Source organism: Microtus pennsylvanicus, chromosome 6 (assembly GCF_037038515.1).
Source record: "Microtus pennsylvanicus isolate mMicPen1 chromosome 6, mMicPen1.hap1, whole genome shotgun sequence".
In the NCBI taxonomy this organism is placed as follows: domain Eukaryota; kingdom Metazoa; phylum Chordata; class Mammalia; order Rodentia; family Cricetidae; genus Microtus; species Microtus pennsylvanicus.
Window position 1 is genome coordinate 29,196,611 of NC_134584.1, and position 576,716 is coordinate 29,773,326.

A 576,716-nucleotide genomic window follows, 5' to 3' on the forward strand; every position below is an offset into this window, starting at 1 on the left:
ATGCTGGCCTGACGCCTCATTCTGGAGGAAAGTGGAAACCATTCCAAGCGTGGGGAGTAGAGACATGGTGTAACTTTAAAGACAGAAATCATTTGCAAGGCTGCCACAAAAAATCTTAACCAAGGCAGGAGCAAGGGAAAAGTATGCAGAATTTATGTAGAAAGGAAGAAAGATTGCTGAGCTGGAAGGAAATATTCTTGGCACAAGTCTCGCAGTGAAGGATAGAACCATGATGAGCCCCAGATTCCGGGTTCTTTGCAGTGACTTGAAACATGGTCCTGGTTATCGCTTGGCTGCAGGCACCAATAAATCGATCAAGCTTTTCAGCAGGAATTAGAGTATTCCTCTAATTCTCCATTAATCATGTCTTCTGGAAAGGTAGGAAGTGGTAGGACCCACAGCTGTTTGGTTGTTTGGCACAGAGAATTAGCTCTCCTAGTGTTTATCTAGTGTTTCTTTATTAAAAGTGTTGTAAGTTTGAATCATGATGAAATCAATTTTATTTGGAGAACTGCTTTTGAGAATGGATGGCAAACTGTCCTTTTTTTTTAAAAAAAAAAAAGAGGCCAAGGAAATATTGTTAAGATAACGGTTGGATAGGAACAGAGGAACTAATTTTAGAATTTTTGTTAGGTTGGAACAAAACATTTTTTTGACATTGAAATCAGATATTTTTCTGAGAAGGATGATGGAGAAATAGAGGAAGGGAGGAGAGGGAGAGGGGAGAGAGGGGGGAGGGCGGGGGAGAGAGGAGGAGGGGAAATGTGTGTGTTCATGAATGTACAGTTTTTGTTTAACTGCCGTATACTATTAATTTGACTTTTCTTAATCTCTTTCATGTATAACACCTATGGAGAGCCTCTCATAGTATTTTCAGGTGCCGTAGCCTCTCAGGGTTGCTAAATGACAGATGTTAAGGGGCTGAAAGGGGAAGGCAAACCCAGTTATATTATAGAAGTGAGGGCCACCATGCTGCTTCTTCCCTTCTGAAGTGCTGTGCTTATTCAAGATCTTCTCTGGACAACTCCTCCACCGTTGTCAGGGTGCTTAGGGTAGTATTCCTTCCCTGTTCTCCTCATTTCTTTTCTACGACCAACGCCACTACTTTGTGTCCAAGATGGGGAGATAGTCTAGTCAGTAAAATGAATGCCTTGAAAATGTTAGGACCCAACTTCAGGCCTTTAAATGCCCGTGAGAAAGCTGATGTGGAGCCGTACACTCATAATCCCAGCACTGGGGAAGTGGAGACAAGGGATCCCCAAGATTCCTGGCCAGCCAGTCTAGTTTATCCAGACCAGTGAGCGACTCTGACAAGCAACGACATCCAAAGTTATCTTCTGGCCTTCCCATGTGTGTACACACATGTACCCTCCTGCACACATGTACACCTGAGCACAGCAGCATGAATGCACACATACACAAATGTGGACAAAAGGAATCAGTTCAAACAAAATCGAGTATGGAATAAAAGAGAAGATTCTTCTCCAATATTATTTAGGGAAAGGCAGCACTAAATGTATTTCCTGGAGGGAGGAGTGGTCTTTCCTATTGCAGACCCTCTAGGCCTTTATTTACAAGAAACAAACTTAGGCAGATCTTGAAATCCACTGTCAAACTGAGGTCCTTCCATGGTTAACGACACACCAGTGAGAAGAGTTCACTAAAGAAAGACAACCAGTCCTTCCCACAGTCTCCCAGGACTCAGCACGTGTGGTGGCGTGGAGTGATTCTGTAGGTTGGGCACCATGTTCCATACAGTGCCTCCTTCCGTATGAGGAAACCCGACCCCTCAGCCCTGGCCAGGACTGTGTCATTATTCCGATCATGTTCATGGGGAGGTTGAGGCTCAGAGAGGCTAATAAGCATCATCTGGCGGAGGGACCAGGCAGATTCCAAGGCCAACCCTGATTCACAGAGCTGCCGTCCTCTGCAATGTCCTTCCTGGGACAGTGACATCCAGACACCTAGGTAATCTGGTGGGGTTGGTTAGCTTTAAGGTGAATAACAGCAGTCTGCAGAGAAACCTCATCCAGGACTAGGGTAGAAGGGACAGCCTGAGCCAAGGAAAGGAGTTGGCTGCAATGCATTGCTCGTGCTCTTGGCTTCCGGGAAAGCACAGACCGGTTTTTGTTTAGCATAATTGTCTGGACTGTCTCACCCCATCTTTCCTTTGGTTGGATCTTAAAGATACAAATAAACTATTTCTTTCTTTCCTAATTTCTTGAGTTTTACAACTATTATTCCAAATACATTTCTAAATTTAATACTCAGAGGATGTGTGAGTGCGCCTTGCTTACAGCAGAAATTATCTGGCTTTATTTATGTAGTGTATGTGTGTGTGTGCATGCATGTGTGTGTGTGTATGTGTGTGTGTGTACGTGTGTGCATGTGTATGTGTGTGTATGTGTGTGTGCATGCATGTGTGTGTGTATGTGTGTGCATGTGTATGTGTGTGCATGTGTATGTGTGTGTATGTGTATGTGTGTGTGTGTGTGCATGTGTGTGTGTATGTGTGTGTGCATGCATGTGTGTGTGTGTATGTGTGTGTGCATGCATGTGTGTGTGTGTGTGTATGTGTGTGTATGTGTATTGTGTGTGTGTGTGTGTGTGTGTGTATGTGTGTGATACTTACTGAGGAATGACCCTAGAACCCACACAGTGCCCGCCACAGAGTTAGCTGAAGTCCTTTGAAATGTACTACTATTCCAAACTTTCTTTTTCATAATTAAAGGAGCCCAGCTTAAATTCAAACAGCCAAATGCCAATCAATTGACTGCCAACTGCCCCATCCCTGAAGCAAGCATAAACTAGGTTTATTTTACTTTCACCTTCTTAGCGGGCACTGTCTTCATGCTGTGCTCAGTGTCTTCAGGGGAGACACCTTTAGCTGTGGCACCCAGATCTCAGGGCAATCACACAAAGATGAACAAGCAGGTTACACATTTGTACTGTGAGTTTTTAAATCTGTGAATAAAACTGCCAACTTTCTAAGTCCCTCCTTGAAGAGGAAAATTTGGAAAGGCCCACCATAATATTAAAATATACTGTTCGCAGAACGTCTAGAAATCGGGTAAGTCTTCATTAGCATGGGACGCAGAAAAGGGTTCACGAATGAGGGCAGCTGCTCCGGGGTCTGGGGGGTGGGCGTCTATCTGCATTTTTTTCTATCTGAATTCTTGCTGTTAGAGTAGCTGCGACCTTTTCAGTAATGCTGGTTATACTCTGGAGGATAGCTTTACCGATTTTCTTTATTGTATCTTGCAGATCAATCTCCTACACGGCTGTTCCATTTAACCTGTATTCCCTAGGTTATTTCTTAAAGCGATTTATTGAACATTATCCTAGATTGGACCGCATTTACTGTCCTTTGACCCAATTACTTAAATGGTCCATATCCATTTGATTGTGATCATCTTTTCTCTCGCTGTTTGCTTTCCCTCTCATTTCACACAGGAGTCTCCTCCGTCCTGGAGTCTTTCCCTTCCCAAACGGCTCGGCTTGAGCGGAGCAACCGTTTAAAGGCAAATCTTTGGATTTGAAAAAAAAAAATCCCAGCTCTTCATCTGAACCCAATTTGCACCAACAATTCGATCTTACAAAATTTTCTCTAGTGCCTGCTCTGTGATCAGACTGGGTGAGGATCTGTCTGCCCCCTTTGTTCTTCGGACGGAATTTGCTAGGCGAAAGTTTCTGATCTTTGATGGGGCCTCCCAGCTCTGGATCTTGTCAGTTTGAACCAACAAGTTGTTAGTTGTGTGAACTAACGGCAGTTTCAACTCCTCTGGGCTCCTATCGGCCCTCCTCGAGCAGGACAGCAAACGTCCGGCAGGTTCTCAGGCTGTGGTTCTTCGTGTGCTCATGTGTCTCTAACTTCCCACTCCCGCGTACAATCTATTTCTCCAGGTGTTCTTCTGCTAGAGTCCTTCGAGTGGTGTCTACTCTTTTGTCTCATAATATTTGTACAGTATGCCTGGGCCTGGTTCATATCTTGAATTGTTATAAAAAAGAAACATCAATACAACTTGTCATTTTCTGTGCTTAGGATTTTCTCTTTAAACTTCTGAACCCAGGGAATATTCCCCATCTTCCTTCATTTCTCCTCACCCTTGTAAACCAGCGCTGTGTTTTTATTGGCCTTCAAACTTGTTTAAGTAGAGCTAGTGGTAGGAATGGAAATGGTTTTTTTCCCCTCCTGGGAAACCTGAATATTTATACTGTGTGAGTAAAGCCATCTTTAAACAGGGCCCCCTTTCTGTCTTTTCCAACTGCTACCTTGGTGTGAAAGTGACATTTTGTTAAGCTTTCCCATTATTTGCTAATTCTTGCCTCCGTTTTTTTGTGAGGTCAGGGTTGTGGTCCCCAGGCTGCTGAAATCCCTCCACAACCAGCCCTCCCGTCAACAGCAGAGCCGCAGGTGGACTGTTTCTCCCCAGGGTCTCACCCTGCCTAGTCCCAGTCAGCACAAACAGGATTTGACCTGTTCCCTGGAGGTGGAGTTCTTATATAAAGCCACTTAGCAGTTCCATGGCTAAAACCCCAGAAATTCCAGATTTGGGGATATTTGCCCTGATCACTCAACCATGCTGTAGTTCAAGCGGTGGGTTATATTTTGAGTGACAGTCATTTGATTCAACCATGACATTGGATAGAGATTGAATTACTGGGGTGTCGAGTTTTCTGGAAGGAAAGACAAAACAAAAGCAGGGGAAAGAGTAGTAGGGGAGGGAGGTGGAATCTGGTGGCACATGGAAGGAAATGGAACGAGTCTGCTATCTGAAAGAGCTGAGACAGGGGAATTATGCTCATTAGTCCATGAAGTGTTTTCTAAAGCCTTGAGCAATTCAGGTCCTCTATGAAATGTTTCTTTATGTTACAACCAAAGCAAAGTTTTGACCTGAACGGGGAGGGGGGAGGGGGGGAGAGAGAGAGACAGAGAGAGAGAGAGAGAGAGAGAGAGAGAGAGAGAGAGAGAGAGAAGGGAGAGAGAGAGAGAAAAGAGAAAGAAAGGGGGTAGGAGTAAGAAAATGTTTTAGTAAATAAAATGCTTGCACATCTTCAGAACCCATGTTAAAAACAGCCAGGCCCTTGTCATACCAGCACTGGGGAGGTGGGACCCAAGGTCTTACGGATCAACCAACCAGCTTGGTCTACTTGGCAAGTTCTAGGCTAGGGAAAGACTTCATCTCAAAAAAAAAAAAAGTACAACCTGAAGAATGATCTCAAGGTCTCAAGGTTATGATCTGGCCTCCACACTCGCATATATGCGTGGACACACACACACACAAACACACACACACACAAACACACACACACACACTGCAAATAAGAAGGGGCCCAGGATTGTAGGGCAATTGTTAAATTGCTTGCCTAGTGCACATAAAGTCTTGAGTTGGTTCCCCAGTACTTCATAACCTGGGTGTTATCTACAACACTAGGGACGTGAGACAGGAGAATCAACAGTTCAAGCTCATACTTGAAAGCCTGGGCATATGAAGACCCTGTCTCAAAACAGAAGATTAAAAACAACCCAAACAAAAGAAGACAACAACCATCAGAAACCAGCTACAAGACTGGTGTGGTGATACATGCCTTTCATCTCAGCACTGGGGAGGCAGGGGCAGCGGCGGATCTGTGAATTCCAGAGCAGCCAGGGCTGTTACACAGGGAAACCTTGTATGGGAAAACAATAACAACAACAGAAAACAAAACAAAGCAACAGTTAACAACAACAACAACCCCCAACAACAAAAACAAACATGCATTCCTTTGTATTAGAACACACTAGCTTAGATCTTAGGAACACTTCTCCTTTTCTCTCATGTTGGATTTCCTCTATAGCAAGTAGAGGAGAGGGGTTTGACCCTCTTATTTGATCTGAAGCTTTTTCCTGGAGGTGTCTGGATACTACCGGACTCTCAACACTGTAGCTATATGGCTATTTGGGAAACAATGGACAGAAATGGGACTTTTGTTTGCAGCTGTATTGTATTCCAAAAGAAAGTATGGTACTAACACAAATCTGCTGTAATGAACTCAAAAAGTGGGTTTTTGAGCCTCCAGCACTAAATTTGTGTGTGTGTGTGTGTGTGTGTGTGTGTGTGTGTGTGTGTGAGAGAGAGAGAGAGAGAGAGAGAGAGAGAGAGAAAGAAAGAGAAACAGAGACAGAGACAAAGAGAGACAGAGAGGTGAAGGAAGGGGTGCTGATTCTCTCCACTTAATATTCAAAACTTTGTGGTACAATCTGTCCCCCCTCCCCCGGGACAATAGTTTCTTTCTCTCAAGAACTAAATATCTAATATAAACACATAGTCTAGCTTGAGTAATACAATATCAGCTGGAAGCTTCTAAAACAGGTCCGTGTGAAGATTATGCGTTTTTTTTTGTTTTGTTTTAGTGAAAAACGCATTTCAGAATTTCCCAGCATTCAGTTTGAGTGTGATGTGTTTGGTTTTCTTTATTTGCTCTGTCACTTGTACAGCGCGAGGTCCCCCTTCTATGTTTTTTTTTCCCTTTCAGGAGACTGGCTTCTTCTGGAACGGGACATTTGTTCTGGCAACTTGTATTTTCTCCAGATGACTTCAGTGCATATGTCAGTATTATGAACATAGAGCGCCGTGTTTTTCAAAAATCAGAATTTAGTCTAACCCTTTTTATATAGCAGAAAATAAAGCCATATGGAAAGATTTCATTTTTTTCAAATGTACTTTTAGCAGACAGAACATTTAAATTCTCCTTTGGTAGAAAGGAGGCTGAGTTCATCTGGAGTTGTTCTTGCTGTGGGCTCTGAGTTTGCACCCAGAGCCATATACTATCTCTTGGCTTTGCAGCATACTCAGCATGCCCCCTGCGCTTGTTTAGACAGATGTGAGGAGTAAAGGGGACTTAGACAGATATTCTGGACAGTCAGACGAAGCCATACATTCTTTGAAACTGATGCAATCTAGGTTTCAGAAAAGACCACAAAGCTCATAAGACCTTTATCTGTTCCCTGGCGATGCATTCAGGGGAGCCAAGCCAAGCAATGGCATCTGTGGCCCATGGTGGATGGATACTTTTAATCCCACTAAAATAGAAGATGTTTTCTTTCTGAGCTGGCTAGACCGCCTTCCTTTGGAGATCCTACCACTTGGTAGAATGTGAAGAAAACTCTCATGGAGTCACGGAGAAAAGACGTCAGCCAAGAAATGTGCTGGAAGACATCTGCCTTCTATATAACAATCTGATGCTCAGAAAATGAAACTCAGACAGGAGAAAGCTTAAAAACTTTGGGAGAGATAGCAACAATGAATAGACATGCATCTGACTGTCTTCAAAACCCAAACACCCTACCGATTTATGAATGAGTAAATGTTGGTTGTGGCCAGCTACCCTGGGTAGTACCTTGTCTCGCCTCCAGGGCTTTCTTGTGTGAGTGGGAGATTTTGAGAACACATTGTGCTGAGTGTCACAAAGAGCATGGGGAAGGCCGGTTGGAAGGATCCAGCCAGAAAAAGGTTTGGTTACATGTTCCCCACCAGCTCCTAGCTATTTCAGTAAGAAGGAGCTGTTGCTTGTACACTATGTGAAAAAAAAAATAGGCAAACATATTCAAAACTGCATTTCTTAACAAAACGATTGGCAGCAAAGTATAGATTAATATGGAAGATTCAATAAAAATTTGAATTGAAAGCAGCTGTAAAGTTATTAAAAACCAAGTCAGAACACATAACATATCCTTTTTAGCAGTTCTATTGTTTTCTGGATTCTTTGTATTTTGGTTGTGTCTAAATAGTACATAAATGAGACTTTTGAGCTTTTCACTTTATTGATGTAAATGAAATTTAAATGTTTCAATATGTCATAGTAGGTATCCCCTGAGTGTTTCTCATAGCTGGTGTATTATATTTCAAATGGCAGGTTGTGAGGCCGTTACGACTGGGAATCTAGTTCAGTCATTTGTAAACAGTACTTTTTCTTTCAATCATTTGTAAACAGTACTTTTTCTTTCATAAAAATTTAAAATCTTTATTTAGTGTTAATTGCATGTCTCTCTGTTTGTGTGTGTGTTTGAGAGAGAGAGAGGGAGAGAGAGAGAGGGAGGGAGAGAGAGAGAGGGAGGGAGAGAGAGAGAGAGAGAGAGAGAGAGAGAGAGAGAGAGAGAGAGAGAGAGAGAGAGAGAGTGGAGACCAGAGGACACCACTGTGAGTTTTGGGGATTGAGTTTGGGTTGTCAGCTTGTATGACAACTGTTTTTACCCCTGAGCTATTTTTTTCCAGCCCCACCAACCACATTGAGACAGGTCTCACTCTTTATGGTACTCTCTGTGTAGTTCCAACTGGCCTTGAACTTGCGGTAATCCCCTTGCCTTAGTTTCCTTATTGATGAGATTACAGACAGGAGGCGCCTGTTTCTTTTTTGTTTGTTTGGTTTGTTTTTGATATTATATTGAAATACAGTTGTATGCCATATAAACTGGGGGTCCCAGACTGAGTAAAAATGCATACAAGAAAAAGGAGCTGAGCACAGACATTTTCTCCTCTTTTATTCTCTCTCTGCTTCCTGATTAGCCCAGACAGAAGTGAATTTCTTCCGTTACAGCTGTGAGCCACCTCACTTTCCCACCATGATAGACTTTCTCCCTGAAAACCAGGAGCCAAATAAATCTTTTTTTCTTTTAAGTTGCTTCTTGTCAGGGATTTGGTCACAACAACTAGGAAAGAAACTCTCCTCTATTATCTCACTCCTCCCCCGTCCCTTTCCCCTTCTTCATTTTTTAAGTTGAAAGCTCTGTTTAAAAGCCGTGTTAGGGATGAGTAGATAGGTGCTGGGCAAGAGTGAGGACCTGAGAAGCTGCACAAAGCCAGACACAGTAGCATAGGACAGTAACTCCAGGCTCCCACAGTGATGTGGGAGAGCCACACACAGCCAGGCTCAGCAGCACAGGACAGCAATACCAGTGCTCCTGAACCGAGATGAGAGCATCCCTCGATGGCCATGGACCAGCTCAGCAGGAAAATGTCCTAAACTGTGATGGGAGCATCCCTGGAAGGTCATAACTCAGCTGGAAATTGTCCTAAACCAAGATGGGAGAATCCCTGGTGAGGTCATGGTCCAACTCAGCAGGAAAACGTCCTGAACCAAGATGGGAGCATTTCTGGTGAGGTCCAACTCAGCAGGAAAATGTAGTGGTGACCAAGAAAGAGACCCAGTCTCAGGCACGGTAGATGTTGAGGACTGGCACCTGAGGTTGTCGTTGTCCTCCGACCAATGCTTGTGCCATGGCATACCCATGTTGCATTCCCCCCAACACATTGGGGGGGGAGATATTTTTAAAAAGCAGTGTTCGTGGATTATTGTGGTTCCATCATTAGGCTCATTGGTCTACAAAAAGCGTAGGTCGATCATCCCATTCCTATCCCTTACTTTCCTTTACTGTTCATGTTACCTCTCTGGAAGCGTGGTCACGTGGCTCATAGGCCCAGCGCCTGTCCCCTTCTTCTCTAAGTCTGTTGACTGTCGTCTATAGCTTTCGGTCACACCGAGTCCCTTCATTTCTCTGAATGTGCCCACTTCTCTATCTTTAGCATTGTTGTCTTGTGTCTTTCTGTTTCCCTATTTTGTACTTGGCCAATTCCTACTTGTTTTCCAGGATGTTATTATTCTTTTTCCCCAGGAGACTTTCCAGAAGCACAGATCTTTAGCCTTTGCTCCTACAGACTATTTTCTTATTATGCTACATTGTATTTGTTTATTGAATTTTTTTTTCTTCACCAGGTTTTAGACTCTGTAAGAGCAAGAACAGCACCTTTCTATCTCCTCTTTGAATACTTCAAGTGATGTTTATCATGTCAATCATAAACAGCAATATTCTCTGCGGGGGGGGGGTGAGATTGCAGGAGATCTTTCTGTTTACAGTCCTTTCTACAATAAACACACATTGCCCATCATGTAAGATCATGATAATATAATGAGCTGAAATATCACAAAAGTAAAATAAAAAATTAGGTGGTCATAGGGGAAGGATAAAGGAAGATAACACACTAGTCATTTATGGTTAGTATTTAAGGGGTGATGTAATTCAGAGCCCTGTGTACCCCATCCCTAAACCTACATTTGTTAGCGAAGTTCAGCCTGTGAGGATTGTGAATACAGCCCGTTAGGCAGGTGGAGGTACCAAGGTGATGATTGTAATGAGGAGCCTTAGACAAGAAAGATGGAACCAGCTGTGAACTTTTTTTTTTTTAACTGAAAGGAAACAACAGAGTTCCAAAGGGAAGAAAAACAGGAGCTGCTGGATTGGACCTATGAGAGAAAGGAGGGAGATTAAGAATCACGGAGGAGAGTAGTATGAAAAAAGAAGAGGAAAATGAAGAAAGGATGGAAGAAGCAGAGCTCCGGAGGGAAAAGAGGTAAGTCAGAAAGATCCAGAACTACAGGTCAGAAAGGAAGGAGAGCAAGGACAGCCACATGCACCCTTCTCGTGAGGTATCTGGCCCCTTGGCCCTTGTGGATTTGTCTCTTTTTGGGCCTTCCAGGTGTGGCCCCCAGTGTCCTGCAGGGGTCTCCAAAAAGCCCTCTTTGGATCCATCTCTTTTTCTTTTCTTTGGGAGGTTTTGTCTTCCCAGCTTAAGTGCACCGGGCCTCCTCCGGCCGGAGCCATCTATTTACATTCTGAACTGTGCGCGCTGGATGTGAACTTCCCCTACCCTGCCGCGTCCGTGTGCCTGGGACAAAAGACATGACTAGCTGTCAGAACACCGAAGTATGCAGCCCGCCTGCAGGTCAGGTCACAAAGCAAGGCTGTTTTCAAAAGCTCAGGGCTCCTCTCTGAAGACAGCTGTGGGTTCTGGCACCTTACGTCAGCTGCACTAAGACAGGATTCAGGACAGAAAGGAGCATGCGAGTGCTGGTTGAATGGAAAGACGCCATCAAGTGTTTTAAACCGGTGTGAAGTCAGGCTCGCCTCCTCCTGGAGCCCAAGTCATTTTCTGGCAGGTTTTCAGAAAACCAGTGGTAGGTGGAGACTGTAGACTGGAGTTTGCTGGTTGGTTTTGACAGAAGTACCAACTCCAAATGATGGACAGATGCTCTCTGAGGCACTGTGTGGGGAACAAGCCTAGGCCGGAGTCCAGTTGTGATCATGTTTCACAGGGTTTAGAGGGGGCTAGTAGCCATACTCTAATCCTGCTATAGATTCCACTTTGACCACCAGTAAATGATCTTCAAAATGCAGAATCTTGGCCAGTGCCTAGTGCATGTACCTAATAAAATTGATTTCGAGGTTGAAAGCACTAATGCAGGTGGTTAAATTGCTTCCATTATTCCCGGGGAAGAACTCAACCTTCATGAGATGATGAAATTCAATATATGGAACGGCACAGAACAATGTGAAATTTGCTTGATTTTGTGGACCTGGATTTATGAGGCTATAGAGATTGTTCCTGAGGTTGGCTGTTAAATTGGTGAACGATTACAGAAAGTGGGGCTTGACGGAGCCACGTTGGACCCAAGACTCCAGGGACTCATTTGTTGCTGTCTTTGACATGGACTTCAGGGGACTTTCGACTTTCTAGTGTTGTTTTTCTATTGGAATGATTCACAGTTAGTGTTCTGTCCTCCAGTTTTGCGGTGACCATGCATTAGGACTCATTGTAGAAACTATTCTGCCTGTAGGTCATGTGCTTCTATGAGAGCATTGGAGGGCGTTTGTGGCTCTGCCTTGGGAAGACTGTTACTGTGTTGTAGAAATGGCACGGGCTTGAGGGTGAGACAGTCCCAGCTTCAAACCTGGGCACTGCGCATATTTGGTGGGAAATCATCTCTAAGTTAATCACATAACTTCACTCAGATCACACCCATCCTGTGTGGTTTATCTTTTCAAAGTTAAACATGTAAAACATTTCTCGTAGGCCTAAGATTGATTTTTTTGTAACTATCATATACGTCATGCCACGTGATAGGAACTTCATAGACCAACAAACACCCAAACAAACTTAAGTTGGTTAAGACATGATAGAATTTTTTTTTAACTCCACAATTCCCAGCAGGTCTGTTGACAGAAGTATTTATTTCTCAAATTATTGTGGTTGCTGGACGTGAAGAAACATATGGAGGATAGGTTGGGTATATCTTTTTGATGTTGGATATAATGTCCATTGAAAGGCTTAGGAATAAGGGGACCACATTTTAAAAGTGTTTCCACCCCAACCCTGCACTCACATAAGTGGGGAGCTTTGGCTTGAACCTCTCACTTGAGGTTAGAAAAGATGATTGCCTTTGGGCCTTTCTAAGGCTGTTTCTACAATTATCTGTAAACTTGAATAACTCTCCAGTGTTCTGATGTGAGAGGGGTGTTTCTATTGAATTATTCTGCACTGAAAGCTAAGCCAAGGTGAGACTGCAATGTAGCTTTGGTTTGGGGAATTTCCTTCCCTACAAATACTGCCAGGAGGAGTAAACCAGAGGGGTGATTTTGATGGTTTTTATTGTCTTCATCAATCAGATCCACCAGCTGGATCTAACCTGTTCTGATACTTTAAGGAGGTGAGGCTAGTCCCAGTTGTTTTACTATTACCTATAAAATAGCAACAGCACACACACACACACACACACACACACACACACACACACACACACCTGATCTATAACTACAAAAAGAGAAGAAAACGATAGAACTCATGAATACACACAGCCATTGTAAGAATAAACATCTGATTTCGATGACGATCATAGGTTTGTGGGTTAAAGTCAGGGTCTTCTATTCGATTCCATTGGTCGACTTCTCTGTTTTTATGCCAATACCAAGCTGTTTTCAATACTGTAGCTCTGTAATAGAGTTTGAAGTCAGGGATGGTAATGCCTCCAGATGCTCCTTTATTGTATAAGATTGTTTTGGCTATCCTGGGTTTTTTGTTTTTCCATATAAAGTTGATTATTGTCTTCTCCAGATCTGTGAAGAATTTTGATGGGATTTTGATGGGGATTGCATTGAATCTATAGATTGCTTTTGGTAGAATTGCCATTTTTACTATGTTGATCCTCCCAATCCAAGAGCAAGGGAGATCCTTCCATTTTCTGGTGTCCTCTTCAATTTCTTTCTTCAAAGACTTAAAGTTCTTGTCAAATAGGTCTTTCACTTCCTTGGTCAGAGTTACCCCAAGATATTTTATGCTATTTGTGGCTATTGTGAAAGGTGATGTTTCTCTGATTTCCCTCTCTGCTTCCTTATCCTTAGTGTATAGAAAGGCAACTGATTTTTTGTAGTTGATCTTGTATCCTGCCACATTACCAAAGGTGTTTATCAGCTGTAGGAGTTCTTTGGTAGAGTTTTTGGGGTCGCTTATGTATACTATCATATCATCTGCAAATAACGAAAGCTTAACTTCTTCCTTTCCAATACGAATCCCCTTGATCCCCTTATGTTGTCTTATTGCTATTGCTAGAACTTCAAGCACTATATTGAAGAGGTATGGAGAGAGTGGACATCCTTGTCATGTTCCTGATTTTAGTGGGATGGCTTTGAGTTTTTCTCCATTTAATTTAATGTTAGCTGTTGGCTTGCTGTAAATAGCTTTTATTATATTTAGGTATGACCCTTGTATCCCTAATCTCTCCAAGACCTTTATCATAAAGGGGTGTTGAATTTTGTCGAATGCTTTTTCAGCATCTAATGAAATGATCATATGGTTTTTTTCTTTCAGTTTATTTATATGGTGGATTACATCGATAGATTTGCGTATGTTGAACCAGCCCTGTATCTAAAGGTTTCAGTACCTAAATCCTTTTGTTAGGGTTAGGACACATTTAGGAAACAGTTTTAAAAGTTTGGCTTTCTCAGTCAAAGAGTTCTTGTCTATAATTGTTGTGCAAATTGAAGTTTGGTTTAAGACCCTGATCCACTGGGGAACACTACCTTAATAAGTGCGATTATTTCTTTCAGATGAGATAAAATGTCATCTTGAAATTCTGCAGTTGTAACCTGTCTTGAGACAAGCTCACTCCCTGGTTCTCACACAGTGATGTTTACAGTTCTTCCTGTTTCCCAAAGTCGTTGATTACTGGCAGATAGATCACCCCCGAGCAGCCATCCAGAGTGCACATGCTCCGTGTAAATAGTCTTTCTACCAAATCCAGTCTTCAGAGTCCAACTTTGATCAGCATAGCCCATTGTACTAAAAGATTGCCATTATCCATGGGGGACTTTCCCCTTGTATTTATGCTACCATTGTTTTTAGGATCAATGCTTGGGTCTGGCAACTCTAAGAAGTTAGGGTAGGCCCTCTATCCCCGGTAAACCAATTAAAGAGCCAAGTAACAGTAAAAAACAGAGAAAGGAGAGCTATTCAGTGTGACCCATCAGGAAGAGGAGCAAATAAAGAGGTCCAATGGCTCCCTTAGTCTGTCTTTAGGGTTCTCACATGGGGCTTAGGTTTAAACAGACTGCAGGAAGGATGCACAGATATTTCTGTCAAGGTAGGGTACCACTCAGCATCACCTCAGCTGCAGGCTGCCCTGCAAAGTGAGCTGACAAGTTGTCAGGACTGCATGAAATCTCCTGGGAAACAAGTTCCTCTTCTGGCTGATGCCAGGCTTTCCTTTCTCCTAGTGCGAGAGTCTCAGAAACACCCATACCTGGGGATCATTGGCTCAGTAGTCTAATGAGCAGTGGGAGAGGTACACTAGCTGTTTAAAATGTGTTCATTTCTGCAAGGATGCTTATATTTGTGAGACTCAGTGTTACACAAATCACCCTTTTTTCTTTTTTAAAAAAGTCTTGAAATCTATTCTTTGATAATTTTATACATACATATCTTGAACATATATACTCCCAACTTCCCCCCTCCCATATCCCCAGGATCTCACCTTTCCCAACATATGTCCCTCCTGCCATTATGTCCCCTTTGTTTTCTTTTTGTAAGTCACTGGGTCCCATTAGCGCCGCCTATGCACCTAGGCAACCTACCAGTGACCACAACTTCAAAGAAAAATGACTCCCCTCCGCCAGTAGCCATCAATTGTCAAGAATTCCACAGCTAATGGGAGCCTCATAGACCCCTCTTTGAGCCATGTTGAAATTATTAACTGGCTTGACCTCGTGCAGGATTTGTGCAATTAATTATGGTTGTTGTGAACTCACAAGTACAATGGCCGTGCCGTATTCAAAGCAGCGTTTCCTAAGACTTCTGTCCATCTTCATTCTCTTACATTCTTTCCTCCCTTTCTTCTGTGATGTTTCCTCAACTTTACAGTTGATGTTGTCTTATTTAGGTCTGAGCATTCAACAGTTAACTGTTCTTGGCACTTTGACCGGTTATGAGTCTCCGCATTGACAACTGCCTTCGACAGATAACGTCTCTGATCGAGGTTGAGAGAGGTACCCATCTATGGTTATAAACATAGATATTCAGAAAGTAGTTTAACAACATATCCACTAGCAAAATAGCAACATTAAGTTCTTTGGCTAGGGCCCATGGATTTCTGACAAGGATTATAGAACTAGACATAAATTTCCCTCGTGTGGAGAAGGAAATCCAGCCGGAAAGCAGCTGGTTATCCTCATAGTGGCTATACCATTATTGCACGTCAGTAATCTCGCCTTGAAAATCAGTATTGTAGCATGCAGAGTCCACTGCAGGGTAAATTCATTAATGACTCCCTCCGCAGATTACATAGCACCTCTTTGCATTCTGAAAGCTGGCCAGAAGGGGCCAAGTTTCCAGGTGGGGTCCAACTTGATTTCTCCATGACTTGCAATCAAGATATGTTGCAATAGTCTTACTGTCTGCTTATGGTGGGCAATCAAGATCAATGCCTGTGAGCTGGGTGGTGGTGGTGCACGCCTTTAATCCCAGCACTCGGGAGGCAGAGGCAGGCGGATCTCTGTGAGTTCAAGGCCAGCCTGGACTACAAGAGCTAGTTCCAGGACAGGAACCAAAAAGCTATGGAGAAACCCTGTCTCGAAAATCAAAAAAAAAAAAAAAAAAAAAAGAAGAAGAAGAAGAAGATCAATGCCTGTGTTGTTTTGGGGGTTTCTGAGCCCCCCCCCGTCCTTGGTTCTTAGATTTTCATTTAATAACCTGTGTCTTCTGGAGAAAGCATTAGTCACCTATGTGAGGTACTTCCATTTAAAAAGTTATATGTTTAACCAGGTAGTAGTGGCACATGCATTTAATCCCAATACTTGGGAGGCAGAAGCAGGAGGATCTCTGAGTTCGAAGCCAGGCTGGTCTACAGAGTGAATTTCAGGACAGCTAGAGCTACACACACACACACACACACACACACACACACACACACACATACACACACAAATCAAAACCAAAACCAAAATGCAAAACAAAACAAAAACAAACAAAAGTATATATTTTATTTACCTTACAAAGTAGTGAATTTCCATAAGGCTTCATTTGTAACCCATCTGCTACCTCTTCCCACCCCCATAGTCCTGCTTCCTTCCCCAGCTAAGCCTTTGACCCCCACATTCCCCTTACTTTCATAACCCATGTGTTCTCGTATCCCCACCCCAATGTACCTTAAGGCCTCTTCCTGTCGCCCTCTTTCGTGGGCTTTTTCTATCTTCCTGACCTCTTCAGACTCTGAGTTAAACAACAAATGTAAAAATTCAAAGCTAGGAGCCACATGTGAGAGAGAACATGTGGTTTATCTTGCTAAGCCTGGGTTGTCTCACTTAGTGTGATACTTTCCAGCTCCATCCAGATTTTTCCCTATAAATTTCATTTCATTTTTCTTTACAGTTGAATAAAATTCCATCGGTACATGTATCTCATATTCATTATTTGTCCATCAGTTGACGAACACTTCCTAGCTCTTGTGAACAGAGTCACAGTGAACATGATGTACAACTCTCTCTGGGGTAAGGACAGAAATCACATTATTAAGGTCAGTTGTACATTATCACCTGCCAACATGGCCATTCTTGCATTTGCTGGACACTGTGATAGAGGGTTAGTGTTACTGTATTTCTTTCTTTCTGTGAAGTTAGATGTTAGTAAATCTGCTTCATACATAGAGACTGAGGTTAGGCAACGAAAAATGACTTACCTGGGGTCCTGCATATGCCTTGCATGACTTGAGGCTTAAAGCCTTTTCCCTTTAGGTTCCTGAAAACAAAACAAAACTAAGAAAATACTATCTATGGAAGGCAAATACTTTAGAAGTAAACCAACCTTTCATTTCCTAAAGAATAATTGAGTTTAGAAATATTTTACTTTTCTACCTCTGAATGAATGTTATGAGTCATCCCCTTTTGAAGAACCCAATGTGGTGATTTTAAAAGTAAAACCCCAAGCTGTCTAGCAACAAATCATGCCTGCGTTTGAATCCCTTCTCTGCAACGCACCTGTGATCCCAGGTTAGGGCCTTGGTCTGGTTCCACCAGAGCTCTGCAGATGGCGCTGTGCTGAACATGTCCTGTCTGGCAGCCAACCAGGATGATGGATTCTGACTTAACAGAGTAAACGAATTCCAGGATCTCCGGTGTCTTCAATGATCACTTCCGACACGTGGATCCTTGAGTCCTGGTCCCTCACCTTCTGCTTCCGTGTGCATCCCATGTCCACTTGAACTCTCTTAACCAAAGGCAGAGACATACAACTGTTGCCCCAGTGGAAATTTGCTCAGCTTCTGGCTCTTGAATGCTAATGCCCAGAGAGTGACTACATTGTCTGAGCTCTTCGAAGTACCTTCACATTCCATTCACGTCGGCTTGAGTCTTGTGGAGCAAGATTTTCTTCTACACTAGGATTGACAAACTTCATATGTGTGCCAAATCTAGACATCTGCCTGTGTTTCTGTGGCCTGTGCGCTACTAACATGTATTACACCTTTATGGGAGGGAGGAATACAGAGAATAACATTTTGTGCCATGTGAAAATTACATGAAATTCACATTTCAGAGTCCATGAATAAAGTTTTATTGGAACACAGCCATGCTCATTCGTTTACATGTTGTCTCTGGCTTCAGTGAGAATTGTATTACTACGACAGAGACCATATGGCTTGCAAAGCATAAACTATTTACTATCTGGCTGTTTAGGGAAAGTGTTTGCCAATTCTTGATCTAAACTATTACACTACCTTCTGTTTACGATTTCTTCTTGTTCTAAGAAGTTCTCTCTTGTGCACATTAATCATTTTCCTTTTGACTCTGGTGTCTGCTGAGTGGCAGTGATGGGTTTGTTGATTCAGAAAACAATCTTCTACTAATGGGGTTCTGTGTTGGGGACTGGATGTGGCAGTCAACCAAATGAAGCCAGCCAGTTTTAGGCCCAACTCTCATTAGCTAAGACCCAACACAAGTCATCTAACTTTGGGGGTGGGGAATAAACGATTTAATAGGTTTCCAACTTCTGCTTTGAGGTGTTCTGGCTAGTCCAAGTCTGTTCAGGATAAAATGGGAACGGGGTTTCCATCCTCTGACTACTTGATCTTTTGATCTTCAGCCAGATCATCCTTGGGATTATAGATTTGACACCCTAGACATTTGCATAACATTTTAATGAACAGGAAGGATTGGCTGCTGGACAGTTTTGAAAAGGCACAGAACCAGATCATCCATCCCTGAGGCCTCTCACAGTCCTCTGGGAAGAGGAGGAAGGAAGAACATTGGGATGTGATGCTGCTCAGAGGTTTAAAGCATGACCAGGAGATGCTGACCTTCAGGATCTAAATCTGGCTTGCTGGCACATGATGTAATAGGCCACCTGCTTTAGTTTTCCCATCTGGATAACAGAAGGAGCACAGAGCAGGCTTCTCTGAAACACGGGGCAGTTAAGGCAATGTCATTGTTTGAACAAGAATTGGTGGTCTTGCTCTGCATCCGCTTTCTAACAATTTACAAATGTGGATTCCACCAAAGAAACTGAATCTTGAAGAACATCTTATTTATGACCCAGAGGATGGCAAAATTTCGGTAAACAATTATCTAAAAATTAGCTTGAACTCCATGTTTACTTTGCAATTACCAGAAAAGGAAGACTATTATGGTTTTGATTGGTGGCGTTCACTAGGAAGCCATTTGAAAAAGGATAAACGTCAAACCACAATTTTTCCTTTCTAATGTAGACATGAGTATATATATTTTAGGTGCATTTATCTTTGAACTGATAAACATCTTTAGTTATTATTTTTACAAGGCAAGCTTAGGGGGAAATTTCAGCCACAATCCCTGTATTTTATGCCCATTTGCAAATGATCGCTCATCCGCTCACTTGAAGTGATTAATGACGGAGAGCAGGCCAATTGCTTAAGATACAGATTTGATTTATTTTCCCTAAATGTGGCTTAATGGTGGGTGCATTGGGGAGCCGGTGCTCCTAGCTGTTCTACAGTTGAATGTTGTAAGTATAAGTGAATGAAAAGACATCTAAGGGATTTCATGGGGAAAACAGAGTAGTCCATTACATTTTATTTAGATAAGCACATTCGGCTGAGCCCATAGAAGACTGCTGATTACTGAATGCCAAGCACTGTGGTAGATCTACAGTTCAGAGAAGAGTTCAGAGGCAAAGAAAGGACCCTGTCTGCTTAACTCAGACACCCCCTCCCATTTCTAGCCCTGTGCTCTGGAGCCCAGCTGGCGGGCAGGGCTTAGCAATGGAAACATTGCCCGAACTGGAGAGTGTTCTCTTATCTTGCCCAATGCTCTTCCCCCAACTTACACTTTTCACAGCACTGATTTATGTCTCCAGTCGTCTTTAGAAAGGAGATGCGAAGGGGTGACATGGACTTAGAGTTGCATCCACACTGAACACTGCCCGCATTGTTACATTTGGGAATAGAGTCACGGACGTTCTGATGTTTCCCTGTCAGGGTTCCCCAAGAGAACTGGAATCCCATCCCGGGTCTGGGGTTGGCTCTGTCTTCACACTCATATCTGGCCAATCACTTGATTTTCGCCTCAGGTTCCTGGGGGGAGAGGACTCCCTTGCTAGTCGTTCTCTCTCACCACATTGTTGTGGTGATTCCCTGGAAGACAGCACTTGGCACTTGCTTTACTTTGGGGGACTTCATGTGAATAAGACCAAGAAGGCACAGGACAGTGAAGCACCTTAAAATTTATGGTCATACTGTGGTAACTTGGGGAGGGCACGGTATGTTTCAAAATCTAGTTCAATCTCCTGAAGTTGGAAGCCTTGAAAAAAACTCAAACTTCGGAGGGTTCGAATTTGCTAGTTCTTGGCTAGGGACAAGTTTCCATTCCTAGGGAAGAAGTCTATAAAAAGGCCATTTGGACTTCAAAGAGATGATATGTTGATGCATTGAGTATACGTATGAATCAGAAACATGTGGATTAAATTTCCCATTCGAACACGTGGCCCTGAAAATTTCAGAGGAAAATGTCTGGCAAAGCGGGCCTGGAATTTAGCTAAAGACAGAACTTTTCTCATGTTTAGGAAGTTTTATCATCTTCCACATGCCCCCTGCGATGTGACTGACACGGCCCCAGTATAAACTCAGAGGGTAGTAGGGGGAGGATTATTTTGTGATAAATACAGATTGACTTTAGCTAGGGGGAAGTGGACATGGACCTTCTCTGGAAGGGTGACTGCCGTTTACAGAAACTCCAAACAACCAAATCATTTCCTGGAACAAGGGCATGGGAAAGCAGGACACCAATTACACTGGCGGCAAGTGCTGGCGGGCATTTGGCTCTGTTTAATGACTAGTGTCCTGCCTTTCAGACTAAGGCCACCGTCAATGTGATGTGACCTTTGCTAGGCAGCCCTTAAAGACTTTAAGAGAGAAAGCATCCTGTTGACATTGGCTATCAAGGTACCGGTCTCCCCACCAGCACTGTAGAGTTCATCCAAAGCTACCCATCTATAGCATCCATAGATGCTTTCCTGAGTTCCTCTGGGAGAGACTGCACACAAAGGGAACTGGGAGATCACATCAGCGTCAGCTTTGGTGTTCTTCTCCAAAGCACATGATTCCGACATAAAAGTGTCCTGCCTTCCTCCTTGAGAAGAACATGGAGCTCAAATCATTGTTGGACTCAAGGCTGGAAACAGTATTCTTTCTTCTTGTTCTTCATTGGTATCTTTTTCTGTGCTTACAAATAATTCTTGTTCATTATCAAAATTTGGAAAACACAGATAATTATACAAAAGAAAATAAAAACAACCACCATCCCCCAGTGCAGCCAATCAACATTCACATTTTCTCCATGCTATTATTTTTCAAACATGACTTTTAGCCACCATTTCAAATTCCATGGTACATACATTAGAATCTGTTTGCCAATCTCCCACTATCTATAGCTATTTTGTTCCCTAAGCATGTGCGTGTGTGTGTGTGTATGTGTGTGTGTGTGTGTGTGTGTGTATGATAATGCAGTGATAAACATTCCTGAGCATAAATCTGTATTCCCATCTTTGATTATTTCCTTAAGGTAAGTTACTGATTTAGATTGTGTGAACATTTTTATACATTTCCTAACATTATGCCAAGTAGATTTCCAGGAAGTTTGCATTTATTTATATTTCCACCTGCAGTGTAGATCAGAGTCTCATCCTTTCTTGGGGGCCACTACTGTTCTAAAGGCACCGTTCCCTTCCATATGGGAATGCTTCTGGACCTTTGTCCTGTAATAAGCATGGCAGTAGCCCTAGATGGTAACCACTGAGCAATGTAGACAAAATAGCCCCGCTGAGCTTTAGAAATATCTGACTGGATTAAGTGTCTACATTTTTCTTCTTTCCCAGTCTGTCAGAACTCTGTCTCTTTTCTGAAAGTGGCCGCTCCTCTTGGGATTTTCCCAAAACCAGTTCTATCTAGTTGGGCGCATAGTAGAGGTACTTATTGTAGAATTTATGTTCTAAAGATGTGAGAACGAAACCTTTAATTCTCCAACCCAAAGAGGTCAAAATGGACCTGAGGTCTGGAACAATCAGACAGAGATATGGCCCAAAGTCAGAATGGCATTATTTTTGCATTTACACAGGAGGGCTAGCTGCTGGTTGATGACTAGCCTAGAGTGGGCTGAACTCTATTATCTGAATAGCCAGGGGTTTCAGCATCAGGGGATGACATTCCAGATGTATAGTCTTGTCTCTCGTGTAAATGGGTGATGCCTATCAGCATCCCAAATCCCAGTTCCCTCCCTTATCACCCTCTCTTCCCTCATGGCTCAGGAATTCAAATTGACATTAATATTAGGTTAAGGAATACACATACTCTGGGAAAGTAAATCCTTCTTTAAGCAAGCCATCAATTAGCAAGATTCAAAGTCAAGGACAGAGAGATCCTCTGCAGTTGTTTTGTTGAATTATTCCCGACAAAAATAATTTACTCTCTTCATTAACCAAATACTTAGAATCTCTGGAAACCTAAAAAAAAAAAAACCAAAACAATCTTTTAAAAACAGTTGAAAAACTGAAAGCAAAACAAACAAGAGGAATCAACCCTAAGAATTTTCAATTACTTTGGGCCACATAACATCTTGACAGGCATAATTAATGATATAATTTCCTGAGTGTCCATAAGACCCCTTTCCCCCTAAAACATATAACATACACATATAACAAAACCAACAGGTAATTAAAGCACTTCCCATTTTTAATGGGTAAACCCTTCTGAGACATGGCAGTCAGCATCCGGGCTCCACCTCCCACTCTTTATTAACTGACATGTCAAAGAAAAAAGCCATATCATTTTTATGTTCCCACAGCACAGAAACTCATTTTGGGTATTTTAGGCCAGATAGATTTATAGGGCAGCACCAGAACCTTCGCTCAGGTTCCTGAGAGAGTAGTAACATTCCGGAGTTGGATGGATTTAGTGTCCACCCTGTTTAAAATTACGGGGTCCTGTCAAACCTGTGGGTATCCCCGAGTAACCTTCTATTATGGTCCAGCTGTTCCTTCAAAGAAACCATGGAAAATGTCAGGGTACCGCGGTGGGTCTCCCCTCCCCCGCTGGGCCTCTTTAGGGAGGACTGGATTGAGCACAGAGGTCCATGGCTTCTGGGAACCTCCTGCCGAGTGTGCTGATGGTGGCCTTGAGGTTGAGTATTTAGTGGGATGGGGGACAGAGGTATTGGGGGAAGAAATCTTTTGGAACAACTATCCTCTTTCTTTAAATCAGACTTTAGAGGAAAACTCATTTCATTTAAAATTCATATAAAGCTAAGTTTTAATATTTATTTTAAACTTTTTATCTCTAAAAAGAAAAAAAAATTGTTGTTCATTTGTTGGCCTATGAGAAATAAGGTTGATTCATTTGGCAAGCTTAACTACTTTTCGTAGCTACAAGAGAAAGGCATAAAAACTTTAAACCTACCCACAACAGATTTCTCTTTATTCTAATGAAATTTCTCTTCAAAACTCTAGAGCAATATAACTGGGTCTTCCAGGAACACAGCGAAGATTAATGAAACCTGGATTGGAAGCCTTTCAAGCTGTGTGATTTGAGTACAATTTTAACCTCTCGGCATAATCTCTACACTCCAAATGAGGATCAGCTTTGTGAAGCTAATCTTTGTAAGTCTGGTTCAAGAGTGCAAGGATACCCCACATGTAAGGTGCGAACAGGGTCTGATGCCTGGTCAGCCTACGAAAGTGGAGGCCCTGTGTGGGATGATTGGGAACGCCTGAGGGTGACAACGCACGACTGGCTAAAACCAAAGGCACAATAAATGCCGCCGTGGACTCTGGGAAGAAATTAGGTGAGAGCCAGGTGACGGCATCGTGGCTGTACCTCCTGTGCCCCGTCAAATAGCTGGTGAATGGTGGCACACAGCTGTGACTAGTGGAGGACTAAGTGAATGAGTTAATGAATAAGAAACATTCATGAATGAATGAACAAATGTGAAGACCTAGCCTCAGTACCTATTATTGATGGAGATTTCTCTAACCCATTTTATGTGTGTGTTTGTGTGCGTACCTCTGTGTGTGTGCACACGTGTGCATGTGTGCTTTTCTCTATGTGCTCATGTGTATTCTTGTGTGTGTTTCTTTCTGGGTTTTTGCTTATTCTGTGTGTGTGTGTGTGTGTGTGTGTGTGTATGTGTGTGCTTCTCTTTCTGCTTACATGTATTCTTGTGTGTGTTTCTGTATTTGTGTGTATTCTGGTGTGGGTATTTGTGTATGCATGTATTCAGTGTGTATAAGTCTTTGGGTATTCTGGTGTGAGTGTGTGTATGTGTGTGTGTATTTTAAACTTTGAAAGGCAAGAATTTTGCCTTACCTTTCTCTTGAGTCTTCCCTTCACCATGGTTGACATCGCAAATACTCAGCTTGTGCACACAGAAGTGCCTAAATTGGACTGAACAGAAATTCTGCAGAGACCAGAGAGGAAAAATGGGGGAGTTTCAGCTTTGTGGAAATTCTGGCTGTCCTCAAGTTAGGTTGAATTTCTGTGCTCCCCTAGCCGTGTAAGAAGTCTCAGAGCTTGGCCCATGTACCTTGCTTTCTGTTTCAGAGTATATTCACCAACCTAAAAGAGGTTGCCATGTGATTAAAGTGCCTCCTTGATTTCTATGAAGCCTAGGCTCTGAGAGTCTCTGCTTTAATATTGGTTGACACCAGTTTAAAAATCCATGCCAGCTTTATAGTCACTGGCCTTGGTGAACTGGCAACCTGGGGATATATTCATTTGTTGCTCCATGACTTTGGTTTCAAAGTTGAGCAGGTATGAGGAATATGATTCCCCTCAGATCGGATTTCATGGACACCACAAGTGGCTGCTGAGAGGCTTGCTTCAAGCTGCAGCTGGGGCTCGCTGGGTGCCTGCCAAGAGTGGGTCATGGCGTGTTCGTGTGGTGGATGTGGATGTCTGTTTTCATAGGTGTAATATTTATATCTATTGCTCTGGGGGGGCTGAAGAAAATGTCTAAATACTCTGTTCTCCCCCTATACCCTGCAAACTTGTTCTCCTTTCTTGTCTCCTTGACTTTCAACATCCTAAAGACGACAGGTCCTCAGAAAAGTCCCCTGTTGGGGATGGAGAGATGATGGTGAGAAGACCTGTGGTCCAGTCCTGGCACCCACATGAAACACTGAGCATGGTGGCACATGCTTGCATTCCTTGTGGTGGGGAGGTGGAAACAGGAGTATCCTCGGGCTCAATGGCCACCCAGTGTGACCTGATTGGTGAGCTGCAGGCCAATAAGAAAACCTGATCAGAGGAGATGGACAGTATTTCCTTCTGGCCTTGACACACAGTGTGCACATGTGCATCTATATGTGTGTGTGTGTGTGTGTGTGTGTGCGTGCAGCAAACATAGTTCAAAAGGCTGCTATTTGATGGTCATGCTTTTAGAGAGGAAAAATAATCATCCCATTCATGAAACTGAGGAAGATATTAGACATAGATGTATTCAGATTTGCTGTTCCACAGCTAAGTCACAACGAGCTACGTATGTTCCTCTATGGTCAATGAAGGCTTCAGCTCCCACCCCACCCCTCCCCTCATACTTCAGTCTGAATGTCTACATCCAGGAAATGGATCTTGGAAGATTTCCAACAGATATCCTTTTTATGTAAGGAAGATTCTATCGAGAAAGACAGAATTTCAAGAAATACCTAAATAAAGAAAAATAGGGGTGTCACTTTCCACTCAACTATACTGCCCAATTCTTCAACTTTGAACTCATCTCTAAATCTGAGGAATTATATATACAGAACTCTGGTAAAATATTTTCAAGACTTTGTAGCTTTTAGCAATAAAATATATCCGTATTGCTCATAGGTAAGAACTTTAATTTTTAGGAAACTGGAAGGAGTAAGATGAAAGAAATGTGTGTTTTGTGTGCGAATGTTTGTGTACTTGTATATGTGCATGTGTGTATATGTGTGTCCATTCATGTTTGTGTATGTAACTATGTACTGAGAAAACTCTGTAAAGAAGATAATACTAGTCACAGCACACTGAGCTCTGATTGAGTTCAAAGCACTGTATTGTGCGTGGGTATTTGCAGCATCATCTAGTCTGCTTCTTAAGTCCAATAACCACCAGACAAGCACTATGTTGACTCCTTTTATAGATGGGAAACTAGATGTTTCAAAGAGAGAAATAACCTGTTTAAGGTCAAAGAACAAGGAAGTGACAAAGCCAAGATTCGAACTGAGGTTCTTCTGGCTGTGGAACTTGAGCTTTTCCCTACATTGCTCTGTCACGAGCACCCCGCCCCCCATCATATACATACATACATACATACAGGTAGGTAGGTAGGTAGGTAGGTAGGTAGGTAGGTAGGTAGATAGATAGGTAGATAGATAGATAAACCCTGAGGATTCAAGAACGTTTTCTATGCTGTAGTCATGTTCAATTTCTATGCTGTAGTTCATTGCTAGAGAAAGTCTGCATGAACCTTGGTTGATGACTGGGGTTGGGGGCCCACCTTCATCAGTGGGCTGTAGCCACACATCCCATAGTAACTGGCTGGTGTCCTCTTAGTCTGTTGGATCTGATTTACAAAGATTCTAGTGAACTCTGAGTCATGTGATCTTCAGGAGCTGCCCTGAACTAGTCTACAGAGACCAGTCCTGTGTGAGATTCTTGGACCTGCTCAGTGGGGCATGCAGCAAGTTGGGACTTCCTGAATTTTTCATCTGTGAGGTCATTTGGTTTCTTGGTGACAGAGTTGGCTGTTGGTTACAGAGCAACTGTTAGCAGGGTCTAACTAGCTAACTAGTACTAGCTGTGTCTGTACCCTTTCTCATCTTGTTTCGCTCACTTTCCCTCACAAGTCTACTGACCCGAGTCCCATTTTCAAAGATTCAGTCTGAATCCCTTAGGCAAGTTATGCTCCCCCCCTCTCCTTACACAATGTTATTTGCACAGCAATTCCACCATCTGCAGGGCATTCAGCTAAGGACTTCTACCAGGCCTCTGGCTCAAATCATTTTAGGAATGGATCTGCAATTCCGTTTAGACTGGGGCAGGAAGCCAGCTCAAAGATCTCCAAGGATGGCTAGTTAAATGATTAAAGAAAACACTTTGCAAACAGATCAATATCCTAAGCTCAGCTCACATTGAAAGCTGGACTACCAATACAATCAATTTCAGGAGGCATTATCCAGCTGCATCAAAGAGCCACATTCTCTTCATGTGGGCTGCATGCATGATGCTGAATAGGAATTAAGTGAGGGCGATCTCAGAGAGAAGAGGAATTCCATGAATAGCTCATCCATCAGAGACTACGTGAAAATGTTGACTAGCTAAATGGGCTTGGTCACCTGCTGCTTCCAGGAAGGTGGTTAATTTGATTTGTTAGCTCAAGGCAGACATTAGGGACCCAGGCACACCACAGGACTCTACAGGATCTATGTTGAATTCTGATGCCTTTAGTTTTCTCACTTCCTTTCAGCCGCATGCACAGGAGAATGCATTGACCACTAGTTAGTATCACCAGGAGGCTGCTCTGAGCTGGCCAACAGTGAATGACTTTTGGGGGAATAGGTTGAGCTATGACTTGACATGGTTTACCCCCTCCCCTTGAAGTACCTAGTATTTAGTTACAAGGCTTCTGAGATGTCTATGCACCATAGAGCTACCGAAATGTGACACCAATGCCCACTTTTTTTTAAATAAAATTAAGGATTCATTTTACCCTAAATTAAAACACTGCAGTTTTGTTCACAGCTGCCTTCTTCATGAAACCTCCATTGATCATTTCTCTCTCAGAACTTGTTCATCCTACCCTAGCTCTTCATGTGCCTCTGCAGTATGCTGGAATTATATGAGTATTGCTTGGAGATATCACTAGAAGGCAACGTAGGAAAAAAGAAAAAGAAAAGAAATAGCAATAGAGAGCCAGAACACAACAATATGGCCCAATGTGGCCCCCAGACATATGACTAGAGTATGAGTAGGGTCGCTTTTTAGGGGCAGACACCAATTTACACAGCACGATCTGGCTTTCTGATGAAGAAAGTCAGAGTTCAGGGCAGCAGCAGTATTCAGGAATACACAGGTTATTCAGGAATACCTGTCTCATGAATTGTCACAGTGAGACTTCTTGGGGCTGTATAGCTTTAAGCAATGGTCCAAAAATTGGCAGCTTCAAGCCCTTTCAGCAAGCAGAGTTTATAAGAACTTTCTCTGGGCCCTATAATAGTTAGTTCCATGTTGGGCAGTGTACAGTTACAGAAAGAGTGAACATAGACAGTTTTTGTGTCTTGCCTGCAAGCCCAGCAAGCTGTTTGAGTCAACAACACCTACATTTTACAGGCTTCAAACATGTGGTACCAAGTGCACATTGTAGTGCTATTGCATTGACTGATAGTTTTGAATAAGCAGAATTTCTTATTGCACTCACTAAAATTTCCTTGTCATATGTTTTATATTTTCAAAGCAGTGAACCAGAAGGCCCAGAGCTTCCAGTATTAGAGAACCAAAGCTGAACAACGCCAAAAGCCAAGATCATAGAAAATTAAATAATCTATATAATATGGGTAATGCTTATCACTTCAGAAGGCAGACGTCTTGCTGTGAGAGGCAAGGGCCAAGTTAACTGGATCCAGCTGCTGTCCTCCTCCTGCACTTGACACCACCGTGGTTCTGGTCTCACATCTCACCATCCTGAAGCACAATTATCTTGTTAAAGGAAGCCCTGTCTTGCTGTTATCTTGTCTCCACTTCCATAATTCTCATTCTCGGTTTCAAGAGGGCAATCCCCGGGGCCTTCTCGATTAGCAAGAGGTTTGACTTTATTTAGAGTTGGCGTTTGTCCAATGAGAAGGTAAATCCTAAGGTCCGGAAACCAGGGCAATGACATGTGAATGACTTAGAATTTTTCCACAGCAAATTAAATAATTAACTGTAACAGCTCCCAAAGGCACCTTAGGACAAGCTACAAAGAAGTGACTCGCCAAGTCTTTGCACATGAAGTGCATCCTGACAGAACTGTCGAGTGTCTTTTCCCTCCTCCTTCTCCCCACAGCCAGCTGTTCCATCCCATTTCTGGTCCCAAGGGCACATCTGTAGTGTAGACACCAAGAACCCACACCATCTCTGCCTCACTTTCACACCTTCCTCTTCATCCCAATTATAACCTTGGGACTTTTTGGCTGGAGTGAGGAGGGTGGGCATCTGACTTTACTAAACTCTGTGAAACTCAACAAGGCATAGAACACACTAGAAGCTCAGCGATCAGTGATCACCGAACACGGTAAAATGGGCCTGGAACCCAAAGGAGCAGGAATTCTGGTTCTTCTGCTTTAGTTTTTTCATCACTGAGCTAAGAGAGATGGGTTCGATTCATGTTTTAAAGCATTCATTTCCAAGTGGGGGAGGATTACTTCCTCAAGTGAAGTCTTATTCTATCTACATAGGCAAGCACTGAAGACAAGTCATACTATCTTATGAGTTTGCACTCATCCTGGTTACCTGCAGGTCGACTGACATAGGCAATGAGGCTTTCCTTATAAACAGAAAGTTTGGAAACCAGCAGTTATGGGGGTGGCTGGGGTCTCCCATGATGCCCTGTTTATTGCTGTGTTTTACAACACAGTTACATAATATTGAGGAACCCTGGGTTCACTGTGGGCCATTTGATAGTATAGGATAACAAGTTTTCCTTGTTTTTGTTTTAGGAAAGCCACCACTTAAACTTATTCAGAAGATTAGAAAGAGGATGGGGGGGGCTCTTCTGATCCACATTTTAAGCTTTATTGACTTCTCATGTCAGATAAGGCTTATCAACTCATAAAAGTCAGACGAGAAACCATTCGTATTTCCTGAGGGCCACATTGTAAACTGGTACACCTCATTGAGTTTTCTGCTTATGTCTTATTACACAGTTGGCAGTCAGACCTGGAGAAAGTCACTAATATGATAGGATACAGTTAGACCTGAATATATTTTAAATGTAAATGGAAACTAAAAAAGAAACAAGTTTTGAACCCTGACTGGCAACATGGGTGCTAAAGCGTTTAACAGTGAAGCACATTGATTGATGTCTGCATCTTCCTTTGGAAGATGTTGAAGAAATGGGCTGATGTATGAGTAGATTGGAGTTGTATAGATCTACGAGAAAACAAACATATCAAAATGTTACTTGTTGACTGCATTCTCCCAATTTTCTGTATTTTTGACAGAAATTATAAAATCGTAGAGAAAATGTAAATAAAAAGTAAATCTCTGAAATGGAAGAGTGTATTTCAAACATATGTTACCTTAATTCTCATGCAATTTTCACGCTTTACTGATAAAGTGAACCTTCAAACCTCTGCAACCTTAAGTGACAACCACATGGCTGGTTTTAGGACAACATTTTGTGATCACTGGTATGAAATCCGCCTGTGGAAAAGCCGCCTATCATTGTTGTGTAGCTTTTTCTGGAGATCTGAGAGCAACCACCTGCTCATCCTAGATAGGGCACTGGTGACAGATAAGGAAAAAAATCCCACTCAGGAGCAGTGTTCTGTTTTTGTTTTTATATTTTTACCTTAATATAAAATACCACGAGAAAGCAACTTACAGGGCAAAGGATTTATTTCAGTGCACAGTTCCAGGTTACAGTCCATCCATCGTAACAGTGATGTCTCCCGGCAGGAACATGAAGCACAGTCACAAAGCACACAGGCACATCACATCTGTTGACTGACGTTTCTGTCCCACCAGGTCCCACAGCCATTTAGCTCCAAAGAAATTACACAAAGGACTACATTAGTTATAAACTGATAGGCCTAGTAACTTAGACTTCTTATTAACTCTTATAATGTTTATTAACCAATTATTCTTGTCTATGTTAGCTTTGTGACTCAGTACCTTATCAGGCGAGGCAGTCACATCTTGCTTCTTCTGTGTCTGGTCACTACTGCAGAAAAAGGTTTCCTCTTCCCAGAGTTCTTCTGTTCTCTTCTCCCACCTCTACTTCTTGCCTGGTTGTCCTGCCTATACTTCCTGCCTGGCTACTGGCCAATCAGCATTTTATTAAAATACAAGTGACAGGGTACAAACCATTGTCCCACAGCACACATCCGCAGTCAAGAGCAGAGAAGCAAGCTAACTCCATCTACCCCCTGAGCATCCCTGTCTGTTTTGGGGAGGACCTTTGTCTCGTGTCATAAGCAGCAGATCCATATCCACATTCCTTCTGTTCCCTTGGGAAATGCCAAAATGTCCCCCAGAAGAAACACTCTTTCTCAATGTTAGTTGAATTTTAAGAGAGAAATTTGAAAATTGAAAATCTATGGCAGAAACAGACTTATTTCTTGCACATTCCAAGGCTGGGCTTTGGCTCGATGAGCATGTAAGTGAATCATCTAAGAGAGATAGATAGTCCATTGTTTCTCCTGTTGAGAATCTGATTCCTGTAATCCCAAATACATGTCCTGGAGTAAGCAGGCTAGCTCTCTCAAGCGTCTTCAAATCCTGAAGTAGTTATGTTCACATACAAAGGGTGCAGTTGAACTTGCCAAATATGGCAAAAACAGAGCCAATACTACCAGGTTGTCTCGAATCAGAATGCAATCTCCCTGCTTCCACATACCTGGAAGGCACTGTGCGACCCATACAGGAGGAAATAGTTGGACTAAACTCCAGAGACCATGTGTCTAGGTGAGCCAACTTTAATTCGCAGGTGGCAATGCAAGCTCCTTCCCTCCTCTGCCCTGTGGCAAAAGGCGGGTGTGTCCCATCTGTTTACAATGATTGCAGTTGCTTTCCAGCAGAACCTTAATCTTATTTTACAAATCTTATTCCTGATATGCCTCAAACCATCTGCCCATTCTTCCATGCATAACCTTGGGCCTATTTGGCAAACGTCTCTCATGCCCTGTAAGTGGAATATTTTCACTGAATACTCAGCCCTTCTAAAGACTTGTTGCTGAGGCTGGTAGATATTCCGTAATAGTCTTTGGTTCTTCTTCTAAATCCAATATACCTTTAATAATTTTAATATGTACCAAATAAGGCCAAGGGTGAAGGAGACGTAGATACAGTCACTTGGACTTCGTCTTGGCTGTTTGAGCAGGCTTTCAGTCAAACACAAAGAACGGGCTGAAATCTTAGGGATGTGTGTTAATTGTGGGAAGACAGCCCATTTCAGATTCAGGCTTGTGGAGCTTTGGAAAAAATTGTGATAGGATCTAAGTGATGGAACCACCAATCTCTCGTCTTGGTAGAGTAGAGCCAGGTTCTCAAAAAGTCACTTAATTTACCTTTTCTTTATGACTTCGTGTCTTCCCCTTACTTAAAGCTCTGGGACCCTTAGAATCGCAAGCTGGTGGCAGGCTATGTGATCAGGCAACTCACAGAGCACAGATGGACAGATGTGAGGAATGGTGTCTCCCCTCATTAGTAATAGCACAATACAGAATGAAACCGCAGTGAGCTCATTTCTGGCACAGCTGGCAAAGATGAAGAGCAACGAACATACTCAGTGTGGGCGTGGGGAAGTGGGTATTCTCATGGGTTTCTGGAGATGAGGGTTAGTGCCTTTCTCCTAGAGGGGCTTTGGCAATTTCTAGCAATGTTTGTTTAGTCTATACCTTTGACTTCACTCCAAAAACATGACTACAAAAATATTACATAAACAGAGATTGTAAGAACTTGGTCAATGGGGAAGCAATTAAATTAGCTATTATTTAGCTTACTGATTCATGTAATAAACTTCCATTAAAGAAGAATGAGGTTACACACCATCCTCTAACATGAAAATATTGTAGAGTCATTGATAACTAAGCCCATTTTCGGAACATTACATGTTTCAACTTATGGAAATCATGTGGCTTATAAAAAGATAGCCCAATAATATTCTTTTTTGGCTTTGTCTATGGCCCCAAAAATATATAGAATAAAGAAACTGACAAATCCTACTCTTCTAAAACAATCTAAATTGGACTTGGAACACAGGTATCGATTGCAACTATCTGTGCTTCACCAACTTAAAAGGATTGAAAGACTATAGTAATGTTAGCTTCATCTAACAATGGGCAATTTCAAGGCAATCTCTTGGGATGCTGGAGTTCACACAATACACACTCTATCATCTCAAGTCTGTCTGCTGTCAGGAGGTTGCTCTAAGTCACAGATGGTGGTAGCTCACAGGGATGGCATCATCTCATAGTGACTGCTGTTTCTCTAACAGTGGCAACAACTGTGCACCAGCAATCCCCTTGGGTGTCACATGAGAAGGAGCCAGCCAAGATCTTAAGAGGCCCCACCTGAAGAGACACTATCAGCAAGCCACTCCTGTCTTTCTGATCTCTTGCTCATAGCCATACACCTGATATGGGACAAAGCCTTCGCTTTCCTTGCTGGGACCTGAATCTTCTATCGGAGGATGATCTCAGGTTGCTGGAACCCACTGTGTGTTCAGACAGCCAGAGGGTCTGCAGATGGTGTTGGGGATGCGAAGGCACCGGGAGAACTCAGGTTATTTATGAGTGGCCAAGGAAGTCAGAATGAATCTGCAGAGCATGTTTATAGAGAAAACCAGAGGGAAGCATCTCCTCTAGGTTCTCTGTGGAGTTCAGTTAGACATTCGTGCCAGAATGTGGAAGTTCATACACAAAGCTGTCTAGGTTAAGGGATACATGGAAAGAACTCTCTCATTTTCTTCAATGGACTTCTTTATAGGCTGACTTAAAAAAAAAAGAATATACTCATCTTTCATTGTAAACAAAAATTAAAATATACAGAGACTTGTTGTATAAAATTTCAGAAAGGGAAAGAAAACAAATAGAGCACCAATCCGGTTCCACCTCTCCCAGACTTCACTTTTGTGAGTATTTGGAGAGTTTCCATTCCCAGTGTTTTTATATAATTTGCTTTGAGTAGGCAGGTTCTCACTGGGCTCCACAGACCCACTCACAGTAAACAAGGAACCATATTTACCACCTTCGTTCACATGCTCTGTGGCTCTTTTGGCTACATGGAAACATGGACAGAGATGCCCACAAAAGTGATTTGATTTGTGCGAGTCTCCCTTACTTGGCTCAGAAAGGTGTCAAACTAGAGATCCAAATGAGCAGTTCTTGGGCTGGGGAGATAACTCAAAATACTTGGCATGCAAGCCTGAGAACCTGAGTTCAATCCTAGCACCCGCCACCTTTTTTTTTTTTTAAAAAAAAAAAAGCTTGGTGTAGTAGCAGATGTTTTGCCGAGCTAATCACTGTGCCTCTAGTCTTATGAAAAGACTTTGTCTCAAAAGAACAAGGTAGATAACTCCCAAGAAACAGCAGGTTTTTTTTTAAAAAAAAACACCTGGTCTCCATATTTATGTGCTCAAATGGGCACACTTAGAGGCATGTGTGCACACCCACAAATACACACACATATAAGTAACCCAGAAGTCTGACATTCACCCATTGCCTTCCAGGCAGTAGCAAGGTGGGTAGCTAGAAGATTGGTAAGGTCTAATTCCTCCCATGCAACTGAAAAGACATATTCCTCCTTTGCAAATGAGTACTTAATTCACACCTGCCCAAACCTACCAGTGCACCCAGAAAGTGCACCTGAACTACACATATGTCCACACCAATTTGAAAGGAGACGCGGCTTCTCTCTGTGACACACAAATCTGTGCTGCTATAAACGCATCTCCCAGTAACACAAATAAATACACAACCTCAGCAGGTTTATGACTGCTCCCCATGTGGGAATGACTTTCTCTTTTGCTTTAAGGTTCTCTGGTTTCTAAACTTCACTGCAGCACAGACAATGAGCGATTGTTTGCTTTGAAATAGCAGAGGAAGCCCATCACTAACACAATGGGAAGGAAGCTGCTTTGTCTTGTGTTGCTGTTTACTTTGGGAGGTTGGTGGGTAAGATGATAGGGCAGTAAATAAGGCCGCTGTCTGCTCATAGAAAACCCTGGGAGCCCTCCAAAGTGAGGACAACTCCTTTCTGTTTTCTCTCATGTTGAGAATAGGTTTGGATAATTGCAGGTCGTTCCCCAAGTCTGACTTTGTGAATGAAACTTCTTAGCAATTTCCACCAAAATCCTCCACCAAATCAAATGAAGCTTGGTTCAGCAAAAAGGCATTGCCATGCAAATTTGTAGTAAACGTCTTCACTTTTCATTCAAGTGGCTAACCAGAATTTTGTCAAGGCGATAGTTCACAATCCAGCGAAACAGCACCAGAGCGTGCAAACATCCCCTTGGCTTGTAATTGTTAAAGTTTTTTTTTTCTTCAGGGTTAAATTAAATTGAGCTGAAATTTTAAAAAGAGGAATGGCAAAGTCTATTTTTTACCAATTTCATTGGAAGTCAGTCATGTCCTAAGAATAAATCTACACTCAAACTCGTGCTAAAGTTCAGGTTCCTTTCAGCAAATTAAAGAGAAAGAAGGAAAAGAAAAAAAAAAGCATTCTAGACTTAAAAAAAAAATGCAGCTTTTAACAAAGTTCCTGGGGGTGCAAGGATGCGGGTGGGTGCTTAGGAAACAACGCTAACAAGTTGGGTGTAATCGAATCAAAACCAGACAGATTCCATTGCTCTTAAGTAGGGTATGTGTGTTTGTGGGGAGTGTTTCCCAAATGGGAATTTCAGCAAAGCGGCGGTGCTCCGAATACAAGCTGGAGAACTGTTTTATGAAGCCCACCCCCCTGGAGCAGGGCGGGGGCGGGGTGGGACTCGATTTCAGAGAGATGGCATGTAAGGGAGTGAGGGTCCCTTGGTGCCATGCCTTCAGCTTCAGAAGTCTTCGTTTCTCCATCACTACCATGGCCTGCCGGATGCTCACCCTTACTTCACCGATGAGACAACGGAGCGATGGACGCCCATGCCATCTTGCCTCGGCTTAACTGCTCCACTCACCCAGAATTCATGGACAGGCAGAGTTTAGCATTTGCTCTTACAACTCTGAACTTGCATGGCAGCTCAACTCCCGGTCACTCTTGATGGTTGCTAGGCAGCCAGAGCAAGCAGTTCCCGGGGGCTCTTTGGAACTTACCAGGGGCTAGGACTGGTTGCTTGCTGCAGCTCTTTGCCCTCTGTGGCCATTTACCTTCTGTAGCTTTTACTCCTTAGCCGCTCTCAGGAGTCTTTTGGCTGCTCGGATGCCATCCACTCTTGGTACAACTAACTCAGCCTACCCTACCGGAGAGAAAAGTGTGGATTGTCCGATGAAGCTTTATTGGGACTTGTGCTGTAGCACACTGGGCAGTGCTGGGCGTAGGGGTGTGGTGTGGTAGGGCGGGGCTTAAAGGTTTATATAGGCACCGAAGGTCAGGTGATACATACGTAGTGTATAGTCGTCCGTTCACTAACTGAAGGCCTCTCTGTTTAGTCACAGAGTTCTGTCCAGGTCCACTGAGCCTACCTGCCCTGGCTGCCTGTCATGAGCACAGGGGGCACTTCCCTCTAGACTAGTTTAACATTTATAAGAGAGATATCTGGAGAGCTTGGCATGCCATCTCCGAGAGACATCTGAGCCGTCATGGTTGAGAGAATGACTTCTGAAGTCATCTTGGTCAGGGCCTAAGCTTCAGGAAGATCATGTCATTCAGTTGCCTGCACAGCGGCTTTCCCCGCATATGCATGAGACGTGTAAAAAAAAAAAAAAACCACCTGAGATTATCATAGCGATAGCTTCAAAGGTGGCTACTTGATTGACAAATGTAACTGGGCTGAAGTTGTGACTGCTGCTACCTTTGATAGGACTTCAAAAGTGGCTGCAGTGTCCCCATGGTTCTGCTGGACTCAGAGTCGATGGAACAGTATGAGGAGTCTTTAGTCCTGCCTTGATCCATGCCCAGCTCGGGCCAGTCACCAGTTTGAGGTCTAAGACAGAGGCTGTGAGAGCAGCTGCATCTGGGCAGATTTGAAAACTGTCAGTCAAGCACTGGGACTGAGGATTCTTATTCTTGCCAACCGCAGACGGTTTCAGTCGCTGATGACAGCATCCCTTGCATTCAGGCACTCACTCAAAAAGAACTGATTAGGTAGGTGCCTGTGCCATGTAAGGCTGAAAGGTTACAGAGAAATCAGAGATGGGATAAATTCTCCTTGGTGCACAACATGGCCTCACGTCTTGCGTAGCTGAAATTTCCTTTTAGATTTTTCTTGGCTCTGCTGTTCCTCATCCTTTCTTTTTTTTTTTTTTGTTTTGTTTTTTGTTTTTTTTTCGAGACAGGGTTTCTCTGTGGCTTTGGAGCCTGTCCTGGAACTAGCTCTTGTAGACCAGGCTGGTCTCGAACTCACAGAGATCCGCCTGCCTCTGCCTCCCAAGTGCTGGGATTAAAGGCGTGCACCACCAACGCCCGGCTTTCCTCATCCTTTCAAATCATTCATTAGAATACTCATCTCTTCCTTTTGGATACATAGAGAATTTATAGTTTTGTTAGTTTGCCTTTGAGACGGGTGAAGTTCAGTCAGAAACCAATGAATGGATCAAGCACCTCTTAGCAGTCACAGACTGTCAAAACTTGAAGGGGTGCTAAAGAAGGACCCTCCATCAGCTGGGTTCATTGTAACACACAACTTCAGAAGGTTGCCTTGTTCTTCCAAAACCCAGTGAGTATATTTCCGGTTGGGGGCACTCTTCTTACTTAACTTGGCAATACCAACAGATTACCCAGCCCAGGTTCCTCCCGTGCAATGACTCCCAGACCCATTCTATCAGGATGAATTAGTCACATTAGCTACTGGAACAACTGAACGCAAGGCCTGGGTAGGTACCTGTGTCCGAAGGTTACCGGAAAAAACAGGCCTCTTTAGGGAGCATGTAGCCTGTGTCTGAAGATGGTCCGTCCCCGCTAGTCGGTGAGGAAACTGCTTCAAATATCAGTTATCAGTGTCACACAAGAGAATTCCCCATCGGCCTCGTTAATGCTCTCCACTCAAACCCTGATTCTTTTTAAGAAGACATTTTCCTGGTTTCTATTTAATATCTCACTAGATAGAAATTCTGATAAGTACAGAAAAATCTCAAAGAATAAAATTACAATGGTTTAATTTCTTCCACCAATGGCAGTTGCTTGTATTTTCGTGCCTGATGGTCTCTTCCAAATGTGTATGATTTTCTACATATTGTATGACATTAAATATTCCAAGTGCAGAGAAAATAGTAAAGGGACCCTGTATGCACATCACTTAGATTGGATGAATGTTAACACTTAACCTCATTGGCTTCATTTCTTTATAAACAAAACAGATCCATCTAAAATCTATTGCATTCTTTCTCTTCCAACAAAAAAGCCAAACAATATCATTTGAACTGGTGTAGTTTCCATGCGCCCTTGTTACTGTTTTTCTCTATGTAAGTGTTACATATAACCATATATGTTGCTTCTGAACATTTAAAAGTTTTGTACAAACGATATAGTATACATGACTTACAATGATATCTCAGCTTTGCAATGCTAGAAAAGTAGATTAATTCAACAGGGATTATGTATAAAAACTTAAGGATTTTTTTCCCCCTAGGCTAGCGACATGTAGTGTGATTACCATTTGTAGTGCTAGGCCGTGGCAAAGAGGAACAGCTCTCAGCTAGCCAGGCGACCATGAAGGCACGCTGACAAGACGCTGGTGTATTGTGTTGCTAAGCTGTGATGGTCGGGACTATGGATGCGATACTCATTTAACTTAAAACGCGTTTAATTCACAATGAGTTAGGAGTGTCAACCTGAATGAAAAATAATCAGAGGTTCTCAAAAGAACACTATTTCCTTGGAAATAGCAGAGCATTTGCAGTGGGAATTTGTAAACCACAGTAAACTCTGGGCACATAATGGGAAGTTAAGGCAAGAAAAGTTTTTAAGAAAAAAGCAAGGCTTATATCAGACATTTTGAGATCTGGTCGTCACAGTGATGATTCCTAAGAGTGATGCTAGTCCATGGTGGAACTGGTATTGCCATGCAGTGTGCTTGTAGGAAAGTGCATGTGAATTCATAAGGCTTTCATAGAAATGTCTATGCGCTCTGACAGTTCTGACAGGCATTTTAGTACTTACTATCGAACAATCATGTCTAAATATGCCTTCCTACCTGTATTTTCTTTATCATCCTTCTTTTCTCTTTCCCTCCCTCCTTCCCTCCCTCCCTTTCTCCCTCCTTCCCTTCCCCTCTTTCTTTCTTTCTTTCTTTCTTTCTTTCTTTCTTTCTTTCTTTCTTTCTTTCTTTCTTCCTTTCTTTCTTTTGTCTTAGACCTGGCAAAATGATTCTATTTTGATTTTTTTTTTTTTGAGACAGGGTTTCTCTGTGGTTTTGGAGCCTGTCCTGGAACTAGCTCTTGTAGATCAGGATTTTTGACAGTGTTCCTATTTCTTTCACAGTCCCCTCTTTTTGACAAAGGCACTTCTCTAAGGAATATTTTTGATTGACCACCTTCCTGATGTTTGTTTATTTCCCTTTTAAAACTGTGTACCTGTTACCTGTCAAAATTCTCCAGAGTTCTTCTAACAAATGTGGCCTACTGTATTATATGATACCTATTGTTTACACAGAGATAGCCTTGAACTAAACAACAGAGCGCAGGTAAGCATGGCAAGGGAACCCTTCCTGTTCAATGTGGCTAAAAGTGTTTTGACAGAGATTCCTAGTTATTAATAACTTCTCCATAGACATGAAATCAGACCAGACCAACGCCTGGAACGTGGTCATCTAGACAAGAGACAAGCAAGAACTAACCTCAGTATGGCTGACCAAAGACATTTTTAAAGAGGGAGTTTGACTTAACTCCAGTAAGAATGTGGGAGAGATGAAGGAGAAAGCGCAGTGATGCTGCAGGAGTTGAGAACCGAGTTCATGTACTCATGCACCTTCCTGTTTCCAGCCAGCATTGTTGTCAGAGGTACCTATGTAGACACAGGGAGAATTTTTGCATTTGAAATTAGGTGTGCTATCCCGTTGGATGGCTTAGCCATCAATTCTTTACTCATTCTTCTATACAATGAGAATTAAATTGTCCCTAATACACTTATAATATAGTTGAATAGCCATCACCTGTATGCTTGGGACTTCAGACTTTTTAAAAAGTTTAGAATATTTGCACGTTATATAATGACGTGTCCAGGGACTGGGACTCAAGTCTACACAGGAAATACTCTTGTTTCATATGCGCCTGTTACATACGGCCTGAAAGTGATTGCATCCGACGTTTTTGGTGCGCTTGTGTTTCACCTGTGACATGTCACCTGAGGCTTTCCACAGGTAACTTTGTATCAGTGCTCAGAACATCACAGACTTGAGAGTATTTTGAATTTCAGGTATCATTTACCTGTCTCCCTATTAGTTTTATTCTCTTTGGAACGGAACTTCTTCTCACTGTTGATACTTTTTGTATAGCCTCTCCAGCAAGCCCTCACACATGGTAGGTATACCCTGAGTCACCAGGGTCTATAACTGACATCATAAAATTCCTCCGGGGCTCCCATTATATCCAAGCCAGTGGTTCACCCTGTGCTCTTCAAGTACAACTTCCCACAGACTTGTCTTCTTGTTGTTTTATGAATGGTGTCCCACTTCCCTACACAAACCTCAGGGCAGATGACCCTTGTAAGGAAGCTGAGAGAGACAAAGCACAAGAAAAAGAAGTCCATGTGATTGTTTTAGCTCTTTTTCACACAACTCAATATTTCACTGGCCTTAGGAGATGCCCCCTACTTCAAGTCATTCAAAACAAACATCCTTTCTGTGACAGAAGTCAAAATGTCAGAGCTTAGGGTATGTGGCTTGGGAAACACTTGGCAAACGGAGAGGGCTGGGTGAGTCTGTCGTCTGAGAAGCCAGGCTCATGAGCCGTCAACGTTTCCTATTGGCAATCTCCAACTAAGCATCTGTGTTGGAAACCTTGAATCGATTGATGGTGTCATCCATTTTCCAGATTGAGAGATGAGAATGAAACTTGCCCAAATTATCCACACGTCACCTGTAAGCACTTACAACGGACAGAGCTGGGCTCCTGTCTAGGCTCCTCGTCCTTCGGTACCTCAGAAAGCTACCAGAGTGAAATTCTGCACATGTTTACTTCACTTTCCCCAGACCTTACCACCAGGGGAAAGGAGGTGCTGGGGCTTGGGGGAGGCAGGCTTATTCTGCTCCAAAGCCCTAGAAAGCAGCCAGATAGAAAATTTTAGAGTGCCTTCAGTCTTTCAGGCACAATTGTAACTGTTTCTTCTTACGTAGATATTTGAGGAATTAATCAGCCAGGCAGACTGGGTGGCTGTTGGGCTGGAGAAAGGAGGAACTTTCCTACTTTCTCCTCTTGCCTCCTGAGATGAGAAGAAACAGAGTAACTAATAGAGCCACTTTTCCTTCTGGGCCATCCATCTACCAAACGGATGTGGCTAAGAACCCCCAAACCTTCAATTATGGAGCCTGTCCCTCTCTGAGCCTTGAGCAATAGTGGATTTGAGAAGGAACGGAGAGTGAAGCTTGCTGTTTTTTTTTTTTGTTTGTTTGTTTGAAGTAAATTCTATACTATTTTATATTTGAACAGAATTCTTAGGGGAGAAATGCTAGTGCCTTTGGGAGCCTGGATGGACAGACAACTGTCAACCCAACAGTGAGGTTGGGCTCAGGGGCATACACCCTCCTCTTCTCCTGTTTTCAGCCCCTTGTGGTGGCGTTTCACGTTTTACAAAACATCTTCATGGGAAAAGGGTAGCAGTTGGGCTTGAGCTCTTTCTATAACTTAATGAAGCTTTGGAAAGGGAATCTGATCCTCACATTGGCGCTTGGATGTTATCTGCCTATAAACAGTGTGGCGAGGGTCTTTGCGAGATTTATAGGAACCGGCAATCGGCAGAGCAAATGTTAGCTTCTTCTCTGGCCTCATAAAGCTACTCTGCTGGCTTTGCACAGCTCTCAAATAAGAGTGTTGGACGCACAGACGAAATGAACACTGTACGGTTGACTGCCAGCCAGGGCCTCCAAAGTTTATCAACTGGAGTTCTCTTGCCTCTCAGAAGAGGGTTAGTTTATGTGCTGATTTCCACCTGACCACATGGTTTCACACTTTCTCCCCAAATCCTTCTTCCAAAGTAAACCCTCAAATTACAGGCTTGCAAAATCTCTTACCCATGAGGTAATAAGGAGGCAAGGATTTTCAATTTGGAGTAAAAGATAGGAGAGCAATGGTCCTCCGGGGCGTGTCGCAGCAGTGAATGAGATGCTGTCACTCGCCAGAAGCAGAGATGCTTCTACAAGTAAAGGTAGACTCCCCCAGGAAGTGTCTCTGGTTACTAAGAATCAGCTAACTAATAGGGGGTGGCCAGTCTGGTTATGAGTCTAGGAATGAAAGAAATAATAAGGAGCAGCCTTCCTTGAGAATGGGGTTTTGTGTAACAGAATATAATGTCTTTTTATTACAGGGAAGGCAATGATTGATTACCAAACACAATCTTCCCCATCTTGAAGTAAAAAGTGTGAAATGACAATCTCGCCTTGCTTGTAGAGCCTCCTCTTTGTTATGCCCGGTGTGAAACAGTCTACAGGCTAACAGGCCAATGAATCCTGCAAGGGGCAGCCCCTCTTCCCCCAGCCCACGTTGCCTGCTGGTGGAGTAATGAATGAGAAGCTGAGCTCTGCACAGGTTTTCTCTGAATAAAAGAACTTGCGCTTCTAAAGTCACAACCAGCCCTGCCCTCTCCCCATGAACTCTCTTGGTTTAAAGGTAGTAGCTTGTCTCTTCAGCTTATCTTCTACGACTTAGCTCGTAAAGGCAAGAGGGAAATGTCAGGTTCAACCGCAGAGGGGGCAGAGCTCCTCAATTCGGCATCACATAAAAGAGCCCCATGAGGACAGCTGGACTGTGACTGAAAAAGCATGGGATAAAACCGGACTCTCTGAATATGGCGGACAATGAGGGCTGCTGAGAAGCCAAGGACAATGGCACTGGGTTTTGATCCTACTTCATGTTCTGGCTTTGTGGGAACGTAGCCAGTTTGGATGTTTACCTTCCTAGACCAGGATGGAGGGGGGAGGACTTTGGACTTTCCACAGGGCAGGGAACCCTGACTGCTCTTCAGACTGGAGAGGGAGAGGGAGAGGAGTGGGGGGAGGGGGAGAGAAGTGGGGGGGAGGGGGAGAAGAGTGGGGGGAGGGGGGAGGAGTGGGAAGCTGGGAGGAGGCGGAAACTTTTTTTCTCAATAAAAAAATCAATAAAAATAATATGATGGAAAAGAAAAAAAATCAAAAAAAAAAGAGCCCCATGATGATTTCCCTGTGTGGGCTTTAAGGAGACACTGGCCTTTCCTACGCTGAGCGCAAAAGCAGGCACACAGAAAGCGTTACTCTGGCATGGTTCGGGTCAGGCCGTGTGTTTATGCCAGGAGTGTGGAATTTCTGCTACAGAAAACCATGGCAAGGTCAAGAAGCATATACACTAATGAAGGAGCTGGGGGGGCCCTTGTCTCAGTGTTGTCACTCAATAGCATCATCTGGCAGGTCGCAGTGGAATCTATGTCCTGGCAATGTAACTTCAGCCAGCCAGCGACTCTCCCAGCAGCTCAAGGAAACAATTAATAAGGAGATCTGTACTGAATCCCTACTTTGTGCAAGGTACAGAGGTAAGTACTTGACAGGGATAAAAGAGGGTCTGATCCTAACGGGGGAGTGAGCTCCAGGCATTTGGGATTAACTCTGCATATCAGCATCATGTTCTTTCTAGCCAGAACTGACGCTTCTCGTCCAGGAAGAAAATTTTGATTTTGTTTAAGTATAAGAACTGAGTTTTCCCAAAGCCTGGGTGAGCATCTTCACAGTTGTAATGTGTGAACTGTGGTTGGTCAAGACCAATGACTCTAAACAGCCTGCATTTTAGAATCTCCCGAGGAACAGTTTCAAAGCCGCCACATCTGGGTCCAGTCTCTTGCACTCTGAATTGATTGAGTTTGTATCCTAGTGTTTAGGGTTCCCTGGGGCTAAGAATCAGTAGCATGATAAAAGTATTTTATTTTCTTCTTTGTGATTGGATTAGCGTTAGTCATGTACTTCACGTCCAGACAAATGCAGGGTATATACATCCTGCTTTCCTTTCAAGATTTGGACAGTTTTTGGAAAGGTGGAGTTTGAATAGCAATTTGTGGTGATGAAGGAGGAAAAATTATCAAGGACAGATACCAGAGGAAAGCAGAGAGAGAGAAGCGTGGTCCACATGATGCTGTTTAACTGATGGAGTAACCAAGAAAGTGCAGCCTCCTTACTTTAGACCAACAGATGTAAACTTCGTTATGCTTGTGCTATTCTTGCCTTGGTCTCCTCCCAGAATTTAATTTAAATGTCAAGTTGAAACGTGTGATCATTGGGAATTAAAAAAAATTCTTCCAGTTGTTTCTATTACATAGATAAGTTTGGAATCACTATGACCAATTTCTTGAGTGAGATAACATTTCCAATGACATAAGCCAGCAGTTCTCAAAGCGGGGCTAGCTGTCAACAGCACTTTGAGAAAACTTGTTGAAAATTCAGAGTTTTAGAACCTGTTCTTATGCTACTGATGGACATGTTAGGAGCAACAGTCTGTGTCTCTGATACAAATAAAACCACTGATTGAGCCAGACAGTGGTGGCACACACCTTTAATCCCAGCATTCGGAAGGCAGAGATCTGTATGAGTTCCAGGCCAGCTTGGTCTACAAGAGCTAGTTCCAGGTCAGGCTCCAAAGTCACAGAGAAACCCTGTCTTGATAAACAAAAAAAAAAAAAGAAACAAAACCCCACCACCACCAACAAACCAACCAACCAACAAATCCCAACCACTGAAGATACCCAGCTCCTCAACTATTATAGCTATTATTACAGCCTAAGACCCTTAACCTGATATAGCAACTTAGAGGGAAATACAAGGTTCTCTCACCTGACAGGATGGAGATGGACAAGGTGAGATGGAACAGTACATCCAGAATGGCAAACTTAGGAAGTAGAAGTGGAAGGGATCAGAGGCATTCAATCAAGTGAAAGCTGAAAGGGTTTCTGAAAGCAATAAGATCAAATCTGAGAGTGCAGTTTAGAGGGTTGTGGTTCAGGACAAAGAGTGAGGGGCAAAAGAGATAGTTTTATCATCAGGTAAGGAAGTCATGGGAGAATTTGAAAAGGAGATCAGTTTTAAGGGGGAAAATAAGAGCAAAGGGGACATTTTAGGACAGTGAACTGAGTGTGTACCCTGGGGAGGCTACAGAGGGAAAGAGAAGCCAGCTGTAGAAGACCGGTTCAGAAACCCATAGGGCTACAACTAAATTCTAGTGCCCCTCTTTAGCATCCAAAAAAAGTCACTTTGAATTTTGGGAGGAAGAAACATCACTCCAGTCCCTTGACCTTATCCTGCTTTTGAATGGGAAAGGCTACATGTTAACCTCCATTTTCCTGAAAATCTTAGGGAAATAGCAGGCAAATTTCTAATACTTCACTGAAGCGTTGGTACCCAGCCATCCACAGCCCCTCTTGTTCTTTTATGGCGATGAAGAGGAAGTCATTCATTTCTCAGGAAGTAAAAGCAGGTAAAAGCAGGCAGAATCCAGTTCCTGGTGATGATGGTGGTGGGGGTGAGAGCTTGTTTGTTGTAGATAATTCTTCCAAGTCTGGCCACAGGTAATGGCTGAAACAGACTTACTTCAGGTGTGCTCCGAGGCCGCTAAGTCTGTTTGGGGACTGTCCCCATTTAAGCGACGAGTGCAATTTGGCTAGGAGAATACATTTCCATTTGCCCTGGAGTTTGACATCTGCCTTCCAACGACAGCATGTTGCAAGACATGTGAGGACGCCTAGCTGGCAAGGCTGTTCCCTGACTAATGGAGAAAATGACCTTACATCATTGGTCAGAATTCTTACATTATCCTTCATGTGGGAAGTGGAACGAGACTTCCAGAAGAAGTTGGGCCTAGTTTTAACATGCCTGCTGGTCACCGAGACAGAAAATATTCACCGTGACTCAAGATTCCTTTGGCAAATATTTGACTTGTCTTGGATTTAGGTCCAGGTGACTATATGAAAAAGCACGACTCCAGCTCTTTCATGTAACCCAATAGAACACTCTTCACATCATTCCTGGGTGCGTTCAATTGGCTCTGTTTGACTCTACCTTACTCTTGATTTTTGTACTGTATCTTTTAACTGGTGAAGTGGGGTTCCCTGAATGTTGAACTGAGAGTATTAGCCCTGGACAAGAGTCCCAAAAGAAAAATGTCACTGTCGTGGCTTGAATTGATCCCAGATGGCGCTGGAATATGGGGGATGAGTAGTTACATAAAATGACCTGAATATGCAATATATAGCAGTGACATTTTGCAGGGCAGCTTGACCCACAGCCGCATGTCCTTGATGCTGGAAATCAGGGGCCATTTATTTCAGACATTGGATGGCATGAAGTGGTTGAAATGATTAACACAATTCCATTCAGTGTGCGTCGAAAGATGGTAGACCTTCAGAAGAGACCCAGGGAGGAAACCAGCAAACCGATTTCCTAAGAAATGACGCTGGGAATGAGAACCCAGGACCACAGTCCTTTTTATCTCGGCTGTTTGGATGGTATTGAGAAATCCTTTTGAATGTGCGCTGCAGCGTTTTGGGTAATAATAATAGCTGGGAGGGGAAGATGTGGTCGTGGCTTCCTGACCCCTCTCTAACCGGGATGATAAATATAATGACACTAATGAAAACACTGAGTCCGCTTTATTTATCTCTCCATGGGAAGCTGGACAATGGGATGGGCTTCTCCTTAGTGATTTCTACCAGTGGGAACAGGGCAAACAACAACGGGTCCATCTGGGTTAGGGGCTTTATGTCTAACCCCAGGTATCAGGGTCATTCTGAGTGGACTGTAAGGGTAAGTGAGGTTGATTTTCTTTGCTAGTCTGTCTAACGGTTACCTGGGCTGTATACTTGGATTTTTTTTTCAGGACATAGGTTACAAAATATACCAGTCAAGAAATGAGTATGAACTTAGTCAGACTAGATGTGAAGTGGCTTCTAGGAAAAAGCTCCCCATCCAGCCACTGCCGCTGTAAGGTACAGGAAGCCATTCTGAACCCTTCTGGGACTCTGGAAACAGGAGGAATTGGGAGGACACCCACCATCGCTACCACTGCACAGCACAACACTTTAGCACACTCGTAGCCATTGAGTGAATTGTGATTTCTTAGAGAAAATAGCTCATTTTTTGACCAGTGGTTCATTCACTTAAACTAGGCTTTAGGGTGTGTGTGTATGTAGTAAGCTTTCAGACCCCATTTTTCACAAACAGGGATAATCTTGGGGTTGTGGTGACTTTTCTGAAGCTCTGAAGTGACTTAGTGTGTGGCCGGGGCTGAGCATAGTTTTCTCGGAGAGGAATTTTTTTGAGTTCTTTAGTGTGGCATTCCCTCTTTCCTTCCTGTGACATTCCCTCTTTCTTTCCTTCCTGTGGCATCCCCCCCCCCTTCCTTCCAGGTTTATTACAGTTTTCTGTCAGACTCTAATCTCCCTGAGGGCAGAGGTTGCCTTCCACAGGCTTTGGTTTTACAAAACATCTGGATTTCAACAACTATTGTTTCATAGAAATTTTTGCCCTTTTAGAAAGACCTGAAGCTGCTTGCGGCGTCCCAACCTTTCAGCCAGGATGTGGTATCTTAGAGCTATCTGCTGTCCATTCATGGATGGGGAGGAGGCAGATAAAGTAAGGATGCCCAGCGAAATGTGACTTTTTTTTTCCTCTTCCTTTCTCAGTCCATTTCCCTTTTCCTCTGCTTCAGCTTTTGAGCAATTCTTCTTTCTCTGCATTGAGAGCTTTTGAGCAACGTTTCTTTCTCTGCACTGAGTGTATTTATTTCTACTTCAAAAAACTCTGTCTAGTTATTGGTTTGGCACCAAAATGGGGCCTTTTTGGTTTTCACAGAAATGAGGACTCTGTTGACTTTGAAAAGCACTTCTCACATCAACTGGTGTCATTCCAAGTGCCCAAAGGGGTCTAGACACTTAGAAATAACCCACTTTCACAAGCAAGTGGAGAATTCTGTATCCTTTAGAACTGATCCTATTGCTGTGCGTGCATCTGCGTTTGCATGCCGGTCATCAAATGCTACAACCAGCAGAGCCTTATCACAGTGTGCCCAAGCTTAGACAAAGGGGATGGACTCTGTGTCCTGAGCCATTTTTGCAAATTGAAGAATCATTAAAATTGGAATTTACAAATGAGTCTTTAATGTTTGAAGTTTTGCAGAATAAAATGAGTCAGATGTCCGAGAAGTTCATTAGCAACATTGTTTTAAACCAGTCACACAGCTTTTGCAAGGACAAGACATTCCTAGTTAATCTAATAACATGTGCGATCGGAAAAGCCTCCTAGGCTGATGGGGTTGCCTCTTTATGGTCACCAGAGGGGAATTTTAAGTGTTTCAGACCAAGGTGAATTATACAACCCAGCTATTATTAAGAAGAGAAACACGAGAATGTGAATGTTAGAAAACTGACTGTATAAAAGTTGGGGTGGGGAGATGACTCAACCCATAAGATTTCCGCCACATAAGCCTGAGAACCTGACTTTACATCCCAGCACCCACGTAAAAGCTGGTGACAGCACACATGCTTGTAATTCAGTGTTAGGGAGGCCGAGAAAAAGACTCTAGGGCTTGCTGGCCAGCAATCTAGACATGTTTGTGAGAGACCCTGCCTAGAATGAATGAATGAATGAATACATTTAAAAAGAGAACCATGGAGGAAGACACTGTGGTGATCACTCCTGGGAACTCTTGGGTGGGTCCTATCAGCATCTCCACAGATTCTACTCCCACCTGCTATTTCTGTTTTAACACCAGTACGTCTAGAACATTCTACTCCAGAGCATATTATTATTTAATACTATATGGTAATATATGGAAAATATTTTATATGTATGATCTCATTTATTTTCAACTAACAGATGAGTGTTCTGAGGCCAATAGCAGTTAAATGCCTCCCCAAAGGCCACCCAGGTAGTAAATGGAACCAGTAGAATTTAAACCTAAAACTCTTGAGTTTATTACTATATTAAGATGCTAGTATTGTGTTGAAAATGACAGGACTTGATAAAAGATGATAACTGTGTTATGACAAGAGCAACTAAGCCCCTATCTCGTGCTGTGGTAGGTGCCGCAGTGATCGTTTTATTGGTATAGAGTTAAGAATGAGTATATCACTTATGCAGTTATGGATAATGCTTCAAGTATAATTTTTTCAGTCACCCAGCCGAAGAGCAGATTGAAGAGCCCCAAGCAGAGGGACATATCTCAGGCCTTTGTGCTCTCCACTCTTTGATTTCCTTATTTGAAAATCTCTTTGCTTTCCCCAATTATGGCGCACAGAAGTTGGAATCAAAGGGCTCTTCCTCTTTGTGATGGCTAATCTTCACTGTCAACTTGCCTGGGCTTCAAATCACTGATGAGACAGACTTCAGGGTGTGTATCTTTCTGTAGACAAGAAGGGAGGACCCACTCTGAAAGTAGGCAGCTCCATCCTGTGGGCTAAGGTCCTATACTGAACTCTAAGGGGAAAGGAAGAAGCCAGTGAAGCATCTGCCTTCTTCTCATCCTGCTTGTGAACACACTGTGATGAGCCGCCTCACCCTCTTACCATCATGTCTTCACACCATGAGGGACTGTATCTCTTTAAACTGCAAGCCAAAATAAATCCTCCTTCCTTAATTTGCTTCTTTTCATATATTTGGCCATGACAAGAAGAGAAGTGACTAATATCCCCCTACAAAAAAAAGCTAACCTTCTCTCTGATGTCCCTTCTTTCTAGTCCCAGGCTAGATGGAGCCATGCCAAAGGTACCTGCCTGCCCTGTTAAGTGTGGCATGGACGCTAGCTGTCCTGTAGTGAGATTTGATTGAATATTTAAGTGGTCATTCACTAACTTTGACATGAAGCAGCTTCTTCTTCCAGCTGAAGGCCATTGTTATAACTGATATCATGATTAAGACTATGCTAAGGAAGAATATTCCATTTAAAAAAACTTTGCATATGTTTATGTATATGTGTAGTATGTATGTGTTCATGTGTGTTAGTGCAAACACATACATGCCTCATATATGAATATGAGGATAATCTTAAGTGTTAGTTTTTGCCTTTTTTGTAATTTGAGGCAGGGTCTCTCTTTTTGTTTGCCTCTGCTTACACCAGACAGACAAGCAGGCCCATAAGCTTCTAGGAGGTCTCCTCTCTCACCCTCCTTTTTTGCTCTACAAATACCAGGGACACAGGTGTGCATTGCTGTCTAGCTTCTAAGTAGGTTTGCGGGATTCAATCTCAGGTCCCCACACTTGCTTGGCAAAGGCTTTCCACCCACCAAGCTATCTACTCAGCCCTCCTCTGTCTTCTGGAAGCCAGATGTCATTGGCAGGGTTGAAGCTGTCTTATGCAAACACCAAGGAAAATATTTGATCCAGAGGAGGAACTTCAACAAAAATGTTGTGTATCTGAAGATACTGTGAATCTTGTGAACTTAATTGTTAAAGATGAGAAGGAAAGAGAGACACTATGGATGGTGATCATATGGGCATTGCTTATACATTTTTATCTTAGCATAGCTAATAATTAGTATTTGCATTTATCCTTAAATGTGTCCTGGTTTGGGCAGTAAGTTATAAAGTTTTACCTGGAAGTAAAACTTAAATGTTATGACGTTTCTTCACACCTTCCTTTATTCATTTAACAAGTGTTTGAGTACCGACCCGCTCTGCGACAGGAAGGAGTGGAAGAGTAAAACAAATCAGGTGTCTCCCCTCACTGGAGACAAAAATTCAGTGAGACAGACTAACGAGTAGCAGGTAGACAAAGAATGGTGAATATTATGAAAATTGCAATAGGAGCGCTGGGAATGGAAAATATCTGAGAAAGCAGAAGGTATGGCCGAGAATAATATCTCTGGGGAAATCTTAACATGGAGTCCTGGGAGGATGAAGAGAATCCAGTCATGAGTGTGTGTGTGTGTGTGTGTGTGTGTGTGTGTGTGTGTATGTGTAGGGGGTGGGGTCTGACTGAAGAGCCTGGCCGAGATCTAAGGGAGACAGTGGTAAGTATGTTCCCAGAATCACAAAGTTCAAGGATTAGGTTCCAACTGTGGGAACGGGGAAGGCTCCAGAGAAAAGGAAGTTTATCAACAGTCACCCAAAAGCGATCAAGGGATGACGCTCCCCTGGGAAAAGCAAGGAGCAAAGGAACAAGGACCAGGGTGGGTCTGTTAAAGAGCGCATATTTCCATTCAGACGAGTCCACACAGTCCTGTGACAAAGCAGCCGGAGAACTTGCTGGAAGCTGGGCCAGGGCAGAACTGGGGAGTCTCAACATGCAGTTTCCAGCCTGGCACTTTGTAGAAGAGGGACTGCCTATGCTAACTGAGGGGGCTGTTTGATTTTTCTATCAGTGATCCATCGAGTTGATTAATAACTGAAACAACTAATCTGCTGGTTGGATAATGGAAACTCAGAGTTTTCCCGATGAGAGAAATGTTCTTTATGTTATTTAAGATTTGCGGCCAGAGCTGGAGGCCCTAGGAGGATTTCTGCCAAGGTACAGTTCATTTTAATGACCAGCAGTCTTGTTTGAACATACTTTAAGGTATAAAAACATATTACTTTCTCTGGTTTGACCTCTTTAGCCCTCAGCTCTCATCAAGTTATATTAGGATTTTTTTAAACCAGTTTCTAAACAATAGGCTGTAACTGGGTGTTAGAGCTGCATTTCAGACATATCACAGGTCTATGTACAACCGGGCTCATGCTACACTTCCTGCATTAAAAGACCAAATTATCCCAAGGAGTAGGCAGAGATTGGCTTGCATTCTAAGGTGTGGTGGGTCAGATGCCCATTGCTCTCTCTTTCTCCACATTCATAGGCATGCATGGGACGCCCCTATATGGTGGTTCTGTTGAACTTGTCCATATTGGGTTTCGTGGTCTAAGTTGATGAGGACAACTGACCGGTCTCTTCCTCAAGAGAGCACCAGCTCTCATTAAAGACAGTTGTGAGCCACCATGTGGTTGCTGGGAATTGAACTCAGGACCTTTGGAATAGCAGGCTCTTAACTGCTGAGCCATCTCTCCTACCCCAGTGCCTCTCCCTCCCTATAGAAGCCTTTCTGACCCAAGATGTGCAAGTAGAGCAGAGGAATGAAGGCTGGGACTTGGCCTTTCTCATCCTTGCTAGATGCTTGTGTGCACTGAACAGCCTGTACCACAGTTCTTCACAGAGTCTGTGGCAGCAGCTCTAAACATCCAGAAGATCTTAGCTTCTATGAGAGGGCAGCAATGGATTTGATCTTCCAAGGAAAGCAGAATAGTTTTGAGACCCACAGAAGTTCTTCTCCTGCTTATGAAGCTTCAGGCTTTAAGAGTTTAGTTTTGGGTTTTTGGATCGCAATTTCATTCTTGCTTCCTTTTTTAATTTTGTCTTCCTTGACACCTCTGCCTTATGGGAGGATGATCAGGGTTTTTTCCTTCAAGTTGATATACTCAGAACTTTATAACAAACAGGAAGAGTAAGAAATACTTTTCTCTGCTCAGGCTAATTCTATGTAAGCTTGTGCAGTGTGTATTGAGCTGTTAGACAAAGTACATTCTTGGAAACTCTTTGGAAGCCCAGTTTTTAATTTCTGTTTTGGTGGATAATTCTTGATCAGTCTTCAGTTTGTGTGGAGCAGAAGATAAGAGACCTCAACCATAGGTTCACCCCTGCGGGGCTCCAGACAAAATGTTCAATCTGTCTGGCCCCCAATGGATTATCTGTGTGACACAAGGCACATAAACCCTCACATGGTGTGCGGTGCATAACAGAGGCTGCAAAAGATGTGCAGGTGAAGCCCCGCTCCTCTGACTTCTCCCTAGGCTCTTGAGGGAGCAGAACAGACAGAACTTTAAGCTGTGGAAGCTGGGGCCACAGTGCAGCATTCTAATTGGCTATTGTACTTGGATATGTAGAGACTTGTAAAACAAGAGTTAGTATACTTCTCACCTAATAAGGCTTACACAAATTGTAGCCTACCACCCCAGGTAGGGTGTTTCAGACAATGATTGCTATACTTTTTGTAGAGGTTTTCAGCCACTCTAATTTTGAACACATATCTTACAACATACAGGAGGTATGCTGCAATCAGCACTCAGAAATGCCCTGGCTGACATGTCTCATGGCTTAATTATAGCAAAGCACACGGACAGAAGCAGTGTCTTACATTATTCCCATAGCAATGTCTACATGTTGGTCCTTCCTGGGTTTCCAGGCAGTTCAGCTCAGAGATGCATATAATAAACTGCCAAGTACTTACCATTTGGGTCCTGTTGTGTGACCAGTAGTCTCACTGAAATGCCTCAGGTTCTTAGTAAAGTTATGTATAAGTCTTATGCTTTGACTGTAACTGTGCTCCTTTTCAATCTGCAGATTGAAATTCATTAGTAGATTATAAAAGCAATCCAAAGGACCATGGCCAGGATTTGGGAAAGGACTAACAGAGAATAGAATAGAATAGAATAGAATAGAATAGAATAGAATAGGGTACTAAATACCAAGTGGATTAATATCAAAGTGGCTTCTTCATAATAAAGCTTGGTAGTACTGTTTAAGATTTTATTCCTGGGCTAGATATATGAGCTCAGTAGGTAGAGGGGCTTGACACCAAACCCGATGACCTAATTTCACACAGGGGAGAAAGAAAGAGCCAATTCCCACAAGTTGTCCTATGACCTCTACCTGAGCAACATGGAATATATATATATGTGTGTGTGTATATATATATATATATATGTGTGTATATATATGCACAAAAGTAAATAAATGTAATTGTAAATTTTAAAAAATAAAATTGGTCTGTATTTTATCTACACTAAATAAAAGTTTAAATATGTACAGCATTCTGAAATCAGCACATGTCGACAGAAATTTCTGTCCCGTCAGGTCCTATAGCCGTTTAGTCCCAAAGAAATACACCAAGTGCTACATTAATTATAAACTGATTGGTCCATTAGCTCAGGCTTCTTATCAACTCTTATAACTTATATTAGCCCATTATTTTTGTCTATGTTAGCCACGTGGCTCGGTACCTTATTTGACGAGGAGGCTGTCACACGTCTCATCCCTGAGTTCATTTGCTAGCACTGGGATGGGGGTGGGGGTAGGCTGAAAAAACAAGAATGAAGCTCGACAATATTTTTTTTCTGGTAATCCTCCTGTTCCATGCACCTGGTTATATGTCTTTGGCTCTTGTGGTGTGTTTGGCGTATCTGGATTATGGTGCTTCTCACAGTGAGCTGTGACTCTACAACCCCCATCTTTCTTCTTCTTCTTCCCTGGAATCATGAGATTCCCGAGAGTAAGAAGCGTCTCCTACTTGGTTGTATGTGTCCCGCATCTACTAGGTAGGTGATGGTAACGTGGACTGAGTTCATTTGGGAAGTACATCTCATGTTGTTAATGAGGGAAAGAGAAACTCGGTACATAACAAGGTGGTGTTTGCTGAGGACACCACACCATTGTTTATGTTACTAGGATTTCCAGACTGAACGTTCTGTGTGAAGCTTTCACATTCTAGATATTTTGCAAATAAACACTGGTCCTTTTTCTTCTTTCTGCAAGTTTGTGATTCCTTTTAATGACTGGCAAGTGTGTAAATGCCATGGTAGCATCATTGTTTTGGTTTCCTTTCCGTAAGTCATATCTGAAGTGTGCAAGGCATCTGTCTCTATACAGGAAAGAGGAAGAATAATGCACTCCCACGTGTTGCTTGCATTTTTGTTTTGATTTAATAGAATTTATTTGCCTATGGATAGAAAATATGTTTGTATACATATTCCAGAATCAAAGGCTATAGAGGAATATACTGTGAGAAGATTCTTGCTGAGAGTCTCCTTCTAATGATACCAAATGCTGATGAAGACGTTGAACAATGACTGAAACTCTCACACACAGATTCGGGAGATACATTGGTGCAAACACATGAGAAAACTGCTTGGGAACATCACTAATGTTAAATATAGCTTAACCTTGTGATTTAACAGTTCATTGGCTGTGAACACTTTTAATTCCCCTACTAGATTTATAGAATATTACCAGAACACTTCAACCGGTTTTTATACATAACACCCCAAACTGAAAACAACTTGACATACATCTACAGTTTGTAGATACATACAAAATGTGTTGTAGTCATACAGTGGAATACTGTATAATAGCAAAAAGAAGAGGCATGTGTAATAGCATGAATAGCACTAATAAAAATACTACCCAGAGAAAGAAGCCAGACATGAAGGATTACATGCTGTGCTAACATAGTTTGGAGGTTGGGTATTAACTCAATGAATATACAGAGAATCATTTGAGTTTGAGAAGGCTCTGGATTCTGAGCAGATTCTCTTTTGTCATTTGTGGTCTAGCTTTGTGGTCAAATGAACATGGAAAATTAACTTAAAGCTAATTTAAGATTTGCATTCTTTACCTCGATAGAAAATGATATAGGAAAAAAAAAACACTTACAGAGAACATTTTAAAAAGTGTTTTTCTCGTTTTCTCTTCCATCTCTTAAGTTCTTCTCCCTAAAGAAAACCAATATTGTCTGGCCATTTCCAGATTACTTCATGCTCACATGGGCAAGGCACATCTGAGTAGACACCTGTACATATTTGTGTGTGTATTTTTTCCACCTTTAAAATGGTTTTCCATTGTTGTGACAAACACCTGAGCAAACAACATAAGAGAGGAAAGATTTCCTTCGGCTCATGGCTTCAGAGGTCAGAGTTGGTGAACACATGGCTTCGGCCCTTCTGAGCCAGTGCTTATAAGGAAGAACATCATGGTGGGAAGACACATGGCCAAAGAAAGGTGCTGACCTCACAGTGGCCAGGAAGCAGAGAGAGAAGAAGAGATGGGAGATGATAATGTGTGCATCCTTCTCCTAATGGCCTTCTCCTTCCAGCTGGTCACACTCCCTACTACCCCTTAAGACACTGCAAGTCCATCTGGACTAACCTGCTGGATTAGGTGCATTTCCTCCAAGATCCAACAACTACTCACTGATATCAGCAGCTGGGGACCAAATCTTGAACTCAGGAGGCTTTCATGGGGATGCTTCATATCCAGACTATTGCAAATGATAAAACACATTGATTTTTATCTTTTCTTACTCCCTCTCCCGAGTCTGGGTCAAGGCTGGCACTTCTCAACACATAAATGTTACTATTATAAAGTAAACAATATCCAGAACTATCCTCTTTCTTGACCAAAGGAGAATGTGAAAAAAAAGTAAACTGAATGGTTATAGAAGTTGTAAGCCACTGAGTCCTTTTTTGTTCATCTTTTCCAAATTTTAATGACAATGCCAGCCTAGTGCTAAAGAAAAGAGTTATAATTTATTTTTAATCTATCAAATAACCATTTTCAGAAGCTTGTAATTTTCCATTTTTAGTTGGAAAGTTTACATCTTCTGTTCTTAAAAGCTGAAACATGGGATGACAGCTCATTAAGAAATAAATGTTGAGCTGGGCGGTGCTGGCGTACGCCTTTAATCCCAGCACTCAGGAAGCAGAGTCAGGTGGATCTCTGTGAGTTTGAAGCCAGCCTGGTCTACAAGAGCTAGTTCCAGGACAGGCTCCAAAGCTACAGAGAAACCCTGTCTCGAAAAACCAACCAAATAAATAAATAATTAAATAAATAAAAGGTTAAAATGACCTCCTAACTTATTAAGCCCAGGGATGGAGATTCACATTCATGCTTGAGGTCAAGTCACAGAGTCACCAGTCAAACACACTTGTGGTCGTGTGCTATGATGGTGCAGAGAGCTTTCCTGCTGGGATTTAATGAGGGAAGGTGACAGGGCTCTGAACAGTGGTCCCCTGGTGTTAGAGAAGCCTGCAAGTGTCCAGATGCCAGCGTTGAATGGTCTGAGATAGGAAGGAGTCATGAAAGGAAGAATGTGGATTCTTGTTTGGGTCTTTCTCTATCCATCCCCTAAATATAGTTCACTGGAATTGCCAGAACCAAATTTAAGACCAGGTGTCTTAAATGGACCTCTTGCCTTGTAGTCTGCAGACTGAAAGCCCAAGACTGAGTAAGGTGTTAGCCCATTTGATTCCTCAGGTGACCACTTGTGCTGACTTACAGATGGCTGCACTGTGGCTCATTCCCCAGCATGACCTCTGAGCTCAAGCAGAAAGAGCACGCCTGTTCTCTTTGCACCTCCTATCTCTATTCTTCTCATAAAGACACCATTCATACCATATTAGGACTCTTAAAGCCTCATTTAACCTAAATTACCTCTGAAGACCTTGTCTTCAAATCCACTGGGGATTAGGGAGTCAGCATATGTCTCAGGGCAAAACATAATTCAACTCTCCACAGTTACTAAGACATTCTAAGGTCTTGCTCCCTCACATGTAAAACGAGGACCAGGAAGCTCAGTTTAGCGGGAGAAGAGTCAGAGTATTGCACTGCCATGTCAGAGGTCTGAGCTGATGTCTTTTCTTTCCAATTGTGTTTTGGAAAGAAGATAACAAAAGGAAAGACTGCTAATGTGATGATCTTCCTGATAAGAACCCCAAGACAGGGGCTGGAGAGATGGCTCAGTGGTTAAGAGCACTGACTGCTCTTCCAGAGGTCCTGAGTTCAATTTCCAGCAACCACATGGTGGCTCACAACTATCTGTAATGAGACCCTCGTGCCCCCTTCTGGCTTGCGGGCACACATGGAAGGAATGCTGTACACATAATAAGTAAATAAATGTTTTTTTAAAAAAGAACCCCAAGACAGAAGGTCTCCTAGAATCTGAACAACTAACTCTTCCAAGGTCACCTACAATAGGAGTTATATAAACTGGGCAGAACCCTCTGTTGCAGAACAGCTAGGCCTGAGTTACGCCCTGCAGTACGACTGACTTTGTTCAGAGTTGACAAGAGTGGGCGGACTGTTCAGCAGGCTTAGATTTGTCTTGGGTATTTAGGAGCCCTGCTGCCCTAGACACATGCAGGCATTATGGGTTGAGTGGAATGCTCTGAGTCCTGTGTAAAGCTATCCTTTCATAGCATAAAAGGCTATGTCTGACCTTGCTGTATCTAGTTTCAAAAGAGCATGATTGGCCAGCACACAGGTCAGGGAGAAAAGGTTCTGTGGGGGTCAAGAGTGTCCTTGGGGAGAGGGGATCGTGCTCTTGGCTGGGCAGGAGGCTCTTCACCAACTGCATTACAAAGTGCCCTAGCTCAAGCAGCTGAAATAATCTGCCTTCTAAGGGATTTTGGTTTGGGGAGCAATGGCTTGCTCACACTGACTACCACATGGGTCCAGTTACCACGATGATCCTTGTAGCTTTTGCAAACATTCTTTCTCCAAATATTAGGGGCTGGATACATAACACCGGGTTATCTAGGCGGAGGGTGGAGAACATTGTGTTCCAAGTTAATGATTTAAGGGGCAGCAGAGGGACATTTCCCTCAAAGATTTCTCCCACAGAGTGACTTTATGGCCGGATTCCCACCACGAGCACCGAGTTCTTCTCTGTGTGAAAGGCTATGGGGACACTATATTCCTTCACTAAGACTTTAGAAATGATACTTCGGAAGAAAGGAAGTCCTTTCTAAGTCTTGATCAACAGGTGGCTAGGAAGGAGGCTGTGGGGAGGAGAAAAAGAGCAAATAAAGAAATGGTGAATCCTATCAGGGATCTATCTAACTCCTCAGTTCCCGGTAAAGGAAACCAAAGGATAAAATATATCTGGGGTAACTCAAGGAGTTAGGGTAGAATGAAGTCCGTTACTCAGACTCTTGGCTTTTATATCTGTGCATTTATTTCTCTTAAGCAATTAGGTAAAAGCAATCGAGGGGGGAGGGAACAGGAAAAGGGCTGGTTTGAGGGTTAAGAATGCACGCTGCTCTTGCAGAGGACCTACGTTCAGTTTGCACCCCCATGGGGGTGCCTCACAACCTTTTATAGCCACAGCTCTAGGGCAGCCAATTTTCTCTTCTGGCCTCTTTGGGTACCTGAACACCCATGGAACACAAACAGACCAGCAGGCACATATAAGACAAAATAAATAAATAAATTTTCAAAAGTAAAATAAAGAAGAGCAGCCCCAGAACACAGGGACTGGGAGGACAAGTTCTTACTGTCTCCCAGCTGTGCCCAAAGCCAGCCCTGGTGTCAGCTCTGTCTCACAGGAAATCTTTTATAAACAGAGCCACATTCCGAAAGTTCATGCGCATGTTTACTTCTTGAATTGTGGAGTTTGTTTTTTTTTTCTTAAAAAATAATATTTTAATGGGTGAATTTGGTTCGCCAAGATCCGCTCACAAAAGCCCATGTAACTGACAGGGACTCCAAGGTCAGTGTTCATGGGGATCCTCCAACCAGGCTCCCCCGGTGTTTATCGGGCTATTATTTCTCTGACCTGATAATACACAGAGACTTTCGCATCAGGCTGGGAGAAATGTGTCACCCGCCCAGGAAAGATAATTATACTTGCACAGATTCTGGAAGTGGGGACAGAGTAGCAACAGGGAGGGCCGCGGGAGAGAGGAGGTACCCTCTTTAGTGCTGGGCTCTGACGTAAGAACAGTAGGGATAATATGGCCCCACCTACTTCATGAGATGATAAGGACAAGGTGAGCAACTAGGTGCAAAGGTCTGAACAAAAAGTAGATAAACTATGTATTGACATAAAATAAGCCATGTGTGGCTCAGTTTCTCCCTGGATGTTCTGAGGGACAGCTGAGAAGGGGCTCTGGATGTAGTGTCTCACTGATGTGTTCAGGCCTCACTGGGACGGATGGTGACATTAGTAATACAGTAAACTAATCTCTGCAGAGAGCCTGCTAGCTGCTGGCATGGCCTGGGTGACCTAATAGACCACAGCCACTGTGATATTTGGCTGTGTATGTCAGCTTGGGTCCACCACAGCACTGACAGCTGGGAAAGTATTAGAACAGGCATTATCATAAAGGTATTTTAAAACTCTGCTTAATATTTAAATCAATGAAATTTGAGTAGATAGGTAATGTGACTAGATGGGTCTTGTCCAGTTAGTTAGAAGCCTCAATAGAAGAAAAACTAAATGTCCCCCAAGCAGGATGGAATTCTGCCTCCACACTTAACCTACACCATCAGCCCTTCCCTGGGCCTCTAGTCTTGTCCGCCCCACAGATTTCAGACTTTCTAGTCCCAGCAATGTGTAAGCCAGTTAAAATGAAGTTAAAATAAGCCTTTTCTAAAAATCTGTCTCCTCCCTCCCTCCCTCCCTCTCTCTCTCTCTCTCTCTCTCTCTCTCTCTCTCTCTCTCTCTCTCTCTCTCTCTCCTCCCCCCCTCCCAGTTCCCAACTTTCAGGGAACCACCCTTTGGCTTTATGGTATTATAAAACTGGTACACATTAAATAGAAGCCATACTTCAAATTTTGAAGTTTTTCTTTTCTTAAGCCAGCAACATGAAGCACAGTGTTGATCCACGGTGTGCACTAGGGACAGACTGACGCAGTATTCAGAGTACTTTTCAGGTTGGTGAGATTCAGCTATGCTGGTCAGCAAGTTGTCTGTATTACATGTGTTTGTAACTTAAGATTCCTACTTCCAATACTGCTATAGGGGAATAATCTCACTACAAGTCAACTCAAGGATCATCTGCACACACACACACACACACACACACACACACACACACACACACACAGAGAGAGAGAGAGAGAGAGAGAGAGAGAGAGAGAGAGAGAGAGAGAGAGAGAGAGACGCAGATGGAGAGAATGGGGGGATTTATTGATAGATCATAGTCTTAAAATCTTGGATTTCTGCAGAACCCTGAATAGCACACTCAATTGATTGGGAAGGAAACTCAAACACAGGCTAAGTGACTTTTCCAAGTGAGCAGTCATGGCAGAAGACACAGCTAATTTTCCACAAATCTTGTCCCTTTTGCTTTCTGAGATCACAACTAGAAGACATTCCCCAGCCTCTTTTGCAGAGAGGTGAGACAATAACTGAACACTGACCCCTGAAACAGTGTGTAACAGTCCAGTCAAACCCAAGTGCCCTAAATCCCTGCCAGGGCCACAAGGTGGGAGGAGGCTCAGTCCCTGCATGACTAACTGCACGGAAGCAGAGCGTCTCAGCGTCAGGTGCGGCACAGAAGAAATGAGAAGTGAGCCTGTGATGTGTCTGTCTCTAAGGTTTGGGCTCGAGTGCTTTTAATATAACATAACGATGAAGTCAGATTGAAATACAGGCAGGCTGCAGAATCTGAATGCCTCGTCTCTATACTGCTCAAACATCCCTTGACGACTCATTCATAATTCCCTGCCATCTTGAAAACCCAAGACTCTTCAAGGAAATAGCATCGGACCCTGGAGTTCATGGTTAAACAGTGGTTTCGGAGGATCGGATGCCCAAAGCCTCAGAGCACTTGGAGAACCCTGTACCCTGGGACAGAGGGAGGGGCATTGCTGAAGGGTTAGGAGAAGAGGAAGATGGCTACAAGTGTCCCCTCAACTGTTTCCCTAGATGCTGCCCTTGTCTTCCTCCTGCAGGGAAATTCCTGGCTCTTCACCGAGTAACAAGTGTGGTCTGTTTATGCTGGAGTAGACTGTGGAAATATGTGGCCCGCGCTGCCCAGGGCCAGCCGTTCTGCACTTGGCAGAGCTGTTTCCAGCTAAGTTCAACAAAGGATGGAAGAATTGCCACAAGTGCATTTTTCCACATTAAGGTTGCTGTCAGGGCTCCGGCGGAGGAAGCAGCTTTGTTTTTCCTCCGCTATGCATCTTGGACTGCTTAACCACTCTGTTCGGTCCAACCGCCCTGTGCCGTCTGGGCAGCTACACCCTGGGACCCATCCAGGGGCAGAAGAGTTTAGGCTGGAGGGGACCAGACTGAGCCTTGGGACCAACTCTTCCCACCCCGTAGAATAGAGGCCTTCCTGAGAAGAAACCGGATTAGCTACAGATATGTTGGTACTGGTACACTTATATAGCGGCCTACCTGGGAACCATGTTCAAACCATGTGCATACTCGGAGACAAAACTCAGTACTAGAAGCAAGTGTAGTCTGTCTGACATGGTGGAAAGAATTTGTTTAGTTAGGCAAAACGAAGTTAAATTCAATATAGCAGCACATAGAATCAAAGGATGTTTTTTAAATGATTTTCTACTTTTTAAGCATGTTTTTCTTATGGTGCTGGGATTGAACCCATGAAAGAGCAATGGTGGGCTTTGTAGTGTGTAGGACCTATAATTCTCAGGTGAGCATGTCAAAAGCTGGGGTGCGGGATGTGAGAGAATGAGGCGTGCTGAAGCTCCCCAGGTGTGTCCAATCTTCCCTGTGCTGTGGTGACACTCTTGGAGTTTGGGACTGCAGCAACCGGGGCAAGTGCCAGCCACTGTCAGCCTCCTGGTTAGAGGCCATGTGGCCAAGTTTGGGTATGAGAGGAACAGTGCCAGCCACTGTCAGCCTCCTGGTTAGAGGCCATGTGGCCAAGTTTGGGTATGAGAGGAACAGTGCCAGCCACTGTCAGCCTCCTGGTTAGAGGCTATGTGGCCAAGTTTGGGTATGAGAGGAACAGGGGTGGTACCATAAGCCCAGGAAGTCAGAAGCACAAAGTATGTCAGCTGTGTCTGTTTCTTAGAAGGAACTGAGGTACCGTCATCATGGCGACTTCTGCACTGTCCCTGATCTGAACGAGCCCCTGCCTGTGCCAGGCAGGATTCTACAAAGGCCTAATGTAGGTACCATGACAAAGGTAGCTTGAGGGAGAAAAGCCTTGTTCTGGGTGACAGACCAAGGGTACAGTCCGTCTTGGGTCTTGGTGGGGAAGTCGAGGCAGTGGGAGCTTGAAACATCTGGTCACCCTGTATCTATGATCAGAAGCAGAGAGCAATGAATGGGGCTGTTCAGTTCCCTATTTCTACTTATACAGAATCGCACGCAGGGAAGGGTGACACCCACAGCGGATCTCGATTAAGATAATCATGACAGTCCTCCATGGGCATGCCCAGGGGCTCACCTATGGGATCCTTTCAATCATGACAGTCCTCCATGGTCAGTCTCCTATGGGATTTGGATTCTCTCACACTTGTGAGCAGCACTAACCCTCACACCAACTCTGAGTTAATAAATATATGCTATCAGAGATGCTAAGTGCAATTAATGTGTGTGTATATACACATATGTGTGACTAATGATCTACGATACATAGTTATCAAATACACACTTGTAATTAGTGTATATAATGGGTTTCCTGTGGCTGCCATGGAAGAGTACCACAGAGTTTGTGGTTAGCACAGTAGAACAAGACCACAGTCTGAGGTACAGAGGATTCACCTGTCTGCATCTTCTCTGACATAATTCAACTCACAGCAAGTGATTACATTTTCAACTACTGTAGAGTATCCATATGGTTTCCTCCGTTTTGCCCATTGGTTCATGGAAGCCTGAACTTTTATAAAAGGTTTGTCAAACCTGACCTAGATGTGTGCCTCTGAAACGTTAGGGTACATTTGCCACTTGAGTAGCCTCACTTTCAGAGTTTCCAGAATTTGTGAGTGATGTTGGCACAGTTGATCAAGACAATGATCCCCAAATTGGGTCTGTAAAGATGCAATGTTCCCTGGAGAGCTGGTGAATAGTCTGAGTTTGCAGGAATAAGTTGCAGTGGGGAGGCTGGAGTTCATTCTAATATGTATCTAGGGCTAGGGTCTGCTGGTATCTTAATTGTGATCAGGAGGTCAACTGCCTGGATGATTCCTTGGTGCTTGGATCAATTGCCTGGGTCTCATCTGCCTGTGGGAGACCCTGGTAGATAGGGAACCCTGTTCTGTCAAGACTTGTACCAAAGAAATGTATGTTCTGGATTTTTCCAAGGCCAAGAAGCCTTTGTTTAAAATGTTTCTTAACTATTATTATAATTAAGTGGCTTGTCAGCAGCTCATGGAGAAAAGAAGACATATTGACTGCAGATTCCCTGGGGTCCAGCAACAATTTGAGACATCTGCTGAGAGGCCTCAGGCCCTGCAGGCTGCCGGGAGAGTCATTTGACCACAGAAGGTAGCAAGCATCCCTTATATGTGGGGCTCCTTAGACTATGACTTCTGGCCAACCAAGGAAACCTTAAGAGAGACACTGACAAACTGAATATTTCCAGGGGTAGATGGGGGACCTGAAACTATGTTCAAGGAAGCATGCCTAAGGAGGACTTGGAAAACCATGGCCTGCAGGCCCAGTCAGCCTCAGACATGCTGGACTGGACAGGCCTGTGGTTAAAATCATTTTGGATTTGAGTGCTTTCAGGCAAAGTCAGCATTCTCTCCAGACTGATGAACTTTCTGCTTCCTGCTACTTTGTTCCAATTTAGGTCACAGAGATGTGATATCTGCTTGGTTGCTGGCATTTTTGGATGTGAGAACTCTGAAGTAATAGAGATAATGAAGGTCACTATTGTAGTGAGGCCTCTTGCTCATTTCCCAGCTGCCCAGAATCCTGAAATAATCACACAGAAACTATATTATTTAAATCACTGCTTGGCCCATTAGCTCTTGCTTCTTATTGACTAACTCTTACATCTTAATTTAACCCATCTTCATTAATCTGTGCATCACCATGAGGTTGTGGCCTATCACCATACCTATTTCTGGCAGCAGCTCCATGGCTTCTCCCTGTCTCCGCCCTTCTTTCTCCCAGCACTCTATTTATTTATTTATTTCTCCCGCATTCTATTTAGTTTTCCCTGCCTAGCTCTGTTCTGCCCTGCTATGGGTCCAAAACAGTTTCTTTATTCATTAATGGTATCACCACATGGCTGTGGCTTACTGGCTAAAGTTCCTGTGTCATGTTTGGCTCCGACTGAGCTACAAGGCTTCTCTCTGACTCCTCCCTTCTTTCTCCCAGCACTCAGTTCCGTCTTCCCCTCCTACCTCTGCCCTTTAAAGATAACCAAACATTTACAAACAATATTTGGGAATATGTTTAAGAATAGACATTTGTGGTTACTTTCCTCTTATGACTTGGCCAAGTTATTTATCACACAAGACTTAAACTCATTAGGAGAGAATAATTATTGAAATATTTATTATATGTTTCTTGCTTGATATTGTTTATGTTGGTTATAATTCTAATTTTTATACCTGATATTTGTTCTTATTGTATATAACTTTGTATTAGGCTTAGAACTTTATTATTTAAACAAAAAGGGGAGGCTCTATAGGAATTCCTACTGCCAGTAGCCTTTAAGTTACCCACCCACTTGGGCGTGGCTTCTTATACTATATATGCGGATGTAAAGCGCGCATTTGGCCTCTTCTTACTTTTTTTTTTTTACTTTTTTTATTTTTTGGTTTTTCGAGACAGGGTTTCTCTGTAGCTTTGGAGCCTGTCCTGGAATTCCCTTGGTAGACCAGGCTGGCCTCGAACTCACAGAGATCCGCCTGTCTCTGCCTCCCAAGTGCTGGGATTACAGGAGTGCACCACCACCGCCCGGCTGCATTTGGCCTCTTCTGATTGCGGGATTCGTTTGCTGTTTCCAGTTCCAGCAGAGGATTGTGCTCTATGAGTCTACTTCTAAATAAATAACCCTCTATTATATTCAATTCTAATCTAGGGTGGGATTTAGAACCCTTAAGCGTCCTTCTTCAGGTCACCGAGAGTTAAGAAGAAAAGAACACTTGCTATTTTTAAACATCTAAATCCATGCATTTTTTTTACATTAATTGGTTGTATTTTGATCAACTGGAATGTTCAAACTTGAAAAAATAAAACAGACAGATGTGTATGCATGTGTGTGTGTGTTTGTGTGTATGTGTGTGCATTTTCACTTATGTCTTTGTGTGTATGTGTGTGTGCATTGTGTGTGTGTGTGTATGTATGTATGTATGTATAGCTCTTCTAGACAGAAGTGATAGGAAAATCTTTTGTTCTACTATTTTATCTTTGACTCTCTGTTTTTGACACAGAGATGCTAGGACACTGGAACTTTTGAGCAATAGGATCCTCTGATATAGGGCTGCTGGATTCCTAGGAATTACTTCCATGAGGGGAGCATTTTTTCTTCTAAAGAGGCCCCCATTCGAGCCTAGGCAGTTTGGATGCTCACCTTACTAGACCTGGATAGAGGTGGGCGGTCCTTGGGCTTCCCACAGGTCAGGGAACCCTGATTGCTCTTTGAGCAGATGAGGGAGGGGGACTTGATTGGGGGAGGGGAAGGGAAATGGGAGGCGGTGGCGGGAAGGAGGCAGAAATCCTTAATAAATAAATAAATTAAAAAAAGAGGCCCCCATTCTTCATGGGCTTCAAGATGGGAACTGGTCATCTAAAACACCAAGTGTGAATGAAAGCCTGGAGCTTGGGCTCCACCCCCTCTTCCTCCAGCATGGAGAATGGGATGGCTTCAGAGTTAATAATCCATTCCGCTGTGTGATAATGGGAAGAGAGCAGGGGTCTCAGCAAGACAGGGGTCTAGGCTGATCTTATGGAATGGAAATGAAATCCTGGGGTGGGAGGGGTAGTTAAAATAGAAATTTCAAATCAGCATAAGAAAACAAAAACCTTCTAATTTGAATTCTCCAAATATAGATGCAAGAGGTCTGGCAAGGTTCGTTAGTGTGGAAGAGACAGAGGTCAGCCCAGAGGCCCAGTGGATAGAGCTTTTCTGATGCTGGTATGAGACGTTCCTTCATCTCAGGAAATGAAAACCCACTTACAATTCTGAGTTTCATTGAAGATTTATGAGAACTACAGTATAAAGCAAAAGAACATTCCTATTTGGGGCTCATATTATACATACTTCATATACATAACTAGAGTTTCTTTGGATTTCACAAGCCATTCAAACATGAGAGATATACGCCCCTTTGATACAGAGAAGAAGTCATATATAAAACCATAGCGTGAAAAACACTCTGATTAGAGAAGGGATCAGAAATGCTAATTTTTTGTAAGTGTGATCTTCTAAAGAAGACAATGCTTCATCCAGTGTGGTTCAGAGAAGCCAAAATGTTGGACACCCCTCTTTTAGCCATTCCTTCATCCCTAGAAAGAAACCTCTCTTTTAATTCCCATAACCCTGTTGTGGTTCTTGCTGAATGTCAACAGTGTGTTCTATTTTCTGGCTGGGTTCATCAGTCAGTACCCTGTCCCATTGTTGCCTATATCTTTACCATCTTTATGGGTGACTAGACATTAATCTGAAACTATTTCACAACTGATGTGTTCTTTTGATGCATAGCTTCTTTTTAAAAGTAGCCTTGGGCTGTTTTACAGAAAGTGGTTATGAGTGTTTATACACAGAGCCTTTTACAGCTGAAGCACTGTTCCTAGGTGTGAGTCGTCACACAGTAGAATTCATATAAAAACTTGCAAAGGCTTTTCCAAAGTGGTGTTATCTTTCTTCCTTCTTATCAAGATAATATCTGACAGTTCCAGTTGATCCTTGACATCATGTGATATGACAAGTTCTTAATTTTAGCCAGACGATGAAATACCACTATGGTTTTAATCTACATTTCTCCAATAACTTAAAATGTTAATCATCTTTTTGTGTGTTTATTGGGAATTCCTAACTCTTTTCTTGGGAAGTCCATGTTCAAAACATTTCCCCCTTTGTAGCTGGGTTAATATTTTAAATGTATTGATTTTTAGAGCTTTATATATTCTGGAAATACATCTCTTTTCATGAGCAGCTCCCAAACATTTGTTCACACTCACATCTGGCCTTTCTCTCACCTTCGCAATGGGGTCTTGGATTTGTAGAAGCTTTTAATCGTGACAAAGCTGAGTGTCACTTTTTGCTCTCGGTGCTCTCTGCACTCTGACAAAAATTCTTCACTATCCCAGTCATGAAGATAGTTTTCTTCTCCTTGGTAAAGCTTCAGAATTAGACCCATAACCATGCTCAAGTAATTTTTGCATGCTGTAGTGTAGGGATTAACAGTTTTCTTTGGTTCCTGTACTGATGTTCGTTTTTATAAGAACATTTGATATCACCTCACTACTGTTATCTCTCCATTAAATTCTGTTGAAAATCTATTGGTTTTAGGTTTACTGGTATTTTATGGACTGTTTTCTTTTCTTAATTGGTCTATTTGTTTTTCCTCATGTTTACAAGCCTTAAAATTTCCAAAAAAAAAAAAAAAAAGAGGCTAGGATTCTGATGAGACTCTGTTTAATCTCTATACTAATTTAGGTAGACTAGATACCTCAATCATAATGAATCCTCCCGTCCTGACACATAACCTAGTTCTCCATCTGGGTATCTCTCCATTTGTCTCCGCATTTTAAATCTCTCCTCTGCACTGTTTGTGTATTGCAGGAATAGTGAATAGTGCATCGATTAAAGTTTTGCCCTTAGGTATTTGATACATTTTGGTGTTATTATGGATGTTACTTAAAAGTTTCTTCTCTCTGGCTTTGTCTCTGTCTTTCTGTCTGTCTCTATCTCTCTCCTCTGTCTCTTATCTGTCAGTTGTTGATAGAAGGTAGAAGCACACGTTGATTTCTCGTAAATTCCCATTGTATTTCATTGTGTTTTCATGGTTCAAATACATTCACACATTTTTATACATTCTGGTTTCATTGCTACTTAGAACAAAATATTTTATTAAGTTTACAGTCACTTCTTGCTCTTTTTCATGGCACTTCCTAGGCAGTTTCCTGGGCCAAGATTCAGCTAAATGTCTCTTTCCCAGCCACCGGCTGTCAAAAACTCTCTGAAATGGAAATGGATGATGAATGCAGATTTCATACTTCTGTGAGAAGTACGTGGCTACAGGAGTAGCTGCTGATGCTCTGAGCGACGAGTGAAAGGGTGGTGTGGTCCCAGTCAGGGGTGGGAATGACAAACGAGGTTTTCCCACGAAGCAAAGTATCTTGACCTGTGGCAGAGTTCACCTGCTCTTGAATAAGGAGCACTCTTGTTATAGAACAAGAAGAACTGGGGGGAGAAAGTGCAGTTCTGTTTATTGGATGCATTGCACTTGCCAATCTGAGTGTTCTCAACTTGGCTGTTGTTTAAAAAAGATTTTCAATCTCTCTAAAGAAGATGACGTCCACTATGTTGTCAGAAAGCCCTTAAACAAAGAAGGTAAGAAGCCCAGGACCGAATCAGCCAAGAATCAGCTTCTTGTTATTCCGTGTGTCCTGCAACACAAATGCCAACACATTGCTCTAAAGAAATAACCCCCTAAGAAAACCAAGGAAAATGCTACAGAATATGCTAAGCTTTGGGCCAAGGGAGTGAAGGAAGTCAGAAAAACACCAGGAACAGACTGCCAAGAGACGCAGACTCTCCTCGCTGAGAGCCTCTACTTCTGAGTCCAATCAAAAACAAGTCATTAACAAATAAATGGTCAGACCTTTTTTTAAAAAAAGTTTGTCATTTCTTCCTTAACTTACATCTATTTAGAAGTGTGAGATTTACTGCCTAAATATCAGATGTCTTTGAAGTAATCACTTTAATATCAACTTCTAATAGATTAGAGTTTGAAGAAAATACACTGGTGGTTTCAATTACACATATATATGGGGCATCATTTTCTGTTAACTCAGTTGTCCCTGATAGTATATTTTGCATTTTGAGCTCTTTTTTTTTGTGAAGACATTGGCTATTTCTATTGATCTCTCCTTGCATTTTTGCTCTCTCTTTTGTTTCTTGTTGTTTGTTCCATATTTTTGTTGTTTCAGGCATCGTGTTTTTCTGTTCCAGAATATCTCTCTAGATTTTCCTTAGAGCTTTATTTATTTTTTTTGATGAAATTCTTTTCTGTTCCTCTGTTCATTGCTATTTCTAAACCTCTAAACATATTTAAAATGGTTACTTCGGAAACGGCTTCTAGATTCCAAGCGCTGTCATCGAGGGGTCTGTCTCTATTGACTGTTTACTTTTTGATTATAGGTTACATTTCCATTCTTCTTTGTGCGTCTCATAGTTTTCATTTTCATAATATTTTAGACATTTCTACCAAGTTGCCAGTAGAGAGAGTAAACCAGATATTTTATAACAAGAGATACAAATACAATTATAGTTTTGTTGTGTTTTTCCCAGAAAAGAATTTTCTATTTTCCTTTTCCAAAAACTTGGGAAGCAGACTTTTGTTTGTTTGGTTGGTTTTGGTTTTTGAGACAGGGTTTCTCTATGTAGCCCTGGCTATCTTGGAACTAGCTGGCCTGGAACCCATAGAGATCTGCCTGCCTCTGGCACCTGAGTACTGGGATTAAAGACGTGTGCCACCAAAGCCCATCTGGGAAGCAGATTTTTCCTGAGAGCCTACTTGGACCATCTAGCTGAGCTGGGAACAAGATGCAACTTTAGTTAGTCTCAGCTTCCTCCTTGCCAGCGGGATGATGGTGACTGTCTTTGCCTGGAAGGAACTTATTCCAAACTTCTTGTTGGGGGTCTGGAGCTCGGAACTTTTTTGTCTTTTCAAGTTTTGAGCTAGAGGGCATTCAGTGGCAGCTTCCTCACTTATATTTGTCTTCAGATAGCACAGCAAAGGGCTCTGGGAGTTGATGAGTGTGAGGGATAAGGAGCGACAGAGAACTCCCCACTTTCTCACTCTGCCCCAACTGCTGCTGAGCTGGCAAATTTCCCAGGGTGGAGAATTGTTCTGAGAAATTTATTTTTGTGTTTGGGATTCTTCCAGATTCCAGTATTTCGTGGAGCCCACACTGCTGTTAAAAGGTCAGCTGACTTTTCTGCATCCCAACAAAGTTTTATCCACGCTTATGGGCTGATTGACTACCTGACCCATGCTCGGTAAGTTGTCCCAAGTATGAAAAGAGCTTTCATTTTACCCTCTTCCTTGATGTGTTTATCTCCATAGTTGGGTTATTTAAGTGTGCGTGTATGTATGGCGTGGGTTTTGTGGCTTTAAAGAAAAATGTAATTTTCAACTTCTCTATTATTTTCTCTTGTTATATTGAAGGCGACCATCTTTATGCTTATGTCTTAAAGGAAAAAGAGAGCTTCATAGTTTTCTATTTTCTAGTTTCCAAGAGTTTTGTTGTAGATTAATTCTGAAAGTCCAGTGTGAGGCCTCCGAGCAGCAAGCATAAGCTCTTCAGAATTTTGGATTCAGGCTTCGAATGCCACTTGCCTGAGTCATGAGCAGTGCTTGGCATTGGAAGTGTTGTTGTTTGGCCCCTTCCATGCCACAATCCAAAGCAGTTGCTTTTCGTGCACAGGCCTGGTCTATAGAGGCCCCTTTCGTTCTTCAAATCTAGTTCAGTTCCTACTGGTTTTCCTGTGATCCGTACCTATTGACTTCATCTTGATCCAAAGTTTCATCTGCAGCAGAGAAGGACATTTTGATTTCCCTCCTGTCCCTTGGGTGGTCTTTCTAGTTGAGCCCCACACTCATCCAGGCTGATGGTGACGAAACCATAATTCTGACCTTGTCAGACTCCTCTTTCAACACTCCTGGTCGCTTCCTGTTGCGCAACCGTTAAGAAGGTGCAGACAAGATAGAGCGGGTCCATGCTCTCCAGCTCTGTCTTGCATACTCGGCCCTGCTCTTCGGTGTTTTGCTAGTGTTCTTTGGCTTCATACTCTCTCTGCTTTCTTCTGCCATGTCTTCTTCATGTAGGCTCCTCTCTCTACTGAGCGTCTCGCTCCTTCTCCTCACCTAGTTAGTGCCTTTCAAGCTGTACTTCTCAGAGAAGCCTTTCCTGACCCCTCTGGCTTTTCTCATATGCTCCCTTATATTTTGCCTCTTAGTTTTAGGCATTTGACTTAGTGATCAATTTTGTATTATTTGTAAGATTATCTTCTTATTGTCAGTCTCTTTCATTAGAGTAGAAGCTTCAGTGAGGGAAAGAAAAATAAATTGTTTCCTGTATCATTTTACCTCCCATGTCTAAACTTTAGAAGATCCCTATGTGTATCATCTGTCTATCTCCATCCATCCATCTATCCATCCATCCATTATAGATCTGTCTATGTATAATCCCCACAAACATCTACTTATTTAGTTTTCTAAGGCCCTTAAAAAAGGCTTTTGGACTTTGTAGCCTTGTCTTAAATCAGCTTGAAAACTTAAAACCATACGCCAAGCAGGAAATAAACTTACTTTTGAGCTCCAAGTTGACCATGGTAAGTGTGTCATTTGGTACACCGCAGCAAAGAAATACGCTCCGCAAAGCCGTAGAGGATGTCTCTGGTTCTTCCTATGCTGACTGCATTGACGTGTTTACTTTTCCTGACCTAGATAACTGAACTGGATGGGGACTGAACATTTGCCAATTAATTAGTGGCTTAAATCACTTGTGAAAATGGCTGTAAAAATCACTTCAAGCTGACTCCCCAGATGCCATGTAAACATAAATTGTGTTTTCTTTTTCTGTGGTGGTGTCCAAGGAGTTGTGGTCAAGACTCGAGATCATTTGAGACCTCCCCTAGAGAGTTTGTCTTCAAAGACTGGGTCCAGTTACCTAAGCTATTCTTAAATTATCTTCAGGTTTCCAATTCCATTCTTCATCAGTCTTCTGATTCAGTGTGCAATTATTGGTATTGAAAATGGTGGGATTATAAGGGACTCCTCCCTCCTTCAAAAGTCAAGACGATCGAGTTTCACACTCACATGGGAGTAATTTCGATGTTTTGGTTTTTGATAATTCTTTGGCACAACATCCCAAATGCTACTGACATCCCCAAGATGACTCAGGGTTGAGAGAGTCACAAGTGTCTAAATGACCTAAAATGTACCAGCTCGGGGAAACGATTATACACAGTCATCCGTTTTACCCTCCAAGTTCAATTCCCTGCTATCTCATTTCATAACTTTTACTTTTGCTTTCTTATGCTTTATTTATTTACTTATTTTTGCGCAAATGATGAGCAATGTTGCCTGAGTCTAAGCAAGAAGACACAATCAGACTGCCTGGTGGAGAGAAGGGAGCTCTCCACTGCTCCTTGTCCCATCTTTATAAAAGAATAAGTAACTAAGTTCCAAAAGACCAGATTGGGTCTTTAATACTTAATCTATTGACATTTCAATATGATTAGTTGGGACTGAGCCTATTTGGGATAGTTTGAAATGTCAGGAAATGTCTGTTTGTGGTTTGCATGTATGAACATGTACCTGCATGCTTGTATGTGAATGGGTGTTACGTATGTTTTTAAAGAGAATAATTGTGCTGTGGTAGATTGTATTATTGTTTGAATGGACTGCCAATTCCAAAGCATTTCTCACTTTTCTAACATGTATGTAAATCTGCAATTATTGCAAGAAAAAGAAATACCAAAAAACTTGCATGAGAAACTCAAAACCTCTTCCTTAACTCAGAGTGAAGCCTTTATTCCAATATTTGCTTTGAGTGAAATCCTCAGTGATACACAGACCGAAAGACAGTCTGTGTTCTTTATTCCTGTAGTTTAACTTTGTTTGAGAAGCCTGTTAGCCTGGTGTGGTGTGCCTGCCTTCCATTCCAGTACATGAGAGGCAAAGGAAAAAGGATCTTTGTGAGTTCAAGACCATCCTGGGTTACATAGTGAGACACTGTTTCCAGAACAAGCAAACCCTTAAGTGATGTTGTATTACGTACTATTAATTATCTATTAACATGGAAATATTTATAACTTTACTAGAAAAATACCTTTATCCTCTTTTTCCTTGTTTCCTAAAATCAATATATATAGTTGTTTGTTCAGCCCATCAATGATGGACTTATGGACTTATGGCATTATAAAGGTAACAATAACATCTAAAGGTAATAATAAACATCATGACCAATAGCCAGTTGAGGACTATGTTTGCCATGTGCTCTGATTTGAACGTGCAGCATCTCCCACAGACTCATGTATTGAGTGTTCAGCTTCTCTTGGTAACTCTATTGTGGGAGATGCTGAAATTTAGGCGATGGGGTCTGTTGATGGTACAGATCATAGGAGTAGGTTCTTAGAGTGATCCCTGTCTCTGGGCCCCTTTCTGTTTCATTCTTTGCTTCCTGTCCTTTCTCAAGTGCAGAAGCTGCTCTGTCACTTGCTCTCACTGGTGTGATAATTTGCTCAGGTGCATGGGGTCAAGCAACCACTGGCTGAATTCTCTGTATCCAGGCTCGAAGACTAATCCTTCCTTCTGGGGTCTGTTGACGTCTGCTGTTTAGTTAATGTGATATAAAAGTAACTCATATACAATGCTAAGTGCTTTACATACATTATTTTAGGTATTCCTCACAGCAGCCCTGTGAAGTCATAACTATAGGCACCCCACTTTGCAAAGAGAGTGACTAAGGCAGAGAGTTCAGAAAACTGGCCCAAGGTTACAGTTAATAAGAAGGAGGGCTTGAGACTGGACAAACTGGAGAATCTTCCATCCATAGGGCTGGGGGAAGAGACCCAATTTTTACAAAACAGACATGAAGCACACAGAAGAGAAATGAATTTTAAATACTTTCGAGGATAAGAAATCATGGCATTATAAGAAGTCACTTGCTCATTTATACAAACTTTTAAAAAATAAACAGAAAGATAAAAAGTAAACAGACTGAGAAGAAGAAGACAAAAAAAATCCAGAAATAGATACACATATAGATAAATATCTAGGAGCCATAAAGGTAGTACCTCAAGAAGTGAAAGGTTAATAAATAGTAGAAGCAATGCCTAAATTGTGCTATGCTTCGGGCAATATTCTAAGTCTCTTTTCCTTAGTGCACTTCACCTCTGGGCTCCCCTACAAAGTAAGCACCTTTATTTTCTTCTTTGTTTTGTAGTCATGGAAACGATGCCCCAACTGTCAAAGGTACAAACTCACCAGCATGTTCCAGAGCTTTAGCTGTCAGGGTTATTGTAAAACCCACAGCTCTTGTCTCAAAGGGAGAGAAGACAGTTTATTCTGGGGCCAAATATAAACGGCCATGGGCTGGCATCCCAGGCTTGTTACCCCAAATTCCATATTCCAACATGGTAATGGTTTCACGAAGTTTTCACAGGAACAGAACAAAGAAAAGCTTAAATCAAAAGCGCTTCTTCAATAGCGTCTTGGGAACATTAGATAAGTTGGTACAGGTTAATCTTGGTTGTCAGGTTGACTGGATCTGGAATCAGCTGACAAGCCATTGGGCACACCCAGTTCTTCTCAGTTTTGAGAGTACCCTGAGTTTGTCAGAATCAGGTATTATGCCCTGTCTTAGACTTTTCAGAGCATGAGTCAACTAATTCCCCTTTGCTCTGATTCCCACTTACCAACCTCCATACTGGGGAACGAACCCGAGGCCTCCGGAATACTTGGTAAATGCACTTAGCTACATTCCCAGCTCCTCTAGACGTTGTTAAAGCCAGCTTAGGTTGAAGTATCTTTCCCATATAGTTGAAAGCACAAATAAACATTTCTCAGTTTAAAACATAATGAATATACATCCAGGACTTCATAGAGTTCTGAATTAAAATGTAAATAGCTAAAGGTTAAAATATATATTGTGCTGAATAAGAGGCTATAGTAAAATATCATAATCATTGAAAGAACTCCTGGAGCAAAGGATAAACAGGAAATTTTATGCAAATGTTCAAATAGTTAGAGTTCATTGTTAATATTTTAAAGGGAAAATCAGGGCCTGGAAAGGTAGCCCAGCGCTTAAGGGAACTGGCTGTTCTTCAAGAGGACCTGGGTTTGAGTCCCAGACCTGGCCTCTGTTCACACTGCATCATATGCTACATAGACATACAAGCAGGCAAACACTCATCCATATAAGATAAAATAAATTTGAAAATAATAATTAGGGGAGCTGGAGAGATGGCTCAGAGGTTAAGAGCATTGCCTGCTCTTCCAAAGGTCCTGAGTTCAATTCCCAGCAACCATATGGTGGCTCACAACCATCTGTAATGAGGTCTGGTGCCCTCTTCTGTCCTGCAGGCATACACACAGACAGAATATTGTATACATAATAAATAAATAAATAATTTTAAAAAAAGAAAAAGAAAATAATAATTAGGCGAAAATCAAATACTCTTTTTTATTGTAAAGGAGCAGCTCGGTAGCTTCTGTTAACTGCTCGGCAGTCCTTGCTGACACTGTTCTACACATTTCCATAGAAAGAGGTAGAGTGACTTTAGGGGACATTCATTCATCCCTGCAATCATTTGTCTACAACAGAATGTCAAAGGGTTCTTAAAAATATGCTTTCCAAAAGAAAGTCCAAACTCCAGCTTCACAGCTTTAGCAAATTTCAAAATCATTTGTCTTCAACTGGCAGAAGTGACAAGCTTCAATGGAGATAACTGTAATTTCATTTTATTTTTTTTATAAAAGTATGACTTTATTTTTATAAAAAGGTAATTGTATTTTTTTTTAATTTTAAATGATAGCCTCTGTAACGTCAAAGGCTGTTGAACCTTGTCATTGTCAAGAGTTCTCTTGACGCTGGTAACTTTAAAATTAGGGCGGTGCAAAAGTATGTATGCCTTTTTTGCTAGCGTGTGCTCTGATTTATACTCTATATTTCTTATTATTTCTGGCTAAAATGTAGTGACTATGGATAAGATGGTTAAGATTTATTAACTATTTTTCTCTTTGCAAGAGTTTAATGTGATAGAGTTTGCATAATTATTTAATTTCACTTTTGAGAAAGGGAAAAATTTAAAAACACCTTTTTCTTTAGTAATTCATAGCCAAGTAGAATAAGATAGGTGAATAAAAGTCTGCCTTATCATTTAAACTTTTATAAATATACTTTGGTTTGAAAAGGATATGATGATCATAAATTATCTACTACTTTTATTATTTATTAATATCTTAATAGTTTGATATTGGCAGACTGTTCTTAATTTAATCTTTTTAAGGTTATAAAACATTTTAATACATAAAACTAATGATTAAAATACAATTCCTAGTTGTAGCATTTTGCTCTCATATATATATGTATATATATATATATATATACTTACAATATTTATATGTTAGACTTTTAATATATAAAGAAGTCAAGGTAAATTTTACTCCAAATTCTATATACAATGCTTACATATAGTTGTATGCCTTTATTCAGAAATCTCCACTTATACAATTGCTAAGCAAGTTCAAGGTGACCAAACAGAGATGAAGCTACCATTCAATGCCTCTTGCCAAGGCCAGCGTTAGAGATGGAACCCAAGAGCAGACTTGGAGCAAACACCCAAGTCAAGACCAGTGCTGGTCCATCAAGGTGCTATCATCCTTAGTAGCTACATTTTATGACTGGAGAAGACCAGGCCACACATACCCAGTCTCCCAGAGGTGAATGTCTGAAAGCCCAGCCCCATGAGATAAGCAGTAACTAACTTCAGGGGCTACAGCTACCAATCATTGCTTTTCCTTATTGTTTACCATTAGTTTCCATTTTCTGAGATACATTATTTGGGTAACAAAGAAAAGACACAAAACTCTAGAAGTTCTATAATCTAAGTGACAGCACAGCAACAAAACCCCACATTTACAAAAGCAAAAGCACATCAAACAAAGTTTTTAGAGGAGCATGCTGGGCGATTCCATCTGGCAAACCAGCAAACCCCTCCCGGAACGGGCTCTCAATTCCGTGTGCAGTTAGTTAAGCCCTTTCATCAAAGGAGTCAGGCTCCTGCTAATCCTGTCTTCGACCAGACTGCAACTTTATTTTCTTCCCTCAGACTGCTCATGGGAGGTAAACAAGCTTTCCTTGTGTTCATCCCCCATGCCCCTTATCTGAACACTTGGGAAACTGGATGTGAGAGAGGAAGTTCCTCTTTCAAGGCTGAACTTGCAAGCTGCTTTGTGGCTTCAAACGTCATTGGCAGGATAAGATGTGGGAGGTCCTTCTGTGTACGTGCTGCTCTTATTAGTTAATGAATAAAGCTGCTTTGGCCTATGGCAGGGCAGAATATAGGCCAGCTGGAAGAAATAGAGAGAGAGAGTAGACAGAGGCAAGGAGACGCCATGTAGTTGCCAAAGGAGAAAGACATCTGAATGCCAGAACCTTATCGGTAGGCCACCTCCTCATGGTGAAACACAGATGAATAGAAATGGGTTAATTTAAGAGGTAAGAGTTAATAGATAAGAAGCATGAGCTAATAGGTCAAGCAGTGTTATAATAAAAAAAGTTTCTGTGTGATTATTCGAGTCTGGGCGGCCGGGAACAAATGTGCAGTCACTGTTTACAAATGACCCCTGATAAATAAATCTTTGTTATACTTCATTCTGGGCTATTTTGGAACTGTTTCATATGCCAACAGATTTTTTTCCCCCAAATTTGTTAGAGACATGGCTTGGAACTCTAATTTGTAGAAGAATTCTAGGACCAAGTACATAAACGGAGAGCCAGGTTGATTTGTATTCTCCTATTCCAATGTATTTTGGAAAGCTTAAAGATAGAAAAATCATTCGAGTGGAAAGGGGGGAATATCTCTCTCTCTCTCTCTCTCTCTCTCTCTCTCTCTCTCTCTGTTTGTCTGTCTCTTTCTCTCTCTCTCTCACACACACACACACACGATTTCCACATATATCATGTTCCATATTTCCCTCCAAAAATGCACGAAAAGTCATTGCCAAATCAATTGGGCTGCTCCCCACCTCCCTCTCTGGGTGGTGGCAGATAGGGAATGAGGATTTGGGGTCTGGCATATACTTTGCAGTTAAAACAGTTAGTTCCTCTTGGTCTACTCTACACAATGTGGGTTCAACTTCTGGCCACATTTGTATAATCTGGGGGGGGGGGGGAAGCCAAGCAAACTGCAAACAAATTTCCCCAAGAAAATGACCGCCTCCTCATTTGTCAGTGTTGTCCCCTTTGGCATGTGGTTGAATATCAGGGGAGTTCTGCCAATCCCTGACCTGGTTTGGCCTGTCAGACCACTGCTGTGGGGAGTGTCTATCATGACTTCTGAATACATAAAGCCTACGAGGAACTTGAACCATCGCCTGTGTGTTTACCTCAGTGCTGGGAAAGGAGGCTGGGGTTGACCAAGGCATGTCAGTACACTCAGCCTAATTAACCAGTGGACAGGACGATGTAGAAAGTGCCTATAGAAAAGAGCTGACTCACTCACTCTACAACTGCGAGAGGACATTGAACGATGACGAAACGCGGGCCTCCACAGAGGGTGTTTGGGAAGTTTGCAGATTGAAATAAAACTTGAAACTGTGTTTGGTACATTAGAAGAAATGATTCTAATTGGGAGGATCCAAGGCACAAATACAACTCAGAATCCAGTGTGTTTGCTTGGCATAGACTGTTGTATGAGATTCCTGCCTTCTCCAAAATTAGACCCAAGAACCTTTGGGCACAATATAAAAAAACTCCAAAACCGCCTTTCCAGTTCTTCAATGCATTGTTGTTTCTCTTAATTTATGGGGCAAATATAAAATGTATTAATTTAAAGCTGCAGTTTCATAGATCTAAGCCAGCTGTTCCATCATGGAAAATATCATGTCCCAAGCTTTCTTCCCTTCGGTGCAGAAGCATGTGGGGTGGGAAGAAAGATTTTTCATCCAATTCGTCAAGACGTGATTATCATCTTGCTCAGAACCCCCCAGCCAAATGGCTGCATCAGGTTGTCATCAGCCAATGGGTTTGGTCCCAGGATGGACCATGCCCATAGATGGAACTGTGCCATGAAGGGCTTCAGTCCAAGAAAACAGTGGGACTGTGGCCAGAAGCTGAGCTCCCAGTGCCCCGTGAGCTGGCACTGAGACAGTTATGTGGTGATTGTTGCTGTCTAGGACCCTTGGCTTCTTCTTACAACAGGGGCAGAGAACAGCAAAGTGTTTGTGCTTGTGCCAAGCGCAAGGCGGGGGCTGTGGGAGAGGTAGTCTGAGCGGGGCTCCTGGGGCGGGCTTCTGCAGAATCTTGAGCAGGGAGGCTGATTAGAGCTGACATACCATTGTCCTCTAGAAAACTAATAGAACACACATTTTTTTCCAGTAAGTGAGACAACTGAAAAATCCATATTTCTTAAATGCTCAAAAAGGGGATCTCATACACATCAGAGAGTAAGCTCATAACTACATCCCTTTGGGGGGCGAAATCCTATTTTCAATCACTATACTCACATGCTCTTTCACTTAGTCTTGAACAGTTGTCGGAACTGGGATGGAAGCCAGTTCTCAAAATAGCATAAATGGGAAATATTTAGGCAAGCCCTGTGATATACACTAGGTATGTTTGGTTATTGTAACACATTTCCTTTTAGTGCTTTTGAAGGATGTGTGATGGATTACGCGGATTGAGGTTATTATAGTAGGTGTCACTTCCCTTACGTGACACTGCCAGGCTAGAGGTCATAGGGTCAGAACTTAATAGGAGAAAATCAGGCTAAACTTGCTTTATACGGAAACTGGGCTCAGAAACCGGCAAAACTTCGGAGTAGGGGAAGGACACAGAAAGGTAGTTACTACATCTGTGACCTGGAGAACTGTGGAGTTTGAAGGCGGTTTGCAGCCCTAACACTGCAGGACAAATACATTTCTAGCTCACTAACTTCAGATTGACTGTGAAATAGGGCAGACAACCATTACTTCCTTGGGCCTCAACCTCAGTTCTGACATGGAGATTAAATGAGTTGATGCATGAAAATCACCTACACGGTGCCTGGCCTGTGGGAAGAGTTTAGGAGGAGCCAGGGGCTGTGGCTGCTGTTTTTGCTTCTGCTTTGAGAATTTCTTGAAGCAGTCCAGAGCTTCTGCTCCAAAGCCCTGTGCTCAACCTCACAGAAAGTATATGTCCCCTGCTGCAATGTTGCCATTGCTCACAAAACCCCAAGTTTTGAGTCTAAAATTAAGATAAGTCACCAGTAGGATGAAAATTCCTGAGAGGAGTCGTGAGAGATGGCTTACTGGTTAAGAGCCAATGTCGCTCTTGCAGAGGACCAGAATTTGGTTCTTAGCACCTTCGTTAGGTGGTTCACGACCCACGGTAATTGTAGCTCCAGGAATCAAATATCCCCTTCCTCCATGGGCATCTGTACACTGTACACACACACACACTTTTAAAAATCTTTAAAACAATTAAGAAAATGTTTGTATATAAGCGTAAACACATGAAGTTTGGAACTGGCTATCGTTAGTGTAGATGTCCCTACATAGAAGTCTCTGCAATATCCATTTGATTTTATTATTCTGCTATGGTAAGCCCGACAGTCCAAATGACAGCTTCTATTAATGATTTGTTACAATTCCCGAGAAGTGAGGGCATATCATGCCACATCAGGGTGAGTCTAGCAGCAGAAAGGATGAGGGTCAAGCACAGACAAGAGCTTCTGTGATGCCATTGTCTGTATGTATGTCTTACAGTCTCTGGGAAGAAGTGGTCAAGACAGAGTAAGTTAGTCTGGGCTGATTTGGGTTGGTCATTGGAGATGGTCCCTAGTTCCCTAGTGCCTGGCCCTGGGTGGTTGGGACAATAGGATGGAGCCTTACCCATAAAGCCTTGCCAAGGAGGCAATTAGTCGATACATGCTCTGTATTGTTGCCCGCAGTGTACTTATTTACAGAGGAGTTATTACTATCTAGGGGAACTGGCTATGGGGCAGGCAGCTTCTCCAGGACTGGAAAGGCCTCAGCTCCACAGTAGCAGAGATGCAGACAACAAAGAAACCCAGGAATGAACAGCAAAACTTAGAATTTGTGAAAAGCAAAACTTAAAAAAATGCAGTGAGCGTGACCTTCCATATTCTTTAGGCTTTTTTGGCTGCAGAGGCCCCAGAGAGTTTGCAAGAGGATGAAAATAGAAAAGCTTAACTGGGGGCAAAAGGCAGCTGTCTCTAGCAGTCCCCTGGGTCTGTTCTGAGCGCCATGTGAATCCCAGGACTGACTGGCACTCTGACGACGCTTCCCAAGAGGTGACTCCAGACAGGGCAAGTCAACGTGGTTTAATGGAGTGGAGAGGAACCCAGCTTCACCTCCTCTACCTCCCAAGACTTTGGCCTGCTCGGCAGGTATCAGAGGACAGGGAGTAGCTTGGAGTGCATCTGTGCCACACTGTGGGGCACTGGTGTCCCTGGGATGCGTGATGATGCAATGACAGTCATGGGCTTTCTCCCTTGACTACACCAGTAGGTGTGAAGAAGAGGAAGACATGCTCACGAGCATCTGGGCAACACGAATTGGATACAGTAAGAAACTGTAGATAATAGAAGAAGATGCGAATCTGAGGGGGTGTCTAGAGGGGCTGTAGTGAGGGAGAAAGTAATGGATATGACCAAAATGCACTGTACTCACCTATGAAATTCTACAAAGCAGATAAAGAAGACAAAGTAGTGGGAGGCATAGGATGAGAACAAAACAGACACCGGTAGGAGCTTGATTCACTCCTAGGGATAACTAGCCTTCCATAAGTTCCTCACTTTCCCCCTGAGCCTAGGCATTTAAGCTATTTACGAAGCATCATTTTATTTCAGGACAGAATTCACTCATGCAGTACTTAGCCCATATTTAATAAGCACTTTTTATCAATTGCAGAAGAAAGCACATCTTGCTTTTTTGTTTTGTTTTGAGACAGGGTTTCTCTGTGTAGCTTTGGAGCCTGTCCTGGCACTTGCTCTGTAGCCAGGCTGACCTCGAACTTACAAAGATCTGCCTACCTCTGCCTTCTGCCTCTTGAGTGCTGGGATTAAAGGTGTGAGCTACCACCATCTGGTTGCTTTTTTTTTTCCTGCTTCTGGGTTCTTTCCTAAGTTGAATTGAACAAACAGGCCAGCCTTCTCTTCGGCAGACCTAGCTCTGTACTCTGGATCCGATGAGATGACCCCAAGATAGGATGCGATATTCAAGGTGAAGGGGGAAGCAAAAAAAGCAGGAAGTCTTTAGACTGTTTCCTAGATCTGCACCTGAGGCAGGAAAGAGAAAGACCAGAGACAGCACAGTTCCAGTAACTTCTATCTAGGCCAATAAAAATCCCTTCAGTTACGTGTTTTCTAAATGGGACCTGCCTTCACATTATGAGCAGTCATGGGCTGGAGGGTTCATGGTGGAAGTAGAATCTCAGTAACCTCAGTAGAAGTGGTTTCTGTAGGAGAGCCGTCTTCAGAGAAAGCTAGGGTGGACATCTTCTGCGCATACTATCAGTTCCCACACATGGACTAGAGGAGGCTCTGCTCCTCTCTGTGAACCTCACTCCAGGGTGGGGGGTGTCTTTTTCCGTGGGTCTGAGCCTAGGTTTCCTTTACATTGCCAGCTCAGGTCAACAACATGTCTTCAGTCAGGACTTCGTTCACTCCGAGCTTTCTCTGCTCCCTGCAGGTTTTGTTCTTGTTGCTTGTTTATTTGAATATCAGCCTGATAGACACTTTACCTAGATATAGAACTAGATTTGGTCAGATCATACCATCTAGTCCAGTAGCCGGGGAGCAATTTGACCACCAATGTGATGCTGTGCATTTCTATTCTGATCTAATGTGTATTGAGTTCAAAGTTCAAACTGCCACGGACACTTTGACTTCCCACGTTTTCGAGTTATTTGGGAGACCTTGCAGTAGTACTATTGAATACTTCCAGTGGATTGTCACCTGTCTGGTGTTGGAGATATTAGCCTCATTTTCTACCAGTTCTGACATGTTTCTGATGAATGGGGACAGGGTCTCACTATATAACCCTGGCTGCCCTGGAACTCATTATATAGACAAGACTGACCTTAAGTTCACAGAGATCCTCCTGCTTCTGCCTTCCTAGTGCTGACCTTAAAGATGTACCCCACCACACCTGACACCTGGCTCTATCGTTTGATAGTCTATGTGGTTCTCTTTGCTCTTTGGTCATTCTGTGAGCTCTGTGGCCTCTTGGAAAGACCAGTGTCCCTAATATTTACGTGGGTGTTGATGATTTTCTACACTGCCTACATCTACATGTAGCCAGGAAGTGCTTGTTGAGTTTACTGGAGTTTCATTCGTATGCTTTCTGTGGCTCCATTTATGGACTTTTACTCAACTCTCTACTCTGAATAGTTCCTAAGCACGCCTATTTTCTCATAACCCTCAGACGAACTTCTCTCCCTTCCTGTCTTGTTGGAATATAGAGGGGATTTAAGAATGAGCTGTCCTGTCCATGCACGTCTGCCATCTGCTCTTTCTCTTCATTTACAAGTAAAGCAGTGTCCCTTATCCCTCAAATGTTGGCTTTGCACTTTGTGTTCTCTATCCCGTATCTTCTTAGTTTCTCCAAGATTTCGTTGGATGACTTTCTGTCTCTGGACTCTTCCAATTTTTCTCAATGGGTTTCTACTTCTCATCTTCCACACAAACGCATGAACTCCCCAACCGAAAGAGTATTTCCTTTGAATCATTTCCCTTGCGAGTTGCTATCTTACCTTTCTGTCCTGTCACCCCTATCCCCAGCCTTTAGAAGTGCAAGCTACAAACTGTCTCCTACACGTTTATGTTTATTCTCTTAGACAAGTGCTGCTGTCCTTGGACAGAGGAGCTTCTTTTTGAAGTGGGCAAAGAAGACTCATAACTGGTCAAAACGCTAAGAATCAATGGCCGTTGAGTACTTGGCTGTAAATCGGACATATATAGTGTCCATACCTGGGGAACTGGTGAGCATCATGGAAAAGGAAAGTAGAAAGACAATCAAAGCTGAGGATGGGAAAGAGTCTCAGAAAATGCTGTCTTCTAGAAACAATCAACCTGCACCCACCCACCCCACACATACAAAGAAAGAAATAAAGGAAGTAGAAAGGGGTGTAGTTGGAAAGAAAGGGGTGTGTGTGAAGGGGAGGAGGAAAGGTCGACAGTACAGAAGTTCCCAATATATTGTACAAATGTATAAAATCATCAAAAATTAACTTAAGAAAGAAGTATCTATTTCTTGTCTGCTTTCTTCTTTCCAATCCCCTTTGGTTGGTCTCTCATCCCATTGTTCTTCCAGGCTTGAGCAGAGAAAAGAGAGGAGAGGAAGGAACTAATCTTCATGGTGTGCTTAGGAAAGGCTCTGTAGGAACCACAAATTCCAGTACATAAACAGATTTGCAAAGAGCAGGGACCAAAAGATCTGCTGAGCAGTTAGTAGCAAGCGAGGGAGAGAATATGGTTAGCAAAGTTTACAGCCATCCTCAGCACCGACTTGAGGTACACATTGCAGTTTACAAGAGGAGAGGCTTCATTTGCTACGAGAAACACATACTAGTGAGAATTACTCTCATAATAAACATCATGTGGCCTGATACAGTTTTCACAGCAGCCGCGGTGAGGAAGCCCTGCAGTTATCGTGGCTTTGTAGGTAAGGTTTACATTCCAGGGGAGATAACTATAAAACTTAACGTGGTTAGAAACAGAAAATCACAGGAGAGCTTCTTGCTTTATTCAATAAACAATTCAGTTTTATGATGACAAGGTACAGGGTATGTATGGATTTAACTTAAACAGGAACTTTCCGACACCTGCCTAATACTTCTTATTCTTTACGCCTGGCGGTAACTGACATGTAAAACGCTCTGACTGCCTTCCTCATTTTTACAGCCAAAGATGATTCCAAGCCGGGACCTTAAGCTCTTTAAAGCACTTGTATCAACAGCCTTTCTCTGTTCAGATCCTTCCTTCTTTCGTAGTTCCTACTAGTTATCTTACGAACAGGCTCGAGGGGGTCCAACTCTCAAACAGGGAAAGGCTTGTATATTAACCCCTGCTTCCTCTGGAGTTAGCACCTAGGCCTGCTTCCCTTAAAATCCTTGAGGTCAAGGCTACACTGTTTGCCTTCACTGCAGAGTTTCTCATTAACAATACTGCCCATGACACAGAGATTTAAACAATTTTAAATGAGCCCGAGTCAACGTCTCAGGGGCTTGTGTAACTTTTCATTTCCCTTGACCTGACTTCTTTAGCACCCGCTACCCAACAGACACTGTGTGCAGAGTAGAGGGTCTTATAAATAATCAGAATGACGCTGAGGCAGGGACCAGTTTTTAAAATCTAATTTGGTGAAAGTTGAGGGGAAAGATGTTTTATTTTACTTAAATATTGTTTGGGAATTTCATACACAGAGGCCATGTGTTTTATCAGATCTGTTTTCCCACACCCCCTCTTCCAATGCCTCTCATATTCCTTCAGTCACTTTTTCCTCAATAGCAACATTATTGTCATAGACCATGTGAAAATGGCTATCAGTTCTGAGAGACTGTGAGGACCAGGTAGAGTGCTGGGGATTAGCCAGATGAGCAGTGAGGGTTTCTATTGCTGTGACAAACACAATGATCAAACGCAACTTAAGGAGGAAAGGGAGCACTACATTTTACATCTTATAGTCTGCCATCCAGAAAAATCAGGTCAGGAACTCAAGACAGGAACCTGGAGGCGGGGACTGAAGCAGAGACCCTGGAGGAGGGGTACTTCCTCGCCCAGCCTGCTTTCTTATATAACGTATATAATAACTTGGGTACCACCAAAAATGGGCTGGGACCTCCTACGTCAATCACTAATTAAGTAAATGCCCCCAGAGACTTGTACACACAATCTGGATAGAGGCATTTCCCCTGTTGAGGTTCCCTCTTCCCAAATGATTCTAGCTTGGATAAAGGTGACAAAGAAGTTTTCTTCTTAGACTCCTAGTTTTCAGGGAGGTTATTTGTTTGTTTGTTTTACATCATTAGCAGATATTACATTTTAAATTCAAATTCTTATTCTTTATCCATTAATACAAGCTCAGGATTACTCCCCATATTTTAAAGTATAGTGAAATGCTGATAGATATTTGAGTAGTGTACAGGAGTTTTTCCAGGGCTCCCTTGGTCATATTGTTTAGTGAATTACTATTTGATTGTCTTTCTTTAGAACTTTTTCACTGATGTTTATGAGAGATTAGATTCTATTATTTCTTCTTTTATGTTTTTGGAAATGTTTTTAACTTACATTAGGATATCTCATTTGACTTCTTTAACAAACATGAGAAGAGTCATATTTTCTATTTTTCCTTCTCCTGACTTCAGAAAATTGTCTTCAAGAAAGCTATACATTACTCTAAGTTATCAAAGATATTGGCATAAAATAGATTATAATATATTTATTATCATACTGTTAATGTTGTAAGAACTATACTCATGCTGCCTAATTTGTATTTCTCCATGTTACTTCTTTAGATGGAGAGATTATAGACAGATACATGAGAGATAAACAATAGATGGTAGATAGTTAGATGAGATAGATAGATAGAGACAGACAGACAGATACATGAGAGATAGATAATAGATGGTAGATAGTTAGATGATAGAGCTAGATAGATAGATAGATATATGAGAGAGATAGATAGATAGATACATGAGAGATAGATAATAGATGGTAGATAGATGATAGAGAGATAGGTAGATAGATTAAATATAGTAGATACATAGAAGATAGATAGATAGATAGATAGATAGATAGATAGATAGATAGATAGATAAACTATAACTATATATGACTTATTTTGTGGGGCTGGGAAATGAACGTATGGCCTTGTACTGTTAGGGAAAAGTTCTACCACTGAGCTACATCTAAATACCACTTTCTCTTTTTAAAATCAGTCTCCTGTGGGTTTGTTAATTTTATTACAACTCAAAATATTCATTTAATGCCTTATATTGTGTGGTATGATATATGTATGGCGTGTGTGTGGTGAGTGTGGATGATTTCCATGGTATTAATTTTTGCGTTGCTCATCAATCCTCTTGGTCCAGATCCACCTAAATAGTCTTTTGAGGTTGATTTAGTGATGTTAAATAGAATGCTCATTTCCTCTATGTCCCAACACTGTATATGACTTTCCATTTGTACAGTTAGTGTCTCAGTAAACTATGCTCTCAATTAGAGATGTTTATATAGTATCTCTAGATCTGGCTAGTGTACCTCCTGTAGCTTCTGGACGAGGAGATAGAGTAAGGAGCTTTTCCATGATGAACTGTGTCACTTCTGTGGAATTTTCTTTATCTTCCACCAGGCAACAGGTTTTTTTTTTGAAAACTATGGCATAAGGCCTTGTCCTTGATTGTAAAAATTGGTAGCATGTTTTCTTAATACATTTCAAGATGTACTGGGGATGGTTGCATTCTACTAGGCAACCTGGAAGTCCTGTCTCTTTCTTCTCTTGGATTCCTTAAAAGCTGATTTCCTGGTCCACTGCTCTGCCCCACTGCCCTCCTCTTTACCCTCCCTCACTGCCCTCCTCTTTACCCTCCCTCACTGCCCTCCCTCACTACCCTCCCTCATGGCCCTCTTTTTACCCTCCCTCACTGCCCTCTCTCACCACCCTCCCTCACTGCCCTCCCCCACCACCCTCCCTCACTGCCCCCACTGCTATGCTTCCTTGGTCATATCCCTCTAAGTGAAACATTTTCAAAGAGTGTGTCAAACCCCTCCCTCTCTTTCTCATCCCTTCATGTTCCTTTCCTCCCATCTACTCTCATTGAGTAGGTCTAAACCTCCAGTTCAGTCGCAGGTACCATTAGTATTTTCCAAACTGATGCCCCGCCTGTCTTATGAGCAGGCCTCATTTTTAGCTCTCTGCTGTCTGTCATCCTGTGTGACAGCATTTCTAAAACTTAAGCACTCCAAGGCACGGTGGGAACATTCTCTTCTGGACTGGTGACCCTGCAGTCTTGTTCCTTTCGTTCTCCCAGGCACCGGTGCTTGGAGTCATCCTTGGTACTTTTCTTTTTTGGCCTGTCTCTATTTAATCAGGTACTGAATGCCTCTCCCCCTTGTTTCCACTGCCATTGTCCTAGAATGTCTGGATCTGTAACATACCCTTATCTGGTTCCTTGTCCTCGGCCCCATTTCTTCATCAAATTTGGTTCCACGTGGCTTTGGCTCCAATAATGCTTTGCTCTAAAACCCTCTAGGGGAGCCTGACACCTGTACTGTATTCGCCGAACATTATGATTAGAGCTCACTGTATTATATGATGCTCATTTGCCAGTCTATTTACAGACTCTAAACACCAGCAAAACCTCATTACAAAGCATGATCTGTTCTTTACAGTGTTGGAGACTCTTCGTGGAGCACCTGTATTCCGTCTTCATCTCTCAAATCCACGTTAAGTGTAGGTTTCCCTATACATGTGTGTGTCCACTGAAATAAACTTTACAATAACCTGTTTAAATATCCCATGGCATCGAGCCTGTCTGTTTGCATGTGGGATTTCAATACACGTTCCTATGCAGCTGAATTTCCGTATGCGTACAGAACACAGAGGCAATGCTAATCAGTAGGAATAAACATGGTGGAAGCTGATGACTTGTGTGGTTATGCCAGACGTTTGTCAAGTCGCGGAGCTGTGTAAGGGCCCCATCTAGGATTTCATGTGTGGTGACTAGGACCTGCCTAAATGGAAGCCAGTGAATTAGACGGTTTGTCCTGGACTCTTCAGACCCTTGATGTCTAGACTTCCACAGAAGAAAGCATAATAGATTTCATATGTAAAATCAAGCATTTGTTTATCGGTAGCTAGTCTAGATACAGGCACATATATACATTTCACATGTGAGTTCATGCTAAATATAGCTCGTGTAAATACAGGCATTTATCTTCTCCTTGAATGCTTCCTTATATAGTCTGTGATGCCCTTCAATCACCACCATTGAGCTTTTCCAGTCTCCCAGTTTTCCAGTAGGTCTCTGATTATAATCAGAAGCACCAAACTGGTGTCTGCATGTCCGAGTTTAGTAAAGTGACAAGGCAGGTACCAGAGAGTGGTCACTTAGCAATTCCCTTGATAGCTGAGATCATCTGGAACAAATCCTGTGTTTGTGCAGATTTTCTATGCTGGCTTCTTCTCCTTTGGAGCCACACGCTCAATGACTTTTCAATATTCTACTCTGGAGGTTTTTTATTTTAAAGAAAATTGTAGTTTAGATTAAACTGTCCTTTTGGCAAGGTCCTCATAAAAGCCATATATATTTCAAGGCTGCTTTGGGATGTGGCAAGTTTGAGTTTGTGTTTGCAGTGTCAAGATGAATGGCCCCATCTACAATTCACTGGGTCAGACGAAATGTATGTAGCATTTCTTGTCCAGGCTTCATGTTTTGGACAGTGATTCTTATGGCACATTTGCAGGCTCCCGTGTGCATGGGGAAGGGAAATGACACTGGGGAAGATTTTTTTAGGGAGAAACATGGACCACAAATATGGCCATTAAGAAAATACAGCCCTTCTAAGGCTAGGGAGATAGTCAATGGAGTGCTTATGGTATAAATGTGAAAAGCCAAGTTTTATCTCCAGGACCCAAGTTGTGTGCCAGGTGTGATTGACACACATCTGTTAACACTGGGGAGAGAAAAGCAGAAAGATCCCTAAGGCTTGGTGGTCAGACAATCTAGCTGAATCTGAGAGTTCCAGGTTCAAAGAAAGAACCCTGTCTCCAAAAGTAATTACTGAACAGAGTGATTGAAGAATCCCATACAATGTTGACTTGTACTAGACAGACAGACACACAACATACAGGGAAAGAGAGAAAGGAGGGAGAGAGGGAGGGAGGGAGGGAGAGAGAGAGAGAGAGAGAGAGAGAGAGAGAGAGAGAGAGAGAGAGAGAGAGAAGCCTGGTCCTTTTATGGAGTGGCAGCTATCAGGCAACTCTCCCATGAAATCATACCTCAGTCTGAGCCCAGAGAAGAGTGGGAGTCAAAACTCTGGGGACACGGAACAAAGGGAACAAGGATCCTTGCTGGCCAGGGCTGTGTTTTCTACTGCCTAGGGAGTGGCAGAAACACCCAGAGTGGGAAGAGCTTCTATGGGAGCCATCTGGATGTCGTGGCTCCCACAGCCAGCATACATCGTTTCTTCAATGTCAGGGGCCTGTTTTAGGTGCTGGAGGTAGAGACAAGGTCCTTCACGTAGTTCAGTGGCCTAGGCAGGGATGGGGATGGTGAAGTCTGAGCAGTGAGAAAAACATGTTTTTAAAATATTCATGCTTTTGAAAAGTACCCGCAACGTGTAACATGTTTATAAACATTTATTCATGAACAGATGGAGAAAGCCATTACCAATCTTTAAAGAAGTTTATCAAAGGCTTAACAATTTCCATTCTGTGAACTCTTCCAAAAAGTACTTTCTGAAAGTAGTGAGTGTCAAGGCACAGAGTGAATCTTTTTGTTATGGTTACCCAGTACATCCCAGTCTGTTGAGTAGTTTCAAGGGAAATGTCAAACCAGGACGACAAATCAACATCCTGACTTTCAACCTTACAAGTAAAAAGAAAATTTTGTTTACCAAGTTGCCATTAAAGATATCTTAAATGATACTAAGTTGTAAAGGAAAAAATCCTACTGTTCATATAAATGATCAGGTTTTAGTGGGAGCATCCTACCAGAAGTGAGGACGGGGGCAGAACTTAGGAGGCAAACAGAAGAGAACGTAAAAACGAAGCAGGACAAATGTTGCCAAGAGCAGGGCGGGGATGATGAAGAGGAGGGATACTACCCAGAGTTCCTCAGTGCAGCCTTCGGCCAACTGTTTTCTGCCTAGGATCTCCTATCTGAGTCACCATGAATGATAGAGAACCCCTGGTCACAGCTGCTACATTAATCAGCTCTAGATCACTAAGGGGAGAGGCTTAATCACCTGCAGTCTGGTTCATAGCACAGAGGGTATAGACAAGCTATGTGAGTGAGATGTGCCAGGGACAGGGTGACTGAGGAAGACACAGGATAATGATATTGTTGGAGCTGAGAGGGCAGCAAGTGTCTGAAGACAGCCTGACTGCTACAGAGTAAATGATCTCTAGCTAGGAAAAGAGGTACTCTAACTAGGAGTGGCAAGGCACCCTGTGTTGGTCAAGCATGAGTGTAGGCAGAGACTGCTTGCTTATTCCCGGCTGCCTAGACCACAAAATAATCACTCAGAAACTTTATTATTTGCAATACAGTTTGGCAAATAGCTTAAGCATATTTCTGGCTTACTCTTATATCTTAAATTAACCCATTTCTATTATTTTATATTTTACCACGAGGCTCATGGCTTACCAGCCGCATTCCAGCTGGTAGCTCATGTCTTTCTCTTCTGGCGGCTCCATGGCTTCTCTCTGACTCTTCCTACTCTCCCTTCCTCTATCTGCTTGCAGCTCCCACCTCACCCTATTCTGCTAAGCCACTGGCTGAAACAGATTTATTCATTGGCCAATAAAAGCAACATGTAGACAGGAGGACTTCCCATATCATTTCTTCTCTTCTGTTGAAATAAAAAAAGAAGGTTTTGACTTTAACATAGTAAAATTACATATACAAAACAGGTATCAAGCAAGAATTACAGTTATAATATTGATATCTACTTTATCCTTTATAATAACTAAGGAAAACGACTATAACTATCTATTCTTCAACTCCATCAAAGACACAAAAAGGATATAATATTACCTAAGTAAACAGAAGTGCATTGTAAGAAGCTTCCAAAACTCTAGAATGGATAGACATCTCACTGCCTGGACAGTCACCCAAAGTTCTTCTGTAATGTTGCAGGCACCCATCTTCAGCCTACTGGCCCATTGTATCCAACAGACTCTTCCATAAAGCAGGAAATTTCAAAGACAGTCCTACCTATATTGGCAGTTTGTCAGTCACTTTCTTCTGTGTCTTGCAAAACATATGGCAGACTTGTTCATGAAGCAGGAATCTTCTTTAAGCAGCTTCAGCAGTCATTTTTATGTGGGTCCTGCAAGTCCAGTCAAACAGTTCAGGCAAGAGCAGTTTCTTGCTGAAATGGCTAACAAATTCCATGAGGAGCCTCTTCAATGCCCATCATCCTCTTGAAGTATATTGGTGCTGCCAGGAGCAAACATGTCTCATGTCATGAAACGTCCTTAGTTCTTAAAACATTTTAAATTCCATATTCTGAAGGTCTCTGAAAGATTTGAAGAATACCTATCTAACCGAAATATATCTCTATATATCTAGAAAACATAACTAACATGACTACAAGCTTGGCTATTATAGATGATTACCTATTAACCTTTATTTCTTAATTGTACATTACATTTTGAAATGCGCTGTACAAACACAATACCTTGATCAAGAGCAGAAATATATATATATAATATACATATAACAAAATTGTTCTTAAATTTATATCAATAGACCAAGATCTATACCAATGCAAAGTATTGATCTCTATATCATATCTCCCTTTAAATATAAACAAACATTTATAAACAATATTTGGGAATTTGTGTATAGTTCTCTACAAACTGCTTTCTGCTTTTTGTTGGGTGAATTGTTTTTTTTTCCAGAGGTTCAAAGAGACCTTTTGGTGGTGGTGGGGGGGGTTGGTCCATTAAACCACATTATTCTGGAAGGAATACATAGGTTCTCATCTTCTGTGGAAACAAAAACAGAACCTCTTTTCCAACGCAACATATCTTTAGACCCAAATTTTGAAATCAAGGTACCTTTAATATATATATTAGTTTAGCTTAACAGCCCATACAATGAAATGTCTCTCTGTACTTAGCTCCTTCACAGTCAAAAAATTAAAAAAAACCACAATAAAATATATAATGCAGACTCTGTTTATTTTCTATCTTTATGTGACTTATTTTTCTTTACTCCTTAATCTATGGCTGTCTGTATTCTGTCTCTTTAAAGACTTTGTTTTTTTAAATGATTTTCTTCTTTTTATAACTCTCTATACTCTTTCTTCTCTCTCCCAAGCCTACGTACATTTATCTAACACTGTGACCCACATAAAAGTCTTTTTAAAATCTGATTCTGTCTTTATTGTGCATCTGTAATTATTTTCTGACCAGAAGTGCCTTTTTAAAAACTGCTAAGTGGTGTGGATAGGGCCAAGATGGACCTGTCTGTTGGCTCTGCCCAGTCCAACATGGTAGAGGCATGTTTGCTGCTTCTGAGAGCCATGTACATTGCCCCATTTTTAGGCACATAGTAGGTCTATGTTGCCATTAAGCAAGCTGTAGAACTCTACTCACAGACCCGATTTAAACATATGAGTAAGCCAGAAATATGCTTAAGCTATTGGCCAAACATTATTGCAAATAATATAGTTTCTGTGTGATTATTTTGAGTCTGAGCGGCCAGGAATGAATGAGCAGCCCTCACAAACAGATTGGTGCACCAGTGTGGGGCAAGAATTTCTACGTAAAGTCTAAGAAATCTTGGGAAAAAAAAGAATTCTAGACCCACACATACAGGAGCCAAGAGCAGCTTCTTGGTAATACAGTATTTTTTTTTTTCCAGATAGACTCTGTTTGCAAGTGAGGTGCAGTAAAAACTGCATGGCTTCTTTAAAATGGTGGCATCATGGTGCCAGCACAAACAACTCTGACTCTTGCAGGAGGTCTAGCTAGGAGCATTTAAATGGGGTCTGTGTCCGCTGCAGTGTGGTTTACCAAAGGACAAAGCAAAACCACATTTACTTTATGTAGCAAAGTGACATGGCTCTGTAAGAGCTACCAAATAAAATAAGTTAACAAATAAAGGAAACACCACTTTCTGAATACTTTTGGACCATATATGTGGTGGGGAGAGGTGAGACTGAATCAGGAAATTAAATTAAAAAGTAAATAATAGCGGTCCCTGAACCCATCATCATTTCTCACCAGACCCAATATGACTTTGAAAGGAGACTCTGTGGAATTCATTTTAGTTTTGGAGAAACAATACGCAATTTAAATATGTGCACATAAAAATGCTAGGAGTTAGACAGGTGGGTCAGGACATGTCAGACAGCACTGGGATCATGGCCTCACTTTTAGACCTTTCTACACTAAATACAATTATATGTGGTCAACCATGATGGTGACAAAACTGTGATTGGCTGTTCCTGGAACTACCTTATTGAGGGGAGATTTTTTTTTTCTCATGGAAGTGGCAGACCAGGCTTGTCAGTATTTTTCAAAATTTATTTACTAACCAAAGGAAATCATATAGAATTTCACTTTGACTACAAGTTTAGAGAACTTCCAATTAAGAGTTCTCTTGTTTGAGAATCAGCTGTGTGTGTGTGTGTGTGTGTGTGTGTGTGTGTGTGTGTGTGTGTGCAAGTACCCCACTAATTAATCCACCAATAAGGAACAAGTGAAAGAAGATGAAAATGCTGGGTCTAACTGGTTCATTTGTTCTTTCTCTCTCTCTTGCTACCTTTCTCTTTCTTTCTTTCTTTCTTTCTTTCTTTCTTTCTTTCTTTCTTTCTTTCTTTCTTTCTTTCTTCCCTCCCTCCCTCTCTGTCTCTATCTTTGCCTTTCTGTCTCTCTCTGTCTTTTTTTTCTCTAGCTCCTATAAATATTTATCCAGCTCCTGTATTATGGAAGGCACTTTACAAACCCTGTGGGGAAACAGAGCTAAAAATAAGGCTCTTCAAGATGCCTCCAATAAAGATAAGTATATAAGTAAACTATCCAAGGCAGAATGGGATTAGTTCCCTCCCTTTGAGCCAAATAACTTATTGTAGAGCCTAACAGAAAGAAAGACAACAGGCCAGTGAGTGGGAAGGCTTTGAGGAGAACCTAGAAAGAAGTCAGAGATTTAAAAGGTAAATAGAGGAGGGTGGGAGCTGAGCAATGGTACAGAAGTGTGGAAGCCATGAGTCTTCTCAGGTCGGCCAGGGAGTAGTGAAGAATGAGGCCTGCTGTGATGGATTCATGCCAGGTAGTCATGTTTGCTTACCAATCAGTGGCTAATGAGAAACTACTGAAACCTTTGAAATACTTGAACGACTTCAAGATTGGATGGAAAAGAGAACAGGTTGAAGTCTACACAGAGACAATGAAGAAATGGACTGGGCCTTGGCAATGGGCACTGAACCTGAAAAGAAAAATTATCATGAAAATAAATGAATGGATATGGGAACTAGTTAAGTCAATTAGTAGAGGGAGACCGTAGAAGAAGTCTTCTGAACATTCTTGTAGATTGCGATGACAACGGAGTTCCTGGGCAGAAGCATTTGTATGGATTTGATTTTCTACAGTGAGACTTGACAGTTCAGGAAGAGGAATGAAAAATGGAGACTCTCAGGGAGACCAAATGTCAGGAATTACAACAAATCTATGGAAGATTCTAGAGAGCGGGCAAGATACTGCAGAAATAAATTAGTTGGGGGTGCAGACCTGGTCGGGATGGAAAAGAAAATCGAGGAGCTGAAGGACAAGAATAAGAGAATAGGAAAGGGCATACGTGAGAGAGACTAGATTCAAGTTTTTTCCCTTCCCTAATTTAGGTTTGGTCCATTCCAACAAGGACAGGATGGCCTGTGCCCCACAACTGTCGTGCAAGCGTATTCTGATCCTGGCCGGCCATGGACTCTGCTAGTCCAAGATGAGGTGGGGTGGAGGTGCCCTGATGGTAGGAGCACAAAAGCTCACCAGGCTTTGTTATAAGCTGCAGCCTTTTCAGATAAGGGGGGGTAAGAGGAAGCCAGCCATCTTAGAAGCCACCTATCTGGAAAGTTTGCCATCTTTATTACCTAGTCATGGCTCCTCTCCCTCTTTCATCTTCCTAGGTCAGTCTAACTTCTAGTCCCTTGGTTCCTTTTATGGGGAAGATGGTGGTGTCATGGGTCAAGTCCTGGGAAATGAGAAACCTGCACAGAGCCTCTTCTCTTGCGCATGGCCCTTTGTGCACACAATATGCCTTCTTGGGGTTTTCTGCTTAGGGGAACTGACCACTTACGTGGTCCCCGACCAGGGGTCCAGCTGAGCAAGCACAACTAACAGAGTAGTTAGATGTGGTCCAGACCAAGAAGGAAAGTACCAGGAACTACTCAGCTGCCACATTTTCCGTGAAAAGGAAATTAGAATGACCCTTTGATCCTGTTCACTTATTCCAGGCCCTGGAAAGATGAAAACAATCTCTCTCTCTCTCTCTCTCTCTCTCTCTCTCTCTCTCTCTCTCTCTCTCTCTCTCTCTCTTCTGGTGCCTTTCTCTCTCTCTTCTCTCTTCTCTTCCCCCTTCTCTTCCCCCCTCTCTCCTCTCTCCTCTCTCTCTCCCTCTCTTTCTCTCCTCTCCTCTCCTCTCCTCTCCTCTCCTCTCCTCTCCTCTCCTCTCCTCTCCTCTCCTCTCCTCTCCTCTCCTCTCCTCTCCTCATGCCTGACACTGAAGGCTCCCCTCCCAGAGTACTGGGGAAACGCTGCCCTGCCTGGAGCTGCTGGCTGGACACAGCTGTCATCAAGTGGGTGAACCATGGGCTGAAAGCAGAAAGACAAATTAACGGGAGATAGAAGTTTCTAACAGAGACACTGGCAGAGGAAGGTCTCAAACTCTGGGTCGTGGCTCTTACTCTTGAAGGGTATTTGCTAGCTTTCCAACTAAAATTCTTGGCTTTGAATTCACATCCACAGTACCAACTTTGCTTTCTTTGTACTGTATCTTTTTAGCCGGGAGAGGTACAAAGAGCTTCCAAAGCGTGTGAGAGTGCCCTTATTTTACTTTTCATTGTCGAAATTCTTGCAGCAGAGTTTCCTCCCTCCTGAAGCCAGGAGTAGCAGATTTTTCTATGTATCTCTCATCAGTGTCTCATCACTTATAAAGAGGATTTGCTTTGGTCGGATGAATTTGTGTAAGTAGCTAACCCTTGAGAGGCAAAGGAAGGGAGACTTTTGACGCCAAGTGGGAAACCTATCCTTACACACACTCCACTTTCTTTTCACCTGGAGACCACCAAGATCGTGCGGATGACAAAGGGCTGCTCTGGTTTTTGTTTGGATTGGATATTTTTTATATTTAATATTTGTCTTTTGAGTCAGAGTGGTTATCTCTTAAAAGAAAAATTTGAGGGCTTGAGAGCTGGGTGTTTGTGCTTTCCCCTCCGAAATGTTAACAGTTAAGCAGCCTTCAGTGTGCTTCAAAGTTAGCAAACCCCCAAGATGAATTAGTGACCTGCCCTCGCCCCACCCCCACGCTAGCTGTTCCATCCTGGTGGCAGGCTCTAAGCCCCCGTGGGCTGAAACAGGCAGTTCTGGAGGAGACTTGGTCAAGCTGGGTGGCAGGAATGCCTGGCTGGGACAATGGTGGCTTGTCAAGCAGATACAGTCATCCAAAGAATGTGGCGGCCTGTCCTTGAGAGGAACCTGCTTCTGTGGCTGGTGTTTGTGCGGTTTCTGCAAGCCCAGGGAGCAGAAGGTCAAGGCTGAGAGTGGAGGGTGATGTGTGAATTGCCTCGAAATTTACAAGTCAGTTGAAACCTGATTTATTGAAACTTTATGAAAAGTTAAAAAAAAATAAAAGTCACCTATCCAGTTTCCTGACACATTAAGTTAAAGATTGATGAAAACGGGCTTTTCCCTTGCAAACACTGACCCTGAAATAAAGACCCTGCTGCTCTCACAGAGTGTGTTTCCTGGTATGTAAAGCATCTTGGAAAACTCTCTCCCCTTTGTCTTAGCTGTCACAGCTTAGACACCCTGATGATAAACATCTTGTCCTTTTGGTGCTGGTGGCTTGTGCAGACAGTCTTTGCAGTCATCTCGCATGGCTAGGACTGAGCGTCTATGAAGCTGCTCTCTCCACCACCATGGGGGTAGTGCTGTCTTGCCAGTGCTCTGGGTTCTGGGAACAGCTACCCCGGCTGCCTGAGGTCACATTCAGATCACCTGTTATAGGTGACCATGGTGGGTGGCATCTCTCTACATATGTGACAACCCTTGCCTGAAATTCTGGAACAGAACAATGCGGTCAGTCCTTTGCCCCAGCTACCAGCAGGTAACACTGCAGGAGAGAGTTGTAGGTCTTGCCACAAAACTCTGGTACACACACACACACACACACACACACACACACACACACACGGGGCCCAAGAGAGCTGGACTCGGGTATCAGTTCAGCTAGTTACTCTGAACCTCAGTAACTAGGCAGGTGGTTCACACTGCCATCCAAGTGTTACGAGTGGCAACTGGTTATCAGTGGGCGTCTCTGGAGGGCATCCAGGCTCCTCTGTCCCACAGCAAGGAATTCGAGGGGATCAGATGGACAACAGAAGCAGAGACAAATTTATTAAGTAAGAGACTTTCAAGCAGGTGAGTTTAGTACCCCAGACAGTCACTGTTAAGAGATGGAGACTTAATGTTACCTTTTTCATGGGCTGTCTGGCACTTTTTTTTTTTAAATAGGAAAGCTTTCTCAAATGCCTTTTGTTGCATGTAGTTCTACATACAACTCCACTCATGCCTCCTCAGCAGCTAATTCTCCATCTGAGGCAGAAGGTCTGTTTTAATATTATAACAAGTCACAAGTCACCTTCAAATCCCAGAATGCCTTTGAGCTGTGACAGTAATTCTAGCTGGCAGAGGTTACTAGGCTTCTTCTTTGCCAACAGTTTGGGTTAGTTTTTGTTCTGAGTTGTTTTTTTTTTGTTGTTGTTGTTTTTTTTTTTTTTTTTTTTGCTTGGTTTAATTTAGTTTTCTGCTAAGTTTGCACTTTTTGTGTATGGCTTTCCAGACCTCATTCTCTGTACTATTACTCTACTATTGCCTCGGCAAGTTCAAGGCCAGCCTGGTCTATAAGGGGTTCCCAGCCAACTAACACCTTAGTATAAACTGAGGCAGAAAATTTTCCCATCTCACATACATACACCGGCCATAATTTACTGTCAGGGAAACGTTAGCCGATGGCAGTGATGTACCAATATGACACATTAGCAGTGACATTTGCTATTTCTAAATAACATTGTCATAGTTTAAAAAAAACAAGTGCAAACAAACAAATAAACAAACCTTTTGATTACAGTAATAAAGTCTCTGGGTTGGGTAGAAACCTGACATTCCAGTTGGGCTGGCTCAATCACCAGACCTAAAGCCTACCCTAGGAAGTCACGCTAAAGGATTAGGCAGGATATCTAGTCCTGTAATGAGATACTATGCTTTTCCTTCCTATCCCCAGATCAGTAGGACTGACAAGCATGTAGCCACTCACTTTTTTGAATTACAAAATGACAATGATGATGATGATGATAATAATAATTACCAATAATAATAATCCCAACTTTTCCTTTCTTCTCTCTCTTTCTAAACATGCTTTGCTTAACACTTTGGGCTTTTCCTCCCCCTACATTTTGGGCTTCCTTAGTCTTTCTCTAAAGCCTCCTCCCCACCATGTGACTGTTTTTTTTTTCTCCCTGAGTCTGACCTCCGCGTCAGCTTTAAGGGCACAGCTTTTCCTCTTCTAGACTCCGTTCTCCTCTAGGCCACTGTGGAGGTGGAACAGCTCCCTTACCCTGGGACCCTGGAGCTTTTCCTCTACACTTGAGATTTATCTGAGTTCACTCATTATTTCATTAATGAGATTGCGAACCCAAGAAGGGGAACCTGGTTTCCCCTGCAGCAACATCAGACGACAGCGATGGAAAAGAGAGCATTGCTAGGCTTCCCTTCGTTTGTCTGGCTTTACTTTTACATCGACTAAAACATCTTAAATCCTTTTGGGTTCTGAGTGCCTGAGAAAGTTCTAGATGTCAGGGGCCTTCTTGAGTACGTTGGACTTTAACAGGAGTTGGCTGCGGGATGGCCAGACCCCGTTCTGGACACCAGCCCTCCTGGTTGTTCCCTCCCTCTGTCCTTCATCTGGCCAGCTGGCCACCAAGCAGAAGACGTCTGTTGTGTGTGAAGACAGTGCTGTGCCCCCATGAGTCACATCCTTGCTGGTCCCTGTGATGCCTTAGGTGCACACCTGGGCGTCCTGGAAGAGTAACCAGGGTTCTTAACCACTGAGCAATCTCTCTAGCCCCTTAACTGTGATTTTCACACTGCTTCTCATTTATGACTATTTAACATTTAATTACTCAAAATCTAACTATGATAATTTTCTATACTTGATCTCAGCCGAAAGGTATCAGTCATTACAATTCTATAATTTTGGGTTGTCCACAGAGGTTTGGTTTTTCTGTGTGATGGTTATTAACCTTCATTGTCAACTTGACTTGATTTGGAGTCCGTTTGCCATCAGCAAGGGCGCAGCACTTTCTTCTCTAGGCTCTGACTTACGGAGCACAGCTCAGGCCTAGCAGTGGCAAGGCAAGGTTTAGAGGCACAAGTGGCGTGGTTCTTGGTTGGACCCCACAGCATGACTGTGCACGTACTACCTCTGTTTCCTCATCTCTAAACTGGGGAAGTGCACACAGAGTGCCACCCAAGCACAGAGAGTTTGTGTGAGCATGCAGCAAGGGGAGGCATATTCAGCAATTGGCTCAGCGCTTGGCTCTTATATAAGGACACACTGAACCATCAGTAGCTGTTATCTCAGGATGCGCTGGAAGGGTAGCACCTCCCACAGGACACTGGGTTCTGGAACCTTTCTTTCATAACTTTTCCCAAATGACTCACCTGGTAAAGTCGCTCGCTTGAAAGTTCTGTGTACAATTTTTCCTTTGACTTTCCAAAGCTGCCTTCATCTTCTGTAACACACGTCATCTGCAACTCCCTTAGGTAACTGAGGCAGCTGGAGTACAAACATCTAATGTCAAACCCTGGCACTGCCTGAACCAATAGTGTTTACCTGAAGAGGTTATTTACATCTCTGTGCACCTAGTGGCTCATTTGTAAAGTGGGGATAATAGTGTTGCCTCACAGGATGCTGGATGAGTTAGTATATGCAAGAGTGTAAAACAGCTAGCTCCCAGCTCATGATAGATACTAGAGCTCCTTGTTTGAAGGAAAGGTATACTCTAAGGAGATCTTGTAACTGCTAACAAAAAAAGTTAAGTTGTTGAAACAATTATCTTTATAGCTAGTAATTTCTTAAGTAGCATTTGGGGTTAGTTGCTTTTCTCATGGTGTTTCAGCTCCTCATGCAGGAGGATAATGGTTCATTATGGCGAGCAAGGAAGGCAGGAGTAGGAGGCAGCCATATGCATTGCACCTGCAGGCAGAAAGCAGAGGAGACAGTGTGCTGCTCCCCAGCTTCTCTCCTCCACCTGTCACTGAGTCCAGAACCCATCCCTTGTCTAGCGGGCCAAGCCTTTTGGGAAACACCTTTCAGAAATGGTTGGTCTCCTAAGTGACTCCAAATTGACTCAATTTGACAATGAAGATTATCAACTGTCACACAGATAAACCAAATCTCTGTGAGCAATCCAAAATTTTAGAATTATAATAGCTGATAACATTTGTATGAGATCAAATATAGAAAATTTTAATAGTTAAATATTGGCTAATTAAATGTTAAATGATAATAACTGGTAAGCAGTGCAAAAATCACAGTTAAGAGGCTGGAGAGATGACTCAGTGATTAAGAGCACTGGTTCCTCTTCCAAAACACCCAGGTTTAATTCTCAGAACTCACATTAATGCTCACAACCATCTATCTGTAACTAAGTTCTAGGGCATCCAATGCCCTATTCTGGTCTCTGTGGGCACTTACATACTTGTGGTACACAGACATACATGCAGGCAGACACACACACACACTTATATATGCTCACATACACATGTGCACACACGCATGCACACATTCACATATGCACATATACGCAAACATACAGCATACACATTCACACATATATATGTACATTCACACATATACACACATTCATAAACACAAGCATACACATACACACACACACAGGAATCACAGTTGAGACAGGAAGCCCTGCTACTTACAGCTATCTGGTTCTAAGTTTTCTGGTTGAAAGCTTTCATGTCTTCAATAAAAGTTTATTTCTTCTTTCTTCAGATCAATTGCATCAGAAGCTCTTCTTAAAACTCTTCCAATTTTTTATTTCAATGTTACTTTTCAAATCACTAATATTTTATGTAGAATTCCCTTCTGTATGCTGTGAATATGTTTTATTACCATTGGTTAATAAAGAAGCTGCTTTGGCCTATGGCAGAGCAGAATAACTCTAGGTGGAAAAACTAAACTGAATTCTGAGAGAAAGAAGGCAGAGTCATGCAGATGCCATGTAGCTGCCAAAGGAGAAAGACATTGGAACTGTACCAGCAGGCCACAGCCTCATGGTGATACATAGATTAATAGAAATGTGTTAATTCAACATGCAAGAGTGAGCTATAAATATGCCTGAGCCATCAGCCAGTGTTGTAATTAATATAGTTTTGTGTGATTATTCAGGCTTTGGCAGCCAGGAAATGAATGTGCAGACTCTGATTACAAATATTTTGAATTTGGAGGTGATGGATAATTTCAACATCATGTGGTTGTACTGCCCTACAAAATGGGGTTATAGAGGTCATCAAAGATTTCCACTTTAAAACAAAACTAAACAGCCGAAAACTGTAATGTTTTGCCTGGTTAGGCTTCTTCTCTGTGTGAAGCCTTAGTCCACACAGTTCTAATAGGCCCAGAGTTAAGTCAATTAAATTTGCAATTAAGTTTGTGCGTACTTGGTCTCTGCAGCCTGAGTTTGCAGTGGTGCGTAGCTAACAGTGGTAAATGTGATGGGATGGATCCCCTCCAACCTCATATGCCCATGAGCTACAAACGAATGTATTCCCATCCCTCTCCACAACAGTCATTGATAGGATTTGGATAACGATGGATAGGATATTAATAAGCTTAAATGTACCTTTTTTTTTTGCACAAGATTAAACATTTTGAATCAAGTCTTTGACCATTTAGTTTTCCTGCCATAGAATTTATAGTTTCGTGGTCTTTGGTCATTTTAACTTTTCAGTTTTTCTCATTGATTTATAAAGCTCTTTAGAGACTAAAGAATTAAAGATTCTCAAACATGTTGAAAATAGTATTCCTAGACTTTATCTTTAAAATTTCTTTACTTTTATTTCTGTTCATATGCATATGACTTGGAAGTGTATGTCACATTAGCACAGGGACCCTCAGAAGCCAGGAGAGAGCATCAGATCCCCGGAACTGAGGTTATACGTGATTGTGGGCTTTCTGAAACAGGAGCTGGGAATTGAAGCCAGTTCTCTGCTAGAGCAGCGAGCACTCTTAACTGGTAAGTCATCTCTCCAGCCCCTTTATCTTTTAAAATATTCTTTATGTAGCAAATATCTTCTGAAGTATTAGATTTAGTTTTGGAAATTTAAAAACAGATTTTTTTTTTTTTAGCTAACACTTTCCTTTAGGGTTTTTCCTTTCTTTTATCATAAACTTAGTAATTTCAAGTTTTCACAAATATCATTTTAAATTTTACTTTGCTTTTTCAAGTAGTTGAGCTTGGGGCCAGGTACAAATCATCCTAAGCATTTTTTGTAGAAATTTGTAGAAATTTTAAAATCATGAATAATTATATACTTCGTCTGAGATTCTTGTGTGGGAAATATTTTGAGTTGAATTATCATTTCCTTATATTTAGCAAATGAAGGATATACAGAAATAATCGTGTCCAATGCATAAGGCACAAACTTTGCAGAAATTGGAGATACACAAAGGAGACACTCTAAGTGGATACATGGATATTAGAGACCTCTTTTTTTATGTGACCAGTTCCCTCTGCGTCCTCATGTCTAAAATAAGCTTGTACACGGATGGCAGTGTCTGTTGCCTGCCTACCCCATGGCTACTCCTATGTTCTTTCTTAGTAACAGGAACTCTGTGTTGACCTAGATGGGCATCAGCAACATGCTTGGGGAAGTGGTTCAGGACAACAGAATGTGTGCATCATTCACCTATATAATGATAAACATTGTTTTCTCCTGGCATTTAGTTTATAAATGGACATGTGACCAATGACGACCAATGGGAAGAGGATAGCTACGAAAGCATCTCTCTTCTTTCCCATTCAAACTCTCCCTTCCTATGGAGCACCTCTATAAGGAAGGGGAACTCTGGGCTATGAGGAGCCAACATCCTAACATGAAGGAGGGAGGGCTCTCTATCTTAACAACACTGACTTTTAAAAATAATCTATACACTATACTTCTTATTTGAGATGATTAACCTTTATTTTCATATGTGATTTTTTTATGATTTTGAGTTTTACTCTTTTTTTAATTATGCATCTGGCACTGTTCTCCTGGGTTAGTTCCTTAGCCTTGTACATCTTATGTGCCTATCAAACAGTGAACTAGATGTTATCGTGTGTGGGGCGCCCTCCAGTTTGAAACAACTTCAGTTAATGCCTGCTTACCTTTTGGGGGTCCTGTTTTGCTTTATTTTAAGAAAAGAAAGCGTTAAGCTGGGCGATGATGGCGCACGCCTTTAATCCCAGCACTCGGGAGGCAGAGGCAGGCGGATCTCTATGAGTTCGAGACCAGCCTGGTCTACAGAGCTAGTTCCAGGACAGGCTCCAAAACCACAGAGAAACCCTGTCTCGAAAAACCAAAAAAAAAAAAAAAAAAAAAGAAAGTGTTAAAAATCTTGACATTTAGAATGTTCACATCTATAGATCATGTTTTTTTATCTTGTTAATGACTCTGAGAAGGGGTACCCATCTTCCAGATAAGGAAGCCGAGTCTCGGAGGGGCTGGCGGCGTACCACAGTCCCTCTGGTACATTGGCTAAGCTAACAGTTTGACGCTGCTTCTCTGGCTGTAAACCCATTCCGACTTCCCCTGTGTGTTCCTGCCGTTATCTGCCTTTGGTTTATAGCAGCAGACAGAGCCACCAGTGTGGTTAGCTTCCCCCCTGCTGTCTAAATGACCACCGATCACTCCAAGAACAACTCCAGGAACAGCCAGAATCCGAAAGGAATTTACCACCCACCACTGGCTTATTTTTCTGTAATGAACCTACGGGGTCAGGCTCTGATGTTTATATGGACGGAGACAGGGAGCACCTGTTCTTCTGGGTATATACTTTAAGGGAAGGGGAATATATGACTTATTTTGGATAAGATATTTATAACCTACTAATCTATAAACTAAATGATGAATTACTTGAAGCCGGAGGTCTGTAGGTCCTAGACTGTGCAGCCCCGGTGACGGGGTGGAAGAGGAGAGTGATGCTCTTGATGAGGCCCAGCTCTGAGCTCATCTTAACCTGTTGGTGACAAGTAACTGCTGCAGAGGCTTGAGGACTGCATTTATCTGCTGCCCTCAACTCTGCAAGGCAGGTTCATCCCACCTAGGCCTTCAGTTCACCTTACTGGCCAGGAACTTACTTACCGTCATGGTCCTAGCCTGAGCATCTTTCAGAGACTCTGCCCCGTAACACACATATACTAAGAAGTGCCAGCACCCCGCTGCTGATTAATGGAGTCAGACACTGAGGAGGTAAAGGGACTTACTCGTTCAAATTAAAATAACCAATAAATGACGGAGCCCAGACATTGGCGCGCATTAGTCTCCTCTGACATTTTTAACTCTGGTAGAGCTGGAAGTATGGACTCTGTTGGGAGGTCAAAGATGTCATTACACACAGGAAAATCACTTTAAATTTTACTCAGGCTACAACATAAATACATGATTCATTTATAAAGAGGTTAAATATGTCTTCCTGGATAAGTAGGGCTGGAGCAACTGGGGCAGCTCTGGGAGGGTTCAGTTTTTAAAATGTGCCTGTCCCTAGCACCATTCAGAGGGCCCATGCCAGTCTGTGATCAAACTCTGGCATCCTTTCTGAGTAACTGGTGTGACCTGGACCAGTTAGAAAGATGCCCTCGAAACATGGGTGTAACCTCCTTCCCAGCACTTTGGTCTGCACACGTGTGTTGATGACTTAAATATGATCTGATAAACAAATGTTAGTAGGAGCAAAGATGTTTTCTGGGAACACATGTTCTTAACAGCTATGGTGAAGAAGAGTTTGGCCACTTCAGTAATGAACAGGGAAGTAAGAAAGAAAAGGGACTCTTGGATCCTGTTGAGCAGAGACTAAATAATGTCCACTGTGATGTAGCAGGCAAATTAGCCTTATACGTTACAGCCTTGGGCGTGTGTTTATATATGAATTTGCATGTGTGTGCATACTGTCAGTCCACAGAGCACACGCCACCTTCTGAACATTGAGCATGTAAGTCACTCTGCTCTACACAGTAATTCAGGGTCTTCCAAACATGAAGCCCCCCGTGTTTGGTTCAGTTGACTGTGCTCAGTCAACATAGAGAGGCTACCATATGCACATAAAATAAGATTTTTTTTGAGGAACAACTGATGAAAATAGTTCCTATTTCTTCTGTGGGCCTCACTCAGGGAGATTCTGCCTATCTGGGAGAAAGAGCCATGTCCTTGCCGACAGCCATGGGCCACTATTTGAGTTGGGTGTAACTCAGTTTGATGAATGGTGTGTCCTGGAGAGCTGCACTGTGGTAGGCTTGCTGGACAGTGTCAATACAGAATTACACATTTTATCAGAAGCTTCTGGCAGCAATCATAGGGCCAACAGGGATGTCTACCTTAGGCTTCAACCCAGCATGTGGACCACAGTGAGGTCCGGGATGCGACTGTACCTTCAGTGGCATTGTTGCGCCCAAGGAAAAACTTGTTGAAGGTTTCTCAGCCATTGACAGTTGGCACAGCGTTTCCTCCATTGTCCAAATCTCTTGGCAGCAGGTTTTATAGAACTTGTAACCGAAAAGTTCTGAGTGGGTACACACAGAGCAGCGGGTGTCTTAGATCAACGCCATTAGTCTCTGCAGGTCAGACCACTTGGATCTCAAAGAGTCTGTTTGGTCCCAAGTGTCCAATTTCACACCCTATTTATAGTTCCCAGATAATTACCCCGAGTCTGTTTCAGCCTGGAATAGACAAGAGAGCATCTATCCATGTTTCACAGTTGCTTCTCTTCAATAAACTCTGACCAAACTTCCTTGATTTCAGGCATTTTGTTAATGAATCAGGGTCATAAAATAAAACAAAATAAAAAGGTCCGATTTGAAAAACATGAACAAAGATCCCACCCTTTACAAACAGAGCTACTTGAAGCATCTGGAGCTCTAAGGGATGGTAGAGCAAAGAAGGCTAGCAATGCTTCCTGGGATATACGGTTCAATTGTCCAATGTTGAAAGTAAAGGCCAAATAACTCCCATGGGAAGGAAGCCGTAGTACAAGTTGGGACATCGGGAAAACGGTTAATAAATTTGTCTTTGAGCTGGAAGAGTCAGAGAGTTCCCACAACCAGCCATGCGGGTGAGCAGATCCTACACAACAAAGAGTGAGCAAAGGCCAGGAGACAGGAAGTTACAGAGGAGCAATCCAGAGAGGCCAAAGGTTAGCTAAGGTGCTTGGCCTGGAGGACCTTCTGAAGGGGCTGGACTTTATTTAATTATAGAAAGATGTCAACACAAATTTTATATATATTGCCTCAAACTGCTCTGAGAAATTCCTGCCTATTAACTTGCTCATCTTTACCACCACATGATAAAGTAAATACCATAATTGTTGTTTCCATCTGCAAATGAGGAAAATCAAAGCATAACAGAGTGAGGTGTCCAGGGTCATGCAGCTAGAAAGTAAGGGAAGGGGGAGTCAAAGCCAGATTGGTTGGTACAAGGTCTGTGTACACAAAGGTGTCAGCATAGCTGCCACGTGGTTCGTGATGATTTGGCACCATTGTCAGGAGCAAATGGTGGACAGCCATGCCACAGGTCAGGGGAGAAACAACAGTGACAGAAAGAACAAAGCAGAGAAGATGGGGTTAAGAGACAGAAGCAAAGCTACACGTCACACACAGGGACAAACCAGAGCCTTGGCTGGTGGAGTTTGCCCTGCACTATTTGAAAATTTCACCTTTAAAAATGATTTTCCTACATTTACTTATTGTAGTAAAAGGAGCGGCGGGACTGCGTCCCCGGTACCCCGGCCGCCTGCTAACTTATGCCCCGAAATAATTACACGGACACTGTATTTTTTAAAACACTGCTTGGCCCATTAGCTCTATCTCTTACTGGCTAATTCTGATATCCCAATCAACCCATGTCTAATAAACTGTGTAGCTCCGGTCTTACCGGGAAAGATTCAGCATGTCTGACCTGGCGGCTTGCTTCTTTGCGTGCGTCTGCCCGGGAGAAGGGAGCATGGCGTCTCTGAGCTCACTTCCTCTTCCTCCCAGCATTCTGTTCTGTTTACTCCACCCACCTATGTTCTAACCTATCAGAGCAAGCAGTTTCTTTATTTAATTAACCAATGACCTTCCTCCATCAACTTATCTTATGTTTCAATGTTTATTGTGTGCATCCATGTGTATGCATGTGAGCATGCACTTAAAACACAGGTGTAGTGGTCAGATGACAACTTGCAGGAGACGCTTCATCCTTCCATCATGTGGGGGCTGGGGACCAAACTCAGATCAATCCTCTCCCCACTGGTCCATCTCACTGACCCCTATTCTGCTTTTGATTCTCCAGCCCAGAAATGTCTGCATGTCCCTTGCAAGCCTGACTTATGACAGCTTGCAAATTTATCACCCCTGATGGAAAGTCTCAGATATGAGGGATAACTAGAATGAGTTATCAGTATCAATGTGCAGCTGGGATTTAGCACGGACATAGACTGTTGTTATGCCACAAAGTGTAGGGAAGGACAAGAAGAGAGAGTCAGACTGACTTGGAGACGGCCTTCAGAAATACAAGACGGAGCTTGGTGTAAACCTCCCAGAAATTATAATTAAGGGGTAGGGTGCTTGAAATGGCTGAGCCTCTGCCACAGATGGCAAGCCATTTTTTCATCAGTTTATTCATTCTGTCACAGTCCCCACAGGCCACAGGCGTCCATCACATAGATTTAATCCGTGGAAATCCTAGATACTGGTTGGGACCTGGGCTGTACTTTAAATCACCCAGGGATTTTTAAAAATGCCCAATCTAGGTTTCCTCCTCCCTGCCCTTGAGCTAAATTAGACTCACCTGTCATTTTAAAGTTCCCAAGAGCCTGACTAGCAATCTGACAGGTACGCCGCACCTGGAAAACTTATCAAACTCATAAGCTTGCCACAGGTCAGGAGAGAGGAAAGGAAATAGAGGAGGCAAACCAAGGAGAGAGGGTCTGGTACCTTGGATCAGGCCACACAGAGTATGAGGTTTGATAAAGCAGAACAAAGCATATTCCGAAGGCTTTATGATAGTGGTGTCTGAGATAATGGGAGACAACGGATTATTGCCCAGACCCTAAACTGAATGGAGCAGAGTTCAGCCCATTGCTCTGAAGCTAAGACTAACCCCAGTACTAAAACAGAACTGAGCTTGCAGGCTGCAGACTAAGTCCCTTGTGAGAGGAGATGGATTGGAATGCAAAAATATATTGGAACATAAAAGTTAATTTTGCCAGTATAGTATTCAATCTGCTGTTGAATAAGAGGACCTGAGAACTAAGAACTCAGAAATTTCCCTTCTGGAGGAAAGGGACTTGTTGAAGCAATAGAACACTATTATGGAGGCAATGTCTGACTGAAGCCCCTCTTCACATCATGAGGAGCAATAACATAAAAGTTTTTGCTGCTATTCAGAGACTGGAACGGTTCAAACATATCTTTGAAGGTTAGAAACAGCAATGAAATTGAATTATAGCTCATTCATCAAAGAAACATTTTCATGTTTTTGATTAGAACGAAGTTATGAAAATTATAATTTGACCAACTGTGTATTTATTGTTAATTTTCATACTAGGATTATGACATTGGCTTGTTAATGTTTGTATTTACTTTGGTTCTCTATGAAGATGGTACTGGTTAGGAAAAGGTTAGAGCTTATCTGAGAAAAATTTGACATCATGCCAATGAGTCCTTAGATTTGATAGGTCTCATAAGACAAATTTGGATTTTGATACAGTTGAGAACTCTTAAAGACATCCCATCTTGGTTTCCTCAACTCCTCTATTAGGGGATATTGTGGATAGGAGCATGTGTATCGCAAACCATTATCTGCTTGCTTATGATTATCTAGTTAATTGTTAATTCTCTCAATGGAAAGTGGGCTCAGAAGTGCATGGCATCTAACTCTGCGCTCTCCCATAACCCTTTATAAACAGAGGTTGGTAGTCAATGATGGATTGATTCTAGAGCCAATCAAAATGATAAACATCACTGGCAAGGAGTTATGATTTTTTTTAAAACAGTTGATAGAAATGATCAAATTTCTTGATAGAATGTTCCAATTTAGACTTCCATAGGTCTGTTTGTCTGGTGTTTGTTATTTTATAATTATTTATAATATGAAATCAGGTAATATGGATCTATAAAATGTATATATATACATATTTTAACATATACACATACATGTACTCATTTCCTCAGTAATTGGTAGATAAAAATATATCTCATGTTGTTATCCTAATTTCCTTTTAAAAGAAAAATTCAAGAGTTCACAGATATAATATGATGAGACACTTAGCATTTGCCCTGTAGGAACTGAGCCTTTGATTCTGTCTCATTGATGGGGAAGGATCATGGCACATAAGTGCACCCTTTCTACTTAGGGACACACACTAGCCTCACAGTAGGGGATGAACAGCCACCTGCTGCAGTGCTAGCATTTGCTTCTGTTACTTCATGCACCTTAGCCACTCCATGCACCAAGGATTTGAATCTTATTCCATAAGAATGCTTAGGGGGAAAAAAAGAAGAACAACAACCCTCGGAGCTCTATGTACTCACCCTAACCCTTCCCACCAAACCATATTTAAAAGACTGTGATTTGTGAAGTACTAAAAAGTCTCTTTGGCTGGTGTGGGAGTTGGGACACCATCTTTCACTAGCTGTTGGTTGTTTATTACTTCGGAAAGAAAAATATTTCCTTCCTGTAGGCAAAGAAATAAACCTATCACAGAGAGACTCCCTATCAGAGTCCAAGACCAAGGGAGATAAAACATTATGAGGGTTTTTAATTATGATTAAATAACTCTTGAAGTGCCAAGTCAGGAGGTCTTTAGTTTTATGTTTCTGGAAAAAAAATAAAAATAAACCTAATTTGAGGCAAAAAACAGTTTTTAGATCCTTAAAATTTGATGCGATCACTTTAATCAGGGAAAGATATATGAGATACAGACCAAGCTATTAATAAGTATTTTATTATGGTTGCAAACAAAGTAAATAGGGCATTAAGGACTAAATGACAATAACACCAGGACCAGGGTACCCCATTCCACTCTAGCACCATGCTTACTATCTTGTATGTGTACATGGCCAGATTCTTCCAATTCTTGGTAGTTGTCACAAATGTCTGTCCAGTAAGTCCAGAAAAGGACTCCAGTTTGTTCATCCTGAGGTTTTGAAACATTGCCAGTGCTGTACCATGTTCTTAGAACCATGGCAAGCTTAGAAACGGGCCAACCTCGGGAGTATCATGGAGACAGGCTCTGAAGTCTTATAGTCGGCTGGCGGGAGAGACAACTTTCCTTTGATGCCTGACCTACCTGGGCTGCTCCAGAAGATCTGGCGGGCCCAGAGTTGTTAAATTAGTGCACCTCTTGGCCCATGCAATAATCCCAATCAGACTGAATCAGACCTAATTAAAAGACGCCTATGTTTAATAAAGTGCTCCCAGGTTGCCCCAGAAAAACATGGAGAGAGGAAGAGAGAGAGAAGGAAAGACCACGCGAAACCACGAGTTCATTCTCTTGGGGGGGGGGGCAGTTTAGCAGTTTAAATAGCCTGTGGGAGTGGTCTTGACCTTCCCTGGGGAGGGGGTCACCGTTTGGCATGCTTTCAAGGAGGTGGAGTTTGGACTGAGGCAACTCTCAGGGGAGGGAGCTTATGCCAGGAGCTGGGGTGAAGCCCCTAACCAAACAATCCAGATTTTTTGTATAAAGGTGTGTTAGGGAGCTGAGGTCATGCTTTCAGACAAACAAGGGTGAAGGCAGCATTGTGAACGTTTACAATGAACTAAACTATTTTGTCACATCATAGAACGCTGAAACAGAAAGCAAAAACAAACAAGCAAAAAAAAAAAAAAACCCAGGTAAATTTGAGGACTGGGGATGGGGGTGGGGAGGGGCTGCCTCCTGCTGGGGACAAAATATTGCATAACAACTCGGTGTAGTCTGACTTCCCTGAAGCTGTTCTATGAGGCACTGTAGTCAGAGCTGTGAAGCAGAGCCCTCCCTCCTTGGAGAAAGACACTGGTTATTAGAACTGTCCTCAGGGTCCTGCCCACCTCCCTCTCTCCCTTCACCCACCAGTTGTGGATAGGAATATACTGCTTGCCCCTCAACACGGTATTATGAGACCGTTTTGATTTTTCTCTTGACGCTAGGTATTATTTGGTGGCATGTCACTCTTTGCTTTCCAGATATAGAGATTTTTGTTTGTTTTCTGAAAGCGTGTCATCTTATAGATTTCTAGCTTTATTGTGCTATGGTCAGAGAACTTACTGTAAATAATGTTGATGTCTTGAAATATTTTGGATTATGTTTTTTTTTCCTTTTGCGGTCAAGAATGTGTCCAGTTTTTTCCCCCTTAAAGATCTATTTATTTTCCCCTATATGTGTGTTTTGCATGCATGCATGTGTACCATGTTCATGCCTGATGCCTTTGGAAGCCAGAAGAAGATGTCAGATGCCCTGGAATCAGAATGCAGGTGATGGTAAGAGTCCAGATAGTGCTGGGAACTGAACTGTGGTCCTCTGCCATAACAGAAGTGCTTCTAACCACAGAGTCCTCCATCCTCCAGAGTCATATATAGGATTCTGGTGAGGTTTGAAGTCTTATGTTTTTAATAATGAGTACGTGCTCTGAAAATAGGCCCAGAAGAGGCCATTGAATCACCTGGAGCTAGAGTTACAGGTGATGGTGAGCCATCCATTGTGGGGGGTGGGGTGCTTGATAACCATTATTGTCAAGTTACCAGGATTGAGAATCAGCTAAGAGACACCCCTAGGTGTATCTTTGAAGGCATTTCCAGAGAAGGGAGACTGAAGGGAGAGATGCACAGAGGTGGGTGTCACCCCTCCTGGGTTGGGGCGGACAGAGTGGGGGAAGAGCAGAAGCCAGCTCAGTGCTTCTGGGTCATCGCCATGTTAAGCTGCTCTGCAGCCTTCCCTTCCACACCACGATAAACTACAGTCTGAAGTGTGAGCCAGAACGGACCCTTCTTCCCTTAGGTGGCTTCTTGTCATATTGATTACCGCAGTAACAAGAAAGTTAGCATAAAACGATAACATCTCTCATGTCATTTTAATACATATTAGCAATCACTAATCATATCATTCAACTCTTCTGCATGTGTGGCCATCTGTGGCCTCAGAGGCCACTGTGTTCTTCCCTCTAGTTCCTCTTTTTTTCTTCTAGGATCTTATTGGGAAGATGCTGATATTCCTATTTCTTTCATATTTCCTAAATTTTCTACTTTCCCCCTCCTCTATTTCTCTGCTTACCTTCTTCCCCTCCCCCTTTCTCTCTCTACCTCTATCTCAACCAGCCCTCCTTACTATCTACCCCAGGCTAGCCTTGAACAGTGCTGCAACCCACACAGCCTTGAACTTAAGCTTCTGCCTCAGCCTTCTAAATGCTGGGATTACAGGCGTGCGCTACCGTGGTGACATTTCTCCCTCATTTTTTTGATGCCTTCTAGGATAATTTTTTAACCCAAACAAGTAGCTTGAAAATTCAAACTTGTATCCTCTAAGCCCCTTTTAAGACACAGATACTTTGTTGTCTCTTGGTCTACTGTGAAGATGGGTTAGGAAAGAGGCCAAGAGATGTGAGCAGGAGAAAATGAGGAAACGCTCAGCTCTCCTCTGGAGGCTGGCTCTGGCTTCAGCTGCACCCAGGCCCTTTATAATACTAGGTTATCATTGAATTCCCTTCCTACCCACCCTTCCAGCCAACTGGGTCCAAATCCAGACATCCCTGAAGGTTTCTCACAATGTTTGTGTTACTTGGCGGGACACATCCGCTGCATTAACCTCACCATCTTTCCTATAGCATCCACAGCCTGGACTCCATGTGGGAGCCAGCAACCTATGAACAGTCATCTCACGTCCCTCCTGGCTTATCTGTGGGCCCCAGTTCTCTGTTTTTATAGCCACTGCTTGTCTTAATTTTATTCTTTTCAAAACAATGCAAGGAAGAAAACACGAAGGAGCTTGGGATCGTTTTATTAGCAACAAATGTGTGTCAATATTAATTTGCCCCATATGTGATCTATAAGCGAGACAAACACCAAACTATTAAATCCAACCTAAATAGTGGGAACAGCAGAGAAGGAACTAAAATTCTTGGCTAATAGAGGAGCTCTATTTCCCCCAACAGATTTGACCTGCTCAAGTTCAGAGGTCTGGGCTGAAAAAAAGTTAGCAGAGATTGAGATAAGGATTGAATCTGAGAGAACAAGTTTCTCAGGGTAAGTCCCCCAGGGTTTTAGCCGAGTGGTTTCTCCATGGGGTTGCTAAATCTAGGAACTAAAACTGCAGGACACCTACTTAAATTTGAAAACTAGTTTCAACTGCCCTTTGTAATTTATTTTAAAATATTAAATAGTATCATCATTAAATATTAAAAACATACAAATGGGGTGCTGGGAGTGTAGATCACTTGATGGAAGGCTTGCACAAAGTCCTCGGTTCAAGTCCTTTTACCTTATAAACTGTGAATGCTGTGTTATAATCCCAGAAATCCAGGGGTAGAGACAGGAGGATCAGAAGTTGAAGGTTATTTTTGGCTACCTAGCAAGTTTAAGGCCAGCCTGGGCTACATCATGAGACACTCTCTAAAAGAAATATTAACAAAATACACTTGGGGAGACTTGGAAAAATGCATCCATGACACAGAACAAAAAGAAAACGTGGGGCATATCTTGTCTCTATAGATCACCTGGCAGATGTATGTCTGGCTTTGCTAGACATTTTAGAGGTTAAATAAGGTCATGATGGGAAGCATGAATCATATTTAGATCCAAATTATCATGTAGGTTCCGAATAGTCTCTTCTCTGAGGAAAGGATATGATGGGACACAATGGAAACCTAATATGTGCATTGCTTGTCTGTGCGCATTATTTTTGGCTACCTACGTGCCTGTACGTTATGTGTGTGTGTTCCTGTGTGTATGTGTGCATGTGTGTGCGTACGTGTGTGAGCACATTTGTGTATTGTGTCCCTGTGTATATGTGCATGTATACGTGGGCACGCGCATGTGTGTATGTGTGTGTTCCTGTGTGTGTGTGTGTGTGCATACATGTGTGAGCACATTTGTGTATGTGTGTTCCTGTGTGTATGTGCATGTATATGTGGGCACGTGCATGTGTGTATGTGTGTGTGTTCCTGTGTGTGTGTGCATGCGCACATGCACATGTGTGTGTATGTGTGCGTGTTCCTCTGTGTGTGTGTGTGTATTGGGGTTGGAGACAGTTGATATAGTCCCACCCACGAGTTATACCTTTTCCCTCCTTGATCTTTAGAAGACCACCCAAGAGCTACTCACATGCCAATGTTGTTTAAATGTGAATACTTAGAAATACCATGCTGACCGCTGCCAGGATTCTACCATGCCTCAGAGCCATCCTCAGAACACTGAAGAGCAATGGCTCCTATTCCTGCCCCCTCCACCCCTAGGATGTGGGCAACTTAGTTAGAAGAGTCTGATGCTTGAAGAATGAGGGGGTCTGCTTCACAATTCAGTTGTGATACCCAATGGCCTAATTATGGTGTTGACGTCAAGAAAGATGCTTGAATGGTCTCACCGCATTCCGTTATATCAGGTTAGTGATACTCAAAGCGCTCTTGGGAGAGGGTTAACAAAAAAAGATGTGTGGCCACACTGGTACTGCCCACACGTGCAGTGGCCTGCCTCCTGGGAGAGATGCTGTTTCCCTCGCAACTCTGTGACCTTCTCTATAGTATTTATTCCAGACACTTGCTCTGGAGCAACGAAGGCAGCAGCAAGAGACAAAACTGCAGTTCAAAGTGCTCTGCAGAGCCATGTATCAGCTGCCCAGCTCGTGTTTATAAAGAATGGCATTTACAGCTGAGCACTTTCCAGGGCAGCATATTTCAATAGCACAAAACAAATCAGGCCCAAATACCAGCACACACACACGCGCGCGCGCACACACACACCCCACACACACCACACACACGCACACACCACATGCACACACACACACACACACGTACATGCATACACACACCACACGCACGCACACACACACACACACACACCACAAAGAAAGTATTTACTATTAATTTTATGAGAAGTTGAGTGAACTGTTGAAAGAACGTTGACATGAAAAGCCACTTCTGAAACACCCCATCACGCTTTGGAACATTTTGGCATGCTACTGGAGTATTATTCTTTCCAATCAGAAGGCTCTTGGCCACTGCCACCAGTGTCACTGAGGAAATGTGTCGTGATGGGAGGGAATATCGCTGGTTAGGTCCTTTGTGAGCCTCTGTGGGTTCCAAAGGAATCAGCTGGTGTGACTATCAGAAGATGCCTTACCTGGCAGGCCTTCAGGCTGAAGCTAAGTTACCACCAGGACTTTGGAAATGAAGCAGCAATTATTTACAACTCAGTTGTTTCAGAGGCTGGGTTCAGTTCAACTTTGGGTTTCCTTTTGTTTTATTTGTTTTCTGATTTTTTTCTTTTCTTCTCTTTTTCTTTTCTTCTTTTTTTTTTTTCAACAGTTTCTCACTGTGTAGTTCAGGTTGGGCAAGAACTGAGAACTTTCCTATCTCAGCCTCCTGAGGGCTGAAATTCAACCTCATTCTTTAAAAGGTTCTGAAAGGAATTGAGGATGTAGACCCTGGGTTGGCACTAACACTGCATGAGCCAGGCAGGAAGATGCAGGCCTAATCCCAGCATTAGGAAAATAGGCACAAGACAAAAATTAGAGGTCATCCTTAGCTACATATCAGTTTGAGACCAGCCTGGGCTACATTAGACCCTGTCTCCCCATTCTCTCTTTGAAGTAACAAACAGAGGAGAGAATTTTGTTTTCAGTTTGGTCACTGTGGTCAGCACTAGAGTGTGGTGTTTTTGTGAATAATGATAAAAATATATATACTACACCTTGTATATATTTCATTCTTTCTCTATATATACATATATATTATACCTGAAAATACAGTATAAATTGCATGTATATATTAAACGCATTGAGAATATATAATTGGATTATATATGTTTGCTCATATGAGTGTATGTGTATTTTTGTAATAATGACCTCCAAAATGGAAGCAATTAAAGATTGTTGCTAAACAAAGGAAAGTATTAAAATTTTAAATTGAAAAAAATGGCATAAAGCAATAATATAGGATGATCCTATTTGGGGAGATGTATAAGTATATACATAAAACACATGCAGAAAGAAGAATATGTAATGATGCTACCACTGGCTACACCTGAGTGGTTGGCTTACTAGTCATATGTGTTTCTGTACTTTTTGTATTTCTTCGATAAACTAGTATTATTTTTATAATCTGAAAGGATCCCACAAGAAACGCTGTTTTTAGGAGGTGAAATCTAAGTATCCTGCTTCTGAGTTGGAAGTATATCTTAGGACAAAGAGCCTGCCTAGCACCTGAGAGACTCTGGGTTTGGCTCTCAATACTGTAAAACAAACAAATGGATAAAAACAAAAGCCTTGAAGAACAAAGAACTAATTTCTAGGCTCAGGAGCAAAGAAAAATATGTGCACTTGTAATCCCAAAGCTGGGGAGATAGTGACTAGCCAGCCTGGTCAACTTGTTAAGCACTAAGTCACCGAGAGAGTGGGCAGAGCCTGAGGAGTGACATTCATGGCCGTCCTCTGGCCTCCACATAGAGACAGCCATTGGTTACCAACAAGATATGAGTGCCACGATTGCACCCTTATGGTTATCGTGCCAGGCTGGCCATTGCTATCATTCATAGGCATGAAAGCTGGGTAGGATCATTGCTTACTTCCCTCCCTTGGAAGTTTGCGTAGCCTCTTCTGGTATTATGAGGGCTAGTGCTCAGTGAAGAGACTTTCAGGTCAAGTTCAACTCAGATCCTCCATCCACATCCTATGTATGAAATGCATGGTGTCTACAGTAATGGGGACTTACCTTCAATCACTGGGAGGTAACCAAGGGCAACAGCAATAGCCTATATTTTATTGGGTGTCCCGGATTCCCTTGACCCACAACTCAAGAGTAAATTTCTTATTACTTGGGAGTTGTTAGATAGTCTATGGATTTGGGGGAAGCCCATGTGGAATAACTTCATTTCAACTATATATGTATCTATAAATGCACAGATTTATAGGCATTATATGTACTTTTAGGTAAATAAAAAAATACAGCATTCTTTATGTCTTTTCAGACATTTTTGGTGTTATCTTTCTTTCTGCCATAGCCTCAGTTTCTTACGTTCATCAGGGCCTGGCCTGATTCTTGAGCTCCTCCAGTTTTGTCATTACAGAGTACCATCCCAGCTCAGCTGTTGAACCCATGTCATTTCACAGCTGCCTTAGTGAATCCTGGGTTCCTTGTATATCCACGAGCACCTTTCTTCATGCAATCATCCTGTCACTGCTCATGTGCAGACTTCTCAGCAGCCTTGGGAGAAGGCCATTCTGAGAGCCTCTACTTCCATTGAGATTACCGATTATTGATTTTAATTCTGTCTGAACACTTGAGAGGAATGTCCTGGGTAGACACTCAAACAAGGTCTGCAGCCCATCCTGTTGTTCTTACCTGTGCCATTTATATTCCTAAGGATTTTTAAAAACTACCACTATGTAATGGAAATACCAAAATGCTAGGAGCTCCAGGGCACTTGTGGCCTGATAGGATAGATTACACCCAGAAGTCCTTCAGGTTTGGCAAGGGAAACTGACCCCTAGAGGTCACCAGCCCATACCAGATAGCTTTAGAGTCTGAACCTTTCCCAGCACAACTGAGGACCACGCTGCTTTCATCCCTTTGTCTCTTACTGAAGACATCCTTTCCCAGGTTTGATTCTGGGTTAGGGAAGCATTGAACCTGATGTGGTCTAAAGTTACTGATTGTGCCTGTGTGAGTGCATGCATGTGTGTGTTTATGTGTGTATGTCTGTCTGTCTGCCTGTCTGTTCGGTTTGAGAGTATGAGAAAATGTAAGAATCTTCTACATAATAAACCCTGTCGCTTGACTCTTGTCCCTCTAGCAGGAAATTCAGAAGGTAAACAGTAACACAACCCCATGCTTCTATTGGCCCACAACCCACCTCTTGAAAGCTGGCAGAATGCCTTTCCTGCCTCTCACATGCTGTTTTCAGCTGTGAGGTCCAGGACAGCCATGGCTACACAGAGAAACCCTATCTCAAAACAACAACAACAACAACAAAAACAAAAACGAAGTGTTGTCTGTGTAGAACATACCAAGCCTGGGAAAATTTCAGTCCGGAACATCTCCTTGTCTTCCCTGTAAGGCCTGTCCTGGGAGTAAGGTTTGCCAGTCCAGAATGTTACACAGACACACACAGCATACACAGGCACACACACATACACACACACACACACACACACACACACACACACACACACACACACACACGTGTTCTTGCCTTCCAGTCAGTGGTGGTCTCCATCTCTGTAGGGCAGAGCGTCCACAGGGATCTGCACGGTTGTTCTGTTTGGTATCCCAAGTTTCCCTCTAGCTCTGCCTCTTGGCTCTGCCCATTCAGTGTCTTCTGCTCTTGGAGGAGTTGCCCTTCAGAGTTTCCACAGGTCCCCTGTAGGGTTTACCCAATTGCCTCCATCATGGGACTTCCTGGGATACTTCAGCAGGAGGAGCCAAGAAATGTCACCAGAATCCATGGGCAAGGAAGAATACCGTGGAACTATAGTGATGGACTCCAATGGCTGTAATTCTCTTCTGTTCTTTGCTGCTGATACTATTCCTGAAGTCTTCTTCCTACTGGGAGGCCTGACTTGAATCTTCAAAAAACTTTTGGGTTTGTAAGTCCTGGGACTTTGCAAAGAAGACACCAGGGGAAAGTTTTAGATAGTTAAGACCTGGCTGCATCAATGAAATGAAATATTTACTCAGTACACAAAAATGATTGAGAATATTTTTCGAGTATATTTGGGGTTGTCTGACTGGGGGCATATAAAATGGACACTTTAGAAGTCTCCAAAGAGGGACTGTCAAGGAGAAGCATGATCATCTTCCAGATATGAGAAAACTACATGGAAGTGCTAGCAATTGGGAGAGACATGTCATTGTGTTTACATGCCATGGACAGTGTGGACAAGGACAAGCATTGACTCAGGATACAAAGAAACTGAAATTGTCTCGTATCTGATGTGAAAACAAAGTGTGTTTGGATGTTGTGGAAACAGCTTGATAAGTTCTGAAAATGATAATTAGAATCACCAGGCAACTCTAAGCTGATGGTTCTACTCCTAGCTAGCCATCCAAGAAAATAAAAGGAGAACATTGATTAAAAAATGTGAATATTCTTAGAATATTATTCACAACAGTCCCAAAGTAGAAACAACCTAAATGCTCTTTAACTAATGAATGGGAAAACAAGATGTGGTATATTTCCACCATGGAACATTATTTGACAATCAAAAGGAATGAAGTATGATACATGCTGTAATATGGGTGAGCCTTGAAAACATTGTGCTAATTAAAGAAGCCATCCACAAAAGACCTTATTTATGTTGTCTGATCTCATTGGGATGAAATGTCCAGATCAGGCAAGAGAATAAAAAGCAGAAAGACTAGTGGTTGCTTAGGGCTAAGGTTAGGGTGGGTGGAGGATGGAGGGTGATGCTGTTAGGGAAGGGTTTCTGTGTGTGCACTTGCGTGCGTGTGTGTGTGTGTGCGTGTGTGTTTTGCTGGTTATTGAACTTAGCCTTCCAGTCAAGCATTTCCACCACCAAACTACATCCTCGGCCCATTACCAAGTTTCTTCTGGAGATAATAAAATCTAATCCTACAATTAGATTATAATCTAGATTTCACAACTCTGGACTTTATCACAATTATTGAATTGTGTATCTTGAATGGGCACATCTTCTAATATGTAAATGATAGAGCAATGAAGCTCTTTTCATTGTTATTAACACAGTAGGAGTTGAGTGAGGTGTGCTTCTATGATCCTAGCACTGGGGAGGCTTAGGCTAAAAGGTGGTAAGTTTGATGTTGACCTGAGCTTCATAGCAAATTCCAGATCAGCTAGAGCTAAGAAGACGTCTCAAAAACAAAAGATGAAATAAAGAACAGCCAACTTTGTACAGAAGCACAGTTTAACCACCTTCAGTCTGTGGTTTTAGAGATTTTTGGTTTGCCAAGCATGAACCTGAGGCACGGCTGCTTCAGCCCAGCTCTGTGAAGTTTATTCTGTGGTTTTCATTTAAGGATGATTAAGGATTAAGTTCACAGCTGGTCCAGGGGAATAAGTAACCTAGTGATGGACACCCTTGTTCCTTAGTGCTTGGCCACCACTGCAGGCCAGGCACAAGCTTCGGCAGGCAGTGTGCGTCTCTGGTGTAGGCAACAAGCCATGACCCAAAGAGCCTTGGGAAAACATGTCTCTAGTAAAAGCCTTTCTTTCCATTTTGAGAACCTGTCCCAGTTCCACCTGCAGCTGTAACTCTATTTGGGTCCTTTGGCTGGGAAACGGATGGAATTTTTCAACATGACCATTTTACAGCTTGAAAGATAAACTTTTTTTTTGTTCTGCTTCAAATATTCCACTTGTTGCTAAGATTCTGCCAGTGGAAGTCGAGTTTCACCTTCAGAATATTTACATTGTCTTCTGAGGCTCACTCTGGAGACTGTCAGGAACCGGGAAAGCGAAGTTCTAATTCTGCAGCTTAGGGCGCTCTGGGCTTTGTGACGTCTTACTTTTGTTCTTTTTCATGAAGTTGCCACTGCCTCGTCAAAGAATCTGGAGAAGTTGCCTGAGTTCTTGGCTTCTGCCTTATCAGTATGCTTTGCCTTCCATTAAGGAAATGCCATTAATTAAGCTAAACCCATTAGTTAAAAAGTGAAATATCTGTGCTGGATGCGATGTTAGGGAACTCATGAGTCAACACCTTTTTTTAGTTTTTAGTTCTTAATTTAACATTTTTAAGTGCTGGAGTTTGTGAAGAAAGGCCTTGTGAGTTCCAGAAAAGCATTCCATGGTCAAGCCACACCCACAACCTTCTCAATATCTTCATTTACTCTATAGACCAGAGCAAATTTCTTTAGAGGGTTGTGACCATATTCCAAAGCTAATTCTTCTAAGCGTAGTTGCTCATCTTTCGGGTGGGATGGCTAATCTTTCCCAGCAAGCTAATAATTATTGGTAATTGTATTTTATTATAAGCATAGTATTTCTATTGTTTCCTCTCTCTCTTAGAATTGTTGCCAGGGTAAAGGAAGAGTTTGTGTGTGTGTATGCATGTGTGTGTTAAAAAGAAAAACCTTATAAGAGCTAGATAATTAACATTTTAATACAAACTCCAATGAAGTGTTAGTTTGAGAAAGTTACTGTTCACTGAGAAACTCTGAGACCTGAAGGAAGGTTATGTCACTAAAGAAGCCATAGAAACACTGACGAGAACCCAAGCATGAAGTCAATTTCCTGCATAAGGGAGGGAGGCTCTATGCAATGAACTATATATACACATATCTTTTAAATATTCAATATATATATGTATATATATATACATATACTGAGATTACTTAGTAAAAATTGGAGCAATGAAGCACAGGTTTGACATCATCTCCTAAACAAGAAGTCTGAGGGTGAAACTGAGTTACATTTGCCAGGTCGTTGTTTGCCTCAGACAAGGAAAAGAGTGGCTCCAGGAAACAATACTGGAAAACTAGAAATAGATGCAAATCACTGATCTGAAGATAGGAAGGTGGGGTGGTTGGATGGCGGGGGCTTTGAATTGAACCTACAGGATGTTCCTGTGGATGGAACAAGGCAGCAGCAAGGACAGGGGAGGAGTCAGGCTGAAGAACTCAGGTGAAAAGAACTTAGGGATGAAGTTGACTGAGGAAATGCACACCTCATGATACAACCCTTAAAGAGAACATGTTGGCTGTTCCTGCTTTGTCATTCACATTATTACATACAAATATCAGTCTAGCCAAAGACGGCATGCTTATATTATAGCATTGTAGTCATTGAATGAATATTTCTTTAGTGTATATTTACTAAACACAACGCTAGTATTGCAATAAGAAACATACAAAGTCTGCATTTCCTAAATTAATGATTAATGTTCTTGGAAGATTATTGTTCCTTTCATCAAACCATAAATTAAACATTTTTATGGAGTTGCTAAAACACATGGCCTACATATGCCATGCAGTTATATCTGTATTATTTCCATATAAGAGATTTATTGCCTTATAATAGCAATTAGGAGAGGAAAAAATTGGTGTCAGACCTTTGAAGACATACTGTACGGAAAGAGCCAGTGGTTGAGATTCCTACATGAGAAAATTTTGCTGTAGAATGTGCTCATCTTCTCTGCTGAGATGATCTGTAGACACGTCAGACAGAACCTCTACTGCTTCTTTTAGTCAAACCTGGAATCACACCCTCTTCAGAGTCTGGGGACAATTTAATGCTCCTTGGAATTTCACGGCATGTTCTCAGAACTGCCTTGGAATTATCTGTGAGCTTTGCTGGGAAGAGCGACCTTGTCTGCCCATGAGGAAGAAGAATGTTGATCTCTACCGGAGAGGGGGAGGGTTGTTAATTAAGAGTCCATGTGAGGTTGACTTATAGGGCCGGGCTTCATCAACCACAGCTGACTATCCAGATTGCTAGAAGTAAATCACGAGTTGGGTTAAATGAAGTATGGCTCGACATAACTGCTACACACAGCCTTTGAGCTTGGGAACTTGGTAAGAGTTAAATGGCAAGAAATTTCCCCTGAAATAAGTGTAGCAACCCAACTGGAATCTTAAATTGATAAGAAAATAATCATTATTCTACGTGCAATATAAAATTATAAATGCCTATTATATATTTTATAAGGATGCATGCCATGTATATAAAGCATGTGTCATTTAATTTATTTATTTATTACTTTGTTTTTATATCTCCTCCCTCCTCTCCTCCCAGCCTCCCCTCCCCATCCACTCCTCCTCTTCTGTTTCTCTTCAGAAATAGGAAGAACTCCTATGGATATCAGCCAACTATGCTATATCAAGCTGCAGTGAAACTAGGCATCTCCTCTCCTAGTAAGACTAAACAAGGCAACTGGGTAGAAGGATGGGATCCCAAAAGCAGGCAAAAGAGTCAGAGATAGCTCCTGCCCCCACTATTAGGAATCCCACAAGAAGACCAAGTTACACAATTGTAATATGTATGCAGAGGGCCTAGGTCAGTCCCATGCAGGCTCCCCGGTTGTCGGTTCAGATTCTGTGAGCCTCTACGAGCCCAAGTTAGTTGAGTCGGTGGGTTTTGTTGTGTCCTTGACCCCTCTGGCTTCTCTAATCCTTCTTGTCCTTCTTCTACAGGATTTCTTAAGCTCCACCTAATGTTTGGTTGTGGGTCTCTGTATCTTCTCCCATCAGTTGCTGGATGAAACATCTCTAATGATGATGATGCTAGACTTTGGTCTATAAGTGTAACAGAATCTCATTAGGAATCAGTCTGTTGACTTTATTCCCTCAGATGGTTTGTTTGGGTCTCTCCTAGGTCTCTGAATTATATAGCTTCTGGAAAGTAGCTGTTTTGGGCTCCCTCTCGTGTCATGGATCTCAAGCTGAACTAGTGATTGGTTGGCCACCCTCACAATTTCTGCACCATCTTTGCCCCAGCACATGTAGTAGGCAGAACAAATTGTAGGCTGAAGGTTTTGTGTCTCTATCCCTCCACTGAAAGCCTTGCCTGGTTACAGGAGATGATTGGTTCAGACTGAGTATCCCCCAATGCATGGAGTCTTAGCTAGGGTCACTCTTATGGATTCTTGGGAGTTTCCATTGTAGGCTTGTAGCTCTTTCCAGAGATGGACCCCTGATTCCAGTTGTTTCTCCCAGTACTCATCCTCCACCACACACACCTGATCCCTCCTGTTCATTTAATTAATGGGAGAATTTATATAAGAAATTATGTGATTTTTTAATTAGCAATTTTATTTCTGGCAACAAATGTTTTTTTTAAATAATCAAAATAACACTACAATAACAAGTCACCTCATGGATGTGCAGGAATTTCACAGACAAAGATAGCTTATTTTGCTTTTTCTTGAACATGCAAACCAACCTCTCATCTGATCCAGCCAATTCATGGGAAAATTTATTTCTGTCTTATTGTTAGCTGTGGCACCAAAGATGTTTATGGGAAAACATGGTAAACCACCTTGAAAACTACAGCAGGAAATATTTTGCCACAAGTAAAAAAATTCTAGTGTCTTGCTTGAGGGGCAACTGGTCCAGGCCCCTGATGTCTCTTGAGACCCATCAAAGGAACTTTTGCTCATATTCCATAGGACAAATTATGTCTGCAGGAAGTGTTGTCAAGTGTAGTAAACTTCAACTGGACATGCTGGATTTCCTCACAAAGTTAATGTTATTAAAACACATGGCCCGGGTGACCAAGAAGTCCTTGTCACCTAAAGGTGAGGACTGGGTCCTCTGTGACCGTCATGATGAAGGTTGTGTTACACTGAGCATATTTTAAATCTCTTTGAATCCACTCTCACTTTTGGTCAGCTTGCTTTTTGAAAAAACAGGCAGAGCAAGTGTTTCCAACTTAGCCTTTTCAATGAGCTTTAGGAGAATACAGCTGTCAATAGTGCTAAACCCTCGCTGACCATGCACCTTCTCCTCTTTCCAGAGAGCTAGGGGATTGTAGGTGCTGTGAGGGATTTCTTCCTACCCCCAGTCCTCATCCCAGCACAGACACTCCACTTACAGAAAGCGTGTTTCCATCAAGCCAGCCTATGCACCATGGATTGCATGAGGCGAGGATGGAAGTGTAACTAGATTTGATGAATGCATGCATGGATGTATCACAGGGATATTCATTTGTATAATGAATGTTACATAATAATCAGTTTAATAATTAGAATGATGACTTTAAAAGAGAAGCATTTTTGGCTAGGAAGAGACTGCTAGCCTCTGGGTAGTTGAGTCTTAGTGCCCACAAAGGACTGCTTGGGGCTTCCCTCTGCATAATCTATACTGTATCCAGACCTCCTCTCTAGCCATGGAGGTAAAGCTCTTCCCTCTGCCTTAATAATGCGGGGGGCCTAGTAGCAGGTGACCAGAGACTTCCTGAACAGCTCAATGCCTGAGACTTTTTCTTCTTCACTGTGATTGCGCTGGTATCTGCCTGTGTGACTTTGCCTGGCCTGTTGTGGCCTTTGGACCTAGGGCCATGAGGGAAGCTTTGCTTTCTGAAGCCCCTGAGTCTCGATTGGCATCATGTGAATAATAAGAATCTGCTCTTTGGTCTGTTGGTGCTACATTAAAAAAATTCCCTCTTTGGAACCTTCTCCAAGATGCTCAAGGAGCAATAATTTGTGACGGAACTTTACATCCTACCCTTGCAGGTACAAATTACTGTTCAGTAATTTTCAAAGTTTGATTCTATAACCACCTGCATCAAATTACTCAGAGTGCGTGATGTTTAATTTTCATTATCAACTGGCCTCCGTGTCTCTTCACCTTGGACACAAACCTCTGTATAAGTCTATGAGAGTTAGCAGAGGAAAGAAGAGCCACCCTGAATGTTGACCGTCTCAATGTCTGAGGTCCCAGAATAAACAGGACGGGGGGGGGGTGAGAAGTGAGCCGAGCACCAGCATTTGTCTCCCTCTTCCTACTGTGGACACAACATGAACAGCCACCTCGTGCTTCTATGGGAATTTCCAAGGTAATGTTTATTCCCTTTTTGTTAATCTGTACCATTGTCCTCTTCTCTACCCATATTGTGCCAGGCAGTTAGCACTCAACTATATCTGTTAAATACGTTTGAACACTTATAGTACTTCTTATATATTATAAGTTCTAAGGACTTTATATATATGAACTCTTCTCATTCACATAACACTATGAGATAAGTATAGTCGCCCCCCCCCCATGCCTAGATGCGTAAATTTAGACACAGAGAAGTTAAGTGGTTTATTCAAGATGTCAGTCTCTTATGGGTGGCTACAACAAAATACTGGGGGCTGAGTCATTTGGAAAGAGGCCCAATCTAGCCCACAAGTATGATGGTTGGTGGTGCCAATGTCTTGATGAGAGTCTAAACATATCTAATGATATAGAGATGAAGAAAGAACATGTTGACACAAGGAACTAGAGATAGGAGAGGACTCAAGCTCACTATGTTCTAATAATCTGCTGTCTTGGGGACTAGTCTACCCCTATGGACTGGAGATGCTCCTATGCATCAACATTAGCATATTAATGGGTGTGGGATCCACAAGATCACCAGTCACGTAAGCAATCAGTAGGACCATTTATTAAAATTTCCAACATGTTGGGGTGACAAGCAGCCACAATGACAAGAGAAGCTTGCAGACTCCTTTTAAGCAAGATTCAGAGAATTTCAGGGAGGGAGGTCAGACTGGGGGCTGATTGGTTGATTTACACACAAGGTTTATGGGTTGCTATAGGATTGGTTGGTGGCTCAGTGGTTAGGGGCTTTCCAGCTGCAGGGTGGAAGAAGTTATCTCTAGTTCTCTTCAGTTTGCACAAACCTATGGGGTGCACTCTGATTGGCTGCTTCTGGGTTGTGGCTTTCCCAAGAAGTGCTTGCCCAGCTACAGCCAGTTACAGTAAACTAAAGCTAAGGCTTGGTCCCTGGCAGGAACCTGTCATGGCTCTGGTCTGGCTCACTGGCCCTCTCAGAGTCTCTTGACTTAATTATCTTTCATGATACTCCATTTCTAAAGGCTCCACCATCCCAACAGACTAAACTCAAATCACACTGGCAGCCCATGAAACTTTAGAGACAAGCCATATCTAAACATACACCTCCCAATTGGGAGGTGGCATTGATATGATTTATACCAAAGCAATCTCAGTCAAATTAGTGATTAACACTGAATCTGGAAATAGGAGAAAGAGGAGATATGCGTTACTACATCACCTAGAGATAAGTGACAGTTTCAAGATGCATCTTTCGAGACTTTCAGGGGACAGCCTAGATTGCAAGACAAAGAAAAGAGAGACAGATAAGCTGAAAGGATGGTTGCAGAACCAGGTGATGCTTACCGGGAAAGATACTGACACACTGTCCTGAGAACTTGTGGGAGCCCCAGGAAAGTTCGGTAAAAGCTAGGATGAGTAATTGGAGAAAGGCGAGGTTGCAAGTTTCTAAGGGTCTCAGGACAAAGTGGCTTGCCCTGACTGAAAGAGACATCAAGCACCAGAACACAGCTGGCTTTCCCAGTGCTTCTGAAAGGTGTGAAAATCAACCCAGAAGATGGATGCACACGATGGATGTCACTGTGCTAAATACTGAGAAGAGTCAGGGCCAATGATCACTATTGGTCGAGCCAACTGGTCATACCTGTTCTTCTCCAACAGTAGCCTGCTCTAGCCCTTCTGTTTTGAAGGCTCTGACTACCAGTCCAAACTTTTGATGCCGTGACACTATATCATCTACAAATATAACCCTCTATAAATGATAAGAGGTAACCAAATACAGTGAGCTTTAAATGGCTTCAGCGAGGCACAAATAGATATGAATTTTTAAGTGAAAAATGTAATTAAATTCATAATATAGGAATTACTAAGCTGAGGAATGTCTAGAAACACACTAGCCTTGAGACTTTACCTAGAACTCTGTTCACATATATCAACTAGAATTAAATTGGATGAAATTAAGTTGCTCATGGTGCCACATGCTTGTCCTAGAACTAGGGAGCAGAGGTAGGAGAGTTTCAAGTTTAAGGTCAAGCTAGCCCACATAGTAAAATCTTGTCTGAAAAACAAAAACTACGATGAAACAAACAAAAACATCATTTGGATATTTTATAAGAAAAAAATTAAAATGATAATAGCTAAAGACAGAAGAGTATTCTCTTTTGGGGAAGAGATAGGACATGGGAGTTCATGTTTACCAGATCATTGATGTTTCTGGCTCCTTCTATCTTTTTTTCTTGATCAGCTTTAGGGCTGCCTTCCGGTTTCAAGCTTCCCACTCCTACTGTTGGCCATGGCCTAAGATGTTTGTCAAAACTCTAGATAGCACTTCTAGATGAAGGAAGAGAAACCAAGCAACTCATGTTTCAGCTTGCTGCCCATTTATAGTTTTCCTTGAAGTTTGATTTTGATTTACATATTATTGTTGTTTTATGTGTATGGGTGTTTTGTCTGCACGTCTGTGTGTGTACCTTGTACATGCCTGGGACCTTCGGGTGTCAGAAGAGGGTGTTGAGGCACCCCTGGAAATAGAGTTTCAGATGGTTGTGAGCTACCACACAGGTGCCAGGAATCAAATCTGGGTTTTCTGCAATAGCAACAAGTGCTCTTCACTGCTAAGTGTTCCTCTAGTTCCCCGAGTCTGATGTTTCAATCATCACTTGCGTCTTGGAGTGCATTCCTAACTACAGACCAGTTAAAGTGAATCTCTCAGCTGAGGTGCGTTTGGTAAGACAGAGATAACGGGTAGATAGGCTTAGCTATGTGACTGTGGCATTCCTGATTCATTTCCAGAGATGCCCAAATTTTAAGTAAGGAGACACAGTGTCACTCTCTGGGTTTTTTACAAAGACGACAAGCCCTATGTCACTGAATTAAAAGCAGAAAAAAACCCAGAAGGCAACCACAAGTGTAACGCTGGAAAAGCCTTTTAACATGGGGCAAGTTGTTCTGGGGTTTGGTGTGAAAAACTGGCTCAGAGGTCCCACTGGCCTTTCTATGGACATCAGCTGAGACTCTGTCACCCAAGACTAAGTGACATGGTAATAGATGACAAGAGAAATGGCATTTGTAAACCTCACGGGAACAGCCCTGGGAAGATGTGCACTGGTTCCACATGGCCTTGCTGAGGGAAACTCAGGGGTGTCGTGCCTATGGTTTGATGAAGACAAGCGTGTTAAAAGCTGCAGCAGAGACTACTATGAGTGGCTGCGCTGTGGATGAGGGGTGCTTTATCAAAGCTCCCCCTACTCCAGGGAGGGAGCACCATAAAGGGACTCAGTACCCTGAGAGGCAGAGCCCTTCCGGAGGACATCGCACTGTGCCTCTACCTGAGTGAGGCACACAACTGGTACCCCTTCTCCAGTAGCTGTGGTTTGATTCCAACACTCACATTCACTGAATCAAAGCTCTCGGTCTCTGTTGTGACTGGCATTCTAAAAGCCAGCCGTTTCTAGTAGGGACAGTGCCCTGAACACCGTGGCAAATAACTTCATGTAGATAGAATGTATAGAATACATTTTGGTCATTTATGGGGCTTGTCTACCTTTTTCTCAGGGCTTTCTGTTTGTATCTTCTCTGATATACCTACCTCCTCTCTTCCTTTTCTCTCCTGAGACTATCCGTTAGTTATTCTGATCTTCACTCCAAGGTGCTCTGTTGCCTAGACCATGATGCAGCTTTTCTCCGATGGATCGTGTTCCCTGACTTGTAAATGATTTTCATAGCTTGCCCCAAATAATGCTAAGCAGTCTTTCAATTAAGAAAAGCCTATTCTCACAAAGGTAACTGGAGGGGGGCAGTACAAAGGGGTTGTGTGGGAGAATGTGCTCCTACAGAGGTAGGGTCCTTGGTGCTGGAGTAGAGGGAGACAGAGGGAGGTCTGGGCTAAGGAGCCTGGGTGGTCTCTCAGTCAGAAGCTTAAATGTTTGAGTAGGAACTGCCTTTCCCAATGGTTCCTGCAGGGCCACCTGGATTCCCAGCCGTCCAAGTTTGGGGACCTGCTCTTCTGATGGTTCCTACAGGGTCACCTGGATTCCCAGCAGTCTCAGCTGCCTACGAAAGGACCTACAGGCCCTGTCACTGCTGTTGGAAGATCCACACTGATCTTGTTTCTTTAGAACTGGAAGTTGGGGTGGGTGGGTGGTATAAACAGTGGGAAGAGTAAAACGCAGCCCCACCACTTCTTACTGAGCTGGCAAACAGTGGAAGACTGTGTAATAGAAATAACATGTGACCCACATCTGTAATTCTAATTTTTTCTTGTACCCGTCTTAAGAAAGACACAGGTGTAACTAATTTTTACAGTGAATTTTATTTAACCTTACATAGCCAAGAGATGATCATTTCAGCATGTAATGAATATATAACCATGAAAGAGATATTTGCAGTTTTTTTTCCTGGTGCATCTGCTGTGTGTTTTGTACTTACCGGATGTCCAGGTTCAACCTGGTACCTTGCAAGTATCCTTAGCCACAGGTGGCTGGCACGTACTGATCTGCATTGCCCTGGGAAAGGCTCTTGCCTCCATCACCACTGTTGCTAGTTTCTGCCTTCTCTGACCCTTCTGACGTCTCGCTCTTCCTTTCTTCTTTCCACTTCCCTCACTTCTCTGACTCCTTTCTTGTGCTCCTTCTTCTAGCAATGTCTTTCTCATTAGAAGTGATAATGCAAGATTCAGAAGTAAGGGGCCAAAAGCCGAGTGCCGTGGCAGACAGAAAGGGACATAAAAACAAGGGACATACAATTCTTGCTCAAACCAAATCAAGCTCCGGGAAGAAGAAAGAGAAGAAGTAATATGAATTTAGGGGGAAAATGCGAGTTTTGGATGGAAAGGAGGCTATTACATTAATTTCATTCATAATAAGAAAAGGACTCCTAACCCTTCTCTATGATTTAATTACTCTCTGACCATGTGCGTCAGATTTCCCAACAGTAACCATGTTTCTTTCAGTGGATAGAATCTGTTTAATTGCTCCATTTTCATGAATTAGCATCCCGGCTCATGCCGGTGTGTGGGAAGCATTTCTCAGACTGTGTGCCCCTTGACCACCCGAAATCACCAGCGCTCATGGGCCTGCGTTTAAAGAAACTGAATATTCAATTGCTTCTTTCTTACTCTTTCCTCTTTGATGCTGAAGAGCAGCTGGGCAGAATCTGGAGGTCATGCAAGGGAGAGGTTGACTCAGACCCTGCGCTGTGGCTTCCGTGGGACCGACAGCTCATCTTCCAGGCCTTCAACACGTAGTCATCCAGGTTGGTTCCAAGTGGCCTTGTGGTTTGCCACCTCCCCCGTCCTTACTTTCTCTTTCCCCTCTGGTTGCACGACATTCACAGTGTTGTTGCTGAGTTTTGATTGGTGTTGGCCATCCTTCCGGATCCTGCCCGTGTGCCTGTCTGATAGGAATGAGATAGAGAGAAGTAGAATGTCTGTGTTCCGGAAGTCTTGCTTTGCTGCCCTGTCACTACTCCCTGAAACAGACGACCCATTGTGCTGGAATATGACAAGTCCAAGTCCACCTTCTGAAATGGAATTCCTCAGTTGGTCGAATAGTTTGACTGCTCCTTCCTGCCTCTTTGCTATGGCTTTAATTAGTGTGCCTTTTCCCACCATGGACTAGTTCCACACGGAAATACTTCATTCATTAACTCTCGTCTCTCTGGCTAAACTAAGCCAAAGCTTTTGTTGTTTTCTGTCTGGCATACCCACCACCCACTTTATCTGACCTTATAAACATGTTTAAATAGATTTCCCGGATAATGACCGTTTCAGTTGGCAACTTCCCGTTTAGATATTACAGAAGGCACGGCGCAAATTAGAGGGCAGAGCAAACGCAGTAAGAATCATGAGACCCCAGATAAATATAGGAGAACGGCTTGCTCCCGTGAGGACAAGGCTGAGTTCTAAGCCCAGTTCACCCACTGACTCAGTGGATGACTCTGGGAAACGAGAGGGAAACAATGATTGACTTCATCCACTGCTGACTCAGTCAATTGATTTTGATAAATGGGGGCCAAAGAAGGAGTCTGCTGTCCCAGAGACACCTCATTTCCAGCCCGGGTGTTTCACTGTTCCGTGGGCTTGGGCTGAGTTCTCTCGGAGGGAAACAAAGCTGCCCTTTATGTATGGCAGAAGGAAAAAAAAGGGTGCTCACAGGGCAAGTGGCCTTATCAACAATGACAAGAATCTAAAGGTTAGCAGATGGCAAACAGAAAGGACTGTCTAACCTGATGTCAAAAGGTAGCCTTTCAAAGATGGCTTTGTTCCGTTCGATCCTTTCCAGCTTGAATGTGTTTTATGCCCTGCGATGTCAGCAGTAGTCCATCTAGCAATGATGGGGCGTGCTGCAGGAGCCAGAGCTGCACTGGGCACATTCTCGTGAGCGCTGAGTACGTGAATGCGGGGAGCTGAGAGCATTGTCAATATCTTCTCTGCCTTTATTGGCAACATGATTTGTTCCCTTGCTTCCCCAAGTATTAAAACTGACAAATATTCAAGACCTCTTTCTTTTCTTGGTTTTTAGAGTAAGGTTTGATTTAGTAAGCAGTTACTCTAGCTGTCTGATATGTCTTTAGAATCAGCATTTTGCAGGATGGCACACTATTGCGACCTAGAGGGGAAGTATTTCAGAAAGCTTTTCACTAGTCCTTATGAAATAAGCTGAGCCCATGCCCCTCCTTATTTCATGGAAGTATGTATCCATGTTTGCTAAGTCCAATACATAAAAAGTATGGTTTATAAATCTATACAGCAATTTGCTGTACAAGTACCTTGATTATCTCTTCAAGATTCAGAACATAAGCTTGCATACTACAGGGGAAAAAATCCATTTGACAACTTGGAAAAAAGTTAACGAATTCATATATTTCTTTCTGAGGGTGAAGAAACTTCAAGACCATGAGCGTTGTTATTACCAAGTTGTTAACAAACCATCACAGTACGATACAGTTTCATGTGCCCCCTCCCCTTTCTTATTTTTGAGACACAGTCTCATACAATGAGGTTGGACTGCAGTTCAGAGTGTGGTTGAGAATGACCTTGCCTTCTGGCTGCTCGGTCAGCACGTACTCCATGTGTAGATTACAGGTGTGTTCCACCATGCGTGATCATCATGCCACGGTCACCATGGTTATGTGCAGTGTTGGAGATCGAAACCAGGGTTTCATGTGTGCTAGTCAAGCCCTCTGCTGGCTGAGCTACATGCCTACCATGTCATGTATGTATTTTTGCCCTCGCCCCGAGGATATTAATGTCCTCATAAACATTGGAAGCAGGGCAACGCTCTGAGTAGAGGTGGCAGCTTTGTCTCTTGGCTGTGTTATTTAAGATCATACAGTTTATAACTGAGCCAAAACTGAGTGTCATGAAGGCTTCACTGAGTACAATGCTTTCTCTCGGAAAAGAACAACAAAAAGACAAGCTGGCTTCTCAGACGAAGGATGGGAAAAATCTGACGATCATGAGACGTTTAGAGTAGGGTCTACTTTACTGAAAATCAAAGTCACCCCCAGTGTTTTTCCCTTGACTGCCTATAATGCTGCTCTAAGGAATCTCTGACCTCTATAACATGAAGGATTCTGCCTCCCCAGATGTCCTGGCCAGGTTCTCACACGTAGTCATTCCTTGTTACATCCTCAGTGAACGAATGGACCATTTTTCATGATCTCCGTCATTATCCTTCCTCTCATCTGTTAACTCTTCCATACATTTGTTTTCTCCCTCTGCCTGAGACATAAGCCAGTTTGGGCTTACATGTAGAGAACGAAACTAGTGTGAATATCTGTTGGTCAAGCATGGTGAAGAAGCACAGGTTCCGTTCATCCTCTTGGATTCTAGCCCTTCCCAAAGGATGAAAACAATTAATAGAAGTTTTGGAGTTGATGGGACTTTAGCATCTAGTGTCCCTTTTTCAGCTGGAGTACAAACCTGTCATGGCGAGGTGGGGACAGACCTGATATGGAGACTGGCATCTATCTCTTGACATCCTCCAGTGTTTTCTTCACCTCTGTCATGCCTGGTGTACATGTATATGTAAATACATTGTTTATGTGCGTATGTCTCTGAAGATGGAGTTATATCCATGCCCAGAGTCACATCCATCCTTTGTTCAAATGGGCTTGTCGTCCTTATCAAATTTTAGTAGTGTCAAGGTCCCTTGAAACTCAACAAGAAGGGGTGACGTCATTTTCAAATGGTCTTTTATCCGTGAAATATGTTTCTGATTATATATGATCAAAAATCATCATAGGGAGCATAAGAAAAATAATTGAGATTATTGTGAAGTGATAGGTGGACATTCAACTTGACCATAAGCCAATAAGTGATTATGAATGCCCTACAGTAGGTTATGAAAAGTCCACTCAGTGCTAGAGGATGACAACTCAAAAATTGAGATTATATTGCCGCCTTCAGGACCTTGAACTTTAAAAGTGAGTAGTACGGGATAGAGCCGAGTTCCTATTAATTGGTAAAAATTCAAGCCATGCTGCTGCCAGCACGTGACGTCAAGAAAAGCTGTATCAGAATGCATAATGGCTGATACTTAAAGGATGGACGAGGATAAAGTAAGATGCTGCCTTTAATGACCAAGGGATACAAGGAAAGGAGCAAAATCAACTACTAGTGATTGCAATGGTTTTAAGATTCCTTAATATGCCATGCCAGATCTGATTTGAAGTACACAATACAATTGCTCTATGCTTAGACTGATTCTATGGAGTTTCTGTATGATGCTCACAGAACCACATTCTGAAAGGTTCTAGACAGGCACTGACAGCTACAGATCCCCCTGAAGGAACAGCTTCTCTGCCCAGGAGTGTCACAGCCACCATGCTGCTCAGATCCTTTCTGATCCCTGTGACCATTTTCATCTACCATCCCTTGCTTTTATGTGCTTTTGCTGCTAAGATCACCACTGAAAGCCTTTTTCCCCAGAAGCCTGAAGATCAGGCGTGAGGGTTGGCATCTCCCTAGGAGGCAAAAGAGCTGAAAGTTCAGACCTATCAGTCAATGTCTCATAATGAAATTCATAGAGTTCTGCAGGCTTGAGGAGCATTTGGGAAACATCCCCTCAGTCTCTCTCCCTTGTCACTTCCCTTTCTCTACCCATCACCCATTTTCTGCTACTCCTTTATGCAACCGATCTTCATTTCATAACGCATATTTGGAAAAACTGTCTCCTAACATAAAGCACTACATCTGTCTTCTAAATTGAGCTAAATTCTGCAAAGAAAAGGCAGGAGAGAGAGGTGAGGGTACAACTGGGCCAGAATCCAGACTTTTATTTTCCAGTCAGAGAAGGCTCCAGGCCACATCTTTTTCTCTCTCCCATTTCCAAGGTAAAAATGTAGCGGTCCAGAGGTAGCAAGCCCAGATCAACTCTTCCCCGAATAGAAATAATAAGTGTCCCAATTCAGTATGCAATTTGAGACAGCGATGAGCAAAAGCACAATCATAATCACAGTCCTCTATCGGTGATCTGTACCCACACATCCTCTTGCTCACTCTGGCGATGTTTACCAGAGGCAGCTGGCCAGAGAGGAAGTCAGCCGTGGGGGCTGCGCAGTGCCAGGAGCCAGCCCATCAAGAAGGCATTTGTGACTTTTCAGGGCGTGGGGGGTGAAATGGAACAAAAGTAGTGTCTGTCTGCTGGCGTCATGGAAGCAGCGTTGGGAGAAATTGCTCCTGACCAACGCATCCCAGTTGGTGGAACCCAGCTTTTTCAAACAAACTAGCTGCAGGCCAGAGGGCTATCTGAGGGTGTATCCCATGCCTGGGGCTCTCTGCCTTGGCTTGACTCCTCCAGGAGTGCTGGTCTGGGATAGGCTGTGCTCCTATGATGGCTGCTGTACCACGCATCTGCTGGCTAACGATGTGCAGGCTTTCCAGAGGGCGACCGTTTTATAATGTTCCAAATGAATACCAAGAGTGTTTCTGGGAAGAGGGAGTGAACTACTGTGACATGTGGACCAAATCTGAAGATTTGTCTGAGACTGATCTGTTGACTCTGTGCCTCCTGTATACCCTCTAACCCCTTAGGAAATAAAAATCCATCATTGCCACATTGTCTAGTTACTTTGCTTTGCTTATACTATAAGATGGGTTTATGTTTCATGAATTTTGGCTTTTTTGAGAACAAAGTGAATCTCAGTTCTCGTGAGTTAACCACGATTGAGTGTTTTATACATAAATCATAGCAAAAGGAATGTCACCCTAAAATACGGGTCAAAAGCATTAATAAAATCAAAATACACTATGTAGCTCTGCCCTCGCCCACCATTCCAGGTAAGAATATATTAAGCAGTTATTTTGACATGATTTCTTTTTAGCGTTCCTCATAGTTCCTTGAGGACAAGTAGAGAGGAACTTGTGGTTACAGCAGACAGTAGCATCAGATGGAAGAATGAACAAGGCAGGATGTCGTCTATCCATCACCATACTTAGATGCTTAGAACCTGTCTTTTGAACAATGCCCCTTAAAGCGCTACTTACATTGTAAATTTGTTTTATTAGATTCTCTTCAAACAAAGATGGAATTCAGGTTGTCCACTAGCTATTCACCCATTTGTCCTTGTGCCGTACCTATCTGTTGGAAAACTCGAAGGCTTTAACTTAAATAATTTCTTGTTGGTATATCCAGTGCTAGCCGTGTACCATCATGGTGATTTCATGTGTACACTAAATTGAAGAACAAAGAGGAAATGGACCGAAATCTAAGAGTGTGTTCAGAGGCTTTTTTCCCTTTCATGCACTTCATTCCTTTTAACAAGACAGCTTGGTACAACCAGGTAAGTTTTAGGAAGAAGAGTCACACTGAGGTGCTGTAACGAATTTACATAAATTTGATGATGTTAAACCAATTTATCAACCCTTGGCCCTACAAATCAGACATCTGTGTCAGGACAAAGGCAGGCTGTATTTCTTTTAGGGATTCTACTATAGAATATGCTTCCTTCCCTTCTCTGTTTTTAACATTGCTTATTTTTCTGTTCTCATACCCTAGTTCAGTAGTTCACACCAGGAATGGTCAGCCGAATTGCTGCCTCAGACAACTCTGACAGTACCCGGTCTTGTTTTCCGAGATGCTATCTTGTCTGTCTTCTACACTTAAAATATATCACACTGTGCTTGGGAGTGGAGGAAGTCATGAGTGAATAAAGTCTTGTGTGAATGTGTCCTGTTAACATGGCCATGTCAAGGGTCCCAGAGCTTCAGACCCACAGAGAAAATGGCAAAGCCTTTTCCCCGAGCATGAGGCTAAAAGGGAAATGGCAAAACTTCCTTTGGTCCATGGGCTGATGTTGATAGTGTGTGCAAAAAAATGTCTACCCTAGCTTTCTTCCTCTAATAGTTAATGTGTAAAGATGGCTGAATCACAGAAACTGGTCTTACTGAGGTCAGCTAAGCCTGCCTCCTTGTTGAGCCCGGCCTCCGTGGTGACCTGTCTGTAATAGCTCTGCCTCACCGTCCATCTGCAAACAACAATCCCGCTTCTCTGTTCAACTCTATATAACAAACACTCTGAGATTCTGGAGTGCGGCAGTTTCTCCAGCAGAGAGCCCAGACCCCCCGACATCCCTGCTTTGTCCATATGTCTGTCTTTTCTTCATTCCCTCGCCGCCCAAATCAGGTTCAAGTCCCTGGATTCATGCATGGACACGGCACTTGGGGTTACATTGGAATCATCTAAACAATCCTGGGTGGTACCCCCCCATTTCAAGGTCTCTAACTTAATCACACTTACAATTTTCTTCTTGCTGTATTAGACAACATATTCCTGGGTTCTTGGAGTTGGGATGCAGACCTCAAAGGGCCCTATTCTGACTAGCACCTCAGGGTTCTAAACCCCATGTCACCACAATCATCCTTTGTGTTTGATTCTAGATCACATAGGGCATCGTCTCAAACTTTGCTTTCTCTGTGAAGTTAGAGACTAAAATATTAGCTTGTTGTGTCAACAGGAATGTAGAAGATGGAAATAAATTGGAAGATGAAATGAATATGAAAAATGGGAAAGATGGAATAACGGAAAGAAGAAAAATATGAAATATGGAACTGAATAAACCAGAATGCAAACCAGAAAAGTTTGTGTGGGCCCAGAATGAATATTTATTACTGACTTAATTTTAGAAGACCTTTTCCTGGTACTGGGGTTCCAATCCAGGGCCTTACGCATGCTAAACGCGTGCTCTACCCCTTGGCTGCATGTCCCATTCTTTAAGAACTAGTTTTCAAATAAGCTTTATGTTAAGGTTTATGGGCAATAAAACTTGAGGGAAACATGAGGCTTACTAGATCTAAGGAGCTTCTTAGAGGCAAAACACATGTATAGATGACTGAAGTTCCCAACTCATCCATCACTGGCCTGGAGAGATGGGTTTCCTCGTGGCCCCAGACAAAGCATTTTACTGATAGTCTAGTCTAGAGCGTATCTTGGAATCTTTTTGGGGATTTGTTCACAGTGTGCTCTGAAGCCACAGGCATGCCCCCCCCCAAACAATGAGTAAGCCGGTTTGGTTGGAGCCCAGGAAGCATACCTTCCTTCAAACGAGCCTGGTGGAGGCCCCATATGTTTGCTGTTATCAGGAACAACTGGCGTCGTGATAGTTTACTTAGAAATCTCTTGAGTTGAAGCACACAGGAGCTGTAGCAATTAAGTATGACTGTGAAATTTCATGGCTACCGTGGAAGAATATCAGAGTTTTATAAGCTGCCTTTTAAAGTCAATATTTTATTAACTGGAGGAAAAATTTTATCACAGGAGAAGGCCTTTCCTGCAGGTATCATCTCAATGCCATACACATGATTCCTTTTGGAGATGCTTCTGCTCCAGCCTGTGGACTCCATCTTGGAGAAACAATGCCATCTGCCAGTCTCATTGATGGTATCCTTATTGCCCTTTGATGTAAAAAAAAAAAAAGCCAAGTTATTCCAATTTCTTGTCCTCAGTCTTCAAGCAAGTCCTTCAAGTATGCCATGCTATAAGATGCAAACGAAGTGGTCCATGGTCAGTAAGACCATGATCAGCGAGTAGGCGTGGCTAGGACCCCGCTGCCTCTGTGTGCCTGAGCACTTCTTGCCACTTCCTGGTCCCAGCGATTTAAGACTAGAAAGTTACTCCAAATCTCTCTATTCCACTCCTAGTTGAAATACACAACTGTTTTGACTAGCCTTGCTCAGCGTATGAATAAGTGAGCTCATATCAGACCACGCACAAACTGTAGACCAAATAAAATTGCAACCCCTCCAAGCCCTGGAAATGCAGATTCTGGACTGACATTTAGAAGAAAGAAACAATGGGGGGCGAGCTCCCTTCCTTGCTGCTCTGAGGGCAAGTTTTGTTCTATCCCATATAGGGTAGCAAAAGCTCCAAGAGAAAGCCTTGAATGCACTGGTTACAGAACAGGAGAATTCAGAGCAGTCACAGAACTGAGAGAAGAAGGACTCCTTTGAGAGAGCCAATAATCTCATATATAAACTTCTCAAGTCTCCGGCTGACCCATGGAACTATGCATACAAAGTACAAACTCTGAGTGTCCGTCCCATCTAAGCTTGAAGAATGAATCTGAGATCTGAGATGCTCCTCAAGATTAGAGTTTGCAGTTGGGATTCAGTGAAAATAGCTGCTACACCAAACACACGAACAGCTTTGGGGGTTATATAATGGCATATAGGGTGTCCATAGGACTTAACATTGCATTCACTACATAAGCCAAATTGCTTGGCATTTAATAAAACAGAAAAATATGAGACAAAACTTTAAAGTCATGGCTATTAATATGTCTAGTGACAAAATTGTTTAAAATTAAAGCAAATATAGGGCATAAGGGTAGAGAAGCAAAAACCATTAGAATTTAAAACCACGGTGTTTCAAATTTAAGAAGAGCACAGACTAGGTTATATTCAGAATTGAATGTTGATAGCAAAGCAAATTTCAGTAAACCTAAGGGCAGATCAATAGAAATGATACAATCTTAAGAGCAAAAAGAAAAAAAATTACAGAAGAAAATAAAAAATGTCAAGAGTGTTGGGAAAACAGTAAATGGTTAATTAATCTGAATAAGAATTTCAGAAACGTTGAAGGAAGAGGATATGACTACAAAAAACTGTTTGAGGAAATGATGCCGACAGTGTTTCCAGATTTGTCCAAAAAAAAGTCTACAATTTTAAGAAAAACAAAACAAAAAACAAACAAAATATCCACAGTTAATCCCATGTAGAGTGACTCAAAGGAAAGTCATGCCAAGATTCACCAAGTTTCTAAAACTGGTGGCACAGAGAAAATATTAGCCACAGCTAAAGGAAAATGACATATTATAAACTGGGGATAATGTTTCAGATGGCATCGGCCATCAGTCCTGAAGTCATGGAGACAAGAAACCAATGAAGCCATGTCTAAAAATTCTGGGTGAACAACAGTGAGACTCTCAGGTCAGAAACCCACATTTGGTGAACAGAGCCTTCAAGAATGAGGGACGAGCTCAAAATCAAGAAGGAAGCAAACTAATTAGTCATTAGCCAGTTTGGGCTTCAGAGGTGAATTGAGCAAGGGTGTTTAGGATAAAATGATCTGGGAGATGAATCAGGTAATGGATGACTAAGATAAGATACAATGCCTATCTACAAAAATAGTTATTTTTTTACTCTAATTTCTGTAAAAGATGTGGCTATCTCAAATAAAATTTATATTTTCGTTTTGAATTTTTGGGGTACAAAACATGTGGATAAAATAGGCCTGTTGACTATAGAATATGTGGAGAATGAGGAAAAACTGACCTAGATAGTTACAATTCTCTAATAAGTTCTCTAAGAAGATTGTGAAGTGTTAACAACATGTATCTTGCTCCATAGAACTACCTTTCAAAGCTGTTATGATTCCAAGAGGTGTAGCTAAAAGCCCATAAACAGAATGAAATAGAATCCCAGGAAGACACAAAGTATCTAAAAAAATTCAAGACTATATCAAAACCTGGATAAAAAGTTTACTCCAAGGACAGAAGAAAGAGAATACATTCTCCACTGATATGCTACCAGAACTAAATGGTTTCACAGATTTCCAGCAAACTTTTGAAAAAAAAGAAAAGAGGTAAGGCCAATGTTATTTCCATTCTTCCAGAACAACCACGCATTGACCTCCAGGCTTGTCCACCCGCCTTCCTAGCCAACTTGTGGTAGGTCCAACCTTTTCCTTCACTTCCTTCACGCTATTTTGAGGACACATGCATTCACCTAGCTTCTCCCCAATAGTCCTAGTGGGGCTAGTTTTCTGAAACACAGAAGCCACTACCCCGATTTTACACTTTTGAAACCTTGTTGATCTCCAGAGAAAGGGACACAGCTGGAGGGAGGACAGCAGCTAGGCAGCAATCGCCTACTACATGGTAGCAAATTCTCTAACTCTTCTTGGAGGGTGATGCTGTTCTGCCCACTTTCCTAGGCAGAAAACTGAAGATCATAGAGGCCTTCCGTAAAGGATGGAGAAGGGTCCCACCTCCTATGACATCCTCAGTTAACGAGCTATGGTGTGAGAGCTGGAGCCCCAGCTCAAAACCAGCTTCAGAGAATACATACGGAGATTTTCAACACTGACTGTCAGGAAGGTTTTCTTAAAAAAAAAATATTTAATTGAAACTTTTACCCTTTGCATTGTGTTGCTTCCAGAGAACTAAAGGAGCACGTTTTTAAAAGCCTGGGTCTGGCCTCCGCCTGCCTTCGGAGAGACCCACCTGTCTTTGCAGAAACACCATTAGTCACAGCACTGGAGTGGTCCAGGAGGGATAATTTCCCGCTCTGCACTCCTTAGCTTTGTGTCCTTCACCTCACACCCCCTCTTAGCTGCTGGTCCCTCACCTCGCTGTATCTTCCCTCACTTCTTAGCCACTGACCACTCACCTCACCTCAACTCAGCCTCTGGCCCCTCGCCTCACTTCTGACTCTCACTAAAGCAGAATATACGCCATGTTGTCCTTTCAAAAACAACAGCAGCAACTGTTCTGTAGGTTAAATATTATTGCACCAAATTCAGAGTGATCTTGGGACCTCTGTGTTATGTTTCTTGCCTTCCCCTGGTATCCAACATTTGTAAGATAGGCTAGTGTGGGGGTTCTCGGCCATGGCTACTGTAGAACCACTTTTAAAAATTGTCTTTATTGTCTAGGCTTCCCTTCTGGATTCTAAATTGTTGGCTGGGGGTGGGGTGAGCTCTAAGCAGCAATGTGTCCCCAAAAACATTTAAAAAAACCCTGCACCTGTGTAATGTGTGTACTAATTTTGATTGTTAACCTAACGGGTTTGAGAATGACTGAGGAGACGGTTCTGGGCCTGTCTGCAAGGGTGTTTAACTAAGGAGGCAAGATCCTACCTGAATGTGGTCAGCACCATTCCATGGATTACAAAGCAGTCCTAACCCCACCAAGCACCTCTCTCTGCTCCCTGACCGTGGATGTGAGGGGACTAGCTGCCTCATGCTCCTGCTGCCATGACTTTGCCATCATCTTGTACTGTGTCCTCACACTGAGCCAAGATGAGCCTCTCTTCCTTCCAATGGCTTTTGTCAGGCATCTTGCCACAGCAGTGAGAAAAGTGATCAATGTATCTCCCCAAGGAGCTGATAGAAGGCTGCTTGAGCGGCTAATGCAGGAGTGTATCCTGAACACAGAAGAGTGAAATAGTATCGCCTTAGGGCGGAGAGAGATGTAGGAGCTGAGAATTCTTTAGGACCCCTCATTTTACACTGTGGGACAGCTGAGGGCTCTATTGATGGCCTAGAGCCTCCTGATCAAATGTTTTGCGACAGCAGTACATGGTACATTAGGTGTCCTTTACAGGAGCTAACTGCACAGTGTCCTGTGGAATTCCTCCAAGGATCCAGGGAGGCGGGCTTGTGGGTTTGATCTTACAAACTGAGCACCTGAGGAGATGAACGGCACACTGGAAGAGACACAGCTGCTAGTGCGAGGGCCCACGAGAGAACTCTTCTCTGACCATACAGACACATTCCAAGAGTGTCGTACCCAGCAAAAGGATTTCAGGACTGGTTCCATTTACTCAGCCCACGGCCTCTGCATACTCAGGATCAGTGTTCAGCCTGACCCAAGTCAACTGCTCTTATATCCTGAACTGTGTTAGACACATGAAAAGTAACATTTCCTCCCCCTTTCAGCCTGATCTTAGAACCCAGTAGTGTTTCCTTTCTATTCTGTCTTTTCAGAAGTTACACACACACACACACACACACACACACACACACACACACACACACACACACCCTACACTTTATTTGCTCTAAAACTGCTCAAAAATACTCAGGGACCTGAATAAAATTGAGGCATGACTGACACACGTCTTTGCTGTCACTCCTGTCTCTTTTGCACACTTTCTTCTTTGAAAATGTTAATCTTCAGGCATTTTAACCAAAAATCTTGGAAAGAACAGGATCAAGTCACTGTACTGCCGTGGGAATGACTAACTGGGCTTGCTATACCACTTTTCTCAGGATAGTCAAATAGGGCACAAGGAGTTCGGCTTGGGAGTCCAACCCCCATGGATTTGAGTCTTAGGCTGTCTACTGCTTATGTAAGGCTTGGCAGGTAACCCAACCTCCCTTAGCTTCAATTTCCTCATCTCTAAAAAGAGACTAATACTTCAGAGGGTTGTGACGAGGATTAAAGAGGATGGAGACCATGTTGAGCACAGCCCTGGGCACACACAGGTGCCTGTTTAAACTTCATCACTTTTCCTCTCTCTTCCATCTCGGAACCCATGCATCAGACACCAATAAAGTTCCTTTGGGACACGTTATGTTGGAAATCTGCCAACACCATGGTTTAATCTTTCCTGCATTACACAGGATTATTGAGGAACACACTAAAAATTTCTCACATGAGCAATGTTACACACACACATATACAAACACATCTGCACCCCATTGTTGAAAACAGTTGTTTCATGTAGAAATACCTTAACTGTATCCCTCTCCATCTGGGTCTCATCAGCCGAGACTGGTCTAAACCACTATGCACTGGAGGATGACCTTAACATATTATTGTATTGCCTCTATTTCCATAGTGCTAATATCACAGACCTAAGCCACCTACCTGGTTTAGGTGGTGCTGGAACTCAAACCCAGGACCTCATGAACGCTAAACAAGCCGTCTGCCTGCTGAGCTACATCTCCATTTCTTATAACTTTCTCTCATACTTAGCCTTCTTATCTGCTTTTCCTTACAACACCGAAGCCACCTTTGAAACACAGAGGTGAGGGTTAATCTCTCATCTCCGATGCTCTGAGCAACAGCTGCCTCTGGGCTTGCTCACTGCAGTCTTGAAACGCTGCTCCCCTGAACGGAGAACGCGGGGCTGTGCTCACACGAAGCATGGTTGGAATGCAATTATATTCCAGAGTTTGTGCCTTTCTTCTAGTGCATTAAAAAGGTGGCTGTTATTAGAGAACAATGCCAAACCATTAATTATGAAGCTTTCAAGGAAGCTTTGTGCACAACTTTAACTTTCATTATCTGTCTTTGTCATCCTTGTAAAACATCCCATCAGACATCCCTAGTAAAAGCAGGGAAATGAGGCCGACAATGGAAACTAAGTTGTTTAATTGCTATTACCTTTGAAAGTTTCAAGTGTTTTTTTCATAATTGTATAAGAAAAAAAAAGTTGGATTTGAGCACTAGGGAGGGTGAACTCAGGATTGAGACAGTCTGTCCCTGAATCAGATATTCTGATACATCAGCTCCGGCCCAGGGATGGCAACATTTGCACATGACCTTGACTGGGTCCTCAGGCCCAAGGGTAAAGCCACAGAATTCCTATCCAAAGCTCAGCAAGGCCACTTATGAGAGGAGAGTCCTTGAAAATCCTTGCAAATCGCTCTGATTCTGAACTGTCTTATCAGCAGAATGGCAGCCACTCCGAGAACCTCTGAGCAAGCAGACAGTGTAACTCCCAGTCACAATAACCAGAGAAGAGAAGCACACCCAACTTCTGCTGGCCTCTCCACCCAACCAAAAGCATCTGGTCTGAGGCAGCAGCAGTGAATCACACCACAGGGGCAACACTAGAAGGAAAGAGAAGCCACGGAGAGAAAAATATTCTCCCTCCTCCCTCCCCCTTCTTCTTCTCTCCCCCGTCCCTGTAGGCTTGAAGCTCCAGTCTTTGAAATTCAATTTTAAAGTGTAAAAAAAAAATGCCTTAAAATTTGGAGCTGAGCTTTTATGGCGAGTGAGGCAAATGTGAGGCCCAATAGCAGCAGAGAAAATGGCGCCGATTACCTGCTCGGATGCTACTGGCTGCCATCAGACTCCACGTTCACGGCAGAGGCTCTTATGGGTTCATTCAAACCTAGTCAAGGCATTAAATATCTTGTGGAATAAATAACAATGGGTCATGCGTTTCTGAGACATCTCCCCCCATCTCCTTAAACTAGTCTTCCCTGGCTCCTGAGCTCGAGCCATCCTCCTCTGCTTCCTAAGATAATCCATTATAAATTATGACAGGCTCTCTGGCCTGGCGGGTGGCACAGCCCGATGCCTTGCCCTGTCTCACTTTTCTGTCCTGTTCATCACCAAGTTCAGTACGTGACCAGTCAGGAGACGGCTAATGCCAGTCCACGCACTTTTCACATGAGATTGATTTTATTTTTAATTTCCCCGCACACGCATGCCAGGCGCAGACCTTGTCAGTTACGGGCACAGCTCTCATCTGTACCACCCTTCTGTAGCTCGATCTACCAGATGAAGAAATGTCCAGTCACACATAAAAGTGGCTACAATCCATGAGACATCTGCTCAGTGTGACCTCCCAAAAGAGGACAAAGATTTAAGGCTCTGGCACTCTCTTTTTGGCCACCTTAGGGTCATTAACTGTACAACGAAAAACACAGTGACCCATAAGAACTTTCTAGAACCTCTATTGCCTTCAGGATCTTTGTATGTACTGAGTTCCATGCTATCACACGACAGGGAAACAAACAGCTTTCTCAATTTGGGGCAAATCATTTGTTTTCTGTCTCTACTGGACAAGATTTCCTTTTGAAGGGCCTGACTTCACCCTTTGAAAATGTCCCATGTCACCTCTACAGTCGTCTTGGCTTTCACGTAGAGGCACATGACTTCCAAATCCTGACATCTGAGGGGCAGAACTCCATCTTTGGGAGTCAGGTTAGGCTCATCCGGGCATTTCGTAGGCCAGCTCAACTCTGCGTGGACTGTGTTTGCCCCCAAGTTGACACGGTCCACAAGTGCACGGAGTAGGTACTATGTAGAGACTCGGAAAGTTAAATCAGGTCAGAGAGCACGGGAATCAAGAGTTGTCTCTTTTGCTGACAAAGGAGTTCATAATCTAACTCGACCTGGAAGAAACGCGCCCAAGGACACATTCTACTGTAAACCATCATCTCCGTAAAACAATCCGGTGTGGACAGGATGGAGAGAGCAAGGAATAAGGGAGCAGAAGGAATCCTAGGGACTAAGGGTCTATGCTTGCCATCAAACGTGTGATACTCTCTACTTAAGTGCTTACCTCTAGGCCTTAGATGCCCACACTTATATGACGAATAGCAGGAGAACTAGGGGAACCCAACAAGTATTTCTTTTGAGTTAGGGTTCAGAGAACTACACTCATCCTGAACAGTTTGTCTCCGTAGCCTCTGACCAGGCCTCTTAATGTGAGTTCTTTCTAACTTCCTGAACAGGTCCTCATCCAGACCAGGAAAATTCTGTTTAAACCCTCCGGTACTGTTTTCTTTGGAGAGGACGCCACTTCACACAACCCCAACAAACTTTCCCAGACTTGGGCTCTGAGCAGAGCCCAAGGGGAGTGGCAAAGGTGGGGTGATGCTGCCCCCACTGGTGGGAGTCAGCCTTGTGCCTGCTCCTCCACCACCCACCAGGCTGAGACCCAACTGCCCTCTGGGACAAGCCAACCTTGGTAGTCACCCAACTTGAGAATCTCTTGAGCTCTTCCTGTCGCCATGCCCCACCCCTTCCCATTCCACCCTCTCCTCTTCTTTCTCCTCCCTGGCAGCCTCTCTGTTTTCAGATGTTTACCCAGAAGGGAACAGCCACACAGGAGGCTGGGGGAGGGAGAATACCCTGAAGGAGACATTCCTCTAGAGCTTTCGAGGGCATGTGGAATGTGTGCCCACCCTTCCCCTAGTGTGCGCTTGCACTACTGTGTGTGCATACGTGCATGGGTTTTTGCTGGTTGACTGTGGTCTGTGTCCCTGGCTTGCAAAGTCATTAATCCCAGATTAACCCAAGTCCAGTGCCATTTTTGGGAACAGGGGTATCATCTGTGCTCTAAATGCTCCATCTCAGTGGTCTCAATTTGATCAGCACTTCCGGATTTTGTAACATCATTTTATAACTGTTCCCCAGACCCCGATTCCATCCTTCAGAGCTCTGAGGACATGTAACTGGAAGCCACTCCAGTTACTCTCCCCCTCTGCGGGTGGACCCGTGTCACCTGCCGCCCTGGCATCACCACCCAGGCATGCACTGTCACACTCCCAACCGGAATGTCAGCTTGCTGTTTGAGATTCACACCGACACTTGGTCCCCAGAGAGCTCCTCCGGGAGCCAGGGCGGCCTGTGCTTGGGAACACATGAAAGCGTAGGAGTCCCTCACATCTTGGCAGCACTTCAAGCGCCAGCCCAATGAAGAGATCTTGACAGCATACTTGTAAACTCCACAGGCCCCAAGGGCTCAAACACCACGATATTTATGCTAGCGGGTAGAGAGCCAAAACAGTTGGGTTGTTATGTAGACAGAGGTCAGGACCAGCGCTTCTGACACCTGTTAATTGGCATTTGAAAGAACTGAGCCCAGGAAGGTGGGGGGCTTTGGAGCTGCTGCCAACCTGTACCTGAACAGCGGGGAGTCCAGCAGGGTTCTGGTCCTCTCTGTTGGCCAGAGATTCCCCAGGACTCTGAGTAAAGGTCTCTAAGGGTTGCCAGAAAGGATCCTCCGAGAAGGAAGAACACGGGGAGCATGGTGAGAAGAAAAGTAAGAGATCAGGATGTAAAGTAAAAAATAGAGGGAGGGGGTATTTTTAGATTTGCTAGCACAGCTATGTGCATGTGGCACCCTGGCCAGTTCCTGCAGGTCCAGCATGACTGTTACAGGTCGGAATAGCTGCTCTGTCCGCTTCCCTCCTGGGGCTCTGAGCCTCACCTGTCTTTAAAGGCCAGCCTCAGGACCACCTCCTCCAAAGATCCTCTACTCTGAACGCCCTAGCCCACTGGGCCGGCTTCAACACGCTCACCTGCAATATTTAACTTCTTGGGATGCTATTGGAAATATTTTCTGATCCACTAGGACTTGGACTCAAAGTAAGTCCTCAAGGGTCCATAATCAGGGGGTGGGTTTCCTCCCCTCTTCCTGCTCTGGATCTCCCCATCTCAACTCATCTCAGCAAAGCTCCCATCTGTCTTCCCGTAGCCTCATATAGCCCCCATGAGCTGCCAGCACGCAAAGCAGCTATCTATCCGCATCTCCCTCAAGCGTTGGATCTCTCCCCTTGCAACACACATATCCCTTTGATCTTAGGTAACTCTACGCTGTAATAACTTAAAAAAATGGTTTCTGAATTTCACTTTTAGCATGCCACATTCAGAAGGTCCAGCCTTAGGTACTTGCCTGTGGGCCAAAAATGGCTTGCATACTGCCTGAATCTGGAGGGCTCTAGAAATGCCGTTCATGAAAGCATTCATTCCTTCATTTATTCATCAAAAGCATCATCTTGGGCTTTGTAAGACAAGCACCAATTTCTGGAGAACCTGAAGCAAGTCAAGTGTATAAATCCTAAGGAAGGGGAGAGGGAACGGCTCAGTCAGTAAACATCTTGTCTTAGAAGCACAAGAACCTGACTTCTATCCTAGAACCCATTCAAAAATGCTGGGGGTGGTGGCTTAGATTTGTGGTCCAAGGCTGGAGAGGCAGAGACAGGGGACTCCCTGGGGCTTGCTGCCCAGCCAATCCAGCATAACTGGTAAACTCCATGCTGATGAGACACAGTGTGTCAAAGTATGTAGGGGTGTTCCTATGGGTGATATCTGAGGTTTTCTTCCATCCTCTGTATCCACACACATATATGTGCACTTACCTGCACATATACAAACATGCACACACACACTCACTCATGAAAATCTAGATATAATATGGCCTAATGAAGGAGATAGACAGCTCACAAGGAAGAAATTGAAATATCTGATGTTCAGATGATCCTAAGCACCATCGAAAGGAACAGTGCAGAGGACATCAGTGGAGGACCAAGAGGGCTAGAATTTAAAATGGAGTCATCTAGCCAGACCTCAGCCGCAGGAGACTTGATGGAGCCAAAGAGTAGACAAGCAGAGTTCGTTTCTCTCATCAAGATGGAACTTGGAATGGTAAGGACGGCAGGAAGGTCAGAGGAGCTTGAGCCGGGGGAGGAGTGGGGAGGGAGAAGTACTGACTGCCTGCTTTTACCCTGCAGCACACTGTCAGTCAGTTTAGCCCACACAAAGGCAAGACTGATTCTTATTTGGCAGTCAACATGTGATTCTTGTTTAATCAATGCCAGTGATCAGCACTAGGTGCCCATTCTTCACTTTAGCCACAGTTGCATGGAATATCCCTTTGAAGATTATCTGGGGAATTCTAAAAAGATGTGTGTTGCTCTAAACCCCTCAGAGTAACACAGAAGGTCAGGCAGGTGAAACACAGAGCCGGTAGGTCAGCTCACCTCCTAGAGGTTACTTGGAATAGTAAAACAGGCCCGTGAGCTGGAGTTGAGGATAATTTTGTCTTTGGGCAACTTATGTAAACTTGATCCCTAATTTCCTAGAGATGATACTAACTTAAGTTTTGGAGACTGTTAAAGGAAGGTGGTATACATGAAAGAACTAGGCAAAACCTGAAATATTCTATCAGTCTAGGCTGTGGTTTTATGTGAGTTGCTTTGCCCTCTATGGCAGGGGAAGCGGGGGTCAGGGCTCAGAAATCCATGTCTCCAAGGAACCCTTTAGGTATGGACTCTGCTAGGTTTTATGCTAGGTGTCCAGGTCCTTTTGGAAGAGGCTGTATAGTTTTGAGAACAGTGAACGGCTGAGCTGAAAGTTAGATTAGAAGGACAAGCAGATGAAAGAAAGACCTGCCCACTCCAGAAAGCTGTAGAGCAGGATCAGAAGAAAGGTGTATGACTTATTTTAAAAGTGACAAGCACAGGGACAGTCCCAAACAAGCCACTGTAGGTAAAACCACATTTCCTTTCTTTTTTTTTTCACATTTCCTTTTAGACATAATTCCCCTCTGAAATTTCCTGAACTGCTCAGAGCCCATTTTTCAACACCTGAGCTTGCAAATGGCCAAGGTCATCCCCGTGACCCAAGCCAGTCAGTCTTTCCTCATTTTATCTCTCTTCTCCTCAGAGTCCTTCAGAATCTTCTAGTGACAGAGAATGAGGCAGGCTGGAGATCTCTTGTATTGGAAAGTTCTTAAAATCACCCAAAATTTGTGACTCCCACTCCCAAGCTCTGTTTCACCTTTGAGGTCCTCAGAATTGTTTTAAACCTACTCTTTAAAGATGCAGATTTTTATGTATTTTAAGGTGGCCCCTGTTCTGATGCCCCAATGACTACATGATCAGTTGAAGATTATTGTTATCATCTGTAGTGTTCTTCAGTTTCACCATGAAACACCTGGGTTCTTGTTGATGTTTAAATCCTGTTTTAAATATAATATGTGCTTTATTTTCAAATTCAGGGTACAGAAAATCTTCAGCTGTTAAAATCTCCTATTTTTTTTTTTTTGTTGTTGAGCTGAGTAGATATAGATTAGAAGGTTTCAACTTGCCTTTTTCGTCTCTTCCTTTTATCTCTGTCTATTTCACCACACTTGAGGACATACTACAACCAGAACTATATGAACGGGACGTTCTAACAATAGAATTAGTACCCACATCCTTCACCAAGACTGTAATAAGGTTTGGTTAGGTTTCTATTGCTGTAAAGAGACACCATGATCATGGCAACTGTTATTTAAAAAAAATTAATTGGGGTTGTTTACAGTTTCAGAGCTTTAGTCCATTCTCATCATGGTGTGACATGGTGGCGTGCAGGCAGACATGGTGCTGGAGAAGTAGCCAAGTGTCCTACATCTTGATTTGTAGGCAACAGAGAGTGAACTGTCTCACTGGGTATGCCTTGAGAATTATATGAGACCTCAAAGCCACCTCCACAGTGACACATTTCCTCCAACAAGAGTACACCTATTCCAACAAGGCCACACTTTCTAATAGTTCCACTCCCTTTGGGGGCCATTTTCTTTCACAGACCATAATGCATTTTCAGGCCTATAGTACCTCTTAAAGGTGGCAGATTTCTGGGTCCTACAAAAGGCTATGCCCCTTTTATGATGGGCAGAGATACAGATTCTCTAGCCATTATCATAAATAGTTTATTTCCACCAAAAGAAAGACTGTTGCTCTCCTTTAGGCTGCTTATCCAACCCCAAGGACAAGGTTTAGATCTAGAGAGACGTATCCAGGCTGAGTGTTTGAGGGAATCACCTCTAGCCCAATTCATGACTCTCAAGTAGGTTGCATAAACAGGGCAGCGGTAGGATCTAATGGTAGATGGAACAGGCTTTACTCTGTAAATTATAAAGATGTTCTATGGATACAGAAAAGTGTTTGTATCAGATATGTACACACATTCACTAATCTTGTGAACAAACCTTATCTTTCCAAGTAGACATCAGAGTCTAGAAAGGGAAGGGTACACACTAGAAGTCTTCGTGATAGCTAACAGTGCCTCACGTCTCTGAGCACAGATGTGGAAATGAAAGAAGAATCCTTACTAGGAGCAGCTGTTTGGGAACTGGCCTGATGCTGCATCATATGCCTTGAAAGTAGTCAACATCACTTGTCCAACAAAAAGCTATTGAAGACTGTGTTAGAAAGCTTTGTACGGGAGTGAACAACGGTCTCCATCCTCTCTGAGCAAACTAAGGAATAAAATTCTGGAAGAAAAGTGGAAACCCAAAGTAGGAGTTGCCGTTTTCTGTCCAGTATAACACCAAGGGGGTATATAAGGAGAGGGAAAAGAGATTTGTGCAGAAGTAATGAATGGCTCCACCCTCGGAGAACGAATGGGTGTTATTGTTTGAAGGTTTGCTTCCTCTCTGTCTTTGCAGGCAGAGACCTAATCGCCGATGTGGTCAAATCAAGAGATGGGCCTCTATGAAAAGGCTGGGAGGTGAGCAGGACCCCCACGCACAGACTTCGGTTTCCTGTCCTGCTGCTGTGACAAAGGGTTGTTTGTGGCTCATGTTTCCAGGTTACAGAGCATCACTGCAGGGAATTAAGGTGGCGGGAATGTCAATTGCTTAGTCACATGACATCCAAATAGTGACAGATTAGCTAATACATGCTCACCTTGCTTTCTCCTTTTCATTCGGTCCAGGGCCCATGAAATGGAGCCACCCATGTTCAGGGTGGGTCTTCCCACCGCAGTGAACACAAGAGAATCCCTCACAAGCATGCCTGCAGGCCAACCTAATCTAGATGACTCCTGTGTGAGAACCCTTTCCAGGTGTTTCTATGTTGTGTCAAGTTGACCATCACTGTGGCCTATTCTAAAAGGCCCGAGGGGAGCTGGAGTGACCCTTTAGTGGGTAAGGTGTTAGACACACAGGCATGAGGTGTGGATCCCCAGAACCCACATAAAAATCCAGGTATGGCTGCACACACCTGTTATTCCAGTGATGGGGGGCAGGGACAGAAGGATTCCAGGCACTCACTGCTAGCTAGTCTAGCTAATCAGTGAGCTCCAGGCTCAGTGAAAGACTCTGTCTCAAGAGAAAAGGAATGAGGAGGAGGAGGAAGAAAAGGAGGAGGAGAAAAAGGAGGAGGGACATGGGAGGAAGAGGAGAAGGAAGATAAAGAGTGATGGAGGAAGGCATCTGGCATCAACCTCTGGCCGCCACAGTATGTAGGCAAGTCTGCATACACACACCCATGCAAACTTGTTTTAAAAATAGATAAAGGTCTGAGGGACCTGGGCCGGTTCCTTAGTGTGAGGATCTAGTAGGAGGGTGTCCTCTCTGGGAAGGTGTGTCCTTACCAGAGAACTCCCTTGTGACTTGTTCTCACATGAAGTGAAACCGGGAAATCTTTTCCCACTCTTGGCTCCCATGAAAGGAGAGTCCCGGTACATACCTCCAGCTCCTTACCCTGGCAGGGATACAGTGGCCTCTCCACCCATCAACTAGAAGAGAGTAGTGGACACAAATTTCCTCAAAGGAGAAGAATTTGAACATCAAGACAGACAAAGAGTCATAATTTCTACTTTTATCCTAGGCTCTGACAGTGAGAAATTCATTTCTGTAGTGGGGATTCACCTACATTGAACATGCCAGTCAAAACCATCCCAACATGGCCATATTAGTGGCATAAAGCAATGATGACCTGTAGCAAGCCACACAAATCAGGGTAGCAGATTTGCACACAGAGGCAATGTGTTTATCCCAGACATACTCAGTTGGACTGACTTAGCTGCCCATAAATAGTAGGATCTTTCTTTCTTCATTGTGGAGACTTCTGTAGCAAACAGAAGGCACCAGCTCCAAGTTGCAGAAATCAAGAAATCTCAAATTCACCCTTGGTCGTGTTTCCTTTGATCTTACTTGTGACTCATATCTAATAAATGTCAGAGCCTTGTAACTTTAAAAACACCAGGGATTCGCACTTCTCTCTAAAGCTCAGGAAATTCTACACACTAGAAATGAGCCTCGAGTCCCTAGCCCATATGTGGAGGATTAGCGTGCAAGACCCCCATTCAGTTTGTGTGTGTGTGTCTCCCCATCAGGGTGGTGCACACGGTCAGCTGGATAGAAGAATCGGCTCCCAACAGCTGCCCTGAGCACACTAGGTTTCAATTTTCTAAGGGGGGGGGGGGACTCACAATGTAACTCAAACTGTCTACTATCCCACAATATACAGTCATGCCATTGGCACAGGCAGACAGGAAAAAAACTATGGATACATTACAACAGGAACGGTCTTCCTGGATAGGAGTCCATTGTGGTTATTAAGACCAACAATTAATAAATGGGACCTCAAAATACTGAAAAGCTTCAGTGCACAAAGGACAGTGTCATTAAGGAATGAGGCAGCCTAGAGGCTGGTACACTGTCTTTATCAGCTATACACCTGACAGAGGGTTAGGACCCAGAATATACAAAGAACTCAAAAGACTAAAAACAAAGACCCCAATCATTTGTTAACAAAGAGGCGTGTCTAGAGCAAATTCTACAAAGATGAAATGCAAATGGCTAAGAAACATTAAAGAAAAAAATAACTCAACATCCTTAACCCTCAGGGAAACGTAAATTAAAACTACTTTGAAAATGTCCCTTATCGAATCAGAATGGCCAAAATAAAAACAAATGGTAGTAGATGCTAGCGAGAATTAGCGAGAATATGGAGAGAATCCTCACGCACTGCTGGTGGGATGCCGACCGGTCCAGCTACTGTGAAGGCAGTGTGGAGTTCTGCTGAAGACTGGGAATAGATCCACCATGCAGTTTGTTTCTTACTACAGAGAGCTGCTGGCCAACGGAGTCCCGTAGTCTCCCCAAACATCATTACTGCTGCTCTGGCTTACCCTCCAGAACTTGACAGTAAGAGCCAATTGCTGAAGGCATTACATCCTTGAGTCCTACAACATGGAGGGATTAGGGCCTGGAGAGGCGGATCAGTGTTTAAGAGTACTCACTACTCTTACAGAGGGCTCAGGTTCAGTTCCCTGCACCAATGTGGAGGTTCACCGTCATCAGTATCTCCAGCTCCAGGGGATCTGACAATGTCTTCTTACCTCCACAGGTACTAGGCATACTTGTGGTATACATACACACATGTAGACAAAACACTCATACACGTATAATAAAATAATCTAAAAATTTGGAATGGCTTTACAAAACCAAACCAAACAAACAGAAAACAAGGAGAAATCGAGTTGCTACTCAGTCAGAAGCTTCATCACTACTGGATGGCTTTTTAGAGTTTTGGAAGGTTCTATGCAGGCTACCAGAAGACAAAATTAATAATCAGTATCACCTAGCTGTGAACCCAGAAAGTGACAGTAATGATCTTCCTGGCAAGATATGCCCTCTGCTGCAATGGTGACCGTAAGGCTGTGGGAGTAACAAACTGCACTTGGCTTGAACTGAAGGCCCACCCCGTGGACTGGAAACCACACCTGGTGCTGTCAATGAGACCAAGCACCTGTAGGTAGAGAGGTCAGAGGCCTTCAGGGATAACCCAATGTGATCACACTAATGGATATAGCATTACACCGACTCCTAGTGACTTCATTGTTATACCCTTAGATTAGTACATTTCTCAACCCTCATTAGAGAAGCTTCTTTCTGTAGTCTATAACAATTAGCACAGAGACCCACAAACTGGTCAGAAGGCAGAAAATAAGAGACCATGGAGTACCTAGCACTAAAGGAAATCTATATCCCAACCTTCCCCCTCAAGGCTCATGGAGCTTCTCAGAAGTGGGGATACAAAGACTATAAGAGGCTAAGATGGTAGATATCACCAAGTTAACTGTCTTTCTGACACAAAGGTACAGTTACACACATGAAATCACAGCATTGCAATAGCATGAACAAGACCAGCAAAAATTCAAGTCAAAGAAAATTTCAGTATGAAGAGAGGGGCTATAAGCATTTGGTAGCTGCTGTGAGAGGAAAAGTCCGTTTTCTTTAGTGCTGTGGCCTCCAGTGTATTGCCCACACTCTAGGTCAGGCTCCAGAGCCCAACACAATCTGAACTCAATGGTGGGGGGGTGGAGAGAGAGACAGACAGACAGAGACAGAGGCAGAGAGAAACGGAGACAGGGAGAGACCGAGACAGACAGGGAGAGAAGAAGAGGACATGGTTGGCTAGGAAGAAAGATGGGGGTAGATCTGAGAGACAGAGAAAGGAATGAGTATGTAATAAAAAAAAACTATATGAAATTCCTAAGAACTAATAAAAACATTATTTTTAAAAGAAGAATTAAAAATACATCTACACAGGAACAGGATTAGTAAAGTTAAAGTTATCTTCAGTTGCATAAAACAAGATGATCTCATGTGTAGAGAACACTGAGGATTATGTACACTAACAACTATTTGAACTAGCACAAATTCAAAGTCACCGAACACAAAAGTCAATACTAAAAAGTTACCTGAACTTTATACACTACCAATGAACAACCTAAGATGAGAGCTAAGAAAACAAATCCCACTGACTGTAGTGCCAGGAGGACATCGATGCAGAACATTTTCAGTCAAATGGGATTAAAGACTTGTGCATCGAAAATCACAAAACACTGATAACAAACATTTTTTAAAAGACACAAATAGGATCAGTAAGATGTTTCGCCGCGTAAAGGTACTTGACATCAAGCCTAGGATCCACGCGATAGAAAAGGGAAAGTTTTGCTCTAGCTTCCATTTGTATTCTCTCTCTCTCCTCTCTCTTGCCTTCCTCCTTTCTTCCCTCCCTCCTTCCCTTCGTGTCTCTTTCTCTTTCCCTTCAAATAAAAGTGTAAATAAATAAAGACAGAACATCATATGCCATCTTGTATTTATGGACTGGGAGACTTAATATTGTTAAACTCTTTGTAGAAGCTAAAGTAATTTCTAAATTTAAAGCAATTCCTACTAAAATTCCAATGGCATTTTTTTTACAGAAGTAGAAAAAAATCAGGTTCATATGGACCTTAAACTAAAACAGTTTTGAGAAAATAGTAAAGCTGCAGCCCCCACACTAGCTGATTTAAAAATATAACACTAAGCTCCAGTAATTAAAACAGTATGGCACAGTCATAAAGATAGACATGGACCAATGGAGCTAAGCTGTTGGGAAAACTGGATAGCTTCATGAAAAAGAATGAAGATTTTTTTTTTTAGTTTACCATATGCAAACACAAACTGAGAACAAATTCAAAGTCTGACCATTGGACTTGAACTACAAAACTCCTAGAAGGGAAGAGCTGAAAAAAATTGGAACAGGCAATGATCACTTAGCTGTGATATCAAAAGCACATATAACAAAGGCAAAGACAGATAACTGAACAATGCTCAATCTAAGAACTGCACAGAGAAGGAATAGTCAAAGGAGTCAAAAATATGAACTGTATTTATAAAGGGTTAGCATCCAGACCTTATAGAGTTATAATTATCTAAAGTCACTAACACAAAGTCAGCAGCCTAATTAATATGAAAAAGAGTTTGAATAGACATTGAACCCCCCAAAGATTCCCAAGTCACCTAAAAGGCATGTGAAAATATGTTTAGCAGAATTGAAGATCCAGGAAATGCAAACCGGGCAACAGTGAGGTATGCCACTTATATTCAGTAATAGAACCACTATCAAAACCTAGAACCAAAGTACCAATGAGTGTGTGCAGTCACTGAGACTCCTGACAAGATCTGTGGGCTGTCACAACCATGCGTCGTGATGAGAAACGATTGAGGGTTCTCAAAGAAATTGCAAACAGGACTTCCACACAGTCGAGCATCCCATCTGGGTGTACATCCAGAAGAAAAGAAAACACAGTCTCTGTTGTGTTTTCTGTTGTGATGTGCTGCAAGGTGACCCCTACTATCCCCGATGGATGATGAAGAAGATGTACAATATCCACATAGTATAGTACTATCCAGCCTTTAAAAAGAAGGCCCTCGGGGGCTGGAGAGATGGCTCAGTGGTTAAGAGTGCTGGCTGCTCTTCCAGAGCACCTGGGTTCTGTTCCCAGGACCATATGACAGCTCTCAACTGTCTGTAACTTTAGTTCAGAGAATCTGATACCCTCACACAGACATACATATAAGCAGGCAAAACGCCAATACATAAAAATAATAAAATAAAATAAAGAGAAGGCACTCAACATACACGAAAACATGGATGAATCTTGAGGATGTTAAGTAAAATAAGCCATCACAAAATGACAAGTATTGCCTTATTTAACTGAGGAGAAATGTGTAATGGAAATAAATTCATAGAAAGAGAGGTAGAGAGGGGCTGCCAGGAGCTAAGTAGAAGGACAAGTGGGTGTTTGCCATCCACGGCCAGAGTATCAAGAGTGCTAGATGAAAATGTTCTACGACCCTTTATGCAATGTATTTAGTGTTGTGCTAACAATGCCATACACTTTAAAGTATTGGGGGACATTCATATTGTGTTGCAGTTTTGTTTGCTTGTTTTTTTTGTTTTCTCCACCAGTTAAACAAGAACACAATGAAAGCCGGAGCCTCGTGGTGGGTGCCTTGCCCAAGGTCCCGGAATTCATGTGGGTTGACCCAAAGTGGTATCCACCTGGCCCAGGTCTGTTTCACTTGCTGTAGCGGGTGGGCCATCATGGGTCCCACTAGGCATTCTGCTTCCACTAGGGTCCTCACAAACCACGAGTTCTTTGTACTGTCTTCTCTCATGATTTGTAACCTCTTTAGGTTAACTTGTCTCAGCTGGTTTCCAGAGAGAGTGGCACTTTGCAGGAAAGCAGACAGTTGGCCCAGGAGCCTGGGTTGAATGCTTCTCCAGCCCCCTGTGTGTAGGTGACACAAATACCCCACCCCTGGGCCCTGAGGATCTGCTGTGTGCCTGTTGGCTCCCAGGGCCTCACAGTGAGGGAAGCTGATGGCCAGGGACCTGTATCTTGCCTTCCCCTGCCTTGAATGTGCTGACTCCCCTCTGGCCTCTGGCCTGACCTCTAGGTCCTGGGTGCTGGCCCAGATTTATGGCCCTGGGCTTCTTTTTATCTCTTCGGGAAGTCAACGTTTTGGTTGGGAAGTTTTTCAATTTCCTCCTGGCCTAGACTAAACCGCTCAGATTTCCAAGGGCGGGAGAGTCCCTTCTCCTCCCATCTCCTCTGGGCACTGAAACATCAGGAGGAGCCTCGCTCTGCCTGCAGACAGGCCTCAGGAAGTGCTCTGGTGGCGGCTTGCACAAAGGCAGCCAAAGAGTCAGGTCCTCCAGGTGCTGTGCCCATGGGCTGCTCTTCCTGGACCCAGACCATTGATTCTGCACAAGAAAGGGCCTTTCTGTAGTGTGCTTGGGGACAGGCACAGAAATTCTGGACACCACTCATCACCTCCCCTGTTTGGGCTTCACATGTCAATCATTGTTTGTCCTGGGCCCCAGCCTCCTCGAAGAAGGCTGGGGATCATTGCTTTCACCATGTATGCCAGATAGTTCTGTGCACCCCGGAGTTTCTGAGCCACAGTCATAGTAACTAAGCAATAGATGGACTAGGAGGAAGATAATCTTTTCCCTCTGTTCTACAAGTGTTGCTAGAACTCTACAGCCCCTTCATAAGGAAGAAATCTCAACCTAGGCCACCAATGCCACACCTCGGGCCCATACTACTAATATTGTCCTCCACTGTCCTTTTTTTTAACCAAAGAGTTTTTATCCAAATGGCAAGCTCATCTTCCCTTTCCCCCCTCCACATGTTCCCTCCCCTCAACTCATACTCACCCTCCCAAGCTGTTCTCCCTCTGAGCCTTGTCTTCGTCATGGTCATGATGTCATTTGCAAGTCAGGAAAAACAGTACAGTTAGGCCTTCTCTTTCCTACCTTCCGGGTCGATGGCCCCTTTATCCTGAAAGTCTTCGCCCACTTTCTATCCCAGCATAGCTTCACCCACCACTGAAGTAAAGCCAGCCGGCTCGGGAGGGCAAGTGGCAGCTGTTGCTGTGTTTCGGGCAGGAAGCGAAGAAGAACCTGATATTCAATTAAAAGTGCAGGGGGGGAGTCCAGCAGGACAGCAGGGTCTAATGGAGGCCGAGGGCCTGGGAGGGCAGCGCCTGAGTTCCATTCCCTTCTCTGCCACCAGCCGGGTGGGGGTGACCTTGGGTCTGTCACTAAAAGTGTCTGGGCCTTCGTTTCATCTGAAAAATGGCAGTGATGATACCTGTGTCCTCGCTGGAATAGTGACGAGGATTAGGGAGATTAGAAAAACACACGGGGCTCTTTGATCCCTTCAAAGTGGGCAGTGGAGGATGGGTAGATGAAGAAAGCCATCCTTGGCTGGTGGAACCTGCTGCCAGTCGCAGGGTATGATGGGAAATGTAACAAAGTAACCAGCACTGAGATCCCTGTCCTCCAGGCCATGAGTCCCACTGAAGTCTCCCTGCCCCACACAACCTGGAGAAAGCTAGGTCAGAATCCAGGCGTGACATACAGAGTCAACAGCAGACTCCAAACTTGCCACGGGCTAGTGGTATCCTTCGCTGACTTAGGAATACCCAGCCCCAAGTGACGGAGGCTTGAGGCCAGGAAAATGTGACAGGAGGAGAGCTGGGGTGCAGAGATGGGGAGAACTCCTCAAGGTCAGGATGGGTGTGGTTAGACACCTGGTAGATAGGGCGTGACCGACAGGTGAAGTCAATGACTGAACACCGGGCTAAAACATGATGTGCTTGGTGTTTGCTCCTGAATTATTGCAAGAGAGCATCACAGGCAGTGGCGGGCTGTGAGACGCCAAGTGCATCATCTTTCACTGACCTTGGTGCCTATGAAATCAGCCACCTTTGCCCGCGTGTCCATCATTCCAAGGACAAACATGGCGCTGCCTCTGGCCACGGCTGGGTATGCCAGGTTCAGGGTATCATTACAGTGCGGGTGGGTGTTGGGTGTTATTCCAGGCTAGGGAAAGGAAGTGGGAAGCATGGGATGTGAAGTCCTGGGGCTTGAAGTGGAGACCCAGTTTTGTCACTTATTTGTCACTTTGATTCGGGGCCTAGAACAGTTAAGCTTTTGGGAATCCCGGTTTCACCGTCTGGAAACTGAGATGCTACATCCCTGTCCTAGTACTTGCCAGAGTACCTTGAGAGATGTGGCAAGGAAAACTGAGTGTAAGAAAGGGCTACCCGGAGGTGAGACAGTATGGGTTGAGTTCTGCTGCAGTAACAACACAGCCCTAACATGCCCTGTATTAAAGCAGAGCTTCTTCCTCATGCTAACTATCTGCTACAGGCCAGGCTGGTCGGGGGAAGGTGGGCAGAACTGCAGTCTTTGTAACCATGTGGGAGCCCAAGAATATGGTTAGCCATCAACTACCAGGTCAGAGAGAAAAACAACATGAAGTGTTCACTGACTGGTATTTCACTAGCCAGGCAGGGTCTGCTGGAAGTCAGGTATGCAAGGATGTGCCATACTACCAAGAAAAGTTAGATAAGATATGATTCCTAAGTTGGGTGGTGTTGGCACATGCCTTCAATCCTAGCACTTGGGAGGCAGAGGCAGGTGGATCTTTGGGCATTCGAGGCCAGCCTGGTCTACAAGAGCTAGTTCCAGGACAGGCACCAAAGCTACACAGAGAAACCCTGTCTTGAAAAACCAAAAACCATCCAACCAACCAACCAAATAAACAAACAAACAAAAGATATGACTCCTGCTCATAAGCAACTTGCTTGAGCTTATCTCAGAGTTCTGGTTAGAGGTCTCTGAAGCATCTCTAGAGGAGAGTGTCTCTTCCTGTTTGAACCCTACCCTAGCCCATCCGTTGGACATCACTCTCTCCTACCACATCTACGTCTTTGCTCTGGAGTCAGAATACAAACTTCTGCCTCAGCCACTGCTATGCAGACTCTGTGATAACCAAGAATCCATGTCCTCTTTCTGTCCTTGACCCAGACTGAGGAGAGGATCCCAGCGGCATGGTCAGGATGCTTCCTCCACTACAGCTAATCACATTGTGCTTGAACGCAAGAGGGATATCTGCTGACCCCCTCAGTGGTCCAAGCTCAGGTCTATCTGACTATGTCCAGGAAGAAATGAACTAACTAGAGCAGCTTCTACTTCTTCTTGGCGACCCTTCCCTGTCCTCCTTCCTCCTTACGGTATCTATCTCCATCTTAGGAGATTCTTGGTCTGGCTTGAGATCCATCCAGGCCTTAGTGTCTTCTTTCTTGAGTCATGATGCTTCCTTCTTGAGCACTTCATCTGGGACTCTGAGACTAAACAAAGAGAACTAATGTAATACTATAGCAACAACTGCTCGCGTGTGTATGTGCGCGCACACGCGCGCACACACACACACACACACACACACACACACATCAGTTTGTTGGGCTCTGTTCCCAAGGTACAATGTATACTAATTTGTTACGCGTTCACAATAAACCTATATATAAAGTAGATGTTATTAACATCTCTGTCTGAGGTTACCCAAGTGCAGCCAGGCCATTGCTAGGTCACTGCAGAGCTAAGCTTCAACCAGGTCATCCGACTACAGCACGCAAGCTGAGCTATTCACATGGTGCAGTGACTTATTCCCTGTTAGAAACTGCTGAAGCTACAGATGCAAGCAAGACTGCATTTTTCTCTGGTGCTTATTGCGGGCACAGCAGGAAGAGCCTTTCTAGTGTATTAAGAGGTCGTGGCTGGCCTCTGCTGGTCTTTAGTGAGTATTGCCACTCAGGGCACAATTCAGAGAAACCCACAAGCTGCGGGCAGTTTACACGTGAGGGCACGTTGTCTATTTCTCTCCCCCCAGTTTGCTGTGGTTTGCATTTGGTTGTTTTCCCCTCACCCCCTTTTGGTGAGATGGGGAACAAAAGGCATGAAGACAGCTCTTCACCTCCAGGACCAAGCAGAAGAAAACCACAGTTACGCAACTATCAAATAGGAACTCTATGTGTTTATTGTCACGGAATTTGCTAGATTCCCAAGAAATATCATTTCAAACAGATGTAAAAATCACATTTTGGTCATTTATAACTAAGTTAGGATAAAAATGCTTTCTAAATTAATCAGGGTATGTTCTTCCACTGTTGAACATTGCATGCTAAAAGATATTTAAAATTCAGCCGTTTTGAATTATCTATAAGAGCTATGCCGTTTTCTCCTTTGCTTTGATGCAGAAAGATGAAGGTAATGGTCTCTGATTTAGTTATAACATAGCTTAGCCTAAGGAATCAGGAGCCTAGGGTGCTTGGATTTGGAGTAGTAAGCACTAGATGGAAGGATCCCTCAGACATGTTGGATGTTACCTCTTCCTGTGGTGTGGGACAGGAAGGGAGAAGGGAACAGAGCTCCAGATCCAACTCTGGAAGCTATCCTCACAAGGGTTCCCCAGCCAAAACTTCATGTAGAGATTTGGGCTCTGGAGTTTGGGGGACTTATATCTCCCTGACAGACTCCCTAGCCTTTGCGGACCTTAGCTTGTTGTTTAGAATCTTCTTCCTGAAGTAGAGGAGATTTGTGCATCCGGGACATAAATCACACCGCCAGCAAATCGTTGGCCACCAGAGCATGTGTGCAGTGTTTCACACCAGGCCAGCACGTTCTCCTTCTACAAATGTGGGAATTATGAGAACTGCTGACGCGCAGGCTTGGAAATGCAGATCCAGTTCCAGGACCGTTCGATGATCTATCCCTGCGCTTCCTTCTGTCTGACAAGCCTACGTGTTCATCGTCACGGGAATCGCTACGCAGAGCTAGATCTACGAGAAGTATCATCTTCAACAGATGCACAAGCACCTTCGGGGTCGTTTATAACGAAAACGAGGCAGAAATGCTTTCTAAGTTCATCAGGGTTTGGTCACATCCAGTGCTAGAGTGACTTTATCATCCACGCTCCCTGTTCTTATGTGTGATGGAACACGGTGGGCTCAGCCCCTGGTGAGGACAAAGCCAAGGATCGCAGACAAAAGATAAAGGAGCCAAGAGTTAATTCCTTGCTTGCCCAGGCTGGGAACGCACCAGGGCTGATTTACAAAGCAGTATCTCGCTCAAGGAAACAGTTGCTTTTTTAAATTTGGGAAATATATATTAAATGCATCACATTGATAGTCCACATCATATATTTGGTCCTTTCGTATAGGAAAGGTACCTCATCACATAGAGAGGTGGCTCACTCCTGAGCATGCTCAGTTCACGTTCTGAGAAACTCCTCTCAGCAGATAAGCTAGGGTTCTTATGAATCAAGTTTAGTCCAGGTCACCTAAAAGACTGAATGAAGAGACACTGAAGATGTATCTGTTTCCTTGTGAGTGTCTCTGGAAGAGCTTCTCTGAAATGATGATAATAAAAAGTGAAAGTGTCCTCAGTCATTTTAGGATGAGAAGCTCCCCCTGCGCCCCCCCCCCCCCCCCCGCCCCAGCGGGGTGCCTGCCTCTAAACACACTTGCCTATCTGCTAGCAAATTGGATGCCTTAATATGACCCTCTTGCTAATCCACCTCTTTGCTGCTGCCCCTGCTCTGGGACTCAGGTTGTAGTCTCCAGGACCTAATGTAGCTAATTATATATCTGGTTATCCCCCAGGATCCCAGACAGCAAGTGCAGAGGTTTGTGTGATTCCAGCTAAAAACCTCAGAATCTTCAAGGCTGCCGCATGCCTCCCGTCTGTCCCCAGACCTGTCAATCACTAGCAACACTCACATCCATCCTTTTCTTACCCTACCCATCTTCACCCTGGCATCACAGTGCAGTGGAAAAAGACCAGTGAGACATGAGTTCAAATCCCAGCTCCATTATTCATTACCTTGACAAATATGGACAGTTTACTTAATGCCTTCAAGTCTTCGCTTTACTATTAATTAATTAATAGTAATCATTAATAGTTAATTGTCAATCACAGGTATAGATCATATGCTTGCCATTTGTCAGGCTTTGGATGACCCAGTATTTATATTAAACAAGTTCAAAAGGCCTTACTTTCATAAAGCTACAAAACGACAGAGAGTTAGCATCTCCTGGTGGTCGATTTCACTCTTCTCTCTGAAATACACTCACATCACATATCATTTCCCTACTTAAGACTGTCAATGGCTGCTCATGTTCAGATTCATGAGACAGATAATCTTTTTTTCTGCCTGTTTCTCTGACTTGAAACATTCCCTCTGTCTTAGGATACCATTTCTGCAACAAAACACAACAACCAAAAGCAAGTTGGGGAGGAAAGGGTTTATTCAGCTTACAATTCCACATTGGTGTTTGTTAATGGAAGAGGTCATGACAGGAACTCAAACAGGGCAGGATGCTGGAGGTAGGAGCTGTTCCAGGGGTCATGGAGGAATGTTGCATGCTGGGTTCCTTCCTTAGGCTTTCTCAGTTCTATCTCGTTGACTATGAAGATATATCATCACAGAGAGCATAGCCGTCATGGAGGCTATGCGTGTCAACCCTGAAGGTATCAACCCCACACCTGTCCAGGTTGGTCATCCTGACCCAGTTCTGTGATGGAAAGGCGAGTGATTTGTCTTCCCTGGAATATATGCTTCGCTGAATTTGCATTCGCTTCTCTTGGTAGCTTCTGAACCACTGGCTTCTGCAACTGATTATCACAAATGGACACACTTCGTGAGTCATGAGATCCCACAGTGTAGTGCTTTTGGCTAAAAGGAATTCATTTCACAGTGGAAAAAAAGTAATGGCAGTTGTTCACGAGACTCTCTACTTGTGCATGAGAATATTCTTCATTCATTTTCAGAAATAAATATATATTTTTCTAACAAAGAATTATGTATGTGTGTATATGTATAAATATATATTGCATACCTCTCTCTTACACACACACACACACACACACACACACACACACCATGTTAAGCCCATATAAGGCAAAAATTAAGCTGTGTTAGTGGAGGTAGGTGTCACTCTCCGGCAGTAGCTTTTCATTCAGTGAATGGTTTCCATGTTGTACTTTTCCTGTCTTGTAACCAACAATGTCTGGATAGAGGCAAATCTGTCTGCCTGTGTCCTGGAGTGAAGGCACCGTGAAGCAGAGTTGTAACAGTCCCATGCAGAGTGAGTTGCAGAGAAACCGCTCTCGCTTGTTACTGCACCTTGCTCAGACTTTTTTCTTATTAACTTACCCTCAAGCAAGAGGCATGATGCTGCAATTAGTATGATGGTCTGTGTAACACTCAGTTATGGCACAAAAGCACTGATGGTCTTTAGAGAATGTTCTCACATCTAATGGCCAGGAAGCACACCGTGCTTCTGCCCCCACAGCACAAAAACAAAGGTGAAGAGTGGGTTTCAAGGGGACAGTTAAACTGTAAAGCTTACTTCCCATCTCTACAGATTGTCCTTAATAATCGCAGAGGGTCTTAATGAACACTGGAAAAGTACGGCTTGTATTAACAGTAGCCACCTGGCATTGCAAGCTGATGTGCACCTGGAAATGTGTCTTCACACTCGCTCAAGTAGGCAAAAGAATTATAATTAGTCATGGGATAAGCCTAGCTATCAAATATGTAGGTTTGTTCTATGCAGAAGAAATAGACAGTTTAGGGGATTTTGTCCCTGATTTCTCCCTTCTGGTCTCTTCCAAGACCTTCCATTTTTCAAGTTTCAATTCCCCTGACCAGAAGACTCTAATATATTCTTTCTTAAGCCCCATGCACCCCACCATAGCTAGCTCCACCTGGTAGCCAAGAAAGTGGATAATTCATATTCATAAAGCATAATTTCATATTTCTTTCTCCTCTTCACAGACTACCTCCCACCAGACTGTCTGCGTCTACTGCTGGTCCAGTGTCTTCAGGCAGATGCCCCTTTCTTGTTGTTGTGTGTAGAGTCGATGGCTGCTTTGTATGGAAGAATTATCCAGTGGTCTTACTCTATTCCTACTGGAGTCAAGGCGAAATTCTGGCAGAACTGAAAAGCTTGGGTAAACTAGCTGTTCAGATGAAGGATGCTTGCTTGCTCCTAGGTACTGACAATATCTATGGTAGATGGTAATAGGCATGCGCTGACATCCCTCAGCAGGCAGAGCATAGAGGATCTCTCATTGTCCCAACCCTAGATTTCAACGTACCCTCAGTAGTCCCAGCATTAGCCACACAGTCCTTAACCCCTAAGCAAAATAGTAACGTCATGCAGAACTTCTCACCAGAGTGCCTCAGTGCTGTGGTTCCAGGATGGTTTCAAACAACTCTTTAGCAGTTTCAGATAACTCGATGGCACCCTCGTGTTAGTATTTAGGCCTGCCCTTGAGGTCCTGGCAAGCTTCGTCCTCAGCTGTAGCTACCAAGAGCACCTTCTGTGCACGTTCGCTATGTTCCCTTTAAAAGGTGGGCCTTACCCAGCTCCCATCTCTTCCTTGCTCTCTCTTTTTACTTCTCTGCCTGTCTCTGTCTCTCTGTCTCCCCTCTCTTTCTCTGCCTCTCTCTTCTCTACTGCCACTCATGCCTCCATGTCTCCCCTCTCCCCTTTTCCATTCACTTTCCCCTAATAAGAACCCCTCCATCCAAGCTCTGTCCCACGGCATCTTTCTCTCGCGCGTGGCTCTTTTAATTTACAACACTTAGTGTGGTAGTGCCACAGAATGAATTCCTGCCTTCGGGCAAAACCACTTTCTTCTCTTCATTTCTCTGTTTATGGGGAAGCTCTCTCTGCAACAAGCAGAATGATTTGTTTGACTTCCTGCGCTTCCTTTCTTGAACTATTTAGTTTTGATGTAACTACTTTCCTGAATTAAATCTTCTCTGCTAGAAATATTTAGGTTGTTATCTACCTTCTCCATTTCCCGAACACTGGTGGCCCCTTTTCCAATGCTGCTTTTGAATGCCTTCTCCCACCTGCAGCCTTATCTTCCGCCCAGATGTAATCTCTCCGCTATTTGCAATTACTTAACAAACTTAAACTCACTTTCCATAAAGTCACTTAGTGTAGCCCAACCTCCATTAGTTTGTAAGTATATTGATAACAATCTCTGAATCTTAGCCCCATAACCAGTAGGTCAGCACTATAAGCTTCTAAGCAAATGGTTGATTTGAATGAATGATCCAAATAATAGTGGCCAATGGGCTCACGGTGATTTGAGTTTCCAGTAGTTCTGCAGCTTCTGTTAGGCTGCAGAATAGAGATGATTAAACTTGTTTGGCAAAAGAATTTTTGGCAAATGAATATTTGTTAAACTAATATGGAACGTTCACACGCTCCTTTTCCTACCGTGTTAATTTGTGCTTTCCAGTTTATTAAAGTGTGTTCACACATATTACCCCGTTTGAAGCTCGCATTCACAATGGAGTACTGTCAGGCAGAGCTTCAGGCTCCCAACCTTGACCCTCTCAAGCTCCCACGTCTTGTATTCTTGCTTTTCTCTCACCTGAGCTGGGATTCTGGCCAGCCAAGCATCGTGGCTCCCTGTCTTTTGTCAGCCCTAATGCATGGCGTGAGAACGGCAGACATTTCCATGTCTTTTGCAAAGGTATAAAATAACAGATGGTCCGCGGTCTCCTTTTCATATGAAATTAAGGGAGAAATGGCCATTCTATCCCTTTGGCTTTGAGGATGCAGACAGTCATGTTCTCAATTTCACAGTTCATTGCATGTACACGGATTAGATTAGCACTGTTTTAGAAACGCACCACGGGACCTCCCAATAACCTGGCGGTCACTTTTTGATTGCTTCTCGGAATTGTACTGTCTTGTTCTCCTGAGATTCTGACCAAGGTTTAGTGGATTAAAACTGAAATGCTGCCGACATAAATTGAACGCAACCCAGGCAAGGCTAGGGTTATTGCTTTTCTCCATCTGATTGCTAGTTGGATTTTCACTGGTGTGGCAGGGATTGCTGTTAAGGAAGCAGCCTGCCCCCACACACACTCAAGCTGAGAGACTAAAGGTAACACATGTGCCCTGATTTAGAGGGAGATTCATTCCCTCACTCTTCAGTATTTGTCTCCAAACACACACACACACACACACACACACACACACACACACACACACAACCCCAGTTAGCCCATCTTACATTTGGTAAAAAGTAATTGTTCCATGGGTATCTATATGTGGTGTTATTTGAAGACCTTTGGAAAGGTCCAGACATAAATGTTGCTCCCTGAACCACATTGCTATTGCTAAATTCTGTCAGTAGGAAGTCATTTTTTTTCCTTACTAGTTTTAAAAATCACATGTTCATACAAGGTTTCTCACATAAAGTCTATTTATTGGGTCTTATCCACACATCCCATTTGATATTTTTGACTCTGGAAACTTGGTTTGTCTTAGTCTTCACCTTGTCCTGCTTCCCTAAATATGGGCAAAGTACTTTTATCAAGCCCTCAATCAAAGGTAGTTATTACTGTTAATGGTATCATTGCTGGCTTTGTTTTTCTAGCCCCATAAATCTACAGTAGTCAACAATCACGAGACAACACTTACTGGGAATTGGTTCATACATTTAGTTTGTCACTTATTTATTGAAGTCACCTTTGAAGTAGGCAAAGTATCTTCTGCCTTGTTTCAAGGCTATGGAGACAGAGAGACAAGTGCAGTTTCCCGATACTGGAGAGCTAGACAGTGGCAAACAAACCTATATTCAGTGCTCAGCATCCACACTGGTAGAGCAGCCAAAGGAAGTTCCAGAAGGGGAGCCTAACAAAGCAAACCATCTACCTTAGAAAAAAAAAGCTGACAGCCAGGACTGCCCTCAAAAGCATGCAACAGACATGGCATTCGAATGCTGTCAGACAGGAGAAAAGGTTGAAGGTTTGTGCTATCAAATGATAGCATGGGCCTCCTTTATCTCAAGAGCGATAGCAAGGACCCCCAAGAGCTTTCAGAGTAGGGCACATGGTATCTGGAAGGTACTTTGAATGAAGCACGTCTAGAAACAGAAGACATATTGTTCTCAACCATTTGGGGTTGCATTAGATTTATTTGAGACAATGCCCATGTGCGCTTACATTTGCCTGTAGAGAACACCTCGCTGTGACATGAACACCTCTTCTTCACTCTCCACACTAGAAATGGAGTGAGTGAAGAAGACACCATCTCAGAGCTGTACTACATTGGAGAACACTGGCCTAATGACCTCAGTGGGCGGTCTTAAAGAGGAAGCTCCTAGAGAAGGCTTCAAAGCAACTTTTGACCTCTGCCTTTCTCTCACTCTCTGTTGTCAGCTGTGGGCATTGTCCTGCCTATGGCTCTACCTCCGGATTTGGGACAAATCTTGACAGAAAAATGAAAGAAAAAGACAGTGGGGTGATTGATTGGCAGGACCAGCCAAAATCAGGTACACACAGATCGGACACACAGGGAAACAAACTGTCACCAGTCAGTTCTGCAGCTCTACGAACCCCGAGTTGAGAGCTCAGCCTCAGCTTTAGATGCCACTCCCAGTTATTGAGCTGGGGAGGCTGGGGGTCGGGGTGGGGGTGTCAGGAGGACTCAGAAGGACAATGGCAGACCCTGTCTCTGGTGATTATTCTGGCGTGTAGCTCTCCTAACTTTTTCTCTTTCCCTGCCTCCCATTCTAGGAGTTCTACCTCGCTTCCTTCCATCTGAGCAACCACAGTCCCAGCCATGTTAGTGGTGAGAAAACTATTAACAGCTCCCACATAATAACTTACCAAGTTCCATCATAATATCCCAGAGGGCAAGGACTATAACAGAGGGAACTGTATAAAACCCAGAATCTCTATGAAAATCCTGGATCTGTGCGGTATAAATTAAGAAACAACCCATGATAATTAGCTGTTATGCAATATCAGACGCTTGTCTCAAAGCAGGTAAAGAGGTCTGGAGAGAGAGGAGAAGGGGTAGAGGAGAGATAGAGAAACAGAGAGAAAAAAAGAGGGAGAGGGGAGAGAGAGGAGAGAGAGAGAGAGAGAGAGAGAGAGAGAGAGAGAGAGAGAGAGAGAGAGAGAGAGAGAGGAGACAGAGACCTATGACTTCTATGGGTAGAGACTGGTCTCTCCATTACAACTCACTAGTTATAATATCTTAGTGAGACTTCTCCCTTTCCTTGCTGGCAGAGACTCATTTTCCAGGCCCTCACTGCAGTCTCTCAACACCCGCTCCTCTTCCTTGTCTCCCTTCTCCTCTTCCCTCCTGCCTTTCTTTCTCCCTCCTCATCCTCTCTCAGTTTCCTGCTTCTTCTCACCTCAGCTTGCTTTCCTGTGTGGTAGAAAACAATTAGATAAACCTCTAGATAAGAATGAATTTCTCCCTCTTCCATGCATGGAGCTAGGCTGTATCTGCATGAGAAGTCTTCTGTTCTCATCACCCAGCACGGTGTGGGTTGAAGAGGGAGACAAGCCTCGGCAGAGCCTTCGTAGGAAGCTGCTGACGGAGTGCATCAATTACCCACACATCCTACAATGCTCTAGCTTAAAAAATTAAATGACAGTATTATAAGTTTTGAAAGGATACCCCTGTGTAGCAAGTGATTTGCCACTGAATAACAAAAAAACCACAGACTGGGTCGCATAGCCATTTATTTTAGTTACAGAGTTTCTGAGTCAGTTCTGGTTGGTTGAAGCTGGACTGGGCTCGACCAAAGAAAGCTGATTTTAGTTCTAATCTGTGGAGTCTTTTTCTTTGGATCCTTTCATAAGTAGGAGGCATTCTGGGAGCCCATTTGTCTTAGTTAGGGTTGCTATTGCTGTGGGGGGACAACATGACCAAAGAAACTTGGGGAGGAAAGGTTTATTCGACTTACACTTCCGTATCAAAGAAAGTTGAGACAGGAACTCAAACGGTAGGGAGGCAGGAGCTGATGCAGAGGCCATGGAGGGATGCTCTTACTGGTTTGCTCCCCCTGGCTTGCTCAACCTTCTTTCTTATAGAACCCAGGACCGCCAGTCCAGGGATGGCACCACTCACAGTGGGCTTGGCTCCTCCCTGTCAATCACTAATCAAGAAATTGTCTTACAGGCTTGCCTACAGCCCAATCTTACAGAGGTATTTTCTTAATTGATGTTCCCTCATCTCTGCTGACTCTGGCTTGTATCAAGTTGATGTACGTCATTCTTTTCTGGAAGAAGACAAAAGGCACAGCCCAAGGCTCTGGTCATGTCTTCTATGGTCATTGGGCAAGGAAGTTGCATGGCCAAGCCAAAGAAAAGGATCAGAAAAAAAATATTTCGAGTGGGAGACGAAAAGTCACATAATAAAGGACGTGACTATAGGGTGGGGTGAAGAACTGGCTGGATATCTTGCATAGCCTGAGCTCCTGAGCCTGGACTTAATTGGAAGCCCTGTCTCACGGCATTCTTGCATAAACACTTCCACGTGGGGAAACAGGCTGCACAGGCGCCCTCTTGGGGCTGAGGCCGGGAATGAGAAAAAGCAGCCATAGGGAAAGCAGGCCTGGGTGTCCAGATAACAGGGCCAACACTCCTAGCTTCTCATAGCAGGTTCACCTCCAGGACACTGTCTCCTTATCTTGAGGCCACTTCTCTATACTTTGAGTCTCTGTTTCTCTGTAAAATAGTGGAGAAGAAGGCTGGGGTGAGCAGTCTGACTTCACCCCCTCCCCTAGACTGGGGAGGGGTTAGGGGTTCTTATTTGTTTACTCCTTTTGTTTGTTGATACAGAACTCCTATGCAGCCTATGTTGACCAAAAAGTTGCTATGTATCTGAGAGCGACCTGAAACTCATGATCCTTCTGCCCCGATCTGTAAAGTGCTGGGATTATAACCCTGTGTCACCACATCCAGTTCTGAAGGGGTTAAGCTTTGATCAAAACAATTAAGAACACTCATTTCCTTTTTTGCCCTTATTCCATCCTCCAAAGGTTATTTTTGCCTAGCAAGACCTTAAGCCAAATTCTCCCTGACTTCACACCTGAACCCGTGCAGGCTCAGTATTCCTGAAGGGAACCACATTATAGATTAAGCCAAGTCCACTTTAGACAACAGCTAAGGAATTCAAGGGGGCTCTGGGCCTGAACAGTCCACTTGCATTCTCCTAGGAAGCTACTCTGTTAGTTTGTCTCTCACATTTGCAAAGCTTTCCCTTTCCCTTCACTCATAACTTCCTAGACAGCAAAGAAGCAACTGATTCCACCACCGACGTGTAATTCCTTCAGCTGCTCTGCCATGACTGATGGGACTATCCACAGCTCAGACAACCTACAGAGGCCAAGTCACAGGGGCAAGAAACAAGGCTTTGTGTTGAGCACCACACTGAGACTCTGGGGATTGTTGGGGACTGCAGACCCTCAGACCCTGAATTTTCTATGACCCCTTGCCTGCTGGAGCTTGTTTTCCTGTGCTTGCAGCTGCTCTGAGCACGAGACTCTCATGTGTTCCTGCTGGCAGGGGAGTGGTTTCTGGTGGGCTTGCAGCTGAAAAATCCCTAGAGCTAGGGCATGACCATTAAGCTGCCCTGGAATGCAATAAATTAGCATTCTTGTTTCAAGAGCAACCCATGGCTCTCTGTTTTTTAATCTCCAAATCCTTGCCCAATCACGGTTCCAGGTAGTGTAGACACCACAGGGGATGCTTGTTATTGCATCTGATATAATGACAACTGGCTGCTAATGTATTTTTCTTTGGTTTATTGGGCTAATAAGTAGAGTGAAGACAGCTGGGGGTTATAAAACTTATCTAGACCTAACCTTAGATTTGTTACTTTCACTTCTGGACCTCATCTTTGTGATTCTTAACTTGAAACTAATCAAATGTCATGGGTGTGTCTGATAGTTATTATTTTCATACTACAGCTAACAACATTGCTACCATGTTTCCTTCTCTTGCTCTTGCGCTCCCATCATTCTAATGATAGTTGATATTAAATGTCATCTTGTCACAACTAGTGACATAAAAGGCAAAAGCAGGGAGCCTCAGTTGAGGAGTTGTCTATATCCGGTTGACCTGTGGGAGCACCAGTGGGGGACTTCTTTAATTGTCTTATAGATGTGGGAGCCCCCACAATGTGGGTGGCACCTTCCAAAAGAGAAATGTTTTTCCTCCTCTGCTGGCTTGGTTTCCCTCTGGCTGCTGAGTCAATCCATCCTTTGCTGATGTTGATTCCTTTGTTAATATTAGAACCAGCTTTTCTGGGTTTCTATGTGGACTGAGTCAGCAGTGTCCAGGAACCCTGCAGGCCAGTGGCAGCACACAGGGAGTGCTGAGGCATCCAGCCTCATCAGCTGAGAGATCGTGGCTTCCCACCGTCTATGGTGTGAGGCAGTAAGTTGGGCTATTTTGACCACATTGCGTATGCTGATTTAAGATTTCTATGGGTTTTGTTTCTCTAAAGAATCCTGACGAATACACAGAATACATTTGAGCACCGTCTACTCCTGCAGATCGAAGCAGCTAATTATTGTTGTAAACACTCAGAAGTTCAAGGTCTTCTGAGATCAAGTGACCTATCCAGGGAAGGAGTGACAAGGAATTGAGACCATCCTAGGCCCTACAGCGAGGTCTGGAGTAACCTGGCTTACACAGCAAGACCCTCACTCAGAAACTAAGGACTGAAGATGTAGATAGGGTTAAAGTGCTTTCTAGCAAGTAGAAAATCCTGCATTCGCCATCTACAGTGCCATTAACGCCACCACCAGTGATGACGGACAGGATATTTGCTAAAACAAGAACATTGAATTAAGCTGGAATTTTTGGGATCTATTGCTATCATCTATATCTAATCTGCAGTTAGAAAAAAAACAGTGGGAACTGAGTTTATGTTAAATTCCAGGGGAGGGAGCAGCCCGTATATGGTGGTTCTGTTGAACTTGTTCATATTGGGTTTCGTGGTCTAAGTTGATGAGGACCAGGTCTCTTCCTCACCAGGTCTCACCTTATATGAAAGTCTCACATTATATGAAGGAATACTTTAACATGATCATTCTTAATTAGAATTACACAATAGCATCAGGTGTAGGTGAAAGCTATACTTGTTTGTTTGTTTTTTATTGAGAAAAAGAAGAACTTGGGGATAGCTCCATAGCCAGAGTATCGTTCTGCAAGCATGAAGACCTGAGGACCTGGATTCTCAAACCTAGCATCCACGTAAAGTGCTGCGCATGTCTGCGTGCTTCGGCAGCTTCGGTGTAGTGGGACAGAGATAGGCAGAGCCAGGGAGATGGCTGGCCAGCCAGTCTAACTGAAATGGCAAGCTTCCAGGTCAGTGAGATCCGCTCTTACGACAGCGACGGGGAGAACAGTAGAAGATACCCAATGTCCTGTTTTGGCCTCTGCAAAGGCATATGTGAACACACACCCACACACTTACATGTATACAAAACACACACACGAGAGACAGAGACAGACACAGAGACAGAAACAGTTCTGCTTTTTGCCACCAGATGGCGCTCAAAGCCAAGGAACTCTAACAAGCTCCTGCATTCAGTCCTGACTCGGCCCAAATAGTGTGATAAACAGGCCGGCTGGCTCAGAACAGGGGTCCGAGTTAGAACTGAGCTAAAAGATGAATGTCCACATGGGTGCCAGGCACTGGTACCCCATAAGTCAACGTCAGATTTTCTTACGCTTTTCCAAATAAATTTAGATTAGTTTAGCCAGAAAACTTAATTCTCTTCCGTTTTTAGACTAAATTTCTCTTATGTGTTTAGAGATCTCCAAATCGTTCCCACCTTTTGTCAGGAGCATGGGTTAGGGGTGTGGCTCAGTGGGTAGAGATCTTACCTAGTGTGAGGAGCAAGCCCTGAGTTCGATTCCCAGCACCACAGACTAAAGTAGATAGGGTGGTACACAGCTGCACTCTCAGCATCCAAGAGGACCAGACGTTCAAGGGCATCTTCAGTCACACAGGGAGCGTGAACTCAGCCCAAGCGACATAAAATCTTGCTTTGAAAGTTAAAATTTTATTATAAATTTTGCCATCTAGTGTAAAAAAAAAATAAAATCGCTAAAGCTTCTGGGTTTACTTTAGAAGTGCAGACTTTCAGGACCTGCCCCTGACCCCACGGGGTCAGAATCTGCATTTGAGTTATATTCCCGGGTGATTGGTACCCTATTGGAATCTGAGAGGCAAAGAGAGCCACTGCTGGGAAACCGTTGAAAACGCGTCTTCCACTGATAGCCACGTCCACAGAATCAAGGGGTGGATGGTGGTTTCCCGCTGTAGGAAAGGCAGCCTGGGTGGCGACTCACTTGAGTAAGCCGTGTAGACTTGCTGGACAGCCTCCACCCAGTTAAAGGCATTTTTAGGGGTGTTTTGTGTGGTTTTCTTCTGAGCAGAGTAGAATGTCAGCCCTGTAGCATCTGGGACTAAAAAGCTGTGTTAATCTGTACTTTGCACGGGGACCCTGAGTGTTGATGGCCACACTGCGCATGCTTGCACATTTGCACACTCTTTCTTCCTCTCTCTAACTCATTTCTCGTCTCTCATTCTCTCTTCTCTAGACGATATGTGCACTCACAGACCCGCCATCATCCTCATGCATAATATATGTTTAATCGGGACAACAAGGCACCTTAAGAATGTGTCTGCAGAAATTCCTCTTGGATTTTCCAGCTGCTTGGAATCTTTATGACCATCCACTAGGCCTGGTAAACAGGACTTGGTTTAATTTCCAGTCCTGGGATAAACACACAGCCACTCGTAAGCTCAGGCTATGGAAAGCGTAGAAGAAAGTGATTGCCCATCCACCGCAATACAGAGCAGCTGGGGTATGTCTCACAATGCCTCAGCATCCTGTTTATTAAATAACAGCAAAATGCGCTTGACGGTCTCGGCTTTCATTCTCATCTTGTTCTCACTAAGCCCTTTCTGTCTGATGTTCCATGTCGAGGAATTAGGTTAAGTCCTACTAGAAGGCTAAGCTGGGCTAACTACCCCTTGGATCTGAGAATAACCTGGGATTTGGGGGCCTCCAACAGAGCCGAGTGTCAGCCAAAAGAAGACTCACAGAAGACTGGGGGATTCTATTGGGGCAGAGTAGAGAGGACCATAGGTAGGAGGAGGAAGATCGGAGAGAAGGAAGGAAGAAGAGTGAAGAAGAAAAGGTAAGCAAAAACAAATAAATGGGGGGTGAGGAGAGAGAGGGGGAGGGAGGGAAGGAGAGAGAGAGAGAGAGAGAGAGAGAGAGAGAGAGAGAGAGAGAGAGAATGAATGAATATACCGGTTGCTCAGAACAATCCTAAGGGCTCTAAATAGTGGTGATGCTTTAGAGCTCAGAGGGAAGGATATTTGCCACCAAACCAGATATCCTGGGCTTCATCTCCAGAAGTCACATTGGTGGAAGGAGAGGGCAAGCACCCACAAGTTCTCCTCTGACCTCCGCATAGGCACAGTGGTATGTGCATAAGTACACACATGATACGTAAATACAAACTAATTAAAATTCCAGATTTTTCCTTCTCACACAGATTTAGGTGCAGACTTCTCTCAGGAATCCCTAACCTGCCTTTCACGCCTGCGCAGACTCCCCGCTTATCTCCCACTAGTCCTAACAATCCAGCCTTCCTCCTCTGCATCTGAGACTTTGCCCTGAGCTTCCTTTGTCTGCAAGGCTTGCTTCCCCCTCCACCTCCTTCTTCCTGCTTGTCTTCCCTGTATAGTACTTATCACTTCGTGATACTTGTTCCTTTCTTTGGCTCACTGCAATCAGAAAACCAGTGGCAAGAGAATAGGGATGGTGGTTGATCCTGAGGGAAGGCAATAAACCCCTGTGGAGGGAATGCAGGATCAGCTGTGGGCTGGGAACTCTTGTAACAATCTGATCAGTCCTCACCAGAACACTATGGAGCAGGTTTTTTACAGAGGAAACCGAGTCACAGTGGACTAGATTGCTTGCTGAGTTCTTCTCAGACTGTTCATTGATCCATCTTTCTCCAACATCTGCTGTTGAACAGGTGTCAGCTCCCTTGTCAAACTCCTGCCAACGATTGTTTCTGTAAAGGAAGTTGTAATGGGTCCAGCTGTACCCAGTCCTTAAGTTTTGTTTGCAGCTGCTTTGGTGCTAGAGTTGAGTGGCTGTGACAGGAACCCTATGGTCTAGAAAACCTAAAACATTTACTAACTGGCCCTTCACAACAACGTTTTTGCTGGTTACTCATCTCATGGTTATGAGAAAATATCAGACAGAAGGCACTTGAGGGGAAAAAGTCATTAAGGCTCACATTCTAAGAAAGGATGCCGGCAGGAAGGTGTAGTGGTGGAAGTGTGAGGGGCCGGTCCCAGGGCATCTGTATTCAGGAAGCAGAGAGAAGAAAGCCAGGGTTCAGCCCACGTTTTCTTATTTTTGCCTTTTTGTTCAATCTGAGGCTCCAGTTCAAAGGATGAGCTTGCTCACGTTCAGAGGGGGTGTTCCCTCCTTATCTAAACCTCCCTGGAAATGCACTTTCAGGCACATCCCGAGGTGTATCCTGGGTTGGTTTGAAGGAAAGTCATCAGAGGAACCCAGCAGGAAAACAAAACTCCCTGGGGTCATCGAGTTGAAGGCAGAGGTTCAATAGCTAGGGTCACTCATGTCTTTCCTGTGCAGTAGAAGGAGTACTGAGAAGAGTTCCAATTCCAGATGCGATAAATACCACGCTCTTGTCTGATGCCTATCAGCTGTGAGATTTCAGGTTATCACTTCCTGGTGATAATGATAGTAACATAAATAGCAATAATTGCTTTTGATAAATGCCGGGCTCCATGCTTGGGATTTATAGTGTTGGATGTTCTTCATTACTCTTTTGGATTTTTCATAAGTATTGCCATTTTGCCTTTGCAGGAGCATGATAGAATTGTAGGTAGGTAAGGCCATAGGACTTACTCTAGTCAGACCACTGCCTGTGGTGTGAGTGGCAGCTGGCTCTACTTTAAGAGACCATGCACACATCCCACATTCTCCTAATGCATTTTTTCCCTCAACTATAATAACCAGAAATGTTCTAGAAAGAAGTGGGTGGCCCCTCTCCTGGACCTCAGAGAATGAACAATGCGCAAACCCTGGGCTGATTCATTTCAAACGTTGACTCGCCATAACCTACAATCCCCTGGGGAAAGAGGTCAAATGAGGAATTCTCTAGACTGAGGTGGCCTGTGGGCCTGTCAGAGGACTGTCTTGATTGGTTAATTGTTGTAGGAAGACCCAGCCCATTGTGGAGCAATGTGATTTCATGGGTTGGGCCCCAGGAACTCTGTAAGAGTAGAGAAAGATAGCTGACTAGGAAGCAAGTAGTGATACCTTTGTCTTTGTTCTTGACCTTGGGTGTGCTGTGATTACCTGCTGGACCTCCTGCCTTGACTGCCCAACAGTGATGGACTGTAACCCAAACCGTAGGCCATTTCTTCCCTAAGTCGTCAGAGCAACTGCAATGAAAATAGAATAAGCATCACAGTTCATGGAACGAGACTACTAAACACACTTATTTAAAAGTCACTGAATTGTAGGCTACTTGCTACTGAACATCACCTACTCCATCTTGTTGAATGAAAGATTCCCCAAGATGAAAATTCTAGAATCTTAAGAATATTTTAAGCAAACCACATAGCTAACACGCAGCAGGACTTCAGAAAGATGGGAGGGTTTCATGGGTTAAATGATGCTATTCCTTCCAATGTACCTCCTACTTCCTGCTGCCTTTGCTATCATCATCTTGGTGAGTTCAGGCTACTTTAACAAATTACCACCAACTAAATGGCTTAAGTAATAGAAAAACATTTTTTATCACAAGTCTAGGACTGGAATAACAGTAAAATGAGCTTCTTTGTGAGGCCTTTTTCTTGCTTCTAGAATCCATTTTTGTATTTCCTAACAGGGTGGAGGGCAGAGAACGAAAGCCAGCTTCCCCTTCCCTTTTCTCATGAGGACACAGATCCCACTCATGAGATCTTCATTCTCATAACCCACTTACCTTTCAATGGATTCACCTCTGATCCTGTCTGCCAGTGGTTAGGACTTCATTGGAACACGCAGCTCAAGATAACCAAAGAAGGTAACATGTTTCCTGTAGTGATGAGGTGAGCAGACCTGCTTTTCGTCCTGCCCGGCTCCTGCATGGCTAGCTTAGCCCCAGAATAATTACACGGAAACTGTATTCATTTAAACACTGCCTGGCCCATTAGTTCTAGCCTCTTATTGGCTAACTCTCACATTTTGATTAACCCATTTCTAATAATCTGTGTACCACCATGAAGTGGTGGCTTACTGGGAAGATTCTAACCACCCTCCACCTTGTGTAGGAGAAGCATGGCGTCTGCTTGACTCTGCTTTCTTCCTCCCAGAATTCTGTTCTGTCTACTCCACCCACCTAAGGGCTGGCCTATCAAAAGGCCAAGGCAGTTTTTTTAATAACCAATGAAAGTAACACATAGACTGATGACCCTCCTACACCCGTTTCCTTTTGGCAATGAGGGCTCAGTGTGTTGTCAAAGGAGATGGCAACACAAGTATATACTGTGAACACACCATCAACTGTTTTAAATTGTTCTAAAGATGACAGTTTCATATAATTGCATTACAACTTAAAGGAAATCCCTCCATCAGTGAAATGCTCACCATGGTGACAGCAAAAGAACCTGAGTTTAGCCTCTAAAACTAATGTGAGAAATCTTAGTAGGGCGGTACACACTTGAAATCCCAGCAGTGGGGAAGGCAGAGACAGGAGGATACCTGTGGGTGGCGGGCCAGCCAGTCTCGCCTAATCAGGAAGCTCCAGACAAGTGGGAGACCCTGTATCAAAGAGAAAGCCTGTAGACAGTGTCTGAGAAATGATACCCAGGGTTGACTTCTAGCCTCCACACACGCATGCACAAACGTGTGCACATCAGTTGTACACACATGTATACTACTAGCTTGTATCCCCCCCCACACACACCAAACTCAACAATGTATTTATGAATGGTCTGATGAGATTTAATGAGATCAAGTCTTAGGATGAGGTGCTGTCATCTTCTGTAGATGCGTGTCTAGGGGTAGAAGGAATCCAGAGAATCCCAGGTAAGCCTTGTGTTCTAGAGTTTGCCATGTTTTCTTAACATCTGTTCGCTCTGCAGCCAACCCTGTCATTATTACTAACCAAACTAAGAGGCAGGGTTTTCATAGCTGGTGCTCCTCTGGTGTAAGGCAAGACTTTTTCCTGACCTACCAGCTTTACTCTGAACCATTCCGGTTGAATATTTAGAGACTTAAATGCTACCCAGGTTTTCAAGCTTAAACTCTTTGTGATGCTCAGGGCAACCATCTCAAAACACAGAACTTCAAACTCTGGTTTTGCTTTAGTTGTTTAAAGTCATAAGGCATCAGAGAGCAAAGAAAAGAAGTTTTTGTAACATCCACAGCATGGGCAGGTGGGGCTTTCCGCCCAGAGTATTCTCCAGTGGAGAGCAAGCTTCAATTATATCAGCAGAAACATGAAAAGTGTTGGCGGAGAATCCCCATTTCGTATCTGTGGCTTCTTGGGTGTGCCCTAACCTCATTTCTCCTGTGCCTGAAATTCTGCAATTCAATTCCTTCTATTAATGCTGTAGAGTGCTTGAAGATGTGGCATATGGGGAAGAGGCCAATCAAAGGAAGCCACCAGACATGTAGTTAAACCATCTCCCTACGAAGCAGCAGCAGGAAGAGCACAGACTTAACAGCAAGTGAAATTGAAATGAGAAAACGTTTTCCAATTCATTAGAAAATGATTTCCTATAGTACCCATGAGGTAGGAAAACACATTTAGTCTCCTCTACAAGTTGAATTGGAAATGAAAACGATATATTAGATATAGAAAGGTAGTAAATCTGACTTTAGTCCCAAATGGGCACTTGAATCTAACTTATTTAGCGATGAAAAAAAAAGATATTTAGATGATGAATTAAAAGGCTGGCTGAAGATCCTTTAGGCTGTGGAAGAACCAAGCTCAGAGCTATGATCTCCTAGCTCTCAGACAAGTATTTATTTCGGAAGACTATATTTCCTCATCCTCCCTCCAGCAAGGACCGAGCTCGTATGACCTCTCTCTCCTGCTAGAATGAGCTTTACCGACACACCCGCACTTAGCTGTTATCTTCACCCCAACTGCCATAGGCACACGCTTCTTTCTCTGTTCATATAACGAACATTGGGAAAGAGAAGCACCTTGTCCCGGGGGAACCTCCATGAAGAGAACCATAGAGAACCTTTACAAAGAGAAGATGCTGCAACTTGATGAAGCCCGCAATGGCGGCTTTCACTCAGGCCCATGAGTATTTCCAAGAGAGCTTTCCTTCCCCCCTCCTCCTCTTTAGAAGCAGAAGTGTTTACTGGTTGGATTCCATTTCAAAGTTAAAATTCCAATGTGATGAAGCTGAGATGGAGATCTGAGCTGAGTCTCACTTTAGAATGACCCAAGCTCCCTATCCATGCCAGTTTTTGCCGCTGTGTGTACGTGTGCGCATGTGCCTTACCAAGGCTTTCTAGTGGCCTTTGAATTTTCAACTCCATAAAACATCGTGTTTAACTATTCTACTCCCCAAAGTCTCAATGGTTCTCCAATCAAACAGTCCAGCCTAGCACAATACCCCCTCTCAGACAGCCAAAGACATAGATATGGGCCAAACAAAGTGCGACTGTGTAAAAGCTGCTTAACAGCCTGCCAGTGTGCAGTCCACCAAAATGGGTAGAGCAGAGGAGAGGGAATGGGGTGAGAGAGCTGGCAGACACCCCCCTCCCCAAAATTGCAAAACGTTTACATGCATAAACAAAGCTAAAGAGGGCCTTTGTTTAACATACTTTGGATAAGAGCACAGTGTGACCTAATAATATAGACTCCAGTGTCAGTGCTCCCCTGGGAAAGAAGACAGATATCTGAACGTGATTGGCAGATGGATGGCTGTTACCATGGAGACTGTTAGCTGTCAGCAGTAAGCTCTAGGCGTCTCTAACATTTTGGGGACTGTGAGGCAGGTGAGGGTGTATTACCGGTCTCTCAAGATTCCAGGAGTTTCGTTGGTGTAGCTGGGATTCCCTGAAGTGGCTGCCCAGCATCAGGAAGTTAAATCCTCCGTGGTCTGGCAAAAGACAAGGGTGTTGGCTGGGAGTAGGAGAATATAGAATTGTCTGGCAAAAATGGCCTGAAGCTGAGGAAGAGAGTTCTTAACAATGATCCATTGATGATGAAGAATCTCAGAATCGAGGCAAAGAAGATATTAATGGAGACCATAGATCGGGTGTGTGATCAAAGGGCCCCACCACAAACAGTGGCCTGACTTCTCATCTTTAAGGTTTCTGTGGAAACCTGCGCTTCTGACTCTGTCTCACATGTGCAAATCAGCTGAATTTCACAGACAGACATACGTGTTCCCTTCCCCTTACATTCTAGGAAGGACTCAGTGGAGGGAATTTTTTTGAAGTGAAACAGCAACCTTTTGTTTGGTAGGAGTCGCATACTTAAGATTGTGACACTGGGCTCTAAGATATTGCCTAAGGGGGAAAAAAAACCAAAGCCTTGGAAATATAGTTAGTCTCTGTCAAATCGTGCTCTCACTTTAAGAAAAACTTATACCCTCATTTGCCATTAATAGTTAGACTGCCTTTCCTTCGATCTGATGAGTCCCATCTAAGTTTTGTAAAACACAGATAACTGGGACCCTTCTTCTGTAAATGTTTTATTTTTTATTTCCAAATTTTATAAACCAGAATTTTATTGTGTTACTAGATAATCTTTAAATATTAGAGGGCATGGGGACCCACTGGAAGCCTGATAAACTATGGGACTCCAACCCCAGAGATTATGATTCTGAAGGGATGGGACCGACGCTGCAGGAGGAATTCTGAAGACAGCTGCTCCATCGGTGGCACCGTGAGAGGCTCCGCCCCGTCTCTCCTTCTCCATCTTCTGCATCCTTCTTGCTCATCCCCACTCTCTCTGGTTCCCACCTTCTGCCATAACTCTTCACAAGTGCACGAAGCTTCCTCGCAGCCCATGTCACGTGTTCACACGGCCAACAAAGCCACCTCTTCCACCCATCAGAAATAGTCTCAAATTCCACCTGGTTTAGAACATCTTCTAGATAAACCAATGCCATTGCTTAGTGATAGCAACTATTTCACTCTTTTTTCTTTTTTGTCCTATCAGGATCATTACTCCTGTGTTTTGATTCATCAACTTCAAAATGAGACAGGTGAGATCAATGATTCTCAGACCTGCTTGGGAGGTACCTACTTAGGAATCTTTGTGGAATGACACAGAACATGGAATTTTCTACCTACCTCTAGGAAATGATCGATGAACAACTTTATTAGAACAAAACTTGAGTTTGCGATGTAGAAACCACTGCAGGAATGGCTGACTGTTCCGTAAGTGCTCATACTACTGTGTCCAATTGCATATATATTTTTTGTTGGTGGTGGTATTATTGCAATACTAGGGATTAGATATGAGGTCTCACACATGCTGGGCAGGTACTCCATTATTAAGCTATGGTCCCAGCCATCATTTTACTTTTTATTTTGAGACAGTTTATATAGGGTTTCACTAAGTTGCCCAGGCTGACTCTGAACTCACTCAGTAGCCTAGACTGGTCCTTAACTTGAGATCTTCCTGCTTCTGCCTTCCAAGTAGCAGGTATTATAGGTCTGAACCACACAGAACTGGCCTTACATGTTCTAATAATGTGACTCTGTATTAGCGACTTTTCTGTTGTGATAAAATACTATGAACTTTGGGCTCAAAGTTCCAGGGGGTTAGAGTGCATGATGGCGGAGCAGAGGGATGGAAGCTGGACCGGAAGGTGAGAAGTCGCATCTTGAACTGCAAGCAGGAAGTAAAGACAGCAAAAAAGAAATGGTACATATCTTTAAAACCCCTAAGCTTGCTCACAGTGACACACTTCCTCCAACAAGGCCACACCTCTTAAGCCTCCCCAGCACCACCAACAGCCAGAGTCTGTGAGGAACATTCTCATTCAAACCACCATGTGATCAGAATCTCAAGGGAAAGTGGAGCTGCTCTGGTTCACAGAGTCTGGTGAGAATGGTAGGTTGATGTTGGGACCGTTTGGAGTCCTGGCCTCCAGCTGCTCTTCCCTGCTAGTGACCTTCCATTGGCCTTCCGATCTGAGCTACCGAAAGCTGTGTCCAGCTCTGCTTCCTGAGCATGTGTTGCCTTGGCCTTGATTGAGGATCAGGTGATGAGGTTTTCACCTGCTGCTCCACCTGACCTCCGTGGTGCTATGCAATAAAGGGCTTCTTTACCAGTGACTAAGAGGTGTGTGTCTCTGTCTGTGCTGTCTCTGTGTGTCTTTGTGTGTTTCAATCTCCAGCCCCTTGCCCGAGGCTCACAAATGGTCCTAGAGTGCAGGTGCTGCAATACAGGAGATGTACCGTACTGTCACGTAGTACAGGCAGATGGTACATGCTGCAATGTCCAAGGCTAAGTCATAAAAGGTTATGGTTTCTGCCTCACCTGCTCTTCTGCCTCCCAGCATGTTCACAGCAGCCACCATGTCCGTAGAAAGCACAGCTGTGCAGAGAAGCAGCCATTCCACCTCAGGAATCTGTAGAAAGCTGGGCCACCCAGGTGTGATGGCTTGGCTCTAAGATGAAGTCTTGCCTTGTCATCCTGGAGACATCGCTTATTTTTTTTGAGACATTATTTGTTACCTGCACGAACATAGGAGTTTTCCATTTATATCCATTTAGTGGTTTTCCACAATAGATTAGATTAGGCTTTAATCTAAGTGTACCAACAAACCTTTTGGGTTTTTGTTCTTATTGAACGTCACGTTGTTGTTGTTGAGCCATTTTGGAGACAGAGTTTGGCTAAATAGCAGAGCCTATCATCCAACTCCTCGTCTTCCTGCCATAGAGGTCTGAGCGCTGGGATTGCAGGCACGAGGTGTACATATCTGATTTGTTGAGGGGTTTTAAGAAGAAGAAGAAAGGCATGATCCACTCATGCTTTCACTCTTTGGTGTTTATTTTTTTTTTTTTTTGGTTTGTTGGGTCTCTCCACATAGTCCTGGTTGGCCTGGCAGTTGTCGTGTAGGAGTGGCCCCGCACTCATAGAGATCCACTTGCTCCTGCTCCCTGCGCCCTGGGATTAGGAAGATGGAGCCACTACACCCAGATCAACTACTCACACAGGTGTATGAAGAAGGGTTTGAATCTGGGAGACCCTGCAGGAACATTTTTAGGAAATAAATTATGATTATTTGGACAAAAGAAATAATGTTACAAGTAAAGAAAAATACATAGATTTAGGCTAGGAGCTGACTTTTAGGAATGTGTTGGCAGGATTTACCTGTGGGATTGCTGTAGGAAGCTGTGAGGGAAAAGGATGCTCTTAATCTTTTGACTTGTTTGGATGGAAACAGAACCATTAACTAAGATAATTGCAGTCTAGAGTGTGGTGGAGTGTATGGGCATGGCCCCCATACGCTCACATGTTTGAACACTTGATCCCCATTGGTAGAACTGTTTGAAAGGATTAGAAGGTGTAGTCTTGTTGGAGATGTGTCGCGGAGGGAAGGCTCTGAGGTGTCAAGAGCCCACTCCACTCCCGGTTAGTGTTTTCTTTTTTTCTCTCTGCCTGGTGCCGTGGATTGGGTTTGCCTTTCTGCCTCTGTTCCCCACTCCTAAGTCTTCTCTGGAGTCTCCACTGAATAGGATTACTACAGAATGGAAGTCCTATGCCAGCCAAGCTGCTTTTAGGGCAGAAAACTCTCACTAAACACAAGCCTCAGCTGGCCTCTCACCATTGGCTAGCAGCTAACACTGAGGAATAGTCCATTTCAGGTGCAGCAACTCTGATGCATTGAAAATGTCAATCTAGGTTAGAAATCTGCGCTTGAACATTTTTTCAGCCTGCTATTTATTAGGTAGGCGCATGTCCTTGAACGTATGCCTTACCTCAGCGGTTCTCATCCTCCCTAATGCTGCTACCCTTTAATACAGTTCCTTATATGTTGTAGTGATCAAAAAATTATTTTGTTGCTACATCAGACTTGTAACTTTGTTATGCATTACAATATAGATATCTGATATGCAGGATAGTTGATGTGTGCTGCCCCAAATGCGTAGAGACCCATAGGTTGAGAACCACTATCTTAGCTCCTCTGACGCATAATTTCCTTACTAATTGAGGTTCTGACCTCCCTGTGAAGATTGTCTCAGAGAATGCATATGAGCATCCATACTATCTCAGTTCCAAAGAAAAGACATGGACTTGGTTGATGCCAGTATTTCTCTGTTTTGTAAGTAAAGAAACACATTTTGATAAACAGAGAAAGGAAAAGGAGGGGGGAGAAGAAGGAAACACAGAAAGGATAAAAAAAAAACTGTTTTGAAAACTGGAGTTGGGATTGCTTGATACTTTGGGGAATCATTTGATTGCTTGTTATAAGATGAATCCATTTTTAATTAAAAAGAATCACAATATACAGTAAACTAATTTTTTGTTTGTTTGTTTTTTTCTTTCCTTGCCCTTCTATCCCCAGGAGTTACCAATGCCTGCTCTACGAAACTTTCAGAACAAGCTAACATTGACTTTTACAACCTCACCTTCTTGCGGGGATATCCTAATGAGAGGGAAAAAAAAAAACAATCCAAGGAGGTTTTGGATAATTCAAAAGCTGGGCAGCCAACTACTGAATAACTGAGTTTGCTGGTCAGGCTTCATGCTAGTTAGTGAGCCCAGCAGTGCCCCAAATACCATAGTTATTAAGTAGATACACAGCTAGGCTTTAAAAATCCTCATAACCCCAAATAACTCTCCCCACTCCTGCTCTCCAAACTCAGGTTCCTGCATTTGGCAGATGACATCTGAAATCCAAACACACGGTACCCAGGCCAGTCTTCTCTGTGTGTAGTGCAGTCTCTGCTGTGTATACGTTCTGTTTTTGCTTCATCCATGTTTAAAGAAAAGCCTGCCATGCTTCCTAACCAGAGGTGGGAAAAATGAGGCTGCCTGCCTGCAATATCACTCACTGGAAGCAGAATTAAGAAATTATTTTCGCTACAGTTCCTGGGAAAAGTGTTGGTGGGATGATTTTTAGGATCTGAGTTGAGAAATAAACAATAGCGTGATAATTAGGTGAAATCTATTTAAGTTTTAATGAAGTTTGTTTGCTTTGCCGCTTTGAATGCTGAATAAGCAAGCATTTGAACTCCCATAAGAATCACCGAAGGAAGTAAAAAGGCTTCCATTTTTGCATTATTACTGGATGCTATTGTGGTAGAATAAACAGCTCCATCAATCAATGCTGGTGGTATAAAATCTGCGATTTCTTTTACTCTTTCTTCAGCTCAACCTCCTGCCAGGGGGGCTCATTAACACAAGGTAGATAGCGATGTCCTTCGAGGAGGGCAAGTCAAAGAGGAGAAGTAAACGCTTTCTGAGTGGGGTCAGCAGCCACCACACACTTGGCCTTTTCCTCCATCTGCTATGAGAAGGAGGTTTTCCCAAGGACCACACACACCATCTCCTTCTGTGTTGGATAGTTTTATGTCAACCTGACACAAGCCAAAGTCACCCGAGAGGAGGGAGCTTCAATTGAGAAAATGCCACCATGAGATCACACTGTAGACAAGCCTTGAGGGCATTTTCTTAGTTAGTGATTGATGGAGGAGGGCCCAACTCATTGTAGGTGGCAAATCCTTGAGCTGGTTGGTAATTCTGGGATCTATAAGAAAGCAGGTTGAGCAAGTCATGATGAGCAAGTCAGTAAGCAGTACCCCTCCATGGCCTCTGCATCAACTCCTGTGTTTAGGTTCCTTTCCTGTTTGAATTCCTGTCTTGAATTTCACAGTGATGTGGAAATGTAAGTCAAATAAACCCTTTTCTCCCCAAGTTGATTTGGTCATGGTGTTTCATCACAGCAAGATTAGCCCCAACTAGAACACCTTTGCCAGTGCCCAGGATGCCACGACCCAGCCTTCAGGGAGCATACAGCTTGGAGCACATTTCTTGAAGCATTCACAGTACCAAAATGAGGCTTAGGACTAAAGATCCCATGTGAACTCAGCCTGCTTCTCTTACAATGCTCTTTACTGAACTGCACCAAGGTAATTCTTTTCATTCACAATTTATCAGGGTATGAGAGAGGTGCCATCTTTGAAAAGAGAAAAAAAAAACAGGTGGTGGGGACCCCCTGTTAACGGTAGTTTTTGCTCTTCCAGATGGCTTGAGTTTGGTTGCCAGCATTTAAGTCTGTCAGCTCTCAACTGCCTGTAACTTTAGCCCCAAAAGTCACTTAGCCTTCATGAGCATGCTCACTCATGTGCACATAAACACACGCACACACGTATGTGCACACACACACAATTTAAAATAAAGTGGATCTAAAAAGTGAAGACAACAAAGGCTCAGATGGTTCAGATGGCTCCAGGAATTCTGTCTTCAAAGACTTGTGTAGTAGGAGGACAGTGAAGATAAGAACAGAAGAAGGGACTGGAGAAATGACCCTGTGCTTAAGAGTACTGGGCATTCCACCAGAGGACCTGAGTTCAATCAATAGTGGCAAACTCATGGAATTTATTTTGTGCTGTCCGTGTGGACATGGGACCTGCCCTGGAGTGTGGCATTCCAGTGGAGAAAACAGATTTCCCCTGCCCAGTGGATATCAATTGCAAATAGCTTCTTGGTTAGAATTTTGTGTCTTCTTCCCATTCTCTGTGCTAGGATTTTGTCTCATTGGAACATGTGTAGGTCTTGTGCCTGTTGTTATAATCTCTGGAAGTTCCTGTGTCTATCAGCTTTGTTGTGTCTGGAAGACAGTGTCTCCTTCGAGTCGTCTACTACCTCTGGCCCTTACATCCCTTCTGTCTCCTCTTCTGACTAGATCTCTGAGCCTTGGGAGTTGGGGGTGGCAAAGACATCCTATTTAGGATTGAGTGTTCCAGAGTCTCTCATTCTCTACACTGTTCTCTTGGGGATCTTGGAGTTAATTACTATCTGCTACAAAAAGAAACTTCCCTGATATGGATTGAGTGAGACACTGATATGCAGGCTTAGCAATACATGATTCAGAGTCATTTCCTTGCTATATTTCTTTAGCCTAATGATAGTGACAGATTTCCCCCTAAGGTCCATGAACTACCTAGTCTCAGTTTCTTGGCCACCTTACAGGGTCAGGTATGGGTTCTGTCTCATGGAGTGCGTCCTAAATATAACCAAATTGTGGTTGGTTACTCCCAAAACATTTGTGCCACTGGTGTATCAGTACATCTTGCAGAAAGGTTGCTGTTGTAGGGCACAGGGTTTGTAACTGTGTGATGTTGATGGTTACTTTTCTACTTCCATGGTCTGCAAAGACAATTCCAACACCACCAATGCTAGTCAGTAAGAGGGAAGCATCTAATTGGACACCCGCTCAATTTCTCTATGTTCATTGATATAAGTAAGTTACCACTCTTATCATAAGATTGGGAAAGGTAACCAATAGTCTGTAATGTTTAGGCAGAGGAGTCTATGGAAAACTTTAGGCAAATGACTAACAAGATGTAGCTTATTTTTGGAATTTTGCAACTATATTCATGAGGGATATTGATCTATGATTTTCTTTTATTGTTGTGTCATTATGCGGTTTTGGTATCAGGGTAATAGTAGCTCGACAAAAATAATTTGTAAATGATCCTTCAATTTCTTTTTTGCAGACTAATTTGAAGGATATTTACATCAGTTCTTTTCGAAGGTCTGCTAGAATTCTGCATTAAGTCCACTGAGCTTTTATAGTTGGGAGACTTAGTTAATGCTTATATTTCACTAGGGGTTATCTCATTTTGACTTAACCTTTGTAGATTGTATATATCAAGAAATTTGTCCATTTCTTTTAGTTTTTGCCAGTTTTGTGAAATATAGATTTCTAAAGTATGTTCTTGAGATTCTCTGAAATTCCTCAGTATCGGTTGTAACATCTTCCCTTTCACCTCCAATCTGATTAATTTGAGCTTATGTTTTGTTTTATTTAGCTAAAGGTTTGTGACTCATTGATTTTTCTCAACTCTTCATTTCATTGATTCTTGGTATCATTATTATTTTTTTTCTAGTTCAGTGATTTCAACAGATTTTTACTTCTTCCCATCTACTCTTCTTGAGTATTATTTCTTCTTCCTTTTTGAGAGCTTTCAAATGTGTCATTAAGTTATCAATATGAGAGAGATCTTGGTATTTGATGGAGTACTCAGTGTTATGAACTTACCTCTTGGAACTGCCTTCATTGTGTCCTGTAGGTCTGAGTGTGTTGTGTTTTCATTTTCATTAAATTCTAAAAGGTTTTTTAATTTCCTTCTTGACCCAGTTTTCATTCAATAGTGAGTTATTTGGCTTTTATGAGCTATATAATTTCTGTCATTTCTATTGTTGATATTCAGCTTTAATCCATTGTGGTCAGATAGGATTCAGGGTGTTATTTCAATTTTCTTATACCTGTGGGGACTTGCTTTGTGTCCAAGTATGTAGTCAATTGTGGAGGGAGTTCCTTGAGCTGCTGAGAAGAAAGCGTACTCTTTTGTGCTTTGGTGAAATGTTCTGTAAATATCTGCTGGGTCCATTTGACTTATGACATTATTAACTCCAGCATTTCTGTTTAGTTTTTGTCTGCATTGCCTGTCTCTTGGCAAGAGTATATCTGCCATCACTACATAAGGGTCACTATGTGATATTTAACTATAGTATTGTTTCTTTTATGAATTCTGGTGCCCTTTTGTGTTTGGTGCATAATTGTTTAGAATTGCAGTAACCTCTTGGTGGATTTTTCCTTTGATGAGTGTGTCATTTTCTTAACCATCTATTCTGATTAGTTGTAATTTGAAGTCTATTTTGACAGCTATTAAGATATCTGAAACTAAACCTGCTTGCTTCTTGGGTCCATTTACTTAAAATATCTTTTCCATTGCTTTGCCTTAAGATGATGTCTGTCCTAGGTGGTGAGGTGTTTTCTGGGGTGTTATAAAAAGATGGATCCTATTTTTTAAATTCAGTCTATTAGTCTATGTCTTTTTATTGGGGAGATTGAGACTATCATTATTGAGTAGTGTTAATTAATTTCTATTATTTTGCTGCTTCTGTTATGGTGGTGGTGGTGGTGGTAGTGTGTGTGTGTGTGTGTGTGTGTGTGTGTGTGTGTGTGTGTGTGTTTTCCTTTTTTGACTGTTTTGGGATTATTTATTCTTTGTCTCCTCTTGGGAATAGTTAACCTTCTCATCAGATTGAAGTTTTCCTTCTAGTGCCTTCTCTAGTGCTAAATTGCTGCACAGAAATTGGCTAAATTTGTTTTTGTCATGAAATGTTTTTCTTTCTCCATTGATAATGAACATCAGTTGCTGGGTAGAGTAGTTTGAGATGGCAATGTCGTCTTCCAGAACTTGTAGGACATCTATCCAGGCTCTTCTGGCTTCTAAAAAGTCAGGTGCCATCAAAGAACCTGGCTGTGTGACTCAGCCATTTCTCCCTTCCAGTTTCTAATACCTTTTGTTGTTGTTCTATTCATTTAATGTGTTAATTATTATGTGTCACAGGAAGCTTTGTTTTCTGTTCCTGTCTATTTGTTCTGTGCACCTCTTACATCTCAATAGGCATCTATATGTCATTCTGTCTTCCCTTTGCTATGGAACAATGGTCTGTATCCTGTCACTTGTATTTTAAATGAATGCTGATTGGCCAGTAGCCAGACAGGAAGTGTAGGCAGGGCAACCAGGTAGGAAGTAGAGGCAGGGCAACAAGAATTCTGAGAAGAGGGAAGTTTCAGTCTTCAATCATCACCCAAACAGAGAGAAAGCCAGACACAAAGCAAGAAAGATGTGACTGCCTCTCCAAAAAAGGTACCAAGCCAAGTCTGTGGCTAACACAGACAAGAATTATGGGCTAATATAAGTTGTAAGAGTTAATAAGAAGCCTGAGCTAATAAGCCAATCAGTTTATGATTAATGTAGGCCACTGTGTATTTCTTTGGGACTGAACAACTGCAGGACCAGGTAGGACAGAAACCTTGGTCAACTTCCTTTCTTCCCTCCCCCTCTCTTCCTTCCCTCCTACCTTTCTTTTTTCTCCCCTTCCCTCACCTTTTCTCCCTCCATATCTCCCTTCTTCTTTCTCTCTCTGTCTCTCTCTCTTTCTTCCTTCCTTTCTTTCTTTCTTTCTTTCTTTCTTTCTTTCTTTTTTCGTTCTTTCTTCCTTCCTTCCTTCCTTCCTTCCTTCCTTCCTTCCTTCCTTCTTTTCTTCCCTCCTTCTTTTCCTTTCTTTCTTTATCCCCCCCCCCTCCAGAGGTTCTCTCTATATAGTCCTGGTTGTCACGGTAGACAAAGCAGGCTTCCAACTCACAGAGATCCTCCTGCCTCTGCCTCCTGAATGCCTGAGTTAACAAGATGTGCCTACTATGCCTGGCTTTCTCTTTCTTTAAATTGGGGAAATTTTTCTCTGTGATTTAGTTAAGAATATTTTCTGTGTCTTTGACGTGGGTTTCTTTTCCTTTTTCTATTCCTATTATTTGAAAATTGGTCTTTTCATAGTGTTTTAGATTTCTCTGGATATTATGTGACTGTTTGTTTTATGTTTAACTTTTTCTTTAATTGAGCTATTTATTTCTTCTGCTTTGTCTTCAGGACCTGAAATCCTCTCTTCCACATCTTTTAATTTGTTGACCCAAACTTTTTGTTTAACTTCAAATTTTATTTCAGTTTAGGTTTTCTTAAGTGATTTTATTACTTTACTAAATTCTACTTTCAAATCGTTAATTGTTTTCATTATTTCATCCAACAGTTTGTGTTTTCAGTCTTCATTAAGGCATTTATTCATATCTTCTTTAAGGTCTTTGAACAACATATATTCATAATTGTTATTTTGAAGTTCTTCTCTTGTGCTTTAATCAAATTGCTTTTCTTGGGCCTATTACAATAGAGTTGCTGGCCTTTGGAGGAGATATATGGTCTTGTTTGCTCATGTTTATATTGTCGTGCTAGGATCTGAGTATTTGGAGTACTGATATGTGTGCTATTTCTTGGTGTAGATATCTGGTCTCAACTTTATTGCATAGTTCTGTTCTTTAGTTGTTGTTGCCTCGGCCTGGTTCCTAGCCAAGTGGGGCAACTCTGGAGTCGTTGCTACAGAGTCACCAAGGAAGGGTTAGGGCTAGAAGGAATGGCTAGATCCTAGCCAAGTGGGATGGCTGTGGGGGCCTGGCAGAAAGTGGTTCTCAGTCCCACCCAAGTGTGTCAGTTGTGGGAACCCTGGTAGAGAGTGATCCTGGATGCTAGCGAGATGTAGAGGCTATAGGCCTCTGGAGGTAGCAGTCCTGCAGATCAGCAGGGAGACACAGGCTAGAAACACAGTGGGAGGAATGACAGAAGAGGAGAGAGGGGAACACTAGGGGTGTCCTAGGTCTGTACCACAGAAGATAGAGCGGAACACTAGGGTGCCCTAGGTCTGTACCACAGAAGATAGAGGGGACACTAGGGGTGTCCTAGGTCTGTACCACAGAAGAGGCTAGAGGGGAACCCTAGGGGTGCCCTAGGCCTGTACCACAGAAGAGGATAGAGGGGACACACTAGGGGTGCCCTAGGTCTGTACCACAGAAGAGGATAGAGGGGAACACTAGGGGTGCCCTAGGTCTGTACCACAGAAGATAGAGGGGAACACTAGGGGTGCCCTAGGTCTGTACCACAGAAGATAGAGGGGAACACTAGGGGTGCCCTAGGTCTGTACCACAGAAGATAGAGGGGAACACTAGGGGTGCCCTAGGTCGGTACCACAGAAGATAGAGGGGAACACTAGGGGTGCCCTAGGTCTGTACCACAGAAGAGGATAGAGGGGAACACTAGGGGTGCCCTAGGTCTGTACCACAGAAGATAGAGGGGAACACTAGGGGTGCCCTAGGTCTGTACCACAGAAGAGGATAGAGGGGAACACTAGGGGTGCCCTAGGTCTGTACCACAGAAGATAGAGGGGAACACTAGGGGTGCCCTAGGTCTGTACCACAGAAGATAGAGGGGAACACTAGGGGTGCCCTAGGTCTGTACCACAGAAGAAGATAGAGGGAAACACTAGGAGTGCCCTAGGTCTGTACCACAGAAGAAGATAGAGGGGAGACACTAGGGTGCCCTAGGTCTGTACCACAGAAGAGGATAGAGGGAAACACTAGGGGTGCCCTAGGTCTGTACCACAGAAGATAGAGGGGAACACTAGGGGTGCCCTAGGTCTGTACCACAGAAGATAGAGGGGAACACTAGGGGTGCCCTAGGTCTGTACCACAGAAGATAGAGGGGAGACACTAGGGGTGCCCTAGGTCTGTACCACAGAAGAGGATAGAGGGGAACACTAGGGGTGCCCTAGGTCTGTACCACAGAAGATAGAGGGGAGACACTAGGGGTGCCCTAGGTCTGTACCACAGAAGAGGATAGAGGGGACACACTAGGGGTGCCCTAGGTCTGTACCACAGAAGAGGATAGAGGGGAACACTAGGGGTGCCCTAGGTCTGTACCACAGAAGATAGAGGGAAACACTAGGGGTGCCCTAGGTCTGTACCACAGAAGAGGATAGAGGGGACACACTAGGGGTGCCCTAGGTCTGTACCACAGAAGATAGAGGGGAACACTAGGGTGCCCTAGGTCTGTACCACAGAAGAGGATAGAGGGAAACACTAGGGGTGCCCTAGGTCTGTACCACAGAAGAGGATAGAGGGGAGACACTAGAGGTGCCCTAGGTCTGTACCACAGAAGAGGATAGAGGGGACACACTAGGGGTGCCCTAGGTCTGTACCACAGAAGAAGATAGAGGGGAGACACTAGGGGTGCCCTAGGTCTGTACCACAGAAGAGGATAGAGGGGAACACTAGGGGTGCCCTAGGTCTGTACCACAGAAGATAGAGGGAAACACTAGGGGTGCCCTAGGTCTGTACCACAGAAGATAGAGGGAAACACTAGGGGTGCCCTAGGTCTGTACCACAGAAGAAGATAGAGGGGAGACACTAGGAGTGCCCTAGGTCTGTACCACAGAAGAGGATAGAGCGAAACACTAGGGGTACCACAAGTCCTAGGGACATGGAAGTAGAGTGAAAACTAAAATAATATTTTTTTTAAATAAAAAAAAAGAGCAAATGTAACAGGACTGGGGTTTTATACTAGTGGGACTAAGAGGTTTTTGTTTTGTTTTTTTTGTTTTGTTTTTTGCCACAAGGCTAAAGGAGACTGGCATCTGAATTCATGAGGCAAGTTTCTGGTCTGAGCTCTTGGCCCTGCTCTGCTCCCATACACGTTCTGAGACAGACTCATACCTTGTCCATAATTAGCTTATGGGAAATGCCAAGCACACAAAACGTAAAGAGGCCATGACCCAAAGCACACACTTCTCACCTTCGTGAGTGTGAGAAGGGAAAACTTGTCTTCAAAGAAGTCAGGTTTCAATCAGAAGCTTTCCTGTCACCAGCAGGTCCAGTCAACAGAGCAGTGGACAAGAAAACCAAAGGAAAGCTTGCTCAGGCGAGCCAAGGATGACCAGAACCAGGCGGAGGACCTCCCCTCCAGGACTCAGGATTTCAAGAAAAGGGTTAAGATACCAGGAAACCATTTCCTTGGTGCTAAATTACCACATCGAGATTAAATTACTTTTTGGATGAGGTTCATTTATTGTGAAATAATTTCTCATACAAATAAAAACACTTACAAAGGAAACATAATTTATAAAAGAATATTTGTTTTGAATGTACAGTAAGCGCCATTTCGGGACTGTCTTCCCTCGTCTTTAACATGAGGTGTCCCGGGATACAGACGATGTAAACATTAACCAAACTGTTTCCCTTCCTCCCCCACCCCCACCCCACACATGGTTAGGCTGAATTTCCCATCTGCCCTTGAAGCAAGCAGGGCCTTGAGAATGAACTCTGGTCTGTGGAATGTGAGCAGCAGAAACCTACCCTGCTGCTGTTGCCTGTGAGAACTCCCGGACAGTACTCCTGGGTTTCTCCTTCCTTTGTAGGTGGCTGGAAGCAGAGGAGTGAGGGAATGGTGGGGAGCAAAGCGGGCAGAGCAGGGAGGTTTTAATCCAAGGCCCTCAAATCCAAGAAAAGTGCATGGGTAGAATCCAGGGAATTTGACACCGCCAATGGGGGAAAATGTTATGTACTTATGCTTTCTAGAAAAGTGGAATTTACTTCAGTCATGAACAAAAACAACAACAACAACAAAAACACATCAGAATTCATAATAGCTATGGTTCCGTCGCCGTTAGAAGTCAGCTATTTTTCACACCCTGTTCTGAGAATTGAGAGCATTGAACAGTCCGTGGGCATCGCTACTCTGACATTTTGCCGGATGTTTTGCCACTTCTGGATGGTGTTCTAATAGAGAAGCGTGTGTGTCACAATTTCTTAAATACTAAGAAGACTGCGCTGCGACCTTTGCGTTTCTCACCGACAGCTCTCTGCTGGCTCAGCAGAGTGAACGGCCCGTATTCCCCAACATCCTTCAGCTGCGCACTCCCACAGTTGGTCAAAGTTCAGCCTGTGAAGGGACACAGACAACAAAGCCAGTGTGATCCAAGGACAAGATGTGTAATTGTTCTGAAAACTGGCACGGAGTAGTACCTGCCTACATACCCCACAGCCATGGGTGAGACAGTTAACCCTCTCTGCCAGAGAGCGCTAAACAGCCCCCATCCAGTCCCTTCAAACGACTATTCCCTTCAACACATAATCCGGTCTTCAGAAATAAACCCTTAGCTTTTCAAAAATAGTTTTAAGGCAAGAAAATTATTTCCATGTGGTCATCAAAATCAGCAATTAGATAAGTTACAGAGAGAGCATACTGGGGGCCACCCATGTGCTTCCTATTAAGTTTAGCTATGACGGCCTTTTCTTTTTCTTTCCTGATTTGTTTAACAGAACATTTCCTATGATTCTGTCTTAATGGTCTCACGATGGTGTCGTATGTATTCACATGTACATTTTTGAAGAACAATGAATTTGAAAGCTTAGGTTGAGGATTGTAGAAATCCAAACCAATGTCTCACAGGCAAGTCTTCACCCCCTCCACCTTCATCTATATTTCAGTGGCTAATGACGTAACAACATCTATGGCCTTCTAGGCCCCCAACACTTAAACTGCAAGGATCCGTCTGACATACTTCCAGTTGGCTTTGCCAGTGAGTAGCCTGAATATCTTTAAGACATCTTATCACTTAATTAAAAATTTGATCTATTGTACAAATAGATGACAGTGTGATGTAAGATCTAAACATGAAAGGGCACCACTGAGGTGTGAAGTTTGATTTTCTCCCTTGTTCTAGAAACCTACTTTCCTCCTGTGAAGGCTGTCACCATTATCAATTTATTATAAACCGTTTCAAAGTATATATTCCTTTCTTATATGTGTGCTTATTTCTGCATACAAATAATTGAATGCCCTTTAGTGACTTTTAAAAACTTAACAATAACATCCACAAGGCCTCCCACATAAGTACACTAAACACCTTCCTTTGTCTTCTGTATAATATTCCATTTTATGAACACACCATGCCCTGTTTAACCAGTTTCTTGCTAATGGATATTTAGATTGATTCTTATCTCTTACGATCACAGTGTCCTTACCCAATAAGGTTGTTTTACACACATAAGAGTGTGTGTCTATTAATCAAATACCAAAGACGAGAAGGCATGAGCATTTTAATATGATACCAGAAAGTATTATAATTCTATAATTATGTTCTTTGCAATGACTAATACATACACTTCTCTGCTGGAAAGGAATATCCCCCCAAGAATTCTAGTGATGAGAGGACTCAGCAGCTTACTTTGCTTTTTTGGTCTTAGTTGAAGGATTAAACAGATACAATAGCTTCTACCAAAAGATCAAAAAGAAGAGCTTGCAAGATGCAAAGGACTGGGGGGGCTAGTGTAGGCAGCAGAGGAATGGGAATGTCTGGGAAGGATGGGCTAATGGTATTTAGAGTCAAGGATACCCTGGCATCAGGGTACAACATCATCAAGGCTACTCTATCTGAAGATTCCAGGAAGCAAAAAAAGAGAGAAGCAGACTCTGGAGAATCCCCTGTGTGGTTGGAGAGAAGGGGAGAGCAGTGATGAAGTCTGGGCCGAGAAGACTCCAGCTTGCTCTCTCCCTCTTCCACTTCCTAGGACAGTGTGGTACTGGATAAATTAGGAGGACAACACCTTGCAGCTTGTTGTATTAGATACTATTTTGTACCCAGCAGGAAGAATTTTAAGGGGGGGGGGAGATTTTATTATGAGTTCTTCATTTAAGGGTTGCAAGGAACTGTATGGTGGTGGGAGCTCGAGGCAGCTGGTCACCTCATGTTGTTGGGAATCAGGAAGCAGCAAGTTGGTGAATGTGCTCATGCATACCTTCCCCCTTTCCCCTATTGTAATCTACTTGAGACATTATCCCGGGAGTTGGGGCTCTCCAGGCCATGTCTGACCTGCTCACTGCTGTGTGCGCCACAACTCAAATTACGCCCCTTGTGGAATACAAGCCAAGTGAATTCTGTCAAACGCTCAAATGATGTTGCGTCAACTCCCTTAATTTGGGCAGGGAAGCAGAAATGCAAAGAGAGGGGCTTGTTGGTGAGTGTGGTCTGATGTATGTATGTATATGTATAAATGTATATATATATATATATGTGTGTGTGTGTGTGTGTGTATGTATATATTTAAAATGTGTATATAATAGTGATACAAATTGTGGACATTTTGTCTTCTCTTATTGTCTTGCAGTTTTCAACTATTTTTTTTCCCAATATGTTTGTTTGAGCAGATAAAAGCCTTCAGGCGGCCTGTTGTTGACTGCTGACGCTAAAGCCCACCATGGCACATTCTGTCTCCGTGCAGAGATGAGCAGCTAAAAAATAATTGCTCAAATGTGGCCAAGCACCAGGTTTTCAAAAGTAAAACCAGAGAATAGGGGTTAAATGAACTTAAATGTTCTTTCCAGGCATCAAATAGTTGACTTTTGCCAGTGAAGGCACAATGGGAAGAAGGGGGGTTTAAAAGATTAAAAATAATAATAAATGAAAGGAAGCCAAGTTCCCCATGGACTATGTTACAGTGGGGGGGGGGTAATAAGAAGTACCCCACATTTATTTGTCTCCCTATAACAGAGGTGTAGGCGAGTCTGCCCAGAGCCCAGCAGCTAGAAGTGAGGAGATTTCTCTGAGCACATACCATGACTCCAAGCAGCAAACTGGCCGAAAATCGGGGGCTTTGTACAAGTGATTGCTGTCCCAAATTAAAAAACAGTCTTCTACTGAGTTGAAAGGGCTGTTAGATCGGGGTGGTCTGCCAGCCACAAAGACATGCCGAGATAATGTCAGCTGTGACTGAAGGCCAAAGTCTGTGACATGCAGCCTTCATGGTCATGACTCCACGGTGTAGGCCTCTTGCCTGGCTGCATCCTCTTCTGGGAGCAAGTTATTATTTTCTCAGTTGGTGACATTATTTCTCCTTTCTATTTCCCACGTTTTTTCTGAGCTAGCCTGAGCAATCTGACAATATTGTCTCTGGTTTCTTGGTATTAATATCAGGTCATTATTTCTCCTTTCTATTTCCCACGTTTTTTCTGAGCTAGCCTGAGCAATCTGACAATATTGTCTCTGGTTTCTTGGTATTAATATCAGGTCTATCCCAATAGTCAGAAGAGGTGGGGTAAAGAATACAAAACTACAAGCCCATGGTCATATGACAGACGGTGTAAGCAGCCCAAGAAAACCCCTACACCACACATTGCTGACAAGCAGACGTAAGATAGCATGTAATCCAGGGACCCTGGATCTCTGTTCCCTTTGCTTGGCCAATCACTCCCTGTTTGGAGAGTACAAAGGTAACCATATCACAGTGGCATGGCTCAGGTAACCTATAGCTATTACACGACTAAAATTTTCCAAACTAGCAGTTGATTTCATACCATCTTACTACATAAAGAGTAAGATTCTAGAACCCTGTTCATTCAAGGACAAGTGGCATTTTCACATGTACAAAGCCAAGCGTTGGCAAGCTGTGGCACACAGGCTAAATACAGCCTGTGCCTGTTTCAGCAAATAAAGTTTTATTGAAACACAAGTTTGTCTACCCATTTACCTTCTGTCATGGCTGTAAGCAGTGGGGCTTTCTCTCAAAGCAGAAAGCCTACCCAGCCACGGGGGGAAAGTCCCATTACAAAGGAGATGGAAAGTGGACTTGATCTTCCAGGCCTGTGTGGACGGAGGGTGAACTGACTAATCTTAAATGAAAAGAATGTATTACCTAAGGCTATTCAGATAAAAATAAATTTTAAAAAGCCATTTCCCTCAATTCTTCTTGCTGAAAATGAAAAAGCTAAAGGTTTCACAATTTCTTCTCCATGTAATTCTATCTCAGGACTGTCAGCGTCTTAATAGTGTATTGATTGGCCCACACTTCAGCTATCTCTAAAGAAGCATTATTACTGTTGGGCCAAACATGAAAAACTACTTTTAAAGGCCTTTTTAAGGGCTTTTTGATTTTTCAAAAGCTTCTTGGGGACTTATTGAGCTTCTCTGAGAGCAGAATTAACTCTACAGAGCTTTCTCTGTTCCTGAGACCATGAATTCATCCACAGCCAGGAAAGTATCAATGACTCATGACAGGGAAATGAGGGACCCTCGAGATGAATCAATGTGGTCATTAGTTACATGGACACTTGGATTCCCAGTCCTTTTCTAAGTAAGAAGATTTTTGCCACCATCGCGTTGGAAGCTCATGATAATTACCAATAGCCTTTAAAACACACGGAATGGGTTCCGGTGTGAAAGGGTAGGGAGTAAAGAGAAAGGAAGACGGATTGTAAAAGTTAAATCTGTTAGTGCATAACACTGTTTTTTCAATTGTATAAATGCCTGGCCAGCAGAAATAAGACGTCTTCATTTATAGCCTTCACTGAATTTATTGATTGTTCATATCTTTCCCTTCACCATAAAAAAAAAAATAGCACGAGAATAACTTTCATTGAATGCTTAGGAAAAGATTTGGTGACTGTACGCTAAATGTTATCACTTGGGGCTCATGTTGTGCTCTGGCCTCTCCTGCAGCTCTGGCTATCTCTGTGCTCCTGTTTTCTCCATTGATCAGATAATCCCGTTGGACTGGCCTCTGCCTCACTGTGTTCTTGGGAAACCACCTGACCACCTACAGCCTTATTCTGCCATCTTAAAAAACTATAGAATTGGGCCAGTGAGATAGCTCCACAGACAACGGTGCTGGCCGCCAAGTCCAGCAGTCTGCGTTTGACCCCTAAGACCCACATGGTGGAAGGGAAGAACTGACTCCTGCATGCTTTTCTGTAACGTGGGCATCATTGTACCAGTGTGCTGCCACTCACACACGCAGCCTAGGCACATGCGATAATTTTTGTTAATTTATTAATTATCTATTAAAATAGTAAAAATAAAGTCCAAAGGATACACTGTACAATTTTCAAAAGTTGGATTTGTTAAGGTATAATTAACATATAACTTACAGTTCTCAGAGTTCTATACATTTTGACAAATACATACAATTGAACAACAACAATCCAGAACAGTTGAGGGTGAGCTAACCCTAACCTCACCAATCCATTCCTCTGTTGTAATGACTCCTTCTTCTAGTCACAGCTTCTGCAACCACTAATTGGTTTCTTCTTCTCTTGTCTTCCTCTTAATAATGATGTTTCCTTTTACTCCAGTTATCCAAATGTCTCAACTTGTGTGTTTGACTTTGTAGAGTCATTTCTCTCCTGTCTTCATGTGTATTCTGGGGATCAAACCCAGTCATCAGGCTTGCTCAGAAAACACGAACCTATTGAACTCTCTCCCTCGCTCTTGCCCATCTTAATCTTCCGAGTAAATTTCCAGCTTCCACCAATGTAAGCATCCACAACCCAGGAGAACCTTAGGATAGGCTCATGGGTACCTTGAGCTGAGCTTTCCTTTGAGACTGGGAATATTTTCCCTCCTTTAATCTCCTTCCATTCATCTCCTGCCTTCCCATCTCTCTTCTCCTCTCCCTTCCCCTTTAACTTCTCCCTCTCCTCTGTCTCTTTTCTATCTCCCTCTCTAGTTCAACAGTGTCTCCTTGTACAGGCTGTCCTGAAACTCATTGTGTAGACCAGGCTGGCTTTGAACTTGCTCTGCCTGTACAGTGGTGAAATTACAGGTCTGAACAACCATAGTGATTTTTGAAGAACATTTGTTCGTTTACAGGTTTATTTATTTATTTATTTTTTGGTTTTTCGAGACAGGGTTTCTCTGTGGTTTTGGAGCCTGTCCTGGAACTAGCTCTTGTAGACCAGGCTGTTCTTGAACTCACAGAGATCCGCCGGCCTCTGCCTCCCAAGTGCTGGGATTAAAGGCGTGCGCCACCACCGCCCGGCCGTTTACAGGTTTATTGTCTACCAGACTCCCCCAATAGTTTGATCACAGGAGTTTTGTTCTCTGACACATTTATTCACCCTTACATGCAGTGGAGTTACAGGAACCCACCCTGTTAGTTCAAACACATATGCTCCCTGTGGGGGAGAATACTTTCTCAGCTGTGAGGCTCTCAACTCAGAGAACCACAGAATCTTCAGTCTTGGCAGGACCCTTGATGTCATCTCTGTCTTCACCACTCAAATGTAGTTTTCAGAAGGACAGAACTGGTAACTGCTGGGAGTCTGTGAGAAAAGCAGAGTCCCAGGAGCCACCCAGAGCTACTGAGTCAGAACTTCAGTTTTAATAAGATCCCAAGAGATGAGAGCTTGCACGAAAGCCGGAGAAGTGCTGCTGCTCAAGAGCCTCCTCTAAGATGCAGGGGTCTAACATGTCGGTAGCTTTCAGGGTCCAGCTCCAGCATGCCACGTGCTTCTGTGCCGGAATAGTGGGTTCAGACTTGGGTTGCATATTGAAACCACAGAGTGAGGTAAAGAAAAAGGAGGAGAAGGAGGGGGAAAAAAGAGGAGAAGAAGATGGAGGAGGAGGAGGAGGAGGAGGAGGAGGAGGAGGAGGAGGAGGAGGAGGAGGAGGAGGAGGAAAGAAAGAGGGAGAGAAAGAGAGAAAGAGAAAGATAAAAGAAAGGAAGCAAGGAAGGAAGAAAGGAAGGAAGGAAGGAAGGAAGGAAGAAAGAAAGAAAGAAAGAAAGAAAGAAAGAAAGAAAGAAAGAAAGAAAGAAAGAAAAGACAGAAGGCCCTCTGATGCTGCGACCTTGCCCCTAAATGACAAGATTGGAATCTCTGCTGTGTGAAGTCTCCTGATGGCTTTGAACTCCTGATCTGGAGCCATCTATTTGCATCTTACATTATCTCCTTCTTTCTTGGCTTTGATTTCCTGTGAAAATGCAAATCTGCCCTTAGAAAGGCAAAACTGTTATCTCTCATTTACACTTTGCTTGAAAATAGTGGTTTTTTTTAATCCGCATAAATAATTTATCACACGCTCTCTAATATGCGGTCGTGGGTATGGCAATTCGCGCAGGAGCATTCTGAAGTGGAAAGGCCAAGAGTCTAGGGAGGAGATAAAAGCGCACGGTAGGAAGGTGGCATTGAAGGGCAAAGGTCATGCCTGACCTCAGTCCACTAAACTGCTTTGGGGAAGGAACTGGGTCAGGGCCAGAACCTAAAGCTCTTATTTGGCTGGTCCACTGAGGCCTTCTTCCCTTCTTCCTGCTCCCTCATGCTCAGGGTGGGCTGAGGAAAGTGGGCTGAGGCACTGAAGTAGAAGTTGCCTGAAACATTTTAAGAATGTTTATCTTAAAATGAAAAATAAAATCACTACCCGTAATTACATTGATGTACTATTAATAAAATTATAACACAAAATAATCCTGTGATAATGAATAAGTTTGGAGGCACAAACAATTTAGGTTCCGATAACGAATATAATTTATGTATCAAATTTTAGAAAATATTCAGATCTTAAATTCTGCTTTAAAGGTATTCATTTCTCAAACCAAATTATTTTTGCCAAGTTAGTCAATTTAATCTAGATGCTTGAGGATAAAATCTCATCACAGTCTCTCCCCTTTGTTCCCGATAGGCTAACTTTTAAGTCTGAGCAAATATACTGAGTTCTGGTAATAGTGACTTTGGCATGCAAGCCAGATTCATAGATAGATACCTTGGAGGTTTAAAAACTTGCTTCTTGGGTCTTTAAATGTCCCCGTAGGTGATCTTTAGAAACAGTTGTCTATTACAGTTCACTCTTTACATCAAACAAATATTATGGGAAGAAGGGATTTTCTTTGGAATTTCTGGTGAGATAGAAATATTGGTGGTCGCTATCTGAACCAGGTGTTTCCAGGTTATTGACATCTTGCTGAAAGAATTGAAGAAGCACACACACATATAACAAAGCAGCAAGGGATTTTCTTCAAAGGCTGCAAAAGTGCAGAGTAAACACGCAGCAAGAAAGCAGTAGGCTCCAGGAAAGAGTATTCAAGAGCCTCAGCCATGCTGAAGAAGGAGTAAGTGTTTGGGAGTGGGGTATAGGTGGTTTTCTGTTTTTATTGGCAGGCTTAGGTTATTACATGCCTTTGCTCCCTATGTGTGTCCTTTCCCGTGATGCATATAACTTCAACCCTACACATAATGAATCATGCATGGGCACATGATGGTACATAGGTCATCATATGCCTGTGTGCTCATTATGAGAATGTAGCTTGTATTACTGTACATGCACCAAAAGCCAGTGCAGGATGGGCCAGTGCATTTTGCCTCCAGTTCTAAGCTATGTCCCAGGGTAAGTTTAACCACAAAGGGGAGCTACTGGAAGGTTAATAGGGAACTACTTGGTAGTGTTAGGGCTGAGATATTAGTTGCTTTGCTTGGATAGAGGTATATGTGTAGCTCAGCGCAGTTGGAGCTCCAAGGTCATTAAAGCTATTCCTGCAAACTACCCGCTTCAATCGCACAGTGCAGTGTTGTTATCTGCAGGTACAAGGCTACACAGTACGACTCTAGACCAGTGGTTATGAACCCTCCTCATGCTGCAGCCTTTAATACAGTTCCTCATATTCTGGTGACTCCTGGCCATGAAATTATTTCATTGCTGCTTCATAACTGTCATTGTGCTACTGTTATGAATTGTAATGTAAATACCTGATGTGAAGGATGTCTGATATGTGATTCCTGCAGGGGTCACAGCCCACAAACTGTGAACCACTGTTTTAGAGCATATTCATGTTATAACTAAATACTTGTTACCTACACATTAGTAACTTCTCTCTGTCCTTAGTTACTACCGCCATTGTGTTTTCTGTTTCTCTGAGTTTGATTTTTTTCTTTTTAAGTACTGGACAAAATTGTAATCTTACAGTATTCCTTCTGTGACTGGGTTTCTTTACTTAACAAAATGTCCCATAAGTTCATCCATGATGCTGTATATTACAAGATTTCTTTTTATTGGGGGGGAAGATATTCACATTACACACACCACACACACACTCATGCACATGCACACACACACATGCACGCACACACATGATCACACACATGCACGCACACACATGCTCACACACATGCATGCACACACATGCACGCACACACATGCACACACATGCACAGTACACACATGCACACACGCACATGCATGCACGCACATGCACGCACACACACATGCACACATGTATACACACATGCACACGTACACACACGCACATGCACACACGCACATGCACACATTCAGATGCACGCACACATACTTTCCTTACCCATCCATCTACTGAAGGAATTAAGATTGGTCCACAGCTTGACCCCAGTGAACGCTGCTGCAGAAGCAAAGGCGTACTGAGGTCAGCATTGCTGTTTTCCATTATGACCATGCAGTCTGCTTTCTTAGGAAACTGTGGGTGGAAGACGGAGGACGTTTTTAATAGCATGTTTTCTGGTGAGCATAATTATTTTTCCCATTAATCTGATATTTGGATTTTACTTGGATACCAGTTTTAGTATATAGAGTCTACATTTTCCCACTGGCTTATATTTTCAGTTCAGAGTTTGTATTTATTTTTGAACATGTACAGACTGGAATGACTAGCTTGAATATTCTTCACAAGTTTCTATTTTTAAACTAAAATACTTGGGGAAGTTACGGCAGATTTTTTTTTAAGCATGAAAAGAATCCCAGTCATTTTCCAAATGAATCTTCAGTATCAATTCAGATTTCTTAAAGAAGGATACTCCTAAGAGAATTCAGTGATGATCGTTACTCATACCTCTTGAACACTTGACATCAGACAAACACTATTCTTTTTAAACGATGTTCTTAAAAATTAATTATCTTTTCTTTTGTGTGACTCAAATACGAATTATTCCGGTGTTTTAAAGAAGGGAACACCTGTAAAGATTCATCCTCTTGGGCTGAGCGTTTCATGTAGCTACTTATTTTGTCATGAAAATGTGGCCACATGCGAACTTGAAACCATGCAGTCAAATGTGCAAGAACTGTACGCACATATGTGACAGTATTCTACGCTGTCCACGTCTGCTCCTTTTTCCAATTTTAATATGTTTCCCTGCTTTCAGCATCTCGTCTTTGCCCTAAGGTTCCTTCCATATATGTTCTTGTTCTCTGTGGTTAGGGGAAGCTGAGGAATGCACAAGTACATCTACATGCCCACACAGGTCCACAGGGAACAATAGCACATAAACATACACGAGGCACACATACATATACACACATACACAGGGGACATATACCCACACATATGCCTTCTTACTCCTTATTAAGTACAACTTTTCTATTGCCACAGTCTGCTTCTTACTCCAGTGAAGGAAGATAGCTTGGATGGTCTGGTTTTCTGCACATGTATAATTAAGTTCACCGCTACAAAAGAGCTTGGATCCAGAGAATCATTAAGGCCGTTCCCCTAATTCACCAAATGAACACTTTCAGGGCACTTACCACACATAGGACACCATCAGCATGTTCTAAACGTCTTCACGGAAAATTTGTCTCTGATCAGTGCACTCAGCAAACACTCTGACCTATTGCTGCAACTCAGACCCAAGGGCCTTAGTAGTGTCTCCTGGGATACATTGTTGCAGTCTAGACACAGACGAGGAGGATGTGCTGGGACAACCCTGCCCTAACAGAGACACAAGAATGTGCCAATTGGGAAGGATACTGTGCCTCACCAATTTAATCCAGGAGAACTAAGTCAGAGGAGTAACGTGACTCACCCAGGGCCCTTTAATAAGTAACAAACAGCGCAGAAGGACAGAGAACATGAGGATCAGACATACTGGATGAATTAAGCTCCGCAGCTGTTGGAAAAGATGAATGGGCCAAGTGCTCTGGGCAGCAGCTGGAACTAGATAGTGTCTCCTGCCAGTCGTAGGTGTATTCTGGGTGTGGGCACCCCCATTTGAATGGATCAGTCACTATTCCTACCCAGGAGAACCCTTACCTATTATCACATTCCTCTTTTGGAAGATCCTTCGTCTCAAGATTCGAACTTTGGTTCACCATTATTCCAGGTCCATGTAGGAAATGCATGATTTGGTTCTTTGTCTTGTTTGCCAGCTCAGTGCTTGTGGGCTTTCAGTCTGGGGTGGACTCAGCTTTCTCTCTGGGAAATGTGATATCTATTGGATGAAATGAAGTACACATTTAGTCCACATCCACTGTGAAGTGTGCAGAGTCCATCCGTTTGTCCTGTGAGTACATCTTTGAAAATATAACTGATGCCCCATTGTTCAAGGCAAGAAACTGAAGCTAACTCTCTCATTCTTGACTATTGCTTTTCTTCATACTGTCATTTCAATTTTATCTATTATTCTATTTTTTTTTCATTTTACATACTAACCCTGCTTCCCCTTCCCTCCCCTTCTCCTATCCCCTCCTCCTTTCTTCTATCCCACCCTCTATCCACTCCTCAGAGGGGGTAAGGCCACCCTAGGGGAGTCAATAAAGTTTGGAATACCACATTGAGGCAGGACCAAGCCCCTCCCCTTTGTATCAAGGCTAAGCAAGGTATCCCGCCATAGGGAATGGGCTCCAAAAAACAACTTGATGAACCTGGGATAAGTTCTGGTCCATCTGCCAAGGGTCCCCCCAACAGATCAAGTCACCCACATTCAGAGGTCCTAGTTTGGTCCCATGCAGGTTCCCCAGCTATTGGTCTAGAGTCCATGAGTTCCCACTAGCTCAGGCCAACTATCTCTGTGGGTTTCCCAATCATGATCGTGAACACACACACACCCTTTTGCCCCTTACATTTAAGACCAAGAGCCTAAGGCATTCTCTACTGCTTCTTTGGCTAAGTATGTTTCTTGAGACGACACCATGGTTGCTCTTTCTAACAAGGCCACCATTTGGACATGAGGACATGCCACACAACATCTTTCTCTTGAACCTTTCTGCCCCCAAGCCCATTTCCCCGTGTGGCTGGGTACAATGCAAGTTTCCCAGAAACTGGCTGTTTTCTCCCCCCACTTGACTCCTTCTGCTTACTTGGTAACACTTCTCAGACTAAGTAATCATCCCGTATCTCTCAGTATCTGTGAAGGATGAGTTCCAGGATACCCCGTGGCTATTCAGGTCCCTTGTATAAAATGACACAGTAAATAATAATAAATAGTAAATACTCCAGTGCACATTCTTCAATATTCTTTAAATCATCTCTTGATTACTTATAAAAACCTAATACAATATAAATCCCATGTTAGTAGTTGTTATAAGGTATTGTTTAGACAATAATGACAACAAAGAAGTCTGTAGAATTTTTAAAAGGGCAGTTTTTGAAGGATGAGGGAAGTGTTTTCCAACCGTGGATGGATGAATCGCAAGGATATTGAAGCAGTGGATATGAAAAGCTGGCCATAACTTCCAATCCTTTTAGTCTGCCACCTAGTCCTTATTGTCCTCCTTTTAGGAAGTCCACAAATAAAAATAAAATCAATCTCAGATTGCAAAACTGTGCTTTTAATTCTTTTCACAGGTTTTCTCTGGGCATCAGAAAATCCATATTTATTAGCATCGTTGCTGGATAAGTCAAAAATAAAGTCTGCATTCCCTTGCATCCTAGGCTCACCTCCAACACTGAAGATCTGCCCTCCCCACCTTCTCTTCTCACCCCTCCCAGCCTTGCATTTCCACTGTGTGGGAGGACTGGATATGGGCTGCCTGGAAATTATGATTTGCCTTCCCAGAGCCTTTACAGAGATAGGAGATGGCCTTGGTCCTGTGATCAATATGTGGTGTGTGTGTGTGTGTGTGTGTGTGTGTGTGTGTGTGTGTGTGTTGTTAAATGCTGCATTACATTTTGCTTTTATTTCATTTTACTTTTGGCAAGTGAATGGCTTCCCAAACCTCAGGGCCTTTCTGAAAATAAACCTCATACAGGACTTCCTTTGCTTTTAACAAGTGACATCTGACTGAGCCGGCGGTGGGGGGTGGATGTCTTTTGTGGAAGCTGAGACGGCAATGTCTAGGTCGAACTGAGACATCATTTTTCTGATGTCTTCACTTTATAGAAGAGAAAAATAAGGTCTTGAGAGGTCAGTGGAATCACTAAACTCCCTCTGACAATTAGTGACAGGACTGGGAGGAGAGTACCGATCTCCTGACCCCACGTCTGTGGAGACTTCCAAGATGTGGCGGCTTTCACAAATGAACCCTGTATTTTGCGATTGCGAGCCAGCTCTCCACATAGACGCCTTCAGGAAGAGACACAGTGTTGTATGACAACTCTGGGCCCCCTGGCTTTGCTAGGCCACATGTGGCTAGCAGCTATGGGAGGCCAGATGTCCTTGAAGCATCCCCGGCATCTACAGCCCATTCTTGCAGCAGCAGATCTCTGTGCTGTCAGGAAGATGGCAGCTTGTGTCTCTTTCTTGCATGTTTAATTTGGCAGCTCTGGACAGAATGACATCGTCTGTGAGGGCAACTCTTCCTGCCCACCTCCCCCTTGGGAGTGCTCATCTTGTGTGCTTCACTTCCTCCCACTGAGATGCTCAGGTCTGAATCTTTCTCTAGGCATTTCCATCGGCGCTGTTCCTCCTATCCTACCAAGGCCATGACCTGAGTTGCCCTCTGTCCTTTTAGAAGGCATTCATATTTTCTCTTAGACCCAAACAAAGATATTCCACTGATTAAATCACTAGCATTAAAAAAAATAACACCTACCTCCTCTCTTGACTGTAGACTCGTGAACACACATCTGCTAACATCTGACTTTTCCTATGATTCTGTTTTGTCCACTTTTGTCCACTTGTTTGTTTATGTTTCAAATAGCTTCACTGGTTCCATTGCTTTCCACAATGCCAGCTCTCTGTCTCTCAGTCTAGGATGGGCTGTGTGTTGTTTCCAGGGTTTTGCTATCACCAAGAATCCAGATCTCGCATTCTGAACTTTATCCACTACATATTTTCCCTTTCTAGATCACACTGAACACGAGCATCTGACCTGCTGTAGATTCTGCAGTTGCTGTCTTAGGAGACAGCTAAATTACGGCTGAATTAGTCATTCTGATTATGCTAATGGTGCTGTAGTAATGCGACTTTTCCTCCTTTGCAGGAAGAATGGCGCCCAATTTTGTGAAGAAACATGCAGATAAAAGTTCTTAAAACAGCTTCCTCTACCTTGCTCTATTTTATGTTCTTTAAAGAAGACATTCATTTAACTCGAGGTGTATACTTCAAAGAGTGGAAGTTTCCAGAGCACCTGGAGTCTGATCAGTAAAGGCATTTGAGAGTGGTTGGTCCTGTATCCTCCAATGCATCATGCAGGATGCCCATTGGCTGGTCTCGGGTGAGAAGAAGGGCAGTCCCAGTTTTAGCCTTGTGAATGAGCTCAAGACACTACCTGGAGATGGACCTTCCCACACTTCAGTCAGAAGGGAGCATCCTGCTGAAAAAGCCTCAACCATTGCCTTGCTTCCTGCTCCATCTATGCAGGTCTATATGTGGAAAAAAGTTTAAAACATTCAGAGGAAAGCCCAGAATGAAGCGTCCATGAACTTGGGTAAAGGTTCTTATATAAGACATACTAGCCACAAATGATAGTTCACCAGGAGTAAGTCCAGGACTGTTCCTGGGAAATCCCACGATTGACATAATCATGGTTTAGACTTTAATGAGGCTGGTGATTATTAGTCTTCTTGTCCTGTCGTAACAGAGTGCTATATGCTGAGTGGCTTAAATGGTAGTAGTGTATTGGGGCCAGCTTTGTTGGGTTCTGGGGGCAGCTCTGTTTTGCAGATGACCACATTCCTATTGAGTTCTAACAAGCAAGGAGTGAAGCGGAGCAGAGAAGGGAGAGGAGAGGAAAGAGGGTGACTGTTTTTGTACCATGTAGCTGTAGCTGGCCTAAAACTTGCTGTGTAGACTTACCTGCCTCAAACATGCCTCCGACTCCTGAGTGCTGAGATTACAGTCACAGTTTTATTGGATTAAGCACCTAGCTTTGTGCCCTCCTTAACCTTAACTGCCTTATAAAACCCTCTTCTCCATGGTCACATGGGAATTTGGTACACTGGCATATTAATTTTGGAGGGATGCAATTCAATCCATAGAGATGGCCATGCATTTTCTAGTAGTATGTGTTGTTGCCTACCATGCTTCTTGCTCTGTTATGCCTCCAGTATCCAGTTTTAAGGAACAATTGGCTGCACAACTGTTTTCTTCTCCCAATAAAAAAGTCTTCCCAAGCCCATTTGTATTGTGCTCTTGCTATACTTTGTATTTTTTTGTGCTATGTTGTTTACATTCTTATCACAGAGGCTGTCACATAATGGAGCCCATTCTCAATGGATGTTGGAGATGGGAGAGGTGATTCTGTTGTTTGATGATCTAGTTTTATCTGTGAATGGGAGGTCTGAATTCTGTCTCAGGAATGTAGACTAGGGAAGTGGGAGCAGGGTTTGATGGGTACTAGATGCATCTATTTTTTGATCTTGGTGGCATTACAATGTGCTCATCTTCCTATATGTAATTCTTCAGACTGGATACCTGTCCTACATACCTACATACATTACATGTTAATAAAACATGTGCCCTGTGTATTCCACACATATAATATATGTCTAGGTTGGTAAGACATTATGTTAGTGTGAGTTTGTAGGAATAGTTATGCTTATATATTATTTAGCAAAGTACAGTTTTATCTGGCCAAGTTTTCAAAATGGAAATCATTTACCTTTGGCTGAGCAAGGGCGCATCTAGAAATGACCCCTGCAGTCTATGATAACGTGAGCAAATGGTCCTACTCTCAAGGTCACTCACTGCAATGTTGTTTATCACGATACAATGGAAAACAACAGAAAAGAGAACAGATAAATCAAACATCACACGATAGAGTATTATTCAGATGTTAGCGAGGAAGCAGAATATCTGCTGACTTGGAGATGTCTGTGGCTTAATACATATGCAGAAGGTGCTCTTGTTTGCGATTAGCACAAGTGTACGTGACATTCTCGGTGTTTCTAGATACATGTGGAAAGCCACCCAGAACACCTGGTGGCTTTCCAGGAAGGGAAAGGTAAAACAACACTTTGCTATGTCCAATCTACTCAATAAACATTGCAAGTTTTATTTCATTTAAGTCCATGAAACCAAAACATGATTTTTCCCCTTTCTGTGTTTCTCTCACCTTCATTTAGGGTAGCATCGAGCATTCCACAGTTAATGTTTCCCCTTATTTCCTTCACTTCTATCCATGGGGTAGAAGGCAGACTCCTCACCTAATGATGTTGAGAAGAGTAGGGAAGGCCATTCGCCTGCCGGCAACATCATTAATTGAGTTTAAATCACCAGAGAATTCTAGTGCATTTTTTAAAAACAAAACATTCAAAGTAATTTTTATCACTGTTAGTTCCATCCCCCACCCCCGAAGGCAGGAAGCCGGTGAATGTCATGAGTCTCATTTGTCTCTAGCTAGATTCACATGATCCAGTTATCATACTGGAAGGAGAGGGAACCTTCAGGGAATGTGACTTCAATTGCAGAGGAAAGGGATGGGCTCCTTCTAAAGCCAACCTTACATTTGCCACGAAGACAGCTTTATGTCTGCGGCCCCAGGACACACAGTACGCAGAGGCTCTCAGAAGTAAAACAGGTTTCAAAAGTGGGGCCTGCAAGAAAGAAACAAGAGGTGCATTTGAAGAAAGAAATCTGTCTCCTCAGTCAGCTATGACCATCCAGAACAGGCAGGGACAGCATGGATAAGAAAAGAAGTCAGGTCCTCTCTAGCAGAGCAGTCAGTATGCTAAAAACCCATGTTTGCAAAATTGACACTAGGCAAGTTATGTAACGGGTTTCAAATGTGGAGACAATGTGGCGGAAGGGGGCAGTGGGGGCTGGGATTGCCGGGTACACAAAACTGAAAGTGGAGCTAGGCCTGCGGCACTAACTGTCATTCTTCCAGCACTTGGAAAGACTGAAGAAGGAAGATTTTCATTTCATGCCGTGGTCTATGCAGTGAGTTCCAGGTGAACCCAGGCTACTCGCTTAAGCTCTGCCTGGAAAAGTAAAACAAAACAAATTGCAAACAACAGCAACAAACCCTCTGAGGATGCAGTTATGGTTACTGTCCATTCATTGGGGGAAGACACACTACAAGCAGAGCCTGGGGAGAAACTGTGAGTCTCCTATTGGATCTGTCCTCCACCTGATCTCCTTGAGAGCCTGGCTCTGCTCTGGCCGCAGAAGGTGGTGACTTAGTTTCAGTTCTGTGCATTTGAGGATAGTCGGTGCATGAGTGTGGGCAGCTGACTCAGCCTTTCCCTGCCTCCATTGCTATGGCTATGAAATGGGTAGGTAGTGCAAATAGTCACACCTTCTTGTTATGGTTGCTATGGGGTTTTTAAAAGCACTTCAAAGGGGCTGGAGAGATGGCTCAGTGGTTAAGAGCATTGCCTGCTCTTCTAAAGGTCCTGAGTTCAATTCCCGGCAACAACATGGTAGCTCACAACCATCTGTAATGAGCTCTGGTGCCCTCTTCTGGCCTGTAGACATTCACACAAACCGAATATTGTATGCATAATAAATAAAAAGCACTTCAAAGAGGGCCCTGTACCCAGAAGATGACATACATATAATACACACACATCATACATATAAACATATTAATATGTTAGTCTTTTTTTGCCTTATGAACACTTTATTTTTTAATTGATTTTTATTGAGCTCTACATTTTTCTCTGCTCCCCTCCCTGCTTCTCCCCTCCCCCTTCAACCCTCTCTCAAGGTCCCCATGCTCCCAACTTACTCAGGAGATAAGATATTAGTCTTAATACTCATGAATATTATTTATTCAAATTTATGAACCAGGGGGTCATTTTAAGTGAGAAAGAGAAAGAGCTGAACAACAAGGGAGGCGTCTACATTAGGACACTGGATTGATCAGGGATACCCCAAGAACTCCTCTGATGTCAAAAGTCACTGTTGATAAGAACTCAAACAGAAAGATTCAAACAGTGGTGGCTCGCCAGGCCAAGAACGCTGAAAGCAGATTCCAGTGTGGCATGGAGGTGGGGGATATGACCTCTAGTAGCCTCGATGATCTATGGTGGCAGAAAGTATTTCTGCAGAGTCACCTTGCTTGGGTTCCCTGCCAGGCTTCACCTCAGAAGTGTAGTTCAGTCTGGATGTAGTTCAGTGTAAAAGAAGAAGCTGCGGTCTCCAGACTTGCACGTCCAGGTACTCGAGTTGAGGGGAACTTTGGGTTTATTAATGGGACCATTGCACACCTGCAAATGCCAAAGGGCAAGGAAATATATTCTCACATTGCTAACAGGATTAGGTTCAATTGGGATGAAGGGTAGGAATCAGGGGCGGGGACGTCAGTCAACACTCCTCCAGGAAGGTTAACTGGAAGGGGCAGGGTGCGGTTCTGTCAGGTGGGGCGTGACGATCACCCGCAGACCTCAGTTAGTGGCCACAGTATCAATCTGTGGGGCGCTTCCTAAGGCCTTTGATCTTTCCCCGGGATCTGGCGAGGGCCCGTTTTCCTTTCGAGTGCATTCCTCTTGGTTTATTTATTGTATCTGCTTTCATCAGGGCCTGGAGGTCAGAACGCAGTTTGCGCTGGAGCTAGCACTCTTTGGGGGCAGTACTGGAAACTCCAGCCAGCCGCCTACTGCTGGAGGGGAGGGGTTCTGTTCTCAGCTGGGGAGCTAAGTGCTGGTCCCCTCCTTGTTCCTGTTCCGCAATCCCAGCCTGGCCGGCAAATGTCCCTGTCAGAAACGGGCTTGAAGTTACCAGGATTACATGGGAGTTTGATCTCTTTCTCTGGAGGGTCTAAAGTTGTCATCCGCCACTATGAGGGGGCCTGTTCCCTCAGGCTCTAGACCCTAATCTCCATTCAGCTTTTGCTTCTGAGTGGCCTAGCCTCAGCTCTCCATCTGTGCGCCTTAAGTCCCATTTATCTTCTTAGCACCCCAGACTTGGCCAGCCCCGCCCCCTTGTCCCCACTTGCAAATTACAGCCCCTCCCTTGCTCTTCCTCTGGAGCGCCAGACAGAGTAGAGTAACCTTTGAGGTGTTAGGAAAAGTGACTTAAACTGGGTGAAACGACACAGAGGGGGCGTGGGGAGAAGAAGGGTCCCACCAGAGAAACCCAGACACTCCAAGATTCCAGAGTCAGGACCCAGTCTAGGACCCTGAACCCGCAGTCTGAGTCAACGAACTCACGCGGAGTGTTGAAGTCGGTCCCACCCAGGCCCCCAATCTAGGTCACCCGCGGGGAAGGGCTGGCCTGGGGGCTGCCTGCTCCGGGGGTGGGCGAGGAGTGAATTGATTCAGACCCTGCCCCTCGCTCTTCCAGTAGACTGTAATTCCATCTCTGGTGGGTCGAGCCGCCCTCCCTCCGGCGGCCAGTGCGTCCCTCCCCTCGGCCTCCAACGTCCACTCCCCAGCCCTGAAAAGCCCTGCAGCCGCGAGCCCGCTCCACTCCTGCACGCCGGGCTCCTAGCTGCTGCCTTGCCTCCTCGGACTCCCCAGTGGCTCCTGGTCCAGCTCTCTCGGCCCCCCACCTCCTCACCCACGCGCCACTGGCGTCCCCGCGTCCCTCAGGAGACGCCCTTTCCCTGCGCGCCCGGGACTTGGTGAAACTTTGCAGACACCGTCGGTGAGATGGATTTAATCCCAACCTCCTTGCTCTGTTTCTTACTCCTGGCCTGCAGCCTCCCACCCGGCGCCGTGACACTCCAGACCGCTCTGCGAAAATCAGGTAAGGCTCTCAGAGTGCGCCACGAGCCACGGTGCCCGGAGCACCCTAGTCCCGGGCTTTGGTGGGGTCGCAGAGCAGGCTGCTCCATGCTGCTCTCTCCGCTGACCGGCATGGGTTTATCCCGCGTAGGCTGTGCGCAGACCTCAACCGAAGGGTGAGCCTCGCCCTCCCCCAGCTCAGGCGGTTCCAGGGAGATTGTTTAAAAAAACGATCTGCTTTCCAGAGCTAGCAGAGGTGGTGGGCTCTGTATTGGGACCACAGACTGCTAAAAGTTGGGGGCAGCTACCGCTCGGTCTTGGTTACTGAGGGCTGAGAGAGCGCAGACGACTTCAACAGCTCCTCCTGCTTCTTTGAACATCTTATTGGATTCATATTGCCTAGAGCCCAGCCATTTCCTGTTGAGTGTCTGAAGGAGCCCCCCCCCCTTCCTGGCTCTGGTCCTGTCCAAGCACTGGGTAGGGACCTGTGCTTTCTCTGGTGTTGGGGTACTCTTGTACCCCGAGGCCATTTGTGCAGAAAGGAGCCCTTAGTGGGTTAACCTGATCTTGTTTAGAACTCCTGTCTTTGCTCTGCTGTTCAAACAAAGATGCATGCGCTGTAGGGCTAGTACAAAGGACCTGTGAGAACGTGAAGCCACAAAAACTCGCATTTCTTCTAGGTAAAAGTATGGGGTTTTTTTTTTTCTCAAATCTACATTGATTTAACTTATGTCATGAGGGAAAGTAGAACATTCTAAACAATAAAAGTTCCAAGCATTGCTTCCACATAACGATTTTTAGTCATTGTTGGCCAGGACCATATTTAGAATTGGGGGGAAAATCTGCTTTTTCTTAGCTTACTTTGCAAGTGGGGGTTGTCTTATGGGATTAATTATGTCTTCTGAACAATGGAAAGCAATTTACTATTTGGATTCAGCCTGCAAAACCTCACAGCAAGTGGAGCCCCCGTTCACAATGTTTCTACAAGAAAGAGGCAACCCAGGAAAAATTATCGGAGTGCAAACAAAATAATCTTGGCAGGTTCCCACTTGGCTGCTTAAGTATTTCTTATTGCTTAAGGATCTATGGGGAGTAGCGGGACTGTCGCCTTTCATGCTAGGAGATGCTTCCGTCTTCAGGACGCATCGGGGGTCACCTGTATCCCCGTACCTGACTTGAAATTTAGGAGCATTCTTAGCTTCTGCCTGACACTCGGATTGGAAACAAATCTATCTGCACACTGCCCAGTTCATTTGGGAGGCAAGAGCAGCCACCTGAGGTAGTTTCATATTAAATTGTCTTCTCACATCTTCTTATAGCTTCCAGCACTTCAATATAGGGCGCCTTTGAACTTTCTTCCTTAAGAAAACTGCGCTATGATCACTTGCATCCTGCAGGTTTCTGCACATGAAACCACCATCGAGCTGCATGGTTGAATAGCTCATGCATACATCCATTCATGGCCCTCAGCCTGAGACACACACACAAGGTTCTCTAAGGATAAACTTCGAGCCATGCAAGCAGAGTGTAAAATTATTGTGCAAAAGCCTGCTGTATAAAATTGTACACGTTTTGCCCCATTTGCCCCTTTACTTCCTAATTTTCGGTCGTTCCTCTCCTCAAAATATCTTCCACCCAGTTCACCCAGCATCTTGCTCAGATATTCATGTCACCAATGTATTGTGTTGACTTCTTTGGTTTTATTTGAAGTAGTGATGGGGATGATTTTGGGAAAAAAAAAAAACAAAACAAAACTTCCTTTTAAATTTTCTTGGGCCCCACCAAGGTGGAAGGGATATTTAAACTAAGCTGCAGCCGAGAAGAAGCTTTTTATTAAAAAAAAAATAACTTCATATTTTATCCAGACAATGACTTTCAGGTTGAAAAGCTGCTTGGGTGAAAATGACAGGTACTTCATAAACTTCAGGGGAAATTTTCCTTGTGGGCTCATTTACATCCCATGGAAAGACTAGTTTTTGATCCGTAAAATTGGTCCAGATTAAAAACTGAGTGTGCCCCAGTTGGCTTAGAAGTGAGCAGCACGGAGCTCATTTGTAATCTCCCCCAGACACCCCAAATCCTGCTCCAATTCATATGGGGTGACCTTGTGCCTTGCCACCCCCGCCCCATAGAAATTGGCTTGCGTGCAGCACTTTGAAGGTGGTGTGGCCGTCCTGCAGGCATCGCAAAGCAGTCTGTTTTGTTTAGCCCTTCTTCTTGGCTCAATCGACTTCTGATAACTACAGTTTAGTTGAGAAGTCTTGGATCCCAATTAACCTGAAGGCTGCCTCTCTTTTAGAAAGAGATGGGTAGAAAAGAGCACCTTGCCCCTTCCCCCCACGGTGTAGCACCTTCTGGTATTGAGCATTAGGAAAGAAAGCTCCACCTATGCTAACACACAGGAGTTGCCACTGCAGTGCTCAAATTAAGTCAAATTAAATAATAATAACGGACACTAATTAAGGGCTCATTGCACTGTTGTGAGAACTGATTTCTTTAATCAAGCCAGCAGCCTTGTTTCTTTGTTTTACTGAGGGGGAAACAGCAGCTTAGAGAGAAGCTCGATATCTTACCTGAGGCCTTACTGAGGCTAAGTGCTGGAATGAGAATTTAGGTTCTGATGTTTGACACCAAATCCCAGTCCTCAGCTGTCTTGTTTGCAGAGCGGTGTAGCCTTGGGTGTTTTCAAGGCTGAGTTCTTCTGGGACAGAGCCCTGCAACCTGGCCTTACTGTTTGGTGTGGGAGACCTGTGTCACCTATGAAATATGACATAGGCCCCAAATAAAACAGTACGTAGACTACTGGTGTGGTTTGTAGGGTGATACTGTCCCCTGACCTCCTATGTAAACAGTGAGGAGTTATTTGCTGTTTTTTTGTTAGACTTTTGGGCATTAATGCTTGTGGGGGCCAGAAAGACACTGAAGACCCTTGAGGGTAGAACAGTGAGGATGTGGAGGGTCCTATGACCATAGAGCTTTAACACGCCGCCCCTGCAGGCCTCCATGGATGTGTAAGCACAGTGAGCTGGAAAGGCTTCCCTCCTGTTCTGCTGTAGGTCAGAGGCAAGTGAAAACCCATCATTTGATGAGAGGTCCTGAAGGATTTGTCCGAGTCGACATCAAAAGCTGAACTGGGGTGGTGTGAAGACCCCCAACATGCGAGGCCTATAGCCTGCTGCTTCTGCTCCTCAGCAAGAATTTCAGGGGGAGGGAGGAAAGAGTCACCCAAACCTGGGGACAAGCAGGGAAGAAACCACCCGTAGTCGGCAGGCAGATCTGTACCCCTGGCCTTCGTTATGAAGGTCATTTCTAGGCAGCTCTGTTGAGAGGAAAAAATTCTCTTTTCAGGGGAGCTAGCTCATAGGCAGGTGCCCTTTGGTGACCAGAGAGAATACAGGCTCTCTAGGTGGTTAACGTCGGGTGAGGCTGAAGGCCAGAGGGGTTCATTACTGGATTTGTTTATTGATAGTTGTCCTTTGCATAGGTCTTAAATGACCACACTTTGTTTAACTGTCCACTAGGGGATGGCTTTTGAGGTGTTTTTAGCTTTGGGCCGTGATGAATGAAGTTGCTACAGGCAGCTATCTATGTGTCCTTGGGTGGATATGCTTTTATTTCGCTTGGTAAGGTGCTGAGTGGGATCCCTGCTTCCCGTAAGATGGACTTTGCAAGAAAACACTGAACCACTTTTCAGAGTAGTTTTACTCTTCCGCATTCGTAGGAGCTATGTATGGGAGGTCCACTCATCCTGGATTCCCTACAACATCTGGGACATGTTCTAGTTTCGTTTCTGCAGCTGTGAGGAAAAAAACAAAACCTGACAAAAAGAAAATTAGGGGAGGAAGGGTTTCGTTCAAAATTCCAGGTTGGTCCATCACTGGAAGTGACAGGAACTGGAAGCAGCCTGTTGTATCGGGTTCAGTCAGGAGCAAAGACAAATGAATGCATGGGTATTCACTTGCTTCTTTGTCTACGTTCAGGGACTTTCCTGATCTTCTATGGTCAGGATCCCCCTGACTAGAGAATGGTGCTGCCCACAGAGGGCTGGGCCTTCCTTCATCAACCCATAATCCCCACAGGCCAATTCAATGTTGACAATCCCTTACCAATATTTTCTTCCCAGGTCATTCTAGGTTGTGCCAAGTTGAAAGTTGAAGCTAACAATAAGGCATAATTGCTTCTTTGTCATTTCTCTGGTTTTGTTTGGTTTTGCTTTGTTTCTAATAGGTGAACAATGATATATCTCATTATAGTTTTAATCTTTGTTAATGTTCCTTCATGACTAATGATATTGAACCCTTTTTTTATGAGTCATCTGCCTCTCAAGTTTCTTTGAGTCTTTTGACTTTTTATGAAAAAAGAAATTGAGATGTGTGCTTTCTTACTGATTTTTTTTTTTTAGTATTCTTTGTACATTTTGAGCACAGTCCTTTACATAATTCAGACATTTGCTTTGAAAACACTTGCTTCTCAGGTGCTATTTGCCAGTTTTTATGCACATATGAGGAGAGAGTGGGTGGGTACATTGTGTGTCCAGGAGTGGGTGGGTGGGTATGCGTGTGTGTGTGTGTCCAGGAGTGCGTGGATGGATTACATGTGTGTGTCCAGGAGTATGTGGGTGAGTATATGTGTGTGTGTCCAGGAGTGTGTGAGTGAGTATATGTGTGTGTGTCCAGGAGTGTGTGAGTGGGTATATGTGTGTGTGTCCAGGACTGTGTAGGTGGCTTTTGTGTGTGGATCCAGGAGTGTGTAGTTGGGTACATGTGTGTGTGTCCAGGAGTGTGTGAGTGGGTATATATGTGTGTGTGTGTGCCCAGGAATATCTGGGTGGGTAGCATGTAGAGGCCAGAGGACAACTTTGGACCTCATGCTTCTAAACCTTATCCACCTCTTTTGGCAAAGGTCCTTGGCCTGGAGCTAACCAATTAGGCTGGACTTGCTGGCCAATGGACCTCCAGGGTCCCCCTGCCTTTTTCTCAGCAGCATTGAGATCACAAGTACATGTTACCATGCCCAGAAGTGCTAGCTGGATTCTAGAGATTGGATTAGGATCTTCACGTGTGTGAGGCAAACGCTTTGCTGACCTAGCTGTCTCTTCAGCCCTTTCCTTTTTTCCCCCTTAATAGTATCCTTCAAAAAGAAGAAAATTTGTACTTGGATCAGTCCAACTTATCACTTTTTACTATTCTTTTTAGTACAACTTAACCCATGATTACAAAAATGCCTTCCTTAACTAGAAGATTTTAAGTTTCCATTTAGTTCTACAAGTTATTTCGAGCTACCTTTTTTCATGGGGTGTGATTTTATTTATTTTATTTTAGATAGGGTCTCTCTATATAGCCTTGGCTATCCTGGAACTTACTCTGTAGACCAGGCTGGCTTATCACCCATAAAGACCTGCCTGTCTTTTCCTCCTGAGTGCTGGGATTGAAGTGTGTGCCACCATGCCAGGCCATGAAGTATAATATTTAAATCAAAGTTTCTTTTCTGATTTGTGGATGTACTGGCTTTATTATACGAGCATTGTGCCTGGTGGTCGTGGTGGTGGTGTATGTGGGTCTTTGGCTTGACAGATTGCTATGCCTCTGCTCACAGTGTCAGGTGGCATTCAGGCCTGCTCACATCCTCCTGCAGAAGATAAGGGGTAGGTCTGCTGTCTCTCTGCAGCATCTGACAGTGTGGCTCTTAGGGATGTCTTTGTCATGGCATCTCTGTGGCCTGGTGCCAAGTGTAAGGATGGGTATACTGGGGACATGACGATTTATGGATTTAAAGATTTAAAGGCCAGTACTTCCAATCCTAGGGTGTTTAGTTCTTCTTTATTGATACAAAACACATGACATTATTAAATCTGGCCCAAGTACACAGGAAGGAGGAGCACATGGGTCCTGCTTTCCCTCTTGACATGTCTTTTTTGCCTGAGGTTCCAAAGCCAGTGGGAGAAGGTAAAGCTGGGGTTCAGAATTCAAGGTTTCCCTGGAGGAGATGGCATTCTCCACAGTCATCCTTAATGCAGCACAAACCCATAATCTTTTCCTTTCCACTTTTTCAGTATGTCTCCATCCATATAATTAGATTAAAATGAATATCTAGGAGATTTAAAAAAGGAAAAAAAAAACCAAAATCCTGGAAGAGGAGAATTAGCTCACAGGCAGGTACCTCGTTGGAGGATGGGAAGAATACAGGTCCCTCTAGGTGGTTTCTACAGCTGCTGGATAACACCGAAAGGCTAAGGCATCAGGGATCATCCTGGCCTACATCCCAAGCGCCACCCTAATCAAGCCCTCAAGAGACTGGCAGTACTCTTACTTAAAACTCATATTCTAGACCTTTCCCAGAGTATCTAATTTGGAGGTTTCATCTCTTCTGGATGCCCCCCCCCCATTTCCTTTAACTAGCCAACTCTAACCCATTACAATGAGGTTGTATTGGTTCTCAAGGAAAACCGAACCCATAAATCCCCCTCTCTATGTTTGGGTAGATGGTAGGTAGATGTTAGATAGATAGATGGATAGATAGATGAATGGATGGATGGATGGATGGATGGATGGATGGATGGGTGGATGGATAGAGAGATGGCAATATACAGGGATGTATCCTATGCACACATGCGTGTGCTCTCTTGCGTGTGTGGTGTCTAGTAGTTCCTAGCTAATGTGCTCTATGAACTTAGTCGTCTAGTCCCCTCCCTCTTCATGGATTTCTCAAACAACTACAAAGAAACATTTCCTTCTACTTGCTTTTCTCTGTCTTCCTTCATGACTGGATCAAAGCAAGGGGGAGAGAAATCAAGGTCAGGCAGAGAAGGGATTTAAGTCAAGGCAGTACTTCCCCTTGAGTGCAAGAGCTATGAGTTTAATAACCTTCAAATTCCTTAGGGAGTAGTAGTCTACAGAGTTTCTTCTGTTCCCTAACCCCCAGGGGTTAATAGGACCTGAAAGCATCCAGCAATTCCAGGTTGGATTTATGAAAGTAGAGTCCCATTTGTCTGAGGGTTATTGTGGGCCTTAGCATCCACACGGCTTGTCCTGTGGATGTCTTGTTTTCCCACCTCCATTTTGAAGAAGGACCCAAAGTGTGGTTTCTATCTCCTGACATAAACCAGCAGATAGAGGGGAGTCCCAGGTGCAAAGCATTACATGAACAACCAGCAGAGGGCAGACTTCCAGAGTTGGCTGGACCAGGTCTCAGGGCTGCAGGAGCCTATAGAAGTCCTCAACTATGCAGTAAGAGTTTTTAGGGTACATCCCAGGCATTCGTCTTTGAAACAAGAACTTCAGAAGAGTTGACAACATACTGATTCACAGTCTACACATGGAGAATTTGGGCTCCCGTGTTTCCCTTTCTTCATATCCCCACGCCGCTATTATCTCTTCAGCATCAAACTGTGGCAGCTAGCAGCAGCATTTGGGCAGGTATAACTAAATTAAGCAGCTCAGTGGGGTTTCTGGAGATTGGTCTGGGGACTGACTATCTTCTTTCTTCTTTGGCTGACGCTGTCACTATTGCCCTTTAGAGACGGGGGTGGGGAGGTGGGGGGAGAGGTCTACCTTGATAGACAGCCCAGGGTAACTCTGAAGAGGTAATCCTCCAGCTTCAGGCTCCAGAGTGCCTTGTGAACTTAAGGTGCTGAGGTCTTTCCGAAGTCAACCCATTCACACCCCCCTTCTCTACTTGCCCGTATGATGTATGATGTACGGGATGGTTGCCCGTAGAAGGGAAACTCTGCAGAAAGCCACACCTCATTCCACATAGATAAGCTCCGCCCTCCCTTCTTCTGTCTCTCACCACTGTGAGGCTGGGTCGTGATCTTGCAAGGGTAGCTCCTGACTGAGCAGGCATGCGCACACTTCAGTCTTTCCGCAAGTTTGGGGCCAAGGTCTGAGCTTTCTTATTGGTTATTTGGTGATTTGAAAAGTTACGTAAGCTATGCAACCTTTCTCTAATTTCCTTTTCTGCAATTAACAAATGAATAGATAATAATAATATTATTATTATTATTATTAATACCTACCTTATAGGCTTGCTCAGAGGATTATTGAGGCAAGGCATGTATCAAAGCATTGGATAGGACTGACTGATGCTTAAAGGCAAAAGGAAAAAACTTTTAATCTGAATTGGAAGGAAAAGCCTGAAGGAATATGTGTACATATGTGTTTATGGGTATCCTAACAAACTTGAACATTGTGTTATCATTTCTTTTTATCTTTCCCCATACATGTCATATATCATTGCATGTGATCTAACTTGTAGTGACTTATAAACATTTCAGGTGTTTTATAAATTAATTAATTTATGAATCAAAACTCATTCAGCCATACACCTTGATTTTCTGTTTGGAAAATTAGGGCTGCCAAGAGCACGTGTTTCCTCCGAATGAATGACCTCTGTAAAACAGTAGAACCCTTGGGGCAATGCCTGAATTTTACCTGGTAACTCTTTTGGGTGAAGCTTTATAGGATAAGGGGAAGGGAAGCTGTTTCTGAAAGAAAATCTTGTGCTTGATCCGTGGCAGGGTGTCAGCCTAAGTCTGAATGAAGCCAGGTGCTCAGAGATGGCTCAGATCTTTTTTTTTTATTTCGTTTTTTAAATTGTTTCCATTGTGCTATGCACTTTCTCCGCTCCCCTCCTTCCCTTCCCTCTCCCATTCTCTCCTCTCCTGTGACTCCCACGCTCCCAATTAGTGGTGACACAGACAGACAGGCCGGGCCTGTGAACTTCCTGCAATGATTCTTCCATTTCCTTGGCTATAAGAAACCCTCACTTCTCCCAAGTAACCCCACTGCTACCTTACTTCAAAAGAATCAAAAGAAGTAAAGAGGGCCATGGCTTTGAAAGAGCTGAAGTCCTGTGTCGGGATAAGATGTTCCAGGTTGAGTATCCATAATCCAAACTCTGAAACGCCAAATCCAAAGCTTTTGGAGTACCAAGATGGCACCTCAAGTGGAAAAAACTCATAGACGACTTGATCTGTAAAATTGAGTTTCATGCACAAGATTACTTAGAATATTTCATAAATTACCCTTAGGCTGTATGTATAAAGCATTGGTAAAACATAAATGCTTTGTGTTTTGACTTGGATCTCATTCCCAGCAAGAATCATTAGATGTATGCAAAGAATCTGAAAAAAAAAACCAACAAAAAACCTCTTGTTCCAAATCAATTTGTATAAAGGAAATCTGCCTGCTTCAGCGAAGAGTAATTGCAGTAACTATTGGTACTTCACCAGCCAGGCCCCGCAAGGCTGCCCTTCCCATGGCTCTGCTCTCAGCTGTTTGTATTTCTAAATCTCCCCCTTCTCATTCCCCTAATGACACTTGAGATGCATTTCTTATCTGACTCTGCAAATACTGAGCAATTGAAATTTTAACACTCGTATTTGCTGACGGGGCACCTCCCCTCCAAAATCCTGAATCCGTTTTTTAATACAATGTTAATGCTATTTATTTTTCTTGCTGCAATAAGTTTATATTAGCCTTTTAACAGTTTACACTGTGCAGAAGGAGCCGTATCAGCAGCCCCTTTCCTGTAACATCTGGGCAGTTGGGAACATAATACTTAAATATAACCTGCATTTAAAGCCTTCCTTGGACAGATGGCTAATTTTATTGATCTAATCTTACACTTAGGAATAGGTCCCATGATCCTTTGCTCGTAATTCTTGGAGCGAGCAGAGAAATAAATAAGATAGCCGATGGTTGTGAATTAGGAGGCTGCTACATGCCTGTGATTTATCTTTTAAATACTTCTGTATAAACGGTGGTGGTATGAATTGCCTGCATCTCTGCCCTAAGGGAGTTATGATAATGCTTGCAGGAACACAGGTAGGAAGGCAGCACTCAAGGATAAGCGTTTGCATCCATTTCCACCTCTTGATGACAGTGACATAACATGGTTCAATGTGGACCATCACCTCTGTCCTGGGCAGGCATCCATGCCCCTGGCCTGGTTACTTATCATTGGAGCAATTTCACTGTGAAGTTCACTCTCAAAGACAGCTGCAGAAGTAAATTCACACAAGAAACTGTGTGTGGTTGAGATGTGTGCGTGTATCCTAGGACGTGGGCAGTGAAAGCGGGAGGCTTGTAAGTTCGGGGCCATCGTGGGCTGTCACATAGTGAGACCATCTCAAGAACAAAATCAATCAATTAAACAAACAAACAAACAAAAAAACCTCACAACAACAAACCAAAAGTCACACTAAAGGGTTTGTTAATCGGTGTTAGTTAAGCTTTCATTAGTGAAACACATGATTGGCTAAGGAGTTTGTATATGTCTCTCTAATTTAATTCAGCAATCCTGGTTCAGTTTTCTTCATGTGACAGCAAACACATGAGTTTTGTTTGTCCTGTTTCAGAATAGTGATGTGTCTGTTGCGGCACGTGCAAGTAGCTGCTTGAATTAATTGGGCCAGTTAACATCCGCTGCTGGACGAGCAACTCTAAAGTTTGGTTTATTTTCCATTTATTCAAAGTCCAATGTGTGTGTTTCTGGTTGGCTGTTTCCTCCGGATGACTCTCTTGCACGCAGTGACCTGGAGATCTTACCATCCTTTCTTTAGTATCTCTATCCTGTAAAGCCACTATCTTCAAGACAGGCCTCTAAAAGGGAAGTGAAGAGCATGAAGATTTGTGGGAGAGGCTTGATGTGTCAGAGCAGACCACAGTAGCATAGCTCCAGCTGACTTGCAAGGGTTCCAGGAACTGCATTTCAGGCCAACTGCGTGGGAAGAACCTGAACCCAGGGCAGTAGTTAGCTCTGATGCACTATTCTGAAGTTTCTTAGAAGGACCAAGAAAAATGTCACCAAGTTTGTAGAAACAGGTCATCTACAGTTTTTGTGTCTTTTGAACCTGGATGAATTTGGCCTGGAGTGTACTTTCATTGTAATGTACAATCTTGCTTGAAAAGCAAGTGTTTACTGTTTTAGGTTATGTGCTGTTGCTATATCAGAGTGAACAAAGAAAAGAGTAGCCAAGAATGGGCACTTATGAAGCAAAGGGTAGCTAAGGTGGGTACTTATGAAGGAAGAGTTCCATTTGGGCTCACGGTCATGATCCAAGATCGTAAGGCTGCACCCAGTGCTATCCTTGCTGGTGAGAACCCTGGGGTGGTGCAGAGAGGACATGCAATATAAAGAAGGGAGAGAGTGTGGGTATGTACCCTTTCTCTGTCTCCTTTTATCAAGGCACCAGGACGTAAGTATGAACCCTCCACCTTAGTGATCTCATCCAACCCTAATCACCTCCCAAAGGCCCCAGCTCGAAGCACTGTACTCAGATTAAATTTCCACCCTCTTAATGCCTTACAACGGGGATTAAATTTCCACACATGTTACCTAAGGGGATGCAGCCAGACCATGTCCGAACTATGTCAGTTGCCATCTGTCTTATTTGTCACAAGCCAATATAAGGAAAGACCCTAAAAGCCAGGCAATCCAGATGACTTTGATCAGCTTGGAACAGTGCCCCCAATATGTAGAGAACTGCGTTAACCAGGGCATACTATCGCTCCTCCACGGTGGTTGAACTCTGACAATTCCGGAAACTCCGGTGATTTGATTTCCAGAATGGAAATATTCTGTTCATATAGGTTCCTTTTCACCCTCATGGCTGGTGCAGAGGAAGTCCGACTCCTGCATGCTATGGGCTTCCCATCAATCACGTGGCATAGAACCTACTGCCTTTCTCTGGAATCCCCAAACTTTTCAAGACAAGTGAATATGCGCTGTATCTTACTCCATGGTCTTACATTTTACAGGAAGTAATAATAATCCCTTTGTAGCGAATCAGTTCAGTGGTTCTCAGCCTTCCTGATGCTGCGACCCTTTAATATGGTTCCTTATGTTGTGGGGACCCCCGGTCAAAAAATTATTTTCGTTGCTACTTTATAACTGTAATTTTGTTAGTAGGACGAATCATAATGTAAATATCTGTGCTTTCCGACTGTCTTTGTGAGTTGCGACCCACAGGTTGAGAAACTCTGAATTTCAGCGTGGATTCCTGGGGCTGGGGAGATGCTCTATAGGGTGTCTTAGGGTTTCTATTGTTGTGAAGAGACGCCATGACCACAGCAACTCTTAAAGCGGAAAACGTCTAATTGCAGTGGCAACAGTTTCAGAGGTTTAGACCATTATCATGGCAGCATGTGGGCAGACATGGTGCTTTGAAGACGGACGCTAAAAAGAAATCCCACACTAGCTCAGAACTGAGTATAATAAAGGGTTATTTATTTATGGGTAGACTCACAGATCACAGTCCTTTGCTTGAATGGGGAACAGCAACAGAATCCCGCAGCCGGAAGAGAGGCCGGACATACACGCTTTACATCGGCATTTATTGTATATGAGGCTATGCCCAAGCGGGTGGGTAACTTAAAGACTACTGGCTGTAGGAATTCCCAGAGCAGTGCTTGAGAAGGAGCTGAGAGTTCTTTGTTTTGATACACAGGCCACAGCTAGTGAACTATGTCACTAGGTGTAGCTTGAGCATATATGAGACCTCAGAGCCCACCCCCACAATGACACACCTCCTCCAACAATGCCGCATCTATTCCAACACAGTCACACCTCATCATAGGGCCACCCACTTTGGGGTCATTTTCTTTCAATCCACCACAGAGGGGTAAAATGCTTGCCACAAAAGCATGAGCGATTACCCAGAACTCATGTTTAAAAAGCTGTATGTGGCACACCCTTACAATCCGAGCCCTGGGGAGATAAAGACAGGAGGGTCTGTGGGACTTGCTAACCAGCTAGTGTAGCCTAATTGGTGAGCTTGGGGTTCCTGGTGTCCACCTCTGACAACCACACATTTGCACAGATTCATTTATGCGTGTGTCTGTACATACATAGAAGATAAATAAAATAATAAATAAAACCAAATAAACATATACGTTGTACTAGAATGTGTGAATAAAAATAAAAATACATGAAATAAAAATTAATAAATAACTAAATAAAAATAAATAGCAAATAAATGGTACTCAAATGTACAAAGTAGAATTTTAGCCATTCCACCCTCTAGTTTTCGAGAAACGCCTCTATTTGTGCTCCATGACAGAAAGAACTCTTCGTAGTAGATAATTTATTCAGTAAGAAGCTTCTTAAAATATAACAATCATCTTTTAGCTATAACACCCTGCTCTGACAAGGATGGAGATAGTGTGGATAGATCCTACGGAACAGAAATTCACAGGTTTTGTTTAATGATTTTCCTAACCACATTCAGAAAGATGATTTCATTATGACTTTGTCATCTTTGTCCCATTAGGAAGTCAGGGCAGGTGACTTAGAAAGAGGAAGATGATATAGCCAAAACATGAGTCTGGACCGACCAGCAGTCTAGCCCTGTTGCTTCTGGTCAGCCCAGAGGTATCTCTGATGGCGACAGACAAAATAACAGTGGAACTCCTGGCAGCAGACTTGATTTTTGCTCTGTTGGATGGCTTGCTATCTCGTAGACTTATTTGCTTTCCCGGTATTGAACGTTATCCTAACATTGATCAGACCTTGGAACATTTCTCCCTTATCTCTGCCTGGGGAAAATGTAAGACCAGACTACATTGCCCATGGAAGGGTCTCAATGATGAGATTTTCTCTTCATCCAGCCTTCTTTTAAGAGGCCGTGTGCAAGCCATGGACACTCTGGAATGACTGAGGGCTGTCTTGCCCTCGGTTGACTGGTGTGCAGATGACAAACCCTGAGTCCCCTGGTGTCTCTGATAGGAGGAATTCTTCGTGTCTCAGGGACCAGCCAGATAACTGCCTAGCTTTGAAGTTTCTCATTCCTCAAATATTCAGCCACCTTCTTTGGTAGTAAGAAATATTTTTGTTAGTCTTCCAATATGTCAAGGCTTATCATTGTAGTGCCAAGGTTTTCTCTGATGCTTTGATAGTTTCTAATTGGTGTCATGAAATGAATGAACCACTACGTTGTTTAATGGCTATCCAAAAGTAATGATTGAGTCCCAGTTACAACCCATATGCAGAACACAGAGGAATGACAGAGAGATTCCAATCAGATAAGTCTGCATTTGAATTCTAGCTTCAACCTTTACTGTTGTCTGATTCCAGATGAGTACTTCATTTTTTTTCATTCTTTATGTTTCTCATTTAAAATTTAAGCTTCATATTACCTAGAAAAAAAAGTTATTTAGGTATGCCTATAAAATCCCTACACATTTGGTATTCATTAATTAGGTTGATTATGCTTTATAGAGTTTATATAGTAGCAGAGATGGTAGTTTTTCCATATTGACACAATCTCAGACTTAGATGACATTGACATAATTATATAAATGAGCCCATGAAAATGCAAATGAAAGAATTCTATTGCCTTAAATTCATATTGCAGATTTTTAGGTTATATGCCCTCAAATGATGAGTTTTGATATTTATATTAGTTATGAAGTTCATGTCCTTGTCAAAGACCTGAAGTCAAATTTAATAAAAATAGTCAATGTTCATTATAAGATCAGGAAGAAAGGGTTTAGCCACCACAGTAGCAATAGATTTTCATGTGTTAACTATCAAAAGGGAGGCTGTTTGTAGTTGGAATATTTTCTTGAATGTCCTTAGCAACCTTTTTCATTATTCAATTAACAAAATAAACTTGCTGTTTATTTTTAAGAATTAATTTTTGTCTTTATTTATGTGTATCGGTGCACACTTATGTGCCGGTGTCTGCAGAAGCTAAAAGGTGTCGGATTCCCTGGAGCTATAGTTATAGGTGGTTTTGAGCTTCTCAGCATGGAATCTCAAACTCAGATTCTGGTCTTCTGGAGGAAAAGCATGCACTCTTAATGACTTGAATCTGCAGCTCAAAAGTGCTAAGTCTACAGTAAATGCTGTCTCTAGGCTGTCCTGAAACTTACTAGGGCGCTAAGAACGACCTTGAACTTCTGCTCCCTCTGCCCCTTCTTAGTCCTGAGGTTAGTAGTGTGCAACCCCAGACCCAGATTTGTTTTTCTCACTCTGTCTTTGATTTCACAATATTTTGTCAAAATGACTTTCTCCAAATCCAGTTCCCTCAGCCTTCTAGACTCTAACATTGGGCACTCCAAGCTTGTGATAATATGGCCTTTAGTCTCCTGTCTCCTCACTGAATTCAGTTCACGGCCTGTTCTGCAGCCAAGCTAGATTGCTTGTTATTTTATAGACCCTCTCTTCATTTTCCAGCGCTGAATGCTGTCCACATGTTAGCCCGACTCTTAAAATATCGTTCCCTCGTCTCTGCCCAAGGAAACACCTTTGAAGTATGACTCTACAGCTCCTGGTCTGAGAGTTTTCATATGATATGCCCCCTAGGCAGAAACCAGCCCTCCGCTCTCCCGCTCTGCCTGGTGTCTTGGCTGTGGTGGTCTTTTGCTTTGGATTCACTTGACTCATCTCTCCTATTCTTAACTTGGCCAAGAAAAGCATCCTAATTTCTGTGCTTTTGCCCCTCCGCCATTGCCTGATGGAGTGTCTTGTGTGAGACTGGCCCTTCAGCCGACAGCTGGGAGATGGGAAACAACAGCCTCATTCTGGGCAAATGCGTTTTCACATCGTGTGATTAATTCGGTCCCTCTCGCAGCTCCCAAACTCATTTCCTTCCTCAAGTGCAATACAAAAAAAGGTGTCACCTCCATGTGCTAACGTTGTTGCTCAACCTGGGCAGACGTTTGGAAACCCACACAGCAGTATGATTTAGAGAAGGAAATGCCCCGGGGAGTCTGTCTGCAGCAGCAGGTAATTTAAACCCCACCTCAGCCTGCTGCCGGGCTGTTGGCGTTGTCAGAGTTTTAAGGAGACGCTGATTGAGTCTAAACTGTGAACGGCATCTCTGTGGCTACCCAGAGACAGTCTGGTCTGAAATAACCTGTGGGGCTCAGACTCACCTTGCATGCCTTTCAGAGGTTAAGAAGCCAAGGCAGGACTATGTACTTAAACACGTTAGGAGGGACTCAAACAGTCTCATCTGCCTTTAAAGCCGGAGCAAATGAGGCTTTCATGGGAATGGGATGATGGAGAAGGTCACATTACTGGAGATGGGCTAAAACCAGTCAGTCTACCGTAATGAGGTCTGGCTGCAAGGTCGGGAGGAAAACAGCACCCCAGTTCCTCCAACATTCATCTTCGGCTTTATTGTGCTGACCCTGGCTCGCTTCCAAAGATCAATTCTGCAAACCCTGGAAAGTGAAGCGGTCCAAAGACGGGATTTTTGCAAAGGTGTTTTTCATCGTCCGTCTTCTGAGGACCGGTGAGCCTTCTGAAATGAATGCTTCCGGACAGCCCGATTGGAAGCACCCAATCGATGGACCAATTAGCTGACTCCTTGATCTAGCTGTATATCAAGATGTATACGATGATGTACACACACACACGTGCACAGTGGAGAGTTAAAAGTGAGTCCCGTTACAATTGAAGTTAACAATGAAGCACACAAATGGTTTGGTGGTAAGAGAACATGTGTGGATGTCTGGAACTGACTTTGAAGTGCACTAGATTTCCTGACAGACGACTGTTGGACAGACTGTTGGACAGACTGTTGGACAGACTGTTGGACAGATGGTAGACGCTGGTGTGGAGTCCTAGGGGTGAGCATGCACGCGCTCCCTCTAACATTCTTTCACTTTTCCTTGGGTTTCAATATTTTCAGGATAAACTGATGGAAAGGATGAAATAAGGAAGCAAGTAAGGTGTACATTTTTACCCATAAAAGTGAGGTTCTAACATGGTTGGCTCCTCACACAATGGTGAGGTTTTTTTTTCCCCTTTGTGAGTATATGGCGTATCCCTATGTATGTCTGCATACATGTTGGATATCTTCCTCAACTGCTCTCCACCTTAGATTTGAGACAAGGTCTCTCAATGAGCCTGGAGCTCACTGGTCTGGCCAGACTGACTGGCCAGCAAGCTCTAGGGACTCTCCAGTCTCTGCTTCTTCAGTGCTAGGATTATAGGATTGTGGCACCAGACTTAACTTTTTTTGTTTGTTTGTTTTCAGTTTTTGAAGACAGGGTTTCTCGGTAGCTTTGGAGCCTGTCCTAGAACTAGCTCCTGTAGACCAGGCTGGCCTTGAACTCGCAGAGATCCACCTGTCTTTGCCTCTTCAGTGCTGGCAGGCAGGCCTGACTTTTTTACATGAGTCCTAGAGACTCAGGTCCTCTGGCTTTCGTTGCGAGCACTGTTGCCACTAATTCATCCCCCAGCCTCAGACTTTGCGCTTTTGCCCTGTGCCTCTGTTCTTCATCGGAATACCCCCAGCTCTTCACTGTCCTGCCCTATGCTTCAGAGAGCTGACTCCCTGGACTGCGCCTGAGGAGAGGGGAGGAGAGCCTGGTGGAACCCCTCCCCGATTCCTCACTGATTTTGCACTGCTAAACTGGCAGCAGCTGGGTTTTCCTAAAACTGGCGCTCTTGCCATTCCATGGCTCAACTGCACTGGGCTCCAGGAACAGCATTGTCTGTATTAGTGTGCTCAGCCCTGCGAGTAGTAACTGCATCAGACCGGTGTGATCTCTGGTTGAGCAGGCATCCTAGACTCCCTTAAAGCTGTTCATGCTGCTATATTTTCATTGAATAGTCTCTTAATTAAACTCTTTTAAAATGTTAAGTAAATTCTTCTTCCTGCTGGGACCTTAATTGATACCGTTGGTACCCCTGTTTTTGTAATAAATGCCTTCTTTCTCCTATGTTCCTCCCAGGGTACACACACAGGGCCCTGGTTTGTGTGTAGCTAACATTTACAACTCTCCGAGGAGCAGGTCTGATTTAGTTGAGGGCTGCCTGCCTTAAATCCATGCAGGGACTATTGGTTAAACAGAAACTTTCATCTCTGGAGAGTGAGCTTGTCTGCCAGGTGAGGATTGGATAGCCACTTGGACACGAGCTGGATATGGCACACCTGTGGCTGTGAGGGGCCAAGAACTAATATCAGTGTCCCCGCAAAGACTCTCCACAGAAATTCTACTGGTGAGTTCTAGAGCTCTCTGTACAACGTTGGGCCTATAGGATTCAATATGCATCTCACAGATGACTCAAAGAGTGGGTTTTATGTTAGGAATTCTTCTCATGAGAAAATAAAAACAAAAAATTAAGAAATTGCTCTTGACAGATATACTATGCTAAGTTTTGCTGAACATAGAATTAAATTAAAAGATAAATGAAGCCTTTTTTTTCTGATACTGCCAGATAAATTACAGGGCTGAATTTGAATTTCAGACAGACCACACATGAACTGAATCAAATAAATCATTTTTAGTGTGGATGTTCCCAAATATTTCATGGGGCATACTTCAACCATAAAAGGTAACTGTTTATCTGGTGCTGAGATTTAACTTGACATTCCTTGTTTCCGTGTGTTAAATATGGCACTGCAGCTATCAAGTCATCATGGTAGTGTGTCACGTTGCTCTGGCTCAGTCTTGGTGCCCCTGGTTCCTGGTGGCTGTATCTTACGTCCTCTAGTAGACGTGGCAGAGGGAGAAATCGGAACTGTACACCTAGAAGATGGCCTAGAGGAACTGAATCTGAGTCTCATCACTTACCAACTAAGAGAAATGGGACCAGGAAAAGGGGTTCACTACAAAAGAATTAGGGATTTCCCCTGAAGAGGGACCAGAAATATGGCATCTGATACATTACACCTGCTCAAAAAGCTAAGGTCATTTATTGTTGTCTTTATTCCAGTAAAAAGAACTGGAATTTTTTTCGAAGAACTCAGAAGCACCTGGCCACATGTGAAATGAAAGGAAGATAATTTTTTATCTCTTAGGAAGTCTCCAAAGTAACCTGGGTGCCAGGAGGACAGCAAGCTTTGGGTTCTTGTTGCTGTTGTTGCTTTTAGTTTTTGTTTTTGTTTTCCCACTTCTGGTTAGATTAAGCTTTTCACTGATTCCCATTTTTTGCATATATTAAAATTTTCTGATCTGATTTTTTTTGGCTATAGTGTTTAATAGGATTAATAGAACTGAACACGCTTGTTTAGAAGACTGCATTAGTTCACACCGTTGTCTTTGAATAGATTAGCAGAGACAGATCTCAGAGGAAGAGTTGAATGAGAACAGCTTGTTTGAAAGGTGCAAAGAAAATAAACAAAGAGGCCAGGAGAGGGGTAGAGTGAGTAAGGCTTTCAAGGAGGATGGGGAGGGACAGGGAGTGGGTGGGGCTTTCAAGGAGGATGGGGAGGGACAGGGAGTGGGTGGGGCTTTCAAGGAGGATGGGGGGAACAGGGAATAGGTGGGGCTTTCAAGGAGGATGGGGAGGGACAGGGAATAGGTGGGGCTTTCAAGGAGGATGGGGAGGGACAGGGAATAGGTGGGGCTTTCAAGGAGGATGGGGAGGGACAGGGAATAGGTGGGGCTTTCAAGGAGGATGGGGAGGGACAGGGAGTGGGTGGGGCTTTCAAGGAGGATGGAGAGGAACAGGGAGTGGGTGGGGCTTTCAAGGAAGATGGGGAGGAACAGGGAGTGGGTGGGAATCTCTTATCAAATGTAGTACAGGGGGATGACTGAGTTAAAATTCATGGAAAAAAATCTAGACCATGACCCAGTTTTGACCCGAGAGGCAGGGAGCAGGGGTTTTTAGAGCGGTCCTGCCAGGCACTGAAGGAGGCTGCTGGGGCAGGGGCCCTAGTTCTGCAGCATGTCCCTTCTGTTTGGCATATGTGCAGAAAAGATATTTTCTCAGCGTCTTTTGAGAAAGCCTCAGGCGAATGCTACAGATCCTGGTAGTTAGAAATGGGCCAAAAAGCTATAGCCAGAGGCTTCTGACAAGGGTAACAGTTCTGCCACACCACTAACCGACTAGTTTGGCTTGGATATGCAGGACTGAATACCATTTACCATTTGGATAGAAATCGCCGGCTCTCTCCTGCATCACATGAAAGCTTCATACATTGTAGTTCCCTGGTATCAGTGGCTTTACCTTCCAAGAGTTCTAGGCCCCAGAGTCTGTGTCCATACAAACACAGTATATGGAAAATCCCAGGCATGAACAATTTGTTATGTTAAGTGAGTGCTTGCTTCTCGGGGAAATGAATCATCCCCCATCCAGTATTTCCATGCTGTGTAAGCTACCTGCCCATTAGCCATTTAATATTTCCTCTCATATTATTAGATGAGCTATCTCAAGACCACAGTGTTCAGGCAATCCCTGTTTCATTTAATAATGTCTCCCAAATTCAGGAGCAGTTATGCTGGCAGCTTTTAAGCAGAAGATTATTAAAAATTATTCTATTTTGTTATGATTACTGTTATTACTCTTGTATCATTCATAATTTGTAAATTAAGCTTTATCATATATATATATATAAGTATATATATGACAAACAAAACTGATTACATACTTTGAAATGTCTACAATTTAGGCATCCACCACCAGAGTCTTTGATGTTTGGGAACTCCAATTTCTGAATTCTGAGTTCTAATTCTCACCGTGATTTTTCAGGGCAGAAAGATGTCTGCATCATGGTACTAAACACAGTTATTTTATTGACCCACCAGTTCCCTAGGTGAACTACTGGGGTTTTTGATCTGAGAACTACCATCGAAATCTACTAAAACAAATAAACAAAACATTTTCTTCATTTGTTCTTAGGTCAGTAGATCTCAGTTTTCATTACTTAAGTCATGTCCTGTTGAGAGGTTGGTTCATATATTCTTGATTGGTATAATGGGTAAGAATTCACCTTTGGATTGAAAGGTACGCCTTCACTAAACAATAATGACTAATGTTTATATAGTGCTTGCTGTGTGCCAGGGAATGATAATAACAGTATAGCCTCAAAAGGCTGGAATTATAGAACCCTAGGATTCTAGCAGGAAGAAGGAATTTAGGGTGACTGCATTCTATAAAAGATATTATCATTTGCTTAAGGTCTTCATGCTAGCATGGGTAGACCCTACTCCAGGGTCCCAGTTGTCTGACCCCTGGTCTGCTGCTCTGTCTACAGCTAAATCTATCTGCAGGACTTACAATGGAGAAGGGACATGAAGATTTTACTTTTATTGACTCCTTCTTCACTTTGGAATTTAGTCTTTGCTTATGTATATAGAAGTAACAAACCATTAACCCAGGCTTGTACAGTTGTAGTGACACTTCATTTGTATTTTAATAAATAAAGCTTCCCTGAAGATCAGAAAGTAAAACAGCCACACTGGTCAGTCTTACAGACCAGACAGTGGTAACACACACCTTTAATCCCTATAGCCACACTAGTTGCCATAGAAACCAGGTGGTGCATGACTTTAATCCCAGTGATACGTGCCTTTAATCCTAGCCCTAGGGAGGATTGTGAAACAGAAGGAGACAGCTCTCAAACACAGTCTCATTCTGTGGTTTCCTGGAGGCAGGATCACCATTTTAGGAATGAGGTTGAGGTTAAGAGCCAGTGACTGGCTGCTTTGCTTTTCGGATCTTCAGGTTGAACCCCAATATCTTTCTCTGAGCTTTTATTCATCGTGCATCATGCAATAGCTTGACAACCGGAGAAACAACCTGTGTAAAGGTTGTTACTCCTTTCAGTTCTATCAGACTGCCTTCAGGGCCACCTCTTGTAAGCTCTGAGCCCCAGGTTTGTGAAAGACAACAAACTTCTAAGCCATGGAGGTCTACAGTTGGAGAGGCAAGTATGCCAGGCACAAATGAGAAGTGGGTTCTCCTTGGCGTTATCTGTATGTACTCTCAAATGAGGCACTCGTCAGAGGGACATTTGTGTCACAGGACGGTGGAAGTGGCTTAGTTAATCACTTGGCTTGCTTTTCATTGTTGGGGGTAACCTTGAGGAGGAACTAATTCATCATGACAAGGTTCCAGACCTGTGTTTTAAAACACAATTGCAGTTATCTTTCTCAGAGAATCACCTTGTGTAACACAAGTCCTTTAGAACCAAGGTTAGCAACATTTTTGTTCAGGAGTCAGACAATAAATATTTATTGATTACTATTTCTATCTATTGGATCTATAGTCCAACTACTCAACTCTGTCCATTGTAGACCAGAAGCAGTCATAGATCACATGTAAATAGGTGTGTGCTACAGCTGTTTCAATAATACTTTATTTACAAAGAGAGGGCAAGGACCATATCTGACCTATAAGCTGTAGTTTGTAGACCCCTGCTACAGAAGGCAGAGAACCTATCAGAGCTGTATGTGTTCAGGTGGCAGTTCAGAAAGCCTGCTACCTTTGTTTGCTCCTTTGACAGTCTGTTAATTTATCAGTAATCTAATTAACACCCTTTTTCCTGCTAAAAGACTCATTTCCTGACAAATAGTTTAATTTAGTTCTCAAATATCAATAAACAAAGACTAATTTCTTACATTGGTTAGTGTATGTGCTAGATATTAGAGCAAGTCCAGGAAATTAGCCTTAGATACTTGTGGATGGTCTACCCTAACTACAAATAATCTTTAGAAGTTTAAGATATCCATCCATCAAAAAAAAGTATACTATTAGATAGAGCTTTCAGGCAATAAATGACTAAATCCAACATATACATAGATAGGCTTATAGGCCTAGTCTATATTCTAGAGTACTTACTTTTATGTTTATACATTTTAAAAAATAGATTTATATATTGCATTTTATGTAAGGGTTTATGTATACCACTTGAATTCTTGGTGCTCCTGGCAGTGAGAAGAGGGCACTGGATGCCCTGGAACTTGAGTTAAAGATGGTTGTAAACTATCATATGGGTTCTGGAAACCAAACCTGGGTCCTTTGTAAGAGCAACAAATGTTCTAAGTCACTGTTCTAGCTCTCCAGTTCATATTGTCATATTTTAAAGGAATAAAAGGAACTCCATTACAAAGGAAAAAAATCAGATTCAATTTTCTCAAGAGCAATTATTTTCATATAATTAAAACAGAAACTCATCCAGTCCAATTTTCATCGGTTAGTTAATTGAAAAAGGGGTGATTTTCATATAGATCTAATTGCATTTTATGATCAGTTAAAAAAACGGTAATGGGAGATCCACTTGGTGGGATGTGGGTGCAGAGCCAAGCTTCTTTTTCTTCTTTGTTTTCTGTAGATCAGAGCCCGCCAGTTGGTCACCTTTCCGAGGTCATCTGTAATCATAGTGCATTATCTGAATCCAGGATGTTTTTAGACTTTTCCGTCTATAAGAGTTATGGCGGTTGATTTTAGGGGTCACCTTCATGGACTTGTTCTAAAGCAGTCGACTTAGCTTGTACAGAGAACAAGTCCAGCTGTTTGGCTGTATTTCAGGTCATACTTGGATTTCTTCTGCTTACAAAAGAGGAGGTCGTGTGGTCACAACAGCAACCAGGGCGGTCAGGAGTAACTCCCACACGACTGGAGTAACACGTGCCTAGAGGTGGGTCCAGAAGAGGCTGCAGCACAGGGATGAGAGGTGGTGGGGACATGCAGCCAGACCAGGTCTTCAGAGGACCTTGGCCCAGGTTGGCGTCAGCACCAGTATGCTTGACATAGGAATGGGTGCAGTTTGCCTATTCAGAGAATAACTTAGAAGACTTTTTTTTTTCTGCCCCTCATGGTAGAAAAAGCTGTGTGACTTTGCTTTGGTCTCCCCAAAATCAATTTCCCTGCTCTTGTTCACACTCGTACTGTAATGGGGTAATCTGTACAGTCCTTTGCCAAACTCTAATGAAATTGTCCCTTATTTCACCTTGGTGGAGTTTCAACCAATGAAACCCTTCTCTCTCCAGAGAGGAACCCTCCAGCCACCCCTAAAACTTACGTTTTCTGTCATGAAACACAGTGTACAAATTATAGGGATCAATAGACTCGAGATTTAATAAAAAGCAAACATTTATGCTGTTTTATTACATGCAGAACACGTTTTGCTAGGTTCCTATTAACATCAGGTTGAAGCAGATATTCTCTTGTGACCGCCATGAAGAGACGATGGCGGAGAGAGGTTAAGTAACAAAGCCAGGGCCTGACCCCAGGGAAGCTGCATCAGCACTTTCTCCTCAGCCTCCTCTCCTTTCCACCTCTTCAGGACTGCAGGTGCATCACATGGGAAGTGTGAAGACATCACCCACAGGAGCGTTTTAATATTCATATCTTTTGCATCTTGCAGTTCAGCCAACACACACAAATGGCAGGTTCTCAGCAAAGTGTACTAGTCTGTGAGAGGCAGTGTGAATCAACTTCCCGGCCATCCAGTTCCTCAAGGAAGGAATGGTTGCACTGGTGGCTAGAGTAGAATTTCAGTCCTGAATGAGGGTACAGGAAGCCGTGAGTCAGTGCTCACCAATCCTTTGAAATCCTCAACATGTCATCCTAAAGATCGAGCATACCTTCCTTTCAGTGACTGTTGACGGTTGGAAAGCAACCTCATCGGACTGAATGGGAGCCGTTGACTATTAGCAATAGCCTAGTGTACTTCACAAAATAGTGAGCAGCCATCCCTTCTGTACAGAGACTCTGTATCGATGAAACAAAGAGCAGTGAGTCCCTGCTCAGACAGTGACATTTAATCAGAAGACACAGGATTTGAACAGAGCAGATCTGGAAGAGCCTGAAATGCCTACCACAGTGGTCTGGCAAGGCAGGGACTCGACGGTCATGTGCTATGGTGCTCATCAACTTTAGAGAAGAGATGTTCATAGGACAATTTCCATAACATTGGCTATCGGAGCATTATGATAGTGATGACAGTGTGTATTTGTGGAACGCTTCCGAGTTTAAAAAACTCTTATCTACCCTGCCACTGCTTGTATAAATCATCGTAATGGTAGGCTTGGACTGAGACCTATTTCGCAATCATCCCTTCTGCACTTCTGACGTTGGCTATGTTTCTCAGTCTTTCCGAGTGTCAGTTTTCTTTTTCATTGATAAACGGGGGCTAAATTATTTGTCTTGTGGAGTTGTATGAGTTGCTGTGCACCACCTGTGCCGTGAGTGAATAAAATTTGGCTGGCAGTAGGTTCCGTGCAAACCTCCTTTACATATGAGCATGGAGAAAGGCTAGCAGGCATGGCCTAACTGAGCTCTCCGTCTCCTGCCTCTGTGACTAGTGGTCTTTGTCACGCGTTACCTGGAGGTGTGCATGTTCTGCTCAGTGATGGATGAGGCAGGGGAGCCACCCAGATGCAATGGAGAAGGAAGTGGATCTCCGCCCTGAGAAGACAGGGACATGAGTATCATTCAGGGAGCAATAGTAAATCAATACGATTTATTAATCTCTCATTCAAGTTTACATAATCATTGATTTGTCTGGGAGTTGTTTACTTAGCAAGTAGCACATGCCAGGCATTGTGCTACTAATGAGAACAAAGTGAACAAGATATACAATAATTTCTCTAAAACTCATTAGGGCTTCGAAAAATTCCAAAGATATAGCGATTCTTATTGGAAATAGAAATTACTTACTTGGTAATTTAACTCTATTAGACTTAAATCATCTGATTACAGATTATAGAACTAATTATAAATCCGAAAGGTACATTATGAACTGCTTTTGAGTCTAATTTCTCATTATAGATCTTTATTAATGCAGTTTCGTGTAAATGAAAATTCGCTGCACAGGTTAGATGGTCTACAGATTTCACAAAACTATGAAAGAAGAAAGGGCTTAAATACACGGTAAGGCTATTTGATTGCACCATCCCATTCTCCTGACATCATCCAGCACTCCCAGTATCCTTAGTACAATAGCTGTAACTTTGGTCATTTTCAAAACTGGAAAATGGAAAAAGGCACATTGATGAGAAATAAAGGCCCTCCCCTTTGATACGATCTATTATGAATATTCTATTCTCACCTCTTTCTGTTCTCACCGTATACAATCCTCATCCCCTGGCCAGGCAGAAACCTTCGTTTCACAATTGTACTTAGGAAAACCCAACTACTATTTAATGGGACTTTATAATATCAAATAATCTGGTCGAATAGCTCCATTCTGAGTGCTGAAAGTAGAGTTTTGAGTTCCTGAAGCCATGGTTCTCAGGTCGAGAAGAGACAGGAATTGCCTCAGTCTTACAGAGAAGACTTTTAGTTCCAGAGCAAAGCTCGGGGAAAATGTTGATTTCTTTATGACAAAACCCTCTCAAACAATAAGAAAGCGGAAGATGGTAGTAAACATTCGCTTTTCCCTCCCTTACAAGTTACGCAATTCAACTGTCTAGACAGTATTAAACTGACCAAACTGTTGAATTCTGTTCCGCTTAGAGGTCCCTCTTCCACACAGCTTCTGTATTCCTCAGGAATGGGGCCTCTGCCCTTGACCTACTTAGGTTTCTACAGCTGTGATAAACACTGTGACCTAAAGCAACTTAGGGAGACTAGGTTTACTTCATCTTCTACCTCTTATCTGAAGGAAAGGCAAGACAGGAACCCAGGACAGGAAGCTGAAGGCAGGAGCTGCAGCAGAGGTCATGGAGGAGTGATGCTTACTGGTTTGCTTGCCAGGGTCTCCTCACCATGACTTGCACACTATGGCTGGCTCAGCCTGCTTTCTTTTTATCCCACCCAGGGCCGCCTGCCCAGGCAATGTGCTAGAGGCATTTTCTTAATGGATGTCTCTTCTGGATAACTAGATTGTGTGAAGTTGATAGGAAGCTAACTCGGACAGTCCTCTATAAGCTTTCATAGTCAACTTTGCTCCTACCCTAGTTTCTTGGGCAGGGGAGCATTTGTTGATCTTTGTGGCTTTGACTTTGAACCTCTTGTAGGCATGGACCATGTTTTCTTAATAACTTCCAATAAAAAATATAGAATAAGTCTAGCAACTGTGACTGTAAATGTGTATACACGCATGCGCATGCACGTGCATGTACACACACACACACACACACACATTCATTTTGATTTCAATCCCTGTTAGGTAACGTGACCCAAGGTCATAGAACAGCCTGGGTGTAAGGACCAGGCAGTTTTCCGTTTTCTCCGCTTCCTGAGCTGTCAGCAGCTTCTCTGCTCAGAAGGCTTCTGCCACCCGTAATGCCTCCTACAGTTTCCACTCCTAAGTAGGGACAGGACGAGAGGGCAGCAGTCTCCAGAGCGTGGGACAGGCTTTTGTCCTGCATGGTGTAGCTGGAAGTGTATGCCACTGTTCCCACCAGAAGTATAGGTAGAAAGAAGATGGTTTGGTTAATGCAGGGGTCACAACAAGACAAATGTCATTTAATAATCTTCAGGCGCTTTGCCCAGGAACTTGACACTTTGCCCTATTTACCAAGGATCATTGATAATTGGGAAGTGACACCTTTGGCTTCGCTTGGCTAGAACTGGAGATAGGAACTGTCTTGTAGGTGCTCTCAGTTGATATTCAGTGTTGCCGTTCATTAATCTAGAAAAATCGGAATAGACTAATAAGAAACTCCATTGCGTTCTTTGGCTTCCAAAGCCATAGTCTCGTGGAGTTTTTCAGATTTCTGTCACACACTGGAGTTCCACAATGAGAAGCAACAATGTAACACTCGACTCTGGCCTCATCCATAGAATCTGAGTTGTGCATGCCCCAAGGTTTTTTCTAGTTTTTAGAGAGGGTCTGTGTCTCCCTGGCCAGCCTGGAATTCATTATGTTGACAAGGCTGGTCTCCAGTTCACAGAGATCCACCTGTCTCTGCCTCCCAAGTGAGTGCTAGGATTAAAGGCATGCACTACTACCATGCCCAGCTGCCAAGAAGTTTTCTGATTCAACCTCTTCTTATTATTAAGATTCTGGTCTAATGGTGTTGCAAGCCTTTAATCCTGGCACTCAGAAGGCAGAAGCAGGCAGATCTCTGTGAGTTCAAGGCCAGCATGGTTTATGTAGTGAGTTGGGTTCCTGTACAACCAGAGATACACAAGAAATCCTGTCTTGAAAAACCAAAAAAGGAAAAAAAAAATCTGAACACATAGTGATTCTTTCAAAACAAAGATAAGTGACCCTTCTTCCCTCCCTCCTGCAAGGGCAGACACAGATCACATTCTTAGTAAATCCTTTCTTTAAAAATTTTTTATCAAATTACTTGCCTTAACAATTTCATGCACAGTCAGTTTGTAGTTAATTATGTACTGGCTTTAAGAATGCCTTTTCTTTTATCTGCTTTAAATGACTTGCTGTTTGCTGGATTTCATTGAGTGTCTCTTTGTTCTTCCATGGCTGAATCAGGGTTTGTTTGAAGAACGGCTTTGTTGAGTTTTCTGTGTTTGTTGCCACTGCTTAAACAGAAAGTCTGGAAGGAAAACATTGAGCAACAGCTGCCCAGTTGTGGGGCTCTTGCAAGTACAGGCAACCTCAGAGTTTTCTTTCATCTTCTAAGTGCTGAAATCCTTCCCATTTGTAAAGTTTATTGATGTTACTATTTGCTGCAGTGTGCTAACTGGGTACTCCGAGTTAGTTCATTGATGATTACTTCCATGCTAAACTCATACAAAGGTCGCAGGTGCATTAAAAAATTGCGACACATGCATGTGTAGACAGTTTAAGTACCTTATGCAAAGATTCTTGTTCAGAGCCTCTCGTGCATATGCATGTGTAGGCAGAGTGGCTAGGACTGAGTTGGGGGTTGGGAGGATTCATCAAGAACTTTCCGAAGGAATCAAATTCTGTTTCAACTGTCTATGGTGTGTGTGAGGAATTAATCTTTACTGTAATATCTAGATGCCATATTAAAAATAGATAGAATAAATAAAGGTCATGCTATCTGTATCTCACGATGGAGCCCACAGCACGGCTACCCGTTTTTCTGTCTTCCCGTGGAGCCCACGACAGACATAGCTGCCCTTCTCTCTGTCTTGCTATGGGGTACATAGCATGGCTGCCTTTCTATGTCTCACTATGGAGCACACAGCATGGCTGCCCCGTAGAGCTGCACATTTGACTCCCCTTTCCTATTTCCTGTCTGTCTGTTTTTATGTTGAAGCTTCTGTTTCTGCCTCTGTACCTCATACTCCATATGTTTTTCATTTCTACTTGAAAGAGTTTGAATGACTCTTGACTAAGAGCTTGACAAATTTTTAGTCTAATAAAGTTTATTTTTAATTTTTAACTCTTATTTCATCTGATGGTTTGAACTATAAAGATACTTTTTTTTCCTAATCTGGTGTGTATGAGAGTTATCTTCAATTATGAAGACCATGGGATCTGAATCAGGAGAGCTAGGTTTGAGTATTAGCTCTGATCTGAATGGCCTGACTTTAGACAAATCTTCCTACCTTCCTGGACTTCAATAAAGATAACAGCATCACCAACCCACAGAATTACAATAAAGATTAAGTTCAGTCACATGCATCCAAATTGAAGAGGTTTTCACACTCTGACCATCGCTCATATTGTGCTGGCCCCGTACTGACTGCCAGGAATTCCTCTTGTTGGTTGTCTTTCATTTCTGAAATACTTTAGTGAGAATCACTTATCCACACTGGAAACAAGTACAAACATATTTTTCCCTCAGTAGTTGCCCTTTACCAGCTCCTAAAAGTGTCTTCAAATGCAGTTCTTCAGATCCAAGGTGGAGCTGTAAGTTTTATTGAGTTATTTCCTAAGCGTGGTGGTTATATAAGAATTGCACAAAAAGCCAACGTTACTTTTGAAAACCTTTTTTTATTTTGATGTTTCATAAAGTAGAATATAGATGTGTGGGGTGCCACATGAGAGTTTCATTTAGTGAGTCATTGGTGGCAGCATGTCTCCCCTTCTACAGGAAAGAGAATTGGACTAGGGGTTTGTTCCCGACACCAGGAGACACCTGTGGGAACTGAGACCGTTAAGAAGCAGTGGGTCCCAGACTCCCTTGCGGCACTCACTAAGGGCTTTTTCTCACTCTGCAACTTTTATATTCAGCTTTCTTCCTTTTAAAAGTTACTCTGTCAGGCAACTATCACCCCCAACTCAATGATCATCCCAAACTCAATAGCCCATGAGAGGCATCATCCCGTCTCACTAATATTTCATCATTTTGGTTGGGACCAGGCTGAACGAGGCTAGATTTCTTCTCGAATTAACTTCTTGTAACAGTTTATACACAGATATAGTTCACCTTCTGGGACTCAGGCTCAGAGAACAGCAGCTTCTTATGGCTACAAGGCAAGAAGCCCAGGAAGCGAGCTCAAATGGCTGAGAATATTTCAAACCTCTCGCCGCATCATATAGGCTAATGTCTCATTGCTCAAAGCAAGAAGTGATGGAACGTATACATCTCTCTTATCATGACTCCAAACAAATTATATAGACAAACAAAATGCCAGCGGGGAGGAGAAGTGCATTTCCATGCTGGGAGGGGAGGATTAAGCATTGTGATCAATAGCTTCATCTGCTTCCAAGTGCACGTGGCTGAGGTGCTGTTAGTAAGCACAATGTATGGTGAATTCTGCAGTAGACAGTCATGCTGAAGTGACATAGAAGAGGATGCTCACAGGTGATGCTGTCCCATAGGATGCTTCTACTGTGGAAAGACATAAGGAAGGGCCTAAGTTTCATGGTTTGTCTTAGTTCTACCCATAATCCCTCCTCTCCCTTTGCAAGAATGGTAGCATTCCTCAACATTTCTCCATGCATTTCTCCATGTGAGGGGTAAGCCCTAGAGAGTCTGATTTTAGCGTTTAAAGAAAAAGGTCTTACAAATGAAAATCTTGAGTTGAAATGATATTAGCGGTGCTTTAATTTAAAATCTAACCTTGACTTGTTATAAAAAGCAGGGGCCGTCTAGACAGGCAGCTTCAGAAGGAAGTAGTGGTCAGGGCTTCTCAATTCACTTTTTGTCACTTTCAAGTCAGAAAGGGAAGCCGGTCTGCAGCGGTAATCAAGGCAGAGAGAGAGAGAGACGGTGGGATGAATGGCCATTTGACATAATGCAGCTGTCGAAAGGTTTTTAAAATGCAGCCGAAGAATGAAAGTGTAGAGAGACAAGCTGCTGGGTAGGGAAGCGGCTAGACTGGCTACTCTCTCTTATTCTCCTAGATGCATGTTAAAAGAGCCCCATTATTTCATTAAATGAAAAGGAAGAGAGAATAATTGGTTAAAAATAGAAAATTGACTGGAGTTTCTCATTTAAAACTGGAGCAGAAAAGTGGAACTTAATGTGAACTTTATTCCTCTGTTCTTTCCTCTCCCCCTCAAAATGCATCAAATAGCAAACATGATTATGGTAATAGTTATCAGGCAACTAGTAAAATGTGTCTTCCACATTTCTGGCTCAAAAATAGTGCTTGTGTAAAGCAAAATGTATTCCATTACTAAGCAAGCCTCATTTATCAATTGGTAGCGGGTTGAAAGGGCACAGTTTTATACAAAGCACATTGTGAAAGCAAATATAGCCATGCAAGCCTGAAATGTAGAGGTGTGTGAGTGTGTGTGAGTGTGTGTGTGTGTGTGTATGTGTGTGTGCTGTGTGCAATTTGCTGGTTATCAATTCTCTTGGCCGTGAAATGCTTTAGAAAGAATGTACAAAAAAATGAGAAAAATATTGATGGCTTGGTAGGAAAAAAGAACATCTCTTGACACACTGCTTTAACCTTTCTAAACTAAAGTAAAAAATGATCTACAGAAGATGAGCATTAATTTTTGATGAGTATATGATGATGATGATGACAGAATTGACTTACTAAATAATTTAGATTTCAAGAAGCCAGTTGTATAGGTTAATTTTGTTATCTTGATTGAATTAAGAAACCACTCAGAGATTAGTGCAGCATCTCCCCCTCCCGTGTGTCTGTGTGTGAGAGAGAGATAAAAAGAGAGAGAGAGATGGTGTTTTCAGAGACAGTTAGATCATGAGGGCTCAGAGGTAGTGAATGGATTAATTCCTTGATAGATTCATAATATCACAGCCTTACTGAGATGGTGAACAGTTACAAATGGGGCCTTGAGAAAACATGTATCTTGCCATGACCCCCTTCTGTCCTCTTCTGTTTCATGTATGTCGTGATGTAGACAGTTTCTGACATGTGCCTCTGCAACCATGGTCTTTTCCCTCACCATTGGCCTAGAAATACAGAACCATGGGCCGCAATTTTAGAAATCACAAGTCAAAACAAACCCTCCTCCCTTACATTGCACGTGTCATGTGTTTGGTCACCATGATGCAAAAGTAATCGATATACCGGTTTAACACCAAAGTCCTTTGTCTGCACTCAGGGAGAATGGTACCTTCTCCGCAGTAGAATTTCAATTAGAAAATGTTTAGGAAATGTGGAAAATAGAAAAATCACCACACGGCAAATACTGCAATAGTAGTCGAGATAGGCAATGTCCGTCAGTGGATGCTAAAATTAATGGACCAAGAGCAAGAGAATGACCCACAGCGTCAAAGAAGCCTCCACCTGAGGGTATTTTTTATGGACATAGGAAATACATAGTGAATATTTGTCAGATGAATTATGTCTAAGTAGGTAAGATTTAATAGGATCAATAATAAGACATTGATACGATGCCAGACCCTAAGAGAAGCACAGTGCTTCTCCGGTATTCTTTCCAACATATCAACCTTAATCTACAATGAAAACACATAAAAAAGAAACATTCTACAAAGTGATTGACCAGGGCTCTTCAAAGGTGTCTGAGTCATGAGACACAAGGAAAGACTGGGGAGCTTGTACGGATTGGAGGAGGTTAAAGAGAAAGAACTAAATGGAACCTGAGCTCTGGGCTGAGTCCGGAAACAAAGACAAACAAACAACACCCCCTCCGAGGAATTAGCAGAAAACTGGCAGATCTGAAACAACGTTATTTTTTTAAGAATTTATTATTACGCTGTGGTAAGATTTAATAGTAGAGGCATATTGGAACAAAGAGCACATAGGAACCATATTGTTATTGTCATTGCAACTTTTCTGTAGGTCTAAAATTGTCCGTGTAAAGAAAGATAATGGCATAAGTTAAATTGATAAAGTCTGGATTCTTATTTTACAATCAGAAAATTATCCTGTCAGTAAATGAAGATGCTACTTGTCCAGAAACAGTATTTCCCAGAATTTTAAAAATATTCACAATTTATTTGACAATAAATTTCAAGCTGCATAGTTTTGTTTAGTATGGAACTCTGCATGTGATGTTTTATTTCTTTTTATTCTTCTGGTGGATTTGTAATTTATATAAAGTCAAAACTATTTGAACAATAAGTCTAATCAAGAACAGAAAGAAACCTTTCCTCCTTTTATTGAAAATAGATTCTTTTCTCATCCAGTATGTCCTGATAATAGTTTCCCCTCCCAGTTCCACTCCACTTCCCCTCCCATCCAGATCCACTCTCTGTCTCTCATTAGAGAAGAACAACCTTCTAAGAGATAACAACAAAACATAACAAAATAAAATATAATATAAAACAAAAACTGACACATCAGAATAAGACAAAGCAAACAAATGGAAGGAAAAGAGCCCAAGGGTCAGCACAAGAACCAGAGACATGCTCATTCATACACGCTCATATAGAGTCCCATAATGAAACTGAACTAAAAGATATAATATACAGGCAGAGGTCCTGGTGCAGACCGTGCATATCCTGTGCTTGCTGTTACATACTCTATGAGTTCATATTACTTTTCTCAGTTGATTTAGAGGGTCTTTTCTCCTGGTATCCTCCATCCCCTCTGGCTCCTTCATTCTGTCTGCCTCCTCTTCCTCAGGATTCCCTGAACTCTGAGGGGAGGGATTTGATTGAGACATTCCATATAGAGCTGTGTGTTCCAAACTCTCTCTTCCTGTGTAGTGTCTGGCTGTGAGTCTCTGGATTTGTTCCCATCTGCTGTAGGAGGAAGCCTTTCTGACTGTTTCAGGAGGCTGCTTGTTGGTTCCTGGCTGCTCAGCTCTGAAACACACACACACACACACAGACACACATACACACAGAAGCTATATTATTTAAATCACTGCTTGGCCCATTAGCTCTAGCTTCTTATTGGCTAACACTTATATCTTAATTTAACCCATTTCTAGTAATCTGTGTATCACCACGTGACTGTGGCTTACTGACTAAAGTTTCAGCATCTGTCTCCAGTGGCAGCGCCATGGCTTCTCTCCAACTTCGCCCTTCTTTCTCCCAGCATTCACTTTAGTTTTCCCCGCCTAGCTCTGTTCCCCTATAGCTCTGCTATAGCCCAAAGCAGTTCCTTTATTAACCAATGATATTCACAGCATACAGAGGGAAATCCCACATCATCTGACAATGACTGAATAAGGCCCTGATCCGTGAGTACAGCAGAATATTATTAGGAGTCATTTATATCACTACATTTTTTTATTTTTTTAGATCAGTATTATCTGAATTTACCTTAGAACTCTGAGCTATCTAGTCTCTGGTCCTTAGTTACCCAAGCAGTGTTAAGTAGGGTTCCATTGCATGGAGTCGGCCTTAAGTTAACTCAAACATCGATTGGCTACTCTGACAAGCTTTGTGCCATCATTGCCTTAGCATATTTTGCAGGAAGGACAACACTGTTTTTGGCTGGGGTGTGTTTACATTTCTCTTTTAGTACAGGAGTATCTTCCTGTACCAAAGACACTAGGACCCAGGAGTGAAGGTTCTATGTAGGCACCAGCTTCACCCCTCCATGTTTGCTGAGTTGTTTGGGTGTTGTCTTCAGCAATGGGACCTTGTCAGTTGCAGAGAACAACCTGTTGTCTTGTCAATAGACCGGATTGTTTGGGGATTTCCATGGGACCCCTCTGGCCAACAACTTGATTGGATGTAACCCAGTCTCAAACCTGGAAGATTTGTTTGGTGACAAGAGATGTCCATGTGGGACTCTGTCTTCCCCATTATCTGCATACCTCATTAGGTTGCCTTAGTACCTTTTAGGAGGAGAAAGAAACCTCTTAAGAACGCCATATTCCTAACCAAACTTGCTCTGCCTCTTTCTCTGTTTTTTTGTAGTAATTATCTGGCCTTTAAACTCACACTTCTCAGGCAAAGAGCCAACCAGAGACATCCATTAGTAAGTGTGAATAGCACTGTCTTTCCAGGCACACTGTGGAATAACAGCTCCAAGGTTGAGCTGCCGTCACTCTGGGCTCTGAGAACCTCCCACCAAAAATCCCAAACTATTTCTGGGTACTCTCAGCCCTAGGTCCTAAATCATAAGATAAAGAAAAGTGACCAAGGGGGAGAGACTACAGCTGGGATTTGCTACCTCTGCATGTTCCAGAGACAATGTCTCTCCAGGGCATTCCAGACAGGATCCAGTGTGTGTGGAGTGGCCACATAGGAAGCGAGGCTTTGAGAAAAATCAGTCTTCAAGGACTTGAAAAGAGCCAGATGGACAGAGTCCCAGAGCTAAGAATTGTTATCTGCTTAGAAAAGAAGGGAAATGGCTTTCTCACATGCTTGGCCTGTGAATCTTTCTTGGGTGTTTGCTTCTATTTCCATCCGGGCAGCAGTCTGCACTATTAACTGCCTATGACCACAGCTCTATCTGAACAATGTCAAAGTAAGCTGTGGAGTTCATTTCCCAAGGACCCCATTCCAGGACTCTGGCGTTAGGAGAGACTCACAACATCACAGCTTATGGTGCCTTCCCTCTCACTTCTTGTTCGCGTTGGGCTTTCCCCCCCCAACTCGTTTGTTCAGTCACAGTGAGGTCACACCATCACACTCCCTTCTCTCTGGACCATCTCTAGGCTTCAAGTCACCCATGGAAGCTCCTGTGTTGGAGTTTGAGATGACACTAAGACCTTTGTCATATGTTAAGTTCTCTGTTACCCAGCTCCTTTGGTACCTGCGGGCATAAAAGCTAAAGCCTGTATTAAATTACAAGAAATGAATTACAATATAAATGTGCTTTTATCATTATTTATTTATTATTTATGTGTATATACTTTAAAACAAACTTTCATTAAGTATTTATTTATTTGTTTGTTTTTGAGACATGACCACATGGAGCCAAGGCTGGCTCTAATTTTTCTATGTAGCTGAAGTTGACCTTGAACTTCCGATCTCCCTGCCTTTACCTCCCAAGTGCTGGGATTATATGCATGTGCCACCAAGACTCATATATGGGATGTGGCACCTGAGCTTCAGGTATGTTAGACACTCTATTGATTGAACTACATTTCCAGCCCATTAAAAAAATTACCTATTATCCAAAATTATTTAATTTTTTAAAAAAAGATTTTTACTTTAATTTTAATTGTGTGTGTGCGTGTGTGTGTGTGTGTGTGTGTGTGTGTGTAGATATGTGCACATGGGTCCACATGCCATGCAGACCAGAAGCCTCAGATTCCCTCGGGCTGGAGCTATAGCTGATTGAGAGCCACTTGAATTGAAAACTGAACTTAGGTCCTCCCTAAAAGCAATATGTGCTCTGAACTGCCAAGCCATCTCTCCGGTCCTTGAATACTATATAGCAAGCATTTTGAAAAACTCCTTCCCCATCCCTGCATTATCTAATTCAATCCTAAATGGCAAATCTTTGAAATGATGACAGAGGTAAGCTCAATGAAGATGCACATTTAACAGCTAAGGAAACAGGCACCTGAAGGAGGGAGATTGCCTTTAGGAATTGTAGCTTGTGAGTGGCAGAGGCAGGTCCTTGGCAGATGAGGAGACCTTGTGCTCCGGTCATCTGTGTGCTGCTCTGGGATGTGGTATGCATTCTGCAACATAGAAAAGATGGATTTGGACAAGACTGATGCCTCGGGTGTCCACTCCCATGCAAAACCCACGCTTCTACTATAGGATCCCTGTGCTTGTTTGTTATAGTATCCCTATGCAAAGCATCTTCAGTTATTTGTATGTACTATGTGGTTTAGGGAAAACAGGAAGAGTTTGAATTCAGAATCTAGGATATCGTGTATACTGGCTAGTTTTGTGTGCCAACTTGACACAAGCTAGAGTCATCAGAGAGGAAGGAGCCTCAGTTGAAGAAACGTCTCCATGAGATTCAGCTGTAAGGAGTTTTCTCAATTAGTGATCCATCGGGGAGGGCCCAGTCCATGGTGGGTGGTGCCATTCCCTGACCTGAATTCTTTAAGAAAACAGGCTGAAGAATCCATTGAAAGTAAGCCAGTGAGCAGCTCCCCTCCATGGCCTCTGCACCGGCTCCTGCTTCCAGGTTCCTGCTCTGCTTGAGTTCTTGTCCTGGGTTCCTCTGGTGACGGACTGTGATTGGAAAGACAAATAAACCCTTTTCTCTCCAACTTGCTTTTTGGCCTTCGTGATTTGTCACAGCAATAGAAACCCTAAGACACCATGGCAGGCCAGGTAACGAAAAGTTTGTCTGTGGCATGAAAATCTATCCAGTGTCCTAAAAGAGTGTTCGTTAGGACGAATCTGCCGTGCATTTAGTTAGCACCTGTGATGTCCTGCGCACCGATGCAGGTGCTTCGTACCTCAGAACAAAACCAAATAGTTATATTCTAAAGAAAAGGGAGACATTAAACGAGCTGAAAGAAAGTGTGTGTGTGTGTGTGTGTGTGTGTGTGTGTGTGTGTGTGTGTACTGTAGCACACAAGTAACCCTGACTCAACTGACGGAGAGCAGCTGAAGGTACAGGGCAGGAACAGATATTCATAACAATATCACAGTGGTCAGGTTGGTCTCAGTAGGGTGAAGTGGGTGAGGAGATTACAGATGAAAAGAATGGGTGGCCAGCAAACTCCAGGATGGAGGGTGGCTGGCAGGCTAGGAGAGCCTCAGGGAGTACTGAGGAGTCTTCTGAAGGGGCTGGAACAAGGCTAAGTGAGCTGGGGTGGAGGGTAAAAGAGATAAGAAGCTCAGCTGGAATCAAGGTCGCGTGGGCCTACAGAGCAGGGTTTTGAGCAGAGGGCTGACTTGTGAGACTTACTGGATGTCTGTCTGTCTGTCTGTCTGTCTGTTGTAGTGCTGGCGACTGAACACAAAGACCGAGGAAGTGCTCTACCTCCTAGCCACACCTCAGCCCCATAGGCTTTCTTTTTCACAGCACTGAGTATTTTCCACTGAGACTAGGAGTTAGGAGGTTGGAAGCAGGAAGAGGGAACCCTTTCAGGGGGTAATAGCAATAACACTGGAGAGGCCAAGAGCCAAGGCTGGACTGCAGAGGTGATGAGACTTGCTTGGCTTGGGGTTATATTTTGAAACTAAAGCCAACAGGATTTCCTGAGTCACTAGGGGTTAGTGTGTGAGCAAGAGAAGAAAGAACCAAGGCTGACACTAAGATTTTAGCCTGAGCAACTCAGTGGAGACTTTGTGTTGATTCAAATGAAGGAGGCTGTAGGTAAAGCTGACCTGATTGTCAGAACATGAGGAGTCCCATCTTAGAGGCCCCTGTCAGGGTGGGAGCCTGCAGTTCAGGGACGAAACTGTGAGCAAAACAATGGTCTGGAGAGCTTGGCTAGTTATTATCAACGCAACAGAATCTAGAATCACCTGGGAAAAGAGCATCACAGAGAGACGCTCTAGATTAGGTTGTCCTGTGGCATGCCCGTGGGGAATTGTCTTGATTGTATTAATTGATGTAGTAAGACCCAGCCCACTGTGCCTGGCACCATTCCCTGGGTTTGAGTCCTGGCTTGTATAAAAAAAGAGAACCCGAAAATAGTACCTGCAGTCATTCTTTCTCTGCTTTTGGCTACGGATGTGAACAGCTGCTTTAGGTTCCGCCATCATGGCTTCCCCATATGATGGACTGTAAGCTGGAATTGTGAGCTAAAGTAAATCCTTTCTATGCTGGATTGTCTTTTTATCAGGTTGCTTTATCACAGAATGGGGTGTGAAACTAGAATAAACCTTTTTAAGTGTGGACAAGGTGAGCAAGGAAGAGAATACAGGATGGAAGCCCTAGGAAGCCAGAGAGTTAGATAGAACCAACCACAGCTTCCCAGAGGAAGTGAGGTAAATTTAGGGGGGATGTTGGGAGCCTGAAACCAAGTAGAGGATGCAGTTCAGAGGAACAAGGGGTCAGCTTGGTAATGCTGTTACTAGGCCAAGTAAGGTAAAGACAAGCACTACCCAGTGGAGTGGCAAAGCAGAGCCACTGGGGCTTTTGTGGCAGGCACCTCAGTCACACCTAAGGGTGATGCTTGCTCGAGGGGTGCTTGAGAGAAAGTGGGGGAAGGGGTGGAGTGATATGGGGACTGACAATGTGGTGTTTAGATGATGATTTGGGGAACTGATTCTAGAAAGCAGGGGTGGTTTGGATAGTAGTGGTTCAAGGGATTGCTTTTCTTTATTGGTAGAAATAGCAGTAGGTTGAAATAATTCATAGTAAGATCTTTAAGTACCAGTATGTCATCTTTCGATGCTAGGGCTAACAGAGAACTCCAGAACACTCCAGCTTGGGAGATGGGACTCTGAAAGTGGGGTCGGGTGTATGACGTGAGTGGGTAATACAAGAGAGGTGTTTCAGCATGCACATTAATTAAAATATGTGTGATTGGAGAGACCTAGTGACCAGAGGGGTGTAGATTAACCAAGTGACTTATATTAGGTACCTTACTGTCCAGCCCCGATGCATGTATGACGTCCATCTCATCCCTTTGTCAGTAACAGAAGTCCAGCTTAATCTTGGGACAGATGAGATTCTGCTACCAAGGCAGGTGGAAAGAAATCCTTTTTGCGGTGCCATAATGTCCTTGAGCAAACTGTTATTTCTAATAGCACCAGAGTATTGGTCAGCCTACACATCTACACTGCACATTTGCTCACCTGCTCACACCTATGAGAAGTGGGCCCAGCAGGGCTCACAATCTTGACCATGTGCCTGCTTAGGTCAGGGCAGTGCACTGGCTGGTGATGTGCTAGGCTGGCCTTCTGGTTCATAGGAAAGGTAAGGTCCTAAGTATCTCTTATTCAAAGTCATTTTCATAAAGTGGAGTTGTTTTTGCTATTGTTTCCCTGGTATAATTCATATTCCTTTTGCTTCCATGTAGCACAAGTTTTATTTATTATGTTTACGCGTGCCTTGTTGTGCTGCTGAGCAAGCTATTTCTCCCACGGGGGAGAAAAATGACCCGTGTGGAAGTCTACTGTACCAGTGATCCCCAATGAAGGGACCATTCCTCTGGTAGTCACACCCTTCCCAGACTCCTTCCTAGAGTTGGCTGCTGTGTGGAAAGGCCACATGCAGGAGAATCCAAAAGTTTACTGATAGCAGGAATAGGTCCTGCTGACATCCCAGCCAACAGCAGGCATGGCTCTCCACCCATGGGAGGGAGATCACCTTACAGGTGGGTCCTCCAGCCCCAGCTGGGCCATTCCTGCAGACAACAGGTAGGTGTGGAGCATGATGCCTAATTATAGGCTGGTCCCAGTTAAAGAAGGATGATGGATAAATAAGCCGTGAGGTTGTTTTCAGACATTAAATTCTGGGGTTATGCGCTAGAGCATAACAGATAACTAGATGGCTCTTTCTGCTTGCTTGTCCATTGGGTCTACAGTCTACAGCCCCATGTAGCCAGGGATTCACTTTGAGTTATAGTTTTAATGTAGCCCTGGAAAATACATGTCTTTTCATAGTTTGTTCTGTTGATTTTTGTAGGTACTTTTCTTAGCAGTGAAATTTGTGGTTTTTCCCAGTTGAGAAAAAAAAATGTTTTAAACAACTTAAACATTCGAAAGATTATGCACCCATGAGTGGATGAATTCAGTGGTAAAGGCATTGTTTTAGACAGGGTTCTAAATGCTGACCTGGAACTCAGCATTCTCACGTCTCAGACTCTTGAATGATGGCCTTACAGTCATGCACCACACACCTGCCTGGGGTTTTCTAATAGTCAGCAGTTACACTGACCTCTGATCTTGTTGTCCTGTAATATTTAGAGTGGGGTGTGACCTCCCTGGACCATGACTGCTATCTTGATGCTTCTCTGGATTGCTGTGGTTTCTGGTTCTGAGTTGCTTTTAGCTTTTTGGGAGGCATGGTTATTCCATCCCTAGAGTTCTGTGTGGGAAAAAATAGTTTCCCAGAAAAAATGTCCTTGGAAAGCCATCCCTTAGGAATAAACAGATTTTTTTTCCTTCTGTACTGAAGCAGCCCCTTGCAAAACCTCTTCCTCTCACAGCTGCTAACTGGGAGATTTAGTCATTACCCCATAAAAAATGTACAACCACAAAGCTCTTATTAACATTTTCCATGCTAGCCAGCCTACCTTTCCCTATTTCTCTGTCCTTCGCAGACCTGGAACGTCCTGCGCATCAATAGGATAGCCCACATCTGGTGAGGTTCTTAAGGGATATCATCTGCCCATGAGATTTTCTCTATCCTGAAGGCTGGGTTGTAGCATGAGCAACAAGGCTCAACACTGTGGTCTTGAGTACTGTTTTGAAACTAGATATCTCTGGCTTCTTCTAGCCTGGACCCCTAAGCCAATTTCTTAGACTTCCTTGAGTTTCTTCATCCAGTATCCAAGATATTCAATGTTTGGATTGTAGGCTTGGTCCAAAGTGTAAAATTAAAATTTTTTAAGGACTCAGAACATAAACTGAAGTTTTAGTAAATGAGTAGCTAGTGACTAGAAAGGTGTAGTTCAGTAGTATAGGCCTTGCCTAGTATATGAGACCCTGGATTTAACACTCAACACTATTGAAATAATAAAGTAAAAGCAGCCATACAAAAGGTGATGGTGATGATGATGAGGATGATAATGACGGACTTCAAGGAAACAAGTACACTTCAGAGGGTTCTTAAATGTTTCTTCTATGAGGTCTCCCTATCCCAAGATGGACAGAAAGAGAAGGCGGGTCCTATTTTATGCTGCAGCTCCCAGCTTCTTTGGCTTTTGTTTGTCAAGACAATCCATGACATTTTTATTGAGGCTCTTAGTTTATAATATGAGGTAAAAGAAGAACCAGTTCTCTCTAAAATTTAACACAGCTATAGTGAAATATTTGAGACTTAAAGGGACTTCCAGGGGATGTTACAGCTCTCAAAAATTGAGATACAGTAACGAGTTTTAACACTTGGAATTTTCCAGTTGACTTTTTCCTTACAATAGCTCTACTTAGTCACATTAAGTTTCAAAGCCAAGTCTTTATTGCCGCTGATGTCTTTAGATTGGGAGCACTGGTCTCAGTCAATATCTACTAATTCCATTGCAAAATTGAGTTTGGCATTTGGTGGAATTTTGACATTGACTGTCCTTTCTTTCAATCAGGCACATTGCGGTTCAATCTCCAGCCGATCCTTTCCCTCCATTACTTAGAGTCAGGAGTATCCCATCCTCTGATAACCTTGTCTACTCTGACCTTTAAACTTAAAGGCTTAGCGTTTTTCTTCTTCTTTGAACTTGTTTGAATACCAGTATCAAAACCAATCCCATCTGGGAATGTCCCTGTGTGCCAGCAGCGAGCAACATCTCCCTTTTTGGGAAAGTTGCTTTATCTCTGTTTTTAGACCCGATTTTGTTTATTTCGGTGGACCCTCATCAAGACTCTCTTCAGACTTGGTTTCTTTGGGTTTCTCGTCATTAAGCTCCACATTTTTCACTTGCTCAGAGGCTTCAAGTACAGTTTCAGTACCCTTGAAATGCTAACTTTCAAAGAGATGGTTATAGGCTAAAACCAAATGGTCCTTTTTAGCAGGCTTAGGTACATTTTTAATGTTTCCCAGTAATTTATGCTCTGCAAGAAATGAATCTGAACCATGATCCTGTAGAAACTAGGTAATGTCCTTCTTGGGCAGCCGCAGCACACAGCAGAACAGCTGCCATCATTTCTGTGTCCTTCCCCTCCTTCTCTCCCTCCCTCTCCCTGTCCCTCTCTCCCTCTCCCCTCCCCTCCTGCTGTTCTACAATACCTATTTCCAAGTATACAATGCTGTTAACTCACCACTGCACCTGAGAGCTCTTGAATTTATCCCCCCCCCACACACACACCCGTAACTAAAGTGCTGTAGCTTTTGGCTAACATCTTCCCTTTATTTCCAGCCTCCATCCTGGATCACCAGAACTCTGCTCTCCACTTCCACAAGGTCATCACGTTTAGATGGCACATGAGTGAGAGCATACGCTCTCACTCGGTCTGCCTGGTTTATTTTGCTCTCCACAATGTCTTCCAGGTTCATCTCTGCTGTTTCCAATGGCAAGATTCCCTTTGCCTTTGAAGGCTGAGTGCTAGCCTCGTGTCCATGGGCTACATTGTCTTTATTCATTCATCCGTTGATGGACAGACTTTTCTAGAGTTGGGAGGTTCCTCTCTGTTTAGCCAGTAAAGGCAGTGAAAATGGAAACGGCAGAATTTATAAAACACTGAAAGTCTCTTACAGCCCTCTCACTACCAAGATCTTTATCAAAGCACAAACTTGGAGCAAAGTTGGCAATATTAGAATTTCTACAACTAAGGAAGGGACACACAAAAGGCAGAGAAACAGAATGAAGAGGATGTTGCCACCTATCATATAATTTTAAGTAAGGAAAAGGGAACCAGGGCAATAAAATGTGTGGTGTTTATGTACCAAGGCAGTTGTATCCAGTGGTTCGGGTTGGGGTTGTTGGGGCTGGGGTTGGGCATCAGAGTCAGATGCCTGAGTTCACTGTAGCTCCGTTCCTGCTAGTCCTGTTGCCATGGTCACTAAAAATATCAAAGTCTCAGTTTCTTTCATGTGTAAGATGATAATAATGGTAACTTTATCAGGGCGGTTGTATGGAATAAATGCAATGATATCTTTATAGTGTGTTTGTAAGCACTGGCTTTGGAATCTGTCTTGATTCACCAGCTGAGTGACTTCAGAAAAGTCACTCAACTGCTGTGTCTTGGGTCATCTGTGAAACAGGAATGTCAACACTGACTGAGAAGCTAGACATGTGGGTTCTTTCAGAATATTCTGGCACTCAGTATGTGTTGGCTCCTACCCTCTGCTTTATTGATAAATACTAATGGCATTATTGTGGGAAGTGCCCGTTGAGAGGGACACCTTCAACACTCCATTACTAACATCTGTTAAGATGCTTGTCTAGCTCTCAAAACAACACATGCTTTTAAGATGAAAATTAAAATATATAAAATGTACCCACTTTGGGGAAACTCACAATAAACTTTTTGTTGATTATTTTCTCAGAAGAATATTATTTCCCCAGAAAAATTATTCTGACTTACAAAATCATTGTATGTATACTTTTACATTATATGTACAGTTCTGTGTTGTGTATCTGTGTATATGTATTGTATGTACACTCATGTGTTATATATACCACTCTATGCTGTTTGTACAGTTGTGTGCTGTGTGTATAGCTATGAGTTGCATGTATAACCTTATATTTCTTGCAGTAATGTGTTGTATGTACCCTCATGGGACATATGTACAGTCATGTGTTCTATGTATCATGTGGCATTTGTACCTTCTTGTGTTGTGTGTATACTTATGTGTTATATGTACATTCATATGGCATATGTATAGTCGTGTACTATATGTAGACATGTGGCATTTGTACATTTATATGTTGTGTGTACAATCATGTGTTGTATATATACTCATGTGGCATTTGTACAGCCATCTGTTGTTTACAGTCATGTGTTGTACGCTTTCTATACTCACCTGGAATGTATACAGCATGTGCTCTATGTAGACTCATGTGGCATTTATACAGTCAGATGTTTTATGTATAGTCATGTGGCATATGTACAGTCATGGGTTGTGTGTACATTCACTTCAGAGACAGACTGTTTTGCTCACATACTTCAGAAAATAATAATTTCTACTTTCTTATTACAAACTTCTGATAAGCATTGTTTAAGTGACAGACCATTATGCACATATGTGACCGGAATCCACTTTCACATTCTTGCCTGGGAATCTTGCCATTTGAATTTTTGTTTATTATGACTATGTTGAGATGAACATGTTTATACAACAAACTTTATTTTTCCACATAAGAGTATTTCTTCAGTACAGAGTGTGAGGATTGTGAGTATTTGGGCATACTGGTCTATACTTAAGACCTGACACCGTCTGTCGACTTTTTAAGAGTAATACCAAACTATGCACGGTGGTGCTTTCCTGTGCTCTCAGCCCTGGGTACCAAAGAGCTGGGGAGAGCAAGTGTGAGGTCAGCCTAAGCTACACTGAGACCTTGTGACAGAAAACCAAATGCTGGGGATGTAGCCCAGGGAAGAAGGCTTGCCTCGCATGTACAAAACTCTGTCTCCCCTACCACAAACACAAAATAACTGTACCAAATTAAACCAAAATATACAAAAATGCTCCTATAGAAATTATCATTATTAGAAACTTGTTTCAGCCAGGCATGGTGGCTCATGCTTTAATCCCAGCCTTCAGGAGAGATAGGCACAAGGAGGATCTCTGTGAGTTCAAGGCTAGCCTGATCTACATAACAAGTTTTATGCCAGGCAGAATTACATAGTGAGATTTTGTACATAAAAGCAAAACAATACAAAACCCAACTAGTTTTATTTCATTTATATGTGTGTGCATACACACGTGGGTACATGTATGAGCATGTGCTAAGGCTCACATGTTCACATATGCATGTGGAAGTTGGAGGGCAGCTTTGTGCAGTTCGTTCTCTCCTTCCACCGTGTAGGTGCTGAGAATTGAACTCAGTCAACAGCCTGGTAGAAAGTGCCTTTACCTGTTAAACCAACTGACCAGAACCTTGTTTCAGTTACAGGAACCAGTGGCCTCCAGGGATTCAGTAAAAAATTGTACTTCATTAATTACTCATGTCTTCTTAATATTTTGTGTGTTTAAATTCTGTTGTTTCTGGTAATTTGTCTGTTTAAGTCCTTTGCCCATTCTCCCTCTGTGGACCTGAACGTATTTCTACTGTGTTTTGCATGAGCTCTTTGCATATTAAAGAACATTAATCTTCTACTGGTTTGTAAATATTTGTCTGTAGATAGTATTTTATCTTATTCACATAAGAAATGTTTTAGGAAACAGTTGTATGATCTGCTTATTTTGTGTATGATTTTGTTGAAGACTGAAAACCAAATGCAATACTGCTGGGGTGGCTGAGGGTGGCTGGGGAGAATGTCCCTGGTTTATGACTTTACAAATGTTTATTTCTCAAATTCTTTAATCCATCTGGAGTTAAAGTTATGTCAGTGCAGAGTATGAATTAAGACTGGAGATTGATTTTCTCTTCTAATTTGCTAACCAACTGTCCTAATGCCATCTGTGGCATAATTCTTCCACTCTCCATTGATCCAAGATGCCTTTCTTATCATAAATTAAATTTTTATATGTTCTAGGGCTATCCGTCCTGTTCTATTGATCTTCCTGTCCATTCCTGTGCCAGTTCTGTGGTGTTTTAATTATAGGTGAAGGATCTTTTAAGTCCACTATTTCAAGAATGCCCAGCAGAGCTAGCACATTGTATGAACATGATGCCTAGGGATTTCATTCTTCCTGCTCAGAGTGGAGCCTGAGAAGGCCACAGAATGATTGCTGTTTATTGGAAGCAGGTACTTAGGAGCATAGATGCGTCTTTGAAGGGTCACCTGCACAGAACCTAAGTGACTCCTAAACACAAGGTCATCTGTATAGGATCTAAGTGTCTTCCAAACATAGGGTCATCTGTATAAGATCTAAGTGGCTTCCACTATTGTTTAATTTTCTGACTGATTTTCTTGTGTTTTGTGGTCTTCAAACATCGATAGACTGTTATTGTTAATGCTCAACGGTGATCAACCAAATTCAGGTGAATCCCATGACTAGCGTTGTTCAATCTGAGGTGAGCTAATAGTCACTTTTGTCACTACTTGGAAACAGCTTGAATAGAAAGTGAGTTTCACCTTGCTCCAAATACTGGTCTGGGCTCCCTGGTGGGGACAGAATGGGAAGAGAGCCAGAGCCAACCCTCAGTGGTTTGTAAAATGTCACGAATCCCTCTTGTTTTAAGCCATGGTGCTTGGGACTCATTTGTTAGAGCAGCACCACTTAGCCTATCCTGACTGGTAACAGATGAGTCAACATACTTAGTTGGTATATCATGAATCATCAGATACTTAAATTAAATTAGATAATTAAGATAGATACTCGCTAGGACACCAGGGCACATGCAGGATGCTTTAACCTTGTAAATTACTCAAGCATATCTCTTTAAAGTAGCAGGGCAGATCTCACATCTCATTGACTGGGTATCGATTTTCCAGCTCGGGAGTTATCATCACAGTGATTTCAATCTTAATGGCTCCTCTCTTCTCTGACACCCTGACATGATTTGCTTGTGTCAGAAAATAGATCCTCTCGTCTCATCATTTCAGTTACGCTGATTTCATTTCATTTTTCATTGAAACCTTAATCCTGATGGACAACCCAATATTCTGCCACCTCTGCCAATCACAGATGATAACACCATTCATCTCACAAATGTATATTATTCTGTTCACATTGTCTTAAAAAAGTTATTTCGTGAGATAGTCCTATTATACTTTCTTAGTTAATTGTGAGAACAACCTTGCCCTTGATGGGGCAAACATGACACAGATAGCATGAAACCAGATGTCAGAAGTCAGTGCCCCCTTCAACCAAAGAGGAGATATGGTTAGTTTCTTAGTACAACCTGCCTCAATCCTACCTGTCACCCGTAGCTAGAGAACAGGCCGTGTCTTCCAGTGGGGAAACTGTTGTTATCTCTGCCAACCTCATTTTCCCTGTGTGTAAAACAGGCTTCTTGTGAAGACTGGTGGAGAAAACACATACAAATCACTTAAGCACAGACTCCGGTCCTTCAAGTGTCTATTGACTTTTATTACTCTATAGACTATAGGTTTTCCCGTTTTCTGGGCAACTACGTTCATCTTGAACTCTGACTTCGGGCAGAGAGCCACACTAAGTCTTCTCTAGGATTTCTACAATGTTGCCATTGCCGTAGGTGTTTGTGTGGTTCACTGGCCCCTGTGTCTATCTGGTCTCCATCCCTTGTTAGACAACAAAAGACAAACAAGCAAACAAACAGATCCCACAAAAGCCCAGTACCTCTCTCCCTGGTGCCCGTCTCTAGAAGGCCTCTGTTTGTATTAGTTATTTTTCTGTTGCCGCAATAAAATATCATATCCAAGACAACTTATAGCCCAAAGGGATTATCTTAGCTTGCAATTGCAGTGGGATAAGGCTCCATTCTGGCAGTGAGGAACGGCAGCAAATGGCAGACATGATGGCAGGAGCAGAAAGCCCAGGAACCACATCTTCTGCTACAAACAGGAAGCAGAGAGAGAGAGAGCAAATTTAAGTAGGACGAGGCTATAAATCCCCCAAATCCACCTCTAGTGATGTAATTCTTCCAGCAAGGTTGCAACACCTCCCCAGACAATGCCACCGTCTAAAACCAAGTGTTCATACACCTGAACCAACGGGGGACATCTGTCAGCAAACCACCACACTGCTTGTCTGTCTTCACGACTTGAGGCAGTGTCCTGCCTTCTCTGCTCCTTACCTTCCTCACACCTAAAGTAAGACAGTGCCTGCCTACGAGCTGTTAGAGGATTGTCAAGTGAACATATCTAAATCTCTGAAAACTGTAGTTGAAAGGCTTGCGTCTGTCTCAGTGCTAAGTGCTCGGCGCACCTTTACTGTTCTTCACGTCGATGCTTTTGTGACGTAGGCCGTTTTATAAAAACGTAGCATCTCTTTTTGCATCCATATTGCAAGCTAGTTTTTATGACATTCTGTGACCTTCTGGAACCCACGTTCTCTCTTCATGACTCCACCCACCCTGATTACCATTACTTCATTGGCATGAAGTCCAATTAAACTGCCCCCTACTTGTTACTCTCTGGGAAGAAAAGTCTTGCACTTGAACCCCAAAACTGTTTTATCTGGGGATAAAACACCAAAGTGTTCTTTGGTCCATGGGCCAAGTGAATAAGTTATATATTTAATATGACTTCTGCTGGCAGCCGCTACCCATGCAGTAAATCTGTTCTTTGCAACAGCTGTGATGTCATTTTATCACATGAACCTGGAAGTAATTGCAGATATCTGTTTTGGAGTGAGAGAGTCTGTGGTAAAATCTTGGCTTCATCTTCTACGATCTTGAACTTGTCGTGTGTGTGTGTGTGTGTGTTTTTGATTTCCTCATTTGGAAAGCAGGTATACTGATGCCTGCATTTCAAATGCAGAGAGTTGAAAAGGGACATGTGCATTATATTTGTGTGCAGCCGCGCAGGTAGAGGAGAGCAGCAGCCCAGCTATGTGTCATCTCCTGAAGCTCCCAGTTGCTGAACTGCTTGGGAGAAAGCAGGCTACAGTAGGCGTGGAGGCCTCTTACCGTGCAGCATCTCTTGTCTAGCAGTTTGTGTTTACTAGGAGGAAGAATCTATTTTCTACTTTCCCAAGTGCATCTTGTGGGCTTGAGTGCTCACTTCATAAAATGTCAAGACGACATCAGTGGAGGTGGTTGCCAGGAGATCATTCTAAACAATTTTGTGGGCCAGACTTGTAAACTTACTGGGAATTTTTAAAGCCAGCAGCTTTCGGGGTTAAAGGAGGTGGGTGCTTTCCTTTCCACATCATAATCTTTATTCTCTAAAAACAACGAGTCCTGAGCCCTTTGCAATTGTGTGATAAGCCATGCTGTGTGGTTTACCGATGGTTGGGCTCTATGCTCTCGACGACCCTGGCTTTGCCAAGAAGGGGCCACAAGAGAAGGCTGGGGGTTGGTCATGGTGGCTCACACCTTTAATCCTAGCACTCAGCAGAGACTGGTGGATCTCAATGAGCTTGAGGCCAGTCTGGTCTATAGAGTGAGTTCCAGGCCAGTCAAGACTACATAGTGAGACCTCTCTCTCTGTCTGTCTCTGTCTCTTCTCTCTGTCTCTGTCTCTGTCTCTGTCTCTGTCTCTGTCTCTGTCTCTCTCTCTCTCTCTCTCTCTCTCACACACACACACACACACACACACACACACACACACACACACACACACGAGTTGGGAAAAAAGCAAGGGTGGGTAGATGTTCTTTAGGTTAGGTTCCCAGCATTCTTCCAGTGCTACATGTCTTACCAGGAGCCAGTATTGGATGTAAAAAACAGGGGAGGGGGATTATCCTCAATTTTAGATAGGAAAAAGAAGGAAAACTGCTTACCAAAGACTTGGTGTGGCCGTCTACTGTTGTGAGTGGCACTTGGAGAATGCATCAGTTTTGTGTTCTTGTAAATATTTTCTAAATTTTTGAAATTTTTACCCATGTATATAGTGTATCATCATCATGGTGAGCCCTCACCAGCTCCAGCTCCTCCCAGAATTAGCCGTCACATCTCACGTCTCCCTTCTTTAGCTTTTATAATTTTTGAGGCCACTGAGTCTAATTAGTGCTGTCCATGTGTGCATGCCTGTAGGGCCATTCCCGGGGCCATGAGGAATGCACCAGCGGGCATACACCTAAGGAAAAGTAGCCCCTCCCACCCCTGACCATCAATTGCTAGCAGCTGCCTAGCCAAGGGTGGTGCCTCGGGAGCTCCATCTGTCCTCTGTGCTGGATGACTTTGTGGTTTTGTTTTTTTCAGCTTGAACATTCTGCTCCAGGTAGCCAGATAAGAAGGCTTCTGCCTGGGCAACCAGAGTCGCTTCCTGGGGTCGTGATGTCAAAAAGAATGATACTTATTTCCTCTTTGCTCATTTTTCTTTTCAAGCCATTTCCCATTTACACAAGTGTGTATTTCAGGTAGATTTCAGACTTAACACAGTAATGTTTCCATAGAGCCTTCATTCAGCATCTTCTGATGTAGATGTCTTACATTACCATGGTGATCAGTTATCAGCTCTAAGAAATTAGCATCGATGCAGCACTATTATCCACAGTGAGTTATTATTCAAATGCTACCTATTTTCCCAGTACCTTTTTTTCTACCCCAGAATCCAATGAGGATCCCACTCTGCCTTTTGATGTTACAATCTCTTTAATGCTGTCAGTGGCAGGTGCTCAGTTTGTTTTTGTCTTTCGGGACATTGATGCTTTTCAAATGGGTTATTCTTTTCATAGTGACATGTAATTTAGGTTTGTCAAATGTGGCATTCTCTTCTCATCTCATTTCATTGTATGCAATAGATGGCTAGCCTGGCTCAGCCCTGATGAGAGAATTAGCCTTACTGTACAGTGAATTCTTGACTCCCCCAGATTTATATGTTGAAACTAAGTTCCCAAAATGACACCATGCCTGCCATGACTTAACCACGGACTCCACAGTGTATAGTTATGAGAAACACATTTCTGTTGTTTTTAAGTTACCCAGTTTATGGTATTTTGTTATGGCTGCCTTCATGGACTATGACAGCCTCTGTGTTGTAGAAGGAAGACTATGAGAAAACTTGTATATGTGAAAAACTCTGATGTTGTATGAGGTTGCTTGTTTGTTTCCTGGCCACCCGGCAGCTCAGACCTGAAATAACCACACAGAAACTGTATTAATTAAATCACTGCTTGGCCTATTAGCTCTAGTTTCTTATTGGCTACCTCTTACATATTATTTTAGCCCATTTCTATTAATCAGTGTATCGCCACATGGCTGTGGCTTACCATCAAGGTTCCATCTGGTGTCTGTCTCCAGCAGGGCTACATGGCTTCTCTCTGTCTCTGCCTTCTTTCTCCCAGCATTCAGTTTAGTTTTCCCTGTCTACCTCTACTCTGCCCTATCAGGCCAAGCCAGTTTCTTTATTCATTAACCAATAAAAGCAACACATAGATAGAAGGACCTCCCACATCATTTCCCCCTTTTCTGTTTAAATACAAAGAAAAGTTTTAACTTTGACACAGAAAAATTACATATAACAAAACAGGTATCAAGTAAAAATTATAGTTACAATATTTATATCTACTTTATCTTCTACATAACTAAGGAAAACAATAATTGTATCTATTCTTCAACTCCATCAAAGACTCCAGAAGGATATAATATTACCTAAGTTAACAGGAAGTACATTCAAAAACTCTAGAATTGACAGAGACATATCACTGCCTGGATACTCACCCCAAATTTTTCTGTACCATTGGGGCATCCATCTTCAGCCTACAGGACCATAGTATTTTACAGACTTTCCATGAAGCAGGAAATGTCAAAGACAGTTTTGCCTATATTGGTAGTTTGTCAGTCACATTTTTCTGTGTCCTGCAGAATGTCTAGCAGACTCTTTCATGAAGCAGGAACTCCGAAGGACAGTCTCACATTAAGGCAAGTTCATCAGTCATTTCTTTGTGGGTCCTACATGTCCAGTTTTTACAGAATATTATCAAGCAATCCAGGCAAGAGCAGTTTCTTACCCAAATGGCTAATCAACATCATAAGGAGCCTCTTTGATGCCCATCTTCATCTTGAAGTAATTGGTGCTGCCAGGAGCAGATGTGTCTCATTGTCATGAAAAGTTCTAAATTTTTAAAACACTTTAAATGCCATATTCTAAAGGTATTTTAAATATTTAAAGAATCTCTATCTAACAAAAATGTATCTATATATACCTAAAAAACCCTAACCATGACTATAAACTTTACTACTACAGATGATTATCTATTAGCATATATTTATTAATTCTACATTACATTTTTAAATGAGCTGCACAAACACAATACCTAATCAAGAGCAGAAATATGCATATAACAAAACTGACCTTAAATTTGTATCAATAGACCAAGATCCATACCAATGCAAAGTATTCATATCTATATCATACTCTGCTTTAAATGTAAGCAAACATTTATTTACAATATTTGGAAATATGGGCATAGTTCTCTCCAAATTGTTTCCTGCTGTTTATTGGGAAAAGTATTTTTAAGGGTGTTCATAGTGACCTTTCTGGAGTCTTGGTCCATCAAACCACATTAGTCTGGAAGCAATCCACAGGTTCTCAACCTCTGTGGAAACAAAAAATAAAAAAGAACCTTTTTCCAAAGCAACATATCCATAGACCCAAATTTTGAGGAAAAGACACCTTTAAAGTATATATATTAGTTACTTAGCTCTTTCACAGTCAAAAAGTTCAAAGAAAACACAATAATACAGTCTCTCTGTGTATATTCTATCTTTACATGGCTTATTTTTTTTATTCCTTTTAATCTATAACTGTCTGTACTCTGTCTCTTTAAAGACTTTTTTAATAAACCATTTACTTCCTTTTATAAATGTCTATATTCTTTTTCTTCTCTCTCAAGCCTACGTACATTTGTTCAACACTGGGACTCATTTAGAGGTCTTTTTCATCTGAATTTGTCTTTATTGCATATCTGTGATCCTTTTCTGACCAGGAGCACTTCTTAAAAAGCTAAGTGACATTACTATGACTAAGGATGTTTCACCTTTTGTCTCTGCCCAGCCCCACATGTTGGAGGAAGTCCGTTCAATGCCTCTGAGAGCCATTCTCTCTGCCCCAGATCCAGGGTTGGGTTACAGCAGGTCTGTGTTGCCATTAAGCAAGTTGTAACACTCTGCTCACCAACCCCACTTAATGCTCCATAGCCGGACCTCCAGAAAGAGTCAGAAAGCCACTGTTTCAAAACCTCATGGCTTTTTTCTGCTACCACTAAATCAGGAATGCTTCTCTTAAAGGAGTCTACTTTGTGCTAGAACCCAGTAGGAAGCACACAGGCTTGAAGAAGGCTAGAGGGAGTCCCAAATGTCCCTGACCTCATGAAGCTTACAATAGAGAGTCCATCTGGAATAGAAGAGAGAAGGGGACTTGACAGTGTGCCCTGGTGTTCCGGCTATGTGGTAAATGGGAGGAAATATAAAAGGTGTAAGTGAGGGCTCTAGCCTGCAATGTTGGACATTTGGTGCATTTGTGAGCCACTGAGGCAAATAATCTCCAAGTTTTAAGTAAGTTTGTAATTTTGTGTTGGGACACAGTCACAATTATCCTTGGGTGAGTTTGGTCCACTGGCCATAGGTTGAAATTAACAGCCAGCAAAGCGTCTATGCTGCGATCTTGTCCAAATGTCATTGGCAGGGTTCATAGTCTGTACTTCTCTGCCCTCCCCAGTTGGTACATGAATTTAGAATTGTAGGGAAGGATGGGCATGCTGCTTATAAGCATTTATGTATCTCTGTGTAATGTGTGTGTAATTTGGTGTATGTGTGTGCTTGTGGGCATGTGTGTGTGTGTGTGTGTGCACGTGCACCTGTATGTGTGTGTGCATGCATGTGTGCATGCATGTGTATGGTGATAGGTATGCATGGTAGAGATGTCCAACCTTCTTGTTTGCTTTCTTAGACAGTGTGAGAGTCTAGCTAGAGCCCCACTCCCATTCCTGTTTGGAGGGCATGCACGTGCACACTTACCCATGGATGCTTCAGTCCATATCCTAACCTGTCAACCCACACTCCAGAACAATGACCGGAATCTTGGTGTTAGACTTTGTAATGGTGGACTTCAAGGGGAAGCCTGGATTTGGCAGGAATGGACTGCCTCACAAACAGGCCCATAGGGTTCTGCCAGACAAGACCTCTTGCCCAAATCCTGGCATGAGTAGAGCAACCATGGTTCTATACATTAAAGCCATATACTTCTGCTTCCTTGCAGGCATTAGCTTGGAAACATCGTCTGTGGGGGGATTTCATCACATCCTTACGATGCTACTGTAGTAAGGGAGTAACAACAATAGAGCATGCTTCAAAAGACACAAATGCAGGTTTTGTTTTCTTTTTTAGAATTTGTTATTTTTAGTTAGCCAGGCACTTTTCACTGCATCCGTGGCTATTAGCATGGTTCGCTTCATGAAAATCAAATAACTGGAGAGCTGGCCATGCATTTCTGTCACAGACTATATTTTGGTTTGCATTTTGAAATGTTTTTATGAATTGTATTGCAAAACTAATTGAATCAGAGATGAATTTTGTTTAGTAAGTTAAAGTACTTTACAAAATAAAATTACCAAAAGAAATTGATCTAATTATTTGGAAGTTTCCAATGCAAAAAAAAAAAAGAAATCCTAATACAGTGTGTGTGCGTGTGTTTGTGTGTGTGTGTGTGTGTGTGTGTGTGTGTGCTTACCTTCCAGAGAAGGAGTCTCAGAAATACAGCTCCTCCCGGCAAAGAAGAGGCTTTTATTTCGTTATCTCTTTGGAGATGCAGCTCTCAGCTTACAAGAACACAGCTTTAGGGCTGTGTTCATGGCACGCTTGATTAGTGGATGGTGCTCGTTTATACCAGTTCCTCAGCACTACTTTTCTATACATGACAATTTCATCATCCATAACCATTATTGTTGAAATGGAAAATATTTTTTGTTTAACTGCTTGGATCTTGTTTGTCCCACATGTGAGTGGCTCATCGTGGGAGGGCTTTTAATGTGGCGGGAGTACTCGTGTTATGTCCTCACCATAACAGACAAGCTCTCAGCCTAATTGAGATCAAACTCTTGCTGCTTCTCGGAGAGCTCTCGGAGAGCCAACCCTGGCTTTTGGATGCCTTACATAAAGTCTGTCTTCGGCTTTGATGACACAGAGAATGCAGAGATGGGAACAGGGTCTCAGTTGTAGCCGGAGGAGCTCTAGAGAAGGGATACTGTGCCCTGCTGTTGCTGTGAAGACCTTACTCTAGACACCTTCTTGCCTCTGAAGCTATACAGGCCCGTGTCTTCCCTTTGCCTGGAGCTTTCTCCGGGCCTTCCAGATCCTATGCTTTCCTGACTGGAGTTTATCTCTATCTCAGGACTGACACCATGGGCTGCCTCACCCCTTCCTGTAGCCTGCCCTTCCATACCCCAGGAGTCACCAAATCTCCCTGTCAGCAATGCTCTTGAGCAGCAAATACAGCTTCAAAGAACACAGCTGAAGTCTGCCCTGCCCTCTTGAACATGTCAAACAAACTCAGAGAGAGGTCATGCTCAGTGCTCAGACATGGCTTGGGATGTCTCTAATTCTTCTAGCAGCTGTTTGTATGTCCTGTATACAAGCCCCAAAATCCTATCCTTTTTCCCAAACACATGTAGTCAACTGCTTCTTGAACTAAAAGAAGGGGGGAAAGACTGTCATCACTTAACCTATTCCATAGGGGTGAAAATCCTTACGATGGGGATAGCAAAGAGGTGGCTGGCCAAAATTGCTAGCCCTGAATACTTGGCAGTGCTGCTCCCATCACAGGGTTGAAGGGAGCTTGTATAAAAAGAGGTTGATGGGGATAATGCAACTGTGTTCTGGAAGTCATGGCAAGTGGTGATGGAAAGTCCCAGGGGCATAGGTGGTACTCTAGCTGAAAAGAAACATGGCAAAGCCAGGCACCCCACTTGACATCTGGTCCTACTTTACTGGGGCACAGAGGACTGTTTCTGGGGCACAAGGGGCTGGGCTAGAGGAGGCCAATAGAAAGCCACAGAATATACATAGAAGAGATGGGTGGAGAAAAGTGGGAGCTGAATGGGGGGGGTGGGCAAAAGAATCATAAATCGCATGGAATCACACAGAGTGAGGCAGGAGAGATGGGGTGGGAAGAATACTCAGACTTTATTTCTCACGGTACCTCTTTCTGTCTCTTTGGTAAGATCTTACATCCCTAGACCATACAACTCTCTTTCTTGACCCAAAAAAAGTAGAATAATGCCCACCTCAACCCAGGAAAGGTGCGAGATGAATTAACTTCCAGCAGACATGGTGGGTTGTGCAGAGGTCTGAGCTACAAGTCTCTTTGATGCTCGAGCAAATGCTTGCAGGCTGAGGGGAAGAACACTAGCCAGAAGGGTAAAGGGAGCTGAATATAGCAACAAAGAGTCTTTGGAAACCACACACATGGGCAAGCGGCATTAGATCTAGAAAACATGGTTTCTGGCCAGCCATGAGGGGCAAATAGGAGTTGACTATGTTTTCAGTACTTTAATTTTTCCCAAAGATTTTAAATCTCTTTTTCTCACTCTTGTCTCTCCCTTTCTTTCAACCTCTCTCCTTTTAAATGAATGTTTGCATGGCATGGTACCGGGTCATTGCCTGGGTAGCCATATCTGTCCCTTTACTGATGGACAATTTAGCTGTTTCCAATAAAAAGTAGATTAAAGAAATAATCAACAATTGTGTGAAACACAGACTTGCAGGAGAAGAGCAGAATAGTCGCTGTCTCTGGGAGGGAGAATGGAAGGGGGCAGCAATGGAACATGGAGTTTTATCTGTATTTGTTTAGCCTTTATTTTTAGAGAAATCTGAAAAATAAAATTGTAATACGTAACAAAAATTTCAGTGTTCTATGGATGCTAGTTGTGTGGTGAAAGAGAAAAATATCTTCCATTTTTATCCATTTATTTTTATTTTATATGTGGGCCTGTGTGTGTATCTGTGTACCATGTGTATGGAGGTGCCCACGGAGGCCAGAAGAAGGCATCAGACTTCCTACAACTGGAGTTATGGGTTGTTGTGAGATGTCCCATGTGGATGTTGGGAACCAAACCTTGGTCTTCTGCAAGGACAACAAGCGCTCTTAACTACAGAGCTGTCTTCCCAGTCTCAGAGAAAATATGTTATAGTCAGATGTATGGACAGGTTGCTGGAAGCATTGACCCACCAATTCCTAGTTCATAACTTTCATGGGGATGTGAAACCACCGCCCTGTGGGTGAGACCTGCTGCTCTACCCCTGAACCCAGTGACACCTAACCAAGTTATCCTCCGTGCCTTCACCTCTTGTCACCTTCTGTGAACCCCGATGTTGACAACCCTCCCTTGGGATTAGGAGTCCAAGGAGACAGGCACATCTGTGAGACCTCACTCCTGAGAACTTCCTTAGTGAAGGTAGGACAGAGTAGGAAAGATCATGCAAACTTCTGTTTACTTATAGCCCGCCACTGGATAACAAGAAGCAAGGACAGCAGGTATCATGTCCTTTGCAGCCAGCCACTCCCCGACAGAGGATCAGTCACAGTCGGTAGGCAATTTCCTGTGACATTTTTATGTCCCTGGAAGCCTCCTTCCTGGTTATCTTGAGCTGGCTGTGATGGCTGACATGAGGCATGAGAATGTAAGATGATGTAGGTCTACTTTCTTTTGTTGTTGAGAGCTAATCTGCATTATTAACTGCAAACTATATGTAGCCTTGCTGTTAAGTCGAAGCAGGTAGACTGCAGGCAAACGGCAGCTCTATGTGCTCTAACTGGCCAGTGCACACTTAGCGCTACCTCAGAGATTTCCTCCATAACCCAGGGTCTCGGCTTGACTCCTAACCCCACAGTTCTGACCTTTGAATACAAAAATGAATTTCTTTTGAAATGAATTTCTCTACAATGTGAGAAACCAATATGACGACATTGTGTAAAGCTTGTCAAACAGAAGAAAATAGGGAAATAAATAGTTTTTAATCTCATCTGCTTTAAATGTCACAATCAATCTTTTTCTCTTGCAGTCAAATTATTTTTCAAACAAATTCATCATAAGTACTATGGTCATCTGGGCACATTTCTTAAGTTTTACACTATATTATTTTAAAACACAGTGTAAAAATATATAGTCTAAAATTTACACTATATATTACAGGCATGAACAAGGCCGAACCCCTGCCTTGTTCTCTCCATATGCTTTCAGATGAACATAAATTCAGGTTTATAGAGGCGTTCCCAAGGTAATAGAGAGAATCCCTTCATAACTTGACCCTGTTTCCCCTCAAGCTAACTCCTCCATAGCTGTGGTACACTTTTATCAAATCTCATTTAGCAAAAGCATAATTCCATCAAGGAAGCCACAGACTTTATCTGGATTTACGAGTTTCTCACTAACGTCTTTTTTTCTGTTTGAAAAGCCAGTCCAAGGTGGCACATGTGTTGATGCAATCCCATGCGCATGTTTGTCCACAGTCCATTTGGATGATGTCATCTAGTTGTGTCCTGTTTCTGCCATTTAGATCCTTACTTACGGGGTCTCTGTACCCTGAGAGGTGCTATGTAAAGTATTTTGCTGAAGAGGCCTTCTCTTGTTTTAAGACTGTCCCCCTCAGACGGGCTCATTACACTTCGAGGAACCAAAAGACAGGACAGAGTCATGGCTGTGGGACCACTGGTGTTGCCAAACGGTCTCCCACCATGCCTGTGTGTTCATTTGCACTGCCATACCTGATTACTAGGAGGAAGCAATGCTCACACTGTCGTCGGTCGTCCTTGCTCTCACTTAAACACCTCAGCTCATTTTAATAGACAGAGCCAACATTTCAGTTCTTAAAAATCGTTTCTTTCATAACTCACAAATTTGAATATTTCCCTGTGAGTGTTTACTGGCTATACTTCTTGTTTGAGTTTTTTCTTCATATCTTATTTATTAAGGTTTCAGTATGTTTTTTCATCAATATTTATGAGTTTTCATAATAAAGATATCCCATGGCCTGCCATTTAGCAGCAATTACTTACCCCTCAATCTCCTGGTCTGAACTTTCCTTTTGTAATGTTTGAAATGCATCGTGAAAGTTTCATGATTGAGAATCAACTAGTTTTCTTTTGATTTATTTTTTTTAGCTTCTTTGAAGCTTAGAAATTTCCTCTACCAAAAATTAAATAGGATTTGGAAATCCAAGTACGTTCTATAGTTTGATTTCCCAGGTGTCACAGGTTCTTCAGGAATATTTTCGGTATTTGGTCTGGGTGTCTGACCTGGTTGCCTTTCACGCACATTCCTACCTCGTAAGCAGCACGAAAAGGTCATTTTGGGAGACATACATTGTGTTTTCTCTGTGGCCCTAGGCAGGTTCCCCGTAGCTAGTCTGATTCCTTCCTCCCCTCACTCCCGTGCGTGCTCAGCTGTTGATCCCAGACTGGCGGGTATGTGCTGGAGACATTCTTCCTGTGACTGTAGGAGAAAGTAAATGTTGCTTTTTCTGTCTAGGACACCTTCCTTCACTCCCATTTTGTCTGCCTAATTCTTACAAACCAGGCAGAACCTGGCATGTGTTTGCTGTGTGCAACAAAATTGCTACATGTTCCCCAACAGTAAAGGTCCCTAAACCCAACTGCAGTGTTTTGTTAACTTGTTTGTGGGCTCACATCTTTTTATCCTTCCTGTGACCTCACTGGCTACCAGTCCCTTGTACGTTTAAAAGGCTCAACTTTGTTAGATCTGTATAAAGAACAGAGAAATGAGTGAAAAGGACAATGAAATATGAGTCATACCAATGCCCAGCAATATTTGATGTAAATTCTATCCAGAGTATACGACAGTGAAAAGGACATATTGCTGGAATTTCTGTTTCTGATACCAAGATGGGTCCTGTAGGTTGACATTTTCCCTATCCGTTTCACTTTCTGTATAGGACTGTTACTGTAACACAAAGGCTTGGAAACAAACAAATGACATCACACACACACACACACACACACACACACACACACACACACACACCTCCTCTGAAGTCGGCATTCTGGGTATAAACTAAGTTCTACCAATCAAAGATGCTCTCTGAAGACATAGAGAACAAGAAACGGCCAGAGGCCACTTTCCTGCTGCTGTTTTGCAGCCAGGCCAGGTCACTAGAATATGTGAACTCGTCATTCTAGGGTCCTTTACTCTCTTGGATGGAGAAGCAGCTACGGTACCAGTACTGGCAGTGGGAGAGTAGCGGCTTCTTGGTTCTGAATCTCTGCTGCAGAGTAGAATTCTGGCCTCATTCCTTTCCCCTCTCTTTCTTTCTACTATCTATCTGTCTATCTATCTGTCTGTCTGTCTCTCTGTCTGTCTGTCTGAATCTCTATCTATCTATCTGTCTGTCTGTCTGTCTGAATCTCTATCTATCTATCTATCTATCTATCTATCTATCTATCTATCTATCTATCATCTACCTATCTATCTATCTATCATCTACCTATCTATCTGTCTATCTTGCCCATCTATCTTCATCATTCTCTACCTGTCGTAACAGTTGATGGAAAACTACTATACTCCAATTCTCTGGCCTTCCATCAATTTCTATAGCTATCTTTTATTCTTGAAAATTTTAGGGTGTTTTCTAATTTAGGAACTGAACCATTACAGACATACAAGAAATATGACGACTGACTCCCTTTTCCTAACTAAGCAAGCTTGCTGCCTCAGTCAGTTTTAACTTTTCTCAGTGCATAGCAAGAAGTCCTATTCCTATGAATACAGATGTAACTATCCTGTTGGTTATCTTAATATTTCCTGAAGGAACTGTTAAACCATTTCTGCTATCATTGTCCTCATTTCCGGCCACCTTTTAGGTTGTTAAGCATAGATCTTTTAACGCAGCAGTGAATCTGTAGTGGCAATTATACAGTCAGACCCAATAATAAAATTATAGTAAGAAAATATAGTTGATTTAATGGCTAAGATCTTATCAAAATTTCTTATAAGACAATGAGAAAAATAATTCAATTTAAAAAATTAAATACACAAAGAAAAATCTCCAAAAAGTATAAAATATTTAACTTAAAAATTAATTTTACAAGGGTTTGTTTTGTTTTGTTTTTTTGTTGTTATTTTTTGAGACAGGGCCTCACTATGGAATTCCAGCTGGCCTAGAACTCATTCCGTTGACTCGTCTGTCTTTGAACTCACAGATTGGCCTGCTTCTCTCTCCCTAGTGCTGGGATTAAGGTCGTGGGCCATCGTGCCCAGTCCATCACTCGGGTTTTAGAACCTGAGCTGCCACTTTGTGATCTTGCATTTCCCTTGCATATTCAAGACTCTAGGTTTGATCCCCAAAACTGCCAAAGTGGTGAAGGAAGCCTCAAGATTTCCATAGAAGTGTAAGATTCTCAGCAATATTGAGAAGATTAAGTTCCTGAATGTAGGTACCTCTGGGAAAGTGGGAGCTGCCTCCTGGCCTCCTAGTTCCTGCTAAGTGAAACAAGGTTCGATTAATTAGCCAAGCAATTAATTGCTTAAGAAAGAATGAGAATAACAAGGTGACAAATGTCTAGAGACATTTTAAAAACCTGTATGTAATATTGAATTAACAGTACTATACATGAGATCAACTGAGCAATTTCCTCAGTTTTTCAAAACCATTAATATAACTCAAGTTAAAAAAAAATCTTAGTTATGAGGGGGGGATAAGAAATTGGTGAACAGCCCAAGAAGTAAGAAATTGGCCCATTTAAATGGACACATTAGATTTCTGTAAGTTGCAAATGTCTAACTGATAAAGCTACAGAATTCTAAGCAGTAGTTAAAAAAAATAGCATCTGGACACACTCGAAAAATAAAATTAAAAAAAAAAATTAAGACGGGGTCTCGCTCTGTAGCCTTGACTGGTCTGGAACTAGCTCTGCAGACCAGGCTGGTCTCAAACTCACAGAGATCCACCTGCCTCTCCTTTCTGAGTGCTGGCATTAAAGGTGTGCCCCACCATAGTCAACAAGGAGAGTCAGACTTTAGAGCATTCGTTCACTCGAGGGATGTTGGAGGAGCTCTGATTATTTCCTACTCTGTGTGCTGAATAGGAAAGAACTGGTTTCTGCCCTCATAGAATGTTATTTAAAATGCTCAATTATGGGAAATAAAGTGCCTAATGGTAATGGAATGAAAAATACTGCTTATTATGGAACAAGTATGGTATGGGAGTATTTACAGTTATTAAAAATAATGATTTTAATGACAGTAAATTAAGTAAAATGTAATATAAAATTATGAATGTATAAATACATAATCACTAAATTATAAACAAAATGATACATAGCTAAAATTATATGTATCATGCACATATAAAATAATTTTTTTCAATTGCTTATGACCAATAGAGGTCTACTAAAATGCTAGCCAGACTTATTTCTGAATGATGGAATTGTTTACATGTGTGTGTTCTCTAAATTTTGACAACTTTTATATGTAGTTTTAGAAGTATAAAATATCTTATTTATGGTCATAAAATTGCTTAAGAAAAATAGCACCCTAGATTCTTTTTCTGTTGCTGTGGTAAACACCATGGCAAATGCAACTTAAAGGAGAAAGGGTTTATTTAGGTTATAGTTCCAGGTTACATTCCATTATTGCAGGTAAGTCAGGGCAAGGGTAAGTCCATTATTGCAGGCAAGTCATATCACATTCACAGTCCAAAAACAGAGGGTTTTAATGTATGCATGATTTTGCTCACTTACTCTCTCTACTCTTCAACATTTATCTATCTGTCTGTCTGTCTGTCTCTCCATCTGTCCATCTATCTATCTATCTATTTAGATGTATTTGAGTGTTTGCCTGCGTGAATATATGTGCACCACATGCTTGCAGTATTCCTTGAAGCCAGAGAGGGTGTTGAATCCCCATTAACTGGAGTTACAGGTAATTGTGAACTGCTATTTGGGTGCCAATAACTGAACCCAGGTCCTCTGTCCGAGCAGAGTGCTCCTGACACTCTTGCCCAATCTCTCTAGCCATCTTTTTCTCTACTCCTACATGGTTCAGGATCCAAACTCAGGGAGTAGTGCTACTCATAGAGAATGAACCTTCACACTTCAATTAACATCATTAAGATAATGAATGATAAACATGCAGACAGGTCAACCTGGTCTAGACAATCCTTCATTGAGACTCTCAGGTGATTCTAGATTGTGTTAAGATGATTATTAAAACTGACCTTTACAGAACATATTTTCAAAACAACCCATAAGTGTAGACAGAAGTTTCTGTCCTGCCCAGTCCTGCAGCTGTTCAGTCCCAAAGAAACACACAGAGGCTTATATTGACTATAAACTGCTTGGCTCATTAACTCAGACTTACTATTAACTACCTCTTACAACTTAAATCAACCCATACTTCATATCTGTGTTTAACCACATGGTTTGTTATCTTTTCTCAGTAAGGCATTCTCATCTTGCTTCTTCTCCATCTAGCTGATGACTGCCTCTCTGCCTTTCTTCTTCCTAGAATTTGCTTAGTCTAGTCTCCCTGCCTGGCTATTGGCCAATCAGCATTTTATTAAACTAATATGAATGACAAACCTTTACAGTTTACAAGAGTATTATCCCACAGCACATAAGACTATATCAGCTATATAAGCAGATACATGTATGCAACATGCACACACAACAAATTGTTATAAGTAGATTAAAAACTGACCGTCTTATTAAACACTTTTCAGATTCTCAAGGGAAAGCCATAGAGTTTGGCCCATCCCACTAAGAACTATAAATATCACTTTGCTGATCTCTAATGACCTCAAGTTATAGGATGGATCAAAGTTATCAGGCCACTTTATCAGCAGTGGGTTGGGAGTCAGGAGTCTAATTCTAGTGAGATTGTCTGAGACAGATGTGGTATATCGGACCGTGTTTCATTTTCCTGAACTGTGATCTTTGTCTGTCAGTACACACTCAAATCTTGTATAAACAACACTGAAGATGGGCTACAGGGAGCTTCTAACACCATCTCTTTCGTCTGGGGCAGGCAAGTTGGAGCCTCCTGCTGAGATCAAGATGGGAATCTTGAACTGCACAGCTTTCACCCTCCAGTGGAGAAAACCAAAGTATTCTGGCAGGGACATCATTGGGTACACGGTGAGTACAGGGGCAAGGTGGATTCTGCTGTGTGTGTTGTGTGTGTGTGTGTGTGTGTGTGTATGTGTATGTGTGTGTGTGTGCGTGTGTGTGTATGTGTGGAGAGAGAGAGAGAGCCCATTTTCACTATGTTTGTACCTTCTGAACAGGTTGCATATCCCTTGTCTGCTTGGGACCAGAAATATTTTACACTGGTGACTTTTTTTCAGACAGATTTCAGAGGATCTGCTTAATATATACTTAGATACCTTGAGGCTAGGATCCAAAGCTAAAGCCCCAATCTAATGATAGTTTATGTGTACCTTATACACATATAGCAGAAGACAATTTTATATAATTTTAGTGCATCTAACTTTTCACTCATCGCATGAAGTCAGGTGTGAAATTTTACTTTGTTATGTTTTGGTGTCACGTCAGCACTCCAAATGCTTCAGGTTTTGAAGCAATCCAGAGTTTGGTTTCTGTATGATAAATATTCACCCTGTTTGTGGCCCCTTACATAGACCCTCTTGTGTTAATAGCTGTGTCACTCCCCTCTGTGAGCTGGTACCACCATTCATACACTGGGACCTTTCCAGTCTTTGCTATTTAGCAAAGGAAAACAAAGCAAGTAGAACGCAAAGTTTCTGCTGCCAATCGCATGCCATCAAATTTCGATAGTAATGCAGACGCAGAGGACATCATAGGGAGTCAGGGTGAGGCTCTGAGTTAAAGGGGCACACAGGTGAAGCTGGGGAGTGATCAGCCACTGTGGCTTTTCCACCAAAGATTACAAACTAGGTTGGACTACTACAGGCCCCCAAACGTTTTCTCTGAAGAGTGATTTTAGAGATGGGGTGGCTCTAGAAATCAGGACATTTCAGGCTTCTGAAATCTTTGTGACACCAGGAGAGCTGGCCATCTCAAGCCCATGAAGCCCTGCCCCTGGGGTTGATTATTTCCTCTGGGATGGAGAGAAAGCGGCTAATTTCACTTGAGTTCCACCACCCCCTACTGTCTTTGTTGCACTGAAGAAGAGAGACTGTTGTTCATGGTCCATGCCTTCTGGTCTTCTTAAAGTGGCAATCTCTTCTTGAGACTGTCTGAGCAATAAAACACCGTGACCAAATGCAACTTGAGAAGGAAAGGGTTTATTCCAATTTGCAACTTTCAGGTCACTCTCCATCACTGAGGGAAATCAGGGTGGGGACTCAGCAGGGCAGAACCTGGAGATGGAAACTGAAGTAGGGACCATGGACGAGTGCTACTTACTGGCTTGCTCAACCTGCTTTCTTCCAGTACCCATAACCACCACCCTGAGTGAACCGGGCCCAACCACAGCAATTGTCAAAAAAGAAAATGCACAGGCTTGCCCGGGGTCAATCTTGCAGGGGTATTTTCTCAATGGAGGTTCACTTTGCTGAAATTACTGCTGTCTTTTGTCAAGTTGACATAAAATGAGCAAAGACAAGGACTCATCTACAAGCATGGGAAATGAGTGCCGCATGAAGGTTATATTTTGGGGGAAGAGGGATGAGCTGAGCCCAACTCTACCCATCCTTCCTCACTGTAGGAGTCTTTCTCCATGCCTGAGCAAGCTTATGACCCTTCCAGAAACTACCCTTTATTCCCAGAAACTTAGTACTTATGGGGCAAGGGGACATACCTCAATACCCCCACATTTCTGTTTATGAACCTTTGATCTTAGGGAAATGTTATCTCTGTTCTCACCAGGGTTTCTCCTTCTTTTCAAGGTGTTTGTCTCCGAGGTTGGTTCAGACAAGTCCCTCCAAGAGCGGTCACATAATGTATCTGTTAGCCAGGATACCGTAATCATTGTGAGTATTCCATGTAGTCACTGGGGTGTTTGGGGCTTTGGGGAAATGCAAATCGATTTCTGGCTTGCTGTATATACTTCCAAATATAATAACAAAGGTTTCTGTTGGCATTCTCGAGTGTTTTCTGTGTGCACTGCTTCAGTAGCATGGTATCTCCTTTCCAGAAAGGCAGGCATTTGAGGAAAGGGTCCATCCCAGACACATTCCACTTCTTCCCTCAGTGAAATCAGCCACCTGACCGCCCCCCCCCAACCCTCCACTATTCTTTTCTTCATAGCATTCAAGGGTGACATTTTTGTAATCTCAATAAAACTTTACAAATAAACATGGCACATCTGTGTGTTCCCAACTGGCTGGAGACAAGATGCAGAAGAAAATGAGATGTAATTTGAAATGTATATTCACATGGTGGGTTGTTTATTTTATTTTTCCCAGCCCCGCACCATATGTTGGCTCCTCCTGTTTCCTGTCAGGGTCTTTCAGGGTGAACTTTTTTGCTTTTGACTTTTTCTGGTTCGTTTCCTGTTTGCCCCTTAATCTGAAGGCTGGCGCTTCGGAACAGCTCCATAAAGCAGGACACCGGCTCCGACAAAACAACACTGTCATGATGGTGGTGGTGGCACTGTCTGTCACTGCCATTTAATAAGTGCCTGCTGAGTTCAGCACAGCCCGGAACCTATTTGTCATCTTCGATAAGCCGCTATTGCTTATTAAGTGTCTGTCACCGCCGAGCACCGTCCCTCCTGCTTTATGTTTGTTTTTCTGTTTAATCTTCACAACTCTTCCGTGACCTCATTCTGCTGACAGGAATGCTGAAACAGAAAGATGAAGTAACTTCCCCGAATCATATGTTAGGAAGAACCAGCATCTCCGCACACCTTGGGCGGAGGTCTAAGCCACAGACCTGACTTGTCTTTACACAAGCTCTCACGGCCTCTATGGACTAGCTACGCATTTCACCTTGCTTGTGTCTTCCTGTCAGCCTCCAACCTTCAGCTCGTCAGCCTCTGAGGCCCTCGGCCTCAGTCTACAGTTCTCTCTGTCCTAAGTTGAAAGATTCTAAAGTTCTGCCTAATTCTGTCAGTTTCTAGTTCCAGCATCTTGCTGGTGTAACAACTGACATAGTGGCTTCTGTATGTCCACCACAAGGTAACATGCAGTCCCTGTTTTGGGACAGCATTCATTTGGGTTAGCTTCATTTAGGAAATCATCTGGAACTTTCCATAAGCCCATTGATCCAGCCAAAGAGTAGGCTTTTTACCCAGCTGTATCTCCACATTCTCCTATCACGCAAGGCTCACAGTTCTGCCTAAAAACAAGGTACTGACCACATGGAGCTTTGAAACCAAGAGTCTGCTCAGCACAGGGGACCTGGGCTGTGCCTGCGACTCAGTGAAACCAACTTAAGGCAGGTGTAAACAAGAAGACCAAGAGGTGAGGCACAGGGCTTCTGGGCCTGCCCCTCCCATTTGCAGGTAGACTGTTGGCCAAAGCGACTTTGTCTATGTTTTGTGTCACATGGAAGGAATACAATAATTGGACTGTAGTGAGAGCAACCAGAACTCTGTCTTAAAATCTCATAACGATATTAGATGCCATGCCCGATGCTCTGATGTTGACTATACACCCCCTGTTATTTACATCCAGGCATTAGGGTGTCCTGTCAATTTCTAATATTCCAGTAATAACTGGTATAATGGCTTTGGTATGTCCACTGCAAAATACATGCAGTTGCTGTTTGGGGATGGCATTCAGTCTTAGAAAAATTCAGTCCATCCGGATGGCATGTAATTCCAGCTACATAGGAGGCTGAGGCAGGAGAATGTCGGTTTAAGGACTATTGGGCTACAGAGTGAGTTCAAGGATACACTGTAAGTTACTTATTAAGGCCATCTCTCAAAAAGAAAGAAGAAAGAACAAGAATGGAAAACATAAAAGGAAAAAAAAGGTGGAGGTAAAAACTCAATGATAAAGTACTTTACTTGCATGGGAGAGGCCCAGCATTCAAACCCCAATATGCAAAACAAAACAAAAAGAAACAAAACTTATATTTACCCTGATAAATCAGTAAGAGAACAGTATAAAACCAAATGCCATTGACCTGATATTTAAAAGACAGGATTTAAAAGGAAAAGATAAATATTGACACAAGAAGTCAAGAGATAAAACTTAGGGTTGAAATTCGAAACAGAACTTTCTAAAAAGTTGGATTCAAATGAATACCCTTTCAGTGGGAGAACTGGTTTGGACCTTACAAATGGGCATGTGTGTGTGTGCACATATGGCCAGGTGCCTGTATGTTTGGGTGTGGGTGAGGACGCTTGTCCAGTACACGGTACTCGAGTGGAATTAGAGACTATGTGGAAGCGCAGAGTAGGAAGGCTTGCAGGATGGCTCTCCACGAGCTCAGATTCCTGGGCTGCCGCAAACCAACTGGGCAATCTTTCTGAGTCTCAGTCTCCTGCCGATAAAATAAGGATTCTAATTCTCCTCTTGGCCTCAGATGGTATGTGTGGTTCCCAAGCGGTGTGTCAGACAGCCCCAGAGGTCTTCAGCAAAGTTGTGATGTTTTAAAACTTTAGGGCTGGCAAGAAGGCCTGATGGATGAAAAGAAGTTCCTGCACAACCTGGTGGCCCAAGTTTGTTTCCCCAAACACGTGAAGGCGGAAAGAGAGAACTGACCTCACAAAGCTGCCTTCCGTCCTTCATGCATGTACCATGGCATGCCTGCCACCGCATATATATCATCTACACACACACACACACACACACACACACACACTCTCATAGACTTTTAAGGAAAACAGCAACATCTCTGCGAATCAATGTTAAGAAGGAGTTTGGATATAATTCCTTAGTAAATGGGCTGTGGTGTGTTTCTTTTGTTCCAGAGATGCTACAAAATGTTTCTGAGAAATTATGTGTGCCTGAACGGAGAGAATTTGGGACCTCTGTGCTTTATCAGCCTATAGCATACAGATGTGGAGAGAACTAAATGAGGCGATGGCTGAAGCACTCTCAGCACTGCCGCACAGAATGAGACCTAGGAAGGGTTTAATATAGTTCACGTGGCAAAGAAAGGAGCGTATTTGCCTCTGCCACACCTGTGGGACGAGGCCAGCGCCCTGTGGGTTGCATTTAGCCCTGCAAATTTTTCTTCCTTTTTAGTTCTCTTTTGCTTTCCCTTCTTTCTCTCTCTTCAGGGACCTTGATCATCAGGCAATTTTTATGTCTTCAGGAGACTGAAGCACAATAACAGTCCAGGATCAGGGAAAGGGAGTTCTCTTTACCAACTTGTTGAATTCTCTACACCCCGTCATCTTACATAAGGCCCACCGTAGATAACTAATCCCAGGGTTAGCAAGTGGAGTTGTGACCATCTAAGAAGGACATTGGCATCTTTATTCCTGGTGTGTTATCTCACATGGCAAAGAAAGGCTAAAGGGCTGAAGTCATTTGAACTCTGCTCTAAGATTACGGGAAGCTGATTGAAAAGGAGAAAATATTTAAACCCCGTGAACAGCATACTGGGGAAGCCCCCCAGCCCCAAACCTCTTTCATCCTTACTTTAACTTCCCCAGAGTATCCTTAGAGTAACATAGGTCCCATGGCCAAAAAGAAAATTGACTTGATTTTCCAGCTTGAATTTTAGGTAGGGAACTAGGTTGACACATGGTTAGTCGGATTTAAATGATGCATTTAAAGGGAAGAAACAAAGCAACAGATAATTTGACCAATGTAACCTGGATGGCAATGTGGAATCCCTAGAGATTGCTTGATAGAAGCTTCTATAAGCTTCTGATTTGGTTAGCCTTTTGTGTCCACTCTAGAAAGATGACTTGCAGCTCCACTTGGGAAAGCAAAATAATGAAATCAAGCGATGAAAACTTGACAATATTTTTGAGAATTAGAGCCAGAAAATAATGGTTAGACTGGTGAATTTTTTACATTCTGATCATGCATCATCAGTTAAGTGTTTGAGCACACACCACTATATGTATATTTATGTATTTATAAATTATACATGTAGGACTATACTAATATATTATGTACATTATAAAATCCCACAGAATCTTAACAGAAGAGATAAAACAGAAATAGGAAGGTCTGGTTTCTTCTGCTATCTTAGTAGTTTGTGTTGCTTACCTAGAGGCTCGGGGCAGTTCTTTGGACTCCACTGGTCTGCCTGAGAGAGAACATTGGTTTTTTTCAGGTCATATATAAAGTTAGAGAGAGAACACTTAGGCATTATAGGGGTTGTTTCTAGTTCCCACTCTCCCAGGTGAGCAGATGTGACCTTCAGCAAGGTCGCCAAGCTCATCAAAATCTCTTTGACAGCACATGGATAGATGAACCATGTTTCCTGACTGCAGCTACATTGGCCAATAGAGGGCATGTCGAAAAATGCCTGTGCATCTTAGAGGGAAAACACCAAGAGTATAAACTCTCTTACAGTGCTCAGGAGAGATTCCACACCAGGGGGATTGTAGCCCCAGGTTCTCTTCCATCCCATTGATCATTTCCTGTTTTAAGATTGTTTTTATCTACACGTGGTCTCTCTGTCTCTCTTTCTCTCTTCCTCACTCTCTATCTCTGTCTCACTGTGTGTGCAGGCATTAGATCCCTGGAGACTCATGATTGTGCAGGTGGCATCGATGAGCTCTCTCTATCCTGCCTTCGACCCCACTGCCCTCCCAGCCTTTTGTTCCCGCGTCCCCATGGTCTGAAGTTGCTAACTGCAACAATAAGGGATTCTTTTATGAATGAGGAGTGAATGATATGAAGAGAGAGAGTCCTAAGATCAAATTGTAAATAGAGGGAGTCTTAGGACACTGAAGGGCATTGGACTTTGGATAACCAGAGCCTAACCTTAGATATTAGCATGCTATGTCTGGCGAAGGAGATTGGAAAGACTAAGTGATAGGATGTTTTATAATGGAAGTTAGAGTCACTGTTGCTTGGGATAGTGGTGTGGTTATTGATCTAGCTTCAGAATCTATAACATGTGGATCATAGCACTCACCTCTCAAAGCTATTGGATGGGTTGAAGAATACAGTAGTGTGCCCAGATCTTACAAATTCCAAAATACTGCATAAAAATATTTGGCTAACCCAGTCATGAGATGCAAGGGTGATGCCATGGCAGTCCACGAAGAGGACAAGAGTCTCAGGGAAGAGATATCTTAGTTCAGTTACTCGAACTTTCTCTGTGAGCTCAGTGAAATTAATGACCTGCCTTTTAAAATCTCCTACACATGTGTGGTGAACACATATTCATTGACAGATGGTCTTGGTGTTGTATAGACAAAGGATGCAACTTTAGGAAGTGATTTTTTTTTTGCATTCCAGAAAAGAATAGACAAATAAGAACCAGGGTTGTTTTGCAGCACCCAACTTTGCCAAAAATCACACAAAGAAGAAGTGGAGAGGGAGGTAGGGAGGCTGCTGGGTTCACTCTGGCTTCTCCCAGAAAGCATCTTCAGTGCAAATGAAGTGTAAGAGAGAGGAACAACTCGGCTTGTTTTCAGACTTTGACGAAGCAACAGAACAGAGAAAAACCTTTTTTATTTAAAGAACAACATATTCAACATTTTCTCCAGTTCCATGAAAGGCTAGAGTAGCAATTACAGGATATCCAAGGATAGGCCTAGAAAGATTTGTAGAATTGTCTGGTATTTTACTAATGATGCAACAAAATTCTGAGAAATTCTGTTTGGGAGAAGAGGTGTCAGCAGAAGAAATGACAGTAAATCACCGCCTCCAGTTCTTTCTTCATGGCCCCAACTTCTCAGCACTCGACCTCTACCAATGAGGCCACCTGGTTAGCATGAAACAGTTGCTCTCTGTCTCTTCCCTACCGTGTCTAATGGGCAGTTTGAGTCCTTGCTAATGCATATATGCCACTTCGACAGATAGAATTTTTCTTGGTTTTTATTTCTGATACACTCACATTTCTGATCTATGAACATTCATGTTCATAGTTAAATTAGTAATCTAGATTTCAGTGTTTGTAAGTATTTATTATTGAAATAATAATAAGTGAATAAATAATAAGCATCACAAAATATCTTCAGTATGGATATGATTCCATTAGAACTCGGGTTTTAGAGTCATAGTGAGGCGGGCTTGGATCAGTACTTGGTCACTTACTAGTATATGTTCCGAGAAAATTGAATTAAATAAGGGTACATGCTCAAAGACAAACACAAAGAACAGATAAAACATCCACCAATGGTAATTAATGTTAGTAAGATTTGGTATCAACTCCTAGCAAAATCAAGAACAATCTATGAAACGATATAATTTTACTCCATTTTCATATATTTTGGGGACTTCCAGGAGAAAAGTTTCCTACAGCAAAAGCCTGTGAACATTCACTTGGTGTGAAAGTATTTCCTCTCAGTGGAACAAGCCGGGAGTGTCAGTTGGGAGAAGAGCAAAACCTAGGTTTTGGACCCACACACTCACTCTAGACTCCGCACCTTTCAACTTGACCTAAACCCTGGGATAGAAGGTAGGGGTAGGGTTCTGGGAAGACGAGCAGGAGGGGTACCATGGACACAGACCTCGTGTGCAGCAGAAATCCTCTGTGAAGGCGTGTATAGGACAGAGAGAGAAGGAGCAAAGGAAAGACTAGAAACAGACATCTTCTGGACTGCCGTAGCAGTGGCCCGGACAAGAAGCCAAGGGACTGTGAGATAGAAATGGAAGAATGGGGTCAGATCTGAGGATATACATGGTTGAGGGAAAAGGACACTCAGCCGTGACTTTGGAGTTGTTGACTGCAGAGCCCAGAACATGGTTGCTCTCTTAATTTGTTTTGTGCTGCTAGAACAGAGCATCGTGGTAAATTTATAAAGAGGAGGAATTTATTTGGCTCATGTTTCTGAGTGCTGGATGTCCAAGAGCACCACAGCCACACTGCTCAGCATCCGGTGAGGGCCTCCTTGATGCCTCGTCCCGTTGTGGAAGGTGAAGGAGCCCGAGAACGTGAAAGAGTGAGAGGGGCCAGCTCACCTCAATTTATACTTTCCAATATTTATGTATTTATTTTTGTTTGTTTGTTTGAGACAGAGTAGCTATAGCCCAGGTTGACCTCAAACAAACTACTTATGTACCTTGACTTTCTGAGCTTCCTGCTCTCACTATCAAGAGCCAGTTCCTTCAATAACCAGCCTCTTTCTGTAATCACTAGCCAATTCCCACAGTACGTAATGGAATTAATCCATTCCTGAGGGCTCTGTCCTCATGATCTAATCACATGGGACGTGGCTCAATCTCTAGCACTGCTGTATTGAGGATTCAGGTCTATATTAGTTGATGAACGTGAACTTGAGGAGGATGCATTCAAGCCATGGAAGGTGCTATTGATCATGATGGAGGGGTCAGTAGTTGAGGCTCTTGCCTTGATAAGGTAATCTGCTATGCTGGGACATCCTGGCTCTTGATTTCTTTCTTTCATTTCCCCCAAATTGACTTATTCATTCATCAGAAACCCCACATGAGCACGAGGATTGTGTCTGGCAATCGTGTGCTAAGCCCTGTGATACCAGGGGAATAGGACGTTCCATCCCGTCCTTAACCGGGTTGGGAGAAGGTGACAAATGACAGGCAATTGCAATACAAGGTGAGCAGTGATAAAATTGAGGCTCACCAAGGACACCAAAGATGCCTAGAGGAGGGGCATCTAACCAGACTGACGGACGGGGTAGAGAAATGAGGTAATGTCTCAGTTGAGTCATGAAAGATGGGCAGGGTGAGCCAGGCAAGAGTAGCGAGAAGGACATTTCATGGAGAGGAGCAGCAGGTTCAAAGGCCCAGAGGCAAGGAATTGAATGGCATAAGTGTGATCGCTGCCAAGTTGTTAGGTATGACCGGAATGTAGAATGCCAGAGGGGGCGATGGCATGGAGGATGTTAGGTGGATGAATCGGGGGAACACACATAGGCTGTGCTAAGAGGATTTTAAAGTGCAAAGTGATAGGATCCGATTTGAGGTTTAGGAAGGTAACTTTAGCATAGCAGTATGGGTGTACGGTCAGTGCTTGTGGTAGACAGCATCAGACTATTGTCTTCATTGTGAGGGCTTAGATCTAAACGACTATTGGCATAAAAATAACATAGACAGAGTCCAGTGGAATGAAGAAGGTGTCGTCAGCTACCCTGATCACTTACTGGGTGATGGAGAGGGAGGAGGGCGGAGATGTCAGTGTCAAGCTGAAGCTTCTAATGATATTGTGAATACAAATAGGATGTGTGTGGCCCCAGCTCTCAAGCAGTTCAACGGTTTACATCCTGGAAAAGCAGTAACAGTTCTCAGGGCAAGTTGGTTGTCCCTTGTTCAAATGCTTCGGATCAGAGCTTCAGATTTAAAATATTTTTTGGACTCTCTCTCTCTCTCTCTCTCTCTCTCTCTCTCTCTCTCTCTCTCTCTCTCTCTCTGTGTGTGTGTGTGTGTGTGTGAGAGAGAGAGAGAGAGAGAGAGAGAGAGAGAGAGAGAGAGAAAGAGAGAGAGAAGAGAGAGAGAGAGAGAGAGAGAGAGAGAGAGAGAGAGATGAGATAAGATTGAGATAGGACCCAATTATAAACACAAATCACTGATGTCTCATCTATTCCTAATCTCACAGTTTGAAGATAATTTCAGGCAATTTTCTTAGTTCACAAGCAGTTTTGTCTGACTTGTCCCATGAAGTCAAATATATAACTTTTGACTTTTGATGCCATGTTAGTGTTAGAAAAAAATCTTTGGTTTTTGTCATTTTGGATGAGAAATGTTCAAGCTATGTGTATGTAAGGACCAAATTAGTGGCAAAATATTTAGTAGGTGTGATCACCAGGTTTAGGTGGTCCAGAAAGGTGTGAAGGAAAGAACTGGAACCCTGAAGTGAATGATGAACCTAAGTAAGCAGAGGAGAGTCATTGCAGATCCCGGACAGTGGGTACCACAACCTGCTTCTTGAACATGACCTCTGTCCCAACTACAGTGTGTACAGTACTGTACACATGCGATCCTAATGCTATGACAATACAATGCAGCTATAAGTCCATTGCTGAAGAAGCTGGGACTCAGGAAGTTGAGTGTGAATAGCACAGATAGAGAAGGGTGGGGAAATCAGGGTTCAGCCAGAACAGGTTGGCTCCCAGCTGGCGCCTTCCCACAGCACTAACTATAGCTGCACCTCCCACTTAGCACTGTGGAGACATGCCTCGTTCTGGAGCCGAGGGAGCAAATCTTCAGTGGGCTTTCCACTCAGTGTTTCTGTGAGGAAGTTCACATGTGCATCCATCATTAGTTCCAGCAGTTCTCAGGGAGCAGGCAGCATCAGCATCACTATCAGCATCATCTAGGAACTTGTCAGAACTGAAACAAATTCTTAGCCATTCCTCATGCAGGACTCCAGAATCAGGCACTCTGGGAATCAAGACCACAATTTACCTTTAGAAAGCTTTCTGGGTGATTCCATCCATTTAAAATTTGAGAACCAAGATTCCCATCCTTTATTCTATGGGCACAAATAAAAACTCAAGTTTGCCATGTGGCTGCTCCCTCAACATGGCAACGTGCAAACGGAAAGAAAAACCAAGGCATCCCTGAGAAGTCCCTTTGTGAGCCGCAGCAGCCTGAGGGCAGCAGGTTCGGATAAGCTCCGGTTCTGGATGCCTGTGGATTCTGGTGAAGATTAACCCTCCACCGGTTCTGGATGCCTGTGGATTCTGGTGAAGATTAACCCTCCAGACTTGAGAAATACGTTGTGATGTTTGTCTTTGTGCAAATATTGTAACTGGGTCAAAACCTAGATAGAGCAAACCGTCTTTGTCCCAAGCAAGTACCCAGAGATCCCAAGATAGAAACCTTACAGAAACGGTACAGATCGGTGGTTCTGAGCCTTCCTACTACTGCGACCCTTCAGTACAATTCCTCATGTAGTGGTGACCCCAACCATAAAACTATTCTGTCGCTACTTCATAACTATAATGTTGATATTGTTACAAATAATAATGTAAATATCTGATATGCAGGGTATTTGATTTGTGACTCTGGGGAGGAGGAGGATGCGTCCGACCCCAGAGGTTTAAAACCGCTGGTCTAGAGTGTCCAAGTAGAACTCCTAATTTTTTGGCACTTTTCTTGTTTGATTATTGACAGGAGAAAGTGATTGGAGATTTGAAGCCAGGCACCACGTATCGAATGAGCATAGCTGCTTACAGCCAGACTGGCAAAGGGAAGGTTAGCTATCCTCGGATTGTGACCACTTTGTCTCAAGGTAAAATTCGGCTCAAATCAACTAATGATGGGAAAGGACCTCCATTTATTTATGCATTCACTCAGCCAACATCACGTGCCAGAGACTATCTTGGGCTCTGCGAGGCCAGTGGTGGCCACAGTAAGCATGTCTCTGCTCTCTCAGAACTCCGCAGGGTAAGGCAAGACACCGACTGATAAGCATATAGTAACAGACTGTTAAATAGCCCCACAGGCTGCAGGGACTTAGCACGTAGGAATGCAGGAAGAACTCACTGAGACAATCAAAACGGAGACTAGCGGGTGGGTCGGAATCAAGACAGTGAGGAAGGCGAGAGAGGGAGGGGAAAATCCAGCAACTGTTCATTCATGCGACGCAGAGGTGGACACTGGGTTACAGTGCTGGGTCCTCTGCAGCTACTGTGCACTCTGTGCTCTCTGGCGAGATGTGACGTTAATCAGTCTCCACTGTACGTCAGGAAGTGCTTAGAATGGTGGAAAAGCCCTCCGGGCCTAAACAGTAGTGTATATAAAACCTGAAGGTGTGGAGGTCTGGACGTGTGGACAGTAGCACGTACCAGGTGACGGGATCCTTTTCCCAGGTGAGGACACACGCCACCTGTCCTACCACTGATCATCAGTACATACACAAAGCACACAGACAGAAGTGTTGGAAAATAAGCGGTAGTAACGATGGGTATTCAGTTTCCTTGGGGTTAAGTACCAATTACGACATGGAAGCAGATGAGCCATTGATAGGAGATGGGGCGTGGCAAATGATTCTCAGGGGTACACATCGTGGGTCACAGAGACATCAGAGCCAACTGAGCTGTTTGCCAGCCAGAGGTTCTGGGAGGAGAGAGGCAATAGTAAAAGAAATCGTAAAAGTATCAGTGCTTTTTATTGTTTGGCTTGTGCTTTGATGCCATACCAAGTAAATATGTTTCAGTAGTAGAATGGGCGCCTCTTTTTGATGTATCCAACCTCTCCATCACCGGCCAAGTCTAGCTGTGTCTGTCATCCTGTCTAGATTTCTGCCTGCCTCCTGAAGCACCCTTTAAGCCACACGTCCTTGTGGTTTCTGATTCCGAGGTGGCTCTCTCTTGGAAACCCAGAGAAGATGAAGAAACTGCCCCAATTCAGTCCTACTCTGTGGAGTACATCAGGTAAGTCATAGGGCGAGTCACAGACCACAGCTGCACCACAGTTACTCCCTATGTGGTGTTAATCAGAGTATGGGATCTTCACTGGACTTCAGCCAACGTGTGTTTAAGGTGGTCCAAAGTCGTCGTGGACCAGGATAGCCATTAGGCCAGCATTTATGCCTGAATATCTTTGATGAGTCGTCATTGGTGACACCATCTCCTCTACTTCTTCTCTAGCCACGGTTCTGAAAGTTCTTTCTGTACTGTTACCAATAAGCTGGTCAGCATTTCAGGCTTGAAACTTGCCCTTCTGACTCTAAAGTACTGTATTTATATTAAATATTTGATGGCTTTTCTCAGAAGGAGAGGGAAGAACTCTTTATATACAAACACCATGCACTGTGCCTCCCAGATTCATATTTCCTTGGGGCAAGTTTCTGAGTTGGACTTCAGCTCTCTTCCCTTCTACCTACATCTTAAGTTCTTGTTCCTCAGTTTGATAAACTGTAGAAATTTATGTAGAATTCATGATTGTCCATGCCTTTGTGCAGCTTGCTTTCTTTCTTTAAAGAAGAAAAGTTGAACAAAAGGAATCCCCAATGCAAGGTCTTCAGCCTGAATTTGGGTCTCCATCTGACTCTGGGTAGAAGCTGAGTGAATGAAGTCGGTCTGCCCTACATTAAAAATTAGGGGCTCCTCTGAGGCCTCGATGTTGTGGATTCATAAAGAGCCTAGGCAGGACCTTGTTCCTCAGGCTTTCTGAACCCAAGCCAAAAGGTTCTGTCAAGATTTGATGAGTTGTTTTTCTGTCTTGACCTCCCGGTTTATTCCTGGGCTGTGGGAAACAGACATTTATGTCTTCGGATCTTGTTTTCAGGCAGGACTTGCTGAATGAATTCCAAGTGGCAGAAGCAATAACATATCAGCTTCTGTGACTAGAAAGTCCAGTGGCAAGGCTGAAGTCAGGGAGCACTAGATCCATGCCAGCTCAGCAGTCTGTGCCCATACATTGCTCTCCTCCATTGATTGATTTTCCAACAGACTTTCCCATACCCTTAAGTTTTGTGGTCTTCAAGCTTAACAAGAGAGTATGGATTTCTTTTTGGATCCAGAAGAATTTTGATATGTATTCTGACTAGCCAAGTCTCGGTCCTTTTCCATTTTCCTAGCTCATCACAGTAGCCAGAGTAGAGAGAATTTATGAACTAATCAAGCCCCAGTCATATTGTAGGCTCTGAAAGAACCATAGGTGTGTGTGGGGGGGGGGCAGTCAGACATGGAGTTTGTGGGCTGAATGTTCAAAAGGTGGTCATCTTCAAAGGGAAACAGTTCTTGGGAAGTGACAAATGGATGATAGGAAAACCTGGAAGGAAAAAAGAGGAAGGAAATAAAGACAAGAAGAAGTGAGTAAGGAATGAAAGGAAGAAGAAAGAAACGAGGGAAAAGGGAATGAAGGTGGAGAAGAAAGAAGGGAGGAAGAAAGGGAGGAGGAGGGACACTGTGGCAAAGATCAGACCCAGGCTCCTCCCTGAAGGTAGCACATAATCCTTTCAGCATACCTGGTAGGCAAAGGCTGGTGTGTGCCTAGACTAGAGATGATTCTAATCCTGGTTCTAATGCGAGTTAAATGAGCAATACTTGAGGTTCTCAGGCGCCAGTTTTCTCATTTCAAAAGCCTGGGGGTCTTTAACACATGTTTTAGTCCCACAAATAAATTAGACAACACCAACAGAACAAAATGTAGTACTTTAAATTTTGAGAAAGGCAATTTTTTTATCATCGGCTTGCAGATCATCTGTTCAATCCCCTGAAGGAGGGTGGATCTCATTGATGATTAGTTTTGTGCTCAAATATACATTTTCTTCAGCTCAGTCTATGTCTGATATGTTGATTTAAAAAAAATGAAGTAACAGTGTCCTAGCCTTGCATGCACACTGGAAGTGGAAGATGAAAGTATGTGTCTTCAGAGCTAGAAGCCCCAGGAGCGAATGCTGCTCCCTCAACTCTCCTGTGTGCATGTGGCCCTAGACATGCCCCTTCCATCCAACACCTCTCATAGCTTTCAGTGCTCACAAAGCACAGTTTGAGACAAGGATCTGGGTACAAGAAATTGGCTCTGAAGCCAGAATGAGAGCAGAGACTGTGATGCAGGGAGAGGAGAACTATAAGAGTGTGTCACTGAAGGTAAGGGCGCCTTTCTTGGAACCTTGACTGTTCCACAATATTGCATGTCATAGAGGTGCTGGAGTAGATTTGAACACTGGTAGCCATTGGGTTAAGTCACTAGCTGTAACCTCAACCAAGCTGGGTAACCCTGAGAGTCTGGCTGTCTTTAGCCAGAAAATACAGATGTTCAGAGAAGGAAAAGGCAGAAGATGTCTCTCCGCACTTAGAAGAGGGCCCCACCAAGGACTTTTTATGTTTTTACCCTGAGCCACTTAGAAATGATCGCAATACCAGCCATCTGTGTTTAAGGAGATAATGCAAAAACCCTTAGAGAAATGTGGTTAAAGGAATCTTGTGTCTCTAGTGTCAGATGCCACTATGGCAGCCAACATACTCCCTCACCAGCTGCAGATATAAAAGCCAGAAAGGCCCAACTTGGATCTGCATATACTCATCCTACCCATGGCCTGGCCCCTCAGGCTACTGTCACTGTCTGGCCACCACTGGAAAGTCTTTGCTGCTGTTGTTCTCTAACCACACAGTGCTGAGAAGGAGCCTGTGAAATGGCTCGGCTGGCAAAGGAGCTTGGTGCCAACCCTGAGTCCAAAACCCTCGTGGTGGAAGGGACAAACTGACTCTAGAATATTATCTTCTGACTTCCACATGTGCATGCTCAGGTGCACACATACAAGCCTTCGTGGGTGCACACTACACACATACACACATAAGCTCACTCTAAAGATGTAAAAATAAACAAATTAAGGCTATCAATGCAGTATGCATGGTGAACCTTCGAGTAATCTCAGTATTTGTGATTCACTTGAAGGCTCTGACTGCAACTTCATCCCAGACCCCAGATGGAGTGAACCCTGAGATTTAACAGTCTTCTGAAATAGGTGACCCCGCAGTTTTCTTCCCGGAACTTTACTCATGACAAGAATTCACAGCAATGACCGGATGAATGACTGTAATATTTAAGAGGAATGTGGCCTGTGTTGGTTTTTCTGGCCCTCAAATGTTAGCATTGAAGACATTTGAGATTTCTTTTATTCTCTCTTGCTTTGTTGCTCTTGTCAGCTGAGAAAGTCCCCCTGTTTCTGAACTACAGCACTAAAGAGCTATGCTAATGCCACCAATTTAGAGAGAATGGGAAAGAATAAAACACCACCACCACCACCACCACCACCACCTCACAAAGTATTTAGGAAGTTAAGGTGCTCTAGTATCAGATGCCTCGAGAAAAGAACCAAATGAGCAGAAAGAAGCCTGACTGGTTTGGATGTCAGGTGAGGCTCAAGTTAACAAATGATGCAGGGACTCCTTTTATTACTTTACTTTTAAAACTGAAAATCTCAGAAGCACCTTGCAGACTAGCACAAGGTCCCAGAAATTCTGCTAGCCATTAAGGCCTCAGACTTAGACAGAAGGGCTAAATATTTTTGCAGAATTAAGACCCTGGGTTCTACAGGTCCATCCCTTCAGACTTCAGTTCTTCCTTCTGTGATGGTTCCTAGTGAAATCCTGGTCGGGGTGGTGGGAGTTGATATAAATTGAATTGGCTAGTCTGTGGGGTCACTGGCAGTGGAACCAGGATTTATCCCTAGTGCTTGAACTGGCATCTAAAAGCACATTCTCTTTGGAGTGATACCTTGCTCAGCCTAGATATAGGGGGGAGGACCTTGAGCTCATCTTGAAGTGAAGTGTCAGACTTATTGACTCCTCATGAGAAAGAAGCCTTACCCTTTCTGAGGAGTGGATGGGAAGTGGGGGGAAAGTGGGAGAAGCAGGGAGAGGGGAGGGAGGGAGTATGGGGATAGCCTTGTAAAATGAGCAAAGATTGTATTAAAAAATTCTTAATAAAAAGGAAAAATAAATTAAATTCTGATGTAGCAGCTTTGGGAGACATTTGTTAGCTGCAAATACAAAAGCCTGCTCTCCTCTGGCCCACCTAGGACAAATCGCCAGTCAGGTGTATCATTGCCCCATTCCATCCGCCTGTCATTTGATTAGTTGAGACCAATATGTAAACAAAGAGCAACTGAGAGAACTGAAGGTCAAGCAGATTTTTTTTAATGTGATGACTTAATGGTTTGGACTTCACACCACAGTTCATTTTCATGGGGAGCAAAATTTGCATAAAGCTCCCTGCAAGATTGACGGTGGAAGCTCCATGGGGTATGTGGGGCTTTCTCTCACTCCTGGTCTATGGGATTGTGTGTCTTCCCTTAGAACCAACTGCTTATCTTGCAATCTTCAGGTCTCCAAACGGCCCTTTAGATAGAATTCAAGGGTCTCTGTTCTTGGCTGGAAGATAACTATGTTCTTCCTTTTGACTTATGGAACTCATCACTGTCTTCATAAATCAGTGATGATTCAAACCACAGAGGCACAAACAGTTCCCGGGACTTCCGTCAGCATCAGATTGGTCTTTTGTTATCCCGTTACAATTGTTGCACATATCTCAAAATAGCATCTGTGTTTATCATTACACTAAAATTATTACAGTGACTGATGTTCATTGCTGGGTTCTCTTATTTAACATTTAATAATATAGTACATATGAAAATACTATGCTTATTACTTAGATTATTGCTGTCATCCTATTGGTTGCAGTCTTATGTTTAAAACTTTGCACATGAAACCATTCTAAGAAGGGGTCCATGGGCTTTGTCAGGCAGTCACAGTGGCATTAGAAGGTTAAAGACTGCAATTATAGGCCAGGGGTTGGCAGGCCTTTTCTTGAGGGGTCAGATAGCATTTTTGCTCCACCAGCAGTATGAGGTCTGTCTCCGCTACTCTGCTATTCCACTGTCCTAAGAAAGCACCTGTGGGCTTTAGGACTCAGTGATGTGTTCCCATAAAGGTTGACATCTGGGTTTCCTTGAGCATTGTTAGGGTATCCTGTTATTCCTAATATTTAATTCCCTCAAACACCCCTATGAAAAGAGTCAAGTGAATGTCTATTCATACAAGCCCATGTTATTAACATGTGTACAGATCACGGGCAAGAGATTTAGAGGTGAATAAGCTGTGACTGAAGATTTTGGACAGTGTCATGAGGGATATAGATGAGCATAGTCCAGAGTGGTGAGTGACACACCAGGGGGAGGGACACCGGCTTCGGGGAATGTGCGCTTGGCATCCAAACTTATTTTTTAATCTTGAAAGTTTTAATCAACGCATCAAAGTTGCACATATTAGTGGGCGACCCAGTTTTGAAGATGTCTGGACTGGCTTCTTACAGTAGCTAGGAAGGAGACATCAGAGATAGCTGCGGAAAAGGAGGAGGGAGCAGTCTGAAAGGCTTAAGCTAGAGGAAGCCACTTAAGCAATGGCTTAGAGGCAAGAAGAAAATGTTCTCGGAATTGCTTAGAAAGCCTGGAGCTATGTGTGGTAAGAGAAGAGTAAGCCGGGGTCAGACCAAGAAAGGCATTAAGAAAGAGTTTGCTTTCTATCCTGAAGGGAAAAGGGAACCACAGAAAGTTTTAAGAGGGAGAGTGATTTCAGTATTTGCATTTTGAAAGACTATGCAGACTTCTAAAGGAACCTAGAGACCAACGGGACAAAGTCCCAATGATCTAGCTTGCAGTCTAGAAGGGAAGACAGAGAAGTTAAAGAAACTGTATCTGAAGGTGGTAATCAGTGTGGTAACCAGCAGAGTTGGGGTCCAGGCACCGGGAGATTTTGGACACCTACAACACTGGCACGTGAGTTGAGGCTCACGAAGAATAAAATGGGGGAGCTGGAGATCATCTTAATTCATCAGTGAATCCAATGTCCTTCAGCAAATGTTAAATAGGGGACTCATCGGAGCTTTGAAATAGGCCAGATGTATCTGGTGGTACTGTAGGCTTGGTCCACTCTACCTCCTCTGCCCTCCCGACCATTGTGTGTGTGTTACTATGTCCCCTGGAGTGTGGCTTTCTGCTCCAACAAAGTCTGCTCTCTAAAACAGTTCCCTGGTGTGAAGTAAGCACTTTGAGCCCAGTTTCCTAGTTCATGTGTGTAAGATGTTTAAGTTTCACTTTCACCTCAGCTTCAAGGGCACCGGTTCTCAAATTGTGAAAGATGATGGATTTGAAGGTACTTGAACTAATTGGGGAGATCCTGACCACCCATTTTCCAAAAGGAGGTTGCGATATAATAAAAAAAAAAGGGGAAATATGAGAGAAAGTCACACAGGGCATAAACAGGGGTTGTGAAACTTGTTTCAGTTGTGTATGTGTGTAAGAGAGAGAGAGAGAGAGAGAGAGAGAGAGAGAGAGAGAGAGAGAGAGAGAGAGAGAGAGAGATGTTTATAGGGTTCCTGTACCCAGTGCATTTTTCTGTGGGTCATAGAGAAAGCATTGCTCTGAATCATTGAATAGAATCATTGAATAGATTGAGGTCAGAGGCAGTAAAGTCAGTCCAGCTGCCTACCCTGTTCTGGAAGTCACTTATTACTTAAGCTTCCGTGACTGATGGCCACCTGCCTTTGCCCCTACAGCTGTTACTGCCGGGGTCATTCCTCCCAAGGCATGCAGCTTTATTCCGAACCATTCCTCTTTGACACCAAAAGGCTTTCCTTCTAATGAGCTGCCATTGGCGTCTCTGTAAGAAGCCATTGGACACCCGATCCCCAAGTGGAAAACCCAGAAGTGTTCACATCATCACGGCAGAATACAGTCCCTTGTCTCCTAGGCTCACTACATCCTGTGCGTTTAAGCCCAGCAGCACTCATCCTTTGAACTCTGGCTCTAGTGGTCAAGGGCCTGCAGAGTGAACAACATAGAAAACCACTTCCTGCTCGGAGCTGTGTGCCTTTCCAATAGCACATGACCCTCAGAGTTCATAGGGAGCATGTGACCACTCCGAAAGTCCAGATTAGTGTCTTTTCTGTGGTAGGTTTTTACTCTATGGTTCCCCCATAAGTCTACTGAGTTGACTTGCTTAAAAAAAAAACTAACATGAGTTAGTTTTTGTTAGTGTCCTGTTAAATTCCATTTGACTTGGCCTTGCCCTTGCACTTACGCTGAGATAATTTCAAATTCTGTCACACATTTAATGGAGAGTGTCTTAGGGTTACTATTGTTATGATGAAACACCTTGACCAAAGCAACTTGGGGAGGAAAGGGTTTATTTTGCTCACAGTTCCATATAACAGTCAAAGGAAGTCAGGACAGGAACTCAAGTAGGGCAGGAACCTGGAGGCAGGAGCTGACGCAGAGGCCATGGAGGGGTGCTTCGCAATAGTTTGCTCCTCATGGCTTGCTCAGCCTGCTTTCTTATAGAACCCAGGACCACTCAGCCTAGAAATGGCACTGCTCACAATGAACTGGGCCCTCCTCTGTCAATCACTACATTTTAGAAATTTTAGAAAATTTCCTAAAGGCTTACCTACAGCCTGATCTCAACTGGGGCTCCCTCCTCAATTGAGTCCCTGATGATGTCACTTGTGTCAAGTTGACATAAAACTAGCCAGTACAGAGAGTTCATGTACCAAACAAATATCTGTATTTCTTAACATCCTTTGGATTGTTTTAAATAAGACTCTTCTTCTTTTGAATTCAAGCTACTAAGATCTTTATTAATGCTTTTTTAACTTGGTCATGTAAAGCTATTTTTTTTTCTTTATTCCCTTGAGAATTCCACCCACCACCATCGACTTTTTCTTCTTCTTAACCACTTACACTGTTGTTAGGAACCCATCACCCACGTCCTCTTTTGCTGATTTACCCATTTGAACTTCTCTGAGATGCGTGAATAGTCCAGGCAGGCTAATAATTTAGAAACTCATTAAAACAATAATCATTAAATACTTTGATATATTTATTTAGGGGCAGACCATCTAAAAATAAATTATCTTTTCTTTCTCATTTTCTCACAAGATCTTCAGTAAAGTGTTTCAAGGTGTTTGCAGTCCAGTTTTATGATGTGCTGGTATGATTCCATCCTGCAAAGGTCCTGGCAGAATTGCGTGTGTGTGTTTCTGTTGGGGGGGGGTTCACACACTCGTGTGCATGTATATGTGTGTGGGTGCTTGGGCTAACACACAAGCACCCACATATCTTGGGCATATGTTGGTTTATATGTCCACACGCATCCTATTAGTTCTCGTTGCTGTGAAAAAACAATGCCCGATAGAAACTTCACAGTTTGAGGGGATTGTCCACCATGGGGTGGAAGGCATGGTGGTGACAGGCGTTAAGCTGTGGTGGCAGGAGCTTGAGGCAGGCGGTCACATGGTATCCACAGTCAACAAGCACAGGGAGATGGAAATCGTTGTTCTGTTTACTTCCTTTTTCTTCCACCTGGGGCTCTAGCTAGGGAACGGTGCCATCCCCATGAAGAGAGGCTCTTTTCACCTCGGCTGGACCTCTCTAGAAACACGCTCATAGCCAACCCCTCTTGGGCAATTCAAAATTCTGCCAGGTCCATCATAGGAATTAGCTATGGTGTTCACCCACTTACTTTCTTAGAAGTCTTCTCTGAGTAACATTGAGATTGCTGGTGAGGGGTTGATTTTGAAAAGTCAGTTAAAATTAGAGCTCATATTTTAAAGTGATACTAATACCGTAAACATTCTATTTAAAGATAAATTCTGTAAATGTACATGAATTAACCACATTGTTAAGGTAAGGCTATGAGAGGTCCTTTGAATGTTGTCCCACTGACTGGGCTGCCACCTTGAAATTTTTATGTATTTCAAAGATCTCATCTGTGCTAATAGTTTCTTCAAGAGAACCAGAAATTTAAAGTCATTTGCAGTGCTGAGAGCAGAATCCTTGGAGAATTTTACAATTTCCCAAATCTTCATTCTTCTTGTTTCAAAAATAATTATTTAAGGTTCAGCTTTATCAAAACAATATAACTAACACTCATTTTTATACTTCGTGTTTCTCTACTTTCTGTAGTATTAGCAATTATAATAAATACAAAAGTCCCAAATGAAGCCAGCTGTGGTGGTGGGTGCCTGTAGCTCCTGCACTCTGGAGGCTGAGGCAGGAAGATGAACATTCAAGGGGATTCTGGGCCCCAGAGTGGGGCCTTTTCTCAAGCATGCATGGAGAAATCACAAGTTATTTCTGGGATAAACCCAATTGGCTTTTGATAAGTCAGGTGCTCGGTTGGAGGAACAAGTGCAGGGCAGTGGTTAGACAGAAGTTGAGACAGAAAAGCTTGACTGTGTATGGAGAAAGATGCCATAGGCTTGCTTACCTAGCCATCGTTAATGTTTTCCTGTTGTATAGATTAAACAGACATGCATATCAGGGATGTAGTTATTCTTTGGGCTATCCACTTACCCACACGTACTTGGTGCCTAACAGCTTACATGGCACATATGATGCTATTTGAATCTCTCTTCCACCCAAGGATTCTCCACTGCCCTGAATTTGTTCAAATCCAAACACTTTTGTAATTTAATTTAAGTTCATCGCTGTCCCCATGGACTTCCCTCAAGAGTTCAGCTAATGTTGAACAATTTAGATGCAGTTCTTGGGGCCTGGGGAGATGGCACAGCCGTTGAAAAAGCTTGCTGTTTAGTTCCCAGCTGTTTAGTTCCCAAGTAAACTTGCTGTTCAGTTAGGCGGCTCATGGTCACCTGTAACTCCAAACCCAGGAGATCTGATGCCCTCGGCTAGCTTCCCTGACACTTATTTGTAGGTGGAACGTACACACACACACACACACACACACACACACACACACACACATAAATAAAACTTCAAGTACAATTCTTAAACTATGCCCTTTTTCTCCAACTTCCTCCAGATTCTTTGAGGTTCTGTTCCTGCACTGACTCCCATATGTGCTGTTCCCCCAGTGACATTATTAGCTCCCCGAGGTAGGCTGCCTTTATACTCCCCTAGGAGCCTCCCAGACTATAACTCCTGTTATGGACCCTGCCAAGGCAGCCACCTGCAGAATTTCATGGCATCAAGAAAATGATCGTTCACCAAAATTTTGATTGGCAATGGGCAAGGTGGTCAAAATATTACTAGGAAAGAAATAACAGAAAATAAGGTTCTGCATCTTCAGATTAATTATCCTCTTTCCATGTTTGCAAAGGGAGAGCAGTAGATCTGCCTATAAGCTCCGAGAATCATAATTATCTGTGAGAATAGCATTGAAGCGAAGGGACTTTACTTAGAAAACTAAAATAAGGCCTCAAAGAAAAATCTTGCTTATACTTTCTGGAAGCTCTCAAACACTTAACAGGCTAGACTAGATCATAGCGTTGCTAGTGGTAAGAAATTTTTCCCACTAAAGTGAACCACTGAGTGAGTATGCCCTGATTACTTCAATCGACTCCTTGAATTTTGAATAGTCATTGCTGACTCTTGTGTGCTCTACCCATATGCCTTTGCCCAATCCCTCCAAATGCAAGCCATGGATCTCATGGCCTAACCCCTCTGGACCTTGCACGCGCAGTGTCTTGGGAAGTGCCGCAGGTGTGAGCCCCTCTGATGGCTGGCTCTCTGTACCCACAGCACATCCTCAGTCACCTTCTCTTACCTTGGCCTTTTCATCCTTAGGGAAAGTGTCAGCAGAGTGTTGCTATGGTGACTTGACTGCCAACATTGTGGTTAGGATAAAATTCCCCCTAGTGGAAGAAGATAAAGCTATTGTTGAGGATGGTTTAAGACAATGCCCCTGTCAGGCTATCTCTCTCCACCTCACCTTTGTACTTTGTGCTTCACGAGACTCTGGAAGCAGTGAGATGGAAAACCCGCTACAAAACCAGAGGCAAAGTGTTAAAGGTTTTGAACTGCTATTCAATCACCGTGAGCTATATATTATGAAATTAAATGGTAATGATTTCCATCATTTTGTTGGAAATAGGTTTTTGTGTGCATGAACTGAAGAGCGAATATAAAATCCTCCCTCCCTCCCCCACCCCCACTTTTGCATGAAGATGAAGATGGCTAGAGATATTTGCAGGTAGCCCTGGGTAAACAACCGCACACCCAGAGAAGAGATTAGAGTTCTTTCCTCTGGAAACAGCACAGGGGAGCTTAGCAAATAATGGGAGAGTTTTATCGAAAGCCCACATCTCTCCTGACTTCACTTTTTAGTATCTCCAGTGGCTTTCCTCTGTGAGGTGATTCTGTGCTAACGCGAATTTGTAAATGAGTTTCTTTCACTCACTCAGCTTTTCTCTTTGATGATAAAATCGTTTTAGAGAAGAATTCCACCTTTAGGACAAGACAGAGAAGAACTGAACCCTGCTTCCTCCCGTAGGTGCCCTGTGATTGTTTTTTCTTTGTCTCCAGATCAGACAGACACTGTTGGGTGGTGCAATGCTTAGCCACTTGGTGTGGTAAACCTGAGGAATATCCGTTTCTTGACTCTTTAGTAAATCTCTCTAGTGAAAACCTAGGCAAGCACATTTAAGAAATGGAGACCATCCAGGCTTCTTTTATTTCTTTTTCTGACAAGTTCTACACAAAAGGCAAATACCAATGTGTTTTGTTTTCCTACTCTTTATAGACCTGTGGTAAGGGGTGTTGAGCACCAGAGAGGGCCAGAGAGTTACCTGAAGGTCTAATAATTGCTCTCTGTCCACCATCACCACAGTTCTTAACCCAGCATCAAGTGTTTAAATTTAACCTCATCTCTTCAACCCAAGGTGTCCTCAACAGTTCTCAGCTGTGACTTTGTTAAAGTTCCTGCCCTTTCAAAGATTTAGTTTCTCTTTTATATAAAAACAGAAGCAAAAGGTTGAGATGTTTGCTATTAGTGCCTACTACAGAAGCTGGTTGGAGACTGTAAATGGGTTAAGGCAACAGGGCAATGTTTGTTACTTTGAAACACTTGGTAAGTACTGACAATTAGCATCCACCAAGACCCTCCAGTTAGGCCCCCAGCTGTGCACTGCTTTTTTTTTTCTTCCCCCAACTTTCACTTTGCCTTTCTCACTACCTACAATGTTTTTCCTTCTTCCCTATTAGCTAAAACATTCAGATAGAGCTACACTGTCCAAAAGAGATGTAGAGCAGCCCTATATGACGTTTATGTTTTAATTGTGGCATTATGAAGGTAAAAAGAGACAAAATAAATTTTAAAAGTGTTCAGGATGTATTAATTTATATGTATGAGTGCTTTGCCTGCACGCGTGTATGTGAATCATTCATGTGCCTGACATCCCCTGGGACTAGAATTACATACAAGTGGTTTTGAACTATGGCATGAATCTGGAAATTGAACCCAGGCCCTCTGCAATAATAAGTGTTCCTAACCACCAAACTAGCTCTCTGATCTATGTAAAACAAATTTTAGTAAAAACATTTTATTTCTCTATATCCAAAATATTATGTCAACATGAATTCAATATGAAGATAAAATAAATGTTATATATATTTACAAAGGAGATAATTTTCATTTCTTCTTTCAAAGCCTGTGTGCATTTTGTACTTACAATACCTCTTCATTCTTGCTGGCTATGTCTCAAGGGCTCACTGGTCATGTGGGTTAGCAGTACATGGGAACTGGGGATGTGCAGTAAACAGCAACTATGAGTTCTTTTTTTTTTTTTTTTTTTGGTTTTTTCGAGACAGGGTTTCTCTGTAGCGTTGGAGCCTGTCCTGGAACTAGCTCTTGTAGCCCAGGCTGGTCTCGAACTCACAGAGATCCGCCTGCCTCTGTCTCCCAAGTGCTGGGATTAAAGGCGTGCGCCACCACCGCCCGGCTCAACTATGAGTTCTTAACTCCAGAAGTAAATAAGTCCTGCCGATAATGGATGGCATATATTTATAGCATGATGCCAGAGAGGATGCTAAGAATGTATATTTCATGTCATCTTCATGGCAGTACCTTTATCTAGGTCCCTGTATTTTTCCTTTTACAAACAGGAAAACTGAGACATAAATACATTAAGGGACCAGCTAGTAAATAGCAGAGCTCCGATGTGAACTTGGCTCTATCTATCTCCAGAGATTATACTGGCTTTGTGCATGCTGCCTCATTGATTGAAAGACTAAATGACGACCAGCCTTCTCCACAAGGCCCTCAAAAGGACATGTGAAAATTCAGCGCATTGACACAGACATATTTTATAAAGACTATGAATGTCTGTGAACAGAGTCATCATGGGCGTTCCCTTGGCGATTCACGCCGTCAGTCACCCTGTAAAACCTGTATTTGTTTACTCGTGAACAGATTGCCAAGAGATAGAATCTCTGCTCTCCTGACCACTGGGGATGAGACTGCCAAGTGGGAGGATTGTTTAGGGAACATCTGGAAAAATGAAGTTTCTGCAGATGAACTCTCCCATGTGGGGTCTTTTCATCCTAGTCAAGGTCAAATAGGCAGAAGTAGACGGTCTCTAAGCAGCGCTTATAGCTGGCCCTAAAGATGATCTACTTGCTTTTATTGGCAGACACTTACAGTTGGTGACGTCATGGTTTAAAAGCAGGACCACTTTCAGATAGGAAATGTTAACTCACTTTTTATGAGCACTGCTCGCAGAGTGAAAACGGTGTTAGCTACCGGTAGCCAGCAAGCCTCTTTTCCCTATGGTATTTCTGAACTGTTGCTTTTTTTTATTTTTAATCATTAAAGGCCAGATTTTGACAAGAGTTGGACCACCATCCAAGAGCAGCTGCAGATGGACTCCATGGTTATCAAAGGCCTTAATCCAGACACCAACTACCGGTTTGCTGTGAGAGCCATGAATGCCCATGGCTTCAGCCCACGCAGCCGTCCCAGCAAGACCATCCGAACCCTGGGTGAGTTCTGTGTCTGTCCTGAAGACCATGAACAACCATGCCACCGTGGTTGCCTCTCAAAGCCTCACTTGCCTGGGGTTTCTTAGTGCCCAACAGAGGAATAGCCTGGGACAGGGCTGCCCTCGGGTTTCCTCCTGCAGCTTTCCCCAGACCTTTCAAGGTTCGACTCACCACAGGGACGCAGACTATTTCTGTTCCTAGGCAGCCAGGAAAGGTTTATTTTTGCATCGTCCTTGGGGAATATGTAGTTGGTTTTCGTTCACAATCACAGGGCAGTGGTATAGCAAATGAGATGTGTCCCCTGTCTCTCCCTGTCTCTCATCTTTTAAGAAGGTGAGCTCATCTTGGAATCCAAGGAGGGGGAGTAAGATTCCCCCGACCCTAGATTGTTCAGGGTCAGTGGTTAAGGACTTTCAGCAGAGTGGGGTGGACCCCTCTCATCTCATGACTTGGGAGGCTGAAGCGGGAGGATTAGTCTTAGTTCAAAGCCAGCCCGGGCTACTTACTAAGAGTCTGTCTTAAAAACAAACAAACAACACAAACAAAACAAGAGGACCTTCAGGTCACATCGGTCCTTAACGTGGTGGTCAACAAGTCTCAGAAAATATGTTAGCAGGCTATCACGTGACTTGGGGGACTAAGTTGACTGTTTAAGTTCTCATGGTACCTCTGGGGATGGGGAGGAAGCTTAGGGCAAAGGGGAGCAAATAAACTGAGGATTTTCTTAATGTCTCTGGTTTGGGGGTTCAACAATGATGTCACGTGATGTCAAAAGTCGTACTCCCATTAGAAGGGTTCAAGGAAGCTAGCCAGGCCAGCTTGAAAGTCTTTGGGCTTTGAAACTGGAGTCACATTTACATAAACCTAGAACCCTGGGTAGTGTGGTCTCAGAAGTGAGGCCCGAGCACATTTTCCTTTGAAAGCTCTGTCTTTTCAACTGAGCCTGTGAATTCTTCGGGAAGAACCCTGCAGCTGCTGCAGGCCCTGTTTACCCAAGAGAGGGGCTCTGAAAGGGAAGTCTACCCTGGGTAGCTAGTTTCCCACTGACTCGCACAAAGCCCTACTTTTGTTGTTAGGAACTGAACAAGCCACACACACACACACACACACACACACACACACCCATCTCCTCATAAAATACCCACATAGCTGCCTTCCAAGGCTATTGTTATTTCCAGGAAGAGATCCACTAGGTCCCACAAGTCCTGGGGATTCCCACTCTTCTAAACATCCTGTAACCTTTGATGGTGAAGTTCCCTTCTTCAAGTTGAATTTTTGGGGTGTGCAGAGAGGCCTCACCTCCAAAATGACTCCCTTTCTTCCTATTTCCCCACCACGCAACAACAACAATGGGACAGTCATTGTTTCCCCTTCTTCAGAATGGAAAAGCTGCCCAAACAGACTCTTAAAATGAAGCCCCTCCTTCCACAAACCACGCTAGCAATTCTACTTCACGGGCAGGCTGCCTTCCATTCTTGCTAAATAAGTTGTCTTCTGCCATCTTGAATAACCAAAAAGAGGGGATAAGGGGAGCTAGGGGCTCACTGTACTTCCTGTTAGGCTGTCTTTGTGTATGTTCTCTCTCTCTCTCTCTCTCTCTCTCTCTCTCTCTCTCCCTCTCTCTCTCTCTCTGTGTGTGTGTGTGTGTGTGTGTGTGTGTTTTCTTCTCCTTCCCAGCCTTAACTTGAAGCTTTTCTGCTCTACACCGTTCATCTGTCCACAGTGTTCTCTACCTCAGAGTGAAGATAGGTGCTGTGCTTGGCTCAGGCTGACCTTGGTCTTGACCTTGGATGTGGGAGTGTGCCTTAGCTTAAGGAACAGATGGGTGGGTGGGTAGGGCACTCTTTCAAGATTTTCTTTTTTTAAGATGACTTGCTGATGTGGTCTTTGAGGTTCTGATCATTCTTTTCCCTCCATTTCTTGATCCTATTTTTCATGGAAAAGGTGGGAAATGCAAACAAACAAAGAAACAAGGTGAGGGATGCAAGAGTTCCTTACAAATATGAAACATTTCATTCAATTTTTGTCTTCCAGGGAAAATGAAACCTTGTAATTTCATAGTAATTGTGTGCACAGAAGGATGGAAAACCCAAGCAAGATAAACAAACAAACAAATGATAAAACTAAAACTCCCATGAGCTCTCCTTATGAGAGCTTCTATTGTTGTTTGGGATATTTGTTTTGGTTTAGTGTTAAGACCTGATTTCAAATTGTTTAGGCTAGTCTCCAATTCCCTACATAGTGAAGGATGACCTTGAAATTCTGATGCCCTTCCTGAGTGCTAGAATTGCAGACATGTACCACTTACCCAGTTTGGGCCATGGTGGGTACTAAACCCAAGGCTTCATTAGTGCAAAGCAAGCAGTGGAGCAACTGAGGTATATTCTCATCCCATTATATTAGCAAATAATCTCAAATACTTAGAGATCTCCTGCTCCCACGTAAGTATGATTGCTCAAATGAGGAGAACGGGAATAGACTATTAGAGGAGCCACTGCATGAAGGCATATGAGGATGGCTGTAATGTTTCCAAAGTAAGGCTTTGGTTGTTCTCTTTCTGGCTACACTACTGTCCTAAAACCCCCTCTATTCTCCCACATTCTTTTTCTTAATTTAGTATCAGTTTTAAACTTTACTGCTTTCAAAGTGTGTTTTTCTTTTCTATACAAAAGTTAGCAAACATGCCAACTAGCATTACCTGAGTCTCAGGGAATTTGAAGGGTTAGGGCTGACGCTGGAAAGCCTGCTGCACGCCAGGCCTTGTGCTGACCATTCAACTGTGTAAAATTCACTTATTCCTCCCAGAGACCCAGGGTGAGAGGGATGGCACCCACTGATTATAGATGGAGAAAAACAGCATCTCAGAAAGAGTAAACGTTTTCTCGAGTCTGATACTTACGGAGGCAGGAGTGAAGCTGGGCTTGCTGACTGCATAGCTACTACCCTGAGTATGATTCAGATTCATGGAATCTTTCTGCTATCATGAAGTAGCACAGGAGAGGTTAAGTAAGGTGGGTGATTCAGTTCCAGGTGTTGGGTGATGGTCTGTGTAGAATCTAAGTTCTAGGAGGTGCAGCGGCATGGAATCCAGCTTCCAACATGTGTATTTCTTTCTTTTTTCCTTTCTTTATAAAACAGGTTTATAAAGAAATATTCCTTTATTGCAAGTCTTCTTTGTGTCCCTGTAGTCATATTTACAGTCTGTGTTCCAGTCCTGATCCCCGATAGCAGTGTCCATTACCTTGAGAATGTTGTAGAAGTACAGTTGTACAGTATAGACTTGGGATGTCTTTGCTGCTCTTGGATCCAGCAGAGGCTAGGCCAAAGTGAAGAGAGCATGATTTGGGTAGAGCCTTGATAGGTGTGTGCCTCATCTGCTTCAGCCTCACTCAAAAACAAGATGGAATGGAAGGAAAAAATAATAATTAAGACTCTAAGTATCTGGAACTCTTCTGAGAAACAGGGTTCTTTTGATCATTCTAAATGATCAAACTATTCTGAATTTACCTCAGGCCTCTCATGGGAGGCTTCTCACCATTCTGTTCCCATGTTGTGTCCATGAGAAAATAGAAAATTGAAAAATAAATGAATAAATAAATTTTTAAAAGACTAAAATTCTTATCCCCATCCTGCTGTATTTTTTTTTTAATTCCAGGCGAGAAACACCAACAGCATTATAATCTGCCTTTGATCTCATAAATGACTAGTTGATAGGCAAAGCTGGGGACCTTGTAGGACGTGCACCCAGCCCATCTGTTGGTGACTTACCAACCGAGCTCCATTCTTAGCTCAGTCAGGAAGCACGGGGCAGGCAATAGAGGACACAAATAACAGAAGCAGAAGTAAAATGTGTGGATTCATTCTTTTTTTTTACAGACCAAGATTTAAGCAAAACTAATACATGTATAATCAATCCCGAGGTTATGTAACTTCCCCTGAGGGATGGACTATGGCCTCCCTACCCCAAATCATTTTATTTCTAATGTTCCATCCTTGTAATTACAGTCAAAGAAGGAATCAATATATTCTGTACTGAAGTGGATCTGGGGTCCTCAGGGCAGTCCCCATAGATGTATCTTTTTGTTCCTGCCAATAGTCATTGCGCTCCTGCTGCCTCAGGCCTTTGGCACCTCTGTGCGAGCTCAGATCTTTCTGTGACTGTGGCGGCCTCTCCATTCTGCTTTTTAGGTCTTTGCTCACTTCCTTAGGCTTTGTTATCCTCAGGCCCCTGCTTCATGTCCTCCCTAGCAATGTCACCGTCTGGAACTATTGTATCATTTCATTATGTATATCTCCCCTGACAGTAAGATCCTTGCTGGGGTTGATAGCCTTGGTCAGTATACTGACCACCCTTCCCCTTCCGCCATGTCACCTATGACATGTCACTGTTGAGCTCATGTGTGAGTGTGATTTAGCCAGCCAAGAGGCTGTTTTGGAGGTTGAGTAGCTGCAAGCTGATGTGAAGGCAGAGGCAGGCGAGGGTGATCTAGAAGACCACGCATGTCCAAAATGGGTACCCAGTAGTAAAGTCTTTAGGCAAAAGTATCCAGACCTCCAAGACTGCAATGTGGCATGAGTAAAGGGAAAGTAAATAGGACAAAAGAAAGGAGGAGAGAGGGACTGGATGGAGGAAGAAGCCCCAGGAAATTTAAATTCAAGGCACTAGGGATGGAAAAGAAGCTTTGCTGATGGGGTGGCAGGAGGAGTATTTGCATCCTATTCCAAAACAAGCCCTCAGTGCTCCCCTGTGCTCTTTCCTAAACATCGGAATAAGCTCTACTGTTTCTTCTTCACCTTTGCCTCTGGTCCTAAGTCTCAGATCTTCAAAGGCTTCGGAGAAATGTTTTGGTTGGGTTTTTGCCATCTCCTAAAACCAAGATTTTCTACAGTTTTCAACCTTCCTCTTTTAGCAATCTGAGGCAGACCCACAAGGTTCCAATTAGTCATATTTCTGCAGGAAATGCTTCCCATGTCCTCCCAACCTTCCTGGTACCTAGTGATGATGTCTGTTTCTGTCTTCGATGGCTTGGTGTCGGTGTGCGACTCGGCTTTTGCTCACTTTTGTTCTGACATTGGGGCCTGTACTTTTACAGTTCTCACCACAGAGACCGGCTTTAGTACACTAAGGTTCCCAGGTACATGTTACAAATATAGCCACAGAGCAGATTCGGTCTATCCCCAGTCTCAAGTAAAGCTCTCTGGTAACAGTGCCTCAAATTGACTGTAGCTAGAGCGTAGCGGATTCCTTCTGGAAAAGGCATTCAGAGAAAGCCGCCTTTCTGCTTGGATGTTCCTCAAGAGTCTTCAGGTGGAAGAGAAGTGATTGATAGGCACATGTAGGTAGTCATTCCCTGGAAGTCTTCTAGTGGACTGGTTAGGTCTAAGAAACTTCAATTAGGGACATCAGACAGCTAAAACTACATGAGTACAAGGCACTGTGCATGCTGAAAATATTAAAATCCCATGCCCCTACCATTCTGTAGCTTTAGTCTCCTGGTGATATTGGTGCAAATGCCAGACACGTGGAAGCGGGAGGGTCTTGAGTTCAAGGCCTGCATAGGCTTCAGCTGGAAACATAGTTTAGTTGGAAGAAGGCTTGAGTAGCATGCACAAAGTCCCGAGTGGGTTCCCCAGAACCACAGCGATGGTGTGATGGCACATTCTTGCAATCCCAGCACTCAGGAGGCAGAGGCATAAGGTTTAGAAGTTGAAAGTCATCCTTCCAATGTAAGGGTTTCTAGGCCAACTAACCTAGAGATCCTGTCTCAAAAACAAAAACAAAACAAAAAACCCCCAGGAGAATTAAAACCTAACAGAGCACAGAATTATACTTTTGTGACTCTAGTTTCTGTGGCTGTTTTTTTTAATCTCCTCTAAATCAATCAGGAACTCAAACAAGGATTAGTAAATTTTGCTAAAAAGATCAAGTTAGTAAATATTTTAGGATTTAGACCCAGTTATTGCTGAAGAAAGAAGTATATATACATATATATGATAAATAATATTTATCAGTGTATACAAATAAAAGCTAATTTATAGACACTAAAATCTAAATTTCTTATGATGTTTGTGTATCATCAAAAATTTATTATTTTTTTTAAAAAAATCCCTTCTATCTAAAAATGCCGAAACTATTGTCAGTCCATAAACAAGAGAGGTGATGTGTCCTCGTTCTGTGGACTCCTTTGTTGAGCTCTACTGTAGTTCTGGGATTTATCCCCCTAAGTTTAATATTTCCTGGGAAATTTGGGGAGTCCATTTTTTAAAAGTAGCAATTTTGTCGAGCTTGGAAGGAGCCCGTTAGCACATGCAAATGAAATCGTGCCCCCGAAAGAGCTCTGCGATTTAATCTTTGAAGAATATTCCTAAATATGAGACCTGAGACCCAAGACCCTCAACCCAACAGCAGAGGAAAGGGCTTGCACTGCCTGGTTTGAAAAAGAAAAAGAAACAGAGGGAGGGGAGAGTGGCTCTGCTGGGTTTCTTCCAGGATGCAGGGCAGGCCTGTAAATTAGAGCTCCGTGCATTTGTAAATCTTTAGAATGGAAGATGGAAGCGGAGGCTGAAGAAGGAACAAATCACTGGTTTCGCTCCTAGCGCAGACGAAGCTGCATTTTAAGTGTGTATCTTCGCATAAACATAACTGCAAACGTGATTTTTACATTCAGGGTGCTTGCTGCAGTAATCTCCCTATTGATTTGCTAATGCCTGGATTCATGGATATCTGAATTACACCCATTCACACGACTTTATTGGCTTTGAAGGGAATGATTCACTTTGCTGTTTAAATACCTGATACCTATTAATTGCTCTTTGGAGGCCTTTGTGCATGCTATCATACATTTATTTATAATCAGCACACCAATATTTCACCCTCTAGCTAGAAGGAGAAGACAAACTAAAGCAAATGATAAGAAAATATGATTTCCCAAAGCCAAGGCGTACTCGGTGCTCTGGCTTTAACCACAACATGGTTTCCTATTGAAATCATTTCGATATGGGAAATATGGGATGTCTTGATGTTCCAGGGGGGCATTCCTCTCACCTTGGGCAGACTTCAGCTTTGGAGTTAAAGAGCTGAATGTTCATTGTCACACAGCTTCCCATTAGTCCATAGCCTCCTAGTTCTTGTCTTGAAAACTAAAAGGGTGAAATTTGTGAACCACAGAGGATGAGGTTTAGAAATAAATTTATTAGATTCATAGGCAAGAGCTTTGAGAAAGAAGGAAGTCAGAGCTCCCATCTAGCAGGGGCAGGGAGTGTGGTTCACAGATGCTATGGGTATCCCTATCAGACTGCTAGTCTAGAGGCTTCTTAAAGGGCTTCTGGCAGAGCTGGCAATGGAATAGGGAAGTGTCTGGGTGTCTTAGTTAATGTTCTATTGCTGTGAAGAGATACTATGACTACAGCAATATTTCTAAAGGAAAACATGTAACTGGGGCTTGCTTGTGTTGCAGAGGGTTAGTCTGTTATCAACACGGCAGGGAGCATGGTGGCCCAGACATGGTGCTCAAAAGGTAGCTGGGAGTTTTACATCTGGATCTACAGGAAGCAGGAAGAGAGAGTGACAATGGGCCTGGCTTGAGCTTCTGAAACCTCAAAGCCCACCTCCAGTGACACACTTCCTCTAATGAGGCCACACCTCCTACTAGTGCCACTCCTTAGTGACCAGGCATTCAAATGTATGAGTCTGTGGGAGCCATTCCTATAGAAACCATGACACTGGGTGCCTCCTCTCAGGGTCAGTCACTTGGTCACATCTTGAGTGTAGGCAGAGGTTGCGTTTAGGAGAAGAGCCAACAGGGAACAGGAAGCAGAACTCTCTTTCTGCATTTCAGGCACAAATCAAGGTCCTCCTCAGAGCTGCTACCCTGGGGTCCCTGAGCAGTATCTATCTCATATTCTTATTAATCACTTGTTAGCGTCTGAGTTCCAGTTCTGCTTAGGTTCCTTGATGAGCAACCAAGGCCACAAATATGGTTCCATCAGCAGATATCAGAGTCTGGTGAGCACCTGCCAGGATCTAAAGATCCTTGTGCAGACCAGGCAGGGTCGTGTGGAGAATGGTAGAAGCAGGCACGGTTTATGAATGAAGAGTACATTTCTAATGTAGAAAATAGGCCAGAACTGAGCGAGAAAGCTCAACGGAACCCACAGCATCCACAATCGGGACTCTTACAGGACATTTGTACATAGTGAGCTCTTTTTAATGCATTCTTTATCTGCTGTGTGGCAGCCATAGTAAGAGTCGGCTTCTAGTCTCCTAGCTGGATTGTTTCTTTGGCATTATTGATTTGGGGTTCCAGCTCTCCAGTCGCAGTTTAACACAACCTAGAAGTAAATAGAAGGAGCTTATAAATAGTGGCAGACATGTGGGAGGGGCACATATGTCTGATGGACCTTATCTGATGATCTAATTGAATCCTAAACAAGTAGTTACACACACCTTAGGTGTTGCCAGTCTCCTAAGCAGGAGTAAAGAGATAAGCAATTGAGCGATTTGAAGAAGAGCTTTGTTTGCGAAAGCTCATGCAGCAGTAAGGAAGCCAAGAGGGGGGACATTCGCTGGCATCTGGACAGTCAGGGAGCGACATGTTGCCAGAGCCCTGCCTTCTATATGCAACATGTGAGACGGGCACAAGTGGACCACAGGTAAAAATTAAAGAAAATAAATATCCTTTTCCTCTTTCCTTCTTCTGCTGGTGCTCCCTCATAGCAGAATACACCAGAAAGCCAGCCATGCTAGCCTCCCAGAGCACAAGGCACAGTGGAATAGGCCAGTGCTTAGGACTGGAGAGAGAGAGAGAGAGAGAGAGAGAGAGAGAGAGAGAGAGAGAGAGAGAGAGAGAGGAACCAACCACCAGAAGGAATAGTATAATCAAATAGAACAACAGAATGGTGCCTATTTCATGGGTTATACACAGTGTGCATGCATGCACGTGCACATGTGTTTCTTTCTTTTAAATTTAGGGCACAGGTGTGTCATCTATCCATGTATTTAGCATGTTGCTCTGAACATAGGTGGTGATGAACAGTCAGGCCTCTGGGTACTGAGATTTTATCCTCACAGAGCTGGAAAGGGACTGTCTCTGCCTTCTCCAGAAGGAAGTAGGCCTGCAAAGGAAGCAACCCTCTCAAGGTCACTCACAAGCAGATCTACGTGGAAACCAGTCAGTGATTGCTTTCCAAACTAGATCCCTTAGCTGGCGGGATTCTTTTCCTCTTTAGAATCGGCCACAGAGTGTTCAAGGAAGAAGACCCATCATGCCTCTGAAAGGGGTTGGATGGAGGGAGACCAAGAGCAGTTGGAAAGACCTGACTAGGGGCTCGAGGCCACTGGAAGGCACTGAACTTGCCTGTTTCTTAGGGAGACATGAAGATTCTGGGAGGCGCTGGCCCAACAGCGTGCAAAGTCTTCACTTAGATCTTAGCAAAATCATTTGAATGAGGCTAAGAAAACCAACACATTAATCCCCAAACAGAAATAGCTTACATGTTTCTAAATATAAATAAAGGGTTTATTAAGCTTTGTGGTGCTTAATAGAAAACAGCAACATAAAATATTTGTTAAAAGCAAACTACAAATCCTCTTTAACCTTAGTATCTAAAGAACACTATTAACATTTTAATATAGAATGTCTGCTAGAATTTTTAATTGAATGATGAAGTCATAGAACATACACCTTTTCTTTGCTACAAAAATACTGAAATATAAATAAATACAGTCCTGCCTCATTAAGTTAAGAATAATTCCAGGTGGTAGTGGTATACACCTTTAATCCCAGCACTCTGGAGGCAGAGGCAGGCTGATCTCTGTGGGTTCAAGGCCAGCCTGGTCTACAAAATGAGATCCAGGATAGTCAGAGCTGTAACACAGAGAAGCCCTCTTGAAAAAACAGAAAGAAAAGAAGGAAGAAAGGAAGGAAGGAAGGAGGGAGGAAGGGAGGGAGGGAAGGAAGGAGGGAGGGAGGGGGGAGGGATGGAGGGAGGGGGGAGGGAGGGAGGAAGGAAGGATAGATATCCCATTGTGAGGCTGCTCTGTATTTATTTACAGTTCACATGTGTGTGGACATACAATGTGTTTGCCTACACAAGTCCAAAGGTGGTGCTGAGGATCATCTCCAAGTGTCCACAATCTTATTCTTTGGGGCAGACTCTCTCAAGGAGACCCAGGTCTTGCCAATATGACTAGTCTTGTTAGCCAGTTTGCTCTAGGATTCCCTTGTCACTTCCTTCCCGGGCCAGAATTCTAAACAGGCTGCCTCACCCATTCATCATTTTACCTGGCCTCTGGAAGACCAATCTTGGGCTCCTGGATTACATGAGAAGTGTTTTAACTGCTGAGGCTTCTCCCTGAAACCATTTTTACCACAAAAAGAAAATGAAGCCATCTGCTTAAGAAGGTGCCATTAAGTTCAGGTCTACTGTTGGCATTCTTTAGGGTGACCCTGCCAACTGTGACGTCATGCTAAAGCACCCACGGGAGAGGAGATACTATAAAGGGTCTTCCATCATCTGTCTATCACTTTTTCTCAATTGCAAGGTTAGCATGTTTAACAGTCACATAAGAATCTGAGCTTGAAGCAAAGATACAAAAAGCTTGCCCTGCACACCCATCAAAGGAATGGATGTACAGAGGAAGTACACCTCCAGGCAAGGGATGGCTGGTGATCTCAACATCCCACAAGGCCCCCGAGGCTCTCTTATAAAATGAGTATATCATCCCTTCCAGATAATATGGAGGATTAAAAGCCACCTTTGCACAACTTGGTAAAAGATGAGAGTCAAGATGAAGAAAGGAAGACCCTAGTCCTGCAAGAGAAAAAGTCAAAGAGAAGAGAGAGATGTCCACATACAGATGTTCTCTGCAAATAGGCCAAGCCACACTACTTCCTTTGTTAGGGTCAGAAGTGGCCAGGAGGTTCTGTTCTTTCCTCGGTATGGGTACCACAAGAATGACGAGCAAGAGGCAAACTGGCCAGGAGGCAGCAGTGTTCCCTGAGCCTTACTACGCTGTGGCCAGAGAGATGGCTATAGCAGGACAGGCTGCATACATGGAAGTAGAAGGGTGCCGCAGGAGCCTGAAGATGAGATTCAGAATACGTACGCCAGTTTGTTTTGTTTCCATTTGCTTGATAGATTGATTTTCATGTTGACTCTCCATTTGTGGGCATCTCTGCCAGTGAGGTGTGATTTGGGGGGAGACCAGATAGTTGAATCTTGGGTGCTTTCTTTTCTGATTTTATAATGTGTTTGCAACGTTTCTCCCTTTCCTTTCCTCTCATCAAACCTTCCCATATACCTTTCCCCACTCTCCTCCAAATCCATGGCCTCATTTTGCATTGTTATTGTATACATAGATGTATACATATATACATACATATTCCTACCAAAGGACTGGGGAGTTTGCCATGAGATTGTGTCTCCTATAATATCAGTAGCTACACTCAAAAAGTCTCATCAGCATGATTTTAATGTTTAACAGTCAGGCAAGAATATGAGCAATTTTAATTTTAATGGTGAATTGAAAATATTTACATTTTAGGCTGTTTGTTGAGAAAGGTTTACTGCTTCCTATGGTGTTGTTACTGTTGTTCTGGCTGATGGGATTATTGGCAATTACGGTAGTTATTTTCTTCTTCCATTAGGGGTTGCTGAGATGTAACTAAGGTCATTCTAAGACGAATGTGTATGGATATAATGTTTACATTACAAAGAATTAGAACAATCTAAAATAAATAACCTAATAATTCATGCCAAATTTCTATAAAAATTAGAAACCAGACCCGAACGTAGTACAAAACAAGCAATAACAAAGACTAAAGCATAATTTCATAGAGATTGAAAGAAAAAGATACATAGTCTATCAAAACTTTGGTTCTTTGAAAGCTAAATTGGGAAACCCCTCATACACATAACTGCCAGAAATACGTCAAGAAGAAGCAAACAACTAAAAACCCATAGCAAGGAACAATACTGAGGCAACAATTAAACATCTCCCCTGAAGAGAATCCCAGACCCAACAGATCCACTACTGATTTCCCACAAACTTTCAAGGAAATGCTAAGGAGCCAACACTAACACTTCTCAAACTGTTCTCCAAAAAAGAAAGGAAAGGAGTACAAACTCTTTCTATGATGCTGAAACTTGATGTGTCTACCCATGAAATAGTGGCACAATTATCATGGGAGTAACCAACTACTTGATGCTCAAATTTAAGGCCCACTGAAGAGGAGGGAACCCATATCTGGTACCATTAACCTAGTCAAAAACATTCATAGACCTTAGAGAGAAGCTTGTTATGTTGTTTACTTTAATCAAGACAGCATCAAACTTCCTTCTAAATTTCTATGTTTATACTCAGAGTCAAGTGCTGCTCTCAACCTTAGCCTGAGAAACTCCTCTTTGTGGTAAGTGGTGTTGACTGCAGAGATACACAGCTGTTCACAATGCTGAGAATAAGTGACTGGTGAGCATTCAGCCCTAACTATAAATTTCTATCACCTCCTGCCAAGCTCAGGAGACATCATGAGAGGCAGTGGAATGGATATAAGAGCTGGCAGAGAGGGGGAAAAAAAACAACAAAATGCTGTTTTCTTGGGATGACAGCCATTGCGATCAACAATGCACAGCCTTGTGGTTACCTATACTAGTGCCACTCAAAACTGGCCCTGTCAACAACCACGGATGGGGAAGGAATTCATGAGGTCAGCCTCCTTCAATGCTCAGTTATTGGCTAAGGGTGTGTGTGTGGGAGGGGTCATTGTCTTCAGTTGTGTACTCACTGGTGAATCCACCAAGCTCCAAATCTACAACCACAAGAAGAGATAGTAAATGTTAATTTATTTACGTGAGGTCATATATATGAGGTGTGTGTGTGTGTGTGTGTAAAACTAGAAGGAGACCATGAAGAGGTAGAAGAGATCTTGTGGGGAGGGGGAAGATAAGTGAATGCATGGGTGATGATTAATATCATGTACTTAACAGGATCCAGAGTCACCGAAGAGATAAACCTCTGGATATGTCTGTGAAATATTTTCTAATTTGGGCTAACTGACATGGGTGAGGGTCCTGGACTGAATCTAAAGAAGAAAACAGGGCCAGGAGAGATGGCTTGGTGGTTAAGACCACTGGCTGCTCTTTCAGTCCAGGTTCGAGTCCCAGTACCCACAACTGTCTGCCATTCCAGTTCCAGGGAATCTGATATCCTCTCCTGGCCCCCTTCCAGCACCAGACATGCATTCATTGCACTTACATACAGAATGCAAAGCACTCATACGCATAAAGTTTAAATAAACAGAGAGAGAGAGAGAGCAACTTGGCACCAGCATTTTATTGCTCTCTGGTTTCTGTCTGTAGGTGCAGTGTGACGGGCTATTCCTGCCCCCATAGCTTCTCCACTATGATGCTAAAATAGGAAGAAAAATATCTTTCCTTCTTTAAGTGCCCTTTGCTAAATATTTTGTCACATGTCAACACAGGGCATGCGGCATGTCACATGTCAACCTGTAACATAAAAGCAGAGAATTACCGGCAGGAAGGAGAAGGAGTGGAGAAAGGAACCAGTAAGAGCAAAGAAAATGCATAATGAGGCCCTCGGCGTGGTACATACTTAAGAAAAACTGAGGAGAAGGGCTGGGGGAGGTTAGGACATTTTCTTCCTTCTGAACTTGAAAAGAAAATTGACGCTGTGTCAAAGAAGAGAGATAATGTTCTGCCCACTCCCAACTTCCAGGTGAAGTCCCACTGACGTCTCTCATAGCTAAATTCACACAAGTTCTGCCCTTCGTCTCATGGCTTTCTGTGAATTATAATATAGATGAGCAGAGTCCTGGCGAGGAGAAAATTAGATCACCACCCACTCTGCTCAGTATGACAAACTGTAAACTAATCCATGTTCCTTTACTAAATTCTTTTCCCCAAATCTTTGGGAAACTGAGACAGCAGGTTTGTGGACCTAAGTGCTGGTTATGTATGCTTGTCGTAAGCGTGGGCTAGTGCCACACTGAGCTTCAACTCCAGCACAGAACACAGTTCAAAAATCTGACTGTATCTCCATTTTGACCCAGCGAACTGCTTCTCCCATTAAAGTTTTGACCACTTGATTGCCACTGCATTGCAGAGGTCGGTAGGGGACTATGAGACTCCCCAAATTTAGGATAGGCATCCTAAATTTAGGATAGGACCACCAACAGTTCCGGAGGGCATCCTCCAGCAGGTGGCGGTAGTTTGCAAGTTATCCAGCAGGTGGCGATAGCTCACGGACTTCCAGAACAGGATAAGCCAGGAGCGTCTGAGTAGCCTGAATTGAATAAGGACTAATAGGGGCGTTCCATTAGCTTGCCCTGGTGATGAGATTCTTCTAGGCTTAGCTAGTCCCAGCCACAGCAGAAAAGAGCAACAAATCTATAGTTTAGCTTTTATTTTAAAAGAAAAGTTCACAAGGTTGCAATCAAGTATGTCTTAATGATACAAAGAAATCAGCGTTTTTTCCTTCTTACGGTAAATATACTAAAGGTTGTCATGTTTAGCAAGTGTTGAAACAGTGGAAATAATGCATTAGAACAGCTGTAAGCAGGATAAAATCTAATAATCACAGACCATCGTCACCCCATTCTTCATGCATCACCACCAGTTAAAGCCACCCTAAAACTCCTTTTACTCAAGAAAGTATAGCATTAGCCGGGCGGTGGTGGCGCACGCCTTTAATCCCAGCACTTGGGAGGCAGAGGCAGGCGGATCTCTGTGAGTTCGAGACCAGCCTGGTCTACAAGAGCTAGTTCCAGGACAGGAACCAAAAAGCTACGGAGAAACCCTGTCTCGAAAAACCAAAAAAAAAAAAAAAAGAAAGAAAGAAAGAAAGAAAGAAAGAAAGAAAGAAAGAAAGAAAGTATAGCATTTAGTCCATAATAATTATTTTGCCTGTTTGACCTCTCCTTCATGTAATTCTAAAGCTGTGTATTTAATGCCTGCTTAATGTCGGGCAATGTCTGGGTGCCGGGGTATTGACAGTAGGCAATATAATCCAAGTTCCTGCAGGTGTGGAGTTTACACGTGGGAGACTCTGCTTTCGCCAGGAAATGAAAAATAAAATCAATAATACACTGTTATAGTCCATAAGTAATGTGTCTGCAATGATACGTGTTGGGGGAAAGATTTGAGATAAAGTACCTCGACAGTACCAGGTTGTACGTCCGGCTCCAAATCTACCGGTCACTAATACACTCCCAACGTGTCCTGACAGCTCCTGCTGCAGAACACAACTGGTATGCACAAGTTTTTTCTCATCAACTGATCCTGAGTTTCCCATCCGTCATCCACTGGCTCCTTTCGGAGCTATGGGGCTGTCTGTCACATCTATAGTCCTAAGCGCAGACTCTCCTTACCAGTTTTCTGGGTTGCTTCTTTAGTTACTTCCTTTAGGCAGGAGTGCTGGGATTCCATTTCCACCTCAGCGTGTGCAGGAACACTTCCTGACTCAAGTGCACACAGTGTTCCTCTGCAAACTTCACCCGCCCCAGCAGTATTCTTATGGGAAGGTGGAAGACACTGTGCAGTCTTATACTGGACTCTAAGTGTGAGTTATGAATCTGAGAGAGGTTAATAAACACCTGCTTCTGGCCTCTGCACATGCACACACACGCATGCACGTGCATGCACACACAAAGTCACACATGCACATACACACATCTCTCACACATACACACACACACACACAAATATATGTATACACACACATAATTAAAAATAAAATTAAAGAAGTGTGTGTGGGCGTGTTTAGTGGTGCTAAACTCCCCCTTGCTGAACCCAAAACTTTATATTCTTATATCGTTTAACTCAATTTTTAAAAATATTGCTTATGGCCCACTGAACTATTTTTATAACCCTCTAAGGTACTGTAATCTGTAGCTTGAATATTATTGGATCAAGTATACCAGGGAATTGAGTAGAATTTGGGGAAACTATATATTAGTATCTAAAGGCTTAAAGGGAGGGGGCATTAGCTTTGCCTGTGAATGTCACGCACACTTATTTTTGACAAATGACGTTTGGAGGAGGCTGAGGCAGCCTTTGAGCCAAGAGTATATGGTCAAGTCCAGTGATTAGATGTATCTAGAACGCCTTAAATGCCTGTGTTTTTCGGTCAACATACCCTGGAGCACAGAGCAGGGCAGTGGAGTTGGATTTTCCCAAGAGGGCAGGCATGAAGAGCGTGGGACCCTGCTGGAGAGGGTTCTTTGGTCCATCATTGAGGAGAGAGTATACTTGGACATTGTTAGGAGGCAAGAGGGTCTAGGAACCCCAAGGGTGAGCATAGAGACCAGCCCCAGACCGGCTAATGTAAACCCGTGCCCCTCGCTACCATGAAGGTCCCTTCAACCTCATCTTTAAGTCACCCATGTTCCAGCCACATCAGACTCTGCTGCGTAGATTGTTTCCACATCCTCTTTCCTCATATTTTCTCAGGAAGAACATCTCAAAACAACGCAGAAACTCTTCCACCAGAGAGCAACTTGGGATGGATTCTGTTTGTTATTCAGACAATGAGTTCTCTGTCTTGGCGGTTCATGATTTTCTTTCTGGTGGCGGTGATTGTGCGATGGTCCAGACTCAGAAACCCTCAGCCGCACCTTGAGTTCCTCTCTGGCTCAGTCTTGCTCTAATCAATATGCCAATACTTATCTGAACATGAGAGCAGATTACTCTTGTTTCTATTTTCTTTTTCTTTCTTTCTTATTTTTTTTTTGAAAAGTTTCCTTGGGTGCAGATTAATCTCATGACCCAGAGAGAGGCTGGTCACGGACTATCTGGAGTCTTCAATTACTGTTGAGTACAATTATGGATCAGAGAGAGGCTTTGAGCCAGACCTCTTCCCTAGTGTAAAACTAACTTCGCTGGCACACACAGAGAAGTGTGCCCCTGCCAGTGAAGGCTGCAGCCAGGGCTCTCCCAGCTTAGCGGCCACCCCCCTGTTCCACCAAGATGACAGCTTCTTCTTGTTTATTGTCAGATAAACTTGGGTTTATTCAAGAAATTTGAATGCACAGGCGGCCCTTAGAATCTGTAACTGTAGACTCAATCAGCAGTACATGGGAAATATTTGGGGGAAATTGTGTCTATGCTTAAACGCGTAAAGACTTGGTTTTCTTGCCACAGTTGTGTAGTCTTCCTCGTAAACGTGTAGTCTTCCTTGTGAGAGGATGAGAAGGGAACAATTGTTTACTCACCTGAGTGGGGCAGATAGACAGACTCCCCCCACCCCCCGCCCCGCAAAAGAAAAGATTTCGTCCAAGGCTGATTTAGTGAACCAGTGAGCTGTAGAGGAGTGTGCATGAAGGGTTCTTTACAGAAGCGTGGCCAATTCAAAGGCAGATACCTGGGTGACCACTCCCAAAGCTTTGGCCCTGGACTTCCACGCACAACTTGCGGGAAGCTCCCCTGAAGAATCGCTCTCCCTCCACCATCCCCCTGCTTAGACAGCCTCGGAGGGAGGCCCTGTGGACACTGGAATTTTCGGGGCTTCCTGGGTGCTTTAACCTTTGGCTACTTCCTGAATCTTATTTGTTACTCTCTGCTTTCCCCCTTCCAGGAGGGGAAAGAGCAACACAGCAACATTTCTGCAACATTTCCACCAAATTAGGCACTATACAGAATCCGACTTTGGTTTAAAACATACAAGACTGCGTTCGTAAAGAGTGTATGCATACTGCACCATTTTATAGAAGGGACTTGAGCACCCATAGATTGACTGTTAGTGGACACCAAGGGTTAATTCACTGATACTTAACCACTGTATGAAATGTTTTGAGGAAATATACACATTTTTTTAAATATAAGGCTGAGGTTTCATGGGCTCCTCTGTCCCCTATACATGTACAGAAAGGATTATGGGCAACTAAGGAATGCTGAAAATGGAAGAAACAATTTTCTCCAAGGAAGAACACACCAATTAGTTATCTACTACCAAATGGTTAGCCCTGAAAACATACATTAAAGTAACATTATACAGACAGAGAAGGATATATTTAAAAATATATATATATATGTATATATTGCATGCATTATATTACAATTAATGAAAGAAGAAGTCGTGAATTTGAAAGAGAGAAAGGAGGGATCTAAGAGAGACTTTGGAGGGAGAAGAAAGGGAAAATGATGTGATTTTATAATCTCAAAGATAAAAGGAGTAATTCTTTTTAGTGTAAGGGCTGGGATTATGGCCCATTGTGCAAAGTACTTCCTGTACAACAAGAGGACCTGAGTTCAGACATTTAGCATCGATTGGGAAAGCCAGCTGCAACTACACAGAACTAGGGCCATAGCATTGGGAGACAGACAGGTGGCTGCCAGGACCTTGCTGGCCAAATAGTCTACCAAAATGGCTAACTACAGCTCCAGTGAGAGGACCTGGCTCAAAAAATAAGGTGGAGAACAAACAAAGAAGATACCCAAAATGAGTCTTTGCCTCCACACATGCAAGTGCAAGCAAATGCAAATGCACATACAGCAAATCTAAAGTGTGATACAATGATAATAAACCAAATCGCTACAGCAAGTAAAGGCCGCACCAAGATGAGGTGTGCAACCAGGCAGTTTGGCTCTCCCTGTAATTCCCGCACTTGGGAGGCTAACGCAGGAGGATTGCCATGAGTTTGAGGCCATATTGAGCTACAGCCTGGCTTCTGAGTGAGACTAAATTTGAAGTTTTCTATTCGACCCAGAGAATAAATTGAGAAGAATTTGCAAAATTTTGCGTATATCAATGAATAGCAAGTTTCAAAGTAGTTTTATTGTACATGAAAAAATTATAGTTTGCATGGCTAGATTCCCTTTTAATGGTTCTTGTTAAAAATTAAAGGTGTCAATTTGCAGTGTAGCTGACTGCAAGCAGATCTGTTCAACTCAAAAGAAAGAAAACCCTTAAAAATCAGAAGCATTGAGATGAAGCTGCTCCTTAGATCACTCCGCCGGGTCCCTTGGGTGGGTCTCAGAGAACACCACCAAATCCACTGTGCTGTTAAAGACCAGGCTTGTGTCCTTAACCACAGTTCAAGTTGATGGTTCTAACAACTCTCTCTGTGTGTATAATAGAATGATAATAAATCAAACAGATACAGGGGATAAAATCATGCCAAGATGAGGCATGCAGTCGGGTGTTTTGCATCTCTCCGGTAAGCCCAGCACTCGGGAGGCTAACCCGGAGGATTGCCATCAGTTTAAAGACACCTTAGGCTGCATAGTGAGAGTGTGTATTGGTGCATGCTCACACATGAGTGTATTTGTGTATCTCTGTGTTTGCATTTGTGGGCAAACATAGTTGCAAGTATGTGTGAAGGCCAGATGGCAGCCCCGGGTGTCATCCTCAGGTGTTCGCTAAGGTCTTTCACTGATCTCGGTGCTCGCCCAGCAGGTTGGTCAGCAAGCTCTGCCTCCCCAGCACTAGCTTTACAAGCTTGTACCGCCAGATACAGCATTATTTTTTAATGTGACTTCTAGGAATGGGTCTTAGGTTCTAGGTTTGTTCAGCAAGTACCTTATGGACTGAGCCATCTCCCAGCCCCCCAAGGTACCTTAATTTCTTTTCATCTAGTCTTTCAGAAGGTAGAGGCTCCATTTACTACATTATGTATTACTCAGATCATCCTTTCCGGGCCTACCTGCTTCTTCACTTACACTACTTCTTACCTGCACAGAAACCATCCTCTCAATTCCTAGACTTGTTTATAGACAGAAAATCTGTTGCCCACTTGCGTCTGGATGAAAGGCTCATTTCTAGCTGAAATGTTACTTTATTCAACCCATCTTTGGGTTTATTTTCTTTCCCTTGGTCATCAAGTGTTTTTAAAATTGATTTATTTTTGTTATGTATCTTTTCATAGGTTGATGTATAATCATTGCATACAGTTAAGGAGTACAATGTCATGATTTGATCTATGTATACACCAAGTCCCAGCCCTGACTGTGGGGACAAGACTACACATGCCAGCATTGTAGGCTTACCCTTTCCCATGCCATACAGACCCCCTTGCTCTGCTTACCCCCTGGATCCTTCCTGTTGTTGCACAAACATGTATTTCCTAATCAGAAAGGTCACACAAAATCTGAAAGAAGAACCAGTTTGGATGGTTCAAGGGGAAGATGAATAAATTGGAACGTGGTCAAGGTTCTGACTAGCGAAACCAAACTACGAAAGGTCTTGGGGAGACTTTGAAGGGATTCAGGCTGTAGCTCTAATCTGTCATTGTCCACCTAACTAGACTCCCCTTCTGTGTTTGTATTGGAATGCCCCAGCTTCTTTCCATAACCTATTGTCTCTCATTTGTAGTAATATGGGGGCGCGGCGGGGCTATCCCCAAAACCCCAGCCGCCTGCCCAGCCCGGCTAGCTTATGCCCCGAAATAATTACACAGACACTGTATTCTTTTAAACACTGCTCTGGCCCATTTCTAATCATCTGTGTAGCGCCCCTAGGTGCGCTTACCGGGAAGATTCTAGCCTAAGTCCATCCTGGGTCGGAGCTGGGGCATGGCGTGCGTCTTCCCTGGAGCGGGTAGCATGGCGTATCCTCTGCGTCTGCTCCCGAGAGGAGAGCTGTCGGGTCTGACCTCACTTCCTCTTCCTCCCAGCCTTCCCTTCTGTTTACTCCACCCACCTAAGGGTGGGCCTATCAAATGGGCCTAGCAGTTTCTTTATTGCTTAAACAATGAAATCAACAGATTGATATATGACACTCCCACATCACTTCCCCTTTTTCTGTTTAAACAAAAAAAGGAAGGCTTTAACCTTAACATAGCAAAATTACATATAACAAAACAGTTATCAAGTAAAAGTTACATCAGAAACATTTATACATATAACAAAATTGACCTTAAATCTCTATAAATAAAGCAAAATCTATACTAATGCAAATTATTCATACCTATATCATATCCCCCTTTAAATGTAAAAGAACGTTTATAAACCATATTTGGGAACATGGGCGCAGTTTTTTCTCTCCAAACTGCTTCCTGCTGAATGGGGGCGTCGTTAATTAGGTCTTTCTTGGTATAACCTGTGTGCTAGTTTCATCTCAGTTGGCAGTTGTCTCATTGTCTCTGGAACTTTCAGAGCTTCCTGGTTGCTTTAATCTTTGGCTACTTCCTGAATCTTATTTGTTACTCTCTGCTTTCCCCCTTCCAGGAGGGGAAAGAGCAACACAGCAACATTTCTGCAACATTTCCACCAAATTAGGCACTATACAGAATCCGACTGTGGTTTAAAACATACAAGACTGCGTTCGTAAAGAGTGTATGCATACTGCACCATTTTATAGAAGGGACTTGAGCACCCGTAGATTGACTGTCAGTGGACGCCAAGGGTTAATTTACTGATAAGCCTTTTCTCTCAAGTCATTCTTGTTCCAGTGGCAGCAGGTTTTTAGGCGTCAGTTAACAGCCCCTTTTCTCTTTGCCCACTTTTAGAATCTATTAGAGGTAAGTCAATGCCATTAGCAGAGAGGCATCCTTATGTCTGATAAGGATGCTAAGTTAAAAGGCTAGGTTTTTCTGAGAGTCAAGGTGGGTTTGCTAGGACCTCCTGCCTGGTGTGGAATGTGTGATAGCCTGCTTGGGAAGCTTGGCCATTTGTGGCAGTTCTACCTACCGTGGCTAATATTTTCTTCTAGACCTAGTGAAGAAAGGGTAATGAGGGGCCAAGTTTACCCCAGTTCCTCCTCCCTCCCAGCATCTCCCAGTTGTGAAGTGTGGGCCAAATGCAGCTTGATCCCAACCTCCACTCTGTAGAAACGGAAAACTTGGACAAGAACCCTATGCTTCTTAGTTTTGATTTCATCTTCCCAAAGGAACCTTCAAGGGTGGAGAGCAAGCATCCCCACTGGAGCTTCCTTGAGCTGAGCTGTTATGACAGGTTCTCCTGAGGCCCCTGTACCAGGTGATTCTGGTAGTGATAAGACAGGGATTCATGTGAGGTCTTACCAGACGCTTTTCATCCTTGTAAGTAAAACCTTCTAGTTGTTTCTTTCCCAAACTTTGGCCTATGTGCAGACGTCTGTAGCATGTCTGCACCAGCAGTGTGAATTCTAGTGTCAAAGCAACTGAGGACCTCAGCGGTCATGAAATCTAATCTCATCCCTCATTTTGTGTGGGGGAGGTGTGCATGCGTGCATGCGCACGTGTGTGTGTGTGTGTGTGTGTGTGTGTGTGTGTGTGTGTGTGTGTGTCTGCCTGTCTGTCTGTCTGTGTGCCTGCCAGAGGACAGCCTCAGGTTCATCCCATTTGTTGAGATAGGGTCTCTCTCTCTAGAGCCTCTAGTTCACCGAGTTGGCTTGATTGACTGCCCAGTGAGACCCAGGGATCTGTCTCCCCAGTACCTGAACTACAAGGGGTCACCACCATTTCTGACCTTTCCTATATAGGTTTTAGAAACTAAACTCAGGCCCTCACACTCATATAGTAAGCACTTCGTGACTGAGCTATCTCTCAAACCCTCATTTTGTTCAGAATCACAAGATCTAACAAGATTAAGTGACTTGCCCAGCAACAGATTCTTGTGCCTATCTCACAAGACCGAGAGACATTTCCAACTCAATATCATTGATCATAAGAGAAACAATGTACAGAAAAACCATGTCTTTCTAAACACAAATATATATGGACTTCATAAAATAAAGGGCATCCTCTGATTGACCAAGAAACATTTGTATTGTATCATTTCTTTTTTCCTTAATGTGGAATAACCTAGAATTTGTTTTGCATTTAGTTTGTGGTTAGACTATTATGGCCCTAATAAATGTCTGCTATTTAATGTTCTCTTTCCTTAATTAACCAAGTGCCAAGCAGAAAGAGATAAGTTACGCGCTTTAATTATAGCAACCCGGGGCTACTTGGAGAATTCTTATCAGTAGCATAGCATGTACATCATCCTACACTCAACGGAAGACAAAATTGGTGGAAGCTTCGAGAGTATGAGATGGAGGAAAGAATCCCATCCCCCACCACGGTCAGGAGAGAAGAGCAGTAGGATCCCATCCCAGGCTTCTTGGAGTTAGGCAGGGTCTGGTTCTGTTTGTGTTTATTTATTTTCTTCTCAGTTAGCATGAGCTGGGGAGTAATCTGGAGCCTGTGAGAGGCAGGGTGTTTGGAACACGGCAGAGAGTCTCTGAGTCTCAACCAATTGCTTAGTAAATGTTTTGCGGTCTGGGTAGAAGGTGAGGGCGGTCAGGAGGGCGTGAGGAGGGAAATAAGTGCAAAGTCTAAGGCCAGACATGTAAGAAAGTGGCAGATTTCATAAAGTAATTTGAAAGTTTAATAATTAAAGAAGAAGGGGTTAGAGAAACGGCTCAGCAGTTAAGGGCACTCACTACTCTTCCAGAGGACCCTGGTTTGAGTCCCAGCACCCACACCTGGCAACTCACACCTGTATGTAACTGCAGTTCCAGGGACTCTGACATCCTCACTCCAGTCGCATAAAATAAAATTAATTATTTAAGAAAATAATGAAAGAAGAAAGTTGGGACACAGAAGGCATAAGGTGACAGGACACATGCTTTTCTTTGCGAAGGCCCTGAGGAGACGGGAAGTGGCCGCTATGGACCTCGATTTATCACCAGCATGGGAGCTACTGAAGATGATGACGAATCTGAAGACGATCTGAATCTGGATGTGTCCATGGAGGAGGTACCCACTCCTCTGCTCTCACCTCCAATGTGTTTTGCTTCCCTGCTGACTGCAGCAGCTTAGCCACAGGGCGTGGACATGAAACTTCAGATTGAATTGGGCCCGTGTGCTCTCTGCAAGGATTTTTTTTCCTCTGACTATGAGCTGGGGGTGGCGGGTATGGCACATACATTAGCACTAGGGAGTTTCCTAGCAGGCTGATATCCTATGAGAAACCTCTGTCTACAACCAGCTTCATAAACTACCAAAAAATGTAGATTTACCACCCACAGAATTTTGTAAAATGAGACAGTATAAGAAAATGAATGAGCCGGGCGGTGGTGGCACACGCCTTTATTCCCAGCATTCGGGAGGCAGAGGCAGGCAGATCTCTGTGAGTTTGAGGCCAGCCTGGTCTAGAAGAGCTAGTTCCAGGACAGGAACCAAAAAAGAAACCCTGTCTCGAAAATCCAAAAAAAAAAAAAAAAAGGAAAAAGAAAAGAAAAGAAAATGAATGATTCCTTAACAAAGCCATGTAATTTGTGATAGTTTAGTAAGAATAGGTTGTAGAATATCAGCTTTACCACAGCAGGATTTTTGACTAGTACAGGACAAGATGCTTAAACTCTCTGAGTTTCAAAGTCTTTTTCTATAAAACTGGGGTCATGCTTCTGTCTCACTGATCTCCTGGGGATTTTGGACGTTAACAATAAGCCTGTGATTCAATAACTGCATTTATCCAATATAAAGACGACTTCCCGTTTATGCTAAGTCCTTTACTCTCTAACTTAGGTTAAACCACTTTCTGCTACCAAAACTGGGAATAGGATGGAATCTGAGAAGACGTTTCTCTCCAACCCAGAGATGGGTTCCAGGCTTGCACAACCTACCTCAGCGTCTCTCCCTGAAACTACAGTGGCCATCCCACACACCGCTGCCCAGCGGAAGGGGAAGAATAATGTGGCCGTTACGTCAAGGCACTTTGACACGTTCTGTGATGAGACACCCTGCCCAGGTGACAGCTTCTGTGTCAATGACTACATCTGGGGGGGATCACGATGTCACTGCAGCCTGGGCAAAAAAGGCGAGGGCTGCTCAGAAGGTAAGCCCTGGGAAGGGGATAAACAGTATGGCTAAACCTGTAGAGTCCTGTAGACGGTTGTACGATACAAACACAGCACCTTCTAGTCCTCTTTGTGACATAAGCCTTTTCTCTATGTAAATAATAATTAATTTATTCCCTGGCAACGCTGAAGCAGGCAGCCCGTATATGACGGTCCTGTTGAACTTGTCCATATTGGGTTTCATGGTCTCTTCCTTAAGAGGACACCAGATCTCATTACAGATAGTTGTGAGCTACCATGTGTTTGTTGGGACTTGAACTCAGGACCTGTGGAGGAGCAGGCAGTGCTCTTAACTGCTGAGCCTTCTATTTAGCTCCCCCAGGCAAAGTAAGAAACATCTTTTATTGCCTCTCTGATGCGGTAGCCTGTTTCTGTGTGTGTCCAGTGTGAGGTCCTTTGGAGCAGTTATTGTAAAATTATCTGTAGAACCAGGGATGTGGACTCTGCCCTGGTCACATTTCTATCAAAACAGCCAGGACACCCAGGAGGGCAGAGAGAGCTGATGCTTGAGGACTGCAGAAGCTCAGAGTGGAAATGAGTGGCGTTGGACCTCAAGCCGTTCCTTTCTTTTCCGGGAAGCAGATACCGATCTCCCAAACCCAGTTTCTTCTGAAGAATTTCAGAAACTCCTTGATCCCAAGAGCAGTCGGTGTGAAAGGCAGAGAAACGGAGATGGGAAGGAAGCTGACTGTAGCTGATTGGACGAGGGTTTTGCTGGGTGATGAGCAGACAATGGTGCCTGTTGATTTCTGCTTCAGAAAGAATGACATCGCCTTGTCACATTGTGTTTTTTTCTCTCAGATATCTTTATTCAGTATCCTCAGTTTTTTGGTCACTCCTACTTAACCTTTGAGCCTCTGAAGAACTCTTACCAGACGTTTCAGATCACTCTGGAATTCAGGGTAAGTGGAGCTGTCTGTGATGAGTATCTGTTGAACTCATCTGATTGCACATCAGAGGAAGAGAGGGAAGAGGGGACAACACACAAAAACATGGCATGCCAAGTCCGACCTGCAATCAGCCACAAAATCCAGCAAGGGTTAGGTACAGTCACAATTTTCAAGTATACTGCTGGGGTGGGGAGGGGACGGTGCTTGTCATGAACTTTGGAAGACTAGGTTCCCAGTGAGAATGTTACTTCCAGGATGACGCAGTGGGCAGGATTTCAGGACTAACTAAGTGTTCCGTTCCCCAAGCCCCTTAAGAGCCGTCTCTCCAGTTCCAATCATCTAAAGATCGGTGTCTGACTAGCATCTTGAACTTGATGTGATTCTTTGAGTATCTTTGATGATGCGAAAGGGCCAGGGGTCTGGAAACCTGTACCCCTTGTTATGGTCTTATGACGCATACTGCGGCCCCCGTCTGCACTCTATGCGCTAGAACCCAGTTCGCGAGCTTCGGGCAAAGGGCTGGAGGTTGAGAATACACACGCAGAGACAGACCGACACACAGACCCTTCTAACACTCGTACCAAAAAGCCCCCTTTAATAGTACCACGGAGGCTTAAATACCCCGCAGTCAATGGCCAACAGGTGAAAATCCCAACCTCTGATCCTCTAGGCTAGGCACAGCTTCTAGTAACTTCAATTAGAAGGCTCTAGACAGGGAAGAGCAGCAGAAAACCAGGACTCAATTAGTCCCAACAGTCTTAACTGTCTGGGAGGTAGCCTGTCCCTCAGCTAACACACCCAGTATGACTACCCAGTGGATTGTTCGTACTCTTTAGATAGAAGAAAAGGAGCAAACATATGTGCTTCCTGGGTCGAAAGGAAGAGTAGAAAGGGCACATTAGAAACAGAATACTCATCAGTGAGAGCAGAAATTGATGAACACAGAAGAGTCTGTGGCCAGGGCTTTAGGACACAGACTTTTCTGGAAGTTTTGCAGGTAGACCCACAAAGTCAAGCAAAGTGCAGGTCAGATATGGGCCTTCCTCACCTCAGAGCTTCTCCTCATACACTAACACCACTGCTATTTTTAAATGTAAAACCAACCTGGGTACGTAGGAACTCCCCAGAGTCCAAGGGCTTGCGTTAGTAGGATGGCAGAGGGGACCATTCATGGTTTGTCTTCGTAAGTGTTTACAGATGAGGGAGAAGGGGCGGTCACGGCTCACGTGGCTTTTACTCGTGTGCCCACAGGCAGAGGCAGAGGATGGCTTACTGCTCTACTGTGGGGAGAACGAAAATGGCAGAGGCGACTTCATGTCCCTGGCTCTCATCCAGCGCTCCCTCCACTTCAGGTAACTCTTGCACTAACTCCTGTAGGCTTAAAAATTCTACCACATGTGTTGTACACAATCCAGCTCATACAAGTAGATTCCAGTCACTATAGGAATGGTGTGCAGGAGATGAGCCGGGGTCAGTTTCTCAAGTCCTAGACAGCTGGGATGGCGGGCTAACCTTGGAAGTTGGAGTTTTGGAATGTCGTTGCCTCATTCACTTATTCTGATGCCAGTTAGGCTTGCCACTATGGGATCGTGGCAGTTTGGCAAAGGCCAAGTCCTCTCTTCCCTGAAGTTGAAGTAGAAGGCAGAATCTTCTCAGAGTCTCCTTGAGACAAGATGGCTGACAGCTATGGGGGACAGGGAGGGGCCACAGACTCCCAAGGATTGATGGAGGCCTAAACCTCTCATGACTTCTCTGGGTTTGAGCTGAACCCTGCCTTGCCTCATGTACCCTGGTCATTACCTGTCCCCCTACCAGATACTTTGGAAACTGCTTTTAGTTAACTTTTTATTTTCAGGAAGCAAAGTGAGGTCACGTAATGTCTGTGAATAAATGACAGGCATCAGCCTTGACCCTTCCCATGCTCAGATTCATGGTGCTCACATTGACTTTAGGCATCTGGCTGTCTCTGGAGAAGAGACAATGGTTCTGTACCCCATCTACTCCTGAGTGGCTGAGAGATGAGGCCACAGTTAATAAGGCCCCATACACAAAGCCTCTTAGGCCTTAGATCAGCAGTAAGGAGACCAGGGCCATTAGAGAGAAGAAAGACCCAGCTCTTCTTGTAGAGTTATGTGGCTCTCAATAGTCATAGAAAGAACTCTGGACGATTGACTCCTAACTGTTATCCAGATGAAGTACCTCATGCTTGCAATCCCAGCACTCTGGAGGCTGGAGACACAGGGTCATTGCCAGGATGACACAGTGAGTTCCAGGCGCTTGGAGCACAGAGTAAGACTCTGTCTCGAAACCAATGGAGGGGCTGGGGGGAGATGGCTCAGTCAGCAAAGTGCCTACTCTAGAAGCATGGAGACCTGAGTTTGCATCCCTAGCACCCATAGAAAAATGTCATTGTGACCACAGCACCTGTCACTATAGGGATGTGACAGGGGCAGACATGGCTAGCATGTCTAGAAAAATGATGAGGTCCCAAATGATGAAGACCCTGTATCAAAAGATCAGGTGGAAAGCAATTGAGGAAAATACCCAGTGTCAACCTACACATATGCACACATACATACACACACACACACACACACACACACACACACACACTCATCCTAAAACCAAAAAGAGGAGTCTTTATCCTGGGCGTGATGATGTGGAGTCTGAAAACATAAACTGGTTTATTCTAGTCTCTTCCTTTCCACCCCCTGCCCTCTGCCAGGTTTAATTGTGGAACTGGGATGGCTGTCATCATAAGTGAGACCAAAATCAAACTTGGGGCCTGGTACACGGTGCTATTGTACAGAGATGGGGTGAACGGGATACTGAAGTTGAATAATGGCACCGTGGTGATAGGCCAATCCCAGGTGAGTGTGGGTTTGTACTCTCGTCTGGTCCTCAAGATGAGACTGCTACAGAGAGCGAGGCTCTGGACAACTCTGGGAGGCTGACTGTGCATGGGGCACACAGTGAGCTGCGGTGGGGTCCCCACTGCTGTGCTTGTCTGAGCTTCCATGCACACCTTTCACATACCCCTACTGGGAAGACGCCTTGAACTTGTGAGTGGCAATGTTCTACATGCACAACGCAGCACACACCCCATGTGCAGGGATGAATTATCTTTGCACAAGGTTGTCCAATCCAGAGGTCCAGGAAAGCCCATATGGGAAGCAAAGAGCCCATCATTACCGTCAGATACAAAAGTAGGCATGAGTGCTGTGATCTTGTGGCTTTAGCAAACAGCCTCGAAAGGGTTGGCTGGTCTGGGTCCATATACAGGGATAATCCGTTTATCCGTGTTGGGATGCATCCTTGTAGGAGGAGGTAAGTTAGTTACCTCTTAGGTCACTCTGCAGGTCACTGAGGTACTCACATACCTGTGATGCTCACAGTAATTTGAAAATTATCTTTTAGAACAAACAGTTTGAATTAGTGTCTGGCAAGGAGCCAGGCCTAGAGTTACATCAGCAAGATCTCTCTGTTTTCCAAAGGAAAGGGAGACGTTGTGCCTATGTCTGAGCATCCTCCCCACTGCCAGGTCCTTGCTGTGCCACAAACAAGACATGATGAATGAAGGTTCATGCCTGAAAGTCTTTGAGCCTAAGAGTAAGGGTCCAACTCTAGTACCCAGAGTTTGCTTATACCCATTGCTAGAAAAGAAGAAAGGCAGGTTGCACAATCTAATACAATAACATGAAATGATCAACTTAATTTTGATAAGAATAAAGAAACCCCAATCTGAGTGCAAAATACGACCATGAAAACAGCATGGTTGAAAGCAAAGAGGTTTTATAAAGATTGGCAATCAGAGTCACGTGGTAGCCCCAGTAAGCTAAAGAAGCATATGTCTACATGAGTGGCTATGCGGCACCCAGAGAACAAGTAGCCATCTTTTGTTTCAGTGGTTCTGAAGTACTCTAACCTGTGGAAAGAACACGAGAACATTCTAAGAGATAAGATAAGGAGCTGCCACCCAAGCAGGAAGTTAGGAAGTTGACCAGAACCACCTGAAATGTCTTCAGTGATATATATCCTAGATGAAAGAAAGAGGCTTTGGGAAGAAGGGTCAGCTCTTCTGGGAGAACCTTGGGGAGCCTGCCAGGTATGACAGACTGTCTCAGCAATGAGTCTCTGTCACAGTGGGTATTCCAAGAGAAGCGTGTGTAAGCTGTTTATGCATAGAATCCAGCAACCTGAAAGGGGGGGAAACCATATGTAAAATAAATAAATTTTTTTAAATCAAGAATTGAAAAGAAAAAAAGAATCCAGCAACCAGTGGGAACCTGCATTATATGAGGTGTTATATTTTTCCAATCCCAATATTCTGTGACTTTATTGAATATAGAAATTAACCGCAGAGAGCTTGTGATGTCAAGGCTGGTCAGGATGAAGTTCATCCTGGGGACTTGGCGCGCACAGCAAGTGTGAGCGGGCCCTCACCTGGGGAGCATTTAGTAACTGTCAGGAGACAGTAAATCTATTTTAAGCTGGTTCCCCAGAAACAAGCCCAAGGGGAAGCCCTGTGCATAGGATGTGCACAGAAGGTGTCCCCAGGGGAGAGACTGGTTTTAGAGAAGTTGAACAGGGTAGAAGGAGTCAGCAAGACTGAGAATCCAGCACAGTTCTTCCTGGTATGGTTTCCTCTTGATGGCATGAGAGTTAGGGAGCAACATCATGCCTGAGAGCTACCCCAAACTGTCAAAGGCTGCCATGGGGACCCAGGCACTCACCTGCACAGTCAAAGCATACTCCAGGGAGCCACAGGCCAAGGTCCAGAGAACAGAACAATGTGGGTGGGGTGTGGAACTGACTGCTGAGAAGCTGGATGGAAGAGGCCAAGAGAGCATTTGATTTGTGTGCTGGAAGCAGCTTGTATGTTGGCAATGAATGCTTAGAACCTTCTGAGTACTGAGCCACTCAGTCTCCTGTTTACACGCACTTCCCACCTGTGCATAGGAAAAGATTCACGGTGATTAGATCTCCACTTGCTGGAAGGAAGCAACCCCCTTAAGATACACATTATAGTTGGGGACTGAGTTGGGATGTTTTATAAGTTCTAGGGCTGCACCTTCGCCCAGCTCCCATGTTTATCATCTAATCTAGATGAGTGAGATAGTCGCGTGCTAAAAAGAGAACAACCAAGGGTGTCTTCATTTCCTCCCACTTCACGTGCAGCCCTGTGCTGTGTAACCTCCAAATTTATAATTCAGACCGTTGGTTTGGCCCTGGGTTAGAAACTTCCCTGACTCTTGGTAAGACTTAAAATTTAAAAAAAAAAAGAAAAGAAATAAAGAAGAAAAGAAATCATACCTATGAGTAAATTTCAAAATATTCTGTAACACAACTTGTTGGATATCTCCCAGCAACGGTACTTAATGTGAAGATGGCCAGGATCATGGAAGGGCAGATGTGCAGACAGCTGCTCCCCCACATTCCCTGCCACCTTTGCATACACAGAATAGCCCCATGACCCATCCAAAGTACACAGTAGATTGGTCTCTATGAGGACTGGAAAGGGCACTGTTGTTTTTGGGTGCCAGCCTGCTTCAGAGTCGGCTAGATTGGCTTGGATCTGACCTCCTTCCTTCCTTTGCAGACATTCCAAAACCGCTGCTCCTGGAAGCGCAGCCCTCTAAGGAGTCAGCGGGTCAACGACAGTAGTCAATAACAGTAGACTTCATTACCTAAGAGTCCCATGTCCTATAGACAAACCCAGATACAGGAATCCCTAAGGCTTTAACCTATATCTTAGCCATCCCATCCCCCGCAACACAATCCGTTGTGTTTTGGATTTTCTTTTTCTTTCTTTCTTTCTTTCTTTCTTTCTTTCTTTCTTTCTTTCTTTCTTTTTCTATTTTTAAAGTGAGATAAAATTTTCATTTTTCTTAAAGGGCCAGTACAGTAAAATTACCTTCCGGACACCTTTGTACCTTGGTGGCACTTCCAGCGCTCACTTGCTGCTGAGAGCCACGGGGATAAACTATGGCTTCCAAGGCTGTGTGCAGTCACTTGCTGTTAATGGAAAGAGGATTGACATGAGACCCTGGCCACTGGGAGAAACCCTCAGTGGGGCTGATGTAGGTGAGTGTCCCGGGGCTAGACTGGACCTGGCCGCTTCCTTTCTGGTTGGAGTGAGGAGTGGTACAACTGGTTTACACAAGGCTTCGGTAGTGATGATCCCCAGGTGTGTTCTATGAACATATCCATCCTGAGACCAAGCGTGCTGTGCCTTGCGACCAGGATAGCCTGAGCTCACTGGACAGAGAAGCATGTACTTTGTTTGACCTTTCACCTAGATGCATCCATGTCTGCCGGCATGTATGTATGTGTTATTTGTGTGCCTGGTGCCCACTGAAGCCAGAGGAGGGTCTTAATCCCCTGGAACTGGAGCTACATATAGTTGTGAGCCACCGTGTGGACACTGGCAATGGAACCTAGGTCCTCTGCAAGAACAGCAAGTGCTCTTCGCCACCGAGCCATCTCTCCAGCCCCAGAACAATCTAATTCTTGACCATACTACCCAATGCGTTCTTGTCTACCCCCTCATTTACCCTAAGTAGAGAGGGGAGAGAATATTATTATGGCCGATATATAGATGAATGATGGAGGCTTTGCAAAGTGAGGTGTGTGTCCAGTGTGGCAGCAGAGCCGGGGTTGTTTCCCAGCAACAAGAACATCTGGTCAACCTTGGAAAGCAGCAGGGTAGGGGCCATTTCCTCCAGGGACTGCCTGAGTCTTAGACACATCACAGTGAAACACCATGGCCTATGTGGGTTAAACAGAAATCTGTTCCTTGTAGTTGAAGGAGCTGCGGGGTCGAGGTCCATGTTCATGGGAGTCCCTTTACCCCAGGTCTTTCTCCTTGGCCAGCTATGACCTTTTCCACACGGGGTCAGCCTTGCCTCTGTGGGCCACACCCCTGTGTCTCAGGCATTCAGATTTCCTCTCCTAAAGACATCAGTCAGACCAGATTAGTGCTTCACTCTGGTGACCTCATGTGGTATTAGGTCTTCAGCCCGTGTGTTCAGGAGATAGAGTTTTGTCTAGAGCACCATATTCCCGTACCAGTAGCTCCTGTTCATGTTAACCAGGGCATTCATGGAGCTCCTGGACTTCCACTTCCTGTTCGTGTCTTCTGCCATCTGGGCACAGACCCACCATTAATGGCTGTGGGAACTCGGGGAAGCTCTCCCTCTAAGGACCTCTAACTCCAGCAATGACATGCCCACAGTGTCTTAAGTTTAAATGGTGCTAGAGGGGACTTCTGTTCTGCTCTTCACCTCCCGGTCCTTCACTTCTTCTCCAAGAGTAAGCTGGACACTCCATACCCCCAACCCTCAGCCTCTATAACGAAGCCCTTCAATCTCTGTTTCTGCTACTGCCACCCTGTCTGGTCCCCATTACCTTCCCATAGGATGTCTTCGCCTCTCCTCTGCCTCCCATCAGAGACCTTGAATGCCATTAGCAAAGCAGCTTCACGGAAGTCTTCAAGGAAGCGCCTACCAGGGTTCCATGCCCCACTTCCATTCCCTCCTCTTAAAAGGGCCACATTGAAGGAAAAGGCTCCTCCCCTCGTGGGTACCTCTCCTCATCCTGCCCTGGAGAGAAGCTCCATGATCGAGTTCTGCTTTTCTGAGGCTTGCCTTGCATGGCTTAGCTTTGAACCAGTGAGGCAGCAGCATTTAAGCTGATTGGGGTCACACAGTCAGGATGCTTTTAATGTAAACACTCAGGTGATGGGGGAGGGGCTGGTTGTTGTCCATCCCTCTTTCAGGAACCCCAGAGAGATGGATTAAAAGCAGGAACGGATCCATCATCCCCCCGGTGGTTATAAAATGTGTCCTTTGATTTATTGTGTCCACCACGTTTGAAAAGTCCGTGGCTCTTCCAGGGGATAAGCCAACATGAGACAAAAGTGAAGAAGAGTGGGTTCCTCTTTGATGATTGAGGGTCTGTTATTCAGGGGTGAACTGCAGGAATGGGGCCCTACATGATGCTGTGGTCAGCTGCATCTCTGGGAGGGCACCTGGTGACCTGGCTCTGTAACCCTCCCTCTGTTTAGGGGAATGCAGCAGCGGGGTCTGTGACGCCGCCTCCTGCATCAATGGAGGAACCTGTGCAGCCAGCAAAGCCGACTCTTACATCTGCCTCTGTCCGCTGGGGTTCAGAGGTCGACACTGTGAAGATGGTGAGATGGGGGCGGGGCTGGCTGTGTTGACGCAAGTGGATGTAACTTTCCATCAGTGCCCAGTCAGCAAAGTCCTACATATTCTTAAGGGATCCAGGTTGCTTTGCTGGGAGGGATGGGAGACTCTCAGAGGGCCAGAGATTTAAACCAGCCACAGATATGCTCCTTTTAATAAGCTAAGCATGAGCTGGCTCCTCTGGCCTTTCTGCCTTTCTGTGGCACCTGGGAAGCCTGCCCTGGTGTGCTTTGTGTAAGACTGACCTAAGTGTGCTAAAATCTCATGTTCTTTATAATATCTGCCAATTTCCAAGAAAATATTGGCAAAGTATATGCACAAATCAATAACAGGATAAGACAACTGTTTTTACTTCTCTTCTCTGAGCTGATGATGTAGCCCATCTTTCTATACCGTACCATGTATACACACATGTATGCAGACGTGTCTGTACGTATACATGTGATGCACAACCACATACAATATGGACGTACAAACATTCAGAAATAATAACTGGAAGTTTTAAAGGTTTCGATGAAGAAAAGACATGAAGGATTGAACTTGCATTAATTTTTCCAGAAATCAAAAGTTAAAAACAAAAGGGAATAAAATTGGAGCTAAGATTACAAAAGTAGTCAAATTTATCTATGAACAACTCAGATTTGAAACTAAGATACTACATAGTGGGAAGTATTTTCACCTTCTCCTCAAATCTCAAGTCTGAGGATGAGTGTAGCTGAGCCAGGACTGGTCAGGGACATCTCTGGTTTCTTTAACCTCGCGTCAGAGGGGCTGATTCTTGCTCTCCTGCTGTCACCTCAGGTCATTAGTGCTAGAGGTTGTTCTGCTCCATGACGTCATAGGGAGCAGAGTCTCCACCCCCTCGGAATCTTTTATCTAGAAGAGATAAGCACAGGGAAGGAAGGAAGTTTTAGGGACCAGACTACACCCCCACCATACTCCACTGTCATAACTCAGCCACACCACCTACTACCCACAGGGCAACTGGGAGATGGAGGCAAGTTTTTGCCCAGGAAGAAAACAGTGCAGCCCCATGAAGTTTACTACCTGGTCTCAGCCACACTGCCATCTCTTAACACTTTGCTTGTCTCTTCAGCATTTTCCCTGAGCATCCCTCAGTTCAGAGAGTCGCTGAGGTCCTACGCCGCCACACCCTGGCCCCTGGGGCCCCAGCATTACCTTTCTTTCACGGAGTTCGAGATCACATTTCGTCCCGACTCAGCTGATGGTGTCCTCCTGTACAGCTACGATTCCAGCAGCAGGGACTTTCTGTCCATCAATATGGCTGGGGGCCACGTGGAATTCCGCTTCGACTGCGGGTCGGGGACTGGAGTTCTCAGGTGAGGGCCAAAGTCTTGTGCAACTTCCTCCTCTCCAGAGCCACAGCCACCACCACTAATGACCACTAAATTGCTACCCACCCACCCTCTTCCTGTTTTCTCTTTGCCAGCATCTGTGGTCCATGGAAGCCTGCCCTGCTTATGACTATGCCAGACCACCTGTAGACTGTATACTCATTCTCTCTCTTTCTTTCTCTCTCTCTCCCTTGCCTTCTCCCTCTCCCTCTCCCTGTCCCTTTCATACCCCCCTTCCTCCCTTTTTCCCTCCCTCCTTCCTTTCTTTCACCAAGTACCTATCAAACACGTATTGATTCCCAACTTCAGATTGTGGAAAATGGGCTTGCTTTCTGTGAGAGCAGTTTGCCTCCATTTCCCCCCAAGGACATGCAGAATCATCCGTAGCCAGCCACTCAGGGAACTATAACCAATCCCCACCTTACACAGAGCAGCGTATGCTGGGCACTCAGCGAATAAATGCTGACTCTGAAAAAGTCTTCATAGGGGCTGGAGAGAGATGATACGGTCATTAAAGTGCTTGTGGCAACAGAATGGGAACCTGAGGTCAGATCCCCGGCACTCATGTCAAAAGCCAGGGGCAATGGCGCACATCTGAAGTTCAACACTCGGGAGCAAACAGGGGACCCTCAGAGCTCACTGGCCAGCCGCTCTAGCTGAATCAGTGGATTCTGTGTGTCTCCAAAATCAAGGTAGACAGCACTTGAGAAGCACACCTGACATCAACCCTGGCCTCAGTGTACACATGTGTGGGCACACACACACACACACACACACGTGCACACACACACGTGCACACACACACGTGCACACACACACGTGCACACACACACACGTGCACACACACACACACACGTGCACACACACACGTGCACACACACATGTGCACACACACACACACACACACGTGCACACACACACGTGCACACACACACGTGCACACACACACGTGCACACACACACACGTGCACACACACACACGTGCACACACACACGTGCACACACACACGTGCACACACACACACACGTGCACACACACACGTGCACACACACACACACGTGCACACACACACACGTGCACACACACACGTGCACACACACGTGCACACACACGTGCACACACACGTGCACACACACACGTGCACACACACACACGTGCACACACACACACACGTGCACACACACACGTGCACACACACACATGTGCACACACACACGTGCACACACACATGTGCACACACACATGTGCACACACACATACACACACACGCGCGCACACACACATGTGCACACACACATGTGTGGGCATACACACACGTGCACACACACATGTGTGGGCATACACACACACGTGCACACACACACGTGCACACACACGTGCACACACACACATGTGCACACACACATGTGTGGGCATACACACACGTGCACACACACACATGTGTGGGCATACACACACACGTGCACACACACGTGCACACACACACGTGCACACACACACACATGTGCACACACACACGTGCGCACACACATGTGTGGGCATACACACACACGTGTGGGCATACATACACACACACATACACACACATGTGTGGGTATACACACACACGTGTGGGCATACACACACACACGTGCACACAACACGTGCACACACACATGTGCACACACATACACACACATGTGCACACACACATACACACATGTGCACACACACACGTGCACACACACACATGTGCACACACACGTGTACACACACACGTGCACACACACACACGTGCACACACACACACATGTGTGGGCACACACACACACATGTGCACACACGATGCACATCACACACGCACGTACACCAGAAAGATCAAATTACAGCTTTCCTCTTGAGTTATTTCCCTGACGGTGACTCACAACTTGTCTTATACGCCCATTTCCTAAGCAGGAACCTAACTGCGGCTCCCCCGCAAATGCTGGCGCAGGACATAGATTGAGGGTTTCAGCAGTGTGGCAGTGGAGGGGACTTTGGAGCAGCCGGAACTTTCATCTTGCTGTCTAGTCTGAACTACTCAATCCCTTCAAAGATCCCTTGTTCCTCTAAAGCAGTTCCATGGCCTTTGGAGACCGTTGGAGACCTGTTTGGAAGATGGAAATGTTTTTCTCGTTCGTGTCTCCCTATTTGAGAAAAAATAATTATTTGTGCTTTATTTATTTTAAAAATATGAGTTTATTTTTCTTTATTCTTGAGAATTCTATGCATATAATTAATCATTGAAATATAACCATATCTATTTTTCTATTTACACTTTCAGTTCTTCCTAACACCTTTCCTTCTCAACATCCTATCTTTTTTTTTTTAAATAACTCACTAAGTCCAGTTAGAGCTACGTATATATTTGTGGGTGTGGGACCATCTTCTGGTCCTGGGAATCCTATCAGTGGCCACACCCTACAAAAGGAATGATTCTCCCTCTCCCAGCAACTGCCAACTGCCAAGAGCCCCTCGATAAGGCTTGAGAGTTGGAGCTAAGCCTCCACATCTTGCCCAGATTTTGCTGGCATGATCTTGTGCAGGTAACAACAGCTTCTGTGAGCTGACACTTGTCACGGCCCCATGAAGTCTAGAGACAACGTACTGTAGCAGTCTTCCCCAGCCTCTGGCTCTTCCATTCTTTCTGCCTCTTCTTCTTCACTGACCCCTGAGCCTTGGTGGCAGGGGTGGATGAGAGGGGGTGGGAATAATGGAGTTGTCCTGCCTAGGCTAATCACTTAGTATCTTAGTCTCGGCCCTTTGTCCAGGTGTGCGTCTTTCCCTTGACATCTGCACACAGCACAAAGAAGTCTTCCTGACTCATGTCGAGAGTAGTTCAGGTGTGAACGTAAATATTTAGATGTCAGTTTGACAGCAAGACCTCTTACTATGCGTCTCGTAACAGTACTTTTAACCTTCAAGCTCCAGGGCCCCTACTCCAATACAGAGGTCACCAGTGCTATGTTTGTCTAATTCTTTTTTTTGAGAGAGCCTGGGACTTTGCTTAAACCCTGGCACAGGCCTTCAGGCTGCTGTTACTTCCAAGGAAATTGCGGCTGTCCTCTGTGGTTGTTCATGCTGCTGGCCTGGCATTTTTAGAAGTGTGTGGGGGAGATATTAGCACTACTCATTGCCCTCAACTGATGACCACTTTTTACGGCTGACGGGAAATGCTGTCTCTATTAAGTTTCAACTGTTAGTCAAAGGAATATTTTTTTTTGTCCTTGTGGCTGAGTTTCTGCATCAGTTGACACCTCCCACCCTGGGGAAGGGACAAACATTTTTTCCCCTCTGGTTATGTAAAGCATCCTATATCTCAAGACAACTTTTGTGGTTATTTAATTGATTCAATTTACATATGATTATGCAAAACAGCATAAGCAATTCACTTAGAAGTATATGTCAAGTTTAGAGGGGAAGACACCTTGATAATCACCTTGCACATTGAATCACCCCTTCAGGGTAAAGAGTGACCTCAAGATCTGGAGACACAGGCATGCCTCACACTCGCTCAGAACACGTGCCCCTCCCACCTGCCCCCTGTAGTAGCAGATCCCAGTTTGGGGTCACTAGCAGCTAGATCTTAAGATGTCCAACATTTCATTTTCATATGTCTATACCAATTTTTAATAAGAAGTATTTTAGTTTTTGTTTTGTTTTTTTTTTTTTACATGTGAGTTATCCTTTTCCTACCTGTCAGGGAAGGTGATTAGAGGAAAAAATTTCTTGGCTCCTGAGTGATAATAAGACAAGACTTACCAGAAATTAAACCACCATTGGCCTCCCATCCCACCTCCATTCCATGCAACTTGACGGCCAGGCTCACTATTAGTATTTCAGATGCCTCATGGGGAGTTATTTATTTTGAAAACTATTTCAAAGAATCCCCCACTTAATTAAGGAAATTTGGTGAGAGCCTGAAGCGCAGGAAATTATGGAATTGGCCAAGTCATTTTCATTTTAAGAAAAGGGTATTGTGGTCAAAATCATTATGATTTTGATTCGAACATCAAGACAATCGGAATGAGCTCTCGATGACTGGGATCAATATAACCGTGCAGAAGACGGTGTCGGATTGACAGCCAGTGACCTCTGCAGGACAGGAACATGACAAGTGTGTGGTTAGTCATTATGGAAATAGACCACTTTAAAAGGCCTGCTTGTTTCTTTATTGCATATTGATTTGGGCAAGGTGATTAAATTCTAATTGCTAAGGACAAATCACAAAAGCATTTGCCTGAGCAGAGGAATCAAATTAGGGGGTGCTGACCCTTTAATAATCATGCCATTGGTATTCTCTGTCATTTTCTAAAGATGATACAGGAGCAAAAAGTAATTGGGAGGTTCAGTAAAGGCCAGGAGCTAGACATAGTTAGAAATAGAAATGCATTGATTATATTCCTTCTGCGCACCTCACTCTCAAAAGCAACTTGTGAAACTCCTGCAGGAACATTTCGGCATCAAGGGCTCTCACCTTGACTTAGGAACTGAACTTTCAAGGTCATCTGAATCCCAGTCAGAGCACCAGTGAACACAGACCCTGCTTTTCCTTGTCCTGAACTTTTGTGTGTTGCTCTAATAGACCATGGGGAACAGGAAGAGCTTGTGAAGAGCAGAAACTTATGGCTCCCATTGATGGGGCCTAGGCAGTCCAAGGCCAATAATGTACATCCTGGAAAGGCCTTTTGGTGTCACCCTAAGGGAGAAGAGAGGTGAATATGAGGACACATCTGGATGAGTATTCAGGAAGGAAGGGACTGAAATCTTTTATGAGAAATACCAAGTGATCGTGACGTTAATCTGCTCGTGAGGCAAAGACCATATTACCTCAGTAGTCTTCTCTCAAAGTTTAAAACTCTCCGTGTTGTATTGGGGATTAAGATTTTGGATACACAATCTTTGGGGACATTTTCAAACCAGAGTGTTTTTTTCACCGATATTCTATCATGAAAAATTTCAAATGAGCCAAGTGTGATGGTGCACAGCTGTAATCCTAGCACACAAGAGGCAGAGGCAGGTGGAACTCTGTGAGTAGGAGGCGAGCCTGGTCTACACAGCCACGTTCCAGGCCAGTCAGATTTACAGAGTGAGACCTTGTCTCAAAACCAGACAGGGGGACTCACAGGGTGGATCAGCTGGCAAACATGCTTGCTGCGTGCCCTAGTTTGCTTTCTATGGCTGTGACACAACCCCACGGTCCAAAACAACCTGTGGAGGAAAAGACTGATCTGGCTTACTCTGCCACGTCACAGTCATTCGCTGAGGGAAGTCAGATGATACTTTTCTGTAACTGTAAGCCAAAATGAGCCCTCCCTCTGGCAAGTTACTTCTTGAACTTGAACACGGCAGCCTGAAAAGTAACTAATACAGGTGGGTGCCTACGGGTGGCATCTGTCCCATCACAGCTGCACTGATGGAATGGTGGCTCACACCCATGACACGCTGACTCACGTGCCGATTCCATCTCTATTCGTTAGGAGTCTCCAGAGAGACAGAACTGATGTGGGATGTCCTTCTGTACATTGAGAATTGTGTTGCTTTTATTGGTTGATGAATAAGGCTACTTTGGCCTATGGCAGGGCAGAATATAACTAGGTGGGAAAGTCCAACCGAATACAGGGAGAAAGAAGGTGGGGTCAGGAGAGATACCAGCAGCTGCCTGAGGATTAAGAGGTCAGAGCATTATCAGTAAGCCATGGACCATGTGGTGATACTCAAATTAATAGAATGGGTTAATTTAAATGCAAGAGATAGCCAGTAATAAGCTTGAACTATTGGCCAAACAATTATAATTAATATTAAACCTTTGGAGTGATTATTTAGAAACAACTACACGAACTGGCAGGCAGGACAGAAACCAGCTACACAGAACCAATGGGGAAACAGATAGAAACACAGGGAAACGTTTGTCTGGTGAGATTATCTCTTATGATTATGGGACTGAGGCAATCCACAGTTTTCTTCAGGGAGGCTAGAAGCCAAGAAAAATGTCTATGATGTAGTTCTGCCCAGGCCTACAGGTGAATCCATGGCACAAGTCGCAGTCTGAGTCCAAAGGGCCAGGAGCCAGGACACTGGTGATACAAGTTCTGAGCCACATCTCACGAACCAGGAGCGGTGCTATGGTCCAAGGGCAGGATGAGGTGGATGAGGTGGATGCCCAAGCTCCAGCAAAGGGAGAGAGTCCCACTTTTCCTGTCTCTTCATTCTGTTCAAACCCACCACAGATTAGATAATGTCCCCGTGCATTGGTGAAGGCTGTCTCTTTGCTCAGGTCATCAATTCAAAGGCTTATCTCTTATAAAGCCCTCATAGAAACATCCCAAACAATACTGTACCAATCAGCCGGGTTTCCTCATTTCGTCAAGTGCACACAGAATGTCAGCGTCACATCTTTCTTTGACAGGAGCGAGAAGGCCCTCACCCTCGGCCAATGGCATGAGCTACGTGTGTCTCGCACAGCGAAGAATGGTATCTTACAGGTGGACAAGCAGAAGGTAGTGGAGGGAATGGCAGAGGTAAGGACACACTTGTCTCTCTCAGTGGTTGACCTGGGCCAGACCATTGTTTTCCATTGACATTGGTAAAAAAAAAAAAAAAGTAGCATGAAAGGGGCTGCTAAGTGGCTCAGTGGGTTAAGGTACTTGTCACCAAGGCTGGTGGCCTGTTTGATTCCCAGAATCCACAGAGCAGAAGGAGAGAATTAGCTCCCGCAAGTTGTCCTCTGACCTTGACCCATGTGCTGTAGTATATCTTGTAGGTAAACACACACATACACACAAACATGAACAGATGTTTTTCTTAAAGCAACATCTTGTAGCATCTGAGTATACAGATTCTAGTCTGAGGCTGAAATCCCAGCTCTCCATTAGATAGTTACAGTTCTATTCTGCCACCATAAACGGGAATGACAATAGTGCTGGCCCCACAGGGCTGTTACAAACCTGTGAGTTATACTTTGTTAGTAATTAGCAACCAGGGCACTTTTAAGAACGCTCCTTTCACACATACCCCGCTCCGCCTCTGCCACTGTCCTCGCCATCATCTATATGGTGTGGTGACTGAGATCACAGACCCAGCAGTGCAGACAAGAGCATGCTACAGATAAAGACTCCTGAGCTTCCAAATCCAGCTCCACTGCTCACCAGTAGGGTGAGCTCAGGCTGGTCCTGTGACTGCTGAGCTTATGTTTTTCTCATTGGCGCCGTTATCCTCATATCAATGGAGACAATCCTGACGATGATAGCACACATCAGAGAGTCATTAGGAGAGTTAGGAGAATCACAGAAGCAAATCACAGCTGTGTCCCGCACACAGTCAGGTTTATGACGCTTCCCTTGCCCCTCTCATTATTTAATACTGTGCTACCATAGACTCAAGGGCACAGAATTTCCAGCATAGTTGATGTTATTTCCAAGTTCACATTCAAAGAAAAACATTTTTAAAGCGGGCAATTTGCATAAAACGATAGGCTACCTTCTCCCTTCCTTGGACGTGAGAGTTGAGCCTTGCCTCTCCAGCAGGAGGGATGGTTGTTCCAAAGCCAAAAGGAAGCCAATCTCACCCCATTCATTGGATACAGTGGGACTCAGAGTCCTTTCAGAGCCTTGAGTTTGATTTGAAGAACAGTCTGGTGTTGACTCCACAGCCTTCTTTCTTTCCTCTCATAACTCATTTCAACTCTGGGGTCAAAGACAAGGGAGAAATGCTCATTTATGACGCCAGCGTCGGCTGTAACAAATTTTCTCTCAGACCACAAGGATTCCCAAGGGTCTCGGTGCTTCCTTCGTGACCTTGCATTGAATTAAAAACTGTAAGGGGCTGGGGCTTAGCTCACTGGTAATGCCAAGTGGGGCAGGAACAAACAGAATGTTTTAGCTGGCTGACCAGAAACTGTCCTCAAGATGAACCCCAGGAACAGGGGTAGACCCAGGCAGGCCCTACACTGATACTGTATTTAACTCTGCACAAAGTCTAACTAAAGAGAATCCTCAGCTTCAGAATAGGCTAGACCATTACCCACAACTCCAGAACATCATCTTTTAATAACAAACAGTTAGTTTTCATCCATGCATAGTACAGCTACAAATTAGGAGCCAAACTGAAGGAAGGAGAGAGAAGAAAGGGTATAGAGACCCAATGCCAAGTTCTGAAATCTTCTGTCCAGAGAAAGTCATTACTTCTCTGCTCCATGGACCCAATCTGAGCTCTACCAATTGGAGGCAGTTTTCCTGAGGGTGCAGTACTGCTCCTCAAAGTAGCACTGCTCATCCGTGGACCGTGATGTGGTCTATGCATGCATTGTGATGCTCCTGGAATTCAGATATTATATTATGATCCTATCTGCACACAGTGAACCTGAGCCCCAAGGCGTCTAGGAAACTTCCTGACGTCCAAGCACCACACCAAACAACATGCAGCCAGGTGGCCACGATGGCTCTTGACGCTGCCGTCATCACCCGTCCTACAGTTAGTCTCTGACTCGCTGTCTTTTGTGCCTTGGCAGGGAGGCTTCACCCAGATTAATTGCAATACGGATATTTTTATCGGCGGAGTCCCAAACTACGACGATGTCAAGAAGAACTCGGGCATCCTTCATCCATTCAGTGGCAGCATCCAGAAGGTACAGCTTCACTTCCTCGTCGCTCTTATTGTACACAGAGTTAAGGCCTGAAATCAGCGTTATCTGCTACGCCTCAGAAAGACGGTTTGAGAAAATGCCAAAATGGTTACAGTTTTATTGTTTAATACGTACCATCTAGTTTTCCACATACCTGTTCCTGGGTTCTGTTCAGTACAAAGAGATTCTAGGAAGTCAGGGTGACTCTTTTTTTAGCAGAATTTCCCCAAATTTTCTAGGGCTATAGGGACGAATTCGGCTTAGGCTGTTCTCTGAGTTACTGTGTAGTTTGTCCCATGCGAGTTCCCACCCACCCATGAGCAGTTGCTGCTTGTCAGTCATACAGTGGAGCTCTGAGATTCCAGGGACATTCTCCAGAACCGTGACAACAAAAGAATAGTTTGGTAGTGGAAGATGCTGACCCAATTCCCATATATCCTCCTATTCCTTCTCTTGGGGATGCCCAAGACCCCTCAGGTCATGAGGATGTATTCTTTTGACTACAGAAATGCGGACTGACTCAGAGTCCAGACTTGCAGGGTGGCCAGCACTGAAAAAAAAATGAGTTTTGACCCTTGGTTAAGCCTCATCATGTTTCCCTTTCGTGATGAGGGGTGGCCTGGTGGACCTAGTCAGGACCCATGACAACGCGTGAGAGTAAAAGATAAGAAAGTCCTACCGTAATCTGAAGATTGTGGTCGGGGAAGGTGTGTGTCCTTACCTCTCAGCGCTGGTTCAGGGAAAGCCCAGCCATCGTCTGCCTGCGCTCACACGCCCTTTTGGTGCTGACCTACAATATCACTGGCATCTTGAATCAGGCTTTGGTTCCCCACAGGAGGCATTGGTCACATTTGCACAGTTTTGAGATAAGAAAAAAGCTCACCCACACACCCCGCCCCCCTCTCCAGCTTTGCCCCTGGATCACCGGGCACACAGCCCTTCTCCCCTGCCCTCTAGGAGACCGCCTTTCCTTCCCTGTGAGTGAGGCTCTGGTTGTGCCACAGCCAGCGGGAGACAAGCGCCGGGCTTGTATTGGCTGGAGCACATAGGGCTAGATTTTCACCTGCAGCATGAAAGGGAGAGATTAGGGAAGGGTCAGGGTCCTCACTAGTGGCTTCTCAGATTCAGAACCTGGAGAGGTTTCCTTCCAACCTTGCAACGCTCTTCAAGAGTGAGGTACGTCTTTGGGAAAGGAGGCAGATTTCTAGTACGAAACATCTCTGCTAGGCAGCACCCCAGGCAACGGGGGTCCCCAGGTACTTCTGTCTCTTAGTGTTGCAAAGCTAGCAGCAGCAGCTCCATGGACATGGGCATTCTGCAAGTTAAGGGCTCAAGAGTTAGGAGGAGGTAAGTCACGCAGTAGCATTCCCCAGCGTTCTCCAGGAATATGTTATTACTTTGCCTAGAGCTATCTGCCAGGAAAGACGGAGCAGGGCTCCCCACCTCGGGAAGTGTATGCACAGTGGAGAAACCTGGGCTTTGCTGCATTCTGTAGAGGTGTGGAGAGGGAGGGAACTCAGAAATGTTGAAGAAGACAGACAAGGGCAGTGGGAGAGTCGGAGAGGCCTGGGTTCTGACGTAGGTGACATCGCACAGCATATGGAGAAGTATACGAGGAAGCTGGCTTACAGGAATATGGGTGAGAGGTCACTTACAGCCGCAGAAGTCATTCAAAAACAACTGCATCACCAAAGCCCACCACCATGGGTGACAACTCACAAATGTTAGAAGAAACCTGCAGTACATAGCACCACCTACAGGTGGCGCAACAGGCTGGAATTTCCTTTCCCAGAGACTCTCAGTCAGATCTTCTAGGTAGTCTGTCTGGTCTCTGTCTTTTTTCAGGCTGCTAGGCCTACACATCTCCCAGGAAGATCTGCCTGAGAATCTTCTTTGTAGCTTGGCTTGTCTGTCCCTCAGCAGGCTTCACTGTTTATATACTCTCCCAAGGAAGAGCCCTAGTAAATCTGGTCAGTTTCAGGAATTTCCTGAAGCTGCCTTAAGAAGTGTCCCTGCAGAGTGAAATGCTGCCATTTCTGAGGTCACTGATCACCAGAGAGGGCTCCTGTCTGTGGCTTCCCCCAGGTGCAGAACTCAACCCTTCTGTTCCCCTTCATCTGAAGGACCGCCGGATTAGCATGGAGATTTTCTTCCTTTGGCTAACCTCTGTCATTGTGTGTAGCTCGGGCTGGTAAGCAGCAGGTTTGTTTTCCCAAGTCTTGATGTCTCTCTGTTTCTGTATCCTAAGATCATCCTGAATGACCGGCCCATCCACGTGAAGCACGACTTCACATCTGGAGTGAACGTGGAGAATGCAGCCCACCCCTGTGTGAGAAACCCCTGTGCCAACGAGGGCAGCTGTCGGCCCAGGAAGGAGGGCTATGAATGTGACTGCCCCTTGGGCTTCGAGGGCATGAACTGCCAGAAAGGTACATTTGGGGTCTTAATGTGGCATGGAGGCCACAAACTGAATTATGGGGATCGCTCTAGTTTCTTTTCTCCCCACAATACTGAGCCATTAAGCCAGAACCTCAACACACAGTCGGCAAGCGCTCTGTCACTGAAATGTATGTCCAGCCCTTTCTGTAGTTTTTGATTTTGAAAGAATGTCTCACTAACTTGCCCAGGCTAGTCTTAAGCTCATCTAGAGTCCAGATAGGCCTTGAATTTACAATCTACTGCCTCAACCTCCCAAGATGCTGGCAATACAGTCCCGTGCCACCAGGTATGGGGAGAGCGGTACTCTCGAAGGGAGAATTGACAATACGGGTTCCTGGTCATTTTGATCAGCAACTTCAGCAACGTATCAGGTAACTATTACATCATATAAGCTACTATAATTGCTTAAGAAGATTTCAGTCCTAAAGGAACTGTAAGAGTAGCTAAAGGGCCTGTCCAATGCCTACCCTGACCCTTCCCTAAGAGTCCCCTCGTAGGTTCTTTTCCGAAAGTTTAACCTGAACACAGCAAAGACTTAAGGATTTATGCTTTTGAGCTACTCCAAGAGCATCCTGGCCAAGGAGTGCCTTTGCTTATGTCCTGAGAAACATTTGGATGCTGTAAAGAGAAACGCTGCCCAAATGTAGAAAAATATGAACAATGCATTAGTTCTCCAAGCCACAGTATGCACAACCTTCTGTCCAGTGCTCTATCCCATGCTATTGAACCCGTCTGGGTCCCAAATGTACTCAGACTGCAGTAGTGACTATATGAGGCAATGTGCAGAAACATCGCGAAGGCTTCCTGCTGATTGTCACCCTGATACTAGCCACTGTTATCACTGATGAGAGAAATCAGCTCCCTAGCAGGTGCTGTGAGTTCCCATCACAGGCTCTGTCTGAAAGGTTGGAAGGGTCACAAACTACAGACCCTGCTTGACCCTGCCTCTACCTACTCAAAGGAAACAGAAGCCTTGGTCTTGGCATCTGGAAGTGGTCTGTACCTGTCCATAGGTGCCCGTATTCTAGGTCACACAGACCATCTCATTTCTAGTCAGAATGGCCCACCTGCCCTAGAGCTGTTATTGACTGAAGCAAACAGGCCTGAAAGAAGTAAGTCAATGAACCTGTGAAAGTCCTCTGCGTGCTTTCTCATGATTCTCCGCCACAGGTGCCTGATTTCCACCAAAAGGAGAAAACTCTAAATTTTACAGGTAGATATTTTGTACATGGGGACGTCAAGGAATTATTTACAGCAGCTGTGGAGAATATAAAAGGTGCCAATTTGCCAGTTAAACAGCTTAGTATCATTTCTCACCTTTAAGTGACTTCAGGAGTCTGTCTGACAGGGCACGCCGTCAAACTTTTTTTTAAAAGCAAATAAGAGTAACTTTCTGAATCTCGGATTCTAATTCTGAAGAAGTGTCTACTTCAGGAGTGGCCTGTTCCTTTAGAAAACTGGGTTTGGAGTCAGGGCAAATGGCTCAGTTGGTAATGGATTTGCTTTGTAAACATAAAGACCTGAGTTCAGCTCCCTAGCACCCATGGAAAAAGCCTGGTATGACACCACGTGCCTTAAAATTCTAGGACTTAGAACGTGAGGACAGGAAACTATTGAGGCGTAATAGCCGGCTAGTCTTGTGGAATTGATGAGTTCCAGCTTCAGGGAGAGATCCTGCCTCAAAAATATTAAATAAATAAATGTTGCGAGTGACTGAGAAAGACACCTAATGTCAACTGCTGTCTTCCACATACAAACACAGACATGTGTGCACACATCAGCAAGAACTCTTAGGGATGTATGTACTATGTGTGCATAAACACACACACACACCCCACACACAGAAGAACACAACTTGAATTGGGGGCTTATTTTTCAGTGTTGACCCTAGGTCTGGAGGATCACAATAGACTTGTCAAGCCTGCTTCTGACACTAATAGTCTGACTATAAGGTCTGGGCTTATGTGAGCACTCAGCTTTGGGGTGATAACAAGGAAAGGGCCGGTTATGCTCTTGTTAGCCTGTGTCCTGATACGTTGTCTGGATCAGGTATAATGTGTTCACATAGTGGCTCTGAGACTCCAGGCTCATGGCCAGTGAGAAACAGATCTCACCAGCACAGCTGACCCTCCTGTCTCAGCTCCCCAAGCACTGTGGTTGCATGTATGCCCTCTGGTTTCACTATTTTCGTTGTTAGTTTAAGCAAGGAGCAGCCTATAGCATGAATATCCAGAACCAGATCTCACGTAAGCCATTCAAAGAGCACTTCCTCCAAGAGGAAGATGATTTTCCAGATCATTCCTCTGCTTCCTCTATACCCCTCAGGGCTGTAGTCAGACATCTGACACTTCTCCTCACCTTTCGATGTCATAGGAAGATGGGGCGAGAAAAAGATTCCAAACTTGTGCAGGTCTGCAGACTACCATGGGGAGAGCGTGCGTGCGTGCGCACGCGCACACACACAGAGACAGAGATGTACACACATGTACACACTCATGCTCACACACACATGCACGCAGACATAACTTTTTGTCCTCCCTGTGAGGTGGGAGAGGGCAGCATTACTGCCCACATAGCCTCTGAGAGGATCCAAGGGCCCAGCTTCCTCATAACATCTGGAGTTACACAGAATCAAGACCCCTAGTGTCAACCTCAGACTCCATGAAGCTACAGGAACTAGAGGGCCCTGCTCTGCTCCAGACATCGCTTCTGGCATCAACAAAAGCACAGGGCTAGACTTCATGGGTCTCCTCACCACGGATCCGAAGACTCTCTGTTTCAGTAATCTTTCCCCACCAAACTGTAGCACCTCATGCAATACGTCATAGTGAGGACCTTTCTCATCTCAAGAGGGATGTCAGCAAGGCTAACCCCCAGGACACTGTTTCCATCGTGGGCCTTTCTTTCCTCTTTTCTGAATTCTCATCAATCTTTACCACCGAGGTTCTCAGTCCCTCCACGTCCCTGTGTCTAAGCAAGCTGTCAGAATTTTAGAGTTCAGCTGTTCAAACTGCGTGAAAACGGTTTCCAGGTCTATCAGTGACTGGTTTGTTCATGCCGTTTCCCCTCCACAACCTCCCAACACTCACAAACACATGCTTTCACACGAACCAGATGGGAGCTGGGATCTGTGGTCAGATAAACTTGGATAAATCTGAGTTAAACAGTTAACCGCTGTTAATTCAACACAGTTCTTGTCTCAAAAGGAATGAGAAATAGTTTATGCTGGAGCCAAATCTGAGTGGCATTACTCATGAATTCAGATTGCCTGGAATACAAATTCAGATCGCCTCCAATACCCCCATTCCAACGTAATTGGTTTCTTGGGTGTGTTTATAGTGATAGAAAGCAAAAGGTGATTCATCGAGGCGTTGTGAATTCATTGGTGGGGACATCAGATAGGTGGGTGGGTTACGGGAAAGCAGGAAAATTCATGGTATAGGTCTCAGATGTGGTCTGGTGACGTTCTGAGCTTCTGGCTTGCTGGAAGCTAGCACTTTGTTAATGAATCCCAAGATTTCATGCGACAGTCCCACGAAGACTTTGGGTCAGGCAGAGGGTAGACAATGGGTGGCAATTAAGGAGGCTAAAGATAGCACAAGACAATTTGGCTCTGAATTTTCAACATTTCAGTTGCCCACAGTCAAAAGTTGTGATCTGTCGTTAGCCTTGTAGAGTCTTTTATGGAGGTGTTTGGGGACGGGTGCTGTTTGTTCTTTTAGGGGAACCTCACCTCACACAGCCCTCTCTTCCCCGTAACTTCTCAGAGCCTTTACTATATCTGAAGTGCCTTGGGGTGCCTCAGGGGTGAACATAGGACACAGTTGTTTTTCTTGGGGTTCTCCTAACACACACATGTGCGTGCGCGCGCGCGCCCACACACACACACACACACACACACACACACCTGCAAAATAACTTGTTAGCTGTGATCCCTGTCTTACATTCCTGAAAACGGCTGGGACACAGGTGGTGCAGAATCAGGCAGGCCACTAGATGGGGCCATTTCTCCATAGCAAGTGGGCTGTTCGCCACACCTCAAAGCCAACAACCTCGGAGGCAGGGCCAGAGCCTGAGGCATAACATTCCTGAGCAAGGCTAGGCTCTTTGGATGGTCTCTCTTGTCTACTGATCTAGCACGAGTTTGGCATTTGGATGTTTTATGCCGATCTTAGCAACTTTGCATATTGCTAGAGCTGATTTGGGTGATTAAACAAATCTTTTTGTTTATTTGTGTCATTGTGGAAGAAAAACTGCTTCAGTAGAGTAAACCCACTTTTTAAAGACCATTCACAAACACTTGTTACTAAAACAGGCAAGTCATGCATATTGCTGGAAATTTGTTTTTATAGGATGGTACCTCATTAAACACTGAGAAAATGGGAGTGTCTGAGGTACACTGATCTTTAGTTAGTTGCAGGCCTAGTTGGATAGATAAATAAAAATTAAGGTTTTATTTGTTTCTATATATTGTAGCTACTAAATTAGGTTGCATAGACCTATCCAAAGTGCTTGGGATCAAAAAACACTTCCAATTAGAGACTTTTTAGTGTCTGGAATACATCTATATACATGAAGAGATATCTTCACAATGGCACTCAAATCTAAATATGAGGTTTATTTGTGTTTCTGGTAAGTATCTTTTCTGTAGAACCCAGAAGCAATCTTCTGGAGCATTTTTCGCATGCCCACCTTTTGAATGACACGACGTTGAGTGTGGAATTTTCCAGGTGTCGGCATTCAAAAAGCTTCAGAGTTTGCTGGGATTGAATTGCTCAGCCTGTACACCAAAGAATTATGGACCAAGCGGTGTATTCTGGAAGGGTGTATTCTGCCCTGATGGTTGACTAGTTGACCAGTCTGATTGTTCCCTGGCCCTGAGGTACCTAGAAATAGTGCTGCCTACTAGCCTCCTGGATGTTGAGACAGCGGGACTATGGCACCCTCGCGGTCCTCCCTGCCTACCTGCATATGAGTGTGTTTGCAAAAGAGAATTGTTCTGCCAGGTGGTGGTAGCACATGCCTTTAATCCCAGCACTCGGGAAGCAGAGGCAGGCGGATCTCTGTGAGTTCGAGGCCAGCCTGGTCTACACTAGTTCCAGGACAGGAACCAAAAAGCTACGAAGAAACCCTGTCTCGAAAAAATCAAAAAAAAAAAAGAGAGAGAGAGAGAGAATTGTTCTTTCAACTCTTTTTAAAAAACTCTAAATATCTCAGGTGGGAGATTCTCTTGGGTGAGGGGGGGTGAAACTTGCTCGTGGAACGCTACCCTTTGTTGGCAGTTTTGGCACCACCTGATGGCACGTGCTTTAGCACACAGGTGTGAGGGAATGCCAGGACATTTTCATTAATGCACGAGCCAGGCCATTGCCACAAAAGAAAGGACACAGGAAAGGCCGGGTCTAAAGGTTAGGTTAAAATATAAACTTTTATTAAAACTTAAACCACGAAGGTTGGAAAACATGCTCAATGGTCACTTCAAGAGCTGGTGTTTTTGAATGGAACAGCTTTTTACCTGCATGCCCGCATGCGCTGAGTAAATGAGGGCATTGTCCTGGTACGAGATGGTGTGGTTTCTGGAGAATGCCTGGCCCGTCGTTAATCACGAGAAAGCTTGGTCACAGGCTCCTGCAAAGGCCAGTGGGCAAACGTGTGGCTGGTTGGCTTATTGTTCCTTGATTACATGCAGCCTGAAACTAGAAACCAGCATCAAGCAGCGAGCCATTTTTCCAGGGGTAGTAGGAGGGTGGGTTGACAGTGGAATCTTGGGAGCTTATGATAAATGTATCCTTAGTTCTCTGCAACCCTCAATTGCAATAAGCTCGGCGTGATGGGGAGGGGGACAACACTGATCATGCCCTGAAGAAACTTCCAGGGGCTCTTAGAGCAGCCTAGCCTCCATTCTATTCTGGATCCACAAAAGATCTTTGTGAAATGGGCAGATCTGGTTCCCAGTGATCCCTGCAGAGTGAAATGTCTCGGAGTGCTGACTCTCCCTTTCTTTTGCACGCTGGCACCTGGCAGAGTGTGGGAACTACTGCCTCAATAGTAAGTACAGTAAGTCCTGGGAGAGACTGAACCGCCTGGGCCCCTGCCACAGCCTGCCAGCTTGGGCCAGGCCAAGAGCTCAGCGCAGCCAACTGCAGGCAGAAGGGAGAGGGGGCGGGCATCAGACACACCAGCCAAGCTACCAGGGATCTGCCTTCCAGAGTGGACCCCCATGCTGGCTTTCTCCTAGTTTCCTGGAGAGTGCTAAACTGAGGGGGGGGACGGAGGGGTTAGCTGGCCGCCAGCTGGACTTAGCTTCCAGAGACAGGCACCTTCTGAGGCTCTGTTTGCAGAGCTGACTTGTGACAAACACGTTATAACCATTTGAAGGAGCCCAAAGGGAAGGATGGCTGTTGGACATTGGCCCACAAGTGGGGCCAACAACAGCAATGATGGGGCCGAGCTGTGCCTCTCACCCTGGAGTATGCAGAGCCCACTGGGGCCTTCTTGGTTATGTTTAGGCCAGGGCCAGGCTCTTATGCCAGTCAGCTGGGCCCTGGTCCAATGCCAGTCAGCTGGGTGCTTTCCTTCCACTTCCTTTTCAGCACACAGTTCAAGAAACCACGGTCTGGTCCCTCTACCAAGAGCTCCCTGCCCCTCCTCTTCTTCCTCCTCTTCCTCCTCTTCCCCTTCCTCCACCTTGTACTCTCCCTTTACCCCATCACCTCTGCTCCCCTTTTTGCTTCCCTTCTTCAGCTTTCACGGTTCCTGTGTCCCCTCCTCCCTCTGTTTCCTGGCCCAGAGGCTGTCTATCCACTAACCTTTCTCTCTCATTCTCTTTTCTATGTTTAAAAGTCAAATTTAAACGCTCCCCTTGTCCACAGCATCAAATGATACATTTTCTTCCCTGGGTTTGGAGTCCTTACACCATGTCTTCTTCATATCAGCCATGTCTTCTTGAAACTGTCGTTGTTTCAATGGCTAGTCATTCTCTCGTTTTACACACATTGGGGGGTGGGGAGTTGGTTTGTTTTTGTTGTTGTTTTTTTTTAATTTGAGATGTGTTCTACCTTGGTTTTGTTACTTCTGTATCTTTCCAAAGAGGAAGAAGGTGGTGGGGTTATTTCTCCCAGAAATCCCCTCCACATATCCCAGCCTGTGACACCACATACCACACACGCCTGTCCTTTTGATGTGTACGAAAGGGTGATTCCTCAGGGAAACCAAGTGATGAGAAATCGGAAGGAAGGAAACTCACTTCTAAAATACTGGAAAGTAAGGGGTGGGCAGAAGCCAGAATGAAGTGGCTGTTCTGGTTCAGGGTCTGCTATAGTCTTAGCTGGGGAGCGTGGGCCAGCCCTGGGCCCTTTCTGTCTCTCTGGGACTAACCAGGCCTGTCCTCTCTTTGTGATTCTCCATGAATTCGAGGTGAGAGCTTTGTACAATTGCATGTGTCTGAGCGAAGACTCAAAGCTCAAACACTGCACTCCCTATTCTTTCACCAGAGCTGTAGGAGTTCCGTAGATGATCCCTAAATAAAGAACCCCACTGGACTTTGTTTGGGAATGACTTTCTCTGCCTCCCTTGGCAAAGCTCTGGGGTTATCCCCAGCTGCTCTCCACATGGCTCAGGCTCTCCTCCAGCTTCCAAGAAGCGCTGGGGACAGTTCAAGTTTCAGCACATTGCAATGCCTTAGCAGCAGTGCCAAGGCCAGTGACAGTGACCGCCAGCCCCCAGGGAAGGGAAAGAGGGGAGAAACCACTGCCAGGCCACTGGGCCAGGCTGCCATGAGCCTGGCCAGTGCATGCTCAGTTCAGAGGAAGGGGCTGACAAGTTGTCAAATGCCACATTCCATGGCTCGCTTTCCGGCCATGTTACTGACACGGTTATGAGCGGAGAGGTCAAGAGGGCCACATGCCTCATAACTTCCATTTTCTGTTCTGTCTCAGCGATTACGGAAGCCATTGAGATCCCACAGTTCATCGGCCGCAGTTACCTGACCTATGACAACACAGATATCCTCAAGAGGTAATGGACCAGCGCCGCAGCTTGCTCCTTCCCTGGATGTCAGTCTCTCAACATCACTCCCAGAGCTTATCCTTATCTTCCATGCCAGGCAATAATTCTCCCCGCGGACAGAGGGTGGGGGTGGGGCAGATGAAATAAACATAGAAACAAGAACAAAACAAAACAAACAAACTAAACTCGAAGGCATTAGTTTTCCAAAACAACCCCATTTGTTTTATAAGCACTCCAAAGCTTTCTGGTCAAAGGGCCTGGAAGAATGTGACTTGCTTGCCCCTGGGGTTTCCAGTGTTCCAGTTTGAGAGGCAGAAGGAATTGGACGCTCCTGCGGCCGGAGTGTGATGACATACCCCCCACCCATGACCTTAGTGGGGCTCTTACCTCTGTGCTACTCTGTGTCATAGCCTGCAGATCTGCCTGGAGCCAGTTGTAGGACTCAGCTGCTCCCAACCAGACACATAGCTCACAGCCCCTGCATCCCAGACCGGTACCCATGTCTCCAGGAGCAAAGGTTGACTGTGCAGTGGAGATTGCTCAGATTTCCTCCTGTTGAGAGAAGAGCATGACATAAGGACAGGAGGCATCATACAAATGCCCAAGTTACAGCTTCTGGTCCCTGGAGGCAGGGATGGGCTAGAATTTCAAGCAGCCTATATATGTGGCAAGGAGTGAAGCTGGCTCTTAGGGAACCCTCTATCCAGCCAAGCTTGCTGTTGGCAACTTCAATTTGTCCCTTGGTCATTGATAATGTGATAATGTTCATCTACCTTTCAACCATTAGCAAAGTTGTTCTAGAATTTTCCTTTGCCTTTAGATTGGGTTCATAGTACCAGATGACAAATCTTTAGTCTAAAGCCACCCTGCTTTAGGTCAGAATTTAGGGTTTGGGGAAGCAAAATTGATTGAAAGATCATTTTTCTGGATCATTTGGGTTGACTGTAGGCATATCAGACTATTACAGTGATTTCAATTAGGATGGCCACATAGTCTCATATATTTTTTTGGTTCCCAGTTGATGGACTGTTTAGGAAGAATTGAGAGAGATGGGTTTGTGGGAGGAAGTAGTCCCTGCTTTACTTTCCAAATCACAGCTTCTGCTTATTGCCTTGGTATGAGGATTTCAGTGAGATGCATTTCCAGCCAAGGTATACTTTCTTCCTTCTTTGGTCCTTTTCCTCCCTACCATAGAAGGTCATTCAGTCCCCCAAGGCAGTGCGTTCTGTAAGGAGCCCAAGTGGTCAGCCTCCAGTGCTTACAGAGGCCACCCACAGTTCAGGGGAGCTAGTGCCATGGTGGTAGCAGGAGATGGTCAGAAGCCTGTACTAGAGCACATGTGTTGGTGTGTGCAGCTAGACGTGTGTGAATCCATGTGAAGCTATGCAAATAGAAGTGTTCATGATCTATTTCAGTTTGATGCCTTCAGAGGGTCAAGTAGCATAAAACAATTGAAAATGTCCTAAACAGGAAGAGGACTTACTCTAGTAAGTACAGTCTTTAGCTGGGCTGATCAATCCAGAGAATCTGCTCTTTCCACAAAGACCCCAAATCTCATTTATATGTCTGTCATGTTACCCTCAGCAAATTCCCTAGCTGTTCATAGGACACTTATAAGATGATTATCAAATTAGGCAATGTCCTATGGAAGTGTAATAAAGACTTCCCCCAGAGTCCTCTAGGTAAATTGGATAGTAAGTTATATGTCTGCTCTTAATTCAAGCATTGATAAGAGAAGCGAAATTGGCTTGACTGGTTCATGCCAATCCATATTGCCAAGTGGGGCAAAGAAGATGGGATCAGAGTCAGAAACTAGAAGGTTCCCTCGGAGACTTTTCAGGGTTGAATTGCCTGTAGCTGGGCTGTTGGGCTTCCTGCATGAGGAAGACAAGCTTGGTGCCTTCCTGTCTAGACCAGGCCACGGCAAGCCTAGACAGGAAGCCCGCCAGTATTCACTACTGACTGCATCATAGAACCCTGGAACTAGGTGTGAGGGAGACAGGGTGATGGTACCACTGATGGGAAAATGGAAAGAAAAACGCTTTCTCTCCACTCTTCTTACCAGAATGGGTAAGGAAAAAATGGACCTCATCTGTGTCCCTTGATGCTCCTGTATATGCCCCGCCATGGAAGGGCAGTGTAAAGGCCATGGAAGCGGCACGGCCAGCTTAGGAAGATCTGACCATCTAAACTCCAAGAGCCTTGGCTTTAGGTTCTCATAGTGTCTTGTTAATGGCAACATTAACTTACATTTCCTTCTGCCTCACCTTTGGTTGGAGCCTCTCAGGCCCCATCAGAGGAATGTTGATCATTTTAGCCAGATGAGTTTCTAAACTAGCCTTCGGAAATGAGAGGCACATAGGAGCCCGGGAGCCTCTTCCCGGGGATGCTTACAGCCTGAAAGCTGTTCTGCTCAGACACCCACTATCCTCATAGCTTCCTGTGATTTCCTCTAGGAATCTGTTATGTCACCCTTCCAAGACCAACAGCCACTCCATCAAGTCACCTCCTTTGAGAACCCCGACCTTGTCCATCTCTGCCTCCCCTCCAGAAAGGCCCAAGGACGGTCACTGCTGCCCATGCTGGCCTTTCACTGCCATGATTAGACCCCAAAGAAACTACTGATTTGAGCCTTGTAGAAATTGCGAAGCCCACTTTCTGCTGGGAAATGAGGAGCAGCTTCCCAAGAGACATTGAATAATGGGGCAGGAAAGGAGAAAGTCTGGTGCATAAGGCCATCTGCCTGGGACTGTGACGCCGGCCAAAGTCTTCCTCTGAAAGTGTTCCCTTGCAGGGTCAGATACTGCTGCTCACTGAGCGTCCGGGATGTTTTATGAGCTCCGTGACTAGAAGGGGTAGAGCTCCTTCTATTCGCCTGGAGTGCATAGATGCAGGGAGGGAAGTTTATCTCCACATCTGGTTACTTAGGGAAGTCCGGGATGACTCCAAACAGATGCTGGTGCTTGATTTCACGGACTCCCTTGTGCATTTCCTCCAGGGTGTCGGGAGCCAGATCAAATGCCTTCATGAGGTTTAAGACGACCGCCAAGGATGGCCTGTTGCTATGGAGGGGGGAGAGTCCCTTGAGACCTAACAGTGACTTCATTTCCCTGGGCCTTCAGGATGGAGCCCTGGTGTTCAGGTAACTTCCTCCCAAGCTCTGCCCTCAGCGGCATCTTCAAGTTTCTTCTCAGACAGTACAGACGGTGTGGAAGAGTGGTGCAAGAGTAACCCAAGCACACTCCGCTGGAGTTGGCAGTAGCCAAAGTCTCCAGCCTCATCTCTGTCTCTTTTTTTCCCCATCAGTGACGTCTATGCCTGTGAGGCAAATCCACACCACTTCCCAATTTTGCCAATTTTCTCCAAGTTTTATTGGACTACTGTCATACTCATCCATATATTCTGTCTCTTATATATTGTCTATATATTGTCTCTTATATATTGTCTATATATTGTCTCTTATATATTGTCTATATATTGTCTCTTATATATTGTCTATATATTGTCTCTTATATATTGTCTATATATTGTCTATATATTGTCTCTTATATATTGTCTATATTCTGTCTCTTATATATTGTCTATATATTGTCTCTTATATATTGTCTCTTATATATTTTCTATATATTGTCTCTTATATATTGTCTATATATTGTCTCTTACTGCGTTCCGGCGGCTGTGGCACACCAAAGTAGCTTCCAAGGGAACTGTTTGGCAAAGTCTCAATATTTACTATCTGGCTCTCTGCAGAGCAAGTCTATCCCCATTGTTTCAGTGCGTCCCTACTGCGAGCTCCCCACTTGTGGACTGGAAGATGTGAAAGTGATACTGGTCAGCTTGGGAAGATCAGAAAATCTGACTCAGGGAACCTTGTCTTTAAATTCCTTCTGCCCGACTTAGTTCTGTAGGCATAGGGAGCCTGCTGCAAACTTTGTGTTGTTCTGTGAGGAGAAAGATGTGCAGAGTCCTCTCTGCACAGAGCAACCCGACACCTGGATCTTCGTAAATACTTTAGCGGAACTAGTAAGGCTGTCCAAGAAGCTCTGCCTTCCCTTTTTAAAGATTAATTTCTTAAATTATTTTTATTTGTGTGTGCCTGTCTGTGTGAATGCATTTTATTTTATTTTATTTTTTAGAAACAGGGTTTTACTACCTGGTCTTGACTGACCTGGAAATTTTCTATGAACATCAGGTTGGCCTTAAATTCACTAAGCTCTCCATGCCTCTACCTGCGTCCCTAGTGCTGGGATTAAAAGCATTTACCATGCCTGTCTGGCAGCTGCTACTCCTTTTAAGTTCGTTTCTATTGCTCCTCAATTTATCAACAGGATGGCTATGCAGCCGATAAAGAATCACCTGAACACTTTCTCCCTGTTCTTCTCTTTTCTAGAATGTGTAAGAGTTCAGTTTCTAAAGGGAGGGCCCTGTCTTGTTAAATATGAAAAACCAGGGCATCAAGATTGTGAAAGGAGGTTTCCCCCAAGTAGCCACATTCTTGGGGAACTTGTTAGAAATGTCAGTCCCAGGCCCTGACCTGATAGCATTGTGACCATTTCACCAAGACATTCAGTTACCCACTGAGAGCCTCTGCTCTGGTTCTGGGGATATTTTCCCCCATGGTGGGGGCTGTTTGTTAAGCTTTAACTCCGTTAGTACTCCCCCTCTCTGATGAGGACCCCCAAGTGTTCAATAAATAATAAGAAATTAATCAGCTACAGACATAATGAAGACTGAATTCCAGGGCTTTGTTCTGTCGTGTGTGCTGAGCCTAGAGGGGTTACTGCCAGCCAGGTAGGATGACATGAAGCCATTGAATTTGAAGAAAAGACATTTTGAGAGGGAACGTGACTCTCACGTCACAGTGGCTCTGTGATTCAGCCTTGTGACAGGGGACCTTGTAGAGATATGTAGTTGAGGAGCAGACACTGCCAAGTGAGGGGCAGCTCTTCTCCAACAGTGCCTCCTCCCCTGACCTATGACCCTACCACTGCCCCCCATTCCTCATTGGCCCCAGGGTCAGATGAGGAGGAACCCTCCCCACCCTGTCGGCTTGCTGCTTCAAAGCCATTTCTTTGTGGTTTTCCTGTGGTTAACCTCACCCAGGCCTCAAGTACTTGGCTGTACCCAGAAAAGGGAACTGAAATGGTAGCTAAGTGGAGGGTGGGGGTGGCCCAACTCCTCCTCAGCTGCCAACTAAATTCAATGCATGGAGACCCGAGAAAACTGGCCAGGGGCTGCCGCCAGCTCAGCTCTCGCCCCAGGCCCTGGAATAGCCACTGTCCACCTCCTCCCATCCCCTCCCACCTTTCTAATATCTTGATCCACCTTAGACTCATACCCTGGGTTACCGTCTCTTTCTTGAGCTGCTGAAGTTGTCCCTGGGCTTTCTCGTGCTCTGTGGACACCTCTGGAGCCCAAGCAGGGCCAGGATTGGCACCAACATCTGAAGTCACCCATTGCTGCTCACTGGGCTCTTTCATCTGGGTAGTTCTACTTTATCCATCCATTCAACACACATGTGAGGGAAGTCGAGGCGGGGCTGGGAACAAGCAAGATTATGATACAGGCAGGTGGTCTACAAAACCCCCACATACAGTGAGTCACTCTCACCGGGGAGCTTGTTCCTGGGCTTGCCCGCCCCCAGGCTCTGATGGAGTTAGTGTGGGTGTGCACTGGAATCTTATTGGTATCTAACACCCCAAATGGTCTAGAAAGCATGCCCTGAGAAATAGGGTCTGAAATGTCCTTGGGGATCCATGCACTTGAGCCCCATGGCCGTGTGATCTCAGGGAAACTACATCGTATCTCCCAGCCTCTGGCTCTGCTTCTGTGAGGAAAAGTCTGCTTGGAAGGATTTTGTGAGGATGAACTGAATTAATTTTTGGAGAAGGGCCATGTACAGGGTCAAACATAATCAGTCTTTAGTGGTAACAGGAATACAAAGTCTCACCTCCATTGAGTGTTTCCTGGGCTCGGCAAGCTGCAGCCTCCATGAGCTAACAGAGCAATGAAGCCCTATAGGACAGTTCAGCAAAATGCAGTCATTGCTGCTGCTGTTACTATGGTAAGATTGGTACCTTACCTGGGAAGATATGGCTGAATTCAACTATCATCCCAGCTTTTCGGAGGTTGGTGGCAAGAAGATCAGGAATTCAAGGCCATTTTCAAATTGATAATGAGTTCTGGATTGTGTAAACTACATAAGCCCTTGTTCAAAAAAAAAAAAAAAAAGAAAAGAAAAAAGAAAAAGAAAAGAAAAGCAATCAGAACAAAACGTTCTGGCCTTGAGGAACTTGCATCTCTGAGGCCTAGCTAGAGTGTACACTATTCTCTTGGGTGCACAGACACACACTCAAGGTTGCAGTGTTTCTAACACAAATGGGAGAGAAATCCTGAGATAATCAAGTCTACCCTAACTTTTACCCTCACCAGAATTCAGACCCTTTGCCCTAACTCACCATGGACATTCCTGCCGGAGAGCAGGAACGAGCAAAGAAATGGCGCCCTCGAGCTGGGAAGCATTAGTTTAGAAGCCAAGCTGAACACACAGAGAGAAATTCAAATGCTTATCTGAAATGAGTGTGGCTTCAGTTTTATTGTAGGTTTTCGCATTCTAGTCTGTCACATGCGGGTCACCGAAACCAGCCGGGGAAACTCTAAATGTCATATGATGACCTTTCCCACTTATTGTGACCCCATAGCCCTTTCAGATACCAGAGGAAAAAGAAGAGGTCTGACATAGTAAAGTACCCTGTACCATGGTTCAAAAGGAACCTCATTAAGGCCTGAAGATGGCCAAGTAGTTTCCAAAGGCCAGACCCGGAGCCCATCTAGGCTGCCTATCTTGTTAGTTAATCTGTCAGCCACTGGTAGACATCAAGCTAGGTGGCTTAGAATAACCTATGCAAAGCGGCAAGAGTCGGGTATCATTGGTAAAGCAGCCAGACCAGCATTCATTCATTGCTTCCATGGCTTGAAAGCAAGGCATAACCCTAAGGTAGCGCCTATCTGCTCAGGGGACAGCCTGGTGCAATTTAAAATATGTAGAGCCAGATGTGTTGGTGCGTGGCTAGGGTCTCAACACTCGGGAAGGAGAAACAGGAAGATGGAGGAGTTGCGGGCCAGCCTCAGCTACATAGGAAGTTTGAGGACAACGCTGTTTCAGACAAAGCATATATTATATATATTCTATATTGTTTCATTATGCAGCAAGTGTTTCTATGCATATACATATGCTGCATATTAAACAAACGATCCAGGGAGAGTAGGAACAGGTGGTTCTTTTCAGGGCCTGAAATGATGGAGTCGGGGTTGGAGCGGGATGTCATAAAGAAACCAACTGAGTTGTCCTATCTACATGATGGTAGAATTCTTGTCTGCCAAACTCTATTTCAGTTCCCATGAGCATGCTCTGTTCCTTCCAGTGAGTAAGAGAGCTATTGACTTCGGAAAAGAATGAAGCCCATGCTTGTCCTGCCTGGTTCTAATACAGTGGAAATGTTTTAGTCACACCAACACTGACTGGCACATTCCAGCGGGGTTCCCTGCAGTTACACACAGGTCACCTGGGCATTCTTGACGTGTTAGTTACATGTTTACCACTTTGGGTTCGCTCCTCCACAGGGCTCCCCTCTCCTCAGGGTGTGTTGTCAAGCCCCTGAATAAGCATCGCCAAGCCGCACAATTTTGGTATGGGGATATTATTTCTTTAGTTCCTACTCTGTGTTGTGTTAGTGAACCTTCCCTATAGTCCTCCAGGGAAAGTGTCTTTACCTGTACTTGATAGAACTAGGTGAATCGCCTGTGGTGATAGAGCTGTAAGTTGGCAAGACAGAAGATCCAGACAGGTGTGTAGAATTGGAGTGTCTGTGACGTCACCCATGCTACTGCTCACAAAACCACACGCAGTCACTTAGCCAACCTCCTGACTCTGCTTTATACTCGTTCCTCTCTAAGAATTGTTACGTCTTTACTTCCCACACTGTGTGTGTGTGCGCATGTGCATGTGCGTGTGTGTGTGTGTGCGCATGTGCGTGTGCGTGTGTGTGTGTGTGTGTGTGTGTGTGCGCATGCGCGTGTGCGTGTGCGTGTGTGTGTGTGTGCGCATGTGCGTGTGCGTGTGCGCGTGTGCGCGTGTGCGCGTGTGCGTGTGCGTGTTTGTGTGTGTGTGTGTGTGTGTTTGTGTGTGTGCGCATGTGCGTGTGTGTGTGTGTGTGTGTGTGTGCCAGGGTGAACCATAGTGTACACATGGAGATTCGAGGACAGCCTGTGGGAACCAGTTCTCCCCTTCCACCATGTGGGTCTTGGGACTTGAGCGCGGCTGCCAGGCTTTACAGAAAGCACATTTCCCCTCTAAGCTACCCTACAGGCCCACAGCCACTCTCCTTCAAGACCCATTTGGCTTCCCCATAAGGAATCATCACAAGCCTCACCTGCTGGCTATTTTATAAGAGACATTTGATGCGGGAAAAGCGGGCTAGAAAGTGGTGCAGACTTTAGGTCTGGGTGGCAGCTGTGTCCATGGTTTGTTAAGTCTCCACAGCTTCTCTTCTTGATCGAACGCTGTGGCTGTGCTGTTTCCTTGAGACTCTGTAATGAAATGAATGAGCTATAGAACTTTCTCTGGGAAATCCAAGTGCTTTCTATTCTCACTCTGTTCTCAGAGCAAGGGTCGCGAGTGATCTGGAAGGAGCCAGCGTCTCATTGGAGCCTTTTTCTTCCCCCTACCGTGTTTAGACAGCTCCCTTCCCAAGTGAGGGCAAAGCTGCCCCTGTGGACCCCACTCAGATCAGCAGGTGATCGGATGGTGTCACTCAGGGGAAGTCTAGGCAGCTGGCTCCCTGCCCAGGCTAGAGTAGTCGCTCACTGAATTTTTTCTGGATTGAATTAAATTAGTATAACTGCGTGCTCAGTGGGTCAAGAGGGCTGTCTCTTGGTCAGCACACCCATGTCTTCTGATTCCTGGAGGGTTTCAACGTATCAGGGAGTTAAAATGCTACAATAGCTGACATCAAAGATAGCAGGGCAGAGGATGCGAGAAATCCCATTTTATATCTAACCTCTGTGATTTCAAAGTCTCTTCAACTCTTTAGAGTTCAGCTTACTCTTCAATAACGTTTTTTTCTTTCTTAAAGTGAAAATGTTTCATAGCTTCCCAGGACTTCTGTAATAAATTATGATGAATTTTATCACATTAAAAAAGAAATCAATGCTTGTACACTTCTGGAGACTAGGAACCCAAAATTCAGCATGTTGCCAGCACCGCTTCCTTGGTAGGATCAAGGGAGGTTCTTTTGGTGGTTCCGGCTGAGGTCCTAGTGCTGGCTGGCAAACCTTGGTGTTTCTAGCTCTGCCTTTACCCCACATACCCTTTCATGTGTCCCTGTGTTCAAATTTCTTCGAATAATTATACGTAAGTCATATTGATTGATGGCCCCTCCTACCCAGTGTGGCTTCATTGATTCAATTGCATCAGACCCTCTTTCCAAACAAAGCCACATTCCGAGGTTCAGAGTGGACAGGAACTTCAGAGAAACACTGTGTAAACCATGCGGATGTTTATCCCACCACAGTTGAAAATGTAAAAATTCCGTCATTCATATACGAACCTGGAGAGTGCCAGCCTTTTTTAACTTTGAGTTAAGGACATCGCTCTCTGGGCGAACTTTGACAGTGAGAGCCTTTGTGAACATTTGTGTCTCATCGTTCCTTTCCTTGTTCTTCCTTAGCTACAACCTAGGCAGTGGTGTGACTTCCATCGTGGTGAACGGCTCCTTCAGCGATGGCCGGTGGCACCGGGTCAAGGCTGTCAGGTGAGCACCTGCCAAAGCGAGACAGAGCCAGGCTACAAGAGGGTGGATGTGTGCCCAGCTTCCTTTCTGTCCTTCTGCCCTCTAACCCAGCTTCACCTGGCATCCTCATGTTACTGCCAGTATCCACCCATGTCCCCTACTGACACCAATGGGCAGAAACTGAACCCCAGTACCTACTCCAAATGGAAGGAGATAGCCTGGAGAAAAAAATTGTATTGGGTGGATATTTACTTAACACCGCATTGCACTACATAAGAACATTTTCATATAAGCATCTAATGTATGTCACGTTCATCCCTGTCATACATCAATCTCCTCCACCCCTTCCATTGGCCCTCTCTTTGGGCCAATGGGACAATTTCATCTCTACTTCCATGTCACATGTACACATGTGATTTTATCTATCTACAAATAAAGAGACCACAAGAGAGAAAAGACATGACATTTGTCTTTTTGAGACAAGTTTGATTTGATTAATATGATAATCTCCAGGAGCATATATTTTCCTGAGCAATGTCACTTTTTCTTTCTGACTGAAAAAAAAAATCACATATTTGCTAACCATTCTTTGGTTACTGGGCACCGAGGTTGCTTCTGTAGCTTAGCTCTTATGAATAGCACTACAGCAGACATTAGTGTGTGAGCATCCCTGTGATGTGTAGGGTTGAAGTCCTTGGGGTTTTCCCAAGGACTTGTACAGTTGGATCCTTAGATTTATTAAGAAATCTCCTTATTAATTTCCGTAGTGGTTGAACTAGTTCACATTCTAACAAGCAAGCTCTAAGAGTTCCTTGTGGTCCATATCCTTGCTAGCATCTGTTGTTATATGTGGAACACACTTTTTAGGGGCTAAGTTGGAGTGGGGCCTTAAAACCCCATGAGATGGAAATTAGGGGGCATGAAGACCTTAAAGGATGCTCTGAGTGTCCTTGCATAAGCAATCCTCCCCCTTTGAAAAAATGTTATCTGAGCTTTAGAAATCATGAATGTTCACCTAGCCCTCGTAACGTAACCACGCCCTCCCAATGCTAATTGCCAAGCTGACTTTTGATTAACTTCAGGCAGATTGTTCCTGAGCCTTTACAGCCTTGCCGCGTGTGTCCTTATTCCTAACCATATGTTTTTAGAAATCAGAGAGCAAGTCCAAATCAGCAATGTTAGTAGCATGTGTTAAATCAGTCCAAAGAGAAAAGAAGCTGGATAGAGATTCTGATTGCAGTTCCCTGAAAAAAGGACCATAACTCTTGCTGTGGAATCAGCAGGCGATGGCCAGTGTGAGGCCTGGGGACCATGGGGGCTCAGCATTGTCAAATTCCTCTTCTGCTTCCATGTAGGCTGTGTTGAGCTCATCCTTCTCGAGCCTCCTGCCCTCACCATGGGGCTTGCCTTAGAACCTCAGAAGGTGCTGAGGACACAAAAGCAGACTTAGGTTTATCCGCTGCCAGGCAGCCCAAAAGACCAGATGCATGGGTAGGGATTTTAACAAGTCCCCAATTCCATTTGTTGAAAAAAAAATGGTTTCCTGTATTGCATATTTACAGATTTGGATCTCATTTTTTCTTTCTAGAAAACAAGTCAAAATGCAGAGTCCAACCTAACCTGAAAACATTCTGAAGTGAATGGCTAATTCCCTCTCTCTCGTTTACAAAGGACATTGCACACAGGCATGTCCAAAGGAATGTGCAATGCTTTCTTTGGTTCTCAGCACCAACCACATTAGTCTCAACTGTTGTCCCAGTAGCATCGGGGAATAGACCCTGCTTATAACCTTGGGTCAGAATGGTTGGTATACTAGTCACACACTGTAGGAGAATTTAAACCTTCATAGTCACTGTGGTTTGATTACGTACATGAAGATACACAATGGTAGGGTCATCAGTCCCTTCCTAGACATCTAAGGAAACATGTTAAATGTGTTTCCCCAAACTGTATAAATTGCTGTGGGCAGAACCTAGATCAAAAACATTTCTGTTCCACCCCAGGCTGCAGCCCACACACAGGGATTTCAGACATTTGGGAGAAATAAGGCAGAGGAATGTTCCCTCAGAATAATGTCGTATGCCAGAACATCGAGCTTGGCATGCGCGGAAAGCTCAGGAGACACAGCCCCTCCTGTTGACATCACTGATTTCATTTTTATCATGTCGTGCGGTACAGTGAAGGCTGGGTAGGAAATGGGGCCAGCATGATGGGTTGGAGTATCTGTGAACTGTGAGCCGACAGGCCTCATGGAGTGGGGTCAAGGCTATAGCTATCATATATGGCAAGAAGGACTGGGTTGATGTCTTAATTCTCTATGGAAGGGCAGAGACAACAGAATAAACAAAGAGGAAGTTGCTAAGGGAGGGGGCTGCTTTGCGCACTGTCTTGCTTTGGATGACTTTGGTCTTGTAAGCATAACACCTAACAGAGTAGAAGAAATGTCTCATTTATCCAACCACTTATTCCAGATAATTGAGACACAGTGCTTTACACCAGTTCATATTCACAGAAGTTTAAGATCTGTATTTTTCATTTTTGTGGATTAAAAACAATCATATGATAATATGTGCGTTAGCATAGCAGCAGGCCCCTTAGAGCAAGATGTGTGTAAGGTACTCTCTGCTTTGCATGCAAAATAGATGGGTTCCACAATAACTCTGTTATGATTTCATATAAGGGTTGCTCATGGATCTGTTAGTATGAGCCATACGCTATTCCAGACACCTGAGACATATCATTGAGGAAAACCAAGACCTTGCCTTGGTGGTCTTGCATTCCTCTGGGAGGAAAAAGACAAGTAGTGAGCAATAAGCATAATGAATTGTGTATCACGGAGCTCAGAAGGTGACTATACTTTTTTCCAATCTAAGATAAAAGTGATTAGAAGGTATATCTTTTAACTCGTTAGTCTAAAAGGAAGGAAAAATGTCATAACTGATGAAATCAAGTAGGTAGGAATAGTTTAAAGCAATGGAGTGGGTGGCAGTTCAAGCAAGACGAACTATGAAGGTCATTGGCCATCATAGCATCCAGGTAGGAAGGCCTAAAATTCATTTTTGAGGGAGGGTGACTTGATCGGGGGAGGGGGAGGGAAATGGGAGGCGGTTGCGGGGAGGAGGCAGAAATCCTTAATAAATAAATAAATTAAAATAAATAAATAAAATACAGAGGACCCAACAGGAAGTAATTCTTGAAAACTCAGGGAATGAATAGATGGTATCAGGGAGTGATCCAGGGCTGGTTCTACTTCCCATGGGGGCTATAAAAGCCGGCATTTTGTGTGTGCGTGTGCGTGTGTGTGTGTGTGTGTGCACGTGTGTGTGTTTGTATGTGTGTGTATGCACGCTTTACAACATCATCACTTAGCACATGGTATATACTTTTATATCTCTAAGTCCAAATGACTGAATTAACTCCGACGAAGATTGTTTACTTCGTTTGGTTTCCGTTTACTTTGCTTTGCAGGGATGGCCAATCTGGGAAGATGACGGTGGATGACTACGGAGCCAGAACAGGCAAGTCACCTGGCATGATGAGGCAACTCAACATCAATGGGCCTCTGTATGTGGGTAAGTGACCTTGACCAAAGCTCAATCTGTCAGGGATTTTCCTCGTTAGACCTTTATTTGCTGTCCCTGGGCTGTGTACTCAACAGGGTCAATCAAATACCTGGAAATCAGGAAGCTGTCCAGAGAGTCCATTCTCCCATGTTCTGAACTTCTGACTCATGGCTGAGGAGGCAGGAAGGGACTCGCTCACTTTGCCTCTGTGCTCTGAAGTCATCCACCAGGAAAACCATGCTTTTCTTGTTTATAGAATAGGAACTTTCTAAATATAGCCCACATGAGTTCTCTCTAAGGAAGGAGGATCCGGCTCTGTGTCCCCTCTCAGAATAGAATGAGTAGAATTCCTATAAATGGCTAATAATCCACTACACTGACGAAAATAAACATTAATTAATACCCTTTGTGGTTTTTAAGTGAGCATAGTTGAAAGCTGCCAAGACAGTACCTATGGACATTATATAATATTTCAAAATCTATTGGAGAGCTACTCGGTTTTAAGATTGTCAGTTGAGGCAGAAATCACATCTGAAATCAGCCTTTTTAAGTGTTCATAGGTGTATCCAATTGGTCAAAATCAAACTAATACTTGCGATGTTCTAGGCAGTTAGAGCTTGACCAGGGGACACTAAATGGACCATACAGAATCTCCAGCTGGTAACCCCTCATCTTGCCTCACTCTCTCCTCCATCTTGGCCCCCTGCAGGTGGAATGAAGGAAATTGCTCTGCACACGAACAGACAGTACAAGCAAGGCCTCGTGGGCTGCATCTCTCACTTCACACTGTCCACCGATTACCACATTTCCCTTGTGGAGGACGCTGTGGACGGGAAAAACATCAACACTTGTGGGGCTAAGTAACACCCGCTGGCCTTGTCCAAGGGACACAGCCTCTATCCTAAACATCCCAGGGGCCCGGAGACCCTGCCTGATGCTGCACAGAGGTCTGGGGATCGGGTGTGCTTCCTGTCACCAAGGACAAAGTACGCCCTGGTGGGAACCGAGGCTGGAGGCCCTGGGTGGCCTTCTCTGCAAATGCTCTGTGGGCCAAACCCAATGGACTATTGTGGATAAGAAGCACTGGACTTTGTTGTTCGACATATAGAGCCTGTGAGAGATCATACATCAAACCAAGTTCCAGAGACTGTCTGCTGTAGCTCAATAACTATGCTGTGTTAAAGAGAGTGAGAGCAAGACTGAGAGAGAGAGAGAGAGAGAGAGAGAGAGAGAGAGAGAGAGAGAGAGAGAGAGAGAGAGAAACCCCACAGAACAGTATTAAAATACTTTTGTCCTTCCCTCACTTACGACACTAGCAGAATAACTGTGTGACCCTGAACTTCATACTTCCAGTCTTGGCCTGTGGATTGTGTAGATTAACCCCTTCCATTCCTCACTGGCTGACTCAGTGTGCTCTCACTAGTCCATAAGATTAAAGGTTTGGGGGGGGGAATTAAACAGAGAATCATAATCATACCGTGGACCTATTCCCCAAGCTTACCTCTAATACAAACATCCATTTTTTTTATGATGCAAACTGAAGAAAATGGGCCCCCAGATTTTGTAGCTGTACTTTTGTAGGTGTCTATTTTTATAGCCGCAGACTGTCCACACTTCCGGGGTGCTTTTGCAAGTTGACGTGGGTGACCTTAATGACAGCACACTTTCCTAATAGCTTTCTTGGAAATGAGATACGATTGGGCCGTTTGTAGTATGAATGAAGTGGTAGAGAGTGATGAGGGTGGGCCGCTGGGGGAGGCGACTATTCTCTCTCAGTGATGGTCCAAGGGTATGAAGAAGATGCTGTCCAAAGTGAACAGAGTAAGAGGAATGTATCGCTGAGGTGGGGCGCTGCCACGCTGCCTTTAAGAGAGGGAAAGTACCTGTAATCAACGTGAATAAATGGGATGAGGAAGCACTCATTTGTGGAGGTGTGACTGGTTTTGCAGAGGCCACACCTACAAAGAAACTCTACACTAGAGTCCGACGTTGTGTGGGGTTTGGGATATGCCCGCAGCAGGATCAGAGGATCTGGGCTAGGACGGAGAAGGGTGCTTCCTTTTCTGTATCATCAGCTGTGCCCTGTGCTATGTGTGCACATGACTGCGGACAGCTGGCTCCCTGGCGGGTCCCCACAACGGGACTCACTAAGAGAAAGGTGAGATGAACGCTGCCCCCATAAGTGGAAAGCAATACGATCTCACTCCTGAAAGGGCCTATAATTAGTCTCGGGCATGACTCTAGTCTTGTTTATGCAGCATCCACTCAGCAAAGGCTTGAGTTTGGTGCAAAGCACAGTTTTGGGCATATTAAGACTCCAAAAAGATGGCGAAATAAACCAGAGAGGGTTGCCTTGAGTCACAACCTTTTGCCTCTTGTGTTTAGGAGGCTTTCACGGCAAGGATTAATATTAATCACAACAGTTATAGTGATCTTGGCCTCTTGCCCATGTCACCTGGTCACCTGGTGAATGTAGTCTGAAAGAAAAAAAGGTATATAGTAGACTATGAGGCTCACTGCCTCCCAGTCACCCCAACACTTTTTCTGGGAGGCTCCCAAGGCCATTCCTTCCTAAGGTAAAATAGAGCTGTTTTTACAGCACAGTGTGAACGGGTGTCCTCTGGGAAAGAGATAATCATTGTGATTTTAACAAAATATCCAGCTGTCTGGAGGCCAAGGAATTGTCCTGCAGATAAGTTGTTGTTCTACAAGCGTTATCCTAGGAAAAGGCAATGACCCAGGACCGAGGGCCTGGGAGTGTGTGCTGATTCTGAAGGCCTTTCTGGGTGGGAAGCCTGTGGGGTTAAGGGGAGGTGGCAAGGGGGGCGAGGGTGCGAGGGTGATGGAATGCAGGCAGGAAGGGTCCTATAAGGGCAAGAAGAAGTGAAGGAGAAGAACTCCAAAGGGTAAAGAGTCTCAGGTCTGAGTACAGGGCAAGAAACAAGACCATGGCTCTCCCGCCCTCTCTGTGGATAAAACCCAGGCCTTGCGGAATGAGTTTCTAGCAGAAATAATCATGAGGCTCATGTCTTCAACCCCTAGTTGAGAGCTTAGCCTTGCTGGTGGCTAGGCTGCTTTTATCTTAAGTGTAGCCATTATCTCTGGCCACAGTAAGGCTTCCTAACTGACCTCCATGCCCCACCCCAACCCATGGTTCACAGAAGTAACTTGCTCCTGTGTCTTGAATGGCCAGCCTGGAGCCTCTAGCAGCTTTGGTCATCTTGACAAGGTGGTTCTTCAAGTCTTTGCTGGAGTTCCTCATGGGCAGAATATCTGGGATGGTAAGGTGACTTGGATCTGCTTTGTGGACCCCACATCTTGCTGGGACCAATTGGCTAGCGTAGACGTGCCTGTCTCATTGACAGCAGAAGAGAGTAGGGATGCTAGAGAGCCGGGCCAGGTGTCTTACTGCCCAGGCTCAGAACTGTGATGTATGGTTCCACCTGCACCCAGTTAACAACAACATATCCAATAAACAGTTTCCCACGCACAGTGGAAAAGGAACTCCTCTTCGTAGTGAGAGGACCTGTGACTGATACAAGAACATCCACCATGGATACAAGAAGGGGTACACACATCAGGACCATTAATGTGCCCATCCACCCTAGCAAATCATGTCATTGAAAGACACACTGTGAAGGGAAGAGGGCCCCTGATAACTGCTTTTCTACGGAAGCTTTGGGATTGATGACAGCTGAGCTAAGTGAAGTTCTCCGTGACTGGACAGGCTCAATTCAAGCAGCACTGGCCTCTCTCTTCCCTGGTCTTCTGTGTCTGTCTTGCTCGACTCTCTACCCTTACTGTTGCCTGATACACGGTAGCTTTGTTTTTCTGAGGAGGGATGTGCAGGGCCAGAGCTTTGGCTTTTGTGTGGTGGCTGTGGTGAGAGAAAGGTTGAGAAGTCTGGCTGGGAGAGAGGTTCAGGGAGGGGTCAGGGAACTGGGGGTCAGTGTCCTCTCAGCAAAGGAGGAAGGGCACTGTGAAGCATCAGTTCCTGAAAAGCTCCCTCAATCAGAATCTGAAAAAACTCCCCAGAACCTTCCACAGGTTCTAAGCAGGGATAACAGAAGCAGAGTGCTGGCCGATAATATTGTTTTTCTACTAAACTGGACTTTAACAACCTTGTATGTTTTCTCTAGACCCACCTCCAAGATCGCCCTCGGGCAAGTCTGCTGGACTGTCTTTGTCCCTGCACTGCCCTCAGAATCCTGTCAGGCGCGTCTGTCACCACTCTGACTGGCTTCCTGCTCGCTGCTACTTTCTTATTTGCCTTTCACTTCCTGATCAGCCCCATTCGGGTCTTGAGCTGCTCCAACACAAACAGGCCCACTTGTTTCCACACACCCAACTGCCCCAGGTCCACAGTAACTGGCCTTTCCTTCAGACTTCCCTCCTCTGCTTTCCCGCCACCTCTCCCCTCCTCCCTTCCCCGCCCCTTTGGCCTCTCCAAGTGGGAGGAAGGATCTAGGAGATGTGCCCGGAGCTGGCAGGCGGAGCGCTTCCCACTTGGAGGAAATGTTGCATTTTTCACCTTTAACCCAGAAAAAATATGGTTCTCAGAAAGCTTGTTTTTAGCACTGAGAGCTCCCAAAGGAAGAAGAGGGAGGAGGGGCCTGTAGCCCCTCACAGTGGCTCACCCTGGGAGGGAACTGCCCAGGGGCAGTCTGCAGAACTCCAGCAGCTGTGGTGGCACACTGTCCGAGAATCACACTCACAAGTGTAAAGAGGTGGACACGTGGACCTGGACAAAGCATTAGCCACTTCCCCTTCCCTCTTCCATCCCTGCCTCATCCATACAGTAGCTGGCCGTGAGATGGACGTCTGTGAACGCCTGGCCCACCCGTGCCAGGGCACTTTCGCTGCCAACAGGAATGGAGTAAGGTTCTACAGTTCTCTGGACCGTTCACACTCTAAGGGAGCCCAGCAGGGAAAGAAGAGACACCAGCAGGAATCTAAACCACAATGACAAGTGAAAGACGTGTGGCCGCAGCGCAGCTGAGTCCCGCAGTGGGGGTCTCAACCTAGGGATTGTCTTCCAACTGCGCTGTAATTAGGCATGCACATAAAACAGACCAAACCAGGAAGGGCCTGACGGAAGCTTCTGCCCCGCTCACTGGGAGGTCACAAAAGGCCAAGCTTGGAGGACCCGGAGATGGCAAGGCCTTGGTGGGGGTGCCAGGCTGTCCTCTAGAAGCTCTAGATTACAGGTGCCTGCATGGGGGCCAGCATATGCAGCCTGACATTGTGCACCAGCTTCTGGCGAAGCACTTTGTGTGATCAGCTTCAACCACGTGACCAACCAATGCTCTTGCATTTCATCTTACCAGCTGTGCTCCTCGGATGGCCAGAGCAGGCAGGCTTATTTGACTTAGGAAGATGAAAGCTATGTTAAAAGATAGGTGATGGGGCTGGAGAGATGGCTCAGAGGTTAAGAACACTGATTGTTCTTCCAGAGGTCCTGAGTTCAAGTCCCAGCAACCACATGGTGGCTCACAACCATCTGTAATGAAATCTGGTGCCCTCTTCTGGCCTGCAGGCATACATGCAGACAGAACACTGTAAACAAAAATAAATAAATAAATCTTTAAAAAAAGACTTAAAAAAAAGATAGGTGATGTACTGGCCAGTTTCATGTCAACTTGAAACACGCTAGAGTCATTTGGAAAAGGGGAACCTCAGTTGAGAAAATTACCATGCCATATTGGCCTGTGGTACATTTTTTGGGGGGGAAGGGGTCGATGGTTGATGTAGGAGGGCACAGCTTCACTGTAGATGGTGTCAATCCTGGCCTGCTGGTCCTGTGCTCTAAGAAAGCAGGCTAGGTGAGCCATGCAGATCAAGGCCATAAGCGGCTCCCTTTCGCGGCTTCTCCCTTAGTTTCTGCTGCCAGTTTCTGCCCTGAGTTCCTACGCTGACTTCCCTGGATGCAGAACCACCAGTTCTAACAAAGCTTTTCTTTCCCAAGTTGCTTTAGGTCACGGTGTCTGACCGCAGCCATAGGTGAGTCACTATCATAGGTGACTTGTCAGATTTCAGCGATAGGGCACAACCCTGATACTGATACCTTAAGAAAAGAAATCAAAGTGCTTCCCCATGGTGTCACTTCACCGAGAGCACGTCCTGGGTCAGATTCTCTGCTTCCGGATGCTCCCTGAATCTTTCCTCATTCCTGCCTGCCTGCTGTGTGTTCAGTATGAACCTGTCTGCAGACTGTTTTGTCAATCTGCCCCTGTATCTGTGTCTGTTCTCTTATCTGTACACAACTGGAGCTTTTTTGAGAACAGGTTACAAAGGAGCATTCTGGGACCTCTTGGGGTTCACGGTTCTGGCAGTATAGAGAGGTTTGAGCAAATGTCCGTTCCCGAGGGTCTCCCAGTCTGTCTGCTGAGAGTGAATTCTTTCAGGGCTCTCCTACTGCAGGTGTGGAAACAGCTACTCAGCTGGTGGGGATTCAGGCTCCTCTCCATGCAGTTAGGTCTGCACTCAATTCTTTTCCCTCTTCTCCCTTTCCTTCACATCTAGAAATAGTCTCCAGAACTCAGGGGAGTTGTTGAAACTATTTCTGGTTAAGCAGTGTGATCCCTGGGCCTCTGCCTGGCCCCGGCTTCAAGTGCAAGGCATGACAGCAGGCGACGCCCCTCTGCCTCACCTCTTTTTGCTGCTTTCCCTTGCTGAAACCCCTTTGTCCTAGAAAGTGTGTGGCTCCCAGGAGTGCTAGCTCTTTCCTGGAAAGACAGGGAGGAACATTATGTCTTAGCATTTGGAAGAAGTCTTTGCTATTTGTCTATCTTCTTCCTCTGCTTTGTTTTAAGTCCAAAGGGTTGTCTAAAGGCACAGAAGTTTCCCAAAATGTAGCGTGCCCCCGCCCCGTTGTCCCAGCTGCCCACTTCTAAGTAGGGGGCCCAGCCTGGGGCTGCAGGCTCCTTGGACAGTCTGATACTACAGGGCTGCAGCTCTGACTTGGCCGTGCACGAGAGGACTTGGATAGGATAGGAACGCCTCTGAGGAGGAAGGCCAGGGAGGCTCAAGGAATTTGCCATTTATACTCATTTAATAACAAAAGTTAGGGGCACCGGGCCAGAGGATTAGCTGAGGAAAGCCCTGCTAGGAAGTTGGCTGAAGGAAAGCCGAGTCAGAGAAAACGAAGCATCGGATAGAACCGTGGAAGGAGAGCCAGAGGGGATCACAGGGCCCCTGCATGATGACCTTGGTGCCCGTGACAGGCATTCCACATTCTAGCTGAACTTGGGGCCGGGGTGGGGGGGCTGTCAGAGGAAACTATGGGAAAGGGGTGTAAAATGGGGGCACTGCATAGTAGACAATGTGCCCATTCGTTATTCAGGTCATATTCACACGACCTCAGACGTGAAAGAAGTCTGTGTGACAGTTGGCTGCAGCCTGCTGACCAGGCCAGCGGGGTAAATCCACTCGCCAAGGACGGAAGGCTCACCTGTTGATCTCATCCTCTCTAGCCTGGAAACCAGAGCTCCTGGGAGTTCGTTGGGAAGTCCTAGGTTGTTGAGGGTCAGCGGTCTGCTGGGCCCTCAGTGGCCTTGCTATCGACCACTCTGGAGATCCTCACCAAAGCAAACTTGTTTTATAAACATTTGCAGAAAGCATCTTCACAAGAAGCTGGCGAGACGATGAAACAGAACACAAGGCAGCTTCAGGGCAGCAGTTGGTATAGGAGGTCCTTCTGTATTTGTATTGATTTCATTGGTTGAATAAAGAAAACTGCCTTGGCCTAATTGATAGGGCAAACTCAGGTAGGCGGGGAAGACATAACAGAATTCTGGGAGGAAGAAAGCAGAGTCAGAGAGAGCCACCTGCCATGAAGCTGCCAGGTCAGACATGCCGAATCCTTCCCAGTAAGCCACGGCCTCATGGTGACATACAGATCATTAGAAATGGGTTGAATCAAGATGTGAGAGTTAGCCAATAAGAGGCTAGAGCTAATGGGCCAGGCAGCAATTTAATTAAAACAGATCTCTGTGTGATTATTTCGGGCATAAGCTAGCTGGGCGGCGGGATGCAGCCCGCCACTCCACTTTACAACAAGCAGTTTTCCGAGGCCCAGCAGACCCTCTGTGCTCACTGGCCACTTCATCCTTTCGAGGCCAGCAGAGGCCATCTCTTACGGAAGGGTCTCATCTTTTCTGTAGTATCTCCTTATTTAGCTAGGCACTCGGGATACCGACATTTTGTTAGCTTTAAGGCCACTGATTATTAACCTCACCACAGGAATAATGTTTCATCTTACTCATTTTGGGACAAGAATCCTTCAGGCCAGGTCACAAGAATCCCGGGGGCTTCGTGGAGTCATACCTGCAGATAATTATGTACTTTTACAGACTAAGAATATCCCACTTACTTGCTCACTTCCCTAAACAATGAGTCAAACGCTCATAGGATAGGGAAGTTTTATATTCAGAGAGAAAAATCTATTTTAGGACTCCTACTTATAGCTGACAAATCTATTTTCTTTGAGTATAAGTGTGTTTCCAATGACTGCATCTCAGGGCGGAACACAGTGGCTGTGTGCTGGGACCCCGGAGACCAAGGAAACTGAGTCATTAAGTTGCCCTTTCCAGATGTCGCTCAGCTTTAGCCCTTGGATAAGTCTGGTCCCTGGGTCTGTTGGCCACATCTTGGAGGAAGTGGCAAAGGAGCAGAACTCTGAATTAGATCCAAATCTTCATGAACTGGTTGGTTGGAAAAGACCATGTTTTATGGCACAGAGGCTCTGAGAGTTCTCACGTGTGCGAGTGGCCACCAGTAGGAAAGTCAAGTGTTATTTCTGACTCTGACCAAACTTAGGTCAAGTATGTTTGCCATTCGAGGTCCTTCACCATTTGGTAAGACGATGGGCAATGTGGAGAAATCTGTTATATCTAACTAGATAATCCACCTATCCTCTCTCTGTTGCCATTTTACACATCCACCAAAGAACAGAGTCTTAAAAATATACTGTTGATAGCCGGGCGGTAGCGGCGCACGCCTTTAATCCCAGCACTGGGGAGGCAGAGGCAGGAGGATCTCTGTGAGTTCGAGGCCACTACAGAGTGAGTTCCAGGACAGTCTCCAAAGCTACAGAGAAACCCTGCCTCAAATAAATAAATAAATAATAAATAAAATACTATTAATATGCTTTTCAAGACATATTAAATAAATGAACACAGTTTCCAAATAGAACATACAGCATGTTTAAAATGTCAAAATGTTAAATGTTAAAAGGGTCAATGATGCGCAAGGTTACACAAACATCTTTTATCTTTCTAATTTTTCTTTAGTATTGGTTTATCCAGTCAAGATTTCCCCATAGGTACCACAGGGTACTTCTGGTCCAAGCACAGAAGTTTAATGAGGGTTCTTCCTCTTTCCATGGCTGGAGACTGCACCAAAGAAAGCACCCTGTATAAAATAACCAGGGACCGCACCTGTCCTTTCTCTCCCCTCAAGGCACATTCAAAGATTTGCCAAGCCCCTAAATGTGGCCTGTATTGCACCAAGCTGTGGCTGTTACACATGCCAGGCCTCCCCCACCCCATCTGAATTCCAAACTAAGGTGCATGGTACCAGGGGAAACTGCAGGGGCTGCAGCAAACCAAGGACCGAGGACCTAAGAACAGTGGCAGAAGCTTGCATGACCCGAGAACATGCAACCAACACTTGAGGGTGGAAGAAATGACCTGAGCAAAGTGGGGGCTCCAGCAGAACTCCACTGAAACAGATGTTAGGGGTCTCCTTCTAAGGCTTTGTTGTATGCTGTCAACCTCCGCACTGCGCAGGGGATGTCTAATTACGCAAGCATTTACGCCTTTACAGTGATAGCCAGAAAGGGGGTCATGTCAAAAGCGAGCATCTCTCCTGCAGGGAATGCTTGGCTCATAACAGCCTTAGCATTCTTGTAATCTGCATCGAGGCCCAGGTTTCAAGATGCCTGGGATGGGAGGGAGTCTGAGCATCCTCCAGTATGGTCCAGGTGACCAGTGGTGAGCTCAGGAACCTAGGTAGGACTGCACAGACAGCTTCACACAAACATGGCAAAGCCTTCAGCACTTGAAAACTGAGAAACCAGGCCCAGCCAATAGCATCTGTTGGTTCTGGGCGAGTGAGAACTCTTGGTTCGCTTCTGATGGCGTGTGTGAGCTGTCTGCAGTGCGACTGGGCAAGCCAGCAAGCCATCTACTCTCGATACTGCTTCCTCGGCCTCCACCAGCTCTCTGAGGGGGAGGAAGAGAGAGACAGAGTCCAGCTCTGCCTTCCTCTCAAGCTGCCTGGCACACTGACATATGTCTGCAGTGGTGACAGGCTGGCTGGGGCCGAAAGGGGACAGATGATTTAAATCTGAGCTGGAACGTAAAATGATTTCTCCCTTTCAAGCATTTAGCCACCAGAAAGATGAATGCACTGGGCTTCGTTCATTCCCGCATTACTTCCATCTGACAGCTTATCGAAACCATCTTCCAGTGCTTTTCTTATTCCCACAACCTGAGACTGATCTTCTAAGAATAAAAATCATCTTCAATTTAATTTTGGATCAGTTCAAGTCATCTCTCATTATCTCAATTTCCCTGGGTTATAAAGACTAAATGTCTTGAAATCAGTTTTACTGCTGGCCATTCGTGGGGATGGGAACTGGGTCAAATGTATAGATCATTTAAAATGAATTCTATCATCCTTTTGTAAAGGACCAAGGTTTGCTAGCCAACGTTGTACTGCGACAGTGGATATCATGCATTACCATTTATTCGCCCATCTCTTGTGTTTCTTTTTCCTAATAAGCACATCATTCTTCTCTTTAGCCTTTTCAGTTCCTCAAGGTAACGGCGGTAACACATTTTGGCTGCAGAACTCACCTTCTGGGAACAAGTTCTGCATTGAGAATTCCCCAAAGTACGGACCATATGTGGGAGCTTTTCTAGCACTTAAATATTAACATGTGTTTCACAACTAATTTACAACGGACTTGCACTTTTACAGGCTAAAATCAGGCCCATTCATGCTGCCTGTTGCTCGGGGTAAGTCTGAACTAGCTATAGCGGACAAAGACCTCCATTTCTCGCTATATAAGCCTCTAATGGCACCGCATACTTCAAAATGACTAGAGTTTTGCTATGTCGCTGGCTATATTTCAAGATTCAGTAAGCTGAAATTTTAATGCCTTCCCAGAAACTCCTGAAATATTTGGCTATCTTGGGAGATAAATTAAAATCCTTGCTTTAAGGATCAGCACTTTTCTCTCTCTCCTTTCTCCTTTGCTAACGCTGGGCTCCCATTTTCTAAACATTAATTTTATTTATTAAAATTTAAGGTTCTCATTTATTAAATCTGTTTTTTTCTCTAAAAATATAAGCCTTATTTAACAGAGCAATCAGAAAGTGCAATCATCAGAATGATGACGTCATCATCAAATACCAAAAACACAGCTAGAGTTTCTGTGACTATTTTAGCACCGCTGTGATTTTTATGAGATCAAAACAAAACAAAAAACAAAGTGAAAACCACTTTTCCTAGGTGTTTGAGCACGAGAGAAAAGACACCAAATCAATAACGTCCACATTTACCAGGGTAAGATGTAAGAAAATATATTTATTTCTTTCCATGACAATACTATGATAAAACTGTTAAATACATGCATCTTGTAAAAACAGACATAGGTAACATCTTCATAGAATTAACAGCCAAGCAATACTAGTATTATATTTATAGTGTCTTAGTAATAGGTTATTTACATATTCTATGTTCTTGTGATAATCATGTTTCCCAAAACACGTGGAAGCTAAATTCTGAAATTAGGATATAAAATGTTCAAATTTCTCATTCTAACAGCAACATCATATCCAAAATTTCACAAGGCTGGAAATACTTTGGTTAGCAATCTCTGTGAGTGTTGTTTTATTCCATATGCAAGTCAGGATTCTGCGAGTCACGGAGACACACATCAATCTGGTTTGCTTCCCATATACGCATTTTTAAAAGATTCCTTAGAGGATGAAACATGACTTTAAGTATTGCACGTCATAACTGATCACTTGTGTGAACACAAAAACGTCTGTAGTGGTGGCTCGACAGGAAACGGAAAGGGGAAACTGAGGAAACTGTAAAGTCTATCTTCTCCCAGCTACACAGACACACCTGACCAAACGAAAGTTAGTAAACAACTACTATTTACAAAAACCTAAAACTATTCAACATAACACCATCTTGAAAAAAAAAACATTCACTCTACAAACCTTATAAAAGACAAAAACTTCTATCTGTTCACAGTATGTGTATTTTGTAAACAGTAACGCACTGTAATGCAACTCTGAAAGGAAAAAATGGCAATTTCTTTAGTGTTACAGGGATAATGGCTTATGATCAACTAATGAAAGGTTTGGTTTAAAAAAATTGAAAAAAACCTCTTACTAAGAACACTGAGGACTTGTAGATGACTTACTTTGCCTTTGAAGATGTCTGTACGTTGGAACCATCTCAGACTCTGCATATCTGCTTCCATCCAGAACAATCTTTTTGGAACGACTCTGAACAGGATGTAGTTCAGCAGTTGCTCCGTCTCAGGGTACCCCACCATACCTCCCCCACCATAAGGAGCTGAACAGGGTTTTCTCTTCAATGCTTCACCGCGGTATTCCATACTTTCTTACATAACACATTGGAAGGAAAATTAAACAGAAGGAACAGTGGCTAATAATTGGCCTACCAGGAGAGGACAGGTGACAGCCTGCGAGCCGACAGGAAGACTCATCTGAAAGCTGTTATTTTGTTCTGTGAGCACCTGCCAAAGTACTACGTTGTCCCTGACTTAAGGAAGACTAGATGATCACCTAAAAATATTTCGATATTTGAGGATATGCTACTGGAATATCTGGAAGCAGGTTCAGAAGTTGAAACTGCCCATTTGAAATGGAATAATTAACAATAAAAGTGCATATAAGGAAACAGAATAACTTTAAGTAGTCGCCCAATTAGACACACCCAATATCTTAGGCATAAGTACAGCAAAAAGTCTGCAATAGTTTGATTTCTTCTAAAGTTCTGATTGACTAGCACAAGGGTGATCTTGAAGACACATATGAATGTAATAAACATTCATTTCCTCATCAATTTTTCTCAGCATTTTTTTTTCATTTTTAAGGGATTCAGTTCCAGCTACCAGAAAGTAATATAAATTATTATGGGTTTATATCTAGTTAATGTGCAATCAGTTATGGTTTATTTATAATAAAAGCATACCACAGTTAAAATTTAACTTTGGCAAATTCTATTTACACCTTGGACAAAAATTATCATTCATGATGCAAGGAGAACAGGCACTACTCTAGTTAAAATCAAGGGGATCCAGTCATAATCTAATATCATAATTAGAAACATGTGGCTAACTAGACCAAATAACAACCCCAGAAGCTCTAACAAGATGAAAGAAAACTTGATATTGCTCAGCTGAATGCCATTCTCCATCCTTTATGCCTGCATTTAGAAATAATTCATCTGTATTATAATCAGCATGAACATGATCATGCAATTTACCAAGATAAAAGCAGCAATTGAAAAGGAGTAAAAAAAAAATGTAGCGACTCTAGTTTAACTGAGAGGCTTTAGCAGTATAAATAGCACTGGGGCAGAATCATGATTCAGGCTAAATGAATTTGAAGGCAATTCTAGGGTTATATCTAAAAGATTAGTGTCCTGTAAGTTTGGCCACACTTCCCCCCCAGCCCCCGGCCTTTGGGTACAAGAGAGAGACAGGTATGGCAGCATGAAGCTGTCTCAGCAGAAATGTCAGTTCAAAGGAAATGTCTGGAGATATCTCACAAAGAGAACGAGTTCTTCTGTTAATCAATTAAGCTCACACACATGGCTCGCCGTAACATATGCTAGGTTGGTACAAACGCGTCTCCAGATGGAAAACTCGTTGGATAAAAGCAAACTCCACATGGTTCCAAGTATGCTGACAGTGTCTAAAGAAATACCTGCTGCTTTTCCTCCAACTGTGGGGCTGCTTCTACCGTATACTCAAAGCGCTCAGCTATATGTGAGCTACATCTTAATCTTTAGCATCCTTCCAGACAGTTCTGCTGAGTTTGTAACACTCGGGAGGGACTCCATGCACACAGCCACTGGGCTGCCGCTGTGTGCCTGGCATTAGCAGCTAAGGACCCTTTCCCCATGCTTCTTCACTTGGGAAGCCAAGGATCACACTTCCAGAATCCTTTGAGAAAGCATTTCGCTAATTCTAACACACTTTGAAAGAGGAAACAGCAAAAGTTGCCTTAGTGCAAACAAAGAAGTTTCACCAGATTAAATGCCTAAGCAGTAAGAAACTTGGAGATAATACTTTCTGCATATTGACATATTAAGGGGTACTTTATAATTGAAAAAAAATACCACAACATTGATTTCTAATTCCCATTGAGAAGAGAAATTTTCTAGCCTTTCACTAAATTACATTCATTAATTAACACAGAAAGGACTGTGATATTTGATAAATTACTGGGGCAGGGGAAATTTCTAACAAGACTTCAGCTCGCAAGGTCTGAGAATGTGACTTTCTGCCATTGCTGAGTACGACAGTGCTCGGTGTTCTGAATGCAAGCCTTCAAGTTCCGTGAACCATGAGAGCAATGCTAATATGGAAAACGAGCCTGACACTTCCTCCCTCCAGCTTCCCAATGAATGGCTGCTTCTGTTGCCAGCAGCGGGAACAAAAGCACCTCTATCACACAGCATAGGCACACACTCAACTTTCTAGATACGCAGTACAACCATCTCAAATCCAGGACACTGCCAGTTCAACAACTGGGGGATTCGGAAGCTACAGAAGTGCTAATTAACGTGGCACACAGCTCACAGCTCTCATGCCAAAAGCCGAGTTAAGTATTGAAGACTAAATTAAAGATTGAAAATGGCCACTCCCAAGTATTATGATACCCACCCCCCCATCTCCACTGCTCACTGGGGAATCGGAGTGAAACAGGCTTACAGAAACATGCCCTGCATGTCCCTTTCTCCCCTGTCCTCTCCCTGCCAGGCTTCTTCTGTGTGCACAACTCAGCAGGAACTGCAGAGATAACAACACTGCCTGGGGATGTGGCTATCTTCAATCCAATGGGAAAAGACAAGGGACATCTGCCTCAGCCTCAGTCCCCAGCCATGTTTTCCTAAAATGATCTGCGGGTACCCCCGGCTTCTCAGTGGCCCAGCGGTCCTGGAGACTGGAATTCAAAGGCAGGGTCGGATGAGCAGTGTTCTAAGTGTCCCTCACGTGAAAGAGGCCTGTTTTGATGATAAGTCCATTTCCTTGTGTTCTCAGGGTGATGTAGTTCAGAAGGATGAGCCACTACCTTCCCTGACACGCACCCCCATTAGATGGAAGATGAAACTGATGAGCTTCAGTGGGGAATGAGGCATAGGCTGAAGGCGAGCAGAGCAGAGCATTAACAAGATGTGGCACAGGAGGAGGCAGCGTGGCAGGGGAGGCAACAGCCAGGGCTCAGAGCGGCTGGGTGGAGCATCAAGAAAGGACCCAGAGAGGGAAGGCACAAGGAACAAATTAAACTGTTTAGAGATGACTCTAGCTTGGAATATTTTTCATTACTGAAAATTTCTAAGAGTTATTATCTACCTTTTATTTATTATATAAATGCATAACTAATTGATTTCACTCCAAAAACCATCATATCACGAAGCTCCAAAATGTAGCTGCAACCTGGGGTTAAAAACAGGATCATGCACTCATTATCTGATTTTATCCCTTGTCATTCTGCATTTTTTTTCCACATGACTTTTTAAAAGAGAAAATATGAGACCAGGCATGGTGGCGCATGCCTTTAATCCCAGCGCTCAGGAAGCAGAGGCAGGTGGATCTCTGTGAGTTTGGGGCCAGCCTGGTCTACACAGTGAGTTCTTGGACAGCTGGAGCTACATAATGAGACCCTGTCTCAAAAAAGGAAGGAAGGAAGGAAGGAAGGAAGGAAGGAAGGAAGGAAGGAAGGAAGGAAGGAAGGAGTAAAAGTAAAAAGAGATTAAGAACTAAAAAAACCAATACACTATCTGCACAGTTTGGGGGACTTCAGATGATACAGAACAAACGTCTACTCAGGTGTTTCAAACTCACATACTTACATACTTGACAATAAAGGGCAGAGCAAACACAAACACACAGCATACACTTAGGTTTTTACTCTGCTTTTCTGAGACCCTCATTCACTGTACACATTGCTGATGAGAAACCAGGATAGATGGAGGGTGCTGTGCTCGGACCCGGCTCTTCATGGCTCACAGGGCAACCACAGCCACTACCCAGCAATTCCGTAAGCGTTACGACTTCTATTAAAGTCACCATTTACTAGCTGCTCTGGGGAGAAATGATCTCCCTTTAGGTTTAAGCTTACGGATGTGAAGATGGGGTCTAAGAGGCTGGACCACTAATTGCCTGAAGGAGGAGGGGCTGGGGCTCGTGAGCAGGAGAAAGCTACCGAGAGACCCAAAGATCATCATTCGCTACTGGTCAGGTGGATGGCAAACCTTCTCAGGGGAGCGGAGCCGTATCAGAGCTTGGGGTCAGCACACACCAGTAGTTAGCTCTTAGTAGTCATCTTACATAGTAACTCATCACAACTACGTACTGGTGAATAACGCTGACTTTGTTCTTACAAAGCAGACACCATAACACAAAACAAAAATGCAGAGAAAATCTGGAGCTAGTTCTAGAAATTTCCAACATGAGGACAACGGGCTGCCCAACGGAAGCCAGCGTGCCAGCCACGTGACAGGAAAAAGGTTTTCACACCCTGCTAAAGCAGGACAGTGTGATTCTGATTCTGGCTGGTCAGCGTCACACTTGTTTTTCCAAGTTTGTACCCCTGAGACAACTGTTTGGTAACCGTTATACAGTAGGCAGAGAAATCAGCACGCCCCGTCACCTGGAATACCCGACAGGCACAGACATCGGTACACTCTACCAAGCAGAACACACCAGATAGCGGTTGCTACATGAAAAACTAGACTCGCTTTTGTAAATGCTGAGGATAGAGGCATCGTAAAAGTTTTAAAATCTGTGTTTGGTTTTCCTCTAGACCGCAGTAAATGTCAGGCGAAGTAGTGTTATTTTGACTTGTCCATTTTTCTTCCTGGCCTGTAAATCCACTTGGAACCCCATAACATACAAAGACGAGAAAACCAGTAACAACAGACAGTTGTTGAGATTTGTTTTGCATATACGAACTAGGCAGAGTTAGTCGTGAAATCCTTCTGGAGGATTCTTTGGCTCAATCAAAAACAGCTTCAAATCTTGAGTTTCTGTGGCTGAGGTTTCCGAGTCACTGGACTTGGGCTTTTAGGGTTCATTAAAAGCACATTCCCGCTTCTAGTGTCACCTGCCCGGAGGGAAGGTCTCTGGCTCTCCACCTTCGCTGAGTCCCTCCAGGAATGAATGCCCCAGCTACTGCTGGGATGTTGAGATGGCAGACTGCACGGGCAAAGGGTGCCGGGTTAGTCGTTTGGTTTGTTCTGGAAAAAGTTTGTGAAGGACCACCCGCCTCCGTTAGATTTAGGGGAGTCATCATCTTTAGGAGGAATCAAAAACTGCCTGGAATTGATGGAGCATGGACTTCCAAAAGAGACAATTTCACTGTTGCTGTCTGTGGACCTTGGGGAATCCGGAGAGACCAAATTCCAAGTATTCACATTGGCCTGAGGTCTGTAGCCCGCAGCCTTATCGGCTTCGTCTTCCGCGGCTGTGTCCTCCACAGCAGAGTTAATGGGGAGGCGCATCTGTGGCTTATAGCCGGCCACCACCGCGGGGTCACTGTCCTGCTCTTCCTCTGGCTTGGCCTGAGGCTGGTACATGGACTGAACATCGATGTACACGACCTGGGAAGTCCCTCCTGCTTCGTCTGCTGTGGGGTTCGCTATTTCCTCCTCGATGATGGGTGGGCAGTAAGACACAACCACGTGGTTCTCGGGGTCCGGCTCAGAGCTCTCGGCAGGACGCTCGGCCACGGGGGAGATTATTTCTGTATCTTCTATTTTAGGAACGATTGATCGAGATTCCAGAACTTCAACGTTATTTGGCGTACAGGGGTTCATTTCCAATGTTTTGAGAGCACTGCTTCCCTGGAAATAAGTTAGGAACAGTGGTTAAGACAGTACTACATGCTTCAGAGGGGCTCCTCTGACAGAAAGACTTGTATTTTACTTTTTCCCCCTTCACATCTGTTTATAAACACTGGCCTCAGCAGTTCTGGAGTTCACATCCAGAGCAAAACTACTTCTCCCCCCCCCCCCCCACGTCAATATTTTCCTTACTTTTCATAGTGGTTAAAAAAAAAGCGTGGTATAAACACTGAACGAACTTTGGACATTCAACAGATGCTGAAGCATGCTACCTTCCTCATACTTCTTTCTCGGGCTGACATCACAAGCTTCTCACAAAAGACAGAAAGAAGGAGCCCTCAGGTCCCCAAACACAAACACATGGAACGAAGGGTTACCTCGCAGAGGCTCTTCTGAAACTGTAAGGCTTTACAGTTCTCTGGGTTGGGAATATCAGGGTAGAACGTCTCCTTAATCCTTCAAAGAAAGAACGAATCAGGTTTAGTAACTATCATGCGGCAACCGTGTAACAGAATGAAGAAGTCATTTGGCTTGGCTGGAGACTGTTTTGGTGACCACGCCAAAGGGCACCCGAGACACCAATGGAGGCTCTCGACCATGGGCCACTCGCAAGCGATCCGACACAGGGCTCCGGTGTGCACGCTGCGGACCACAAGACGGACCATGTTCGAGCTACAAGACCTTATTGGGTCAAGGAAGTAAAAGTAAATAATTTACAGCGATGGCTGCGATCATGTCTCACTGCCAAGTTTTCACCGTAAACTGGATGAAGCAGGGCCTGTGACTCAAGGGACCTGTCGGCTAAGCAGGCCTCAGCACAGGGCCTAAACTGGCAGGGAAGCGCTCAGCTAACGTGGGGAAGCGCAGTGAGCACTTGCATTTTTAAAGCATTAATTCTATTTTCAGTTTTTGTTTTGTTTTTATTCGTTTGTTTGTTTGTTTTTGGAGGGAGAGCCTTAGGGAGCCCAAGCTGGCCTGGAACTTGAGGTACTCCCCCTGCCTCAGCACTCTTAGCCCTGGGATTACAGCCATGAGTCACCTATACCAGATTAAAAAAGATAACAGAAAGTATTAAAGGTGACGGGCATGAGAGACTGGGACACTGCCTGCTGAGCTAAAGAAAAATAAAAAAGCTAAAAACTTCAGATAAAAATTCGACATCAGGGAAAACGAGGTTTGCTCAACATCCTTTATTCTCACACTTAGAACTACAAAGAACGCCATCATTTGGAGTTCCTGAAGACCGGAGACTATGCGGACCAGTTCCTTGCTTGCCTGGTCTTCTCTCACCGCACTATGAAACTCTGAAGCCCAGGCTGGCTTTCTCATGGCAGGGGCATTCACACGTGATACGTAAGGGAACAAAAGAACAATTCTAACGGGTCATCAGGACCTGTGCCGTCTTAATCATTAGGGTCCATCGAATCCTGCAGACAGCCACTGCCGATTTCTGTGTGGAAATATCTTTAAAGCCAATCTGCCATTACTATAAATTATTAGTAAAGACAGCGGGCGGGGGAGGAATGTGCCTTCTTACTCTGTGAGTTCTTAAATATTTTCAATCAAATGTCATATTCTTACTTGATATTGAAATTGACGCTCTGACTCAAAAGAGCATATGTGACCAATCTGCGCAACATGACGGATAATGAATCTGGCAAACGAACAAATGGGTGAATGCAGACGTTCCATTACCATTCTCGCTTCCGATAGCACAGGATGCTTGTCACCACGCCAACAATGACAGCCACGGCCACTGGGATGAGGATGGCGATAATTAATCCCACAGCTGAAAGGAAGCAGTTATAAATATTGAAAATCACCTCTGGAAGAATAAACTTAAATTAGGATTAAGTGTTATTTGAAGAGACAGAAAAAAAAAAATCTAACCAATCCAGGGACACTGAGAAACAGCAGAATTGCTCAACCCTGTCATTGATGACACAGGGCCAGATGTTTCTGGTGTGAGGAGGGGAGGGAAGGGCTGTCCTGGTCGCGGTGGGAGGCTTAGCCACATCCTGGTCTCTACCCAGGAGATGCCAGCAGCACTCCAGTTACCGTCAAGAACACCCCCAGGCATTGCCAAGGTGTCTTCGAGGGGGCAAAACCACCTCCCACCGAAACACAGCTTGAGTACACCACAGTGTCATGGCGCTGTACTTCAGACCTGGATGTGAACTTCATCCTGGCTGAGGGGAACACTCAAGTTGAACCAAAAGCTCTCATGACAGCAAGGGCTACTTGTTGAGTGCCATTTCAGACGTACAAAGTGTGGTGTTTTACTAACCTTTAATGAATGTTACTTACACACTTCCCTAGACATATTAAAATCAAATTAGCTGGGGAAAATATTTAAACTGGATTTAGAAAAAAAATCCACTATGCATTTATACTTCTAGATTTTGAGTGCTTCCCTAGATTAATTGATTTCTTATATACTCATTGGGAAATAGTTTGTTCAAACTGACAGGAAAACAAAACAAAAAGTCCTCTCGTGACTTTTAACACTCTCCCCATTCTGACATAAAAATACGAAGCCTCAGAGCAATGGTTCTCAACCTGAGGGTCGTGACCCCTCTGGCAAACTTCAATCTCCAAACCATATTTACATTATGATTCACAACAGTAGCAAAGTTATAGTTATGAGGTAGTAATGAAAATAATTTTATGGTTGGGGGGGTCACAGCACCAGGAAGGCTGAGAACCACTGCCTTAGGGCTTGGAACAAAGATGCCTGGGCAGCCCTCAGATGCTAGAGACAGTATCACTTCAATGGGGAAGGCATTTCTAGGGCATTGTGGAACTTACAGTTTTCCTTGGTCACCACAAACATGCTCTTCTCTGGACCCAGCCCGCCATGCGTGTAGGCTCGCAGGACCAGGTGGTAGCTGGTTTTCCCTTGAAGATCAGCAATCCTCAGCGTCTTCTGGGATATGTCAGTGATATTCTTCAGCTTGATGTCAGAATGACCTAAAGCGAAGAATAGTCTCACTCAATTCTAAGGTCACTTTAAACACTCGGACATGCAACCAAGCACCCTTTGGAAAACAAGTCTGACTTCTGGCCACACCCAGACAAGGATCTGGGGCCACCTTCAGTTCTATTCCTGCCAGCCACACCATCTAAACTCTTTAAACTCTGCAAGGGAACAGCATGGCTTGGCTCCCAGCGACAGTCAATTTTCCAGGCGTCTTCTTTAGAACAATGCCTGGCATAGGGCGGACAACCCATGAAACTCACTTCAGAGAAAGCCCTGAAACTCACAGGCACTCAACACAGGCCCTTAGGAAGCAGTGGCAGAGACTGGGCAGGGCAAAGGTGAAGGGCAGTAGACATGACCTCAGTCCTTAGCCCGCACATGGTGGGAATTCTCAACAATAGGATGCTATGAGGATGCTTTGGGATCACGTCAAAGGGAAGGGTGAAGATTGGTTAACTGTTTCATTCATGAAAGTCGCGACCAAAATAATGTAAGGCGAGAGCTGAAACAGCCAAGCAGTAATAAACAGTGACTGATGAAACGAACCAGGTCCTTCTGGCCCCGCGCCTCCACGGCCACCTAGAAATCAGGGAGCCTTTCTGTAAGAGTTTACCTGGATTTCACAACAGCAAGCTTAGGTAACCAGCTCTTAGCCTATGTTTGTTCAGAAAGGATGGAGGAGGTTTAGCTCCTTTAGACTCACTATCCTTGCCTGTCCCCTACCACATTCACAGAGAAGCATCACCACATTGGGTGAGGGAATTCAATGCTCACATTGCTATAATCACAGAAGATTGGTCATTGATTTTTTTTTTTTTAAAAAGTTACTTGGTATATTTGCATTTTTCTTTCCTATTGTAATTGCTTTCTGCCCTTCTTTTGCTTAATTGTTTTAAAATTTCTATGTGCTAATTTCTCAGTTCTTCCCATATGCTTCGGCGAATCCTCAGTACATTTTCCATGTATGGAAGTAACCAACCCTCAGGCTTCCACTTCCTCCCGATAGGGGCTGCTCCTCTAGCCCGTGGCATATGCTGCCCTCTCCACTGACCCTACCCCACTCCCCAGCTCCTTTCTGCGAGTTCCTCCTTCTCTTCCAGTCAGTGAGGCAGTCTTCCTTCTAGCAGATTCCAGAGAAAGACAGTACAGGGGAAGGAAACACTCGCAGCCTTGTATGCCTAGAGAACCTTTGTCCTACCCTGCTACTGTCTGACAGAGAGGCTGGCTGCAGAATTTTAGGCTGAGAATAGCAGTCACCCAGCGTTTTGAAGACATTTCTGCAGTATCTTCCAGTAACCATTGACAGGCAAGTCTGCCACCATTTTGATTCCTGATTATAACTGGGGCTCGGAACCCCTTCTTTGTATTCATGGTTTTTCTTTTCTGCCTCTTTTGTTATTAAATACAAAACCACATTTTAAAAAATGAATAATATCCTATGGTATAGAATATGCCACACTAGCAAGAAGTGGACACCCTTCTGTGGGACTCACAAGGAAAGGATTCACAGTAAGTGATTCTGACTTTTGAAGAATTTACATGCTATTTATTGTACACCTTCCCAGACAGCCTTGGGAACGGTTATTTAGCGATGCATTAGACTTTTCTCTTTATGTGTATTTTAGCACTGTAACCAATGCCGCCTTAACTCACCCGTCTCGAAACTCCTCGTCTTAGGTGTATCTCGCTCTCCTTTCTGAAAGTAAAATAAATACCCTCTTAAAAAGCCGCGGAGCTCTTCCACAGGGATGTCTTCCCATTTTACTAAGATCGAATCTGCAGACGTATCTTCCACAGTAAAATTCGGTGCCACAATTGGAGCTGTCAAAACAAGAAACCACTTGCTGAAGGGTGGGGCACCAGCAGCTTTTGAGGGGGCTGACTTCAGAGACGGCTAACCATGGCACTAAACTGTATTCTCTACTCCGTCATGAACCCCGCAGGCAATGGGCCAACACTTCCACACTGATGACCAGCAGAGCTCAGGAAGGAATCATAGCCTTGACACACATCCAGGGATAACCTGTGCCACATCTTTAAGTGACCACTCGAACAGACTTCATGCTTAGCCCCCCTTTTTATTTAGTCCTGCATACATTCCCAAGTTTAAGTGTCTATAAACACAAAGCAAGTATTTTTGACAGCCTTGATTTAGCTTTCTCAATGCCAATACTGAAACTGTGAAATAAACAAGTATATTTTTATTGGAGAATACGTGATTAAAAAATTTAAATTTGTGACAGACATTATTTTATCTTCCTTGACCTAAACAACTAAATCAATATATTTTGGAGACTAACTCTTGCTGTTTTCCTATTCATAATTTCTCATGTTATCCAAACTTTAAAAAAAATTAACTCATTGATTTAACTTACCTAATTCTTCTATGTATCCAATTATAGAACGCAACAATTGATATCCCTGATGAGTGCACCCATAGAGGTAAAAATTATATCTCACTCCTGGCTGAAATTGATCTGTAGGATGAACAAAATCAGTGAACACTCATAAGTCTATGTAGGTAAGCAAGAATATTTATTCTAGAAGCATTAAAATGGACAACATGATAAAATTTCCCAATCTAATTGCAAACAGGTTTACTGTGAAAACATACTGGTACTCTTTAAATAAAACTGGCAAACATTTAGGAGCATTAAGCAAAACTTGAACACCTTCACTATAGTAATGAAAATCTTCGAGATCGTGAGATGACATTTCTTAGAAAAACTATGACTGAGGTTGACATCTTGTTCTCGCCTCCCCGATGCCACCCAGTCTGCTCACCACACAACTTCGTGGTCACAATGTACTAATGAATGATTCTGCTTTCCTCTGTGCAAGAAACAACATCTCTCCCCTAGTCCCAGAGCACTGAAAACTCCACTCCAGCTCAGAGCCTCAGGGACAAAGGAACCAGGCAGGCCTTGGAAGTTTGTTTCTCCTCCTAACACTCACTGAGCAGGACTCGCAAGGAAGTATCTTTGGCTTTTTATTATTATTAATTTTTAGGTTAGCACACAGAGTAAGCCATCATGGCATCTTCACACGTTCATACTTACACCTGGGTCTCTTGCCCCGCCTTCCCTTGTGTGCACCCCACCCCACCCCTGCTAGTTGAGTCTCTTTCTTCAACCCATGAAGCACCTTTTAATGTCTCATCAGTTACACAACCCAACAGAGCATGCAAGACGTGAGAAACGCAGACATTCACAGAGCTACATGCCCAACATGGAGAAGCTGGCAAGCATGGGGAAGAAACACGGGTAGGCGCAACCATGACTCTCATGGGAGATGTATGGGATCTTAAGTGAAGTACCAATCAAGCCCACGAAGATCAGAACAAGCCCTCTAAGCGACCTTTGAAGAGGATGGTGAAAAACCATAAAGCAGCTCATCTTGAAAGAGGATAATGCTTTCATAACGTTCTAACAGTGCAGGAGCTATCAGCTCCTGTGTGGAGCAACCATTCCAGTGTGGTTAACGCAATGGCTCCTTAAACCTCATGCCCAAAGAACACCTGAATTCCACAGGTTACAGCGAGACGGTCAACCTCAAAATAACATGCTCTAAAGGCAAACTGGTTTTTGTCTCTTTTTAACTTTTCTCCCATCACGATTTTTTCTCAAGCGTTTGCTCTGTGCTTCCAAGTACTAAGCAAATACTGATGGAAAGTCAACTCGGCCCAAGTGCATTGTATTGGGGGCCCTTCTTCATTGCAGCAAAGGTATACTTTAGGCTATGGTTTTATACTGCCTGTAAACCCATGCCTTGTTTTATGTTAAAATTACATGCTATCGATATGGAATAGAGTATGTCACTTAAAAGGGACTGGAGGGTGGCACAGATGTCATGATAGAGAGTGGAGAGCTGAAGGAGAGGAAGCTGCATTAAGAGAAGAACCAGGGAAGGGCCTGGCCCAGAAGCTCAGTAGGGAATAAAAGCCGAGAGCCCCAGCCTTTTGAAGCGTTGAGTAGTCCTGCATTTGAATTCGGGTACCACTGCACTTGTTCGAGTACTCTGTGCCTTTGTGTGCTCAGCCACTGCAGAGACCCTGCTCACACACAGCAGCACTTATTACAGTGGCTTCTCCCCATCCCGAGGGACCTCAATCACACCTTGCTCTCCCAGAAACACTGACCACGATGCCCCGTCCCAGGGCATCCCACTTATTCTGAAATCCCAGGAGGGAGAGGAGAGAGCAGAGGCTCAGTGTGAGGCTCAGTCAAGTCAGCCCCACATGAGAGGAATCGGGAACAGGTGCCAGGACGAGGAGGATGGAAGAACGGAGGGCGGCCAGAGGAGAAAGGAAGCACCTCGAAAGACAACCATGACTTCAGTCAACTGCAGAAGTGCCCAAGCAGAAGGGAAAATATCTGAACTCACATGTGGTTAATCAGTGAGGGAATCCCCACCATTTGACAGAGTTTCCAAACAATAAACAAGAAGAACCTGTCTTAGGGAGAGAAGCAACTGGGGACCCCTCACTCTCCGGCTTGCTTCCCCAACACATGAGGAAGGACCAGGAGCTGGTGACTCAAGAAGGATCATGACCTAAAGACCCAATACCGGCCCAAGAGAACCCCAAAGGTGTAGGCACACACTGGTTCAGCAGAAGGCATGGCAGTACCAAGGAGGGAGGCCTCTGCTTCCAAAGGAGAGCGGGTTAGTCTGTGGGGTCCAAGCCTCCGTGGGTGCCACACTTCTCATGAAGGGTTGATTGTGGCAGCAAGGCCGCAGTGACCGTGGGCCTTGAAAATATAAGGCAAAAAAGGGCACTGACTATGTCGTCTCCTTTCTTTGGTGGTGTTTTCTGTGCTGCTTCATACTTGACCTAACTGTTCTTCCTACTAAAGTCTATTTTATCAATACACGGCCATTTATTCCCTTATCTGCTACTTAGCTATAATTTTCAGATTACAAACAATGCTATCAAGAGCACTTTCGGAGCCGGGTGTGGTGGAGCACACTTTAAATTTCAGCAGCGGGTGAATCTCCGAATTTGAGGCCCTACCTCAAAACACAAAAGCCATTACCCAAATGCAGATATATACTCCTCTTTGATGACCTCTCTGAGTAAATCCCTGGACAAGGAAAACCCACCTCCAAGGGTTAGTCTTTCCCAGAGACACGCCACAAGCCACACTGAATTAGGATAAATGAGGTCATGCCTGCCGACAGTATCCAGTCACATCTGTGTGGCTTTTAAACCTCCCCTCCCCCCGAAGGCCTGGGAGAGCCATGAGTTCTTCTTACCAGATTCTATTACAGCCTCGGTTCTGTTTGAAGGAACTTTTATCCAGTCCATGAGGCAGGGCTCAGAACGAGATGAGTTGCACCATTTAATGACGTAGTCACAGGTCATGTTGGGGTCAGGATGCCAGGTGAGGAAGATCCTCTTTCCCATTCCAACAGCTTGTTCTACTATGACGTCATCTTCAGCAAGGTAAGAAAGACATTTTATCGGCAGTCAGAGAAATACCAAAGGGCAAGTCTTAAGAAAATGGACAGTAGTTATAAAAATTATTTCACTGTAGATAATTCTAAAATAGTAGTTGAACTAGGTATCAATATTTAGCAAAGAAGTGTTGTAGTATTAACCTTATTGGAATAACTATAGCATTTACCTTTATCCAGAAAATTAGTGACACAGAAGTTGAGGAGAGAAACTGAAAAGCTTCTAGAATCAGGTAGACGCACACTGGGGGCTAGGCTAGCACCGGGAGGAGGACCACAGCATGACCATGTGGGGTGAGAGAAGGAGGCAGGGGGCTGGGAAAGGGCCAGGGGACAATTAACTCTTGCTTTCACCGTCCACAGTGAGCAGAGCTCTATGGGGAAAGGAGCCGCACAGAGGAGGCAGACGGAGCACCCAGAAATGAAGAGTTGGCCATCTGCTTTCCAGGACTCATGCACCCCAACCCAAACGCGGGGCTGAGGGACCATCTAGGGGCAGCACAGAGGGTGGAGAATGGCTGAAGCAGCAGAGTTTGAGGTGGGGTGACTAGTGTGGGCAGAAGCATTCCCAGAGACCATGAGATGCTGGGGTGTGGAGTGTGTGTGCACACACTGGGGAGCGAGGGTAGATCTGTGGTTGTGGGAGGATTACCTTACTTTCTGCTAGACCTGGGCCTATGGGATAAGTGAGGAGGGAGGTGAGGTGTGAGGGACCAGAGTAGAGGGCAGCATAGTTAGGGCCAAGAAAGGGGAATGGGTTCTCACAGGGACACAAAAGAGAATGACCTCTCCAACTCATTTATATGTAAGGGTTTGGTTAAAGAACAAACAAACAAAACAACCCCATATATAGAAAGGATTTCAAATAAATTTGCGCTCATACAGCAGCTACTCGTCTGGACGTCAGACTGCTTTTGGGCTCAATGTGCCTACAAAGCCACGGTGCAAATGTGAGCTGAGGCTGTGTAGCCTCTGACTCTGGGAGTGAGAACTGCGGGCTGCTGATGTCAGTGTGTGAGCTGTGACACAGTTAGATCTGAAACCACCTTCTCAAAGACACACAGAATAGGCAGGGTCAGAGAGCTCCAGTTAGAGACAACACAGTAATTAAAGAGATACAACTGCCGTCTTTAAAATGCCCAGGTCCAAGTGAGGGCTCGCTGGACGCCTTGCTGAGCGCTGCTCCTGCACGTGCCATGCCGTCTGCCACGCCCTCCACTGCCTAGGTTTAGGGCTGTGCTGTGGCCTGGGTGTGGCCAAGTCTTTGAAACGACCCTGCTAAACCTTCCTGCTTCATAATTCTCTGTGATCACCGCCTGGGACAAGTCAATGAACCAGGCCAGTGCCAAGAAACCACCACAAGCGAGTGCTGAGAGACACGCGGGGGAAACCCAACCAGACTGTTTTTCTTTCTCTTAAGAGTGGGCTCATAAAAAGCTGTTCCCATACTGGGGAAGGACAGCAAATGAACTCAGGAAGTAGCTGGAAGAAGAGGTGGAAGTGGCCATTTAAAACTCATGACTCAGAAAGCCGTCTAGCTTTGGGGGAAGAGGAAAGGCTAGCAGGTGGTGGGGGTGGGGAATTAGTGAAGGGCACCAGAGGTAAAGATGGTTCAAGTAAGTTATGTACGGATGTGTGGAAATAGCAAGTTCGAGCACACTGCTTTGTGCTCTTAGTATATTCTATTTTTTTTAATTTTTTTATTTTTATTTATTTATTTATTTTTTTAAAATTTTCTCTATTATTCTCTCTGACGTAAAAATACATGCAGTTTCCCAGCGGAGACAGTGGCATTATGGAGAAGCCTGTTCTGTATTTTATTTTATTTTTTTTCTTTCAGTTTATTTATATGATGGTATATTCTATTAAAAAAAAAAAAGTGCATGTGAAAACCGAGAGGGATTGTGGCGAGTCGCTGGCAATCTGTGGCAATTTAGAGGCAAACACTGACATTTTAAAATTACATCTGGGTGGATTTTTTGGTTTTCAAAACCCTTACTAATGAAGCTTTCTTATCAATATGGAGAATTTCTATGTTGGGTTTGGAGCTGGACAATCAGGAGTTCAAGGTCATCCTTTGCTTCACAGCAAGTTCCAGGCCAGCCTGGACTATACAAGACCTTAGCTAAAAAGACAATTATAAACAATGACAACAAAAAAACACACTCAAGGGGAAAAAATTATCAATGACCACAAAGCTGCCAATTAAAACAAGTGCCTTTTTCTGCACAATGGGCTGCAAAAAAGGTCGGACAACAGAAACCCTTAGACTCGGAAAGAGAGTTTTTAAAAGGTCTTTGACCAGACAGTTTGAAGTATTGCCTCCCAAGATTGCTGCCCACGACCAGAACTCTTCATACTCTGTGACAAGCTAACTAGATACAGTAATTATTATCTTTCACACGTTTACTGAGGATACCCAGGAGGCTGAGGCAGGAGACTCAAGTCTGGCCTGGTTACCTAGTGTTTTCGAAGCTAGCCTGGACCACATAGCAAAATCTTGTCTCAAAACAAAACAAAAAACTACTACCGACTGCAGCCCTCAGTGAGCAGCAGCGGACACTCCTGTACTTGGTCCTCTGCGTGCATAGACAGACATGCTGTCGTACGGGAGGAGCAGGCTCATGAGGGGAGCTGGCAGCACCCACGGTTTCTACTTCCATCCGCTCCGGTAGGTTCTCGCGAGCACTCACCGTTCGGGATTTCCATACTGGCTATTTTAGAAGGTGGCGATGGGCCAGCAGAATTCTTTGCCACCACACTGATGATGTAGTCGTTTTTATCCAGCTGCATCTCTGCTCTGTGTTGAGGATCGAAGATCTCAGAAAGGGACTGGGTCTCCTCATTTGATGAGCACGATACATTATAGGAAAGAATCTTTCCATTAGCTTCACTAATGGGCAGGGGCTACAGCAAACGGAAGAACAAATTCTCTCATTAGAGCTTGCAAAAGGGTACAAGGCTTGGGCAAGGTCATCAGGCCTAAACTGGGCTAAGTTCCCAATAAAAAGTGAAAATAGACTATGAAGCTATCAGGAGTGTGAAACTTGAATTTTAAAATTCACTGAAGCCATGTTTTTTTTTTTAAGGCATGAAAAGGTAAAAAAGAAGCATACTTTTTAAGTACCGAAAATCCACAGAAATGTAAACATTAATATAAAACTGTTCAATTTTTATAATTTCCAGAAGCAAAAATGAAAGACATGGCCCGAAGGACTGAGCCACTAGGGGAAACACAGCAGTCTGGCATGGTGTTCTAGCACATGTATTCTTTCCTCCTTTTATATATTACATGACCGCTACAAAATCACTAGAAAAAATACAAAAATTGAAGGAAAGGGTGGCAAGATGGCTTAGCAGCTAAGGATGACTGCCGCCCAGCCTGAAGATCTAAGCTTAATCCCTAGGACCCACACAGTAGAAGAAAGAATCCCCACAAGTTTTCCTATGAGCTCTTCACATGCGTGGTGTTATGGGCCTCACAACTATGGGCTGGAGACTGAGGCAAGAGACCCTCTCAACGCTTGGGGAATCAGGAGTGATGGGAAATGCGGGCTTGGAAGACGGCAAACTTAACCAGTCTGGGAAGCCTGGGCTCCTTGTATAGATTTCAGTGACTTTGTATTTCATGGACCACTTACCAGTACAGTTGAATACTACGTAAGCAAGTACAATTGAAAGTATCCACAAAAACCGAGTTACCATTTGTACATTAAGCATTTAAATAAAAAAAAAATTAAGCATCCAAGGAAACCATAAATATTTACCTTCCAATAAATAATTAAGTTTTTTCCATCGGAGCTCCACTCTCTCCAAGTATCTGGTCCCCTTAAAGGAGCTAAGAAAGAGATTTTCGCATGAGAATTTGAAGACACTGACTGCAAGGCAGTGGACAGAATCAGCGACTAAAATGGGGTGCTTGGACTTCACTCTAGGGTATCTAGAATTATCCATAAAATGTGGCTTCTGTTTCTAAAGCAAAGCAACCGAGAAGCACTAGATGAAGCTAAGCTCTCAACTTCTACAGAACACAAGGGCTCAGAGAATGGGATGAAAGCATCCTCATAGTCATGTGACTGCCGCCGGGTACCTCTCTTGTATCCTCCCTGCTCCCCGTTAGTGATCAGCCGCACCATCGCGTTAACTTACTGGCTTCTGAGGTCAAATGTCTCTTTTCATTGCTCCACTTGCTCCACTTCCAGAAGGTTTCAGTAGAACAACGAACCCGAAAAGTGTACACAGTGTATGGATTTAATCTGTCCACAGCCAAAAGGTAACTTGAATCCTCGGCTCCTTTGATTGTGGCACTCCGCTATTTGAAAAGAAGTAAATATATTTGGGTGCTAATGTGTATATGCCATGTGTGTATGGATATATAATATGTCCATATGCGTTATACTGTTGATATTAAATCAGTCTACATTTGTGATATAAACCAACTAAACATCATGCCTGTTTGTAGTTAGAACAGAGTTCATAGTGTTTTAATTCTCACGAAATACTACAACAATAGAATTATGTTCCATAGTGAATGAAAATGAGGACATGACCGACCGCTCCTAGGTATGGTTGAAGAGAAGGTTTTTATATTGGAGATTTGAGGGGAGCACAGTCAGACTGAATAGACCAGCCATGGGGTTGGGAGATGAGAGAGAAAGAGAAGAGAGAGGGGAACAAATCACACAGGAGCTCAGAGAGCATGGAGCCAAAATAGCTGGGTTGCATAGGAACAAGAGAAGCTTATGGCTGGGTCATAAGGAATAAGAGAAGGTGGGGAAGCTCAGGGGCTGGAGAGACTTGGGGTAGCGGGTGGGGTATGCCCACCAGAGTGACTCTGTAACAGACACTTGTGAGTGAGGCCTGAGTGAGCCTAGAGGCTAGTATAGACCTGGATATGCTAATGGCTTCACAGACATACGTTAATGGGGGAGCCGTATGTCCGTTTCTCCAGAGACAAAGAGAATGACTCTCTTTTAGCAAGCAGAAACTATCTTCTTAAATGCCAGTCTTTGCAGAAAGGAATTTCTTGGGACCTAACCAACACATAGCAGCCAATAAAATACTGGGATGCATATTTAATTATTGAATCTAAATAATAATTGTCAGTTAAATTATATAGCTATTATTGTGATAATCAGTTACAGTTAGTAGCTAGTGATTATTAACTTTAACACAATTTGGCAATAAGAGACGAGCTTGGGGATGAAGACATTATTCCACGGATACTGGAAATCACCCTGGCGGCAAATGGTACAGTTTATGCGTGAGTCTATGTCACCTAGGGCCTCTAGTATGGCACTGAATATTTATAAAAAGACAAAAAAATGAAAATAAATAACATTAAAGTGAAGCAATTTTACACAAATTTGAGGATGAATGTGCCAGGAAAATATCTGAATCCTCAGCTGCCTTTTCCAAAGTGGCTTTGCAGGTCACGCTGTGCACTTCTGAATGCTTTTACCGAAACTAGTGAATTTCCAAAGTAATGTTCAACGACTGTACCATTTATTTCACAGTTACCACAAATTACAAAAGGGTACAGTGTAAGTCAATCTAATTATTTCAATGTATTAAAAAGTCCTCTTCTGACTTATAATTACCAATTAAAACTTGCTTCCACTGATACACTTAATAATTTAAAATTCTCTTCTACTCTCCTGTGCCACTCAGTCAAAGGCGACATACAGTCAAAGTTAATTCTTAATCACCCAGTTACACGCGAGTATTACAGACTAAGCCTGAGGGAATTCTGAACAGCTAAAGTTGAAGTTCTATTCTTTACTGTCCAGTTTTATAATTGTTTCGCCGGGCGATGGTGGCGCACGCCTTTAATCCCAGCACTCGGGAGGCAGAGGCAGGTGGATCTCTGTGAGTTCGAGACCAGCCTGGTCTACAGAGCTAGTTCCAGGACAGGCTCCAAAGCCACAGAGAAACCCTGTCTCGAAAAACCAAAAAAAAAAAAAAAAAAAAAAAAAAAAACATGTATAATTGTTTCAAGTGCAAATTACAATGCTGCCATTACATTTGTATATAAAGTCTTTCTTGGTTTATGAATCCCTGTAATACAGTTGGCTTAGCTGTTTTTGAATAATCTTATTCATAATAACCAAAAGAAAAAGTTTATAGGAGAATCTTACTTACCACTTCTTGTTCTGAATTAGCTTTGCAAATTTCAACTTGACACAAGAGATTAATCGTTGCAAAATTTCCTGGCAAATGCCAGGAAAGGGTAACAACTGTTGAATTGATGTCCTTCACTTTCAACGAAACAGGCACATGAGGAGCAACTGGAAACAGGATTATAAAGATTAATACCTGTAAATGTTCAGGGTGAAACGGTCTGCCCTAGTCAGACAAACTAGAACCAAAGGATGAGTCTATGCGGTAGGGGAGGAACAGCAGAGAGGTACTATTAATGCCTAAACCAATACAGTCTGTCGACCCAGAGACCTTATTTTTACTGTTGCTATGCAACCAGTGCTCTCAGAGAACCAACCGCGCTCAAGGTTGTTCATCCAGTGCTGGGAACGTTAGGCAGTAGAAGAGCCAAGTTTAAGAGGCTCGTAGTGTCCACAGAGGGTGACAAATACCAAGAGGTACTGACAGCCGTCTGTCCGGGGTATGTGTGCGGTGATGATGTGACTGACACAGGAACTCAGTGTGGTTCAGGATGGGGGGAGTCTTACAACGGCTGTGAACTCTGAGGTCAAAGGAAGAACCATACACAGGGTAAACCAGAAAACCAAACCAAACAAAACAAAACCACCACCACCAAAAACAAAAACGAAGGTGGACCAATGCAAGCAATACCGTCAGCTACAAAATGTAGCCTTTTAACTCTGGGATGAAACAGGAAATGATGACAAGATGGAATACTAGATAAAAAAGCAGGGACTGGAGGTGGCTCCGTGGGTAAGAGCACTTCACACTCTTCCCAAGGCCCTGATTTCTGTTTCCAGCACCACACCGCTGCCCACCATGGGCAGCTCACAACTGCCTATAACTCCAGCTACAGGGGATCTGAGTCCCTCTTCCGGCCTCTGCAGGTACCTGCACATAGGCGGCACACACAGCATATACCTACCCCCATAAACAATACAAAATAAACATGCATTTGGAAAAATGCTACAAAAGTAGCAATGAGGCGCTGGGCCCTCCACCATCCACTCGTGGATGCAGCTCTTGTTCATAGCCCTTTCTTCTGCTAGTCTCTGTGAGCTTTCAGGATGTGGATGAGCCTGGCAAGGGATGGCTCATTTGGGCTGACAATGGGACAAACCACAAAAAGACTACACACATCTTATTTCTGTTCTGAGCTGTGTATCTTTATTGTCCCCCAAAATTAAAAAAAATCATTGATATAGGAAGAAATTAGTAACTAAAAAACAATTTGGATGTCTCTTGGGGCTATTATGCTAAGAAATGCCAGCATCAAATGGTTATACACGATGCGTTTTTATTTAAAATACACTCACAATGACAAAATGGGGGATAAAGGACAGACAGTTGTTGCAATCTGACAAAGACAAAAAGACAGAGCGAGAGGGTGTATCTGTGTAAAGACACCGGTAACCACCATCACACTGAGATCCACACTGCCCACACAATGCAAAGGAACTCCTCATGGAAGTACTTCAGCACGTCTGAACACTCTCTAGTGAACGCACACAAAACTGAGCAAAAAGAATCATCTAGGTTAGCGGCCTAGAGAACGGTATGCACCGGTCACCTTCCTGTTCTTGTTGTCACCTCTGGGGAAAGACAGGAGGGTTCACAGAGTTGTAATTCATTATTTTTACAATAACTTTCTGCATCAAAAAAATATTTTAAAGTAAATGTTCTTAAGAACTGTCCAAGAAAATGTTCAGAAATCAAGAATGAGTAGACAAAGCTATGTATAATTTCGCTCTAAATGACTCAAATTTTTGTTTCAATTCAAAATAATCAGCAAATTTAAAGTTATTCATTTAAATGCTTTAAATTAAGATTCTTAAATAAATAATTATAAAATTGAAAAAAACGCTAAAGAAAATAACCAATAAACACTCATCCTTACAAGTCACCTTTCATGAGTCCCAAGGCTTGTCACGTGTTATTTTTATTGTAGTGATTTTAGACCCTGGCTGGCAATAGCGGCTCACCTCTTTCAGTTACGTTGATAAGTATTACTGATTCTGCTCGTCCTAGTGGGTTGTGACCGGTCAGGGTGAAGTTATAGATTTCTTGGTTGGGAAGCATTTGGAAGGTTAAACGACAGCTTTCATTTGTAAGTGTTTCAAATCTTTTCAGTACGACGGATTTTCCCGAAATGCTGTCAGTCACAAAGAAAAATAATTTCAGGACAGTAAGATGTAAATATGGTGGAGGGAAAAACATGGGCAGATTTTGACTAATTTTTATAAAAAGTTCAGTTCTAGACTAATCACAAACTCAAGGAAATGGTGTGTGATACAGAAAATAACCAGGCATAAGCCACTGCCTAGACTATCTGGGGCCCTTCTGTTTGCCTTCAGACAGAAGAGGCACGGCACTGCAACCACACAGGAGCCAGCTGCAGTCGGTCCAGTCACATGACCCCAATGCAGCATGCTCGCTTGCATGGCAGCAATATGCCAGACTCCTGTGTCACTCACCGGGTTCTTGCGAGGTTCCTGCCACCAGCACTCTTTCCCGGGGACCATTACCTTTCAGATAAAATGTAGTCTGTATTTCGTGGGCCCACCAGCCCTGTTGGCCTCCCCGGATTCCAGCTGCAAATAATCTCTTTGAAATCATGCGTCTCACAATTCAGTTTCTGAGGAACATCGGGTGGATCTGGAAGGAAAAGGAGAACAAAGTAGCTCCGTATCTTCTCCCCCAAACTGCAGTTTTACAGGCCGTTAAGTGAGATTTTGCATAACTCTCTTCAACTAATTTGCTGTTTACACGTTTCCTCCTTAGATGGTGCGGCAATTTTCTTATCACTGCTTCTGCAAGCTGTGTTGTAACAGCTCGCACTGCATCAGAAATAGGGGATTAAAACACTCTAGAGAGTGACTTGCAACTCAGCAAATTCCCAGCAGCAAGGTGAGAAATGAACTAAATTTCTTTTTCTTTAGACTCTACTTCAAAGTCTTCCCAGCTAAGTCACCAGAACCTACAGTTTGGAACCACTATCACGTCCCATCTATTTACACACTGGGATTGAGAAAGTTCTGTACATGCGTAAGATTCCTGGCAGATGCTCACAGAAACTATCTGCTCTGCCTTTACTTTGGGGCCGAGGAAAAAGAAAAAGGTCAGGTCTGGAGGAAGATGCAAAAGCCATAGAGTAAAATCTAAAATCGCTATGGTCCAGCACCTTATTAAAGAAACAGATCGCTATAATCATGGGTAACCAAACACAAAGAGACGCTGGCCTATCCTAATGCTGTATTTATATAAATACTTTCACTTTCTGTGAAAGTTAAAAACCATTAATCTGCCTGTTGAAATACTCTGCAAAAGTAATTTTGTTTTTGAAGGAAGTGAAGTTTTCAAATGGTACCCAGTTGTCAACCAAAATACATTTTTTTCTATACTCCTCCTAGAGATCTCAGTAATGCTTCAATTTTTATTTATTAATATTGCATGTGGGCCATGGAGCATGTGTAGAGGTCAGAGGACAGCTGGGTGGAACTGCCTCTCCCCTTTCATCTTTATACGGTTCCAGGGATCCCAGTCAAGTCCCAGGACTGTGAGACGAGTGTCCTTGCTTGCTGAGATTTCAGAGGCTCCTCCCATGACATTTTAGCTAATACTGAAGTTGACTAGTGAACTAGACAATTAGATAAACAATGGTGTGCTTATTTTGAAAACTGTTTTAAACCTAAGCCAAATTACCCACCATTTTATTAAAATTACATGCTGAAAATCTGGACTACACTTATAGTGATGATTATATTAGGATGTGAAGTATGCTTATTAATCTACTTAAAGTCCAAATAATAAGAATAAATAAAAAAGAAACAGGAATATGATAGGAAGTAAAAAAATGAGAAGACAATCTTTGAAATGTACTTATCTTCTTATCAAACAAATTAACCTTTAAAAGAATTAAATTGAAATTAGGTAAATCTAAATACAAATCCCCTATTTTTAATATACCAGCAAATATAAAATACAATTTTGAAAATATTATTAAGTGGGGCCACGGTGGGACACACCTTTAATCCTACCCTCTAGTGGATGCAAGCTTATCTCTGTGAGTTCGAGGCCAGCCTGGACTACCTAGGAATTCCAGGGCAACTAGGGATACAGAATGAGACAATGTCTAAAAACAAATTAACATAAGAAAACACCAAGTAGCAAGGAATAAATGCAAGATATCCGAGAGCCTGTATTGCTAGAATAGTTCACTGATGGAGAATAAAATCCACTCAAACTGTCTCACACACCTTTAATCATGAGACCCAGAGACAAAACTCAGAACTTACAAACTCACAGTAGCAAAAACAACGGCATCGTGGCCACAGGTGGTGCCCGCCATAGGGGAGGAAGTAGAAAGTTCAACATCAAAACTAAAAGTCCTAAGCACCTAATAATCTGAGGTCATGCCACAGAAGCTGCATGGCAGGCCTGCCGGCCACCGCAACATCGAGGCACATTTTAGGCTGCAGGAGCCGTCAATCGCCTTAACAGAGGTCTCCCCGAGCAAGGGCACCCACGCTGTAACAGAGGTCTCCCCGAGCAAGGGCACCCACGCTGTAACAGAGGTCTCCCTGAGCAAGGGCACCCACGCTGTAACAGAGGTCTCCCTGAGCAAGGGCACCCACGCTAACAGAGGTCTCCCCGAGCAAGGGCACCCACGCTGTAACAGAGGTCTCCCCGAGCAAGGGCACCCACACTGTAACAGAGGTCTCCCCGAGCAAGGGCACCCACGCTGTAACAGAGGTCTCCCCGAGCAAGGGCACCCACGCTATAGGCAGACAACATGAAGAATAAGACTTCTCAGCCTTCGTCGTACTGCTGCCCTCAACTTTCTTTTTTCCTTCCTTCCTTCCTTCCTTCCTTCCTTCCTTCCTTCCTTCCTTCCTTCCTTCCTTTCGTTTGTTTCTCGAGGCAAGGTTTCTCTGTAGCTTTGGAGCCTGTCCTGGAACTAGCTCTTGTAGACCAGGCTGGTCTCGAACTCACAGAGATCCGCCTGCCTCTGCCTCCCAAGTTCTGGGATTAAAGGCGTGTGCCACTGCCGCCCGGCAACTATGCTACTTTAAATGCTGCGAAAGATACAGTGTGCTATTAAAATCACTATAACATTTAAACCTGGGTACTTAAGAGTTTACATTAGTTAAGCGGGAAATTAATATGTATGAAATTATTAGGTGTATACTAAGGACTTTGAATCAACTATGACGTTAGGAATTTAAAATAACCTTAGCTGCTAGATGTCTTAACCTTACTGTGAAACTCAGAACTGACAGCGGAATAGGTAATGCAGGAAATGAGTTACAGGCTCCCATCCAAGCGTTCTAGAGCCTCTGTATAGTATCTGCTATAATGACAAGGAAATAAGGAAAAAACAGAACCAGCTGCAGAAAAGAAATTAAGGTTGGAAAGAGCATCACAGGCTAAGAGGAGCGAGTTAGCACGATATACTTACAGCCTGCAAAGACAACCGTCCCATACACATTATCTTCTGTTGTGAAAACCACATTTGTTCCACTGTTTTCAGAAACGGAAATGTTCTGGATATGGATCGCAACGTTTTCCCCATAAAGATGGATAAGGGGACGGAATGTCTTGCCAATCTGTCCTGACAGCACTTTTGTTGGACTGACACAACAAAATGTTATGTCTGAGCCTGCAAGAATCACTTTGTCTTGAGGAAAAACATTGGTCTCGGAATCAGGAGTCCCTAGAAAGAAACAAGAGGAATCGCAAACATGTCAGACGTCTTTTACACAAAACCACCTCCTTAGGACATCAGCTCCTAGGATGATTTTTATTTTCATTTACTTATTTACTTACTTATTTTTGTCTCTATTTTTATATGAATGTGATCTGTTTATGTGATCATGGTATGTAGGTGTGTGCATACGTGGAGACTATGAGCTGACATAGGGCATCTTTCTCAATGTTTCTCCACTTTAGTTTCTGAGATAGGGCTCTCACTGAACCTGGACCTTACCAACCAGCTAAGCTAGACAGAAGAAAAAGCTCCGGTGATCTGCCAACACCCACCCTTGGAGAGCCAGGGCTGCAAATGTCACCATGCCCAGCTTTAAGGTAGGTACGGGGGCTTGGGGGTCACAGAACCGCTTGAGTGGCAGGCACTTTACCAACAGAGCCCCTTATTTTTTATTATTTTGAAACAAGGTATTATTCTGTAGCCCGCATTGGCTTGGAATTCACCAGGAAGCCAAGGCTGACCCAAAGATTGCAGCAATCCTCCTGTCTCTGCTGAATGCCACCACACTTGACTCTTAAAATGAGCTTAAACTGGGCTGGAGAGATGGCTCAGAGGTTAAGAGCACTGGCTGCTCTTCCAGAGGTCCTGAGTTCAATTCCCAGCAACCACATGGTGGCTCATAACCATCTGTACTGAGACCTGGCGCCCTCCTCTGGCGTGTGGGCATACATGGAGGCAGAATGTTGTATACATAATAAATAAAGAAAGATGAGCTTAAACTAGTTCAGTATCTACAACACATAATGTGAAATACATGAAGATGTGAGATAATGCAGGTCTCTTGGGTTTCAAAGAAGTAAGAGACAGGCAAGAATTGAAACCATGGCCTTATTTACTTATCCAGGGACAGATCACAGGTCAATGTCAATGGTCATAGGTTAATGTTATATGCACAAAGAAAAAACCTAGCAAGTTTATTTCTTGGAAACTAATCTGTGTTTTTGGAGTGGATTTACATCTCATGCGCCAACAGGTGGGAGGCACCCCACAGCCTAACTAGCAGCTGGTTCTTTAATCACAGCTCTGCAGGTTAAGGTCAGGGACCCCAGCTCCACACCTAACAGCTGATCTTTATACAATGGCCTCCGGTCACCTTTCTACCCCCCACTCTTTTCTGCCATCTGGCTTCTACCTCTACTGATCTACGGAAGTGGATCACTGGCTCCGTGTTCGATCCAGGAACCACTCCTCATTTATCGTCCAAACTCATCCAAACTCCCTGTCTCTTGGGTTCCACCACACTGAACTCTCTGGACCACTCACAGCCCTTAGGCTACCTGTCTTCCTTCAGTATTGCTGCAGACAGGAGAGCTCCTAAGTGTAATCTTGGCCTTCAGAACGTAAGCACTTCAGATCATAAACACATCTGCGATCCCCAAAGGGGCATCTACAGCGCCACCCATGTCTCTGGATGCCAGTCTGGCATTCCCACCTCACCACTCGGTGAGACTGCACTTTCCCAGACAACCGGTTCTGATAGTTTGCTTCTGTGCCAACAGTCTCTCCAGCTATCTAAGGTAACAGACGCTGTTGGCACCCACTCCCCAAATCAGATTCTGCTTCTCGCATCCCGTCCCCCTTACTTCTGAACTCAGCTGTCCTGAGTTATATTTACAGTCTCTTGCTCAACTGCCACAGAGTCTCCTTATTTACCCAGCTGCTTCCGCTCCTTCCTTATCTGATGTTGCTCCATGGAGTGTCCGCCTGCAGCGAACACCAAACATTTTCTAGACCTCATTTATGGTCACTGACGGCCCCGGCCCCCACTCGCTCTGCCAGCACTGTTCATCCACCTGTTGGAAGAGGTCTGTCTAACTGACAAACGGTTTTCAGCGCGGCTTTCTGCAGCCCGCTTCAGAGTTTAATCCCCAGTCTGGGGTGGCCGCTTTAGAAGACAGCTGCTGGGATTCGGAAAACCAAGAACAAACGCTAACACTTACTCTTAAGTAATCTACCTCACGAGGAACAAGGGTCTGTAATAGTAAGCTTACAAGAAATGTTCTTCAGGAAGCTCCAGGCACTCCACTTTTTAGAGCCGGAGAAACGGTGATGGTTGATGTACCGTCTGATCCCCACAGAGTGAGGAGCGCATTCCAGGGGCAGGTCGGAGGTCCAGCTCCACTGGTGAACTGTATCTCTACCGTTCAGTGTCGTGTTGAAGGACGCCTAAAAATAAACACAAAGTTATGCTTCCAAATAGCGGTCCGTTCTGTGTGTCTCCAGGATAAACAGCCAGGAAGAACCCCACAGAATATGCGCAGTCAGCCACAGAGCCATCTTATAAAGGCAAAGGGGCCGCACTTTTGTACAGTGGCTTGCTTTCTCTAGAACAGTGGGTTCTCAACCTTCCTAATGCGGTGACCCTTTAATACAGTTCCTCGTGTTGTGGTGACCCTCGCCATAAAATTGTTCTTGTGGCTACTTTATAATTATAATTGGCAACTGCAGTGAATTGCAATGTAAACATATGATAAGCAGGATATCTGGTAGGTGATCCCCGTGATAGCAAAGGGGTCACGACCCACAGGTTGAGAACCACTATTATAAAGTATTAACAAGAAAGTTAGGCCAACACAAACATTACTCAATTATGTTCCCTGATCGACATTAGGTCCTACTGAATTACCATACAGGTGTTGAGACTCATCAAGGCCTTCAATAAAGCAACTTAGGAAATATGTTGCTATAGAAATGATTTCCATATTTTCATAGAGGAGAACCTGTATCTTGAAGAAACAAAGCCAAAGAGAGGGACCACACACACGCGCACACGCACGCGCACACACACACACACACACACACACACACACGAGACCAAAAGGCAGGTGAGAAATAGGAAATGTAAGGCACCAGAAGACTAGTCTGAAGATCCATTTTCTCAAGAAGAAAGATTCCAAGAAAAAAGGAAAAAACTAGAATGGGAAACCAAAGAAATGAAACAAGTTCCTAGGGAAACAGACGAGACTGAGACTGTAGTGCTCAGTGCTCAGCAATGCAGACAAAGCTATAGACACACGAGAAAAGAGGGGAGCAGAAAGACAAAGCAGAAAGGGGCAGTTGAAAACCACTGCTGGAAACCATAAAGAAATAGCTATGTAAGCACGTTATTTGCAAAAATGGAGCTAATTAACGGAAAGAATCGGCTAACGGAGTTAAACAACGCAGACGTAATCCTAGAACTAGGAAGACAGAGGAAAGCGTACTGCAAGCTACAGCAAAGCCCTGTCTCAATAGACAAATAGAGGCAGGCCTGTTCCTAAGGAGAGACAAGTGGGAAATGGGAGGGTGGGCTGTATGGACTGCTGGGGCCTTCTTCTACCCATCCTCAGGCATGTGGGACATCTTCTGGGGCTGTGTACAGCATGTGCCTTAACTGAAACACTACTGCCTAGCATTCCTCTTGCCCTAGCATCCGCGTGACACCTGGCCAACTTATCACACCTGTTCTTCTGTCTTAGAATAAGAATAAAGTGAGTGTAAGTCATACAAAACCACTGAAATATTGAGTCGGGGGAGAAAGAAAAAGTAGTGTATATAATGGTATTTCAGGCTGGTAACCTAAAGCTTACTAATTTCTCAATTATTTTATTCTTATTATGGTTAAATGTTTTAAATATTTATTTTAGGTATAATAATAGACAAAGATAAAATAACAGATTGAGTAAAATAAACTGAAAAGAAGCTTTTATTTCATTTATGCAAGGACATGTGCATTTAAAAGGCTGGGCATTTACTGGATCCAACAGGTAGAATTGGGAAATAGTTCTCCCTTAATTTCTCAACTTTCTATTACAGAAGTGATTTTTTTAAAACATTATTTTTATCGTTTATGTTGCCGTTGTTGTGATCTGTGTGTACAGGTAAGCGTGGCCATGCACTTGCCACGGTGTACAGGGTGTACATGTGGAGGTCAAAGGACAACTTCCAGAGCTCGGTTCTCTCCTCCCACCATAGGTTCCGGGACCAGATTCAGGCAGTTGGACTTGTGCGGCTCACACTTTTACCCCCAAACCATCCCGCCATCCCGTTAATGTGGATGCCACCTTGAAACCTTTAAAGGCTGTGTGGTTTCTTGAGCATCATAGGGAAATGGATTTTTGCCCCAACTTACTAATTTTACGGGTTCCATACGCGGATGCTGTAGAACCTTAACTTCCCAGGTGACCTTCAAGGGGTACGGAAAGGCAGAGCCTTTGTCGGTCCATTTCAGGTATAGCGTGGAGGTGGCGAAGTCAGCAGACAAACTCAAAACCTCGGGAGCATCTGGAATGAAAGCTAAGAATAGGAAAGAAAAGTGAAAACGTTTAGTCAAATAAGCACTATATTTTTCATACTGTACTTCAATTTCTCACTGACTGCTAAACCGGAGTTGGGGGCAGGTTTTTATTTGTATAGCCAGCTCCCAGTGATTAAAGGGACAAAACGTCAGCTGCTTGTTTCAAAGACATATGACACATTTCCTACAGCAGAGAGCTGCAGGGTTCCCACAATGCTCTAGCATCACCTGGTTGGGGACCTGCGAGGAAGCGGTGAAAGGGCTGAACCTTTAAAAACAAGCAAGCAAACAAAGGCCAGCTGGGAAAGGGCCTCTGTGCTCCTGCAGCTTCTCACTTGTCCCCCAGCAGCCGAGCCCCTCATGTGAGGGGCCACTACCCATTTAAAGAACTAAGAGCTGCTCCACGCTGTGAGTGTCATCAAACGACAGAGCCTATGCAGGTGATTTGGGCACTGAGTGCAGAAGCCAAAGGCTGACTGTGAAGGAGGATGGGAGAGACGGGGCAGCGTCCAGCACAGAGCGCGGAGTCCGCGTCCAGCACGGAGTCCGGGGGCCTGACACAGACACAAGCCAGTCAGCTGGGGCAGTGATGGAGAAATCTTGGCTAGCACAAGAGGCTAAGGGTTATGAGGTCAAACAGGGGAAAAAGACACTCTGCTCTGAAGAAATGACTGGATCAGAGGAATGAAGGATTCACCAGGAGGAGAAAGAAATAATCAAGATTTCTCCCAAGGGCCCCCACAAGCTCCCAGGAAGCAGCAGAGAGGAAACGGCATGAGAAGCCATGGGAAGACGCCAGCTGCTGGCTCCGGATACCAGCACTAGGAAGAGAGAGATGGGGAGAGCACCCTGCAGCCTGCCCTGTGAGAACAGCCAGCTGAATCATGTGGAGCCCAGAGGAGCTTGTGCCACGGGGCTGAAAAAGGACTGGGGACACAGCTATAAAGACTGCGTGCGACACAAAAATGCACCTTCAAGGAGCTGGTCACAACAGCAAGCATCCATAGGACAGAGCTCAAAGTCGAAGGAAAAGAGACAAAATGCAGGACCACTGGGCTGAGAAGGGGCAGGTGTCAAATAGTCCACATAAGACAGAGCTTAGGGACAAGGGATGTCAGGGGCGAGGGGATGGTTCTTTCGTATCAGTTGCTTTCGATTGCTGTGTTAAAGCACCACGGCCAAGGCAACCCAAAGAAGGTAGGGTTTGTGGGGCTTTCTGCAGGAAGCTTGGGAAGGCTGGGCCTCTGAAACTGAACTATGGAAAGTCAGCGATAAAGGCTGCTCAAGAACTCGGGCACTTGTGGAGGGAAGCTGTGTACTGGAAGGAGGTAGCAGGAAGAGTAACGTGTATGTCTCCAAAACTCCCTACCCACGGGGCATGACCAAAAGCCTCAGATCAGTGAGAAATGAGGGACATGTGTGGCTTTATCTGTGAAGCATAGGTTTGCCAGTGGCAGAAGCAGAGCTACAGATGTTCTTGCAAGCTTCTTCCTCAAACGTTAGGCACGCGAGGATAAGTTAGAGAAAGTCCAGGACGAGTCCTTTCTTTTCTCACTTCTAGTCATTTCTGGTGAAACTCAAGGGCCCCTAAATGAAGTCATGGTAAGTGAGAAACCACAGCAGTAAATAAATGTTCAGGGTAAGCTGGCTGGCTGTCAAATACAGGAAAATGGCAGAATAAACCATTATTCAATGTCAGTCTTGGAACCTAAAGATAAGTTTATAAACTTTGATTTTACCAAAATTTGCTGAATACTGTGTTTTACACCAGACTTAATATTTGGAGCTGCAATTGATCTGGAAAGCGTGGATTTAAAGTCTGCGCTATATAACAAAGTCAGCTGCATGTCAGCTATACAGGGGCATGGAGCACGCTCCATGGAGAACCCGGAAGTGGAAGCTGCATGAGAAAGCAAGCACATGGGTAATGAGAGGCACGAAGTGAATCTGGTGCCAAGAGAGGGCTGGTCCAGGTGCCAGCAATACCAGGACTGAGCTAGCAGCAACCGAGGGTGACTGAAAACACCATAGTGGAGTAACTTAAACACGATGAAATGGGCACCCTGAAATGCAGCCATGCTAACCCATGAAAGATGTTTCTTTCCTACAACTAACTCTAGGAGCCTTTTGAAAAGCCATATAAAAACCTACTCCTGTATACGCTTCCTAAACTATATACATATATGAACAGAATTTAAATGGAGTCACCATTTAGTGGGAAAGAGAGAATGCCCCAACTAGACACACTGGGTCAACAAGTAAAACCTCCGATGCCAGAAATGGGTTATATCTTATTGAGTCATTGGTCAAAGAAATCCCACACCACCACCCCAAACATCACAGACTACTGTCAACACTATTGGCTACTCTCCATGACCAGATGGTAAGGCCCTATCACTGAAGGCACAACCTCTTTAGGTCAGTGAGCATGGGGAAACTGAGCTGTACCCACCTAGAAGCATCACCACCACTGAAGTATGTATGGTACCAGAAGATACTTTTGCATACTACTGGAGGAGAAAAGTAATCATAAATTTCCAAATACAAGGCCCGTGACCTATAACAGCAAGCTACCTGCAAGATATGCTGGCACAACAGCGGCACAGATGTTATTGGAATAACCAAGCACATCTTGATTGGAATTTTTAAGGCCTATTCCATGAGATGGAGCCCATGCAGGGCACTCTAAACTGGGAGGCAAAGAATCTGAGACTAGCGAAGTCATAGGCCCTAGGGCAAAACCTACTACTATTGTTCTACTAAGGATCACAGCAATAAAACGACATTGCTATACCCATAGATCTGCGCACTGCTTGATAGTCATCAGAAAAGCTTCTTCTTGCCACTGAGAGTAATTAACACAGAGACGCACAGCTGGACAATGTTCAGAGAGTGAGAGACTTTGGAGCACTCAATTCTAAATGGGATGCCTTTATCAAAGCCCTCCCAACAAGAATCAGGGATCTATGCAAAAGAAGAGGGAGAAAGGGGCTGGAGAGATGGCTCAGTGGTTAAGAGCACTGACTGCTCTTCCAGAGGACCCGGGTTCAATTCCCAGCACCCACATGGCAGCTCATAACTGTCAGAAGATCCAGTTCCAGGGGATCTGACACTTTCTCACCAATGCACATAAAGTTAAATAAACCATAAAAATATTTAAAAAAAAAAGAAGAAGAGGGAGAAAGACTGTAAGAAGAGAGGGCGGGCTGACTTGAGGAAAACACCATCTTCCAGACAAGACAGAATTGCAGCGTGTATGAACGCAAAGAGACTGTGAAAAGCACGCAAGAGATCTGCCCAGGTTCAAACCAGACAGAATCCGGGTGGCAGGGGAAGAGAACACCAAGCCCCACTCCTAATCCAGAAGCTATTTGCAATTGATACTGAATGGGAAGGAGGTGGCCCTGGGTACATCAACCACATCCCAGAGTAGGCTCCAGGTCCAGGAATGGTTGTTTGAAATAGAATGGCCTCTGTGTCTTTAGGGTTTTTTGTTTTGATTTCTTTTTTCTTCTATTTGTTTGATTTTTGCTTGAGACAGACATGCAGACAGACAGAGAGAGAACAAATAAGCATGAATTAGGATGAGTAGTAGGAATCTGGAAGAACTTGGGGAAGAGGAAAGACGACCAAAATACATTGTATAAAAAAGTATTTTTAAATAAAACATTTAATTATGTATAGCAAAAAGAAAGGAGGAAAAAAGAAAGAAAGAAGAAAAGAAAAAAAGAAAGAAAGAAAGAAAGAAAGAAAGAAAGAAAGAAAGAAAGAAGAAAAGATCCTTCCTTTCTTCAGAAACCCATGTAATTTACTCTTTAGCAGTTGGGTGACTGCAAAACACAGGTCACCATCCCTGTTCCACTGAAAGATGGTGAAGGCCATGATTACAAATGAAAGGATTTAAGAGACAAAAACCCACTGTAACTTCCCTTCTCTGCATAATAGCAGAGCGAGCTGCTCAGGGGCCCCATGGGCTGCAATCTGCCTGTCTTTTGAACTAAAACAGACATCTGAGGACAATTTTAACTTGAGCTCAAAGACTCAGAAATATCCATACAGAAAGGAATTTAAATTGACAAAATGACCCAGCTAGAGACCACACCCACCCAACCGCTCCCCCCCCCCTCACACACACACACACACACACAGATCAGCAAGCATGTGCAGGTCAGGAGACAGCTTGTGGAATCTACTCCCTCCTTCCACCATGAAATTGTCAGGTCTGCATGGCCAGTGCTTTACCTCCTTCATCCAGCCATCGGGTAAGACTGTGTCTGGACAGTCTCTTCGTTATTATTCTTTCAAACACCTAGGCTGACATAGATCTTCCCCAAGACATATAACCACTCCATGGAACTGAACAAATCACAGTTAACTTCCTTTTCTTTCCCTTGCCTCTAAGTCAGTAACCTTATAAGGTTCGTCACGTTATTATGACGCCACTCTGTCACAGGTCACACACTAACAAACCTCTTAGCCACCCATGTGAGACACCCATGAACGCCAAGTTCCATCTCTGTCTCCCTGGGTTGCCTCTGTCCTTCCTGTAGACTGGTGGCCAAGGTCCTAGATGTTCACTTAGGAGACTCTGGCCAAATGCCTGTGCACAGGGCAGAACACAAAGTCCCTGCCCCTTCCTTCAAAGAACACACTTCCTGTGGAGAAGACACGAGGTAAACATCTAACTACACACTGGGCCGTGAATTCAATTGAGGGAAATTGCCACAAAGAACCGCAGCATGCCCAAGTGTGGGTGAACAGTGGGAGGGGGTCACCTCTGGGGCAGTCAGGCTACAGTCCGAGAACAAAGCACACCCGAGAAATGTCGGGACACAGGAAGGAATGGAGGCGAAGGGCGCTAGGCTAGTAACCACGTGAGGGGGGGAACCTCAGCTTCATCTACTTTGACTGGAAGACACATTTGCCTCCTTCCTCAGCAAGGACGCTAAGTGAATGAAAGTGGCAACATAAATGAAATTCAAATAATCATAGGTTCGTGCCAGTTCCCCAGCACCACGGAACTAACGGTGATTTCACTCCATTCACAATTAACTTCCACGCGGCTTGGGGACGCACACCTCTAACCTGAATCCTCTGAGCCTAAGGCTGGAAATCACAAGCTCAAGGCCAGCCTGAGCTACATGGCAAGTTCTTGTCTCGAAAACAAAAATCAACTGCCAAGGTTAACAATGAATAAAGCAAAAATTTCTTTTAAATACTTACAAACATCTTTTTCATTCAGGGTGAAATTACTTTGGAAGCCATTCAGGTAATTTACTGTTACTTCATGATCACCAGGTGAAAGGGCTGCAATTTTGATGTTTGTTGTCTCTAATCGATGACAAGAACGGAGCCTGTAATGAAAGAAACAGAACTTTAAATAGCATATAAAAAGACCGCCATGCTCATAAAAGCCTGATTCAGCACAATAAGCAGTAGACAACGCCATACGCCTCTGTGTAACATTGGGTTGTTGTACTATATGCTAAGACCGAACAAAGAGGAGCTAATGGTAATGGTGGGGTTTGGGGAGTAACCAGACTGCCAGAAAGTACAGAGCGAGCAGAGGTCTTAGCACTGCTCCGATCCCTCCTCAACCTGGCCAGAGCAGCCTCAGCTCCACAGGCTGCTCCCTTCAGCACAGAACATCAACACCCAGCGCCTCATGCTAGAGGCAGGCTCAGCAGAGGCCGGTGGAAGATGTCAAACTAGACACAGTGGTCCCTCTGCACATACCTTCTCTCCTTCCCCACAGCTCTGCCTCGACTTAGGGTTTTCTGTAACAAAATTTCATCATTTGGCTTTGGAAGGGCTTCCAGTCCCTTCTGGACCAAAGAGTCTTGCACACCACCGTGATTCTCCGCTCTGATTTCACAGCCCTTTGCTTCCCTGTGGGCCATATTCCCATTCTTATTTTCACTACTAAGAACTTGGCCTCTTGCACCGTAGCCCTCACCCAGGCCTGAGCAGGACTCGCGCTCAACATTTGCTTAGGACTTTGGGCTTGACCCTCCAGGCTCGCTTCTTTAACTTACACCCTAAACCATCGGAATTCTCCAAACCACACCATCTCATTGATTCATCTTGGCTACAAAGTCTTGCTCTCTGGTCGCAAAGGAGATGGCGCTTGTGTCTTCTGTCACACTCCGCGGTCTCTGCTCCCTTGTAAGTTACCTGACACTTCAGTCAGCCAGCCGCCCACAGTTACTGCGGGGACTCGTTGTGAGGCCCTGGTGAGCAGGACTTAAGTTTCTTCCCAGTGTACCACACCGCAGCTATCCGCCATCCATTACCCACCCAGAGTTCCAGGATCCCCTCCCAGGACTAGAGCTAAGACTATCCTCTGCCCCTCTGAGAACAAAGAAAAACCTGAAGCAGTCAACGGTTACACACTTCAGGAAGAAAGTCCCAAAAGCCAGCACAGGCCACGCCCCTTCTTTTCCCTTCTAAGGACCTCCAAACACAAAGGGGTTTGGGGTGGAAATCCCAGCTAAGCCCGAACGTAAGCAGAAAACAGTCCTTCATTTTCATGAGCAAAACATAGGGGTTTGAAGACTGTTTCTGCGACACCCTCCAACTCCTCTTAAGTGATAAATCATCCCAGTGCTTACAATAATACTTGGAAAATGTACCCTGAAGGGGCATAGCGGACTGTGTTTAAACACATTATGTCTGTTTATATCAGGACCACTTGTTAGCAAACTGGGACTTGTGGAGAACCTTCCTTTGATTAGCAATGCATTGTCCTGCTGGGATTAGGGGAAAGGGAGAGACACTGTGTAGGCCTCCACTTTCGGAAGATTTGCGTCATGCCCACCCAAGATTTACTCGAGCTATGAGGTGATGCTGAGAGCTCTCCCCATCCTCCCAAGGCCCATTTCAGTCTCCTCCTTAATAACATGGACCCGTTGTTTACAGGACCTTGCCTCCTGGCTAGGCGAATTTATCTCCAAGACTCTTGAGGAGCCGGACTTATTAACATCTGAGACAATCTAGCCAGTGTCTGCCTAGGGGTTCTGTTGGACTTCTTAGGAGTCTTCTAAATAGAAAATCATTCCTTCTTGCCCTGCTCGCTTCTTCAAATGCAGGGCTACTCCTCATGAATCACCTTGAACCATGAGATTCCAGGCAAAAGATGCCAAAGGAACCAGATGGCAAAGACAGGCTCATCAATGGCTGTGCCGGCCCTGAGCTGCAGCATCCAGACCACTTCCCTGAGAGTCAACACCTGTGTGTGGAATCGCTGTCACTGTCGCGGGCATTTTCTGTGAGACACAGACTTCAATCTGACAGAGGCAGACACTGGTTTGGCTAGACCCGCAAGGCCCCCTGACCAGATCAGTACACTGTGGGCGGTATTCCACTTTTATACTGTGTACAACCGAAGAAACAAACCTGTGGCTAGAAGACGTTGTTTCCATCCAGGCTAATGTAAAACAGAATTTTTAAGAAAGAGAAGACCGAGTGAAAACCTCCTTTGGACGCCCCGGAACAAAACCACAAAACCGTCACACTCTACAGTAACCAAGAAGGATGCTCTGGATTATGGCTTCGGGCAAACTCCAGGGTTTCATTACCTGTCTCTAATGCAAACTTCTTTCACGGCTCCAGAGCTGAGCCCCGGGGGCTCTGTCCACGTGCAGTCCCACACCTGCATGTTGCTGGTCGTGCATTTCAGACTCTGAATTGCTCCTAAAGGAGGAAAAGCAGCACAGAGCACACATGAAGACCTCTCTGCAGCATCTGAGGGTCAGTGTCTCGGCGGCGAGACAAGTACTGGGGCCACAGAGGACCACCCTCTTCCACGAAGAAAGGACCCCACTCATAGGATGCTACTTTCTAGCTGTTTTTCTAACTCTGTTTTCGGTGGGTTTTAAAAATGAATATACTTCCCTGTCCTGTGGGAAGTCCAAGGAACCCCCACCTCCATCCAGGTCTAGTAAGTTGAGCATCCAACCTGCCTAGGCTCCCACAAAGCCAGTGCGTGCAGTAGGATCAGAAACCCATTGCCATTGTTCTTGAGTTCTCAGTAGTCCTCATTGTCCGCTATGTTCAGAGAGTCTGGTTTTATCCCAGGCTTTCCCACAGGACAGGGAACCCTGATTGCTTTTCGGGCTGGGGGGAGACTTAATTGGGGGAGGGGGAGGGAAATGGGAGGCGGCGGCGGGGAAGAGACAGAAATCTTTAATAAATAAATAAATAAAAATAAAATAAAATAAATGCCACACTCTCTGGTGGAGAGGAGCCCATGCAAAAAAAAAAATAAAAAAAATGGAAAAAAAATGAATATACTTTTAAATTTCTTAAGATTATAATTCGACTACATCACTAACCCTTTTCCTATCCACCCTCTAAACCTTCCCATGTATACTCCCCTTGTTCTTTCAAATTTATGTCCCTTATCTCTTCAATTCTTGCTAGTTGCTGTTACATATATTTGTATGCTACATATGTATGTTACATATATTTATATATATGTATGCATATATGTATGTGTGTGTGTGTGTGTATGTGTATGGTTTATTAAGACAGGGTTTCTCTGTCCTGGAAATTTCTCTCTAGACCAGGCTGTTCTCGATCCTCGATCTCACAGAGATCCACCTGCCTCTGCCTCCGAAGTGCTGGGATTAAAGGCGTGCGCCACCACCATCTGGCTATATATTCCTAAGTAATAAGTACAACCAGCTCAGTCCATGTAATGTTACCTTTACGTACGTTTTCAGGGCTGACCATTTGCTCTGGTTAGTCTCTTGGCACGCTCTTCCCCGGGTAAAGCTATTTCTCCCACTCTCATATGTCGGCAGGAACCAACAGCTCTCTAGTTGGACTTCAAACCCACTCAACAAAAGGAAAATCATGCCTGGAACTCTAGCCAACTACCTGGGGCTACTGAACCATGGATCATGTAGGACGACTGACAACAGCCACTTCACTAAACCAGCACAATCCTTAACTACACTCTAAACATGTGTCCTTAGGCTCACAGAGAAGCATAGTTAGTCCTTATCCCTCATCAGGGAAACCTCTCTTTCTAATAGTTGGAGACCATTACAGAAAACCGCAAATGATCACAATGAAGAGCGCTGTGAAACCCAGTGTTAATAGATACATTTACAAAGCAACTCCTACACCTAAGGCTCAGGGATTACTGCAGAAAAAGGGGTGGAAAGACTTTAAAATCAGAGGAACAGGGGTTCGCTGTGAGACTGTTTCTCCTAGAAATGTCAGAAGCTACAGCCATGAGTTCTCATCAACATAGCTGCTTAATCATGACACCAATAGGCATGCTAACATGGAAAAGCGACAGCCGTGAGGTTTCAGCCCTGGACAAAGAACTGCAGTCAACTAAGAAACTGTGTGTGCGTGCGCGTGCGTGTGCGTGTGTGTGTGTGTGTGAGGAGGGGTTGGGATGTGCTTTGTTTCTGAAATTAAAAGGTAACTAATAAAAGCCAAGTAGTAGAGCAGTAGTAGTGGGGTTAGATTACAAGCAAACTCTTCACTTCCAGAGAAAAGAATTATTCCAGAAAAGCTCTAGGTGTATACCACATCTACAAACCTGCCTAGCTGGGGCTGCTTCCCTGTTCGCACCAGACTGCCCCTCCACGGGAACCAACAATCAATCACTATTGTAAATTACATTCAAACACCACGAACTCACACAAGCCTATAGAAAATATTCCCTCATGTGTGGGCTTAACCAGTGCGAAAGAAACAGCTCAGAAGATGACAGTCCTAAGAGTCTGTATCCACAACCATACAATGACACTGTGTGATGGAATATATGGGCACGGGCATAGGAACCACAACAGTGAAAAGCCACCCTGGAATGGAGGCTGAAAAGAAAGGAAAGGGGCATAGAAGATGGGAAAGGGTAGGAAAAAAGGAGAAGTGGGGGAAAGGGAAGGATAGAAGGTGAGGGGGTAGATGGAAAGAGAAACACGAGAAAGGGGAGAGGAAAGCAAGGAAGAAGGAAAAACAGTATGAAAACTTATCTCATACGCTATAATGTCATGAAAATTACATTATCTTATATGTTACAGGCATGATACTCACTGCTGTCTCACATTATAAATTAACATAAAAATCAGAAACACCTTAGAAATGTGCACAGTAGTAACCAGCAGTTACCACAGTCACATTATTTACTTCGTAATCTTGGGGAAGAGATCTTTTTAATTATGTAAACATTATAAAAATAAAGTTGATGGGCAGAATAGTAGCATCCTTCACAGAAATGAGCCAAGCAGTATCTGCATAAACATTCCTAAAAAACGTTTTAAATAAGACACGAGAAACACACGAAAAGAGTTTCGACTCCGTTTAGAAAACTTCCTTCAGTGACAACACTTGGGATGACAGAGAGCTGCACTGCTGGCTGGGCGGGGCGGGAAGGGCTGGCTACCGGGACACAGTGGGCATTTTCTGTGCTCTGGATCGCAGCCAGATCTTGATGGTGCCTGGCTTAGCAACTGCACATTGTCAAAACTCAGAGAACTGTATCCTAAAGGAATGCATATCATTGTCTGAAAATTATGCATTATTATTTGTATAGGGTAAAAGAATATTTTGATCTGCCTTTGGTAAAGAGGCTTTTAAAAAGAAACTAAAAACACAGAGGAAAAAGACTGCAGAGAAACAGGACTAGTTTAGAGTGGAAAGTAAACCAGCTTGCTCATTTGCTGCAAGGCTTCCGTACTTACCCCTCTTCAGACTACTTGCTTGCACGGTCAGATGCAGAAGCGTGAGTGCCGACAGGAGCCACAGCAAGTTTGGAGTCATTCTCCTTCTCTGACTACCCACCATCCAGGATGGCTGCTTCCACCAGGAGTAAACACCCATGGTCTGTGCTGTGCCGTCAGTCCTAGGATGAGAGAGGAACACAGGGGCTGTCCAAATGGCTCAGATGACACACCTCCCTCAGGGTGCACAACACCAGAAGCTGTCAGGACATACAGTGAAGGGTACTGCGCTCTCCTGGGTGGAGAAGCCAAGCTGGGCTGCTCTGGCTCTCAGACATCAAAAGCAAGTACCTCAAAGCAGCATCTGCAAGCAGCTTTTGATGCAGCCCCACAACAGGGTAGGCTTCCCGTTCAAGATTACCTTGAACACACATGCATCTCCACACTTCACCCCAGCACTGCTAACAGAGGAAAGCTAACCAATGCACGGACTGATGTAAACACAGCTTAGGTTTGAGCTCTAGGTATCCCACTTTCTGTGCGGCCCCAAATATACTCAAAGGGACCCCAACCAACCTGTGCCTAGGCACCCCTCTGCAAAGCTGAGGTGCAAATGCATTTTCCTACTAAGTTCATTATGAGAAGCAAGGAATTATAAGCACATGCAAAGCAGCTGAAATGTGCAAAACTCATGGTCAAGCTATCTGTTTATTGTATTGTGTGGGGGGTGGGGGAGAGAGAAAACAAGAATGACTCCTAGTCTTAGTGGCTACCCAACGCATCCCTGGGTGCACGAAGAAGCAGGCAACCAGAGCAGAGGTACAAACTAAAGGACTCAAAGATCTGTTTTAGCAGAGCACTAGCGCTTCCACACCACGTGACAAACAGAAGCCTCCTCCCACAAAACAGAACCCTGTCCAGGGAGAGCCAGGGCGGCTCGCACAAACCTGGCTGATTCTACTGCTGGTTCACTGGAGCAGCTACGCTCCTTCCCATTTTCCGCTGGTTCACTGGAGCAGCTACGCTCCTTCCCATTTTCCAACAGACATATCTGACAGCCGACAAGACCCTCCACTGCACCGTCTGGTCAGACATAACAGTGCCCACCCAGCTTTACACTGCACAAAAAAACCAAGGACCTAAAACATATGAACAATGTCTAAAACGTTAAAGAGGCTCAGGAGAATGGGAGAACAAAAATTATTCCAGAAGAAACAAGGCCAACATGGAAAGCAGCAAAATTCTAAAGATTACCTTTTTCTTTACGACAAAATGGTATTCCATTACAAACACACACACACGCACACACACACACACACACACACACACACACACACACACACGCATTCAGGCACCCCAAGTTTTCATCACCAATTTATCTGTTGATGGACAACTAGGATGACTGCAATTTTTTGCTGCAGTGAATAAAAAAAACAGCAATATGATGCTACAAGTTCCTCTAAACTAGGGTACGGAGTTCCCTAACTGTGCAGAAGTTCACTGAGACTTCTGTAAGTTCTATAGACCTTGGTTCATTTCAGTGTGCGGTGCTTCTTATTTGCAACGTTTCTTCTTTTTTATTGGAAAGTTAACACAAAAGGAAAACCAAAAACGTCACAAAGTTTTCTGTGAGCAAAGGGGACAGCCATAAGAACAAGGAGGGCATGCCACGAATGCAGCAATCGGAAGCAAAAAAACAGTGCTAAAAAGGTATTAGACTGCCGGGCGGTGGTGGCGCACGCCTTTAATCCTAGCACTTGGGAGGCAGAGGCAGGCGGATCTCTGTGAGTTCGAGACCAGCCTGGTCTACAAGAGCTAGTTCCAGGACAGGCTCCAAAGCCACAGAGAAACCCTGTCTCGAAAAACAAAAACAAACAAACAAACAAACAAAAACAACAAAAGGTATTAGACTGACGCTATATTTTAAAAGATTTATTTTATTATTATCATTATTATTATTGTGCATGTGAGTGTGAGTGTGTGTGTGTTCCCACAGGCATGTGGCTGCCTGAGGATACCAGGAGAGGGTGTCAGTCCTCCAGGACCTACAACTGCACGACAGTTTTAAGCTACATGATAGTGGGTGCTGAGACAGGAACTCTGATCTTCCGCAAGAGCCATCAACACTCTTACCCCCACCCATATTAAAATAGCTAAAACACTGAGTAATCACGAAACAAAAATAGAAAATGCATGAGAGATGGAGACCTGCTAGAGAAAAGAGATTTAGCTTCTCGGTGACCAAAGCCCGCAAGAGAACACTTTTGTCACTGACAGCAAAAGAAACACTCTCTCCTTGGCTATAGCTAAACACTGTGAAAAACACACAGATCAATCTCAGACACCTTACATAATTATAACCCAAGCACATTCAAGGTACAAGCACAGGCTTCTAACCTGTTTGGCTATTTTCTAGGTGAGTGAACAAGTTGCCTGTCAACTCCAATGTCACCGAGCTCGCTTATTAGCATGAAAATGTATTCATGGAATGTCCACAACACCCGCTGCTGAGGTTACAGAATCACATAGCTGTGCCGGAATGGCTCAAATCAGCACAAACTATACCCGCCAAATGGCTCAACATATGTTAGGAGAATGCCTCACTACCAGCTTAGGGTTATTCTAGAAGGGAAACTCAGGTTGCACTGCCATGCCAGGAAGAAGGGATGAGAGGGGCTGGGAGGGGGTGGCCAAGGAAGGGCTCAGGACCAGGTGCTGCCAGACAGGGACTCTAATCTTGGCTCCATTACTAATTAGCAGTGTGACTGAGGGCAAATCACTTAATCCCTCTGGCTTCAGCTTCCACCTATATAGCCCAGAGGCAAGTGCTGTTTACCGGCCCCAGCAGACTCTGAAGGCTCAGCGGCAATGCTCCTTTCCCGCCAACAGGAGCAAGCAGTGCTGAAGGGTGGGTAGCTGGCTGGCACAGACCTAGCCCAGGGGAAGCCACCTCCTGTGGACTCCTGTGCCTCAGGACGAGGTGATCCAGCAGAGAGGAACCAGCGTGGCATCAACAAGGCCTGCCCAACTTAAAACAGGCAGGGTGATAAAGAAGGCTTCCTTCGTCTTCACACTCACTTAGAACACTGGGATCAAGTTGTGTGGACACCATCACAAGATGCTAACAACACACTCAACTTCCCTTCCAACCCAGACTTACAAGGATCAGAATTATAGCATGCCTAGAACCTTCCAGTGCTTTCCCAGATAAAAATGATGTGAAGAAACATCTCTCTCCTCACTTCTGCCAGAAGCAACCACTATTAGAATTTACTTTGTGACCTGTGTGGTACCCCACCCCCATCCCACCCCCACCCCTATTAAGAGAAGAACAAATTCTTACAGTATTTCAGGAGCTAATTTGCAAAGTTCAGAGTGCTAGTTCTGACAGCTACCTCTTGAAGCAGCCATAGGGTTACTGCAAGTATTTGCTGGTCAAAGCAGACGGCATATGGGCAGGCAGGTGGGAACTGCAGTCTCCAGGTAGCTTAAAGGAAGCAGCTGGGAGGCATGGTGTGCTAAATTCATTAGATTTTCAAGATAGGATAGGAATCTGGGATTTCTTATGAAATACTAGAAGTTTTGAAGATAGGCAACTGATTCCTATTTCTGGAGAATTCTAGATACCTATGAATAATATAATTATCTTAAAAGATTTTAAAATGTTCTTACACCCTTCTGTTTAAGACAAGTCATTGTATCGACATGGAAAGAAGAAAGTCTGTATTGCCCTTACTGCACAGTCCTTAAAGTGACCCAAGCCTCAAGCTCCCTCCCAGGAATATAGTGGGTCTGTATGCACATCTAGTCTGCCTTGCTTTGCCCTTCACACTGCGGATTCTGGCTCCAGGTTCGTGAGGTTTTGGACTCACTGCTGAGGCTAATGAGAAAAACGAACAGAGAAAAGGAAAGCGTAAGCCAGCAGCTATGGTCCTAATAGACTTGGTTTAGTTGGTTTGTTTCTCCTGTTTTTATCTGGGAGGCGGCGGGGGGGGGAGGGGGAGAGGAAGCAGTGTGCCTGGAGTGCATGCCCATACCTTGCTGGCATCGTGTGTGCAGTGGGCCTGTAGGCCCTTGACCCTGGTACTGCGGGAAGCATTTAGAACACCTGCTCAGTCCCAGCCAGGGAGTCTCCTGCCCAGAAGCATCTTCTACCTCCACCACAGTGAGATACTCCCTTGTGGATGACAGGAGAAAGTACCCTGAGCTTGGACTCACAGGAAGGCAGAAAGGAGCACTAGCCAGTCACAGCGGTCACAAGGCACCCAAGCGGGGGTGAGGGGGTGTGGGGTGGGGGTGGGGGTGGCTGCCCTCCTGCTCTAGTACTCTCTATGCAGAGACTCGGCTCTGTGGAGCTCATGGAGTGAGTCTGTACATACACCCTGCCCTGTTACCACAGGGACAGGACAGGACAGCCTCCAGGTGTATGCTCAGGTGACAGCGTGCAGGAGACACCTGGACATGTTTCCAGAAAGACTGGTGGCAACACACATCGAACTTCTCAGCACTGAAAATTAAAAGAACACTTTTTAAAATACAAATGATTGCTTTCAGACTTCATTTAGAAAGACTGAACTATTGACTGTGGATATAGAAAGCACCGTCACTGGGCGGTGATGGCTCACGCCTTTAATCCCAGCACTCAGGAGGCAGAGGCAGGCAGATCTCTGGGAGTTCGAGGCCAGCCTGGTCTACAAGAGCTAGTTCCGGGACGGGCACCAAAGCTACAGAGAAACCCTGTCTCGAAAAACCAAAAAAAAAAAAAAAAAAAAAAAAAAAAAAAGCACCGTCAATAGCCTCCAAAGGTCCATCTTCCATGACGTGTTCTTTGGAGGGTTCTGAAGAACAAAGTTTGCAAAAATGGGGCAGGGAGAGTGAGCGAGGGGAAACGGAGAAGTAGAGATGAGGAGAAGGGTGCTGAGGAAAACATGACTCAAAACTACACTCCATGCCCAGCGTGGATCTCATGCTAGGCTTCACCAGAACTAAACTCTCGAGCCAATGGACCTCTTGTTCTTCGCTGAATTCCCTCTGCATTCTCCTCGTGCCATTTTTACAAAACTCCTGGCAGGAAGAGTGACGTATTCATTGTCACGACTGAGTCCCTGCAAAAAGGGTAGCCCCTGTGTTTCCATAGTCACACCCCTGTCAAAGAGGTACAATGTCCGGCCCATAAGCATAATGACAGGCCCACAGGCTGTTCTTATCCTTAGGCCATATTATATCCCAAGTGTTGCCCACACACAGGGAGCGACATTAGAGGCGTGGTTCCCACACCTTACACCAGGACACCCCAGGCACCAAAGTCAACTAACAGGGCTATCGGTGCCTGCCTACCAACTCTAAGAATCTCAGCCTGACACTATTCCGTTTCCACATTCTTTTTCCTTTTGAATTGACACGCATGACTTCTCCAATCTGTTACTGAAGTTCTAGGTCATAAATACCTACTAAGTGGGTTTTGACCTAGCAATTTTGAATTGTAAGGTAACTTCTGACTAGGTCATTGTGAAAACATTAATAAAATACTCCAGGCATGAGAGTACTTAGGGAGTCCATTGTATCAGACTTTAATCAGCATCCTGCAGGCAGGACAACAATATTGAAATTTAACTTTTGCTATGTTATAAAAAACATCCACCATGGTGAATGAATGTAGAATATTCCCCCCCAAGAACATGCTAGCCTATGATTTAAACAGAATATTTTTTTATTTCTTGTCTTACTTTATCTCAGTTGCCTAAGAACAATTTTTAGTACATGTCTTCAAGATTTTTATTTCTCAAGATCTTCCATGCCAAGTTGGCCATTTTTCATTCCACTGAGGCCCTTCTGTTAATTCAAAAGCGTCAACTCCAGAATACCAAAACAAGAATGCGCTCAAAACTCCTTTGAAGGCTTCTCAGGACCTCCACACACAGCTGGGTTCATGTGATGAACAAGACCCTTCTAGATGCTTGGCTATAGGCCTCTCCCACACCACAGTAGCTCCCTAAATATCCAACGGCTCAGTGCCTCCCCACAACCATGGCCCCTATGGGCATCCCTTGCAGTATCTTCTATGATGTTCCCTATTCTTCCTGCCTTTCAGGGATGGATGCTCTCTCCCCCTCAAGAGCAATGTCTGTTCACTCATCACTCATGTCGGCAAGGCTCTAGGAGTGACTCAATAAGTAATAATTAACTAGTAAACAATGAACTTTCGTTTATTACAGGAGTGAGATGTTCTATTACTAAACTCCCAGGGCTGGGAAGACAGCTCAGTCAGTAAAGTACATGTCAGGCAAGCACGAGGACCTGAGTTCAACTCCTGACATCCCCTTAAAAGCTGAGCACGACGAGGCATTCTTATGCTCTCATTGCTGGGGGTGGAGGGTGGCAAATACACTAAGGCGCCTGGGGCTTGCTGCCTGGCCAGTCAGCTTAGCCTCATCTGTGAGCCTCAGGTCCCAGTGAGAGACAGACACTGTTTCAAAAAGCAAGGAGGCCAGGATGGCCCTAGAGGAGTAAAACCAGAGGTTGACCTCTGGCCTCCATATGCATACCCATGTGTGTGCACCTACACACATTAACAAACAATTAAAGAAACAAGCGAATAAATAACCCAAAGAACATCCTACCTACAAGTGATGTGACTGTGTAAGAAAGCTTGAGAAAGGCTCACATTCAAAACAACCAAGAGCAGAGCAGTTCCTTAGAACAGGTCCAGTCCTCCTCATCCAACCTGCTAGAACCTGCTAGGACCAGAAGTGCTTGAGAGTCTGGACTGTTCTTTCTTTTGCACCTTGGTACTTGCATAAGTACAATGAATTACCTCAAAGAAGGGAGCCCAAACCCAAACCTCCTTTACACTTTATACAGTCCACGCACTGGATAGTCTCAAAGTCATTTTGTACAATGGTTTTGGTAACCTGTGTTTTGACTGTGGACTGTCAGGTGCAGAATCCCCCACAGGCGACATCAAGGTGACATTTTCAGCTACCCCATCAGTACCACAAATGCCAAGAGCAGGTGTTAAATCCGCCCCTTCCCTTGCTGGCTCCTGACACCAGCAGGGAGCGCTCCTCCTCAGCTTGCTTGGTGATGCTGGCTCTTCGCACTCTTTTTCCCTCACTGGGTATTATCCACTCTTGTGGCTTCAACCACCACTCATACGCTAATGACTTCCAAATCTGTTTCACAGAATTGGCCCCTGCCCAGCTACAGACTAACCATTTACCAGACAAGTGTGCGCTTATCTACACAAAATCCACTCAAGTAGGCTCCCAAGAAATGTGAAAAAAATACTTGGATGCTTCATATGCACTTGGATGCCTTGGAGTCCTCAAAACTCCAAAGGAAACACAAGGAAACTCACTTTCCCCCCAGGCATGTTCCCTCAGGCCACGGGCCAATTCAGGATCGCTCAAGACAGTCACTCTTGACTTCTTCTTCGTCCTTCCCATCTAATCACCAATTTTACTCCCCAACACCCCTTATTTTCCCCATCCTCAATTCCTCGAATTTCCTTGGCCACGACCCCCACCACTTCTAGCATAGGTGACTTAATTCATCTTTTAATTCATTTCATGTCTCCAACTAGGACCTTTCTCGTGAGATGAAGGGCTTTGCCCAGAAGCTGCAGCTCCCACTCTCCCCTCCATCCCCTTCCCTCCTCCATCTCCTTCTCTCCATTCCATCCCCCCTCCTCCCCCTTCTCTCCAGCCCTTTCTTTCCAGCTCCAGAGAAAACAGCAGGAGGTTGGCCCACCCACAGGACTGATACTATAGCCAAAGTTACAATGTAATGTCCACACCACAATCTCCTCCACCCTCTCTTTTGTAGGGTCATGGATGCTTCTTGGTTCTGAAGCTAACCCCACAATCTCCTCCACCCTCTCTTTTGTAGGGTCATGGATGCTTCTTGGTTCTGAAGCTAACCCTCTTATCTCAAGCAAAGCACTACCTGTAATTTAATATTCATTTTTCATGTTTTTCACAAAATATAGAGATAATATTCTCCCTCTTTCTACTTTCTTTCCTATTGATTTTTAAACTCCTTGAACAGACCATTGCCTTATGACCCTTTTACATCTAAGAGCACTTTCTATTCAAGACTTATTTAACAACTGGACCAAATGTATTCAAACGAAGTTCTTAGTAAGGACTTAGGTATCTCAACTGTTCCCCCACGGCTCCTTTACATGCCAGAGAGTGAGGTAAACACATACATTTAGAAACAAAATGACAACCTTAGCTCAAATTGCTGTTAGTTTCTTTTCTAAATACAGAGATTAAACCCACTCATAAAGGGCTGCAGGAATTCTGGGAGGAAAATGCTATTACGCAATCATTCTGTGCATTTCCGATGCTGATTCTGGCTATCTCTGCCAGGCAAAGAGGAACTCTGAGTTTGCAGACAGCATGAACTGTATGTACATTATTCAGGGGCAGGCACTTTTCTAAGTTCTTTAAATTCCCTATTGGGTTTAATTCTCATGACAGCTCTATGAAGTGTCACTTTCCTCCCTAGTTAGAGTAAGACACCCAGGTACAGGGAGGCCCCACAGCTAAGAGGCAGGGCTGGGAAATCTCAGCTCGGGAACACCACACCAAACTGTGAAATCCACAAGGGCCGAAGTCCAGGGCTCCAGCACCTACTGTCACTAAAATGGTGGCAGCAGGGACAAGACCAAAGACAAAGCTGGACGGTTAGGTCTTAGCTCTCGAATGGCGGGCCTCTGACTCAAGGTTGTCCTTACTTTACGTGCCCCCGGAACAAAGAACAAAGGAAGCAAACACAACCCTACAGGGGCTGTCCTCTTATGGCACCTTGTCAGTTACCTCGAGCACCCAGCAGCGGCAGACCGTGCTCTCCTTCCACCTTGTTGAGTTAATGCTATACAAGGGGACTCGTCACCTGCTGCTGCGAGCACGTGATAATCACACCCTGATTCGAAAGTCTGTGCCAAGGGGATGAAATGGAAAAATCTGTCTTAGCGGTCCCCTTCCGACTCTGAGCATACTTTTGATTAGTTGAGCTCCTCTCTGAGCAGGTGCAAAGGCGAACACACCCAGAAACCAGACAGCCAAAGTGGCTGTGAGTAGCCAATGTAGTGCGGCAGGGGTGAGCTGCAGCCCGCAGCCTGCACCTCGGTCTGCTTCCCACCAGAGATGCACGGGGCGTCCTATAGCTATGGAGCTTCCAGTGTTTCAAAATCTGAACCTCTGCCTTGTCTCACACAGACTCAGAAGGAAGAGGGATGAAGAGCTGCTGTCCACAGCATAGGCACCTTCACCTACGGACACTGGAGGCCTATCCAGGCTTTCCCCATTCTTGATTAGAGGAAGGGCTTTGCTACTTAAAAGAAAAAAAAGTGAAATCTCCTTATTTCTAAATGCCATTTAGGGGGAAAATACCGCAACACAATTCGAGCCAAACAAAACACACTTCCAGGCCAAAACACTTCGTAGGGAGACAGCTAAAAGCCTGCCTGAAAATGAAATGGCAAAAAAAAAAAAAAACCTCTCATCTTAAAATGTAATTGTTCTAATATTTGTATTTCAAATGCACAGATACTGTCCTAAATGTGTCTTAATGTTTTAGTACTTTTCTAGTCAAGAATCTGAAATCTTTTACCCCCAAAGAACTCTGTTTTCCTTTTATTCTCAGACCTCAAAATCCTAGGCATCAGCTTAAACTACGAATGCTTTTCAAAAGAACAAGAGGGCAGGGAAGGGGAGAAGAAGGAAGGGGAAGAGGAAAAGGAGGAGGAAGGGAGAAGGGGAGGAGGGCTTGCTCCACCTTAAATGTAAGAGTGGAATAGAAAAAAAAAACCCAAAGATTTAGAAGCAATTGGTATTTGGCAGAAATCCTTCAATGAGGGTCATTTTGTCAAGAAGCAGATTGCATAACTGTTTGTGACCAAAGAGGTGACGGTGACAAGAAGCCTGAAGGCAGGGCCGGTTTATTCTGGCTCCTGGTTTGAGTGTCAGACCAGCAAGGTGGGGAACTCATGATGGCAGGAACAGGAGGCTGCTGGTCACATTCTGTCGCTAATCAACATAAAGCTGAAATTCTCCTATTCTCCTTTTGCTTCATCCAACTTGAACGAAAACCAGTGCATAGTGCTGCATCACTCCCTTCACAGCGAGTCTGCCCTGTCACTTAAACTTCTCTGGAAACAGACACAGGCACGCGCGCGTGCGCGCACACACACACACACAGAGGCGTGCACGCACGCACCCCTGAGGTTTGCTTTCTAGGTGATTGTACAGTCCATCGAGTTGAGGATCTGGATTAAGCACTGGAGTGGCAGGGATCTACACCCCAGGCATCCATAGGCCTGATATTGATCATGAGTTTGACTACATGCACAAAGTATTGAGAAAGTATTGATCTGGAAGAGAGACTGGGTCACAGTGGCCAGCTGTACCCCTGACCTGACAAACTCTTGAACTAGGAGACCAAGAGGCAGGAAAAGACATAAGGTCTCTTAGGTGAATGAGATCTTCCCTAAGGTCCCAAGGGTGTTTGAGAACCAGACAACTACTCTCAATAAACAGAGCTAAAGACTCCCTTTACCAGCTGACCAGCTTACTTGGAGGGCTAGTTAATGATGCCAAGCAGGACAGAAGGGATAAACAACTGTGACAGATTTCTGTGTGTGTGTGTGACATCTTTCATGAATGTGCTGGATAAAAGAAGCCCGCCATTAAGGCTATGGAAGGAAAACAATGTGTAGAAGAGCAAATCCAGCACATGTGGTAAGGAAGATGCCAAAAAAACCCAGTAAGTTAACTCAACAGAACACATGTAACACCGGCAATTTCAGGGTACAAATGAACACGACAACGGTGGTAACGCATGGGACACGAACAGATACAGGTTAGGGAGGAAACTGTAACAGTCCTGTCCTCCAGGGGTATTAAAATTGGAAGATTCTCTTTTAGTCTAAAGAATAATTACAGATAAAATGCACAAATTATTACCCAAATTATTACACTGTTACTTTGGCAGCCATATTACAATGTGGGCCTGTGTCCTTTATATGAAGCTCCTTGAGACCAGACATAGGGAATAGCCTGTCCCTGTGGAGTTCAACAAAAACCTTACTCTTAAATGTTCTAATTCATCTCTTCACTCCCTATGTAATCCATCCTAAGGATCGTGGGTAAGTAAGCCCCGAGAATCTCCAATCACATGCCGAATGGTTCCCCACTACTCCAGTCTCATTTTAAGGACAACATAATTACTGTCTCCTTTGCTGTCACACTGGTACTGGAGAAATAAGAAATGCCCAGGCTCAGGCTTGCTGAGGCCCTCTCAGCCCTCATTTGCTGCAAGATCCCAGGCAAGTCCCCCAGGACACACAGTCAGTCTTCCCTGGCCCTGAGGAAGTCCCAGTCGGAGCATGGCACAAGTTCTTTGCCATTTCCTACCAGCTTCACTCCCTGAACCCCAGGTTTCTTCCACCCCTTCCTCTATGGCCCATGACTCAAGTCCAACAAACACACAGGACTCTGCCTTCCTCTGTCACTGCTCCACCGGGGACATCCTTCCCAGATCTCCTTTTCTATCACTTGTCCATCAGATCCCAGCTCATGTTCCCTGAATCCAACCCTCCGGTGCTCCTGCAGCTTAGTACATACGCCTGCTACAGTCGACAGAAATAGCTCACGAAACCATCTTACTCAGCAAACTGGATACGTTGATGTTTCCCTTAAGGAAAATGTCACGCAACAAATATGACAGTTTTGATATACAAGAACACAGAAATGGGCAAAACATAAAAAGATACTAAATCAGAAGTAAGAACGCACAATTTAAACACTAAGAGACGTTAATGGACAATAACTTGTGCATATGATGTGCGATGCAGCCCCATGATGGTTTAGACAGTGTTAGTGAGAATGAGGCCGGCCACCACGGGGCGAATGAGGAGAGGCTGAAACCCAGCTCCATTTCTGACAGCCTCTCTTTCCCCCACAGAGCTTGGGGGCAGGGGGATGTCTCTCATGTGTTACTCAATGAGGAAACAAAAGGGTCAAGAGTCTCATGATCTGTAAAGAGCAAAGTCAGAAATGGAACCAGGCTTGTGACCGTGACTCCAAGGTCTGAATTCTGAGTCACGTTATGATGCAACTTTACTTGAAAGCCTTTGACTTGACGATGATGATGGCGGTGATGGTGGTTGTGGTAAGAATGACAAATCATTCTGATAAATCTGATAGGCATTTATTGATCGTTCACTATTTGCTCAGTTCAGTGCCAGGTGTGGTGGCACACGCCTTTAGTTCTAGCAGTTGGGAGGCAAAGGAAGGAGGCAGGAGAATCTCTGTGACTTTGAGGCCAGTTTTGCCTATATGGTGAATTCTAGGATATTCAGGACTACACAGACAAACACTGTCTCGAAACACAAAAATAACAACAAAACAACAGCAACAGCAAATCTAGCCATTTCTAGAAACTTTTCTGCAAGGGATATTGGACAAAATGGCAAAGATGTTCCCTGTGCACCTGCACTGTCTATGAGAAGACCAGAGTGCCCATCACGTGGAGACACGGAAGGTCCCACCCCTGTCAGCATTCTGGCCACCTCTTGCAGCACTCTTACCAGTTTTTTAAGAACGCATGCTAGTTTAAGTAAAACCTGAAAGCATTGCTTTTTAAATTGTTCTGACTTTTCTCTAGATGTCTGCAGAGCTCCCGCCTGCCCTCTCTCCAGAAACACAACTTGTTTCTTGCCAGTCTCAGTTTGAGCTCACGCCCCACACAGATGCTTGAGTCACAGTCCCCCAACTTGTTCTCCCCTAGTCTTACCACTATCAAAAAAATGGTACAGACACTTTCGAAAAGCGACTTGCAGAAACCACAGGCCAGGCGTGGTGGTCCCTGCCTATCATCTCAGCCCCTGGGAGACTGAGGCAGGAGGCAGTTCAGCCAAGACTATACAACAAGATCCTGCCTCAGCCTTCCCCAAAACAAAGCAAAGGAAAGTGCCCTAGCACTTCTTGATCCACCCCTTCCTGCATGGGAGCCTCCACCTCCTCTGCCCACCAGCCTGGTAGCTACAGCCTCATTCATTTTGCAACCAAACACTGCCCACTCTGCTCACTGCTAGTCCCGGTTTCAGCCATGCAAGCCTCTTGCTTGCACTGTTATCCGTCTCGGAGGCAGCCATCTCGCACACTCCATCCTTGCTCCTCACACACTCATTCTGCACAGAGCAGCCATGGTCACCATCCAAAAATAGCCATCAGAACTGTCACTGTGGATTTAAAACTGGGGCCAAGTCTTATAAACACACTCCACTTTCTCTCCCATGACCCTGGCAGGCTCCGTTCCCCTTCCACACACGCCTCTTTCCTTTCAGTCACCATGGCCTCCCTCCTTCTGTTCCTCATGTGCAACCAGGCCCAGTCCCCCTCAAGAACATGCATATGTTACTCCTGCTGCACGGAACCTCTTTCCATGGACCTATAGAGTATAGGTTCTATGTATTGCTCAGGTCTGACTTGGCATTCACTTGCTCAGCAAGCCCTCTGGCATAGTCTAGGGAAAGAAATGGCCCCTAGTGACCTCCCACAAGTCCTGCCGCCCACCCACACAGTCCTCACCTTTCACCATTGAGCCCTTAGAGTACCCATTGGTATCTCGGCATGTTCTGGTTCTCCCCAAGCGACAGGCACATGTCACCGAGTGAGAGAGGCCCAGCTCACTTCCTTAGTGCTAAAACCCCCAGGAGTTATAAAAACTCTCCAACACACAAAAAGGTATGGAGGAAATATGTCAAATAAGCCGAACAAATGACTTTGTAAATGTAACATTATGTATAATTATGCATCATGGAAGACGATTAATTTAATCTACATTTTAAGTCATATTACAAAAGAACGTGGGGAGGAAAGGGTTTACATCACTCACAGTTCCATATAATGGTTTTATCATCAAAAGCATTCAGGACAGGAACTCACCCAAGGCAGGAAGCTGGAGGCAGGAGCTGATGCAGAGGCCATGGAGAGGTGCTGCTTACTGGCTTGCTACCCTTGCTTACTCAGGCTGCTTTCTTATAGAACCCAGAACTGCCCAGCCCCCAGGGGTGGCACCACCCAGAATGGGCTGAGCCCTCCCCCAATTGGTCACTGGTTAATAAAATGCCTTACAGCTAGATCTTATGAAGACAATTTCTCAACTAAAGCTCCTTCCTCTCTAATAACTCTAGCTTGTGTCAAGTTGACATAAAATTAGTCAGTACAATGTCTAAATATGCACAGAAATCAATCTATCATCTATAATATCATATGGAGTTACCTCTGAAGGCTGAGACTGAAACCTTAAAAGAATCGGTCTCCAAGTTTCCTCAATTTTTATTAAGTAAGTATATTACCTGTGTCATTTTTGAAGCTTTTTCCACTTTTTTTTCCCTTGAGACAGACGCTCCTTGAGACAGACGCTCACTATGTGGCGCTGACTGACCTGGAGCTCACGATGCAAACCAAACTCACAGAGATCCACTGATCTGCCTGCCTCCGCCTCCCAAGTCCAACTGGGATTAATGGTGTGTCTCCCACACTCTAAAGACAGGTCAATTTCTAAAAACACACAGATGCAGAATAACAACAAACAACTCCCAGTAGAGAAACAGCAGCTAATAAAATGAGCAAGTATTTTTTCTGAATTCTCAATTATGGAACAAAATGATACAAGCTACATTAAAAGTCTTTCATTTCTGACCCAGGAAAGAATTTGCAAGTTCCTGGTAGCTGTGGTTTGACGGCTTATGTCCCCCAGGGGTCCATTGTGCCGAGTTCTAAGGTCCTTGGGGCTGGGGATTAGAGAAGAACTTTGAGAGGTGGAACTCAGTGGAGGGTCTTTGGGTCATTTTAGGCGTGTGCTCAGAAGGAACTGTGGGATCCCAACCCCCAGGGGACCAAGCTTATCACGCAGATGACAACGGAAGGACATTAATGTCTAAATCACATTTCAGGGGCCATTTACTTCCCAGAGCACCCTGCTGTCTTTCCTCTTGGAGAGTTAAGAGGCTCATGCAAAGCTGGGTGAGGTGGCTGAAACCTGCAATCCCAGCACTTGGGGATAAGCCAGCCTGGGCTACAGAGTGAGGCCCTGTCTCAAAAGAAAACCAAGCAAGCAAACAACAGCAGCAACAACAACAAAATCTAAAAAAAAAAAAAAAAAACTCATAAAAAGCGCTTTTGATGACCTCTGTCAAAAGCACAAAACAAAAGGCAGACCTAGCTCTGTAGCTTCTTCCACATCACTGTCCTGTAAGCATTTAAGTCTGACCCCAACAACACAGCCTGTGGCACACGGTAAGACAGTGTGCACGGTGTCTCGAAAAACAAAGAAAGACAGGGTTCAGGGCTTTGACTGCTGTGAGCTGGAAATGTCCAGAACAGAGTCCTCTCTAGCTTCATTGAGCCTGGCCTTCAGGAAACAGTTGGCTACGTCCTGAACTTAGTCCCGAGTCGGAGTCTTCATGCCAACACAACACAGCTGGCTGCCTACCTGCCATAACTAACTCCTTGCTTCTCACAAGGAGAAATTGTGGAAAGTGACCCCACCCCCAAGGGAAGCAAGCTAACTCCTCTGCTTCCAGAGGAGGAGCAGGGAGTGATATCAGCTGTGGGAAACGGGCATGGATAGAAATATGATATATGATAACATGTTGACCTTGCAGGAGGCCCCTGGATATGTCTATAACCCCCATGAGGACTACAGAATTCACGATTCATGAAATGATCTTCTTTTATTTAGCTATAAGAGGAAATGAAATGTAAGGCCAGCATTTGCCATGAAGGTGACTTCTGTGACTGCTGAGGCTCTGTGCCATCCCAGAACCTATGTAGGTGCGTACTGCGGACCCACAAATTGCACGTTGGTCACAACTGCTACCAACGTTCAAAACTGTCACAGTTCATGAGAGGCAGTGCAGTTTCACGTACTGTCGTGAGAGGCACAACTGCCCTTGTCTCGTGGGAAGATGGCACGCTGGAATTTCTCACTCAGAATACACATACATCCCATGCATCCTAGATTTACGAGGAAACTTATTACCCAAGATAATCTCACAAAAGCATGCACTCTCCCTCACAGTCACAGAAGGTATGCCCTTCCCAGAAGATGTAGAAGCAGTTTTCAGCCTAGAAGCCCAAGAAATTGTCACCTAAGTTTAATATAAGTCATCTGTAAATGTCAACAAGGTGACGTAATGGCGCGGCTGCTCATCCAGCAGGTTGAACAAGCAGACGACAGTGTTTGTGTTCACTCAAAAGTAACATCACGCGCTTCCTTTGGAAAGCACAGGATGGGAGGCCAAGATTTGCGGCTTGCTACCTTCCTCCAGTGACAACCAATGACGGAGTGGACCTCCTGGCTCCACGGTGCAGTGGTTGCTCCTGTGTGTCACTCAAGGGGCAAGGGCACCTGAGTCCGGGGGCACTGGGGCCTATCCAGTGCCTGGCAAAAACAGACACACCCACCACTGAATGAGTCAGCTCTAATCTTGAAGAATGTATCATAGGACTGTTCAATACAACTAGAGACGGAAAAAACTCATCTTCAATTTAAAAAAAAAACCGACACCAATAACAAAGACCCAAGGCTGATGGCCTGAATTAGATCCCTGGAACCTTCTGGGCGGAAGGAGAAAATGGTCCCTTGGCAGTTGGCCTCTCCTCCACACATGCACTGTGGCATGCGCCACCACACATGCGTACTCACACGCAAATACATAAATGCTTTACTTTTAAAAACTCAACAGCCAGGCGGTGGTGGCGCATGCCTTTAATCCCAGCACTCAGGAGGCAGAGGCAGGCGGATCTCTGTGAGTTCGAGACCAGCCTGGTCTACAAGAGCTAGTTCCAGGACAGGCCAAAACCACAGAAAAACCCTGTCTCGAAAAACCAAAAAAAAAAAAAAAAAAAACCCTCAACATATTTCCCAGTGACCAGGAACAATATTGTGTCAGGGTGCCCTGAAATGGCCTTCGTGACCTGGGTAATTTATACAACAACACATTCTACCTAGAAATTCTCTGGTATTAAGAACACTCAGTCGTCATCACCCTATCAGGTTGGGGTATATTTGGCAAACCTTCTCTACTGGTAAGCACCAAGAGCCGGCAGCATTACCGGGACCCAAACAGACACAGAACGTACTCAAGTTCACACCACGTTGGGAAAGGGAATGGGATTTTCTCCCACCCTATAACTGTACCACATGCTCTCAGATACTGGGAATTCAGGGGACTTAAAAGAGCAATGGCGCTTCAGTTGCTCCACACAGAAATAATCCACCTAGCGTCTTTCTATGAAGTGCCATGAGACTGACCACACACATAAGCATGCACACACATACTCCAACGCCAAAACTCAGACTGTCCTACACATGCCACCTTGTCCTCTGGCTCGTAGATGATGAGTTCTCAGCATCTGTCCCCACTACGTCACTGTTCCTCCGTTACATGTGAATATCACAATCCATCCGATCAGTGAGCATGGAAGCTGTTTCCAGTGTGTAACTTGTATAAACAATGTAACAAAATAGTCCGGGCAAATCACGGGGATGTTCTAGGGTGTATATTGTGGGGGAGCAGCCCCTCAGCATCTGTAGGCAACCCCCCCTTCTGATACATGCCACTAACTTCTTCCCGCCAAGTTGGTGATCCCTGTGGGAAAGACTGGGCTCCCAGCCGGAGCACCCACACACTGGCGGGGTGAGGCCAGACTATGGCTGAAGCTGGTTTCTAGATACATGCTTTTTTTTCCCTTCATCCCCTCATGGTTTAAATTCCTAGGGGTAGAAATGCCTGACTAAGGGACAGGGCACATTTTTGAGGCTTTTGATGAGTAATACAAAATTGCCCTCCTGGAAAGTTACAACAACTTAAACATCCGCCAGGAGCATCATGAAATGACAATTTCCACAGCCTGCAGGGTTTGCTAGATTTGATTTCAAATAGCCGAGTTCTGCCTGGGCCATAAGGTTCTAAACAGCAAAATTGCTGATAAGATACATTTAGAAGAAAGGTAAACAATTCAAGACACAGCTGCTCAACCTCGAAAGTACCTATGTTTTCAAACAGTGGAGACAAAATGCTGAGGGTACCAGACACCAGCAGACTGACAGGTGACTCCAGGAACATCCAGTGTACAGCCAGGAAGAGGCATGGTGCAGTTACACATGCCGATTTGGACACTGTTAGGGTTGGGAGTTTGGGCTTTAAAACACTCTATTGTTTTTTAAAATATCCTATGTAATAGAGTAAAAAAATTAAATGAGAAAGTACATATTCTTTCATATTGTATAATTGCTCTCACAGCTAATGTACCAATCTGACAGGTTCAAAATTCTTTTATACATTTATTTAGCAAATACGGGGTGCCTGCAATGGACACTGCGCCAGTGCCGAGGACACATGGAAATGGACAGTGGTGAGCCCCTCAGGGTGATGCTACTTTAGAATCCTAGGGTTGAGTGAGAGTTAGTTCAAGCAGGTTGAGATGAGAGCCGCCAGTGACTGTTCCCAGGCAAACCGTGGCACCTTTAGGGCTCAGTTTCTTTACCTATCAAACTCCAGACACCATCTGAGGGCCCTCTGCTCTTCTCAAGGTGCACTAGGTTGTTTGAACCCTGAATTTATATTTTCCCAAGAGCGTGCATTTTCCTCTCTATCTAGATCTTACACAGGTTCTGCCCTAAAACCATCTGTTAAAACTGCAGTAAAACTGGGTGACCCAGGTACCCTATTGTAAACACGGAGTAAAGTTCCCTTCAGACGGTTTTGCTCTCAACTTTGTTTCTTTGGAGAAGCTTCTCGACTGTTCTCACCTTATTCACGGCAATGCTACAAACACAAAGGCATAAAGAATGGCAAAGCGGTGGGTCTCCAGAACCGCTGGGTGGAAACAGCTGGCATCTTGTCATCTGCCTCAGTGTTTACGGTGGCACTCCAGTTGGCCACAGGGGTTAAAGCATGTAGCTCCTGGCAATAGATTCTCATCTCCTTCCTACCCCCACTGGAGCTCAACCAACCCACATAATTCTGTCGACAAAATGATTGCAACTCAACTGCCCCGTTAGCATTTTCTAATATTAGACGTGGGAAACACTACATCTGTCACCACTTGTCATTTTCCACCAGATGTTCCTGCTACCACCCTTTCAACTGTCCTCCGACCTAGGGACTCCTTGCCGAAGTCTGCTCTGGGGAGCCGACACGGCACCAAGCCACACACACACCTTCAGGAAGTAACACCGCCTCCTAGTGGCCCTTCGAGGCACTACCACTTTGCAAGATCAGTCTCAACTCTAGCTGCGTGTGCTGATTCCAGCGAGTTCAGCCTCATAAAACCAAAAGAATAAATAATAGCCAAGATTTTCCCCACGATTCAAAAGTATACTGGGAAATGAAACAAAACAATCCACCAGATAGTTTCCCTCACCTTCCAACGCTAAGTCGCAGGCTTTTGAGCACCAACTTGAGTTTCCTTTGGCTGCAGCCAGAAGGAGCATATGTGGCCATATGTGGTGTCACTGGAAACAATGTAAGACAACTGGAATTCCTGTCCTTCTGCAACCCGTGGGGGACTGCAAGGCAACTGCTTGAAAGTGCTTTGAATTTCTCGGCCTCTACACTCTCCATCTCTCCACCCCCAGCATCGGCTATTTGCCTGCAGTGCAAGCACGAAAATGACCAGAGCTGCTCGGCTCAAGACTGAGGCATTTCAGAGTCCATTCTTTTCTTACTGTCTGCACAGCTTGAACCCCAGCAAGTAGGGAAATACAGTTATCTTATGTGGAAGCAAGCTGCTATCATCAGGAATCAGTCAGTCCGGAGGGGGCATTTAAAAAGAAAAATCAAACTCTCCTTCTGCAAGGGTGAGAGAACTCCTAATACCGAACAGGAGCCCAATCGTCAATCTGCAGAGAGACAAGACTCTAGCAGAGAGACACGACACTTATTCCACGGCTACAGCCATTGCTTGGCATCAAACCCACTTCCCAAGCTTTCAATTAATATAAAGGAACATATATTTAGACTGACAAACAGATTAGGAGTTGGGAAGAGGAAATACCACAAGTTCCTGCTATTTCCCAAAATAGAGCAGGCACACACACATTCCTCCGGTGAGAATAAAGTACCTGAGTGAAACACACACTTCTGAACAGCTCATTAGCGATCCGCACACCCGGAGAACCTAAACAGCCACACACGAACAGGCGCCAGAAACTCTTACTCCCGTGCAAATGGCATTTCACTGGGGTCAACAGTGAAAATTCGGGCTAAATCTCTCTCGGAAATCACTACGGTTTACTAAAAAGGGCCTTGTTTTGTTTTGTTTTTAGTATTTCCGACTTGGATTTCGTGGCAGAAGAATGAGAAGCAACTGGCTTAAGGCAACAGTTTCAGAGTGTGTGAACTATAACAGACGTGGTAGGTCAAGGGTCAGAACCAAGGTGGAGAGCTCAGATAAAAACTCCTTCCTGACTAAGAATTCTGACCAGTGCTGGATGGTGGTGGCGCATGCCTTTAATCCCAGCACCTGAGAGGCAGAGGCAAGTAGATCTCTGTGAGTTTAAGGCCAGCCTCGAACCTCGAACACAGAGAAACCCTGTCTCAAACCCCACAATAATAATAATAATAATAATAATAATAATAATAATAAAATATAATTTTGACCAAAAACCAGGCAAGATTATTTTTTAATATCTTTATCACTTGTTCAGTTATTCAACAAATAAAGCCCAGAGTAGGTGGTGTCTTGGCTGCACATGCAACAGGAATCAGCAAGACCTAGCCCTGAACTCCTGACGCCACCAGCCCATGGAGGACTCTCCCACAGTCTGCTTCTGCCACACAGCTCTAAAGAGAGGCAGCACACCAACCCCAGCAACATTATAGAAAACTCCCCTCCTCCCTGACCCCCAGCACAGCACCATGGTGGCCCTAGGTCGCCTAGGTGCCCCCTGCCTGAGCTACACCTCCCCATTCACCAAAATCCTGCTTCTCCTGAGAATTCAGTGCTCAGCTCCAACCTTCCTACGCCAATGAGGATCCTCTGGCCATCGCCCCTCAGGCTGCATCCTCACCCAGCTCAGCCATGCTAGTCCATCAGTCCTCGCCACTACCTGGTATCGTCTTCACTGGTCCCCGATTTTAACTCATCTCCACAATCCAGATGGAAACTCATGACAGCCAGGTGTTTAACCTGCACACAACTGAATCTCAGTTCCCTGAAAACTGCCCGGAATATTAACAGAAGGCATATGAACACCCGTTTACGAAGAACAAATATGGACAGTAGTAACACTTTTGTATTGGCACCACAATGTTAGCTCCCAAATAACAAAGGGAAAAAAGCCACGCCCTAAATACTAACAGAGCCAATTGGGTTTCAATTAAATTTTGAAAGGATCCTCACAGCTTCTGGAAGAAAAAAACAAAACAACAACAACAAACAAAAAAACCCACGGCCTCCACCTATGATCACATCAGGCTACTCAATGTGGTAGGCTCCAGTGCCAGCATTAGCACCACCTAAGCTCGACAGTTCATTATGCTTCAAAAAAATCACCCAAGAGATGCCAAGGACAAATATTTTCAAAAACATCCTTCCCCTAAGAGTTGGCAGTAATCCTTTCCCAGCCTATAAAGGTGTGAAAGCAGTTTATTCACACTGAAGTAGAAGACGGCGTGATCTACCACAGAAAGCACAGGTTTTAACTTAGCGGCGAGCAAACTTTCTGAAACATAAAACCATTCTGTCGATTTAATAAAAGGCATGAGCATTCAATTCATATTCTAAATCATTTAAACTCTTAAGATTGAAGAGAAAAAAAAAAACAGGGTCTCATTATATAGCCCTGACTTGGAACTCTGTGGCCTAGGCTAGCCTAGAACTCGCAGAGATCCATCTGAATCTGCTGAATGCTGGGATTAAAGGTCCCACACCTGCCTTGGTGGATTATTCTTATAATTACACATTTGTTCCTTTTCTGTTGTTGAAACAAGGCCCAAGCTGTCATTAAGGGAATGACTTTAGGTCCTACCCATCAAAGCTCTCCTTTCACAGCGAAGATGCCACAAATCCCTGTGGGTCACTCTGGAGTCATAAAAGCAAAGGATATGCACTGGGCAGAGCAGGCATCCACTTCCTGCAAAGGGAAGAAGCAACTCACTGCTGTCTTTGGGCCCTGGGAATAACTAAAATCCACTTAAAAGCCTCAAAAAAAAGTACTTTACAATAATTTCACAGCAAGATATCAGAAAGAATGTATATACCTATCACGCATGAGAAACGGAAGTGAATTACGGTTTGTCCTTAATGGAGTTCTCAGCTGCTGTGAGAGAGTGAGGCGGCTTTTCTTCCGGGACTGATGGCAAGGGTCAGGATGTTGGACTCTGCAGGGCTCGGAGGCTAAGAAGCTGGCACAGAACAGGGCATACAATGTATCCCAGTCAGTCAGAAGACAAAGGAGCAAAATGTTTGCAGAGCATTGGGCTATATTCGGAGAGAGAAAGCCAAGGGTCTGGAAGCCTGGTTCTTACTGATGCTGTGGGGGCGTGGCGGGGTAGAGGTGCACTTTTTACTCTGAACTTTCTGTAACTACTGAGTCTTGTCAATATGAAGAGACATCCCCCAATGAATATGACATCTTCACGTGATCGTCTATACTACTACTAACAATGCCCCCAAGAATGAGTCTTCAGAACCAAAAGTTTCTTTAAAAAAAAACTCAGCAAAGTTTCACCTGGTTTAATAGCACAGTGCCCGGTTCTCATTTCCCAGAAGAGAATCCAAGAATCCACTTAATTAGCGCCGAGAGCCTTGTGAGCTCACCTAGTACAAAGCAAATACACCTCTGTTCAACTCTGGTAGAGCCAGCAGCTGCCCAGGCCTCCTTGAAAATATACCTCCTACTTAAACTGAGCTTAAAGCTCTTCAGAGAAGCCTTCAAAGGGACACAATTTCCACCTGGATGTAAGACAGAAAGGAACAAAGAGAACAATGTGGTGTTTTTAAAAGCATGGGCTATGCTGAGTCGGCTTTCCTTGGAAAGGCTTAAACTAGAAGCCTCTGCTCCTAGTGCAGTAAAAAGACTTCAGGTCCGCATCAAAATAATCGTGTAAGGGGAGGGGAGAGCATCAGCTGCAAAAAAAAAATGCTTTAGTTTTTCATGGTGGAGGAAGGTTGTTTTAAATATAATGTGGGCGCCACTTTTGCTGGGGGGATTTTTTTTTGAGACAGGGTTTCTCTGTGTAACAATCCTGGCTGTCCTGGACCTCTCTTTGTAGACAGGCTGGTCTCAAACTCACTGAGATCCACCTGCCTCTGCCTCCCAAGTGCTGGGATTAAAGACTGTGCACAGTCGCAGCCACCGCACGACCTGGGTACCACTTTTGAACCCCTGACTAAATAGTCACATCAACTTGCCTCTGAGTAATTTTGTTGAATTAAATATGCAACTGAAGACAAATTGAATGACAAACTTTAAAAAGAAAGTTTTGCTGGGAAAAAAAACCACCGTATTTAAGGAAACACAAAGTAAATGCAAAGAATGTATTTCTATGTAAATGTCAGTCAATAAAGGCACACATGTCCTGTCAATATCTCACTGCTTTAAGCACACATACAAAAATGGTCACAAAGATAACCCAAGTGTAAATGACAGACTTGTGGCAGTTGAAGACGGAGCTGGAATCACATTACTCAGGCTCTCATGTTAAGTTCACAACACATTCTGTGCAGTTTTCTACGCGTCTGAATTCACGATCTGTGCTTTTAGAGAACACATCAGGAATGCCACCAATCACGAAGCCTAACGTTGCTCGCCTACACTTTAACTAGGGGTTTAGGAAGTTTAGCGCCTTCGGACACAAGCACCTAGAAATAGAGACAGATCAGTCAAATGCACCATAAAAACAGAAAGGACGAGGAACTACTTTGCGGAGGCACAGAGGCAAGAAATCATCTGGCAGGTCCCAGTTCCAGATGGGGAATTAAAGGTCCTTCCCGTCCCCCACCAGGTCACCTCTGGCCTTGGAACTCACCGCCCTTCGCGCAGCACAAGTTCGGCGCGGTGCAGTCCGCGCCCACGCGGGCAGCACGGTTGACCCTAGGCTGGCACGGACGGCGCGAGCCCGAGCAGGGCTGCCCCAGAGCCGGGGACGCGCCCCCCCCCCGCACGCGCTCCAGGCTGCCGCGCCGCGCCCCCGCACTCACCCGCCGCTCCCGCGCCGCTATCTCGCCATCCCAGCCGGCCGCCGCCCCGGGGCAGCACGGACCCTGCAACCCGGGACTGCAATCGCGAAGGAGCCGGCCGACGACAGCCACCTTTCCGGCCTCCCTGTCCCCTCGCAGGCCAGCTCCAGAGGCCACAGACGACGGGCCGCCGCTGCCCTCCCAGAACCCCGAGAGCCACCGCAGCGCCAGGCGACGGTAACGGCCGCGGCCACAGCCGAGACGCTCCGGCGCGGACTGCGCGCCCGGGGGCGGCGCCAGCAAAAAGCTTGGCGGGGGGCGCAGCACCCAGGCCCCGCCCAGGCCCCGCCCCGCGCGCCCGTACCCCCTCCTCCCCTCGCCTGCCCTGCCGCGCGCACCGGGCGCGGGCCCGAGAGGGCGCGCGTGAGTCGGAGCCGCTCGGTCGCGCGCGGGCCCAGCGCCCAGGGTGGTGCCTCTGCTGAGACTCGGGTCGCGCCGCAAGCCTTGCAAGGTCACTGAGCCACGGGTGAGAGCGCGGCGGCCCTGCCGGTGCAAAGCCTCAGGAAAGGCCCGTGGAAACCAGGCGGCCCTGCGGGAACCAGCGCAGCTCCCGTACGGCTGTCACTGCGCTTTGCAAACCTTGCATGGAGGAGGAAACCGGGGTCGCCCCGAAAATGTACACGGACACCAGCCTCTGTCTTAGGCACGTCTGTTGGCTAGATTTCTTTTTATAATTTTGTGTATTACCTAAACTGCCCCGAGGGCCAAGGGGCTGCCGTTCAGGTCCCCTTCCTTCTTGGTGCGGGATCTCTCAGCTCCTGAGGGCCCGCGGGGGCATTCTGAGAACATCCTGGAGCCATCTAGTCTTGCCTCCGAGGCGTGGTGGGCTTATTTGTGCAGAGAAGAAACGGATCCCTTAATGGGGTGAGATTTTTCCTCCGTGCATTGTTCCTATTTCCGCAGTTTCACTTGGCCTCAGCGTTCCTCCTGAGTAAAGCACTAAATGAAATTAGTTGGAGAGGGTTTTGTAGCGCAGAATTGTGGTTTGAAGATGTTTACGCTCTGTGCCGGACGCGTTTGATGGTGTTCTCTTGAGCACAATTAATTTTTGCAAAGTTCCGAAATGTGCCGGACAGGAGCCACTGGCACGCTGTCACAAGGCTCTGCAGACACACCTTTCAAGGGGAGTTTGTTTTCCTCCGTGACTTATCTGATGCACCAAGGCCAAGGACTTTGTGAGAGACCTTTGCCTGAAATTCTAGACTCTAGAATCTAGAGCAATTTGCAAATTGGCAGGATGAAGTTTATTTTCTAAAGTAAATATTCCCTGTTTATAATTTAACTATCAAATGGGCAAGAAAACCCCTGAAAAATACACTGCGTAGGAAAATAAATTCCTTAAACAATACTGTCTTCCAGAAGATGATCACTAAGAGTGTCCGAGTGGGCACCTCCATTAAATTGTGTAATCTGAACACAAACTGCCTCCTGCTGTCCATATGCCTATTTCTAGTCTGTACTACTCCCGCCCCACCCCCCACATTTAAGTTGCACCACAGTTGCTTTTCTTTATCCTTATTCTTTCCCACGGCTTGAGAAACTTAGTACTCATATTGGCAAATCCTGTCTTTTCTATTAGACACAGCTCACAGAACTTCTAGGGCCCAGCAAAGGTATTTTCATTTGTTTTGAAGTCAGAAGAGAAAATAGATTTAAGGGTTTTAATATACATTGATGTATATTCTCTCTTTGTATTTAAGGCACACAAAATACAAGCATCTCAATCTGGAATAATTAAGGAGACTCAAAGATAGCTAGAGCCCACGAAAATCATGGCAAATCCTTTGTTGCCCAGGACTGCGGAATCCTTTTCCATGGAAAAAAAAAATTAAAATCCAGACAACATGACAGCCTTATGCTCTTCACCTTATGTAAAATGCTGACCCCTGTGGCCTCGCTTTCTCTACATGTATTCGCTATTTAACCTTCACAATACACCTGTGAACTGGGTTCTGTTCCCACTTGTAGGGGCGGATGCAGCTTTTCACGGGGCCTGAAATGTGTGCAGTTTGGGTGGTCCTCTTAAGAGAGAAAACCAAACAAATCAGCACATCCAACCTGCTCCAGCAGCCCTTAGCACCCGGTGGACATCCAGCTGGAAAGAGACCTCTGTTCAGCCCATAGTGGTTAAACTATCTTACTCTTAACAAATTGTACAAAAATAAAAAAAAATTAAAAAACCCACATGATCACATAAACACATTGCCAAAGTTTTCTTGTGTAGGTGTAAGAGCTACCCAGAAGCTCGTGCACCACAGAAAAACCTGCCTTGTGTGCCCATTTCACGGGTAAGAACTTGGGAATTTGTCGCAGCTTGGCAGGAATACCAAGTACCTGCATTGTACTGAGGAATGGTTGGGAGAGCTGCAGTGTGCACACTTCTCCGTGAGAGATCACGGGTTTTATGTTTACATAAAGTAGTAGATAATATTTGCTGTAAAGCAACTGCTTTAGAAATGCGTTAACAATTTTAGATATGGCCAATCCATTACTCATTTGGGGGCATTTGATAAGATTCTGCAATCAGCAATGGTCGGAGTAAATTCTTTTCTATGTGTTGCATAAAAATGTGAATTAGCCAGTATGGATTCTTAAAGGAATCACAACTCAGTCGCAAGTGCCGTAGACGGGCACCATTTTTATAGACCTTTCCAGGAGCCAGTTGGTTTATAAATACCACTCCGTATAATATCTATCATTTGCACTTTCGTGAGATGCTATATGTTTGCTCTTTAAATTGTATGCTACAAAGGGCCTGATGCATCTCCATAAATGTCCGTCAAGTAAATAGTGAAACAGAGATAAATCACATAATTAGAAGTAAAAGCGCAGGTTATAAGGCAAGCTGAGATTGGATAGGAATGCGGTAGTGAGATACTGAAGTGTAAAGACTCGCTGAAATCCCTCTTATTTAATGACTTTGTTTGAGACTCATACTCTTCTGCCCAGCAGTTGTCTTCTCTGCCCATTCCTCTTCTTCCCTTTACCCTCCCCGCTCTCCACTCCTCCTCTCTTCTCTATAGGAATTTCCTTAAAAGCATTACGTCCCCCTAATGACCATCCTGGGTCTGGAAGGCTTTGTTCTTTGCAGCGTCGAAAGAGCAGCAAAATTGAGACGCTGGGGGGTTTGTTATTGAATCACAGCATCTTGGCCCTTCAGAAGGCGTCTCTTGATGAATGACCTAATGTGGATAGTGTTTGTCAATCCGCAAGATAAAAGATGCTGTATTCCTGGAAGAAATGTTGGAACCAGATAAGAATCTACAAATTAAGCCCAGTTCTTCACTGGTGAATGAGCAAAATGGGTGAAACCATTCCCCATTGTAAGCCTGGCTGATAAATGTGGATTTAAATTGGTTTATTTTAGAGCACAGTTTTGGACAAGATTCAAAACTTTAATTAGATCCCAGTAAGAAGACATATGAGAGTAATCAGCTCATTCGCTCCAGATTTGATATTCTGTCCCCAAAGTGGTTTGGAATGCTATTTAAGGGACATGAAAAAAAAAAGTGATAAACACCATGTAAGAGAGGCTCTTCCCAGAACCCTGTTTCTAATATATTCCCTTTCAGATAAAGGGTTCCAGGGGTGCCACAGAACACACTGTGGTGGGTCATCACCTCTCTAGCATGGCCCTGATGGCAACCCATTTTGTTTTCCTTTTACTGTTTAGACTGTGCTTTCTTCCAGAAAGGACTTAAAGTGGCTTACATAGAAAAAAAATTAAGAAGTGTAATATTAGTAATAAGTACCTGGTTCAGGCAAAATAATAGCATATGAGCATGAAACTAAACCCCAAGTTTCCCCATAACCGTGAAGTAGGGGAAGTGGGAATTTTCATAATTCTTATATCATAACTCTCCTTGTTGAGTGGAAGAAATCATAATGTCATTTAAGAGAAAGTTATTCCTGGGCCAAATCTGTAAGGAACCCTGTCAAAGGGATTCTGTATACATAATACATAAAAATCTAAGTTAAGAGGTACTCAGTAGCATGAATAATAAAAACCTAGAGACAGATATTGGAGTCCAACCCCCAAACCAGAAAAGCAAAGCAGCCAAGCCACTAGAGAAGTCTTACCTCTACCAAGGCTGGGCGACTGCAGACTAAGCAGACTAAGCCTCTCTTCTCGTTTTATATTCCCTCTCGTGCTGGGATTAAAGGTGTATGACTCCCTAGTACCAGGATAAAAAATGTAAACAAATCCACCTGGATTTATTTTTGCGTTGATCTTGTAGCCCAGGGTGGCCTTGAACTCAGAGATCAACCTGCCTCTGTCTCCCAAATCCTGGGACTAAAGGTTTTTGCCACCTCTGCCTGACCTCTAGTGGCTTCTCTTTGTCCTTCTGATTTTTAGGCAAGTTTTATTCACTAAAACACAAATAAAATATCACTATAGTACTCAATCCAGCATTTTGAGCCAATATTTTATACAAGCAGAATAAATGCATGCACACGCACGCACTCACAGACTCGCCACACACACTTCTGGTGAAAGGCTTAAAATTGGTCTCCTACAGTTTTGTTTTGTTCTCACACTGAAACCAGACAGAAGATATAAATCAAATCTCAGTTTGTCCTATTTCCTTTTCTAAAATGAGAGTAACTAAAAGCAACAATGTCAGAGCGTTGTGAAAAAAAAAATCAAGTGACTTAATTTCTGTAAAACCGTACATGGCTGTGTCAGCTTTGCTACAGTTTCCTTGGCTAGGTATCCTCCTCTACCTCCCCCATGCATGGCTCCCACTGTGCACCGCCTCAAACTCCTTCTATAAAATCTACACGGCATCTGTGCCTCGCACAGGCAGTGATGTAGGCTGTGAATGCCACTGTTACTTTCATCTGAGATAAATCCACAAAGGTGATAGAATGCTCTGTTGTCCAGAGAGGGCAAAGTTTGAGGAGTTGGGAGGACTGAGTATGGCTGAACTATCTACACTCTCCCCACTTCCTTGTGCTGTTACCCAGCACTGGGAGGCACCTAGAGACCAGTCTCTATCAAGTGTCCTACAGCTCAGCTGGGGAAAGTTGACTGCCTCGGGTTATTAAAGCCGACTTCCTGAGCCTAGGATTGAGATTCATGGGGGTGGGGGAACACGACAGACTGAAAAAGCCACTGAAAGAATGACAGGGATAACTTGGGAAATAAACCCTGCCTGTCTGTCCCCATCCACTCTTTCTTCCCTCAGGGTTCCAGTGAGCCCTGGTCTGATTGGAGTCTTCCTTTCACATCCCCCCCACCCCAGTTCTCTCACTTAGCAACCTCGATTTCGGGGTTGCCTCTACACTCACCCCCACATCTGTGTCCTCTTTCTCCTCCTCTGCCTTCCTATTCCTGCTCTCTCCACACCTGACTCCTTCTTGGCCAATACCTTCCCTCCCTTTCCCAGTTCTCCCCACCTCATATTCTTTATCTGTTACCCTGAGTCATTTCAGGGCAAAGCCCAGAATGAAAATGGATGCTATCTTACTCCTAACATCAATCATACACTCAGAATCCTGTGCTAATATTCTCAGTCAAGCTAATGGATCCCACAAAAGAGCAATTTGCTCCATTCTCGGTGGCGATATTAAGTCCATTATTTAATTTATTCCTACGGCTACTGCACTCAGAGCCTTGCCAGAGGCGTCTCTCTTACAGACAGAGCAAGAAGCAAGGAGATTAAAGGATTGAACGGAGGTCCAGCGAGAGGTAGTAGGGTAGGTATAAAACCTGACCCAAATTCCCTAAATCCCTGACGATAGTATTCTAACTAATACAGTTAATTCACAGACTTCACTATTCTGCGTAAAACCAGACACAGCCGTGAAAGGGTAAGCTTTTGTCTGCAGTGTCTGACCGTGGAGACTCTTCAGTGGTTCCGCGTGTGCCAGCAGGCGTGACTCAAGGTCACTGAGACACGGGGTAGGTGGAAAATAGGCATGAGTTAAATAATTAATTTAAACAACAGGAATGTCCCTTGGGATTTCTTCAGGTACCTAATGGAGTACACGGCCTGGTCCCCTATCGGAAAACAGAAGTGGCCGTCACTATGACAGCTCTGGTAAACAGGGACATTTGTGTTGTTGGTTTCCCCCACTAGACCGTAAGGTAACTGAGGTCACTGTTCTCAAGGGACAAGGCTGCAGCTTAGAGTCTCTTTTCTCTCACATGCCCATGATACTTTGTTTAGTCGCTAAACCTTATGCTCAAACTGTGGACCACACTTGACTGTGCGCAGAACTCCGTTCAGATCCACCAGTCTAGCCTTACTGGCTTTAACTGAGGAGAGAAACACTGCTGCAGGGCTGACCTCAGGGTGAGAGGTCACTGTTCCCTTATTAACCTGGCATTCTCTTTCTGTGATAGATTTGTCAGAGGTACCAGGCTCTTCCCTTACATGAACAGTCAGTCACGAGCTCCCAGAAATAGACGGACAGAGATTTATACACAACAATCAAATTCTAGTACCATTATTATCTACAGTAATTTAAAGGACGTTGGCTAACAGCAGGTCTCAGGCCCTAAGTCGCTGGATAATAATAACGAGCATTTAATAACAATAATGAACATTTATGGGGCACTTTGGCCCTGTTAGGTACCAATTCATCCCACCCTCTAGCCCTGGAGTGAATTGTAAAAAAAGTTATCATCTCTTTTGGTTTTGTTTGTTTGTTTGGGGCTTCGTGGGGCAGGGTGTTGTGGCTTTTTTCTATATTTATTTCATCACAAAGGTGAAGATGCTCAGTAACTTGCCTGAAGCCACACAACTGCTCAAACCACTGTATTTGTCCCCCAAACTCCCCCTCCTAAAGCCTCCCGAACTCTACCCCAGGAGGTAGAGTGATGGCTGTTATGGCTGGCCACTTGCTTCTCCTGACACTTCTAGCTTCTTCTGGCTCTCCCAAGCAGCTACCTGTACAGGTAAGGCTTTGATGAAGTTGGATTCTGCCTTTGCTGTCCCCCTAAAAATACGCTCAGAATTCCTTTCAGTTTATCCCCTAGTCCGTGTGTTAATTCCTAGTCTCATTGTGTGACAGAGCAGCCCTAGGAAGGAAAGGTTTAACTCATAGTTTGGGGGTGCAGTTCATCATGGTGGGGAATTTATGGCAGCAGAATGCCCAGGCGCTTGTCACACTTCATCTGCGGAGAGTAATGAATGTTCCTGCCCAGCCCATCTTCTTATCTTTGTGCAATCCCAAGACCCAAGCCCAGAGACTCAGAGCCTACATTCAGGCTGGGTCTTCTGGGTCATCCCACTCCAGCTGACCAATCAGCAAACTCCCTCACAGACATGCCCAGATTGTGTCTCTTAAGGTGGTTCTAGATTCTGTGAAGTTGACAATACCAACAGTCCACAGCCCATTTTCTTCTTTCCCTTGGCCTCTCTTGGTACTGCTTTCTCTTGTGCATCCCTGCTTCAGGTGCAGGTGAGTACATGTGATTACATGTTTGTGCAGTGCATGCATGTTGTGTGAGAGACAGAGGTCAACCCTAGGTGTCATTCTGTCTACCTTACTTTCTGAAGCCAGGTCTCTCACTGTGATCTGGAGCCTGTCAATTAGGCTGTACTGGCTGCCTGTTGAGCCCCAGGGATCCTTCTGCCTCAGCCTCCTCAGTGATGAGATTACATGTACACACCACCATACTTTTTTTTCCCCCACAATTTGGAGTTTTTTGTTATTGTGGCTGTTGCTACATGAGTACTAGCAATCTGACTGAGGTCAGGTGAGGTCCCCTCTTGTACATGGCAAGAACTTTACAGACTGGGCTCTCTCCCCACTCTGGGTCAAAGAGTCTTAAACATCAACGTAGGTGGGCTGCTATTTCTTTGAGTTCAGCACTGTTTCTCTGTAGGACCTCCCGGCTTCCCGCATCCATGATTGGGATTTGCCTGTAGTGTGTTCCTCCCTTCTTCAACTTGAAAGTGTCTTTATACTTTGCCCTCAAAATCTGCTCAAGCTGGGGGCATCTCCTTGATGGCTCATCACCTTTAGTGAACTAGTTTGTTCTTCCTTTATGGAGTTTTAATATTGTTATTCAAGTAAGAAGAAACATGAAGGATCAATCTCCAAAATTAACCTAGCATCAATCCCCCCAACTGAGCTAACACAGCAGTATATATATATATATATATATATATATATATATATATATTAATAACTTGCCCTTTCTCCTTTTCTATTGGTGTATCCTGGTTCACTCCTTATCAAAGGCAGTGGGAAGTTACACAAAGTTTTACAAAAAAGTAGCTTTAATCAAAGATCAGGTAACACTGAGAAAACAAACAAAAAAACAATTCATAAGCTCTTCCTGTAAGCGGCCTGAGGTGACCTTTGAAGATGGTTTGCTACCATCTTGACCCAGAAAACCGCACAAAATCATGCAAATCAAGAGGCTCAAACCTTCGGGTTCGTGTTAAGAACACCAGTGAAACTGCCCAGGCCATCAAGGGTATGCATATTAAAATCCACCAAGTATCTGAAAGTTGTCAATTTAAAGAAACAATGTGTGTCATTCCGTTGGTACATAGGTGGAGTCGGTAGGTGCGCCCAGGCCAAACAGTGCGGCGGGACACAGGGTCGTGACCAAAAGAGTGCTGAAATTTTGCTGCACATGCTAAAGACGCACAGAGTGATGATGAACTGAAGCGTTTATCTAGTCATTGAGCACATCTGGTGAACAAAGCACTCAAGATGCGCTGACAAACTTACAGAGCTCACAGCCAGGTGAACCCATACCTGAGCTCCTGCAGCCACACTGAGATGATCCTCGCTGAAAAGGAATAGATTGTTCCAAAGCCAGAAGAGGGTACACAGAAGAAAAAGATAACCCAGAAGAAATTGAAGTAACAAAAACTTATGGCACGGGAATAAATTCAGCAAAAGATAAATGCAGACAAAGTAAAGGCCTTCTGGTTGTCTCTATAAGCATGGTCTCAGATGGCTTGCAAATTGACTCTGGCAGGGGTGTGTTTAACATGATGGAAGGGTTTATTACAGTGAACAAGCAGAGAAACAGACTGTTGGACAACAGCTAAGCCATAGGAAAATGACTCTAGTTTTATTGAATTAGCGTTTACTGGACAGCTGCCGTGTAGAAGACTATAGATACAACATCTTAGGTATATGATAAATCTGCCTTTAGGGATAAGGAAATCTTTACAATTGATCCTAATTAAGCCATAATATTATGCTTAGAATGGTTAAGTGAGTGGCTAGGAAGGACAATACCCAAATGTTAAGCTATAGAAGTATGTAATTTTAAAAAAATATTTAAGTTGTGTGTATTACTGCCCATTTTAGACATGTTTAAAATCCTACTGATTTGGGAGGGAGAGACATATCACTAAGTGGTTTTCCATCACGTACATAGAGATAAGCTGTTTTCAGTGTCCTTGACTGGCCTCTGAGGACTGCCCAAACAGGCATGCATATTTTTTTAAAAGCCATATGTTTTGAAGACTGGAGAGAAGGGTCAGCAGTTAAGACTGAATACTGTTCCTGCCGAGGACCCTGATGACCTCTGACTTAAACTCCAGGGCCTCTGACACCCCCTCTTATTGCCTCCTTGGGTAGGCCATACAATATAGACACATGGGAGCATAAACAAGCATGTGGTGGGCATTTTCTAGACCTGTCAGAAGAGGCTAGCTGGAGCCTAGGAGACATCAGGGGTTAAGGGACATCTGGGTACCAGATTAGCTAAAACATTGTTAGCATGAGAATAATTTTTCTTTTCTTTGTATGCCAGGAGTGTTTGAAAGATGAATCCCTCTGGTCCATCTATAAAGAATGGACTATAAGGGTGTGTAAAAGAAACCATTGAGTTCCTGTCACAGTTGTCTGAGGGAGAGTTCATGCTGGTTATAATGAACATATTTCTAGGTCCCTTGGAACAACATCATAATGACTTAACCCCACTCTTCTCTTGCTGCGCCCCAGTCTAGATGTCTGTCTACCTGTGGGTTTTGTTCCTGTGGTATATATTATAACTCTTCACAGGCAAGTGGAATTTCCTAGGACATAGTTTCTGAGACAGAAGCTTGGGTAGAGGGTTCCTAGAGAATGTTCCCAGTGGAGACTGTCCTGGAGAAGGGAATGGGGCAGGACGGGGCTGAAAAGGTTCATCAGCAATATGTAGAGTCTTGAGTTTTACAGCTGAGATGACCCTTAGAGCTGTCCTGGGTCGTGATGAAAGGCAGAGTCCTTCATGCCCCAAACAGTGATCAATCATCCAGCAAAACCCTTGGAGGAAGAAGGCATGGCCTTGGGTGAGGGGAGTTGACAGCTGAGGGATCTTTGTTGGCAGCCTTCCCAGTGACTTGAATAGTAAGACCATTATTCTTGAAGGGGAAGTCTTGGCATCCATATCATGGCATCTACCACACTGCCACTTTTTGGATTTGTCACTGTAGCTATCCTGGTTTAATTTCTCATTCCTCTCACTTAGCCTGCAGCCTGAGATTCTATTATCAGAGTCACACCCTGTGGTCAAAACCAAGTGGTTCTTTATTGCCCACAGAATAGCAGCAAAGTTTATGCTGTATAATAGCGTAGCACTCAGAACCTTCTAGTAACCACACACCATCCACCTAATGCCTGTTTTACAATCTGAACAGGCAAGCTCATTAGCACATCCTAAATTCCCGTGTCCAACCCGAGATTCTTTCCTCCTATTTTATTTAGCAAAATCCAATTCTTTAAGTTTAGCTCAAACACTGCCTTCCTCTTTTGACTGAGCTTCTATTGGATTCCTTATTGCATTTTATCCAGTGTGGCTTGTTAGTTGAGTAAGAGCAGCAACATGTCCGTGTTATTTAATCTTCCTTAGTCCCTAATCTCACAGCACAAAGCAGCCTCTCAGTACAGCAGCTTGTCCTGGACGATAGCATTTTATTTCAGTGTCTACAAGATACCCTAGGAGCGTTGGGAGGGAAGAATTCTAGACACAAACAATTTAGATTCAAATTTGGCTTCATCATTTAATGGGTCTAGAACTCTAAGCAAATTAAACATGTTTCATCCTCCCACCTCAAAAACAATGGTAATAACAAGAGTTGGGATCGAATGAGTTAGTCTAAGTCAAATAGTAAGAGCAATGGTTGCCCTTAATGAACATATAGACAAACACCAGAGCAGGGCTATACCTAGAGAGTACTAAGGGTAGAACCCTCAGTTATATAAAGGGCTCGCCTGTGTCACCAACAGCTGTAGTCACCCACGGTCTCACCCCGAGTGCTGTTGTTGCTGAGATTCATGACCTCAGTGAAGGGCCCTTTCACAGCTGCTCTGTGGGGAAATGTGCTCACAGGGTTCTTGTTTTCTCTCAGGAACATTCCTTAATGAGCGAAGATATTCTTGCAAAACACTCTGGAATTCTGTGCTTTCCTGGGGCCCTTTCAATCTGGACAGAGACCTGGTTTTATAATGAAGATTATGCAGTTTTCCAATGTGGAAATTTTTTGAAAAGCACAAAGCATCATATTTATAAGCGAATAGACCCACAGACCCTTGCAAACTGAAAACAACCCTAGAGATTTCTTAGTCCAGGGGACAAGAAAACAAGGAGATTAAGTGACTTGCCTAACTCAGACTAACTTGTCCAAGTTCTTGAAGGACAAAATTACTCAATAACATCCATTTCAGCCAAAAGATGCTATTTCCTTCAGTATGTATAATTCGGACCAAAATAGATCTAACTTGTTAAATCTTGTCAGAACAAAAAAAGGAATTTTGTTTATGCCTAAGACTTATTGTTTCATTTAAAATCTGTCCTAATTTGGCATAACATCTTCTTATCACATGAGGAAAAATAATTACCACAATTAGTTATCCAGTTATACCTTTAGTAATTTACCCAAAAGAAATTTGAGCAGATTGTCTTTTATGCACCACACAGTAAGCAAGGAAATGGAAACTTTTTGAATGAATGAACCCCAGCGCTCTTGGAGCAGAGCACATCTGTAGACTCTCTGTGTCTACTGAGTTGTTCAAGTTCAAGGGACGTTAGAACATGGGTTCAGGCTAGGACGTGATCTTCAAAAGGTAAGCATTAACTATTATTAGTCACAAAATCAGTGATCAGGTTCGGAGCCTGCGTCCCATCTCCATAGCCAGTTACCATAACACAGAAAACGTTCTCAAGAAACAAATAAATATGGGTTGGAGAGATTGCTCAGAGGTTAAGAGCACTGACTGTTCTTTCAAAGGTCCTGAGTTCAATTCCCAGCAACCACATGGTGGCTCACAACCATCTGTAATGGGGTCTGGTGCCCTCTTCTGGCCTGCAGGCATACACACAGACAGAATATTGTGTACATAATAAATAAATAAATATTTAAAAAAAGAAACAAATAAATAGTTAGCTCTAGTCTCCTTCTTCTCTCCTTCGCCCTTGGGGTTGAGTTATACACAGTCCAGGTCAAATACGAAGCACCACAATTTTGTAGCACAGTGTTGTGTTAGGATGTAATTCTAATGAATATGTGGAGATGTCACAATGGTGTATTAATTTGTGTTTGTGGGGGATGTCATGATAGAACATGGAAAGTTTAGGGGTGACGCAATGTTAAGAGTTCTTCTAACCTACTTTCCCTGAAACCTTAAATGCTTGCAGGGCTTTGCCCATGATTTCTTCAGACCAAGTTTAATTTTGTGCCTGTAGTCTATCATAAACAAAGCACTGTTTTGTTTGCTAACGCATTATTTTATTGCTAGAGGTTGTCTCCCTATCTTTTATATTATTAAAGGGAATAAATTATTCAGTCCATCTATGTATGACTCTTATCTGTCCTTGATAACATCTATTAAAGTACCCCTCAACATCACTTTCCCAAGCAGATCTGAAGGGAGCTCAGATTCTTCCCTTCTGCGTTAGGAAACAATTCAGTGCATTTGCCTGCCACCGAGACCTGCACATTTTAGCTCCTGCTTACTCCTCATCTCTGCTCCCACCATTCCTCTGTAGTCTAGCCCTTGCTCCACAGCTGGGTTTGCAGTTTGCAACCTTAGCCTTATTAGTTCACTGGAAGAAAATGGAACCCTAGAGACTAGAGTCATACAGATCAACCCACGAGAGATTAATGTGCAATACACAACTGATTTATTCATTCAAACTAACCAGATGTTTGTGTTGCTTGTCTGTGACCTCTTTTTGGAAAGGCAGTCATTCAGAACTTGTGAGTTAGAATCTGTGCCCAAGCTTGCTAACAGGGCCAGGAGACCTGTAGACTTTCTAGTGTCTATTCCCCATCAGAAAATTGGGGCTAATGATAAACTTTACCCCCCTGGGTCATTGTGATGACCGTTAAATGAGAGAATATGCCTCTTGAATATTACTTAGACCAGAACTCAGCACACAGTAACACAGCAGCCACTATTAACTATTGTTTCTAGAATGGAAATCTTCCAAAAGAAGTATAAAGGGAATTAGTGTCACACATTTAATTTTCAAGATGTACTAATCTTGTAAGTTTACACTAAAAGCTTCATCCATTCAATAGTTACTCACTGAAGTAAGTTTGAACATTACCAGAGTTCCTTGGGTAATCCCACATCCTATCGTGTGGATATGCAAATGAATACATGGACGGACATGGAGATGCAAAATCTCAAATCCACCTATATTTTCACACGTACCCAATTTTCTCATCACTCCAGTCTCCAGTCCTTCCCCTGCCTTCAACTTAAAGTACTTCACAAGTAATCAAGACAAAGTTCATTGCTTCAAAGCTCTGCCCACCCGTGCTGTCTAGTCTCCCCCTACATGCAGTTTCAACCATATGTCTTCCTCACTGCTACGGGATTAGAGGTTCACGCCACCCCACATGGCTATTACAGCTCTCTTTCCTCACGCATACTAAACTCTTCATCTTCCACAGGATTCCCTCAGCCTGTTTCAGTTCCTAGAATCTCTCCCACCGCCTCACTCCTGAACTCAGAAATTCCTCCCAGAACCCCAGGCCTTTATTGTATTTACAATCAAGCGATCCAATGTTACTGTGTTTTTCTTTGGTCAAATCATGCTGAACGAGCAAGAGGACACGGGCCTTTCTCTTTAGTTCACCCAAGGGCCCTACACTTAGGCAGTTATTCAATCTATACTCGAATGGGTAGATTTAACCTACTTAACAGTTTGTGCTTTCTGTAATGTGAGGTGCAAACTGTGAATTGGCAGGTGACACACCCCGGTGCACAGTCACATGTGGCAGAGTGAGATTCAAACTCTTGACTTCTTCTACCACTATGTTCTAGGCCTTCTACCACCACCTCCCCAACAGGCATAGACGTTTCTACAACTGGCACGTCTACCCCCTGCATTCTCCTTAGCGTGAACAACTATACCTATCTCTACCCTCAGCCACAGACATTTCTACCTGGAGCTCTTGATTTTTCTTTATTCTTGAACCTATTCTAACCTTCATTTTATCATATCTATACACATTATTTTATTGTTAGCTTTAATAACTTATTTTTCATCTTATCAAGACATTCCTTATCTTTCTGTCTTAGATATATATGTCCAATAAAAATGCAGAACTTCATCTCTTGGTATCTGATAGGAAATTCTTCCCAGATCTCCTATAGAGCCCCAAGTCCTTTATAAAAAATGGCTTAGAACTAGAGTGTACTCTCTGTGTGTGTGTGTGTGTGTGTGTGTGTGTGTGTGTGTGTGTGTGTGTGTATCCTTCTGGGCACTTTATATCTCTAGATTGCTTATAATATCTAAGGCAATGTAAATTTTATGTAGATAGTTATTATGTTATTGTTGTTTAAGAAATAATCATCAGAGAAAAGATAATATATTTTCACTACTTCAAAAAATTTTCATGCTTGTCAGATGAGTCAGTATATTAAACTAGGAAATGCATTGTACCCCATGCCTCTGGATGCCATCTTACTTATGCATGCTCTCCAACTACAGGCTCATTCTGCCCCAGGTTCTGAGACCAAATGCTGTCCTTGGGAGAAGATTAAAGCCTCATCTTCTGGATGACTGAGTGGTCCAGTCCCATCACTTTCCCCGCTGCATCTGGATGACTGAGTGGTCCAGTCCCATCACTTTCCCCGCTGGATCTGAATGACTGAGTGGTCCAGTCCCATCACTTTCCCCGCTGCATCTGGATGACTGAGTGGTCCAGTCCCATCACTTTCCCCGCTGCATCTGGATGACTGAGTGGTCCAGTCCCATCACTTTCCCCGCTGGATCTGGATGACTGAGTGGTCCAGTCCCATCACTTTCCCCGCTGCATCTGGATGACTGAGTGGTCCAGTCCCATCACTTTCCCCGCTGGATCTGAATGACTGAGTGGTCCAGTCCCATCACTTTCCCCGCTGCATCTGGGTGACTGAGTGGTCCAGTCCCATCACTTTCCCCGCTGCATCTGGATGACTGAGTGGTCCAGTCCCATCACTTTCCCTGCTGCATCTGGATGACTGAGTGGTCCAGTCCCATCACTTTCCCCGCTGCATCTGAATGACTAAGTGGTCCAGTCCCATCACTTTCCCTGCTGCATCTGGATGACTGAGTGGTCCAGTCCCATCACTTTCCCCGCTGCATCTGAACGACTGAGTGGTCCAGTCCCATCACTTTCCCTGCTGCATCTGAATGACTAAGTGGTCCAGTCCCATCACTTTTGCCCGGGCATTCAGAGGAGTAGACCTGGAGGGGAACTTGCTAAGTCCACTTTCCCTTCTCTGGCCTGAACTTATCTCTGTGTTACTTGAGTTCACTTCAGTGAACACAGGAGTTCAGAGGAACATGAAAGGGGAAGAGATGCGGAGCACACACCCTAACCCTGGTCTCTCAGTTCTACTACCTGGTGAACTTCCTCTCTGAGCCTGCCTCCCCATCTCTACTTCAGGGATAATACACCAGGTTTAAGGTTGTGAACATCCAAAGAGCCCCCTTCTGGTCTTGGTCACCACTACTATCCACCCTGACCATCCCCATAATGACTTATGACTTATTCTGTCTGTTCTCAACCGTCTAGGGCACTCAATAAAAACCTGTTGAACAAACGAATGGATGAGTTCTATATAATAGCTCAGGCCTGATAGGCTCACAGGAGACAGTGGAGGAGCACAGGGCCTTCTCCTCCTGCTTCCAGAACAAACACAGTTGTAACCACATTACCTCAGTATTTAATCACTATACTTTCATTTTGCAGCTCTTTTTCCAAGTTCAGCGCCCATGGTAAGGCCTTCCCTTCCTATCAGATGATGTCATGACTTCCATTGGCTATACTTTTGTATTTTTTAAAATGTCTTTTTATTATGAAATATTTAGTGTGTGTGTGCGTGCGTGTGTGTGTGTGTGTGTGTACGTGTGTGCATGTGTGTGTTCATGCTTTACTGGCTATTGAACCCAGGGCCTTGTGGAAGCTAGACAAGTGTTCTACTACTGAGCTCTGTCACTTCTTTAAAAAAATAGAAAATTTGTAGAGTACGAAACAATGGGTTTGATTATGACGTTGAAACTTTTTTTTTAACATCCATTTACTTGTGGGGGACAATACCTGTGTGCTAGAGCAAACATGTGGAGGTCAGAGGACAGCTTGCAGCAGCCACTTTTCTCCATCTGTCCGTGGGTTCTGGAGGCCAAACTCAGCTCATCTGGCTTGGCAGTGAGTGCCTTCACCTGCCTCCCAGTCTCTTTAGCCCTCATTATGACATTTTAGTACAGAGGTGCCATTGTATTTTGCTTTTGAGTCTGACTACCCTACTCCTTCCCACCACTCCACAGCCACCGTCAGTCTATCTATCAGTCCCGAGTTGTCTAAACTTCCTGGTGCTGACTTCTTGTGTGAAACACCATTTACCTGTCTCAGACTTGCAGTCATTATTACCATCCGCTATCTCCCCCCAATCCCACTGGGTCTGGATGCTACCGGCGAGCCTCTTCTTCTAACAGCAGTGCCTCCGTACAGCTTCTCCCCAATGCAAGGGTCAGCACGACCACTTGTTCTAACGCGATGGGGCCGACATCCCAAGCTCCACCACTGCTTTCCATCAAAGCCTTGGAGAGAGCCAGAGAACTTGTCCCTCCCTGTGCTCTGTTCATCTACCAAGAGACCTGAAATTGCGACAGGCATATGTTTCCATGCAGGGCTTGCTTGAATTTTCTTGCTTCCACTTGACTGTAATATGAGCCAGCACTTGGAGCCATAGAAACAGGAGACCATTCAATAAGCAAACAACGGTAAGTGCCAAGAGTCAACACACAGCGCAGCCTCCAGAGGAGGAGGCTGGGCGTCCAGGTTGGCCATCATTTTTAACACACTGTCGTGACATCAGACAGCTTCTTTGGCATGTACTACGGTACCGTCGTGTCGGCAGAGACTTATCGGATACAATAGTTGTCTACGATAAGAAAAGATCAGTAACCACTATTTCTATCTGACATTTCCCTGCATGCCTCAATGGGGAAGTGACCTGAAGTAAAATCCAGATGTAGCCCAAGGCTCAAACTTGTGAAACGTAATAAAGCAGAACTCTGAACACTCAGTTTTTAACTAGAAATGGATCTCTGGATAGAGTCCCAAAATGCTTCCATAAGCAAAACAATAGTTGAACCACAATGCATTTGTCTGGGATAAAATTGAAGCTCACTCATCAGGCTGTCAGGGGAATCAATGATTTGAGCTGACACTGATGATATAAACAGATACTCAAGGCTAGGAGAGTTTTGCAAGAAGCTCAAAGCACTTGAAAACACCAGTTGAAAAGACGATTGTGATTTTTGTTTTTTGGACAGTTGGCTATGGTATCCTGCCAATTCTATCACCTTCCTCTTTTTTTCTTCTAACTCTGGTTTCTAGATCTTTTTTACATGGCAAAGCAAGGGAGAAACAAATCATAGGAAGAGTTAATCACGGATGAGCCTCTCATAGCTCCGAACATTTCCAACTGTATGATGGTTGTCTTTTCTTCCTTTCACAGAGCCAGTAGGCTGCTGAGGGCAAGGCCGAATTATCTGGTTTCCTGGTTGCTTCTGTGTGCTGGATAGTTTTATGTCATCTTGACACAAACTGGAGTTACATGAGAGGAGGGGACCTCAGTTAAGAAAATACCTCTCAAGACTGGGCTGCAGGAAAGCCTGTAGGGCATTTTCTTAATTAGTGATGGATGGGGAATGGTCCAGCCCGTTGTGGATGGTGCCATCCCTGGGCTGCTGGTCCTGGATTCTATGAGAAAGAAGGTTGAGCAAGCCAGGGGGGCAGGCCAGTAAGCAGCACCACCACGACCACGGCCTCTGCATCAGCTCCTGCCTCCAGGTTCCTATTCTGGCTTCCTTCAATGATGGACCATGATGCAGAAGTTTAAGCTAACTTCTTAACTTTTCATTCCCAACTTGCTTTTTGGTCATGGCATTTCACTGCAGCAATAGAAACCCTGACCCAATCAGTCCATAATCCTTTCTTCATTGACTTGGATGTGAGCCGAATGCATGAGACCATATCTACCTTGCAAAGGAAGAAACGAGAAAGGGCAAAGAATGCTGATATGCATGGCCACACAAGTTGTGTGTGCATTGTATCCACCGGAGTTATTTTTCTGGACATTCATATGTTGACACTTAAGCTCCAACAACAACTGTGGAGAGTTCAGCATCTTAAACAGATAAATAAACCTCATTTGTGTCCTACTTTATCTTTTGAACACTAACAAAGGCAGCTATTATATTTAGATTCAAAAAGAAGAAATCACATTTTCTTTTTCCAAAAGAGAGGTACTAATTTACATTCCGATCAATGGTGTGCAAGAGTTCCTCTTTCTCTGAGCCTTAGGCAGGGTCTCACATGACTCTGGCTGTCATTAAACTCACGACATAGCCGCAGTGGTTTGAGTAAGAACGACTCCCAATCAGTTCATACATACATTTGAATGCCCGGTTCTCAGTGGAACTGTTCTGGTAGGATTAGGAGGTGTGGCCTTGTTGGAGAAGGTGTCCATGCTGTTCCCAGTTAGTTCTCTTTCTCTGCCTCGTGCTTGTGCGTAGGATGTAAGCTCTCAGCTACTGCTCCAGTGCCATGGTTGCCTGCCTGCTGCCATGCTCTCAGCATGGTTCTCATGGGCTCACCCTCTGCCACTGCAAGCTACTAAGCTAAAAGCTTTCCTTTATAATTTACCTTGGTCATGGCAACTGGTCAAAGCAGTAGGAAAATAAATAAGACAGTAGCTAAGACTGTCCTGGAACTTCTCAGTCTCCACCTCCCAAATGCTGGAATGAGATGCTATATCATTGTGGGTTTAATTTGCATTTTTTTCTGTTTGTTTATAGAAAAATATTATTACCCTTTAAAAATGTACTGTATTTTAGGTGTGTGTGTGTGCGCGCACGTGTGTGTGTGCACACGTGTGTGTGTGTGAAGTGTGCTTGTGTGTCTCAGCAGAGGTTTGGAGGTCAGAAAACAACTTTCTAGAGTCAGTTCTCTCCTCCTTCTGCCTTGTTTCTACACCATACACTCTAGGGTAGCTGGGCCTCAGGCATCTGGGCAATTCTCCCATCTCCACCTGCCTCTCTCTTCTCTTAAAAGTGCTGGGGACACTCATGAGAACCGCCACATCCAGCTGTTTGCATAGGTTCGGGAGCTTGAACTCCAGTTGTCAGGCTGTGTCTGAAGCTCGGCGAGCCGTCTCTCGGGGCCCACAATCTACAGTTCTTTGGTGGCTAGTGATGTTGAAAATTCATTTTCATATACTTGGACATCTGTCAGTATGTTTTCTTTACTCAAATCATTCGCCCATTAATTTTTTAAAGGGACACACTATGCACGTATATAGAATTACCACTGTTTTGATTAAAGTTTTGAAACTATTTTTAGAAAACAAATGCTTTAAAAAGAAAACCACCTCATTTTATGAGACTTCCCAAGTTGCTGATAAAATACCTCAAATATCTAGATCTTCACAGAGCCCCAAAGCTGCCTCATGAATGGCTCCAAGGAGTTCCTGTGAAAGCACAAGACACAGCAGGTCGCTCCTGCACCAAGTCACAAATTAATGAGCTACTTCCCTTGTCCCCACCTCACCTGAAGTTCATTTCACTGTGACAGGTAAGAGGAGCATGGGCTACAGATAGAAAGGCTGGGCAAAGTTAAAAGTGCTTTCCTAGGAAGAGACCTGCTACAGAGGATCTTGGTTTAAAGCACCAAAGTCAACACAAATCACAACGAGGTCTGCCTTTCTTGGTGGTATTTTTAGAAGTCTTGGTGGCAAACTAAAGGTTCTGACCTTTAGTAATTGACTCCAAGGGACAAGAAGTTGCCAGCGTTTTTCTCCTTAACATTTATACATCCGAGAGGGGAATCTGGCTTCCATACAAACCAAATCATTGTGAATCTAAAACAAGGTTAATATGTATACAATTCAGCATATCTGCTGGAAAAAAGTCATTAGCCACCCTGAAGTAGAAAATGCAGCTTCCCATGGCTGCAATTAGCTCTAATTGCAGTCTTTAACAATAAGTTTTCTCCGGTATTTTCCCCAGAAGGGGATCATTTTTCTGTTTTAATTTTTGAGATTATAATATAATTATATATATTATAAAAATATAATTATATCATTTCTACCTTCTTTTTTCTTCTAAACCCTCTCATATACTCCTCCTTTTTCTTTTTCAAATTCATGGCTTTCTTTATTTATTGCTGTTACACATATATGTTACATATATATACACTACATATATATTCTTAATACATATATATTTCTAGATATAACTTGCTCAGTCTATATATTATTACTTGTATATATTGCCAAAGCAGATTAGGGGAAGCCCACAAGGCCTCAGCCCTACACAAAACGACAATAAAGTAAGGAATGTTGAGAGCAGGGAAATGGTCTTTCTGGGAAAGACCACATGGACTGATTTTCCATTACCAAATGGTCAACCCTGAACACATGCATGTGGGATCATTTTCTTACTTCGGGTAATTTAGAATAGCTTTTTAAAATTCATCTTACGGAGAATCCTTCTTGGAAAGAGAGCATTCATATGCTTTCCTGCCACATTGCTGATCCAGATAGGCGTGCCGCAACCCTATCTTAGCCCATTTCTCTGTTGCTGTAACAAAATACTTAAGATTGGGGAATAGAAAGAAATGAAAAACTAGAGGAATAAGAGTTTATTTGGCTCGTGATTTTGGAGGCTGGAATGGCTAAGACAATGGTACCAGCACCCTCTTAGACTCAGAAGGCAGCTTGGTTCTCTCTTCCTCTTACAGAATCACTAGACCCTCATGGGAAGGTGTTGTCACGGCCTCCTCTTATCCTGATTACCTCCCGAACTACTGTGTGAATTTGGAGAGCACATTTCTGATCATTTGGGGGTTTACATCTGAGCTAGAGGAGTCATTTCTACATAAAAGAGCACCACAATACACCGTAGCTCCGTTCTTCACATTTCTGTAGCCACACTTCTGAGTCTATAGGGCACAATTGGCCCCATTCTGGTCAATATATATAACATTGCTGGCCTCAGTGATTTGGTGAAGATTGCTTTCGGTCTGAGCCTAAACAGTGAGACCTTGTAAAGGATCACTAACCGCCGTGACTACCACACTTGCTCCCGTGGGAAAGTCTACAAGAGGAAGACACTAGTGGACGACCACAGGACTAGAGATAGAAGGAGATGCTTGAAGCCACCTTTTGGCTGCTTAAATTCAGCTGTGATTGAAGATCTGGTTTCAGCTGGTGACTTAATTCAGCCCTACCTCCCTGCTCCCTATACCCCTGGGTCATTTCCTGCACAGCTTCCCAGACTTCCCTTGACCACACTTAGCACTTCCTAGTACAAATCACTTACCTGGATCATCTCTTGACCACCCGCAGACCATCCGGGTAGTGCACTGTCTGCCTGGTCTCTCTCATATGAGGACCTACTTGCCTTCTCACTTACCGATGGCATCCCCCTGCATAGTAGTTGGACCCTACTACATCCGGCAGGTCTTCCAAAGGTCTTTTATTTTATTTTGTTTATTTAGTTATTTATTTTTTGTTTTGTTTTTCCAGACAGGGTTTCTCTGTAACTTTGGAGCCTGTCCTGGAACTAATTCTTGTAGACCAGGCTGGCTTCGAACTCACAGAGATCTGCCTGCCTCTGCCTCCCGCGTGCTGGGATTAAAGGTGTGTGCCACCTGGCTCCAAAGGGAGGTCTTATCTGTCCTGCCCATTCATATTAGGATTTTCCCAAACTGCATGTTTAATTTTTCTCACCACATAGTGGCTTTTTAAGGCAGTCTAAATTGAGTTCCTGTCACTTGTAACGAGCCACTGATCAGACTGAGCAAGGCATATTTAGGAATATATGTGTGTATACATAGACATGTGTGAATATAACAGCAAATAATAAAAAAGGCCATGGATTTGAAAGAGAGAAGTATAAGGGAGGTTTTGAGAGGGAAAAACGATGTAATTACATTATAATCTTAAAAAATAAAGAAATGATAAAAAAAAGCAGACTGATTTTTTTTTTTGGGAATGAGTGAAGGACTGCTTTTAAAAATTTCACAGGCATATGTGTGTTGTTTAAAAATATAAAAAATATTTTATTTAAAATGTTTTGCACCAAAATGTATTGACTATAAACCAAAATGCTATTAAAGTGAATTCATATGCATATGTCGAAGAAAACCCTTCCTAATGCCTCCTTACATCCAAATGGCACCTATTCAAATGCTCGCCTCCTTGTGCTTGTCAAGCAAATGAGTGGCTTTAGAACAGATTGCTCTTCGAGCAGATGAGGGAGGGTGACTTGATGGGGGAGGGGGAGGGAAATGGGAGGCGGATGAGGGGGGAAGGCAGAAATCCTTAATAAATAAATAAATAAATAAATAAATAAATAAAAGAACAGCATTCCCACAGTGTACTCAGCTAACAATCTGAAGTGGTAGTGGCTCTACAGGTGAAAAATATTTAGTTTAAAATTTGCATTCCTTGGCCTTGACTGCAGCTCCACTGGAAGAATGCTTTTCCAGCTATCATAAGCCTGGGTTCAATGCCTAGCCCTGCATGCACTGGGGCTGGTGCAAACCTCTAATGCCAGCACACTGGAGGTGGAAGCAGTATGATCAGAAATTCAAGGTTATCCTTAGCTACCCAGCAAGTTTCGGATCGACAGCCAGTGATACATGAGAGCCTATCTCAAAATAACATTCATATTCTTTGGACTCATTCCAGGACCACTGAATCATCATGACTATAAATTGGGCCTTGGAATATCCACTTTTGACAAAATTCCAAGTACCTTCAAGGCATGTAAGACTTTAAGCAGCATTTGTGTGTGTGCGCGCATATTCTTTATGTATAGTATACTTATTCTTTTTCTTCTAGTTTACTTTAAAGTGTCTGATTTAGTTTAATTCTGTTGCTATAAATACTAAAAGCAATTTAGGGAGGAAAGGGTTTATTTAAGCTTATAGACTACAGCAAATCATTGAGGAAAATCAGGGCCAAAACTAAATCAGGACTTAGAGGCAGGCCTGTTTTCTATTCTACATCACATCCCCTCCATCCAGGGATCTCACTTAACAACTAAGAGGTACAGCAAGAATAATGGAGAAAAACATTTCTTGGTTGGCTTAAGGCTAGCATATACTCAGCTGGCCTCCTTATACAGATCAGGACCACCTGCTTAGCGATGATGCTGCCCATAGTGGGTTGGAGCCTCCTACATCTATCATTAACAAAGATGATCCCCAACAGACGTGTCTACTTTGATGTAAGCAACTTCTCAATGGAGTCTTTTCCTCCCAGATGACTCTGGCTATGCCAAGTTGACAGGTAGACTAATCAGGATGCTGTCCTAACATAAAGAATGGACGTTTCATCATTTAGAGACAGAGTGTAAACAGCTCAGGTTGTTTAGAGGTTATTTGCATTAGCCAGTGTTGGCTAATATACCTATGATGACAACTAACTCAAAATATTAGTGGCCAAAAACTTCAAATGTTTCTTTCTTAGGCATGCTTATATTTCCCTTGTTAGATGGTCTAGGATGAAAACAAAACAAAAAATTAGAACACAGCCAATTTGGGAGCAAAAGAGACAAAGAATAGGTGATCAGTGGCTGGCTCTTGAGGTGTCTACTCGGAAATGGCAGCGGTTTCCTACAGGCACCTTACATTGATCAAATTGGGTCAGCTGACTCTTGTGTTCAATGGAACAGGAACCATAGATAACACTATACACAGAAAAGGGTATACCAGGGAGGAAGAGAAAATATTGTGAAGAGAAATGTAATTGATATCACAAGACTTATCATAAAGTAAGGGGGGGGAATCAACGGTCAGGTAAGCGTAGGACCAGTTACACAATATATTATCGCCAGAGTTGTTGTATGTAAACAAACACAAAAGGCCATAGTCCTGCATTGGAGAAAAGGAAAAATAAGCTTGTTAAACCCTGGGTGTCCTGTTTGTTTCCACTGGATACTTCCAGGGAACACCTCATTATACCCCAACAATGTGAGCTGCTCCACCCTCGGTGTTAGACACAATGCTGCCTTCTACGAGTAAGTGTGTTATTGGAAGTCTCCAGCAGTATATCTCATCATAAAGTGTAGCTTTGAGTCCCTCACATCTTAAAAGAAATGTAGCATTCTGATAGGTCTTCTAAAAAGCCTGGGGAATTCTATGCAAATATCTTGAGTATGATACTAACTAGTTAGAGGCTGTTGAAATTTAATAGCGTTAACGGGGAGCTCAGATGAGATGAATCTTAAAAAGCCGGTTCTTCCGGGTAGGTGAGAGTTCCAGAAAAGATTTTACTTTTAAATCCCTTTTATTACTCTGTTTGGAATTAGGCGATTCCTGTAAATTAAAGCAGTGCACCTTTGTTTTCCCCATTTATGGGAAACTTGACTTTAAAATGCGCAAGCAGCTCGTAGTTATAAATAGGCACAGAACAGCAGTGTGCCACTGACTTCCTGGGTGCTCGTCCTCTGCTTTTGTTTTTCTCCACCCAAGTACCTCCTTACAGCTCTTCTTCCGAAGGTCCATGATGCTTAGTGTTGCTGCTGCTGTCTCTTGGTCTTGTTCTAAATTTTCGGCCTCTCAGACAAAACTTCCCTGGGTTTTCCTCCCTGATTTACTCTTCAGTAATGAGTTCCTCTAGCATCTGCCCCTGATGCTCTGATGTCACTCTTTGCCTCGGCCATAGTGAAGAAATTGGGTCTGTCTCTTACGACTTGTGGCTCCTGAGCAGCTCTCAGACCTCGTCAGAGAAGTCTCTTGGTGCAGCAGGCAGGGCTTATGGGGGGAGACTTAGAACTGGTTGGAGTGCTGAGAGTAAGCGTCGGTGGAGCACTCTGCCCTGAGTGGAGCATCTCCATCACATCTCTTTCTCAAGGCTCAGGGCCACGGAGGAAGAGGAGGGAGAAAGATGACATGAGCCAGAGATCTGAGAAGACCAGAGCAAGGCAGTGCCCCCTGCACATGGCAGGACCACTGTACTCATGAGCTCAGCAGCTGTGGGTGTGTCTGCACATGATCAAGACAGTCAATATTGTAGCATGGAGGAGGAAGGGGTTTATGACCCCCCCGATCCTGAGGCGCTGTGGGCAGCTGATAACATCCCAGGGAAGAAGTCCGTTTTCTTTGAGGGTATGGCTCTGGATAGGTTGACCGTGCTCCAGTGGGTGACCCTATACCCAGGAGCTTGTGCGCAGCCCAAAATAGAGTTGGTGAAGTAGATGGGTTATTTAAAAGAAAACCATGAAGTTATGAAGTTGTGGGGTTGCTAGGGAGGCAGAGTGGATCTGAAGGGAATTAGGGGGCAGAGTGTAGGATGAACGTGATCTAAATATGGTCTATTAAACTCTCAATGAATTAATAAAAACATTGAGAAAGAAAAAGGAAGCATTACACCATCTACCTCATGGACTGTTGGGGGGATTGCCTTGGTAAACACATTTGAAATACCTGACTACAAGGTACGTGTGCAGTGCACAGTACTTATTACTGTTGTAGCAATGTTTCAGCTGATTCTACCATCCTGGTTTATTTTTACTCCTGTTAGAGTTGTCTTCCCAAGACACAAACCCTGCAATATCACTCCTTGGCTTCTGCTACTTTCCTATCATTTAAAGAAGAAAGTTCAAGGTTTTCAGCAGGCTCTTTGGACTATTTAACATTCTATTCCCCAACTACCTCTGGTTTATATGTGACTGCGTACTCATTGTACACCAAATTTATTCTCTGGCCCTCAATCAAATTTCTCACTGTCTTCAGACCCTCTTTGCCCTGCCCTAGCTTTGGGTCTTTGCACTTACTGCATCTATTTCAGTCAGCTTTCTTAAGGCATACTGCTATAATAACCATCCCTATTTCTCTTCTCATGGGGCTTCAACAGAAGAGGTCTAGTTCCTACTGTATCAATCACACTTCTCCTGCAGGCTTGCCTTAGCTCTGTTTCACAGTCTTTATTCTGGGAGAAAAAAAAAAAGGAGCCACCCCTTTCTGAAATGGGTTTCTCCTATAGCAGAATGTTCCTAACAGTAACATTGGGATGTCTTGGTAGACTTTGACGTTTTGTTTGGGAATGCACACAACTCTTTTAACTGATATTTTATTTGTCCTAAGCAAGTCACAGGACTAACCCTGGCCTTGGCCTTGATCAGGGGTGGGAAATCTAAACCTATCGCAGAGAGATGGAAGAAATAATTAGGAACAATGATATAATAAGCCTCCCAAGCTCCTGTGCTTGAAAGGCCACTGCGCGTCCCTCCTCTGTTAACACTAAGGTTCACTCTTGCCAGGAGGTGCAGTTATCTCACTTGCCTGCATTTGCTTAGGGTTCTGGCCCCACTTCTAATAAAGTGCTTATCACACTCCACTAAGAATATCTGTTTACATCTCTCTTGTGGGCAAGGATCACTCCTTGGTTTCCCTCTTCTCAGTTCCAAGCATCTCAGAACATGTTGACAGAATGAATGAATAGGGCGGCTTGTTACTTTATCAGGCGAAGCAAAAACACACTTCTCTGTGTAAGCAGATGTTTGTGAGTCTGCCCGTCTTTATTCAGGCAGAGCAAAGATATGGAGACTGGAGAGGAAGGCAGTTTGCTTCTTTCTCTCCACACCACCAAATATAGGTGTCATTTTCTTGTTTTCCCTCAAGTCTGTTGCTATGTACCAAGAGCAAACACCTTGGAAAGGTACTGTTTATGCAGATAGCCCCGGGGTAGAAGTATACACTATTCAAATGAGGACAGATGTTGATTCAAACCTGGCTATAAATCAGAGGATTTATGAGACAGATAAGAGCATAAAAAATTATCTCAATGAATCATCAGTATCTTGTTTGGAGAACTGGGTTTTTGTTTTCCTTGAAAATACTGCTGCTAAAGTGCTTTGCCTCAAATCTACTGCAAAGTCATCTCCAGCAGGTCCTCCATCCAGTGACTGTCACTCTTCCCAGAACTGTCCCTGAGCCCTCTGCTGAGTTTCCCCTGAATGTCCTCCTGATCTGCTCTGAAGCTCCCTTTAATATAGAAAAATTTTTCTATCATGCATTTTTTACCGGAGGAGGATAGCATGGTGCTATCACAAGGCAGAGCAGTGGCGGTAAACCACAAATCCCAAGTCCCAGTGGACCACTAGGGTCAGCAACAGCGGTTCTGCAGCAGGCTACGTGGCCAATGCACAATGCTGGAGAGTTATGTGGGGTTTCAACTTAATGCAGGCTTATGAAGACATAACCCTGGTGTGCACTTGGGATCACCTGTGTGAAAGACAACATCACAAGTTCTTCCTTATACATGGAATCTGAGGTGTGAAGGCCACATGCATACATAGATGATAACATATGTCTAGACGTGGGATGAGGGACAGAGCAGGAGGAACTGGGAAAACACAGGTCAGAGGAAACAGTGGAGCGGGTGAAGGACGCACAAGCATCAAGGGCTAACGTACAGCATGAGAAATGCTGCTAATAAATCATATTATACATGGGAATCGTAGCTAGCAAACCATATTATAGATTTTGCTAAATAAGTAGATTTGAGCTGCTACCATCTAGCAAGAGAAAATAACAATGTGAGATGATAAATATAGTAAATTTGTTTCATTGAAGCAACCATATTAACATGTACATATATCATATAACATCGTGTTGCAAATCTCAAATGTAAATAATGAAAATTTATTACATCTTTTTTTTTTTCAGGACAGACATGATGGTGCATGTCTATAATCGTAGAACTCTGGTGGTAGAGGCAAGGAGATCCGGGGTTCAAGATCACCCTCAGCTATGTAGTCAGTTAGAATTTGACCTGTTCTATGTTGGACTGTGTTTCAACAAACAAACAAAAGCCATTTAAAACCTGACAATAACAAAAAAACATTAGAAACGTCTCATAAATACTGGATTTCAAAGGAAAAGTTACAGTTAAGTATTTTTTTTTTAATTGTTGGTGCAGAAAAGCAAACACACCAGTCAGATTCAAAGCTCCAGGAGAATTTTAAGTTCTATATCTTAGAAAAACTATTCCACATGCTGATTTAACCAGATCCTCTGAAGGAGGAAGCCAAGTGCACATTGCTCTATTTAATTATCTCAAGAAGGAAAATTTCAGTCTGGTTACTGTACTACATGTTATGTAAGAGACCATGAGTATCAGAGAGAGAGAGAGAGAGAGAAAGGGTGAAGGAGGTTGCAATTAAAATAAACCTTCCCAGAGCCCTGGCTCACATCAGGGGCATGGCCAGAATAAGCAAGGCTACTGCCTTTTGCCAGGGTCGTGTTTGGAGGTTGTTTTTTATCATAGCCTTTGCTTGAAAGAATCATAATTTCAGTACATAAGGGCTCCCAACGCGCACTGATCTCCATGTGCTTCCCATTAGGGGCAGAAGAAAATGCTGTGGTGACTCCTAAAAATTGGGTAGAGATTTTCAGATCTTCTTCCAACTTGGCAGAAGGGTTATGTGCCAACCTAGACATCGGGACGGCCTGGGTCATCCCAAAGAATGGGGACATGGTCACACAGAGAATAGTGATTCTCTAGATTGATGGTCTGCTCTCCTCTTCCTGCGTCTAGCTGACCTTAGAATGACTGTCTACCTTATTCAACATAGCAGCATATTGGCCATGAGAGCTCTTGCTAGCTGATCCACTGTGGTTCTGAAGTACCCTGAAAGGGCCTATCAATTCTCTTGTTCATTCACTCCTTACCAAGGTAGAATCTTTGATTTAACCCAGTTCAGTGAGTCCTCTCTGGACCTCCATCTGCAGCCAGGGAATCACGGTAGCACCAAGTCAAATATAACATCAGTGTTCGTTATTCATCCAATACACCTCCTGTTTTCTCACTAAACACTAAATATTCACATCCTCCATGATGACTTATATAGATATGTGCCTCATTGCTCTCTGGTTTAAGTCTTTTATTTCCTGTCAAAATGAAGCAGGATCATCTGGAGCAAATATCTGGAAGCGTACTGGAAGACAGGACACCGTGGAAGGCACAGCAGAAAGATTTCAGCATGTTCTATAACAGTATTTGCAACCATCTCTCCCTTTTCCATACCTTGTCAAAAACAAGCCCTGTTTGCTGAAGCCATGGCTGTTTGCATCCTCTGCTACTTGTATCCAAGCACATACCTGTCTCATCCACCAAATCTGCTGAGGGAGGCTCCATCAAGGACACTCAGAGAAAAGCCAGGGTTGTCCACTACCAGAATATAGAAATAAGGGTTTGGAGGAGGTAAAAGGTATTCACATTTTCTTGTTTCTTAAGTGCCCCATTATTACTTCTCATGCAATTGGGTAAGCTTTAAAAAATGGAATTCAAAATTTCCATTTCAGGATATCGGTGCTCACACAGGACACACCAACATTATAACTTTATTCCTTTGACCTATGAAAGTTCTAGCAACACTAAATTTTTTTACTATCTATCCTACCTTGGTTAGATTTTTCAGTAAAGTTTTGGAGACTATTAAGCCAGGTAGCAGTGCTGATGCCTTTAATCTCAGTACTCAGATGACAGAGACTGGCAGACCTCTGTGAATTTCAGGCCAGCCTGGTCTACAAAGAAAGTTCCGTGACAGCCAGGGCTACACAAAGGAATCCTGTCTCAAAAAACAAACAAACAAACAAGAAAAAGAATGTCCCGTTAAGAAAAAAAAATCACCTTGATTTACAGTACTTTGCAGGGCCTAATAGCATAGGCCTATAATCCCAGCTATCCAGGAGGATAAAATGGGAGTATTGAAAGTTTAAGGCCAAGTCTAGCCAGGCATGGTGGTACATGCCTTTCCTGGCACTCAGAAGGTAGTGGCAGGTGAATCTCTGAATTTGAGGCCAGCCTTGCCTACAGAGTAAATTCCAGGACAGCCAAGGGCTACATAGAAAAACCTTATCTCAAAAAAAAGCACAAATTTAAAGACCAATCTAGGCAAATTACAAATTCCTGTTTCAAACAAAAAAAAAAAGAGCAAGAGGGCTAGATATATAGCACAGGGATAAAGTGTTTAGCAGCTTGCTCAAAGTCCTACACTCAATTCCACTCCTACAAAACAAATTAATGAGAGAAAATACAGTTTGTTAGACCAAGATCTTCATTACCTGGCTCCCAAGATGAAAGCTCTAGCCTAGAATCCTAACTGTAGACTACTTGCCTCTGGTTACTCAGGGAGAAGATTTAAACAAGACTTTCAAGTGGCTTTTATAATTATCCTTTGCAAATTGCGCTTTATATAAAACTTTCCTTAGTCATTTTCCAAGTGCTAACATGCAGGTTCCTATAGGCATAGCCCTTATTTCTGTTGAAAATGGAGAAGTAAAAACTCTCCAAAGTGGTAACATCTTCATAATGGATAGGTTATGGATGCTTGCTTCTGGAGAACGACCAGGCTCCAGGCTCCTGCAAACATGCAATTACACTGGGCCCTTTGCATCAAAGCCATTCCTGTGCTGGCTCCAATTTTAGACTGGGTACATAGTTTCATCTCTTCCAACACCAGAATGCAAATAGTTCAGAAGAATTGGGTTCAAAAGGCAGTGCATTCATCTTGCTTTAACGATCTCGTTTAGAAACATTCCCACTAGACAGTATGGAAAGGGAACAGACTCATCACGTAAGCATCTACTATTGATTGACAACAGCCAGCACGGACCGAGTTATTTCTGAGCACTGTGTACACACCATCTCTGTTGGTCTGCACCAGTATCTGAGGTTGGATATTACATCCTGATGAGAGAACGTCAAACATTTAGTGAGTTCTAGGATCATCCAGGGGCCAGACTCTGGGAATGTAATCACAAAAACCCTACACTTCAGGTCCCCTAGTGGCGCCCAGTCTCAACATGTCATAGGTATTGAAGCCTCCAAAGTCTGGTGGAATGAGTGCCATGGTAACGGAGTAAGAGTTAATCAAAGGGAACTTAGGTGCATGTAGGAGGCCCTGGCCTGGATAAGGATGGGGGACAAGGCCTAAGGAAAAGATGTTAACCCCAGCTATTAAAAGTTATAAAGGCACCAGCTCAGGAGATGACCCAGCTGATAAATTGTTTGCTAGGCAAGCCTAAGGAAGTTGGGATCCCCAGTAACCATGTGTAATTGGGATCCATGTGTAAAAAGCCAGGTGCTTTCAGGCAGATGTTTGTCACCCCAGCACTGGAGATGGGGTCAGAGACAGGCAGATCAATGGCCATTGGTGAATTGATGACCTCCAGGGTCTATGAGAAACCCTATCTGAAAAGGGAAAGCAACGCAGAGTGTGATCCAGAAAGACATCCACTAAACATCAGCCTCTGACTTCCACACACACCCACAGGAGCACATGCATACACTACAAACATCACACATGCACCCAAAGAGCTGTCAGATAAAGAGAAATTGGTACTGCGTGCATAGCAAAAATCTTCCTAGGCAGAGGGGCAAGATACTCTACTGGAGGTAGAGCCTCTGAAGGGCTAGGCTCTATTGTCTAGAGCTAAGAGAAGGAATGGGAGATAAGGCTGGTGAGACCAGTCTTGGGCTGTATCTTAAAGACAATGCAATGTCATCCAAGTTGATGGTGGCTGTGAATATGTGAGTGTGTGGGGGGGGGGGCTGACAAATTAAGGAACTTTACATGGAGACACTTAAGAGTTGTGAAAACTTAAACTCAGGGGCTTGATTCCTTCTTACTGTTTTCCTCTTAATCCACACACTTCCATCTTCTTCTAGTCTGAGCAGCTTCATGCCCCAGGCCCCTTCTCACTATCACATCCATTGAAAAACCATCCCAAAGCAAGCAGGCCTGTACCCCCACTAGAGAAGGGGTTTCCAAGGATCCTGCTCCTTTGTAGTGTTTATTATAGAACTTGGAATCTGTACCCTTCCATGTGTGTGTGTGTGTGTGTGTGTGTGTGTGTGTGTGTGTCTGTGTCTGTGTCTGTCTGTGTATACAGGTATACACATGTTTATGTAGGCCAAAAATTGATGTTGAACAATTTCTCTATATAGCTTCATTCTTTCCTTCCTTCCATCCTTCCTTCTTCCCTTCCTTCTTTTTCCTTCCTTCCTCCCTCCCTCCTGTCCTCCCTCCCTCCCTTCCTTCCTTCCTCCCTTCTTTCCTTCCTTCCTTCCAGCTCACCCATTCAGCAACACTAGCTAGCTGGGAAGCTCCAGGAATCTCTCTGCTTTCACCTTCTCAGTGCCAGTACTAGAAGGTTGTGTCACCACAGCTTTTTCTGTGAGTGTTGAGTATCCAAACTCAGGTCCTCGTAGGCACATGGCAAGCATTCAGTGACTGAGCTATCTCTCCATCTGAGGAAATCGTATTTCTCACCCATTTCCAAATGTCCCAGGACTCATTTTACTTTTCATCTAAAGCAATATTATATAACAGTGACATTTTTTTTTTGCAAGTGGGAAGTTGTCTGACTAATGAATCCCTATTCCTGGCTGAATGCTGACAGTGTTTACCCGATGTCAGAATCTGGGTACGGATGAGTAGGTTCTGAAGAATAAGGCGCTAGTCCAAAGTTGCCCAAGTACAAAGTTCTAGGCTGAAGGGCAAAAATCTGTTCCCTTGAATGCAAATTGTCAAGGCTCCCCAATTGAGCAGTGTCCTCTGACTGGGTACCTGCTCCCAGCAAAAGGAAATAGAAAACAGGTTAAGAAGGGAAGGACCTTAAAAGAAACAAACTTAACTTAGAGAAAACTCTTCTCTTGGGGTGACATGAGACTGTAGCGTCAGTCTCCATGGTTTAAACATTCTTCTGGAACTTGGCATTTATCAATGTACATAGATACGGCTTTCAGAAAGACAGTTTCATCTGGGCGTACACATTTGACCACAGTCACCCCGTGTCTTCCCGTTTGCAGTCACTTCCTCACTGGTCCCCTGCCTAGCCTCGGTCTCTATCCTATTCCCATGTCACATGTGCGTGCAATCCTACGTGTTTACATAAAATCTAGGGTGTGTATGAGAGAAAATGTGAGATTTGTCTTTCTAAACATGACCTGTTTCACCTAACAGGGTCTCCAGTTCCGTCCATTTTCCTGTAGATGGCAAATCTATTCTTCCTCCCAGCTGAGCTGCACACATATGCCGCACATTTTCTTCTGGGCTAATGTGCCCACTCTTAACAGGGCCACGGGGAGCATAGCTGTGTGGCTATCTCTAACATTCTGACCTAGATTTCCTTGGGTGTATTCCCGGGAGTGGTTACCTACCTCACCATTAAAAAGCCCCATAAAAGTCAATGTGTCCGAGAAAGAAAATCCATTTTTCAGTTCCAGCTCAACCTCATTTCTCTCCTCTACTTTTTTTCATTGTGTTTAGAGCTTTTTATTAAGATATCAAATTTTACTCAGATTTAAAAAAGTAAGAAACAAACTCTAACAGAAGATCTAAGTTCTAATGTCACTTTAGAGCCTTCAAGGTGTTTTAATGAGGCGGCTCTTGGCTTTTCTCCTCTAAAGCTTACTGCATTTTTGTATTGTGTGTGTTTGTTGTGAGGGGCATGCCTTGGTGCGTGTGTGGGAGTCGGAGGGCAATGTTTGGGCATTGGTTCTTTTCTTTCACCATGCAGGGCCTGAGCACCAAATTCTGCTCCTCAGAATTGTCAGCCAATGTCTTTACTTGTCCTTTTTCAATGCCCAGGAAAGAGTCACTCCCAACAGAACAAGAGGCACCCTGAGATCTGCCACTGGAATGCAACAGTTTTCCTTTAGAACTAGAAAGCATTGCTTTTAAAAGCACTGCAAGAGTCAGGCAGTGGTGGTGGACACCTTTGATCCCAGCACTCGAGAGGCAGGCAAAGGTGGATCTCTGAGTTCGAGGACACCCTGGTCTACAGAGGGCCAGGCTACAGAGAGAAACCTTGTCTCAAAAAAAAAAACAAAAACAAAAACAAAACAAACCGGAATCAACAAACAAACAAATGCACTGAAAACTGCTCTGAGCTTTTATTTGTTTCCGAAGCTATCAAACTACGATTTCTAATGCGTTGTTATGGTCTATCCACAGGATAGGATGTTATCATTGAGGGACCCCCTGAGCTTGATCTCAGTCTGGAAATTGTGTTCTTTGGAATGCTGACTGCACTGTTAACTTTTTTTCTCACTTTTTTTTAGAGGTTAGCTTTTCATCTTGTTAGATCATGTTTAAGCAAGAGACAGCAAGGCAAAACATTATATTTCAAAGAACTATGGATATAATGACTTCCCTTAACTCTAAAACACAATTAAAAGGGGTTAAAGTAATTCTGCATGTTAAAGATAATTCAATTTTACAATAGTCAGTTTTCAAGTAAATGACAAATTATTTAATGTCCAAAGGCCCCCAAAAAAGTCTGTTCCTGAAAATGCTATAAAATTCAAATATTGTGTTATTAAATTTTTAAAAAGTGAGGCCAGGGTTAAGGATAAGATTTCACAACCTTATTCCATTAAAGAATAGTATATGACAAATACTGAAGGCGAGTCACAGCTCTATAAAATTTAATTTACTAGTTAGAGTTGGCATATCCAAGGGTCAAAAGCAAAGAGAGACAATACAGGAGGGGGTAGGAGAGTCGGAGACAGAGAGCTCCTCTTTCTTCCGCAGCCTTTCCAGGAAGGAGGCAGACCCATCCTTTTATAAGAGAGTCTGCAGAGATAGGGGAAAGTTCCTTGTCAAATCTCTGAGATCAGTTTGGAACCCGGAAAGGGCTGAGTTTTGAGAACAGGTGTTTTGGGGCCGTTCTCGGTGTTGTGCCGAAACCTCCCACCCTAGCAATTTAAGGAAAAAAGACTTTGTTTTGCTTCGTGGTTTGAAAGCATGGTCAGGCATGGCAGCAGGAGCTCTGGACCACATCGTATCTGCAATCAGGAAGCAGAGAGAGATGAACACGAGTGCTCAGTTGTCCTGCTCTGCCTTCTCTTCTCTTCTCTTCTCTTCTCTTCTCTTCTCTTCTCTTCTCTTCTCTTCTCTTCTCTTCTCTTCTCTTCTCCTCTCCTCTCTTCTCTCTTCCTCTATTCCTTTCCCCTCCCTTCTCTTCCCCGTTCCCCTTCCTCTGGCCTCCTTCCATTTTCTTCCCCCCATCCCCTGTCCAGGATTGCAGCTGAGGCAGCACCACCTTGGTCCAAGATGTCTACCCTCTGCTATACCTCTCTGGAAACACCTTCAGAGATATGCCCAGAAGACTGAGTCTTAGGTGATTCAAAATGAAGTCAACAATGAAGTTTAACTGTCATGGTAGGAGCAGAGAGACTATCACTTTTCACTATTTAGGAAAATTCTTTTAACTGGTCCCTTTTATATTTACCACATCAAATTCTCACTAGCCCAGAAGGTAGCACTCATATTAATGATTTCTCAGATACTGGTAATTTTTGGTGACACAATTCACCCATTAATTTGACAGAGGTGACTTTGTACATACAGGATCTAGAATTAGCCTGAAAGACTTCCGGTGATTCTTTTCTTCCTTCCTGTACTTGGGATACAAGGATGGGCTTCAGACATTCATTTTCTACTTATGAATTACGCACACATGAGAACAGATTTCATCCTTTGACTGTGACACATGGAGCCAGGTCTTGCACAGGACTTAGGAACTGTGGAAGTATGGGGAAGACTGGCCAGGGAGTTGAAAGGATCACACAGACAAGAGGGGAAGTATGAGAAGCTAACAGGGATGAAGGGGAAGAGAAAACAGCTTGAAATACCACATGTATCTCATTACCCTTTCTCCCACCTCACCCCTAAGATCTCTTCTTCCCTTTTAAAATCCCCTTTCTACTTTCATAATCTAAGCACACAGATGTACACACGCACACGCATTCCTCCACACATGCATGCGTAAACAAACTTTTCAATCTAGGTTCTGCATAGAAAACACGCAGAATTTGTCTTTCTGAGCCTTACTTATTTTGCCCAACTTAATGGCTTCCAATTGCATCTATTTTCCTGCATGTGTGGAGGTCTTACTTTTCTTTATGGTTGTATAGAATTCCGTGTGCAACTGTTGATGGATACATTGGCTGGTTCCATTTTTCTGTGTTGTTGTGAGGAGTTCGACAATAAACAGGATACTCAGTGTGTCTGTGACAGGAGTTAGGCTCCTTTGGGTATGTAACCAGGAATGGTACAGGTGGACCTTATGACAGTTCTGTTTTTTTTAAAGGACTTTTGCTGAGGAACTTCTACACTGATTTCAGTATTATCTACCCCATCACATTTCCCCCAGCAACGATGAAGGGTTCTTGTTTTTCTACATCCCCCACCAGCACTCGTTGACTTTTTTTTTCATAGTGATAGCTATTCTATCTAGAATTTCAAAGCAGTTCCGTTTGCATTTCCCTAACAACTCAAGCTAGTGAACACTTTTCATGTATTTTTGGCCATTTGGGCTCCTGCTTTAAACAGTTGTCTATTTATTAACCCATTTTGTTGACTTGTTTGTTGTTTACCTTTGTAATTCTTCATGCATTCTAAATATGAACCCCTGTTACACGTGTGATTAGTAAACATGAAAGTGGCAAGGAGGCTTCAGGATGGGAGGAAGGGGCCCAGCACAATGGAGTCAGAGAACAGGGAAGGACGGTGGCAGAGGAGAGGTGAATAAGAACAACCTATGGGAAAATGCCGTGATGAAACCCATTACTTTGTATGATACAATAACTCACAAAAATAAATAGAACAAACTTTCCTTGTGCTCTAGAGACCCATGTGCCACTGTGTAAACAACCGGCTGTCACCTTTTTACCGAAGTCGAAAGTTGGCCTTGGGGAGGAAAGTTATTTGTTGAAGGAGCCCAACCCAGTGACTGTAAATGGCCAACGTGTGTCAGGCAGAGGCTTCTGTTGCATCCCTACTATGTGCTGGGCCCTATGAGAAAACAGGGATGAGATGCTGAACAAATGCTCAGATAATTCCTGTTTGTCTGGAAAGAGAGAGAGTACTCAGCAGGTAATGGAAGATGGAAATAAATGTTTAACCTTTCGGGGTCTCTGAAGGATTACAGCACCCCCTCCTCCAACGCCACCTCTGTACATGTGGAGTGGGTGGGGAACCTGTTGTGATTTCAGTTTGCCTTCATAATAACACTGCTCTTATTTCACGCAGGGGCAGGAGGAGCAAGTCTTAGAGAGAGAAAGATGAAGCCTTAAGTAAGCAATTGGTGACAGATTGTCGCTCAGACCCCCCAAAGTTGGGAATGAGCCTTTTCGCATTTGGCTGTCACATGTAGCTGCAGCACGCTGTCTCCTTCCACCCAGCTCACACTGCTCCTGTGCACAGGTTTTCTGCTCCTTGCATAAGACAGAGAGCTGACAGCTCACATGGGCACGCCGGCCAGAGCCAGGCCGCCTGCACTGTGGACTCAGGCTGTGGCCTCGAGCTATGCTTTAACTTCTCATTTGCTCTGTGGGATGGAGAGCCTGGCTTACCAACTGTGTTTATTTCTGTTCAAAGCCTTGGAAATAAAAGGTTTGTGCAGATGTTTCCAGGGTACCCTATAGACTCTTCCCCAGTGTCTGTGGTCAGGGTAGCCACCAGAGTCAAAAGCCATGACTCACCCTAAACTGGATGTTACTGCTTCTTAAAATATTGTCTTGGTCTCAGTCTCGGGAAAGTTGCTGTGCTCCTCACAAACACTGCTAGGCAGGCCAAAGGGATGACAGGCGTGGGTGGGATTCTGCCAGCCATTCTGTGCGGCCAAAGTTTGTTTTAGCTAGTTTTGTTTAACTCGTTATTTTTAAGACAGCCTTTGACCTCAGGAGAGTTTCAAAATGGAATAAGTATATGCATATTGTCAGAACTTTGCATTTTATAATGGGTGAACCTGAGTCCCCGAGTGGTTAAGTACCATGATCTACATCAGTTGGCCAAGGGTGGGTGTGTTTAGAACCACCCCCAGCTGTCTGAGTTACAAGCCACAGTTCCTTCGCTCCACCCCATGCCAAATCTTGGGTTCAAATTCTGAAACTCTTCTGCTATTACGGCTTTTTCCCTTCTCTTCTATCCTTTCTATATGTCAATGTGGTGTCTCAGCCATCTAAAATGAAATGCTATGGCCTTCTATTTATTACCAAAAGTATAGTTACATAACTCTATTGTTTCCTAATGCTATAGCATTTCAAATAGAAATGTTCAAGAGAAGAAACCACAAGACAGGTGTAGGAGAGTACCTTTGGCCTCACATGTTAAAGAACTCCAATAAGACACATTGCCATGTGTGAAAACAGTAGTACATGTACCCACCCGATATAGAAAAAAAACATGGGAGCTGCTTTTATGGTAGATTTGGGAGCAATCGTATACTTTCTAAATAGGGAAGATTTGAGGGAGGTGGAGGAGATCAAATATGAAGGTTGGAGGAAAGTTTGTGAACTCTATCACAGCGTGGGAGTTAAAATCTTAAGCTTGAATTGTCCAGTAGAGCAGCTGCTTGCTATATGAACTATTTAGACTCAAACCATTGCAGTGAAATAGAACTTAGCAATTAGCTTCCGAGCATACAATTTGTGTGTGCCTAGCAAGTGCTAGGCTGGGCTGCACAGAGATGTGGCTAAGATTCAGCCTTGAAGGAAGTCATCTAGAAGAGGGTTAGAGAAGAAGCGTGGTCCAGAAGGACGAGCCCATGGAAGGAGTGCATAAGGCGACTGCTGCCTCCTAGGATCACAGGTTCGAGTCCTCACTAGCAAAATGTGATGATGCTAATGGGTGTGACCTTTGGTGGGGGATGATTGAGAAGCAGGGGGCCCTCACAAAGAGGATCAGTCTCCAGAGAGCACTCCCTCTCTCCTTTCTATGAGTTTTGACAGAGAGAGAAGATGGCCTTCTATGAAGCTGGAAACAGGTCCCTCAGACACTGAACCTGCCCAGTGCCCTGATCTTGGACCTCCAAACTTCAGACCTATGGTTATTGTGTAAATTACTGAGCTCATGTTTTGGTTATACTTGGGCAGCAATGTTTAGCAAGAAAAGATTGTACTTGGCAATGGGGAGCAAGAGACCTTGGCTATGCTGGATTGATCTTTGGGAAGATCCTGAATTGGGTTGGATTGGGAATAAAGACCTTGGCTATCTGCTGTACGCCTCTGGGCAAATCTTTAAAAGTGAGGCCCCTCTGGGCAGAAGCATCCCCGAGATTTGGGCTGGTAGATGCTCCTTTTTTGGAAACAGAAAGTGTACCTTTATCAAAACAAGGGAGACAGTACAAAGACCAATGATTGCCCGGGCCTGGGAAAGAGAGAAGAAGAAGGAAGCGAGTACTGAGTAGAACACAGTGGTCTTTAGGGTATGAATTATTCCGTGTGATTCAGCAATAGTGCATGCCTGCCATCATACACGTATCCAAACCCGCAGAAGGTACATGGCAGATGAATCCTAACGTGTACTGTGACCATTGGCTCCAATGACTGGATCACACTGTCACAATGTCCCTGCACGTTGTCATATGCAAGCTGTGAAGAGTTCAAGAACACAGAGGTGGGTTGGAAGGGCAGACGAGGACATACGGCTCTTCCTATGCTTTCTCTTTCTTTTTTAAAGGCTGAAACTGCCCTAAGTGGTCTATTAATCACAAATGGCTTAACTGTTTCCCATCAAAATTTACACTTCTGCACAAACAGTAGCATGACAGCAAGATGCAGTAATTCGGTACCGACTGATAAACCTGACATCATCACTTACGGTTGTATAAATATTTGTCAGAGGAAAACACACCGAAACAAAACAGTGCCCTTTCCTTCCAGGTGTCCACAGCCCAGTGTCACTCACTCACCCTTTCATTTGCTTCCTCTTGAGCTCTCTGTGCATGGCACAGACTGTAAAACTGTGTATAGAACCAGCCCCCATCTCATATTACTATTGAGAGTCTCTCTACCCCAGAGCTGTGGCTATGGTGACAATCTCTGGGGAACCAAGGAATGATTGGAGAAAGGGACTGCTTAGCAACACTTACCCCTCAAAGAATACAGTTCAGGACAAAGAATGAAGACCCACCATCAAAGCTCTGAGATGCTCAGAACTGTTATGCAAGTGTAGATAGAAGTCCAAAGGCAAACAGAGAAGCAAAGACCAGCATAGCATACCTAGAAGGTCATATCTGCAAGGCTGAGTTCTGGGATCTGGAGTTGCTGGCCGTCTCAGCTAGTCTGGTCCTGCAGGACAGCAGATCTGGGGAGAGGCCGAGGACTAGAGTAAGTTACAGGAGCAGGCTGTATATATGGCAGAGCCCAGAGGCTGGAAGGAAAGAGGAGAAGGGAAACACATCCCAGCAATGACTGGAATGCATCAGCTATGCAAAACAAAACTCCTGGGAAAACCAAGCTGAGTCTTGGATTGTGGTTCAAGGAACAAGCCACGGGATAAAGAGCTTTGCCTTTCAGGCCAACGGCTAGCACCCAGCCCAGGTTAGGAGTTAGCCACGTGTTTCAGATGTCATTGTGAGAGGAGTGGCTGGGGCCAGCCTAGCCTTCTAGTAATCCCGAAAAGAATCACCTGCCACAATAGGTAATCTTAGCAGCCTGATTCACAGAACAAGTGGAAGGGATCTCTGCATTACGATACCTTTTCAATCCCAGCCATGCAAGGGAGTCAATCCAGAAGGACACGGAAGTCATATGGAAAGTTTCTTCTTCTTGTGGATAGGCCAGGGCTTCCCAAGTGTATTCTTTGACCACCTGCCTCTGAGTCATCTTGGGTCTTGTTACCCACACACATTGCCGAAGTCCACCTTAGACCAAGTGAATCTGTTTCTTCAGAATGGGGTCTGGGATTATGATGAACTATAGGGGATTGAGGGCTATGGGAGTCTGGGGAGCATGGGAGCCTGAGGGGTAGGGGAGTCTGATGACCAGGGAAGCGGAGCTGCTGTGTGAAGAGCCATTCTCTCTGTAGTGGGGGAAGAGCATCAGTATCACCTAGAGGCCTTGGACCAGCACAACTATCTTACTGTGTCTTATTGTAACTGGCCTGGCAGGAATGAAGACATTTCTAAACAGACACTCCTTCCCTTCATTTTGGTTATCAGACCATTGAAACAATGGACTCCAAGAAACTGGGATCTCCCCCACCCTCTCTCCCACCCACCCATGCCTCCCAGGAATCTCATGTATACAGAAGGGAGGTCTAAAGCCTGGGATAGCCAGAGGGGAAACTTTCTCTCAGAAAGAGATTTGTTGAATTGTTTGAATACCTTACGAGGGAGACAGCAGGTCAATGGTGGACGGGACCATATCTTGATTGGCTCTGTTAGCTATAACTCTGGCCCTCTACTTCAGAGTTTCCAATTCAGTACCTAGGGTAAGGTCTGAGGACCCACGTTTCTGAGGAGTTCCCGGGAGTTCCCATTGACCCAGGAGCACGCTCTGGGAAAGACTTGATTTAAAATACTTCTCTTTCCCAGGTAATGTCTTAAACGCTAACATCCTACTTGCTCACACGCCTCACTGAGTTGGCTCCCACTCGCCCTGTTACTCGGGTGACTAACAGCCATGACCTCTCTCTCACCTTGTTAGATAACCTGTCATTTTAAATGGACAATACCCGAGAGGATTTCACCTTGCCAGGATGAAACCTTGTACATTGTTCTGGTTCCAAATATTTACATTCTGTCAGCCCTGTCCCCCTCTTTGGCAGTGACAGCAACCTGTCCTGTGACGTCTAGCTTCAAAAACTAAAACCCGGCCCTTCCTTTGCTTGCCCTAAGAGACAGTGTGGAAAACTAAAATGCATTTATGAAGAAAGAGGAACCTGTGGATATTCTGAAATTTAGAAAGTGTTATTTTGGGGAGGCTTTCTGGGACAGGATGTCCCCACATCAGCTAGAGGAAGCCAAGCTTTTGATAAACACTATTTTGCCCTGCACAGATCAAAGAGAGCCATTTATTCAAGGAAGGGATGGAAGGATTTGATGAGGTCCTTCTGCAGACACCCTGTAAACAGGATAAACCCTATCAGTGAGAGCTTAATCCACAGCCAGGCCACATCCCCAGGAACAATGGAGCGATCAGAACTGTGGGTGGCCAGGAGAGGTTCAGTCCTGTCAAGATTTTTTTCTACCAGGAGAATGACTGTAAACAGGATTAGGCCTAATGAGATTATCAACACAGGACCAGCAGGCCAGGGATGGAGAGCTTAATGTTCTATAACGAAAAAGACACAGAAATAGCTTGTAGGGTGAGAGGATTGCAATGCAAGAGGTAAGGATTTTCCTCCCTAACTTCCTTCCAGCCAGGATTGAATTGCTCCTTGGATCAGTGGTTCTCAACCTGTGGGGTGCATATCAGATATTTACATTACAATTCATAACAGTAGCAAAATTACAGTTATGAAGTAGCAAAGAAATACTTTTATGGTTGGGGGAGTCACCACAACGTGAGGAGCTGTATTAAAGGGTCACAGCATTAGGAAGATTGAGAACTACTGCCTTAGATGGAAAGATATCACAACTATTGCCTTAATTGAAGTGGGAAAGCCAGGTCTTAAAGTTCTCCATCAGGGACACTGCAAAGCCTGGACACACTTTGTTTCAACAGGGTGGGAGGGAATTGCTAGTATCTAAAGGCATACAACAGGAGCATTCTTTCATAACCTGGGACATCCCTGTCCAACAGATTTCTTCAGCATCCTCACCCTCTAGAGGGATGAAGAAGGAATCCAGCCAGAAAATGATGCCCAGCAACAGGTGGCTGGGAATAGACCAGCACTATCGTTGGACACCAAGCTGAATGGATGTTACCAGGTCATAACTCCCGAGAAGCTAAAACTGGAACTTAGTTCAAGTGAAAAGAATGAAGAGTATATGCATTAGCTACAACTATGTGATGGGTAGCTTTAATTATCAGCTTGTCACAAGCTAGAACTACTTTGGGAGTAGAGTCTCAACAATGGATTGTCTATTGTGGATATCTCTATAGGGGACATGGCCACAGTCTAAGGCTTCTCCTGACACTGGCCAGGCAATGCTGCTTCTCCTCGACTCATCTGGAAGTGTCTTTGGTCAACTCATTCACCCCAGGATGCTTGTTGGTTGTTGGTCACCTTGGAGTACCATGTGGTTTCTCCTGGGGCAAAAGGGCTTACTTCTGGGACACAAGGCTGCCACTTTGCTGAAGTAACCTATTCTCTTGCTTCCAGAGAACTCTTGAGCCTTTGTTTACTCTTGGAACCACCCTTAGTACATGCTGGACCCTTGTGACAGGTTTGTCAAAAGCATGAAGAAATGTTCCAGGAAAAACCAGCCCCTCTGGGGTAACTATTGATCTTGTAACATGAAAAAGGTGTGGGTTTCAGAGGAGGAAGGATAGGATCTTTTTGTACTTGGTTTCTTCTGAGTCTTGAAGCTCACCTTGACTATGTTCATATAAGGAGTAGGCAGGCATCCCCCCAGGAGCTGAGACTCTGGGAGAGCACACTTGGCAAATGCATGATGGACAAAAGGCAGTGGGAGCAAGTGTGTCATTGTAAATGCATTTTAAGTACTTGATTGCCACCATGGTATTTATGAAGCAAGATTTCCTACTGCCTTCTAACCATAAGGATTCCGCACTTAACCCACGACTGCAGTGTCTATTAGCAAACTTCCAGAGAGTTCCACAATCCTGCATACACTGGGCCTGTTGTGCCATTTCTGTGCTATCTGGCACTTTGAAAATCACCCTCAATTTACTCTTTCATCTTCTGTTCCCATTAGGTATCTGTAGCTCTCGAATTTTTGCAGCCTTCTCGAAGATGACTTTTGGACTCCTTGCTGACTTGTGTTCTTTGTTGCGTTCCCTCAAAGTTTTGTTCTGCTTTCCCTTCATCCCTCTCCTTCCCCTTTTCAAAGTCTACATTGAACATCAAATCTGGGCTCTCAATTATGGCTGTTTAAAGGGTAACCCCAAATGTAACACTCAGTTCAGGAAATCCTTCCTAGTTTATTTTTAGCTCAGTCCTTTAGAACTTAGGGAGGACCATAAGCCAGGCTACCATGGGATAAAGTAGCAAAGCACCCTGGGTTGACGAAAGATGCAAACACCGGTTGACATGAGAGGTAGCATGGGAACCCGCAGCAGAAACCGAAATCAAAACTGAGCTATGGACTGGTTTTCTTCCTCTCTCCAATTCATGTATGGAAACCAAACCCCTTCAAGATGGCATTCTAGTTTTTTGTTTTGTTTTTCCAGACAGTTTCTCTATGCAACAGTCCTGGCTGTCCTGGAACTCACTTTGTAGACCAGGCTGACCTCAAACTCACTGAGATCTGCCTGCCTCTGCCTCCCAAGTGCTGGGATTAAAGGTGTGTGCCACCACCGCATGGCTCCCAGCCCTTGTGGCATTTTGAAATGTGTTAAGATGAGAAAACAGTTAAGCAGGATACAGTCTGGAAGGTCTGCGGCCAGCTGGAGAGAGACCAGGGCCAGGTGCAGGGAGATCTTTTGGCTTCTCACGAACTCTCTCTTTGATTCTGATGGATACTAAGGCATTGCCTGGGTCAGTGCACTCCTTATGGGCTCAGGCTTGATATGTATGTGCTGATTTCCAGATAGTTCCTCCATGAGTGAAGCAAGAACCCACAAACGTCTAATAACCAACTTATTAAGGGGTACAAGGAAAAGACAAACTCAATGATAAACAGCAAATCAGATGCCACTGCTGATACAACTGTCTTCCTCCAGCCATTCTGCCCACGGGTGAAGAACACCAACTGTGCTGCCTCTCTGTGGCTGTTCTCTCTGACCTACCATGCCAAGAGAGTGAGAGTGAGAGAGAGAGCAAGCAAGAGAGTCCTCATATCAGCTTTTAACCTGTCCCTCACGCAGATGAAAAAAAATTCCTTTGGCTTGAAATCCCACAACACTTTACTAGATCTTTCCAGGGAACCTTCTGGCTCCTTCCTCTAGGTTCAATGGAGATTGCTCTCCGTGGTCCTGCACCTGACCCATTCTTTGCATTTCTATGGATAATATCACTGTATCCTTGGGCTTATGAGGTCCTTTCAGACTGATAACGCCCAAATCCTCATCTCCAGTTAACTTCATACTTGAAAGTGCATCTGTAGATCTTCCCAGGTACCCAACTGAAGCTGGGCTCTTCACACCAAGTCCAGCTGCTCTACTCTCTCTGCAGGATAACAATGCCATCCTCCACTCTGTTATCCCAACAGAAACCCCACCTTGGGGTCCACTTACCCTCATCTGCTTTCTTCCATCAGAAAGTCAATATTGCCTCTGACCACCTGTGACTTCATCTCCTCTTCAGTGCCTATTTCTTCTCGTCCCTTGTCATCTCTCCCTGGGACTCCCCAGTAGTTTCCTACTGGGTCATTTATATACAGTGTGGCAGCCTCACAGTTGGTCTTCCAGGCTATTCTAGAATTTTCTTTCTCAAAATAGAAGCTGAGAATTTTATTCCATGGCTCAAGGACTTCTCATTGCCCACAACTAGATACAATTTAAACATTTGCCTGGGACACACCCCCCTTCACTATTCGCCTTCTGACCTCTTGGTCTAGGTTGTTTGTTGATGCTTCCAAGTTCTAGTTCAGGCTTCACTACCCATGAACAGACCAGCTTTTCAACCACACCCTTCTGCCTCTGTAGTCCCTGTTTGTCCTGCCTCTTCCTTCATCCTAGACTGAAGCTGATGTTCCTCTTTTTCTCAGTGTACTGGGTGATTACCAAGCACAGCTGAGTCCTTTCCAATTTATCCGTGGCCGCAGAGGAATAGCCCCACGTAGCCAGTAACCAGACGCTGTGGAGTTTTCCTGCAGTTTCTGGGTCTAATCGTTTGTCGCCTCTTTCCAAAAACTAAAGGATAATCTAGTTCTCAGAGCCATGGACGACAAGACGAGGGCAGGCAGCCTCTCTGATGCCTACACTCAACACATTCCTCCTCAGAATGCCAACTGTTTGAAAGATGTCTGACTGGATTTCCAGAGGTAGATTCTACATGAGAGTGACTGTCCTCGTTTCATGAACTGGAATTCTGCCTTCACTCCTCAATGGCTTTGTGATATCAGCAAATCCTTTGACCTCACTCTGCCCCAGATGTCTCGTTTGTAAAATGGGCGTGATTACTCTCAGGATACATCTCTTAGGATTCTTATGAGTTAAACGAGCCACTGTTTATTGTAGGATTTGAAAGCGTACCTGATGTGGTAAATATAGAGAAGTGTCTGTGAAATCAATCCATCCATCAAGGGATCCCTATTCATTTTGGTATTGGGGCAGAGCTAGGATGCTGGGCTGGATAATGCAGATAGTGAACTATCATCTGGGTATCTAGGATGCTGGGCTAGATAATGCAGACAGTGCACTCTCTGGGTATCTAGGATGCTGGGCTGGATAATGGAGATAGTGCACTCTCTGGGTATCTAGGATGCTGGGCTGGATAACGCAGATAGTGCACTCTCTGGGTATCTAGGCTATGAAAAATTGCTGTCCCTGATTTCATGATTCTTATTTTTAAATTTCAAACTAATTTTTAAAATGAGAACACAGAGCGATGGCTTCCTTTGACATCTTCACAAGTCTTACTTATCCCCTCCCCCATTGCCCTCTCTCATGTCCCCGCCAGCTGGTTCACTTTCTTCCTTCAGTTAATCCCAACTTCTGCTTTCTGAATACAAGCATTCCATTAGCGTTTCTATTTCTCACCTCCCTTAGAATACCTTCCTCTGCCCTCACCACTTTCTAGCTTATTGAACATTTATCCAAACTACTTTAAGTTCAAATACATAACACACCACACCACACACACACACACACACACACACACACACACACACATACATACACACACACACACACACACACACACACACACACACACACACTTTCAAATCTTGGTCCCAGCTATAAGAGAAAATATTTTGTTTATCTTTATAAGTCTGGCTTAATTATAAAAGAAAACTCATTTATTTTTGTAAGCCTGACTTATTTTGCTTAGCAAAATTATCTTCATTAGCATTCCTTTTATTGCAAAGTCACAATTTTATTTTTCGTCATGGATGTACAAACTTCCGTTCTGTGAGTGTATTACATTCTTTATATGCATCTATCTATTGACATGTAGGCCAGTTCCATTCCTGGCTGGTGTTGAAGCTGCAGCAACAAATATGTGTGTGCAAATATCTCTGTGGCAGAACTTGGGATCCTTTGGGTGTTGCAGAACCATCTTAGGCTTAAAGGCCACCTTATAGAAAAGCCAAACTAGGTTCATTCCTGTTTATCATTAAACTTCTGTTTTTCAAGGACTGGGCTATGCCCAGTAACCTTAACTACAAATGATTCTATACTGCCTGTGCCAGGAATGGCAATCTTGTCTTTGTTTCAAAAAGTTGCTTATAATCAATCATCCTGCAACCCTATTTGTTTTAAAAGGTTATGTGACCACCTATGACTACCTGGTTCTGACTCCCTGTTCTGCCTACCTTGTTTGGACCACCTGTTATGTTCTGCTCCTGTAACCCCACCTATTTTGCCTGCCACAATAGGGAGCCCCCTACCCCTGAGGCATAAAATCCTTGCTTTTTTCTTATCCAAAGCTGACCCCTCAACCCCTTGCCTTAAGGAGAGGCAGTCCATGTATACAAACAAAAGGTTTGCTTTAATTAATTGCTTATTTTAACTAATTTGGCCAGGGTGATTTTGAGTTAGTGGTCTTTCTCCTCTCATCTTTAGGATAGGAGTATTTGTTTAGGAGAGGTATAGGTGAACCTTACAGTATTTCTATTTTTAGTTTTCCTGAGGAGGCTGCATACTGATTTCCGTGGTGGCTATGTCAGTTGACAGTCTCCCCAGCAGTGAGTGGGGGTCCCACTTTCTGCACATTCTGGTGAGCGTCTGCCATTATTTGTTTTCTTGATGATAGACATTCTGACTGAGCGAGACGGAATCTCACTAAATGCTGTCACTCCTGTCCCATCCTACAACGAAACCACAAGATGGGTACCATTTGCACACTTTGCTGAGAAAAACAGGATCCAGGACAAAAATGCTCAGTGCTACATATCTTCACTCTGGAACCAGGCTTCAAATTGCCATGTGCAACCTCTCCCTATGAAGGGGACATGTGCTTTCACAGGGCAAGTGTGACTTAGGAATGACTAAGTGTATCCCTGTAACATTCTGGTTGGAAAGTGGTCCATACACACCACAATTCATAGTACATGTGTGTTCACAGCCCTTAGAAAATGAAATTGACACGATTCTCTATTTTTTTTAATTTATTTATGTATTTATTAAGGATTTCTGCCTCCTCCCTGCCACCGCCTCCCATTTCCTTCCCCCTCCCCCGATCAAGTCCCTCTCCCTCATCTGCTCGAAGAGCAATCAGGGTTCCCTGACCTGTGGGAAGTCCAAAGACCACCCACCTCTATCCAGGTCTAGTAAGGTGAGCATCCAAACTGCCTAGGCTCCCCCAAAGCCAGTATGTGCAGTAGGATCAAAAACCCATTGCCATTGTTCTTGAGTTCTCAGTAGTCCTCATTTTTAACTGCAGTAAACAACCAGTCTCTGTCTTCCCTTGTCCTCTCCACACAGAGTCCCACTTCCCACACTGTCAGCGAATACTCCAGAAATGGTCTTAGAACTAATTTACAGTCACCTTATCACAATCAGTATTCTTTGTTTGGGCTGCCTTCCTTTGATTACTTAACACGCATCCAAGCATTTTAATTCAAATGCTCATTTCTTTGGATCCACCTTGGGAATATCTAGTGATATGTTTCCAGATTAGGGTCTCAACCAGCAACAGTGGAGCCCGTGCCTTTATCTAAGGAGCAGCTCTGCAGAGCCTCCAGGGTCTGGGGCAGATGTGGAAAGATAGGGAGGAGTGGGGGGTGGGGAAGGTCAAGTCTCTGGCTGCAATTGTTGTCTTAGCACCTATCAGGATTGTCTCTTTAAACAAGGACCTCAGTAGCTTTCCTAAGTTCCCACTTCCACCCATGCTTTTTAAATTTTTGAAATTTAAATGCTATCCCCTTCCCCATCCCCACACACTTACAGCTCGTTCTTTTGCCTGGCCCTAGAGCAGGGAGCACGACTATATATTCCTACTCTTAGCAGGCTAGAGACCTTTATTTGAAGGGAGTAGGACAGTGGGTTAACACACACTGTTGACTCATTTTGACTATTGAATGCTCTGGCAGGAGGCCCCACAGGTGACCTACTTCCTCTGGTGCCTTCGCCAGACTAAGGAAACAATGCCCAGAAAAGATCAGTAACTTTCCCTAAAGTTCAATGAATGCCAGCTTCTGAGACAGCATTGCCTGAAGACAAGCAGGGCCAAGCATACAAGGTACAAGGTTATATGCAGGGGGAGGGAAGACAGTGAGCTTGGAATCTCATTGGAGGAGACAATGAAGACGGGTATGCTAGAGTTCAATTCACCTGTAAGATATGCCTGTCTTGAGAGGATGCTCTCTCAGAGAGATTCTATATATTTTTAAATATTTTCTTTTTGAAATACATAAAAAAATCATATTGTCATCGTGATATGAGCTTCAGTGCCCACATCCCCAGGGCACAGATGAGGAAAGGGAGGCAGAAAGGGAGCCATTCACCACAGAACCTTCTGGTTGTCGACCGGGACTGCTGCCAGTGTCGATCCAGTATTATTACAGAGATCTCATTGTTAAGAACATGTTCTTTGAGTTTCCTGCTTATCGCGAAGCTTAAGAAAATACAGGCTGGTTTTTTCCCCCTTTCTGTTTGCTTTTCCAACCTTCAGCTTCTATGACCTTAAAAAAAAAAGTACATGAAAGCTGAACTGATCTAAAAAGCAACCTGTTTGCAACCTGATAGGAGACCTGGAATGTCACCAGCTAGACAGAGGTGTAGGGTTCTCTGAACACATTTCAACAGTTTTTTCCAAGTGGCCACTGGTTCATTTCCACTGAGACACCTGAGGATGCTGGATGCGTGGTACATTTCCTAAGCTGGCAAAACACTGGTGGTAGTTATATGCCTCAGTGGTAGAAATGGGAGCGTATAGAGTCTTCCTTGGTTAACGCTAACTCAATACTTAAAGTCCTTTGCATTTAGATACATGCACAATAAGAGTTGAGATGGGGCTATGTGCCATGCTCAGAGGTTATAGTTCTTACTAAAGTAGATGTCTGATGGACCAGATAACATCGGGCACCACTTTCTGCTTTAACATTTATGAACTTGTATAAAGGTAATAGTTGAAGGCATGTGAACGAATTCTGGACAGCATGTCAGCATTGTTTTGAGAGGCTCTGCTATCCATGTGTTTAGAAAAGATTTCCTATCTCATGTTTGGCCAGACACCTGACGTCTTTTGTTGGGTAGACACAGCCAGCATCTGTCTGTAGAAAAATACGGTAGAAGAGGGCAGGTGCAATGCTGGCCCCTTCCAAGTCTAATGGGGAGAATTATGTGATTTAGATTGTAGAATAGTGACTAATCTCAGAGGCTTTGGAAACTGCCGCCTCTCATCCTCTCTACCCTCCCTTTCTGCTTTTATTGAAGAGCGAGAGAATGCTAGGTAAATATGACTAGGTTCATCCTCTTAAAGTCTGGTCTTAGCATCTACGGTGATGGAGCTGCTAAGTACACTGTCAAATCGATCTTGTCTTTGAGAAGAGCAGAGCTTGCCTGTGTTTCCTCCCCTCAATTTAAATATTTATTTTTAAAAGTGTGTGCATGTGGGCATATCTGTGCATGGGAGCACAGGGGCCCGCTGAGAAGTGTTGGATCCTCTGAAGCTGGAATTACAGGCAGTTTTAAGACTCCCAGCATGGTGCAGAGAACCGAACCCAGGTCCTCTGCAAGAACAGCACCTGCTCTCAACTGCTGAGCCATCTTTCCGTCCTCGCTCTGTTGATTTAATTTCCTACTCCATAACTGTGATGGTGTTCCCAGGAGCTATCTTCAGCAGTCCAATTCCAGATTGCTGGAAGCCCCTGTTCTCCATTTGACCGGTCCCTCAAAAGTGGGGTCAAGTCCTTTCACAATCCTCTGCCTCCCTAGGCAAGGGAGCGTTAGGCAAACTTTGATCCAAATCTTTCCTCTTTATGGTATCTCTGATGATGCTGTCTTCCTCCTTGTCTCCAATCATCCTGGTATGGTCTCTCCATCCAGAGCCCTAACTGACTCACTAAGACTGTTCTTGCCACACTCTACTGGACTACAGATACTTACTACCTTTAGAACCATGCTTGTTGATGGGGCTCAAATCACCATGTTTTCCTCAGCATGGCCCTCCTTACCTAGTTTCCTTTTTTTTTTAATTTATTTTTTTTTCATGTACATTGGTAGGAGGGTGTCAGATTCCCTGGAACCGGAGCTGCAGACAGTTGTGAACTGGCATAGAGGTGCTGGGAAATGAACCCGAGTCCTCTGGAAGAGCAGCCAATGCTCCCAGCCACTGAGCCATCTCTCCAGTCCCCCGCCCTGTTTGCTCAGAACCTTAACCTCACTATCAATCCCCAGTGTTTTTACCTTCGATACAACATGAGTTCTCCCCAAGGGTAATTTTTTTTTAATATTTATTTATTTATTTATTTGTTATGTATACAATTGTCTATCTGTATGTATGCCTGCAGGCCAGAAGAGGGCACCAGACCCCATTACAGATGGTTGTGAGCCACCATGTGGTTGCTGGGAATTGAACTCAGGACCTTTGGAAGAGCAGGCAATGCTCTTAACCACTGAGCCATCTCTCCAGCCCCCCAAGGGTAATTTCTACCCTTCAGCCCAGGAGACACTGACAATGCCTAGACATATTCCTTGGTTGTCACAACTTGAAGAAGGAAAGCTCCTGGCATCTGGCAGGCAGAAGACAAGACTACTGCTAACCAGGTTGTATGGCTCAAGACAGCCCTAACAATGACCCCATACCCAACCCAAGGAGATACTGGAGGCCTTTTCCCCTATCTCTGGAAGAAAGACAAACAGAAGAGAACAAACACAATCTGTCCCCCGGCACAACCCTAGATCCCTTTACTCACATCCCCACTTCTGAACCAGTGCTGGAAGAAACCATTGCTAGCACACTGCATGTGGTCCCCTCCCCGTTCCCCTCCCCCCCGGGAAAGGATGGGAATGGATTCTTTACTTAAGTAGAAGAACCACACCTGTGGGTGGTTCTGAGCCCTGACTGCAACCAGATCTGTGACGTTTATCATTTGAAAAACACTCAAAATACCAGAAGTCAATTTGGAGGTTCTTTTCAAATCTAAAAATCGAACCACCATATAGCCTGGCTGAACCACTCCCAGGTACAAACCTGAAGGAGTCTATGTCAACATACCATACAGATACATGGACATCCGTGTCTACTCTTTTTACAATAGTCAGGAAATTCAATCACCCTAGGTACCCATCAACAGATGAAATGATAAAGAAAATACGGTTTATATTTACAGTGGAATTTTATTCAGCCACAAAGAATAAAATTATGTCATTTGCAAGGAACCAGATGGAACGTGTGATCTTGATGCTAAGTGAAATAAATCAGATCCAAAAGGACAAGTATCTTATTTTTCTCTTATATGAGAGAAATGAACACACACACATATACACACACACACAACATCAAAGTAGAAAGGAACTTCCTAGGGAAGAAGGAGTGATGAAAGGATGAGACAAGAAACTTAATGGGGCTCAATGATCAAGTCATAATGAGCCCCACAGTTTTATATGTCGAGAGAGAGAGAGAGAGAGAGAGAGAGAGAGAGAGAGAGAGAAGAAAATCTCTGTATAGCCCTAAAAAATACACATATCTGGAACTCAAATTGAATCGGCCTAAGGTGAGGCCCTGGTGGTCTCTGTCTTAATCCCCAGAGAAGAGTGGTACAGCCAGAGCTAATAGCCCTGCCGCCTGGCTATCTGCTCAGTGGGGTGTGGAGGGGAGACCCCCCCCCACAATGAACTGACATTGCCCTTCTTAGTCTTTCTTCTGTTTGCACATTGTTTCGGACTGTCAGCCTTCAGCAGGACCCTCAGTTAACTTTGTAGACTAGGCCATCTAGGAAAGCAGGGCTCCGTGTTTCAGGTCAGAGTCTTCTTATCTTGAACTGGGATTGAGTCTAAATCAATATTTACCAAAACCAGGACCAGAGAGCAAATAAACACTTCTAGCTATAATCAAGCAATCTATGCTAGCCACTTAATTAAAAAAAATGCTTCCTTTTTTCCTTTAGAAAGAGAAAAATAATTCCAATTTGAAGCCTTAAGGTGATTTGCAACCTGTGAACACTAACGGGATAGTATAATAAATCATAACCACCACCTCCATGAAATGTGGCCACTCTAATTCTGCATGTTGATCCCCAGTTCCACACAATGGAGTCTTTACAAGGCAAAATTAATCTGGCATTGACCTTGCCGTCATTCCCTGCTTTGATGGACGAAACCGACAGCACGAAATTCCTCTCCACAGTCCAAGAATCTCCTTACCTTTAATACCCTCCCCACAACCCCATCCATCGCCTCCTGTAGCGAAGTAAGCAAGGGACTTAAATCTGAGCAGCCTGGATTCCAGTCTGTGTATAACACTTCCTTAGGAAATGTGTAACTTCCCTGATTTGTGACATTTTTGCTTCCCTAGGTTGCTTCTCCATCAGCAGATTGAAGAGGTCCTTCGGGAGTATGTGAGTTCTTTCCCATTTAGGTGTTAACAAGCAGGAAGATCATTCATCTGACAACCTTTCCTAGGATGAACTGCCCGGCTTTGTTTGGCCTGTTGTGTGGGAACATGGTCTAAACGGCTGTATTGACAGTCACTGAGCACTCTGCAAGAGAAGACAGTGCCACACAGTCATCCAAGAAAATGATGAAAGAATGTTATTGAAAATATTACCACTTAGTTGGGGATACACGCGGTCACATCAGATAACTCACAAGTGCCAGCTAGCATGTAGTTCCACCAATGAACATTTTTTGGCCACCTGTCAAATGGGGTGAGCCCCAACACAATGGATATCATGAGTAACATTCTTGGTCCATCAGGGGAAAAGCTGGGCTTTCTGTGCATAAACACAGTAAAATGCTACATTCACACTTAAGTTCATGGCATGTTTTAAGGCTGCACTTTGTTTTTAAATGGAGACCCTGAATTTTCTGAGCTCAGGCCTTGCAGAACCCGACTTTGGCCATGGTGGGGGGAAACTATGGGTTAGAATGTGGAAATAAAATGTGACCATGCCTTGACATTCTGAGTTGTGAGTGCTGGGAGCCAACGCCAGGCCCTCCCCAAGAGAAATAAGTGCTCTTAACTCCTGAGTCCTCGCTCCTTACCTGAAAGTTACTTCTTAACCAATCCACATATTCCTGAAGCAAAATCTTTGTGAGAAACTGCATGCAAGCCGCAAAGAAAGCAGAGTTGAGCTGCAGCACGTCCTTACACAGAACTCTCCAGGACACACTGGCTGCTGGACTGACACAGGTTGAAAAGCAGGGAAAAAGAATAAAAATGATAAGTTAACACCTCACAGACACCAAAGGACCCAGGTAAAATGGGAGTGTGATGTCCTTGTTCAAACGATGTCAAGAATTTCATGGCAATGACATGGGTCCTTAGGAGCCTTTGAAGCACACAGCTCTGTCTCTACAGGTCGACCCTACATAGTGTCAGGCCTGAATAGAGGGGGAGGCCTAGAAAGGGTGCTCTGGTTACTGTCCATGAACTCTATTCCAGACTCTGCAAAACCCATCCACAGGTCAATCTCTGTGAGCAAACTAGTATCAATATTTTGCAGAGAAAAAGAAATCTCAAGAAGTTTAGGCTGTTTGTATAAAATATACAATAGTAAGTCTGTGTTTACTGAAATGGAGGAGCAAGGGGAGGGAGTGAGGGAAGGGACAAAAAGAACCAGGAACACCGGCTTCTAGTCTAAGCTCGTTTACTAAAGCCAAAATATCAAAAAGGTCTCATTACTATTATAGTGAACCACAATTGATGCTGTGAATACAAACTGAAAAATACCTTTGTCCTTTGTCATTTCCTTGAACCATTTTAGTTCTGTGCTTCTGAAGGCAGGTCTTTATTGCTTCAAAAGCAGGCTCATTTGGAAGCTTGTAGACTCTGTCCTTGTATCTACTGGGTTTGGCACGGGGCTAAATGACTTCTTCTCTGTTTGCAATTTATTTATATGAGAAGTGAAATGTCAGGTTCACCCTGGGTGAAGGAAACTACTCTTTATAAACATACAAACAAATGCAAACATTTGCTGCCAAAGTGTCCAGAAAGACCAAACCAGAGACAAGAAATATCTCAACTCCAACTGCCCAGATCTTCCACCTGGCCCGTTCAACAGACGGAAGGAAATGATGACGGTCAAACTAAACTCAAGTGAATGCGACTTCGACAGATTTCACAGAAGACACCAAGTGAAGGGTATTCCTACCCCCCTGATCACTATGGACACCAACATTATAAAACTTGGGGGAAAATGTCATTCTAACTCTGGAGTGGAATCTTCTAGAATCTTGCCAGGTATCTTTAGTGTGACTTGAACATTGTCATATTTTCTCCTGTGCTTGTCGGTTTCTTTGCATCTGTAAAGCATAACTAGGAATCACCTGAGAGACTAGGGATATAGCTCCTTTGGAAGAGTGTTAACCCAGCAGGCATGAAGCCCCAGGTTCCACCCTTAGCAGTCTATAAAGCTGGGGAGGTGGTGGACACCAATACCGTGCACTTGGGAGGTAGAGGCGGGAGTTTGAGGCTGCCTTGGTCTATGAGATTCTATCTAAAATAAAACAATCCTGTGATTAAGAAGGAAACTATTTTTTAATTGAATGTTGATATACCTACACTTGATTTGTACATAATCCCCAACTGTCCCAGGTCTCTGAACGTGTGTGCTGTCCTAATAAAGAGGATAGCAGCATATCTGCATCCTCTGGAGACTTTGAAAGTACTGTGGCTCTGGCATTATTGATGGTCACCAAGGAGACAAGGTCTTAGATCAAGACAAGGAATTGGAGTTGAGCCCGCAGTGTGGCTGTGCCAGCCCAGTGGCCTGGAGCTGGCAGAACAGGTTTGGTGCCTACTTGGATCTACCGCATGAAACTGGGAGGAGACTTTATGGGACCTTGCGTCTGGTGTCTTTCCTGAGAAGAGAGAAAATGGAAACTGGTGTTCTTTCTTTCACTTCTATCTCCTCCATTCTCTCTCTCACACAGAAATAAACAGCTGAAAACTGCGAATTGCCCTGTGATAGGATGCAGTCCCCTGTAAATATGGAAACAGCAGGCATGACAAATGCCTGACCCCAAACCCAGGACTGACGTTATTGTCACAGCCTCGGCCTTACGCTAAGAGCAAACTTGAGATAAACCCAGAGAAAGGGAAGCGAAAACCCAGCACTTCTTCAGCAAATGTCAGAACATATAAGTAAAGCCCATGTTATTCCAATAACTCTGAATTTATTAGGACACACAGTACAGGTGGCTTCGCTGCAGGGAAGGAAACAATGAATGAGTATTTGTTATTGTTACAAAAGATGGGGCCCACATACCTTTTCCATGTCTGTTTCTGTAGATCAGCGGCTCTCAACCTTCTTGGTGCTGCAACCCTCTAATACAGTTCCTCATGTCCTGGTGACCCTCAAACATAATTTTTTTTGTTGCTACTTCATAACTGTAATTTTGCTACAGTTCAAATCTCACCTCTCCCAGCTTGTCATCAAACTATCTCTGAGTCTCAGTTTTCTCATCTCTAAAGGGAATCTCACCCTCTGCAGACGCTGCTGGCTCCCCCTCAGTGACAGTACTGTCTTTCTGCCTTCTAACAGTATTGTGACTTGGTCTAGCTCAGGGATGTTTCCAGTTGGAGGCACTCATTGCCCAGACTAGCAAGTCATATGACCTAGTTCCAGCAAATGAGCTACAAGCAGGTGTCAAGGAGTGGGATCAAACCAGGAGAGACAGAGTCAATTAGCGTGTGCTTTGCTTTTCACCTTCCCTCCTGCCTGGAAGCAGGCAGTGTGCCCGGACATACCATACCACTAAAGCCTACTCCGTGAGCAGCTGTATACAACGAGTTGCCCATTACTGCCACATCCATTGTTAAATGAGGAAAAGAGGAAACCTATTCAATGGAACCCCACAGGTACAACCTAAGGCAAACCTCCTGATGGGCTGCCTAATAAAGCTGGGCATGAAGAACTTATGAGATTTGAATTACTAAGCACACAACGTAACCGTTGTTTATACTAACTTAGTGGTAGCAAAGAACTATTAGTATATGCTAGCTCCCTGTTACTGCCACATAATACCTGCGGTATCAGCTTCGAGGAAGAAAGGCTCATTTGGGGTCACACTTTCTGGTGCTTCTGGGCTAGTGATAGGCCATACATCACAGTGGAAGCACTCTGCGGGGAAGACTAGTCACCTTCTGAGACCAGGAAGTAGAGAGAGTGAGAGTAAGGAGCCTGGGACAAGATACAGCTTTCAGAAGTAAGCCCTCATGATCAACACCACCCATTAGGCCCCACCTCCTGGTCTTCGACAATTCCCAACGGTGCATCAAGCCAAGAGCTCAGCGGTGGACTAGTCCCTGAACATAGTTATACAGGGGCCTCAACACCTGAGCCATTGGAGATAATAACATAGAATGGAGCAAAGTGACGCTCCTATCCTTACCAGTACAATCCCCTGCTAGGGTGGGGATGTCTGCTGGGGTGCGAGCACTGTGAACCAGCTGACCTGACCTTCAGGCTGCTGTCCTCTTTCTGCATTTCCCCTCCAAGGCCTCAGGAAGACCTTCCGTGCTCTACTTCCTCAGTGGCTGCAAACATCCTGCCCTTTATCTTGCCTCCTGACTGCCCTCAGCTGAAGCCTCCTTCAGCATCATTCCAGAACCCAAACAGTCCTGGATCCCATTAGCAATCTAGTCTGGTTTGTTTTTGCTGTAGTTCATGGAGGATGCTAATGAAACCCTTGAAGAAACCAGATATGGCATGTGACTGAGGATCATGGCCCAGAAACCCATCTAGAAATTAAGTTTATCACTAAGGTTCTCAATAATTTCTACATGCAAGTGTCAAGAATAGCAGTGTTCCTAGGAACAGGGAGATTCTTCAGATACTCACAGTACTAAAAAACAAGATAGCATACATATATGTATGTATTTGCACATATACATATCTATACACACACAGCATTCTGCTTTACATTCTATTGCCATGATAAACACCATGAGCAAAAGAAATTTGGGGAGGAAAGGATTTTTTTGGCTATAGGTTCTGAGGGCCCATCAAGGGCGTCAGGGTAGGAGCCCGGAGGCAGGAAATGAAGTAGGTGTCATGGAGGAACGCTGCTTACTGACTTGTTCTTATGGCTTGCTCTGACTGCTTTTTGGAACTTACCAACAGACAGTAGATGAAATAAGGCTTGAAGCAAGACCAAGACCCATAGCAAGGTGCAAGAAGGAAGAGATTAAAAATGGACAAAAGAAAACTTCAGAGCATGAAGCTTGTATACTCATTAGGTTGTTGTTTGATGGTTCCGCAAGTATATGTGTATATATGTGGGTTGGAGACTTGGCTCAGTGGGTAAGAGCACTGCCTGTTCTTCCAAAGGTCCTGAGTTCAATTCCCAGGAACCATACGGTGACTCACAACTATCTGTAATGAGATCTGATGCCCTCTTGAGGAAAAGACCAGGTCAGTTGTCCTCATCAGCATAGACCGTGAAACCCAATACGGACAAGTTCTACAGAACCGTTAAATATGGGCTGCCCATGCATGCTTCAGCATCGCCAGGGCATACATTTCATTCAGTTTCATGTGTATATATGTGCTGGTTTGTATATGTGCAAGTCAGGACCCAGTAATGGCACCACCCACAGTGGCCTAGAAAGTCCCCATATCAATTATCAATCAAGAAAATGTTCCACAATCCTGCCTATAGGCCAATCTTATGAAGACAACTTTTAAATTTAGGTTCCCTCTTCCCAGATTACTTTAGCATGTATCAAGATGAAAAAAAGAAACCCCACAAAACCACATTTATTGCGTATGTGTGTATAATTTTTTGTCTTAACTCAATTTAGTGATGAATTAACGTTTGCGTCAATAATCCATTTCTTGTTGCTAGGTAGAATTCTATGGAATTCATAGACCATGGGTTATTTTTACCCTCTATGGAATAGCCATACTATTTTATAAAATTGTGGTACCACTTTATTCCTAGGAACTCTGTATAAGAGTTCTAGGTCTTCCTATTTATTTTGGGCTTTCCAGTTGCCCGCTTCTCCATCTGTATGCCAACACTAAATGCTGTATCACTGTAGGTTTATACTAAATCTTGGAATCAGTTGCCATATGCCCCAAATTTTCAGTTATTTTAATTTTGAATTTCATTTGCTCTTTTTCTGCTATCTCGAGGTAGATTAATTAATTAATCCCTGTAAAGCCTGACTCAACATACCCTTCCCCTCTGATCAGTTCAGTTAACATTTCTGTTCATCCCATAATTCTCTTCTCTTGGCTCTCACTTTCCAGACAGGGTCTCCCCCTGTATTCCAGGCTAGCCTGGAACTCGCTGTATAACCCAGGTTGCTCTCCTGCCTTAACCTCCCAAGAACTGGGATTAAAGGAGTAAGCCCACTTTCAACATATAGCATGTTCTAACACTTTTGATTTCCTCTTTGACTCATGTGTCTTACCTAATTTCATAAATTCTTACATGTGCTACATAATCTGCAATATTTGGGGGATTTTACAATGATGTTCTATCACTGACCTGTGTTAATGTAATTCCATTATGATACGCAGTTTATTCAGTCTTGTTTTGTGACCGACTTAAGTAAATGTTCTGTTTGCACTTAAAAAAAAAAACACATTCTGCTGGTAAACAAAGTGTTCTATAAATGTCACCGAGGTCAACCTGGCTGGTACACTCTTTGAGTTTTCTCAGAGGCTTCTGACTACTGAATCTATCAATTATTGAGTCAAGAATACAGAACTCTCTCTGGTTAATTGTGAGTTTATCGGATTTTTTTTTGATTTTGTAACTTTTTGCTTTATGTGTTTTCCAACTTTCTAGTAGGTGCGTAAGAGCTCAGATTATTATGTCTTCCTGTTGAGTTGTCCCACTTGTCATTCTGAAACCTTTTTGTCTTAGATCACATTTTTACCCGAAGTCTACTTTGTCTGATATTAACATATATACCCTAAATTTCTTGCATTTAGTATTCTTTGCGCTCCCAATTCTGTTGTAAGAAAAAGGTGGTTGAATCTGACCTTTCTTAAAGATTTGAAAATCTTTTTGACCTTTGCTCCCCATGTTCTCCTTCCCCCTCCCTCCTCCACTCCTTTCTGGTGTGCATGTATGTGTGTGTTTTTATTCCATGTCAGCCTATATAAAGGCCAAAGGTCGATGTTGACATTGGAATGCCTTCCTCAATTATTTCTCTACCCTTTCAATGTTTTGAACGGAGTCTGTCACTGAGCCTGAAGATCTCCCAGATAGACTGGCCAGGGGTTGTCCTGTGGATTTGCTGTCTTCATCGTTCAAGAATTGGAGTTCTTCTAGTATATATATATATTTATTTATTGGATCCACCATTACAATTTTTACCTGGTTAGATGCTAAACGTTTTTGTATTCCCTTAGATATGTTCTGAGCTTGCTTGTTAGTGTTATGAGGAAACAGCTTGGTCTTTTAGAATATCATTTTTGTATGTGTTAGGTGGGACTAGAAGTGCTCGGTGTTCAATAGCAAGAAATAGTTACTGTCCGCTACTGAGGTGAGACCCATGTGTTGTTCCAGGAAATCCCTACACATATCAACTATTTCAGCATATATTATCAGAGCAGCCCAGATTTCTGGCCATCTTGCAGACATCTTACAGAGGAATGCTACTGTTTCTTTTCTGCATGGGGTTCTTCCCCAGCGGGCAACAGTCCCATGGACCTCCTCTTCTCTGCGGCATGCTTACTCAAAATGGAATTCTCTTTCACATTTGCCCTCTGTGGCTTACTCCAGAACTCTCTCCTGAGACACTAGCCACTTAGGTCTGCTCCGTCATTTAGTCCCTTCCTGTTGAGTAGGGATGGCTGCTGGACTCTGTGACAAAGTGTTCCTTGACCATGAGTGTTTGTGGACTGGACTTAAGGTTTGGTTTTAGGAATGGAGGCAATTGTGATTTCTGTCACGCCCTCCCATCTGGAAATAGAAGTCTGATCTGGCCTTGGCAAATGCTTATTCTTCCTTTTTCCTAAGTATATGAGGATAAAGGAGTACCCTTGGCATATGGAGGTGCATTAGGGAAAAAGGAAAGACTCTGATTCCCTCCCCCTAGCCCGGGCTTAGGATTTTATTTTCACAATCCCACCCATATTTTATTTCTCTAAAAATTCATTTTTTTCACCCCGTCATTGGATTTCTGTCACAGGCTATCCCCTTATGGCTTTGAGGTCCCAGATAAGCTCAAATCTTTTGCTTAGAGTCTATAACTGAGCTAAAGCCAGATTGTGGTATCATTGCCTCAGATGCTAATCTTTCTTGGCTCTTCTCTGTGAGGCTCAGTGAAGAAGCTGACTCACCCCTCCTAGTTAGACCTAACCATTTGTTACTGTTCAACAGGGCCATTAATATGTCACTGGCAGCTGTGTATAAATCTTTCTTTCTGGCTGTGAAAGGAATGCTGATTAGTTGGGTACCAGAATCCAATTAGCTTTCCCTCTTCTCATTCAGTTTTTCAATGCAATCATGCTAATGGGGAGGTTAATAGTGATTTGTGGTAATAGCATTCCTTCACCTTCTCCTGTAACCAGACACCTTCCCCGGGAGGTCAGAGTACAGCAAGAACTCACTGCCTCGCTCAGGCTTTCATTCTTCTTCCTTTCCCGTTGTAAATATTTCTGCGATGTTTTCCGTCTTTCACTTTTAATCATATTTACCAGCGCTCCACTCTCAGGCTGACTCGGTGCCCTCTTCATGTCAGGCTGCAGAAAGCCCGTTTCCTGGAAGGACCGACAGGAAGTGCTCCACGTAGGCACTCTGAGAACCATGTCCGTCGCCCGCCCCCCCCATGGCCGGAGGGGGTGGGGGGGGTGGGTCACACAAAGTTATGTAACCCAGAAAGTTCATCAAGCACTTGGGGCAGGCCAGAGGGAGAGTATGAGCTTACAAACAGCTTGGAAACCTCTGGAAGCGTGACAGTATATTGATAAGCATGCACGATTACACATTTTTTTTTTCTGCCCTGGAATTTATCCTGAACCCTGACACTGCGTTAATGATACACTGCTTCTACTGGTCATGAAGATAAGCACAAAACATTTACCAGAAAAAATCATGCGGCAGTGTGGGAACCGTCCCTCTCCCAAAGATCGAAAGACAATTCCCAAGCCACCCCCAGCAGAGGGAAGCGGCTGCATCTGGACACAAGAGGAAGCATCTTGGGGCTCCAGGCATCTGACATAGAAACTCCTCTAGCAAAGAGCCTGTGTCCTGGACACTGACTATCTCGGTACAAACCCCAAATCTTTTGCTTTGCGTATTTGAGCAAATAACTCACCCTGCCTGTGCCTTGCTCTTCACTGCCGTAAAATTGAGAAGGGTATACCTCTGGGTTGCTTTCCTAGGATGAAACACTTAAAAAATTAGTTAGCTAGCAGAGACACAGTCAGTCCCTAACACGTTCTTATGTAGCTGCTATTATCATTGTAAGCTTTTACGGAGTCTAAACACGATGAAGTATTTCATCGTAATTTTGTGTGGGAGATCCATGTGCATGAGAAGGATGGCAGAGCAGGACCCTGGGTGTGTCAATGCCCTCCGTGTTATTCCCTGTACATAGAGCCTCCCACTTACCTGCAAGCTTGCTGTTTAGGCTAGCCTGTCTGGCACTGAGTTTGTGGGATCCCCCTGTGTCTCCTTTCCAGTGTTGGGGTTATAGGCACAAGCAGCTGCACCCTGCATTTTTTTATGCAGATGCTTGGGATTGAAACTTGGGTCTGCGTGCTCCCAGAGCAAGTGGTCTTAATATATTGAACCATCTCCCCAGCCCTTTGATCACAATTGTTGTAATAATAAATTTAGAATGCATATTTAGATGATCAACCTGAAGTACAAAGAACCCCAAACAAACAAACAAACAAACAGACAAACAAGACCCCCAAACTAAGACTGCAATGACCTCATTCATTTTAAGACTACCAATTGCACTTAAAATAATACTTTGGTTAAGTTAAATTAAATAAAATATAGTAAAGTTATTTTCTCTCGTTTCTTTTACTTCTAAAATATAACTACTAGAAATTTTCAAATTAGATGTGTTTCATATCATTGTACAACCCCAGGCAGGATTACAGGGCATTTTGTTTGATAGTAAAATACCTGAATTTTATCCTGGAGTAAGTAATGGCAAGCGGCAAAGGAAGAAATGGGGTGTGATTTACATAATTCCCATTACAGATGTACGAATCAGAAGTATTGTCTTAGTAGCTGCCAAAGAAATGGATTTGAAAGGGAAAGACCCGAGTCTTTAGGGCGCTCAAATTGTTGCGAGATACAGGCAAGAAAAACTCCTGCCTGTATTGAGGATAGCAGCATGCATGGACAGATTCCTCAGCAAGTAATGGTGAGGGTGGCCATGCTGACTCCTGGAGACTAGGGAGCTGGGAGGATTAAGAGCCTGGAGTCCCAGGAACTGAATGAAGGTTATGTCTTATATTGGTTATCTTCCAGTCCCGACAGTGAAATTCCTGAGGTGGGCAGTGCATGAAGGAAACATAGTTTTGTTTTGTTTTTGTTTTCCCCTATAGATTTAATTATTTATTAGGTAATTATTTATGTTCCAAAATACTTAGCCACAGTGTGGCAAGGAATAGAACTGATCCAAAAATAAGAGAAATTTTAAATAGAACTTTGTACATTTTAATAGCTAGCTAAGGTTAAGAGAGAAAACTTGGCACATGCCTTTAAGCACTCCAGAGACATAGGTAGATTCCTGTAAGTTCAAGGCCACTTCGTCTACAAAAGAGTGATCTACGACCTTCAGAGCTGTATAATGAGACTGTATCAGAGAGGAGGGGAGGAGGAGGGAGGGAAGGAGAGAAAGGGACAGAGAGATGGCCCATCATCCATGTTGAAGACATGTACCAATAGCCTACAGACTTCCTGTAAGGTCCACAGCATCTCCCACAGCATCCCCAACCAGTGCCCTAGGGATCAAACTTTCACATATGGACCGTTGGAGAAGCTGTCCATATTTGAACCACAGCAGGTGTCCATCTAAGTCCCTCTCAGAAATCTCCTCCTAATTTCTCCAGCCCAATTAACTAGATCAGAGCCTTTCACAGCTAATACTACTTCTAGAGAAAGTGAACTAGCTTAGTTCTTCCCAAATTCAATCCTCAAGTTAAAAACACAAAACGACAGGTAGAATCTCTGTCTCTGCCTCTCTGAGTCTGTCTGTCTGTCTGTCTGTCTGTCTGTCTGTCTCTCTCTCTCTCTCTCTCTTTCTGGGTGTGGGTGTGTGACCCAGGTTGAACTTGAACTTGTCGCATAGCTCAGGCTAACATCCAACCTCTGCACAATCCTCCTGCCTCAGCATCCCCCCTGTCTCTTTCTCTTTTGAAACAACAGAGCGGGCGCATTCCAGTGGTTTCTCTGTCATCTGGTAAACATTAGCAGTCCTGACTTGGTGCTCAAAGGACTTCTAGGAGCCATGGTTTTTTCTTCACACGGAGACTAACGTGGCTTTTCATCCTTTGGACTCGCTCCTCTTTCTATTCCCTGGAAAGAACTCTGCTCTGCATCCATGCTCAGTTGCCTCTGGACTTCACTTCAGCCGCTTTTTAACGCTAAGCCTGGGAATGAAAATTCCTAATCAATATGTGTGGAATTCACCAAGTTCGCTCAACTCCTCTGGGCCTCCATTTGGAAATCTGTATCATTAGGAGATTTTTCTTCCTGTGAAAAGTTGTTCCCTGATGGAATAATCTTGGATAAGCCCCAGCTGGCCCTTAGTTGTTGTTGTTCAGTAAGTGATAGCATGGGTTATCATTTGGAATAAAACACAAACAGGATGGAACTACTTGTGGCACATTTCAGAGACTCCTGAGGTCCACTGTGCCTTCAGACACTGGCTGTGCATATTTCAAAGACTCCTGGGGTCCACTGTGCCTTCAGACACGGGCTGTGCACATTTCAAAGACTCCTGGGGTCCACTGTGCCTTCAGACACTGGCTGTGCATATTTCAAAGACTCCTGAGGTCCACTGTGCCTTCAGACACTGGCTGTGCACATTTCAAAGACTCCTGAGGTCCACTGTGCCTTCAGACACTGGCTGTGCATATTTCAAAGACTCCTGGGGTCCACTGTGCCTTCAGACACTGGCTGTGCACATTTCAAAGACTCCTGGGGTCCACTGTGCCTTCAGACACTGGCTGTGCATATTTCAAAGACTCCTGGGGTCCACTGTGCCTTCAGACACTGGCTGTGCACATTTCAAAGACTCCTGGGGTCCACTGTGCCTTCAGACACTGGCTGTGCATATTTCAAAGACTCCTGGGGTCCACTGTGCCTTCAGACACTGGCTGTGCATATTTCAAAGACTCCTGGGGTCCACTGTGCCTTCAGACACGGGCTGTGCACATTTCAAAGACTCCTGAGGTCCACTGTGCCTTCAGACACTGGCTGTGCACATTTCAAAGACTCCTGGGGTCCACTGTGCCTTCAGACACTGGCTGTGCATATTTCCGGGGCGGTGGAGACATGGCTAAGACACAATCTTGAATCTTATCTTTCTTTTTTTTAAATTTCTCCCTTTCTTTTTTCTTTTTTTATTAATTAATTTATTTATTTATTAAGGATTTCTGCCTCCTCCCCGCCACCGCCTCCCATTTCCCTCCCTCTCCCCCAATCAAGTCCCCCTCCCTCGTCAGCCCAAAGAACCATCAGGGTTCCCTGCCCTGTGGGAAGTCCAAGGACCACCCACCTCCATCCAGGTCTAGTAAGGTGAGCATCCAAACTACCTAGGCTCCCACAAAGCCAGTACGTGCAGTAGGATCAAAAACCTATTGCCATTGTTCTTGAGTTCTCAGTAGTCCTCATTGTCTGCTATGTTCAGGGAGTCCGGTTTTATCCCAGGCTTTTCCAGACCCAGGCCAGCTGGCCTTGGTGAGTTCCCAGTAGAACATCCCCATTGTCTCAGTGTGTGGGTGCACCCCTCGCAGTCCTGAGTTCCTTGCTCGTGCTCTCTCTCCTTCTGTTCCTGATTTGGACCTTGAGATTTCAGTCCGGTGCTCCAATGTGGGTCTCTGTCTCTGTCTCCTTTCATTGCCTGATGAAGGTTAATATTCAAGAGGATGCTTATATGTTTGTCTTTGGATTCACCTTCTTATTTAGCTTCTCTAGGATCACGAATTATAGGCTCAATGTCCTTTATTTATGGCTAGAAACCAATTATGAGTAAGTACATCCCATGTTCTTCTTTTTGGGTCTGGATTACCTCACTCAGGATACTGTTTTCTATTTCCATCTATTTGCATGCAAAATTCAAGAAGTCCTTGTTTTTTACTGCTGAGTAGTACTCTAATATGTATATATTCCATACTTTCTTCATCCATTCTTCCATTGAAGGGCATCTAAGTTGTTTCCAGGTTCTGGCTATTACAAACAATGCTGCTATGAACATAGTTAAGCTTGATATGATTCTAAACCCAGGACTTCCACCATGAACACTAACCTTCGGCCTTCTCTCCAGACCACTAACAACAGTGACCTTTCTTAATCCTCCCCTTTTCCTTCATGACCCTGGGGGAGAAATCTTAAAACTGCAACCTGTAAAAGGAGTTAGCAAAAGAGATGTGGTCCAGGACAAGAGACCTCAGGTTCCCAGTGACCCCCCCCCCCAGCTCTTCTGGTAGAAGGGCTCACTGATTTTGTTAGCTGACAATCACCATTCATCCTGTGTTCCTTTGCATTGATACAGAGAACAGTTTCTAAGGTTGGTGCTTTTTCACCCTCACAGCTTATACAAATGTTTGTGTCTGAAGTAGGTCCTTAATCCCCTCTGTCTTTTAAGAGAAAGGCAGCTCTTCTTCTCAAACATTCTATGAGGAACAAACTCTCACTCACTGGGCAAGAAAAAAGAACACCCAAAGAGTCATTATGCAGATGAAATGGCCAAGAACCGAAAAGCCTGCCCACATGAGGACACACGTGGTGACAGTTTGAAAGAAGAAGCAAAGCGCTGGACTTTCCTTATACCAGAACCCTGAGGCAAGCAGGCTTCCTGCGGCTTCCCATGCCTGCCCCAGGGGAAGACAGTTAGAATCTTTATTCCACAGCCCTTGGCATCTGAAAGAGGGACGATATACCTTCAAATCAATGTACCTGGCCACATCATATTGACTCTATGTAGGCAGAAGTTTCCAGAAAGGGGACTCAGCGGCCTGGTGATGCTGAGAGGGTCTGTGTGAAGAAAAGGGGTTAAGCTAGAGGATGGGGGATTAGTTAACATTTCAGCGGGAAACTGAATAAAAGGAAGGCATTGGGAAGTGATAATATATTGGTTAAGGGAAGTGGGGAGGGGAGAGAGGAAGGAGAAGAGAGGAGAACAAGTGACTGGGCGGAGTGGGGGGAGAGAAAGGGAATAGATGAATATGAATATGTGTGAAAGGCAAGAAATTGCGGATGATCAAGATATACTCAAGTAAGTGGCAATCAAGTCACTCAAAACCTTTATCCTCACACTGCATTTCCCACAATCCTCTGCTTCGCTGCCCTCCTCCAACTCCCACTGGAGAATTCCCTTTTGCTATATTATTCTTTTCTCCCATTTCATATTCCGTGCCTCCACTGAGACACAGCGCTCAGATAACCTCCGAAGTTCCACACACAGATTCCCTTCCCAGAAGACCAGATTCTCCTGAGTTCCCAGCACAAGGCTGCTCGGTAAATATTACCCAGTGGCTGCAAGCGGGTAATTTCCCTCAGTGGCAAGGCGCCGAGAAAACTAAAGAATTCCATGACTGTCCTCTTGGCATCATAAAGAGAAAAACACGAAGGACCAAGGCGTGGGTAGGGACTGAAGACAAACCTTTGGGAGCCTGAAGAGCTGAGATCGCGGTGTCCTCAGCAGGCTGTATTTTGTCTCTTGTCTTTCTTCCCTCCTCCTGTCTTCAGAAATTGTCACAAATGAATCTATTCACAGAGAGAAAGGCAAGTTGACTATAGCACCTTTCACAAAACGGAGGCCTCTGGAAGCATTGGTCTGGACTGATGCCTGTGTCCCTGCTCCTGTCCCTGAATCACTCCCTGTAATTTGTTCAGCTTGATTCTAGCCTGAGCGTCCAGGCAGTGGGTACCCACAGTCCCTCCTCAGCCATGAAGGAAAGACAGCCTTCCTCTTCGCCTCCTCTTGCCGCTCTGAGGTGTTTGGCTTGCTGCCTAGCTATGCCAGAAAGCGGCATGACCACCAGCAGCCACTGTGGTCAGCGCGGGAAGAAAATCTGGGGTGTTCACAGCTAAACTATGACTTGAGAAACACTGGCGACTGAGGGCTGGCTAGGGAACAATCAAGGGGAAGTGGCAGAAGTGTGCTCTCTGACTCTGCTCCACCCCAAAACTAGCCCCCAAAGAACCCCAGAGAGCATCATGGTGGTCATGGCTGGACTTGGCACAGTCCTTGAGTGAAGGCCAGTGAAGACCCCACAAGAATTTCCTACAGGACCCCGGTGAGGGTAGCCTAGGGATTCTCCAGGCTCATCCCATTTGTTAGTAACAGATGTTCTGCTAAAGGAACCGTGCCAGGATTACACTGTCTCGCTCAGATTTGAGGTGTGTTTCCCTCGGAGGAAACAGGACCACACTGTCCCCATTGCTGCAGCTTTCCTGCCACAGGGCCACATCTTAGTGAGACCCTTGACTTCGCACCACTAAGTTGAATAAGTAATCTAGCTTAGTGGTTTGGATGTCTTCCTCTCCATCAGTCCTTGTGGGGAACCAAACATAACACATGTCTGATGTCAGGGGCCATGAGAGTTACAGCAGGTGACAACTAGTGTTCTGATGTCACACACCAGAGGAAGGGTTATCTGATGGAGGTTAATCCTGTCCAGACAAGGTCTGCAGGATCATTGACTCTGGAAATTATTGCTCACTTTTGCTAACGCAGCTTGGTGTCTCTCCAATACCTGCATTGCAGTGTGTTATCTCATGTGATGTGTATATGTATTCTCTTGATTACATCTCATTCTTATGGGCACATATATCTATGGGTGGTCAGGAAGATGAGCAGGTAACTGTCTACCTCTGGCCACACACTTGGCCTCTCTATAACTTGCTTCTTCTGTTCTAACTCAACACCTTACTTTAAGCCCAATGATTTAGGAACCAGATATGATAGTTTATTGCTTTATTCTTTATCTTTTCTTTGAAATAAATAGGCCTGGGCCATGTTTATTGCAACACTATTTACAATAGCTGAGATAGGAAATTGGGCAAGATGCCCAGAAACAGATAAACGGTGTAGGACATGTATATATCCACCACGGAGTATTATTCGTTCATAAAGAAACAAAAGAGGAATCTGTCATTTGCAGCAAAGTAGGTGGAACCACAGGTTATTATGTTAAGAAGAATACGGACCCAGAAAGACAAGTGTTACATGTTCTTTCTCATATGTGGAAACTGAAAAATAAAAAAGTTGATCTGAAAATAGCTTCGTGATCACTAGGGATTGAAAAATGTACTATCAGGGAAGGAGGCAGCATGGGTGGAAGGAGGATGGCTAATATACTCGGTGCATGTATGGACACATCACAATGACTCTCACTAACATGTGCAATTAATATGTGCCAACACATAAATGTTTGTGGGCATGAGTAGACCTATCTGCCGCAGATGATATACATTGGAATTGGGGTTACATGTTAGTAATTTTTAATTCACTTCAGAAAAGCAGAAAAAGCCCAGGAGGCCCTTAGGCCATGAAAATTAAATGTGGCAGCTGAAACTGACATGCGCAAGCGCAGCTCAAGGAAGCTGGCACCCAGCAAGCAATATGGTTAGAGGTTAGAAGGCGTTGAGGTTGCTCGCACCACCGAAGAAAGCCTGGAGAGAGGGTTCAGCGCTTCTCATGCTTACAGACTGTCTTTCAGCTGGGGAGGCAGACTTGGGACCTGGCCCTGCTCTGCAAAGCTTTTGACTCAGAAAGTGGGTTGCTGTTAGCCCTTCCCCATGAGCAACTTGGAGTGCTCAGTTCTCCTCTGCAGGCATCTCCTGCCTGGTCAGGATATGCAGCCTGGAAGGGAAGCGAAACATTTATTTCCTCCTTCATTCAGATCAAAATTACATTTAGATCTTCAAGTGCAAGGTCTTAGGACCCCCACCCTCCATAGAGAAACAGTGTGCACCTGAATGCTTCCTTTGTGACTGTAACAACTAGGTACAGAATTCAATCCCTTGACTAGGAACGAAACAGATCCCCCCCCCCCCCCCCCCCCAGGGCAAGAGATAGGGAAAACATAAGTATCACAGAGCACAGGACAGCTAGCGAGAGTTACCACCCCCCTACACACCCCGCCCCCGCCCCCAGCGAAGAGGCGAAGAGGGATGGGGAGAGGAGCTCTGTTTAGAGAGCAGGGTAAAGGGCTATCCGCAGGAAGCTGAGACCACACCGGAAATGCAGTAATGCGAAAGTCACTCTCCAACTTCCCGCCTTGCTCCTAGAGGCCTGCCTGAAGGGGCCTATCAGCTTGGGTTCCCTTTGTTCAGGGTTGGTTCCCTCCTACAGTCAAGAGCCAGATGAGGCCGAGGGATGTGTCGCAGCTGGCTAACAGAATGGAAGCAGTGTGGAGGAAAGGCACCACTCAAGTGCAAACGGGTCCCGCTGATCTTGATGGGGATAGACTCAGAGACCCCTTCCCAGTCCTCTCAATTCACTTGGTGTGCTCTCTTCTGAACCCACAACCTACTAATTCCTACTGATAGTTCTCTTTCTGGAAAACCACAAAAATATATTATACAGTAATTTGCTTGAAGAGACTGTAAGTCATTCAGGAACATACCGGGAAATTGACTAACAATAAATCCGTAAACCATAGGAATCACAACAAGCAAAATACTGTACGGCACCAGTGTACGACAGCAACAATGAAACCGGTACAGTCACTGTGAGCTCCCCCACCTCAGCACAGCTAAGATCTAGACAGGGCATCTGCTCCCACTACCCCACTCTCTGCTCCTTGTGTGTGTGTGGGGGGGGAGTGGACCGCACATCCCGGTCAAGTCATCCTGATAGGTCGGCCTTCATCTCCCCTCTTTGTCTTCACCGTGTCATCTGAAGAGGGCTCACAATTTATACACATCCAGAACTTGGAAATGATTCTAAAACAACCACCTGAAAACCATTGATTTTTCTCATTATTATATGGTTTAAGTCTAATGACTTTTTTAATACAGGCACTCATCATTGTAATGATATTCTAATTGTAAATGAAATATTTTTATAATAAAATGTTAGGGACTATTATTTTAGCCCTAGAAATTATCTGAAAAATTATGATGTCATTGTGCTTAAAGAGCTCTCTCTTCGACATTGCATTCCTTGGTTGGGGTCTTCTTGCACCTTGAAGCACGGAACACTATGATGGTGATTTTACAAGTATTTCACACTTGTGTTCACGAAAAGTTATCTAAGCTTATGATTGGTGATGCTATTCCTAAATAATTACTAAGTTCTGCCAATCTGTACTCTGAAAGTAAAGAGCTAAACTTGGCTCAGTGAACTGCAAAAAGAAAGATATTCATGGCCTCTTACTCTTGGACACATTGCTGTTTGGTGAGAGAAAGAATCCTGACTCATTGTGAGCCCATAAGGACTTCACAAATGTACCAAAAGACCCAGAAACTTCCAAGAGAGTCAAATCTTAGCAAAGCTTTCCCCAACTCCCAACAGAAGCAAGAGAACTTTTTAACCTAGAAACAAAGACATTCTAAAATAGAAGAGCAAACCTTTCTTCAATGCATGGGTTAGCAAAGGACCACAAGAAAAGGGGAGAGGCCAATGTCACGGTTCAGCACTTCAGTGGCTTGGAAGAGTCAACACCAGCTATAAATAGGATGGTAGCTCTGAGACACCCTCTCTCCCGGCCAGCTAATACCACATCCCCTTGACTGAGAAATACCCTTTAACCCAAGGCTGTAATTCATTTCCACGACTCCCAACAAGGCAAAACAAACATGCTTCTACCAATAGGAGCCGCATTTGTTTTAAAGACTCACAACTGATGCCTATCATTTTGTGAGGGTAGGCATTGTGGGTTTAAACAACTTGTCTTCAGCTTTGATAGGACAAACCATGTGTTCTGAGTTTGGCTTAGGTAGATACAAGGCCTAGAACCTAGGAGAATGAGATCTCCCACTTCATTCAACCCTCCAATAAGTGAATTTATTGCTCATGTAGGTACATGCTAGACAATGGGAAAACAGACTCAGCAAAGTAAGTCTTGTCTTCAACTCAAACAGCCATGGCAACAGAATAGAAATGTGAGTTGCTAGTGCCAGTGATAGATACACTTAGAGTGACTGGGAGAAAGTCTTTGGTGGCTAAGATGAGTAAAAGAATGTGCTCTAAGCAAAATCAATAGCATATTTTAAGATGCAGAAACGAGGAGTGCAGTTGGCTTGTGCCATTGCCAGCAGTCACCAGGATTTCTATGGAGAGTTGCAAGGTAGGTTAGGAGATGAGGCTGGGAGTCTGGTCAGGGCAAGCAAGCAAGTGAAGCAAACCTCTGGAAATAGCAAAGAAAACTTAAAAGCAGGCCCCATGCCCAGCAGTTAATGACCAACACAAAACAAACTCACTGATATTTTTATATTTTATTGTCTCATAATGCTTTGCTTGGGTATTTTGTATTTTACTGGTCTTTTGTGGGTGTATTATGATTTCTGGTTTGTGTTTTTTATGGGTTTGTTTTTTTGTTGTGCGTGTGAATGTATTTCTTATGCTTTTTCTTTCTTTTAAAATTCTTGGTTTGGGGGTTTCTTGTTTTGTTTTTACTTGCCTGTTTTGTTTGTTTGTTTCTAAAAAGTGAGAAATAAAGCAGGGAGTTGGATGGGCAGGAAGTTGGGTTGGGAGGATCTTCAAGGAGATGAGGAAGAGTAAACCATGATCAGAATATATTTTATAACAAAATATTTTCAATAAAAATAATGAAAATATTTTTCGTTTTTGTTTGCTTTCTTGCTTTTTTTTTAAATGAGGCTAAAAATTAATTAGAATGGTTCCCTAGGGAACTCCTCCATTTTTAGAGGAAGTAGAGACAAGAGGGCACAGGCACAGTAGCCAAAGAATTGGAAGGAAGTTAGTCAGAGAGAACAATTGTGGGGTGGGAAATGAAGACAAGAGTGTACCAGGCTTTTTCTTTTAGACCACCAACCAGCTACCAAATCATGAGATAGAGACTTACTATTAGTTTTAAATACTTGGCCTTAGCTTAACTCTATTCTTGATAGTTCTTATAACTTAACCTGTTTCTCTTTATCTACATTTTGCCTTGGGGCTTTTAAACTTTTTTCTGTATATCTTATGTTCACTGCTTTTCATGTATGGCTGGTGGCTGCCTGGCTTCTGGCCCTGGGCATGTCACGTCTCATTTTCTCCACATTCTTCTCTCGTTCTTCTTCTCTCTTTTTGAGCCTTAATTTCTCCTCTTATTCATTCTTTCTGCCTGCCAGTCCTCCCTACCACTCTCCTGCCTAGCTATTGGCCATTCGGCTTTTTATTAGACCAATCAGGCAAGGTGAAACAAACGCAGCCCATCTTTACATAATTAAACACATATCCTTACATCATCAAACAAATGCAGCAGAAACAGATGCAACACATCTTTGCCTAGTTAAACGAATATTCTGCAACACAGGAGCATTCAAAGTCAGGCCAGCCAGTTGAATGAGGGAGTAAAGCTACTTAGTGTCAAGGCTGACAACCTGAGTTCAGCCTCCAGGACCCACTTGGTAGAAAGAAAGAACCATCTCCCCAAAGTTGTTCTCAGACCTTCATGTGAGTGCCATAGCATGCTCATGCCCCTCCCCAATAAAGGAATGAATGAATGTGCTAAGAACTTGAAAAATACCAGTGAAGGAAATGGACTTGCTAACAAAGGTGAGAGGAAACAAATAGACAGGCAGACAGACAGACAGAGAGCTTCCCTCTTCAATGTCCTTTATACGGGATGCCACCAGAAGGTGTGGTCCAGATTAGAGGCAGATTTCCCACCTTAGAAGAACTGGATTAAAGGTGTGCCTTCCCACCTCAAAGATGCACATTAGAAGTATCTTCCTACTTCAAATGACCCAAATTAAGCCGAAAGTCCCTCACAGGAGTGCCCAGTCATGGGGAGGGGGTTAGTTAATCACAGGGGTAGTCATTCAGGTTAACAACCAAGAATAGCCTCACAGGTGGGAAATTTAGCCCCTACTAGAAAATATTCCTGAAAGTCGAGGACAAATTCTTCTTCCTTGGGTGCTTGGGGCCCAGGGAAAGATGGATACAGATGGACACGTTGGGTAGGGCAGGATCTGCTGGAGTCATTGGAGTTCTCCTCTGATGCCTCTCATAGTATCTGCTACTAGGTAAATAAAGCCCTTTGTGGTCTGCGGGGAAAGGTGTTGATGGTTTTGAAGACTTGGAGTTGTGTAGGACAGACTTACATAAGAATCACGAAGGCTGAGAGAGAAGAAGAGGCGGTGCAAGAAACACAGTAGGATTCTGGCATTAAAATGAGAGATTCCTCTCCTTATCTATGAGAGGGAAGATGTCTAATTGCTGGATTCTTGACATGGGGCAAGGCTGGTAACTTCCCAAGCTAGCCTATTCATTATGAGTTGTCTTTGAGGTTCTGGAAGTTTTAATTTTGAATGCTGTTTCTTTTCTACTCCCTTTGTGGGAGGGGGAGAGGGGAAGAGGAAGTAACTATACATCATTCAACTGGCAGTATGTCACAGCTAAGGGAGATGGGATTTCCATTCATGTGTCTGAGAAAACAAAATGACTCAGTTATGGTATACTAATTAGAGTCCAGTTTACTTCCATGGAAATAGAACCTATTGTGCCATCTTTATATATTTAAACACTTAACGACTACGCATCTTGGGAGGCATCCAGAACAAAGCAGGGAGGGATGGGGGGCTGCTTTGATTGACAACATACTTGTCTTTTAAACACAGGAGACTGCTCCTTCCTTTTAGTTATCTACTAACTGGATGCCCTCTATGTGTGTGCGTATAAATACTTTGTAAAAATCTGAATTAAAAGCTTCCATTTCGGGGGAAGATTCAAATAATAGCTGTGCTACCTTTTGTGGAATTTTATGGCCACACTCACGGTGCAATTTTTAAAGTTTGAATTTTGATCATTCTTCCTTTCAGAATTCTTCAAGAATTAAAGAAATATATGATCCCAGCCAGCCTGTGCCGACACCTACTGCTCACTCTGTCCAATGATCACAGAAATAAAATGGGTGAGGTCCTTATGAATTATTCCTCGGGGAAAATGAAAAGAAAAAAACCCTTCATCTCTCCTATCTTGATTTTATTCCTGACTTCATAGAACCACTGGGCAGGAGTAGCCCTTCCTTTGACTGGATTTGTGGCCATTTCCACTGAGAGTTAGGGTTACTTGTGCGCTTCCCACCATCCCTCTTGCATTTGACAGCCAACTCCCCAGGGAAGTAGAGCAGATCATATGGTTTGTGGGTGCTGAGGTGAGCATCCTTAGCCCCAAAGACGGTCATGGTGCCGCCTTCCATCTGAGGTCAGGCTAAAAAACGGCCCCTTGTGCTTTGCTCTTCATGGTGACTGAATTCCATCATCTGGGCCAGCGTCTTTCAAACTGCCATAACCACATGTGTTTGGCCACACTACCTACCTCAGAGTCCCAGTCAAGGCCATGGTGGGTACTGACATGCCCGGCTCAGAGGACAGGATAGCTCTCTTAGTCCCTCTAGACTCCTGAACAAAGACGAGAAAGACCTTATTTCCGCTCCCATCACTTCTTGGTGCTTTGGGGGATGTGGGTGATGACATAGAATGATACATCTCAAGCCAAACTATTACACATCCAGGTCATGTTCTCCACTAACAGAGTCTCAAGAGATCTTTGTATGTGTGTGCAAGCATGTGCACGCCTGTGTGAACACGTGTGAAAATCAAAGGAAAATCTCAGACATCATTCTGTGGGTGCTGTCCAGCTTGTGCTTTGAGACAGGGTCTCTTAATGGCATAGAACTTGTTAATTTGGATCGGCTGCCTGACCAGTGACCCCAGGGATCCACCTCTCTCTACTACCCCTGCACTGGGGTTACAAGTTTATGCCACCATACTTAGCTTTTTAAAAAAAATAATATAAATTCTAGGGATTTAATTCCAATTTTTAAACTTCAGAGGCAAGTACTTTACCTCTATTCCTATTAATATAAGAGCTATTCCTAGCCATCTGAACTACTTTTTAATTCTTTTGCATCATTTTCCCTTCCCCTTTCATACCCCCAACCACTCCCATGTACCCTACCTCCTCTCTCTTTCAAATTCATGGGGCCTCTTTTTCTTTAAATGTTGTTGTTGTTACTGGTGTGTGTGTGTGTGTGTGCATGTGTAACCCATTTTGTGGGGCTAGGGAAGTGGCTCAGTGGGTCAAGCACTTACTGTGTAAGTGTGAAAAGCCAAGTGTGGACCCACAACATCTACCAATGTAAAAGCCAGCTGTGGCATCCATGTGAGGTGGGGCTCACTGTGCAGACATCGTTGCTCTAAGAGTGGACTATAGATTCACTGGGAGACCCTTTTTCAAAAAGTAGTAGAGACAGATAGTGTCTGATGGCCTGCACAGGTGAATGAGTGTTCCTGCACGTGCACATGTGTGCACACTCTTATTACACATACAGCAAATACAGTTTTTAAGAGAGTAGTTTAGCTAATGGCTCTGCTTAAATTTCCAAACTCAGATTGTGATGTTTCTCACTCCAACAACCATAGAGCCCATTTTCCTGTGAGCTACTTAGCCATCTAAACAGGGGGCTGGTAGTAATCACAAGAGACAAAGATCATACATGGGAACTCTCAGAGGAAGAGTAAGGTGACTATACAGTTACCCAGAAGGAAGTTATTCTCGTGTTAAAAACCACAAGAACCATGAAAAGAGAAATAATCGAATGAGATGGAGTCTTCCAAGGGACCGCCCTTCCTTTAGTATCAGACACAGTCTCGCACAAATAATCCCCAGTCAGAGACAACAACTCGCAACCACCATGGAAATCAGTTTTGATCTTGGAAGGTCTCCATGTTAATATACATGCTTCCCTCCCGCAGGCATTGAGCAAGGCTTATGTGAAGATTTACTGATGCAACTGTCAACTCATAGCGTTTATTTCTCCCTGAGTTACTAAATTCCAGGGCCTTTGTTTCCTTTGTATTTTTAAACCAGCTATTTTGTTAACTTATTTTTCCAGTCTCCATTTGACCTGATAGGGTTTGGGTATTTTCAAGACATTTTCTAGGTTCCGTTGTCATGCTCCATAGAGGAAAAGAGCTGGCCGAGAAGATTCCTACCGTGTTCATCTGTGCATGACTAGCACAAAGGGGATGGATGCAGCACTTGCAATGTGAGCCAGTCTTGCAGTCACTTCCTGCCAGAAACACTGTTTGGTGTTGTCTTTTGAGAACTTTAAACATATTAGGACCTCCCTTACAAATCTCTAGCTCTCCATAGCCTTTTAGAAACAACTTTTTATTTTTATATTATCTTTTCGTCAAGCTATAGTTCAGAGGCAAAGCACTTGCCTAGACCGTGCAAGACCTGGGTTCAACCTTCAATTCTTCACAAGAAAACAATTTAAACACTAACTGAAAGAGGATTTAAAAAAATCTTTAATAATCTCAGCAGCTAGCAGCTACAATGACCTTTGACTTGTCTTGCCTGAACATTAGCTATGCAGGGCTTTTCTGCTTTTGCAATTTTGGTGTACTCCCTTCCGCATGCATTTTTGGGAAGAAAGTAGTAAGCAGCCATCCAAAAGCCATAATGCAAAGAATGCAGAAATTTCTTTCTGCTGGGGTACAACATCCCTGCTGTTGTAGTAGTCCTTGACTGCTTCTTGGTTGATACGGGTTGCACAGGCACCAAGACATGGCCTAAAAGGTTTCAGAAGATATAGCCTTTTTCATCCAGGTAACAGAGACTTCTTCCTGTTAGCGACATCTGATAGGATTCTGTCCACATAGCAAGCACCACTCAGAACTCAGGGATCTTTAGGCTTAGTGGTTTGAAGGAGGCACTGCAGAGAGGCGTGCTTCAGGGCTCTTCACTCTAGAGTGTTCTTCTGAGCAGGTGAAGCAAGCACACCGCATTCTTATCCAAGTGTAAACAAGCCGTCAAAGATCAGATCTGCCCTCCTTGAACATAGCAGACAAATTCTAGAAAAACATGTGAAGAACTGAACTGTGTTAGAAGGCCAAGGGAACTTTTCTATTTAACCATCCTGGACATGTCTGGGAGTGTCTCTGTGTGTGACATGTATGTAGGTATGGTTATGTGGGTATGCACTCCTAGGCCTGCAGGTGCACTTGTCCGTGTATATGCCTGAATGTGGAAGCCAGAAGAGGGCGTCAGGTCTAGTGGATCCTGGATCCACTTGATTTTCTGAGACAGAGTCTGCCATTGGACCCAGGATCTACTAATTTGTCTAAATTACCTGGACAATGAGCTCCAGAAATCAGCCTGTCGTTGCCCACCCTCCCAGAACTGGGATGAAGATGTATGTATACCTCTGTATCATCGGGCTTTTATGTGGGTCCTGAAGAGCCGAACTCAGATCTCCATGCTTCCATGGCATGCACTTTACCAACTCAGCCATCTCCCTAAACTGACTCTACAATTTCTGTGTGTGTGTGAAAGACTTTCTTTACACACTCTTTCCCATCACTTTTCACCAACTTTGCTTAGTCCATCACCCAGACTCAAAGTACATTCTACTTCTTCACTAGCTAAAGGCTTATCGCAGAGCACAGGAGTGACCCTGGGTCTTGATGAAGATAGAAATACAAAAGTAAAGTCTTCTTGATGTGGCATCTCTGTGCTGTAGGAATTCCTACTGCCAGTAGCCTTTAAGTTCCCCGCCCACTTGGGTGTGGCCTCCTATCATATATATAGATGCCGATGTAAAGCGCGCATCTGGCCTCTTTTCCAGCTGCAGGATTCGGTTGCTGTTCCCCGTTCCAGCAGAGGATTGTGATCTGTGAGTCTACCCCTAAATAACCCCCTATTATACTCAATTCTGAGCTAGTGTGGGATTTCTTTTAAGCGTCCTTCTTCATCTCTGTAGCTTAAAAATGAGATCAGGAATTGAAAGGCTTTATATTTGGGGAAAATGTCTCCTCAAGGATTCAACTCCTCATCCAGGAATATATGATTGCACAGATGATCAGCGAACGATGCCAGCTCTTTATTTTACACTCCGAGTGTGGCACTTGTGAATTTGGTCTAGGAGGTGTGCCTCATTTGAGTGAGTGGTACAGTGTCCCTGGAATGTTAGTTAAGTTAGTAGCTAAACCCATTTCATTCCTTCCTCTCCCTCCCCACCATTTCCTTCACTCTGCCCTTCTTCTCCTTCCTCTTCCTCTTCCTCTTCCTCTTCCTCTTCCTCTTCCTCTTCTTCTTCTTCTTCTTCTTCTTTCTTCCTCGGCATTTTTTCTTGTAAAGTCCAAATTGTGCAGTGGACAGGGAAGAACAGGGAGTCAGCACACCCGAGAGTTTCCTAGCGACGCAGTGACATGAGGATGGGCCTCCAGAATGGCAAAAAGTAAATTTCCCCATCTGAGATATTCTGTTATAGAGGCTAAATATAGACAAAGCAGACACGGATGTAAAATAACTACAACCTCCATACGGTGTGCTTTTGAATCTAGGAGCACGGATGAAGCCATAGGCTTTCCTATTCATAACTCAGCTTTGTCGTTAATTGTTTGTCAAGCATTTGGCTCTAGTGTTTGCCAAAGCTGGTTGGTGCCAAAACCTTTAACTGCTTTCTCCGATTTTTCTCTAAACTAACTGAAAGACAGCAAGCAGTTCTTTCTTAAACAACACGCAGGAGTTGGCAGACTGTGGTTGTCAAACACAGACAGTTTGGTCATCTCCCAAGTTGTCACATTTGAGCCTGGTAGAGTTGGTTTGGGGATCTGCAGTTCCCAGCAGTTAGGCTAGGCTGTGCGCATGCCCTCACTCCTGTCCCCAGGGTCATTAAGGGCAAGCAGAATGGTTCTGAGGGTGGTGGCAGGGATTGTGGAGCATGTGACACTATCTTTAGTCTAGACGTGTGTAGTAATATGGGCGGCGGTGGGGCTGCGTCCCCAAACACCCAAGCCACCTGCCCTGCCCGGCTAGCTTATGCCCCGAAATAATTACACAGACACTGTATTCATTTAAACACTGCTCTGGCCCATTCCTATCTAGCCTCTTCTAGGCTATCTCTCGCACCTGGACTAGCTCATTTCTTATCATCTGTGTAGCACCGGTCTTACCGGGAAGATTCTAGCCTAAGTCCATCCTGGGTTGGAGCTTCATAGCGTGCGTCTTCCCTGGAGCAGGTAGCATGGCGTCTCTCCTGCGTCTGCTCCGGAGAGGAGAGCTGTCGAGTCTGACCTCACTTCCTCTTCCTCCCAGCGTTCTGTTCTGTTTACTCCACCCACCTAAGGGTGGGCCTATCAAATGGGCCTAGCAGTTTCTTTATTGCTTAGCCAAAGAAATCAACAGATTGATATGACACTCCCACATCAGACGTGGATAAAGGTGGACATGCTGTCTCTGAATCTGCCAGCTGCCAGCTAGTAGACAAAAGAATCACAGGATAAGCCAATTTCATACTAATAAAGCAGAAAGATGGGAGAACTAGAATCATGTTTCCATCCCCGAGGCACTAGGCTGAACCTTGCTTTCTTGTTTTCTTAAAGAACTCTATTACATTTATCTTGTTACTATTTTGTGGGGTGGGGGATGGGCATGCCACTGCTTCCATGGATGTCCAAGGACAACTTGTGGGTGTTACTTCTCTCCTTCCTCTTTGTGGTTCCTAGTCTTGCACTGTTAGGCCCAGTGGGTACCTATACTCGCAGAGACATCACAGCCTTCTTTGAATCTCCCTTTGAATCAGACCTACAACAAGGACTTGGGGTCATGTTGAGTCAACACATTCCTTTTAGTGTAAGCTGGGCTGACTTGGGTCTTTTTGACATACAAACAAAGATTATTCACTTCGATTAATTAATGTATGGTCGGGGTCATAGAAATGTAGAGCAGCTAATTGATATGTAATGCACTATTATAATTCTCTTTGGAAGAATTTAATATATAAGACACACCCTTAGCTTGATCTCTTACAGAATATAATAAGCGTATATAAAATTATTAGAAATGAATGTGCAAATGGCATTCAGCAACATGAGAAGACAATATTTGCAGAGATGTGGAGATCAATGAAGGAGGACGAAGTGCTTTGGGGAGAAGGTGAGATTTAGCTAAGGACATCCAGGACCCTGTGGGTGGAGGTGAGGAATGTAAGGGGAACCTCATGAGCCAAGAGGCTCTGGTACCCAGGTGTCTTTAAGATGCTGTGCTCCCCCAAACCACAAGCCCTGTCAGCTCGTCTTCCTATGGATTCGGCATAGTTTCTGGTGACGGGAGAACAATAAGCCAAGCTGAGTTTCATTACCAAGAGAGCCTGTCCACGCTCTCTTCCACCAGCTCCACCCCTTCTCTGCATGCAAAATCTGCTGCTGTTTGGCCGTCTAATTTCTCTTCACTCTCAGTTCCCTGCATAATTTCTGCCTCTGAGTTACAGGAAATTTCTGAAAAGCCATTTAGAGACAGATTGTAATATAATGCGCTTCAACATTCCACTCTAACAATCGATACAGGCAGCACTCACTGCAGAAATAATCAAGCACAGGATGGAATCTAATATGCACAAAGCTGATATTTTAACTCAGCCGGAGGAGCTCCGCGAGTCTTTGCTTGAAGCTGTGGCCTAGTTCGTTTTCCTGTCTTTGTCTTATAGTTTCATGTACTTTTAAGGCCAGGTTTTTGAAGTAGCTTATGGTGAGTTCATTCTATTTTAGTTGTTCAAGGTTGCCACTAAGGTCAAGTCTCCATAAAAATAAACACTCTGCCAACCAGCAAAGAATACATTATTCTAGGAAGAAATAAAATGGTCATTGTGACCTTGGAGCAAATGCCACACCCTCGGCACAATCTCAGTTTAGTTCCTTAAGGAAGGCGGCTGAAGGTTCACTACCAACGAGTAGTGGGCCAACCAGAACGGCCTCGTAGAATGAAAAGCTTTTAAGTGATGAGAAGTCCCTCATCCTGTGGAACTGTCACATTCCAGTGGTGGACAGGGATGACTCGTAGACTCTACCCCAACATCTGGATAAAGAGTAAGCTAGAACTGTCACATTCCAATGGTGGACAGCGATGATGCATAGACTCTACCCCAACATCTGGATAAAGAGTAAGCTAGAACTGTCACATTCCAATGGTGGACAGTGATGACGCATAGACTCTACCCCAACATCTGGATTAGGAATAAGCTAGAACTGTCACATTCCAATGGTGGACAGCGATGATGCATAGACTCTACCCCAACATCTGGATTAGGAATAAGCTAGAATTGTCACATTCCAATGGTGGACAGGGATGACTTGTAGACTCCTCCCCCTCATCTGGACTAGGAGTAAGACAGAATGGTGCTTTTCCTTTCTCCGTCCTTCCTGGAATTCTTCTCTGTGGTTATAGGCCATGGATCAACATTTCCAACTTCTCTCCCTTTGGGGGAGGCTTGCTACATCTTAAGTAGCGCCCTCCTCTGTATGAAATACCCTCTCTCCAGCACAGCGTGTCCAACCTTTAACAGACATGAAGTCATTTATAGTATAGTAGCCAAAGCAGTAGGATTTCCCAACTATTCCATCGTTCCAGTCAGCCTCCACAAGACTGATAGTTAAGAGGATTGCAAGCTGCCTTTAATTGCTACTGCTATGATTGATTAAACAAACCTTCTTCCCCTGCTCCTGGCTATGCCCCCCACTGCTACCACTGCTACTGCCTGCATCTTGATGGAATGACAGAATGGAAGACGGTGACATAAGACCTCCATGTATCTGAACTGGGATTAAGGAAGCATGAGAAGAACATAGCCACAGGATAGAGATTTACTTCTTATACAGGGATTATGGACAAATGGGATTTTTTTCCCCCACATTATTGAAAGGGCAGTGCATTCGCAGACATACTGAAGGTTCTAAAGGCCTAAAAGTGGTGTTCAGAGACTCCTTATACATCCTTATCAGGGCAAAGCAAGACTTTGTGCTCTTTCTCTCTGAAAAAAAAAGTCAGCAAGAACTAGTTCTAGGATAGGGAAACCTTTGTTTTGAAAAACCAAAAAAAAAAAAAAGGTCTTTATTAACTCTTATTGGTCTTTCTTGGTTGCTAAGAGAGTTTTCATGTACAAAATTTCTGACTCTTAGTCTTCAAATAATACACGTGGCCATGGAGAAACAAATGAGTGTACAGACAATTGACTGAACTTCTGCAATAAAGTATGAGTAGGAGAGAGACAGGTAGAAGGCACAAAGAAAGCAAGAGCAGCCAGAGGCGCTCCATAGGGCCCTTGTGCAATCAATCAATGATGAATAGCAGAAAGTCTAAGAGATGGTATAGGGAAGGAACAGCTGGGCCAAAACTCTCTGATTGCTGAATCTGGGTGATGGTGGAGGGGCCTCAGCAAGCTCCTCCTTATCCCTGGTACCTTTGACTTTAGAAGTCTGCCTCTCTGGACTGGGTCTGTATCTCATGTGGTCCCCTCCCTAGAGCACCAAAGATGAGAACCAGGAGACGAAAGAAAGTGAGATGACCCCAACCAGCTTGTCCTCTGCACTTATGGGGCAAATTGTGACTTTTCTCAAGGCCCACAAATTATAGGGAGTGAGTGGGTGGGAATTTTCAGAAAACAAAATATACCACCCATAAAAACATGCCAGATGGGGAGATGCCTATAATTCTAGTGGCTTCCAATTATATTTATTTAGTTCAGCCATTTATGAAACAAACACCAGACATTCTAGGTACCACTGCCAAACAAAAGTAGCTCTCATGTTTGCTTTTTTTCTCCCAAAGTAGAGCTTGGTTAAAACTCAAGCATTAGAAGTGGGCTCAGAGAGAAGGTCCTTTCGATCCTGACTTCAAACCCAGAGCTCCAGTGACTGGAAATATGTTCAGAAAATCCTTGTCCTACCTTGGTCAAGGCAGACTTCCTCCACAACATGTATGTCAGACAGACACACAGACTCAAAGATAACTATGTTATCGAGTCATGACACCACGAATATTTTCTACCCATTCTGAGTACCCAAAGAAACTCTAGCGATCTGGCTTTCTCAGTGTTATCAGTTGTCCACAGACTTTGCCTTCCTTGAAAGTGCTTCCAATTGTTTCAGTGGCAAAGCGACCTAAATCAACACTGGATATAGCAAGGAAAACAAACCACTTAGAAACATGCACATACCTGCCAAAACTGGAAAGCTATAAATAGGGGTAGCAAAAACACTGTTCCAAAGTAGTTCTCAAGGAGAAAACAGGCGGAAAAGGGGGAATAATTTTCAAAGAAGTGAAGGATTTTTTTTTCTAAAAAAGCTCATTTGCAACTTGAAACTTCTGGAGTCATAAGGAAGTGAGGAAGCATAAGTCAGGCACGATAATGTGATTCCTATAGCTCTAAGAGAACGGAAGCGTCATCAGCTGACTGCTGGGCGGAATGGAGCAGGCTGTAATTCTAGCATTTGGGAGGCTGAGGTAGAAAGACTGAGTTCAAGGCCAACTTGTGATGCGTTATGAGATACTGTTTCAAAAAAAAGAAAGGAAGGAAGGAAAGGAAGGAAGAAAAGGAGATGTCAGCTTGATATGAGAAATTACACAGTACACAAAGTTGATAACAATGTGTTCCATCTTTTTTTTTGTTTCTAAGAACACGTCTAAAAGAGTGTTTGATATCTTGAACCACTTTGTGCCTTCCAGAAGGCAAGTTCATTCCTTCTAGAAAAAGTTTGCTCTGTCGAAGTCATTGAACAGCTGAATCGCAGTGGTTTTTCTGCTACCGGATCACGTAGGTAGCTCTTTAATAATGGCCTTGGTGGTTTTTCAAGCAGCTAACCCTATAGTTGACATCCACTGTCCTAAGAATCAGAAAGAAGTTTTTGTAACTGTACAGTCTTGAGCAGAATTTTGACTCTGCCATTACCCACTGTGTGATCCAGAGCCAAGTCTTTTATTTTTAAAATTTTGATTACAATCGAATTATATCATTTCCCGCTTCCTTTCTTCTTTCAAACCCTCGCGTATTCACCTCCTTTCTTTCAAATTCATGCCCCCCCCCCCCCGTTAATTGCTGTTACTGTGTTTTCTAGTAATACCAGAAGTCTCACCAACATGAGTGCAGATACAGGAGCTGAACAAGGCTAGCAACAATAGACACACTATGAAGAACGGGGACAATCCCATGACGCCTCAACCCTCAAAGAGCTACAGGTAACTAAGAAATGCAGAGAGTGGGAGAAATAAGTCTTCTCAGGGAAGAGCTCATGATAGCCAGTTTCTTAACTTTCCATACTTTGGTTAGTTGAGACGTGTTCATGTATTCTTCTTAGAATGGCATGACTAATGTTAAGTTGAATTTCTGGTTGTTAGGAATCCGCCGCTGCTGGTGTTATAAGCCAATCAAACCAAATTAATAAATCCAAGTTTATTCTGAGCAAAGCATTCTCGAGCGGTCCCAAGGGAAGTTGAGGAGACCACGGGAGGGAGCCATGGAATGGGGGCTTTTAGTACCCTCAGCGGTGGAGCTACCAAAGGCAGACTTTCTTGGGGGCGGTGTCCCAACCCAGGCTACTCCAGGGGAGCAGGCTTGGGGTGGAGCTTACACTCAGGCAATGGAGTCACTGTTTAAAAAGAATCGATTCAGGTAGGAAAAAAATCTGAACATGCAAACTCATTTCTTTAGTGTACAGAACCTTATCATGTAGCTTCATTTTATCCTCTAAAAATGAAAAACAAAATGAAACAAGCAGGTGGCTAAGATGCTGTTTAGCAACAGCAATGGTTCAATAAAGGTTGCGTTTTTAATAACAACACACACTATCTGATTAGAATAATTGGTCACTCATTTCCTAGATTAAAAAGAATTCACTTACAAGGATACGTGCTGTAGTTTGACCATGACTCCAGAGTGCACAAAACAACAATTGGAAAGTGTGGCTTAAGGAGAGGTGACAGAGCTGTGGTCAACCTCTTGAGTGCATTCCTCTCATTATCACAGGAGTGAGCTAGTTAGTGGGAGAAGGGATTGGCTATGAGACAGGCCCCTCCTTGCTGTCTTGGGATCTTGGTTGTGTGCTCTTTCCTTCCTGCCTCCTGCTGTAGAATAACGCAGTGGGAGCCTCCTGGACAGATGTCAAACAGATGCTATAGACCTCCCAGGCTCCAGGACGGCGTGGAACAAAGTTCTTTCCATCATTAGTTACCCCCTCTAAGGGAGTCTACTACAGAAGTAGTATGTGGACAACCACAACTTGTATGGGCACCAATTCTTCCATAAATAGGCAGATGAATCATTCTGATCACAGCTTGATCTGATGGCACAGGTGAAGACACGCCCCTCCTCCATTTCCATCACACGGCTGTGACCATCCCACTTGAAAACTGGCCCTCTATTCATCCCCTCAGCTAATTCCCTTCCTTCTGTTGTCATGTGAAACATTCCTTTCTGCTTTCCAATCCTGAGAAGGAATAGGAAACCATGGAGTCCTGAGTATGCAGAGCTGGGATTAAATGCTGAGGAAGCCCACCCCTCTCTCCTCCCTCTCCATCAAATATGCAAATCCTGGACCTTGCTGAGGTTGCAGATTTACATAAGGTACTTTTCTTTTCTTTTTCTTTTTTTCTTTATTTTTTTAAATTTATTTATTTATTAAAGATTTCTGCCTCCTCCCCGCCACCGCCTCCCATTTACCCCCCCTCCCCCGATCAAGTCCCCCTCCCTCATCAGCTCGAAGAGCAATCAGGGTTCCCTGACTACTTTTCAAATTAGGAAGAAATCCAGCTGGATCACAAATTAAGGTCCTGAACAGTGGTTAAATCATTCCATTGCTTTTATGGATTGTTTTTAGTAACATTTTATTCAATTCGTACAAAAAAATTCACATGTGGCTGATACCCGTATATGCTGGATACAGGCAGAATTTGGCAGTTTGGTATTGGAAAGTTCTTACAATGGTTAAAGCTGTTAACTCCAGAAAGTAACTCTAGGTGCAGAGAAGGGAGGGAGAGCCACAAAGGAGCAGCATCCATGTTCGATTCTTTCATCCTTTGGGTCCACGTGAGGGTACAGAGCAGAGCTGAAGGCCTGAAGAAGGACTGACCTCCCATGGGCGGAATCTGGGTTATTGAGGACCCAGACTGAGCCGGAAAGGAAGAGCTGAGCACGGAAGTGGTAGCACACACAGGGAAGAAGTCCCGCTTTAAGGATGTCCGGAACGGTCCATTTACACATTCACGGACACGCTGTCCATCTGTAAGGCAGGCATTGCAGATACTATTCATTATGAATAAAGCAAATAAAGCTTACACTTGCCCACGTAGGATGCATCTGAGTGGAGCAGGTAGGAAATGATCAACATTGTGTCGGCATTCAAACGGTGACTAAGGAGCAGGCACTGAGGTCGGAATGCCTGGGAGTACCATGAAAAGACATCACGGGAAGACTGGGTCTTGTCCAAAGAGCCAGGAAGGGTACCCCAAGGAAGTGTCTGTAGCTTCAAGCTTAAGTCTCAGTCTTAAACGGGAAGAAAGAATGACATCAAAGCAGGCATTGCCCACATTGCTGTTTGGGTGAAAAGGAGGTTGGGATCTAAAGGGTGGGAGACAACTGGCCAACAAGACAACAACCTAGCAGGAGGCTTCTGGGTCAGGAAGGGCTCAAGGAAGACCTAGTGGGCCGATTTGTGCAGGAGGCTACTGAAGGGTTTAAACAGAAGGTAAATGAAGGGATTTGCAGTTTGAAAAGAAATCATTCCGGCTGCAGAGTGGAGGTATATTGGAGAAACGTTGGGAATGAACGCAGTCAGGGCAAAAGAAGCTGATGGATCTGAGCAGCGGAAGAACAGAGACAAAGAGGGGACAACATTGAAACAGCTTGGTGGTGATGATGTGGATGAGATAGGCTTGAGCCCCGGGTTTCTAGCGTGACTGCCTGGCTGGGTGAGATGCATTGATTGCAGCAGGAACTTGCAAAGGACCAGGCTTAAGATAAAGATAGGCAAAAACCTTCAGCCTTCCAGGAAGAAGGGTCAAGTCATCAATCCCAGATATGGTGGTTGTTCCTGACACTGAGACTGCAGGGGATATTCTGCCACAGCCTAAAAGTTCATGAGATGGGCAGAAAGCCTGGAGGAGAATGGGTGAATCTGAGCATGAAGGTGTCTGTGGCTCCTGTTTCTTCCCCTGAAAGACTAGAGAAGTGTTCAGTGTTCTATCGTAAATACTTGAGTTAGGCTGACCAAGAATTCCTAACACTGAATAAATAGAGCTTAAAGAACCCAATTAACAATGACTTAGAGGGGGCCCAAGAGACTGCTCAAGAGTGCTTGGCCAGAGGAAGTTCCAAGGCCCAATCTTTGTCCTTCATACCCAAATTTGGGTTGCACACAGCATATCAGCACTATTGACCTTCGCTAAGATTTGGTTTCCTGGGAATCAAGAAAAGCACACACTGTTCCTGTGCATGTCCATAGTTATGTTTGGCTTGGCCCACTGCTCTCCCAGGCTGCAGAACAGTCCAGAAGGTGCTCCTGCCACCTGGAGGACAGATGCAGACCCAGAAGCATGAGAGTCCCCCCAAAACTTGGACCAATCAACATGACCACGTCTAGTCGTTTATAAGGTAGTGGTAGATTCCCTTAGCCTGGAAGACCAATAGCTCACCTTCTCCCATTAAATCCTTCTGGTGTGGTACCCAGGAAGGGAATGATGTATGGGTAGATTATAGATCTCTCTGATCCATTTTCAAATGTCCATAAATATTAACAGATAACTGACTCTTCCATCAAGAGACAAAGTTGATGTGGGATGTCCTTCTGTATATGTGTTGCTTTTATGGTTGAAGAATAAAGCTGTTTGGGGCGATGGCTTAGCAGAGTAAAGCTAGGCAGGAAATCAGAATAGCGATATATAGAGAGAGTAGGGCTAGTCAAGGAGACACCATGTAGCTGCTGAAGGAAGACACACCAGAATATTAGGATCCTTTCTGGCAGGCCACAGCCTCGTGGCGATACACAGATGGATAGAAATAGGTTAATTTAAGATGTGAGCGTTAGTTAATAAGAAGCTTGAGCTAATAGGCCAAACAGTGTTGTAATTAATACAGTTTCTGTGTGATTATTCGGGTATGAGCGTCTGGGAAACAAACTAGCTGTCTCCTCTTACGCAAAGTAGATTTAAACCAGGATGAGGCAAGGAGCTAAGGATGGAGACACACTGTTTGTTCCTTTGTTTGTTTTGTTGTTTTGTTTTATTCTTGAGGAATAGGGACTCATCAGCTCAGCCCAGCGTTGTGCTCACTTTATAATCAAGGATGAATTTGAACTCTGGTTCCTCCTAAGTTCATTTCCTGAGTGCTGGGAACACAAGCATGTTCCACAACCCCTGGGTTTAAGCAGTGATACTGGGAGTTAAATACAGAATTTTGTACATGCTAAGCAAACGCTCTACCCTCTTGGCTACACACTGCATCTTCCTGCTTCTCCTATATTAGGGATCAGCCACTTGCACAAAACCTGTATTTTCAACTGTTTAGAAGTTAGCAGCAAAGACCCTGCCCCTGCAAATTCCCTGCTTTTTTCTGTCTGCATGGGTGTCACAATGCAGCAACTTAGCTTTGCCAAACTTATTTGTCTTGCCTACTTGCTTCTTAATATCAGCACATCCATTAAAAGGTTTATAATATATATTTTCTGTTTATATTATATGCACACACATATTTAATTCTCAGCAGATCAACTTCTGTCAGTGTTGACAAGGTACAGAAATGCCACTTATTAGACACCCTAAGACTTGGAAATATAAAGATCAGAACATAATTCTTGACGATTTTCCTATCATTGAAAGATGTGCTCTGACTTCCTGGTCAGCTAAGAGAATTGAGGTGCCAGAGCGAATTAAGTTTGACCTTCTGATAGCTATTTCTGATCCACTCAAGTACAAGAATGTGGCAGATAAATTTCCCCTCGGTAGCTATGAATTAGTCATCCATTCAAGACAATCCAGGGACAATTGAGGCAAAACAAAGAATGAAAACACAACGTATGCCTTGCTCTGCCTTTAAAGACTGACCACACCGGGTTATTTCTCCCTTCTTTGGCTTTGCCCTGAACTCTGAGATGTAGCAAAGGGTTTCCTTGGTTGTGGCTAATGATAGTTATTAGTAAGAGAAGAGGAGGTGGAAAAGAGAGATGCCAGGGTATTTTTGACTCTTGTCTTTATTGGGCTGAGATGCAAAGTTCTTCTTCCCGTGGTCACACTCTAAGCAGAAGCCTCCTTTTCCACATGACAGTGACTGCTGCTTCCAGCAAGTCTCATTTTTCTTCTTGTCTCCTTACACTCTCAAAAATGGTAATGGCCATCCACGGTCACAAGGTATGACTCACTGAGTCCCGTGGTGACTCATTATCTCTTCCAATTCTATACCTGCACAGACAGTTCCTTTTAAAATAACGTTTGGTTACTATGTGAAATTGCTGTCTTCTGTCTGGGCCTGAGTCAGAAATACTATCAATAATATTGCTGTCGAAAAGACATTCAGATGTCTTTGTCACACGTCTCCTTACATGGTAACTTGTGTACACCAACCGTTCCCTTCTTGAGAGATTTCTTTTTGTGATGTACTGCTGGCCTCTAGAAGAGTCTCTGGTCACTAGCTGGCTCTGTCATTCAGTGAGGAGGGAGAGCACCCTAGCACTGTGCATATCTGGACATCAGAAACACTGGCGGCTCCATATGACTTGGACATTTGCATTGAAAGCAGAGCTTTAACTCTCATTTAAAGACAGCTGAAAAGTTATAAATTTTGCAACATGTTCCATTCTATTGTAACTGCAAATTAAGAAAAACACTATTAACCAATGCATATTAGAACAGTAAAGAATTCTTTATTATTCCATATTCTGTCACATAGGAAAAAGGATTGATGATTCTGAAAAAAATGTTCTTTACTTCTTCAGGTTATTGTTTTTTGACTTACAAAAGGAAGATGTAAGGTGAACATCTTTGAGATTTATTAAATATCGGTATCATCTAAGCAAAAACATTGACCTAGCATAAGCTATGTCAAGTTCCAGATGTTACTCATATTACATATGCAGAAATAACTTCAATAAGAGGATATAGTTGCTTACAGTGGAGATAGAAGGCTTGAGGAACAGATGTGGGGGTGGTCAGCTAAGGATGACTCTCAGAACACTCCTGCTGGTGAGTGGACGGGGGTGTAGGACCTCTAGACTAAGTGAGTGTGTTCAGTGGAGACAATGATGGGTGTATAGACCAATAGACCCAAGAACAGCTTCAGCTTTCCCATCATAACTTCTGATTCTCTCTGAATCTTGATTTCTTCAGCTAAAAAACCTGGTATCAAGTGTGAAAATATCTCAAATGATATTTAGTACTTAGCAAGTAATCAATTAAGCTTTAGTCTGTTCTCTCCTCAAAGACAGAAATATGTTTATTGAAGAATTGGGAAAACTTATAGAGAATAGAGAGGTGAAATATGCATAAGAAATCAAGATAGGAACAGAGAATAGAAAATATTCTTTGAAAAAAAAACCAAAAAATAAGTATGTAAACAAACTTGAATTTTACAAGACATTAGGGGTTGATAGCAGGGAAGGATAGGAGAAATTTGATGTTCCAGTAAGGTAAATGTTGCAGCCATAGACAAGAGCAGGCTGTTCTCACAAAGGTTAGTAAGAGGTGAATGCCTTTACTAGTGTCTTCTAATGGAATGTTCCTTCTAAATTTATGGAAAATGCCCTTTGGGAAGCCACTGCAGTAGACTTAAGTCCTTATTTAGATAGAAATACTTAATTAAAACAATGCCTTTCTCTATTATGCTCCAAAGCATATTGTGGCCTCCTAATAGATGCCTGGGGCACACTCCCCTGGATCACAGGCAAGAGGGATAACAAGTGGGTATGGTAAGACAGAGCTGACCTAATTCCAAAATGATTGTGCTCCCCAAAGCACGTGCCTGGGAAGTTAGCCAGGATCAGGAAGATGCATCAAATGAGAAGCCTCAGAGCACGTCCCATCCCACAACTATGCCGTAATTGCAGAGATGTGAAAACAGAGATCCTCCTATCTGCTCAGGAATTAACTCAGGGCTGAGACATCGTGCTGCTTCCGAGTAACACAGCAGCTGTAAAATAACTCTGGATGTCAAGGGATTATACATCAAGTGACTTCAGACACAGGAAAAAAAAATGTGTAATACCTTCCAATGTTAAAAAATGTCAAAGTAAGCTCTATCTGGAAATGTGTCTGCTAGATCCTTAAAGTGGATGTTCATCCACCGCCAAGTCTTCATTTTGTAATGAAATAGCTGAAGTCCACAGGGTCAAGTCAGTGTTCTAAGATCACCGAGCAGATAATGGCAGGGCTGGGTTCAGTCTCTTTAGTTGAAAGTTGATATTTTGTTCATTTTTCCAAGTTGCCTCGACCTCTTTGTCAGAGGACATTTGGCCTACATGTATTTTGATGTTGCATGTTGAGAAATGTTAAACCGATCTGTTTATAGACTCAAAGCTAGACCATGATGCTACCCTTCTGGATCTTTATGATGTCTTGTGACCCAGATGATAGCATTGATGAAAGGAACTATCATTTCCACAGTGCACACAGACATTCACACCAAGAACATGCCTTGTATAGCCAAGCCAAAGCCAAGAGCAAGGGCATTAGTTAGTCTAGTATACATAGATTTCTTCTGTATTCTAATAGTTTCTGGAAGAACTAGACCTTTCCCTTCTTCTTTTCATGACCCTCAAAGTGGAATCATGAAATCCTATTGATAAGTCTGACACATATACATAGGATCAAGGAAGAGGAAAAGAGAAATATAAAATGAGAGAGGAAGAGAGAGAGGTGATGACAGAGAATGCAGAATAAGCCCAAGAGATGGCTAATGAAATAGACATGCTAACAAAGCCATTTTTGCTGGACCACACCCCACACTGGGCCTCTCAAGGCTGGGTTTTATTAATTCAGGAGCTCTGAAGCTGTTTTGAGTTTCTTCCCACCATTTCCAGGGCCTAAATCCTACCAAAAATTCCCGTTGGAAGTTGTGACTCTCCCAACACATTGAGGGCTGTCGACAAAGACCAGTTTCTCTCTTTTCTTCCCTGTAGGTAAATAAAAGTGACTCATGGAAGAAGGCCTAGGGAGGAAACGCAACTACCTAAGGGTTAAGCGTCTCCAGACCAAACCTTCTGTCACAGCTGCTCCTTGTCATTGGTGACAGATGCTTCCCAGAGGGTGGCCTGTGGCAGTATCCAGAGATGTGTCTCTCAAACAGTAGATGTTCCTCTAGGGAACCATGGAGACGACTGTTCACACTTACTTTGTCTGTGCCTTTTTTAGGTTTCCGACCCCCTTAGCTCTTTCCAGGAGTCTGTGCACTGTTCATCAGCAGGAAGTCTGTGTACAACTTTCAACACCACGTCTGGAGTCCAGCTCCCAGCAAGTCCCTCTCACCCTTTGACCATGGAACGCACGTTTTTAAAGCTATCCTAGGGTGAAGTCTCATTATGCCCTTACTAGCAGACCTTGTGAAGCCGTTCTGGACAGTGAAGCATCACTGTTTATAATTCAGAAAATTTTAGCAACAAATGTCTTGTGGGAGATGAGATGAACAAAATATTGCTGCAGTCACAGAGTGGGAAACGTAGTGGAAACAGGTTAATTGCAGCGACCTAGACACATGCCAGAACTACAATAAAGAGAAACAAGGCATAACAAGGTATCTCTTAAGGAGAAGTTTGAGCACATGTGAAATGTGCTAGCACTGGTATTTTAAAGAAGTGAGCAGAGACCCGGAGACAAGGAGAAAATAAGTTATGAAGATGTTTGAAAGATTCGAGCTTGGTGGGGGTGGGGTGGAGCTGGTACCTAAAGCTCAGCCAAAACACATTTGATGTTCTTGAGCAAGTAGAATGTAATGGAAGTAGATTGTGTGGGGGAAGAGGGAGGATAGGCCATCAGGACTATGTCGGACTATGAGGGGCCTGTAGTTGGCTCTGGGGAGTTGTAACGGAGGCATCTATGATGGTTTGACTGACACTACAAGGCTACACACAATGTTTAGCCTCACCATCTGGGAAGAAAACAGAAGAACTTCAAAAGTCCTGTCTTCAAATTCTCCCCGACTCTGTTCCCACACAAAAGGTCCCTAAGCGAGAAAGCCTCTTGTAAAATGGACTCTGGTTATCTACCAGGAGCAGGCCTTTGTTCTCTCACAAGATGTGGAGTTGTTCAGACAACCCATTACTTACTCTTATGAGAGCAGGAGGGAGATAGTACCCCATAGAAACTAAGATCCTGCTTTTCATTGCATCTTAGGCTTCCCCTGTGGCCAAGAGAGTGAATGTATGGGCATGTGGGGTGTGTGTGTGTGTGTGTGTGTGTGTGTGTGTGTGTGTGTGTGTTTGTGTGATTCCCCTCTGTATGCTGTGAATACCATTGGTTAATAAAGAAGATGTTTTGGGCCTGCGATAGGGTAAAACAGAGCTAGGTGGGGAAAGCTAAACTGAACGCTGGGAGAAAGAAGGCAGAGTCAGGGAGAAGCCATGGAGCTACCACTGGAGACAGATACAAGCAGGCAGTTGGAACCTTGCCAGTAGGTCACAAACCATGGTAAAATATAAAATAATGGGAATGGGTTAAATCTAGATATAAGAGCTAACTAGCAATATGCTTAAGCTATTGGCCGAACAGTGATTTAATTAATACAGTTTCTGCGTGGTTATTTTGGGGCTGAGCAGCTGGGAACAAACAAGCAGTCTTCTGACAACATGTGTGTATGTGGTGTATGTGTGTGCTACTCCTTGGCTATGAGTACCGTCAGCCATGCTCATGATTTTTTTGGGAGGTAATCTCTCTGCCATCCGGATTAAACAGTAAACATGTAAACTATATAATCCTATGTCTTGGGTGACTCTGGCTTTCAGTGAGAATGAGTTCAGCAGAGGGAAATGAAAACAAGGAAGCCAGGTGTGCAGCTGTGGCATCATTTGTAGGTGGCAATGGCTTGGATGAAGGCGGGAGGGTATGTTGGCTAGTCTTGAGATACACTGGGAAGGTAGCGCTGATAAGATTGGCTCTGAAAGAAAATACGGCTGTGAAGCAAAGACAGGAGTCAACCCTTTGGTTCTGCTAACCAGCAGTCATTTATTCTTGGGTGGTTGTCTGGGGGCGGGGCAGCTATGTACCCGCACAAAATAAAGGCAATGCAGATATCAAAGAATATTTACCACTTTAATGTTAAACTTACAGAACCAAAGTTCCAGCGTAGTACAGGTAGGGAGGAAAAAAAGGGGCGAGCCGCCTCTCCGTGCGCCATTTATTGGCAGGCATTCGCCTGAGGCAAACCCCGCCCTCTAAAGGGGACTGACTTAACCCTTCACAGCTACTCTACAGTTAATCTCTGTCTTGTAAAGTAAGATTTTCAAGAGGGGAAGAGCACACCTCATTTTGTGAGGCTTATGAGATCTTGATATTAAATCCAGGATGAGAAGACAAAACCTTCTATGGAATAAACTTACTTTCAACATTAAAGTGAAAATCCTCAATGGTAGGAATGGTCTACTGCAGCCAGCAAATTTCACATTAAGTCTTCAGATGCAATTTCCTTTAAAATTAGGAGAAGCTGTGTATGCCTTGTGTAACTTCCTCTCATCAATACAGAATAGGAGGTCCTTGATGTGGGATCCCTTGCTGCATGCTATGAATATGTTTTATTACCATTGGTTACTAAAGAAGCTGCTTTGGACTTTTGCAGTGCAGAATAAGTAAAACAGGAATTCCAAGCAAAGATAGAGGAGAAAAGAAGACTGAGTCAGAGAGACACCGTGTGACTGCCAAAGGAGACAGACACCCAGGAACCCTACCGGTAAACCATGAGACTTGTGGTAAAATACAAAATAATAGAAATGGGTTAATTCAAGATATAAGAGCTAGCTAGCAATACGCTTAACTGTGTTGGCCACCAGTGTTGTAATTAACATAGTTTTTGTGTGATTATTTCAGGTCTGGGCAGTCAGGAACAAACAAGTAGCCTCTGCTTACCAATTTTGGTCAATGTGTTAATACTGGGACAAGAAGAAGATCAAACTGCTATGAGTTATGTTCATAATGTCATGAAAATGCATGGGAAACCTAAGAAAATCATTAAGCAATTAAAACTAATAAGAAGGTTAGCAAATTTGTTGAATATGAAATCATATGCAAAACCCAACAGTGCTCTTATGAGTAAGAAATAGCTTAGTAGAAAATATGATGGGAGACTCCTTTCATAACTGCAACAAAAATTATGATCAAGGAGAACGTTAACAACAACAACCCCTCAAGATCTTACAGAGATAAGAAAAAACTATTAAAACCACTTACCAGTAAAACTAAAATCAAACAAACAAAAAACAGTAAATACCAAGCTAAAAGCACGCTTTCGGTTTATCTGTTTACTTTTGAGGGTTAATCTCTAGATTCAGTGTAATAAGGGTCAAACTTTCACCAGAAAGCTAACTGCTTTTCTTAAATTTTTACTTTAAAGTTTATGGGCAAAAAATATTCACAAGGAACTTTTTAGGAAGTCTAAAAGGAAGATAGAGCTGATCTCAGGGCACACTATAATGAAGGAAGTCTGTGCTGATAAGGCTAACAGAAGTGGCAATCTGGGAGGAAACATCATTTAGTTCTTAAAATACAAAGGAATGTTTGCAATTCAACAAAGTCAATTTTGAAAATGAAGTACAAAACAAAAAATATGAGGAGAATAACTCTCCCTATGAGGTAATAAGATGAAATAGAAAATGTAATCATAAAAACTAGGAAAGTAGAAAATATAGTAAGAAAAAACAGGTAATGTTATGAATAAGAAAATCTGAAGAGGAAAATCCAATGGGATAATAACTGAAGCATGTTCTATTTCACTGGCACTCAAATGAATTAAAATTAATCAAATTAAAATAAAAATGAAACTGGCCATGGTGGTATATGGCTGTACTCCCAGCATTCAGTAGCCTGAAGCAGAAAGATTGCCTGGAGCTTGAGACCAGCTTGGGAGGCAAAGTGAGACTCTTTATCTTAAAAATATAAAGTAATGGTAATAATAGCAAATAAACAAAAAGGATATGTTACTTATCATGTGGAAATTGTTAAAAAAAATTATAAAGCCATAACTTAACAAGCACTAGTGAGAGAACATGGGGAATCATGACCTTCCCTTGCTGTGGAGAAGTTAAAAAAAAAGGTGAAAACTTTCTGGAAAGCAACCTGGCCATACTTAAGAGCAAGTAAGAATACAAACATGTGGGACTGGAGAGATGGCTCAGTGATTAAGGGCATGTACAGCTCTTGCAGAGGAGCTGAGCTCAGTAGCCAGAATCCACATCAGATGACTCATAACTATCTGTAACTGGAGCTTTAGAGGATCTAGCGCCCTCTTCTGGCTTCTTTAGGCACCTGCAACCACACACATACACACACACACACAGGGTTATATCTCATAGCACATATGCCTTCTTTCTAATATTTTAATCTTTAAGTGCAGGGGGTGGGGAGGATAATGAAATTTGACATTTGTGGATACAAAGACAATGGAGAGGACTCTCACCAGGTTGTTTGTGCATCTGAAGGCAATTTCCATGTCTGCTGATAAGGAAAGTCAATAAAGAAAATATATGATATGATTTGAGAAAATCCTATGAGAATATCTCATATAATGAACACAATGAACAAGATTTCTCAGAGCAATATGGCCAAGTATCAAAATACACTAGAGAGGAATAAAATGAGAAAATGGATGAGATGATCTCATTAATCTGATAAGAAAACGGCATTATTTTTCAAGGATACAAACAGTCCTGGGTCCTGACTTATTGCTACAATGGTCGACACTGGATGTTTAGACTTTTCAAAGGTGTGGAGCGATACATATTCAGTGGCAATTAGACTTGGAGGTTTGCGTTTCAGTTTTTGTGGAGGCCCATGGTCCCTGGTACGGTCTTTCAGGATGGTGGGGTGTCTGTGACAGCTGACACTGATGTGCTCTGTAGCTCAGTCGTGAAGTTCTGTGGAGCAGGTGCATTTAATGCACGTTTGACTCCTGCTGTTCGCTTTCTATGGACTCATCTGTGCATAGCCGTATCGCCACGGCCGATCCAGAGGCGCCTGAGCATCTCTAGATGCAAGGGAGATGGGCCACAAAGATGAACGATACTCAGCTGAGTGAGGAGCTGGGGATGATAAGGACAGAGGGGCGATGACAAACAAGAGGGGTCTCTGAGGACTAACACCGATAAATAGTCACCAAAAGAGTTCTAGTCCCTTGTCCTCATTTCTATTCCAGTGTGTTTCTCTGTGTGCATAAGAATGGTGTGCATATACGTAGGCATATGTGTCTGTCCACGTGTGCATATATGTGGGCATATGCATGGGGGGTTGCACATATGTGAATGGTCAGGTGCAAGGGCGTGTGGAGGCCCAACGTTGTCAGGAACCTGCCTTTATTGTCCTTCTACCTAATTCGCTGAGGCAGGTTCTTTTAACCAAACTTGGAGACTGCCAATGTGGCTGACGTCGCTTCCCAGAGTACTCTGGGGATTGCCTGGCTCTACCTTCCTCTGCTGGAATCCCAGGCAGCTGCCATGCCCATCCTACATTCTATATGGGGAGCTAACCCCATCTTTACACTTTCATAGCGCATGCTTTACCCACAGAGCTATCCCCGCAGCCCCCGAAGAGTTTTAATAACTCAAGTTTATGAACTTGAAGGCTAGGCCAGACAACAAAAGGAAAAGAACAGGTGCATTGTAAGGTCCTGTAGATGACTCTCTTCCTTGGTGTCCTGGAATCTCTGTCTCACTTCTTTAGAAGTAGATTATTCCATTAATTGGAATCCAATCAAAGGAAGAGAGGCATTGCACTCGTGGGCGTTGCTTAACTGGTTGGTAATATGCATGGCTTTCTGCATTTGATGAGACCTTTGAAAGATCCGACCCATCTCCATTACCACACAAGGTGGTTGACGTGGGAATGTAACATGCTCCGACCTGAGCATCCCAGAGGCAGATGAGTCAACGCCTGTTTCATGTAGATAGGGAGGGTTGACAAGAGGGATGTGTGATTAGCCCACAGTACAGAGATAAAGGGGAGAAATGATGAGTACGCAGTTCAATTCAATATCCCATTCACTTGTCTGGATTGTTCATAGTGTATGTATATATATACACTCACTCTGCTGGGAATGACAGGAATATTTATATAAGTTTAGTGTTAACAATTGAAAATAGTTTTCAAAAATTATTTACTTTGAGTGTGCATGTGCTTACGTACATGCATGTGTGTGTGTGTGTGTGTGTGTGTGTGATGGGCACCATATATATGCAGGCAGAGTCAGAGGAGGCATTGTTACAGGCAGTGGTGAGCCACTGTGTGGGTGCTGAGAACCAAACCAGCTCCCTCTACAGAAACCTCTGAGCTGTCACACCAGCCCAGAAGAAAATTTTGTATGAAACATGTTAAATCCATGAGTCCACCAATATTCTCACAACAGTGTGAGAAAAACAAAGAGAGAGAAAAGGAGGAAGATATATATATATATATATATATATAGAGAGAGAGAGAGAGAGAGCAGCAAAGACTATTTATCCCATTAGCTCTTTTGGAAGGATTTAGCAGCTTGCCCAAATTATACACAGAGTTGTCCAAAATTCTGAGAGAGCATGCTTATGGAGTTAGGAAGAAGTATTCACAAATTGAATTAATTACATGTCAGAACAGTGGTTAAATATGATTTCTTTCTTTCTCTTTCTCTTTTTGTCTCTCTGTCTCTCTCTTTCTGTCTCTCTCTTTCGTGTGTGTGTGCATGCACGCATGTATGAATGTGTTTCTAGAGAGATTAGCATCTGAGCTGGTGGACTGAGTACTGCAGACCTGTCAATTGAGAATCTGCCTAGAGCAAGAAGGCAAGGAGAGGTGGAATTTGCTCTTTTCCTGACTTGATGGTCCATTGGGACAACAATCTTCTACCTTTGCTCTGGTTTCTTAGAACGGCAGATGTGGACTGGAATCTATTCTCCAAGCCTTCAAACTCCCCCATCTGCTTTCCTGAGGGTTTGGTTTGCAGACAGCAGATTGGGGATCTTCTCAGGCTGCTTAACTTTGTACCCACACCGTATAAATCTCTTTATATGTTGGTTCTGTTTCTCGGCAGAACTCTATTTCAGGGTGCTAAGGCAGTAATTTCCCCGAAAGTCATCTTTCCAGTGAAACAAAAACAGTAGAGAAAATTTGAAAACCAGGGCCCTCCACCCAGCCCCCAGAAATCCTCCCTCATTACTTTCATCTCTAAACTGAAAACGCAGAGGCCAGCAGGCTGCTGCTAATGGAAGAAGCAGTCTGAATGCAGCTGTCTCTTATACCAGAGATTAATCTGAACACAAATGGGAACTCAAGAACAATCGCAGTGGGTTTTTGATCCTACTGCATGTACTGGCTTTGGGGGAGCCTAGGCAGTTTGGATGCTCACCTTACCCTAGGTGCAGACCTGGATAGAGGTGGGTGGTGCTTGGGCTTCCCACAGGTCAGGGAACCCTGATTGCTCTTTGAGCAGATGAGGGAGGGTGACTTGATCGGGGGAGGGGGAGGGAAATGGGAGGCGGTGGCAGGGAGGAGGCAGAAATCCTTAATAAATAAATAAATTAAAAAAAAAAAAGAATGGTCACTAAGGCTGGGCCCATCCAGAACCAGAACCCTAGGTACAGACACAATAGCAAACACGGTGAGAGCTTAGATGGCGTTTAGCATCAAGAGCGATACCAGCACTTGGAAGCCAGAAGTCTTCTGAAAACAGATAGTTGAGATGCTTATGATGTCCCAGTAAAAGGGCGGCACTATTTACTTAACGGAGTCTTGCCCTTCAGGCTGACTTCCCTAGTCCCTGTCTCCTTCAGCTAGCTTCCGTTGTTTGGTTTTTGTTTCACAAACACAAATACAGAGTTTTTAAATACTTGCTTTGTAATCCAGTGTGTACGTTGAGAAACGATTGGATTGTGTTTTGTTTTGTTTTTTTTTTTTCCTTCTGTGTGCCAAAAGAAAATTAAACATTCGAAAGAAATTCTCTGTTCCTTCCATGCCTCTCTCTTTACTTTCTCCCCCAGGACTCTGACTTCTGTTGCCATTGCTCTCAACTCCGTCAGTAGAAATGGAGACAGGGGATGATGCTCAGCTTTGTGGAGTGACGGGCAAATCACTGACTCTGTGTACACTTAAATGCCAGGTGTTCTACTGTGTTGTCATGGGAAGCATCTTGACTAGCAGATCACAGCCATGACTGAACAAAGTCAGGGAAGCAGCCCAAGCAGGAATTGATGCAGCAACCACGAAGAAACAGGGCTTACATACTGTCCTGATCTCTGGCTTATATTCAAAAGCTCCCTTATACAGCCCAGGACCGCCTGCCTAGGATTGCTACCGCCCACAGCGGGCTGGGCTCTCTCCTACATCGAATAGCAATCAAGACAAGGTCCTCCCCGTATGCCCACAGGGCAATCTGAGCAAGACAATTCTTCTTTTGAGATTTCATCTTCTCCAGGGTCTCTGTTTGTTGAGTTGGCAAAAAAAAGCTAACCCACACACCAGGTTAGAAAGTAACACAAGTATTAAGCCCTGGGAGGAATAATGACTCAGATGCATATTCTCAGAAATCATTTCAAGGTGCCAATTCTGGAGACCCTCTTCAAAATCATCAGGTATGCTTGAGTTAAATATTTTCTCCACTTCACTAATACGCTTTAGCAACATTATTGATATTGAGAACATTATTACAATGTTTAGTCTTCAAAAGTTCTCACCTTAATTTTGTATCAGCTTTTTTCCTTGTCATGGAGAGAATATTATAGATTTGAGGCTTTCAGATACCCAGCAGTTACATCTGAAATCGATAACTCAGATCATCAAGTTATTTAAATACCTATCGTTCATTGATTTAAAAATCTATCTAGATAAGTGAATATGGCTTGGGTGAGTGAATATATCTATATCAGTGTGGAGGACCCGGGCACTAAGAATGTCTGCGCACTGTGTAAAAACGATGAATAGAAAATAAAGTGTATTTGTGAAGAAAAAATACGAGGTTAGATTGGACCCCCATAATCACTGTTTGGAAAGGTAGAATTGCTTTATTTTTATCATTTCATACCATGGAATGTTCTATTTGCTGTTTAATTTTGAGTAACAAAGTCCTACAGGGGATGTCAACCTGGCATAACCACAGTGGGGGTTGCTACTGATGCTTCCAAGCAGAACTGGTGAACTTTAATAAATATTTAATTATTCTTTCATTGGGTGAACGGGCTTGCATTCAAGATGAGTCTTGTTATGAGGGAGCCTTTTAAAGATTGCTTCTTCAAGTTTTACAGTAAGTGGTGGTATAGTAGGCACTAAAAACATGTGGTTTTAGAAAGAGGGTATGAAAGCAGCTTTCTGAATGTTGTGACCTGGAATAAAATTGATTATGATAGTGGGAAAGTATCTAACATAATATTAGATACTTATATAAAATATAATACAATATGCTCATTAAAACTAATACTGATGCACATTATAGATATACAAAAGGGTTTAAATATGCATATAATTATATCTGTTAAATAAATAATTATAAGGAGATGAATTATGAGTTTTAGATATATTTCTGAATTTCCTGGTGTAGTGAAGAACATGCTTATTTGAAAAATGGCTGTGTCATATTTGACATTGCCTTATACTAGTGCATATATGGTAGACATTGATGTGAGATTCCCCTCTGTATGCTGTGAATATCATTGATTAATAAAAGAATGGCTTTGGGCCTATAGCAGAGCTTAAGAGGAACAGAGCTAGGTGGGGAAAACTACACTGAATGCTGGGAGAAAGAAGGGTGGAGTCAAGGAGAAGCCATGTAGCCCCACCGGAGAAAAATGCCAGAACTTTAGCCAGTAAGCCACAGCCACATGGTGATACACAGATTAATAGAAATGGTTAATTTAATATGTAAGAGTTAGTCAATAAGAAGCTAGAGCTAATGGGCCAAGCAGTGATTTAATTAATACACTTTCTGTGCAATTATTTCGGGTCTAAACTGCCGGGTGGCTAGGAACCAGCAAGAGGCCTTCATCACAATAGACCCTCACCAATGGCTGAGTCTTGAGTCAGTCTCCAGGCAGAAGAACGAGGAACCTATGCACAGCAAAGTCTTTTCTTTTTAGGTTCTATCAAGAAAGTGTGTCTACCTGATGGTCTTCGTTTTGATTCCACATCCTTGGTCAGTGTTTACTCTTCTCCAGATTTTTGTGAGCATGTGTGAACCCAGTGTTCCCCATCTTTCTAAGAGTCTGAGGTGCTATATCCAAAGTAGCTCATTTGGAAGGTTCTGGAAAATTCTATGCAAAAAATGTCAGTCATAGGCCAGTGCTTCATGGAAGACTGCCCTTAAGGAGTCTGTTCTCAGACCCCAAGTCAGACTCTACACTTGATCTACAGATCTTTACAGATATTTTTCTTTCCTTTTATTTCCCCCAAATGGACACTCTCACACTATTTACCAGATTAGCCTCTGGATGACTTACGGCTCTTTCCAGAAATCATTACATTTACTCCCTTCTTCTGGCTCCCACCCCCACACCACCCCAAAGGATGAAGACTTGGCATGAAATGGGACCCACAGGCTCCGAAGACAATTCCACAGGAGGAGTCCCAAATGGTTAGAGGGAAAACAGCATACTTAGAGTAAGTGGAATGACCTCCTACATACGGACGTGCTGGGAAAAGACAGCGTTCTCTGCACTCCCAGTTCTGAGAGATTTATGTTTTCTATTTTATATTACCGTGTCGTGTTTGGCAACGAGTTTCATACCGGGTTGCCAGGCTTAGCAAATGCTTTCTGTGTTAATCAAAAGAGAAAATCATAAGCCTTTGCTTATTTGTTTTTGTAGAGACCAAAGAACCGAAGTGCAGTTTATAAACTTTTAGGGACATAGAAGCGAAATAAGCTCAATATTCTTTGAATTTGTTTTTAAACCAAGTTGTACCATCATCTCAAGTGATGCTACTGACTGGCAGAACATGGTGGCGTGAGAGTTAATGAAAGGTCCACTATCTCCGGTTATTCACTTGCAGAGGGTCTGAAAGCTGAAGTTACATGGACTTGTCCCATTCATGGCCTGGTTAAGAATACTTTCCTCTCATATTTTGGCCCTATATTATTTTCTCTGCATGTATCAGATTCTCAACAGCTATTGTGTTACTATCATCTAGGATTTGACAGTCTCCCAACACACAAATCATCCTGTGATTGAAAGTGATTCGGCCTCAGAAGCTTCGCTTACCTCTCTCTGTCCACTAAAGGCATTATTTACTAAGCCCACCAAGGCAGTAGTCTTTCCAGTAGAATAGCTGGCCTTTAACTGTTGTCAGGTAGCCAGTCTCTGAGTTGATACACGCAGGCAGAAAGCAACTGAAGCAAGTTAAGAAATAAGCTACCTTAGGGATTTAGAAAGAGTAATCGAGCCCAAAGAAATTTACTAGATTTTTTTTGATAACCCTGCAGGATTAAGAAATAAAGGAGAACAAATTTAGTTTACATATTTGGATTTCAGAAGAATATTTGACTTACAAAAAATCTTTTATGGCTCAGTTAATTCATGCTGCATTGGACATGTTGGGTCTGTAATGTACGGCCACAGTGTGATATGTGGGGTCTGGAACACATGGCCACAGTGTGATTTGTGGGGTCTGGAACACAGGGCCACAGTGTGATATGTGGGGTCTGGAACACAGGGCCACAGTGTGATTTGTGGTGCCTGTCACGCATAACCATAGTGTGATATGTGGGGTCTGTAACGCAGGGCCACTGGAACACATGGCTACATTGTGACATGTGGGGTCTGTAATGCCACGGTGTGACACTTGTCGGAGTCACTCTGCAGATCACATTGGGTATCTGGGACAAGCCCTTTCACTGTGCAAGAGTTGAGCAGGTTATCTTCAGAGAGTTCCCCCAGAGGAAAACCTAACAGGAACAAAACAATTTCTATTTGCCTACGTTGTACACTTCCCTGCACTGTGCCTGGCATTCCTTTCTTGATTTTTATTGTTTTCGGCTCATTTTGTCTTTTAAAATAAATTCCTAGAGAATTTCATACATATGTACAATGAAATATGATCATATCCACAATTTGTTTCTCTAGTTCCCAGTGGAATTTTACCCAAGTGTTCACCTCCCAACTTCTCCTCCTCCTTTTCTTCCATCACAAAGTTCACTTAATGTAGCCCTAACATTGACATTGGGGGGAAGCATCATCAGTCGCCACCCCCCCCCCATCTTGGCTGGAATTTTGGCTAACTTGATCTTGGAGAGAGCTTATGTGAGTAACGACAGTGACTATGAGCTCATGAGTGTAGCATCTAGGCTGTGCCCAGAAGGCAGAATCCCTCAGCACTCCTTTCCATCTTCTGGTGCTTACATTCTCTCCCATTTACAGTATTCCTTGAGTCTTAGTGGGGAGTTGATAAAGAGATACCGCCTTGAGCACCCATAAGCATTTATCTCAGCATTTTGACTAGTTTTGCACCTTTGTATTGACTGCTGACCACTGTAAAGGAGTTTCTCTAATCAAAGTTGAGAGGAGCCTATGTCTATGAGTATAAATATATATATTTAGAAGGCAGTTTGATACCATGAGCGTTTAACAACCTAGCCATGGACTTTTGACCCTATTTATAGTACCAGACATGAATTCCTTCCCCTGCAACAGACCTCAGGCCCAATCAGAAAGTGACTGGTGACCCTACTAACAATCACGCTGTTACTAAAACAGTGGGTACATCTTGCATGGCAGGTTACTATTGTAGCATGCAGGGTCATCCAACGCTGTATAAGATCATTGATCCATCTTCTCCCCCACCACCCTACATAGCGTCTTCTGGTCCTATGAAATAGCTAGTCAGGAGAAAGGAAATTTCCTGGTACATTTGAAAGCAACTTCTCTATGTACTGTAGCCTAAGTATGTGGTGTCTTGAGCAACAGGGAATTCTCATGTAGTTACGGTGGGTAACCAAGTGCAATGGCATTAGTTGGAGCTGCTTTGGAGACCTTTGTGGCCTCCCTAACCACAGGCTCACAGGGAAGTATTTCATGATTCCAGGCATGTTTTAGATTCTCTCCAATCAAGTCCTCATTCTTGTCTCTGGCATCTCACTTGAATAATACCAGACATTGTTAGAGGATTTACAGATTTTTACAGTTTTCTTTGGACACCATCACATCAAATACGTCCAGCTGTTTTGTGGGTTTATATTTGCTTCTCCATCTGAATGTGGGCCCAATAGGGAGGGACTTTCTTTTATTTCTTGCTGTATCATTGCATCCGAAAACAGTGCCTGGTGGTGGGAAAATACCAGTAACCACTTACAAAATTCTGTATATAAGGAAACTTTGGAATCCAGAGAGGAGTAATAATGATACTTTGTTCAACTCCTATAAAGTTGATTAATTTCTTCTGTTTTTGAAAAGTCCCATAAACTATAAAAACCCTACCTTTCTTTTCTTTTCTTTTTTTGATGTTTTATTACCATTGGTTAATAAAAAAGTTGCTTTTGGCCTGTAACAGGGCACAATATGGCCAGATGGGAAATCTGATCTATAGAGAGAGGAGGTGGAGTCAGAGAGATATCATGTAGCCATTGCAGGAGACAGATGCCTGACAGAATAGCCTCGTGGTGATACACAGATTAACACAAATGGGTTAAGATATAACCAATAGCCAGGAATATGCCTAAGCTATTGGCCAAGCAGTATTGCAATTAGTATAGTTTTTGTGTTATTATCTCAGGTCTGGGTGGCCAGAAATGAACAAGCAGCCTCCGTCTACATTCTTTTTGGTGTTGTTGTTAATTTGGTTTTTTTTTTTCAAAACAAGTCTTTTCTATGTAACAGCCCTAGCTGTCCTGTAGACCAGGCTGACCTTGAACTCACAGAGATCCACCTGACTCAGCCTCCCAAGTGTTGGGATTAAAGACATGCACCACCACCACCTGGCAGACCCTACATTCTTATCTGTCACAATTATAACACACACACACATACAATACACAGACACACACACATACACAAACATATCGTACGGCTTCTGTATACTTCTTGATTTAAAAATATTTTTTAATTATGTATATATGAGTGTGTTTGTGGGTGGTTATGTGTTGGGAGTTGTGAGTGCAGGGTTAAAGGAGCACAGGAGAGTCTATCAGATTCCCTGGAGCTAAAGTTACAGGTGGCTGTGACCCCTGACATTGGTGCTGGGCACTGAACTCCAGTCCTCTGGAAAAGCAGTATGTGATTTTAAGTCTTAGACCCCTCCTTAGGCCTTGTTTCTTAACTGCATTTAAGACTATTTGTAAGCAGTTGTATCTGTGAGATCATGAGTTTGGAATGCTGATTATAACTGTAACCATATAATTGTTGGTAATAATGTTCATAAATAATAATTTAAAAGGTTTAAATTTAATTTTAAAAAGAGGATGACAATTTTGGCTACTTATTGCTAAAAGTAATCATGCACAAGATATTTGTGCCATACGAGTGTGTTATATCTTTATGATAACACAGCAAGATAGACTCCCAAACCAAGTAGTGCAGGCATTGTAAGTACTAACCTACCTGAGCAAACTGAAGAGAATAGACACAGGGTTATATAACTGAATAGTACATTAAGAACTCTGATGCTCAAATCTCCGAGTGAGAATTCTCATTCCTAGCATCCTGGAGGAAATAGACAAATAATCTTGGATTTGCCCCTACTTTGGATGCTTGCCTGTCCTGAGCGTCTAGCTTAAAGCCAGAAAATGGGACCAGAAAGGTCACCTGAGGGGGGGCTTCATTTGTTGTTTTATTCAAGAGAAGAAGGGCTTGCTAGAAAAATATGTTGGTGAAAGCTGTGTCTAATTGGTGACAATGAGAAAAGGACAGAGATCTGGATGGGGAAAGAGAAAAATAAAATAGCTCCAGAGAAAAAATGTGTTCCCTAGAAGACCGCTAAAGACTTGTTTTGCGAACTAGTTTGCATAGGGTGGGGGAGGTGCAACCTCAGAGCTAGTCTGTCTGTTTCCTTAGTGCATAGCTTTTTGTGGTTGAAGTTACTGTGTATCCCATGGCTGAGTGAGCAGAATTAGGCTGAACAAAGTTTTTCTAATGTCCAGAGTGTGTGTCCATTTCTTTTCCTCTCCACAGCTCTTAGCTGTGTAGATCTTAGCTCAATGGTGATGAAGGATGCACAGTAATTTTCAATACATGTGTACATTTTGATCAAGTAGCTAGACCACATATTTCCGTACAGCAGTAGGAAAAGCAACCGAAACATAAACTATCTAAGATGGAGGTGTAAGATATGATCATGGTCTTCTGGTCCAAATTTAGTAGATGGAGCTTGTGTCTAGAGTTTAGATGCCTATGGTCAACTGTATGTTTTTTTGTACCACCCCGTCTTAAGTGGATCTTGGATCTGTAATGAGTCATATTGTAACTATAGTTGCCTGTGGTAACCATTATATCTTCAGGACTGGTCTGGATAAACAGGACACCCAAGATTAAGTGGCTAAAGTCCAGAATAAGGTCCTCCAAAGCTGCTGTGATGTTGGATTCATGATTTTTTTAAAAAAATTATTTATTTTAATATATTTTATTAATTATTTGAGAATATATTACAATGTTTTGATAATAGTCACATCCCTTACTCCTACCAGGTACACCCCTGACCTCTCCACCTCCTCCTAACTTCATGTCCCTGTAAACAGAGACTGTTTGTTTGTTTCCCAGCTTCCCAGGCCTGAATAATCCCACAGAAACTATTAATTTCAACATTGTTTGGCCAATGGTTCATGCATATTTCTAGCTAGTTCTTATATCTTAAATTAACCCATTTCTATTAATTTATGTATCACCATGAGGCTGTGGCCTACTGGTAAGGTTCCAACTGGTGTGTCTTTTTCCTTTGGCGACTACATGGCATCTCCTTGACTCTACCTACTCTCTCTCTCTCTCTCTCTCTCTCTCTCTCTCTCTCTCTCTCTCTCTCTCTCTCCATATATATATATATATCTTCCACCCTGGCTATATTCTGCCATAGGCCAAAACAGCTTTATTCATTAATCAATAAGAGCAACACATATACAGAAGGACATACCACATAATGTCCTTTTATTTTTTATTTATTTACTTTTTTAGGAACTCACTGAGTCTAATTTGTGCTGCCTACAAAGACATGAGCATGGGGCCATTCACTAGGAAACAGTTGCCAGAGACCTTCAAGATAACTGACTTTTCCTCCTCTAGGAGCCATCAACTGTCATTAAATTCTTAGGGGTAGTCCCCTCCCTGCTTCATGCCGAAATGTGGACTGGATTGGCCTGATGTTTTAAAGTGCCTTGGAATCATCTTGCTGCTGGGATGACAAGAAGTGGAAAAGTTGTCCTTGCAGCTGTTATTCTAGTAGCTGGCAGCGTGTATTTTATACAGCTCTCTAAATCTAAGCTCTCTTATGCCCGGTGACATTGCATTCTGATAGACTGTAGATGTCAGAAAATAGATCATCTGTAGAACAAGAGCAATGTTCCTTCCCAAACCACCCAGTAGACTCCATATGACAAAATATCATAAATCAGTACTTTCCAAAATATTTATTATGTTAAAATAAAGAGGGCAATAAAACCTCTTGGACTCGTCATTGCTGTCACATGACACGTAGGGTCAGGAGTCTTGACAAATGTCTATACAAATCTCCTTCAGTAATTACATTCCTGACTCCATCGTTAACACAAAGCCAAGAGAAAGCTCCTACAATGGACGAATGATCCCACATTTTGCAAGGCCAGAAGATTCTGACTGATGACATGAGGAAGAAATGGAGCAACAGCAGGACTTCCAGGACTTGCATGAGTTTGGTAACCTTGGGTATCATGGAAGAACATGACAGAAGATTTTTGACATGCAGAGCTGAAGATAAATGGATTCTGTATGGATGTAAGGGTGGTGTTGATCTGTATGGAATCAAGAATGGTGGTGGTGGTCTGTATGGATGTAAGGGTGGTGTTGATCTGTATGGAATCAAGAATGGTGGTGGTGGTCTGTATGGGATCAAGGATGGTGGTGGTCTGTATAGAAGGAATCTATGCTGTCTGTACAGACAACATCTCCTTAGAAATGCTGGTCTTGTAATTAGTGCTCATTTCTGAATTCTCTTAAAATTATATATACTCTCAGTGTGTTCTCTCTTTTTCTCTGTTTGTGTTGTTGTTTAGAGACAGAGTCTTGCTACATAGCCTTACAAAGCTTGGCACATGTGAAGTCCAGCTTGTCCTCAAACATGGTCCAGATTTAGAGTGGGTCTTTCTTCTTCAGGTAATCTGAGGTAGAAAATCCCTCACAGGAGCACCCATCAACTTGAGTTCATGAATTTGGGATCATGAACAAGATCTCAGAGGTAGCTAAGTTGACAACCAAGATTAACCATCACACCTGTACACACACACACACTACAAGAAAATTTAAAAGCAGAAGTAGTGAAAACCCCTTCATTGGGAACATTTAAGTCAGAAGATATTCAATACAAAAAGAAAATTATAATTTTGGTTTAATATTTAAAATGTATGTGAATCCTCACATAATTCTGAAAGAACTTCATAGTATATTTATATTTATTTTTTGATTTTTTTTTAAAAGAAACTCCTCAGCATGATACATTTCAAGCATATACAACAGGAGGGGAACATCCTATCTTAAGTAATTAGCAACTCCCAGTTATTACTTTCATCCATACATATTCCAACTTATAAAGGTTTATTCTTCTAAAATGGTGTCTTAAACCATCTGAAATGATTCCTTAATGCTATAAAATACCCAGACATTGCTCAAAGTCCCTTAAATGTTTCCAGAGACTGCTTCAGTAGCTGTTTTGATGAAATCAGGACCCCAAACTATACTTGTGAACGTGTCTCCAGTCTGATAACCTTCCCTTCTCACCCTCTGTACTCCGCCTTTGAGAATGTGGAAAGCCTTGGCTATTTTCCTTTCATTCCTTCTGTCTGGATTCAGCCAGTTTCATCTTCGGGCTTTACCCTCTTATTCCCTGTCAGCCGTAGGTTGAATCTAGAGTTCCCATCTAATTCAGACTAGTCCTTCTTCTGTTGCTGACATACTTTATAGACATTGTGTGCAAAAGGGACATTGTCATTGGATGGTTTGTCATATCAGCAGTCATCATTTTATCTAACTACTATATTTATTCCACTTTTTTTGGAGACAACATTAAACATATTTCAAAATATCCACAAAAACATTTCCAGAACTAGAGAATGTAACTCATTTGTTACGGTGCTTGCCTACTGCACGTGAGGCCCTGTTTTAGATCACAAATACTGCAGAAACCAGGCATGGTCATATACATGCCTGTAATCCTATTGTTTGGGAGGTGGAAGCAAGAGATTCAGGAGTTCAGGGTCATCCTTGGCTATATGAAGAGTTTAAAGTTAGCTACATGGGCTACATACATGGGACCCTGTATCAAACAAACAACCAAACAGTAATTACAAATCCACTTTTAAGTTTTAATGTGTTCCTCCCTCACCCATTTTTATGTTATTTGTATAAAATTCTTTATTTTATGTAGTGGCTTCCTACACTACATAAATTCCTACTAATGAGGCTAGAATGTCAGTTCTATAATAATTAGATGCTTCTTCTTGTCCCCATTAATTCTTCCATCTCCCAACAACCCGCATCCCTAAGTGGGAGGAATGGCCTCATGATGGTGCATTTGGACTTTTATTGCTTTGCTCTTAAGAATGTTTCTACCTAACCCATAATGCCTTGCTTTCTATGCCACTAAGCATGCCTTTCTCTCCTTTATCTTTTGGCTTTTGTGGTGCTGGGTATCGGAGTCTCCCACACTGGTCTCTACCAGAGACTTGCACCCTAATTCTCTTTTCTTTATCATTGTTTTCTGGCCACAATATTGACAATGCATGCATATGTTTAATTTCTGAGGCTACAGGCATCCAGTACCTTATAAATTAGCATTATTGAATCAGCTTCCACTTCTGTTTGCTTTTAACCTATAATGTTGACCACTTTGTCTGCACCAAAACTCTTGTCTTCTTTCTTTGGCGCCTCTCTCTTGGTTTATCTCACTTGTCTCAAATCACTCCTGACTGGAATCCTTCACAGTGGCCTCTTCCTCTGCCCATGCCAATGTGATTGCTGCCCAAGAATGTCTGTCATCTCCTGTCACCTAATATTTAGTGACTGCACCCACCCTTTGCTGACAACCACCAACGCAGGATGACTTCCAATTCCAGAACTGTAGCCAAGGCTTCTAGGATTATATTCAACTTCCTACTAGAAAGCACCTCAGGACAGCTCTTTTCTTATCTGCCCCGAACTCCTGGTCTTCTTTTATTATTGCTTTATTTTGTCATCAGCCAAATATTTTTATCTTTAAAGACAAAATATTTATTTTAAACTTTTTCGTGACTGCGTTTTCTGAAGAAGATACTCCACTTGTAAACTTAGGTTTGCCGGTTTTTGGTCTTTTTAATCAGTATTTCAAATGGAGTCATTCTTTTCTTTTTGTAGAGACTCTGGGCTTCTCTTTCTGGCTTTATTTTTTTTCAGATTCAAATTTCTTTGCAGCACATTCTGCTTGTGCCTTTTGGTCTGATGTTTTTCTTTTTCTTCAGAATAGACACAGGGCTTTTAGGTACACAGAGGCTGAGTACGGAGTCAGTACTGAGGCTGGTCAACCCTGTACTGTCCGCCAATCAGATCAACCAGTCTGCTCTGTGTGGTACTGTCCTCAGTCTGCTCAGTGGCACTGTCCTCAGTCTGCTCAGTGACACCGTCCTCAGTCTGCTCAGTGACACCGTCCTCAGTCTGCTCAGTGACTGCTCAGTGACACTGTCCTCAGTCTGCTCAGTGACTGCTCAGTGGCACTGTCCTCAGTCTGCTCAGTGACACTGTCCTCAGTCTGCTCAGTGACACCGTCCTCAGTCTGCTCAGTGACTGCTCAGTGACACCGTCCTCAGTCTGCTCAGTGACTCTGTCCTCAGTCTGCTCAGTGACACCATCCTCAGTCTGCTCAGTGACACCGTCCTCAGTCTGCTCAGGGACTGCTCAGTGACACTGTCCTCAGTCTGCTCAGTGACACTGTCCTCAGTCTGCTCAGTGACACTGTCTTTCTGGTAATGGCTTTTCAACTTGTCCTGGTAAAGGCAGGCCAACTTTTCTTCCACGTTTCCCAACTCTTCATCAGCTAAAAAGAGGTTTTTCAGACAATATGAGTAATGATCTTGGAATTCCTTTCTTTCACATGACAATCCTCACCCTTCTAAATCCCTCAAAAGTTCACCTTATCTCCGAAGCCTTCCTTGGATCGCGCCCATATTCCACTATGGTCAAATCTCAAAGTCTGAACTGACATTAAAGTGACTTCTCTTTCCACAACTTAAGCCATATAAAGTGGGGACCGATGTTCCTGCTCGCTCACTAAGACATAAGACATAAGAGCCGTAATGAAGGCATTTATTTGTCTTTGGAGTCGTGTTCTCTGTCCATACACCCTGTAGCCTACAGCATCTAGCACAGCTCTTAATGGTGATGTTGGCAACTGAGATCTTGAATTTTCACAGTAAATGTGGCTCTTCTACTATTGTTCACGGCTGCTGGAACTGACCAGTCACTCTGACTATGGGATCTAGATCACACACTCTTGTTTCTGTCTCTCCTGTTCTTACAACCTTATCTGCTGGTGAAGAAGTTTCCTTCCCTAAACCTTTGGGAAATGTCGCCTATCTTAGGGTGCTTAAGACATCTTCCATCTCATCTTCCCTGTGTTTCAGATTCCACATCTCTCCTGTGAGAGACCAGACCTCTTCTGTCTCAGCTTTCCCACGGCGAGCTGATGATGCCTCTCCATTTCTGCTTCTCACCCTCCCCCAACACCTTCATCATCTCTTTCTTAGCTCCTGACTCTCCACATTCTTCATCGGCTCCTCCTCTCTTCCCAGCCTAAGTGTGGGAAGATTTCTGTCCTCTGATTAAAATTCCTGGCTCCAGGAAAGGTCTGGAGCAGACAGCAGTGACACTCCTGCTTTTAATCACGTTAGTTTACTGCATCCATAAAGCAATAAACTGTCCAGTCTACACACTGTGCAAACAGTTGGCTGCAGCCGGCTATAACTTATAAAGATAAAAGCTATTTCAAAGGAGGTTTGGACTGCTGAGGACAGAGGATGGGCCTCCCTCCCCTACTTGGAGGGGGCTGTTTGCTCTTTCTTCTCCTCTTTCCTTGTCCCTCACAGTCCCTGTCTTACCTTGGTGTTTTCTCAGTTGGTTGGACAATGCACTTCTTCTTTACTTAGCTTCTAATGGGGTCTCCCTTTCTCTTTGTTGCCTCTGCCATTCACTTCCCACTCCATCCTAGTGTGACTTCTCAAGGTCTCTCTGTGCTGCATGTGCATGCCCCACAGATCTGGTGTGACAGGTGGGTTGTCACGCTGCCTGCAGTGGAGTACAGCCTGAAAGGCAAGAGCCCTGCCTGGCTCCCGTTTCCACGGGTGATGTATGTGACTTTTCCTGGAGTTGTGTGAACAATGTCTATATACCCCAGATAAGACAGTGTTAACAAGCTAAAGAGTCCACCCAAGTCTAGGTCCCCAAATCAGTGAGTTTATCCCAGCTGCTTACAGGAGCATGCATGGATCAGAGGCAGCTGCATCACCAACATCCTGTGAAAGTTGTATCCCTGGAGCTCCCTGCTTGGCTTACAGGAAGGTCAGATGGTGGGAGAATCCTTCCTCCCAGAAATTACTACTAAGTTGATTAACTAAGGGAGGGGCCTTGCAAATCTTGTAATTTCAGGAACTTCCTGAGACTTGCAGGTTTCATCCACTTCCTGAGTTCAGTCAGTTTCTTTTGCTTCCTGGTCTTACAGAAGAAATGTTTCAGTTGAGAGGAAATAGCTCCATGACAGCCTGTATACCCAAACTCTGCTTTCTTCTGTTTGTATTATCCTGACAATGTCCTTTACCGTCTCTGAGACCCAAGTTTCTGTGGGGCAGGAATACTAGAAACATTTTCCTGATGTGGACATGGAGGTTAGCTGTCTCTCTTAACACTCTGGGCTCTCAATAAGATTAGGAAACACAGAGTTCCCCCTGGTATTTGAGTAACTCTGTAAGTATTTAGAGACAAGTATGAGTATGTAACATGTGTGTGTGTGTGTGTGTGTGTGTGTGTATACAGTGCATGGATGGAAGTGTGGAAGTCACTGACCTGCTGAAGAAAACAGCATAGCTTATTGCTTATCTGCCTTTGCCTTGAGCTCACTGAGCTACATACAGATGAGGGGTTGTGAGGTTTATGGCCTGTCTGAAGTTTCATGATCCCCAGGATGTTTTGAAATTAGTGCTGTTTTGAAATAAGATCCTCCGAGACTGTGACAAGTCTCCTTAGTTCCCAGGAGGAACAGGCTTGCGGGGAGAGTGAGGCGATCAGAACCCAGGAGCCTGGGCTCTCTGCTGTGAGAAACCATCAGTGGTCCAGACAAAAAGAGACCCAGCTTCCCCAGAACCCAGAGATCCTTAGAGCTAGTTCTGAAACAGTGCAAAGTTAGGAGAAAACACAGCCAGTAAATTTCTAAAAGTCAGGACTCTGGGTGACGGGATACTACAATCCAGAGAGCTGGTAGCCCCTGTGAGTTTATTAACTAGTGCCTCCCACTGGTTTCCTCATCTGCGGAAGAGAGGCTGGGTAGATGGGTTAGTTGCTCCTTAACGTCTTTTACATCAGAGGCCTTGTGTGATGATCTATAAACCATGCATCCTGGGCCAAACCAGCCATGTGCCCCAAGGGCCTCCTTTCTTGCTCACTTGATTTTTCCAGTACGATAAATGATTTTAAATACTTTCTCTGATTCTCAATGTGCACAAACAATGCAGATAGCAAAACACACTGATTCCAGTATAACCCTGCACCATCAGAACAAGGCTGGCCATCTCTGCTGGCTTGCGTTTGACTGTTGCCTTCTAGGCTGATGGAACCACTAATGGTCTCACCACACCCTTATCTCCACAAGGTGTCCAAGTCCATCTTGGGAGCAAAGATTTGTACTTATTTAGACAGAACATAGATATCACACACTAGACTATGCAAATATCAGCTCCCTAAATGTTCATGACCATCTGTGATAAGAATTTTTATTAGGCCTATTTTACAGTTGGGAGGCCGGCACATGGAGGATCCCAATTTTCATAGCCAGGGTCCGGCTCAGCATCTTATATTTAGCTGTCCCTGATCACAACAGCAAGCAGACGTTAGGGTTAGGGGAAACAGTAAGTGCAGATGGACTCACAGCCCTAGCTGTGACTTGTGGTCTATACACACATTTCTTTACAGCCTTAGATTCTGATTCTTCAGAGCCCAATACAAGCACATGACTCTCCAACCCAGGGGCCTCAAAGTGGATAAGATACAGTGGACTGATCTTTCCTGTAGACACCGCCCTGCTCCAAAACACATTTCTCCTTTACCTTTCACTGCTTCTGTGACATCAGATACCCACTGCCTGTCTTCTCTAGCTCAGGAAGTCATTGCCGCCTACCTGTGGAGCAAGACTAAACATCCAAGGCTACCTCAGATGGTGAGGCACCTTGCAAAGCAGACAGTGAAAATGAAAATTACAGGAAGATAACAACATACCACCCCTTGCCTGATACAGTCAACTATTCCACATCTGTGCATTGGTCTTAGACAAGAAGCAAAATAAGAGTTAGGGGGCATCATGAGCTGTGGGCCTGTCTCATAGGCAACACTATGACCCGGTTATATTTGTAGTAGGGAAGGCTTAGACTGCTGTGCCCTGAAGGCCATGATGCTTGACCATGGTCTGCTCTGACAGGCAGTTGTTCCCCAAAGCTTCTGGACCCGGAGCTCTGAGGTGGCATGCCCATCACATGGTGATGAGCTGTTCTCAACCACAGGCCAGGCCCTAGTAATGGCCTGGGCGAGTGTGCTGGCTGCTTTGCTCAGTGCTGAGAGAGAGCGCTATGTCTGCTGAAGGCTGCGATGCCTCAAGCTGACCTGTGAGCTTGGTGACAACACGCGAACTGGACTCAACCAGAGCCACATCTCTGCTTCATCTAAATAACAGATATGGGATGCTTTTCTTTCTCAGTCCCAGGAATGGGGACTGCCTGAGATATTTCTGGCTCTACACCTAGCCCGAGGGCAGGGCCTGTCCTGAAATGTAAGTCAACTCCCCAGTTCTAGCCTAAGGGAGCAGAAGGTCTGCTTCCCCCCCCCCCCAATTCTGTCCTAGTGACCTCCTCTGACCTGGGAGAAACTAGCAGGGCTCTGAATATGAACAGTATCCTCATTTCTATGAAAATATTTAAAAAATGAAATTAAATAAACAGATCCCACCGCTTTAGAGGACTCCCTGTGAGCTTCCAGGAACCAACATTCCCCAGCCCCAGTTCCCCTGCAACCGGGAAGCTCGGCCTGTGTGAGAAAGAGGCTACTTGTTCAGATAGGGACACCATCTGGTTTGTGTCCCACTAGCAGGAGTAGGCCACCAGCTCTGTGAGGGCTACCGAGAACTGTCTGTGGCCAGTAGGGTAAAAATGCTATCACACACATTTTCAAGGAAAAGAAAGCGTAGCCTTGTGGTGGGGGATTGCCGAGCCAGAATCACTGAATCCCTGAATATTTTTATAGGGGGTTCTAAAGAAAAAAAGAATGTACCCAAACTCCCCACAGTCCCTACCCTAACAAGGCCACAGTGTGTCCCATTTATGGCCAGCCTGATAATCACAGGCTTCAGGGCTTTTACAGTCAGCCTGTGAACTCAGGGAGTAAGTGGACGGCACTTCTACTATATGCCAAGCCAGCTGAGGCTTCATTACCTCTCTCCCCCTCTCTGCAAGACCAGGTCAAACAATGGCTTGACCTCCTGTGCTCATTACGGGTTGGCTTCCTTCTGCTAGCTAAGAGCCAGAGATAAGAAAATTGGTAATTGGAAGCCATGAGGGGAAGTTTGCAAGCCAGCATTAGGCTGTCCTCACACACCACACTGTTCTCCAAGACCTCTGTCAACCGACTCTGGGTGCTAAAGGCAGCCACACTCAGCTCTCCCTACACGCTGTCTGGAGTTGGTCAGGATACCAAGCCCCAAACGGGTGACTACAGTTCTTGGAAGATGAACTTCTGTGGGCAAGATGACGGAAACTCAGAATTCTAACTCAGATCAAACCCTGGGAAAAGAATGGCGGGCTGCCAGCACCAAACATTTGCCTGGCCTTTGTGAAACCCTTTCAGAACATTCTCCTTCCTGTTCCTTCTTTGCCTCCTCCTCCTAATTTTTAGAGTTCAGCTCAGCTACCTCTCTTGCTCTCTCATTGTGAAGGTCAACGTTATATTTTAAATTGCTGGTTTTAGGAGATCTACGAAACAAGAATACCTCTAACCCATAAATCCCACTTGCCCCAGGACAGATGACTTGGACTGGAATGCTGGGGACTGTTGTAGATAACTTAAGATAATAAGCCACGTGGTTTTTTTTTTTTTATGCTTTTGCTTCTGTAAACAAGCTTTGTTACCCTAACTACATAGGATGAGTGCTTGATCACACGTAGACAGGAAGTACGATGCGATGCATGCTTGCCCCTGATTGGACAAAAGTCTGAAAGTAATGTAATTCAGAATCATACTCAGAACATGAGTCTCAGGTATGGACCTGGCCAGTATCTATGGTCCTGGCCTGTCCAATATTTAATAAAGCCTCTTATTTGTTAAAATTTATTCCTGGTCAGACTATTGAGTCCCTGAACCACCCCAGACCCGTAATGCTCACCACCCTAATATGTTTCTGTCCCTCCCATTTATCTCAGCACTTGAAAGCCTGAATACCTTTTCTCTTGAGATCTTGTGTTGTAATAGAAGCGGCAGGGTTACGTTCCTGGCCCCTGGCCGCCCGCATGGCTAGCTTTATACCCGAAATAATTACATGGAAACTGTTTTCTTTTAAACACTGCCTGGCCCATTAGTTCCATCCTCTTATTGGCTAGCTCTTACATATTGATCCAACCCATTTTTAATAATCTGTGTAGCCCATGAGGTGGCTTACCAGGGAAGATCTTGTGTCTGTCTAGAGTGGGAGAATCATGGCGACCCCTGACTCAGCTTCTTTCTCCCAGCATTCTGTTCTGTTGACTCCACCCACCTAAGGGTTGGCCTATCAAATGGGCCTAGGCAGTTTCTTTATTAATTAACCAATGAAACAACAGATAGAAAGATGACCCTCCTCCATCATTTCCCCTTTTCCTGTTTAAACAAAAAAGAAAGGCTTTAACTTTAACCTAGTAAAATTACATATAGCAAAACAGCTATTACGCAAGAATTACAGTTACAATATTTATATCTATTTTATCCTTTATCATAACTAAGGAAAACTATAATTATCTATCCATTCTTCAACTCCATCAAAGACTCCAGAAGGATATAATACTCCCTAAGTAAACAAGAAATAAAAAAACTCTAGAAATGATAGAGACATCTCGCTGCCTGGACAGTCACCCAAAGTTCCTCTGTACCGTTGGGGTATCCATCTTCAGCCAATAGGCCCATAGTATCCAGCAGACATTTCCATGAAGCAGGAAATTTCAAAGGCAGTTCAATCACTATCTGCTGTGTCCTGCAGAATGTCTCTCAGACTCTTTCATGAGTCAGGAACCCCGAAAGACCATCTCACCTTTAGGCAAGTTCAGCAGTCCTCTTTCTGTGGGTTCTCTGTGTCCAGTTTATGCAACAGTCCAGGCAAGAGCAGTTTCTTGCTTAAATGGCTAACCAACTCCATAAGGACCCTCCTCGATGCCCATCTTCCTATTGAAGTAGCTGGTGCTGCCAGGAGCAGACGTGTCTCATTGTCATGAAAAACCCTAAGTTATTAAAACATTTTAAATGCCATATTCTGCAGTCTTTGAAAGATATGAAGAATGTCTATCTAACTGAAATACATCTCTATATATCTAGAAAATCTAACTAACATGACTACAAGCTTGACTATTATTTATGATTATCCATCAACAACCTATAATCTTGTCACTGGCTCTCTGTTCATTTACCTCTTATCAAGAGAAAAAGTGATTTGCTTCCAAATCTTTACTATCTATGTCTCCTTCCCTACCAGGAAGGCAGCTATTTAATGAAATGCCTCGTCAACACATCACTCACAGCCTGTAAGACACAAGATCCACAAAGCCGAGCCTCTCCTTACAGAATGTTAGCAGCTGTCCATGTCTTCCCACACTCAAGGTCAAGTTTGGGACCTGCTGTCTTCCTGACTTTCTCCACCACCACCCAGCCAGTACCATTCTCTCACTTTCCTGCCCACTTTCCCTTTATCTCTTTGATACCTGTGGTCTCCTGGTTCTAGCAAGTGTCAGATCCTAAAAGGGCTCTCTTCCTGCCCCTGCAACAGCTCCATGGGAGCCAGGCACCTGGCCTCTCCTTTTCTATTTGTGATTCTATAAGAGGCGGGATTCTGTTGTGATAGCTTGTCTACATTAGGATGTCTACTGCTGTGAAGAGATACCATGACCACAGCAACTCTTTTAAAGAAAAACATTTAGCTGGGATTGGCTTACAGTTTCAGAAGTTCAGTCTGTTATCATCGGGGCGGGACATGGCGGGCAGACGTGGTGATGGAGAGGGAGCTGAGAGTTCCAGATCTTGATCACAGGCAACAGGAAATGAACTGTGTGTCACACTGAGCCTAGCTTGAGAAAAGAGCACCTTGTGCCCACCCCCACAGTGACATACTTCCTTCCACAAAGCCACACCTCCTAGTAGTACCACTCCCTATAAGGGCCATTTTCTTTCAAATTACCAAATGGCTGTTCTTTGTTGGATATATACATTTTATTTTTGTCAGAGGATTATGTGGCAGGGGTTGTCAAGCTACTATTTGCATAAACACCACCTGAGAGGAGTAAACTAGATTTCCTTAACCACCCACAGAAATATTAAGAGGTCACCATCAGTGTTAAGGCTGAGAGTCTGGAGACCTGCTTTCTAAGGAGGGTGCCCTCAGGTTGTACCGTGTACAGGGGCCAACCCACTTTTATGTCACCTCCCATGTCAGGTAGAGAACATAGCTTGGAGAAGGTAGCTGCTCCCTAAGAAGACATCAGGGATGATTAGAAGGCTATCAGTCGAAGCTGGGCTCTGAGCTAGCTACTTTTCAATGAAGGGTTAAACCTTTTCACCTGTGTCTCTAGCTCTTCAAGGCGGCCACAAGGTTCAGCAGGAAAATCCCTCAAATTCCAGGCTAATTGGCAGATTCCAGGGATACTCAGTAAACACTTCTCTTT

The 576,716-nt window shown here is 43.9% G+C and overlaps 2 protein-coding genes and 1 pseudogene across 4 annotated transcripts; 1 reads left to right on the forward strand and 2 right to left on the reverse strand.

The window, feature by feature from the left end:
* Positions 1-217,590: 217,590 nt before the first annotated feature.
* Egflam (EGF like, fibronectin type III and laminin G domains) lies at positions 217,591-378,065 on the forward strand. Of its 2 annotated transcripts, XM_075975935.1 has the most exons (23): positions 217,632-217,917; positions 281,949-282,058; positions 283,792-283,875; positions 294,022-294,139; positions 295,148-295,283; positions 308,970-309,136; positions 332,696-332,811; positions 333,583-333,892; positions 334,716-334,816; positions 336,056-336,156; positions 337,530-337,674; positions 340,699-340,888; positions 342,870-342,995; positions 344,108-344,351; positions 350,795-350,906; positions 352,895-353,011; positions 355,257-355,437; positions 361,472-361,495; positions 363,385-363,463; positions 366,453-366,596; positions 373,183-373,266; positions 376,714-376,817; positions 377,518-378,065. In XM_075975935.1, the coding sequence occupies exons 1-23, from the start codon at positions 217,821-217,823 to the stop codon at positions 377,670-377,672; spliced, it is 3,045 nt and encodes a 1,014-aa protein (XP_075832050.1). In that variant the 5' UTR covers positions 217,632-217,820; the 3' UTR covers positions 377,673-378,065. The 2 variants fall into 2 exon arrangements, with proteins under 2 accessions (XP_075832051.1, XP_075832050.1); XM_075975936.1 differs by lacking the exon at positions 361,472-361,495 and having other exon boundaries at positions 217,591-217,917.
* On the reverse strand, positions 259,776-260,768 carry LOC142852673 (peptidyl-prolyl cis-trans isomerase FKBP3 pseudogene; annotated as a pseudogene).
* Positions 378,066-388,380: 10,315 nt separating the features above from the next.
* On the reverse strand, positions 388,381-455,216 carry Lifr (LIF receptor subunit alpha). 2 transcript variants are annotated; one of them, XM_075975938.1, is made up of 20 exons: positions 455,197-455,216; positions 430,265-430,425; positions 427,142-427,256; positions 424,788-424,918; positions 419,400-419,563; positions 417,280-417,454; positions 414,980-415,234; positions 412,047-412,176; positions 411,504-411,673; positions 409,504-409,649; positions 407,512-407,674; positions 407,130-407,200; positions 406,056-406,269; positions 403,162-403,341; positions 400,284-400,385; positions 399,562-399,729; positions 397,737-397,898; positions 396,624-396,717; positions 395,306-395,384; positions 388,381-394,928 (listed from the first exon to the last, which is right to left on the reverse strand). In XM_075975938.1, exons 2-20 carry the CDS (start codon positions 430,401-430,403, stop codon positions 394,305-394,307), a joined length of 3,282 nt encoding a protein of 1,093 aa, XP_075832053.1. In that variant the 5' UTR covers positions 430,404-430,425; positions 455,197-455,216; the 3' UTR covers positions 388,381-394,304. The 2 variants fall into 2 exon arrangements, with proteins under 2 accessions (XP_075832053.1, XP_075832052.1); XM_075975937.1 differs by lacking the exon at positions 455,197-455,216 and adding an exon at positions 454,471-454,727.
* Positions 455,217-576,716: the final 121,500 nt, after the last annotated feature.

Bases quoted from the DNA above. Each gene is read 5' to 3' on its own strand.
- Egflam (XM_075975935.1), top strand. From the start codon at position 217,821: ATGGATTTAATCCCAACCTCCTTGCTCTGTTTCTTACTCCTGGCCTGC. The intron at 283,876-294,021 runs GTGAGTATTCCA...GATTATTGACAG, and splicing joins GCCAGGATACCGTAATCATT to GAGAAAGTGATTGGAGATTT. The intron at 333,893-334,715 runs GTAAGCCCTGGG...TTTTTCTCTCAG, and splicing joins AGGCGAGGGCTGCTCAGAAG to ATATCTTTATTCAGTATCCT.
- Lifr (XM_075975938.1), bottom strand. From the start codon at position 430,403: ATGGGTGTTTACTCCTGGTGGAAGCAGCCATCCTGGATGGTGGGTAGT. The intron at 400,386-403,161 runs GTAAGAAGAACT...TTCATCCTACAG, and splicing joins CGAGGCTGTAATAGAATCTG to ATCAATTTCAGCCAGGAGTG. The intron at 394,929-395,305 runs GTAACCCTTCGT...ACTTATTTCCAG, and splicing joins TTCAGAAGAGCCTCTGCGAG to GGAAGCAGTGCTCTCAAAAC.